The sequence below is a fragment of the Vicugna pacos genome, chromosome 13 (assembly GCF_048564905.1).
Source record: "Vicugna pacos chromosome 13, VicPac4, whole genome shotgun sequence".
NCBI classification, from domain to species: domain Eukaryota; kingdom Metazoa; phylum Chordata; class Mammalia; order Artiodactyla; family Camelidae; genus Vicugna; species Vicugna pacos.
In genome coordinates, this window is record NC_132999.1 from 25,962,958 (window position 1) to 26,539,673 (window position 576,716).

Sequence of the window (576,716 nt, forward strand, 5' to 3'; positions counted from 1 at the left end):
TTTAACAATAGCAATAATAATAATAGCTGCCAATTATAGAGCGGGGCTCGTTTATGAAGTCTTTTAACCTGCATTACCCTATTTAATCTTTATTTGAATTTGATGGGGTAGATATTAATACAATCATCAGATGACACGTAGGGAAAGCTTCAGAGGGAGACGTGCTTCTTACCAGGGGTGGGCTGACTGTGGAAGTCAAGGGGGGATGCTGAGGTGGGAGAAAGGGCATCTGCTGGCAGAGCATCCAGAGGAAAATGTCATCTTGGTTTTAAAGAAGAGAACTCTGGCCTGCTCCCAGGCACTTAGATAAAAAAGCCCTCTGGAGAGAGTGGGGCAGAAGCAGGACGGCCCCGGGACACCGGCCAGGTCTCGTGATCAGCATCTGTATTTTTTTTTAAAGGAGGTGCTGAAGATTGACGAGGTACCAGGACCTTGTTCATGTTAAACTAAGCGTGCGCTGTACCACTGAGCTATTTCCCTCCCCGTGATCATCATCTTGATGGACAGATATTTTGTTTTACAGATTGAAGATATCCTAATGGCAGTATGTCTATTTGCCAATGTTTCCGGGCTCTGCAGACGTTGTATTATAATTTACTTGCTTATTGTCTCCTAGTCTTTCTCAAGCATCGTGTCCTGGAAGGCAGAGATAGTGTCTGTCTACTGCACTCATGTACCCCAGGTACTCAGTACAGGGCCTGGCACAAGCAAGCAATGATATATCATTGTTGCATGAATTAACGAACTAATGAAAAGGGACGTGAGCAGGGCCAAGGGCAGAACCTTCTTAGGCAGGTGAGAAGCTTTAGTAAATTGGTGGTTTATGATGGTGGCATCATGAGATTTGGGGTGCAGCCACCTTGAGATAGAGGCAGACACACAGCAAGGACCGGGGGAGGCACATTCAGCCAGCTCTGTGGGCAGCAGCACAAAAGATGAGTGAGACAAAAGACGCACAAAAATAGCTGCTGTCAGGTAGGGGCTGAAGGTACTTGTTAGGGGAGTTGTGACACCCCCTGGGGACCACCAGAAGTCTTCAGGGAAACTGTGCAGAGGGAGGGAGCAGAAAGCGGTTGTCACTGGTGGGATAACCTGAGAAGCACATTTACAGGGGGAGGAAGAAACCGAGGCTGAAGAGGGTTTGAAAGCCCGCCCAGTGCGCAGCAGAGGGAAGATACGAATAAAGAAGAACTTAGAGGGAAAAATGTCTTCCAGCGTTCTGCCTTCACCGCATTTCTCATTTATGGATTGAGTTGCAATCTGTCATGACCACCTATACCCTAACAGCAGCACACTGAACCAGTGCACTGTACATCTTTGGGAGTCCCTGTTTACGGAATGTTGTCACAAAACCAGATTTTTCTATAGGATGTCGTCTTCTTGGAGTTGTCTTTCAGGAATGTTAATTCCAAGGTTGAGAGATGCGGGATTCAGAACTCGGGTGGATCTGCCGCGATACCTGGCAGGGGAGGTAGGGGCGCATCACAGCCTCTTGGGTAGAACCGGAAACACAGGCGAGGAGGCCGAGGGGCATCGTGCTCAGAAGTGTGCGCTCTGGTGCCACACCGCTGTGTTTGTGTCCTGGCCCGGCTCCATGACTTACCGGTTTTGTGGCTTTGCACAAGTTCTGCACCCATCTGTGCCCCTGTTTCCGCATCTGCAAGATGGGGCTGGTGATGGCAGCGTCCTCCTGGGGGTTGGAAGATGGGAACTAACCAAGCTCAGGCACGTGCCTGGACCAGTCAGCCCACCACAGTGTCCCAGACATCCTTGCTTCTGGGGAGTCTCAACACATCAACAAGAACTACGGTTTGTATGTTTGGTTTTCTAAAGTTGTTTAAAACTGCTTTAAACTGGCTTAGTACATTGCAGTACTAAACCTACTCTTAACAGAAGGGAACAAGAAAGACATAAAATAGCTTAGCTCCTAGGGGATGTCTTAATAAAGGACAGGGAAGGCTTTTATATCCCAATCTCTGGGTTATTAAGGGAAAATGTAACAGCATAATAACTAATATTTGCAGAGGGCATTACCAGTTACAAAGAACTTTCACATACCTAATCCAGCTTAATCCTCTCAATGCCTGCAAGAGGAAGGATTTATTATCTGCCTTTGACAGGTGATGAGACGGAGCCTCGGAGAGACTGAGCGAGTTGCCCAAGACCACACAGCTCGAAAGTGGTAGAAAGGCCTCAGTCCAGGGCAGCTGCTCGCCTGCTTCCCACCGCAGCAGAATCAGGACCAATTCCATCCCCTGCCAGGTGCCTGCCTGCTTGCATAGAAGAGACAGAAAGGGCCCGGGGCAGGCATCCCTGCAGTGGAGAAGCAGAGCCGTTTAGAAGGCTTTGGGGTGGACAGACACATGTCAGACCCCATGCCACCACTTCCTAGCTGAGCAGCCTTGATCATGTCCCTTCTCCTCTCTGAGCTTCAGTGTCCTCATCAGAATATAGGGCCAGTAATCCCGATGGCACAAATACGAGGATTAAATGACAGGACACGTGCAAAGGGACTGCTCTCACCCCAAAGTGCCTGGCACATGGCAGTACTCAACTGCCTCTCCATTCCTGGGTGTTGAACCACCCAACCCTGCCTGGCATCTGCCCCTTTGTACCCTGACTAGCATCTGTCTCTTGTTGAGCATGGAGACTGCAGTTTACAGATTTTCTGTAAACTGCATTCTCCAGGAGGAAATAGGACTTGTGTTTGCAGTGGGGAATGCTTGGAGGATTGTCAAAGGAAGTCAAGTGGCTGGTCTGACATTCACCTCTGTGCAGGAGGCCGCCCGGGAGCCCGGGCAGTGCCATTATCGGAGGCTGCGGCCACCCGTTATCTCGCGTCTACACCTTGCAACCCCAGGTGCTCCTTCATCCATCACTGACCACTGTCTGGTACCCACTCCTCCTTCCCCCACCACCTCCTGCCAGAGAGGCCTCCTTGTTGATAAGCAAGTTCTGTCCATATCCTAAAAACTATCTGATTCTGGCCCCTTTTATCCCAAATGCCATTCATCCATCAACTGCTTGCTCCACCTGCTTGGTTAGGAAAATGGGACTAGGGGAGGGAGACAAAGAATAGATAAAACTTCTTAGCTGCTATCACTGAAGAAATAGAATGGATAAATAGATCCATCAGACGTGTATCATGCCACTGGACGGCAAAGCCCATTTGTTAGAAACAGGTTAGGACGAGAGGATTTATCTCACATTTTAAGCTGTTAATATAGAAGGGAAACATATTTCCCTTTATCTCTCCCAGGGGCGGGGGGAACCCCTGGGCTACAAATGCAGAATTTTTAACTCGAGTTGATGGGCTTTGCTTCACTAAGGTGGAAAAGGTGGGCTCTCTTTCAAATTTACTCAGCCTCGAAGAGTGGTGCGGGCTGTCCTCTGATGTCCCGGGAAGGCGGCAGGACCTGGAGTTCTGTGAGAACATCTTCCACGGGGTTTCCTCCCCCCTGCCACTGCACACGACATGCAAAGGCCTCGGCCTCTAGCATCTAGCACGGAGGGACCAGAGAAGGAACAGCATCCAGACTTTTACTGGGGAGCTCCCAGGGGCCCAGGCACAACACTAGGTCCTGGGGCTCCAAAAGTAAGTCAGAGTCCCCATCTGCCCAGCAAGGTGTCACTGGTTGGAGTGAAAGGTATGGCAAGTGCTGGAACCCAGAGCCAGACGGGGGAGTAGCACCTGATGAAGTGTGGGGTAACGGAAGGGGTTGGGTTGGCTTTCTGGGTGAAGGGACACCTCGTCTGTACCCTGCAGAGTGCTGGTAAAAGCTAGGAGGAGATGAGGTGCTTCTAGGGTAGTAGGTACAAAGGCCTGGAGGGGACAAAAAGCCTGACCTATTTGAGGAATTAAATTGGAAATAGTTCATTTATTCAATCAATATGTATTGAACCCCCTCCTCAGGTCAAATATTAATGAAGGGAGACAGACCAAGACAAAGAAAGAAAGAAAGAAAGAGAAAAATCTATCATCTCAGATAGTGATGTGTATATGAGAAAAATAAATGAGGGTGAGGTCTTTGGAGGGGGGTTATTTGAGCAAAGATGGGAATGAAACAAGGGAGTGAGTCTTGGAGGAGCTCGTTTAGAGGATGAGCATTTCAGGTGGAGGAGAAAGCAGGTGCAAAGGGCCTGAGGCATGAGTGAACTTGGCAGGTGTGAGGAACAGTAAAAAGGCTTTCATGGCTGGCACAGCATGACTGAGAGGAGAGTGAATGGAAGGAAGTGTGGTAACGTTACAGAGAGAGGTGATGGCTAGGTACACAGGCCTTTGTGGTCCTGTTAGGGATTACAGACTTTTGGCTCATATTGGCTCATAAGATCTGCAAAGGGAGATGAAGATTGAGTGGTACCTGGTCATCAGACCAGACGGAACTTTGCGAATCCTGGTGGAAAGGCTTGAGCTGTGTAACAGTGTCTGTGGGGCGTGGAGCCACCAGGAGCTCTGGAGGAGAGCAGGGACATGGCTGGAAAGTGGCCGTCTGTGGAAATCGTCCCAAGACCTGCACTGCTGCCCTTAGGAAAGGCCCAGTGACCAAAACAACAGTCCAAACCCAGCTCTCCCCAGCCTGAGGGGGACCAGGGACCACATCCTCAGGAGCTGAGCAGCCCCCGCCCTGTACCTATCTTGTGGTTTCCCACCTCTGCACGTCCTGTTTTGTCCCCAATGTCCCGCCCCTTCTTCACTTGGCTTTTCTAATTCCTGCCGGTTTCCCAGACTCTGTTGACCATTGTCTCCTATCCAGCTGTCTTCCTGCTCCCCAGGCTGGGCTTCCTGCTGGTTCACAGGCCTTCTCCACCAGACGGGCATTCTGCCAGCGCCAGGACTGAGTCTGACCCATTTCTGGCCCCCCCAGGAGCCAGTCCAGGGCTCCCCAGAGTGCTCACCCATTTCCCAAGCAGCCCCAATTTTCTTTCCGGACAACAAGCGTCCTTCTGCTAATCCGTATCGCCGCCCCTGCCTCCCCCAGCACCTGGAAGCATCCATCCGCCATCTCTCATTTCTGCACCATGGTTTTTGAAGCCGACCCTTTCTCTCTGTCCATTTTCTTCACCCTCAAGGCATCGAGCTCAGAAGAGATTCACTGAGTGCTGAACTCTTTAGATCTTCCTCTCTCTCAAAGCAGAAGAAAAGAAAAAAGCTGCTCCTTACTGCTTTTCATTCTGTCATTAATTTACTTTTCAAAAGACACCTTGTCAAGCTGAAGATTATATCTTTAAGCCGTGTTTTTACATCCACTACCTATAAAGCCGTAGATTATAGATCTCCTGAAAGGACTTGGGGGAGAATCCATTTGACGAGTTTTCTGCCTCTGGCGTGGTGAGCGCCAGGCATTCCTGAAGGGAGGCGCGCTGATGGGGGAAGGGTGGCTGCCCCGCAAACTGCTGCAGCCCGCTGCGTTTTAGTTTCTCCAGCTGCTGGGAGTGCAGCATCCTCAGAGGAGCGGGAGGGACACCAGACTTGGTTCTGTGGCTCAAACGACAGGAAGATGGCCTTGCTGAGCTGCTGGTCTGGGTTCACAGGTGATCCGGGCAATTGCTTCATCCCAGTGTTCTCATCTCACATCTAGATGACGATAACTTACTTCCTAACGAGCTTCCTGGCCTCTGGTTTCTTCCCCCCCCCCACCCCCCTCCCACCCTGGCTGGCAGCACAGAGCAGAGGTTGGGGAGCATGTGTGTGATGTACTGCATTCAGACCCCGGCCAGCCTGCCAGGTCTGGGACCCACGAGGCTCAGTTTCCTTAGCTGTAAAATGGGACCCGTGAAACAAATCTTAGAAGGTCCTTGTTAAGACTAGATAGGTTCACATATAAACCTTACTGTGGTGCCCTTTTGTCTTGTTGCACACCCCGTGAACATGTAATGACGCCTGCGTTCTCAAGGGTTCTCACCCTTGGCTGCATTGGAATCGCCTGGAGAGCTTTTAAAACTACTGATCTCCACGGAGCTATTTGAAGCATGAAATCTGAAAGTATGCAAAAGCACCTGGCATGAGGCCTGGTACATCCATCTCAAAAACATTTCAAAATGTACCATACTACCATTAGGAGAAGCTGAGTACAGAGCACACAGGCACTCCTTGTACATTTTTTTTGCAACTTCCTGTGAATCTGTAATTATTTCAAAATAGGAAGTTTTTAAAATGGAAGGAAAAAAATCCTTCCTGCTCTCAGACTCTCATCTCCAGAAATTTGGATTTAATTGGTTTGGGGCACATCTGGAAGTTCAGAGTTTTTAAAACTCCCCAGGTGATTCTCACCAGCAACCAAGGCTGAGAACAACCGCTTTTAGATCAAGCTTGGCCTGGCCAGTCTGGCCTTTTGTCACTTTCTAGCTTGTAACTACCACTCCCCGGTGAATAATAAATGGGAATTAGTTATTAACATAGATTAAAAGGTAAATTAATGGTAGGATGAGAAGCAATATGGGAGTCTTTTATTCCCCACTTCTTTCAGATCTGAAGAGTTCAGAAATGAACTTCTAAACTATAAGCTTTAATAATAGTAACAAGAACAACAAGGGTGATGCTAGTAATTGTGCATGTGGCAGGCATTGTGTGAAGTATCTTATGTAACTTATTTTAGTCCCCATTCCCAACACATACACACCTACACACCCCTCTAATATTCCTTCTCAAGTTCAGACTTTGTGACATGCTGAACTTACGTCTTAAAGGTCCCCTCCCTCTTTGCCTAATTCAAAACCCCCCCAAGGTCTGGGTCACCCCCCATGCTGTATATAAAATACACACAAGGAAAGGTAAGTCTCTCTCCCACCTGGCCGCCTTCGGCATTTATTTTGGGTGCCACATATTCTGGCATTAACTCAGCAATTAATGTCCTGTGTCCCTAAAAGCCCTTCTAAGTCTTTCATGTATGTAAGTATATATACATAGTGTATGTATATATATATATACGTGTATATATATGTCTTATTATCACCCTAAAAAGATTGAGGGTTCTGGAAGGATAGGGGGCACTAATATATATTGTCAGTACCGACTGGGAATGTAGAGTTGCCTTCCAGGAGCTCACAATCTATAGGGGAAACTTTTGGGTCAACAGAAAAGTCAGCTTGACACACATTCTGTCTTTGAGGCCTGACTGGAGCGGAGATACGGAGGCAGGCTGGCGTGACTGGCTCTCCCACTGGTGGGTCAGGGCAGGTGCGCTGATCATCACTGGGCGGCCCCTCCAGATTCCCCCCCTCCGCGCTGGGAGGCTGACTAAGAGGGACCACATTTTTGAACTGATTCTTGAGTTGGGCCCTTCGCCTCTTCCTCAGATGCTTGTGAAGTCCGTTCAGTTCAAGGCGCAGCCCTGGCCTCTGGGGGTGCGGTGCTGGACCAGACAAAGGGGAGCCCCACCCTCAAGATCGCCATCTGTGGGGAGACAGGTCATAGTCACAGGAGGTGTGGGACCCAGTACGTAATTACTAATTGTGAAAAATGCAGTGAGGGTAAAGAATAGCGGGCTGTGAGAAAATAATTGGGAGGGAGGGGATGTTTGTGGTAAGGACTTAAGTAAACAAGAGGAATTGAAGGAATACCAGAAAATGCTGGGTCCCAGTGAAGGACAATTGAAGGACCACAAATCAGTCTTTCATTCTTTCTCCTTATTTCAGTATGTCTGCTTATTTTACCAACTAATAATGGTTCTACAGATGAACAGATGTATTTCTCAAAGAGCTGAGATCATTTTCATCATCCTTTGTTTTATTGGCCATTGATTGTTTCAAGAGCATCTGCCTGTGTTTCTAACATCCTCTAAGTCCCTCAAAGATATGGATTGATTTCTCCTTTTTTTTTTTTCTTTCTTTCCTTAAAAAAAAATTGGAGGGGATGATCCAGAGTGCTGTGAGCAGATAACACTCTAGTTCACACCTAACACTGAGCTGTGACTGGCTGAGTTTTGTGAGTAATAGAACAGTGGTGGAAGATGGCCCGGCCTGGTCTTCGGCCAGGGGCTGGCAGGACAAAGACAAAGTCCGTGCTGATTGACGTCTTCTCTCGGCCGAGAGAAGTCTGTATCCAGTGGTCACTGTGGGTAGTGATCTCCGCTGCATGGGCCCCAGCCTGTGCCCAGAGGCCCTCAGCACGCCCTGGTCTGCACGTTCCTGCCTGGACAGGAGGCGCCTCCGTTCCGGGGTGTAGGGTTGTTGCACTCCCTCCTCCTTTCCCGGGTCCCAGCGCTACAAGCAGACCAGGCACTCCAGCAGCTCCAGCGACCGTCCGACTTGGCTCCTGCACAGAGAGTTTACCAGAGCGGGAGGAGGTTAGCAGCCGATGGGAAGGTTCGGAGGGAGACCCTGTCCCGTTGCCCTGCTGTGATCTGCGGTCTCTCCTTGGGGAAATGCCTTGGTGTAGCCAGTCGGGACCTCTGTGCTCGCCGCCTCACATTTAATTTGAAACTCCAGATGGAGTGAGGAGAGGACACTGGGAGCCCATCTCAGGAAACTGGAACCCATGGTTCCATGAAGATGGGTAGCAGAGAGAGGCAGGGAGGCGCGCTCCTCCGGAGGGCTGACTCTGAGCCAGTGAGGGTGCCAAGAGCAGGCAGCAGACCCCGGCTGGAGCTCCACAGACAACGGCCAGCCAGGCGCCCCGGGACAAGGATGGCTGGGCTTTGGAGTGAGGGTTTGCAAATCCAACCCCCTCAGACTCCAATGACGAGGCCACAGTGGGTGACAGATCCCCTGCCCAGAGCATCAGAACACATGCTCTGACCGCGGCCTGTCTCTGGGTGTCCGGCTCACAGGCTCCCTCCACCCTGGCTGCTGCCTCCTAGTAGTCCTGTGCGTTTGAGTCAGCCCGTCTCTCAGCCTGAGTCTTCACCTCTGTCAGTGCAAAGGATGGGCTAATCCAGTACGGCTTTTCTATCATTATTTTATTACAGTTTTTTTTTTCTTGAATGAAATCTTATATGGGCCCCAACATGGATGAAAGTGGGGCTGTTCTGTTTGAAGCTGGGGCACCTGTCAGGTTTGCCCTGCTCCCCTAGGGCTGCCCCTATAAGACCACAAGTTTCCTCAGATCCCAGTGTGAGTATCACTGGATTAGATTATCTTCAAGTCCCTTCCGGCTCTGTAATTACACTCCCAGTGGGGCAGCCACAGCAGGGCTCTCTGTCTATTTCGCCCACCTCTGTGGCTCGGTCCCCACAGGCAAAAGTTTGCAGGGAAAATCCCTCAGGACCTACGTCAATGGGTCTCTGTGGTGGCTGATACCCCAACCTTAAATTTCCTTGCCAGGTCGGTCTCTGTCCTGCTGAAGGTTCAGTTTGATAGTCCCAAGGCCACCTGATGGCCAAACCCTGCTTGGAACAAGGGTAATACAACACCCATGAGGTGCTTGCCACCGACTGAATGTAATCTTGCGGGAGACACGGGGCTGTGAACCCCCTTCTGCACCCTGCCATCCCCTCCACCCAAGATCATTGGCATCACGCCCCCCTTTCTCCAATGCCTAGTATATGTACGTATGACTCAGCATGGCTGCCAACGAGCCCAGCACTGGGTCATTGAGTAGACATATGTAGATAGTCCACATTCCCTGTTCGCTTTGCCATTTCTCTTAGACAGGGATCTAAGCAAGTCACTGGCTCTGAGGATCCTTGAAGTGCTGTAATTATAGTTAGCCAGGCAGAGCTCACGTCTGTCCCTTTAGCCAGGCCAGTCCCTGATCACGTCATGTCCCTGATAACCATGACCTGGGACATACCTTCCCTCTCCACTCCCCGAAAGTCAGTGCCATCATCTCCAGGTCACTATCCACGTTCCCCCAATTTCCTGACTCTTAGGATGCAAATCAGAATAATGTAACAACGGAGAGCTTGGGTCTTAGCATCAGCCGTGTGGGTCCAGGTCATGGCCCTGACACTCCCCTGCTAGATGACCCAGTACGTTGTCCCACCCTCCTCCTGCCCCAGTGAAGTGGGGTAATAACAATATTTATCTCGTAACATTCTTGGGGGAATAAAGGAGCTCATGGATGTACAGTGGTGCAGTAGCGCCCGGCACAGGATGAGGGGGCGTTACTCTTTCTGTTCATTGACCTTTGGTCCCTCTGGGAAAGTTGCCCGGCCAAAGAAGCAAATGGGGCTGAAACCCAGTCCAGACTCTGTTGAAAGTCAAGAAATCCCTGGGCCCTGCAGTGGTTTTCTTTGTTTCTCCCAATTTACCCAGCTGGCCAGCAGTCCCTCTTTTCAATTCACATGAGGACACTGTACCAGGCCTGGCCCTGGTCATTGGTCGGCTTGGTGTTTATTTTCTGCATCCTCCTTCATAAGGTCCCTGGAATTCATTCACCATCTTGGCTCATCCCTCCTGAGTCCCTCCTCTAGGGGACCAGGCAGCTTGTGGGGACCCACTGTACTCCCTTCAGCCAGCCGAGGAGGAATTTAGACGTGGCGCCAACCCGGGGTAGATCTTCTACCAGGGGAAGCTCTCTCCTCTTTTACTTACTAGAATCGAGCTTGCCGCAGGAGTTAGCTAGTTTAGTCCCCACCACCACCTGTGATGCAGGTGCTGCTGTCATCCCCACTTTACAGGGGATGCCCACCCACGTGACAACGGGCAGCTCTGGGACGCAAGGGCCTATTGGACACCAGAGCTGTGCTATCGTGTGTGCCATTGAGAACGACTCCACCAATGAGAAAATCATAGCCTACCATCACCTCATCTTAAAACCAGGCTCCCATCCCACCTACCCTGTGTCTCAGCAGTTTGTTTTCTGTAGTCTTGTGGATACAGCCATCTAGCTTGTTTTGCTTTTACATTCTCTTCCTTGCAGTTGAGATCAATTTATATACGTTGATTTAATAGCCTATATTTTTTGTCATCAGTCCATGTACCAAGTATGCACGGAAAACTGGGAACTTAGGATCAGAACATGCAGAGAGATTCTTGGAGCTCAGAGGAAACTTAGATGAGGAAGGTGAGCCCCAGAAAGAGGTGATTAACCAGACACTCAGTAAGTTAACAAAATACCTGGGATTCACATCCACGCCTAGGCCTTTCCATCTTTAAGGGATATGTATTTCTAAACCTTCTTGGAGAACCTTCTTTTCTAATGTCAGTTGGTTCCTGCTATAGCTGCATATGTTAAATATTTAAACATTAAACATTTCGTAAACTTGTGTTCAGTCATGACTCCTTGGGACAACTGACTTGCCCCTTGTAGTGGGTTGAGTTGTGCCCCAAACAGATATATGTTCAAATCCAAACTCTGTTAACATGTGAATGTGACTTGTTTGGAAATAGGATCCTTACAGATGAAATCAGGTTAAGATGATGTCCTTTGGATTAGGGAAGGTCCTAATCCACCAACTAGAATTCTCATAAGAAGAGAAGACAGAGACATAGCATGGAGAACCCCCCATGTGAAAGCAGAAACAGAGACTGGATTGGTGTGTCTACCAGCCAAGGAATAGCAGAGGTTGCTGACAGACACTGGAAGCTGAGAGAGAGGCACAGAGCAGGTTCTCCCACAGAGCCTTCAGAGGAAATCAGCCTGGCTGCTGTGCCTGAATTTGGGATGTCTAATTCCCAGAAGTGTGAGACAGTACATTTCTATCGCTTTAGGCTGCCCAGCTTTGGGTAATTTATTAGGGCGGCCCTGGGACTCTAACACATTCCTCCAGAAATGAATCCTGTTGTCCGTCTACACTTTGGTAAAAAACTCATCTGACAGAGGGTCCCGATGGCAGGGAGAAAGCAAAAGAGCCGTTATATGTGGAGGGTCAGCCATAAAGCTCAGAATGTCAGTTCCTAGAGTTACAAGGCAAGAGGGCACGGGACGGAGAGGCTGGGAAGCCCGGAGGCCCCTCTGGGCTGGGATAGGCTTGAAGCTGAGCGAGGCTGCGCAGGGCTTACCCTGTAACTCCAGTTGTTCGCAGGCGAGGCCCTGGTGAGCCTCGGGGCACTGACACCTGCAGCCGGTACCTTCGAGGACGGGCTCCCCATTGTTGAAGCAGGGCCCGCAGCGGCAGGCGTTGAATTCCATCAGGTACTGGTCCAGGGCCTGCTGCAGGTTCTGGCGCTTGGCCTCCAGGGACCGCAGGTTCGTGTGCCGCAGAATCTCGTGGATGGGCTGCATCTGTGGGCACACAAAGACCAGAGGGCCCTCCCTGGGCTTTGTGCAGCTTCACAGAGCCCAAGAACTGACCGTCAAGCTTCTGGAAGGCCTGCTATATGCCAGGCACAGAGTCCAATGCTCAACTTTTCTCCTGCCTCATTGGCTCTTCACAGCCACTCTGTGAAGCAGGTGCTGAAGTCCGTGGATGAAGACGTGGAGGCTCAGTGTGTCTGTGTGACCAGCTCAGGACACACAATTGACCACTCTGAACTTTGGAGTGGACCTACCTGACTTTGAGACCTGTGGTCCCTGGGTCTCAGGGAAAGATGAGAGCTTAGAACACTCCAGAATTTTTAGGAAGTGGGAAGAATATGAAGTATTCGTCTGTATGCGAGTCTCTATTTTTTTTCTTACTGTCAGCCTTCAATGGAATTAATAAAGCCCTTGGCAGACATGTGCGTTACCATTGCTGGGCACTTCCCTAATGGTGTGAGCGTGGTGTTCGCCTGCCTGTGCGTGGCTGGGGAGGCGGTGGAGTCCTTTACCTCTGCGGCAACCCATTCTAGGCAGGACTATGGTCCAGGGTTTCTCAGCCTCGGCACCACGGCATTTCCAGCTGGCCTGTGCCCTGTAAACTGTTTAGCAATATCTCTGGCGTCTGCCCACTACATGCCACCAGCACCTTCTAGTCATGAACACCCAAACTGTTGCCTGACATTGCCAGATGTTGCCTGGGGAGCAAAGTTCACCCTCGGTTGGGAAGTAGCAGATGTAACAGAGAGCACTGAATCTCAAGCTAGAAAATCTGGCTTCCATGGGTGGAGTTAGAGATTAGCATACTAAGTGAAGTAAGTAAGAGACAGAGAGACAAACATCATACGATGTCACTTATATGTAGAATCTAAAAATATGACACAAATGAACTTATTTACAAAACAGGAACAGACTCACAGACATAGAAAACAAACTTATGGTTACCAGGGGAGAAAGGGAGAGGAGGGATAAACTGAAATTGCAGGATTTGCAGATACTAAATATTATATCTAAAACAGATAAACAGCAAGTTTATACTGTATGGCACAGGGAACTATATTCAATATCTTATAATAATTTATAATGAAAAAGAATATGGAAAAGACTATACATGTATATATATAACTGAATCACCGTGCTGTACCCCAGAAACTAACACAGCATGGTAAACCAACTATACTTCAGTTCAAGAAAGAAAGAAAACCTGGCTTCAGATGCCAGCTCTGCTACCTCTAGCTACGTGATCTCTGTCACGTTACCCACGGAACCTCCCTTCCTCACCTGTAAAGTGGGAACGCGCCTCCTACGCTCCAGGTGTGTGTGTTGAGGATTAAAGCTGAGAGGCAGGGGAGGCCTCTCACACAGGAAAAGCAAAATAAATGCTGCCCACCTTCCAGCCCTTCTCGAAGTCTGAGCCCCATTATCCATAAAATGGGAATAATAACCCACTTTTTAGCATTCATATGAGGATCTAAAGAAGTAGTGACTGTGAGATACCATTGCAAAGAGGAAGAAGGATACAGAATTTTTATTAGATGTGATGATAAAAACCTGTATTTTTGAAATTGCACGTGTATGTGGTTATCTTCAGCATGCTCATAAAGCTATATATTTTAACATGTAATCATAAAACAAAACCTCTTTTCCAGATCTCTCATTTAACAGGAGTGTAACCTGAGGCCCTGAGAGGGGAGGGATCGGCCCAGGTCACAGAGCCAGCCAGAGGTGGGACTGAACCCCGCTGGAGCAATCTCCCTTCTCGAGAATCAGAGGTCAGTAAGGGCGCTGGCCCTGCTGTGAGGGGGTTCCTGGAAATGTGTACAGAAAGAGCCATGGCAAACAGACCGTGACCTGTGGTCAGGGGCTGTGGCTGAGGTCACCAGGCTGCTCATGTCAGGACTGGCTGGGCCCCCGGCCAAGGGGAGAAGACCATTACTGGAAGTCCAGGGAATTTGGCCCCATTGTTAGGAAGTCACCGTGGAATGGGCCGCCCTGGTTAATGATGATTGAGTCCCAGGGAAGGCCAGGACCATCGGGCAGCTTCCCTTTGGCCTTCCAGAGGGGCTCAGCACTCAGACTCCCATCTCTCATGTCTCCTCCCCAAACCCTCAGGAAGAGGAAAGGGTGTGCTCCTTGGGAAGGGCTGGTGGGACTTAAAGGGGGAAGAGCGATGGAGAAAAACATTCTTAGAATGTTAGAGATTGAGAAGATACTGGCAACCGTCTGGTTCCCAGTTTATAAATGAGAGAACAGATTTGGAGAAGGCAAGCAGTGTGATATATCAACACACTGTAACATAACATGTAACACACAATATATAACATAACAGCATCAAAACACGAGAGAGAACATAACATAGCGTGACTCTTATGTCCCCTCAGTCCCAGTACCTGACATAAGTCAGCACTGCTGATTTCTAGAAGTATCCAAGTGAATAAGACACAGTTTTCACTCTGAGCACCAGGTTCCAAATAACCCACTCACTGGCCTCCTCTTCGTGTCCATAGTCTGTCTCTGTCTTCTGTCTGTCTCTCTTTTATCCTTTGTATCTCTGGATTTCCTTTTCAAAGCACACTCCAGCTCCGTCACTCCCCTGCTCTGTGACCTGCCAGCAGCTTCATGCACCAGATCCAGACTCCTCCTGGGGCATCTCCAGACTTGGCTGCAGTCAGGCTGTGCAGTTTACTGGCTCTGAGACTTCGCCAGCTTTCTTAACCTCCACGAACCTGTTTCCTCCACTACACTCAGTACTCACTTCTCTCTCCCTAACCTTGTGATGAAATATTTTATTATCTTCATGTTCCAGAGCAGGGGAACTGGGGCTCAGAAAATAAAGTAACCCCCCAAGGTCACACATCAAAAAGTGGCCATGAGCCAAACTATGTCATTCTCGCCCCAAAGCCAGGCTCTCCATCCCAAAGGACAGTATTTGCCCTTTTCCAAATCATGAATGTCAGTCTTCCCCTTGGAAGTTTTGCTCAAGGCAAACACAGAGTCCACCTCTTGCCCATGAAAGTTTATATATTACTCCTGATATCAATTTTACAGTTTTTGCCCAGATCACTAATAGCTTAGTGATAGCAATTTTCAGGCCCTATGTGAATTACAGGTGCGTGAAAATGGTCCCTTACTTATTGGAGAAGAAATGAAATCAGGGTTAATCCATCTGACCTCTTTCTTCGGTGAGAACAGTGTTATAACAGACTTCTAGGTTTAACAGTTGGTACTTATTTTAACAGAAGGAATGTAGCCACACCTGGAATTTGAAAGATATGTAGAAAATGAGCACAGGCCTGGGGAAAATGGGCAACAAAACAGTAATATTTAAAAGCCCAGAATCCAACTCTTTTCCTAAGGGGCTACCCTTGTATGTGAAGAGAATAGCGTGACACCTGGTAGAATGATGCACTGCCTTTGCAGCTCGAATGCAGTTTCACTTCCTCTGTGGGGTCAGAGATTTAAGGCAGGCTTTCTCACGTTTGGCACCATTGACCCCTGGGATCAGGTACTTCTTTGCTGCGAGGCCGGGCCTGTGCACCGTGGGATGTTGAGCAGCATCCCTGCCTCTGCCCACTAGATGCCAGTAGCACCTTGCCAACAGTGCCTGCAGACACTGCCAGATCTCCCCTGGAGAAGAACATGGCCCCCAGGGGTTAAGAAGCATGGCTTCCAGGAAGACGCTCAGAGAAAGGGACGTGAGAACTGGACAGGAGGGCCAAAGGTCTAAGCTCCAGGTACTGCCCCACCTGAGCTCTGGCCTGAAACAATTCACCTGAGTACTTGGAGCCTCAGTTTCCTAAGCTTTTCAGTGGGGAGAATTGTGTCTGGGCCAGAGGTTCAGTGTGATGAGATCACTTAGAGCGGGGTGGCCAGTTATGGCTTGGGATCATACTCGGCTCACAGCTGGTTTTTGTATGTCCTTTGGGCTAAGAATGATTCTTACATTTTTTTGAAGGTTGCAAAAAAAAAATGTAGAGGACAAACTTGTATGACAGGGACGGTGCATGGCCCCCAAAGTCTAAAATATTTACTATCTGCTCCTCTCCGGAAAAAGCTTGTCAACCTCCAACTTAACGGATGTGATTTTTAAAGTCTTTGATGTATAAATGTGAGTTCTTATTTTTTAGAAGGTGGCCTAAGGCTGAAGAAATTCTGGGACAGTGAGTGGAAAACTAGGCACTGATCAGATATTAAACTTGTGATCCCAGTCCTCCTGGGGCCTGGGTCTAGAGTCACGCACCCCGGTAGTCAGGCGTGGGGAAGGCCACCAGTTCAGCGTGCCATTACATTTAATCTTGTTCTTTGACGGGCTCATAATAAGAAATATGAAATGATCTGGTCTGCTTCACTTTCATTCCTCGTGGACGTAGAGTTTCTTCAACTGCGAAAAGACTTACCTCAAAGTCAATAACAACAGGATTGTACTTCAGTGACCTCCCCCAGGAACGGTATGTGATGAGGCTCTGGTTTTGGGTCAAGCCAGTACCCCAGCCGGAACTGCCGCCTCGCACCCTAGAGATGATGTCTTCCACCAGCCTGGTCTCCTCGTCACCGTCTGCCGTCGAGAGAGTGACCGTGTTAGCTCGTTTCCCCCAAAGCCAAGGTCTGGTTGGCACACTCCACTCAGGAGATTTGGAACCCAGTTTGTGTGCTGGCCTTAGAGCTGTCTCCCATTCTTCTGCCTGGCTCCGTTAACCAGCAGGGTGAGGCAGAAAAGAAGGCCCAGAACTTAGAAACAGATCCATCCTCCGGATTAACACAGACACTGGGAAGACAGCCCAGCCCAGTGTGGAGGAGGGAGAAGATGGGAGAATGGATGATGATTCATCCATTTATTTGTTCATCTGTACATCATATGTTTACTCAGTGCCTGCTGTATGCCACATAGTGGCAATCAAATTTTGTAGGTGCTCTGACAGATTTCTCTACGCAACTCAGTAGCAGTGCAGAGAAAGACCTGGTCAGAGCTACAGTAAGGGTGGGGAAGCAGACAGAAAGAAAGGTGAGTTGTCTAGAGGAGCGGATCAATCTTGGCAGGTAAATGGAGAGAAGAGGGAAGGGCACTGGGGAGAAGATTTGCCTTAGGGCCCTGACACCTCAGTAGCCTGAAGCCGTGGGAGTAACTTGAACCTTATCAACTCATCCACTATACTGTCAACTATTTCATCATCCCTGCATCCTCTGTGTCTCCCACCTGGGAAGGAAAATACTCAATACATGTTGAATGAATGAATGAATACATGAACACTCATAGTGACCTGTTCAGGAAATGCCACAAAATATTCTTGTACCATCCTTCTCTAATCATTACTCTTCGATCATGGACTTGGGAATCACCTCCCCTCTCAGCAAACTCATTTCCTCCCTCTTGTCTGTACCTGATGGGCCTTCATGTCAGCAGTCAACGTTCCAGGCTCTGCACCTCCTTTCATCCCAGTTCCTACTTGGATCTTTGTCTAGTGCTTATAACCTAGGAGGATGCACCATACGAAATCCAGTGTTTCTAAGGTGACCTCAGCCCATGGGGAGTTCAAACCAGGGCCGCTGCAGGTCATTGGTTTGGTTTGCTCAGCAGGTATGCAGTGTGACTGATAACTGAGATGGAATCAGTTGAGGGGGAGTACGTGCTGTGATTGTGTGTCCAAGGGAAATTCGGGCTTCTCTTTTTGGGAGACCTGTTACCAAATACTTGCCAATTTTGCCACCTCCATGTTTTGTACAGTGGTCTCCTGATAAACGTCCTCCAATTTGTGTTATCTGTTTGTATTCATGGTCGAGGCCAACGGAGAGTCCAAAGCATGCAGTGATATCTTCGCTAGTAACATCTGCAGCAGGGAGCAGAGAAACACAGAACGCTGAGACACTGAAAGACAGTTAATATGGTCCAGCCAGCTCATGGTAGGAGCTCACAGCTCATTAGCTCAAAGTAGTAATAAAAGCTACCTTCAATGGTGCAGCCTAAGAGATCTGGGTTAAAAATCCCAATTCTTTAAACCCAATTTCAGTGTTGTCTTCTGGATGGTTCCAAACCAAATATTCCTGAACTGAGAAGGAATAAGTATGGCACACACTAGTTGGTCAAAAGTGCTTGTTCCCTCTCCTTTGCACATTCTCCACTGAGCCTCCCTGAGACAGTGATCCTATCTCATCCACCTCCACATACCCCTGTGCCTGACAGGGCCTGGCCCATGTTTGACACTATTCTTCACTTGGCAGTTTGCACGTTGTCCCCTTCTCTCTCTCTCTTCACCATCTTTCCAAAGGCTACTCAAGCTCCAATTCAAATATTTACTCCAGGAAGCACTTCTGGAGCAGAACATGTCCCTCTGTCTTCAGAGCTACCAATGTGCTTTGTTTGGACCTGAAAGATCATCTTTGTCCCAATTCTATTTCGCAGGTCCTCTTTGCACCCCAGAGAGGCCAGTGTGCTCTAAGAAGATGGAGAGATCCATGGAGAGGCTGCTTGACTTCTGACCCCGTAAGAACTGTGAGTCCCACATTAGCTGTTTCTGTATTTGCTGACATATGAGGAGCCGCTGAGGAATCTGCCTTTTGCAGATGAGGAACATAATTCTCAAAGCAGTAACATCATTTTGCCCTGATCCCACAGCCTGTAGGTGAAGAGAGCTGGGTTTCCAACCCTTGGTCAGTTGGCAAGATAAGTCTAGAACAGTGGACCAGAGCAAAATATTGACCATTGCTACAGCATTTGACTTCCTCTGTAGCTAAAGTCTTCTGAAGATTGTGAATTGGAGTTTGCATTTGCTAAAGATCATTAAGTTTAACTGCAACTATACAATAATTATTACTAGTCAGTGTATTATTCTGGCAACCACAGAAGAAAAACAATTTAAGTAGTCATTCAGTTGAGCTAAGGATTAGATTCAGTATTTTCAAGGGTGTACCAAGCAGCAAGTTTACTTGCCTGCATCCCCATTAAACTGCAGACTCTTTGAGGTCAAGGACTTGCATCTTATTCACCACCCTCTTGTCAGCATAGTGGCACGATGCTTACCATAGGGGAGGAGTTCAGTAACGATTTTCAGAATAAATGATCAGTGAATGAAAAAAAAAAGAGTGAATACATGAATGCCAAGAGTCTTTGGGTAAGGGCTCCTGATGGAAAGAACCGTAGAAGTCAGGAATCCTGAATACAAATCCCAGTCACTCTGATGAATGGATAAGGAAATTATTATCTATATACCTATATATAGATACAATATGTGTATATATATGTATATACTGTATATATACCATATATATAATTATTTAGCCTTAAAACATAAAGAGATTCTGCCACTGGTGACAACATGAGTGAAACTAGAGGACATTAAGTGAAACAAGCCATATACAAAAAGAAAAAAAAGCTGCATGATTTTGTATATGAGCTCTAAAATAGTCTAACGTATAGAAGCAGAGAGTAAGACAGTGGCTCCCAGGGCAGGGAGGTGGGGGATACGGGGAGATGCTGCCGAGAGGGCACAAAGTTGCAGTTCGGTAGGATGGGTAAATGTAGAGATCTAACATACAGCCTGGTGACTATAGTTCATAATATTGTATTGAATCCTGGAAATTTGCAGGTGAGAAGGTATAGCTCAGTGGTAGAGCTCGTGCTTAGCATGCACGAGGTCCTGGGTTCAGTCCCCAGTACCTCCATTAAGTAAGTAAGTAAGTAAGTAAGTAAGTAAGTAAATAAATCTAATTCCCCACCCAAAATTAAGTTGCAGTTGAATACCAGAAATTTGCAGAGAGTAGATTTCAGGTGCTCTCATTACACACACAGAGCTAACTGTGTGAGGAGATAAGCTCATTACCTTGACCATAATTATCATTTCACTTTGTGTGTGTATATGTATGTATCAAAGCATCATGTTGTATACTTTAAATATATGCACATTTTATTATTTTTTTAGAAGTAAAACAAAACAAATCCCAGTCTCTGACACTGTGTATGAGCTTTGAAAAGGCCTATGATCTCACGGGGCCTCAGTTTCCCATCTGTGGGGAGAAGGGGCCGGACTTGCTGCTCCCCATGGCCCCTCTTGGCCCGCAGCCTCTGCGACTCTTTGCACAGCAGTCCCTGGATAGCTCTGAGCTGAGAGGGCCTGGGGGAAGTGATGCTTTAAGCACCGGCACTCAGTACCAAGCACAGGGCTGCTTCTGCCATTTCTGTTTAAGTACTTTTCATTTTTAATGCATTACTAATTGAGGAAGATTTAGCATATTTAATTGTTTTGATTAAAAAATGCTTCAACAGTGATAAACAGAAGTGGATGAAAGGAATTCATGGGCAGACGCCAGAGTGATTACTTAGGTGAGTGGTGGAGTGCTGCAGAATTAGAGTGACAGGATGAGCTGATTAATGGGTCTGGAGGATACCTGTGAAGTGATTGTGCTGGTGAAGGGTCTGCCGGCAGCCTGCCACGCGCGACTGGGAGGACAGGTCTCCAGCTTGATTTGAGCAGCACGATTGGACTGCAAAGAATTGCCTCCCGAGGACTCTGGAGTAGGGTACTGGCCAGTAAGGGGAGGTCTGTGACTTAAGAACCACACAACACGAGGGCAAAAGGTGCCCTTAGACACCTACCCCACACTTCTCATGTTTAGTTAAGATGCCCTCAGTTCATCAAGGCTAATTATCTTGCCTAAAAGGCCACACAGCTAAAAAGAACAGTGGGATATATAGATGTATATGTATAACTGAAACATAATGCTATACACCAGAAATTGACACAACATTGTAAACGGACCATACTTCAATAACAAAAAAAATAAATTTTTTTAAAAAGGAGTTAAAAAAAAACAGTGGAACTGAGATTCAGACTCAAGACTGCCTTAGAAGAATTAGTGGTCCTTTCACTCATTCCGGTTACGGCATCAGACTAAATTCTGCTGAGAAATTTAGTAAGCACCTACTACCCCACCGTCCCCAGCACACTGTGTGTTGAACAAGGTGGACACTGTGGGAATAAAACTAGTATGAATATAATACGAATCTGAGTAAGTAAGGTCCTAGCCTTGAGAAGCTAGCAGGTGTGGGCAATATATTCAATGACGACTCATTTAGATCCCGAGAGTTCCTCGTTTCAATATACCAGGGCTAGAGGAGGAGTCTCTCCCCAGAAGCAATCGGGGCTTCCAGATCAGAGCCATCTGCAGAGCAGCCGTGAGAAACCAAGACCAGTAAGCTGGGGTGGGGGCGGAGGAGGTCAAACATGGCGCCGGAGACACAGAACCAGAGAGACAGACACAAAGAGAGGCGGAGGGGGTAAGGGGAGTGCTGGTAGTCTTAAGCGAGTAGGTTGGGGGACCCAGGTCAAAGTTCAAAATAACTTGCATGTGTGTGAGGTAAGAAGTAAATGTACGCATGCGCTAATAGCATGAGTCAGCATTGTGAACAATACGCATGCGCGGGCGTAATGAAAAGAGAAGTGCGGACACCTGAGTGCGCGTGCCACCCGCTTGTACTGCAGTGAAGCGCTGTTTTGCTCCACGTCGGTTCCTCAGCACATTATGTTGGCTCCTCGCGCATTTTTCCAGTTGGGAAGCTCGCCTCCTCGGATCCCTCTTCAGCCTCGCTAGGCCGACAGGGAGGAACGGATAAAAGGTCTGGAGCAATTGTGCAGCACTTGTGGGGGCCGGAGGGGAGGGGCGTGGGGGACAGACGAGAGGACCAGGCGGTGCTCTGCCCGGGCTTCACCCCGTCCCGTCAGGCTGACCCCTTAGATGTCAGCTTTGGATCAGATCAAACTGGCTTTTGTTTTAGGCTTTTGAACCTAGAAAACTGGAGTTGATGTTTGCCTAACCTGGCTACGTATTGAGATCATCTGGAGTGCTTATGAAAAATACAAGTTCCTGGGCCCCACCTCTGTCAGTTCTGAGTCTGTATTTCTGAGTCACCAGCCATCTCTATTTTAAACAAGTATTCCAGATGAAGCCTGCACAGTGCACTGGGGATTAGATGCTGAGTGCCATGGTCCTCCAGAGAACCGCTGATAGCCTGTCAGGGAGCACTGGCCTCCTCTCTGTCTCAGTCAATGCCCTGGAGGTGGCCTGAGCAGCCAGGCTCACTGTATCTACCCAGAGGAAGAAACCAGGGAGAGAGTGAGGATCCAAGCAGCCCTCCCAAGGCTGATGGGTACACAGACCAAGCCCAGCAAAATGAGGCTCACTTGGGACAGTTGTAACATCCTGTCCTGGGACAAAACGCCAAGTGCATGAGCACAGTGAGGAATGGACACAGCTTAGCAGGAGAACAAGAGAAAAGGCCCGAGAGTCTTAGATAACTTCCAGCTCGATAGGGCGATGAAGCCAGGTGAAAATTATACTCAGCAAAGTAAAAGGGGATAACCTCGCTCTCTCTATGCAGGTTAGAGAAACCCGGAGCCTGGGGCCAAGTTCTGGGAGCCACACTTTTCAAATGAAATAAGAAAATGGGACATTCACTGGACATTATTGAGCCTTTGAAAAGAAGGAAGTCCTGCCATATGCAACAACATGGATGAACCTGGAGGACCTGATGCTAAGTGACATAAACCGGTCCCAGAAGGACAAGTACTGCGTGATTCCACTTAACATGAGGTATGTAAAGTAATCAGAGCCGTAAAGGCCGAGCACAGAATGGGTGTTGCTGAGGATTGGGGGAGGGGAGGAGGGCTTGCTGGTGACGGGCATAAAGCCTCAGCTACGCAGGATGCCTTAGTTCCGGAGGTCTGCTGCCCAGCATGGCCCTGAGAATGAAGAATTCTGCAGTGTGGTCATAAGCATCTGTTAAAAGACTAGATCAAATGTTAAGTGTTCTCACCTCAATAAAAGTAAAACTAAAAAAGGACGGGAAAAAACAGGGAATGATTGGAGAAGAATAAGCACGAGGGTCAAGAAATTCAAAGCCGTTTTCTTTGGGGAATGTTGTGGGGGTGGGGATGTTTGCCTGAGAAAGAGAGGTCAGAACTAGCTTCAGCTTCCCAGAGGGTTGCCTTGAGAAAGAGTGATTAGGCTTGTTTGTGCGATCACAAGAACTAGGACCAAAGGGGCAGATGCTACAGGGAGACAGGCTTAGCCTCATAAAGTAAATTGCTGCCGTGATCCGAGGCCAAGGGGATATGGGTGGTTTCAGGAGGCAGTGAGCTCCCCAAATCTGGAGAGCACCAAGCAGAAGCTGGCTGTTTGCCTGTGAGTAGAAGGGCTTGAAGAATGGACGAGTGGTCTTTTAAGATCTCCTCGAAAGCCAAGATTCTGAAACTTTAAGAACACACCAGAACACCTGAGGAACATTTGGGATAACTTGAGTACATGTGTACGTTATGATGTCTTACTGTGTGCCAGGCATCTGGGGAATAAAGAGGACTCGGGAGAGTGTTTGCTGCCGGTGAGCTTATAGTCAGGTGTGGAGGTGTGGGCGGATTAACAGCCAATTCTGGTACTGTAGGATGAGAACTTTGAAAGCAGGCAGCAAGGCCAGGGCAGCCTTCCTTAAGGACTCAGTGGAAGGGAACTGGAGCCAAGTATGAAAGGATGAGTAAGGATCAGCCAGACAAAGCGAGGAGGACGTTGAGAGCAGAGGGAGATCGTGTGAGTCCTTGTGTCCCTAGCAGCGAGAGTCTGCTCAGAAAGGCCAACCTGATCTGAACTTAAGAGTGGAAAAGGAGATGCAGGTTAGTCAAGGAAGGACTGGGAGACCCTTGGGTTCCCTCCCACTCTGGTCTGGTCCCAAGAGGAGCTGCTGTTGTGCCTGTCTGGCAGGGTGGGAGCCCAGGGGACATGTCTCTGACCACCAAGTCTACTGCTTGTTTTCCACCTGGTCTTGACCATTGTGCAGCTGTGAGAGCTGTCCTCACATCTGCACCGAGATGCTGCATCAGTGGAGCTCTGAGGCAGAACCAGGCAGCTTTACTTCCATGATGCCGGAATCTGCAATTCTCTGTCGCTCCTCAGATTAAAAGCATCAGGTGGAGAACAGCAGGTGTAATGCATTATTTATCTCTCGGCAACAAACAAATGCCATTCAGGTTGCTGTGATCTCCGTGCTCTGTTGCTTTCCTACGTTGGTTGCCCCCAGAGACAGCCTCGGAAGGGAAAGGAAGAATCATATGGTCTGTTTCATGCCATTAACACTGGGAAAGATGATGGTTTAGTCTGTGGCCATATGAGCTGAGAGCTGTTGGCTAATTTACTTCCCTGCTCTGTGCTTCTGTTAATCCATGAAAATGCCTGCTTCTCCCCCAGTCACCTGAGAATCATAGTACAAGTACCTCTGTGCCTTTGCATGTGCTATTCCCTCTGAAAGTCCCCTACCTCCTTCACTGCATTTCTCCCAGTCAACTCTAGAAAGCATTCTCTCACTCCCAGGGGCCCCGTATCTGTGTCCCTCGTGGTGTCCCTCTGCATCCCTCCAGCTGAGCAGTTAGCACACTGTGGTAATTGTCAATTTCTTGGGCTGCTGTTTCAATTATCCTGCAAACTTATAAAGTCATCTCTTGGGTTTACAAGGCTTGGGATGGAGCCTGGCATGTGACAAGCCCCTAGAAGTACTCAGGGACAGGCTGATTCCAGCCTATCTAGACAACACCTCTAAAACGTGTTGGGAGTCACAGATCTTTTGGTTGACAATACCAGTCACATCTGTGTAATATCTCATGCCTGATTGACTTGCTGTTTTATGAAGCTCGCTCTTCTACGTTATCTCATTCACAGCAATCTTAGGGGGCCAGGAGGATTTGCTCATTTCACAGGCTCACTGGGGTTGGAAAAGGGAGTAACTGGCATGGTTAACAGTGGGAACTCTGGTGTCAGGGTTCTACCCTTCACTAGTAGTGTGGTTTGGGGTAAGTTACTGAACTGCTTAATACCTCATTTTCCCCATTTGAAAATGGGGATGGGGAAGGCTATAGCTCAATGGTAGAGTGCATGCATGCACGAGGTCCTGGGTTCAATCCCCAGTACCTCCACTTAAATAAACAAACCAACCTAATTACCCCTCCTGAAAAACAAACAAATAAACAAAACTCAGAAAATGGGGATGGAAATACTTTCTATACATGAATCTCTAAATACAGTGTCTGGTACACTTAACTGTTAGCAAATCTTGTTAGTTGTCGATTGTTAGGCAACTTGCCCAAAGTTCCATGACTAACAAGCCCGAGAATCCAGGTGTGATGCAACGTGTGCTGTGTGCAAACTCGGTGCACGCACCATCTCATCAAACCAGTGTTACGCTGCAGGTCGTCACGTGGCATGAGTAGGCGTGGCCTGACCAAGCCCCTCATTCCATGACTGCCTCATTCTACAAAGCAGCCCAGAAAGAAGAACCTATGCTCCCAGTGAGCCATGTTGAGACAGCAGGCTCAGGTCTCTGCCTGCTGGATAAGGGCTGTCTTCAGGGACTCAGCCCCGCTAGATGATTCTGGTCCTGACAAGAGGCAGTGTAGCTGAGGGCCAGGCTCTGAGTTGGAGACAGCCAGAGCTGGCATTTGACCATGCCCACTTACTGGCTGAGCCTCTCAGTGCCACGGTCTTCCCATCTGTAAGGTGGGGATTTTAACACTGTCTACCTCATAGGGTTGTGTAGAGGGTTAAATGAGTTAATAATCCATGCCACGTACAGTGCTTCCCATGGTGCCTGGCTCGGAATTAGCGGTAATGGTCAAGTATTACTACTATTACTGCTGCTGGAAATGCTGCCACATACATAGATCAGGTGCCTGATACTGAACTGGAAAATCAGAGAATGGGGGAAGCTGAGGGGCTTGAGAACACCACTTTTCTTCACTAACTTCTCAACAGTATAAGCTGTACTAAGACTCAGAGGGAGTGAGTGAGGAAGATTGAGGGGACATCCACCCTCTGTGCTAGGCAAAGAATTTCCATGTGTTAAAATCCATATCGCATTTAATAGTCACATATGACTCCACAGCATGCACAGTTATTCCCATTTTAGAGATGAGCAAATCAAGGCCAAGATGGTTTTAAGTCATTTGCCCCAAATGATGGAATGAGGAAATAGTAGATCTGGGACTGAACTGAGGTCTATGTCCAAAGCCCATTTTCTCCTTGCCACATTGTGTCAGTTGTGGGAGAGGGTGTCAGAGGTGGCCCTGGGAGTAATTTTGACATCATCACACCTTGTTCTCCTTTCAGGCTGAGGCTGTTTTCAGTGATAGAGGTGGAAAGACAGAATTCAGGACAGAATCAGGAGGATGGTGCTGAGAGCCTATGATCCATGTGTATGCAAATGAGTTAAGGGGGGTAGGGACAGAGCCAAGACACCAGGAGTCTGTCAGTCAATCAATACCATCCATCACCGTGAAGCCTGGTTGTCATGGTAACTGGGGATAAAGCCTGGCACATGTTAGAATCTGGTGCCTGTCTGTTCAGGATGCTTGGTTGGTTAGCGGACACGGCAAAAGACCTTTTGGACCAGACGACTTAGCCGTGGATCTCAGACCCTTCACAGTCAGGTTCCTGCCTACCACACCCTCCCCACTGTTCAGTCCAGCTCGGATTCTTTAGGAGTCCACCCCCGACTCTGCAGCGTGTGAGAAAAGCTCTGGGGAACGCCAGGTGTCCAAGGGTTTCGATTCTGAACCACCTGAACTGGAAAGACTCTGAGCCTCTACTGTGAGCCAGCCTCAGCCTAGGGCAAAGCTCCAGAGATGCATCATGCACAAGATGCACTGTGCAAACAGGCGTTGCAGTAGTGTCATACAGAGGGCCATGTCCTGGGTGCACCGAAGTACCTAAGACAGGCTCCCAGCCCCGAACTATGCAGGCAGAAGGACCGCCTGGAAAATCCTACCTAAGCAGAGGCTAAGGGTGAGTAAGCAGTAGCCAGGGGAAGGAGGGGGGGGAGGGGAGCAGAGTTCCAGGTAGAAGGGACAGCACCAAGGAGAAAGTGAGTATGATTAAGTCAAGGGACCAGTGAGTAGCTCATATAATGTCGCCCAATGGTGAGCAGTGGGCTGGAGGGCTGAGCGGGGCCCGTGCACGCTCCCTTGATGCCAGCCATCCTGTCTGTTTTAGGGCCCCTCCTGTCTCAGTGTCCACCTTTGCATAGCTCCAGCAGCTTGCCATTCTGCAGCTTGTCATCCTCTCTGTGGCCCCTAGGAGGTCAACACTGACTCCACTTCAGGTTACTAGACATCACTACTCTTCCTGCCATAACCCAGCCACAGAATTGTTCTGATTTACGCACCCTGGACTCAGAGGCAAGCCCTCCACCAAGAGTCTGGCCTTTGGGAGAATCTGGACACTTACCTCCCACTACTCACCCTTACCCACTTGTGGCTTCAGCCACACCCATGCAGCTCCCTCCTCTTAGAAAGTTCCGGCCCCATTGTCCACCAGGCAAGCTCCTACTCCTAACCAACCTCAGAAGATCAAGTTTGAATGTCTCAAGAGCCTAGGAAATGGGAGGGGCAGAAAGGTTGGGTTGCTCCCTCCTTTGTGCGTCTGCTGTATTTATTTCTGTTCAAGTATTTATCACACTCTATTACACATAGCCCCCAACTGACTACACATTTCTCCAGGGCACAGATCTGTGTTTCACTCCTGAGTCCCCAGAAATCATGGGTTCTCTGTGAGTATTTACTAGATGAGTGGATGGATGGATGGATGGATGGAGATCAGAATATGAGAAGGAATTTTCCTTGGAAATTGAGTGTTTCCTGCCTCCTACTTTGGATAAGAAGGGAAAATGCTCCACTCGGAACCTTTCTTAAAGGGAGTTATAAGCCATCAACAGCAGTAATACATAAATGTTATGGAACATATGAAAAAAAAATTGAGGGATGGAAATTATACGTCCATCTCATCCCAGTTACTCTCCATAGACACCTTAATCATCAGGGCTGCCTTTGTCTCATTCTAGTAAAGGAATAGAAAATACATAACCCAGGGGCCCTCATTTCCACCTCAGACCCTTTAGGAACCACTCCTGACTCTGCAGGCACAGCATTGGTGGGCTTGGATTCCAAATTAGCCCGGTTGGAAGGACACTGAGGCTCTACCGTGGGTCCGCCTCTGCCTCTAACAGACATGACTAATTGATCACAGTACTTTCTGGCTGAGTCCATATCTGGTGTCACAGTTCTCAACTCAGTGGTGTTGATAGAATTTGCTATTAAAACCCCCTGCCATTGCTGGCTTGTATACTTTTTCTGGCCTTCCGGTCTTTAAGGTCCACCTCTTTGCGGGCTGTGGGTGCCAGCACACTGTGGTTGTTCCCAGCTCTGTGAATGCACCTAAGCTTCAGAACAGACCATCACAAGCTGGTCAGTTTAACCTTTAACAGTTCTCTGTTACAATGTCCAATCGGGGTCAGCCTGACCCAATACTGCCCTAGGAGTGGAGACTCCCTTAGAGATTTTTTTTAAACCTGCTTTAACCACTTTCAAAGCTATCATAAGCAGTTAAATATTTTTGAAAAGGAAGATAAATACCCAAGGGTATCACAAGAAGCAATGAACTGGGAATTAGAAATCCTCATTTCACCCCGCTCTGCGTCTAGCAAGTGGTGTCCCCTTGGATGGGTCATTTTCTCCTTCAGTGCCTGATTTTCCTCATTTGTAAAGTAAGTACAGCTGTAAAACACAGCTCAAAGCATTGCCCGGAGTGTAAATGGGGGGAGACGCATGTATCACCTCCGCATGCGCCCTGCCGCACAGTTGGAACTTGGCGAATGCTTGTTCGTTTCCATTTGGATAAGCTGCTTCATCACAGGAGACTTCACACACCCACTTGGCAGTTATTACTTACTTCTGCCTCTAGCTTTCCCCCTTGTCTACCTTGCTGTGCAGTTAATGCCGTGTCTCAATTTGATAAGGCCAAGGGTGTCCAGATATCTGGTCAAACGTTGTTCTGGGTGTTTCTTTGAGGGTGTCTTTGGATGTGATCAGTGTTAAAATTGGTAGACTGAGCAAAGCAGATTGTCCTCCCTGGTAGTGGGTGGGCCTTGTTCAATCAGTAGAAGTGCAGAATAGACAAAAAGGCTGACCCTCCCCTGAGTGAGGGAGGAGTCTTCCTGCCTGACCATCTTGAGGGGAAATTCGACTTTTTTCTTGACTTTGGACTCAAACATCAGTTCTTTTTGGGTCTCAGGCCTGCTAGCTCTCAGACTGGGACTACACCATCAGCTGCCCTGGTTCTCAGGCCTTTGAACTCAGACGGGAACTGAACTGTCAACTGCCCTTGGCCCACCGCTTGCCAACTGCAGATCTTGGGACCTGTCAGGCTCCATAATTCTGTAAGCCAATTTCTTATAAGAAGTATCTTTACATAGATGTAAACATGCCAGCCTGGAGAACCCCAACTAATACACTTCCTAATGCCTTCATTATGACTATTGATGATTTTTCCTTTATTTTAAGTGGTTAGATACTTGTCTGCAGTCAGTGGAGCCCACTGGGTTAAGACAGTGTTTCTGACACATTTTTACAACCACGAAACCTAAGCAGTACGTTTTATACCTGGTCCAGCCCACCCACATACTTAAGCAACACTTAACCATACTTTGTATGATGCTCTGATGCTTTCCATCCTGGGGTATTCTATTTCATGTTGTTAAATGCTGGTCATGACCCACTAAAGTTCTTTTATAATCTGTTAATGGGTTGTGGCCTGCAGTTCAAAAAAGCCTAGGAAAAATCCTAGGAAAGCTCTCTCTCAGATATTTACAGCATGTTGGTTAACATCACAGTTTCGCAAATTGACCACGGGCTCCACCCATAATGACCACGTGACCTTGACCTTGCACAAGTTCAGTTAACATCACTGAACTTCAGTTCTTCATTTGTAAATTGGGGATTATAATAGCCTCTTGCCAGGTCTTTCTTGAGGATTAAATGAGATAGTGCATTTAAAGTGCCTGACTCAGTGTCTGCCACATAGTGAAATGCTCAGTAAATTTTGGCTGTCTTATCAGCACTGCTAGAGTGTAAGCCTCTGGAATATAGTATCAGAATGAATGACAGAAGTATGGGGAAATGGAGGTGGAGGGTGCTAAATACTTGGACAAGACACAACTACACAGCTGAATCATGTTGAGCCATTTACTTGGGCTCTTTGGACTTCAACTTTTTCTCTATAAAATTGGGAAAAATAACACAAATTCTCCTAAGCTATTATGAAGACCCTCTTGAATACCAGAAGTGAATGATTATATTTTGCCAACATTAGGAGTTGTTATATGCAAATATATTTTATCAGAACCAAATATTTCAGCTAACTCTAAGTACAGTGAGTAGAAAAATAAGTTATTCATTTTAGGTGGTAACCAATTTGGTTGTCCATGTAATAAGTCATCCCTGACTATAAACAGATGATTACAACAGGGAAATCGCATTACCTTCTACATAAGATAAGAGACCCATCGTATCTAGACAGGGCTTACCATGTTATGTGTGCTTAGTTAGTATCTGTTGAATGAAAAGCTAAAAGGAATGAATAAATAGAGGGAAGGAAGATAGAGGAAGAGAATACAGAGCTATAATTGACATTATACTGACAAGTCCCTGTGGCTTTTTCTACACAGTGTGTTAGGTGGTAGACCAGTTGGTCCAAGGACCCTAGCTGGAGGGTGATGATCAATGACGGGCTGAATGTATTGCCCTCTCACTGGAAGGGCCTTTTCCAGGGTCATTGTGGCCTGACATCCATCAGGGAGAGGAATGATGGAATGCAGGCACTGACTTGGGCAGAGTTGTTAACACTTTGAAAGATAGTGATGAGAATTCAAAGTGACCTTGATAAATGGGAGAAGCAGCCCCTCCCAAACTGGTGAAGCTCTCAGGACAGAAATGAATGACCTTGACTTAAAAAATGGGCAAGCGGGGGAGGAGGCATGATTGCTGCGGCTCCAGGTCTGCAGCAGAAACGTTGGCCACTGAAGGCTGGACGCAGTGATGATGATTTCCAGTCCATTTGAGCAGTGTTTCGGAGCTGGCCGATGGCAGAGCCCTGTGAGACAGGTTGTCTTCTTGTCCTTACTTTACAGAGGAGAGGATATTTCTATTATAGTGCTAATAACTGGAAATCTGAGAATAATAAACACGTGGTAGGAATAACGCCAACAGGATGCAGCAATAATAGGTAGCACTTTTAAATTCTTACTGTATGCCCGGTGCTGGGCACCTGATCCCAGGGACTGTTTCATTTCATATTCATAACAGTCTTATGAAGTGTCTACCGCCATTGTCTCATTTAGAAGAACAGGAAACTGAGGAATGAAGAGGTTCATTTGCTTAAGGGTCACATGGTTGATAAGCGGTGGAGATAAGATTTGAATCCAAGCAGTGTAAGTTAGAACCTTTTTAGCAATTGCTTATTGGAGTCCGAGCATGACACTAAATATTTTCTGTGGATAAGTTCGCTTCCTCCTCACAGTTACTCTGTGAGTTAAATGCCATTAATCTCACCGGCTTAACAGGTGAGGAAATTGAGAATTAAAATGATTAAATAATCTGCCAGTAATCACACAGCTAGTAAATGACAGAACCCATATTTTCAAATACTAAGCTATACTCAATATCCTGCATTAAGGGAAAAACATATCGATTTAAACACTTATCATGCAAGATGTACTTGGAATTATCCTCCAACAAACAAAGCCATGTTATCATTCCTATTTGGGTCTTGGGAAAAACTAAGGTTCAGAGAAATGAAATACCCTGATCCAGGTCATGCCACTACTAAATGGTAGCACCAGCATCCCCACCAGATGTGTCTGACTCCAGTGTTTGGATTCCTTGCTACCATGTCACCAGCATGTGGCTTCGGTCCACAGACGTTGATCAAATGATTCTGCTACTTTACTGAGCCCACCTGAAACTAGTCCATAATAGTGACTACTGTTTAGAGTGTGTTTTATTCATTACAGCACTTTTTAGAAGTGTTGCCTTGGTTTATTCTCATGCCAGCCTTTTGAAGTTGTTTATTATTCATACGTTAGTTGTGGGAAAACAGACTCAGAGATGCGAAGTATGGCTTTTAAATGGCAGGACCTACATGAAAAGCAATGATCTCTTTGTGAAAAAGAACTGTTTTCACGACCACACCGCCTGCTGGCTCTTATGGGGCTGCAAAATGCTACTGGCTTCCTTCACAAACGGAGCATCAGTAGAAGTCAATTTCTGTGAGGTCTTTGTAGCACCCTTTCAGTATGGCCAAAGCTGTAGAATCATGAACCTTCAGAGCCTTGAGGACTATTAGTTTACTTTCTATTGCATGCATGGTTTCCATTACAGCATCCTGATAGAGGTATCCTGTCAGACCTACTTAAGATTCTTTAACTGGAAAACTCAATTTCATGTTGCATTTTGAGAAACACAGAAGCTGAGTCAAATGTGTCAGGACCTGCCTACCTGAGCCAAAAAAGGGGGTCTAGTTCACTGTCTAGTAGAAGAGACAAATAGATGTCATTACAGTTCATAGAGAGTATGAATTTACAACTTATATATATATATTTTGGATTCTTCTCTTGGCTCCAGACTCCCTGCCATATTTCCAAATGCCTGGAGGCATCTCTCCCAGGAAGCTGGCCCTCCTGAGCAAACTCACTGTGTTCTTCTCACCCTGATGTGTATGTGTGTGTACAGTAGGGATATGATTTAGAAGAAACAGTATTTTCAGCTCACAGTTCACACCTGGACCATCAGCAAATGGTCTACATTCTACTTTCAAAATAAATCCCGAATCTCTCATAGTCGTTCATCTCCATTCCTTACTCCTCACCTGGGCATCAGCAAGAGGCTTCCAGGTGCCCTCCCCGCGTCCACGCTCCCCGCCTCCCTGCTGATGGCCCTGCAGGGCTTCCCCTTTCACAGCAGGCATGGTCCATGCTTCTCACCTCGGCCAGCAAGACCCTCTGAGGCTTCTCCCAGCCTCAGCTCCCACTGTCCTCCCCTTCGCCACTGGCTTCAGCCGCACAGTCCTCCTTCAGTCCTCACACACACACCAGGCCGTCCACTCTGCCCAGGACACCTCCCCTCGCAGCTCTGGAGTCTCCTTCTTATCTCTTAGACCTTGTCTCAGTTTGGATTTCACCTCCTCAAGAGACTTCCCCAATAATCCTAAACCATATGGACATCTCCCCTCTCCTCCCACCATTATTCTGCTTCTACAGCCCATTCATTTTCTCTATGGCTCTTACCACAGTCTGCAATTATCTATTTCTCCCTTCATTCACTCACTCAACAAAAGTTATTAAGGCCCTACTATGTGCCAGGTACTGGTTTAGGAAATGAACTAAGCACACAAAGTCGCTGCGCTCAGGGAACATGTATGTTAGAAAGAGGAGACTGACAATAAGCAAATGAGCATATGAATATGGTAATTATTGAATATCCAGTGATGTTCTGAGAATTCAAACGGTGCTGTAACAGGGAGGGACTTCCAACATGTTCAGAAAAGGCCTTTCTGAAAAGGTAAGTTGAGATCTGACTGATTAGAATACAGCTCTGCAGACATTAGAGGGAAGGGAGCCCAGACAGAGAACAGCTTGTACCAAGACTGCTGGCTACATAAGCTTGGTGTGTTCGAGTGTTAACAGAACAACAGTGATGACAACAGTAAGGAAAGAACAGGAAGAAAAAAAAAAGAAAGGAAGGGAAAAGCAAAGAAAGGGAAAAAGAGAAGTCTCCAGCGGTGGCCAGATGAGAGATAATGGTGGTCTGCGTTAGTCAGATGATAACAGAGGTGAGGGGGACAGATGTCACATACGCTTTAGAAGTAAAGATGACAGATCTCGCTCCTGCAGGGCAGGACATAAAGGAGAAGCAAGCATGACCTCTGGGTTTGGGGCTGCTGCTTTAGTGTCCTCCACTAGATTGTCTGCTAACTTACTAATTTTGTTCACCTGGCACGTAATAGAAACTCAGTAAACCTGACTGACGAAGGCACGTCTGAACAAACAAAACTATGGAAGAATGGGCAGAGGGATGTCAAGGTGGGTTTCCCAGAGGTGGGGGTGCCTGTACAAAGTTCAGAAGGATGAGTTAAAATCTGTCAGGCTGGCAAGACGGGGAAGAGCTTTGGAGGCTGACAGCACAGCACGTGCAAAAGGAGGCGGGAAACACTCATGAACAGAACAGTGTCACTGAAGTGCTTGACCGGCCCTAGGTAAATTATCAGCTCTGTGATGGGGCCAGGCTCCAAAGAAGCCAAAGGGTGCATGCACTATTCTCTCTGTCATATCTTTATACAACGACAAACAATAGGAGCTCCAAACAAGGGATGAAGGCGAAAAAAATTCTAAATCCAGAAATTCAAACCCAAAACCATACTGATTTCCTGTAGAAGGTAGAAAGCTATCAGCAGCCCTTGAGGAAAGTCTAGGATCCCATTGAAGTCTAACGTCACCTCCCCAACATCCGAGACGTCCCTTGATTTTTGATGCATGGTTTCATGCTGTCTTTGAGGAGAAGCATTTTATCTAAAGGACGCATTAGAGGCAAACAGGCTTGTGCGTCCTCTGGGACATACCCAGGGAGGATCTGAGGCAAACCCAAGGACAAAAGATTTCCCCCAGAGCAAACCAGCCAGTGTGTTCACTTAAATCATAACATTCCACATTCAGCTACTGGAGGACTGAATCTGTGCCGCACACAGTGTTTCCTAGAAACCAGCACTGAATAGAATACAAATATTATTAAAGTCATATAGATCAAAGATACACAGATGGTGACAAAGGGGAGAGAGGGAGAGACTTAGAAAGAAAGGAAGTGAGAGAGAAAGCGAGGTTGAGAAAGAGACAAAGAGAAAATCAGGCAGACATCAAACATGGAGAAGAGGGTGTGAGTGACTTTATTTGTCAAAGGGAAAGAAGGTAGATGTTTTTGTTCTTTGTAGGTTAATATGTAAATGACATTCTGATTTATTAGCGGTCTCCAGCAGATGAGGTGATGATTAGCACATTTCCATATTTATAGAAAAGCAACACTAACTTTCCAGATTTATAGAAAACCAGCTCTTCACAAAGAGCAAATTGTGCTATTATCAACATATGGTTTTCTATAAACAGAGCTGAGGTAATTATCCCTGGGACGATTCGTTGGTGGGCTGCTTTTGAATATTAACCACACTGGAAGCCCATTTCTGCCTCACAGATTTTGAAGAGGAGGGGCTCGAGATACCCCAGGCAATTAATTAGTAATCCAGCACCAAAGATGGAGCTCGAGGGCAAGGCCCTACCACGACCACGTGGTGGAAAGACCGTGGGTCCAGGGCTCTGATGCCAACTTCCTACAACCCTGAGCCAAGTAATTAACTTTCCAGAGGAGCCTCAGTGTTTCTGGGGCTAAAACTGGGATGACACCAACCTCCAAATGTTAAGAAAATTAAATGAAAAAATACACCACAGCACCTGGAGCTCAGGGAGCCCTCGGCAAATGTCAGCTCTTCCTCCACCTCACGTTTTTGAGTGATTCTAAAAAGAACCACTTGAATTAGGTTTTTTAAATTTTTTTTTAAAAAACTGGTCCTTCCTGAACTGTTCACTTTGTATCACGACTCTGTACATGAGTACATGTCTTTAACCGGAAAAAGTTTCTTGATCAATGACTTATCTTCACTGCCTATGCTCCTCCATGGCATTTTCTGATCTGTGTTGTTGTTGTTCAGAATATTTGTGATCCATACATTGATTTCCAGACCTACTGTTGGGTTTCCACCTGCGGTTCATAAAGTATTGTGCTGCAGGAGGGTAGGGACTGTATTTAGACTTGCTTGCCTTTGTACGCCTAACACAAACACATAATAGACACTCAGTAGATATTTGAATTATAAAAGGATGACTACACGGATAGAAAGATAAATTAATGAATGACCCTGGCCAGGAATCTAAATTAGTGCCCCCTTTCAAACTCCATGTCTTGTATCGCTCACTCAGTCTGTACTAAACCCTGTGTTGGGTGCTAAAAAGATAGAAGTGTCTGACAGGATGCTTACTTTGAAGGATCTCGCTACCCAGATGAGGAGAGAAATATTAACATTTGGAAAATTGTTTTTGAAAGACTAAACAGTATGGCATTTCTGTGAATGTGCTGAAGGAAGGAAGTAGCCAGCCTGGGCTTCTGCAGTCAGGGAAACTTCATGTAAGTGGGAAGTTGAACTTTCCTGTGAAATGTGGATGCATCTCTCACCCTTCTACTCATTTGTTGACTGAGTCAGTAGTTCTCAAACTGTATTGAGCATCAGAGTCACCTGGAGGTTGCTTCCACTATAGATAAAGTTGTGGTATTTATGTATAATGGAATACTACTCAGCCATAAAAAAGAATGAAATAATGCCATTTGCAGCAACATGGATGGACCTAGAGCTTATCATACTAAATGAAGTAAGTCAGACAGAAAGACCAATATTAAATGATACTGCTTATATGTGGAATGTTAAAAAAATGATACAAATGAACTTACTTAACAGAAAACAAAGAGACAGACATATAAAACAAACTTACAGTTACCAAAGGGGAAAAGGGAGGAGGGATAAATTAAGAGTCTGGGATTAGCAGATACAAACTACTAGTATATATAAAATAGATAAACCACAAGGTCCTACTATATAGCACAGGGAACTGCATTCAGTATCTTGTAATAGCCTATGATGAAAAAGAATATATATGTGTATAACTGAATCACTATGCTGTCCACCAAAAACTAGCACAACATTATAGATCAACTATACTTCAATAACAAATAACAAAAAAATTTTTTAAAGAATGACCTGAAAAAAAAAATCACCTGGATGGCTTGTCAAAACACAGACTGCTGGGCCCTCCCCCACAGTTTCTGATTCAGTAGGTTTGGGATGGGAGCCTGAGAATTTGCATTTCTAACAGGTTCCCGGGTGATGTGATGCTGCCAGGGGAGTCCACACTTTGAGAACCACTGTTCTATCAGTTTTGAGTGAGACCGTGGAGGTTATTGATAGCACGCTAAGGAGTTTTGACTTTATTCCTAGCCATTCAGGATACAGACGGGGGTGATGTCATCAGATTGGTGATGTAGAAAGGTCCTTCTGGTGGCAGTTGTTGAGAATGGATTGGAAGGGATGAGTCTTCCCCTCGAGACCATTTAGGAGCTGATGTAGTAATAAGTGAAAGATGCAAATGCAGCCGGCCATTTAGGGCGAATGTAGAAGAAGGGATGGATGAGAGCTATTCAGGAGAGAGAACTGAATCTACAGGGGTCAAGAGGAAGGAGGGATTGGGGTGACTGCAGGTTTCTGGCATCACTGACTGATTAGATGGTGGTTCCATTAACCAAGAATCTACATTTAAAATGTCTTAACTTTTTAAATAGCAAAACCCTAGCAATCCTTTATTATTAAATAACTGTGGTACAGTAGTAAATACATAGTTTTGGAGAGCCCAGCAAATCTGAGTTCAAATTCTGTGGTGCTCACAAGCAAGTTATCTCACCCTTTTGGACCTCAATTCCCTATAAAAACTACTACTAATGCTATCTTACAGAGTTGTCATGGAGACTAAATGAGATCCGGCATGGCTTATAGTTGAGACAGAAGGGAACGGGGCAGGGCACAACCACTGAAGGAATGACATAGAAGTTGAGGACAGGACAAACTGGCTAGAATCAAGATGGCGGAAGGTTTGACTTCCACTTGACCTTGAGCCTCATGGCGCACCCACGGGTGCCAGACAGTTCCTAGGCTGACCATTAAAGGTCAAAAAGTAGGCAGTGTCCCTGTTCCTGGAAATCCCTGCCCCTTCCCTAAAGTTGATGGAATAATCCTCCCACACATTAGCATATCAAATTACCAAGCCCATAAAAACTAACAACCCTGCACCTTGTGTTCATGCTCTCTCTTGCTTTCTGAGATGGCCCATACTCTGTGGAGTGTGTATCTCTAAATAAACTTGCTTTCACTTTCCTATGCCTTGCTCTTGAATTTTTTCCTGAATGAGGCAGGAACCCATTCTCTGGCAACATAGCCAGTGCCTAGAAAGCCGCAGACCATGTCTGGTGTATGCACTGACCACTGTGTACATCAAGCTTCTGTCCTACTTACCCTCTGTTTTCATTTCCTCTTTGTTGAGCACCAGGATGTATTCATAAACGCCGCCCATTGATCCAGACGTTATGTAATGGGTGCCATAGTCATTGATGAACTTGGCATACATGCCGTAATTGTATTGCTCTGGAAGCTCCATTAATGACTGCAGCATAACTTCATCCAGCATGATATTATCCCTCCTCATCTTAAAATGGGCCGTCTGTACCTTTGTGAAAATTCTGATGAAGCCGTATTTCTGCAATGACAATCACCATCGAATGAGGGGAAAGAACAAAGAATATAAATTTTTAGCATGAGAGATAATGCAAGAGGTTGGCATTTAGTAGCTGTGGGAAATGTATATATTTACATCTGACTGTATGAACACAAATACGTGTAACAAAGTAATGACTACATTTTGCAAGCGTGTGTTGCACACCAGTGCATGCCTGGCTCCTTCTCCCATGCCTTCTGTCCCACTACCCCGGTCCAGGTCAGGTTCTCATCAGCTCTCGCTGGATTGGTTACTACAATGTATTTCGCTGTGTTCCTCACGTCCATCCTTCCCCCAGGCCATTCTTCCCTCCACTGCTCCAATTAAAGCGCTGCATTATGCAGCTTCCTCCACAAGTATTAAATATCCGTTAAAAGTCAGGCTTAGGCATATTTTTGATGACACAGCAAAATGCCAATATTGAATTTCTTGACTAAATACCTAGCAGTGTCTGTAGTCACATGCATTATGCTAGGTACAGAGGACATGATCTTGAATGAGTTAGGTCCCCGGCCTCATGGAGCTAACATTCTAATGATCTTGCCCTGTTAAGGGGTAAAGAAAAGCAGGATCCTGATATCATAAAACAGAGACAGGACCAGGGTGAGTCTGGATTAGTTTAAGAAGGAGAGGATCGTGTATGCATATTATTTGCAGGGGATGTGCACCTTGATCCCAAGTGATAGTGAAGGTTGGAAGAGGCCACCTGCTTTTAGAAAAGCCCACCTGAATCTGTAATAGCCAGATCTCAGAAAAGTCCTTGCCCTTCAGATCAATAGCTTATCTGTGGAGAAGCTCCAGGATGTAATTTATATTTGTTAAGGAAATTAACTTTTATAATTGTATCTTCATCATCCAAACTAATTTTTAAGCTCTAAATCCCCAGTTCTGGCATCAGTGTATTGAGGCTTTTGGTACATTTCTGATCAGTTCAATAAATAGAAAACAAATTGTGGTTACCAAAGGGGAAAGTGGAGGGAGGAGGGATAAATTACGGGTATGGGATTAGCAGATAGAAACTACTGTATATAAAAGAGATAAACAACAAGGTCCTACTGTATATAGTACAGGGAGCTACATTCAATATCTTGTAATAACCTATAATGAAAAAGAGTATGTATATATTTATATGTATAAACTGATCACTATGCTGTATACCAGAAACTAACACATTGTGAATCAACTAAACTTCAATTTAAAAATTTTTTTTAGTTCAGCTGGCTCCAGATTACCTCTCCATTCTCGTACTTCCCTACTTTGCTTTCCCACCTTGTGCTTCAGCCAACTGAAGTACTTTCAATCCCGAATTTGTGTGAGGCAGTCTCTTATCTCTGAGCCTTTGCACGTGCTGTGTCCCAGGCCTGAACAGCCTTCTGCTAACTTCTGCCTCCCTTCATCTGGACAACTTGTACTAGTCTTTACATCTCAGTTGAGGGAGATCTCCTAAATTCCTCAAGGAAGCATTGCCTGACTTCTCCGGATAATAGGCAGTTAGTGGCAAATGTTTGATGAATAAATGAGAGATGAATTGAGCAGGCCAGCCCTCCCATCTATTTGCAAAAGCAAAGCCTGCTGGAGAGTTCTTCTAAGTCTAGTTTCGAGGGCTTGGCTGTTTCCCTTTAAGATATTACCATTCTAAGTATTTCCCTGTATGCTCCAGGTAACCATGAAAAAGGATGGGGAAAGTGATGAGTTCTAGTCTTACTGTGCGATTTTATTCCCTTTGTGATGATTCTTTGTGCGAAAGCGTAATAAGAAAAACAAACATGATTACCACTGATCAGACATTTCCAATTACACAAGCAAATGGAGGTTCAATTACTACTGTACTTTTTAATGCAGTTAAGGTAATACATGTTCTGTGTAGACTATGGAATACTGTGCGGCAGAGGCATTGTGTTTTAATACCTTCTGATTATACTTGTTTAATTTATCTAGGAGCGAAGCGGCTCGTGACCCAGATGGACCCACATTCACTGTATATGGGCTGACTGTGGGGCTTACGCCAATGGTCACTCCAGCCGACACAGACTTGTCATTCTTCACTTTAGAAAGAAGGTCATTTGCATTGTCATACAACTCTGAGGACATTTTAGTATCTGCCACGGCCTGAAAGAAAACACATAGATGTTAGCTGTGTGTACACAGAGCTCTATTCCAATTCATGCTAATATAAATCTTTTCCATATAAAATACCTAAAGTTTCAGGTTAGTATAAATCTTTTAAAAGGCTATTCCAAATTGATACTCACTCATTAAAATGAATAAAATACAGCAGTGTTTAGTTAGTGTTTAGCAGTAGTGCTAAAATGTTTATTTAAACACACGTGCATGTGTGCCAGTGACTCTGATAAAATGCTCTGCTGTTCTAGGGGGGACAGTATAGCTCAGCAGACGGAGCACACGCTTGGCGTGCATGAGGTTCAGTTCCCAGCACCTCCGTTAAGGGGGCAGAAAGCAATACATTGTTCTGTGTGGGTTTCTTTCCAGTAGAGACAGCTCCTTGGCTCTGCAGTGGAGAGACACAGAAAGCCACGTCTAGCCATGGACCTGGGAGGTAAAGGGTGAGGGCAGGCAGGTGATGATAGTTCTAGGGAGAGGTACCACCCGCAAATGTTGCAGATTTCTTTCCAGACACACACAGTAGGGTTGCGTTTCTCTGTCAGCTTGACCTGGCACATGGTCTTATACTTTGTATGAGTTTGAGCCAAGGAAACAAGGGTTAGGAGTCTAGGAATGGTTCACTCTACAATCACAAGGGCACATGTGGAGATGGATCCTCCATTAGTTTGGGTCCTGAGTGTAATGATGAGAGATGCCCTTCTACCTCAGGATGGGCATGGAAGGGCACTGTCAAGTAGGGCATTGCTGCTTTAAAACACTGAGATTTCAGAATCCTTCACTGCCACAGCATAACCTAGTCTGTCCTCGAGGCTAGGAAAATGTCATTGTGTCGTCCAGCTCAGTTTACCGTAGACCTGATGGCCGAAGTGGAAGTGGGGTGCGGAGAGCCAACTTCCTTTTTTTTTTTTTTCAGTATAACTATAGTTGATTTACAATATTGTGTTAGTTTCAGGTGTATAGTTTCAGATTCTTTTCCATTACAGGGTATTACAAGATATTGAATGTAGTTCCCTGTGCTATGCAGTAGGTCCTTGTTATTTATCTATTTTATATACAGTAGTGTGTATCTGCTAACTCCAAACTCCTAATTTATCCCTCCAACCCCTTTTCCCCCTTTGGTAACCATAAGCTTATTTTCTGTGTCTGTGAGTCTGTTTCTGTTTTATAAGTAAGTTCATTTTTATCATTTTTTTAGATTTCACATATAAGTGGTATCACTTGATAGTTGTCTTTCTCTGTCTGTCTTACTTCACTTAGTATGATAATCTCTAGGTCTGTCCATATTGCTGCAAATGGCATTATTTTATTCTTTTTCATGGCAGAGTAATATTCCATCTCATATATATTAGACACACACACACCATCTTTATCCAGTCATCTGTCAATGGACACCTAGATTGCTTCCATGTCTTGGCTGTTATAAATAGTGAGAGTCAGCTTCTTAAAAACATGCTTCATAAGCCTGATTTTATCCTCTGTCAATATTTTTCTCTTGAGAAACTTGAGGGAGGAGGAGTGTGACTAGATAATTGTTCAGAGTCCTGGAATCCTGTCCTCTCTCTATATAGATAGAATGTGTATGATACAGAGATATAATTTACATAACCTGTCCTCCCTTCTAAATGATGTATAGTCAGGCTTAGTTCAGGTAGACCTAGATGTGAATCTTGTCTCTGCCGCCTACTGGACCTGACACTTTGTCCCACTAAGTCTCTGGGGTCTTTTAATATCTAAAAGGGGTCAATGATAATATCCATCTTATTGTCCTGTTATGAGGATTCAGTGGGAGAATTTGTGTGGAAGTAGATCACATGGTAAGCATCCAGTGAAGGTTGCTGTGTGGCTGGCTCCCCTAGAGGGTGAGGGGTAAAGAAATGAATGGTCAGCAATAGGCTCTGGAGCTGACCAAAGTTCCATGGTGGCCAGGAGACCACGGAATTTTAGAGGTAGGGAGAGTCTTAGGGATCATCAGCAGTTTTCAAGTACTTTTAACAGCAGAACCCTTTCTTCAAACAAAACCATGTACAGAAGGCCAAGAGATGAAAGTCATCAGTGAGGACCTGCTCTCGGTGAAGCAGGGTCGCAGTTCTCGGAACCCCCAGCTACCTTCTGCTCTGCCCCTACTTTATATCTTAGGAGACTGAGTCCAGGTGGGGGTCAGTGAGCTGCTCAAGGTCCGATACACTTCTATTCTGAAAGAGTCACAGCCTAGCAATAGACGTGGCCCAGAAAATAGGGCCCTGAATCCATTTTATTGATTTTGGACCAGATGGCCCACCAAGATCTAGTGGGCGGGTCCCCTTCACAGGATGCAGCTCGCCGGTCCCACCCTTGGCTTGTCAGCACCGAGCAAGTGTGGGGGCAGGTGCAGCGGGACCTGCAGCCACCCGCAAGCCCTGCAGGAAATCAGATCTCCCAAAGTAAGGCCTCTGTCTCCCCCGACAGGCTTCCCCTCACTCCCCACCACCAGGGGCCTGGGAGCACCCCTGTTGAGACTTACTTCAAAGTGGTACTTCAGGAAGTTGTAGGGTTTCCGGAAGTACTTCTCGTCGTCTCCATAGTAGAGACGTTCACAGGCAGAGTCATAGCGAAGCTCCCTCCACTCCCCGTTGTAAACGGTCTCACACAGGCCCCCATAATAACTGGCATCATACACACTCTGAGCCTCTTCCTGGGTCAGGATGTTGTATCTAAATTGAAAAGGCAGTCAGCTTCTGGGAGAGAGCATCGGAAAAGCAAAGAGAGCATGAAATACCCTCTAGCAGATGATGTTGCTGGTGGTCTGAGCAGTGGTTTCTCAAACTGTTTTGTAGAGCCACAGGGTTCCTCGAACTACCTTAAGGGCCACTTTGAGTAACAGTGGGAGACTGGACTGGGCCTGGGCCCCCAGGTTCCCTTGAACCAGATCAGCCAGACAGCTCCAGCTCCGCTCAGCATCTAGAACAGAGCTCCCATGTAGGAGGCACCCCTCAGTATTTGTTGAATAAATCAAAGAAGAATATGCACATTATCAAGAGTCTAAGCACAGGAGCCAGACAGTCTGACCCATTTTCTATCTCTGCCACATCTAGCTGTGTTACGTTGAGCAGATCACTTAACCTCTCTGTGCCTCAAGTTTAGTTGTTTGTGAAAAGCAGCTAATACTGCTGCCCTCACAGAGGTAAACATAAATTAAAACATGTAAAGGAATCATAACAGTACTTAGCATATATAAAGTACTAAAAAATGTTGCTATTGTTTTTGTTGTTATTTTTTCAGAAAAGGGCTGAAAAATAGGCTTGAAATATTGGGTGTAAATTCATAGTCCCAGCTGAGGATCTAATCCTCAGAAAGGCTGTCATCTTCCAGGCAGTATGGATTTCCAGCTCTATCATTTACTAGCTGTGTGACTTTGGACACATTCTAGAAGCTTTCTGAAGCTCAGTTTCCTCATTTGAACAACGGGACATAGTAAAACTACCTCTCATGGTTTTTATGAAGTCCAAATGGCAGTAATTAAAGTGAAACAGAAGTGAAGTTGACAGTAGATACTAGGCACTCAGTAATACTTTCCCCTGGTCCAGTACCCTTCCCGGAATACTCCCCCATACTTCCGTCTCTGAGGCATTTCACATCTATCTGCCCAAGTTCTCTGTTTTAGGTCATGGACAGTGTAACCATATTCAGGTAAAAATAACATTAAACAGGTGAAAGAAAGCTTTAATTTCCTAAAAAGGGAAAGTTAACTGAATAAGAACACTGAGAGTCAGCTAAGAGTTCTAAGACCTAACAATCGCAGCCCCTTACGCTGTAGATAGTACAGTTACTGCTTGTCTTTGCCTCTCAGACTCCTACTCAGCCTTTAAGACCCAGCTCAAGTGTCGCCTCCTCCGTATTGCCTTCTTTGATTATCCTGTGAAGATGATTGTCCCTCCTCTGTGTTCCCGTGACATTCAGTGATTGCCTCTGGCATAGAATTTGTTGTGTTTATGTCCTCCATGAAAAGGCACAAAGGTAGGTGAGCAGGGGAAAAACTGAAGAAAACCTACTTCGCAGGAATAAATGGGTAAGTATAGAGCACCTAGCGTATGGTAGAAACTCAGCGTAAGTTAACTTTCCTCTTCTCTTCTTTCTCCATCTCTTCCTTCGTACTAGTGGAAGAGATGTAATAACAGGTATGATGAATTGAATATACACTCTACCAGACGTTTAGCATACGTTAGCTTTCAACCTCATGACAATTTTGCAAATGCAAAAATTGACGCTCAGAAAAAGTAAGTAACTTGCCTATAGTCACAGCTGGATTATTTGCCTAGATTTTTTTTTTTTTGACACTACAATCTGGGTTCTTTTTCTTTACCCTGAAGTTTCTATCTTTCACCCTGTGGAACATGTTTCTGCCTGTAGCTTATACACACAGGCTCTCTAATGCATGAAAGAACTCAAAAGAATGATAGCCCTAAGATTGTACTGTAACCTCTAAGCATAAGTAAAGCTTACGTATATTTGGAAAATCTGATTGCAGACGCCTCAGTGAAAATGAAAAGACAGAGTCAGAGAAATTCCACTTTTTAGAAATGTACTGTGCAGAAATATTCACACGTGTGTGCAAAAATATGTGTTTAAGAATGGTCATTGCAGCTTTGCTTATAAGAGGAAAAATGGGAAACAATCTATCTTTTAATAGGAGATATTTATATAAAATATCATATAGTTATACCATATATAGGGTAAGAATTGCAATTTTTTTTTAAATTAAGGGCCAGATAGTAAACACTGTAGACCTTGCAGGCTCTATCAGTTTCTGTTGTAACTGCTCAACTCTTCCGTTGTCAGGCAACAGCTGTGTTTCAATAAAACTTTATTTAAAAACAGACAGCAGGCTGAATTTGGCCTTCAGGACATAGTTTGCTGATCCCTGTTATGAAACACCATGTTGCTATGAAAAGACAATAGAAGATACGGGGCGGGGGGAAGTCTTCAAAATGTATTATAGGTGAAAAGAGCAAGTTATAGACAGTATGTAGAGTACAGTCACATTTATGTAAAATATACTTATGTCTGTAATGCATAATACACGTGAGAGGCATACTCTCCATACAGCGTATGTCGTCAGTGCATTTTCCCACAAACTGAAGGTACCTGTGCCCAGCTGCCAACGAGGGTCAGCTCTGGGGAGGGAAGACAGGGTGAGTGGCTGGGGCAGGTGGAGGATGGTGAAGGAAGACTTTCAGTTTTTACCTCCAACGTGTGTTACCTCTGTAACAATAAATAAAAATTAAAAACTGGGAAATGCCTAAATTAGGGGAAAAAAAATATCAGGAAGGGCCTCTGAGATCTGGAGATGAATAGAAAACCCGCCATAATGGCAGCTGCTGGGGATGGAGGAGGGGCCGTTCTGCTGGTTTCATTGTTCTCTCTGGGCAAAGCACGTGACTCAGCAAGTACATTTGAGATGCTCCTGACTGGCTCATTCAAGAGCCGGGTCCTGGTCTGTGATCTCTTTGTCTATAAGGGGGGAGTTGTTTCCCACGTCAGCACCTCAGTAGTTCATGCTTGCACTCTGTTCGTTCCACAGCCACTTTCAAAATTAGCAAGAATCCCCGTTTGTTGCTGTTAGAGGCTGTTACGTCCTCCCAATGTTCGTATGTTGAAGTTCTGACTCCCCAAACTTCAGAATTTGACTATCTTGGTGATAGGATTCTGAAAGAAGTAACTAAGTTAAAAGGAAGTTATTAAGGAGGGCCCTCATGCAGTGTGACTGGTGTCCTTCAAGAAGAAGAAGTTAGGACAGAGGGAAGGCCATTTGAAGGTGGGGAGAGAAGGCAGCCGTCTACAAGCCAAGGAGCGAGGTCTCCGAAAAAACAACCTTCATCTCCTGACTTGAGCCTCCTGAGAAAACGTGTTTCTACTGCCAAGCCACCTAGGTTGTGGCGCTTTGTCATGGCAGTCCAAGAGAATTGATACTATTGGTCTAAAAGAAAACAGGAATTGGATCGTCCTTTCATATGTGTGTGTCTACATGCACTTAGGGGATTCTGTCCTGTCTGGTAGATGCTCTGTGATCTCAACGTAATTAAACCTTAAAGAAGGACAGCAGCGTTTCTTAGAGCCCACACTTGGCCCTGCATGGGTTGCCATACGGCTGGGTCGCTGTGTGATGATTTCTACCTCTCCGTTTCCTCCTCTGTAAAGATCCAGCTGTTCGTATTGACTTGCTTCACTTCACCCAGTACTCAGTGAGAGGCTATTCAAGGAAAACTCTGACCTAAGGGCTGGGGAAATAAAAAAGACAAACCAGAGCAGCCTCTGCCGTCAGAGTTTAGGTTCAAGTCAGAGGACAGGCCCAAGGCCAAGACAAAGTGTTGGTCAAGGAACTACCAATGCCATGTGTCACTATGAGCTCGGCCTTGTACTGGATGCTGGAGGAGCAGAGGTGATAAGGACCCCTCAGCCTGGGGAACAGATGTCTCTGCCCTGTTGGGTAAGTGCTGGGAGAGCAGGACGCACAGGGACACTGGAGGCAGTGGGAGGGGACTAAGCCAGCCTAGTCAGCGTCAAGAGGAGGGGAGGGGATGTCAAAAAGACAAGCTAGAGGAGTTGATCCCTAGGTGTCTTAGCTGTGCTGTCACAGCAAAATACCACAGCCTGGGTGACTCGAAGAATAGACGTTTATGTTCTCACAGGTCTGGAGGCTGGAAGTCTTAAGAGCAAAATGCCATGGGGGTTGATTTCTGATGAGGCCTATCTCCCTGGGTTGCAGGCAGCCACCTTTTTGCCGTGTCCTCACATCGCCCCTTCTCAGCACACCTGGTGACAGGTGAGAGAGAGCTCTCTGGTGTTGCCTCCTCCTCTTAAAAGGACACCACTCCTATTGGATTAAGGCCCCACCCTCATGACCTCGTTTGACCTTAATTAGCTCTCTGAAGGTCTTGTCTCCAAATACAGTCACACTGAGGGTTAGGGCTTCCACGTATGAATTTTAGACAGATAGAATTCAGTGCATAACACTAGGTTAAAAAGTTAACCAGTTAGGAATATAGGGAAGGACATTCCAGAAAGAAGGAGCTAACTTCATTTAAAGTCTCAGAAGAAAGGAGTGTGATGTGTGCAAGAGACTGAATATGAATGTCAGATACACAATGAAGTAAAGTTAGAGTCAGGGCTGATTGAATCTCGCCAGAGACACTGTGCAGAGACGTGGAGGGGAGAACATGAGCTGCATCACATAGACAGGACTGGGCAAACCACTTGCTTTGGACTGAATGTTGGTGCCCCCCCCCATGATTCACATGTTGAAATCCTAACCCCCATGTGGTGGTGTCTGGAGGGAGAACTGTGGGAGGTACTTAGGTTATGAGGGTGGACCCCTCATGAATGGGATTAGTGCCCTTGTAAAGGAGCCCCCACAGGGCTCCCTGGCTCCTTACACTATGTGAGGACACAACGAGAAGTCTGCCACCTGAGAGAACGCCCTCACCTGGCCAGGCTGGCACCTGATCTCAAACTCTAGCCTCACAACTGTGAGAAATCAATTTCTGTTATTTATAAGCCACCTGGTGTGTGGTATTCTGCTGGAGCAGCGCGAACAGGCTGAAATGCTTAGAGGGACCATGAGTGCTGCCTTGCAGGATGCTCTTCAGGGGAATTCTCCACAAAGACCCCCTTTCCCTGAAACTAATTCTCACGACTGAAGAGAAATCATTCCCTGACCCCAGACAGCCCACAGGCAATGACTCACCCCAAGGTTGCCCTCTCCGATCCTGGAATCGGCTCATACTGGCTGCAGTCATTTTCTGAGACCCTGACGTCTTCACAGTCATCCTCGTCAGAGCCGTCAAGGCAGTCCCTGTCTCCGTTACACACGAGGTGGCGTTTCAGGCAGCGACCTGGGAGAGGAGAGACTGCGGATGCTTCCGGGGCCTTTGGGGCTCCTCCTGCTCTTTCTGACCTGCCCCCGTAGTCACCACGCTCAGGCTCTGCCCTGGGGTTCCCCCTCTCTAATTCAAACTCCACATCGCAGCCCCAGATATCTTTCTAAAATGCCAGTCTGGCCATGTCATCCCCTGCCCTGCAACATCCAGTGCCTCCCCAGGTCTCCTCTTCTAAATGCCACTGTCCAACCCCCCCAGGTCACCTACCTGGCCCATCCCTGCCTCTCTTCCCAAAGCACTTACTCTAGGCTGATTGCGCATCCCTAAGTCCCTGTGCTTTTGCACGTTCTGTCTCTTAGCAAACTTTTTCATTTTCTAAGTCTCAGCTCAGGTACCATTTTGAATCCCACTCTGATTCCCCAAAGCAGATTTGGGCACCCCATGCCAGAGAGTATGTACACTGGACCTGGTTCAGGCATCCACTATACTGGCTATCACGTGGTATTTTCATGGATCCCTTGTAGGTCTGTCTCCCAGAGAGACGAGGGTACTCTGAAATCAGGCACATGACTTTTGCATCTCTACATCACCAGCAGGTAGCCCACTGCCTGGCCGTAATATGTGCCCAATCAATATTTATTCAATGAATGGATGAGCGAGTGAATTGTATACCTTTTCTAAATCAAGAAATGTTCCTACCAACTTGCATCAAAATCGTTTGGGTTGCTGGCTTGGCTTAAAATTCAGATTCATGGGCCCCATCGGAAACCTCCAGAATCACAGTCCCTAGAGGAGGGGCTCAGGAGTCTGCATCTTAACAAGGCCGTGGATGACTGTTCTGCACATGGAGTTTGACAGGCACAGCTGTTATGCTGCTGAAATGCTACTCACCTGACTCCTTACACTGGAAATCCTGTCCACACTGTGCTTGCCTCAGACAAGCTGTGGGACTGTGACAGCTGGCTTGGTCCCAGATATTCCCACTGCAGATGGCTCCCCCAAACTTGCTTGGCTGCAAGAGGCTCCGGTATCTGTACTAAATCAGATTTTGAACCAGACACGTTCATTGTCTGTCAATCATCCAAGATTTGTGCAGGCAGGTGTCAACTCAACATAAGGAATCACTCACTGTCTGATGATTGAGAGCTGCCTGGAAAGCTGTCTTTTGAGGATATGAGTTTTCGTAAAAGGTGGTGTTTCAGCTGGAGGTGATACCATCACCAGCGACTATTGAATAGGACTCTCAGACATCATATGAAAGGTTTGGACAAGGCATTTCTAGGGTCTTCTACTTGCTAGGAAGGACCTCTGTCCCCACTTTTTAAACTGATTAGTAGCTGTTCAACCTTCAAGACATGGCTTACCTCCTCTGGAAATTCTTCCCTAACCAGGTAGCAGTCTCAGTTCCCTGTCTACCTTCTCTCCTGGCAATTGTCATATAAGGTTGTGGTTGGTTGTCCTCTTACTTGTTTACCTTGCTCACTAGTTTAGGAACAATTTGCCTGTGGGGTTAGGACTGGCAAAGGGAGGATTCTGCCTTACTTGGCTTCGTATACGTGGCGCTTGATCTGTGGTCAGTTACATGGGAGTCACTTTTAGAAAATGTATGTTGCTTTTCCTTTGCAGAATGTCTCCTCGTCATGGCATCCCCTTTCCTTGTGACATATCCCAGACGATTCAGGTCGGGGTGATGTCAGCCCCTCAGTCACAGGGATGTGTGCGTATGAACCAGGCAGGGCACCCAGAGTACCGTATCTGCCAAGTTGCGATGATTGGTCCATGACTCAACTTTAGGGCCATCATAGTCCTCTCTGGGACTCTCCTTTCAGAGCTAATGGAAAGCATAGTTTCTTTTTAACTGAAGTTACTGGGAGTTGTGGGTATCAAGTGGTCACCTTGCCTACTATGTAGAAGGAGCCCATCCAAAAGACAGTGAGACAAACAGAGCTCTGGAGTCATCATCTGAGACCCCGCGGTGTCCAGTCTGAGTGCAGATGAATGAACACTTGTTGAAGGAAGGACAGAAAGAATAAAACTGCATATCGATTCTTGGGCTCAATGTTTTTATGACACTGTTTTCTGCATGGTATATACCGTGTCAGGTATTAGTGTAAGGAGGAAGCTGAACACTAATATACTCCAAGAAATTGAGGTTCTATTCTTGTTTTCAAAAAGGTTAGAGTCTAGTTCAAAAATACATATAACAATACAAAACATGCTGTCTGGAGAGCTTCACACACTGTCAATACGCACCATATTTTCTGCTGCCTCCTACGTTGGCTCAGCCCACGGCCCTTTCCTTTAAGAAGGCAGTGATTGGAGAAGCAATGACATTGAGTCTCTGATCTGAGTCTGTTTCTTGCTTGCTGTGTAAAGTATCAGTGCCTGGTACTAGAGCCTCAGTTTCCACATCTGTAAAATGAGGTGGTTGACCTAGTTGACTTCACTCTAGTGCTAATGATCCCTTCACTTGCGTCGTATAGTTGAAAGAACAGGGGCGAATCTGGGTTCAAATCCAGAATTCACTTCCTAACCAATCATGAGTCACTGGTCTTTTCCGAGTGTCTGTTGTCTGATATGTAAAATGAGTGTGATGACAGCTACTAAATGAGAGACGGTACGAGAACACACCTTGCCCTGTTCCTGGCACGTCACTGGTGCTCAGTAGACAGAAGGGGTTTCTGCATCATTATCATTATCAAGGCATCCTTTTCCAGGTGCTTCCAGTGGGTGTGTGTGGAGCAGGGCAGCTGCCCTCTCTTTCCTCTTGCCCACTCCCGCCTACTTGACTGCTCATTAGCAAAGAGGCAGAGGTAGCAAAGAGAAGTGAGGATCAAGCTTGTCCATTTGCCTTCCCTGCCTTTCAGTTAACTGACAGCCATAAGAGGTCTGTAAACTCTGAACTCAGTGAGAAGAGGTTACAGTTAATGATCAGTTTGGGACTATGGAGATATTTTAATTTTCTCTCCACACTCTTGCCCCTCATTGCTGTAAATGAAGGAGCATTTGTCAGGCCATCATAGAGCCAATTCTCTTTCTCACCGTTAAAAAAGTTCATCAGAATTGTAAGACCTGCAGGTGCCAGTGTAATGGTAATGGGATGGTAGCTGCTATTTATGGAGTACTTGGCTTTTGGCTAAATACTTTCCAGAGTCTGTTTCATGGAATCCTCACAGGTCTGGGAGGTTATGTACGATTGAAGACGCCATTTTTAAGCTGGGTTAGGATTCCAGTTCTGCCACCTGCTGTGTATGTGTCACTGGGAAAATTACTTAACATCTGTGACCCTCAGTGTTCGCCTCCGTAAGATGAGCGCTATCTGAGTGTTCTGAAGATTAGTGATAATACACGCGGAGAAATCGGCACTCCACGTGGTTCCCGTATGTACTTGGTAAAAATAGTTATCAGTGTCGTCATTCTTGTGGCCAGCTGTTGGCTTCTCTAGAAGGATTACGATGAGTGGGAATTGGATCAGGTGACCGCTAACATCACCTGCTACTCTCCATGAAGTTCAGGGAAGGGGGAGTAGCGTGAAGTGGTCAGGCTCACTGGCGTTTTGGAATCAGACTGACCAAGGTTAAAATCCGGCTTCTTCATGGGCAACCTAAGCAAAGGGGATGATGGTGTCTGTCACTTACCGTTGGCTGTGAAAGTCAAACAAGAAGATGATTTGTTTAAAGCCTTAGCATGGTCCTTGCTGTACAGAAATTACCTAATAAACGGTGAACATCAGTGCCATTACCATCCTTCCTGTGGTTTCTGTGCTTGGAATGATGGTGCAGACCTGAGGTTCATTCCCACTGGCTCCCTACTTTCAAGGTTGTTACCCAATAATGAAGACATCGTGTTGCAGAAAGGCTGGGGCGGATATTCCCCTAGGGACTGCTCCGTGCCACTGCTCGTGGTGGTGTCATTAAGACATAATTTTCTTCTCTAGCCAGTAGATAATGTTTCTTCCCAGAAATGCACATCTTTGGGTGATTCGGAGAGGAAGAAACAAGTTAATAAAAAGAAACTCAGATGGTCTTCCAATTAAATAATTAACAGAATTTGGGGGAGAGTAATAGTTCGGTGGTAGAGTGCCTGCTTAGCATGCACAAGGTCCTGCTTCAATCCCCAGTACCACCATTAAAAAATGAAATAAATCTTTTAAAAAGTAAAAATAACAGAATTTAATTATTTTAGGGATTACTTTAAAGACACATGTCTTTGAGTCACTAGGGAAGTAATTCAGTTCTAATTTAAGTCATTCACCTGTGCCATCTGATATCTAAACTGCAACATAAGAGAAAAACGTAGCTTTAGGATGTAGTTTAAATGTCGAATAGGTTGAATAGTGGTCAAAGAAATCAGATCCTAATCCTTGAAAGCTGTAAATGTTACCTTATTTGGAAAAAGGGTTTTTGTGGCCGTCATTAAATTCTGAGAAACTACTCTGGGTTCTCCAGGTGGGTCCTAGATGCCATCAGAGTGTTCATAGGACAGCAGAGGGAGATTTCACACAGACACAGAAAGACACACGGAAGGTGGCGGGGGGGGGTGATGCAGATGCAGAAGCAGTGATTGAAGCAAGGCAGCCACAAATGAAGGACTGTCGACAGCCACCAGCAGCTGGAAGAAGCAGAGAACAGATTCTCCCCTAGAGCTTCCAGACAGGTCTTGGCCTTGATGTCCAGACTTCCAGCCTTCAGAGCTGTGTGTAAGCCACCCAGCTTTTGGTTCTTTTCTTCAGCAGACCCAGAAAGCTAACCCAGGATGTCAAAGCAGAATGAGAATTGGGGGGCTAGATATTTTTAAATTGGGACGTCTCAGGTTCTTTGACATCCTTCAGCGATGGGAGAGGCGAAACTGTGAGTTTCAGCCTTTGAAGTTGAATAAACGTAGTCCCAGCTGTGTTTCCACCACTCTGTGGTTTTGAACAGGTCATCAGACATTCACAGCGCACTTTCCCATCTAACTGAGGAGGGGTCTGGAGACAGAGGGACCATCAGCAGACTCTGCAAGGGCGCAGGTGGGAGAAGAGCAGGGCTTGATTCAAGGCAGTGAGAGCGGGGTTGGGAGGAGGGCACGGACAGCTAACGTTTACTGAGCACTGACTCTGTGCCAGATGCCACGAAAAGCACTGCATGTGCGTCACCCATGTCGTGCTCTCAGTAACTCTGATTAAGTGCTGTTTCTCCTCCCATTTATTGATGAGGAATCAGAAACATAGAAGATAAAAGGTATGTCCAAAGTAACGCAGCAAGTAAGGTGTGAAGCCAGAATCTAAACTGCAGCATCAAAGCTTAAACACAGACCTGACAGCAATAGGCTGGTAGACACGGTTCAGGCAGTGGTGTGCCCCGTGGGGGAGGGGGAGCCTGGCTGCATCCCACCCTGGGCGCACCCAGTGAAGGCATGTGTTGTCTCCGGAGATTTTAAAATAATAATAAAACAGAATAGAAGTTAGTGTTCTTTTTATTTTCACCATGAGCAGTGATTTCTGAACAGAATTTTAACACTCCTCCCTGATGGAGCAGAGTGCTCCCAACATCCCCCGTATGCCATCGAGTTTACCCATCATTTTGGACCAATTAATACCACTTAGATAGACAAGACAGGCACACATCTAATCATAGGATGGGTCAGCCTTTTCAATCCGTGGAAGTGAGATTCTGAGGAACATAGATCATGGACTTCTTGGCATTTTGTTCCTAAGCTGTGAGTGCTTCCAGATGGCCCTCCTTAGAGGATAATAGACTGGCCAGGACCCAGAGAGGCCACTGGGGATCAGTGTTTGGGGGGCCACTTTTCTACATCCAAGCCCCAACATACACATCTTTTGCAGCCTCATAAGGCATTTGATGTCTTACAAACAAAACCAGAAGAGGCAGAAATGAGTTCCACCATCCATGTGTGCGTGGCTTCTAAATACCTATTTCTAGATCTCCTTTCTCCCCAGACCTCTAGATTTATGGACCTGACTGCTTACCTCCATGTGAATGCCTGGCACGCAATTCAAATGTGAAATGCTCCCAGATCGGTCATAAATGTCTCACCTTGGCGTCCTGGCAGGGAAAGCAGTCTGTCCACTCTGACCAGTTACTCAGCTGGCAGGAAACTGCTGCGGGGGTGGAACCCTGAACAGCCCGACTTGCTCTCCTAAAGAGAAGAGAGGAGGGAGGATGTAGCTCAGTGGTAGAGTGCATGCTTAGCATTAATGAGGTCCTGAGTTCAAGCCTCAGTACCTCCATTAAAAAAAAAAAAAAAAGACCTCTGCTTCAACTTTTATCGTGATCATTTAAGTTTTTGTAATTATAAATTCAAAAAGGTCTTTTGACATGAAGATACCTTAACAATATGAAGCCAGATGTTGAATTTTTTCCCCCAACTTGATTGAGACATAATTGGCAAAAAAATGTATGACATATTTAAGATGTACAATGTGATGGTTTGAAATACATACACATTGTGACAGGATTACCATAGACTTGGGCATCTGGGTACCTGTAGCCGCAGACCATGAGGCAACATCACGATACGTATTCCCTAAACCTTCAAGCTATCTGGAGGTGGGAGTGGAGATGGAGCAGGGAGGGGAGAGGAGCGACCATATTGGTGCTTCCAATACTTGAGTGGTTCTGTCTTCCTCCTTAAGAATTGCATGTGCTGTTTTTGAAACAAAAGATACATGGCCTGTTGTTCTTTTCTTTCCTCCCAGAATTTTATTGTGATAAAACACACACGACATAAGATTTGCACTTTACCCTAACCATTGTCCTGAATCCTCCTGGACCCCACTGTTCCCTGGAGCACACCAGCCTGTAAAATCTAATCCTGAAAAAATCCAGCTATCTTCCTCTTCACTCCTAGGTATCTTTCAGGTTCATCCTGAACATCATTTCCCTAGGGAAGCATTCCTCAGTACCCAGGCTGATGAGATCCCTCCCTTCATAGGATTTGGTCAATGTCTGCACATCTTCTTCTCAACACTTAATTATCACACTTGCGCTATTTGTGTAATTTCTGCCTCCTCCACCAGACTGTAAGCTCTATGAAGGCAGGTGCTTATACTGTTCGTAGGTTTGCTACTGAACTCCCAGCACTTACCATGGTGCCAGATCCGAGGAAGGTGCTCAGTAAATATTTAGGAAAGAAAAAAAAAGAAGAAAGGGAGGACGGGATGGAAAAAAAGAGGGAGGGAGAGGGGGGAAGGAATGAAGGGGGGAGGAAGGGGATGGAAAGGATGAAAACGATTTTTGGGAAAGACATTGCTTAGAAATTTATTTGAACCTAATTTCCAGTTAGAATCTAATTAAATAATCCTGGTGTCTGGACATTCAAATGGCTCAAGGTTTGGTCCATACATCATTTTTCTGATAGACTGTCCTAAAATAAGTTTGAAGCATAGGAACATGGGAAAAAACAAGGGTTCTAATCATCAAAAGGTGAGAGAGAAGGTACCGGGTGAAGGTTTGGGAGCAGAAAATGACTCCAGCATTAGTTCTGCATCTCATTATGGAACTGTCAAGATAATGTCATTGTAAGCCTACAGAGACTGCATTATGATGTCAAAATGGAAGGAAACAGTATTAATGGATGGAAGCAAAAGCTTAGACAGCGCAGCACTGTGTTGCTGTAGTTTTAAAAGCTTTGTGACATGATGTCTAGACAGAGGCACACACAGTAATGCTGTCGCTGAAGCAAGACTACAGAAGGTACACGAGGACCATTCATTAAGTCATTATAGGGCTCCAGGCTCTTAGTCAGTATCAGTATGACCAGCGTGTTCTCTTATCATTCCGATGAATTTTTTAATGTAGTTTATTTTTTGCTGATTATAAAAGTCATGCATGCTCTTAGAACATAGAAAAGGTTATACAATAAAAAAAATCCCCTAATTCTGCCACCATTAATATTTTGTTACACTTCCTTTCATTCCTCATTTTCGTAACACAGTTGAGGTCACACTGACTTGCGTTTTTATATCCTTATTTTTCCAGTTAATGTCACAGCAGAAATGTAAACTATCCATGATGACTGCCCACGTTCCACTTCCCTGACATTAAACAATCAGAGTACTGAGCACCCAGTTTTCCTGTGTTCTAAGTTACTTACTGAAGATGCAGCCCGTAGAATGGGCTGGCTGGGTTGAAGGATACAAATGATTTTAAAGACGATGACCTATATGGCCAAATGGCTTTCCAAAAGAACTGTATCTGTTTTTCAGTTACTTAAGGAACCTTTAATAAATCTGTGGCCTCGTAAATCTTGGTAAATAGTTTTAAAGCATCTCTTAGCTACAGAAAATTGGTTCAAGCAAAAAGACACTTAATGTAGAGCAGTAGGATCCAGGATTCTTTGATTCTGGTCTTTAGTTTGCATCTCCCTTGCTGGGCCACTATGAGCAAGTGTCTTGAACTATCCAGATTTTAATTTTTTCATCTGTAGCATCACGACAAGGGAATATTGTGCTGTGTGCAGGGTTCTCAAAGTGTGTTCTGTGGAGTAGTAATTCCTGAGATATGCACCAGCAGCAGAGGAGGAAAAGATGGAAAGTTCCCTGGTCAAATACACTTGGATAAATTAGATACAACATACTGCTCTTGGAGATTTAAAATGCCCAGCAACACATTAAAGGCTCTGAGAAGTTCTGCATTTTGATTTCCTTAACCCGGCATTTACCAAATTTTTTGACCACATGTCATTTCTTTTTTCACATAATATGTATAAGATGATGTAAAACAGTTGGAGAAACACTGATGTAACAGAGCGGAGTTTAGAGTCCACCAAGCATTCATTTAAGTCCAGCTTCTGCTACTTAACCATTTTCTTACAGCTAAAAAACAGGGATGGTAATAACTTGTGAGACTGTTTTGAATATGGAGTGAAAGCCCCAAGCTTCACCTGACATGTTAGTTTCTTCTCTCTGATCTTCTCAACCCCAGACATGCTCATCAGACCTCTCCATCTTCGTCAAAAATGTGTTGAATGCCTACCCTGTAGAGGTCTGTAGACTAGTGAAGGTTTCCCATCTGCCTTTTTAGGTAGGGTGATATATTGGGCAAAGGGCCTCAAACCTGGAGTTGAACATGCAATCTCTGGGTCCAGTGCTTGACCCCAAAATGTAGCCACCTCAGCAGCTTAGATCCCCAGATAATTAATTAGCTGCCCATCCTGGGCTAGAAGGTCAGAAGGCTCAACCCTGATTACTTCAAGAGAGTCACCCTAATAAATTGACTCAGCTTATATTCAAGGCTGATTTTCACTAATTATACAACCGTGAGCCACTCCCATTCATTTACCTGGAAATTACATCATGAAACTGAGGTATTTCACATTTGACTTTGAAAGTGCTGAGTCTCCAGCGACCTCCATGTTCCTCCATGTCGCCAGATCCAGTGGCAAGTTTTCTGGCTTGGTCTTTACTGCCCTCTGTTAACCGTTGTTGCCTTCTGGGGATCTTTCCTCTCTTGCTTGGCCTCCTTCAGCCCCACACTTCCTTGCTCCCTTCCTACTTCTGTGGCCAGTTCTCTTTGTTTGTGAAAACTAGAATTCCTCAGGGTGCAATTGCCTTTCTGCTCTTCTCACTCGCCGGAGGGTGAGGTCCATTTCCTGGGCTTCACGTACCATCTGTGCTCAGGCCTTGTAGATTTAGATCTTTAACCTGGACCACTGCTCGGAAATCCTGTTTTGTGTTTATCCAACTGCCCCATTTATATCTCCATCAGGTGCCTCTCAGACATGGCAGATTTACTGGCTCCAAATTTAAACTCTTTGTTTTCACCTTTTTTTTTTTTTGAGTTGAAGTATTGTTGATTTACAGTGTTGTGTTACTTTCTGATGTACAGCAACCTAAATGTCTTATCGACAGATGATTGGATAAAGCAGTTGTGATATGTATACAATGGAATACTACTCAGCCACAAAAAATAAAATAATGCCATTTGCAGCAACATGTGTGGACCTAGAGATTATCATACTAAGTGAAGTAAGTCAGGCAGAAAGATGAATACCATATGATATCACTTATATGTAGAATCTAAAAAATGACATAAATGAACCTATTTACAAAGCAGAAACAGACTCAGACATAGGAAACAAACTTACTGTTCCCAAAGGGGGAAGGGGGGTACAACAGATGAATTAGGGGTTTGGGATTTGCAGGTACAAGCTACTATATTTTTTCTCCTTTTAACCAGCTCCTCTCTTAGTTGTACCCACATCAGTAAGTAGAGCCACCAAAGCACACAGTTGCTCAAGCCAGATACCCGACAGTGATCCTGAATTCCTTCCCTCCCCTTGCCCCCATATCCAGTCCTGTGGGATGCTTTCACGACAGATCTCAAATGTCTTCCCTCCTGCCTGTCTCTACTGCCTCCGTCCTCATTTAAGGGACCATTACCTCTCACCCAGATAATTGCCATGACCACCCATGGTCCAAGTCCTTAACTTCGCTTTCGTCCAATCCCCTCTCTGCACAGACACCAGGATGATTTTTTAAAATTAGAAATCAGACAATACTCCCCCTTTATAAGACCCTCTGGTGATTTCTGTTTGTTTTATACTACACACAGATTAAAGTCCAAATTCTTCCGTGGTGCCTGAGGTCCTCTGTGATCTGGCCTGTGCCCACCTTTCTGACATCCTCTCAGGCCATGATCTCCTGCTCTCATGCTGCTCCCATCCTGCAGATCCACGAACACGATGAGCCATTTCCCACGGGAGGGTCTTAGCACATGCTGACCAATCCAGTCTCCTTGTTCTTCACGTGGTTTCATATCTCAGCTTAAACCCACCCCTACAGAGAACCTCCCCCCGCAACTTGCCTGTCTTTAGATTGCTCTGATATCCTCTGTCAAAGGAACCTATTTATTTCCTTCATAGGATTGTCACAATTTTTATTGAAATTTTGATTTACATGTGTATTGGCTTATTCTGTCACTTCACTGTATATGCCATGAGGGTGGGGACATTATCTGTTTTGTTCACCACCTAGCATACCTGGAATAGCTATTGAATGAATGAACAAAAGGAACAGATGAAAAAAACTACTATGTGAAATAGATAAACAACAAGGACATATTCTATAGCACAAGGAACTATATTCAATATCTTGTAATAGCCTATGATGGAAAAGAATCTGAAAACAAACATGAATGTATATGTAAAAAAAAAAAAGTATCTGCTGTATTCCAGGAGCACATACAATCCCACTAGAGCTTCCAGCTCTGGGCGTGTGATGGGCTCCCCTGCAGTATGTGCACAGTGCTCTTGCCTCCACACCTCGTTCATCTGGCCTTGCCTTCCCAGTTCAGTTAAGTCTCTTTTCCTCCGGATGGTTTTCCTGGCCCTACCTGCCCTATGCTAACGTAATTCCACATATGGAGGGCCTCTCACCCTCTGCTTCCACCCCTAGACTGCAAGTTCTGCAAAGTCGGGATCACCGTGGTCCCCTAGTGCTGAGCACAGTACCTTGCATGCAGTGGGTACTCAGTAAAAACTTTTACATGAATGTATTATCTCATTTAATTTTGCATTACATAATTTAAATTTCACTAGACCTCTGTAGGGTAGGAATTCTTATACCTATTTTAGAGATAAGTAAAACAGATTCATAGGAAGGGAAAATAATGTGCTTAAGGTTTTATAAATAGTAAGTTGTAAAGCAAGCATTCAAACCAAGACTGGTTTTGTTTTGTTTTGTTTTTAATTTTTTTTAGGGGGAGGGAGGAGATGATTAGGTTTCTTTGTTTATTTTTAGAGGAGGTACTGGGGGTTGAACCCTGGACCTCATGCATGCTAAGCATGTGCTCTACCACTGAGCTGTATCCTCCCCACAAACCAACTGTTTTAACTCCAAAATCTATGCATTTTTTAAAGCATCCAAGGTATACTCTGGAGGATTTCAGATAAAAGGGAAGGAGTAATGAAAGTCGTTTTAGAAAAGCTTATGTGCCAGATTCTGTGCTCGGTGCTTTATATTAACTCTCTTAACTCCTGACAAACACTCTAGGAAGTGTGTGTTATCTCTAGTCAGCAGATGAGAAAATTAAGCCTTGGAGAATTTAGGTAACTTACCCAAGTTCCACAGCCACTAAGTGGTGAAGCCAAGTGAAACTTTTGAAGCTGAAAAATGGTAATAATCAAAATGAAAGATTCATTGGATGGGCTGAAAAATATTAAATACTGCAGAAGAAAAGATTAGTAAACTTGAAGATACAGTGATAGAAATGAAAAAGAAAAAATACTGCCAAAAACAATTTAAAAAAAGAACAGAGCCTCAGTGACCTATGGGATAATATCAAATGAGTCTTATATATCTGCACTTGGACTATGAGGAGAGGATAGAGTGTGGGACAGAAAACATATTTGAATTAATAATGGAAAAAGTTTTTTCCCCAAATTTGATGAGAGCTGTAAGCCCACAGAACCACACCAAAGGCACATCATAATCAAACTTCTGGAAATCAATGATAAAATATTAAAGGCCATCAATTCGTTTTGAAATACAACACACAAGGAGTAGCAAAGCAGATGTCTCCTCAGAGGTCATGCAAGTCGAAGACAATGGAATGACATCTTCAAAGTGATGAGGGAAGAAAAGTGGAAAGTCTTCACTTAGAATTTTATATTCATCAAAGATATCCTTCAAAATAAAGTTCTTTAACCTAACAAAGGTGGTTAACTCCCTCACCAAAACTCATTCTGCACTACAAGAAAGGTCAAAAGAAGTTACGCAAGCAGAATAAAAATGGTATCAGAAGTGGTATGATATTACTTGAAAGGAGGCTGTGAGATGTTAATGATGAGTGACGTAAATCTTAGAGTAACAACCAAAATGAGTAAACAGAGTAGAATTGCTAATAAATCATTTGGAATTTTAAAAAATATGAAATCCAAAAGATGAACAAAAGGGGAAAAATAAGAACAAAGAACAGATGGGACAAGTAGAGTGATGGTAGACCCAAACTCCTGCAGGCCAGTGACCACACCTGATACAAGTGGTGTGAATACTGTGATTAAAAGATAAGAGATTGTTAGACTGGATAATAAAGTAAGACTCATCTGTATGCTGTCTACAGGGGGCATAGTTTAAAATATAAAGAGTCAGATAAGTTAAAATTTAAAAGTTGGGGGAAAAAACTCACCATGAAAGCCTTTCATAATGATAAAGGGGCAGGTCATCAACGAATCTGTATGCAGATAAATAGCTTAAAACAGAGCTTTAAAATACATGAAGCAAAAACTGATAGAACTGAAAAGAGAAACAGACAAATTGACAAATAGAGTTGGTGATTGCAACATCCCTCCCTCAACAACTGATAGAACAAGGAGATGAAACCTTGTGCAACATTAACGACCAGCTGGACTTCATGACTTAGAACTACACCCAACCACAGAGTACACACTGTGAAGTGCATGTGAAATATTCATCAAGATAGATCATATTCACTGCCATAAAACAAATCTCAATAAATTAAAAGGGTGGGGAAAATCTTTGACTTTTAATAGCAGCACACACGCTAAAATGTCTTATTTGTATATGTGAGTGGAAAGTATTGCCAGCCATATCGGTAAACAAAGGACACTGTGGCCATCAAGTCATCAGCTGCTACTGTCACCTCCCCTGACAGTGAGTGGAGGGAACTCAGGATGCAGACAAGCAGGCAGCCACCCCCAGTGGTGCCCCTGAGGGAACTCGGGATGTGGAAGAAGAGGATACTGGCCCTAGATAGCTAGGTGCACATCAAAGGAGTGATGTCAGTGAGACCAAACCCTTGCACCTTCCCATACACAGAAAAGCTCTAAATTCCTTAACTTGACATACCTGGTTTCCTTTAATTAACAGTAATAGTTTGATGTTCCAGCTACCTAATCTTTGTTGCAAAAGCTCACATATCCTGGCTTATACCTTGCCACTTTGGAACAGCTTCTTAGAGTGATCTGAGATGCTGTGTCCCAGGCTTGAGCCCTAATAAAATCCACTGAATAAAACATAACCCTCAACTTTTAGGTTGTGCATTTTATTTCAGTCGACATATTACATACATAATAGAGATTCACTGATTTTTTGAGGGTGAATATTATAACTAATTTTCATCAACAATGTTTTAAAATATTTTTCTAAACCCCATTTTTTTCTATTAAGACCTTACAATAATGGTGTGATATGATATACATAAATATAATGGAAAACGTGAGCTTATAAAAATAAATGTATACCATTAATAATGTAAGTGTATTTCATCTGTTTTCAGTGTTAGAGTTTAATAGATTTTATTCTGTAAAAAGGAGTACCATTGTTCAATTTTTTAGAAGTTTGAAATCTCAGACTGGTCCAAAAGATCCACACTAACTGGCACATTACAAATTTATTCTAATTTTTGCCAACCAGCAGAGAGAAGAGGAATTCTAAAAAATAATAACAACAGCCATACACCACCACTGGCCACAGCTGTCATTAAATACTTCCTAGTACCAGGCATTGTTCTAAATACTTCATATGCATTTAATTCTTCTTCTTATTTGCCTCCCATTTTACAGCTCAGAAAACTTAAGTAACTTACCTAAGATCACACACAAATAGTAAATGCCAGTGCCAAAATTCGGACCCAGTAGAGTTACTTCACCATGTAGTTGTGCGTTTGCAAAGCCAGGGTCAGACACACTGGCATTAGACACAACCGCCTCGTGATCTGCCCCTTCAGCACTTTGAAACGTATCTAATTGGTTCCCTTTTGCCTCGACTTCAAATTTGCCTCTTCACTGGTCTGTCTTATTTGATAAGTTCATCCAACATCAAGACTCTTTGTTCCTTTTCAAAAAGGACCTCAGTGACAAGCTTTTGTAATTAAGAGTATCTCGGCAGAGATTTCCTTTGCCTCTATCTTCTAATTATTAGAGATGAATTTTCTGATTTTTCAAAATTGTACTTGCTTTAAATACAAGCTGCAAATTAGCTGCTTATAAAAATGCCTTTCCCCCTTCTGAACTGGTACTTAAAGAAAATCTCTCTGGCTCTAGCATTTAAAAGCAGTAATGATTCAAAACGGAACCATTCAACAAGAATTTGGGTAAAATAACTCTACTTAAAATCTTCAATGTTTGGGGGCAGGGACTCTTCAGTACTATCCCAAAGGCAAAATAAGGGGCTGTTTAAGCACCACAAAGTACTTGATGTTAAGAATTTTTTTCTTTTTTGTAAAGTCAGTTTGGGCTATTCAGGGAAATTGAATGAGTGAGACACGATGTACGTATGAAAACATCACTTCCACTCGTTACTCCGTAGCAAAAGATCATCTCCTTTCTAGAATGAAATGACCCAGCATCTCTACAGTCTCCTGCCTTTCCAACAAGGTGATTTCTTAAAATATACATTATCTAATTTTATCCTCCCTAAAACACCGTGAGATGGGTGTTCTTAACAATTCACAAATGGATTAAGTAGAATTGTCCAGTATCATTCAAGAAAACTGTTATCTATGAAATTGAGTATACTCCGGGATCTTATTACACGTTCATGAACTCTTACAGAAGAAGCGTTATTATTCTCGTTTTGCAGACCAGCACACTGAAGCTCAAAGAGATTAGGTGACTTGCTCCAGGTGACCCAGGTCCTAAGTAGTAGAGCTGTGATTTGCACACAGGCCCATCTGACTCCAAGGGAATGCGCTTCCACTGGCCTGACCTCCTTCACTGGATTACTAATAACACGAAAAGAGATCACATTTGATCCTGAAATAACCTGCTGCAAACACAAGCATGTCTCAGTTCCCCACCACGCAATCCCTAAGCGCAAATTCTGCAGAGACTTTTGGTCAGCTCACCGGTTCACCTTCTCCTGTATGGTTACTCCAGGCTGACAAGTCACCAGAGACAAGACGAAGAAAGCAACAGCAAACATCTCATCCAGATGCCGCCACCCTGTGTTACCTGGAAGGAATAAAACTGCTCAGGGAAGTGGAGTGAAAGACTGGGACCTGTAAGAGCTATCTGAAGCTAACAGAACGCACTTGAGTCTCCTTCTCTGGTTAATTACTTACTAGAGTATTGATTAGCCAAACACCCTAAAACCCCAGACACCAAAGGCCACTGCCCTTCAGACCTTTTGGGAAACAATACCCATGTGATTGAGGAAAGAAGGATATTTAACCAATTTCACTTAAGCAAAAGGATCTTACCTTCAGGATGAGGGAAAAGCAAAACCATGATATACTTCCGTAATTCATGATCTCTCTTGAGTTAAGTCTTGGAACTTCTGAGGTCAGATCGACTTGTTTTGCAGGATCGAAACAAGGCTATACGGGCATATCAGCGCAGCCGCAACAGCCAGCAAAATATAGGAAATGCTAACACTTAACGTGGGGAAGTTCTACAATGTGTTGCCAAACATCTGGAGCCTGAGAGATGTGGGTAATTGAAAGGACTTTTCCATTTCTTGTCCAGATGTTGGGTATCATTACCGTCTAGCACATTTGTGTCCTCAGGAAACCAGATGCCTTAAATGGACACCTCCAGGAGCGTTCTCTAGCACTGTGATGACAGGCACATGTGGACTGGTGGTGCCATCCCGACACATTCTCATGCTCTTCCAGGCAAAGTATCATAGATGCATTAAATAGAGATAGATGGTAATTAAACATGTGGCAGGCATCTCCTGTGTCTTATTTTACTGAACCCCCACAGCAAGTCTACGAGATGGAAATGATTCATTTCATTTTGCAGCTGAAGAAATTAAGATTCAGAGAAGTTAATTGACTTCCCCAAGAATATAATGTTGTCTTTTTATGTTTACTTTTTTCTTTTTTTTTAATTGAAATATAGTCAGTTTACAATGTTGTATTAATTTCTGGTGTACAGCATAATGTTTTAGTCAGACATGTACATACATATATTCCTTTTCATATTCTTTTTCATTATAGGTTCCTACAGGATACTGAATATAGTTCCCTGTGACGGGGAACAGTAGAAACTTGCTGTTCATCTATTTTACGCATAGTAGTCAGTCTCTGCCTTGATGTCTTTGGCAATAGGCAGATTCTCTCATTAGCAGGATCGGCTGGTAGTATCATTATTAATCTCAAATAGCTTATGAAAAATAGTAATGAATAACTTTATGTATCAGAAAAAGGTACCTAATTTACATGTGGAGATTTTAGTAAGGCACCCAGTTGTTACTGGCTCCATTTCTTCCGAGATTTAGGTAGTTTGACAGAAGTGAACACCAATTTCAGGTCCTAGAAAGCCCTTCCAGCCCCTGATCTCTATGTCTCTCTTCCTTCTGCCTCTCCTTGTTTTGACTCCCGGGGCCTCTCAGCTGCAGGTTTACCCTCCTTCCGATCCATTTGGAAAACTGTTCTTCCTAAAACTGTTCTTCCTTTTTCCACAAGGAATCCAGTCATGACTGGCACCTGGTCATGCTTTTACTGAAGATGTGCGTTGATGGGGGGTTCCATCTGGACACCACTGAAGAAACCCAGGGTGGCACATTCAGAACCCACTTCTTTCAACCAGCTCCCTAGCCATCTCCCACCTTGTCCCATCCCAAGTCCAAGTTCCTGACACAGGTCCACTGATCCCCCGGGGAGGGCGGCTTGGGTTTTCCTTCACTTCTCCAGCTTTTCTCATGTGGAGCAGACCTCCCTCTACAACAAGGGTCTCAACTTGGGGTGGTTTTTCCCCTCGGGGGACATTGGACAATGTCCAGAGGTATTTATGTTTGTCACAACTTTGGGGTTTGTGCTGGTGGCGTCTAACAGGTGGTAAACATCCTACAGTGCACAGGGCATCCCCCTACCTACCACCAACAGAGAATTATCAAACCCAAAATGTCAGTAGTGCCAAGGCTGGGAAACACCACAAAAAGTCTGGGCTGCCCCCGTGACCCCTCGAATTCTGGTGCATTATTTGTCGTCGTCTTTTTACATATAGGCAACATTGCCTTCCTCCTTAGACCAGCTCCTTCTTGAGATTTCCTTGGTGCCCTTGCTCCTCACCCAAGGCTTCAGTGGCATTCAGGGCTCCACCCTTCATCTCACCGTCCTCACCCCCCAACACGGTCACAAATTTGATCCTTTTTCTTCTGATTATTTTCCCTCCAAGCTTCTCTCTTCATTCTCACCCTTTCATCCATTTCAGGCTCTCGGCTCTTTCTGAAACTCTCCTAGAAGACTCCGATGGAGTCTCTGTTTCTCCTCACTCCAGACCTCCCTGTCCATTTCTGCTAGATTCATCTTCGGGAAAGCTGGCTTGGAAAACATCACTTTCCTCCTGCTCAGAAGCCTTCCTCGGCTCGTCCATTTTCTCTAAGACTGGAAGTCCAGATTCCCCCAGAAATGGGTCCCAACCCATCTTTGCAGCCTTATCAGCCTCTAATGATCCTCCACCTGATCGTCTAGGTTCCCCTCACCTTCCTCACTGCTGTGATCTCTCCCAGGCTGAACCCAAACCCTTCTGCCAAGAGCCTTCTCAGATAGCGGGTCCACCATGGAGCCTCGGCCAATGCCCCAGCCTTGTTGTCTTTGAATCTTATAAACATATTACCAGCACTTTCCGTTTCTGCCTTGTATCATGTTCTTCTGACAGAGTCAGGTACTTCCCGAGAATGAAGCTGTCTTGAGGGTCAGTTCTGTGTCTGATTTTTCTGCATTACCACCCATATCACTTAACACTGAGTCTTTACTAAGAAATATTGGTTGATGGAGTGAATGGGCAAAGGACTAAAACTAGTTTGCTACTTCATCATACTTTCTGGTGTGCTTTCGCATTTTATCCTCAAAATCATCTTGTGAGATAAATATCAGTATTCTGAAGAGAGTCCCAAAGGTCAGTGAGTGAAGAGCAAAACGGAAGGAAGTATAAAGAGTAGCAGGCCTTGTGTTTGCCACTTTTCATGGTTTTAAAAAAAAATCTTTTTTAATGTGTTTAATCTTCACCATGATCTTGCAAGGCTAACAATAATAGTGTGGTTTTGAAGATGAGGCTGTTGCGTTTCAGAGAAGTTGAGTGATTTACCTGCAGGTGCACTACTGGTGAGTCTCAGGCTCACTTACGCTCTGTCCAACTGTAAAACCTAAGGTCATTCTTGATCTGGTCACACAGCTCCTAAGCGCCATGTGGGGACTAAGGCCGGGGTCTTCTAGCTCCCAGCCCAGTTCTCTGTTGATGATGCCTCAGTTCAGAGAATGAGTATCATTTCCAACGGACACAGAAAGCAAAATAAAGTGAATGGAGAAATAATGACTGGATAGACTCAGGAGAGAAGCTAAGCCAGGTGGGATCATTTCCTGCCTCTGTGACTGAGTGTGTGAGTGTGAGTGGCTGTGTGTGTGTGTGTGTTGCCCTGGGGGACTGGGAACTCATCTGCGTTTAGCCAAAATGTTCTAGGATGAATGGAAAATGCCCCCAAATCGTTAGCTGTGCATATGCGGATTTCACCTTAATCGTAGCATTCTGTTATCAAAGGTAGGTACAAAATACCATGCAGAATAGACAGTGAGAGGGCAGTTCATTTTGGAAATGCGTTGCTTGTCTCGCGGAAGCACTTTCCACGTCTGAATCAGCCTGTGAGTTGGGGCCAGGGTGACAGCCAGGCCTGTGCTCTCAGAGGAGCTCTGGAAGCTGGAGGCCACACTCCCCTGAGCTGGGCCTGCAGGGCGCTCGACGCAGACAGACCAAAGTTCTGCACGTCTCATGCAAATGGAGGCCACTTGTGAGACGGGAAAGAGCACAGCTGCAGGTCAGAAAACATCCCAAATCAGCCGTTGTGTCCTGGCCTCAGTTTCTTCGCCCGTAACATGGATAAAGTAGTAGCTGTCAGGGGAGGGTTGAAAAACAGGAGAGGTAATGAGGGACTCTGTCCTCAGTGGAAGGACTTAAACAGTCCTTCCCCTTCTCTCTGCTCCTCCTTCCTGGTACTGGTTTGTCTCTTTCATAAGCATGGGAGCTTTCATTTAAGTACCAGTGAAGGGGGAAAGGGGAAGATAGGCAGGGCCTGGCAAAGAGAATGGTGGGGCAAGATGGAACGCGGTGGGTTCACATCCAGGGGCCCCGGGCTGGTTCTGAGGCCTTCCGGGGGAGGCTGCTACCAGCAGAAGCTGATAGAATGATTTCAGCCATAGGACCCAGGTGGCAAAGTGGTAGAGGGCCCACTTCCCCATTTCTGCCCAGATTCCAGAGCCATTCCAGCACCTCAAGGGTTGAAAACTTAGGGAACATCTCAAAGTAGTAACTTCAGCTTAGACCTGGCCAGTCTCGTGATGGCCAAAAGCAAAGAAAGAAGAAAAGCAAATGCAGCTTCTCCAAGCAGCTTACTGGGTGGCAGGCCATGCAGATGGCAGAGCAGACAGTTTGGTGAACTTGCTTGTGGTGTCTCTCCAGGGGGGGGGTGTGTGTTAGGGCTGGGTGATGACCTTCTGCTCCCTCACGGAGGAAACCTGCGAAATACTGTTGACTTAAATAAAAATGCACAGCCTAAAAGTTAAGAGTTGTTTTATCCGGTGGAATTTCTGAGGACTCGAACCCGGAAGGCAGCCTCTGAGATCGCTCTCAGAGACTGTTCCAAAGTGGCAGCGGAAGAGCCAGGCTGTATAGGAAGTTTTGCAACAAAAACCAGGTAGTCAGAACGTTAAAAGGTTACTGTTAACCAAAGAAATCCAGGTATCTCAAGTTAAGGAATTTAGCACTTTTCTATGCATAGGAAGGCGCCAAAGTCCAGGCTCACTGAAATTGCTCCTTTGATGTGCACCTAGCCATCTAGGGTCAGTATCCTGTTCTTTCCCATCCTGAATTCCCCCTGCTCACTGTTAGGGGTGGCGGTAGCAGCTGATGACTTGATGGCCACAGCATCCTTTGTTTACTGTTACGGCTGGCAGCATTTTCAATCACAATATTCAACACAACACCAGGCACACAGTCTGCAGACAGTGAGGAACAGCCCACGTCTACGCCCTGCCGTCCCCGCCCGCCCTTCCTTCCCAGCCCCTTGTGAAGTGGCATGTATTTGATACTTGCTTTTCCTCCTGACTGCTTCATTCTTCCCCCTTCCGGCTGTGGTCAGAAATATCAGTGGTGGGGTTTTGGCTGCAAATGAAGTGGGGCTCGTTTGAGAAGCTGGTCTCAATAAGAGGCTTTACCTGGGGTGGGCTCGTGCGTGCCTGCTGCTCCACTTCTTGGTGAAGCTCTGCATTTGCATTTAAGGGGTGGGAGGGGACTGAGTCAGTGTCTGGCTCATTGGCTAGAAATTAAAGACCTTTCCACCAAGAAGGCATGGAGCATTGTAAGCAGCTCTAGCCAAATCTGGGTGGTCCTTTGGAAAATTCCTCTTGGACTTTGGCTGCAACAAAAACCAGAGTCCATTTTACACCTAAGCGAAGTCTTCAGGCGTCATCAGTTGACCAGTTGTCTCCTTCTCTGTGATGCTTTAGCTCCTGGTGTGATGGGTGGCACCCCTCTCCCCTGGCTACATCCCCTCTCTGAAAGACCACCAACTTGTGTGATTCTGTACTCTTGGAAGGGCAGGCCGTGCTGGCCCAAAGTCTCTGTGCACCACATGTGTGAGAGTCAGCTAGTGGAACTAGCTTTCCCCAGGTAGGCCAACTTCATACGCCCCACCAGCAAGCAGTGAGGGCCCCTAGTGTGCGCGTGGACATTAAAACCAGTGCTCAAGCCCAGTAGAGGTAGGTCGGCTTCTGTATGATCACCGTGTGCAGGCGATTCCAGACAGTGTCCGTGGTGAAATCTCCTTTCCCACAACAGTCTGTCCTCTGGTCCCTGCCAGCACTACGCTGGGGAAGCCCGTTCCTTTCTCGCCCCCTGCCCAATACACTGGGAACTTCTTGAGGGCAGGGGCCATGTTGACATCACCTTGTATCCCCAGTGCTGGCGCACAGTAGGTGCTCTGCTGTGTTTTATGCAGTACAGCAGGAAGAGTGCAGCTTTCAAGCCCAACTTCCCTAGATGGACATCCCAGCACCGCATGAACCAACTGTGCAGCTTTGGACAAGCTGTTTCTCCACGGTGCCTTCACTGCCCCTCCTGTATAATGAATTTGATGGCATACACATACACACCTACACGTGCAGTTTCTCCTGCACACATACACCTACACCCACAGTACCTCCTACACACACACCTACACCCACAGTACCTCCTGCACACACACACATCTATACACAGTGCCTCCTACACACACACACACTACCTCCTACACACACACCTACACACGCAGTGCCTCCTACACACACAGTGCCTCCTACACACACACCTACACACAGTTCCTCCTGCACAGACACCTATACACACAGTGCCTCCTACACACACACCTACACACACAGTGCCTCCTACACACACACACCTACACACACAGTGCCTCCTACACCACAGTGCCTCCTACACACACACACCTACACACATAGTACCTCCTACACACACCCCTACATGCATAGCACCTCCTACACACACACACACACACACACACGCAGTTCCTCCTACACACACACCCCTACACACACAGTACCTCATAGATATCTGTTGCAATGACCTACATTAACAGGCATTTCCAGGCAAAATTATGATGAGTCCTGTTTTTCTTTGCAGTCCTCTCATTTCCTGTCTGTCTGTCACGAAGCTCTGTGCTCCGGAAACACCCTCCCATGGCCCCTCAGGTAGGGGCTCGCACTCAGCCATGCTCACGTGCCATCTGAGGAGGCAGTAATGGAGTGGGGGGGGTCACTGAGCAGCTGCTGCCGTCGCCCCACGTGTGTGCCATTTCTCTGGATAGTAGGCATCTTTACATTATCAGGCCGTAGGTATTTACTGCTTAAGCAAGGCTTCCTAAAGATAGGAGAGCCTGTAAGCCTCAAACCAGGAGTGACCCAGGGATGGATCAGTCAGACCATAAGCTCTGGGGGGCTGTCCCAGTGTGTGTTGTTCTGCATTGTACCACAAAGTGGCTGCGTGTCGTAAGCGATCAGTCATTATATTCATTCTCTCAAGGGTGGGGGCCAGGTACTCAGGGGCCTGGGGGCACTGAATACTCAGGGGGAAGAGAACACGGCCCCTGCCGTCACAGTGCCGGGTCCCAGGCTGAGTAGGGACCTGCAGGGGCCAAGCTGGGAGCATCACTACGGCCGCTTGGATGTGATTTGGGCTTTCTTTTGGAGGCAGTGGGGGTGGAAGGGGAGAAGTTTCTTTAGAAGGAGGGGAAGAAAGGGCCTTCCGGAGGGAGGAAGGGGCGTGAGCAAAACCGTGATGAGGCAAAGGGACAGACAGTCTGGGATCCACAGCTACCTGACGGGACCGGCAGAGGGTTTTGATGTTTTTGTTTTTGTTTTTTGCCAAGACTAATATTTAGATTTCGCCCCCCAAGAGGCTACTGAATAAAACAAAGTGGCAGAGCCTCCTGTCACACGGGTCCTTTGCACTCTGGGGACACAGAAGGACGGACCGGAGAGGGCTGAGACTGAGGCAGAGAAACCAGCTGAGACACTGACCCCCAGGGCTGACACTGCACGCGCCTGACACACAAGAGGAAATGCTTGGGAGCGAGAGGGGACAGTAGGAACTCGGCTGCTCAGGGGTCAGGCCTCGGGGTGCCCACGCAGACCTCTGCAGGGTGGCCTTGCATTACCTTGGAACAGCCACCTCAACGCCCACATGTGAGGGCTGGCTCCCATCCACTGCCTCCTCTGGGCTGAAATGTTAGGCTTCTGTGATGCTAATCTGAGATCGTCCCCATAGAACTACAGGACTAGGAAACAAATACATATCTGTTTCTAAACCCTTCAAGTCTCCCTTAGTGTGTTTATTCAGGACCTGTCTTCCCATGAGACACTCAGGGCTGTCAGTCTGTAATTAGACCTTCTCCGCGCTCATCAAGCCAGGCCATGCGGCTCGGCAGCTGGAGCCGGCTTAGCCTACTGTAAGCAAATGTGGTCAGTCCCCTTCCCCGCCAGCCTCGGTTCCGCTTGAGCGGGTTTCGGCAGCTCCTGGGTGAATGTTAATGCCTCCTACGTACACAGTTGCGAGAAAATAATCACATCACCTCCCTTCCCTGAGAATGCCCTGGGGTTTGCTTCTCAAGCATCTCTGTGACAGAGCATGTTTAGGGGGCGGGGGGGATGGATTACAGAGACAGTGCAGAGGAACTCGAGAGCGCCTAAGGCAGGAGATGGGGCGCCTGGGTTTCAAGACGGGCTCAGCCCCTGATTTGCTGTGTAACCTTGCAAAAGTTACTGCAGCTCTCTGAGCCTCAGGTATCTGACTAGAAAATGAGGCTGAGAACACCTGCCTCACAGGCCTGCTGGGAAGGGTGATTGAGGTCATGTGCGTGAGAGCCTTTGGTAAAGCTTCGTGGGAGGGGCCTGCATCAAGGGTCATAGGCTCAGCTTTCCTCAGGGACTCAGGGCAAATCTAGAGCACAGGGGGGAATTAGCTTCAAAATTTGCATCAGCATCAGAGCCCTAGGAAACGGGGGTGGGGGGGGTGGATAGACCCGATGCCCGTGAACTGCCCTCTGAATTGAAAGTGCCCTGAAATTGGAGGCGTATTTTCCCTCCACGAGAAGAAGAACGCTAACGTTTATTGGATACTTGTGCTCTCCTTACAGTCTTTCCAGTAGCTTTGGATGAGAATTCTTAGACCCAGTCCACAGACGAGGGAACGGAGACCAGAGGGGGAGATGGGAGGGAGAGAGCATTTGAGGCCAGGTCAGTCTGACTTTACAGTCTAGCTCTGCTCCCCCACCTTTGGAATTATGAGCAGATGAAAGTCAGATTTAGTTGAGGGACAGAGACATCACAGTTTATGGGGAAAAAAAGGATATATTTGGTAGAGCACTACTCGTCTTTTTCGAGGGCATCAAGGAGGATGAATCCATGTCATAAACTGTGAGCGCCATGAGGGCGGGGGCTGCGTTCACTGTGATGTCTCTAGCACCCAGAGCACTGCCCTGGACAGAGCAGGCATTCAATAAATATTTGTCTAATGAAAGAAAGGATCCTGTGAGGCTCATAGTCATCCCCTTAGCTTTTCTGGCTGATCACAAATAGTAAGGAAAAGACAGTCCTTCACACACATTGTCCAAGGAATTTACACACCTTTGTTGTACCGATTGTTTAACTTCCCATTGCTGTATAACAAACCACCCCAAAGCTCAGTGGCTGGAAACAACGTTGATTTCTTACTTCTTAGGATTCTGCAAAGGTCACTCACGGGGCTGCATTTAACTGAGAGCATAGCTGGGGCTGGCAGGTGCATACTGGCCTCTCTGCCTTCAGGATTTTTCTCTATGAGTCCTCCCATCAGACGGTAGTCCAGCCTAGACTTCTTTCCAGCAGAGCAGCTGACTTCCAAGAGAGATTGCTTCTGCTGCTTCCATACTTGCTAATGTCCCACTGGCAAAGCAGGTCATGTGGCCCAGCCCAGGATCTTTGTGGGAGGCACCACCCCAAGGGGTGACTATCAGGACGTGTGGTTCGTTGAAGCCCGTTGGTCCCATCAGTCATAAAGAACAGCACATAATAATGAATTTATACGTGTAAAGCATCAGAAATTTGCCTGGCACTTAGTTTACACTACTTCAGTATTAGTGATAGCTAATTATTATTAATAGCTAATGATTGCATGTTACTGTAAGTAAGTTAATCACTGCAATTGCCTTTGTTTTACTGACTATGAAATAACACCCCCATGCCAGGGACACGCTGACGTATCCTTTGAAGTCTGAGCATATTAACCCCTGTATTACTGAACCCACACACCTGTGTTTGAGTAGCTGCATCGGCAACAAAACAGGAAGTTGAATCCTTCTTCCACCTCGTCCCCTACGCATTTCTGTTTACATGGAATCCCTAAACCTGGGCATGATTTTTCCCTACTCCTTAAAGTGATGTGGGAACCTGTAGGCCGATAACTCATCTCTGTAAGAATCCATTCACTTGACAAGCATTTTTCTAAGGCCATCATGGTGTCTCTTTCCCTTTTTCAGAGGTTCATTTGGAGATGGACGGGGGATCCAGCTCTGGTAGGTGAGATGTGAAGAGAAATACGTGAAGGAACTTCTAAGGATGACTGTCCACTCTGATGAAGAGAAAAGGTATGCAAGGCGAATCCTTGTTTCCCGTGCTGCTTTTGTACATAGTTGTATGAGGACATGATAACTGGAGGTGTCTTGTATGCCTCTTATCGCCAGGGGAAGACTATGCTCCAGGTAGTCCTCTAGTCTGAGGAAAAAGACATGTGAAACAGAACAACTCAGCAAGCCTGCAGACCTTCAGCTTGAAGTAGAGTTTCTCAGTCAGGTCTAGACTCAATATGTCTGCCACAGCGTGAAGCAGAGCAGCTTGGCTGACCATAGATCTGTAAGGAAAAATGTGGCTTAAACCACTGAGTTCGGGGATCGTTGTTACACAGCATTAGATGACAGTAGCTAACCAATACAGCACCTTATTCCTCATTCTGCTGGCAGCTGAGCTGCAGAACCTGAGGTCTCAGCCCAGTACCACTCAGAAATGGAGGGGAATATAGTAAGAAAGTTCTTGAGAAAGGTGCCCTAGGAGCTTAGGAATTTAGGAAAACATAGGGACTGCTGCCTGCTTCTCTGTAGGTTTCTGAAGGCCAGAGACTTGCTGACATAGACCCACAAGCAAGGTTAAGTAGGGACCAAGGAGTAGGATGGTTTGGACAAGGAAGTTAAAATACTGGACTACATCTATCCTAATTGCAGAGAGCAACCAAAAATCTATGGATTTACAAATACAATAAGAGAAAGCGGATTTAAACAGAGCTTAGCTGAAGGCTCTGACTGGTTAAGAAGTGAAACCAATCTGGTTTCCCCTCATTTTCATTGTTCAGTAAATCTACTCCGCTTAGTACTTCTCTCCGCCTAAAAAATACAGGGTCACCTTCAACAAGGAAGTGTCCCTGTGTGCTCTTTCACCCAGGCCATGGATGAAATTGTGAGCACTGCTCTCAATGTGGTTCCCTTCTGTTTATCTTTATTTATGATTTCCTCGCTTGGTGCCAATATGTTGCTTATACACGTGGCTTTTGCAGGAGAAGTCTTTCAAATGATCTTTGAGCGTACACGTAGTTTAAACCTTGTCTCCAAGCTCACAGAAACTTTCAAAGGATATTAGGAATTTTGTCAAGTGTGATCAACACCATTATTGCTAAAATTAAAATTATTAATGGCGGGGGTGGGAAAGTACAGCTCAGTGGTAGAGTGTGCGTTAACATGCACAAGGTCGTGGGTTAAATTCCCAGTACCTAGATTAGATAATAATAATAATAATAAAAATAAAGCTAATACCCCTCCCCCCAAATTATCATTGGCAGTAGCGGCAGTGACCGCCATGTCCCGAGCATCTTCTCCATGCCTAACTCCTTGGAGATGTTTTCATGCAGTTTATTCAATTCTCCTACCAGTTGATTAGGTGGATATTATCCCATGTTCTTCTGGTAATAATAAAGCAACATCTGTCTGGCACCACCTCCCCACCAGGCATTGAGGTGAGCTCTTGACATGCATCGCCTCACTGCCTCCTCATACAGCCCTGAGGGTCGGAATGATTATTTCCGCATCCGTCAGATGAGGAAGCTAAAAATCCCGAGGGCAAAGGGACTTGCCCATAGCGCACAGTCACGAGAGGCAGTGCCGGGATAGGACCCTGGTCTCCCTGCTTCCAAACCCATTCCCACCCAGCTCCATGTTTATCTCTCAGAAACAGAGACTGTGTTACCCACCCTGCGACTCTCACCTTTTGGCCCCAATCTAGACTGGTCTGCTCATCCTGTCCAGAAATCGTCCCTGGCACCGGAAAACAGAATTGTAAGATTGGAGTGTAATCCCATGTAGATGGAATCTGGTGACTTCAAGGCAAAGGCAAGCACAAAAGGAAAGGAAAAGCCTAATGACTTTTGTAGCTTCTGCCTCAGAGATCAGACTGTCACCAGCCTCGGGGCAGAGGGGACTGCACCCTGCTGATACAGGAAGTTTGATTTTTGTTTGTTTTTGTATTTTTATTGAAACAGAGTTGATTTACAATGTTGTGTTAGTTTCTCGTGCACAACGTAGTGATTCAGTTGTACATATATATATTCTTTTTTGGATTCTTTTCCATCATAGGTTATTAGAAGCTATTGCATGTAGCTCTCTGTGCTATAGAGTAGGACCTTATTGTTTATCTACTTTACATATAGTAGTTTGTATCTGCTAATCCCAGACTCCTAATTTATCCCTCCCCACCACTGGAGCTTTGACTCAGGAGCAGCCAATGGCATAAACAGAAGAAACAAACACATACACCTACAGAACATTACAGCTCCCAGATCCCTTTCATACATCGTGAGACTTGCATGCACTCTGTGAAATAAATATCTTCGTGCCTGATTCGTTTGCACATCTCAGGTTTCAAATTCAACTCTCCTTTATTGAAGACCTAGTATATGCCAGGAACATTTCTGGGCTGTTTCCAGGACAATGCCTCATTTAAATCTCACATAGTCTCTTTGAAGTAGAGATGATTATTCCTATTTTGAAGAAAAGAGAATGAAGGTTTTGAGCAATGGAGTGACATATTCAGTACCGCCCATCCAACCAGTGCTAGAGTCTGGATTTGAACCCAGATTACCTATTGTCAACCCGCGCTGCATCCAAAGCCCTGGGCTGCTATGAGAAACCGCCCCACTAGGCTGTAACATAGCAGCCCAGCCTCCGCTCTGCCGGTTTGAGATGGTCCGTGTCACTGTTGCATGTGGAAGTAGATGTCTTGTCTCTTTAGTTGATGGGACTAAAGATCAAGAAGGAGCTGTATCTGAGGACCTGAATCCAGGGAGCCTCACTGACACCTGAACCTGATTAGATGACACAAGCCTGAACCTCAAGCCTAAACCTAACGCCATAACGAGAGGAGACTTTGGGGGGATGTTGGGGGATTCTGAGTATAGTTAGTACATGTAATAAATGGACATAATTGTGGCCAGAGGACGGGCTGTGGCAGGGCTGTTTGAAAATGTCCTGAAACTCCCTGACACTCTTCCCGTTAAGAGGGGGTTCTACGTCCCCTCCCCTTGACTCCAGACTCTGGGATGGCTTGGCCAACAGAATATGACAGAGTGGCAAGGTTTCAGGTCCAGGACTTAATAAATTGACAGCTTTTGCTTCCTGTCTCTCGGGACACCTACTCTTCAAACCTAGGAAACCCAAGCCACACTGCGGAGAGACCCAGGCGGGGAGGCACCGACCAGCAACGTCGCTGGCCACATGGATGTGCCGTCCTGGAAGACGGTCCCAGCTGAGCCACCCTAGTCAAATTGCTGCTGGAACAGGGATAAGCTGTCTCTGCAGAGCCCCAAACAAACTGCAGATTCAAGAGCAAACAAAGGATTCTTGTAGCTTCTTACTGCACGGCCCTTAGGGGTGGTTAGTTACAAACAATGGGTAACTGGAAGAGAGGTGAGCCTGACGACTGCGGACCCTCCTCTGCACGACTTGGCCATGACACTGATGAGCGTTCTGAATTCTCACCAACGTCTGCCTAAACTGAGGCTCGGAACGGAGAGATGACTTGCTTGGGATCCAGACCTAGTAAGTGGCTCAGCATGGATTTGGATTCCATCTGGACAGGGTCTCCAGTCCCTTCCAACCCACTAAATCGTGAGGCAGTGAAACAGAGACAACCGCTCTCCAGCTCCCTGACTGCCACTGGTAACCTTTTTCTAGCAAGATCCTGCACGGACTGTGAATGCAGAACGCATATACCAGTTAACTGTTTTTAGATTGCATGATGCTCATTTGGGTTTGAATCCCAAGCACAACTCCAGGGAACGCCCCCCTGGGGCTGGAAGGTCGGTTGAGCAACTTTCTGGCTGTGTGACCTTAGGCTCTTCCCTTAACTTCCCTGAGCCTCAGTTTCCTCGTCCATAAGATAAGGACAAAACCCTCAACCTCACAGCATTGTTATCAGGATCGAATGAAGAGATAGTAGGACTTTACATAGTAGGCACCCCCAAAAACATTCAGTCCGAGTGTCCTTGACCCTGAGGGCTTAGAGTCAGGAGGCGTTTTCCCCCCTCATCCCTCCCGACCCCGAAGACAGGCTCCCTCGGGTCACAGTGACACAGGTGCATCCACCTCTGAGCTAACTTAACCTCAGACTGAGCCCTTTTTGCCTGCAGCCCCTCCGGACGAGAAGGAAGCACAAGCCACAGCCAGTGAGCTTTGCTCACAAATTCCTCCTTCACGACTGACTGAGCCCCGATACCGGAAAGAAACATTCCGCTGAGTTGAATCATGTAAATCCCCACTCATCTCCAAATTGGGTGCTGGAGTGCCTCGGGGCGGTGATTTTACAACCTCGCTGACTTCAGCCAAGGTGGACAGCAATTGCTCTTGCTAGATAACTCAGCCTGCACTCCCCTCCCCTGCACTCCCCTCCCCACCCCGCAGCAGCAAGACTGAGGGGCTCGCTGCCTTCCCACTAGAGAACTGGCCCCTGGGCTGCAGGGGAACAGTCTCTCCCTGGAGAGAGGCTGTAAGCCGCCTGCCTCCTGCAGCCCTCCCCAGACCCAGATGGCACGGGTGGAATTCAGTGACTCAGGCTCACATTCTCACTTGAACAAAGGATCTCTGATACTGGTGGGGATGGCTGTCCTGAGAGATGGTGTCTAGAATATGAGGTCAAGGTTGCCTGCACATTCTCTCACAACCTCCTGGATTTCAGAGGCAGGAGGATGCTCTGATGGATCAGCCACTATCGCGACTCCATGCAAGAGAACACTTTCGAGCTGGCTGTGCCTCTGGGGAGGGCTGTTATCTTTTTTGTACCACTCACTGCCTTTTTAAAAAATGTATTTCCAAATCTCGGACTCACCAGGCAATTATTCAACCCACAGCCAACTGGGCTGCACAAAGTACAGAGCTTGTCCTAACTCAAGGTGCTACGTCAGCCTCATCAGAGAAGGCACAACTCCCCATGTTAGTGGAAAAGATTATTTCCTTCCCAAATCTTAGGGGGCCCAAGTCCAGTCTGATATGTGGGAGCAAATACTAGAAAACAGGTCAGCAGCTCCAACAATATTCATAATCATAAAAATTGCTATCCGCTTCTGAGAGCTTGGTCTCTGAGGACTTAATAACCACTCTATCATGGATTTCTTGCTTCCGCTCCAAAAGGTGGATCTGGTCATCTGCATTTTATATATGCAGAAGCAGGTTTGATAATCAAGTCATTTGCTCAAGGTCACACAGTTCATATGTGGCAGCGTGAGGATTTCCGTCCTGCCATTGCTGACATTGCTAAACCCTCTGGGGAGGGTTCTCCTCTGATGGCTGTCCACACTGAAGAGGAACTCACCCGCCAGGCTGGCTAAGTGACAGTCTTGCCTTCCCCGGGCTCCGCTGGCGGCTTTCAGGATCCCCATCCATAGCTCGCCTTCTCGTGTCCTGAGTCAGCCTGGAACTGGCCGGAGCACAGCTGTGTCCTCCCCAGCAGGCAGGATCTGGGATCCACCTTGCAGCCTCTGGCTCACCCTCTGGTAGGCTGGGGACCAAAAACCTCGCCAAACTCCTGTGCCTACTGTTTTGGCCCAGGCTGTATTTCCTCTGCTGCTGGAGTCTGCTCTCAGGGCTGGAGCAGATTAGCAGAAGAATTTGTTCCCAAGGATGGAGCCATAGTAAGAGACTCCCAGGGTCCTCAAGGGATCAGAATCAACAGATGTTTACACATCATACGTGATCTCTTTATTTTATTTTATTATTTTGTATTGAAGTGTAGTCAATTTACAATGCCGTTTCAGGTGTACAGTAAAGCAATTCAGTTATATTTATTTTTTCAGGTTCTTTTCCATTACAACTCATTACAAGAAATTGAATATAGTTCCCTGCACTAGATAATAGATCCTTCTTGTTTATCTATTTTATATATAATAGTGTGTTAATCTGTTTGTTCCAAACTCCTCATCTCTTGATGAAGAGCAAAAATGACTTGCAGCCTTGTCCTTGTCCACCGCCCGCCCTTCCAAGCTGCCACGCTCAGCGTGAGACTCCCTGGGAGCCTATGGTTGCACTAAGGGTAGACACCGCGCCAAAGGCCGGCTGTGATGTGGCCAAATGTGGAAAGCTCCGCCCAAGGAGGGGCGAGCCAGCCCATCAGATTTCCACCCTGGGGAAGCTGAATTGAAAGATGAGGCAAACCCAGTTATTAACAGCAGACACTAAGGCTGGTTGGATGCCCAGAGAGAGGCTAGAAGATAGAGCAGAGCCCCTGAATCAGCTGATGCGACGTGGCAACAAAAATCATGACGACACAGCCGCTGGAGGAACCGGGAAGACCAAAGGCAAGTGAGGAGGCCGACCACTGGCAGGAAACGAGGCAGAGAGGAGGCAGTCCTTGGACACAGCTCCGCTGTGCTGCTGGCGGAACTCTGGGAGGGATGGAGAGCCAGCGAGCCCTCCTGCGGGGGCTCTGCAGGGGCCCTGGACCTGGCGTCATGTGGGGAGCTTGGTCGCACTCTGGTTCCTCCTCTCAGATTCCCGGGATATCCTCTTCTCCCCTGTTGCCAAGGCCGTCCTTATGGTCACCCCACCCCCACCCCCCGCAACCTCCTTCCATTTTTGGTGGTGTCTGCACAAGTCTCTTTTTATTATATAGCTAAGAAAATGCTGCTAAAACCCCTCTCTCCACACACTTGGGCCTGTGCAGGGTAATTGGCTTATTTGTATTTTATAGACTCAGAACTTAATAGATGCAGCTCTTTGTGGGTGTTTGGAAAGCAAGGGGCTGCACATGTGGCCCGCCAGTGACCAAGGGGAGAAGTTAAGACGTGAGCAGTTTTCTTAGGTTCGTCTTTGGTTCCATGTGTGCCCTTGGATCCATGTGTTTGAATGCCACTTTTAACTTTGGTGATTTCATGTCTTATATACCCTAATAAGCTCCTTGTTAAAACAAGACAATACATATAGAAATACATCTTTGCAAAGGGGTGATGTATCGGTCAGCGCCCTGGTGGAAATCGGACTTCAGCTCAGGTAACTCAAAAGGAGGGATCTGAGTGGCAGGTCCTCTCAGGGAGGTGGGGATAGGGTTGAGGGAACCGAAAAGGGGCAACGAGGCCCCCAGAGATTACAAGAGCGGGAAGCCACGCTCACCCAGATGGCTAGAGGGCAGGTGATGGCTAGAGCCCGGTGGGAACAGAGCCATGAGGAGGGCGGTGGTGGGTGTAGGGATGGAAGGATGCAGGTGTCACAGGAGATGCCACTCCGAGCAGGGAGAGGCTCAGGGACAGACCCCCAGCCTCCCCCTCGCTCACCTCAGGGCATCCTTCCTGGTGCCTCACTGCCTGAATCAAACAGCGAGAAAGTCGAGGCAGCACAGCCTGTGTGGGTCAGCCTCTAGGGCAGAGAGAATGGCTGAGATGGGTGGAGGAGGGTGGCTGGCAGTTGGGGGGAGGGGCTGCAAAGCAGCAGCAGTGATGAACACACAGTCACAAGCACGGATCAGACCAGGAGGAGTGGCCGTGAGCAGGGCTGAGTGGTCAGGACCAGTTCTGGGGGTGGGGGGTGACTGTGGGCTCTCCACGTGGCTGGATGGCAGTCCCTGTGGCATAGAGGACCTTCCTGCTGGGATCATCATTTTTCTCTCTGTTCCGGAGCGTTGGCCTGACCCTTGGAGTCCTGGTGATTGCAGGATGCCTGTGACCCACCCTCTTTCCACGCCCTCCACCGCGAACGTCCAGGTTCCCCGGATGCTAGCTGAGGCTCTCAGCTTGATCAGCTCTGTTTCCTGCTTTTCCCACCATCAGGGAAGGAGTGTCTAAGCAAGCGTTGCAGCTGGAGAACACGGGGTTTCTGTGTTCTCGCTTCCACCCTCTGTTTCTTGGGTCCCTGTCCTTGAGAAAGCACTTCTCAGCTCAGCTAAGCGCCCAGGTTCTCTGGGGAACACGCACCTACAAACAGGCTGTTTCCCAGCTGAGGCTTCAAGGAGAGAACTGCAGCCAGGTCGGCCACCGCCACCCACTCCCCACTCCTGCATCGCCTTCAAAGGGGATCCTCACCCTCCAGGCTCCCGGGTGGGCTCAGGGTTGGTGGAAGAGCAGAACCGGCTTCGGCTCAAGCTTGCTTGTTGCCGTCTCGAGGGCAAGAGGAAGACTGGTCCCGGAAGACAGCTGACGTTCCCTGACCGCTCACAGTGTGATGAGGACTCACATATACCTCTTCATCCATCTTTATGTTCGTGCTGCGAGAGGGGTTTCGCAGAAATGGAAGATCAGAGAGGTTAAGTCATTTGCCCAAAGTCTCATTTTTACTGCCCCACAGAGGCGAGATTGAGGCCCTGTCTCTTTGGAGCCAAGGACCATGCTTGTCTCATCGCTCTGTGCTGCTGCTGTAACAAGACCACGGCTCAGGGGACTGGCTGGGGTGGGGGTGGGGGGCAGAAGGGCCTTTCTTAACACAACAACCTGGTTTATGGATACAGGGTCTTCTGAGCTCCATTATGTTTTATATGTCTATAGAGCTGGAAATAATCAAACTGTGCTTCCTAAAATAATTCTGTAATGCTCATTATTCAGTTGTTTGGACAAGACTGTTCTGACCTACCTGCCTTGTGCTGGGAAAGAATACGGAGTCACATTCACTGTTGTGGTGCACGGACGCACACACACACGCACACACTCCCTCCAAGACCATCAAATTCCACTGCCTTTAGGGCAGATGTTTCATACCCACCAGGGCCAGAATTCACACCCTCTGATTTGAGTTTTAAAGTCAGAGATTTACACAGGATTACCATTTTTTCCTTTTCTTTCTCTTTTATTTATTTATTTATTTTTGGATTGTGTGGTTGCTTCCGATTTCCATTGTCTGAATCACAGCCATGGAAATAATTGAATCTTTTTCTAACATAGAATATATTACTCTTGAAATAGTAGGAAATGTTGATAATTGCCTTTTATTGGACTCACAAATAATTTATAAGTTGGTCCGGTTTGGAAGAAAAAAAAAAATCATAGTCTTATTTCTTTGGCTTCTTCCTTAAGGCCAGAAACAGCCTCTAAAAATAGCTGCCTGTGCAGGGATGTGCCTCGTGCTCCCCCTGGTGGCCATTGTGTGGGATTGTGGGCCCAGTAAATGGACCCAGAACTGCCGACACGGTATTTAAATAATTCTTTCTCCCCTAAGTACACAGAGAAATTTGATTTATTCTTCACAGTCAGGTCTGCATTACAGAGCCCTTCTCCTGTAAAGTCCATCTGCTTCGAGGATAAGTAAATGATCAGTCCCTCATACACATTATCATGCAGTGAACACTTCTTGCAGGCAGTAACTGCTTCTGTGGTTCGACCAAATGTCAGGGAAGCTGGGAGTTTCTTCATTCCTTAAGAAGCTACTGAGCTAAAAATACAAACTGACCTTTACGTAGCTACTTACTGAGGGGACTAATGAAACATGAATGTGTATGGGAGTGGGAGGCGGGGGGTATCAGAGGAGAAAAGGGGAGAAGCAGGAGAAATAGAAGGCCGAGGGAATGCAATGCTCAGTTTAGAATCCTGGCTCCACTGGGGAGCTGTGGTAGGCGGCATCCTGAGATGGCCGTCCACAAGGGTGAAGAGAGACTTGCTCCCTCTTCCCCTGGGTGCACAAGAAGACTCTGTTTCCCAGCCTCCCTTGCCGCTGGGAGCCAGTGACTGAGTTCTGGCCAATGGGATGTGGGCTCAAGGGATTCAGCCCTTCCCTGCCTTACCCCAAAGCATCCCTGGTGATTTTTCACACTATCTCTGCATCCACACGGATGGGAACAGAATAATTCAGGATGTCAGGGTCACCCGAGAGAAGTGAGCCAAATCCATGAGTCGTCACTTAAAGGACAGTCACACAGGAGAACCTCCTGATGGCCCTCAGACTGGGATGTGAGCAAGCAATAAACATACATATGCTAAGGTACTGAAATTTAAGGGATGTTTGTTACAGCAGCCTGTGCTAATTATCCTACTAAAGCAAGTCAGGTCACCTGTTTTGGCCACAGTTTCCTCAACTAAAAATAGGGACAATGTACGGAGATTCAATGAAACAATGTATGTGAAAACATTTGGCACAGACTCTGGGCTCAATAAATGCTGGTTAAAAAGCAATTGTCTTTCACATAAGCAACATTTTCATTCTGGAAAAGAATTTGTATTATCACACAGGTTTCTATTGCAGGAAAAAGAAGACTCACCTCCAACGGCCAAGCCAAATGGGGATTTTATCGGCTCCCAGACCAAGAAACTTCATGTGCAGATTAAGCCTTGGGACTGGTTTAATCTGTCCAGCAGCTCCAGGACCTGTGTTCTTTCTTCTGCCTGGTAAGCTTAATTCTAAACCGAATTCTCTTGATGGCCAAAGATGGGTGTCAGTAGCCCCTACTATGTGTTCTAGTCTACTTTGAGAGCAAAAGAAAATCTCATCCCGATATTCTAAGAAACAGTCCTCCGACTGCTCTGACTGGACTGGCATAGATCAAATGCTCACCACGGAACCATTCGCTTTGTGACCCATACCTGGACCAAGAGGTGGGTTTAGCTTTAAGTCACATAGGCTTGTGGGGGAAGAATAAGAGCACACGTTTTGTGAAAGAACATTTTTAAGCAGGAGAAAGGGGGGGGATAATGAATGCTAGATAAGCGTGTGCTACAATTGGTATGTTTATTTTCCTCAAAGCAAAAAAAAACAAGTTGTAGGAGTAGCTAGTAAATGTTATTTTGTGATCTCTCAGAGACCTCGCCCAGCCTTTCAGAAATCTGTAAGTTAACCGGACATTGTGGTTTTCAACTTCCAGACCGCTGACAATGAGTTCCCTGAAATATCCTCAGATATTGACTTCCTGTCTCTCTTGACAGTGCAGTGTTAAAAAAAAAAATGTCTCTTAAGAATAATTTAGTTTCTTGCTCGTCTGCCTCTTTTTCCTCTCTTTATTTCTTTGTACTTTCCTTTGATTTTGTGCAAGGGTTTTAGAAAGCGTAAGATGCTGTACAAATGGGAGGGACGGTCCTTTTCATCTGTTCTTCGTGTCTACACGAAATCATACGATGCTTAATCATAAAATAATGAGGCTTATTTTTAAACAGACCCCTTAGATACCTGAATGAGCACTGCTCTTCTGAGCAGCCACCTAGAAAAGTGATCTCCACCCTCCACTGCTGTAGCCATAGCTCAGATTTATTAATTACACCTCAGTTTTAACCAAAAATCATGCTGGCTTGATTGGCTGTGCTCTTCCTCTGATTAGAATCCCAGTCCCCGTGAGGTTTTCAAAACAGTGAATCTATCCTCCAAAGCAATGTTTTCTCAAATTATGTGTCTCAGGATATTATATATCTCATGCTAATGGCCATGTCTCTCTCGCAGTGATTCCAGTCTCCTCTGGGTTATTCCAGCTCCTGAGCCCTGATAACGCCACCCGCTCTTTGTCACTTCAGCTTCATGGCTTCCAGCCATCGGGTATCTGAGGGTTTCCTCAACAGTCCCCATTTTGGTCCTAGTTCTTCCATCCCTGGTGTAGCCAAATCTCTGTGTTAAATCCCCTCTGTTTCAAATGTTTCCAGTGATTTCATTTTCCTGACTGGACCCTGACTGGTCCATCAGCTCATCTCTCCCATCCAGTGTTGAGAAAGCTGTGTTTCTGAGTCCAGATTTGTTCTGCTTGTGGCACAACAGGCCAGTAAATTGGGAGACAAGGTGTTGGGGCAAGGAATAATGACTTGATTCATAAAGCCAGCAGACGGAGAAGATGGGGCAAAAATGTCCTAGAGAAGGATCCTTCCCCAAGTCAGAATTCAGGATCCTTTTATGCTAGAAAGGGGAGGGAGTGTGGCTGGTTGTTACAAACTTCTTGTTGTCGGAAACCTTTGTTCTTGAGCTGTCCGTATAGGTCAGGTCGTGAAGTTCCTGTTAGCCTCCAACAAGATGAAACTTATTCTCTGTTTTGTGACTTTTTATCTCCATACGAATGGACAAGTGTTACACCCTTAAAGGTCAGAGCCTTGAAAGTGGGCTATTCTGTATATTTCAGGCTGTAGGCAACATTCTTTTACAAAAGGTGCAGAGCCAGCATGACTAAGCCCGGGAAACAGAGCTCAGGGTTAGAGCTAAAGGAGCAGATCTAATAAGGACTCAGATTTGTTCTTCCCTGGTACAGCTGGTTAAACGAATGACGTCAGTGAATGGATGAATAGACAACCATGTTTACCCGTCGTGCGTAATTTTTGTATTTCTACTTTCTAAGATACTTTTAGGGCTCTTTCTATCAACCTTCATTTCCTTTTGTTGCCCAAAATATTTTCTCAAGCTCTGTTCACTTCCCCTAGCTGGATTCCCCAACCCCCTCACGTAAGTTTATCTACACTCGAGTCCTGCATGGCGTCTACATCACTGACAGATGGTGAGGACATCGGGTGTGGAGTGAGAGCATCAGGATGAGAACAGCTGCAGAATCCAACACACCGAGGCTGTTGGCCGGGACCCATAGGACAATGGTGGGCGATTCATAATCTCCGCACTCTTCAGGTCCGATCTGTGACTTAGGCCAGAGCCAAGCCAATGTACAGTGATTCCGGGAGCCCAGTGCAATTTGCAGATAAAAGGAAGCTGCACATTTGTGGCCAGAGTGGAAGATCTGAGTATTAGACTGGCTGTTAAAATGCTCTCCTGGGCGTGAGACCAGCACGTGGCTGGCTGGGCTCCTCAGTGCTGTCCACAGCATCGCTTTATTTCCATGGTCTGGAGGCCAAGTGAATACAAACGGCATTTGGAAGGGATCTGGGAGCGGCAGGAGGTTAATGCTTCTGCTCCATGTAGACCAGGTGCTGCCCACCTTCCTGCCCCTTCCTGCCTCTGGCGTCTCTCAAATCACTTTGACCCCTTATGGCTTGGCTGTTAATGAGGCTGATTGGAAGAAGCTTAGCACTAAAGTGAGAAAAGGAAAATAATACAATTCCATGAAATCTCACCTGAAGGGTAACCCATTTATTGAGGAAACACGTATCATGGGCCCAGCACTGAGTTGCATCCAGAGGATAAGGGTGAGTGGAAACAGTCCCTGCCCTCGAAGACCCTGCCGTCTACTTGGACACAGACCCTGAGACAGAGGGACAAAGGCAGGTTGACAGCTGAGCTGGGGCCCCAGTGCTCTGTGGGGCCACGCACAGCCTTCAGGAACATGCGCTCTGGGGGAGGAGATGGGCTAATCCTAGGCACGCGCTTCCCAGCCTGGCGACCTTGATCTGGGCGACCACCTTCTCTGAGTCTCAGCTTTCTCGTTGTTTTTACGGTGAGATGAGTGCCTCTCTCACTATTGTTGTGAGAATGAGTTTACACATGGACAGTCCTTTACACCCTGTCTGATGCAATGTAAGCTCCAGGACACTGGTGGCACCATGATGGTCACCCTGGGAGGTGGCACCAAGGAGGCTCCCCAGCCTGTTCCGTGGGGCCCCAGACTGTAAGGAGGAAGGAACCAGGGCCGGAAAGGGGGACCGTGGGGAATGCCACGTGGTGGCTCCAGTTGATGGCCTGCTTGATGGACACCTAGGAAGGCCTTCCTGAAGCTCCTCAGAAACCCCGGGGGGGTGGGGGGTTTTCAGAGGACCCAGAGATGTTACCCATGCGTATGCACAGGACCAGTTTTGCAGTCACAGTCGGGTGATGAGGTAAATGATGAGGGAAGCGTGGAAACAAAGGACTGAGTAAATCACCCTACAGCTGTCAGGAAAGGCTAGATGCGCCAGCTCGGGAAGGTTATGGGGGTGGGGCTGCATGAGTGGATGGCAGGCTCACCCAGGATGGCGTTCCAGGTAGAGGGAATGGGGGTGGCAAATAACCAGAGGCAAGAAGTAGCACTGTGGACCCAGGGATGAAGAAATCTGGTATGGCCGTGTGTAGGGACCAGAGCGCTGTTAGCTGAGACTGCAGAAGTTGCATGGAGCCAGTTCTGAAGAGCCTTGTGTGCCCTGGGAGAGTGACTGGCATCTCCAGTCTGAGGTGGTTTTGATGGTGGAGTACATGGTCAGATTCCTGATGGGGAAGACTATGTGGGTGACATTTGGTGGGAGGTGGGAGGTTGGAAGCAGGGGCACCTAATCCTCCATCCTCCCATAGAGGGGATGGGGAGAAGCAAGCTGGTTGAAGGGATGTTTTTGAGTCGTCCAGTCATTTTCTGTAAGCCTCTTGACGGCAAGGACTGGACATCTTCTGCACCAGAAAACACGAAGTGCCTGACAGAGGAATGGGCCCTGAGTAAATATCTGTGGATGATGTTGAATGAGGTTCAGTCAGTTGCACTTAAAGGCGAGGACTGATGGGAGTCAGGGATGCCAAGGTTTCTGCCTGGACAAGTGCCTGAGCTGGATGCCACCTGAATAAGTTGAAGGGATCAAGTCATTGGCTCAGTTACAGCTTTGCTGAGTGCGAGGTGTCTGTGGAACACCCAGCTGAGCAGCCCGGCAGGGAGGTGGACACGTGGATCACTGTGAGTCCTGGACACAGAGAACAGTGCCCAGCTCAGCACACTGAGCAGCTGCTCCGTGAATTTATCATCTGTAGGGTGAACGAGTGAGTGAGTGGGTCTGGAATTCAGGGCTGACCAAGGCTCCTTGACCACCTCTACCACGGGGGACTCCTTGTTTTATTCCCTGGTATTTTCCTTCGTGCTGTTATGGGCATGTGTTGTGACAGCGCAATTCCCTGTTTGTTTGCTGCCTGACTCCCTCGTTTGACTGCAGGTTCCGTGGCAGTGAGGACAGTGTGTGCTTTGTTCTCCACTGCATGTCTTAGCCTAACCTAGCTCAGAGTGGAGATTAGGTCAGTATTTGCTGAATGAAGGGCTGGGGATATGGATGTGGGCACAGACAGGATGTAGGTGGAAGCCAGGAGGAAGGATGGTTCTCGATGAGCTGGGAGACCAAGTCAAGCATGGAGCTCCAGGTGCAACGTCACTTATTTTGTAACACTCTTCTCCAGCCTTTCCAGTTCCCTCCTCTTTCTCCACATGCCACTCCCCCCATATCTAATCCTGATCAAATCCTTTCGAGTCCTCTCTGAGCTGCTGTCCCGTCATTTATTAGGTACCCTGGCTGTGAGCGTCAAAGGAGGTAATTCAGTTCAACAAATGTTTATATAGGTGATTACATGGCACTGTGATAAATGCCTTTGAATAAACACACTGTCCTCCATGCTTAGTTCCAGCTAGCTGGGACCGAGCAGCCTCCTCTGCCCTGGGAGACGGTAGGGAACAAGACCTCTTTGGCACAGGCCACCCCTCCTTCCAGGAAGCCCTTCCTCTCCACGACAAAGGTCTGTCATCTCGTGACCTGAGCAGGGGTCACATGGCCTGTCCCTTCCGGCACCCTTATTCAGACTTGACTGAAAGCTGCCACAGGGCTGTGGTGCAGGGCCTGGCTGCCCCCACCTCCCTGCAGGCTGTCGCGCTAGCGCTTGGCAACGTGGAGCCCGAGCTGCTGGCCACGCTGATAACGCAGCTTGTGAGCGGGGAGGAGAGCGTTAGAGCAGGAAAGAATGCCCCGTCACAGGGCTGCTTTCAGGATGACAAAGGCTCAGGAGCAGCAGCTCCTGAGAGCCGAGACCAAGCTTTTTGAAACTTTGCCCCCTAAAGGGCTGACCTGGGAGACTTGCTTGTTGGAGGTGGGACTTCTCACAAGCTGCTCTCAGCCTCTGGACTGCCCTCCTCCTTGGCCGCTCTAGGACTGAGATCAAGCCTTGTTTCCCCTGGGAAGCCTCTGTCCACTCTGGGCAGAGACAGACACCTTCTCTAGGGAGAGGGAGGAGCCAAGAGCTCCAGGCTTCCCCGTGTCTGTTAGATATCGACGACTGCATGTGCGATCCTTTATAGTCTTTCTGCCGTTTCATACTCGGGACTATCTGTGAGGTTCAGTTCGTTCACCCCATTTTACAGATCAGGAAGCTGAGGGTCAAAGGCACAAGTCACTTGGCCGAAGGAAAGCTAGTAAGTGATTGAGCCAGGACTGGTCAAAGATCAAGTACACAGTGTATTTGCTTTCTCCATCCTTCTGATTGATCTGTTCACAGGTGAGCACCTGTAGGGCCAGAAACCCCTCCAGTCACTCCCTGCTGGTCCCAGCTCTACACAGAGCAGGCCTAGAGGCCCTCCATCACCAGGCCCAGGTCTGCTCAGACCCTGAGCATGTCCTTACCAAGTAGGAGGAGGGTGAGGGGTCTCCACAGCAGCAGGGGAGAGCTGGTGTTAACATTGTTCTTTGGGATGAATTTTCTGTCTCCAGGCTGCAATTGTGCCTCAGCTGTCACCTAGTCCTTGCTGTGTGCACTTTGTTCCACTGACTAAACGTTTGCCTCTAGTCTTGATTTTTACTCATTTTTTTCCTCTGTGAGGCCATAAACCCTAGTCTGCTCACCTGATGCCCTGATACCTTTTTCGAACACTGTAGCTTCTTTCTCTAGGTGTTGAAACCCATCCTCTAGCTGCTGTTAATAATCCTCTCCCTAGCAGATACCGTCCCTCCCCTAAAGTCACAGTGATGCCACCCCTGGGGGCTTCAGCCTGGCTGCCACCTATTGCCTTGTGATGAATAGCACTTGACTTTACCCCAATCGTACAGATGAGTTTGAAGCCAATTCTGCCTCTTACAGGCTGTGTGGCCTAGGGAAAAACTCTGAATCTCTTTGCATCTCAGTTTTTCCATCCATAAAATGGGGGTAATGGCATCTACCTGGTAAGATTATTGAGAATATTGAATGGTGTATATATTTATTGTATGTAAGATAAGTCGATACATGTAACAAAGTGACCATTGGGCTGGATACACAACAAGCACTCAGTAAGTAAAGGGTGCCTGTTGTCATTCCCAGCAGCCCAGATCCTGCCATTTAAGCACAGAATTCTGGTCTTCAGTTGAATCGTCAAGAAGTTGGCTAAACCCACCTAAGGATTAGTTTTCTTATTTCCTGACCCAACTCTTCCTATTTCCTCTGCTTTTCCTTCCAGCTCGCTGCCTGCTTTACTATAGCTCACTAATACATTGTGTTAGTCAGAATAAGGTAGATTATGCTGCAGTAACAAATAGCCCCACCCCCATTTTAATAGCTTTATACAGCAAAGATTTCTTTATATCATACTCTGATGACTATTTGGGTAGATCTCCTTACTGGCTTTCTTAGAAGAAGGGACTCTGGGATCCAGGCTCCTCCTGTTTTATGATTCCACTATCTTAAGCCCATGGCTTCTGAGCTTGCTGTGAAAGGAGAAGAGAGAAAGTGGACGATTGAGCAGGCCTAGAAATAACATTCACTACTTCTTCCCACATCATCCCACTGATAAGGACCTAGTCACACACCCAAATCTAATTGCAAGAGAGGCTGGGAAGTATAGTCTTCTCACTGCCCAAGAAAAGGAGAAGGGATTGGGATTTGGTGAATACAAAGCCTTTTTTTCTGCCCAGCTTACCTCCCTTAATAAAATTACCTCCATAGCCCCGAACCAGTGGGAAGAGATAGCTGGATCTCAGAACCCTGAGTCTTCTGGTCCCTCTCCTCCAGGCTCATCAGTGCTGAATCTCTCATCAGTCAGTCCTGCAGCCATGCTGACCCCAGCATGTCTCCCTTTATGTAACGTTCCATCCCACACATGGACCAAACGTGCTTCCTCTTTCACTGCACCAGAGCCGAGACTAAATATCTAACGGTGTTAGATTTTACCAGAGACCAGGGGATGATACATGAGAAAGAAAAGGAGAGTAAGCCACAGTTGCTAATTTGCTTTTTGGAAACGAAGTTTATGCACCTTCAACTGACTCTTCCGTAGGACCACCTGCCTGCCTCTCTCCTGTCCTGCGGCCGCAGGTCAGAGGCCATCTGACCCCTACTATCCAGGAATGCCACGCATGCATTGTAAGTCCGCAAAACTTAAGCGTGGCATTTGAAGGGAAGTGATTAGATAGAGAAGGGGATGTGTGCGTGAGTGGAGGAGAGAAGCGGTGTATGCCTCCCTAACTCCTTGTGAGGGAAGCAGATCTAACTCTTAAACCTCGATAGAGCTTTCAAGTACATATAAAATCATTTCTCAGGTTACGATTCCTGAGTCACACACCAAGTCACACACCAGTTGACCTGTAGATTTTGTGGAGAGACCTACCATTGCCCTGTCCTAGTACTCTGAGCCTCCAAGCATTACAACTGTGTGATACTGTTATGCCTGGAAGTCCAGACCCCAGGAAACATGGCCAAAGAGAGGGGGTTTCCCACTTGAGTTGTCCATCGGAGGACTCGCTTTTCTGGATGATGGGATACGAGAGTGGCTGATACTGGGAACAAACAGCTCCCTACTTCCAGGCCAGCCCCATCTCCTTCCTGCAGAGGAGTGGTACTCCTTTGATCTCAACAAGCTAAGCAGATCAGAAAACATCTCAATAATTCGTCTGAGTCACGCACACATAATGCAGCTGGTGTTAGTGGAGCAAGATGGCCTCCTTCCAAGAAGCTAAAGGATTTCTGTGTCTCCAGCTCCGAGCACAACACTTGACATAAACTAGGTGGCTCGGAGTCTTCATAAAAGGCTGTTAAAAGGAAAGCAACGTGCTTTGGTCGTGTTTGTTTAGTATCCCTTGAAAAAGCTCTTACTCGATTATGATACACAAGTAAGCTGATTACAACAGATAAGTACAAAATTCAGATGTGAAGTTCCTCCTGGGCCAAAGAGAAACCAGCTGGCTTATACCGTGTTCACAGACTGGCAGAGAGCAAACAGACCCTTCCTTGAACCCGCAAACCTCCTAAGATAACTTGAGGTATTTTATCCTTAAAAGATTTAGATTTGGATAATGGTGTCCCTTGTAGACATCATCTCATATTTCTGCACTGTTGATCCATCCCTTTCTGCCCTCCCACCATCCCTGTCTTCTACATGGCTTTTGTCTTCCTTTTTAACCATCCTGTTTCACTTGGCTCTGCATCGCCCCCTCCCTCAAGTCGTTCTGGGGGCAGCATGGAGGGGAGGAGGGAGCAGTAGATGGAAGGGGTCTAAACAGAGTCAGACTTGGACTCTGCATGGCCAGGGTGTTTCCCTCGACCCTCCTCGAACCTCATGCTCTTCACTTGTCAGCCAGGGGTAACGTCTCTTACCTCGCCATGTTGTCATGAGGAATAGAAGAAAATATATGCAAGCTGTGTCACTTGTAACACAGTAGACTCTCAATAAATTTAAGTTCCCTTCCTCTTTCCTACTCTCCCTTCGGAAAGTAGTCAGGACATAAATTATACATAAATAAATCACAGATTGCCCTGGAAATCCTCAAATGATTCATGTAACCCGTAATAATTTTAATATTAATAATAGGCAGCTCTCGCAGCACCATCCTGATTCTGACAATCAATCTGCGTGTCCCAGCTTCGTCCTCAGACAACCAGCAGTGTCAAAGTTTACCCCAGAAAGAGGTGAATGCACAGGATTTCCCATTTTTGAACATTTCTTAAACTCTACCTTTTTTACATCACAGTATTCTGTAAACCATTACTTATGGTGCAAAGTGTAAGCAATATGTTTGCCAAAAAATTAATGAATGGAAACACTAAAATCCTACAGGCAGTACCTGAGGCTGAAAGTAAGGTTTGGAAGCATGAGGAATGTGCTGGAAATACTGATGTCTGCTGCTCAGTGTGCCTGGGAAGGGACAGGACCGCGCTGGAGAGCATGGCGCATCATTCTCAGGACCAGAGGGGCAAACTGAAGGCACGGGCTTGAAAGACAGAAATGTCTAGTCAATACTGAGCCTAACTTCCGCCCACGTGTCTGCTAAGCTTTCTCACAGAATGAGAGACGGGCTCAAAGAACTCTTCAAGCTCTCCGATTCTGTGAATTTATTTATTATTCTGTATTTCTCTGAGATTAAGTCCTCAGACTTCTCTGAGTGTGGGCTCAGGAGCCAGGCTTCCTGGGTTGCAATGTCTGCTCTTCCACTTGCTAACCCTATGACTCCGAATCGGTGACTTTAACTGGTATGTGCCTCAGCTTCCTCACCTGGAAAACGGGAATCATAATCAGAACTAAGTAAGGTGATGTTTGTAAGGCCCGGGGCCCCATTTCTGGTGGGCAGGAGATGTTCGGTCAGTCATTTCCTGGTCCATGATTAAGTGGAGATCACTGAAGCTAGCAGCAGGCCACCAAAGCACCCTGTAGATCTAGGAAGATCTCCGAGTTCTTTATTCAGTTGAATTCTTTATTCCAAAGGTGTAATGAGATCTGACTAAACTTAGGTCAAACCCCTAATTTCACATTACCACCCCCACAACGTGTGCTCTTGGGACTCACCTCTTCTGCTCCACCCACCCACATAAGCATGTGTGAGTTCTTCTGATACCAGGCTGGATGCAAGGACCTGCTTACTCACGGGGTAAGGGCTCGCGAGCAAAATGGGGTCATTATAGGGAAATAAAACAATGCTACTTCATTAGTACATCCAAGTCTAGCACATGCATTTTGACAGTGATAAAGCCATCATTAGCTGAGAAGGAGACGGTAAAGGAAGGGAGGAACCGACGTTTTTGGTGCTTATTTAGTACTAAGCTCTGTGAAGATTTTCACGTGGCACAGTAATCTTCAAGCCAACACTGCAGACCCTCTTACCTAGATGTACAGGTGAGGAACGTATGTCTCAGAGGGTTTCAGTGACACTCCCACGGCCAACATCTAGTAGGGAAACTGAGTTTAGCATCTAAAGGATCGTGAGGAAATAATGGGATCCTACAGGGGTCAAAGAGTCACAGTTCTTAAGCCCACTTGCAGAATACTCCTAACAGCTACCAGTAAGTAGTGTTACAACGTCCTATAACCTGCTATTGTGGCTTGTCCTGAGCCAAACCAAAAAGCGCAGAGTTCTCAATCCTGCTGGGTGCTGAGAGGTGAGAACCCTTCTGACCGTCTCCATCCCTCTCTGCCTTCATAGGTTGGTCTAGAGCCACCAGGGGGAGCCCTTGCATTAAGCGCAAAGGGAATTTGACAGCCCAGTGATCAGCTGGGGCTGGGAGGAGGGCTCCAAGTTCTCCCCCGAGCTTCTGCAGGTGATTCTTCACCGTACTGTGTACAGATGGACACAGGACATCCTTGCCCTTGACCTGAGTGAAGGCCAGGCTCAGAGGGAAAGTCACAGAGAAACCTGGGCCTGTGCCCCATTCAGCTGGGCAGGGTGGGCCCCCCATCTGACTGTGGGCAGAGCCCACGTGACACTGTAGGTCAAACTGTGAGTCATAAAATCAGTGGAGTGAGTGTGCTGACCATTGATTTTTTTAAAATGAAATCGCACATCATGGCTCAGAAGCGAACAGAAAGTATCAGCATGATCGCACACAGTACAAATGAGGATTGTTTTGAGAAATGTTTGTAATGTAACGTTTTCTAAATGTAAAAGCTAAACCTATGAGTCATTGCTTATTAAAACACCTTGACCTAAAAAGCTTATTAAAATCCAAATTCCCATACCCTCGATCAGCAGAGCTGACTCCTGTTGGCCTTGGGGCCTTGAAGCCTGTATTTTTAATATAAGCCCCCGCAGCGGTGATGATCCGCCAGGGATGTGAGCCAGCTGACAGAGGACATGGGGAGGCAAGGGGGCTTTCCTTACCTGCCCTCCCCCTCCTCTCCCCTGGACTGGGCAGGAGAGGCTTTTCATTTCATGAGCTTGGCCCTAGTGAAGCTGGAAACCTCGCAGAGACTGAACTTCAAGGGCTGCCTGCTGTGCGGGCCTCCAACCCCCAGGACAGCTGGGAGCTCTTAAGAACTGGGAATTCGGGATTGGGTTTCCAGCACCAGCTCTGCCAGAAAAACAAAAAGTGCAAACACACACACACATCCCTCAGAAGAACAAAATCCCTTTAGAGTCAGCCCGACCTGTGTTTAAACCTTGATCCTTGTACTTACTACCTATGTGACCGCGGGGCAGGTTACAGGATCTCTCTCAGCCTCAGTTCCCTTCCCTTTTTTAAAACTGAAGTATGGTTGATTTACAATGTTGTGTTAATTTCCGGTATACAGCATAATGAGATATATATATGTGTATCTTTTTCATTGTAGGTTATTACAAGATAGTGAATATGTTCCCTGTGCTGTACGTGGAACCTTGTTGTTTATCTCTTTTATAATAGTTTGTATCTGCAAATCCCAAACTCCTAATTTATCCCTCCCCCCATCCCCCTTTGGTAACCATGAGTCTATTTTCTACATCTGTGAGTCCGTTTCTGTTTTGTAAATAGGTTCCAGTACTTCCGATGGCTGTGGCAGTGTTGGTGTATAATCAGGTGTCCAATGTTCAGATGGTGCCAGACCGAAAACAGGTGCCCCATTATAGCAGCTCCCTCTGACCTCCCTGAAACCCCGCTGTGAGCCTGGGCATGTTCTGTCCCCTTTGGGCCTTGGTTTCCCTTTCGTTTTGTGAGGGTATGTTGCCATCCGTGGGGGTGGGGTTGGGTCAAGGAAGATAAGGAAGATGACACTGTCCAGCCTGAGTTTATTCACCAACAGGAGCCCCGCCGCCCCCGTTTCTCAGCTACTCCCCCGTGCCCTGGGCACAAAGTGAACTGCCTGCACAGTGACTGTCAGACCAGCCTGGGGGTGGACAGTGGGAGGGCTGCGTGCTGAGAAGGGCCCAGAGTCTGCCGATCTTTGGACAGAGGGGTCCCTCTTGCCCCCCTGCAGGTGCTGGTCCCGAGAACCTGGCGGATGGAGGTGGGTGCACGCCCCGCCCCCACCGGGGGCAGGAAAGCTCCGGCCCCAGCAGGGGGAGGAGCTGCCGCCCAGGTGGGGCAGGTGGAGATCCTGGGCTCAGGTGTGTCCCTTGCAGAGGGAGGTGATTGTTTCCTGACCGGCGCAGGCGGGGCCAGACGGACCCTTGGCCCCAGGATCCAGCTCTGGGAAGCTGGTTTTGTCTCCCAGACTCTGCCTCGGAGGAAAGCCATGGAAGGGGTAAGGCGAGGGGGTCTGACTGCTGGGTCTTCTGTGGGTGCTTTCTCGCCGGGTCGAGCTTGGGGAAGGGCTACCTGGGCACCCTGCCTCCTGGAGAGGAATAAAGGATGACTTAGTGCTGCCCAGCTCACACTGGCCTGGCTCCAGGCAGGTGGGGTTCAAGGGGGGGGGTGCGTACTTATCCTGTGCCACCTGGCAGGGTGAGGGGACAGAGGCTGTCAGGAATGGTGGCCTGAGGGTCCCCAGCTCGAACCCTGCCACCTGGATCTCTTACCTACCCCACCCCCAGCCTGGATGTAAGTGAATTTTTGGCCACTCGGTTTGCTTGCCTGTGTAGTCTGTGTCCACCTGAAATTAGTGAGCTTTTTGGTCAGAAAGCAGGGCTGTGGAGGCTCTTTTATGGCTTTCCTGCCGGCTCTGCTCCTAGTTAGCTGTGTAGCCTGGGGCCAGTAAGTTCATTGTCCTAAGTCCCCAGGTTCCTCACAGGTAAAACAGGATTAGTAGTAGAATAACTAGTTTGCAAGATTATTGAAGGTGCTTGTAAAAATAGAGAGGACTTACGAGGAAGTGCCCAGCACAAAGCGGGTGGAATTCCCTTCCCCTTGGATGGCAACGTGCTGTTGGCCTGGTTGGCGAATTTCTCCGCCTGACTGAGTGTCTTCTCCTTTTTCCTCCTTCCTTCTGTAAATCTCCACCGTCTCCCTTCCCTTCTTCAATGTCAGTTTCTTTATGGGGAGGGGGAGGGGGACAGGGGTGTGTTTTGCATCCATATCTTCTTTACTGTATACCTTTGGAGTCAAGTCGTTTTCTCCTGTGAATCCCGTGGCTTCCTTCTGGAGGCTGTTGTTCAATTGGGACAGGGGACCCATTTTAACAGTCACCCATCAGCAAAGCTCCCCTTTGTCCCAGGGCGTGGGACATGTGTCTCTCTGCAGCTGATCACTCCAGTCTAACTAGCTGAATTTTGGAAGTGGGTGAGCAGAGGCGTATTGTTACTGCTTCCATCTCCCCTCCTCTGAATTCTCTCCCTGACTGCCCTGTGGTTTAGCAACTTTTGAGAAGTTCCTCTTGATGGAAAACTGTCAGGCTCAATCGATCTAGTGTGGTTGTGAGAAAAAGAAACTGACTTGTATGTTGCCCTCTCTGATGTGCCAGGATATTCACTGGCATCCATTATTTCAGTTTAGCCACATGAGAACACAGGTTGATGCCATCCACCCCAGTTTTCATAGAGAGGAAACAGGGTCTGTCAGTTGCTTAATATCATGCAGCTGGTAAGAAGCGGGGCTGGAGCGTGGGTTTCGGCTTGTCAGTAACAAATACTGAGTGCCAATTATAAGCCAGGCATCATTAGCAAGAATGATGACAGGGAAAGAAGTGGAATGTTAGGCCATTTAGAGAAAAACGTATCAAAGGGCATGTTAGCTAATCACATTTTCACAGGATAAGATAAGCAATTGTGGGATAAGCGGGTGTGGTTGTGCAACTTTTTCTGCTCAGAGAAAGGGAAAAAAGCTCCAAAGAGAAATCTGGGTTCTCATTTTGGAAGGAGGATTTTGGTTTTTTTTTTTTAGGCCAACAAAATACCCATCTAATCTGTATATACTGAGCACCTGCATTGTGTTGTCGGGGTCTGTTCACGAGCTACAGATGCAGCAATGACCCAGTCAGAGACGCCTGCCTTTACTAAACTTGTGTTCTAGTGGAGAGGACACACACACACACATATGTATGTTAGGTCAAACAGCTGTGAGTGCAGTGGAGAGCCGCAGAGCAAGGAAGAGCTTAAGGACAGGGAGGCAGCAGGAGAGGCTGCTATTTTAAATGGGATAGTTTCAAGAAAGGCAGCAATGTTATGTGACATTTGAGCAGAAATTTGAAGGAGGTGAGGACGTTGGCCATGTGGCTATCTTAGGGAAGAACATTCTGCAGGGAGATAACCGCCAGTGCAAAGGCCCTGGGACAGAAGCTTGTCTGGTGTGTTCTACGGGCAGTAAAATGGCCAGAAGAGCTGGCGCAGTGGAAGCAAAGGAGAGAGTGGTCAGAGGTAGCAGTCAGGTCATCGAGGGTGCTGGAGGGTCTTGTAGGAATTTCAGGTTTTCCTCTGAGCGAGATGGAGAGCACCTGAGTGAGTAATGGGAGTGGCACGAGGGAATGATCCAACTTACTTGTTAAAAGGACCACGTGGCTATTGTTGAGCAACTAGATGATAAGGAGAGCAGGAGTGGAAGCTGGCTGACCCACTAGGAGGCTAGTGCCGTGATCTAAGAGTGTGGTGGCTTAGACCAGAGTCTTAGCAGTAAAGGTGGCTACTTTATATGGATATATATTAAAGATAGATTCAACAGGATTAACTGATGGATTGGGAAAGGAAAATGTGAAAGAAAATGACTCCAAGGTGTGAAGCTTGAGCACCTGGAAGAATGGCGTTGACATTTAATGAGATGATTTAAGGTGGAACAGGTTTGCAAGGAGATCGGGGTCAGTTTTAGACATAGTAAGTTATAGGTCAAGGAGCTGAGTAGGCATTTGGAGATTTGGGTTTAGAATTCAAGGGAGAGGCCCAGGCAGGAAGGATGATTGAGATCATGTATCTTCGTTGTCCAGCGTAATGCTAGGTGCGTGGTCATACTTAGTATGCGATACAATGGCAGTTTTCAAACTTGGCTACGCATTCCGACATTCCTCCCATCAGGAAGTGAAGCCTATGTTCCCTTCACTTGAATCTGGGCAGAATTATGAGCACTTTGGCCAGTAGAGCATGACAACTGTGACATCATTTGTCTTCAGAGGCTATGTCATAAGAGGCCATGCAGCTTCAACCTCAATTGTGTTTAACACTCCGTCTTGTAGCTCCCAGCCCCCATGTAAGAGGGCTGGGGAGACACCTTGCAAAGCTGCTCTGCCCGATGGTTCCTGCTAAGCCTTCCAGTACTCCTGCAAGACAAGAACCAGGGCTCTCTAGACCAGCCCGTCTACCAGGGAGATACCCCTGGGTTCCCTTCATCAACACCCTGTGGAACAACAGAAGAATCACCCAGCTGAGACTTGCCCAGGTTGCTGTCTCACAAAATTGTGAGATGTGGCAAAATGGTTATTCTCTTAGGCCACTCAGTTCTGAGGTGGTTTGCTTTACATCAGTAGATGCAGGAAGAATTAAGTGTCCTTCATTCACTTTAGTTACGAAAAATGTATCATTCTCCCCGGTAGACAGAAAGCACCAGGGAATTCTATAAAAATATATTTTGTTACATAGTGTCTAAACTTGCATATTTCATTATATAATGTCCAGAGAGGGTGATGGGTTTTTCTCTTTCTGAGAGTGAATTTCCCCTAGTGCTTTCCCTCAGCCAGGCAGGCTCACAGTTGGCGAGAGAGAATCACCGCGTGTTTGAGCTGGGCGGGGGAGTCAGTGGGGTAGCTTAGAAAATGGGAATTGAACTCTTGATGAATGAGCACTGGAGTTGCAGGGGAAAGACCCGTGTCCAGGTGTACTTCTACCTCTTACTAGTCAAGCAGTCTGAGCCAGGCATTGAACAGTAGAAGCTAAGAGCTGGGAGATTTCTCCAAGACCAGCCGGTCTAGCGACTCCCATTTAGAAGATGGGGAAACTCAGGGCCCATGGGGGACGGTGGCCACGCAAGTTGTAACTACTTACCCACATGCCTGGTGTATAGGAGGTGCTCTTAAATGTTCTTGTTGATTTTGAGAGGAAACTCTGACCGCTGGGCCCCCCTCTTTGATTATTCAGTAGAAACTCACCAAACATTTTCTCTGAGTCAGGCCTCAGCTTAGAATTTTTGAGAGGGAGCTGGTTCTAGATGCCCGCCAGCTATTCATTATTGCAGGGGAGAATGCCAAGAAAACAGTCAATTGCAGCACTAAATAAAAAGTCGGATAATGAAGAAAGGCTCAGATTTCAACAGGAGCACTGAGCATGAGGGCCTAACCCAAAGCGGGAACATCCTGGGTGAGTGGGAGGCAGTGTCTGAGCTGCAGGTCAGAGGAGGAGTGGGCAGCATGTCACCAAGGAAAGAGGGAAGGAGAGGTGGGGAGGAAGGCAGCAGGGGGCCGCATGAACAAAGGAGCAGAGGTGAGCAAAGGGTGGGGTGAGAATCCAGAGGACCCAAGAGAGAAAACAAAAAGGAGCAGCTAGAATCAATCCCACGAAGTCAACAGGGGCCAGATACCAAAGACTGACGTTCTTTACCCTGGAGGCCAAGGGCGCAGCCGAGGGGCTTCACCTCCCAGATGGGGAGACTGACCGAAACGTCCCCCGCAGCCTTGTTGTGCTCTGACCTTCTGGGGCAGCAGGACTTGCCCAAGGCCACGTGGGGCTGACTTTTGGCAGAGCTGAGGTTGAGGCTGGAACCCGGGTTCTGACATGCCTGGGAAAGCACTGAGCAAGCCCGCAAGAGCAATTTCAGGGGTTCTTCCTGAATAACCTGATTTTTCATGAATAGATCCTGAGAGGGTAACATCTGGAAAAGAGGATGGGCCAGCTGAGAAGGCTCTGGCCTTAGAGCTGGTCTATTGTTAACGAGCTTGTTTTGGGATGGAGGGGAGGGGAGTGCTCTGGGGATTCAGATCGGATCGTTGGGGTGAGGCTTCTTGTGAGTTCCAGGAGAGTCTCTGAGAAGGGGAGGAGGGAGGATCACAGAGTTATTCACGATTCCTAAAGACTGGCCAGCCCACTGCTGTCTGTGCAGAGAAACTTTGCAGGGGCCTCTCAGGCTGTGTTGCTTTGTCCTTAACAGGGACACATGAAGTGACCTGCCCGGTGCCTGCTGTTCACGCAGCCAGCCTTAGCCAGCAGCACGGAGCCCAGGGTTTACCCATCGTTGTAACTTTGACTTTGAGTCGAACTTCCCCTTTCCCAGACTGTGCAGCTACGTTTCTCTGCTGGAGAGATGGTTCTAACAGGCGAATCTGATCATGTCACTGCCCTGCCAGGTCCCTTCAGCTGTCCCCCCTGCCCCCTTGCCTGTGTGGTTGAGCCCAAACCCTTCACCTGGCTGATAAGGGCAGGGTGTTCCCACTCCAGTCTTCTGGCTCTGGGTCCCTTGTGTGCCAGCCTGTCCTTGCCCCACACACGCGCCTCTCTCCAGAATCCTGATTTTTCCTTCATTAATACTCAGCTTAGGTATCACCTCCCTGAGACACGTCCCCTTAACACCCGGGCCTCAATTGAGGTTTCCTCACCTTGCCAGACCCCAGCCCTTTGAACAGCCCCGGGTCTGAACCGTGTTATCCCAGAGAGTGAGAACTGGGTTTCGCTCACAGAGGCAGCACAGTCTGGTGCTTAAAAGCACTGACTCTGAGGCAGCCAGGCTGGTTTGTATTTCTGGCTCCCTCACTTACTAGCTGTTCAGCTTCAAGCAAGTTACCTCATCTCTCTGTGCCAAGTTACCTCATTTATAAAGGGGATAATTATGTTACTGAGTGCAGACTCGTTCTGCTCCCCGCACGACAGGCCAGTAAGTTGGGAGACAAGGTACTGGGGCAAGGAATAATGACTTGATTCGGAAAGCCAGCGGACTGAGAAGATGTGGGACGAATGTCCTAAAGAACCATCTTCCTTCCCCAAGTCAGAATTCAGGCTCCTTTTTAAAGAGGGGAGGAGATGTGGTTGGCTGTTGCAAACTTCTTGGCGTCAGAATCTTTTGTTCTAGCAGCTGTCCACGTAGGTCAGGTCAGGATGTTCCTGTAAACCTCCAACAAGACAAATGTTATTTTCTGTTCTGCAACTTTTTATCTCCATGTGAATGGAGAAGTATTATACCCTTAAAGGTCAGAGCCTTGAGAATGGGCTTATCCTGTATATTTCAGGCTGTAGGCAACATTCTTTTACAAAAGGTGCAGAGCCAGCATGACTAAGCCCGGGAAACAGAGCTCAGGGTTAGAGCTAAAGGAGCAGATCTAATAAGGAGTCAGATTTGTTCTTCCCTGGTACAATAATAACCGCTCAGTCAGCTGAGTTTTACATAAAGAGCTTAAGACAGCTCAGTGAGTTCAAAAAGCATTGTAATTCTACAAACTAAAATAACAATGTGCTACAGTAATAATACATGGATCATCATGGGTTAAACCATGTCTCCTCCCTACAAATCCAAATGTTGAAGTCCTAACCCCTTCTGCCTCAGAAGGTGACCTTATTTGGAGATTGGGTCTTTACAGAGATAAAGTTAAAGTTAAGCAAAGTCATTAGAGCAGGTCTAATTCAGTATGACTGGTGTCCTGATAAAATGGAGGAGGATCTGGGCATACACACAGGAAGAGACAATGTGAAGATAAAAGGAGAAGTTAGGCATTTGAGATTTGCAGATACAAACTACTATATGTAAAATAGATAAACAACAAGGTCCTACTTATAGCACAGGGAACTATATTCAATAGCTTGTAATAACCTATAATGAAAAAGAATATGGAAAAGAATATAAATCTGTATAACTGAGTCACTATGCTGTACACCAGAAACTAACACAACATTGTAAATCAACTATACTTCAATTTTTTAAAAAAGTAAAAGGGAAAAAAAAAAAGCAGAGCACTTTGTGCACATGAAGGCAGCCATCTGTGAGCCAAGGAGAAAGGCCTGGAACAGATCCTTCCCTCACAGCCCTCAGAAGGAACCAGCCTTGCTGACTCCTTGATTTTGGACTTCCAGCCTCCAGAACCACGAGGCAACAGATTTCTGTTGTTCGCATCTGGTGTACCTTATTATGGTGAGCTTAGCAAACTCCTATGTGGACCTTTCCAGGCAATTAATTAAGAGGATGTATGTGGATCCGGGTACAGTGCCCTTTCTCCAACATGGGAGGGATTTGGGGCCATGTTGTTGTTTTGGTTTATAAAGAAAGAAAAAGAAAGAAAGAGAGAAAGAGAGAGAGAAAGAGAGAGAGAAAGAGAGAGAGAGAGAGAGAAAGAGAGAGAGAAAGAAAGAGAGAAAGAAAGAAAGAAAGAAAGAAAGAAAGAAAGAAAGAAAGAAAGAAAGAAAGAAAGAAAGAAAGAAAAGACAGCTGTGCTTAGCTCTTCAGAGAAGAAACCTGAGAAGTACTTATTAGCAGCTGGCTTGGGAAATGGAGGGATGTGATCTCAGGACCGTGGTCACTGACTCTTAGTGTGGTTTTTCTCATCTGTAAGAATCTAAAATAACAAACCCTTGGGGTGAATTTTCAAAATTAGTACTAACATTTTGTTAGGACATACTAAATGCAGACAAGTTATGAATAACATGCTTCAGAAATAATAAGCAGTTTTGGATCATAGGGCTGGCAAAAGTTGAAGTGTTAGTTCTTACTCTTCATGATTGCTATTACTGTTTTCATCGTCCCCATGTGACAGAGAAGGCTGAGTCAGGATTTCAAACTCAGATGTATTTGACTCAGGGTGCCCCTTCTCATTCGGTTCCTTTTTTGCGTGGAGGGGTGTGATGGACAGAGGTGCTAAGAAATTTTTAAACCAGAATACGTGAATTCGAGGCTCGGTCTGCCATCCACTTGAATAATGTGGCCTTGAATAAGCCACTGATCTTCTCTGAGATTCAGTGTTCTTATCTCTGGGTGCCTAATAGTACATATTTGATACTTTGTCTATGAGGATTACACCGGATCATGTATTTGAAAGTACTATTGTAAAAAAAAAAAAAAAAGTCCGTAAAAAATATTCAGAGAACTTGATACCGTGAAAATTCCCCAATCCAAAATTTGAACAGAGAAGACGATAGAATTCAAATCACTTTCTGAGCCCTGCGCTCTCCACTTCCTGTGACCCAGCCAAAAGCGCATCTCCAAGATCATCAGTGTGTAATCTTAGGTTAAAAAACAAACAAAAACATAGTTGGGAAAGGGTTTTTTTGTTTGTTTGTTTTAACAATTGAAGTCAGTACACAAAAGCAAAGCAGCATTATCATTTGGAAGGATTAGGTAGAGGCGCCATCTTCCACACCCAAAAGTCTCCTGGGTTTTGTTTTGCACTCAGAGCTGTTTCCGAGTATGTGCGCAGGAGCTTACCCCAGCTCTGCCCGGGGAGGGGCGCTGAATTGGGGGTCTGAGGACCGCAGTCTGAATGGAGTCTCTGCCACTCATGCCTGTGTGCACTTAGGCAAGTGTTCCACCTTGGGGACCCTCAGTCCCCTCACTTACAAGCAAGGATTAAATGAAGGAGATGACATATTGAAAAAAGCAGCTAGCATAAACTACGTCTCTGCACTCTTAGAGTAACCTGTTAGTCACTTTTGAGCTGGGTGGTGGAGACCTTAGGAAGAATTTGGGATATTTCCACCTCACTCTGGTGTACATGTCACGGACAAGGGACCCTAATGCCTGGCTCTGTAATTCTCAGAAACAAATGCGTTGCCTGTAGATGAGCTCTGTAGTTACAGGTAGCTCTGTGCTCTTGTTTCCCCTTAGCACCCACCCCTGGGCCTTGCTTAGTGACTATTTTGTTGAGCTATGTTCCAAGAAGGAAGACAGATAATACTGGTGGAGGACCCACTCTGTAGCAGTCCCTGCACCTAGGTGCGTTATTTCATCAAAGCCTCACAAATCATCTGAGAGAAATATCCCCATTTTACAGATGAGGCAATGGAAGTTCTTTGGGGTTACGTGGTTTTGCTCTTGTCGTTATTAACAGCAGCAGCCGCTGACACTGAGCACTTACGTACATCAGACATGATTCTAAGTGCTCTATGTGTAATAACTCATGGCAGCTCTAGGGTAGGCACTGCTATTAGGCAGATAGGCACTCCCACTGAGAGACTCAGAGAGGTTGAACAATTTGCTGAATGTCACACAGCCAGTTGGTGGTGCAGTTGGGATTCCAACCCAGAAGGTGAAGGTTTAAAGAACACATTCTGTAAGAGTTCTCTCCCAGAAGCTCTAGAAGAGCAGCATGAGGCTGTCCAAAGCACAGGGCCGGCTGAAAAAGGAGAAGCGTCCTCGCGCGTCAACGCCAGGGAACCCACGGAAACGAGCAGCCCAGTCTCTGCTTGGAAAAGTACAAGCAGCTTTGACCATATACAGCCCCCCCGGGGAAACAGCATAGTCAGAACATTCTCACTGCTCCTCCGACCTCTCTTTCAGAAAAGATAGCTCTTCACAGCCCGCGTTCACAATGGAAAACAGTGATAAATCTCCCAGCAAAAAAAACAGAGCCTGGCAACACCCTTCATCTGAAAAGTTATTTCCGAATATATCTGCAACTGTTCTGAGTGCTTTCTGCTTAAAATATCAGCGGGTGAAGGCATTCATCTTCGCCTTGTGGGGTAGTAATCTCCCATATCTTTACTTATGCTGAAGAGAGATTTATATTGACTTTTAGCTTCACAAGACTGGTTTAGGAGAGAATAATCAACTTTTAGACGCACCGTTGGGAGCATTTGCTGTTCTCCTCCAAGCCAGGAGTGCAGCGCAGACTTGGGGGCTGTGAGGGGTTGCTTTTCCATGCCACCTGCCCTGGGGGAGAGAGGGCCAAAGTGGTGTATTTAGTACAGCCTGGGAGCCTGGAGAGGGTTCCAGAGGTTCAAATTTAAGCTCCAGCCCTTGGGACCTTCACGCTATGGACCTCAGTGTTTTTTTTTTTTTAATCTGAAACGTTGGAATCATAATATCTGGATATACCTTGTTAAAATGGTTCAAAGATTTACATGAAATGTCAGTCTCAGCTTCAGTTCTTCCACCCAAAATATTAAGAAAAGCATTGTCTGAGAACCAGTCTTGGCCTTGGCAGGATGTCTGTGTGACTCTGGGCGAGTGTTCAGAATCTTCATCTATAAAGTAATGGGTTGAATCAGTCTTCATTGACCACTTCGAGTGCTGACCTGCAGAGAATTTAAATGTAACATCAAGAGAGAATTTCTGGTTGGTGGGGAGGTTAAGAGGATTAGTGATGGTTACTTCATTTATTGGCAAACCCACTGGTTTACTGAAAGTGGAATCTGAAACAACTCGTAACTTAATGTCTCCACGTTTCTTTATGCTTCTCTGGCTAATGGACTCAGAATGGGGTATCGCAGTCCAAACTGAGCATCTGTTAGCTTCAAGTCAGACGTTTGGTTCAAATTCCGGCTCCATGACTTTCATGCCATGTGTTGACATGGTGACATCACTAGATGGTCGGTCCTTCAGTGAGTTTAAAAGCAGAATCCCCTCCAACTCATGTCAGACATGTAGTGTGTGTGTGAAAGAGAGAGACTGACCTTTCGGTAAAGCCACTGAGATTGAAGAGTTGCTTGGCTACAGCAAAACCTAGCCTATCCTGAGCACTGTATACTCCCCAGTTTTATTTCAGAGCATGTATGTTTATTTCCTATGGCTGCGGTAGCAGATTACCACCAACTTTATCACAAATTCATTTTCTTAACAGCTCTGGAGGTCATAGGTGTAAAATGGGTCTGCAAGACTGCATTCCTTCTGGAGGCTCTAGGGAAGAGTGGCTTTCCTGGCCTTTTTCAGCTTAGAAGCCACCCACATTCATTGGTTCACAGCCCCTTCCTCCAGCTGAAAACCCAGCACATAGCATCTTCTCTCTGACCTCTGCTTTCATCTTCTACGACTCTGACTTTCCTCCCTTCCTCTTACAAGGGTCCTTATAATTATATTACACCTGGATAACCCAGGATCATTTCCCCATCTCAAGATCGTTAACTGAATCACATTTCTAAATCGTCTTTTACCAAGTAAGGTAGCATATTCACTAGTTCTGAAGATTAGGGCAAGAGTATCTTTGGGAGGGGGCATAATTCAGCCAATCACAGTCCTAATCTCTCCTGACCATTACTTGTCCCAAGTTGGTTTTATTTTTCAGAGCATGTGTCAGAAAGAAGTGTGTGTGTGTACACATGTATACACATGTATATATTTAGTTTTTACCACTCTAGGTTGTAACTTCCATTAGGAGGAGGCAGTGCCTGCTCCTTATTCACTGTTCTCTCTCCCGATGGCTTCCATGTTTAAATAGCAGTAATGATGACAATAGGTAACAATAGAGCACTGTGTTTATCTCTTCCTAAGAGATATACAATTTAATCTGCGTAACAATCTAGCAAGGATGGGTAACATTGCTGTTCTTATTTCCAGGTAGAGAGATGGAACCTCAGTGAATTTAAATAACCAGCCCCCAAAGCCTGACAACTGCTAAGTTGATCCAAGAGTTGAACCAAAGACTGTCTGAGCCCAGAGATCTTTCATTTAACAAGCAAAGTGCAGGCAACCCACGAAAAAAAAAAACCCTAAACCTTCCTCAGATTGCTCAGCATTTAACAAGGAAGGTGTATAAAAATAATAAAATTTTAATACAGTGTAACAATTACGATGTAATGGGAATGATGGCATCATGTTCAAGTAACTGAAGGAGCAGAGAGGAAGAATGGTTTAACTCGACCTGGATGAGGCAGAGAAGGCTTTCCCCAGGGAGCTAATTTCCGATTTGAGTTTTAGAAGATGAAAAGTGTTCACCAGGCAATGGAAGAGGGAAAAGGATTCCAGGCGTAGGGAACAGCATATATGAAGGAACTGAGGCAGGAAATGACATGGTGTGTTTGGGGACAAAGGGACAGTGCCAGAAGAGAAACAGGAGAACTTGTGTGCTTCTGCAGAGGACTACATCCTCCACACAGCACTGGACAAGCACTAGAGTGAAGAGTGGGGCAGGGGTGATGGAAAGGATACAGCAGATACTGAATTAACTAAATCCTTCTCTTCCTCAACTTGTTTAGGAGCCAGTGGGTATGTGGTTAGGGAATTGAAACTTAGTTTCAAAGTTTGAGATTGAGCTTCATAAAATCATTAAGCTTTTAGCCATTACCTCTCTTTTTTTCCTAACCTACCCCCATGAAGTTTATTCATTGATTCATTAATTTGGTAGTATTTTTTTGAGTTACCACCATGTGGTAGGTGCTGGACCCTCAAATCCCAACCTAATTGCTTCTTCTCTTTGGTAAGCCAGTTTCAAAGATTAACTGCTCTTTCTGTCTGGAAAATCCTTTTGTGTCAGGTATATGGAATTTATACATATTTAAAGATAATGTCTTGAATCTGTGTGGCATTCTGTTTATTTTTTATTTTATTCAAAATGTCCTCCTAATTCATTTTATTTGATATTTATAGAAACTTTGTGAGGTAGATGGGACAAATTCAATTATTTACATTTTAAGTATCAAAAAAAAAAAGAATGAGATTTTTTATATCTTCAATTGGTCAACAAGTGTTTTAGCTAACTTCCTCAAGCCATAAGTTCTATGAGAAAAAATCTCTATATGGTTGAATAAGAGTATGGTTAACAAATTCCATGTATGCATGTTCATTTAGTCAACATAGATTTATTAACTGATCAGTATCAAGTTAGACTGAGAGATTGCTCATCCTTACCGTAACAAGCTTTCAAAAACAAGGTATCCCATTCCATAGATGAACAAATTGGGACTCTGAGAAACTAAGTGACTTCTCAAAGGTATTCAACCTTGGGCTGATTCCAGTGTTATTTCTGTATTCAGTTTGGCCTCAATGAGGGAAAAGCTTGCACGTTCTTCATGAGAACCCAAGGTGATATACCTTAAAAATCAGCTAAATCGCTTCTCTCCTCGTTCTCATAGTTCTCTCAAAGTTAAGCGATCGCCATCGATTATTTTTTCTGGTAGCGTCACCTGTTATTAAAGCCTGATTGTTTCCTCTTACCAATTAACACAAAGAAAAATCTCAGTTAATGTTCCCCTGTGCCCTACATTTTCCTCATTCTGTCTTCAGTTATTCTTCCTGTTTACTGCAGGCTAGTGTCTCTGAGCTACGTGGCAGAGTCTGGCCCGGCACCCATAAGATCAGTACAAGGCCATCTCCATCTCGTTGCCTTTGTCATTTTTTTTCCTTGCTAGGGTCCCCTCTGGTATTTCCAGGTTTAGCTGATGGTAAACTGGAGAAGCCTTCAGGAGGGAGTGCAAAACGGACATGTGGATGGAGCCTGAGTAAAGCCAAACTGAATGTTTAAAGGGTGGGTCCTGTGTTGCCGTCCATTGTTCTAAACTAGTTTTTTTGGCTAGTCTGGGGCTCAGGTGGGGAATGGAGAGGGGAGAGGACGGGGGAGGACAGCTTCATACGGTGCTTTCACAAAATGAGTAGAACCAAAGGGTAGACCGGAGTGAAGGCTCCAAGAAAATCCACGGATACTTCCGGTCAACGAATGCAGAAGAAGAAGGAGGTCAGAATGGAAAGAGTTCTACGATTGGAAACTAAAACGCCACTTACCAGAATGGATACCATTTTTCTATCTGATACCACCAGGCCAACTCATTCTGTACATACTTCCTGAGCACGTACTCTTTGCCACAGATAATCATTTCATTGTTGTCAAAATCACCGTGATAGTCAAGATTATCAACATCCTTCTCCTCTTCCTCCTCCTCCTCCTCCTCCTCTTCATCATCGTCTTTGTCCACACGACAGCTCTTCTTATCAAAATGTCATTACTGGAGGCCTCCTCTGTGCCAGGCTCCGGGCCAGTGCTGATGTCCACGGCAGTTCTGTGATACGAATAGTTGCATCTCCAGTTTACTCATCGGGAAAGGGGGCAAAGAATGGAAATAGCTTTGTGAAGGTGACAAAGCCAGAATTCCTGGAGATAGGGTTTTAACCTAAGACTTTCAACCCCAAAGCCCACGTGCGTAACCCTGTTGCTGCACTTAAGGTAGCGCTTTGTCTAGGAAGGGAGGGGGAAAGGTAGAAGACAGTAACGGTGTGACAAACGCTGTGATCGAGAGAAGTGCAGGGTCTCTGGGAGCAGAGAGGAGTCAGGACGTCTCACTGCGTGCTTGATGGAAGACTTCCTCAGGGAGTTGCAACTGAGCTGAGTCAAGCAATACTCGTTTCTCAGACAATGAAAAGGGAGGAGGGCATTCGCGGCAGAGGTGAAAATATGTGCAAAAGCACGGAGGCATTCATTACTTCAACAAATACTTACTGTCCTCTGCTCCAGGAGCTATGTTAGGAAACCCAAGGGTGAATAAGAAAGAGAGGAGTGTACCCTGTGCAGTGGATGCACTAGAGGAGATAAGACTGGAAGCTTCAAGAACAGTAAGAATTTAGAGGGGGGAAATAAGAGGAAAACAAATTGTTAATAATACCCTGTATTTAGTTTTACCGTGACTTTTCCCACGCCCAGAACACCACCTAGTACATCATGGGCACTTGACTAGTTGATGAATGACTCATTGAATGATCTCTGTTGACCTTTGGAACAATCCATTCACTTATCATGAGTCCCATGAGGGCCAAGAACATTTGTTCACCACGATCACGACTTGTATCTGCAGTGGAGCCCCTGAGTTGCGCATCTCCGGGGAACACTGTCCACATGGTGGTCTGTGTGATCACAATGTGGCTAGTGCCCCCGGAGATGTGCAGTTTGGAAGCTTCACATTTGATATAAGGGATTAATTGTTGTTGACTGAATAAGCTAAGGAAAGAAGAAGGCAGGGAGGAAGGCTAGACAGAGATGACTGTTACTTCAGCCTCTTATTCATGCAGGAGGCATCAGTTAGCTCTCGGCTGTCAGTCAGCATGTCTGTTTCCCAGGTGGGGAAGAGATGTAAAGAGCCCACCTCAAAACACACAGCTAGTGAGCAGAAGAGTCAAAATAGGCCTCTCCTAGTCCATGCTTTCCTACCACAGCACAGAGTTTCTCTGTCAATCCATCTGTTTATGGTTTCCTCCAAGGGGCCAAAGGTTGCCTCTTTCCTGCGGAACAGCTGGGTGGCAGAATGTGTTGCTGACCCCACACAGCTGGTGCCCTCCCGCGCAGTGAAGGAAATCGGGAGCTGGTGCCTGGAGCCTGTGTCGGGGATTGGCGTGTAACTCGTTGCTGCTGTAAACCTCTCTCCCAAGAGGCTCTGACTTGCTAGTTCTTCAAGTAAAGAAGATCCCGAGGCTTAGCGAAGGGATTAGCAGGATACACATTTAGGAAGCACAAAGATTGCTGAGCATCAGCTTTGGACGAAGAAATTTTGTTCCAGATCAAGGGCCTTGCAAATGCCCTTCTTGACTGTTTCCAAGCCAAAATTGAGGCTGCAGTAATGTGTTTGAAAGAGCTAGGTGTTGAGGTCAGAAGATCTAGGTCTACCATTTATGAGCTCTTTGATCTTAGTTAAGAAGCCTGTACCCTCTGATTTTAGTTTCTTTGTCTGTAAAATGGAGTTGCTTTTCCATAGCAGCATTGTGGAAGAGAACACAGAAGGATGTATGAAAAGGGTCTGACCCAGTGTGGTCGAGTGAGAAGAACTTGAAATTCGGAAACAGATCTGATTTTTAAATCCAGAGTTACCTCTTGATAATGATACAAACTTCAACAGCGTTAATCATAGTAACAATAATAATAGCTAACATTAATAAGAAATAAACACTGTACCAAGCACTATGCTTAACATTTAACAAGTATTATCTAAATTAATAGGCAACAGTAGAGTAAACACTATGATTATTGCTATTTTGTTGATGAGAACAGAGGTGATGAAGGTAGTTTGACATCACCTTGATGGGAGTGAAAGGACAGGATCCAAACAGATTATCTGACTCCAAAGTCCCCAGCATGACTTTTTTATTGAAGTATAGTTGATTTATAATATTACATTAGTTTCAGGTGTATAGCATAGTGATTCAAGTTTCGTTTTGTTTGGGTTTTTTGCAAATTATATTCCATTATAGGTTATTACAAGATGTTGGTTTATAGTAAATCCTTGTTGCTTACCTATTTTATATGTAGTAGTTTGAATCTGTTAATCCCAAACTCCTAATTTATCTCTCACCTCTCTCTCCCCCTTTTGTTAACCAAAAATTTGTTTTCTATGTCTATGAGTTTGTTTCTGTTTTGTATATACATTTGTTTTACTTTTTAGATTCCACATATAAGTGATATCATATAGTATTTATCTTTCTCTGTCTCATTTATTTCACTACTTATAATATTCTCTAGGTCCAACTGTGTTGCTGCAAATAGTAATATTTCATTCTTTTTATGGCTGAGTAGTATTCCATTGCATATACACCACATCTTAAGCCTGTTAATGGGCATTTGGGTTGTTTCTATGTCTTGGCTATTGTAAATAGTGCTGCTATGAACATTGTGTGTACATGTATACACACATGCACATACTTTTCATATTTTTTTTTGCTTTGCTAGTTAATATTCTTTTTGTAATTGAAGTACAGTCAGTTACAATGTGTCAATTTCTGGTGTACAGCACAGTGTCCCAGTCAATGCATATACATACATACATTCCATATATTCTTTTTCATATTCTTTTTTATTAAAGGTTACTACAAAATATCACTCATAGTTCTCTGTGCTATACAGAAGAAACTTTTTAAAAATCTATTTTTACATATAGTGGCTAACATTAATAAATCTCAAACTCCCAAGTTTATCCCTTCTCACACTTTCCTCAGTAACCATAAGATTGTTTGCAATGTCTGTGAGTCTGTTTCTGTTTTGTAGATGAGTTCATAGTGTCCTTCTTTTTTTAGATTTCACATATGAGTGATATCTTATGGTATTTTTCTTTCTCTTTCTGGCTTACTTCACTTAAAATGACAATTTCTGGGTCCATCCATGTTGCTGCAAATGGCATTATTTTATTCTTTTTATGACTGAGTAGTATTCCATTGTATAAATATACCACATCTTTATGTAGTCATCTGCCAATGGACATTTAGGTTGCTTCCATGTCTTGGCTATTATATATATGAACATTGGGGTGCATGTATCTTTTTGAATTAGAGTTCCCTCCAGATATATACCCAGAAATGAGATTGCTGGGTCATATATTTAAGTCTGTTTTTAGTCTTTTGAGGAATCTCCATACTATTTTCCACAGTGGCTGCACCAAACTGCATTCCCACCAGCAGTGCAGGAGGATTACCTTTACTCCACACCCTCTCCAGCATTTATTGTTTGTGGACTTTTGAATGATGGCCATTCTGACTGGTGTGAGGTGACAGCTCGTTATAGTTTTGATTTGCATTTCTCTGATAATTAGTGATATTGAGCATTTTTTCATGTGCCTGTTGGCCATTTGTAGGTCTTCATTGGAGAACTGCTTGTTTAGGTCTCCTGCCCATTTTTGGATTGGGTTTGTTTTGTTGTTATTAAGTTGTATGATCTGTTTGTGTATTCTGGAAATTAAGCCTTTGTCAGTCTCATCATTTGCAAATATTTTCTCCCATTCCATAGGTTGTCATTTTGTTTTGCTAATAGTTTCCTTTGCTGTGCAAAAGCTTATAAGTTTAATTAGGTCCCATTTGTTTATTTTTGCTCTTATTTCTATTGCCTGGGTAGACTGCCCTTGGAGAACACTGCTAAGATTTATGTCAGAAATGTTTTGCCTGTGTTTTCTTCTAGGAGATTTATCATGTCTTGTCTTAATATTTAAGTCTTTAAGCCATTTAGAGTATTTTTGTGTATGGAGTGAGGGAGTGTTCTAACTTCATTGATTTACATGCTGCTGTCCAGTTTTCCCCACACCACTTACTGAAGAGACTGTCTTTTCTCTGTTGTATATTCCTGCCTCGTTTGTTGAAGATTAATTGACCATAGGTCTGTGGGTTTATTTCTGGGCTCTCTATTCTGTTCAGTTGATTCATATATCTGTTTTTATGTCAATACCATGCTGTTTTGATTACTGTAGCCCTGTAGTATTGTCTGAAGTCTGGGAGGGTCGTTCCTCCAGCTTCGTTCTTTTCTTTCAGTATTGCTTTGGCAATTCTGAGTATTTCGTGATTCCATATAAATTTTAGGATTATTTGTTCTAATTCTGTGAAAAATGTCCTGGGTAATTTGACAGTGATTACATTAAATCTGTAGATTGCCTTGGGCAGCGTGGCCATTTTAATGATGATTTTTCCAATCCGAGAGCATGGGATATCTTTCCATTTCTTTAAGTCATCTTTAACTTCCTTAATCAATGTTTTGTAGTTCTCCATGTATAAGTCTTTCACTTCCTTGGTCGGATTTATTCCTGAGTATTTCATTGTTTTGGATGCGATTTTAAAAGGGGTTGTTTCTTTGCTTTCTTTTTGTGCTAATTCATTGTTAGTGTAAAGAAATGCAACTGAGTTTTGTATGTTAATCATGTATCTTAATACCTTGCTGAATTCTTTTATTAGCTCTAGTAGTTTTTGTGTAGAGCTTTTAGGGTTTTCTATATTTAGTATCATGTCATATGCATATAGTGACAGTTTTACTTCTTCTCTTCCAATTTGGATCCCTTTTATTGCTTTTTTTTGCCTCATTGCTGTGCCTAGGACTTCCAAGACAGTGTTGAACAGAAGTGAGAGTTCATATTCTTTCTTATTACAGGTTATTACAAGCTGTTGTTCCCTGCAGCAATCACTGTGGTTTTTGATTTGCAGTTCTCTAATAATTAGTGATCACAACATGATTTTTGATCTCTAAGTTAAACTGCTCTCTTTCCAAACCTAAGTTTTCTTATCTATCAAATGGGATAATAACACCTGCCCAGCCTGATTGGTAAGAGAACCTGAGAATTTATCTGGAAAGCAGGGTCCTGCTGCAGGGGTCCAGCTTAGCATGTGGTATGGCGGGGGAGCTGTGGTGGTAGTGGTGGTGGAGAAGATGGTAATAACCATGGTGACCGTTGGCACTGCAGATCTTAAAGGTGATCTCCATGGCTGTTACTGGAGAAAGAAGATACTGAATAGACAGAAAACCAGGTAGGACCTGTTTTCCCTTTACTAAAAAACAAAAACAGAACAAAAAAAGATCTGGCACCTGTAAAATCTGTCCCCTTTGCATTTAGAATGATGTCTTTGATTTCTTTTACTGGTTCTTCATGCAGCTGAGACTCTAATAATATGAAAAGCAAAGCTAAGGAATGAAAATGACCACATTGGCTAAGAAGTTTACATCACATACTGTAAGGTGAAGGCAATAAAGTGGCTCAAAGAAGTTATTCAGCCCTTCTCCTTTCGATGTTCAGTAAATTGCACTTTAAATAAAACTGTCACAAAGCCACAGGACAGTGAGTGACTGTTCAGTCTGGGGGATGAGAGGGCAGTACGGAGGGCAGGAAGTGCTTTCAAATAAGAATGTTCTGTGGTCAAGTTTTTCCCTACTTACTGGCAGCCAGTTTCTGGTGAACTCTCCCTGTTCTTGCCCCAAGTTTCAGTGCCAAACAAGCTCAGGGAAAGTAATGAGGAGGCCAGTCATGGGGTAATTTGAGGACTGGCCAGTTGGCAGATGTCATAAATTCTGACTTCAGGCCCTTATCCCCAGACTGCTAGCTAAGTCATGCTTGGGCCCTTATGCTGGGAGCTGCATTATGAATAGACATCTGAGGATCATGGCCCAATTTCTTCTCTAAGACCCTCACTCCAACCACAAAATGCAGTTAACAAGCAACATTTTGGCATCTTAAAGCGATCTCAAGCCCATGGTGGTTTTTCAGTTGTTTTTGTTTTTTTGGTTTTTTTCTGATTTCCTAAAAGGCATCCTAAACCTCATTTGTTTGAAATAAATAGCTATCTCCATTTTTTTCATCTTGAGGGTTTCTATACGGTTGTGCCCTGAGTAAGGAAACGTAGGTTGCAAAATACTGATTTCTTATTCACCATTTCCCTGTATAGTCTGTGAAGGTATTTTGAACCATAAAAATGCAAACGTTGTGTTGATTGGTTTGATTCTGTTTTTGGTTTTTTTATTTTTTATATTTATGTATTTATTATTTTTTAACTTTTTTTATTGAGTTATAGTCATTTTACAATGTTGTGTCAAATTTCAGTGTAGAGCACAATTTTTCAGTTATACATGAACATACATATATTCATTGTCACATTTTTTTTTCACTGTGAGCTACCACAAGATCTTGTATATATTTCCCTGTGCTACACAGTATAATCTTGTTTATCTATTCTGCATATGCCTGTCAGTATCTACAAATTTTGAACTCCCAGTCTGTCCCTTCCCACTCCCCACCCCCTTGGCAACCACAAGTTTGTATTCTATGTCTGTGAGTCTGTTTCTGTTTTGTATTTATGTTCTTTTTTTTATTTTTATATTCCACATATGAGCGGTCTCATATGTTATTTTTCTTTCTATTTCTGACTTACTTTGAATGACATTCTCCAGGGACATCCATGTTGCTGCAAATGGCGTTATGTTGTCTTTTTATGGCTGAATAGTATTCCATTGTATAAATATACCACCTCTTCTTTACCCAGTCATCTGTTGATGGACATTTAGTCTGTTTCCATGTCTTGGCTATTGTAAATAGTGCTGCTATGAACATTGGGGTGCAGGTGTCTTTTTGAAGGAGGGTTCCTTCTGGATATATGCCCAGGAGTGTTTTTGGTTTTTTTAAATTGAAGTTTAGTTGATTTACAATGTTGTGTTATCTTCTGGTGTATGGCATAGTGATTTATATATATACATACACATACACACACACACACACTTATATACTCCTTTTCATATTCTTTTTCATTATAGGCTACTACAAGGTACTGAATATAGTTTCCTGTGCTGTACAGGAGGATCTTGTTATTTGTCTATTTTATATATAGTAGTGTGTATCTGCAAATCCCTAAGATCAGTTTTTTAATGGCTTGCAGGGGGCAACCTCAGCCCCATTTCTTACCCCTCCCCATCTCTCATTTCAGCCACACTCTCCCCACTTTGGAAACCCACACACACTAGGCTCTCTCAAGCCTCTTATAAATGTCTCCTCTACCTAGAATGCCCCGCACCTTTCCTTCAGCCAAGCTCCTGTTTGTTCTTCACATCTGGCTTTCTCCAGGAAGGACTTTGTGCTCTCCAGACCCGGCTAGACTTCCCCTCTGCCCACCCTGGTTCTACCCAGCACAGCAGCAACCATAGGTGCTGTCATCATCTCCATAAGACTGTGAGCCCCACGAGGGCAAGGTCTGTGTCTGTCCTACTCATGTGTGTTACCCATAGTAGGCATGCAACAAATGATTGCAGAGTGAAGTTGGGGAACGATAAATGAAAGCCTGTCATAGAAAAAAGGCAGGCTAAAGCATAGAGTTCATTTTCAAATATCACAGGCTTTAACATCAGGGCTGGGTTCCGTCCTTGGCTCCAGCATGTGACCTGAGCAAGCTGCAGAAAACTCTGATCTTTGGTTTTGTCCTCATCTTTGGAGGCACAGCTCAGAAGCACATTGTAAGGACTGCAGTAACTGAGAGGAAATGAAATACACATTTCATTGTGCACAGTGCCTGGATAACATAGTACATAATGATCGGTGCATAATAACAGAGTAAGGACCCAATGCACCTTTCATATTCTGTTATCTGGAATTAGTCCTGCTTTCTCCTCCGTGTCCTCCACCTGTGAATACATCCACATGCTTTCTGATCAGTTCAGTTCGAGAGATCATATATTGCCTGTCTACGCTTGGTGTGCCTAGGCATAGTGACAGAAGTATGAGTGAAAAAGATTACGGTCTGGTCCGTGACCCTGAGGACCTCACAGGGTGAAGGGGATGTGAGTAAAGCAGATACACATATAGATGATTTTCGTTAAACTGAATGGAAAGATAGAGGTAAGCGAACGGTGCTGTAAAACATGGAACAGGTACTCTTCGCCCAACCTAAGAGCTGGAAGATGCTTCTAGGAGACATTGATTAATTCGGCTAACTCTCAAAAGATGAATATATTTTAGCCAGGCAAATAAGTATGGAAAAGGCATTCTAGGCAGAGGGACAGCATGACCAAATGCACAGGGGCAAGTTCAGTTTTACTGGAGGGGTAAGTGAGAGGCAGGCAGTGGGAAATGAAGCTGTAGATGCAGGCAGGAAAAGGGGGCTTCTGTGTGTGGCTCAGAAAGGTATGATTTATCATCAGGGTAAAAGGGAACCATTAAAGGATTTTAACAGGCAGCGACATGATCAGAACTGCATTTTAAATGCATCATTGGCATGAACTTCATTTGCAAGACTCTAAGAAAGCCTTTTAAAAGAGCACCTCCTCTACATCATTACCATGGAAATCCATTTATTCATTTATTCAGTATTCGCTTGGCAGGTACTTATTGAGTACTCAATAGGAGTGAAGCTTCATGCTTGAGCCTATGGGCTCTACAGAGGTACATATGTTTTCTGCCTGCTGCCAAGGAGTTCACAGACTACTGGGGAAGATGAGGTATCTTTCTGAGTAATTGTAGTGGGACGTGGAAAGTGGTCAGAGGCATGAGAGCAAGAGAGCTTTGCAGATGCAATTCTGCAGACATGTTTCCCAGTTTGTTCCTTGGACCAGGTTCTGAATACACAGTAAGCTCTCAAGATTATTCATAATACAGGATTCTCCAGAAATTCTGCTTCAGCAGGGCAGGTTCAGGAGTCCCTGGGACATTCCAGTGCACAGCCAGATTTGAGAACCATTGCCAGAAGAGGTCTGAGGACGGAGAGGTTAAATTTTAAAGGGGCCAGTGATGAAGGACTTCCTGGACTAGGGAGCATTTGAGCTGTGCCTAGACAGATGAGTGGAATTTGGACAGCAGACGTCTGGCAAGGCCATTCCAGGTGTCAGGTGCAGCATAGGGGGTGGGATGCAGGGAAAGAAAGCACACCTTAGAAGAACCCCAGGAGTTCTGCACCACTGCAAGAGAGAGAGGTGTAATGGTGCTTTGGGACCCGATCAAGGAGGCAAAGGAATTGATACTTTTAATTGCCAGATACTTACAAAACATAGCTAATTTTTTTTCAAAACTGGAGTGACATAAGCAGAACTGTGTTTTAGAGCCACCAGGTCACTGAAGAAATGTTTGAATGAGGACAGGTCAGTAGTTGGAAAACCGTTGCCAAAATCTAAGTTGAAGCAGATAACCCGCTGGATAAGGAATAATTGTAGTAACAGCTACCATTTATTATGTGTAGAGTTAGGATAATTACTTTTTTATTCTTCTTGAAAGAGCCCTAGGAAATGGATAGGAACAAGCCCATGACTTCTTACCCATAATTCCAAAATTCAGTAAGCTCTTAAAACCATGAATTTTTCCTAACCACTTTGGTATCAAAAGCCTACGTGAACCAACATGAAACAGTTTATAGTCTGTATTGTTGCTGCATTAGATGGAGAATAATACGTCTCACTATAGAAATTGTACCACGTTTGATCACGGAATGCTGCCTCGGACCACGTGTGTGGAATCTGTAGTAAATTACCTTTCTAAAATTGAAAATTTCCTGAATTGCAAAGTATATCTGGCCCAAGGGCTTTGTATGGGGATTGTAGACATAAATTTGTGGTGTTTAATAAATGCTGAAACCAAGTCTCTGAGAAGCGAATTATTTTCCAAAGAAAGAGGATGAAATGACGCCTGGTCACCCATGAAGGAGCAGATCTGGATGGAAGGGACTTGGTGGAGGTAGCGCTCACGTGCAGGATTTCCTGGTGGACAGTAGGGAGACCGATTATTTGTGTTGGTGCCAAAGTAGTATTGGGATTCTTGGATGAGGGTTCTAATGCTCTGTAATTAATGATGGTTGGGCAGAAAGGCCCTCATGAAGAGAAGGGTGTAGGCAGATACAGAAAAGAACATGGGAAAGTGATTGGATTAAATCCATCAAAAGGCACTTTGCACCAAAAGAGCTTCTCTCTCTTACTGTCCATCAAAGGCAACTGAGCTTTCGTATTACTTCTTTGAGTGAACGCTTTGAAGACCCTAAATGAAAAGGGCTTCAGGGAAGAACGCTGACTTTCTTCCTCCCACCTCGCTCGCTCTGTCTGCTCACCTGAAAACGCAGTGAACCTGCGTGCCTCCTGCCTCTGCCTGTGCTCTTCCTTTAGCCTAAAATGTCCTCGTCGCCCCTGCCTCTCTCCAGTGAAAACCCACTTCTCCTTCAGTCTTACCTCCTTTGGGAAGGATTCCCTGAATGGGCCATGCCAAACTAATTTTTTACTTCACTGTATTTTCTTTGATCTCATATGTAGACTTTGTTAGGTAATTTTTTACCTAGCGCCTTCACTAAACAGGGACCAAATGTTTTAAATTACTCGGTTGAGCTAGCCTAGCCATCAGCTGGAGATACAGTGATGGAACGACATTGTCTTTGCACAGGAAAGAGATCGAGTTGAGTGGAAAAGACCAGTCAACAGTTATGATGAGGTGGAGTGTGTTAAGCACCGAGACAGCAGTCGGCAGAGGGAGGCACTTGGCCCAGAACTGGGAGGAGGCAGGAGGTTTGGGACAGCAGTGCCTTGAATGAGTCGTGAGTGAGTAGGGGTCACCTACTGTGTCGCTTTCCTGCTTGCCACCTCTAGAGGTCTTCTGATATCTACAGAATTAAGTCCTAATTCCTTAACTCAGCCCCCAAGTCTCTGCATGCTCCCACTCTTACCAGACAAGTCCAGCTTTTGTACAGTGCAAGGTAGGAGCTACCTGGGTCTGCTCCAGGTACAGAAAAAGAATAGGAAGAGAGTTTAACTAGGGGTAGAATTCTAGGCGCATTTTATACTTTCATCTCAGCACAAGTAATGTGAAGTGGGAGGGAGGCAAGGAAGTTGATATATTCCAGAGACTGATCATGGTGCTCGTCCACGGGATTTAATCTGGGTATCTGTGGAAATAAAGACCGCAGAGGAGAGCAGACAGGGAAGAAATACTGAGGTCCGAAGATTAATTTGATGGGGCCAAAGAATTCCTGGAGTTGAGGTACCAGGATAGGCAAGTGGATGAAATAGGAGTTGGTGATGCGGGAGTGGAACACTTGAAACTGATGTGTTAGAGATGGTCCAGTTATTGGTAAAGACGAAGTCCAAGATGTATGCCTGGAAATCACTGGCTGAGGTCAGATGGAAGACGAGGTGGTAAGAAATGAGGCCAGGGTGTGGGGAGGATTATCTACGTGGATTCTAAATTTGCTTATTGTCATGGGCGTAGTAGGGGAGAGAGAGGAAGGGGCCAGGTGCTACCATCTTCAACAAAGAAGAGGCATGACAAGGAACTTGTAGATGATTTCCATAGGGAGCAGTGGGTTTAGTTTGGTATCCTGTGAGTAGGAGTTGGTATTTCTGAGAAAGAATAAATGCCCTGGGAGCAGCAGTGAAGAGCTTAAGAGAACACGTCACCCGCCTCGCGGACCAGGAGTGGAGGAAAGTGGCAGAGAAAAAGCCACCATTGGGACAGCATCACGGGAAGCTGTGTCTTCAGGGGAGACAGCGGTTTGATTTAGAGCGAAGAGGTGGAGGCCATGCTCATCAATGATACTGAGAACCTGAGGAATTTTCCTGACTGCTGGCTGTGGTTTCCAGGTTGCCCAGTGGAAGGGTTGGGGGAGTGGTGAGCGAAGAGTGAGAAATGGGATTCAGCTGGGGATGCTACAAAGGTCTGTGGGACATAAGCCCGTGTGTTGATGGGCTAGGTTGGCTTTCTGATGATGACTAAGAAGAACAGGATATAAGGCCTGATGGCCTGTTGTTTTAGGGGAAACTGAGCCATAGGCTTACTATTGCCCACTGTAGCTTTAATGGTGATGTAGGGGGAGCTGTGGTGCGGGAGGTAGGGTGGTCTTATTAAGGACCTTGTGGGACTCTCTGGGCCGCTTTTAAAAGCAGCAGTAGGCAGTGTCATGGCTGGGGGGAGAGGGGTTTTATGGGTGGCATGGGGAGCTCTAGACACCTCCTGTTTAGCATGTAGCACATGTGGTTACAGCTAGAGGAGGGGCAGTCTTACCGAGAGCACCGGCCAGGGAGCTGACACCTACTGGGCTTTGTACAGACTTAATTGAAACCTTACAGCTGTCCCATGTGGCAGGCGTTATTAGACCCATTTTACAAATGCAGAGAGAAAGAGTAGCTTACTCAAGATCATGCATCTAGCAGAGCTGGGCTTCTTGCCCCTATTAACCTGAAGGATGGAAAGTACTGACTTGACTTGATGGGTAATGAAGAGGGGTGTGTGTAATTATTGGTTCTTGCACCTTTGTGATGGAAGCTTTTAACCTTTCTATCCTGTGTCTGTTCAGAGGGCAGGTGGGAGGATTTCAAACAGCACTTCTGTGCCCTGTTGTTCTTACCCCTTCTTGGGGGCTTTGGAATTAATCATCGGTACCAAAAACGGAGACCGTTTTCCCCACTGTTACAGCTCGTGGAGTATCGAGGGTTGAATCAAAGCCCTTTTGTTCCTGAAGGAGGACTCAGGTGCTGGTTTTAATCTGCTTTGATTTCTTTACACCGTAGGTAGGATCTGACAGCTGTTTTCCTGGACCTGTCATTTCTTGGCTTCCACTGCCTTCACTGCGCTTTTGGGTTTTCAGGTTGCACTTTCCTTAAGGATCTTCAGTGGGTGATAAACCATTGGGTTCATGTTGCCTTTGCTTTCCCTCCTGGAAGGCACTTTTCAGTGATTTGCAGAAATTCAGGAATGAGTTCACTTTTCTTTTTAAATCGGCATCAAAACAGTGTCTTCTCCTCTTGGAACTTACGTGTATTTTTATGACTTTCACTTCCTGAATTACTGCTGATTCGTTGAGCACCCGTAGTCCTGGTTCGCTGCAGCTCGCAGTGTGCTGACGTGAATGTCGTTGTAGATATTAGCCCAGGGAGCTGTGACACAGGAGCGGGGTACAGAGCAGCCTGCCACCGCAGAGTAAGCTCTGGAGAGGGTGGAGCAGCCATTTGCTCCGTTAAGTCAGGACGTGTGACTTGACACAGAATTTATTCCCATTTGCAGATCTAGTTTGAAAGGGTGTAACACTAAATTACATTTTCTTATCTGGTTCTGCATTTTCTTATCACCTTTTAAATTATGTTAAATCAGGCCTGCCTTGAAAATGCAAGAGACATGGTCACAGTGTAACGTAGTTAAGTGTTTAAACAGTGCCTGGCCTATAGTATGTCATGCGAGGCATGCGTATACATCAAAGAGGCATCTGATGCTGATTTTGGTTATTATTATTATCATTATTGTTCTTAGATTCCTGTAAAATAAATATTGAATGAGAGACTTCTGTTTGATGGAGTCTTTTCCCCCTCGTTTGTCTAGAGATGTTCTGGTAGATATGATAACACCACGCTTAGAGCACAGGGGTTCGGATGGGTAACCTTCTCCCACTGTTCTCTCTGTTCTTCTGGAATAGCCATGTCTTAGTTTTTCTTGGCTGGTTGCTACCTCCTTGGTTAATTTCCATATCAAAGAGATAACTCCCCTTCTGTTTAGAGGACACCACTGCCTTTTATCTTAGGTTGTCCCTGCAATATCTAGAATTGTTTTGGCCTTTGCTTCCCAGATGAGATAACTGAGCCTTGCTCCTGCATAGCAGAAGTGCCAAGGTTATCTTCCATGGCTGTTTGCAGGGCTGTCTTCTGACATTAGAGCACACAGATAATTTGTTTCTCTGTGCATTCTAAGGTGTCCTTGGGGAAAAAAAAATTTTAATTCTGCACAGTCACAGTTCACAAATTTGTGAACCTGCTAAGTTTTCCAAGTATTCAGTCACTGATTCATTCATTCAACAAGCATTTTGTGCACCCCAGGGCTAGTGCTGGCAGTACTAAAATATACTATCCTTGTCTTGAAAGGATGCTGAAAGACTTGAAAAATCAGGGATTCATTCCTTCACCTCATTTCTACCCCCTGTGGACCAAATATGCTTTCTGGCACTGGTGCTACAGCAGTGAACACACACTGACAAAGTACCTGTCCTCAGGGAGTTGACATTCTGACGGGAGGGAGGTAGACAGTCTGTTGGGCGTTGACTGGTAAATGTAATTTAATGTAAACTAGGATGTATTGGTGACGTAAACCAGGAAGTAAGCTAGCACGTACTGGTCGGTGTTTTTTGTTGTAGACAACCCAATCTGCCAGTTTGAGCAGAAAGGATTTATAAGAGGCTGTGCTAGGAATCTCCAGAAGGGCTGGGGATGAGCTTGTAGGCTACAGCTAAGGGAACCATCCAACATGGGATTGTTCCAGTGGGAGCATGTCGGTGCTGCTGCCCTGTGCGTGGCATACTGCCCAGTGCACAGCATGGGAACATCTACCACAGCTGCTCCATGGAGGATCCGCTCTCCCCCACGTGGCTATGTCCTCATGCACTCATTTCCCACACCCCATGGAACCCACTGCTTGGCACAACTCTGGCTGCGAGAATGCGTGGGAAATACAGTTCTGAGCTTTTCAGGATCTGTGTTAGTGGAAGGCTCACTAGGAAGAAAACTTGATTTAAAACCTTCGGTGGATGCTGAATCCCCTTCTCATTACTCCCCTCCCCTTCCTTTGCCCTGTCAGCTTCCTGAAAGAAAAGTTAGTCTTTTTTTTTTTTTTTTAACTCCCTCACCTCCCATCCACTCTGGAACCTCCTGCAACCTTGCTTCTGCCATGACATTCTTTTGCAGTGTCCGTGGAATGGTTTCCATGTTGACAGATTCCACCAGATGCTTTTCCATCCGTATCTTACAGAGCTTCTCTGCTGCGCTCTCCGCTGTGGGCAACCGTTCCTCGTGAATACTGCCCACCCCTTCTCTTTCTCTCCTAACCCCACACCTCTCTGCTTCTTCTTAGACTCCTTTCTTGGCCTCTGCTATTGTCGCCTGGCTCTGATCTCACCACACATTCTCCTTCATCATCCCATCTAGGCTTATGGCTTCAATAGCCACCTCTGATAATAACAGCGAGAGTTAACTCTAATCTTAGTAAGTTAATGAGCTCTTATTACACCTTCTGAGCGGTTTAGGCACATTTGTTAATTTAATCCTTGTAACAGCTACGTTAGCTTCTTCTAATTAACAGATTACCATGAATTTAGTAGCTTAAAACAGCACGAAGTTACTATCTTTCAGTTCTGGAGGTGATGCCTAAAGTCAAGGGCCTTGCTAATGGCATTCATCCTGGAGGCTCTAGGGAAGAATCTGTTTCCTTAACTTTTCCAGCTCCTGAGGGCTCCCTGCATTCCTTAGCTTGTGGACCCTTCCACCATCTTCAAGGCCAGACTGTTACATCCTCAGCCCCTGCCTCTGTAATGGCTACTTCCATTGGCATGTCTTCTTTTCTGACTCTTATAAGGACCCTGGTGATAACAGTGGACCAGTCCCATCTGGATAATCCAGGATAACCTTTCCATCTGAAGATCCTTCACTTAATTGCACCTGCAAAGTCCTTCCTCCCATGCAAGGTAACACAGTCACGGGTTTCAGGGGCTGGGACGTGGACTCCTTTGGGGTGCTGTTATCTGACCTCTGGCAGCCACCTCAGGAGGCAGAATGCAATTGTTATCTCAGATAAGGCAATAAGCACAGAGGAGCTAAGTGATTTGCTCTGAATCGTAAGGGTAATAAATAGCAGAGCTGGAATTTAAACTTAGTTTGACTTCAGGGTCGATAATCTTAAGCTCTCTGCTAACCAATAAACTGGTAACACCAAATCAAAGTTTCTAACCTCCAAAGGATTCACATATATATACCTGTTAGATGGCTTCCCTAAAAATGCAACCCATGACATCCCAAACTGGGCTCATCATCTTTCTCCAAGACCTTTATTTCCAGTCCTCTGTCTTAGTTTCTGGTACCAACATCCATCCTCTCATCCAGTTTAGAAACTTGGGCATCATCCTAGAGTCCCACCTCCCCCCTTTCCTTCAGATCCAGCCCATCTCCAAGTCCAGTCCATACCGTTCTCTGCATATTCCTCTTACCTGTCCCCTGCTTCCACTCCTATCAGTGTTGCCCAAGTCCAGCCTCTCGTCATTTTGACTAGACCGTGGTAGTAGCCTCCTCATTGGTTCTGGTGTTTCATCAGCATGAACTGTAGATCTAATCATGTCATCACAGGTCTGTGTAAAACTCATCAGTAACTCTCCATCCACTCTGAAAATTAAGCCCAGCTGCTTTGAGGAGACTTGACCTCTACTCCTTCTCCAGCCTTGTGTATTGAACATTGGGGTTCCAGTTGTAGGGAATTCCTATTCTTCCTGTATATGCCCTGTTATTTCACATGCCATGCCTTCTTTGTGCATATCTTTCTCTCGTCTGAACTGCCTTTCCCACTGTCCTTTGACTGTTTTATCCTAGCAGTCATCTCTCAGAAGCCTTCTTTGTACCCCTCACCCCTGCTGGTATCCTGACCGCTTTGTGTTCTCATAGCACACTTTGTACCATGTATCTAACAACTTTCTGTATAATCTAGAACATTTTTGGCACTTGTGTCTGCCTCTGTCATTCCACAAGCTGTAAAAGGTCAGGGACTGTGTTTTTCAGCTTTTTTTAGTTGAAGTATAACGACATACTAGTTTTAGGTATACAACATAATGATTTGATAACTATTTGCATTGCAAAATGACCATGACAAGTCTGGAAACACTCACCACCATACATAGTTACAAATTGTTTTCCTTGTGAAGGGAACTTTTAAGATTTATTCTCCTAGCAACTTTCAAATATGCAATATAGTATTAACTATAGTCACCATGTTCTACATTACATTCCCATGACCTATTTATTTTATAATTGAATATTCGTGCCTTTTGACCTACTTCACCCAGTTCTCCCACCTGCCACCAACCCCTGCCTCTGGCAACCACTGATCTGTTCTCTGTATCTAATGAGAGTGCTGAGTTTTTTATTTTGTTTTTTTAGATTCGAGATCATAGAGTATTTTTCTTTTTCCATCTTATTTCACTTAGCATAATGCCCTCAAAGTTCATCCATGTTGTCACAAATGGCAGGAATTCCTTTTTATGGCTGAATAATATTCCTCTGTGTTTGTGTGTGTTTCTATGTGTATCACATTTTCTTTATCCATTCATCCATCAATGGACATTTAGGTTGTTTCCATATATTGGCTATTATAAATAATGCTGCATGAACATGAGGGTACACCTGTCTTTTTGAGGTACTGTTTTACTTTTCTTTAGAAAAATACCCAGAAGTGAAATTGCTGGATCATATGGTAGTTCTATTTTTTAATGTTTTTGAGGAATTTCCATATTGTTTTCCACAGTGGCTGCACCAATTTACATTCCCACCAATAGTGCACAAGGGTTCCCTTTTCTCCATACCCTCGCCAACACTTGTTATTTCTTGTCTTTTTGGTAATAGCCATTCTAAAAGGTTTGAGATGATATATCATTGTGGTTTTGATTTGCATCTCCCTGATTATTAAAAATGTTGAGCATCTTTTCATGTTTCTGTTGGTCATCTGTGTGTCTTCTTTGAAAAAATGTCTGTTCAGATCTTCTGTCCCTTTTTAAATTGGATTATTTGTTTTATTGCTGTTGGGTTGTATGAGTTCTTTATGTCTTTTGGATATTAACCCCCTGTCATATACATGATTTGCAGATATTTTCTCCCATTCAGTACATTGTCTTTTCATTTTGTTGTTGGTTTCCTTTGCTGCACCAAAGCTTTTTAGTTTGATGTAGTTCCACTTACTTATTTTTACTTTTATTACCTTTGCTTTTGTAATCAGATCCAAAAAAATCATCACCAAGACTGATGTCAAGGAGCCTACTACCTATGTTTTCTTCTAGGAGTTTTATGGTTTCATGTTCAAGTCTTTAATCCATTTTGAGTTAATTTTTGTGTATGGTGTAAGATAGTGGTCCAATTTCCTTCTTTGGCATGTGGCTGTTTAGTTTTCCCAACACCATTTTTTGAAGAAACTGTTCTTTCCCCATTGTATGTTCTCAGCTTCTTTGTAAATTAAATTCTCTCTATAAATTAATTGACTATGTATGTGTGGGTTTATTTCTGGGCTCTCTGTTCTATTTTGTTGAGCTATGTGTATGTTCTTATACCAGTATGATACTGTTACGATTATTATAGTTTCGTAATATAGTTTAAAATCAGGACGTATGATACTCCAGCTTTGTTTTTTCTCAAGATTGATTTGGCCATTTGGGGTCTTTCATGGTTCCATACAATTTTTAGGTTTGTGTGTGTCTGTTCTGTTTCTGTGAAAAATGCCATTGGCATTTGAATTTTGATTTTACTCATCTGTGTAATCCTATTGTCAAGCACATAGTAGGAAAGTAATGAATATCTTGAGATGACACAAGTTGAATTTTGAACAAGCAGAAATTTGATGTGGAGGAAATAGCACATTCAAAAGCATAGAGACATGAAGGAGCACTGTAAGTTTGGGAAAACGTGAGTAATTCAGTGAGGCCAGAAGGAAGAAAGTGTGTCAGGGAGGGGCCCAATATGATGTCAGAAAATTAGCAGAGCTGAGATTTGGAAGGACCTTATGGACTGAGCAAGAGTTTGAGCTGTATTGGAAAGCTCTGAGGAAGCCAAATTGAAGGATTTTAAATTGGGATGTACTTGATCAGATTTGTGTTTTTAGTCAGATTTGTCTAACAGCTGGGTAAATGGTGGATTAGAGAAGCCCAGAGTGGAGGCAGAGAGACCATGAAGAGGTCATTTTAAGCAATAAGGAAGGAGGAGTTAAAGACGGTGACATTGACATGAAGAAGGGGCAGGCTCATGGGCTTTTAAGACTTAAGATGAGCAGAATATGATGACTGACTAATCCTGGGCCCAGAAAAATGGAGCATGGTTTTAGCTGGAATGTCCCATTGGCCACCTCTCTACCTATCCTCACTCACCTTGCTTTATACCCTCAACCCTGACCTGCCACCAGTGAGTGATGAAGGATAAAGAACAGAATGCGTCACATCTATTTCCCAAGAAAAATAAAATCCACATGTTAGGGCTAAAAGGGGCCTTGGAGATCACCCAGCCCAACTCCCTGATTTGATAAGTGAACTCAGAAAGAAAGGGGTGACTTTCCTACAATACCTCTGAAAATCAGCAACAGGCACCTCGTTACTCTTTTCTGAATCATCCATGTAAGTCTCTACATGGCACCTGTCTAATATTTTCATGTGTATTTAGCTTATTTTCTGCCTCTCCCTGACATCAGAATGTAATATTTAAGAGCAGAACCCGTGATGGTCTAAAACAGTCTTTTGCCCATAGAGTAAACACTTGCTGAGTATTTGTTGAGAGAGGAATGAGCCAGGTATAATCAGGTTTGTTTCCTCCTGAACCAGTTTTCTTCACACAGAACCTTGGTTTGGAGCTTATCAATCCGTAATTCTATTTCCCGCTGGAGTGTTTCCTCATCATTCCTGCAGAGGCTAAAATGAACCACAATAACATTGTAGTTCCTGTGGCTTGAGAAAGTAAAGAACCAAAAATAATCACTGTTGTATTCCTTTAAAAATATTAACTACTGATTACCTAACACCTATTAGAATTGTTATTATTAAAAAAATTAACAAGTATTGCAAGGATGTGGAAAAATCAGAACTCATGTGCCAATTAGAAATATAAAATGGTGTGGCTACTGTGAAAACCAGTATGGTAGGATACTCAGAAAATTAAAAATAGAACTCCCATATGATCTAGCAATTACACTCCTGAGCATATATCCAAAATAAATGAAAGCAGGATCTCAAAGAGATCTTTGTAAACCCATGTTCATAGCAGCATTATTCACTATAACTAAAAGATGGAAGCAGTCCTAAATGTCCAGCAATGGATGAATGGATAAACAAAATTGCTATATACATACAATGGAATATTATTCAGCCTTTAAAAGGAAGAAAATGTTGCAATATGCTGTAACGTGGATGAGCCTTAAGAACCATATGCTCAGTGAAATAAGTTAGTCACAAAAGAGACAAGTATGTATGATTCCACTTACATGAAGTGCCTGGAGTAGTCAAGTTCATGGATACAGAAAGTAGAATGGTGGTTGCCAGGGGCTGGGAGGAGAGGGAATGAGAAGCTGCTGTTTAATGACTATTAAACAGTGTTCCAGTTTCGCAAGATGAAAAGAGTTCCAAGCATTCACCACAATGTGAATGTACTTAACGCTTCTGTGCTGTACACTTAAAGGTGGTTGAGGTGGTAAATTTTAAGTTATGTGTCTTTTACCAGAACTGAAAAACACCATTGAGGTATGTACATCTGCTGTCTCATATGATCCTTTAAACAACCCTGAACCATTAGTAGAATAGTCCCATTTTATAGTGAGGGACATAAAGCTCAGAGAAGTGATGTGAATCGTCCAAGGCACAGAACTGGAAAATGGCAAAGTTGAGCTTCATACTCAGATCCCCTGGTTCCATGCCCAGGACTGGCTTCTACCACATCAGGGGAGGAGATGTTTAGTGGAATCAACTTGACTGTGGGTTGAAATAGAAGATACTAACCCTTGGCAATTTGTGAAGGAAGCAATATGTGTGTGTATGGTGTGTGTGTGTGAGTGAGTGAATGAATGGGAGAGGAGAAGAAAGAGCAAAGAGCGTGCAGGCAAGCTCCCAGACACCTGTTTCATACATCCTGTTCAATTTTCCCCCCTTCCTGAATCTTCAGAGGGCAGGTGTGAGTCAACTGTAAACACAGTGAGAAAGGTCCCCCAACATTCATTGCCCCGCTGGGAAAATCAGAAGTCAGTAGTATGGCGATTGTAGACGTGAAATGAAGAGCTTCACGATGATCAGGAGAAGACGGTGGCTCTTACTTTTGGAAGTGGTTCTGGGATATGTTCTCCCACACTCTACCCCCACCCCCTCCTACCTCTTGTGAAGACAGAAAATTACAAAGCACACTTAGGAAAGTAAATCAGATCTAGCGAGAGGAAGAGGGGACTGGGATCAGCACTGAGCAGGAGCCAGGTAGAATCCTGGGCATGTCCCTTCCTCTGCCCCAAGGGCTGGGCTGCTATTACTACCACCATTTTCATACACTGAATGTTGGATGAATTTAGCAAGTAGAACACAATCTCCCAAGGGGAGTCAAAAATACAAAGGATCATCTAGTCTCTTGTTTTTTATTGAGTTATAGTCATCATCTAGTCTCTTGTAAATAGGTTTCATTTACTCTGTGTCAGGCACTGTGATGGACACTTTAAAGATGGTAACCCTGATCCTTCTACCATTTGCAAGTTATTTTTAGGATGAGACTGCGCTGATAATACCAAGTTCCCCCAAGTATTTGCCTGGATGGTAAAGAGCTGAGTGAGAATTTAAACACAGACCAGTCTAGTTCTAAAGATGGCTCTTCTCCCCACTCCCCATGGTGTTAAGTTCAACAGCCAAGTTATAAAGAGCTATGGAAGCCACAAGTTCGCGCTGCCTGTCAGCCCCAGGGGAAATCTTGATGGAGAAGATGGGCATTAAAGTTGCAAGAAAGCCATTGACGATACATATGAGGAAGCAAGATGAAGCACAAAGACATAAGCAAAGTCAGGTGGGCAGAGAGTATAAAGTTTATAGGAAAATTGTAAATTATCCTGTTTGCTCTAAGTATGGTGGCATCGGGCTATGGCTGGAGATCATAATACCACCATCTGTTAGGTCGTATTTCCACTGTTCTTGCCAGTGTTCTTGAATGCCACACTAAGAGGTTCAGAACTTACTTTTATAGGCAGCAGAGAGCCATCAAAAATTTGCATCAAGGGATTTATCTGTAATTGTTAGTACTACCTCGTTTATAAGTGTTCTTTATATGTTGTGGAGAAATTAAACATACCTGAAGTGTTTCGAAGAGGAAACAATTGTTTTCACTCCATCTCATGGACAATAGCATTACTGGCTGATGTTATTTGGTGGGTGAGGGATGGCATTACATCGGCACTTGGAGCGCCTTAGCGTGCGCAGGGAAGTCAGCTAGTCACGCTGCTTGTCTCCTACAATAATGAGACATTTTTCTTTTATACTTTAGGAAGGGTTAAGAAATTTCAAGGAACTTCGAGCCAAATTTCAGAATCTTGATGCGCCATCTCTTCCAGGACTGATTCAATTCCCAGCAGGTGTTTCTCAACAGGGTGACATTGGAAGCAAACAGTCCACTAAGACTTTGGCCAGTGGGAAGCCCATCTTGTCCAGCCACAATCAGCCCCCACCAAATTGTGCCGGTGGTGATCCTCAGCCTCTTAAACCCCAGAAAGTGAAGCTGGCTCAGAGGAGTGAGATTCAGAAATGTTCTAATTCCCAAGAACCTCCGGGAATGTCTCCTGGTTCAGCTGTGAATTCACAGAAGGGTCCTCTGCTGTTAGATATGAATCAGTCAGATGCTGAGATAACCAGTAAGAAGAAAGCAATGCTGAACAATAGCTTCAGAGACAAGCTCTGGAACTGGGAGGTTTTATCTCAGCAAGGGGAGATGTCATCAGCCTTTGTCCTTGCCGATGGTGGAAGTAGGGCCTTCCATCTGGAAGAGCAGAACAGCATGGGGCTGACTCCAGAGGAGCCCAGGAAAATGCTGGAAATACAAGGATCCCAGACGCTTCCTTCCCAGAAGCTCTTGATGGCCCAAGGAAAATTGTGCACCGCCTCTAAGGATCCCACTCTTCCTTCTCCACGTGGCAGGAAGGGCCAAGAAAACCCCAGTCCTGAGAGGAGCCCAGCAGGGAGCACCTGCCACCGTCTCTGTGACAGTGAGCTCAGCGGCCAGGCCCCAGGTGAGAAATCAAATCCCCATTGCCTAGAGGGAGGGGTCACTGTGTGTTTCTAATTTAGAGCCTCTCTCTTGAATTGGTGTCCTGGGCGATGTTTGCTCCAAACTCCAGCACAGGTATTCTAGGCCCATCTGCCAAATCATAATTTCAGGCTTGGGTAAAGTGATTAAACTCCTGGAATTATCTGGAGAGACAGTTTGAACAAACTTGGATTTGAATCCTAGCTCTGCTTCTTACAGGATGCATGAACTTGGGCAGTCTGCTGAACTTCACAGAGCCGAGTCTGCTCTCCTATAAACCGACCCATCACCCATCTTCCTTGTCTTGGTAAATAGACAGCCATCCTCCCGGTCACTCAGGCCAATAATCTATGAATCATGCTTTATTCCTCTCTCCCCCTCATTCTTCGTCACTAATCCATCAGCAAGCTCTTGGTTCTACCAGCAGAGTATGTTTTGAATCCAAATCTGAATATGTCTTGAATCTGAATATGTTCTAAATCTACATGTTTCCACCTCTGCCTTCTGCCCCTGTCTACACCACTGTGGACCATCACTTGCCTGGACCACAGCAAGGTCCACCTGGTCTCCCTGGTTTCACAGTCTTGCCCTCTTATATTGTATTCTCCTCACAGGCACAGTGATGCTCTAAAGCATAAGTCAGATACATCGCTCCCCTCCTTAAATTCAACTACAGCCATCTTACAGAGGCTCATTTGATTCCATCCTTGCCTACCTCTCTTACCCTCTCCCCTCTCACCACATTTGGCCTTCTTGCTATTCCTTAGATATACCAAACTCGTTCCAGCCCAGGGCCTTTGCACTTGCTGATCCTTCGGTCTAGAACACTCTGCCCCTGAGTCTTTGATGTCTCACTCCCTCACTTCACCAGGGTCTCTGCTTAGGGTCACCTGCTGTGAGTGGACCTTGTGGATCACTCTCTAAAGTAGCCACTCCACCCTCGTCACTCTTTATCTTCTTACATTGCTTTGTATTCTTCATATCATTTATCCCTGACTGGTATATTGTTATGTATTTGTCTACCTTGGTAAAATATAAGTTAGATAAGAATAAAAGCTGTCTTCTTTACTGCTGTATCCTGAGAACCTAGAAGAATAAGGTCAGTTTCAGTGGGTCTTCAAAAAAAAAAATTTATTGAACAACTGAATGGGTGGATGGATGGATGGATGGATGGAGGGGTGGATCTGCTTACAGTCCTACATGGTTTCCCTTTGCACTTTGAATAGCACCTAAACTACTTACTGCCGATTTCATGGCCCTACTTCTTCTGGCCTCTGCTTATGTCTCTGGCTTACCTCCTCCTGCCTCTCTTCCCCGGGCTCACTAGCCTGTGGACAACACATTGGATTTCTTGTTCATCCCTGAACCAACTTTTTATGACTCAGGACCTTTACAATTGCTGTTCCCTTTTCCTAGAAAACTATCTTTGATCTGTGTATAGGCACATTTTCCCAGATAAGCCTTCTCTAGCCAGAGGTCTCTACCTGAAGACCACTACCTCACCACCAAGAGTTCACCTCTTTTCATATCATCCTGTTTCATTTCCGTTATAGAACTAATAGACCTTTGTGATTTTTTTTAAATCTGTTTCTTTGTTTGCATGTTTATGGTCAGTCTCTTCCTATTAGAATGAAAATTCCTGAGGGCAGAACTATTTCTGTTCTTGCTCTTAACTCTAGCCCCAGCCCCAGAACAACGCCTGGGATGTAGTAGACAGTTATTGATGAAGGGATGGGAAGAAAGAGGAGATGAATGGGAGGAAGGAGAGATGGGAGGAAAGGGCTGGATTACCTCCTGATAAAGCCCTTGGGAGGATTAACTGAGATAAGGCACGCACGTCAGTTGCTTAGCACAGTGCCTGGTGAAAATTAGGAGCCTAGTTAGTAAATGATCATTCACTTTCACGAAGTCTTCTCCTTAATTTGATTAAGACTCTGACATTGTGACTTATCATTCAAGCTTAGGAAGAAAGGAGCGTCAGCCCTGACTGATGTACCCCCTGCTGGCAGGGCAAGAAGGAAGCCCTGCTCCTGGCTTCCGGAGGACAGCAAGGCGTTGAGGAGGTTGCACAGAGGTGTTTGTGAAGCGCTAGCCAGTTTGTTTAGTTTTACCATGTAGCCAATCGCTGTATTGTATAAACCAAAAACCAAGGCATGTGGATAACATAAGATTTTGTGCTGTTTTCAGTGTAAGAGGCAGATCCAATTTTCATATATAGTTATGGAATTTCTGTTGTGGATTGGCTTATCAGGGCAGAAGGAGAAGATACATGAAATTGGGACTGTCCTGGAAAACCCACAGGTGCCCAGGTACCACAGAGTCAGCGGTGAAGCCTGTTCTAGGCTGTGAGCCCTGGAAATCAGAGACACTTCCTACCCCTCTTCGTAGCCCGCCTGTTATTAGCCTGCCATGAGAGCTTGAAGAGCCCTTTCAGGGACTGGGCATCAACTGTTCCCTCTGATGCAGGCCCTGGGCTTGGTGCTCGGAGGGGGTCACCAGGGCTTAGTCTCTGCCCGCGAGGAGCCTACATTCAGTGTAACCTTCATATCGGCCCCTCTAATATGCCCCAACACTGCTGGTGAGATGTTAGCAATGTGCTAGGGGATACAGAACGAGTAGTTGATTCTGAGCTTGTTTTTTGGTAGAAATCAAGAAAAGCCTCCTAGAGAAGGCGGCTTTGGAGCAGGGCCTTAAACGAGCGAGTCAGAGTTTGCCAACACAGAAGTGAGGGGACAGCGTTCCAGAGCCAGGAATGGCATGCATAAAATCCTGGATAGATGAGAGCTTTTTAGGGCTTCTGAAATCAAATCTGGAGGACTGAGAAGCCGGTGTGTGAGAGGAAGATGAGGGGGCTTAAGGTCGGGGAAGGAGAAGGTAGAGCGTAGTAAGAAAAGAGTCTGGAAATGGAGACTGAAGCTGTGTGGTGTTTAAATGGCAGAGGGCGGAGTGAATGGACGTCCCGCTGAGGAAGTCAGGCTTCAGCGTCTGGGCAGCAATATGGGAACAAGATCAGGTTTATATTTTGATCAGGATGCTCTGGCTACTGGGTGGAGATTAGATCGGAGGCGAGTATAAGACTGAGGCAGGCCATGAAATGGAAATAATAATAACCTACATTTTGGACTGTTTGTGCTCAGAGAAACAGCCGGATGTCAGGCGTCCACAACTTCCCAGTACCAAGCCACTGCCTTCTGTCAAGTCCCTGGGTCCTCCTCCACCAAAGCCGCCAAAGCCCCTGGTTGTGAACCTCCAGGCCTTCCAGAGGCAGGCAGCTGCTCTTCCCACGACCCACAGGGAAGGTAAGGAAAGGTGCGGGGCCTTGGGGGCTCAGCCCGCCAACAGGAGTCGGGTCTCCGGTGCCAGCATCCCCCCGTCCCCTCCCTCCCCGCATCAGCTCCCAGGGGACAATGCCCAGCTGCTTTTCTGTGGGGCTGGATATCCATCACTGCTTATTCTTATGTAGGGGCTGTGGCAGCTTGCCGGTGAAATGACAAATCTGTGGGAATTGGCCCCTTATCGCTCCTGGGCCAGCCTGCTTCTCCTGAGAGCGTTGCATTTGATCGCTGGGAACCTGTCCAAGAGGAAGAAAACGGAAAGTAGCTGAGAAGGGAGGCAGCCGCTCTTTGTTTTCCTACAAAGCCTGTGTTGTCAACACAACCAGTGCAGTAGGAGAGGTCAGGGGAGCGCAGAGCGGAAAGTCAGCATGAACTTGACCTGCGATCAGGATGGAGGTCCCTCAGGCCTCTGTTATCTGCCTTTAGGAGTGAATTGAAGGGCCCCTACCCTGCCCCTGCTTGCCCTTTCCAGGAACTGTAGCATCCTCGGAAGCCATTTTTCTGTGCTATTTTGTGTTTTTCTCTGCAACGTAGAGGGACACCTTCTCACCCCACCCCAATCTCTGCCTGCTCCTGTTGACACTGTAAACACCTTTGTTCTGATGAAACCTGAGCCCAACACACACTTGGGGGCGCTGTGCAGTCCTGTGCCAGCTGTTCATTTTGCGGTGGCCACGAGGGCCCATGGATGGATTCTTAGTTCACTGATGGTTCATTTGACCGCTTTGGGCAACATCAGGGTGAAATTTCCTTAAGTCACTGGTTCTCAAACTTGAGCACGCATCAGAGGATTTGGTCAAACACAGCTTGCAGGGTCCAACCCCAGAGTTTCTGACTCAGTTGGTCTGGGTGTGGGGCCTGACAATTTGCCATATTAACAACTTCCTGGGGAGATGCTGATGCGGCTGGTCCGGGGACCACACTTGGCTGGTCTGAGAGCCACTGCTATAAGTCAGCTTAAGTCTAATCGTAAAAGAAAATTCTAGAGAGAGAGACATAGAGTTCTTATCGGTATACGTTGGGAATATGGCCACCTCCACATCAGAGAAGGCTAACTATGAGTTTTATAAATCTTAAGTAATTCAGGCCTCAAACCGTCTCTTTGAAAGAGAAGAAGATTGTCAGAGAACAAAGGACTGAGTCTTTGGGAATAAAATGGGCTTTGTAAACCCTAGCTCCCCCACTCACTAGCTGTTTAAGCTTGGGCATGGGACTCACTGAGCCTCATTGTCCTTATCTGTAAAATGGGGATGATAATAACACTCGTCTCATTGGATGCTGAGGAGGAGAAATGAGATGAGGCTTGGGAAGACTTTGAAGGGTGCTGAGCACACTGGTGAGCGCTCAGTAAAGGCAATGTTATCATTACTCCAAGCCTGCATTGAGCAGCCCCACTCTCTTTGCTGGGCTCTGGGATAAACGCAAGAGATTAAGAGGTGAACCCCACGGGAGTGCCAGGGCTCAAGGAGGCCTAGTCCCAGAGACTGCACTCATAAATAAGCACTACAACGTGCGGTGTGTGCTCCGTGCAGGACCGACGGTCCCTCATGCTGGGTGCTGTGGGAAGGGGCGGCTGGGGGCACAGGTGAGCTGCCCCCCCCATTTTGTCTCAGGGGTCAGGACATAGCACAAACAATCCACTTCAACAGACTACCACTAACACCCCTTTTTCACTCTGCCTTTTGCTCCTGCAGCAGCTGTAAAAGAAGATGATGTGCCTCCGGAGAGGTAAGTACACGTTTCTTAATTGTGCAGAAGGGTAGCCCATCAACCAGGCTGCTTAGCTAGCCCAGAAGCGACTAGGAAGCACATGCCAGATGCCTGTATTTCTCAGAAGGGTTGCAGGAAGAGCAGATTTATAAGCAACAAAATGCAACTCTTGATTAAAAGAGAGATTAAATAAACTGCATTTAAAAACCATGCTGACATTCCGTTGCAAAGACGGTCCTCAGAGGTCCTCTTATTTACTGTACAGTTGGGTTCAGGAAATTGAAACATCAGCTTCTGGAGTAATAAATCGGATTAGAGGCTACAGAACGTCGTGGGCAGCCGGTGTGATGTTAGGAACTGGTAATGGGACAAAGAACCTTCTGTCTTTAGTGCAGTCATTCTAAGAATTTTGCCACAGACGTGGCAGTTCATTAATTCACTCAACTAAATACTGTCTGCTGAGCCCTGTGGTGGGTCATGCACCACGTGGCTACTTTATATAGATCTCAATTCTCAAGAAGGCTGCAAAGTTGCTGCTCATTTTACAACTAAAGATGCTTGGGCTTAGAAAATCTCCCACTTGCAGAGTCACGATTCCAACCCAGGTGTGCCCAAATATTTTCTTAAAATCGAGGTATAATTGACACATAACATTGTGTAAGCTTTGAGGTGCACAGTGTGTTGGCTCGATACATTTCTGTGTCTCAGTATCATGACTGTGTAGTGTTAGCGAACACCATTATTGCCCGGCATAGTTATCATTTCTTTTTTTGTGTTGAGAACAGTTCAAATCGAGTCTCTTAGCAACTTTGGGTTTATGAGTATTTGTTTTCCTGTGATCACTATGTTGTGTATTGAACCTCCAGAACTTATCCACTAGTTGCAGGTTTGTGCTCTTAAACATAACATCTCCAGTTCCCCTACTCCCCAGCCCCTGGGAACCACCATTCTACTTTCCGCTTTTACAAGTTCTGTTTGTTTAGTTGTTTTTAAGGTTCCGCATATAAGTGACATCATATAGTATTTGTCTTGTTCTGTCTGACTTATGCTTCATCCGTGTTGTTGTAGATGGCAAGGTGGCCTTCTTTTTCAAGATTGAGTGATATTCCATACATATCATATTTATAATATATTATATTTATATATCTATTATGTTTATATAAATATCACACTTACAAACATCAATATAATATGTGTGATGTATTATATATAAATATAAATACATATGTGTATATAGACCACATCTTCATCCATTCATCTGTTGATGGACACGTGGGTTGTTTCCATATGTTAGCTGTTATGAATAATGCTGTAGTGAATCTGGGTATGCAGATAGCTCTTTGGTAGCCTGTTTTCATTTCCTTCAGCTATATACCCAGGAATAGGGTTGCTGGATCATATGGTAGTATAATTTTTAATTTTTCGAGGAACTACCATACGGTTTTCCATAATGGCCCTACTAACAGGTATGCCCAAACTCTTTTGACTATGTCACCTCACCTCCTTCACCAAGGTGTTCCTGTTCTCAAGAAAGTCAGTCTTAGAAGGAGAACCAACCATAAAAATAAATAATCATGTTATGTATTCATTCATTACGTGTTTATAATAGTAGAACGTGTTACATTCAGTAATAGAGAAAGGTACAAGTTTCAGAGGTTGCAAAAATGTGCAGTGATCACTTTTCCATGGGGGGATCAGGGAAGTCTTTATAGAAAATTCATCAGTTATCTGTTGCTGCAGTAACACTGCATAATACATACAAGTGAGTGGGGTTCAGCTGATCTGGGCTGGGCTCAGCTGGTGTTTGCTCATATGTTGCGGACTATCTAGGCCGTTTGGCTGATACTGAGTCAGAGTGGAAGGTTACTGAAACTTTATAGGGATCCAGGAAGGGGTGAGGAATGGGGCATTAATCCAATCAACCTAGCACTGATGACAAAACATTTGCAATGGGGATGGATATTGAGGGTAAACATCTGTCGGGAAACATGCGAAGGGACCCTCTAGGCAGGGGCAGGAGGTGTGAGGTTACAGGTCTTATTCCGGGAACTAGAACTAGTGGAGTTCATGTATAGAAAGTATAATAAGAAATGGAAAGGAATGGGTTTGTAGAAAGAGACAGAAACCAAATCCTGGAGGATCTTGTACACCGAGGACAGGAGGACACCACCTTGTTCAGCAGGAAACTGACTGTGTGGTGCTGGGCAGGATTCACTGGCTCCAGGAACTCCCAGTTCAGGTGTCTATCTGAAACAATTCAGTGACGGCACAAGGGAGGTCGGTGGGGCTGCCTTCTAGGTGCACAGACGTCAAAGAGAGAAAAAACTCAGACAGCTCAGGCACTGACTGGCACTATTGACCCAATGAACGTGGGCCCCAGTGTGACGGTTTGAGGGGACAGTGTGATTCCACTGTGTCAGTCTTGGTTACCCTGGGCCTCGAGTACTATGAGCATCTCAGTATGATTATGAGCATGCTGTGATTGTAGTGTCCAGCTAGATGTGCCTTTTCCCTACAGCTTGGCTCTAAACTCGGCTGACTCCGTCTCTGGCTCTTTAATCATCTATTTCAACGTGGGGGCGGCAAACTTGCTGGGATGGACAAGTGTTGGGAAACCATAGTCAGTCTCTAATGTGACACATTCCTAAGGGATTACAAGGGCAGGTGGTCTATACTGTCCTTTCACACTGACTTTAGAACCTAACCCCCTCTGAAATGAGACTCACTGTACCTTAATTATGAAGTGGACCATAGTGCTGTCTGAGTGAGACACAAACAAGATGAAGAGGGACCAGAATAAGTAGGGGTGGCTTCATGGAAGAAGAAAGAACTTGGGATGTATCCTGTATGATAGGTCAGGATTAGATAGGTTTACTTATTTGTTCCCTTTTGTTAGACTGTAAGGTAGGTGAGGGCAGAGTGTTATTTCCAGAAATAACCACATTCTTGACTTACAGTTGGTAGATGGATGGATGGATGAACTGAAAGACAGACCAATGGATGTTCAGTATATAGGTAGAACAAGATTGAAAGCAAGATGGTAGTGATAAAGGAGAGGATATAAGCAAACAAGAAGTGTTCTGATGTAGAAAAGTAAGAGATGAGGTTGGATCCTCAAGTACATTAAGTGCCATGCTAAGGATTTTGAATACTGTCTTGTCAGTGATAGGAAATGAGTTTGAACAAGTAAGTGCCATGATGCTCAACAGCCTTAGACACAACTTCCATGGAAACTGATGCTCGTTTGGGAAGAACGTCTTCCATGTTCATAATACTCATCTTCAATACAGACACTAGATTAGAAATAGAATATGTAGGACCTCATTACTGGAAGGGCACCAGGCACGTAGTCTAATGGAGCCTAGCCGTGAAGCATGTTAACAAAAATCTGGGCTTTTCATCTAAGCCTTACCACTTACCACCTATATAGCCTTGGACGAATGCCTTAGCCTCTGCAGAACTCAGTTTCTACTTTTGATGGGGAGAGGTGCTCACGGCCTGGAGAATCCAGGGGTTGTCTTTGTTGGGGCAGATTTTATTCATTCAGGACATATTTATTGATAATCTACTGTATGCCAAGCCCTCTTATTATATACACTGAGAATACAGCAGCGTATAAAGTAGAGAAAAATACCTTACATACACCCACACACACATTTGTCTATTTGAAAGTCCTTCAAGTTGGGCTGGGGAAAAAAAATGACTTCCTTACTCTGAACTCCCAACCATCTGTCCAAGGTCTGCTCATTGGTACAATGGACATTGTCTTTACCCCTGCTTTACATAACCATCCTTAAACCGTCTAAGGACTACTTTCTTCTCTAATCTAAAACACTCATTGTTTTCAGCCATCATTCATAAAACAGAAGTCTTTGTGGTTTAGCTGTATTTCTGTGGATGTATTTTTTTAATCATCTCTTTAGGAACTCAGTGCATTTAAAATAGCTACTTTTATTTCTGAGCTTCTCCATACTGTGTGTTGAATACACGCGGCATTGTGTAATGGAGCAAGGTCAGGTCTGTGATCAGATTAGCGTAAGGACAGACCCCTCCTCTATTTTACACAAGTCAGTGAACAGCTCGGAGCTCTGATGTGCACATCTGCAAAGTGAACAGTGTTTACTTCATTGATGGTCATGAAGATGAAATGAGATAAATGGTATAAAGCATGGAGTGCACAAAAGATGCTCAGTGAGTCTTAGGTTCTTCAACCCTTGGCCTCTCTGTTTCTTCTTATCTCTGGAATATTAATATCTCATTAATTCCCAACAGTGAAATGACTCTTTGGAGATTATTCTGTGTCATCACTCTTTCCTGCAAACCAAGCAAGCTGGTTGGTGTCCCTCTTGAATTAGCAGCTCCTATTTGGGTGAGCAAAGCAGGTTAGTCCCAGAGCAGCAGTCGGCGCTGGGGCTCTGTCAGTGCTTAGCAGAATTGGCTGATATTTTATTCATCAGCTATAAATATGGGTTTCCTCCTGTTAAGAAGAGTCGGAGGGTAGTCCTGAGTCAGGGCATCTCTGACTCAGACACTAAAGAAGGGAGAGCCTGTTTATTTCAGGAATAAAAAACATTCAGACAGTACAATATTTCCCACATGAGGGTCTGTTCGGGAGTCTACCATATTCACTCCTAAACTTTTTATTTTGTATTTTCACCTTGATAATAGTCTTTAAAAGATAATAGAAGCCTATTAGGAATTTTCTGGATGGTCCCCTTCAACCTAATACTTTGGAACGTGCTTCTGTATTTGTGTTTTGGATATTTCTACCCCAGGCAGCGTGGGAAGCACAAGTGCCTTCCAGGGCTGGGCAGGCTGTGTGACTGTATCCAGGACCCGTGTTAGACGACGGCGGGAAAGAACAGATCCTGGGAGATTAATGCCTTCCCGGAGGCATCCAAGTAAATAATGATAATAATAAAGAAACGACACTGTGGCCAAACAGAATGCAGCTGTCGTCCTTTGACTAGTGTGGTAGGTGCTGTAAAAAGAAAGATCTTTTAAATTTTCTACACAAGTTTTAAAAATTACATTCTATTTACAGTTATTATTTTTTATTATAGTTGATTTCCAATGTTAGTTTCAGGTGTACAGCAAAGTGATTCAGTTACGTATATACATACATACATACATACATTTTCTTCTCAGATTCTTTCCCATTATGTGTTATTACAAGACATTGAACATGGGTCCCTGTGCGATACAGTAGGTCCTTGTTGTTTATCTATTTTATATATAGTAATATGTGTCTGTTAATCCCAAACTCCTAATTTATCCCTCCCCACCCCCTCAAGAAAGAGTGTTTTAAAAACCCAGTTCCTTACTCAGTTTTAGAGCCGGAACATTCAGGCGGCTTCAGCACAAGCCCCTTCTCTAATTTTGCATTCGCCCTTTTTAATTGGACTTCAGGAGCACGCCAAGGCCACTGTTTGGCCTGCCTTTCACAGGGTAGAGTTGATGGAATGGTGGATTTATTTAGGATTTTTTTCTTCTTTCATGTTTTTAAGTATTCCTCCTTTTTAAAAAGAAATATCACCTGGGGAGTGGATATAGCTCAGCAGCATGTGTGAAGTCCTGGGTTCAAGCCCCCTACTTCCATTAAAACAATTTTTTTAATCACCTGAAGATCCTGTTTATGAAGCACTTTTCAGAGTCAAAGCCTTGTGCCCTATACTTCTGTCTACACTTCCATTTTCTAACTCCCAACTGCAGCCACCCCATGATGTAAGTGGTTAGTGGACTCTGCCCATAGAGTCAGGGTAAGGAGCGGAGGAAGATACAGCCGGATCAGCAGTACCAGGGTCTGACTGGTCAGCCCTGCTCCAGGGCACAGCCGGTCCGCCACCACTCCCGGGTCCGCCACCACCCCTGGGCTGCCTTGCTGAGGATTTGTGAGAGACCCGTACCCATGACAAGAGAGGGCAAGTTTTAATAGACTGGTGGCCTGCTCTGCAGAGGGACCCGGCACGTTCTTCATGCAGATGTTCTTGAAAGTCATTTTCTCTTTGCAGGAACAGCTGTGTGAGGGAGGCTGGCTGGGGGGTTGGCTAAGGTGGGAAATCATTTGGAGCCAAGCCCTGCCTTTTCTCCGTAGTGGTGTTCAGTTGATGAGGGAAAGGTCATGATGGAGGGAGAAATCATCACAGGCTGCAAACTTGGAGCTTGTTCTTGGATGCGGATTTGTTCTGAAAAGTTGAGTGGAAGCTAACCTTTGAGTGCTGGGTGTTGCTCGGCCCTTATATCTGTTAGATTTGTTTGAGCCCCAGAACCATTTTTAAAAGGGCAAAATTAATATTCCCATTTTGCAGAGGAGAAACCAAGAACTCAGAGATGTTTCATGACTTGCCCTAAAATACAGGAGAACACAGAGCTTTTCCAGGATGTCAACTCAGGACCGTGTGTTTATGAAGTTTCAGCTACACTGTCCTGTCTTGGAATTTTTTCTACACGAGGGGCTTTTGGAGACCCTCTGTTAGACTGTAAACTCCGAGAAGGAAAAGGGTCATCTGTCCTTGTCACCTTTGTTTCCCCAGGAAGTAGCCATGCAAGTAATAATGATACACTGACTACGTAGGTGATGGAGCAGTGGAGTGACAGATAAACAGATTAATGGCGAGAAGGATGGACAGATAGAATGATACTACCTTCTGTGAACTTTTATATAAATAAAGAAAACATTCCAAGACTCTGCCATCTGTGTATTTTGAATTGATTTGCACATGCAATATCATAGCCTTCGAATATTAAAGCTAAATAATTAGGACAGTCTGAGCCTTCATTTTCCCTTCTATATCATGTCAGGGCTCCTGCCTCGTGAAGATGCAGATTCCCCTGAAATCCTCTCCTTCCTCTGCTCTTTGTCAGTTGAGTGTCGAGCAAGTGACACCTTCTGCCAACAAGCTTATCCTTATTATTTTAGCCCTCAAGGCAATCTCCTCTCGTCCGCCTCTTCTGGGGACCCATTACACTTTGAATTAAATAGTTACTGGATCAAAATGAATCATTGAGCACTTTACCCCCATTTTACATTTAGAATAAAATTCAAAAAATCCCAACTCTTTCGCAGGGCCAGGAAGGCCCTCTATGTTCGGGCCGTTCTCTGCCGCCCTCCTCACCCCCTCTCCCCCTCGGTCACTTTCGTCAGCCCACTGGCCTCTGGGCTTCTCTGCAAACACAACAAGCGTGTCCTTAGCAGGCAGGAATACTGGCTCTTTCCTGTGTAGAGTGGTCTTCTCCCCGATCTTTACCTGATGACTCCTTTCCATCATGCGGGATTCACCCATTTGTTCTATTGTTTGTTCATTCATTCAGTGAATGTTATTGAGCCCCAGGTATATGCCTGGCACAGAGGGGAGCACAATGAAAATATGAGTGATGGGACATCATCCACCTGCCCACCTAGTAGAAGTTCTCAGTATTTCTGTGAGAGTCAGAGGATCCAGGTGACTGGGACCCTGTAACGTGCCAGGCACTGTATTAGTCACTGGGGACCAGCAGTGAGTGACACAGCTTAAAAGAGATAAACTAGTAAAAAAAGGAATGAAATAGTCTAAAGATTATGACAGCTACGAAGGATGGTATAAAGAAGGGGGGAGGGTGATGGTGGACAGGAACAGGCAGGGAAGAGGGCTACTGAGAAAACATAGCAGAAGGACTCTTTTGAAGGTGATATCTGTTGAACGGGGGGCAAAAAAAAAAAAGGAAAACCTTAAAGTTGAGAATTATGTTTGATTTGGCGGACTTGCTGAGGCCCAGGAGACAGCCTTTCAGATAGCTCTGGGGGACTGCTCTGAAGAGGTAAGGGAGGAGCCAGGGTATACAGGAGTTTTTGGAAAAACAAACCAGGTAGTTGAACATTCAAAGATTTCTGCTGAAACGAAAGAAAAACCAAACATCTCAAGTTAATGCATTTAGCACTTTTCTATGTGTGGGAAGATGCAAGAGTCTAGGCTCACTGAAATCATCCCTTGATGTGCACCTTAACTGTTACGGGCCAGTATCCAGTCTTTCTCTATCCTACTCTATCCCCTCAGCGGGTCACTGCAGTGGCTGGTGGCTTGACAGGCTGCAACATCCTTTGTTTATTGACATGGCCAGCGACTTTCTTGGTCCATACATATAAGGTGAGGCCTGATGGTTGAGAGGCAGCTAGCCACATGGAAGCATTCCAGGCAGCGGGAACAGCATTTGCAGAGTCCTCGGGGTAGGAGGGAGCAGGGCAGAAGGAGACCACTGTGGTTGAGAGTGTACTGACTGAGGGAGAGGGTGACAGCACAGGAGTTTGGAGAGGTTGCTAGGAGTGAGATGATGGAGGTGACACATTTGATGGTTTCATTGTTGTTTTTAATTAAGAATCATAGGAAGTCTCTGAGCTGAACTGCTTTGCTGTACACCTGAAACTAACATTACACAAGGACTACACTTCATTAAAAAATAAGAATGATTTAAAAAAAATTGTAGGAAGTCTCTGGAGGGTCTTAAGCAGGATTGTGACAGGGTCTAAGTTATCTTTTTAAAAGATCATCCTGGCCGCTGTAGAGAATGGATTATAGAAGGACCAGAGAAAAGGATACTTAATTAGTGTTATAAAGAGTAAGTGGTAGTTTGTGAAAAGGAGGTAAGGATATTACCAGCAGAGGAACCACACATACAAAAGCACAGAGGCAGGAAGCATCCTGGTGTGTTCAGGAACCACAGGTGATTTGATGTGATTAGAACGTGTAGTGGCCGGGTGTGTACGGGGCGGTGTAGCATGCAATAGTAGCTCCACAAATGTTGGCTGAGTGCACTTAGATGGTTCTTAGCTTGAGACTCAATTATATACAGTCTGTTTTTGTTATTTTCCAGATTCTTGGGTATATTTCACCCCCCTGTCTAAATTACAAGTTCTTTGAAAGCAGAGAGAGAATCAAATACTTCTTTCTTACAGCTACATCATTGAAGTATGTTTAAATTGAATGACAGCAATCCTGGAAAATTAGAAGATCCAGGGAGTGTGTTCTAAGGGGATAAGAGCATAGACTTTGAGGTCACAAAGCCTTGGGTTGATATTTTGAGCTCCACACGAGCTGTGTGATCTTAGAAGAGTTATTTCATATCTCTGGGCCTCCCATTTTCTCACCCAGGAAATGGTGAAATCAATCAATCCTACCTTTTCGGGTTGCTGTGAGGATTGAGACGAAGATCTGAAATTGCACAGAGCGCCCAGCAACGTTGTAAACACTTGGTACCCGGCAGCGCTTCGTCGGTTTGGCATTTGTTCGCAGTAGCGGGGTTTGTCTGCAGCAAGGTCTCGTGGAGGCAGGTCCCGTAAAGCCGGTCGTGAGCTCAGAGGGGGACCCCCGTCTCCCACTCCGTAAAACAAACGCTGGTGGATGTGCGTCCATCTCAAAGCCGACACCCTGAAATTTGAAAGTCAGATATTTTAAAAGTTGATCCAAATCACGAGAGTGAGGGCTTGGGCTTATTTTTTATCTGTGCTGTGAAAGTTGCCCCTGGATTATTGAGAATCGGCTTCGGCACGGTTGCCTCAGTGGAAGGCAGAGTGCTTGTAAAGAGTCATTCCCAAGTTCACAGTGATGCCATCCATCCTGCCTTCGCCTCAAAATACAGGTCAGGCAGTGCTGTTCTGTTCTTACAGGTGACAGTGCCAGGCACAGAGAAGTAGAGCAACTTCCCTGTCACATTTTCCCATATAAATGACTAATGCAGAGAAGAACTGATCCGGAAAACCACTGGATCAGCCCAACAACATTTTGAAAAATATCACCCAGAACCCACTTGTAAGCCCCTTGACCTTCTCCATCCCCCTGGGCTTCATTCTTTTCATTTCTCAGTTTCTTCTTGGTTCTAGAGTGGCCTGTAGTTCAGAGGAGAGAGCAATGGACTAGAAATTAAAAGCCCTGGGTTCCAGACCCACCCCTGCTACTTAACCATGGTGCTCTCTTGGGCAAGTTACTGAGTATCTCTAAGCCTCAGTTTCCTCATCTGTAAAATGCCTCAGCGTGCTCCTGAGAGGACCCAAGGAGAGAACGCATGTAATAGCACGAAGAGAGTTTGGTCAAAGAGTGAGTGAGAGCCTGGGAGTTAATGAATGAGGAATCGCCGAGCTTCTGTGCTTCCACATCTTCAGCACACAGATTGTCTCTCCTTACAGCTCTGCCTCACAGTTTGCTCAGTCCTCTGGGGTCCTCTCTGTTATGATGCCAGTGACCTCCCCCTTTGATGACTTCCATGGTAGTGGGAGCTGCCATATGTATACATGAACGTGCTATATGTTCTTACAGTGATCCCAGTTCTGGGAGTAATACTACTGACTCTGAAGTTACATTGTAAAACCATTGATCTCATTCATGAGGAGGACATGTAAGCAGTAACAACAGCTAATAATTACTATGCGCTTAACTAAGTGGCAGGCACTGTTCCAGTTATATGCATCCATTTATTGGATTCTCATTTGACCCTCCAAAGACACTCTCCTTCCATGCTGTGTTTGACCTCAGCCAGCACTTCCCTCTTGTGAGACAGTGTAAAGCGAGGTGTTTGGGACTCCAGATTCTGGACTCACATATCTGGCTTTTGATCTCTGCTCTGTCACTTGCTACTCTGTGACTGTGGATTGTGCCTCGGTTTTTCTAATCCGAACAGGAAAGATTTTACTTACTGGGCACTCTTCAACAGAGCCTTGTACCCTGTACCTATGTCCACACTTACATTTTCAAACTCCCAGCTATAACCACCCCATTTACTTGGTCATTGTATTAGGGTTCTTCAGAGAAACAGAGCCAGTCAGATATATATTTTATCTATTTATATATTACATATTAGACTGTATGTATTACGTATAAAAGATTTACTTAATTATGCATTAAGTATGAGGAACTGGCTCACATAATGATGGAGGCTAAAAGTCCCATGCCATCCATAAGCTAGAGACCCAGGGAAGCCAGTGGTGTAATTCCAAGTCCAAAAGCTTAAGAACCAGGGGAGCCAATGGTATACATCCCAGTCCAAGGGCAGGAGAAGAGAAGATACCATGTCCCAGCTCGATCAGTGAGGCAGAAAAAAATGAGTGAATTCCTCCTTCCTTCTCCTTTTCTTCTATTCAGAACCTCAGTAGTTTGCATGATGCCTAGGAGGGCAGTCTGCTCTACTGAGCCCACAAGTCAAACGCTAACTTCACCCGGAAGCACCCTCACAGACACATCCAGGTAGAATATTTATCGCGACACTCTGTGGCCAGTCAAGTGGACACATAAAATTAACCATCACAGCCATCGTTCTTTTGTGGCCCTTCACATAGAGACAATTGGGTTATCAGATCATGATTTAGAAACAAAGAAGTACCTAGTGCCCAGGGCTGAATGGCGTGGGGGGTGTTGTATTTGTCGCTTGTTGTTGCTGTTGTTGTGGAAGTCGTAGTAGAATTAGTACGGTTATGAGATGTGCGGTAGGGGGATCAGGCATACATATGCATATGTACTTAGGTTTATATGTAAGCGTATATACAATACATAAAATATAGGTAGCATATACAAAGATACACATGCACAGATGTGTGTGTGTGTTTGTAAAAATAGTAGAAGTAGGAGAACTGGGGTAGAAGTGATAAATGTTGCAGTACCAGTGGTAGGCGTGTCGAGGAGGGGCAGTGGAAATGGTAGTAAGTGTAGCAGTGGAAGTCGTGAGCTCTTTGTGTCAAGCACCGCCCTAAACACAGCATGATTGACATTATCGTATCCTCATGCAAGAGAGAATTAAAGGCAGAAGAGACTTGGGTCCAGTTACCCACCCAGGGTCATAGCCAAGTAAAGCTGAGATTCAGCCCCACACCTGTCTTTCCAAAGCCCATGTCTCCTTATAACCATTCTGTTCAACTGCTTCGTTGATTATGTTTCACCATTACCTACGGTGTGGAAGACAGAAGTTGGAATATGAGGAAAAAAGTCTTTAAAATTTCTTGTGTATTTTTGTGAACATGGCACAAGTGCATTTTGAGATCCATTTTGGATAGAATGGATGTCTTTTTTTTCAAGTCGAATTACTAATTATTTGATTCAAGAGTTAATTCTTTAATTCCAGAATTTCTTCGGGCCAAAGCCTGTGGGGAGAGTAGTCTTACAAGAAGTATTTACTGGACATGGGAACTTTCCCAGTTTGGGACTTCTGGAAAATTGAGAAATCAGACGGTCTCACCCTTCCTTGTCACAGGGAGCCTGGAGAATGTCACAGGGAGCAGCCGTTGGCTCAGCTACTACGGTTCCCCCTATTTCCAGAACGGGCAGCCCATTGAAATGAGTGGAAGAAGCTGGATTTTCAACTTAGGTCCACAGCCCTAATAAAACAAGTGCAGCAGTGGGGCTAACAGGTCTCCCTGTTCAAGCCTCAGTCTTTCTACTTAATGCAACCTCTTGAGATTCTCCAGAACTGTCTTGCAGTGAAATTTTTCGACCCACCCTCCTGTAATGTGGCACAGGAATTGATGAGAAAAGAAACATACCCATCAGGCATTTCCCACGTGTTAAGTCAGGGATTCCCCCATTAAACCGCCAGGGACACTATGAAGAAATAGAGGCGCTGAGAACCTACCACACAGCCAGCGGGATGCGGGTGTGACGACTCCGAGGATGGTGCCCAACCCGTGGGGAAGCTCACTGTTGGAGTGAACAGATGGCTCAGTGAGCTGCATGAGCCCCTTGCCCAGAATGTACAGTCTGACACTGAGATTGATGAATTGTTTTCTCCGAAGGAGGGCCGTGGCCCAGGGGGTAGACACGGCAACTGGGAACAACGACATGGGGAGGTCACCAGTCCATGTTTCAGCCAGAGAGACCTGACTTGCTCAAAAATTTATTTAGAAGACAGGTTTCCAAGGGTCCAAACACAATTAGAAAATGCGTATCTGCTTTTGGAAATCATCTTTAACATTCTCACTGCGTCCGTGGAGCTGTTGTTTCTTCCGGAACATCGATAATGTTGAAGGTATCATTAAGAAACATTCCTTTCTTTATTAGGCAATATTTAAGTTATGAGAGGTTTTCTATAAGAAAGTCAGAAAAGCTAGAAACCTGATGCTATGCCAGTAATAAAAGGAACTTTCCAAAATGCAAACCTCAGAACTTATTTTTTTTTAAAAAAGCTTTTATTTTTATAATAATATGACTAGCACACTTGGACTGCCTGCATGCAGAGGGCAAATATTTCATTCAGTATCTACCTTTAAAGTAGATTTTATTATTACTATTTCATAGAGTAGGAAATGGGGGTTTGAGGTATTTATTCAATACTTTAAAACTAGAAAAATGGAAGAGATAGGATTCAAATTCAGATCTGCCTGACCTCAAGCTCTAAGTCCGTCTGGAGACAGACTTTGGACAGATATTTTAATAAATATGGAAACAAAGAAATTGAAGCATACTTATATTTAAATTATACAGTTTTTTCTTCCTGGCAACCCAAGTCCATTATATTGACCCACGCTGTATTAAATCAAGGTAGATCTCAGATATCTGCCTTTAATGGACCAGGAAAAAGATATAAGACATTCTCAGGTAGCAAAGAGGAAAGTTTAAATTTAAATATACCTACAATATCTCTTTTCCCTTTTAACGTTAATCTGGGACTGCCTCCCTTTAAAGACAATCGATCTGAAAGATGCCTTTTTTTTTTTAACATTCTGTTGAAATTCTTTCTAATTATCTGAAACCAGATATTTATTCATTTCTGACAAAAGTAGTCCAAGAAATTGATTAGACGTCCTCTTTCAATATTTCCACAAATTGTTTCTTATTAATAAAGTTAATTTACCATAGACCCGATGAGACTGCTAGGCCACTGGAGCATAAGATACATGGCATAGACTATAATTTAAGAAAGTTTCTCTTGATTACTTCCTGAAGGGGGTGGGGCACAAAGTGGTGAGGGGAGAGATTACTGATGCATTAGAGTTCATAATTTTTCCTTGTCAGCAAAATGAACTACTCATACATCTTTTAAAATATTACAGAGATGATGGGGAAGAAAAACCCCTAAAATATCCAGAGTGGTCAAACATAGATGGGAAAACAGTTGGGTGTAAGGGGCTTATGATTGAATGAATAAATTGGGGTGGGGAAGTAAAGCGAGAACGCCCACCTGTTCATTGTCTAGGACATCTAGAGGAACATGGGAAAATCAGGAAGAATGCCAAAATAGAAAGAGAGCCCCTGTGTGAAGGTGGGAGGCGGACAGGGCATTTTTTCTCTTCTCCTGTCCACAGTCGGTATGGAGAAGAGACTTCTCGTTCGCTAGGCAGATGAGTGACGTCCCCTTCATCTCACTCCCTAGTCCCGTTTCTCTTCTTTCCCGGAGGCCACTCCAAGGATAGTTCTTGTTCTTCTGCTACAAGCTCACGTCTCTGTTAAAGATCACAGTATTTTACATTTTGGCATAAACAGTATCTTACTTGATCCTCCTGAAACTTGAGTTTTTTCAAAAATCTTTTCTATTCTATCAGTGCTGATGCATGAAGTTACTTTATTTGTTATAACTGCGTATTGTATGTATTTCATCATATGAATGTATCACGACTTGTGTATTTTCTTGCTAAGGGACATTTAAGTTGTCCTGTACTTTCACCCTTTCAAATGATGCTCCAGTGATCATCCTCATATATTTCCAGGTGAATGTAAGCGTGTTTCTCTAGATTATTTACTTAAAGTAGAATTGTTGAATAATAGTAATTAAGGAACTTCAGTTTTACTAGATATTGAAAAATTACCTCCCAAATGGTTGTGTCAATTCATACTCTCAAGCCATTATAAAGAGCTTCTGTTTCCCCATGTTCTTGCCAAATGCAATATTATTTTCAAGTTTTGGAATTCTTGCTAAACTCGTGGTTGCGAGCCAAATTCTCATTGTCTTGACTCCATTTCCCTGTTGACTAGGAGGTTATAAACTATTCAGTTCTTCTTTTCTGTCATGGCTATCTTATCCTTTTGTCCAGTTTTCTATGGATTTATTTGTCTTTTTCCTATTGCAGGAGTTCCCAATAGAATTTAGATATTAACTAAAGTTTATTCTCCATTAAATGTGATATTTGTTGGAGATTAATTTAGTTAAGAGAGTTTATCCATGTGAAATTTTTTGCTTCTATTAAAGTGATTTGGGTTTTTTTCTTTCTTATTGTTTCAAAGTGACTAATTGCAATGCTAGATTTTCTGGTGGTAAGTCATCCTTTAAGTCTTGGAATAAATTTTAGTTGTTCTCGAGTTAATTTTAATGGTGAGTTTGGGCGAAAAATTTTTAAGTGACATGGGGCTTTCTTTTTATTTTATTGTTTGATCATTTTGAGGTTTTCATATCAAAATTATACTATCCTCTTAAAATGAGTAGGGTGGCTCTTCTCTTTTTCTGTTTTCTGAAACTTTGCTAAAACTTGCTCCTAAGACGATGTGGTGGAGGGAAAGGAGAGAGGTGGGTGGAGTGTGGAGGTGGGTGTGTGTACTGCTGATTCCAGCCCTTTAATGGTTTATTGGCCCATAAGGCTTTCTAGTTCTTCAGTCACTATGGTCATTTTCTATTTCCTTATTAATTTGCCAGGTTTCTCTAAATTTTCAAATTTATTGGCAGAGAGCTGAGCGTAACATTTTCTTAGATTTCTGAAAACCTTAAACTATCTTTCGTTTTGTCCCCTTTTGTATCTATAATTCGTGTGTGTGTGTGTATGTTTATGCGCACACGTGTGGGTACCTTCTCTGGTTCTTGATCAGCCATGCCGAAGTGTGGTTTAATATTAATATACCTGCCTAAGCTTTCTTGTGGTTAGTGTTGTTTTGCACTGCTTTCTCCATTCATTTATAGGGAGCTTTGGTTTGTCTGGTGGGTTTTAGCAGCATTAGCTAGATTTTTAAAACATCCAGTCAGATATTCTCTATTTTTATCGGAGTAGATTAATCTCTGTGCATTGATTGGGATTTTTGATCTATTTGGACTTTTCATCATTATATTTTATGTTTTAAATTTACTAAGGAAGTTCCTTATGTGCATTTTTTCCTTGTCTGCCTTCTCGTTTAATATTTAAGCTTTCTCATTGAACATTCCCCTTCTACCAGTTGAGAAGTTAAATATTCTGTTTCTGTTCCTTCTAGTGGTTACAGGTAAATTTTGACGTCCACAGTTAAGTCTCCTGTTAATCGAAATCCCTATCCTGCTCCTAGATGGTGCCTGAGAGTAACTCCCACAGCCTGCTTTCACCATCTTCCCTGTTGTTATTTAACGTTTAATTCTATTGTCTTCGTTCACTTCTACAAACCAGTCATTTTTACAGTTAATATTTATATTTACCAACAGCTCTGTTGATTTCTTTGCTCACTTTTGTTTCTTGCGTGATGCTTCATTACTGGCTCAGTTTCTTTCGATGTATTTCAGCAAGGACCTGTGAGCAGGCAGTGCATGTACTGGTACTCCGAAAACATCTTCGTTTCTCTCTCACCCTTGATGGGTTGCCGGGAGAGGATTGCACTGGGCGAGTGTCTTTGCTCAGTGCCGTAAGACACTCGCAGTCCCCACCATCTGCTGTTACTAAGGAGAAGTCCGTTGCCGGTCTGACTGCTGTTCCTTTGTAGATGATCTGCCTTTTCTCTCACACAACTTCTACATTGTTCTCTTCGACGTATTCTGATTTATTACAAACGGTATACCTAAGATTTCTTATAATTGAGCTGCTTTAATAGAAGGATTTATGTCTGTTTTCAGTATTAAAGTCTTAACTTTCATCATTTGAAGATTGACTCATTTTCATCATCCTCTTTCTTTTTTTCTTTTAAAATCCCTAGTTTATGTATGTTGGACTTTCTCATTCTATTTCCCCTAATGTTAACTCTCTTTTAATATTTTCCACCTCTTAATCTCTCTGGGCTGTTTGCCGGGTGACTTCCTCAAGTGTAACTGACTGACCAGTTCTCTCCTCTGCTGTGTCTACTCTACTTTTCAGTCTCCACATTTTTAATTTCAAGAACTACCTGTATTGAAATTTTGCCATTTGCAACAGCATGGATGGACTGGGAGGGTATTATGGTAAGTGAAATAAGTCAGACAGAGAAAGACAAATACTGTCTATGATATCACTTACATGTGGAATCTAAAGAATAAAACTAACGAGTGAATGTAACAAAGAAACAGACGCACAGATAGAACAGATGAGTGGTTAACAGTGGGGAGAGGGAAGGGTGACGAACAAGATGGCGGTAGCAGATTAATAGGTACAAACTACTGTGTATAAAATATGCTGCGAGGATGTATAGTGTAGCACAGGGAATACAGCCAATATTTTATAATAACTGTAAATGGAATATAACCTTTAAAAATTGTGAATCACTGTATTGTACACGTGAAACTTATATAAGATTGTACATCAACTCTACCTCAATAAAAGTTAGTTTTTATAAAAGAACTATATTTATGAATTCTGCAATTCCTATCTCCTGTCCCTGAATCTACATTTTTTCACACTCTCTTGTCTTTCCTAATGGCTTTTGTTCCTCACTTTATTTCTTGGAACACTGAAAACATACTTATTTCAGTGTCACTTTCGTGCCATTCTAATGTTGAATTCTCCTGTTCAGTAGCTCTTCTGACTGCCTACGGTGGTTCTTTTCCTTGTGTGATACACAGTTTTTCATTATATGCTTGTTTTGAGTGGGAATGCTTTCCTTTGGAAACCGTAGATGCCGTGGGTCCTGGGAGCATCTTTACAGAGTGATTTCAGGTTTCCTTTTCAAGGCAGGGGGTGGGGAGTTGGACTTTAAGGAGCAGTTTGGCATTGTGTCTCAGAGGTACACAGTAGCATCTAGAAACCCCGCTGGGTGCTGGGTTTTAGATGTCTGCCTTCTCGCGGGTGACTCTTTCAGCTCCAGCAGCCCTGGCCAGATGGCAAGCTTCCCTGCTTGCTCGCAGGGAGAGTGCACTGTTTTTCAGAATCAGTTTTGCAGATGGGGTGGCATTTTGGGACCATGAACCTTATGCTGATAGCTCAGCTCCAGCTTCCCATTCAGTTGAGGTCTGTGGCTCAGACTGGACTTCCGACTCAGACATTGAATCCACCCAGTCACTGGGGTCTGTCTGTATTTGATCCCGGTTTCCCATGCGTGCAGTCCTCACAGACCTCCTTGACTGTGAGTTTCTCGGTCTGGCCCTGGGGGTTGTTACCTTGTTGATTTCCAGGTGAGGGATGTGTCCTTGGTGTCACTCTCTGCGTAGTTATGTTTCATCCGGAATCCCTCTGTATGTAAAGTAGGGGCGCTGTGCCTTCCATATCTGCGGATGTCACCATTTTGGCCAGACCTACCACTTCTCTAATGAGGGGGAAAAATACAAAAAGTTTGAAAAAACATGTTTTTAAAATGTTTCACTTTAAGTAACCTTTTCCCCTCCATACTTCTCAGTGCTGAACTGGAAGAACCACATAATTACGAGGCCACCATTTCATATCTGAGACACCCTGGCAACTCCATTAACCTGTGCACCGCCGAAGAAATTGCTGATTGTAAGTCTGCTAAGCCAATTAATGCTGTAACCCTGTGTGGAATGAAAATGTGTCAAAAATGGTATTTTCCCCCTAGCTAACTCTGTAAGTGTAAAAATTCACAGCCATGCTGCTTACTATCTCATTTTTTTTCCCCCTTGTCTGGTCCCTTAAAAACAGAAATAAATCCGGCCGGGCATCGGCGCTCTCTCTCAGCTCCTAGTGCTGCCTTCTCTCTTCCCTCTTCTGTTCTCACCTTCCCCAGTCTCCTCAGATGCTTTGCCTTTTGTAGACATGTGGGAGGGAGAATCAAGATAGGGAGATTAATTTTCCTTCCTTCCCCTCTGTGGAAACTTCATTTCTCTTGTGGTGACTGTCTCGAAGTCCCCTGCTAACTCTGTGTGTGGAGAGAGAGAGAACAGATGGGTAGAATGAGGTCCTTGTGTTTAGCCTGAATGGGGGCAGAGGACTCGTTTAATGGAGCTGACCACTGGATCAGAGCTAAGTCTGCCTGCCTCTGGTATTGCCGACAGAGCTTGGACCTTTCTGTGGAAAGAGAGACCCTCTCGGGCAAGAAAACGAAGAAGCAGGGACTCAAAGCATTTCTCTAGGGTCCTATATCTTTGTTCTGCCTGTAGAATCAGCCAGTTCTCTACAAAAAAGCATAAATGTTAGTGCTAGAATAGATACTAGAATTTATTAAACCTTATACAGTGGGCCGCAATTTTGCGTTAGGTCCTCTGTGTACATCTCTGATGATATCGCTGTTGTGTGAACTCACTCACACACAGGAAACTGAAGATAAGAGAGATGGTCGCACAGATATATGTGGTAGGGCTTTGTGTGAATCAGGCTCAGACTGCCTCTAAGACCTGTGCTTTTTCCACAATATTATGCTGCTTCTTATTCAAGAATGTTTGCAATAGCCAAGACATAGAGACAAACTAAATGTCCATTGATAGATAATTAGATAAAGAAGCTGGAGTATATGCAATGGAATACTACTCAGTCATTAAAAAGCCAAATGAAATAATGCCATTGGCAGCAACATGAATGGGCCTAGAGATTATCATATTAAGTGAAGTAAGTTAGACAGAGAAAGACAATATCATACAGTATCACTTATATGTGGAATCCAAAAAAATTATACAAATGCATTTATTTACAAGACAAAGAAACTCACAGACATTGAACACAAACTTGTGGTTACTAGAGGGGGTGGGGAGGGACACATTAGGTGTTTGGGATTAGCAGATAGAAACTACTATATAGAAAACAGATAAACAACAAGGTCCTACTGTCTAGCACAGGGAACTATATTTAGTGTCTTGTAATAACCTTTCATGAATAAGAATATGAAAAAGAACATGTGTGTGTATATATATATATATATGTATAACTGAATCACTATGCTGTACACCAGAAACTAACAGTAAATTAACTATACTGTAACTAAAAAAAAGAAAAAAATTTAGAACGCTTCTCTTGATCAAAAAGATGCACCCTCCATCCTGAGGAAAGGTCAGGCTATGTGAGAGGCATCCCTTAGGGGAGGCTCGGCCCTGAGCTCTCACAGCAGGAAGACACACCATTGGCTTTGCTGCAAAGTGTTCCAAGATGAAACACTGAAAACTCAACAAATAAAAGCAATTAGAACTTGGGAAGGGAGAATGTTTCATTTCCCTGGAAGGAGAGTTAGAGAGAGATCATCTGGTTCAACCTGGTTATTTACGGACAAGAAGCCCAAGGCTCTGAGAGGGGAAGTTAGTCGCCTGGGAGCACATAGTTTGGAAGTTCATGGGGTACGAGTTAGGACCCATTGAAACTTCCCTCCCCTTCCCCCAGGAAATAAGGGGTTGAAGAACTCCTGGAAAGACTCTTGTAGACTAGGCAAAGTCTAGATTCTCCCATCTGGCCTGTAAAACCCTGGCCATAAGAAGGGGAACTCCTGGCCCTATCACCCCCAGAAGGCAGTGTGTGTGGCCTGAAGAGCCTTACAGGCACGGCTTCTCGAATTCTAACATTCACATGAATCACCTGGGTAAACAGATTGGGGGAGGGGGAGAGAAGATGATTCGTTTTTTTTTAATTTGAAAAATAAATCCATACTTGAAAAAGAATGAGGCAGATTGCATCATAAGCAGTTATTTTGTAAATGTTTTTAAAGCAAGTAATAGGGTAGAATGTTTTGATTCAAAAATAGGTGAAAATAAGTGTACATTTACCAGAGTGGAAGTACGTGTTATTAATCATCCACACGGAATTTTAAGTCCATGTGTCAGCAATCACAGGCAGTTAGTTCCTAGAGGAAAACTATGATTTCATTTACTTAATGAATGGATTGGATGTATAGAATAATAATGGCCTGCATATGTGTGTTGTTGTTTGGTCAGTTTTGTCAACTAAAGCTTTAGGGCTCCAGCAGCAAGAAGGAGAAGAGGAGCAGGGGAAGTTCTGTTTATCACGCATGCATATGCACTGACGGCAGGAGGAAGACTCTTACAGGTCACTTTTAAGGAAAGAAAAATCAAGTTAGCGATGTCATCAAAAAGCATGTCACTTTCCATACAATGTCTGGTCCCCAGGTAGGCACACATTTCTTATAGCATCTCCTTTACACCCCTCCATTACCTCTAGAAGGCAGGTACCACGTGGCTCCGTTTCATAGGTTAGCAATTTGAGGTTCAAAGAAGTGAAGTAATTGGTCTGCATTTCCACAGGTAGGGAGTGGCCAGTCTGGGCTCCGAACCCAAAGTCTTGCTACTACGTGTATTGGTTAAGGATTAAATTTGGCATCATGTCATCACATAAAATCCACAGAACTTTGAGAAAATGAGAAGGTATTCGAGCCTTAGTTGGTGGTCAGTGTCCTCTTTTCAGGCTGTACTAAGGAAACAACATTCCTGGAGCCAAACTCTTTCAGGCGTGCTGTGGGGTTCATTTTCTTCCGGTGGGACTTGTACTTTATAGTCCTACCTTGGAAGCAAGTTTTGATGGCAAAACTTACTATTGGGAGAACGTCCACTTTGCTAAAAAAAAAAAAAAAAAGGTATCAAGTTAGAATGCATTGTTAACTGTGTGTTGCTGGCCTTTTTTGCCTTTCCTTTTCCTTTCCAGTTTGCCTTCTGATTGCTTAAATTGCCCTGCTTTCCCTTAATCATGGAGTAGGGATCTATTTACCAGAAAGGAAACTGAAAATTGTTTCAGATGTTTTCATTGTGCATTCTATCCTGGAAATCCGCACAGAACTGTATCATCATCAGTGACCTGAGAATTCCCCAGACTACACGGGCAAGCCTCCCATAGATGGAAGTTCTGAAGGTTGAGAGAACTGAACTCTGCCATCTTCCATAATTGCTTTGATTCCGGGAACTGTAAGAAATGGGTCCTATAAGAAACTGCCTTGAGATAATTTTTTTTCATGTCTGTTTTAGCAACGTATGAAGTTAGAATTGAAGAACTCCAAAAGGTATGGTTTCCTCTCTTCTTATCAGCTTTATAACTAGAACCATTGTGCAGAGTTGACTCTGAAGTAGCTTCTTTTATGAGGGAGGAAAAGGTCTTTGTTTTCGGTTTTCCCCAGATTTCTGAGGCAGACCCCAGCTGCTAAGATTCTGAAAGCTGAGCTGTGTAATAGCAGAGACAGCAAATGTGTTCCAGGATGGGAGCAGATGGTCCTAACCCAATCCTGGCGCCTTATGTAGGGCGGCCAGCACCAACTGGCCTTTAACAACTGTCCCTTCAGAGCAGAGAGTTCTTGGCACAAGCCAGTTGCGTATTCCTGTGCTCTCACAAGAAGGCCCAGATCCCTGAAGGCATGTTTTCTGGGCTTCCGGTGGGCACGGTGCTGGAAACTTGATAAACTTGATTAGGGCCCCAGCAGAATCGTGGGCTTCAGTCCCAGCTCCTGGCTATGTGACCTTGAACTTCCATCTCCTCACTTGTAAAGCAGTGATAATATGAGCATCCACACCGGAAGTCGCTGTGAGCCGGAAAAGAGGTGAATTCAGGTAGACGGTTTATTAGCAAGGGCCAGAGTTGGTTCCAGGCACTTCCCCTCTCTGAGCTTCAGCTGTGTCTTCTGTAAAATGGTACATTCTCCCCGAGGGCAGGGAGCACGTGCCTTGTGGTTACCTTGTCTGCACTAGCAGATGCTCAGTACATAAGGGGACCAATGTTTGTTTCACCGAATTGCTGAGGGCACTAAGTCAGACAAAGTAGGTGAGCACCTGGCGCAGCACCCGGCACATAGTAGGCACTTACCTGGAGTTTTAACTGGGTCATTTAAGGTTCTCCTCTTTCCTCACTGCATACATTTAGTCTAGGTCCCTCATCTTTCTGCTTCATTTTTCTAATGCTTACTGGAAAGGATTGCTCATTTGTGATATGCTTGATAGATAGAAAACTAGGAATGATTATTAATCCCATTAACAAGAGCAGAAACAATCTATTAAGATGCTTCACTTACCTGGCAGTATCAGCAAATAATAAATTTTTCTGCACAAGTGAACTTTCCAAATGAACAAGGTTTATCTTACTTAAAACAGAAAAGCATGAAAGTATTCTTTTTTTTGTTTTGTTTGTTTTTAACATTTTTATTGATTTATAATCATTTTATAATGTTGTGTCAAATTCCAGCGTAGAGCACAATTTTTCAGTTATACATGAACATACGTATATTCATTGTCACATTTTTTTCTCTGTGAGCTACCATAAGATCTTGAAAGTATTCTTTTTAAATCTTTTACTCTTCAAACACATATTACGTTATCTCAGTGTTTTTAAGCTCCATGGGTGGAATCTGATCTCACCCTTTCTTGATGACCTGAGTATGCTGGACCAGAAGGGGCCGAATGGGCACAGTTGATGCTTCTCTTATGAGATGCTCTTGGGCCCGGGCAGGTGGTCAGAGCTAGTTACCTTCCCACCGAACCACCTCAGTCTGTTGGCCATAGTTTTCTTATTTCTGTCAATTACTATTTCCTTCCACTGGCAATTTCTTTGTGTTGAGTGGTGAGTCTTTCCTGTGGTCGCACAGGCACCAGGTCCCCGTTGGGTGGCAGCACTTAATCCTCACAGTCCCCTTGTGAGCTGGTACCGCTGCTCTCATTTTACAGATGGAGAACTCAAGGCTCAGAGAGGTGAGATATGTAAGTGATGTAAGTAGCAGGCTAGATTCTGGACAATGAATGTCATCAAATATATGACGACTGCCTAACTGAGGGGCTATGTTGTGGTCACTGGGACGTAATTTTAACGGAGCCAAGGCTAGATCAGGTGAGCTGATTTTTGATCAGGGTTGGTGTGACCAGGAAGGGAGAATTCCCAGCATGGCTTGCGCACGTGCCTGGACCAGTTTTGCCCACTGGAACATTGCTCAAATACCACACATTCCTGTTGGCTCACAGGAGTTCAAAGTTCTTTATTCGATAGTCACATTCCTGGAAAGGCATGCAGAGAGCAACTTATTTTTCTAAGTCAAACTGTGCATTTCCTCTGGGGTGCACTGTGACTTCACAAATGCTTGTTGTCTTTTGGGATGGGTCTTCAGCTCTCCTGGCAGAGCTTCATGGAACGGTCTGTTGTCAGCGGCTACCTTTGCTCTGTACGGAGACCCCACTGGCCTCACCTTTGGGTCAGGTCTCTAATGATCTGCACCCAAACAACAGAGGCCTGGTTTGGGTTTGATTTGGGTTTGATTTGGGTTGATTGATGAAAATGACTGTTTTCCTCTTGGCTTTCAGCCTTGGAAGAGTTTTCTCCATCAAGAACTTAGGTGAGTTTTATCTTCAAAAGGAAGCGCACGAATCAGCCACTGAGCCTCTGATGACTGAGCTGGTTTTCCTTGATGGGCCAGCTGCTTCCAGGGCCTGACCCGGCCCAGCACCCCCGGCGCCTTGCAGGGTGCCGGGTGCGGTGAACGTGCTCACGGGTCCTCCCGATCCTTCCCGTCTCAGCTTGCTCTAGCCCACGGTGCACTCACGCAGCAGAGGCGTGCCGCGTCCCCCGCGTGCCAGCCGCTTGCTGGCCACTGGGGCTGCAGCAGTGATGGAGACCAGGCCGCTCCCCTCGGGAGTTCCCCAGTGGGAGAGACCCAGTCCAACAGGCGTATAACAACCACGTGAAGCCCAGAGAACTTACAGGTTCCATTTACTTCATTAATTTCACCCCCAACTTAATGGCAGACTTCTTGTAGCCATCAAATGTCCCCTCCTATAAGAAGCCTTCCTAATTCCCCTCCTTCAGAGCACAGTGACCAGTCCCCTCGCTGTGGCGCTGCTGTAAGGTACGCAGGTGTTTGTGCTGACGTCAGGTATGTCGGGCACGTCCGTTCCTCCCGACTTTGCCGCCCCACTTTCTGTCTGTGAGCGCCTTGTGGGCAAGATCTGTGTTTTCTTTTTTCTTCTTCTTTTTTATTGAAGTGTAGTCGGTTTACCACGTTAGTTTCAGATGCACAGCAAAGCGATTCAGTTACACATGTACATAATGTACCTATATATTTTTTCAGTTTCTTTTCCATTACAGTTCATTTCAAGAAATTGAATGTAGTTCCCTGTGCTGTGCAGGAGGTGCTTGTGGTTTCTCTGTTTTATGTATAGTAATGTGTGTCTCTTAATCTCAGACTCCTAACTATCCCTCCCCTCCCCTTACCCTGCTGGTAACCAGTTTGTTTGCTGTAGGACCCATTCCTTTTCCTTGTTCTTGGTTCAGAGCCAGGCCTGGGGACATAGCAGTGCTCCTACCCGACTCTTCAGAGTCTCTCTCCTGGAGTTACTTTTAATGCATTAAAATAAACATGGCCAGCGAGCTCTGGAGAAGCAAGTATCAACACCTCCTGGGTGAGGCTAGAAACACAAGAGCTGCATCATGGGGGCAAACCCTGCTTCCTCTCTCTCCTTGAGGTCCTGTCTTACCCTAAATTCATGACCCTCTAATGACCCTCCAGCACACAGCACAGGGCTGAGCCCACAGCAGGCACATGGCAAATGAGTACCTATCTCCTGCAACATTTATTGAGCTTTTTCTCTGTTCAGACACTGCTAGGTTCTAAGGGACCAAAATGAATAGAATACATTGCCTATGCTTAGTCCAAAATGAGGGTGGAGGCCGGAGTGGCTGGAAGTGAGTGGGTTACTTGGAGGTGAAAATGACCGCACAAGTAGGGAATTACAATATAATATGATCACCACTAAGGAAGTTGTGAAAACAGAGGTGAGGTGCCAGGCAATTGTCTTTCAAGAGGGACAGCTGAGCTGCATTGTGAAAACAAGTTGGAATTGGGCCAGTAAAAATGGCAGAGTGTATGTCCCAGGCACAGGGACAAGTGTGAGCAGAGACATAGTATTCAGCACTGAGGCCAGTTCAGGGATGCACAAACAGCTGGATGATGCTTGAGCACACAGTGCAGTGCGGGAGCTGCAGGAACCAAGCTCGGGTCACATGCAGAGCTGGGCCCAGGAAAGCCGGAGCTCCCCGCTTAATCGTTTAGAGCCACCCTGTCCAACAGAAACAGAAAGCAAACCACGTAGGTCGTGTAAGATCTTTCTAGGAGCCATATTTTAAAAAGAAAAAGTGAAATTAATTTCAATGATGTATTTTATTTATTCTACTATGTCCCAAACATTATCATTTCAACATGTAATCAACCTAGAAGTCCTTACTGAAATATTTTGCGTCCTTTTTTCCATACCAAGTCTTCAAGATCCAGCTGTGTTTTACACTTGAGCGCACAGATGAGACCTTATCCTCTAGGTCAGCGGAAGCCACAGAAGAGTTTTACAGCAGAGATAATGTACCCATGTCCCCTATAGCGTTCCTAGGAGCCACGATATTAGGTTTAATTTGACAGTTATTTGTGGAGACCCAGCCATGCAGAAATTACTGGACAAAGCCTGGGGGCGGGTAGGAAGACGATTACAAAGGGTTACCTGCCTTGCACATCAGCAAGGTCGGTAAGTGCCTTAGGAGAAACACCAGCAGTGGGAACATATGACTTAGACAATTCTGAGCAAATGCTGCGATGTAGCAGTGGACCCCAGCAGTGCCTGAGGGCTATAAACACTGCTAGGCTTTCAGCATTCTTACCACATTTCACTTTCATGGCCACCACGGAGACTGGCATACGGCTGTTTCATTTATACATGGGAAATTTTGATTTTTTAGAAAGGTTAATCTCAGGGTTTTAGAAAGAGGTGGAGTGGGGACGAGAACCCAGCCCTCCCTACACAGCCCCTGTTCTATGTTCTAGAACTCGTATAGGGCCTTGATGGTGGACATGAGAGCACGAAAACTGAATGGATGAATGAAACTCCTTAAAGCTCTTCCTGTTGTCTTTCAGACAGTGCTCTCTCCTTGTGTTTCTCGCTCCTTCATGCCCACCTCTCCTGGTTTTCCTCCTTTCTCTGCCTGCCATGTAAGCGTGGTTGTAGAACTCTCCAGCTCACTGTCAGGCCAGAAACAGAGGCTCCTCTGTGGGTGCTGGTGCGGCCTGGTGCTCTTTGTCCTCAGTCCTCAGCTTCTGCATTGCCCTCTCCACCTTGACTCCTTCCTCACCTCCTCCATTGCACCCACTGTTGATAGACAGGTGCAGGGCAGTCGTTCCTTTCCGTAGGGAATACTGGCTGAGGACCACTTTGCTACAATGGATTACACAGCATTAGTGCTGGGGATACACACGCGAATAACAGAGTCCTGATGTTTCATTAGTTGACAAGGGAAAGTGAAATAGATCCATAGACAGTCTATTATAATGTAAGATAGAGGGACAGAGTATTGGGAAGCAGCTAAGAGGGTGAGAATCGGGCAGAGATTCTCAGAAGTAAGATGATTTAGACAGAGCAGAAAGGATGCTGTGTTTCTCAGCAGTGTAAGATGTGGAAGGCATGACTGACAAAGGAAATAGCTAACACAAGGGAAGAGTTGCTCAAAATAGGATGGTAGGTTTGGGGAATTATGAGAGTCTAGACTAGAGTTAAAGTGAAGGGAGGGACGGAACAGAGGGAGACGGGGTTGGAAAGAAAAGTAGGGGCCAGATCACCGTGGGATTGGTATTTGATCCTACAGGCAAAGGGAAGTTAAGAGATTTAACAGGAATTCACTCTGGCATTGATGGAGCAGGAAGAAACTTGAGGAAATTATCTGTGATTGACTTAATCCTGGTCCCACATCTTTTAAGAAGGAGAAGGAGGAAGAGGAGGGGGACTTGAGTCCGTTTAAGTTAGTTTTCCCCATTCATTTCATTTAGAACTGAGGGGTGCACTATCATCTAAATACTCTAATCTTCAGGTTTTCCCTGGTGTCTTTTCACATTTCAGCCCCAAACAAGAAGATGAAGATAAAAAAATGAAGGAAAAAGAGCCTTGTGAATTAGAACCTGGAAAAACAGAAAAGGATCTACATCCCAACCATCTTTTCAAGGTATCCGTGTTCTAGGGTTCCCGATCAAAGAGTTGCAGTTCAGCCACGTAATGAGCTCAGTTCATGGAGTGACTTTTCAGAGGCTAAGACATGCAGCTCTCCAGAGAGACGGTCAGAAGATGCAGTGGGTGTTGGGTGGTTTATCAAAGAAATGAACGTGACAATAATGCTGAACTCTGGCCTTAGGTTTTCCTCTTGTTAGCCTTGAAGCGAGCCTTATAAGCAGGACTGAGACTTGTGTGGATTCAGCAAGGCACCTGGGGGCAAAATACAATGAGATACTCTGCCCTTGCACCCCCCTAGAGGGCAGGCTTCCTTACGTTCTGTGCTCTCAGGCCCTGCTTGGAAGAGAGGCTTAGTGTCTGAACTCAGGCATCTCATCTGTAAAATGAGAAATCATCCCTACCCCATGACCATCCCCACTCCTATCCTGATTTTTATTTGTGATAATAAAATTGAATAACATGAAGACGCCTTATAAGCCATAAGCTACCATAAAAATGAAATGTATTGTTGTTAATTAACTGATTAGTTAATATCATTTATTAATAGTAAACACTGTATATGTGTATATGCATATCCAGTTGACACTGTCTCCTTCGAAACAGTTAGTGTGGCCAAAGGCTTAAACAGTAGGTACCACTGGGGCTACTGCCAGGGCTCAGAACATTGGAGATATCTGTTTGGGATGTGCCTGTCTTATCATTATCAGATTGTTCCAGTTCCACCTGTAGGGCTTGGGGAAATCAAGCAGTTTGGTGGTGATGTGGGCCAGAACTGGGGTGGAGGCCCTGAGGCCAGGCTGGACCAGACTGGGTGTTGACAGAGTATCACAAAGCAGCATAATTCAAAGAAGAAAGTCACTAACAATGAAAGATGACTCCAGAGCCAGGGGAGCAGCATGGAGTGACAAGGCCATAATGAGTGATGAGGTCGGAGATCAGGAAGGGGTTGATCAGGCACAAGTGAGAAAGGCAGTAAAGGAATGTGATTAAGGATACTGAGAATGAAAGAGCCAGAGCAGGTACGTGCCCATTTCCAGCACTGACCAAGAGCCAGGTGTGGGGTCAGGTTCCTTCCCACCAAAAGGATGTAGTCCTACTTTCATGGAGTAGATTTGAGTTTTGGAAATTGTTCAGAGTTATTTGGAATGTGTTAGGTAGGGTCGTCTAGCTGGGCAGTGCTCTTTGGGGTCAGATATGAATGATAAGTCAGTAGAGATACATTCCCTCGCTCTTCAGACTGACTCTGGGAAGCATTCCCGAGGTCGGCCCTCAGAGGATCCGTGGACTGCTTCATTAGAGGCTGTGCTGAAGGAAGGTGGTCACATTATTTGTGTGAAGTACTGACTTCATTACTTTCTTGCCATCTTTTCCCCCATTTAAATATTTCATTCTTGGTTGTGTGACTTAAAAGAACGCCCCTCCTCTTCTCCTCTTCATCTGCCCATATCCCACCAAGAACACAGGGAATTCCCGGCCTTATATCTGTTCATTACTGTACCTTTCAAGCACTTTCACAGGTGTTGTCATGGTCAACCTTCTTGTCCACTTGTAGTCGAAACGGTAGTAACCCTTCTCCCGCTGTCATCTCACAATGATAAAACCCTTCAATGGCCAGAAATGTTCCAATTCTCCGCTGTCTCCAGTATCTCTTCCTGCCAGCCTCTCTAGATTTCTATTTCAGATCTATTTCTGAAATGCAAACCTGATCAGCTTTCTGCTCTGCCGAGCTCCCTGTGACCATGAGATAAAACCTACATCTCTTGCCTTGTGTGCAAGACACTTCACAGCTCAGCTCCATCTTCTCTCACCTTTCCAGCCTCACCTCCCGTCTTCCTTCCCATCCCTTGAACTCTCCCCTCATCGGGAACCTCCATACCACCCTCACGAGGATGCTGTCACTTCTGTGCCTTTGCTTGTGTTGATTTATCCGCCAGATATTCCTTTTCCCCTCAACCAATCTCTTCCTTACATTTTAAAATACAGTTTAATAAAACCTTCTTTTGGAGTCCCCCCCCCCCCCGACACTGTCCCCTAGACTCAAGAACTGACCTCCCCTCCTGTTTCCACCTCAGTGGGCAATACCGCTGTGAATGGCGCTCGCCACACTATACCTTAATGAGCTGTGGGCATGTATTGCTCTGTGACCAGCGTGTGAGCCACCGTGCCCACTGCATCTCTCTGTCTCCAGAGCTTAGCATGTTGTCGCCTTCAGTAAGTGTTTGACAGATGCCGGAAGAAGGAGGTGTGGAAAGAAGCGAGGAAGAACAGAACAAAGGAGGGTAGGAAGATGAAATGCTGGGCAGAAGGAACATAGCATCCCTTAGCGGCCAAGAGCTTGGGGCTCTGGGGTCTAGGCCTGCCTTGGTAGGTGATGCACTGTGAGCCCCAACACCAGGTATTTAACATTTAGTTAAAACTTCTAAACTCTGTCATGAGGAATAATGGTATTTTTCTAATGGGGTATCATGAAACTTAAGTGAGATAAAATATATAAAGTCAGTGCTCCGTCATATCCTGACGGCCTGCTGTGGGCCTGCCTCTGGACCAGGCCTTCATCGGCTGTTCAGAGGCGAACCAAGGACGTGGTATGCGTCCTTGTGAAACTTAGAGAAGTACGACTGTGTAAATACAATAACAACTCATTGCTACCTGTGCAGAGCAAATAAATAGAGAACAGCGTGAATAAGCAAAAAAACCAACAGGGAAGTCAAAGCCTGCAAGACCGTCCCTGTTGCCTGTGTTTAGGGGGACGCCTGTGAAGGGACGCCTGGAAGAACCCAGATGACGAAAGTCCACAGAGGTGAGAGGAGCGCGCTGGCCGGGAAGCAGGACGCAGGGACCGACGCCGACATCCTCCAGACAGAGGCCTGCCCCGAGGAGCCCGCGCTGGCCAGGCGCTCCCCCGGCCACTGTGAGTTGTGTCTCTTCCTGGTTCTCCTCACCATGACCAAGTCATTCTGAGGCTGTGCATGACCAAGATTTTAATTTGTTTTATAAATATTTATTGAACGTCTATTATATACCAAGTGACTTGGCCGAGGGAGGCAGCTGGGCAGGAGTGGAAATCCAGAGCACTGGATCTAGAAGTGGAAGGACCCGAGTTCAGATCTAGGCTCTCACACGTGTTAGCTACGTCGTAATGTAAGTTCACGGTCCTCAATTTCTTCGTTTATAAAAAGGGATCATGAGATGGACCTCACTGGGGTTTGGTGAGGACCAAACCTGACTGTCACATGAGAGGTATCAGCAAATCTTTATTCATTTCTTTTCATGTCTACTGACTTCTGTTGTGTTTTTGTAGACCCAAGTCATCGACACCCTGATGTCAAAGTATTCTATCGTTAGCTGACTTGATTCAAGTTCCATTTTATCGTCACATGAGTTAAGAGTCTTGATTACAAGTAACAATAATCAAATCATACTGTATAAAGCAAAAGAGAAAAAGGAGGTTCACCTGGCAGAAAGTCTGGGCGTGGCTGGATCCAAGGACGTAAACAGTATCACGAGGACTCAGTATTACGTCTTCTGTGTTTGGCTTTGCTCCCTTCTGGCTTGGCCCCATTTTCAAGCCAGCTCTACCCTGTGGAGGCAGGATGGTGCAAGATGGCATCTGGCCATGACAGGCTTCCACAGGATCCTTTTAGGAACCCCAGAGGAAAGCTAGAAATTACTACCATCTCAACAGTTTTTTTTTAAAGGCCCAGATCTGAGTCTTGTTAGCTTGATTATGTCACATGCCAACCCTGAACCAGTCATCATGAACGGGGGCTGTGATGGTCTGACTGACCTAGCCTATGTCATAATTCACTTCTGGAGCTGGAGGTAGAGTTAATGTTACCAAAGCTATACAATTTCAGATTGAAGGGTTTCCCAAGGGAAATAAAGCGCTCAAGAGAGAATAAAAAAAGGACTCTGGATCGACAAAACAAATGTCCTCTCCAGCCCAATAAGCCATGCAAACCACTGACGTTTCATAACGTTACAGAGTTATGAGAGGAACATATTTGTAGGGATCATGAGATGGACCCGAGGCCCTATAAAATCTGCCTCCAGGCTAGCTGGCTGGCTGCCTCCCTGCCATTCATCCCCTTCCCTGCGTGCTCTGTGCTCTGAGTTAACTGGCTGTGTCATGTGCGTAAGTGCCCTGTAATTCTCATCGATCTCTTTCCTCTGTCTGGAAGGCCTTTACGTCTGTTCTCTGCCGGCTGATGTCCAAGTCATCCTTCAAGATCTGCCTCAAAATTCACTTCTCCTGCGGCTTTCCTTACCTCCGTGCATCCCCCTCTTTCCCTCTCTCCAGGGGAAAATACCGTAATTTCGTATTCCTCTCTGTTTCCAGGACAGCAACTGAATGACCACTTTTCCATATTAGGTTTTGGAGTCGAGCATTTCTGGGACCCATGACTACTATATATTAATCCTACTCCCTTGGGAAATTTAACTCCCTTTTATGTGCGCATGGCGATAACTAGTTACTTCCTGGGGTTCTTTGTCAGTGCATGTAAAGTATCTAGTTCATTGCTAAATAGCCATTAATTCTCTCTATTTCCTTTTCTAAAAGAAATTACGGCATGCCTTACATTATAATTCAGGGTGTACAGGTTTGTCTTCCATGGTAGACAGTGAGCAACCTTGAGATCCGAGACCATTTGATACTTTTCTCTGTCTCTCTGCAACCCGCCACAGTGGATAGAGCCAACAAAACTTTGTTAAAGGAAGGAATGAAAGAGTAAGTCAAACTTCCAAGAGAGAGTGTGGTAGATCTGACAATCTGAATGGTTCTCCTGACTAAAACAAGTAAAGTGAAGAAGAATTTGCGGGAGAAAATTTATAAAAGTATCACAGAACTGATTTAAAAGGAAGCACCCTCATACCTGCAGTAATGGGAGCCCTGGGGAATGAGCGAGCGCCAAAGCTACTCTTGCCCCGAGGGTCTTCACTGAGCTCTGAATCCCTTCAGCTCCTGTTCTGGCTGCGTGGTATGCGGAGGACAGGAGCTACATCCCAGGGCCTTGCCAAAGTGGGTTTACGGTAGATGGGCCTGTATAAAGTTGGGGCCTCACAGAATGATGCCTGCACAGAAGGAACAGGACTGTGCCTGTTGTTAACAATACTATATTGTGTCTAAATTTATTTAAGAAGAGTAGATCTCAAGTGTTCTTAACACAATATATTGTTTTTAAATAAGAAAATGGAAAAAAATTTTTTCAAAGACATTCCGAGGAAATGAATGACCTGTGGGAAAGTGCAGAGGTAGCCTTGAATCAAAAACCCTGCCTGGAGGTGGGAAGTGGACGGACTTACGTGGAATGTAGAAAACACCGCCTGGGCGGAAACCAAGCTGGAATGAATACAAGAGTTAAAGGAGAGGCCAAATTCCAGCAATTAAGTCCTGTCCGTGAAAAATCACTACAGATTTGGTGATTATACTGTGTCAAAAACAGTCTGAAGAAGATTCTTCGGAGGAATCTGTAGATACTGCCAAAGCACAGAGGGAACTGCTAAACCCATTTCACAGTTCTTTTCACTACTTGTGATGAAAGCACAAAGTGCTTTTGTGTGTGTGTGTGTGTCGGAGAAACTTACTGATAACTGCATAAGAAAAAGCAAGGCTGTTATGTGCCTCTGGGAGCTGACATTCCATTGAGATGGTTTGGGGCCTATATGCTAACTGACTTCATGTCAGATGATTAAAATCTTGCTGCTTGGTGCTTTTAATTAATAGACAAAAGTCAATGTGCTTATTGTTTATTTCTCAGATATTATTTCTGATTAATAGTTCATGTCTGAAAATGGCTCTGAATCACCCATACTGTAAATATTTACCTATGCCAACTGATAAAAAGGTGGCAGGTTTATGGTTATGACAAGTTTACAGCTCTGTGAAATATACCAGCTCCTGCATTTAAAAGGCTAGCTACTTGTGCAAACAACCCCTGTACACTTTTCAGCCTGGCACACTATCTGGCTGATTCCATCACTGGCAGACAATAAATGTTGATGTGTGTTCAATCAACTTGTCTAAGAAATCTTACTTTAAGGAAAAAAATGCCACAAAACTGGAAAAGTCATCTACATCTAGGGAAAGAAGCCCCAAGGTTGCACCTTGGAGGACTTCAGCATTTGAGGTCAGGGATTGGAGGAAGAACCATTAAAGAAGAGGGAGGAGTCACTAGTTTACTAGGTAACTGACACCTGTCATAAAAATGTATGAATCCTTGCCACCATCAGGAGACAGTAGGTGTCACTGTCATCATCTCAACTCGAGAGGATCATGACTGAGGCTCAGCAAGGTAAAGGGTCGCCCAAGGACCGTACATACCAAGATTATAAGGCAGTGTTCGTATATTTCACCTGCCTTTTCCTGACGTGTGTGAGTGCATTTGTGAGAGCAGCTGATGGGATGTTTTTCAGGGCGTTCTCTGTTTTCCCTACAGGTGGGTATGTGAAGGCCTTGGAAATGACTAAAGAAGCCCCAGGTCAAGGAGCCTGTACACCAAATTCCCTTTCAGAGACATATGATGACGTTGAGTGCCTCGGGAGAGAAGGGTAAGTACATGCCAGTCTGTTAGCAAGATGAACATGATGAGACTTTAAAAGTACCTCACAACCGGTCAGTGATCTTTGTATCTTGTCTCTCCATAGGCTGAAGTCGGACTACTCTAACTCATTGGCTTCAGATAATGGTGAGTATAAGAAGACATTTTTTGAAATTGTCAGTAGGAATTGCTAAGAATTTCTGTGGCTGATTAGCAGTCTTTTATGTATTTTTAATAATGCCAGTTGGGTAGAGTGATGATAAGCTAACAGAAGTGGTTCAAGGTATGTGTGAAGCAGTGCATTTAGAATCATGAAGGTGAAGATGCTGGTAGCAGGTCTCTTATGGCAGAAAGCAAGACTGCTGTGGAACTGCCACTGTCCTGATCTCTTCACAATTGCCAGTATGATGACAGAAATGTGTTTTACTTAGAACACTTGCATGGATTCCCAGTACTTTTATTTTCCTTGAAGTTTGTTTTATGATATTAGTTTCGGGTGTACAACATAGTTATTTGATGTTTTTATAGATTATACTCCATTAGAAGTTATTATATATGTATATGTATATATGTATGTATAACTGATCACTTTGCTGTACACCTGAAAACTAACACTGTAAATCAACTACATTTCAATAAAAAAATTTAAGTAGTTGGTATAACATTACTGGTTGTAGTCCTGTGCTGTACATTACATCCTTGTATCTTACTTATTTTATACCTAGTAGTTTGTCCCCTTAATCCTCTCCCCCTACTCCTCTTACCCTCTTTCCACTGGTGACCACTATTTCTCTCTATCTGTGAATCTATTTTGTTAGACTTTTATTTTTTCAGATTCCACATAGAAGTGAAAACATACAGTATTTGTCTTTCTCTGTCTGACTTATTTCACTAAGCAAAATACCCTCCAGGTTCATCCATGTTGTTGCAGATGGCAGGATTTCATTCTTTTTTATGGCTGAATAGTATTCCTTTGTGTGTGTATCACATCTTCTTTATCCAGTCAGCTGTTGACGGACACTTAGGTTGCTTCCATACTTTGGCCATTGTAAATTATGCTGCTTTGAACATTAAGGTTCATTTATCTTTTCAAATTAGTGTTTTTATTTTCTTCAGATATACACCCAGGAGTGGAATTCCTTGATCATATGGCAGTTCTATTTTTAGTTTTTTGAGGAACCTCCATACTGTTTCCCATGGTGGCTGTACCATTTTACATTTCCACCAACAGTGTACAAGGGTTCCCTTTCTTCCACATCCCCACCGACATTTATTATCATCTTTTTGATGGCAGCCATTCTGACAGATGTGAGGTGATAGCTCATTGTGCTTCTGATTTGCACTTCCCTGATGATCAGTTATGCTGAGCATCTTTTCTTGTGCCTGTTGGCCATCTGGATGTCTTTTTGGGGAAAGAGTCTATTGAGGTCTTCTGCCCATTTTTTAATCACATTGCTTTTTTTTTTATATTAAGTTGTGTGAGTTTTTTATGTATTTTGGATATTAATCCTTTATCAGACATATAACTTGCAAATATCTCCTCCCATTCAGTTGATTTTCTTTTTTGTTAATGGTTTCCTTTACTGTGCAAAAGCTTTTAAGTTTGATTAGGTCCCATTTGTTTGTTTTTGCTTTGTTCCCTTGCCTGAGGACACAGATCCAAAAAAAGTATTGCTAAGATTTATGTCAAAGAGTGTACTGTCTATGTTTTCCTCTAGGAGTTTTCCGAGCACCACTTACTAAAGAGACTGTCTTTTGTCCATTGTATATTCTTGCCTCCTTTGTTGTAGATTAATTGATCATAGGTGTGTGATTTCTAGGTTCTCTGTTCTGTTCCATTGATCAAGTTCTGAACTTGAAAGTCCCCCCGCTGCCAGGGTAGATTCACAGTGCATCTGGGTGTGTCAAGCTTATGTGTTGGAGCAGGTGAAAGCGAAGCTATGAGGGGAAGGTTGTTCAAGATGTGTCTGGCTGTCTCCATTATTTCCCCAGCGTTAGCACGATGTCTGCCGTTCGGTAGACTGACTGTGGTATGTTACATACGCAAAGGAGGAGGGCAGAAGGAGGGAATCTGCTCATAAACCAACTTTCTTTGACTAAATCAGAACAGACTTGGAAACAGAGTGGAAGCAAATATTGATTTTTGTTTGTGCTTTTATAGAGGTTAATTATTTTTACGGCATGCTTGCAAAAACGTGTGCACATATTTCAATAAAAACTACTCAACAAAAGATCAGAGTGCCTAGCGCCTGGTAGGTATCCAATAATTTCGTGTTAAATACGAATCTGAATTATTGCCTTTATAATGAATGGAAAATTTTTTTCATTTCAGAAGACAATAGTGAAGAAATGTATGAAGACGTCTGCAAAACAAAGAGCAGCTACCCTAAGATAGAGTGAGTTTCTCTTTCCTGGCTTCATAGCTAAGGGTATTTCCTGTTAGTCTATAAAAACCAAAATTTAAGAAATGAACTCACCCACACAGCCCCATCTTTAGGGAGGGTTTGCACAGAGTGGAGATAAGCTATTGCAATACAACATTGCGCTCAACGGGGTAGTTCTGATTGTGCTCGATCGTATGTTACAAATTTTAATCTCAGTGCTTTCTCTTTAGAGAAAATGTCCATCTGCCAGAGTAGAGGACTTTGATGCTGTGTCAGGGAGTAAGTGCGAAAGGAGAAGTAACTAGCAGTAAACTGCTTTACTTCCGCAGCTGCTTTTCCAGGAAGAAATCGGTGGTTGTGACTTACTTGTATCTTCGCAAGTTAATAAGGCTATCTCTGGGCTGTGGGCTGGATTTTTTATGTAATAATTCAATGTCATCAAGGATAATATTTGTTCAAATGGGCATTACTAATCAAGTTTAGCTCTTAGAGGCACACTGTGGGAAGGAAAACAGCAGCGGTCAAAAGGAAGAAGTTTGAGGGCTGGAGGGAGAAGGCGTTTGTGCTGGGTGGGATGATGCGGGTGTATCATTCCCTCTCCGCACCTCCCTAGAAACAAACAAGAGCATATTTGGAACATGTTTAACCATCAGCCAGGCAGGGTACCACCATTGTTGTATTATCATTCCATAAATTAAAACTCAGGGACATGAATTTCAGGAGCCAGGAATTTCTATAATCTGTTTACAGTATTGTTTGTAAACCATGATTCTCTGAGTCATCTTCTCTGAAAGGAAGACTTTGCACCATACATTCTGTAAAATAAGAGACCATTTGGAGGAGATGGCGGTTTGTATAGAAATGTAACAGTCCCCTTAATGGCGGGTGTGTGCTCCGTGGTATGAGCATCTAAACAGAGCAGCACGTAGAGGTCAACGGGGCGTTTTCGGGCTCCTCCTTGGGGCGGGGGGGGGTGGTTAGAAGTGAGACTGGGGCCTCTGGTCCTTTTCACTGCAGCGGCCTTCTGTCCCGCGTACTCTCTCAAACACCATGTTTTTTCTATCCTCTGATTCCTCTTAGTTTAGATGGAAAAGCAGCACTTAAAAGACTGCAGAGATTCTTCAAGAAAGAAAAGGACAGATTTAAAATGAAGAAAAACAAGTTAAAAGAAAATACAAGGTAAAAGTCCCCTTTGATTCCCCTGCAGGAGGGGATGAGCAGCGCCACCTTGCTACTAGCGTTGTTATTAGTTACGTCCTTTTAGGCTTTCTCAGCCCTGCAGGTGCCGGTGGTTTTATCTGTCTGCACCTCCATATTCTGATTTTCCCCTCTTGAGAGAGGCAGTGTGTGCAGAGGGGAGATGAACTTCTCAGCTGAACGGTCTGTGTGTCTCACAGTCTTAGACCTGGAAGGGACCCTCCCAGTCACCCGGGTAACCAGCAACGGGCATTGGAAGGTCACAGACTCACTGGTAGGAGGAAGAGACAAGAGGCCTGGGTTCTGGGTTGTAGTTTTAGCTCTTGTTTATTCAGTTTGCACCCATGGGCAAATGGCTTCCATTCTGCATGCAGGGGGCCTGAGTTTCCTCATGTGTACAATGGAAGGGAGGTGAAGTGGCCTCTGGAGGCACTTCTCTCTCTCATCTCTAGAGATTTAGAAAGAGACATAGACATACATCTTTATGAGGACAGGGGATGGTAAAATAATTTCCCCCAGGTCGTTACATACATTGACGTGGAATTATGTTATTCTACCTTGAAGTTCTTCTCAATTATACAGCCTCAAAGTTACATGAGTTCAAGTCAAATTGTCTGCTGGGTCTAGGTCTACTGTGAGATTGACCAGAATGTGGGGTTTACAAACTGTAGCCTGACCCCGGAAGAGGAGGGGGTCTAGCTCCAGTGAGCAGTGAGACCTAAAGGCAGACCCTGACTTAGCAGGTTAGATGCTGCTTTTTTTCCTTAATTTTATTTTTTATTGATGTGTAGGTGACTTACAATGTTAGCTTCAGGTGAAGGAGCATCTTCTTAGTTTATCAGTTTTTTGGTTTGTTTTTGTTTTTGTTTGATGGGGGAGGTAATGCGATTTATTTACTGTTGTTTAAACGGAGGGACTAGGGGTTAAACCCAGGACCTCACACAGGCTAAGCAGGCGTTCTGCCTCTGAGCTATACCCTCCCCACGGATGCTCCTGACAAAAATGATCAGCGTGATACCTGTAGTCCCTTAAAAATCTGATCCAGGTGAGAATGCTGACACTTTTAAAATGCAAATCTGATTTCCTTTTTCTTAGAACTATTCAGTGACTGCTTATGACTTTTAGAACAAACATCCAGTCCTTTTTCATTGCAAGTAAATACTTCTGTGGAGTCTCCTTCCTACTTGTCCACCTCCATCTCTCTCTCAGATTTACTCTCACCCCCACCCCATAGCACATACCCTGTGTGAATGCTTGTGCCGTGGTGGTTCATGCCTCCTTGCATTTAACCATGACATTCCATTGGTCTGGAAGGCACCCACCCTTCTCCAACTCCCTTCAGTTATCAAAGTTCTAGTCTTCCCTTAAAATTTGGCCAAAAATTACCCTTTCTGGGCTGCATTCCATGAACCTTTCTACCCAAACCTGTATTAGCTGTTTCTCTTCTGTTCTTCCGTAACAGCCTGTGCACATCTTGTAACATCTGTAAGCACTACTGAAAAACCCTTTTCCTTAGGGAATCTCAGTGTAAGAAGAGAAATCCACGTTACCTAGTCTGAGCACTACACAAGCTACGCTGCAGATGTCCTGCACAGCCAGGGCTCTGCGCCCGCGTGCCTCTATAAAGGGACATTCGCCAGCTGCAGGGGGGAAAAGCTCCCATTTTTGGCAAGGTCTAAAAAGATTTTTGCCCTTCAACTTTGCCATAATCTGTCTCTCTGCCTTAAGTTTTTAATTAATACCTTGGAGATACACCAAGATAACACAGAACTTTTTCTTTACTTACTTTTTGTTTACCTGGTTGAGCCTTTTGATTGAGGGCTCCTCTCCTGACCATCACCTCCTAGTTTGTTGCCTTAGCTTCAGAAGGAGGTTGCAATCATGAAAATGTGACCTTTAAAAATATGGGTTCTCCGTGCTGCCCCATTTCATGCATGCACACACTGCCTATTAAGATAGTCATTATTAAATGGCCTAATTTTTAGGCATAAATAAACCAAGAATTAAATGCCACTGGTCTCAGCCAAGCTGTGAGTTTTACATGGGAATTAAATGTGAACCCTCTTCTCACTTCCTCTGCTCCAGATGCACCGATCTCCTTGCTCTTTTTAGGCCAAGCACACCTCAGCTTGAGGGTCTCCTTATCTGCTCTTCCCTCCCTCAGAAACATTCTGACCAGACACCCAGGTAGCTGACTCTCACTGCCTTCAAGTCTCTGCTTAAAAATCACCTTATCAGTGAAGCCTGCTTCTGAAAAATGACAAACCAACCCTCAGCTCCAGTCCTCCTGCCCCGACCCTGCGCTATTTCTCTTAATTTCACTTAGCTCCATACGTTTCCTCACATGACAGATCATAAATGTCCTTGTCAGTTTTCCGTCTGCCTCCCTCTACTAGAATCCGTGAAGGCAGGGATGCTGACTGTTTTGTCTACTGCTCTGTCTCCAACATGAAGAACAGTGTCTGTAAGGGGAAAAAAACTGCCTGGGATACAGCAGGTGCTCAGTAAATACCTGTTGAACGGATAGATGACCTAAAGGAAGGAAATCTCATTGTAGAGTTCTCGTGGCCTCGGTTTCTGCGGTTAAATAGGGGCAGCCAGTACGCTGGCCCAGTTAACGTGGAGGAAGGGGACTGGTGTTGAGAAAGGCTTCCTAAGCGGGGACCCCGAGCGGAGAGCCCTTGGGCCGGGGCCGCACCAGGGCCTCCTATGCGGGCTCGCTCGTCTTCACAGCCACCACCCGTGAGTTAGAAACTTGCTTCTCCATTTCACAGAGGCAAAACTAAGACGGAGAAGTTAGGTGCCTTGCCCCCGGGGTAAACGGCTGAGGGGCGGAGCTGAGATTCAGGTTCAGCTCTCGGACTCCGGGCACTGTGTCATTTTCTCCTACTCCGTCCTGCTCATCTCAGTCCTGACAACATCCAGCCTGGCCTCACAGACACTGACGGTAGGGACCACTGAGCGTCAGCTCTGGCCCGGGCTCTCACCGAGGAGCGCCCCTCCAGCACCAAGGCAACTCCACAGGACAGGCGCTGCTGGTCTTCATTTCAGAAGTGGACAAGCTAAGGCTTCCCTGACGGCTCGTGCTGTTCCTCTGGTCGTTCCCTTTTCATGTTCACACCGCACAGTGTGATTTACTTTCATCTCCCTCACTTAAACCCCAGGCTCCTTCAGGACAGAATCTGTGTCTGATCATTTTGTGTGCCCAGCACACGGGCCTGGCCCATGGGGAGTGTCCCCAGAGCACCTGTAGGACTGAACTGACATTCATTGCTTAAAATACGTGGATTTTTCCCTACCATATCGTATGTCCTTCCATGTGATCTCCTTAACTGTGAGATTTGAGGAAAGCCACATGTTCTACCCGAGCCAGGTGTCCTCGCCTACTTAGCAAATTTACCTCCTTCCATTTCCACCCGGCCCGGAACTCTCCCCTCAAGTCACCTCTTTGGTTAAACACATACATAGTCAGGGTCCAGTGTCCGCAGCAGGGCGTTCCCTCTCGCCGTACTTACCCGACATGGGATGTATCTGATTGGCAACTTGGAAGATCAGAGGAGGGCAGGGCTCTGGGTTAGGCTGAGACTGTCTGTTAGGAAAGGAGGTGCAGGAGGTCCCCAGGGATAAATCAGCTCATTTACAAAAAGGAGAGGGGGTGATCGGAACAAAGCTGCAGGGAAGGTTTGCTTCATCTCTTCTCCCCACAGTATTTATATCAAGAAACCTAGTCATCGCTATGTTATTTGAGATGTATCAGCTAATATTTCTGAACGTGGCTCTTCCCTTAACCCTTTTATGTCTTTTGTCAATTAACAGTGCGTTTTCCATTTCGCTGCCTGATGTAGGTAAGTGACGTTCGCTTATTGCTGGCACAAAACTTTAGCATCAGCATGTTGAGCCTGAGAAAGAGAAATCATAATTCTTCCTGAATTCTGCATTTTAATGACAAAATTGATAACACTGAAATCAAAGAAGACATTTTAGCCAATAGTATCACTTACTTTGAGGAAGAAGAGTAACATTTCTCAAGTGCCTGCTGTGTACCAGGACTCCTAACATCCCAGAGAAGTAGATGCATCACCTTTTTCAGGAAGGCTCTAGGACCACATGCATACTTCAGGGATCTGAGATTTGTACTCATGTCTCTGAACACGAAGCTTGTGCATTTCACATAACCTCCTGAAGGACCTGACAGCCACATCACCCTAATGCAGACATAGCAAATTGAACACGATCACTTCACAGCACACATACTAACTGAACTAAGGACGGGTCACTGGAGTATTTTTTGCTTTGCTATACAAACAATAATGCACAAATCAGCACAGTGCCTGACACAGGGCGCTCTCCGCACATGTCAGTAAGCTGCATCTGGCACTGACAGAAGGCCAGGTGTTTTGTTGTTTGTCAGTTTTTGTTTATGGGCTCTGGCGATGGTGGCTACTTTGATTTTACTCTGATTTGGCAATTCAAATGTATTTTATGTTCCACAAATGTGAGTTTGCTGAACTAAGTAACAAATGATTATATAAACCTGGTAAGATCACAGGTCTCCCAAAATATCCTTGGTCTATGTTAAAAAAAAAAAACCAACTTAAAATAGGCATTTACTGTACCCTCATCCAAGTTTATGAATAATTGAATATGAATTGTGAATAATTATGCCAGAAGGTTTCAGACTTGTTCAAGTGGTAAGTCACTAGGGTATTATGGAATTCTACATGGAGCATCAAGGAATGTGAACGTCCTAATCTGAAAATGCCTAGTTATGATTATGGGCTAAGTCTGGTCCAACTTTATGCACAGTTACTATACAGAAGCCGTTGTCAGTGATTGGGAATGAAAATCATGGCAGAAAAATCAATACGAATGCTCTGTTGTTTTCCCCTTGGGAATGAAGCCCTCTCACTGTCCTAGCAGTGCTAACAGCTCTGTCCAGTTTCAGGAGGATGGGAACCTAGTGTGAAACGATCCTTTCAGCAACTCAGATTTTTTGGAAATCTGCATGAAATCAAATGGCTGTAAATATTTATGTGTTTGAGATACTAAGACATCTCACTGGTTTTTAATTGCTCAGTTGAATTTCTCCCCAAATGGATATTCTTTTTGGTCTTTGACCCTGTCAGCTTATCTGTGTTCCATGACCAGGTTTTGATAGAACAGACTTGGGAACGCACCTGGATACTTAAGTGATTGTGTATAATCTGGAAAGCCAGGGACTGCACAAACCATACCTAATAATGGACTATTTTGATCCTATCTCGACCCTAGAATTTTGGTCTCAGGAAGTTATTGTCTATGATGATGTGGACGTAAATGAAAAAAAGTCAAAGTAAGTCAATTTACTTCACTGGTCATCCTTGCTGGTACTTAACACTGCTGATGCTTTGTTAAATACGGTCAGAGGGCCATCTCAGGTCCCTGGAGACTAGGTGAAAAGTCAAGTTGTGATATATCCCCCCCACCCCGAGGAAAGGAAAACAGTGAATAACGTCCAAGACGGAACAGTGGTAAGTGATTCATAACTCACTGGAGCTTTCTCACTTTTAAATCTATAGACGTGAAGTTCATTGTGACACAGCAAACACTTATTTAATAACCTCTTACAGAGAGTCGCAAGCACTAGCTGACAGAATGTCTGTTCTAAAGCCTAAATTACTACAATCTATCAAAAGCAGCAAAGCGTCTGAAACTTGATGGCCTCTCTCTGGCTACTTACTGTCTGTCCTCTCCCTCTCAACTAAATGGCTGGAAATACAGGTCTCCTCTGCTCATCTTAGATACCTCTTTCCAAGCTCACTCCAACGGGGCTCCTGTCCCTGTCATGACAGTGGACTTATTTTTGGTAAGGTCACTATGAACTTCTTTGTTAAATCCAGTGGATACCTTTAAGTCCTTATTATACTTGGCTTCTTTGTAATATCTCAGATTATTGGTTGTGCCATCCTTAAAAAGAAAAAAAATACTAACTTTTCCCCAGGTTTGTATGTTATCATTTCTTATTCCTCATCTTTGGCTGCTGCTCCCCCTGTGTGGTTGGTTTTGGTTTTGTGCATGTGTGTATGCTAATTCTGCCATTCAGCTCTTTAAAAATTATGTGTCTCTCAGATTTCCTATATCAGTTCTCTTCCCTTCTTCCTTTATATGTTCTTGAATGGTTTAATCCACACCTGGGGCTGTAATTACAACCATTATGGTAATGATATCAAAAGTTACAATTTTGAGGTCAGATTTCTTTCTTCCTTAATAAACTTTCTAGATAACTCTATGTGAAACTCAGAATTCCATAACAATTCATAATCTCGCCATCCAAATATGATCCCTTTCTTCTAATGTCTATGCTGGTGATTGTTTCGATAAACACAGAGTTGCTCACACCAAACCCCTAGACATTAGGGCTCCTCCTCCTCTCTTGCCCTGCACCCTCTTCCCTTCCCGTAACTCACAGTGTTCCTGCTCCTCCATCCCCACTGCACGGCCACAAAGTCAAAGTCAGTCAGTTTACCTCGTTGGCCATCCCTGCTGATACTTAACAGGGATACAGCAGGGAAGCAGGTCATCCCTGCTGATACTTAGAACAGCCACAGGGCAGGCACTAACTTTCTCGGCTGGATTGCTGCAGCGACTTCCTCAATGGCTGTCTCACCTCCACTTAGTTTATTTTCCGCACTTTTTAAAGTGCAAATGTGATCATGTTATAGAACCCACCATCCACCAGCTTAAAAATGGTTAATGGTTGTCACCGCTCCCAGAATGAAATCCACACTGTTTGAGAAGCCATCAGATTCATTATTGCTCCAGCCTCTGGCAAATCTCAACCCCACCTGTACTTCCCACTCACCCACCATTCCTCTGTTCCATCCATACTGTACTAGCTGGGTGCTTCTTGAACTCAGAAAGCTGTCCAGCATTTCTAAACCTTCACATTTGTTCTGACTTAATCAATTCATCCAACAAACATTTATTGAGCATGTACTATATGCCAGGCACTGTGCTAGGTGTTGGGGATAACAGTGAACAAGAGATACTCCTATTCCTATATGATTGGAGATAATGTAAATTAATTTTAAAATCTATACTTAAGAATGGGAATTCGACTGCTTCGGATATTTTGAAAAAAGGGAGCATATGGTGTCTGTGCTGGTAGGAGACTGACAGTCATATTAGAGTAGACATCTGGGGAAGGCCTTTCCAAGGAGGTGAGAATTTAGGAGCAGAAGAATTGTTCTGCCTGTAACACACTTTGCCATGCTTTTTGCTTGGTTAAGTATTTTATCCTTCATTATATAAAACTGAATTCAGATTTTGCTTTCCCTGGGAAGCCGTATCTGTCTGGGTTTAGGTACCACTCTTTTGTTAGAGCCTTTTTTCACGGTTGTGTTGGTCTTAGTTCTTGCCTGTCCAGCTCTAGATGGGAGCTCCCTGAGGAGGACTGTGGCTTCCCGATCAGTACCTTGTGTCCTCACACCAAAAGTTTGTTAAATCAGTTAACAAAGAAGGACCTGCTTCCAAAAAAAAATGTGTAAAATAATCCAGAAGCTCAGCATTGGCAGACATTTCCATTATTTAGGGGATCAGAAAAGTCTCTGTGCCAAGGTGAAGAGGCAAGGATAGGAAACACTTTAACAGGTGGAGACGGGATTGAGACGGGGAGGAGCAGGGAAGGTCTGCTGGGGGCAGGGGGAGGGACAGCTGTGTAAATGGGAAACGTGTGCTTGGGAAGTTGCAGTGGGGCACAGGATCAGGAAGGTGGGTGTCACAGGCAGGAAATGCGATTTGGTAGGAGATGGAGGAGAGCCCAGGAATACGAAACTAGAGTTAATAACTTTTTTCTTAAAAATAAATGATACGATATTTATAAAAAGGAAAAGAAAACAAGAAACATACGTTAAGTTGTAAAGCACGATAAATTCCTCTGAAGCCGTAACTCAGCTTCAGACGCAGAACACATCCGATGTCTTGGTTCCTCTACTTGCACTCATCCCTTAATCTGTCTCATTGCCTTCCCCCAAGGTAACTGCTCTCCTAAATTTCGTGTCTTTCATTCCTGTTCAGGATAAAAATAGTGTTAGCAAACCCAAGTGATTAAAATATATTGTTTTATTTGGGATTTTAACATTATAAAAATGGTATCATGCTATATATGTAGAATTCTGCAAGTATTTTTTACTGAAATGAAATCCTTTTTTAAAACCACTGTTCATTAAATTCATTTTTCCTGTTCTGTAAGATTCCTTTTTACATATGCCACAATTTATCCATTCGCTTGTGGGTGTTGAGCTAGTTCCAATTTTTTTGCACTTATGGACAGTACTGCTACAAATTTTCTTATTCATGTATATACTTAGAAGGGGAAATAAATGCAAATTATATAGGGAATGCAGGTTCATAAGAAGATGCCAACTTGTTTTCCAAAGTGGTGGTACCAATTTGCACTCTTCCCAGCAGTATATAAAAGGAATATTGATCCATATTCTCACCAACAGGACAGAAAGAATTCTTTTTTCCAATTGAGTGGACAAAGATACTATCTCATTGTGGTATTAATTTGCACTAACTTCATCACTAACAACATGAACCTCTTTTAATGCTTGTTCACCCCTCATGTCTGTCTCTCAATGGAAGGCCCGCCCATTCATATCCTTTGCCTGTTTTTCTACTGGGCTACCTTTTTCTTCTATTTTTTCTTTTTCATTTATAGATAATGAGTTTTTAAAAAATGCATTCTAGATACTATTCCTTTATCAGTTACAAGTGTTACAAATATCTTCTCCTATTCTGTAGCTTACTTCAGCTTCCCTTCTAGTCTTCTGATGAATAGAAATTCTTAATTTTAATGTATTTGAATTGACCAGTTTGCCCTTTATGACTTGCTTTCTATATCTTTTAAAGAAACTTATCCCAAGGTCATATGATATTCTCCCATATTTTCTTCTAAAACTGGTAACTTTTTGCCTTTTACTTGTAAACCTTAGATCTATCTGGAACTGATTTTTATATTTTTATTGAAGTAGAAATCCAATTAAATTTTCTCCCGTATGGCTAAATGTCCTAGCAATATTAATTAAAAAGCACCTGTTTTCCCCATATCTACAGTGCCATCTTTGTCATGCTAAGTTTCTATCTGAAGATCTGTTTCCATGCTCTGTATTCTTTCTATTCCAGTGTCACTGGCTTCTTAATTGCACTGTGCTCTGGAAAAGTAGCTGATCTGACAGTAGTACACTGAGAAGGTGGCTGATACCAGTACCTTGATACGTTCTGTGACATGACTCATGCCTACGCTGTGGTCAACTTGTGTAAATGTTCCATGGGTACTTTAGAAAAATATGACTTCTCTAACTGATATAAGGATCAATTTATGTCCTTTAAACCAAATGCGTTCTCTTAGTAAAATCTTCTGTAGATTTATGAATTTCTAGATGCTTGTCAGTCAGTATGTAAAAGAAATGGGTTGACATCTCACACAAAGGCGGCAGATTGGTCAGTTTCTTCCAAAAGTTCTATCAGTTTTTGCTTTATATATTCTAAGTCTCTCTTATTCACTGCATACAAAGTTTTAAATACTTTCTAGTGAACTGAATTTATTTGTTATGTTGTAGCCATTCCCATCCCCCTTAATACTATTGGTAACAAAAATAGTAACTTCTGTAGCTCTTACTGTGGGTCAGTCACTGTTTTATAGATTTAGTACCTATTAACTCATTCAGCCCTCACAATTGTGAGGCAGATGCTATTATGCAGATTTTACAGAAGAGAGGCTGAGACACAGAAGTTATCTGCCTAAGTTCACACAGCCTGTAGGTGGTAGAACCAGGACTCAGACCCCAGCAGCTGGACTCCCAATCCATTCTCTTTACTGCAGCACTAAGCTAATTTCCTAGTGATGCTTTGTCTTCAAGTCTGATTTGCCCAATCTTATACACCTACTTGGCCTTTCTTTTAGTTAATATTTCCCGTTATACATTTTTTGGTCCTTTAATTTTGTTTTCCATATTCTTGTTCACTGGCTCATATAAATAGCATGAGCTGAATTTGACTTTTAAAGAAATCTAATATGACAGTCTGTCTTAACTCCTGCCTTGCCTTTGACCTGAAGTTCAGCCTTCTGTACTGTGGTGCTGCCAGCACTTCTCTCAGGACGGGCTTGTCTTCCGTGCTTGCACACTGCTTATTGCTCCCTGGCTGGTTTCAGTTTATCTGGGGCAGCTATTAAGGTATTATGTGCAGGATTTAATCTAAGTGTAAAGTGTAGCAATTTGTTAAAACAAAACAAAATAAAACAAAAAAACCCTTTTATCCAGGATCTAGTAGTTTAGTACTGGGAGGGCCCTTTCAGAAAATTCATTGCCTTATTGCCAAATGAGGACATCAGGAACTATGGGCAAGAAGACAATGTACTCAGAGCCACACGTCAGGAAGAATAATTAGACCCTTCTTCAGAATGCTCTGGAGGGAAGGTCAGACGTAGAACACTTGTTAGAGTATCGTTAAAATCGCCCAGGTGAAAGATGATCAAAATGTGTTCTAGGGTGGTGAAATAAATGAAGACGGTATTTTATGATTAAATGGTATTTTTCAAGGCACTTGGCCCTATCAAAATCCGACCAATTTCTTTTTCATGTGATAGAGTAAATCTTCTGTTATTAAAGGTATTTGTAGCAGGTGGAACGCTGATGGAAAGTAGCAGAATTTGGAATGAGAAGTGAGATGGAAGATGATCTCTGAGCTCTTATAAGCTTGGACAGTTTGCATGTCGTGTCTTGGTAGGTATTAGACTGAGATGCGTAAGCAGCCCTGGATCAGGTTGTTGCTAGATAATCCAGCTGTCTGCTTTTCATTCCATTTCCTTTTGTTCATTAGAACATCCCCTAGAGTCAGCAAGGGAAGGAAGAAGAGGGGGATCTTGAAAAGGACGCTCAAACAGCTTCTGCAACTTGGTACAGTGGGACCTATGGCGTGTCCTCTTACTTCTCTGAATCTTAGTTTCTTAACCTGTGATATGGCAAAAAAAAACTACCCTCATCCTGCTGAGTGCGTTAAGATCTCTACCTAGATCCCTAGAAAAGCCAAAGTAAGTTGACAGAGAGGCAGAGTTGACCATAATGTTCACGTGGCTAGCACGAGTATAAATTGGTATGACCTTTCTGCAAGAGTAACACGGCATTATGTATCCAAAATGCCTGCACAGTATTGATCTCAATTCAGCTTTTTTAAGTTCTCAGAAAACGTTCAGCAGGAAACTTGGATGTCTTTGAGAGGTCAGGAGGTCAGGGTATGCTTATTTTGTCTCTTTTCTAGTTCCACTCCCAATTTTTAAAATAGTCAGGGTATATTTCTTTATAATCAGTAAGAAAACAAAATTTTAAGCAGGCGTTTTCTTTGCCTGTCCCCTGCCCTCACAGCTGTAGCTCCTCTCCACCCAGGGCCACACACACGTTCTCAGTGAGCGCTTGCTGCATGCCTTGTGTTGTGCTGAGCTTGGGGTAGCTACTTCTGGAATGTCTGTCTGGATCCCACCCTTTGGAAACTTAAAAGTGGAGAGAAAAATGCATGAACATCAGTTAGAAAAGAAGTAACTGCTGAGTTCCTTGCTACAGACACCAAAGACAATAGATACTGAGAAAAGAGGGTGGTCGGAGATCCCTAGACAAGCCTGGAAGGCGTCTTAAAAGCCTTTCCTATGCCGCATCTTCGTTATTGTCACAGAGTTGACTTACGATATTGTTAGTTTCAGGTGCGCAGCATGAGGATGGTTATTTTTTCTGATCCTATTCCATTGTTGGTTATTGTAAGTGTCGAGTATAATTTCTTGTGCTGTATGGTGAATCCCACTGCTTACCTGTTTCATGTGCAGTAGTTTGTGTGTGTTAACCCCATATGTCTAAGCTGCATCTTTGTAATGCTGGTTGAATGCTGAGTCCTTGATACTCTGTTGGACACCTGTGACCATCATCCGAAGGGAATGGTGACACAGTGTCACTGAAAAACTTTCAGATTCTTGACATAATATCCTTATGATTATAATTTACCCAGTGAAGAGTTATTGAAGTGTTCTGATGTGCACGCACCATCGACACACAGATGGCTGTCACAGCAGCGTCCTGTCTTGCTCACATCAGTGATAAACATATTGGTAACTTTGTCATAGCAGCAAAGAAATGTTTTGGAGCAGCAGGCAGGATAAAAAACCATAGATTTAAGAGTCAAACACACTTGGCTTCAAAGCCACTGGGTTCAAAGCCACTATTTCTGTGACCATGGTAAGTTCCCTAGGTCATCTGTTCACCCTTTGTAAAACTATGAAAGGCTACTTTAAAGGACTGTTACAGTGCTTACTGTAAAAACCACGTTAGTTAACGTGTAAAATGCCTAGCCTAGGACTTGATGCATAGGTGCTCAAAAACGGGCGTCCCTTCTCTAATAGCCTCTCTGCTCTCTGAATTCTTTTCTGCTAATGCTAAACACTAATTGGATGAGTCTTGTCTCACAGTGAAGATCCATTTTATCCTTCGCATTTTAGAGTTGAAGAAATTGAGGCTCAGAAACAAGAGGAAGTGTGATCATAAGCAGGTTGATCTCTTGCTTCTGGCTTCAAATTTGGATCACAATGGATCAAGCATCAGCCAACTATGGCCCATGGGCCAAACCTGGCCAGCTACTTGTTTTTGTAAATGCAGCGACAGTAGCAGAGCTGAGTAGTTACCATGGAGATGAAATGATGTGCCAAGTCTGAAATATTTACTATCTGGCCTTGCCACAGATCATCAAAATATACTTCTAGATGACCTTTTAATTTTTTGGTAAAAACATCATTGCCCAGAAAGTACTAATGGTTCCATAAATGTTTTAGTTCAAACTTAATATACTTGCTTAAAATATTTTTCTTCTCAGCAATGAAGATAAACTAAAACTTCGGAAGCCCAAGTTTCTGATATCAAAGGAAAAAAAAGGGAGAAGAGGCGCTGAAGAATCAGAAAGGTAAGCACACAGGTACACTTACATTACAGCTTCTCTGCTGCAGTTTCTCTCTCTTGCTAGCTGTGTGATCTTGGGCAGGTTATCAGATTCGATTTTAAGGTTCCTCATCTACACAATGAGAATATTAACACCTACATTATAGTACAACTAAGATGATTAAAAGAGAAACAGAATATGAAAATGTAAAGTGTCACAGATACATCTTTATCCTCCCCGCTGTTGGTGGCTAGGGAGCAAGAAAATTCTAGCCAGCTTTCTCAAACGATGAAAAATTTCCAGTCTTCTTCTAGGTTACAAGAACTTTTCCCCTCCAAGGTAGAACTTAAACAGTACACTAATTAGAACTTAAAGGAGAGAAACTAGGTATCAGATAGTAAGACTGATTTCCCTAAAATACAGTCTAATTCTGGTTATCACTACATTAGTGTTAGAAATAAAAAAATGTTTTATGGACTCACGATCTAACCTTTATTCATGTGATTCAAAATCCCAGTTGGCCTTTGGGGAAGGTGGTGCTTTTCACTGTCTCTGATGGTCACTTAGTGCCCTGTGCTCCAGTCTTCTCCTCAGCTGCTGGGACATGGGGCAGGAGCTGAGGTACTTGAACAAATGTCTTGGGGGAAATCCTTGTCTAAAAGCCACGAGCGGGAAACACGGTATGGTCGGTCTGCTCTGGGAAGCCTGTCTAGAAAAGGCCAACAGGGGCCCCCCAAAAGATTTACTCACCTGAGTACTTTTAAAACGTGGTAAGTGTGAAAATGCAGTATCGAGTCTACCATTATTCCCGTGGTCTGACGTATCAGTTTCTGTGTGTTCTGTGTTCCCTGTTAAATGGTTTCTAGCATAACTTATTCTACCAATAAGTAAGAAAAACTTTCTATATTAGTTCAACTCTTTTATTATTCCTTTACTAATCCAAGATGGTAGGTGTTCAGGGGAGGGCATCCCAGGTACAAAGGCACGGAAATGACAGCTGCCCTGCTGAGATGCTCCTTGTAGACGGCTGCACGTGAAAGGACAGCTGCAAAGGTCAATCGGGGGCAGGTTGTAACCTGCCCTGTGTACCATGCAGGAGAATTTGACTTTCTCTTGTAGGCAGTAAGGACAGACTGAAAGGTTTTAAGCCAGACAGTGACCTGATCAGGTAAATTATAGAAAGACGGCTCTGGAGGCAGGTATGCAGATGGACTTGAGGACGGAGAAGCACCAGGAAGAAGGTATTCCAGGCAAGAAGTGAAATGTGGCCACCTAGGGCAGAAGGAAGCAGACGTAGGAGACTCTTCTGAATCAGACAGACAGGACTTGCGTGACTTTTTTCCTCCTGTTACTATATTAACCTGCAGAAAAGCAGCAGCCACCCCCTGTGTGAAGAGCAGGACGGAGGAAAAGAAAGGAAGAGTCGAATCAGCCTCTGCTGTGGGGTTATCGACTTTTAGGTGCCGAAAGCTTCACACACACTTTGTGGCATTTTGCTTACTTTTCTTTGTTCTATCCTTCTCTAAAAGCATTCAGCAGACAGGACAGCTCTTTGAGGCACATAGATTTGAGTCCCCAATTAGGTCTGAAAGTTTGGAAAACCACAAAATGCACGCCATTTACTCTTACACTTTGAGGGTGACTGGGAAGACTTACAAGTTTCTTGAAGTTTCTTTTGGGACAAGTTAATTATGCTTCTAAGTCTGAGTCAGAGAATTTTCTTGTTTAACATAAACACCAATGTTAAACCAATTTGACTTTATCCTGTTATTTAAAAAGCTTTTTTTTAATTGTAGGGAAAAGCAATCAGTATTACTTACCCTGTTCAGTTGCTTTAACAATCTGCTCTAGTGTACCATATGTATGTACATATACATAGGATTGTATATAAAACTGTACACAGATACACACAAAATTAAACCTGAAATGGAATGAGTTTATAGGTTTGGAAGCTTAAACTTTTATTATAGTACACTTAACCCTACCTGCATTATTTCTTACCAGCTCATCTAAGAATTTCTTCAAGTTCAAGCAAAACTTCGAAAAGAATAGATTGGAAAGAGAAGAAAAACTTTTTAGAGAAAGATTTAAGGTATGTTCTCCTCTGAAGGTCAAAATTAATAATAATAAGGATTTCTAGTTTTAAAGATTCTCCAAGGGTGTTGCCTCTCTGGGGCAGACATGATCTTTGACTGACTAGCTGACACGTTAATTTTCCCTGATACATTTCTGTATTATCATGGCTTTGTACACGCTATTCCCTCTGCCTGGAAAAACCGCTAAGTTGTTCTTTAAGGCTCCAGTCAGACGTCACCCACTCTTCCCTAACTCCTCCAGGCAAAGGCACTCCCTCAGCACCTTTTATATGTCTGGTATACAGTATCCCTCATAACACTGAGCAGTCATGTTGCTGTGTCTATCTGAGTGCATGTATTTGGAACTAAAATCTTGATTTAAAAAGCGCCTTCAAAAGAGACTCTAGTTCAAGTTTGCCCTCCAGCTCCCAGCATAACAGTGGACACACTGAATGACTGAACTTCTGTCATTAATTCCAAGGTTTGATTTCATATACTGTCACAGTGCGAGTTTATTAAGCAGCATACATACCAGACGTTGGATTGAGAGAATGTGTGCTCATCACATCTGTCCATGTCATTACTCTGCCTAAAATCTTTCAAAAGGATAAAGGTTAGGCTTCTTAACACTAGATACCAAGTTCTTCATGTCACGACCGTTGCTTGTCTTCCTAGTTGTATTTCTTGCCACTCTTCACCTTGCGTGCTGTGCTGTGCTGTGATACAAATTGTTCATAGTTGTGTTTCTTGAAGGACTGTCCACCTCTTCTCGTCCTGCTGCTTCCGGGCGTTTGCCTGGTGGCCCCTTGCTGCTGCTCTCCGTCTGACTAGCTCCTGTCCGTGCACAGAGCAGAGTAAGAGTCCCTAACGCTTTGTAAAAACACTTGTTTTTCAGCCAAATAACATCACAAATATCTTTGGACTGAACTAAAATAGGAATGTACACAAATCCCTCATCATTAGAAAGTCCTGCTTGGACCAAAGCTGATTACAGTTACTATATTTAGAAATTATGACATGAAATTATTTACTGCAAACCGTGATGCTACTTGATTTGTTGAAGTCTTGTTGAGAGGACCCTACCTTCTTTCTTCCTCACTGTGTGTGTGACTGTCTTCTGTGGGGCAGGAATTCCCAGTCTCATATGTATGTGGTGCCATTCTTCCTAATCACCTCGATATATCATTAGAAAAACTGTATCGGTTCAATAATTTCACTCAGCTGAAATCACAAAATTTGGGATGCCTCATTTGTGCCAGGCATTGAGGGTCCAAGGAGTTATGAGACAACATGTTGAGTATAAACTGTTATAGGAATTGCAGTTAAAACAGCAAATTATACATGGCAGTTACGAAAGGCTTCATGAAATGTGCAAGGTACGTAGCATGTTCAGAATTATCTATCTTCAGTAAAAGGGACAGAAATGAGGGAATGATGGTATGCAAAAGAAAGACCTCGAAGGTCAAGCTAAGAAATGTGGATCTTATCCTGGATGAGGTGACCACCTAAATCACATTTGCATTTTAAGAAACCACTGTGTATTCACAGTGAACACTTTGTTAGGCAAGAGAAAAATTTATCTTGTGGATTAGATCCCATTTGGTGTAGGGGTAACCTTATAATTTATCATCCAAATTCAACACACTTCCGAGAGTGGAAAGAGGCACCCTTAATCATAATAAGTATTTATAAATAGAGACTGTCCTAAGTGAGGAAGACATCTGGCCACCCTGATTTGGCAAAGTAGAACCTATAAATGGAAGCTCCCTATTCTGGAACTACCATTTTCCAGTCACTGGACTGCAGTACACTAGAAGATGGTATACCTGTTGATGTACAGGTCTGTTAATCACATGGGAAAAAAAACCCCAAGATTCCTCGGTTTTTTTCATGAATGTCTGTCCTTAACCACAAAAGGAGAGTGAGCCTTGCCACCAGTACAGTGTGTGCTCTGGCTAGATGTAGGGACGAATGGACGAGCCCACCAGAGAGGAAGGGTGGAAAGAGGGCCGTCTAGAAATACTGTGTTTAAGAGCATTATAAACTCTAAAGCACCACACAATGTCCTTTTCATTCAACTTGTCCCTCACTGGGTTTGGTGGTGACTTTATTACCAACGTAACTGCCTTCTCACCCACCAGAATTCATTCTAGTACAATTCGATAATAGAACACTTTGAAAATGATTGTGATAATAATGTACTATTATTTCCTTAAATAACTTACCTTTCACTAAGTATCTTGCTCTTATTTTCTGTTCCCTTAGATGTTAATATTTGAGGTTACAGTATTATGCCCTCCATTAATAATGAAAAAGAATACAAATATTCTGATTAGTAATTTTCTCCTTTCAGTATGAGAAAGAGATTACTGTCATCAACACAGCAGTGGCATGTTCCAATAATTCAAGAAATGGAATATTCGACTTGCCAGTAACCCCAGGAGAAGAACTGGAAGTCATTGACACCACGGAAGAAAATCTCGTGATTTGTCGCAATTCTAAAGGCAAATGTAAGTTATTGGGTTAGTAACTATAAGATTTCAATCACTGTTTTAAAAAAAAAAAACAAAGCATTATAACTTTTAGTAACAGTAATTTTTGTCTCCACAGATGGGTATGTGCTAATTGAACATCTAGATTTCAAGTAAGTAGTTTGATTTTACATGTCAGTCATAAATTCTAGATGCTTAATGTATTATTGTGTCTGTGAGTCTCAGATATATTTAAATTCAGGAAAAAGTTTTAACTAGCCAGTGCCCTCCTCTGTGAGGATTACTTGAAACAGACTTCTCTACAGAGCATATTACAAACATTTCAAAGGAGCATAAGAACACTAAAAATCTCCTACTCACTACTCCACGGACCTGTGTTTCAAAATGTGCCTCTTTTTCAGGCATCAAGGCTGCTCACCTTAGGAAGATCCGGATTGAATGGTATAGGCTGCTCGAGTGAGAACACACGCCTCAGTCCTGCCTCACATCAGTTTATGTGAGATGGTAGAAACCCGTGGAAACTTTCTTTGGACCTTAGAAGAGAAAAACAAACCCTCCACATTCAGGTGTTGGTTTGACTCCTACACGGTTATCTTTCAGTGTCTAACTGCTGGCTCAAGAGAATGTGAAACCGTCTGTGTTGGCATTGGAGCGCTTGTTTAATGAGCCATGGCCAAAGTTAGAAATCACGCCTTACGGCTCCCAGTCAGTTGTGCAGATGGTGACTGCTTCTAATATTAGTACACATGTGTTTATAATTTCTATAAGATGCTTTGCATTTAAATTGGGTATAATTTAATTCTGAAAAGTAAATAGTATACCCAATGTCTTAAATACTCCAATTTAAGGTATCATCTTTTATCACAAAAGTAAAATCAAATGTGCTCAAAATTGGTTTCTTTAGCAGTGTTCCCAAGTTCACCCAACATCATTTTAAGTGCCTAAACAGATTTAACAAAATGTAAATAATGCATATGCTGTATCAGCTTAAAACAACCATTTAACTTATTTTAGACAACAGGATATTACAAACACCTAGTCAAATAAAAAAATTCATTTAGTTTTACTTATATCAAAGTAAAGGAAAATAAACAAGCTGAGCTATATTTTTCAAAAATACTCTATTTTTTAAGCTTCTAGGTTCTTTTATCTTCTTTTTCCAAATGGCACTTGCCAGTAAAGGCCAAGCTTGTTCTATAAGGATCAAAGGCCATCACGGAGGTTAGAATAATAGGTAACGAGATTATTACAAATAACAATTATGACAAACAGCGGATGAATGAAATGGTTTAACTGATAAGGTAACACTGAAGCTTGGTCTTTAAACACATGTGTATTTACTAGACAGGACACAGAAATGGAAAATCCACGTTCTGCCTGGGGACTAGGAAAGAATTCAAGGTAAAAGGAGTAATAGAGTAGGAACCATTCTAATTCTTAAGCATGCCAGATGTTTAGAGAGAGAAAGGGAAAAAAATCACAGCAATATGGTTGATAAATGAGAAGAGACTTATTCTAGGCAAAAGAGCACTAGACCTTAAGACAGTACAGAAGCCCTATTAGAGGGGAAGGTGAGAGGAACAGAAATTTCTCTTCTGGATGATGAGATTAAGGCTGGTCCCCAGGACTGGGAATACATTTCTGCTGGGACTTCCCAGAATTAAATGTACTGCTCAGGCAGAGGCAGAATAGTCAGGCACCTGAGCCCTCTCCCACACTCCAGGGCAAGACCTGCCACAGTGGGCACTGTAGAAGATGAGGACAAGCGGGGCCCATAGGCAGGTGGTAAGTGAGGGAGTGCAGTGTTGAGTAGAGACATTCATGCAGTCATCCTAAACAAAAACCATGTATCACTCTTGCCACCTCACCAAAACATGAAGTACTTTCAATCGTGCAGTGGGACTCAGCTTTACCTGACTTAGGTCTGTCCCACGCACATCTATCGCATCACATGGCCTCTTATCGTCATTCCATGACTCAGCTCGGAGTCAGGGTTGTTGTCAGGCTGTAAGGTAATAATATGAATAAAAATGTCCTAAATCCTTAAATACTGCATAAGTGTTATTATTTTAACCCTCCCAGACTTCACACAATATTACAGAGCTACAGCAATCAAAACAGCATGGTACTGGTACAAAAACAGACATATGGATCAATGGACCAGAATAGAGAGCCCAAAAATAAACTCAAAATGGCTTTAAGACTTAAACATAAGACAAGACACTAAATCTCCTAGAAGAAAACACAAGCAAAACAGCTGACCTAAATCTTAGCCATGTTCTCCTAGGGCAGTCTACCCAGCAATAGAAGTAAAAGCAAAAATAAACAAATGGGACCTAATTAAACTTATAAGCTTTTTGTACAGCACAGAAAACCGTAAGCAAAACAAAAAGCCTACAAAATGGGAGAAAATATTTGCAAGTGATGAGACTGACAAGGGTTTAATTTCCAGAATATATAAACAGCTCATACAACTTAATAACAAAAAAAAAGCCCAATCCAAAATTGGGCAGAAGACCTAAACAAACAATTCTCTGGTGGAGACATACAAATGGCCAACAGGCACATGAAAAATGCTCAATATTGCTAATTATCAGAAAGGCGAATCAAAACTACGATGAGGTATCACCTCACACCAGTCAGAACGGCCGTCATTAGAGAGTCAACAAATGATAAATGCTGGAGAGGGTCTGGAGGAAAGGGAGCCCTCCTACAATGCTGGTGGGAATGAAGTTTGGTGCAGCCACTATGGGATACAGTATAGATTCCTCAAAAAAACTAAAACAGACTTACCATATGATCCAGCACTCCCACTCCTGGGCATATATATCCAGAGGGAACCTTAGTTCAAAAAGATACATGCACTCCAATGTTCATAGCAGTAGCACTGTTTACAATAGCCAAGACATGGAAGCAACCTAAATGTCCATCGACAGATGATGCCTGAATAAAGAAGTTGGGGTATATTTATACAATGGAATACTATTTGGCCATAGAAAAGAATAAAATAATGCCATTTGCAGCAACATGGATGGACCTGGAGACTGTCATTCTAAGTGAAGTAAGCCAGAAAGAAAAATACCATATGATAACACTTACATGGAATCTAAAAAAAAGTAGACAAATGAACTTATATACAAAACAGACAGACTCAAAGACATAGAAAACAACTTATGGTTACCAGAGGGGAAGGAGGTGGGAAAGGATAAACTAGGAGTTAGAGATTTGCAGATACTAATAGATATATACAGAATAGATAAACAACAAGCTCATGCTGTGCAGAGCAAGGAACTATATTCAATATCTTGTAGTAACTTACGGTGAAAAAGAATATGGAAGTGAATATATGTATGTTCATATATGACTGAAGCATTATGCTGTACACCAGAAATTGACACAACATTGTAAACTGACTATACTTCAATTAAAAAAGAAATATATATACACACATACATACATACAGGAAAAAAGTGTTACTTTAGTTCCCAGACCTTCTTCTTAAGTTAGATGTTGAAAACAAAAATAGGTTTTTGAAATTCAAATCTTAAGACTGGAAAGAATGACTAGGATGTAACAATTTTACATAGATATATTTAATAGGTTTTTGAAACTGATCATTTTTCTATATATTTAAAGTATAAATCACTTGGTCTAATATAAACTAGCACCTAATTACTACTCATTAATATGGAATATATTTTTAAGAAAAATTATTCCATCCAAATCAACGTCATTTCTATTTTGCTGTCATCCACATTTCTTCCATTGTTTAAATCACACTGAATTGCAATGAAACCAAATTTCACACACTTGAATGATCTGCAAGGTTAATGTAAACATTGTAACTAAAATTTCAGTGATGTCCCAAGCAGATGTCATTTCTCTCCTAGAAACCCTAATCTAGCATAAAGTTTCAATAGAAAGACTTGAGTTTCTGTTTTACTTTTTAACTCTGCATAAAACAGTACCAGTAAAGATGACAACATTCTGTCAGATGAAAGATAGCACACAAAGAAAGGTACCTGGCCCTAACAGGGGCTGACAATGACCCCTCCTTCAAGCCAGCCACCAGCAACCTGTTAACACGCACCAGCAAAGCCATCCCTTCCTCCTTCTGAGTACCTCTGTGACACACTTGGTCTTCCAAGTCGGCACAGCATCCTCTTGACCAGGGCCTCTCCTGCACATGTTCAGAACTTTTAAAACAGATTCTAGGGGGAAGAATAGGAAAAGAAAAAAAATCAATATATAATGACAAATGCCTATGAAGTGGTTGTTTCTCGGTAACAGGGTTAGGATGATTTTTTCAGCTTCTTCAAACTTCCTGTACTTCTCAGATTTCCTACAATAAGCATCAATTCACCCATGCAATTTAGGAAATAAAGGAAAAACATTTTCACTAATAAAAGCAAGTCTGTTCTCTTCAAAGTTTGTATAAAACTAATTGAAATCTTACATATCTTGACCCTGATGTGTTTTTAAAGACAGATGGCATACAATTTTTCAAAAAGCTCCTTCTAGATAAACATGGGAGGTGACCACCAGAAGCACGCAGGATCACATGTACGTTGCTTGTTCTCTATTCTCAGCAGCCTTTAATGTAAAATGCTGTTGTAAGCCTGAGGTCGACTAGGCCTTTCCCTTCCTATCCTACAGTAAGCAGAATTTTGGCCTCCAGGATCTTCATATGCTGGAGTTTTAATACCTGTAAATATGTGACTTGGCCAAAGGGACTTTACAGAAGAAACTAAGTTTGCTAACCAGCTGACCTTAAAATGGAGATTATCCAAGTGAGCCCTATTAAATATGGGCCCTTACAATCAGAAGAGGAAGGCAGAAGTGTCAGTCAGCCAGAGAGATCTAGGGAACAAGACGCAGGAGACATGTGAAGCGGGAGCCCCCTCTTACTGGCTTCAAAGGCCAGGGAATGATGGTGGTCCCTGGAAGCTGTAAATGATCCCTAGCCGAGAGCCAGAAAGGACACAGGACCTCAGTCCCACAGCAGCACAGAACTAAATTCCCCATCAACCTGAATGAGCCTCAAAAACAGATTCTGCCCCAGAGCCCAGCCCTATCAATGCCTTGGTTTTCAGCCTGTGTAAGTTAGGGCAGAAAAACCAGCTAAGCCCACTGCTGACTTTTGTGTTGTTTAAGTCACTAGGTTTGTCATAACTTTGTATGGCAGCAACAGAACACTAATACAACAGCTACAGTCTGAAACTGCAGGGTACAACAAGGGGGGCAAAAGTGCACGACGGCGTGGCCTCTCCAAGGAACCACAGGCAGCCTTTCACTACAGCAGCTTTCCCTCAAACTATTAACTGACATGCGGAATATTAGCTTAATGACTGAACAGAAACAAAACAGCTTTCAAAGTAACCAGAGATTTTAATTTGATTTTGTGATAAAAAAAAAAAGCTTAGAAGCAATCGGACAAGCTGCTTTTCTCTTCTGTGTTTGTTACCTATGAGTTTGTAGAGTGCAAATATTAACTAGGGAGAACCTACAACTGAAACACTATGTAATTCAAGAAGACATCTTTACCACATAGTTACTGGAAGACAAGCCTTCTCACTGATCATTTAACACTCACAGAAAATATGTAACAAACAAAACTGAAATTTGAATCTGTGGTTATTAAAACACAAAAGCACTAGGAGTCTGCTCTTTTTTTTTTAACTTCCTGAAACAAGTTATAAAAATGATTCCAATTTCAACAGTTAAATTATTTTAATAGCTGTCACCAAATGCTTCAGTAGGTAAATATATCAGCCTATGGAATTCTTTTTTCAAAGATGGGCTAGGAAAGAATGAATGCAAAATGTTCTTGAAAATTCTTGAACAATTAATACCCGATCTTACATTTTCTTGAGTGTCATGGACATAACCTAATGGCTATCAACTTTCAGTTTTGTTTGTTGCAATCAAAAGTCACTGTATATTTAAGCACACATGATACAGAACACAAGCATCCTTGCTAAAATACTACTGTGCTCAGAGCTCACAGTTCTAGGACAATTTTACATCAGACGCTCAAAACACTGTACAACCAATAGATTTCTGTGAACAGTCTTAAGAGAAAGATGTATTTTGGTACATTAAGGCAGCTTCAACCAACATCTTAAAATTTCTGAGTATTTGTTGCAACAAAAGACAAATTTGATATTTGAATATTAGATATTTTCAAGAAATTTTAAAAGTCACTTAGAATAATACCATAATTTGTGAAACTGTGGTCTTAAACATTTTTACCACTACATTCTTACCACGTAAGACTTACCTAAAATCAAGATACTCATCCTATCAGTATCAAAGATATCTATAAAAAAAAAAAAGGAAGGGATTTACATTAAATATGATGAGAAATCCTATATTTAAACAAGGGCCTTCGAACAGTTTCTCACACACAACTGTGAGGTAGGTTATTATCCACATTTTGTAGCTTAAAAAACTAAATGAGGTTAATATGACTTGCTGCTACCACAGCAGCCAAACTGAGAATCAGATTCCAAATCAGATTTTGTTCTTTGCTCTCCATTATTTATTTTCTTTACAAACTTTTTAAAGGGTTGAAATAAAAAGACTGCTATTCACTGCATTCATTTTAAAAACAGGCAGCCAAACTTTCACCAAGGTGACTTACTCAAAAAGTAAAGCAACATAAAAGAAATAAAAAACACATCTGGTGAACAACTTCTGACAATGATGGGGAGGTCTGGCCAAAGGAACCCGAAGACAAAGAGGCAAAAGCAAACAATGTGGCGCACAGATTTAAGGGAAAATGAGAGGAATTAGGAAAAAAATACAGTTCAAACAAGTTTTTGACTAATTATTATTCCTATAATTTGAGAAGTCACAATTAATTAAGCTGTTTTTGTTTTTTTTAGTGAATGAGTTTCTCTTTTCCACTTCAGGAAAACATTATGCCTAGAAAATGGCCTTTCTTTGTAACAAAACTTAAAAAGGACTTTTAACTGTGAAAAATACATGCCTAAATTAGCAGCAAAAAATTAACCATGCAATTCTCCTTGGCCAGAATTTTCCTATTCCTTCCCTGAAATTTTAAATCAACACAAACCAGCAAACCTCAAATTAAAAAAAAACAAACCACACTGTATGAACCCTGTCAAAATCCTATGTATGTTCAAAAAGGTTGTCATGCTAGGACATTCTGCAAATACTTAACTTTTTTCCTGGAAAGTGCACTCTACTCTGGGATTTCCTTAATTGCACTTTTTAAAATGTGACTTAAATCTACCTACCCTGCTTGTCCAAATAATCATGAGCTACTTCCATAGCATCTGAACTGCTTTCGATGGAAACAGCAGTTACCAGAAGTCACACACACCGTCATGGCCGCAAACGGGCACTGCTGTGCAAGGCTGGCAGTAAACATTAACATTTGTTCACTAGATTAATACAGGCCCACAGTCTGGTGACTTCTGGACTCAGCCTGATCCTTATCAGGTGATGGCTGGAAAAGTTTAATTAAAACTCAATGTAGTCTAGACTGTGGGTCCTGTTCTTTAATGTTATTACCGTTCAGCGGCATCAAATGCATCATAATTATACACAGGAAAGGCTAGTCAGGATGCCAGCAACCTGTTGAAATAATATATAATTTTTAAAGCTCAAACATAAATTACATTTCCAATATTTTTAAGATCTGGAAGAATCCATGTCAAGCCAATAATAATTAGGTAGTCTGCAAATAGAAATATACTCTGTGAAAATAGTGTCTTACCTAATATATGCATATAAAGTGAAAAATTATCAATCTGTATATTAAATTTAGATAAGCCTAATTCAGATTAACAGTCAAAAACTATGATGAGATAGGGTTTGGGGCTAGTGCTAAAAACTACTGTGCTCTAAGAGTTGTGTAAATAAAATTAAGGGAAGAATCGTGTCCTAAGAAGTTTCTTCAGTATTTTTTAAGCACCCTCAGTAACTTAGAAGTTCTTCACATGAATCAATATGCTACTCATAAATACTTAGTGATAATTACATCTACTTAGTACAATCAACTGGTTCAAATAATTGAAACTAAAATATAATCAGTTAAGACTACTTTACGTCACTCTGAGACCTGAAAGCGATACATCTGTTTGTTTTTAGTACTCAACTGCTCAGCGATTTCAGTGACTCAAACTGTCCCCCCCAGAGGAAGGGAGCGCACAAAGCGCAGTGGTCATCACTGAACACCTGAGCAGCATGAAAGCTTTGTGGAGAGCTTTCTGGTCCTGCTTTCTCGTCTGGAAAATGGTGACTCACAAGGTTACTGTAACGTGTTAAATAGGCTAATGGGTATGGAGGGTCTCTGGATCTAAAAATCACTATTAAAATGTATGGAACACTTCCATCACTCCAAATGAGTCTCTTTTGCTTTGCGGCAAGTACACGTGATGTCTTAACATGTTTGGTTTCTGGAAGATTTTTGCCATTTGTATTCCAGGGGGCAGCTGTATTTAGAAAAATATTCAAGTATATACCTTCAAAATGGCTCACCAAACACAGACCACTCACACTAGTATAAAAAGTGAACACTAACACAAATCATATGAAAAGGCAGAAGACAGACTTTAAAGCTCAAAGGTAACTCAGAGGTCTTTTAATCTACCCCTCCCACTTTAGAGGTTACAAAAACGAGGCCCAACACAGGATGTGATTAACAGATTGCACATATCCCTCATCCAGAATATTATCGAGTCTCTGAGAACTATTATTAAAATAAATTGCACTCCCTATTTAAAAAGTCACAGAGTGACAGAATGACCAGGTAAAGAAATGCCAGAAAGAAAAGGTGGAGGTCTTTAAAAATAAATAAAAACACATAAAACTGTGAACATGTCTAGCATTTAGATACTAAGATTTCACAGTCATTAACAGGATTTAAATTATTAACCAGTGAACAGACAAAGATGCAGTGTCTATGGTAGGCATATTTCAAGATCTTATATTTTATAAATGAAAGGTACATTGCTTATATTAACTCAGTATACTGTATATTTACAAAAAATGCAAATAGTCAAAAAACCTGTTACAGCTGTCTGTGATTATTTTCTCAGTTATGCCTCACCTAATATAAAAGTCAATCTGTATTCCCTGAGTACAAACTGGCTAGGGAATAAGAGAAAGCGAGCCCAGGAGCACGTGACTGTCAAGGGACGCCTACTTGCCGAGAGGAGAACTGCCTGTACTACATATACCCAATTCCCTAGCAGAATACTGTTACTTCTGAACAACTTAGGCCCCTGCATTCTCTTCAGAGTTGGCTAGTATCGAGGAATGCAAACTCTAGAGGTTACAAAAGTGTCTCAAAAGTTTGTTGACCAAAACAAAAACCCAGATTTGTAATAGTCTGCCTCCCTCCCTCCTAATATAGTTAATCTGGGATGTTGTTTGTTCCTACATTAAAGAATAATAAGAATTAGATCTAAATATGGTGTCCTATATAAAAGTTTTTAGAAACTGTTCACTGACTACACTTTTTAAAGAATCAATGACATTGACTCATTACCCATAGAACCGGAAGCATTAATCACTAGTCTCTTAGGCCATTTTACAAGTAATCTTGTTTAAAGGTTTTCAGTTATCCATCCAACACAAAAAGGAATAAATTTTGCTCCCCCAAAATACTATAACCTGGTTAAGAAAATCAAGGTGCCAAGAAACAAACTGCAGACATACAAATTCCACTCGTCCAGCATCCGCTCAAGATGACTGTCTACAAGTTAAAATGAAATTATTCTGATTTTGAACCAGATTCTAACAACTGATAATAGAAAAGGAAATCTTAATTTTATTCTTAACTACTCTATAACTTTGGCAACCTGGTACAATAATTTTCTTAAAATAGTATTAGCCAAATGTGCTTTGTCCCAGAGGATAGTGAGTTTAAAACCATAGTTAAATTAATCTGGACAAAGCAGGATTAAACAAAGTCAGATGACTTTCTTTTTTTCACAGAAGGACTGGTCAAAGTCTCTACCACTCAAATCCTTTGTTGTCCTCAAGCAGGAGTTCACATGTATCATTTTCCAAGCCTGCTCACTGAAATCCCTTTTCTGCAAAGCATCTCACAGAATACAGTTTGGGAAATGCAATTCCAGAACCATTATGGAATCCATTTCCATGATATAGCTAAGACTTACCTACAGCCTAAGAATAGAAGCTCTCCTCCAGAAACTTAACAGGAAGAAACTGTTCCTGCCCCAGGTCTGTCCACCACATACCACAACCACAACTGATCAGTTTCAAGACTGAAACGTGGGACTTCAGCAACTGACTCTTTCCCTCTCCCTGCCTATTAGCAACCAAGAGCCTCCTGTGAAAATGTCCTAGCCCCCATTATGCTGGACTGAGCCTCCTGTAATCTTCTCTCTACAAACCAATGTGCCACACCATCTACATTCAGTGAATAGCTGTGCTTTACAAACTTAAGCATACAGGAGCCAAAACTGTGACCCTTAGTTCTCCGTCAATTCAGTAGGTAACTATCAAAATGTAGATATTTATAAATGCTGGCAAGAGTGAGAAAATAGCAAATAATTTTTTTAACTCTTAAAAAACATGATAATCATCCACATAAAGCAATTTTGGTTGAATAAGTTTCTAGTATCTGATTCACTAGGCTACAGAAGCTAAAATGCCACCAGATTCCTTCCTGCTGTTTCTCTGACTTCAGAGCTGTTAGGAGTTTTGTCACTGGTAATAAAGATTCAGATTAATTCCTCATTTTGAAGGTTACCCCATTCCTAGGAAAATATTATAAGGTGGCCCTGTTTTTCCCAAAAGAGGTATTCCGACGTTTGTTGAGGCCAACATTGTGCCATATCTATCTTGCACATACATGAGACTAACGCAGCAGGACTGCCTATCTCTATAAAAATAATCACACAAGTACCCTATGCGGCCACTAGATGGCAATCTTTCAAAAGGTTAAACTTGGAACATTTCAACAGCAACCCCACCTTCCTTCCCAAATTGGCAAACGAGGACTCCCTGTATTTTGATATTAAGAAGTCAGACTTAAAAGTCATGTAACATCATTTTTTAAAAGTTCTACAAAACAATATGATGTGATACACTGCAAACTCCTGACTCAAAATTCTTTAAATAAAGACAGACATACTTGTCTTCCATAAACCTAGGAGAAACTTGGTTTAACATTCTCATTTGCTTCTTGGTAGAAAACACATTATTTTTGGCAAAGAGAAACCTGTCAAGGCAATGTCACTTTTGTTTTCAAGAGCTTAACCTTTTCTAGGGTAAGTCCGTGAACTACATTGTTAATTACAACATATTAAACAAAACAAATAAATACAAATTAGATAAATTAGATAATTTAAAAATTAAATATTTTTACTAAAACAAAATACAATCAATGGGCTATATCTACCCTGCTGTATACAGGGCTTTAAAGCCTTTTTTAAAAAAACCTGCATAAAGCAAAACAAACAAAAAAGTTTGGTTTTCCTTTAAAAGCACTGGTGTGTGAATACATATATGCATATATGTAAACAACACATATATTCAAGACAGAATTTTTTTTTTTATGTTTAAGGCTTTCTTGCCTTAACAGGTTCAACAGTGAAGGTCACAGCCTACCAAGCTTTGGAAGTACACAAAAGCCCTTAGGGCCAGAATAATGTTTTCAAATTGGATGGCTAACAACCAAGATATAGAGCAAAGAAAGAGAACCAGAAAAGATTTCAAAGCTAAGTCAATTAGTCACTAAGGATCAAACAATAAACAAAGACAAAGGTGACTAGGGAAGGTGAGGGAGGGGTGTGACAGCAAAAACAAACTCTGGATGAAAAATTAGCATTGTGGGATACAACCGGACAGATTGGGACACACAGACAGACAGACAGACAGACAGAGGACACACACACACACACACACACTCCCCCTGCCCCTCACCACAACACACAATAAGAGATCAAAGATAAAGAGTTTCTTTTAAGGGACTGTCGACATTTTGCTTTGTTTCATTTAACTGTCTATTTTATCATGCTTGATGAAGTACAAAAATAAATAGAGCTAAAAAGAATTTGAAAAAGGTAGATTCTGAAGGTAGCTGTAAAATGATTTAAGTTTATGAAAAAGACAAACGTTGCTGCAATGTCAGATGTTCCAGCACTGAGTAAAACCTTGAAGGCTCTTAAATATGTTATTCAGGGAAATCTCAAAATAAAAATCTCTAGTTGGCCACAGCTGTTTTTAAGGAACCTGGAAATCATGGTTACCTGTTTCAAGACCACAGCCCTTCTGCTGAACATGGGGCAATCTTTGCAAAAACTGCTAGAAGAACTTGGGTTTCTGAAATTTAGGGGGCTGGCTCTTAAGCTTTCAACATTTAAATACTACCTTACTAATGGCTGTGTTATTTTTTAATCTTATGCATAAACACGGCCTAAAGCCTGCTGAAATTTAGGAAGCAAACTGGATTTACCTACATGAAACAGGAAAGCAAGAAGGTGTTGCCAAACCGCCCTCTGAATGAGATGGTGCATTAATCATCTGTAGCAAATCCACAATTTTAGATTAACAATAATTTTCATTGATATTCACCTATTAAAGAGACTGCCTGTGTGAATTTATCATAGGCAAAATAGAATTACAGGTCTACAGTAAATAAAATGTCACACTTTTTTGTTTTCAGTAGTTTCAACTGAATGTCCCCTGGAGATAGTCACGTCTCTGAACCAGTACTGCAGGGTATGTGATATCCGTAAGTAAAACAATAATTTAAAGAATACATGTGATTTTCACAGTGCAGTAACAGAAAGACAGAAACTAGGAAAACGTCGTCAGCGGGCTAAAGTAGTGATCAGACTGGCACACATTTCAAAAAAATCCATGGTGTGACTGCCCAGGCGGGGTGGAACTGAAGACAGTGTGCTTGCCGTCAAGGAGCCCGTGAGAGAGCCAGAGAGGGAATGGCTCTCTGCGGTTACAGAATCCAAACTTGACCTCGGTCTGTGTAAGCCAGCTGCAGAGCAGGACCGCTGAGGTGTTGAGGAACCAGACCTCTGTTCCACCACCTCATCTGAAAGGGACCAAAGAAGAGCAATTTATACGAAAGGTGTATTTGCTTGAACCCTTCCTATGAAGATATTATATTCAGAATATTAAGTGGTAAACACCTGAGCAAGGACAACTTGACAACAAACGTCAGGTTTCAGTGCTTCAGGAGCAGGGGTGGCAGTAGCCCCTTCCCTCCCCCAATCAGAACACTAATCACTAAGCGATCACAGCACTTCCATACGATCAAAACGTGACCCCTAAATCTGTCTCAACGTGGTAGTCAACAGTAACCTTGAAACCCAACTAATACCCCTTACATCTGAAGAAAACACATCTTCGGAGGGTTATTTTCTTGCGGCAGATGAACAAAAATTCATTAAGATAAAAATAAGATACCATTGCACAGTAGTTCTGATCCTTCACTGAACACTGCAATTGCCTAGGGGAAGGGGCCAAGGGAAATCCTGTTAAAACGCACATTCCCAGTTTCCCAGGACCCATCTCCAGAGATTCTAATTTGCTAGGTCTGGGAGACTTATAAATCTTAATAAAACTGGGTAATTTTGATGAAGATGGTCTGGGGACCACATAAACACAGCTATTGCTGATGGCAGTTCAAGAATAAAGTTTAAATGCTGTTTAAAACAACTTCCCTAACTCTGAACTCAGTTTTTCTCTGGTTCCATCTAGCAGTGGTTTATTCTGCTTGTATCTCACTTGGGCCTCTGAATGGAATAAGCACATTTGCTCAGCCAGGTTTGACTCTTGGCACACGCTAAGTCTTTGGACACGACCACCTCCCCTGACTCCTTTGCCTCCTGGATGGCCATGGGCACTGGAATCCAACCCAAGTCCCAGGAGAAGTCAATCTGATCACCATGGCCACCCAAGATGAAAGAAGCTGATGAACAGGGAAGATGGATATTACAACGCTTACAGATAAAATATGAATGGAGAAATGTGACAAAGAATCTAACAACACAGCTAATTTTAGGTAAAAACTGCTTTCCTGTTGTTCCTTAATTTGCTTCACAGACAACACTTCAAATTACTTTTTTATACCAAGGAAGCACTTCTCTCAGAGAAGTACTGGATTAGAGATTTTCCACATGTCTTCAATCCTTTTTGTTTCACTTACATTTTTAGTTAAACCTAGATTACTTAAAAACCAGTACAGAAGACCTACCCACCATGTCTCTGAGATGGTTTCAACATCTTGTCAACTAGTGCCAAGTTCTATCCTCTCAGAGCTCATGCCTGAGTGGTCTCCTTACCATCAATGCTTTTAAAGTCCAAAAGATAGCTTCTGTTGTCCACCAGGTACAGCTGTAAGCTCATTTTCACATAATTGCCAGTCACTGGATTTCTTCTTCTTACACGTAGATGGTATGCATTTACTACCTAAAATGAAAAACCTTCTTTAAGGAAAAATATTAAAAATGATAAATTATAAAATATCTCCCTTGTTCTTATTGTAAAGAATAATATCAAACAAATAACTGACGGAGGTGGGGTAGAGAAGGAATTCCTGAATGATCTTTTTTTTTTACATTACATAGTAGGTTAGTATTTATTCAAATCCTACTAACACTACTATGTACAACAATTAAAATTTAAAGAGAATTCAGAGATTATATAGAGTCTAGCCTTCATCTTAGATAAGCCTCAACTCTAAACTATCAATAATAATTTTGGTTGTCCAGTCTCAACTTGAATACCTTTACCTGTAAATAAAAAGTGGAGGGAATAAAGGAGAACAAACATGTTAACGGTTTGCATCAGGCACTGTAACAGGTATCATAATAATCTTGTGAGGAATATTTTTTTTCCCTTTGGAAGATAATAAAACTGCAACTCAGATAAAGAAGATTCTGTGTTTTCAAAATATCTTATTAAATTAGTTCCAAAAATTTTTCAGTATTGAATTTATTAACTTCTTTTTTAACTAACTAAATAAAACTGCTTCAGAAAAGGGAGATCTATTTTTTAAATGGTTTTAAGGAAATATTATTTTGTTTATTCATTCCATGTACAAATAATGAAACGAAAACATGTCAAATGAATATTTACATGGCACGTTTCAAAGTTTCCTTCTTCCTTTAAAAACACATATGTAGTCCTCAAGAAAGGAACAAGAGTAAAAGATACCTGAAAATGAAAAACTGCTTTTTCCCCCACTATATACCCAAATAGAACTGAAATGAAGCTGACCACTAATAAAAAAAAAAAGTAAAATGTGGGCTGAGAGTAGAAGAATATAGCGTTACTTAGGACCAAAAACACTAGCCAAATAAGAGATTTTCTCAACTTACAGAAAAGTATTTGTTGACTGAATAAATATGTCCTGACGGTCTAATTTGTATTAACCCCTTGCTGCTACAGCTACTGGCAAAAAGGAAAAAAAAAGAAATCTCTCTTAAAAAGAGAGAGTGAGAAAAGTAAAAACATACTATGTTTGAAGACACATGACTTTTTACTGTTATGATATATGCTGAAACAGTTAGAGTATATTCTCAAGTGATTTCAACTTGATTCAAACCTTGTTTCCTGGCCAAGAATGCTATTCTGTAATTCAAAAATACGAAGTCCCAAACATCAACAGTTCTTCATCCTTACAGAAATTTGTTTATTTTGTTTTGAATGCACATGGTATTTGGAAAGAATGAGGTTTATCAGCCAGAAGCATCGACACCATTAAATTCATATCTAAATCTAAAACAACTTTTTAAATTGACCTTAGTACTCAACTCAGCAGCACAGAACAGCCTACTATTCAAAACAGGCTTCTACAAGGGGGAGGGTATAGCTCAGTGGCAGAGCACATGCTTAGCACGCACAAGGTCCTGGGTTCAATCCCCAGTCCCTCCATTAAACAAAGAAGCAAACAAACCTACCTGATGGCCTCCCCTCCACCAAAAAAAAATCAAAAACACAAAAAATTGGCTTTTACAAACGATCTTCATATACTACAATTTCCTACCTTCCATTCAAAATCCAGCTGCTTCATAGCTCGATAAACTTCAGCCATAATGTCATATGGTTTGCTTTGACTTCGGATTCCCAGATGCCACTTGGCTTTCTTCACAGCTAATGGTTTGGGCTTAGTTGTATTCAGCGCATCCAGTGGGCATCTTGCTTTAGGGCTGTCTGCTATAAGAGGTGGCATCCTTTCTGGATGAGGTTTCAGGCCTGGGGGAATATGCATGGCACTATCATCCATAAAAGAACCAGTTGGGGGACTAGAGGCGAGGTAGAACTCACTGGCTTGGTTCATTATTCTCCGATTGTCAATGATAAGATGATAGGCCACTGCAAGCTGGTCTTGAGGGTCACCACTATATAAACTGTTCATTACTTCTGATTCTGTACACTCAAATTTTTCACACACTTCTTTCACAGCCTCATCATCAATGACGTTAGCATCATAGGAGGGGTCTTCAGGAAATAAGTAATTGGGCAAATCTTGTTTAAACCATTCATGCTCTCTAGGAAAAATACCACAATACACTATTGTAAGAACATGCTTTGGCAAGTCCCAAATAATTCAGACACGGGCTAACACAATATAACAGAATCAGAAAGACCTCGTCTCCAGCCACTTACTAGCTATGTGACCCTGGGTAAGTTAGTTAGCCCCTGCTCTTGCATAACTATGGTTATTTAGACTTGGGTATTTGGCTGACATTTTCTCAAAAATAAACAAAATGAGCCTGTCATTTCAAAGAAAACAACTGGCAGTATTTATTGTCAATGATAAAATTCAAGCGTTCAAGCAAAATGTTAGAATTCTGTATAATTTGTCTCCATGAGTTCGACAGCTCCCCACTACTTAGAAAACTCTTCTAACTTTATAGTGAAGATGATAACGAATATTATTTGATATTATGTAATGAAATATGTCACCATTTGAAAAATCAGTCTACCTCAATAACCCAGTATTTTCCAAATAACCAATGCATGATGTTACTAGAATCACACATGAATAAAAGATTCACCCAAAATGCAAAACAGACCAGTGAATTTTAATGTAATAAAGTACAAAAGTTCATTGATAAGTGTTCTGATTTGAAACTGCAACTAACATTTAAGCTCTGGTTTAACATCAAAGAATAACATCTGCCACCATCTGAAAGGCTATGAAAATGTTCTTCCCATTTCCAACCACTCATCTGAGATCAGATATTCTTCCTACATTTCAACTAATACAACATAATGGAATAGATAAATGAAGTAGAGATGAGAACCTAGCAGTTGTCTTTGATTAAGGCAAACACTTACATTGAAAAATGTAAAATAATGGCACTCTTGTCACTATACTTTCTTGTTTTGGAAAATAAAGTTATTTTTCATAAGAGACTATATTATTCAGTTAACGTGTAGTAGGTCTGCTATTAAGTGAATTAAATATTGAGAAATATAACCTCCATTAACACACACACACACACCTCTTTGGAATTGAGGAATTTTAAGACTGTAAAGGGGTACTCAAACCAAAATGTTTGAGAACCAGGTCCCCTAAATTCTATTTTCTCACACTTCTGGGCCTTTGCACATGATGTTACTATTGCCACCCTAGAATATTCCATCCCCTTTCATTTAACTAACATGTACTATTCCTTCAAGACTGTGTTAAGCATTGCCACATGGTAAACTGGGCACTCCTAAGCTAAACTCAGATCAGTATACATTCTACCTGAACGCCTACTATTGACTGATTAATTCATCATAAATATTTACTAAGGACAAACAATGGCAAAAAGGCACACTCTCCTCACAGAGACTATATTCTAGCTGAACACAAATTAAACAAATACTCTCAAAAATAAATATATAGTTACAAATATACAAATATAAAAATTCTGTGATAAAGGCTATGAGTGAAAAACACAGGGTAAAATAAAAGTATATAATTCAGAATAGGAGGAAGGTGATTAGGAAAAACACTCTCAGTAATATTTAAGCAGATACCTGAATGCTTAGAAGTCAGCTAAGCAGAGTTGGGAAACAGGTAATCCCAGCAAAAGAAATAATATATGTAAAGACTTTGAGACAAGAAAAAGTTTTGCTGTGTTCAAGAAAACTGAACTGAGGCCACAATCATGAAAGTATACTGAATTATGAGTTAGAGTGGCAAATGATATCAGATATTTCTGAGTTGTAGGCTGTTAAAAAAAAAACAGGTTGGGAATTTGAATCTGTGAGTGATGAAAATAACTGAAAGGTTTTAAAGAGACAGGTGACATGATCTAATTTGCGTTCTGTAAATATTTTGCTTGGGATAAAGAAACTGAATCAAAAAGATAAAAATAATAAAGATGATGATGATGCTAGCTCAAGAGTCCAAGCAAGAAACGGTGTGCCAGTCCTCGAGGATACATATAGAGATGAAACTTCTATGGCTCCTAGTAGATGATTCTACTATAACATTCATACTTTCTTAGGGTTGTTACAGATATTTTTCTTAATCTTCCCCACTAAACTGGGAGCTCTTTGAAAACAATAAGGGACCATGCCTTATTCAGCTGCATTCCAGTACTCAGTACAGAGTAAATGCTCAATAAATGCAGAATAAATGATGAATAGCCAGTGAAGTCAAAAATTAATTCATTAATTTGTTTAACTGCTATATCATAATAATAAGTGCCTAAATAAATCTTTAGCAATAAAAATGACTCATAAATATTAATTTTTTCAAAAGAAATAATAGAAGAAAATAGAGAAAGAAAATAAATAAATAATAAATAAAATAAATACATATCTAACATTTTGAAATATCAATGACAAACAGGGAAGATGAGCACTTTTGAATGAACTCCAAAAATTCACTCTTCATAAAAGCAAAAATTGTTTTGCTATTAGCAAAACTTACTGGCAAAAACTGTCAAAAATCAACTTTTTCAGAACTCTGGAAATTAACCAAAGGCTTGTAACAATCTGAGAAGTGTTTGTTTAAAAATAATGGCTGAATCTCAGTAAGAACAGCAAGATTTTACGTTACCTTATATCCATCTCCCTTTCCACATTTTTACAGTAACTTTGAAGACCAACAGCCTCACAATCATGGAAGTTCAGAAAACCAGCACCTAGCAACCACTGGGGGGTGGGGAACGGGGAGCAGAGCAGGTTCAGAGTTCTCCAAAAGCCCTATCCCACAGAACTGTCATTATTTGACATAGCTGGTAGCTCTCTGGAAACCTCTACTCTCAAGCGGTGCCTTCATCTGACCTGACTCAAAGCTGCCTCACTGCAAACAGCCTTTCACTCAGCATTGTCAAAAGCAATCAATGGAAACTCTCTAACATCCCAGCTGCCTAAGGCAGCAATAAGAGTTGGAGCAAACAAGAAACTGGTCAAAAAAAACTTAGAAGGAAAATTTAGGGAATAAGAGTTCCGCAAGAGTCTTTAAAATACTCTGATACAATCTTAGGAGTCACAAATGTAGGGCTACGTGCACGCCCAAGAAAGGCCCTTATTTTTCATCACTGGCTAACTTTGAGGCTCTGTGCTAGCAGGAAGTGAAGACTAATGTAGGGGTACGAACTTCTCATGAGAGCCCTGAAGACACAGCCCAACATGCACAGAGTCCCTCAGCAAAGGCTGGGAGACTTATTAAATCAAGGCATTTAAGGAAAACTCTTGTCTAATAATTACCTGACCATTAAGCTAAGCAAGCAGAGACTTCAGTGGCCACCCATGACAAAGAATATAGACTTCATGGAATTACTTCAGTAAAATCACTAAACAAGCAAACAAAAGCAACAACAATTACAAACCATAGGCATTTACCTAAGAGAAATAAAAACATATGACCATATAAAAACTTACACATGAATGTTCATGGCAACATTATTCATAAAAGCCAAAAAGTGGAAACAACTCAAATATCCATTGAGTGATGAGTGGATAAATAAAATGCAGTATATCTAAACGATGGAATATTTTTCAACCAAAAAAGTAATAAAGTACTAATACATGCTACACCATGAGAGAACTCAAAGAACATCATGCTACATGAAAGAAGCCAGACTCAAAAGGCTACATGCTGTATGATTCCACTTAAATGAAATGTCCAGAATAGGCAAACTCAAAAACACAGAGAGTAGATCAGTGGTGGCCAGGTGCTGCAAGGACAGGGAGATGGCTATAGAGTTTCCTTTGGGGATGACGACAACAACATTCTGGAACGACAACAACATTCTGGAATTAGACAGTGGTGACAATTGTACAACTAAAAACCACTGAATCATACAATTTAAATTTAAAATTTATGGTATGTGAATTATATCAGTAAAATCAGTGTTTAAAAAACAACAAAGAGAAATAATCTAAATTTTCACTTCTAATTAATTTAGAAAAAGAACCACAATTCTTTATAATAATAACAACACTGCCAATTAAACAGTCATACTTCTAGCTTTTGATTTTCAAGAGTCAATTCCTGAATTAACTCTACCAAGGTAAGCAGTAACTGGGATGTTTCTGAAGGTTCACCTGAGACAAAATCATTTCATTTCATACGGGTTACTACACAACCACCAGAAATTATGTCTTTCTGTCACTACTACCTAGCACGTAATTTTGATACATGACTTAAGACTAAATGAGTTATAATGACTATTAATCAAATTTTAGAAATGTCACAATGTGTGCAAACTCCAAGTGCAGCTAAAAGGTCCTTACATATTCACTTTAAAGTAAAATTAATAGCTAATATTGTGTGATGGACATTGTCCTGAAAGATTTAATTATATTAGTATGAACATATACAGTTTCTAATATTCAACTGTTTTTAAACCTACAGGAATAATATATTCTTATGGTTCAACCTAAGGCTATCCTCCAAACAAGTCCACTCCATATGATGTAACTAAAGCACAAAAAGGACAGCAATATGCCAACAGCCAGTGAACAGAAGAATCGGAATTTGTAATTAGACAGTTGAACTTTAGACCCTTCTTTTGTAACCACAATAACATTAATAGTAATACTAAGCTTACGGCACTTAAAGATGTGATTTTCATGAAGACATCTGTCTTGCCTACCAATATATTCCCAGCAACTAGTATAGGATCTTGCACAGAGTAGATGTTAAATAAACAATTGTCAAGAAATAAGAGCAAAAATGATTAAAAGAATGAATAAATACTGCAATATATTTTCTAATCTCCAACAGTTTACCATCTTAAAAGAAAAATAAAATCTGTACAGAAATACAGGCACACCTTGGAGATATTGTGGGTTTGGTTTCAGATCACTACAATAAAGTGAATATTGCAATAAAGCAAGTCACCAATTTTTTGATTTCTGAGTGCATATACTGTTTATAGTATCCTGTATTCTATTAAGTGTACAATAGCATTATGTCTAAAAAACAATGCACATACCTTAATTAAAAACATTGCTAAAAAATGCTAACCATCATCTGACAACACTGGGTTGCCACATACCTTCAATTTATAAAGAAATGCAATCTTCGACAAGGGAGGCAAGAATATACAATGGAGAAAAGACAGTCTCTTCAGCAAGTGATGTTGGGAAAACTGGACAGCAGCAAGTAAATCAATGAAGTTAGAACACTCCCTCATATCATACAAAAAACTAGACTCAAAATGGCTTAAAGACTTAAATATAAAACAAGACATTATTTAAACAAACAAACAAACAAGTGAATGAAGGGCTACAAATGGCAAAATACCCTTTTTTATGGGTGAGCTGTATTCCATTACACACACACACACACACACACACACACATACATACATACATATACATAATGCATCTCCATTATCTATTCAACTATTGATGTGCACTTAGGATGCTTCCATATCTTGGCAATTATAAATAATGTTGCTGTTAATAGCAGGGTGGTATCTTTTTGAGTTAATTCTTATTTTGTGCTTGGCTTTATTCCTTTGATAACTATGTAAGGTTAAAAAGCTTAAGCTCTAAACGTTCTTAGAAACAATAAACAGTACATATATGTAAATTTAAAAATATATGCGCAGTAAAAAAAAAATTTATCAAGCCATGAAAGACATAGAGGAAACTTCAAAGACATGTTACTAAATGAAAGAAGCCAGTCTGAAAAGGCTACAAACTACGATTCCAACCAAATGATATTCTGGAAAAGGCACAGCTACAGAAACAATAAAAAGATCATGGTTTCCAGGGGTCTGGGAAGAGGGAGGGAGGGAGGGATGAATAGATGGTGCACAAGGGATTTTTAGGGCAATGAAATTATTCTTTATGTAGTGGTGGCTACAAGTCATTATGCATTTGTCAAAACCCAAAGAATGTACAACATCAAGAGTAAACCCTAATGTAAACTATAGACTGGTTGATAATAATGTGCCCATGTTGGTTCATTGATTGTAACAAATATGCCACACTGACAAGGGATGTTGAAGGTAGGGGAGTATATAGTGTGGGTGGGAAGGGCTATGTGTGAATTCTGTATTTTCTGCTCAATTCTGTTGTGAACCTGAAACTGCTCTAAAAGAATAAAGTCTATTAAAATTTTTTTTAATTTTTAAAGATTTAAATATAAAACAAGACAGTATAAAGCTCCTAGAAGAAAACATAGGCAAAACATTCTCTGACATAAATCTTAGCAGTGTTCTCCTAGGGAAGTCTACCCAGGTAATAGAAATAAAAGCAAAAATAAATAAATGGGACCTAATTAAACTTATAAGCTTTTGCACAGCAAAGGAAACCACAAGGAAAACAAAAAGACAACCTACAGAATGGGAGAAAATATTTGCAAATGATGAGACTGACAAAGGTTTAGTTTTCAGAATATATAAAAAGCTCATACTACTTAATAACAAAAAGCCAAACAATCCAATCCAAAAATGGGCAGAAGATCTAAACAAACAATTCTCCAGTGGAGACATACAAATGGCCAATAGGCACATGAAAAGCTGCTCAATATCACTAATTAACAGAGAAAGGCAAATCAAAACTACAATGAGGTATCACTTCACACCAGGCAGAATGGCCATCATTCAAAAGTCCACAAATGATAAATGCTGGAGAGGGTGTGGAGAAAAGGGAACCCTCCTACAGTGTTAGTGGGAATGTAGTTTGGTGCAAGCATTATGGAAAACAGTATGGATTCCTCAAAAGACTAAAATTAGACTTACCATATGATCCAGCAATCCCACATCTGGGTATATATCCAGAGGGAACTCTAATTTGAAAAGATACACACACCCCAATGTTCATAGTAGCACTATATACAATAGTCAAGACATGGAAGCAACCTAAATGTCCATCAACAGATGACTAGATAAAGAAATTGTGGTATATTTATACAATGGAATATTACTCAGCCATAAAAAAGAATAAAATAATGTCATTTGCAGCAACATGGAGGGACCTGGAGATTGTCCTTCTAAGTGAAGTAAGCCAGAAAGAGAAAGAAAAATAGCAAATGATTATCACTCATATGTGGAATCTAAAAACAAAGGATATTAATGACTGTCCTGATAATGGTATAGTTCAGTCTGTGTTTTGAACCCATCCTTGTCGACTTCATGATGAACTCCTGGAAACTGAATGACTAAGACAAAAGGGTTTTTCAAGTTGGGGGATTGATGAGCAACTGCCAAATGCCTGTCTTGTGGCCTGTTTCCTCCATACACTCACCATTGTTTGGTGCAGTGTGATTCTAGACCCTTCACCCTCATGGATTCAGACATCTATTTAATAAACAGACTCTACTTTGTCAGCACCCCATATAGAACTTCTTTGACATGGAGTCCATTTCTCATAAGAAAGAAAAAAAATCTACAAAACAGAAATAGACTCGCAGATGTAGTGAACAATCTATGGTTACCGGGGAAAGCAGGTAGGAAGGGATAAATTTGGGAGTTTGAAATTTGCAAATGTTAACCATCATATATAAAAAAAGATAAAAATAACAAATTTCTTCTGTATAGCACAAGGAACTATATTCAATACCTTGTAATAACCTTTAATGAAAAAAGAATATGAAAATAAATATTATATATATATATATATCTGCATGACTAGGACATTATGTTATATACCAGAAACTGACACATTGTAACTGACTATACTTCAATTAAAAAAAAAATGCAGTATCTACACAGCGTAATAAAGCAAAGTGCAGTAAAACTAGGTATGCCTGTAACTGTAAGACAGAACGTGGTAGCATAACAGAAATATAACACATCCTGGTACATAAGAGAAAGGACAGATGTCACAGAACTGGTATGGCAATTTGGAGTAATGGAAGCAGTACAGGTTTGAATACAGGCAATTTCTGAGCCCTACTTCTGCCCTTTATTAGCTGGGCACTTCCAACAAATACAGATTTACTTAAGATTTAATTCATATCAAATGCACAATGCCTAGCACATATTAATACTTGGTCCCTAGCTTAAAAGAACTTAAAATTTAACAGGGGCAAATATATACCTAAATCAAAACATAACCTTTGTAAGCTTCAGTTTCATTGTTTGTAAAATGAAAATAATAGCGACCTATTAAGAATCAATGCAATAAAATATGTCATGTCTAGCAAAATGCCTGTTGCATAATAATGGTTCAATAATTAGTAACTCTCTCTGCTGAACCATATTTTGTTGAATAAAGAATTCCCAAACTTGAAAAAACAGGATATAAATAAATTTTAAAATGAGGAAAACTATTATAGATTCAAGTTAATTGAAGTACAGAGAGGAATGCCACCATTTTACACTATCTACATATGTGCAAATTAACTCATCCTAGGAGATTTTTATTTACATTTTTCTTCCAAAGTCTGTAAATATACAAACAACTGTTTTAAAATAACAGAATCAGTACTTTCCCTATTCTAAATGTACCTGCTGCTACAAACAGGTGCAAGTATATATTAGCAAATATAACTTTTTAAGCAAAAGCCAAGTAAGTGAACTATTTATTCTAAAGAACCAGGAACACAAAAGAGTTTTTTCCTGCTAAATTCACTTGCACAACTAAATCTGGTGCTAATTCACAATTTTATATTTTTATGTATGAGGTCTGGAATATTAAGAGTTTGGGGGAAGAAAACAGTACACTAATGCAAAAGGAATCGATCCTTGTTTGCAAAAGAGTTCTGCAGCAGTCACACAAACACGTCATTTCAACATCCCAACAGTCACATCTGGCTTATGAAGAAAAGGCAAAGTATTCTGGGAAAATGTCAAAGGAATGTGTTTGCAAATAAATACCTGATGAAATGTTAGATAAGAACAAAAAACCCTCTAAGAAACATGACTGATAAGTAAAAAGCAGAAGGCAATGAATCACCCTGACTCGTGTGCTATATAAAGGTCATATTCACAGTAACGCCAGCAACTGCACTTTCCAAAGTTTCTCACATAACAAGAAATTCTTCACAGCAAACCCACAAGCAGCTAATTTTGGATTCAAGGTCTTAGCAAAATTTTTTATGCTTTATTTCATCGACCATATGTACGATGCATAAATCTCACCCTGTTTTGCCACTTGAAGCTTATTCAATACTTTCTGGGTGCATGCTGTATTCCTAGGCCAGAATTCTAGCACAAAATAGACAAAGATGATGAGATACTCTCTCTACCCTTATGTAGCTGCAATTGAAGAGAGGAGAGAGACACACTGAAAACAGCCAGATACAAAATGACAACGAAAGAAGAAAAGCATGAACAACTGCGGAAACCACAGAAGTGGAAGCAACTAACACTGACCAGGAGTCAGAAGTGATTTCCCAAGGAAGGTAATACGTGAGCACAATTTTAAAGGATGAATAGAAATCTACCAAATCCAAAAAGGCAGAAAAGGCATCAGTGGTAAAGGGAATAATAAAACAAAGACATGAAGGCATAAAATGTATGTTATGTTCGAGGAACAAGGAAAAGTCCATTGTGGCTGAAGCGCCTGTATGAGTGAGGGGTGTGGCGGTGAGCGCAGGAAATGAGGCTTCAGAAGTAAGCAGAGCCTTACGACCAAGGGCCCTATATGCTTGCTACCTAAGCTGAAAAGTTTGGGAAACAATCTGAAATATTTACAGGATGAGTGACAGCATGAGGTTTATGTAGTGAGGAAAGTAAAATTCATATAAAATACAGTGTTACAGTGCCTAACATAAAGCAGGCATTCAGTTAGTGGTAGTATTATTAATACTGGAATATGCGCTTAATAGCAACAAAAAAGAATACTCACCTTATGTCTTTGATAGTTGCTCGTTTCAGAGGGTCAACTTGCAGCATATGCATCAGGAGAGTGGCAACGGAACGGTTGAGATATTCTGGGATATAAAAAACACCCCCTCGGATCTTCTTAAATAACGTAGGTACGTGCTCATCATCAAATGGGAGGGTGCCACAGAGAAGCGCATACAGAATAACCCCACAGCTCCAGATATCAACTTCAGGGCCTGCGTACAATCTAAGGGGAATGACGACAACACAAACCTGAAATGCAGGTGTCACTTTTTCTCATATATATCTACTCTGCTTTTGTATGTACCTGTGTCCACAGTACAGACTCCATCTATATTGCTTTCCAAAGTCTTTAATGAAGTCCATGGCCACTCCCCAAAACTCAAGGGCTGTTTCCCAGAAAGAATTGGTCTGATCAATTACTCAAATTTTCCAAGAGAAAATAGTATTTTTATTTATTTGACACAAACTAATTTAACTGAATTCTCTAATTGACTTTATAAAAAATAGAAAACTTTTCTATGGTTGATTTTTGATAGAAACATCAAAGTAGATGACCATAAGCTTGAAAAAAAGCAATACTATATAGCGTATAGGCTAAATCTTTTTACAATAAAGCTACCACAAGAAAAGAAAATGCATATACAATAGAATGTTTATGCCTGACAAACCTACTTTAGAGAGTATGTGAAATAGTAACGTACCTGCCTAGTCCTACGCCAATCTCTTCGACAACATTTATGCTGTATCACATTATCCTGGGTACACACTACTTTCATTCTAATCACTTGGTAGCTTGTGGAACTAAGACTACTTTTATCCAGAAAATCTATGCCTAGGATGTTATTCCTTTTTTCTCTCACTTCTCTATAGTATTAAAATTCCTCTGATAGCACATTACCAAGCTCAAACCTAAGTCTGAGGTAACAAAGTAAATTTCAACAATTCCAATGACAAAATTACAAATCCAGTTCAATAAAAATTGCTGTCCATCATTAACATCCTTTGCAGTATAGTGCAAACTCCTTTAACTGCATTAATACCTTTTCTATATTTTCCCTCACAGAATTCTGTTAACTTTTAAAATCAGACATTGGTCACTGTAAAAGACTTGAGTTTACCACTGCAATCTGTATAAACATGTAACAAATGTGCCATGAATACATTTACATGGATAAACATTAAGTTAGTTGAATAATTGTCTCCTCGTGTACGGTTTAATTTCATGAAATGACAATATTGTCCCCAAAAACCTCATTCTTCAAAAGATAAAATATAAAAATAATAATCTATACTTTATAAAAGAATATATAAAGTATCATTAAAGGAATTTGTCTAATAAGTAAATGATGACACTAACTTAAATAGAGCCAATGCTTTCTCTCTTCGCTGCAATTTCTAAAATGAAAAAAAATCAAGATTTGTTTCAATTTTTAATGGAAAAACGCAAATACATTCACAACAGAATCTAAATTAAATGTTTTAAAAATTGTTTAATATAATTATTCTCTCAAACAATAGAAAAATAAAGGGACAATGTTTCTATTATGTCTTCTCTTTCAAAGACAATATATTACAGCTAAATATTATCAGAACGAACAAAACATTACAAAATGCTTACTCTTCAATGATGCATTATTACCTGCCCGAGATGACTTCAGGTGCTGCATAATTTGGAGATCCACAGCTAGTTCGCAGAAATTCCCCATCTGACATCATATTAGATAATCCTGAAAACAGGAGTAAATGCTTACCTGGTGCTAGGTATGTTCAAATATATACAGATAAAGCATAAGGAAAGACGTCAAGTCTGTAATGCCTCACATTTAATTATTTTAAAAAGCAGTGGAAAGAATTTGTTACACTAGAAAGAGACCATTTCACAGTGCTTATACCAAGACAAAAAAGCTAAAGCACATCACACATACGATTGAAATTAAATTCCTTTTCTAAGTAAGAATGTTGATTCACTTGACAAATATGAGGTTATTCTAAATTATATAAACTTTTCCAAACATAAAAGCATCAAAATATAATTTACCCACCTCTGCAGGTAAAAGAAAATAGAGACTACTATTACGTTTTTACACTCTGCTTTCAAAGGCCTTTTTAAAAAATCTCTAAGTGGGTAGTGATCAGATAGGCTCCAATTTATAAAGATCATGTTCCAAAAATTTTTAATTTGGAAAGCTTTAGTTCAGCATAGAAAAACATGCTATTGAACCAAAAATCTAGTTGAACTCTAGTACTAAATGAGTTTTATGATTTAGAAGAGGAAGAGAAATAGGAAAACTAATTTCCTGGCTTTTAGTTTAAAGACAAGGCACAGACAAAAACTTTAAACAAGCAACGCTAAACTCTGGCACTATTTCATCTCTTCATAAATCTCCCACTTCCTAATCCCTTTCCCAACAACCTACTATGGCACCCTGTCCAGGTATGTTTATCCCAGAAAGCGTCTGGTGCATAAAAATTACATTTTACCCTTTTCTCTTACCCCTGACAAAAACTCCTCTTCTTTTTGAAGTTGTTATATGTCACTGGGCAATCCATTAATATTCCCCTCAATCAATTCAGAAGGACCACAACACTCCAAAACTGCAAGCTAATTTTCATGTACCTCTATTTAAGCGCATTTATCAGGAAAAGTGTCCATATTTTCATTAGATTTTCAAAGGAGTTTGTGGCCCCCACAAAAAACAGTTAAGCTTTGTTTCTTCAGGAGGCAATGCAGACTGAATGGATATGCCTTGACACAAGCCCTCTGTCTTCTTAGAAGCACCCGCATTTTTAAAAAGTGGCTTAAATGAACAGAGCAAGCTGGTATGAAGACACTGCAACTAACCCCTTTTCACAGGATAGGATTTACATTGTTGAAATGGACAGTTCTGAGTTCTTTAACACTTGTGACTGACATACTTGAAAAGGCAGCTAGGACACTTCTAAACAGCCCTGGAGTTACACACCGAAATCAGCTATCTTGGCATTCATCTGTGCATCCAACAGCACATTCTCTGGTTTCAGGTCTCGGTGAACGACCATATGCCTGTGACAGTAATCCACGGCAGACAGAATCTGCTGAAAGAGCCGCCTGGCTTCCATCTCTTCAACCTATGAAGTATGAAAGAAACTGCACTAAGAATATTTGAGACAGCTACATAGCACACGTTTTAGTTTCATAATCAGCCTAAATATAACTTGAGTAAGCTAATTAGAATGGTGTTAGAATTCTCAACAAACCAAATAAAAAAGCCAGAAACTCACACTCCAGCTCAACATGTCAATCAACAGCTTTTTCTTTGCCGCTAGACAGTTAATAGTTCATTTTCAATTGTTATTCCTAAATATGCACCGTATTTCAGGGAATCAACAAGTAAAACATAATGTAAAACAGAACTTAATGTGAAAGTGTTAAGAAAAGGAAGTAATGAAGCTTCAACATGATGAACATGATCAGTTGTAGAACTGATTTTTCATTTGAAAAGCACAGGCTTTTCATGTTGGCAATCAAGTGGAAAATATTTCCTAAAATCAGTATTCCACAAGATGCACTTTTTAAGAAGGAAAGTATGTCTAATACTCTGTATGTTTAGTTAGACATTTTTAAAGAAGCAAACCCAACTTCGAAGACATCTTTGTGGTTTGCTATTTCCCACTACTTTCTTCTTTTTTAGTTTAAGGGCTTATTGTACTAGATAGTGTATTACTCACCCGTCCGTGTTTACAGATGTAGTCAAATAATTCACCACCAGACACATATTCCATTACCATAAAAAAATCTGTTGGAGTGCTGATTACCTGGTATCTTTTTTGTAAATAAAAAAATTAATAAAAAATGTTACTTTAAACCAAAATCAACCTAGTATACCCATTCTTGCTATAATTTGACATCTCAGTGTTTCATGATATTTTAAGGTGGCAACAAATTATATAATCTTATCAAAATAATCACAGAGCTATAAACACGGAGCTTCATAAAACTCAATTAGTTTATGGGGCTTATAGACTTTCCTTCAGATCCTCTTTCTAGTTTACAAAATCTATGAAATCATTCTTCAACAACTAAATCAACCATTAATTTTTCCATTTAAGCAAAAATCTGTCTATGACCTATGGAGATGAGGTATCATACACTTAAACATAAGTGAAAAATATTCTTGGAAAGGTAAAATGGTATCACAAGGATACATCAGCAAAACCACAAAGTAGAGAAATGATCCTTTCTTCAAAAAATAAAATGCAAGGAATAAAGGGACCATATAGGTTAAAAGTATCAAGAGACATGCTGACCAATTATTTTGTATAGGCTTGTTCTAATTCCACTTAAAACAAAAACCAACTTTAAAAACAATTTATGAAACAATCAAGACAGACTGAATACTGACTGGATGGTTAACAATATTTGAATTGCTTAGCTGTGATACTGAACTCTGCCTGTGTTATTAAAATAGAGCTTTTATCCTCCAGAGTGGATACTGAGGAGCTTACAGATTAAAAACGTACTACTGTGATTTGTTTCAAAATACTTTTGGGTGGGACGAGGAGGAAGAAGCAGATAAACAACACACAGGTAACTGCGGAAGCTGAATGACAGACACGTGACGCACTATCACTTTACTTCTGTGTTCATTATGAAATTTCTGGAGTAAAAAAATTAAATAGATGCATATATGTATACATGTGTTTTGTGTTTACGTGAGTGAAAGTACATATATAGTTTCTAGGCACTCAAAGCTGAGCACATAAAACAATAAAGAACCAGCTCTATTTGACAAAACAAAAATTTTCCTGCAAAACTACAGCTTCCACATACACATACAATTTTATCAGAATTTTTAAAACTTTAAAAACAAGTTAAATATAACATTAATGTTTTAACTGAAGGTTGCATTTACCACATTTAAATGAACAACTGTTCTACTTTGTTTGCTCTGTTTATAAAGGATCATTTATAATCTGGTTGATCATGAGCAGTATCTAATTTACACTGAGTAGCTAGTTAGAGCCACTAAGTATAGCTGTGTAGTTTTGCAATGGCTTAAAGGCACCCAGTGGAAGACATAGGCAGGAGCTGAGAAGTGGCCCAGATGCCACCCTTTAGGCAGTACACCTTGACACAGGATGTGTCAGAAGCAGGGAAACCTTTTGGTAATTAGCCCACCCAGATGTGACACCTTTTATTATGAATGCTCAAAAAAGCAGGCATGTGCTAACTGGTGGTTCTGGTTACTATTCCTCATTAAAGAGGAGGGTAAAGTGGCCAGGGAGTTGGTGATATAATTCTATACTATAAATTTTAAGAGAGGACACATCATGTATAAATTAAACACTCGCAAAAGGTAAAATATTAAAGTTACAGTATTGAAAATGATTATAGATTTGCAAAAGAAGTAATTATAACTGCAATCATTAGTCTTTGGGATAAAAAATGACAAGGTATCCCACTTTATATAGAACAACTAATACCTGAGGGATAAGGCTGAATCTACTACAAATGAGCTGTGAAAAGAGAAATTTACCTGAGAACCCTAAAAAAAAAAAAAGGGTCCATAAAAGCAATTCTAACAAGCACCAAATTCTGGTCAAATAAATGAACAGTGCAGAGCAGGAGCACCCACTGTGTCACCTCAACTGTGGGCTGATCTGGCTTAGTAACAGAATTCTCAGTCACTTTTCTGCTCTGTGTATCTTTTGGGTGTAAGAGAAAAGAAGTGAAGAAATTCTAATAGATGTAGCTGCTGACTCCTCCAAGTATATCACATGTCTTCAATAAATACTATTGGATCTAGAGACTTGATCGGATTTCAGTCTGATTTTTATTTTCTTTTTAAAGACTTGGTGGTGTGTGCTTCCAGCCAAAAGTATATGATGTCTGTCTCTTTTTTGAGATACTAGCAGCCATTACTGATCACAACCTAGATGTTATTAACTCACAATGAAATTTTAAATGCTGGCCAATTTCCATAGTCTAGTAATGAACTATGCTCCAAAGGAAATCCTCACTGAGAATCTCCTCCCTCAAAAACCTCATTGTCTCTGAAGCACAGACCATCAGATTACACTAGCCAAAACCTTTCCTTGTTATTGTCATCAACAGATCTCCTTGTCAGCTCCCTCTCATTCTGACCTAATGTCTTTTCCCCCACTGCCAATGTTGTTACCATTCTGTCTGCACAAGATATCCATACAGATGATCTGTCCAACACATGCCCTCTGATCGCCTGACCTCCTCAGCTCTAATTCTCTTTTCCTCCACCACACACAGCCACTCACTCCATGTTCATGTACTACCTAAGACTAACTCCTCCAATTATGTACTGGAGTCCTTTGCTCTACCTACTAAAGGACTTGGTTTCTACAATTAGCTCTTCTTTCTCCTCTATCAGTTTCTCCCTCTTGACTGAATCATTCCCTTTGGCATATAAACATTCTACAATATATCCTATCTTAAAAAAACAAACCCTGTTAAGAACCCACATTTCTCTCTAGTTACCACTATTTCTCTCCTCTTAGTAAAATCCCTGAATTGTCTGTTGTCACTATCTCCTCTTCACCTCATTTTCTCTCTAAAGGCCCTTATAACAGGTTTTTGCCCTCATTGTTTCAATAAATTGGTTCTTTCCAAAGACACCAGAACTTCCACCTTGCCAAATCTAATGCTCAGTCTCATTTTACTCAATATTTAGCAGTGTAAGACCAGTTAATAATCTTTCTTTCTTCAAATACATTTTCCACGTGGCTTCAAGACACCAAATTCTCTTGGTTTTCCCCCAATCATTTTAACTGTTCATTTTCATTCTCCTTTGCTGGTTTCTCCTCATCTCCCAGACATCCTAACACCACAGTGCCCTGGAGATCAATCCCTGGAATTCTTTCATCTATACTCACATCCTTGGTGATCTCATCTGCTCTTAGAGCTTTAAGTATCTTAAATACCACCTATATGCTGATGACTCACAAACTGATCTCAGTTTACACCGCTCCCCTTAACTTCAGACTCATATATTAAACAAACTACTTGCATCTCCACTTGGATGCCTAGTAAGCATTTCAATTTCAAAAAAACCAAAATCAAATTCTTGATACCCTAACTGCCCACTTCAAACCTGTTCCTCCTACAGTCTTTTCCATTTCAATTAATGCTAACTACATTTTTATTTCCCCAAGCCAGATAACCTTGGAGTCATCCTTTATTTCTCTCCTCTCACAACCTGTGTTTAATCTGTCAGCAAATGCTGTCCCCTACCTTGAAAAGATACATAAAATATGCTTACTTCTCAACACTGTCCATGCCGTGCTCTATTCCAAGTCACCATCTCTTTACCCAGATGACTGCAATTGACTCCTAGCTGATTTTTCTGCTTTAACATACATTAGGCCATATGATACCTCTGGTTACCAATGGCTTCCCTCTTACAGTTAAAAACCAAAGCTCTGACAGTGGTCTAGTATCCCCTGCACAATATGGCTCCCTTTCATGTCTCTGACCACATCTCTTACTCTAATTCCCCTAGATTACTCTGCTCCCTTGATCTATGACCTGTAGCAATTTCCACCTAGAGCCTTTGTATGTGCTGTTACTGCCATCTGTTACTTTTGTCCTCCAGATATCTGCCTGCATATTCCCTCACCTCTTCACTAAGATGCAACATATTTCACTAACACAGGATTTACTGTCTATCTCTTCACTGCCACCCACTACATACACACACAAAATACACACGCACACACACACAAATAGAAGCTCCATAATAGCAGAGATTTTGTTGTTATCTTTTTGTTTGCTGATGTATTCTCAGTGCCTAAATGATACCATATACTTTTGGCTGGAAGCACACACCACCAAGCCTTTAATTGATTAATGGATCAACAAGCTAATCTTCTGGCCTTACTTTCCTCCATCTCCCTGTACCTACTCTATGCATCTGACAAACCAGACTATTTGTTCCCACCAATCCATGTTCCTTACACTTGCGTTCTTTTGCTCTGCTGTCCTCCTAGAACCATCAGGATCTTGTTCAAATGTCACCTCCTTACACATGCAGTAAGTAATCAATGAACACCTACTATGTACTAGGTGCTGGGAGATAAAGATGATATTGGACATCTCCATTTAAATATCTAATGGGATTCTCAACTTAATACGGCCAAAACAGATCACTAATGTTCACACATACCCCAGCATGGTTCTCCTCCATGCTTCCTATCTCAGAAAATGGTGTCATTATCAACACCTAGTTGCTTAAGCCAAAACTCCAAATCCAAGTTGCTCAGGCAAACAAAACGAGGGGAAAGGGTTCTCATTCCCTTTCTTTTCCTGAATAATTCACTAGTTTTACCTCAAAAATATACAGTAAATTGACAGGTTTATCTTCAGTTAGACTAGTGTTATCAAATAGAACTTTCTGCAATGACAGAAAGGTTTTTGTATCTTCTTTGTCCAATATGTAGCCACTAGTGATGCGTGACTATTAAGCACTTGAAATGTGGCTAATATGATCAGAGAACTAAATTTTTTATTTATTTAATTTAAATTTATGCCACATATGGCTAATGTCTACTGTAATAGCACAAATCTAGACTAGCCCTTTGGTTAAAGCCATCACTAATCTCTCAGCTGAGCCATAGCAACAGCCTCCTAACTGGTCTCCCCACTGCCACTTCTGCCTCCATACGCATTCCACACTATGTCATTTTAATTCTTATGACAATCTTTTAAAACCTGTATATACATATTCTGGATCATCTAGAATATACGTCCTAGATAATGACCCTATCATCAAGTACTGCCATGCAATTTCAGGGGCCTCGTTTCTTGTTTATGTTTATGATCAAGTGAACTTCAAGTGACAATCAAATGACACTGAAGCTTATGGTTAGAATAAAGTTTTCATCGTAGTGATGTGAGTACTGAGTCATCACAGGTCACCCAATGGCACGTCAAACCCCTCAAAAAGCCTTCTCTGAACAGTGGCATATTCATACTCTTAGTAAGACACACTCAGTGGGCCCCCTCATTTAACATATCAATTTGCAATGATTCACTAGCGACAAATGTATCTAGTTACAGTAAAGACTAAATGCATGTTCCAAATTCCAGCAATAACTGGATCACCCGTTCATTTCAGAATGTCAAGAATGCTATGGTATTAGTTTCCTCCTGCTGCCATACTTAGAACTCAGTGCTTAAAACAACACAAACGCATTATGTACTATCTTACAGTTTTATGGGGAAGAAGTCTCATACATGCCTCACTGGGCTAAACTCAAGGCGTAGCAGTACTTTACTGCGTTCTGAAGGCTCTAAGAGAAACCCATTTCTTTGTATTTTCCAACTTTAAAGACTGCCTGCTTTCCTTGGCTCATGCCCTCTTCCTCTGCCTTCAAAGCCAGGCACAGCCATTTGAGTCCTCCTCACATCCTATCACTCTGACCTTGCTTCCATCCTCAAATCTCTTTCTCTGGCTTATGACTCCCTCTTCCACTTTAGGGGACCACTGTATTACATTAGGCCACGGAGATAATCCAGGGAAATGTCTCTATTTTGTCAGCTGATGAGTAACCTTAAACCCATCTATAACCTTAATTCTCCTTTGCCATGAAATATAACGTACTCAACGGGGGAACAGGACACCTTGGGGGGCTGCTACTCTGCCTACCACGGCTACTATGCAGCCTTGCTATGAGGTAAACGAGGTACCTCTACAGGTTTATCAAGTTGTTCCCTATTAACACTAACATCCAAAGATTGCTCACTAACAAAGCTCAGGCTAAATGTAATGTCTGCTTATAATGAACTAGCAAACAAACACTCAACCAGTTTTCTTCTCAGTTATCTCAGTACTGATGCAGAGATTAACAGCACAGCATTTGGAATCAGAAATGAACTCGACTACCAGCTCTGCAATTTACTAGCTATTTGACCCTGGATTAGTTGCTCAGACTCTTTAGATACGCAATTTTCTTATCTATAAAATAAGGACAATAATATCTATCTTATAGGCTTATCAAGAGGATGAAGTGAAAATATATGTAAAATGCTCAATACAGTTCCTAGTCATTCTCAGGTACTCAGTAAGACTGACATTTACTTTATTAAACTCTATTCAAGCTTTACAATAAAGACAATTTTCAGTGTTTACCATATGGAATTTTCTCAATAAATATTAAATACAGCTTCAAATAACATAAAGGAACATTGCTGCATACATAATGTCTAAATTTTCTATGGGGTCCAGTTGATTTTAAATTGTTTATTTTCAATTTAATTAATTAGCTTATTTATTAATCTCTTAATTTACTTATCTTCAAAGTTTGTAACTTACCAAAAAAATTCATTTGCCTTCTTAAGTGCTTTACTATCAGTAATTAATGATTACAGTTTTGCAAGTAATGTTTTCTGGCAGATAATCCTTAAGTTAATTTCTAAGTTCTCCAAAAAGAAAATATTCTGATATGTTGAAGTGACTAGAAAAAAATTACAAAATAAATCTAGAAATATCAAAGTCCTAAATGACCTTCAATGTGAGTACTAAAGAGTCAACTTACAATTAGAGTTTTAATCCTAAACCAGAAGTATGCAAAAAAAGAATGGATGGAGGTTAAAAGAATTAACACTTGCAAAATATAAACACAAAAAACTAAGTTCAGCTAAATATAATTATTTATAAATTCGTAAGATTTTAAGAGTTTCTCCTTTATATTATCAAGTGCAAAAACACTTACAGTTTGATAATATGAGGATGACGAAACAGTTTCAGATTTTGAATTTCTCGTTTTATTTTTCCAACAACATCCAAGCTGCGAATCTTCTGTCTGTTTAAAATTTTAACTGCCACTTTATGGCCCGTCAGTTGATGTTCTCCAACTAAAGAAAAAGGAAAAAACTTGCTGTCATAGCAACGCAATAATTTATTCATATTTCCTTCCTCTGTAACCCCAAATTTCTTTACTCATATGTATCACTTTGATATCTTATTGCATAGAACTGAAGGTATCTCTTTATGTCTGTCTCTTCTACTGGGGCACACACTCCTTGAGGATAGAAACTGTATCTTAGTCTCCTCTGTATCCTCAGAACCTAGCACAGAGATATTCATTAAATATTTCTAGAAAGGACTACTGAATTCCATATTCCTATCTAAAAATATAATCAAATTTGAAATATCTTTTAGACAGAATAGAATATACTGTTTTGTTAACCTCTTTCTTTCTCCTCTTCTGGTTAATCCAGTCATTGTATTATTGAAGAATAAATAAATGCTATAATAAGTTAAAACTAACAACTAGTTTTAATAGTATTTCATCAGAAAATCTACAGGTAGTCTTTTTTTGCCTTTTCTATAAGGCTTTCCTGTTTCCCCCACTGGATAAAATCTCTACTTCTTTCAACCCTCATAATATATTTATAAAGCTCATGTATCATTTATCATTTTTAGGCTATTATAATTTTTTTTGACAAATAGTATTAAAACTCCTAGGAAGTACACAGCACAGTATTTTGTACATACTAGATGCACCAAACTTCCTGACTTCATTATATTACTAAGCTATAGTAATCAAAACAGTAAGGCATCAGCATACAAAGAGACAGAGATCAATGGAATAGAACAGGCAGCCTAGAAATAAATTCTTGCATGTAAGGTCAATTAATTTATGTAAAGGAATCAAGAATATACAACGGGGAAAGGATAGTCTCTTTAACAACTGGTGTTGGGAAAACTTGATAGCCACATACAAGAAAATGAAAATAGACTCCTATCTTACACATTACACAAAAATTAACTCAAAACAGATTAAAGGCTTAAATTTAAAACCAGAAACCATCAAACTTCTAGAATAAAATAAGAAGTAAGCTCCTTGACACTGGTCTTGGCACTGATTTTTTTGGACTTGATAACAAAAGCAAAAGCAACAAAAGTACAAATAAACAAATGGGACTAAATCAAACTAAAAAGCTTCTGCACAGCAGAAGAAACCATCAACAAAATGTGAAGGCAACCTACTGGAAGAAAGCATTTACGAACTGTATATCTGAAAGAGGTTAATATCCAAAATATTTAAATTACTTAACAACAGCAAAACACAAACAATCTGATTTTTAAAATGGACAGTGGAACTGAATACATATTTTGCCAAAGGTATACAAACAGCCAAGTAGATGAGAAGAAACTTAACATCACTAATAATCAGGGAAACACCAATCAAAACCACAATGAGAGGTCACCTCACACCTGTCAGAATGGCTGTCATCAAAAACTGAAGAGATAACAAGTGTTGGCAAGGATGGGGAGAAAAGGAAACCTTTGTGTGCTGTTAATGATACTATAAATCGGTGCAGCCACTACGTAAAATAGTACAGAGGCTCCTCAAAAAATAAAAAATAGAACTAACATATGATACAGCAATCCCACTTCTGGAGAGATATTTAAAGGAAATGAAAGTAGGATATTAAAGAAATATCTGCCCTCCCCTGTTCACTGCAGCATTATTCACAACAGTCAAGATATGGCAACTACCAAATGTCCATCAACACATGAATGAATGAAGAAGACGTGGTGTGTATGTTCACATACACTGGAATACATTATTCAGTTACAAAAAAAAGAAGTTCTATTTTCAACATGGATGGACCTTGAGGGCATTATGCTAAGCAAAATAAGCCAGATAAAGAAATACTACATGAGATCCACTTACATACGTGGAATATTAAAGAAAAGAAGTCAAACTCATAGAAACAGAGAGTAGAAAAGTGGTTGCTAGGAGCTGAGGTTGTGGAAAACAGGGAGGGGTGGGTAACAGGGTACAAACTTTCAGCTATAAGATGAATAATATCTGAGAATCTAATGTAAAACATGGTGACTACAGTTGATAAGACCATGCTGTGTAATTTAAATTTGTAAAAGAGTAGAACTTAAATAGTCTCACATACATATGTGTATATATGTCTACATAAATATGTGAGGTGCTTATGTGTTAATTAACTAGATGGAAAGAATCCTTTAACAATGTATACATATATCAAATCATCATGATGTACACTTTGAATATCTTAATTTTGTCAATTATACCCCCATAAAGCTGAAAAAATAATATAAATTTTTAAGAAGCAAGCTTTGTCTATGATATCTGAAGAAATAACTGACTCATGTATCTTCATACTTAAAGAAATTTTCCCTTGTGAAACAATGGAAAAGAAATGACATCATCTCTTCAGTTAAGCACACTGACAGACTAATTGGTTATCAGAGGTCAAAATATTCAAATGCATTAAGAATATCTCTTCTTTTTGCTGAAATATACTAGCATCTATGAAATAATGACTTAAGTAAATTAGTACTTAGTTATAATTAATTAAATCCAAATAGTTGTTTCATAATCACATTCTTCCCGAAAGCCAAATGAATATTCCAAAAAATCTTGTAATATAAACAGATTTAAGGCCAAGAATTTCTTTTAAGTGTATGAGCCATAAACTTTCCTAGGGAAGTAACTGGGGGAAAAAACGCATGGATTCATCAAAGTTTAACTCCCATTTATTCATTCAATCTAAAAACATTTACTGAGTACTTTTACATGCCAGGACTGGGTTGATCAAAGACACATGTAAAGAGAGATTTACTAGGTCTCCAAGTTTTAGTCGGGGGAAGAAAACATCAGCAATAAAGGAGCTAAGATAGATTCTGTATGGTAGTAAATCTGTCTGAAAACTGTTAAGAATACTTTATTTGTCACGGGAGAACACAGATGAGAAAAAAAAATTTTAAAACCAAGGATGGACAAATTTGCCATAATTTATCATGTATATAAGTAAATATCCAGATCAATACCTATTTTGACAGGAGCAATAAAGAATATTCATCCACGGAACAAGTATTTAATGAATACCAATATGGTGAGCACAGTACTAGGCACCTGGGATGTAAGTGGTGAACAAATTAGTTCTGTCACACTGCTAGGTGTCCCCTAATATCTATTCCACCCTTCCTTCTCAGACATAAGTCCCCCAATATCTATTCCACCCTTCCTTCTCAGACATATGACTCCCAAATTACACCTGAGCACACATCTATCCAGAGTAGAGACTTGCATCCTAGCATGTCTTGTAATAGACACAGGCATGTGACTACATTCTGGCCACAGCATGCAAGCAGAAATGTCCCTAGCAGCAGCTTCTTCATCCTTCCCTCCACATGAAGCCTGGAACTTGCTGCTCAGACTGTTACAAGAGAGTAAACTGCTATCTTGTTTAAGTCACTCTTATTTTGAAATTTTGTGTAATTCACAGCTGAATCTCAGTGATATCCTATTCAGAATACTTTAAAATGCAAAAGGTTTAAACTTGTTTCAAATTTCCAATTTTGCTGAACTACCATTCATGAACTAAAGGAAATAAACTATTTTACCGCCCATACAATTTCTTGGATTAAAGGATTCTTATCACTCACTAGTGGTCCATTTTGTTTTTCCTAAACACTAGCCAAATTACACAAAATACTCTCTAAAGCTATGGAAAAATCTGTATTTACCCAATCTATCCTTTTAGAATTTTACATCTGATAAAGTGAGGAACTGTCATACAAAAGAAGGAATGAAACTGATTTTGTAAATTCTTTGAACAGAATCACCTGCTGTATGAAGCCCCTTCTCACCTCCTTTTTCACCACTCCAGCCTATACTGAAAAATTCCTTTCTAATGTTACTACTGTACCCTGAGTATACTTTTTCCACCAGATGTGAAACATTAACATTGATTGATTTTCAGTTCATGTCTAAATACTAAAATGGAGGGGCTTGGAGGTCAGGTCCTCTGCAGTCTTTGTCTATTGCCAGAGTTGGCAATAAATGGTAAGTCAGGAAAATGGAGCACAGAGAGGTTAAGAATTTGCCCAGAGTCACTCAGCTCTTCAGTAGGAGGGCCAGGATTTAAAATTCAGCAGCATGCAGCATTCAATCTTCAAACAGAGGAAGCTCAGCCATTTGTCAGGATTACCATGAGATGAATTCCTACAACAGGCAACAAGTTGGACTAGATCAAGCCTAATTCCCCTTTCAATTCTAAGATTTTTCTAATTATATCCCTGAGGATCATTCCACACTGAAGGGTATAAGTCTCTTCTGCTACTCTAGCCTCCTGATTTTAGTTGCCATTTTCTGAATGCTTTCCAGCTCTGACACATTTCTCTTGAAACACAAGATGCAGGACTTCATATGACTGTTTTTGCAAAAAGACTGTAATTTTTCAAATGTCCAGTATCATTCCTACTGAAGCCTAGCATCATTTACTACAAGTACAGACCCTATAATTTTATGAAAATAACTTGGAACACTTCTCTTCATATACATTATTTCATAGTAATTCATATAAAATATTTCTTCATTCAAGTTTAATACCATATAATTTAGAACATTATTACATCTAATAAACCAAAGAAACAAATCTAATTAAGATTTATTAAAATCTAATTTAATAAAAATCCTTTATTAAAAGCTAATTTAATAATTCTTTATTAAAATCTAATAAAGGAACAATTAAAAAATAAACTATTATATATTTTAGGCCTGAATTATAACCCACTTATGTTCCAGGCTCAAACAAAGCAAAGAACTGTCAAAATCTCATTCTGCTGTAAAAGCAACAGACATATTGTATAATAATCTGAATTATTATATTATTATTATTAAGTAGGGAATGGGCATGGATAAGTTTTGGGCACCAAAACTGTAATTTACTTAAAAGCTAAGCATTACAGGAGAAATTAAATATCTTCCAGGAAAATAAATTTGGAAAAGAGGAGTTCTAGATGGTCAATAAACAGATGAAAAGGTGCAAAAATTGTCAGTTCATCAGGGACATGTAAACTAAAACCACAGTGCAAGACAACAGCACAACACGCCTGCCAGAACAGCAACGTACCACTGGCAACCAGACTGGAAATAACACCTGGACTAGAAAGAATACAACAAAATCCTTTTCTCAAAGATCTATCATATATTCCAAATACAACTTGATTTTTTCAACCCACAGTTATACTTCAGAAAAAAAGAGATTCTTCTCAAATTCAAGTTCTCACAAACCTTTCATATTAAGAAGGCACTTTTTAAATTATTTTGAAAAATGACTCTGTACAAAAGACACATTTGCCTAAACATAACCAATCATTAGCTAAGAAAAAGCATTTGATGGAATCAGTTTTGTTAAAAAAAGGTGTTTATCAAGGATATGGTAATATGATAATTACCCCTGAAGAATGACTTCATACTCCCAAACGTGGAGTATCATCCTAAAAGAGCCTTTTAAAGATCACTTAAAAAGCAGAATACTGTGTGGTCACAAAATTGTGAAGCTCACAAGTATAACGCTTCAAGACAAGCGAAAAAAAATCCAAAGCTCTAACGTTATATTAGTGGGTACCTGGCAGAGTAGTACACAGACATTCAAAATAATTTTAATGAAAATGAATACAGTACTCTAGAACGCTATGGTAGATGATTAGAAAAGTAGTACTGATAAAAATCTAAAATATGAGGTAGGAAAAAAATCCATTTCTAAAATATATGTATACATGATTTTAAATATGTATATTTATCTAAAACTTAAGTAACGTAAGTAGCAAAAGACACGTACAAGAATATTTAAAGCAGCATTATTCACAATAACCCAAAAGTAAAAACTACCCAAACGCTTATCAACAACAGAGTAAATAATGGTACAGTCTTACTGTAATACTATACAGCAATGAGAATGAATAAAATACAAAACCACACACAATGACATGGATAAACCTCACAAACATAATCTCAAGTGAACTAAATGAGACAAATATGATCTCATTTCTATAAAGTTCAAAAATAGATGAAACGAATCCATGGATAGTGGTTATCCTTGGTGGGGGAGAAGGATGGAAACAGTAACCAAAATGGGACACAGGGCGGGGTATGTGACATTGGTCATTTTGTGCCTCTAAGTAGCAGTTATATGGCTACGTTTAGTCTGTGAAAATTCACTGAGGATTTATGAAACAAATCACCTAGAACGTATGCACCACTTTACATAAGTAGTACAACTCAACAAAACAGTTAAGAAAGAATGTCCGGATGACACTATACCCATTCCTAGGCTACAGGAAGCCAAGGGACACCATGTGTGTCAGCAAGCAGGGCCCTGTCTGGCATCAGCCACCCTCACTCTTGTATCAAGAGCCTTCATTCTGGGAGTCAGGAGAGTCAGCTGATGCACATATGTTCTGACCCCTACCATCACCAGGCCCCTGTCAAAATAACACAAGCCTCCTTTCTTCTTCGCCCATGGTGAAACAAAACATTGCTTTCCTCTGAATTTCCTTTCCCTGAAAGTCCTCTAAAGGATAGTTCTGAACAAGAAGCAAGAGACTTTATTCCTTTCGATGTATCACTGATTAAACAAGTATTTAAGCACCTTATATACAAATCTTATTTTTCCCCCAGAACTCTAAAAGTAAACATTATTGCCCCCAGTTTACAGACAAAGACACTAGAACTAGAGGACAACGAGTAGCAAGATGGTTTATTTGCCTCCAATGCCCAAGTTCAAAACTCACACTACTTTCCCTCCCAATAACCAGGCTCTCCGGATTACAATATATTAAGAGTATTGACTTGCATGCTTATCCTTTTAAGTCTAGCATTTCAGCTGAGAAATTAGGGCACAGTGAAGGGGTGGAGTCTAGAGGAGGCTCAGGAAGGAGGGACAATGGTGAGAAAAATCAAGGAAGGAGAGTTGCTGTGTTCAGTTGCCGTGTGAGGTAGCCTGGGATAGGGCTGTGGCTTTTGCTATGGATCAGACATACGAAAATCATTCCTAATGTCAATAAAATAAAGTTGGTGCCTAATGTCAATCAAGTGAAACATGGGCTGAAATAGTCCCATAATACAATATATAACATGCACTGGATTTCTACTGAGAGAACAAACTCACAGTCCTTGAACACCTTTTTCTCTTAGTTGTTTTTACTCTCTGTTGATCTGAGCATTCATTTGTTCGCTCAACAAATATTTTCTGAGTGTTTAATGTGTACTAGGCATTGCTCCAAATGCTGAAAATGGAGGTATAAATGGAACTTGCATTCTGGTGGAGAATATAAACAATAAACAAACATATGATATAATGGTGATATGCCAAAAAAAGTAAAATACAAATGACAGGGTGGAGGTGGGAAAATGAGCTATTTTAAATAGATCAAGAAGGGCCTGAGGATGTGATTTTTCAGCTAAGACTTACTCTAAGACTAATTTCTTTGAGAACTTATTACATGATATGCTGTATTCTGCTTTATTTTTAAAACTTGTGTTTATACTGGCTTTAGATTGTAACTTTAAAGTTCTTTAAAACTTAAGTCAGTCAAGATTCCATAGGAGAATCAACTTACTTTTTACAGAATCACTTCAGATGAATCATTTACATGAGTCAGGAAAAAATCAGTTTTCTAGTATAGAAGAGATTATTTAAAACAGCTGGAGAAAGTATTAGCATTCAGGTCAGAGATAAAAGATTTGAAAAAATGTTCACAGATGTTCTCACTCCAGATGAATCGCAGAATCTTCCAGAAACACTACTAAAGCTTCCTATATCACCCCCTCTCTTGTTTCTCCAATTCTGCCCCTTACGTGTTTACTCTCCTTCTGTGTTTCTCTTATTCTACCTGCTTTGTCACCCTCTGGGTCATTCTTTCTTTTCCTGCCTTCAAACATCTCCCCTTCTATGTCTACCAACTGTCCCTAATTAGGTAATTTTTATTGCTGAATATATTTACTGAATATCATTTTATGTTCCATAGAATTTCTCTTTAAAGGAGAACTGTGGGATGATTTATGGTTCTCTCCAAAACAAAATGAAAAACACAAACTGTTTTTCACCTCTAGTGCCTTTAGGTGTTCATTTTAGTGGTTACCCGAGAGACTATATAACATTCATCTTGGACTGACTAGAATGTAATACAAATTAATATTTTTACCATTTCCTAGACAATGCACAGACTGTAGAACACTTTAACTCTAATTTTTCCTCTCCCATTTTTTTCTGTTGTTGTATTTTGGTCCTACACACACTGTGAATCTTGTAAGATGTTATTACTCTGCACGGTCAATATCTACATAGTCACCCATGTATTACCCTTTCCGATGGTCTTCATCTCTTTGCACTCTTGCTTCCATCTGGGAAAGCATTTTTTTTCTGCCTGAAGAATTCCTTTTGGTGTTTCCTTTACTGTGGGTCTTCCTTCACATCTCGGAAGACACCATTCCACTGTTTCCTTGCTTTTGTTGAGAAAGTCAGCTTACTTTAGTTTCTTGGAAGACAATATGCCTCTTTTATCCTCTGGCTACTTTAAGATTTTCTGTTAACATTTCCCCCCATTTCTGCATAGATAAATGCAGTCCACTCCAGTACAGGAGAATCTCAAGCAAAAAGAACCAACTTTGAGCAGTTTTCCAATGATGTACCTAAAAATGCTTTCTTCTATTTATTCTGCTTAGGGTTCATAGATCTTCTGAATCTGTGGTTTAATGTTTATCAGTTTTGGAAAATTTCTCCAATTATCTTTTTAAATATTGCTTCTGCCCACTCACTCTCCTTTCCCATTCTAGAACTGTGAAAGTGCCCACTCTGCATGATAATCAGCAGCCTTGGGTTCAAAATGACAAAATCAAGCACATTCTTACCAGGAGTTCTTAAAACATCCAGTCGCTGGTCCCCGGACCCTTCATCAATCACAGAGGGCAGACTAGGCTCTAGATGGATACAATCTACTCAAGCATTTCTCAGTCTCAAATAGTAACCACATCAAGTAACAGCCCATTCATGCAGCTTCTAAGCCCCACACAAGGGGTGCACTGAGTTAGAAGGGACACCATAAAGGAAAGCTGAAGGTCTGTTTCCCTACAAGTTTTATGCAGGCGAAGCAATGAAGCAGTAATGTCATTCCTTAGAGTATAACATGTGCTTTCACAGTCCTCTCAGTCCAGATGTAATTCACCAATCACAGGTAATTTTCACAATAAAATACCATTGTTTGGTAACAGAACTGAAACGTCACATTTATCTTGATACATGTCTAAGAGAAACTATATAAAAAGAAGGTAAACCTGAGGTCATCTTTCTAACAGGAAAAGAACTTAAGTGTGTGAATTAACTTTTTCTCTACAGGTTCCAATAACATATTTTTCACTGTGTTCCCATATGTCTCTTCCTTCCATCATATTGTCTTCTATACACTCTGGTCCTTCTATATTTTCTTCTGACCTATCTTCTACTTCACGAATCCTCTCTTCAACAGAATCTAATCTATTAAACCATGTATCCAGAGTCCTAACTCAATTATTGTACTTTACAGTTACAGAATTTCCTTTGGTTATTTTTACCTATTCCTGTTCTCTGCTGAAATTTCCCACTTTGAACATATTAATCACAATTATTTTTAACTGAAGAAATCTGATATGCAATTTTCTCTAAGTTTAAGATGTATATAACATGTTACTTTGATGTATTTCTATACTGTAATATGATTTTCAACATAGCAATATTTACATTATATAATTATAATACAATATTACCATCTATAGTCATTATAATGTGAATTAGATCTCTATGGCTTACTTACTATGCATTACAAGTCTGTAACTTTAAATACCATCACTCTTAAAAATACATACATACATACATACATACCACCACTCTTATCCCCTTCCCCAATTCTCTGGTAACAACCATTTTACTTTTTTATATATATATATATATATATATATATATATATATATACACACACAGGTTTAACATTTTTAGATTCCACATTTAAGTGATATGATACAGTACTTGTCTTTCTCTGACTTACCTTGCCTAGCATAACGTGCTCAAGATCTATCCATGTTGTCACAAATAGAGGGATATCCTCCTCTCTTGTGGCTGAATAATATTCCATTGTGTACATGTACCACATCTTTTTAAGTCATTTATCTGTTGATGAGCATATGGGTTGTTTCCATATTTTTGCTACTGTAAGGCCACAATAAAAATGGCACTGCATATACCTCATCAAAATCTGGTTTTATTTTCCTTTTTCTTTTATACCTAGAAGAGGAATTGCTGGATTATATAGTAGATCTATTTGTAATGTTCTGAGGAAACTCCATATTGTTTTCCATAGTGGACAGACCAATTTACATTCCCACCAACAATGTATAAGGGTTCCATTTTCACATCTTTACCAGCACCTGTTGTTTCTTGTCTTCTTGATGACAGCCATTACAACAGGTGTGAAGTGATATCTCATTATGGTTTTTATTTGCATTTCCCTGACAATTAGTAATGTTGAGCATTTTTTCATGTGTCTCATGTTTTGAAGTCCTCTTTGGAAAAATGTCTAGTTCTTCTCCCACTTTTTAACCGAACTGTTTTCTTACTAAGGTGACTGAGTTCTTTATATATTTTGGATATTAATCCATTATCTGATACATGGTTTACAAAAATTTTCTCCCATTCTATAGATTGTCTTCATTTTGTTAATTGTTTCTTTTGCTATGCAGAAGCTATTGAGTTTGATGTAGTCCTATTTGTTTATTTTTGTTTTTGTTGCTGGTGCTTTGGGCATATTATCCAAAAATCACTGCCAAGACCAGTCATGATGAGCTTCTTCCCTACGTTTCCTTCTAGGAGTTTCACAGTATCAGGACTTATGTTTAAGTCTTTGATCCACTTTGAGTTAATTTTTGTGAGAAAGGGTTCCAATTTCATTGTTCTGCTTGGGTTTCTCTAGTTTCCCCACTACCATTTGTTGAAGAAACTATCCTTTCCCCATTGAGTGTCCTGGCTCCCTTGTTGAAGTTGACCCTATATGCTGGAATTTAATTATGAGCTCTGTATTTCTGTTCCATTGGTCAATGTGTTAATTTTTTATGCCAGTAATATACTGTTTTCATTACTATGGCTCTGTATGTAGTACAGTCTGAAATTCTTAAGTGTGATAGTCCCATCTTTATTTTTTTCCTCAGGATTTCTTTGGCTGTTCAGTCTTTAGTGGGTCCACATAAATATCAAGATTTCTACTATTTCTGTGAAGAATGCCTTTGGCATTTGATGGAGGATGCATTGAATTTATAGATGGCTTTGGGTAGTATGGCCATTTCAACAATATAAATTCTTCCAATCCATAAACAGAAGATGTACTTCCATTCGTTTGTGTCTTTGATTTCTTTCAGCAAAGTCTCATAGTTTTCACAGTATAGATCTTTCATTGCCTGGAATAAGCTTATTCCTAAGCATTTGATTGTTTTTCATGCTACTGTGAATGAGATAGTTTTTTTTTTAATTTCTTTATTTCAGATGCTTCATCATTAGTGAAAAGGAATGTAATTGATTTATGTTCATTTTGTATCCTGCCACTTTACTGAAATTGCTGATTCCAACAGTTTTTTGACTGACTCTAGGATTTCTTTACATGTAAGATCATATTATCAGCAAATGGTAACAAATTCACTTCTTCCTTTCCGATTTGAATGCCTTTTATTTCTTTGTCTTGTCCAATTGCCCTAGCTAGGATTCCAGTACTGATTCACTCTTGGTAGGCTGTGTGTTTCTAGAAATGCATCAATTTCTTCTAGGCTATGTAATATGTTGGCATATGATTGTAATAGTCTCTCATGAGTCCATATTTCTGTAGTCAGTTGTAATGTCTCCTCTCTCATTTCAATTTTACTTATTTGGGTCTTCTTTTTCTTTTCTTAGTCTAGCTAAAGGTTTGTCAGTTTTGTTTATCTTTTCAAAAAGTCAGTTCTTAGTTTCACTGATTCTTCCTAATGTTTTTCTCCTATTTCACTGATTTCCATTCTGATTTTTATTATTTTCTTCTTTCTGCTAACTTTGGGCTTAATTTGCTCTTCTTTTTCCAATTCATTGAGGTGTAAACTTGGCTTGTTTATTTGAGATATTTCTAATTTCTTAATATATGTGTTTATTGCTATAAACTTTCATCTCATAACTGCTTTTGTTGATTTCCACAACATCTGATATATTGTATTTCCATTTTCATTTATCTAAAGGTAATTTTTTCTTTTCCTTTTGATTTCTTCTTTGACCCAATGGTTGCTTATAAGTGTGTTGTTGTCACATATTTTTATATCTTCTCACTGTCCTCTTATTGTTGGTTTCTAGTTTCACACTATTGTGATCAGAGTAGATGGTATGATTTCAATCTTAAATTTGCTAAGATTTTATGGCTTATCATATGATCTATCCTGAAGAATGTTCCATGTGCACTTGAGGAGAATGTGTATTCTGCTGCTGCTGGATAGAATGTCCTGTATATGTCCATTGTTTTAAAGTTGATTCAATTCCAATGTTTCGTTGTTGAATTTGGATGATCTAAAAACTGCTGATGGTGGAACACAGACGTCCCCTATAATTATTGCATTATCGTTTACTTCTCCCTTAAGCTCTGGTGCTTGCATGTTGGGAGTATATATATTTACCATTGTATCTTCTTGATATACTGACCTTTTTACCATTATACAATGACCATCTTTGTCTCTTGTTAAACTTTTTGACTTGAAATCTATTTTGTCTGATATAAGTATGGCTATACTCAACTTTCTTTGGTTTCCATTTATTTGTAATATCATCATCCATCCTTTCACTTTGAGCCTTTGTGTGTCTTTAGAGCTAAAGAGTCTTCTGTAGGTCACACACATTTGGATCTTGTTTGTTTGTTTTTTTTAAATCCAGCCACTCTGTGCCTTTTTTATTGGTGAGTTCAATCTATTTACATTTAGGGTGATTACTGATATATAAGAATTTACTACTGCCTTTTTAAACCAGTTATTGGTGACTTTTCATGGTAATTTGCTCAGTCTCCCATTTCATGTTTCATTCTCCATTCTAGATTTTGGCTTTGTGATTACCATGAAATTTACAAAGGACATTTCATAGATTTAATAGACCCTGTTCCTGCTGATAGCAACTTATCTTCACTTGCCTATATAGGTTCCATTATTTCAGTCTTCCCTCCATTCTTCTACTCTTCCCTCCATTCTTTTACTCTTCCCCTTTTACATTTTTTACATCACAAATCATCTTTTTATGCTGTGATTTCATTACATGGTAGCTATAATTCTTTTCAATCTCTTTTCCTTTAACCTCCATGCTACAATTAAGAGTTTAATATACTACTCTAAAAAAGTTAGTTTTCTATCATCTTAGCCATAGTTTTGTGTACTTTCATCTCTTCATCTCAGTTTGAAGAGCTCTTTTCAACATTTCTTGTAAGGCAGGTCTAGTGGTAGGGAACTCCCTTAGCTTTTGATTGTCTGGGAAAGCTTTTATTTCTCCTTGATACAAGAAGGATAATTTTGCCAAATTGAGTATTCTTGGTTGGCAGCTTTTATTTTTCAGTATTTTGCATATGTCATTCCACTCTCTCCTGGCCTATCAAGCTTCTCATAAGAAATCTGTTTATAGCCTAATGAGGGTAACTTTGTAGGTTACTGTCTATTTTTCCTTGGCTGCCTTTAGAGTTCTTTATCATTGACTTTTAACAGTTTTAATATAACGTATCTTGGAGAATGTCTTTTTTTGTGTTGAAATAATTAGAGGTTCTATTAAGCTTTGTGGACTTGTACATCCAGTTCCTTCCCCAGGTTTGGAAAATTCTCAACTATTACTTCTTTAATACACTTTCTGCTCTCCTTCCCCTCTCTTCTCCTCCTTTTGGCTCATTAGATAAAGTCAGAGTTATTGTAGGGTTTCTTTACTTTTAGTTTTGTCTCCTCTGTCACTTGAATCATTTCTATATTCCTGTCCTCAAGCTCACTAATTCTTTCTTCTATCTGATCTGCTCTATTTCCACTGCAATCTAATACTTCATGTCACTTACTGAGTTCTACAGCTCCAACATTTGTTTGGTTCCTTTTCAGAATTTCAATCTTTTTGATAAAGTACTCCTTCTGTTTGTTAATTTCATTCCCAAGATCATTGTATTGCCTAAGTTTTTTTGTAGCTCACTGAATTTCCTCATAATAGCTATTTTCAACTCTTTATCAGTTAGATGGCAATGTCTTTGGGTTTGGTTGTGGGAAATTGTCCTTTCCTTTTCGTGATACCATATTACAATTATTTTTTTCTATGGTACCTGATGAAAACAGGCTTTGCTGCCATATTAGAAGCAGTAAATACCTTTATTTAGACAAGGCTTTGTTTACTTTGCTTCTAACACCTCAGTAGAATGGTAATTAGAAGACTTCCTTTTGTGTTCCAGAAGATGGCGCCACAGCACCGGTTTTTCATTGTTCTTACCAGCGTCAACTCATTACTAAGGTTGGGAGTTGAGAGTGTGCATTAAAAGAAAAAGGCTGGCAGAGAGAAAAAACAAGGGGAGAGTGGCTGGCGGCAGAATTGGGGAGGTGTATATTTAGCACTTAGGGTTTGGGTGCCCACTGCCTAGTAGGGGGATCCCCAAGTTCGGGGTGAGAGGTCCCAGCAGTCCATGGGCAGTCCTCTTGCCAGAATCCTAGGACCGACAGCAGAAGATGCTTTCCTTCAGTTCTTTTCATCTATTTCCCTTTCCTTTCCCTCCCCCGAGTCACTGAGGTCTCTCCTCAGTGACAGCAACAAGTCCCTCCAGCTGCAGCACGCACAGAGGGCAGAATCCCACTCACCACTTCCACCTTTACCTCCTCTGCCAAAAAGGACTGCGCTGGCCCACTGCCAGACCTGCTGCCACCACCTCTATTCTGCCACCACTCTGTCACACCACAGCCTCTTCTGCAATCCAATCCACCCACTTTAGGGTACACAGATGGATGGATCTCGAGTGCCCTGGTATGCTATGCAGAAGTGCTTTTTTTTTTTTTTTGGTTATGCATGTCCGCATGTCCAATTACCTATAAATTGAAGAGGAGAGAAAAAAGGAACAACCCACATCACCATAATGCTAACATCATTCCAATCACTATTATTTTAAAGTCTATGTCTGATAGCTTTAATATCTGAATCACCTAAGAGTTTTTGTCTATTGTCTTGGCCTTAGCCCCTGGAATGTTGAACACTGTGTGTGAAAAACTGTAAAGGGTCCACCTGATTTTATTTGCTCCGAAGAATACAGATAGGACATAGATCATCCTAGTAAGTCCTGGATTAAGCTGATGCTAAGGATTTCAGTCTTCAGAGGGCTGCAACCAGCTGGTTACCTGGACTCTCCTCCTCGATAAGTTGTGAACTGTTGTCTCCCCAGGATTCAAACTCTGCTTAGGTTTTTTTGTTTGTTTGTTTGTTTTTTGCCATTTGGCCGCTGATCTCTGTGTGGCTTCTTACATTTACCTTTTTACAAATTAGCAAATGACTCAAAGAGAAAAGCCAAACAAAAAGCCAAACTCACTCCAATGCATTTTTCTTCTCACAGGGATACTGACTAAGTCCCGGCTGCCTTCAGATTTTTAATATTCTCCAGATTTTCTAATTGTTCTTAACTAGAAGATGGATTTGATATAAGTAAGAAGTCATAGCCAGGTGTGCAAGTCAATCATACTAGGAAAAAATGTATACATGATAATAGAGTATTAAAGTTAAAAAGAACTTTTACAGATTATCTACGCCAACTTACCATGCAAATTAGAAATTTTATGGCAACAATCCTGATAACCATCCAGTATCCAAGTAAGTATGTCAATAACTGAAACATGACTGATTTGTGGTACAAGCTGTACCACTCCTAGACAGTCTCCTGGTAGATCCGCATTATTCTGAATTATAATTTGCCTCCTTAAAACATTCACTGAATAGTCACAGTTCTGTCCTTCAATGCACCAGTGAATACGGTGACTTCTTTTTCCAGATGACAGTACTTTAGCTATTTAAAAACAGCTATCACATTTAAAATACTTTTTTCTCAGAGTATGAAAAATACCCTTTACCATATCTCATATGGAATACTTTTTTAACTCCTCTAGTTTCAATGATCATTCTCTGAATGAAATATAATTGGGCTAAGTTTTCTCTCCCAAATTGTGGAACCAAGAACTGAACCCAATAGTCAGTATTAAGCTTATTTAATCCAAAGTACAGAACTACACTACCTCTAAAACTACCAACTAACATGGCATCTATATGTCTATTTTCCATCCAATAACATTTTCTACTTTTAAGCACTCATAATATATACTTCCAAGACTCTTGGTCAGCTAAAACTCCAACATCGTAGGAACTGCTGTTAACTGTTCTACACTTTCATGCATCTGTTTTCTGTTTTAACCTAAGTTCTAGATTTGATACTTGTCCCTATTAAATTTTAACCTAGCAATCCCAACAGTTGATACAAATTTAAATTCTGATTCTGTGATTTTTCTATTAATTACCTTGTCTAGCTTTGTACTACCCCAAATAGATAATCTTGCTATACTTATTAAATAAAGTAAATGACCAAGATTTCCCTTTAACACCTAAATTCTTTGGGAACAGTTGTTCACCAGCAATAAGCTGTCCAGAGCACATTTCTTTATCTTATCCAAAAAGCTGCCATAAAACACAAAGTCAAATTTCTTGCTAAAATCAAGTTTATACCATACAGGATAACTGTTACAGTATCTAGCTGTGAACTGCAGAGCACTAAGGGAGTCTTGTATAAATCTGAGTGAATGGTAGAGAGTCATCATTTCATATTCCACTTAGAATTCAAATGTGGGACAAGAATCATTTAAGTAAATTCTGTGATGAATATCTTCCACTTTGTTTTAAATCAGTAAATCATCTGTTGTAGTATCATTGCCATATTTTTAACACTGGTAAAAACAGTTTGCTTAAAATCCAATATGGTTAAACACAGTAGATGCTTAATACATGTTGGTTCTATTATTTCATTTACTAAGTTTCATTAAGTAAGAACTGAAGTCTATTATGGAATACATACAGTACCCAGTTATGCTCCAACACATTCAAAAAAGAAAATGAAATTAACTAATACTCATGGTATTTCTTAAGTAAGAATTTTTTTAATTTATAGTATATTTAAAATTTTTAATTCCATTATTTTCAATTATGATAGCTAGATAACTACCTTGTAACTATTTTATAATTTAGAAATTGAGAGATATTAAATGCGAACATACTGCTGAGTTTTTAATAGTACATAAAATATGCAAAATAACATGAAGAAAAAAGATTCGAAAAAAAGTATTTTAATAAATGGATACATCAGCATTCAGGATGAGACATTATAGCAAGATTTCATGATTATCTTTAATCATATAAAAGGCTGTTTGGGGCAAATTAAAAAGGAATTATTAACATTTTTTTAAAAAGCACCACCAAAAGAAATACAGCAAAATTTATGGAGGCAAGTATTGTTAAGCATAAGACACCACTTAAGCAAGAATACTGTTCCCTTGAAGGGGTGAAGGTTTCTATTATTAGCAGAGATAAGAGCTGCCTCAAATTCTTTCCTTAATAACACCATACTAAAAATAAAATGGTTCACCACATTTCAAAATAAACACACTCTTTTGCATATGCATTTCAATGGTTTAAATAATAGATGAAAATCTATTCAACCTGATTCAAAGTGTTTTCTCTTATATTTACATCTAATTAATACGCTAGGGAGACTGGCTCTCACATTCATAACACAGTCAATATTTTAGGGATCTTCAGTCACCCACTTTCTCATTATCTCTTAAAAGATTTGAGATTAGATCTTATGCTAGATCCAATTAAACTATCTGCCTGTCTTCAAAAATTAACCACTTTCTCTATAAAATATTTTCCCTATCATCAAGGAAACAACTGGAATGCCAAAAGAATAAATGGGGCAGTATTATCCTTACAAAGTAGTATGAAATGCTTTAAAGAAAGCTAACATGGACAACAAGATAAGTGAGTATTTTGGTATGTTTTTACAAAAAAAGCAAAGCAAAACAAAACCCTCAATAAAGCAATGCTGTGTCAGCATGAGAAAGGGAGAAAGTCCACAGAATTGAGGTAATTTCCTCATTATATGATCAACTACAAAAATCCTTTTAAATTTACACAGATATGCTAGGAGAAAATTTGTAGAAAGGCATTTTAGCTCACAGTCTGCATTTTCTGTAGTTAAAAAAATGAACTTCATTTATTATTTTGGTTCTACTTACAGTAGAACCTTTTACAACGACCTACACATAAAAACTGCCAGCTTCTGATCACATCCTCCTCCCTTTCCCAGCTTTGCCTCCTTCTTCCAAGAGTTCTATGATCACTACCATGGGGTCTAGAACATACAGCCGCTATGTGTGTGCATATATGCACTGCATGTTTACTCATGGTGTACAGGAGAGCGTGGTAAGTGAGCAGCGCCTGGAGAATTCGAGTTTAATGAACACAGTCAAATGAAATAAGACAGACCAGGGAAAAATATAACAGGAGATAGTAACCCCTTCCTCTTCATTATCAAATAAATGTTAGTCTCAGAACAAGATCACAGATTATTCTGAGTTCAGCTAACTACAGGTTTAAGCACATAATAGAACCTGAGTACATAAAAGTACGTAAGAGTTAAGTGCTTTTAAGTATCTTTTCACCTACATTTTCTCATGTACTACTCACAACAGGGTAAACAAACATATGCTCTTATTCCCTTTTTCAGAGATCAAGTGACTTTGGCTTAAGATGGTTTATAACAAAAAATTTCCCTTCCACAGGAAGCCTTCCAAATTCAGTGTTCTCTATACTATATACCATGCTGCCTCTGTGGACTTACCCTGAATCTATTCATCATTTATAACACTGTCTCCTATGGAAAATATCTTTTGAGAGTCGATCAATTGATTACACAAAATGAACCAAACCCACTCAGCGTTAAGGACAAAATTACCTATGTTGGAATCATATAAACAACATATAAATCAGAAAAAAAAAACCTTAAATGGCACACAATTTACTTAACTGTTTGAGAGATATGACTGAACTGATTTTGATCCAAACACCAATGTTCTATTACTTCAGAAAAATAAACAATACTTCCAAGTAATGAAGCAGTGTAACACTTGTTTACAATCTGCGTATTTTCAAAAATAAAATCAGTTTAACTTGCAACTTATATGAACATTCAGTTATTTGCATTTCATTCTTACTTTACTTATTTTCCAAATCTGTGGGGAAAAAACAAATCACATGACCTAACCAAAAAAGATACTGCATTTTTATATAAACATTAAGTATCATATAGCACAAATAAATTTAATCATTAGGAACTCTCCTCAACGCAGGTAACCAAAAAAATAGGGGCAGGTTATTACAGCTCTGTCTCAGTGTTGCGATCAGAAATGAAGGTATTTTCTGAACATAGCAAACACTTATTAACACATCACAAACAACGACCATCAGTCATTGCCACAACAGTACCATATTTGTACAGTAAGCCATCTTTTTTAAAACCAGTTTATGTACTTCAACTTATTTAATCCTCAAGAAAAGTCCAGAAAGTAGGTAGGCCAAGTGCTGCTACTGCCATTTTACAAAGGAGGAAACAAGCTCAGAGAAGATTAATGGTTTTCCCAAATTCATATAACTAGTAGTGGAATGGAATTAAAACCCCCAGCTTAATGGCCTTCCTAAGCCAATGCCCTTCCTTCCTAGGACATCAAATGCATTTCATAAATTCTCTTTAGTCTGGTTACTAAAGGTTACTGGTGATTTTTAGTCAAGATTACTTTCATAATAGGGGGGGAAAAAAACCCTGAAGTACCTGGTGTTTTTAAGAAATCTAGGTTAAAACTGTCAGAATTCAGTACATTTATCAATGTAAAAAGTGCAATGGCTTGAGGCACAAGAGTAAAAATTGAGAATATGAAAATATAAATTTTAACCATTCACATGCAGTTTCAAAAAACTTATTCTATCTAAATGTGGATTAAAGTAAACACATTTAAACCTTATTTTCTTAATCCATAATAAAAGTCTTTGGACATGTAAAATTATATCCTTGTAGGTTTGAAACTCACAAGATAACATTCTATGCATTTTTAGTTTCCATTCCACATAGCACAGACTTGCATCAGAGAACCCTGAATTTGCCAATTCTCCCTCTTACCAGCACTATGACCTTGGGCAAGTTACTTCAAGTAACTGATTCTCAATTTCTTCATTTGTAAAATGAAGATAATATCAAATCCAGGATTACTTTGGGGAAAAATAAAATCAAGTGTATATACAGAACAGAGTAAAAACTGAATCAAGCTGTAGCTTTTATCACTATAGTGTTACAAATGACTTTCCCTTTTCTTTTGCCCTATGTTACATCTTCATTTTAGCTGTGGCTTTCAGTAACTTAAAGTTCCATTAAGCCAGAAGGAACAGTTTTTTAAAATTTTTTAAAAAATTAAATCTTTAAAAAAAAAAAACAGTTGCAAAAGACCTGACAAATTTCATGGTCTAGTGTCTTCTTTTAGAAGAAAACAAAGCCCAAAGAGGTTAAATGTCTTGTTTAGGGCCTTGATTCTACATAAGAATCAAAAACAATGTCAGTGTGAGCCCCCAAAATAACACAGGTGTATTTGGTCCACCAATTAACCAGGCATTCAGTCTTTCTGAATTTAATTATCATTTAGGACTTGGTATTTACATTTCAAAAAAGCTAACACTGCTTGTCTTAAAAACAAAAAAAAATCTTCCATTTGTTCATCTTTTCTTTTATCTCAAGAAATAAATGGGGAATTAATAAAATATTTACTTGATTTCTTGAAAGCCAATACTGTCAGCCACGCACATAACTATTTGAAAAACAGAAAAAGTAATTCCATGAGACCCCGCTGAGAAAGAGGCTAATGTTACTGCAAAGTATCCTACAGTATACAATTCCAGTGAAGAGTAGTTATTTCATAAATCTATCAGTCCTCACCTTGAAAATATAGGCCTTTTTTAAAAATAAATAATTACTATTATTTTATAAATGTATTTTTTTCTTCAACTAGTCTTTTTATAACACAACATCAGATCTATTCTTCTAGAATTTCTATCACCTTTATTATTTAGATAAGAACTGAGCAAGTCTAATTACAAGAGCTCTTAAATAGCAGTTCTTCCCTATCCTGGAAAGAGTTAAGAACCAGAACAATCAACATAGAGAAAAAATTTAAATAGATAAAAAGGATTACTTTCAAACTCTGTGAGCCCACATAATCTTTTTTCATAAGCACTCTCCTAGTAGTAAACAATGGAGAAAAGTCAATTTAAAGTATTTTAAACAATATTTTAATTATTTATCAACAAGTAGAATTGCCACATATATGTTAAAAATAGCTTGAAACTAGCGCTATTAAACGAAAACTAGCTATTTCCATCTTCTTCTTGTACCTAACTTTGGTCCGTAAATTGATACACCAATGATTGAAGTTAAATTTTCAAAATGTATGATTAATATAACAGTTAAGAGAGAAGGCATATCAAATGTTCATCACTCCTCCATTGCCATGTTTTTATAGCCTCATAAAACCAAATTATCTACTACTAAGTTTTTTATTAGAAATTTATTTTACAAAGTCTAAATCTATACAATTAAAAATGCATCTATTTTCAACAAAAGGTGCTAGGGCAATTAGATACTCATATTCAAAAAGTTGACCTTTGAGTATACACCATGCTCAAATATTAACTCAAAACAGGTCATAGATGTCAACATAAGAGCTAAAACAAAGTATTTATAAGAAAACATGTAAGCAAATCCTTGAAACCCAAAGCAAAAAATTTCTTAAATATAACACCAAAAGCATGGTCCACAAAAGAGAAAAAGTCAGTAAACGGGACCTCATAAAAATTCAAAATATTTATACTTTCACAGACACCGTTAAAAAATGAAAAGTCAAACCGACCTGGAGAAAATATTTGCAAAACATATCCAATAAGAGACTTGTATCCAGAATTAATTTAAAAAATTCTTCTAACTTAACTTACAAGGTAGAAAACAACCCAATCAAAAAAATGAGCAAAAGATATGGGAACAGATATTTCACCCAAGAAGATATACAAATGACTAATAAGTACATGAAAGGACTTTCAGCATCATTAGTCATCAGGAAAGTGCAAACTGAAACCACAATGATACACCATTTCACACTCACTGGAATAGCTATAGTAAGACAAACAACAACAAATGTCAGTGAATATTTGGAGAAATGGGAGTCCTCACACATTGCTGGTGGGATTGTAAAATGGTACAACCACTTGGGAAACTGCTTGCCATTTCTCCAAAAGATAAACATAAAGCTATGATATGATGCAACAACTCTACTCTAAGGTATCTTAGGACATATATGAAAACATATGTCCACACAAAGATTTGCTTGAGAACATTTATGGTGGCATTATTTGTAATAGTCCAAAATGGAAAACAATGTCCACCAACAGGTGATCACATAGACAGAATGTGGCATATCCATGCAATGGAATATTATTCAGCAAGAAAACGGAACAAACTACTGACACATGCTATGTCATGCACGAACCTCAAAAGCATTGTTGAAGAAGTCAAGGCGTGAGAGACTTCATATTGAATGATGCTATTTATAAGAACTGCCCAGAGAAAGCAGATTTATACAGACAGAAAACAGATTAGCAGTTTTCTAGGGCTGAGGGATAACTGTAAGTGGGCATGAGAAATCTTATGGTGATGAAAATGTTCTAAAACTTATCTATGATGACGGTTGCACCGTTCGGTAAAGTTACTAAAAATCACTGATTGTATATTTGGAATGGGTGAATTTTATGATATATAAAATATGCCTGAACAAAGCTGTTCTTAAAAATGTATGTGCTTTTGTTTCTTGTCCCTTGAAGAATTACAACTGGCCCTTGAACAACATGGGAATTAGAGGCATTGAACCCTGGCCAGTCAAAAATCTGTGTATAGCTTTGTAGTCACCCCTCTGTATCCATGGTTCCACACTCTGGGATTCAACCTCAGACTATGTAGTACCACAACATGTTATTTATTGGAAAGTATCTGCTGTAGATGAATGCTGGAGAGGGTGTGGAGGAAATGGAATTCTCCTACACCACTGATGGGAATGTAGTTTGGTACAGCCATTATGGAAAACAGTACGGAGATTCCTTAAAAAAACTGAAAATAACCTTACCCTAAACTCTGGTAATCCCCCTCCAGGGCATACATCTGGAGGAAACTCTATTTCAAAGATACATGCACCCTAATGTTCACAGCAGCACTATTTACAATAGCCAAGACATGGAGCAACCAAAATATCCATCAACAAATGAATGGATAAAGAAGTTGTGATATATGTATATATACATATATATACACATAGTATGTGTGTGTGTGTATATATATATATATATAGTAGTATAGTATATGGTATATATATAGTATAGGATATATAGAGAGAAAGTATAGGATACACACACACCGTGGAATACTACTCAGCCACAAAAAAGAATAAAATAATGCCATTTGCAGTGACAAGGATGGACCTGGAGATCGTCAGACTAAGTGAAGTAAGTCAGAAAGAGAAATAGCGTATGATATCACCTGTATGTGATATCTGAAAAAAAGGACACAAATGAACTTATTTACAAAACAGAGACAGATTCACAGACACAGAAAACAAATTTAAGGTTACCAGGCGGGAAAGAGGGTGGGAAGGGATAAATTGGGAGTTTTGGATTTGCAGATACTAACATAGAATAGATAACTAATATAGAACAACAAGGTCCTACAGTATAGCATACGGAATTACATTCAATACCTTAGGATAGCCTATAATGAAAATATATATATATATATATATATATATATAACTAACTCACTATGCTGTACACCAGAAATTAACACATTGTAAATAGACTATGTCAATCAAAACATATTTTAAAAAAACCAAACTGCCATACAAGTGGACTACACAGTTGAAACCTATGTTGTTGAAGGATCAACTGTTAATTAGTAACTTTAGATAGTAGCAATTCCTATAATTTTTATTAAGCAACTGTACTAATTCTAACATTGGATGGGAAACCACAGTCTAACTTTAGAGAGGAGCTAATACCATGTTAGGAACACACCCCCTTCCTGCCCACTGGGCAGTAGTCTTCCAGGAAAAGCATTTCTTATAAATCAAAGTACCTTTTTTTGGTTTACATTCTAAGAAGCCAGTGCCTAGAATCAGCTCAAGAGTATACACAAAAGAGATTTAAGTTGTCCTTTGACAGCGGGCCAACAGATCTGATGGGTGTTTTAGTCAACATTCAGATTACAGAAGAATTTAAAAAGACAAACAAAAATTTTAACCGAATTTGAAAGGGCGTAGGGTACATTACGTAACTTTGAGAGTCTGTACATGTCCAGATGGCAAAGGCACTGTTGGTTTCAGCATATAACGTCAAAACATAATAGTAATGTTACAGGCATTAATCTAATTCCTGAATCTTCCTATATTCATTCTAAATATATTCTCCCAACTACCCACTCTGAGGTCTTTCAAAACTAAGCCAGGACTTCACAGCCCTCACAGAACTTCGAAGAATTTTACAAACGTTTTAGGTCTTTATACAAATATCACCCCAGTCTGTGAGGCCTTGCCTGACAATTTTATTGAAAATTGCTAACCTCAGAGAACTCCCTATCCTCCCTTCTCTGATTCATTTTTCTTAATAGTCCTGAACATACTATATATTTTATATATAAAGTGATTATTGTTTGTCTTCTCCTAATAGAATATAAGCCCCACAAAAGGAGAAGCTTTAATCTGATTTTGTTCCTAGCGTGTCCCCATTACGCAGAACAGTGCCTGGTACACTGCAGGCACTCCATAATTTGCTCATTTCTAAGCAAATGAAAGGGTATCACACTCATGGAAGTAAGAGCTGATTCTTGCCACAGAAATGAACAATGAGTTTCTTCTATTTAACAGTCTTAAGATTAAAACATGCGTTTTTAAAGGAAGTAAGAGGCCTCAGAATAAAATCTCCAAACTGCATATCCAACACTTCCACAGCAAAAAGAAAAAAAAAGAAAAAAAGAAAATGTTTTACTTATAACATTGGATCCGCAATAATCAAAAGGAAAGTATGTTTAATAAGCTGGTTCTAGTTCTGGAAAGAGGACAAATTAATTAAACCCCATGTGACTGTTACTAACAAGAAAAACAGGAAAGTTCAACACGTAAGTAGTAAGAGTTTACGTTGAAAAAAAAAATTTCAAAAGCAGCCTGTTTTTCTACACCCAAAATGGGATCACATCACCAAGAACATAGACCTCAGAAGAGCATGCCTTAGCAGTTCGGGCCACAGCCCTAAATCCTCCAAGATCCAACACCAAGGACCCTTTTTTCTCTCCCCCATCCCAGAAGACTTCCTGGAACCATTTTACACACCGATCAACCTTCAGACCTCCCCCGCCACCAGTTCTAATTAACCCCTGACCCAATCCAGCTGCATTCCAACGTTTCACGCCGCCGGCAGCAAGACCCACCCACCTCACGCCCCGAGAGCATCCCCTAAACTGTCAGCCCCACCAACCCACAGTCAGGGGGCAAGAAAGAATCAACCGCGACGGCAGGGACCTCCCAGCCTGGCCAAAACTGGAGGACATTTTAGACCTTCATCCTGGTTCTGCCAATTTCGGTGTGACCTTGAGCACGTTCTTAAACCCCCTGGGAGGAGGGAAGGGTCCTGCTTTTCTCACGTTTAGGGTGAGGATAACACCTACACCTGGCCTAAGGGTTAAACGATACCACTTGGTATAAGGATTAAATGAGAACACCTGTAAAGCACCTAACGGGGCACCTGGCACGGGACGGAAACTCGACCCTCAGGAACGTGTGTCATTCCCCAACCCTATTCATACAGCCCCCCAGCTGGTGGGCACCGTGCCCATCAGTCCAGCCTCCCGGTTTCACAGAAGAGGGCACTGAGATCGACACCGCGGAGAAGCGCCGGGCTCCCGACCGCGGGGCCCGCGGCGGGCGCCAGCCCTGGAACCCGGGACGCCCGCGCCCCGCCCGCAGCCCCGCGCCAGGCTCCGGCCGCTGCCGAGGGACGGGGCGGTGCCCCCTGCCCTCCCGGGGTCCTCAGGCTCCGCGCGGCCCGGGCGGGGCCGCTCCACCTGCCGCCAGGCCCCGCCGCCCGCTCGCCGCCCGCCCGGGGCTCCGGGGCTCGGCCTCCCGCGAGACGGACGGCCTCGGCGCGTACTTAACTCTTCACTTTGCCGAAGGTGCCGACGCCCAGCGTGTCCCCCAACACGTAGTGTCCGATCTTCACCCGCCCGTCGTGCTTCTGCTTCTCAGCCATGTTCGGAGAGCGTAACCTCGCTCCTCCGCAGCCGCCGCCGCCGCCGCCGCCGCCGCCGCCGCCGCCGCGGGCTCCTCAGTGCGGCCGCCGCCGCAGCCGCCGCCTACCCACAGTGCAGCGGGCCGGCGCGGGGCGGGGGCCCCGGACGCCGGGGCCTGGCGGTGGGGGCGGCGAGCAGGTGGGCGGGGCGGGCGCGGGGGCGTCTGCGCGCGGAGCCCCCGCGGGCGAGCGGCCGGGGTGGGGCCAGGGTCCGGGCGCTGGGGGCGGGGCGGAGGGAGGGGCGGCGGGGAGGGAGGGCCTGAGCGGCGAGCAGGGAGGGTCGGGAACCCACAGGTGTGCGCGGGAGGGGACGGGGGAGGGGGCGGAGGGCGAGAGCCGGGCTGGGGGCGGGCGAGGAGGAGAACCCGAGGGAATGGCTGTGGTGGGGTGAGGTCTGGGCCGAGTCTTAGCGACTGGAAAGAGATGGAAGCCCACTTTGGAGAGGGCTTCAGGCGTGGGGAGAGGGACGTGAAAACCCCGGTGTGGGTCTAAGGGGAGTCGGGGCAGGGGGCGATGGGGAAGGGCCTTGAGCGAAGGTCAGTCGGAGGAGAGCCACAAGGAAGTTCGAGTCACGGGCTGAGTGTTTCATACAGGTCACGGCACACGTAGAGAACCCAATTCTGTGCTGTCCTCAGTGGTCCTCGTCTATGTACTGTCTAATTCTCAATTATTTTGTCCTATAATTGGAGGAGACTTTCCGCTCTAGAGCTCTCAATTCTAACTCATTTGCCCCAGGTAAATCGGTCCCAGTCTTTGCTCGATTGTATTTTAGCACGTAGTTATATAAATATAGCGTAGAAATAGTTTGTGACAGAGCTGCACAAGAGGGTAACAGTGAACAAAATGAAGAGGGAAAGTAAATGTAGTTGAGCATGGAAAGTAAGATACATGAGGGACAAAGAATTGTGAAGAGCAAAAGCAATATAAGAGCACAAATTAAAGGTAAAAATTGAAGTGGGGGAAAAACCAGTAAGAGGAAACTAGTGGCGTCTGACTCCCAGGCAGAGCATTAAAGACTGCCAAAATACAGTAAAATAAAGTGATTCTCTCTTCCTCCTTTATCCTTTCCTTCTTTTCTTCCCTCTTTCCTTCTTTCCTTCCTTCAAGGTCCTATTCTTCAGTGTTGCCCTTCTTTCAAAACTTAAAAATTATTTGCTGGTTGGGAATAAATGTTTAAGAATTAGTTGAACATTTTAAACTTTGTGCATGACAACACGTTTCTCCAACAGGAAGTCTCATCGCACTATTTCTATGTAAAGAGAGAAATGTTGATCAGAAAAGAATAAGGTGTAACAAAAGTTTTCTGAGACGTGATGAGTATACAAATGGCAAACATGCATCCATGCTTGCTTAGACACCAAGACAATCTGATGAGAGAGGATCACAGCTTATAAATTATAGACATCACAGCTGTTGAACAGAGGCTATTTTTGTTCATTCTTGGGATCATCTTTCTTGCTGACAAGAAGTATCATTTAAGAATCACTCTACCTAGCCAGCTATTCGGAGAAAATAGCCAGTTATTTTTGATGCTAAACCATCATTTGGTTAGGGGTCACTCCTCCTTCAGTATTCATTGAAGAAAGTAAGAAAAAAAAAAACTATTCTGGCTTTTGAGATATGAGATGTGTCTCTTGTTCTAACATTCCATTAAAAGATGTTAGCGTGTTAGATTGCTATCTTTTTTTTCTGAAGCTATATGAAGACAGTCTATAAATACAGATTTTAAAGCATTCTGCACTGTCTTAACTAGTGGTTGATAATTGCAACTCAAATTACTATATACCTCATAACTATGATTTTTACCTAGCAACTACAAACTACCTTTTATCTTTATTATTATGCCAAACAAGTGAGTGATACCCTGTTGTTTAAAAAGTTCGTTTAGATGCAATTACCTCACTTAATTGTCATAAAAGAAACTATTTATTACCCCCATTTTATAGACGATAAAACTTGGTTTTTCTCTTTCTGATTTGCCCAAGGCTCGTCAGCTAAGTGGCGGAATCAGAACTCACACTTAGTTCCGACTTGTCCTTTTATCTTTCTACTATACAACAGCTACCTGTATAAAAAAGAACATGTGATGCTCCAAAATGTTTAAATATTGCTCCCCAACAATAATACTCCGAGTCTCATGTTTTTATTATTTTTAGGGCATACTTGAACTTATATTTTTACCTATTTTCCCAGCTTTTATTTAGAGGAAAGATTGAATGCTGAGTGGAGTGAGGATTGGAAAGGACAGCTCGTAGGGGCAGCACTCAGCCTTCTATTGGCCTGAATATTTTAGATATGGTTCTATATTTGCCTCACCCTACCCAGCAATACAACCTGAGAAAGGGAATCTCCTTAAGAGCCATGCCACGTGGGGATCTCACCCCACCCTAAGAAGTTCTAATAAATACAATATTCCCCATTGGATTATTTTCCGGTGATGTTTTAGTGTCCCTCTGTTGTGTAGTGAGTACCAGACTCAGGTAGATTAATGTTCCAGGTAGCCATTCAGCACTTAACCCTGGTCCAACTGTTACTGATTTACCCTCCTACTTCTGCAACTTTGGAGTTGTTTGACTTCAAATATTCTTAATCAGGGGCCTGAGTAAGAGAATAATAATGGAGCACCACTAAACTGATAAGCTTAACTATATTCCATCGGTATTATCAATAACCAGTGCCTTCACATTTTTGCTTCTCCGTGAGCTGTACCTACTCTGACACCCAACCACGCTCCCTGCCCTGCACTCTTCTTCCCCCTGCCCCCCTCCACTTTTTCCACGGCACTTACCTTCTAACATACTATTTAATTTACTTGTTTGTTCTATTTTTGTGTTGTCTGTCTGTCTCTCAACTAGAATGTAAGCTTCAGGAGAGATTTTTTTCCCCTCTATTTTTGTTCACTGATGGATGTATTCTTAGCACTGATGTAGCCTAGCAAATTACAGTCACTCTAGTGAATTTAACTGGCCTGGCAGCTGAAGTTTACACAATATGGGGGGAACCTCTTTAATGAAAAAATACAAAATTGGGGATGAAAATGAATATTCGAAATGAAAAACCACATCTACAAATTTTTAGAAGCTGACCAAATAACATCCCTAAATCCAGAAAAATAACATTTTTATAAATTAGCTATCCCACATACCTCTATGATACTAGTTTTCTACATTTTTTTGGCTGAATATTCTTTGATTGCCTCGTCATAGTATATCGTTCTATTCACTCTATAAAAATATAATTCTGTCCTTCCTCTAACATGATTGATCAAGTTTTTGTTCAAAAACTTCAGGATTCTCATAGCGCTTTCTTCCATATAGTTAATACAGAATCTATCAGTTCTGTTATTATATATGGTTATTTCATGTATCTTTCACATACTTTCATATACAAATTAATGTTTCATATACATGGGAAAACAACATACCCCATCTGCTGTTCCTAGGGCCTGACAGTACTTGGTACATCATTCCAGAAGTATTTGTTGAATTGAAGTAAAATGATTACTGAACTGTAGCACCAAGGAACAGGAAAACAGGGAAGAGCATTTTAAAAAATAAGTCAAAATTAATAGTTTCATTTCATGCACACACAGATTAAATCCAAAGAATTCTCCATCTCAGTGCAGCACTCATTAGTGAGGTTGGAGATCGGCAGAACCCAGAATGTATAGGACTGTAGAGATACATGATAAGGTTTTCCTGTGATGGTTCTGCAATTTAAAATAAAAAGAAAGTTGGACTCTCAATAAAGTGTGTCGATGGTTTCTTATCTGAAGCATAAGTTCAATAATAACTTCTTTGTTATTTTTCTTATGAAAAATTTCAAACATACACCAAACTAGAATAAATAACCTCCACCCTTAATGATTAACAACATTGTTAATATTTACCAATCTATCTTTGCACTGTTTAATTTGTTTATTTCCTGGGGTGTCTTATAGCAAACAACCAGATAGATTCTTTCACTGGTAAATATTTCAGTATATAGCCTAAATAGATAAGGACTTCTTTTTAGCATAACCATATGACCATTATCATGTCTAACAAAATTAACAAAACTTCCTTACTATTAAAAAAAATCCACTCTGTGTTCCCTTGATTGTCTTAAGAATGTAATTTTACATTTAGTTTCTTCTCATCAAGATTTTAAAAAGTCCACAGTTAGCATTTTGTTGACACAGATCTTACATCTTTTAATCTGTGGTATTTTTCCTCCCTCTTTTTTAAAATGTCATTTATTCTTTGGAAAAGTGGGTCATTTTGCCTGTTGAATATCCTAAGCCCTGTTGAATTTAGCTCGATAATTATTCTTGATCATAAAAGGTAGTATGGTGTTGTAAGCAAAGCACAGTATTTAGAAATAAAAATCCTGATAAATAAAAATAATGTCCCAGCTTAGCCACTTAGCAGTGTGTCCTTAAACAGATCACTTACATCTCATTGGTAAAACTAGTAAAGTGTTGAACTAGATTATTTTTAAAGTTTGTTTCAGTTTTGGGAAATTCAACTCCCAAATCCCACTTCCCGGTTTAGAATGAAACTGTCAAAGGAAAAACGAGATTACTATGCACTACTGTAGGCAGTAGTCCAAGATATCTCAACAAACTGCTTGATCTTGGTACATCATTTTCCCTGCACACATCTTACCTCTTGACATTTACAATTATTGGTTTTTAAGGTTGAAAGAATAAAACTACCTGGCCCAACACCCTTCAAAAAGGTAAGTAGATACAATACACGTGATAACACTTAAAACCCTTTCAAGGAAGTGTAAACCTTTGAGATGTTATCTTTAGCAGTTCCCCTAGGAACAAATATTAAACTTAATGTAATCCCTTTCCATTTTGTGGCTGAATACATTTCTAAATTGCTTCAGTATGAGTCAACATTTTTTCAGTGTAGTTGAGAAAAAAATAAACCATTTTGGATCAGATTTCCTCTGTGAGCAGATGCATTAATTGAAATAACAAAGGTTGCTTGTTTTGCTGTATAAACATTATGGATCTAACAGCATTTTTAGAAACTTGGTTTCATGTGTGTGTTGACAGCTTTTAGATCAGTTAAATCAATTATTTCCCTGCTGGCATGGATTCAGTGCCTGCCTATCTATCCTGTGCTTTTAAACTGGTGAGGTTTGAATAGAGATACCAGTGTCACCTTGAATTGATTATCACTTTTGTTATGGCTGTGCTTTGGAATTCAAACAACCCTTGACAAAACTATACAGTATAGCCAGTTTGAAGTCTTTTATAAAATACTTTTAATGATCTCCAGTGGTTATTAATGCTCTGGCTTTTTGGCTCAATCCTGTAAACATAAACTACAAAGCTTTAATTAGTGCAAACTTAAGATCAATTAGCTAATTTAAAATTTTCCAGATACTCTGTAAATAATAAAATAACTCTCCCTCCAAGAATAAAGACCTTAAAAGAATAACCAGTGATTTTCATTTCTTTTTAAATTAGAATGTGGGTTTGCACTAGGTACCCTTTAAGGGCTCTTAACTCTGAGGTTCTGATACTATGAAATTAACTGTGTTAATTTTTTAAGATATTCATTAATAAACTTTTCATCCTCTGTTTTTAAAATATTGAAATGTTTTTAAAATGGTATAAAACTAGCTATTTCACCAATTAAAGGTTCCCAGATTCTTTGAGTATATTGTTCCTTGTTCTAAATGCTTTCAGTCATTGAAAAAAGATGCGTTGAATGCCTGCTGAGTGATAGGCACTATTCTAGGCACTGGGGATATAGTAATGAACAAGACAGACCTGGTGCCTGATTTGTTTACCATTCACAGTGTTAACATTTGTTAAATAAAACACTACTCATGACAGTTTTAAAGAAGGTAAGGCATGCTTTATTCAGGACTGTTGCTGTAAGTATAGGGGCTACTGTAGTGGGGTTTTGCAGTAGGGGAGAGAGACGGGCTCAATTCCAAATACAACAAAGAAGAGTGGGGATTTATAGCCAAGGAGCAGGCAGGACTATCAGTGGGTGGAAAATTACTAAGAGGACAGGATAAATCTTTGCTAAACCAACCTGATAGGGTCCTTCCTGGAAGCAGGCCAAGGTGATGGTGAGGATGAGGAATTTTGTTGGATATCAAGGATGATTATTCTGGCTAAACTGACTTAGCAGGATTCTTGCTAAGCCTGGGCTTATGAGGACATGCCCATGGATGGAGCCTCGTTGTCTCAGAGGAGCCTGATAAGAGTTAGGTCAAGGAGAGAGCCTTTGTTACATTCTAGTCTGTGAGTCAGACAATAAACAAATAAATATACAATACAATATATTGTTAGTGACAAGCACTGTGAAGAAAAGCAGAGTAAGTGGACCCAAGGGCGAAAGTGGGGAAGTGGGGAGGATCAAATAGGTGTTTTATATACATTATCAGGGACGTCCTTGCTGAAAATGTAACATTTAAGCAGAGACCTGGGAATTCTCTAAAGGAAGGAGCCATTGAAATATCTGAGATAAGAGCACTCCAGACAGAAAGAACAGCAAGTACAAAGGCCCTGAGACAGCACAAAGAGCATACTGGAGGAAGATCAAGAAAGTCAATGTGTCAGAGTGATCAGTACAAGAGTCTGAATGGAGGGGTTTGCAATTAGAATGTCCAAAGCCAGGTCATGTTGGGTAGACTATATTTAAAAAAGCTTTGGATTTTTTTTTGAAGTGTAATCACAAATTTTGGAAGATTTGTGAATATGAGAGTGATGTGATACAAATTATAAACTTAAAAGATCTCTCTAGATGGCTGTGTGGGAAAGAGTCTGAGGGGATGAGAGTGGAAGAAAAGAAACGAGTTAACAGGCTACTGTAGGAGACCAGATAAGTGCTGATAGTCATTTACACGAGGGTGGTAGTGGTGAAGATGGTGCGACGCATTCAAGTTTGGCATATATTTTGATGTGAGCACCAAGAGGAATCAGACTTAGGTTTTGGGCCCAATTAGATGAAGAAGCGAGCCACAGATTGACATGCAAAAGACCTCATGAGAGATAAGTTGGGAAGAAGGGGAGGATGAGGGACAAAATTCTGTTCTGATCATGATGAGTGTGAGGTGTTTAATAGGAATTCAAAAGGGTATGTCAAACAGGTAGTTGACCACAGGAGTGTGAACTTCAGGGAAGAGGTCCAAACTGAAAATGTAGGTTTCAAAATCATCAGCACATATACGGTAGGACTGGAGACCCCTTAGAAAGTAACTATAAACAGCGAAAGGAATAGTCTCAGACTGAGCTGTCCCAGGTTTAGAGATATGTAAAAGGAAGCAAAGTTAGCAAAAGACACTGAAAAGGAATATACACTAAAGTAGGAGGAAATGTAAGGAGCTTTTATCAACTATTTCAAGACATTTATCAATCATGTCTAATGCTACCAAGAGACCAAGTGAGATGAGAATGAAAGTTGGCTATTGGATTTGATGACCTTGACAAATGACTTTGCAGGGGAATGACGGAGATAAAAGAACAGAGTGAGTTCATGAGAAAATTGAGGTGAGGAACTAAAGAAGGTGATTCTATATAATTCTTTTAACTTCTGCTATGAAAAAGAGCAGAGAACTTCTTGAGTTTTGCTATGAAGGGAGCAGTAGCAAATGGGGGCTGGAGACAAGGGTGAATTATTAGGATGAAGAAAAATACAACATACTTGTATGTTGAGAGGAATGATCCTATAGAAAAGGACAAAATGATGGTGTATGATAGAATGAATAACTATAGAACACTTAGCAGTGGATCCCAATTTGACAGTCCTTTAGGAACTCCAATACCTGCTTTCAAGGAACTTCTACTCCAATGGAAAACATATAGATTTAAATTAATACATTTCAAAATGGAACAATAAGTGATATGACAAAGTTGTGGATAGGACCAGCTGAAGACTGTAGAGCAGTAAGTGAAAAGGCTCTTACGTTTACAAAGGAAAAAAAAAATAAGGACCCAAACCATTGGCACTTCCAGTGTTACGGAAATGACAGGCCAGCCAAGAAACAAGCACCACTCGGAGGGTTGGAGTACTCAGATTTATTACGCCGGCGGGCTCAGAGGGGCTTCTGCTCCAAAGCTCTGAGCACCTCCAAGACGTGCGCATGAGGTTTTATAGGGTTAATTACAAGCTTGGGATATTTGGCCAATAGGCATGGAACAGCTTTAGCAACATCATTATCACAAAAGTAGAGGCAGGGAGGCAGCAAACCAACATTTCAAGGTCAGATATGTCTCTTTGAAAATCCAGCTGGCTAGCAAAAAACATGAACAGGGAATCAGCAAACCAACAATAATTAACTCAGATTTACAAGTTAGCCCAGCAGAACTCAGATCAGTAATCCGACACTTGTTACACTTAGATTTGTGAGTTAGCTTGTTAGCCCAGCTGGGCTTTTCCTTCACACCAGTAAAGAAGGAGAGGGATAGATGAATTGGAGAGCTATTTAAGAGAAAGGATGAATAGGATTTAGGAGAGAAATGGAGCAATTCTGGTTGATGGTATGGTGATGGATGAATCTTCCAAAAATCATTCTTACATTATCACTTCCTTCTTTTAAAGATTGGGGGGAAGGTATAGCTCAGTGGTAGAGTGTGTACTTGGCATGCATGAGGTCCTGGGTTCAATCCCCATTAAGCAAACAAACAAACCTAATTACCCCCCCAAAAAAAACAAACCAAAAATTACTTCAAAAAATTCAAAGATCTTACATTGCCTACAGATTAATGTTTAAAATTCTATACTGGAATTCACAGACCCCTAAACTCTGCTACTTTGTCCTTCATCTTGCTGAGTTACTTCTTAGAACTCAAGGACTTAGTGGAATCCAGTTTGAAAGGTAATGGTCCTCAGGGTCAAATTCAAAGTCTTTAAGTCTGCACTGAACGCCCTCTATCTGGTTTGTGCCAACCTCATCTTTCTTATCCAAAGGTTTAGACGTATCAAATCTCTTTCCATTCTGTGGACACCTCAGGCTGCAGTGAGTCACTGTACCTGTTCTCCCATGGCTCTCATTGTCTGGAACATCTTTAGTCCTTGGTACTCTCAGTCACACTCTGCCTGACAGTTTCAAAATTCACCTCCTCTATGCAGCCTTTCCTCAATCTCCAGCTGCATTTGACCTCCCTGTATTTATTAATGTTCTGTAAAGTATACTTTATTAGGTCCCTCATTGTACTCACCTGTTTAGATGTCTGAGCTACTGTTTGACTATTAGCTCCTTGAGAGCAAGCACCATGAACATAGTAGGCACTTAATACATGGTAATTGAATGAATGAGTAACAAATGAGTAAACTCTCAGCTGGGGCATAAGTTTATCTTAATTTACGTATCCCATCCTAGGTAGCACTAAAGGTTTCCTTTTGTTTATTTCTATAAGGCACTGTATCACTTTTGTCCTAGAATACTGTATTTTTCCCATGGCATTGTTTTTTTCTTCCCTCTTTGGGAAGGAAAATATTTCTCCCTGCCTGAAATATTCAAGGGCATGGGTTTTATTGTGTTTATCTTTGTATCCCAAGCACCTAGGTTCTCATTAAATGTTATAAGAATGTACTGTTTAATAATTAAAGAGCTATCTTACCTTTTAAAGTCTTATATCATGTAATCATGCCCATCTTTTTCCACCTCCACAAAGAATTCCCTAATTACTCTCGGCTAGAATCAGTCTTTTGCTCTGGCATTCTGTTAAACCGTAACTGTAACTCTTTCGGGCAATTATCACTTTCTAGGATGTTCTTGATACAGAGTAACTGCAAAAGCCTAAGAACAAGAAAACTTTGATTCTTCATTGTGTTCCCATCCAGTTGTGATTCTCAACTCTTCTGTGTGCTGCTCCACTTGGGGAGCACACATCCCTAAGAGTTCCCAGAGCACTTGGCATAATTCTACCCTTTCCAACCAGAGAGAGCTATGAAGCAGCACTCTCGAATCTGATATTTCTTTTGTTAAAATAAGCAGTTACCTACTGTATATCATCAGCAACTATTTATGACAGTCTTTTGCTCCGCTGAGCCTTATACATTGAAGGTATTTTTTTTTTCGTGGAAGAGATAATTAGGTTTATTTATTTATATATATTTTTAAATGGAGGTGCTGGGGCTTGAACATAGGACCTTATGCACACTTAGCATGCGCACTACCATTGAGCTATACTCTCCCCTCAATGTAAATATCCTTTAAATATTTGATGAATGAATAAAGGCAAGAAGGAGAATTATTTTCACTAGCAAGTTCAGAGACAAGGGATTCAGACTTTGCCTTTTGTACAAAATTAGTCCACTCATTAAATCTATTACTATTTAGAGCCAGAAATAATAACTTATCTGGACTAGAGGAAGACAATAATGTCCTTCGTAAACTAAATTCTAAAGAAAATAGTAGTTTTACTATAGAAATGATGCTTCTTTCCCCAGGTCATGCTTGTCTTGGAAGCAATAGAAATGTTGCAGGAACTGAGTTTTCCCTGAGGTTAGGTTCTGACTTCCAGTCTTTGCAGAACCCAAGTGACCCACACTCATTTCCATTTCCCATGTCCATACTTCATACTTCTTGTCCATCTGGCGCCCCCTGCTGTCATCCTGATCCGCAAAACTAAAGAGGAAAAATGTTTTATTGTCTCCTCTCAGTGACAACCCTAACCATTGAAAAGGTGATTTTGTTCTTTTAGTTCAAAACCCCTTACAACAAGTTTCTCAGGTAAAGGGCCGAGCCACATAGAAAGGACATCATTCACACACAGTCATGGCAGTTATCCCTGCAAACTGTAATTGGGCAGCCCAAGTCTGTTGTACCTGCTTTTTCCACTTGGGTCCCTTCCCAGGAAACATCTTCCACTCCTCCGAAGGTTAGAGGCAGCTTTTATTTCCCCCACTTTGTCTTTTCCTCTTTGTGTCATCATCCTAGTGCCCCAGAAATCTTCTCCTATTACTGGGATAAAGGGAGACAGGAGAACAAGGCATGTTGGGAGGAGGATCCGATGCAAATTCGACACCTGGGCACTCTTCAGAATTCGGAAAGTGAGAATGTGGTTGGCATCTCCACAATGATCCTGCTCTTTCACTCTTTCATTATTTGATCTACCTGATGGCTCAGATAGATTATGTAATACTTTGTGTAGAATTTCAGGTATACTTGGCTGAAATGCTAAAATTATAATATATAATGAAAAACTTATCATAGCATCTCTCATGAGTTTTTCCAGGACAAAAAAAAAAAAAAAGAATTCAAAGCTATCTTTAACTATATCCATAGAAATAGGGCTTTAAATTTTTTCTCATGAGGATTAAAAAGAAAACACCTTAAGTGTCTTCCTCTTTTTTAAAATGTACATTTCAAGCCTTTTATAATCTACTTCAGTTATTGTTTAGAGAACAATGAATTTTAAAAATTGGAGGCATTTAAAAAAACTGATTCTAATTTACTTTTCTAAAACTTAACAGCTACTTTTCACATCGCTGTTTTTCAGTTAACTGTTATTTGACTTATTATAAGGTTGAATCATTAGAGGAATGTCGGGGGTAAGTTAAATGCTAATTTTTCAGAATACAATCCAAGCCTCAAGGATTTTTTTAATGTCTGCCATGCTAGATACAAAAGAAGTAGCTCATGAATAATGCCCTGAAGGCTGTTACCTTCTCGAGGAGAACACTTGTACTCATGAAACAATTTAAAGACAAGTTACTTATGTTTTAACTCATGGGTAAAAACAGCAGCTCATTATAGGAAAGAAGGAACTTGATTTTTGTTACCTACTTTCATTGCATGTAACATAAATACCCTTAGAAACATAGCCTTGTAAAAAAGACTGTGATTATACACTTTTTCTGCCCTTTTCTTTGCTCCTTTGTGCTAAAATCTAATGGTGTCTTTACGATACCTACAGGGCAAAAGCTAAATGGCATTGAGGTTGCTTGGTGAAAACAAGCTAGAAGGCAAGCAAGAATTTTTTTTTTTGAGACAGAATAAATCAAATCTGTCTTTAATAAATCTTAGGTTTCTAAGTTCCAACATTGATTATGTTCCTTGAATCCAAAATTCAGCTTCAACTCTGAATTATTGCTGGAAAGTCTTTCTGCATTGGTTGTAAAGACACTCACCAGTCCTTCCTTACTTTGCTTCTCAATTTGTCAGTTAGTTCTACATTTTTGATAATTACCCCTCTTTTCCATTCCTGTGCCCTCCAGAGTCTGAAGTTCCCAAAGCATCTTGCTTATCCTCACAGGTCCAAAATCCATTCTGTAAAATTTGGGCATACCCTAGCAAACACCGGACTTTCACACGAAAAAGAAGTTGCCATAGTATCAAAGAAACCAGGAACATGCCAATCTGGCAAGTTTCTTGTCACACTGAGTAACTACACCCCCTCCCCCTGTCACTCACTAGAATTCATCAACTTTGAAAAGGGATGGCTTTTTTTCTCTTCTTCATGTGAGAGGATGCCATAAATGCTTATTCTCGAGCTCAGTTTAAAGAGTCAAGTCTAATGGATAGAACCTAAATGTCCATTGACAGATGACTGGATAAAGAAGTTGTGGGATATATATATATATATATATTACTCAGCCATAAAATGGAATAAAATAATGCCATTTGCAGCAACATGGATGGACCTAGAGATCATCATTTTAAGTGAAGTAAGCCATAAAGAGAAAGAAAAATACCATATGATATCACCTATATGTGGCATCTAAAAAAAAAAGGCACAAATGAATTTATTTACAAAACAAAAACAGACTCACAGACATAGAAAACAACCTTATGGTTACCAGGGGGGAAAGGGGTAGGAAGGAATAAACTGGGAGATCAAGATTGACAGATCCTAACTGCTATATATAAAATAGATACACAACAAGTTTCTACTGGATATAGCCCAGGGAACTATATTCAATATTTTATAGTAACCTATAATAAAAAAATATGAAAGTGAATATGTATATGTATGACTGAAACTTTATGCTGTGCACCAGAAATTGACACAGCATTGTAAACTGTCTATATACTTCAATAAAATTAATCAATTTAACTTAATGTAATAAATAGAGTCAAGCCTACTGAGGAGTATCAGATGAGGAGATGTTTGAATTAGTAGTAGCAGGAATGAAAAGCTTTTATAAATTGGAGAAATGAATTCTTAGTTTGGTTAAAAGTACATTCTACACCTTGTTTCCTGTTCAATAAATGGAGCATTTTCATGGAAATAAGCCAAAGATTTTATGAATAGCTCCTTACTTTTTCCCATCTGTTAGGAACATTTTTCAAATATAAATTAAAAAATAAATCTCTACAAGAATTTGTATGTTCTCACTCCTTTGCTATTGGGAGCTCTAGATCATCATTTTATGAAATGTGTCTTAGGTGAGCTTGTATTTGATAGCATCCTGAGGATAGAGTTAATCATCAGATAAAAACAACCATTTTACTGTATTGCAAATATTTCTCAGCATTCAGCAAAGAATTTTGGGGTTTCAAATGTTAACTGTTTTTAATCACTTTACTGCCATGGTATGTCCAGATTCCAAAATTAAAATCTTCTGAATATTCACTATAGGTCTGATATTTCATGGAGCAGGCTGACTTTGCTGTGTGGTTTTGGACAATTCATTTTGTCTCTAAACAATTATCACATTTTAATCTATAAGGGGAAAAAAAACCAAGGTCACTTGAATTGAGAAATCGTATCTGTTTGAGTCCCCGAAAGTTTTGTCATGAGCAATTAAGTTTTTTGTAGTAAGATGATACGCATTTATAAAAATCATGAGCAAATTCTGTTTCCTTTTGTGTAGCTACATTGAAGAAATATTTTTTACTCTTGTCACATACTTAATCCATCTGAAACCAGACATAGAATTGGAAAGTCGTGGTTTGGGGAAGCAGGGGGAGCTGTAGAGATGATATCGCTGCATTATTTCTGGATGACTTGCAAAGATGCAATTTTTTATGAACTTCATTTTAAAATACTTCAGTGTGACGTTTAAATCATGAAAAATACACAACTGAGCCAAGTGAGTTTCACAATAACTTTATAGAAATTGAAAGATTTATTATTTGTGTTGAGTGGTCATAAAAACCAGTTTGTATTCTACTATTTCTGTTTTCACTTTTTTGAGTTATCATCAGCTTTCTCATTCTTCTGTATTGTTGTCTGCTGTTTACTGTGAAGACACTGCATTATACAACCTATCTGAAATCTTTTTAACTGTACTAGTACGGTAATAGTCGTCCTGACAGGCTCATAACTACATAATGCAAAACTCTGAAGGTTTTCCCAGTAAGCAAATCACAAAAGAAATAAATGTGGAAAAAACGTGGTTCAAGAACTGATTTTCATCAGTAGAATAGTAAAGGAATAGCAAATACCCTAAAGATATTTCCCAAATGTATAAAAACTATTTGCTCAGATCTCTCTCCCTCTCTCTCTCACACACACAGACACACACTCTCACACACACACAGGTGCACACGTATGCATGTGCACAGCTTATCTGATGTGCAGGAAAATACTTGAGGTATATCAAACCAAGCTTATTTTATTTAAAATAACTTCCCTTAGGGAAGGAAAAGTGAAAAAAGTCCCAGGCAGAAAAAGAAAATGGGGACTAGAAAAGCAAATATGTTAGTTCTCCCATGTTATAAAACATAAATAATTTCACACTGAAAAAGAAAGAAACAATAAGAACAATGTTTTCTGGCTTATGTGGGCATGGATTCATTAAGTCACTCAATAAACAGTTACTGAGTACTTACTCTGTGCTGGGGATTTTACTAGACCTTAGGTACACAAGGATAAACAATAATTCTTCTGTCTTCCAAATGACCATCAGAAAGCACCATAAGTAACATGACAGAGGTCAAGCACATGCTAAGGGAGCCTCCAAGAGGAATGAACGTGTTTATACTTCCGTAGATTTAATTAATGTATCAAAAATTATTTTTTCTTTGAACTTCCATTCTGACTCCCAAACAATCATGTCCTTGGTAAGTAGCTGTCCAAAGAAATACTAAAATTTTACTTACCTTTGCAACAATGTTTTAGTATTTAACTCCTTTTGTAATTCAGGGGTATGACTTAGCTTTATAATCTGTAGTCTTGACAGACTGTGTTATTTTGCAACTAATATTAACACTCCAATCCCCCTCCCCCTCAACAAGAGGAACATACTTCCCCAACACATTGACAAGGGGTTTGGTCATATGACTTGCTTTGGCCAATGGAATCTGAGCAGGTGTGACAGACACCCCACCTTTGCAGAGCTGTTAAATTTGCTTGCATGGTTTAGCTTGTCCTCTTGAGCTTCTGACCTTTGCCAGAAGAGATTTCCTCAGATATTCCTGGACTGAAAAAACACACAGAGCCCATCAAAGCTGTATTCAACTCACAGGCCTATGAGTATGAAGTGAATCTTTGTTAGTATAAGCCACTGAAATTTGAGGCTGTTTGTTACTGCAGCAAATACCATTAATACGAGTCAACCTTACAAGCACACTTGTGTGAAAAACTGTCAGCAATATGAACAAAAGATAGGCTATCTGAGGTAACTTTCAAAACAAAAAGATGCTATGTTATACACAGATGGTGGAATATGCTCTGTTTGTATCACCCTTAATACAATGTCTACTTTTTAGTACCAAAGTCTATGTATGAGATGCAAATACTAGCAGCCAGGCAAGAACCTACAGATAGGTCTATGTATCTGTATTTTTGTGTAAATAATTCATAACTATGTATCTGTGTTGATTCTCCTTAGATTATAAAATTCAAAAGGACCGTGATTCATTTTTATAGTAAAATCATTTGCCATTCATCTAATTCAATGCAGAAAATTACATGAGGTAAGGGAGTTTCACCCTAATAAAACAGAATTTTAGGCTTATTAAGTGCTTCAGACAATTTTCGCTATTCACCAGTGACCACAGGGAACAAAATAAGGAAGCCATGTTTATGACTACAATGGTCACATAACGACACACTGACACACCCGTGTGGTAGTAAACACAATCATCATTATGCAAACATTAGCGATTCCCTCATTTGTAGTGTTCTAACACTTAGAAAGGCTTCTTGTCCGATGCTGCGCATTAACAGTAACTCACCACGTTTAAAAATCATCTACGACTAACCCTCACCTCATTTCTATTTTTCTGCTATTCTCCCTCCAAAGTATTTGCATATCATCGTTATTTGGCTATCTCAAAGTAACCTCCCGATTCCAAAATTAAGTATAACGTTGATGATTTGCATGTAGAAGTGGAGAGAATGTAACCAAATAAAACCTAATGATATTATGCCTTTTTCAGTATGAGTATTTTTATGTGCTCTAAAATCATGAAAGAAAGCACATTTTTATAAATTGAGAAATGTTTTATAAGCACCAGTGGGAAATAAACGTCTTTCCCAGAGACATACATTGGCTCGTTCCTGAGTTATCTGGTGTTTGTCATCAAAATGAAAGTTATTTTTACAGCTGATGTTTGCAGTAGTTTTTCATTGTACCCTGCAGATGTATTAAGGTGTTTTTATCATGTTGACATTTATTCTAAACAAATCCATTCTATGTTAAACTTATGGTGTTTCTCCCATGCTTATATTAAGAGGAATTGGGGCACTAGTTTGAGTCAAAAAAGTATCTGTAATTGTCCCTCTAGGAGTCCTTGTCCCTGTAGACTCTTGCCAGCTTGAGGCTGATTTTTCTTGTTGTTGGGGTGGGGGGAGGTGAATACAATTATCTAAAATATAAACAAATGTGTCTTTCCAAAGTTCCTTGAATCAGAAAGAAAAAATATGTTTGGGATATACTACAGGATTTATTTGAGTCCTTTTGCCTATTCTAAGTGAACCCACAGCCAAAGAAATGATGGTTATGGTTGTACAGCTGGAGACTGATTACTTCTTCATTTTATAAAAATAAAACTGCAGGTGATTGTGTACCAGTTGGTCTGAATTTGTACATGTAGCAAGTAGGTAATGAATCACTTCCTCTGCTTTTTCTAGGTACTGAATGGAAGTGTTTATCACGAATATGTGATATACTAGATGTAGGAGACTGGAAATTAAGGCTGAAAATAACCTTTTAAGTCATCATTTTGTCCATTCATTCCTGGATTTGTTCCTTGATCCTTTTCTTCATTTATTTATTCACTCATTTAACGGTAAGTATTTATTGAGCTCTTCCTGTGAAGTAGGCACTGCAGGACATTCTGGGGCTCCAGTGGTAAGTAAATAAACACAGGAGGAGCTCAAAAGACAATTCCAGAGCCTTCTCAAATTCACTCATCCATTTATTCACATTTATTTCCAACACATCATATGATGGAAAGAGTCAAACAAACATGGACTTAATTTGCACTTAACAGCTGGGTGATCTTGGGCAAGTTGTTAAATTCTCAGAGCCTCACCTCTCCTATCTGCTATCTACCTCAAAGAATGATAGAGTGGATTAAAAACATAACAGAAAACTGCTTGATGTTTCATTCTCCTCCACCCCCACACCAAATCTCACCTGTTCCACACACCTTAGGTCCTAGGGAAATATAACGGATGGATGCTCGTCCCATGTGCTTGGCTGTAGCTAAGACTATAGAGAGGTATAAAATGTGGTCCCTGTCTTTTGGGAAATTAAATTTAGACTAATAATGAGTAACATTTAATATATACCAAGCATTTTTCTAAGCACTGTACATGGATGAACTCACTTTCCTTCACAATAATCTCCGAGATAGAAATTACATGCGTCTTCTTTTCCGGAGGAAGAAACTGAGGCAGAGAAAGAAGGGGTAATTTGGCCAAAGTCACACAGCTAGTGAGTAGCAAAGTGGAATTCAAACTCAGGCTGTCCATCTCTGAAATCTCTGTCCTTAATTACTATTCCACACTGCCTCTCAAGGGGAGGCTACTAACACAAGAAAATAGATGACAACCATCTCGTAAGTTATTTAACAGTAAGTGAATGAGGGGAAAGAAGGGGCATATAGTCCAGAACTGTAAAAACTGATAACATCTTAATAGAGATGTGACTAATGCTAAAGAGGTAATAATTGAGCATTTCGAAAAGGTTTTATTTTATCTCTTGAGAAAATGATTCTTCTATATATCTAACACAAATCCATTACGCTGGAGCATAACCCACTGTATTTAATGGAGATGGAAAACAGATTGCTAGAAAAATAACTAAAATGTTTATTGTTAATTTATAAAAGTAATATATGCTAATCATAGAAAAACTAGTAAGAAGTAGCATAGTATAAAGAAAAGCACTTTAAAAATCTCTCTTAGATTCGCCAACCAAAAAGACAAACACTTGAATATTTAAGAATATTTCCTTCGATTCTGCTTCTATGCACATTTTACTAAATGTATTTTTACATAAAAACAAGCAGTGTACTTGCATGCAATTTTCAGTCCTTCTATTTTCACCTAATTTTTTTATCCTGAGCAGTGAATGTTATTTTTTCACTGATGCCCCAAGAGTCCCTGATCTCCTTCCCTTCTTTACTAACATGGTACCATGCAACACTATTTACACACCGCAGTTTACTTTACTTCTTTCTTTTGTTTATCCATTTCCTATTCCTCCCCTCCCCTGCCTCATACACACATAAGAAAGTAATCTCCCTGGGGGCAAGAATGTGTTTATTCTATTCTCTATGGTATCATCAGTGCTTAGAATAGTGCCTGGCACATAATAGGTGCTCTATTTGTTGAATGAACAGTGAGTGTCAAAGAGGAAGATGTCATAGCACCATCACAGAAGATAATTCCTTCATTTACAAGTTGGCTAGATAATGTGACTATGAAAACAAATATTCATGCACAGTACATAGTCAGTCATTCTTACCTCTTATATCACGTGCCCGTTTCTAGTTATTCAAGCTCACATATGTAGGTAATTGGAGGACAGTTCCTCATGAATAATGAATTAGATGGTGCAGCTTGTGTGTGGTTTTGTTCTCATAAGGAGTTCTCAAAACTCTCTTTTTTTCAGGGTTTTCTCTTATAGTATCTTCCTTGGCCTATTTTCTTGTGCCTCACACATCCCCTATAATCTTGTGTTCTTTACTGTTTTCTAGTTTGTTTTCGTAGGTAATCTACAATATGCCAGGCATATATCCTTTCTCTTTGAACTCGATTTCACTTTGATGTTTTGTTGATTTGTTCGGCTAGCTAAGTCTTGTAATACATACCTATGTCTTCAATTAAATTAATCCTATATTATCCATATGCTAGGTGGTCAGGCATGAACCCATATGAACTCCCATCTTCCTATCTAAAACCTGGTTTAGATACCTGCACCCCAATGTTCATAGCAGCACTATTTACAATAGCCAAGACATGGAAACAGCCTAAATGTCCATCAACAGATGACTGGATAAAGAAGATGTGGTATATTTATACAATGGAATACTATTCAGCCATGAAAACCGACAACATAACGCCATTTGCAGCAACATGGATGTTCCTAGAGAATGTCATTCTAAGTGCAGTAAGCCAGAAAGAGAAAGAAAAATACCATATGAGGTCACTCACATGTGGGATCTAAAAAAAAAAAAAAGAACTTAAATACAAAACAGAAACAGACTCATAGACACAGAATACAAACTTGTGATTGTCAAGGGGGAGAAGGGTGGGAAGGGACAGACTGGGAGTTCAGAATTTGTAGATACTGACAGGCAAATGTAGAATAGATAAACAAGATTATACTGTATAGCACAGGGAAATATATACAAGATCTTGTGGTAGCTCACAGCGAAAAAAAAATGTGACAATGAATATATGTATGTTCATGTATAACTAAAAAATTGTGCTCTACACTGGAATTTGACACAACATTGTAAAATAACTATAACTCAATAAAAATGTTAAAAAAAAGATTTACCCCTAAGAATTATATAAAATTGGAAAAAAAATACTCCTGGAAAATACTTACTGGAAAATATATCAATAAAAATAAAAATTAAAGTTAAAAAAAACACCTGGTCATTGGCTATGTTTGTATTCAATAGTTCTTTTTCCCATTTTTATCAGTAATATTTTTTCCTTTTTTATATGGACATAACAAGATATATATAACATTGACATTTTAAACTCAATTCAATACTATAAAAATTATTAAAATGAGATCATGTATATGAAAATGCTGGGTAAGCTTTCAAGCAACTCAGTTGAATCACCATGAACTCATATTATCTCAGGCTACGCAGTATGTCACATAAACACCCCATTCTCTGTGTGAAAACCTTCACGTGCTAGGAGGCCATCATCAAATCCTCATCCTAATTTTTTAGGCTGAATAGCCAAGTTTGTTTAAAACTTCCTCCTACCAGCTCCTTCTCAAACTTTCAGTGATCTTTGTGTTTTGTGACTTTTCTCTGATCTCTCAACTGTCCTATTTTTGTTACCCTGATGATCATACAATAAAAGCTCACTTTATGAAATACAGCCATGTGGAAATTTTTTTTTAATAAATTGTGTCATTTGACAAGTGCACTAAGAGTGCTGAAGTGACTTCAGACCCTCTGTAGAGGAAAGGGGCAAGTTAGGACTTGTGTTCACTGAGCACCTGCTCCACTGCTTTTCTGTAATGTGACCTTGTACTTAGCTTCTCTAAGCCTCGGTTTCCTCATCTGTAAAGTGGGGACTCACTATCAATTCCCCCTGCAGTGGTTCTCATTGTCTGGGGTGATGGGGCACATTTGAAGGTATAGAGGAGTGTTTTCAGTCCTCACAATGACCGGGAGTAGTTATTGCTATCGAGTGAGGGAGTTGGGGGGCAGGAACCCAAATATTCCCAAATGCCTGGGGTGGTCCCCATCACTAGAAATTGTCCTGCCACAAACTGTTGGTAGTGCCACCATTGAAAAATAGATAAAGCCACACTCCTTACAAATTTCCCTCTGATAAACTAGTGAACACTAGATGGCAGGACAGGATGCTTTATGGTTAAGGGGGAAACAGTATTCAAAATCCCTAAGACTCTCCTACTCTATTAAAATAATAATTTAAAGTTGTTTCCTGCCTAAGCCTGCCCAATGCAATTCTGAAGTCCTCCTGCTATGCTGAAAGCATCTTAAAAATCTCTGATCAGCTCACCATCCAGATTAGACTTTATTATGAATTTAGAAACATACTAGTTGATTGACATTTTTGTGTGTTTCTGTAGCCGAGCATGAACCTATGGGGACTTCCTGGAACAGAGCCCTCACCCCATGTCCTCTGCCCGCCTCTTGTTTGTAGCAAAACTTTAGTCTCCCAGGCTACCCCGAGTTCCAGAGAGTACATTTAATCAGAGAAGTGAGGAAATGCAGAAAAAAGGAAAACAGTCAAGCAAGACAAAATAATAATAGTTTAGTCCATTAAACAAAGTCAAGCACCCTTAGTTCTCCTCAAGGGCTATAGGTAATTTTCTGAGCCATAGCCTTTGAGCTGTTTTACTGATACTGAAACCCTCACCAAGTGGAAGAAGTTAACTGTGTGTTGCCCACAAGCTCTTGGACCGCAGACCGGTTGGAATCAGAAGGTTGCTGATGTTGACTCCCAATTACCTCACCACCAACTAACGAGAAGAATGTCCGCGAGCTGATCACACGCTCCGCAACCCCCTCCCTCACCTTCCCTCACCTTGTCCTTAAAAACCTTTCCCTGGGAGCCTTCAGGGAGTTCAGGTCTTTTAACTACTAGCTGCCTGGACTCCTTGCTGGGCGCCCTGCAATAAATGCTACACTTTCCTTCACCACAACCCAGTGTCAGTAGACTGGCTTTACTGCACACAGGCAAGCAGACCCAAGTTTAGTTCAGTAACATTTCTAAAGTAGTACGTGACTTGAGTCAAGTCAAGTCAGCCATATTCCTAATGGTAAGTTGTTTCAGGTACTTCTTTGGACGTATCTGTGTCTTATTCCAGCTGCGGTGGGGCCAGCCTGCTCTGCATGGGCTCTCACAAAGTTCACCCAGGCCAAAGTTGAAAGCACTTTACCTCCTGGCCCTGATTTGCACTTTTCTCTTCTGCTCCCAGGGTTTCCTTTAGGTTACAGCCCGTTCTGGACCTTACTAGGGGCCCACAGCCAGACACAGGCAACTCGGAAGCACGGCGCGGGGGACAGTGAACCTGGGATCTCCTAGATTATAGTCAAAGGTAAGATCTTCCTCTCTTCTACCCCATTCTCTCCTAAGCGGGTGGTCCTGGGATATGCCATGTCCTAATTCTTGAAAGCACAGTCTTTTGGATCCAGCAGTCAATCATATTTTGCAACAGCCAACATATATCATCCTCACTTTGGCTTTCCTGCCTTCCTTCTTCACTCTCCCTGCCCTTCACTCTTCTTCCCTGGGATTGTACTCCTTAATAAAATAAGAGCACGTAAGCCTTCTGCTTCATGCTCTGCTTTTGGGAGATCCAGGATAAGACATAAATAAAGTGGAAAATTGAAACCATCATCTGGTTAATTCAGAACAAACTCTTGCAGAGATCAATTTGGATTAATTTTGTAAGCCAGGAAGTTAAATACAGAAGAACAGTCATGTTGCCAATTGACAAGTAAAATGAGCTGTCAACACTATTCAACCACCATGCTATGCTTCTCTCATAAGCTCACATTTGTACTCTCTGAGGTAACTATTTCATAGAATCTCCACCTTCAAACTTCCTATCCTCACTGCCATCACCTTCAACTGATGACCTGTCTGCAAATTTAATTGGGAAAATAGAAACCATCAGACGGGCACTCTTTCACAGTCTTATCACCAGGCCAACATACCCATCTGTGCCTGCTCACATCTCATCCTTCTCTCGTATTTCATCTGATGAAGCATCCTTTCTCCTGCTGGTGGCCAGTTCCTCCCTATAGATCTGATTCCTTCTGGCCTTCTCTGGGGCTTTGTTTCTTTTTATTTCTCCCTTCTTCCTACAATGATCATCTCTTTCACTCTGTGGCATTGTCCCATCTGCATTCAAAATGCTCTCCCAACTTCAAAAGACCTTCCTTTGCTGAACATTGTCCTCCAGCTATTTCCATAACTGGGCAGGACCCTACTGTCATCATTGGTGACCACCTGATATCTGTAGTGGTGTTTGTAACTGCTTAACTGTATAATGGCTTAAAGGGTTTCTTTCTCATGCTCTTGCTGACTAGGGTTGGGCTGGAGAAGAGGGAGGCTTGGGTGGTCTGCCTGACCCCCTCATGGTGCTGTGTGCAGTGATCATACTCAGTGCCCTGCTCCTGACCCCAATGCCCTCTTCTTGACTCCAACACTGCAGAAACAGTAGTTGGGTGTTTTGTGCATCTTGTTATTCATAATTCACCACAACTGTGCATGTCAGCAGTTGTTTTGGGCCCCTTGTGGCTTCCTTGTATCCTGTTGTTCGAGCTGCAGGCCTCAGCCTACAGGAGGAGGTCCCAGGCCTCAGCCTGCTTAAAAGGCTGAAAGCATTTATCAACCTGACTTTAAACTGTGCAAGTTTTTCTCTAGAGCTCTTTGCCAAGGAGCCCCTTACTAGGCATTCTGTGTTCTAGGTACAACAATATTAACAGAGTCCCAAAGTGGAGGTGAACTTCATACCAGCAGAGGGAAGGGGACCACTGCATTTCCATCTGCAAAAACAAGAACAACTTTGCAACAATTTGTTACCCTGTATACGATCTCTATGGAAACTAGCTCTGCCCCTGGTACACTTGAACTCTTACTATAAACCCCCTACCTTCTCTCCCCAGCAGGCTTATAGTCTTAGAGGAATTAGCCCACTGTGATCTCCTTTGCCTGGCAAAGAAATAAAGCTGACTTTTCTACTTCATCAAAATTTCTGTCCTCATTAAGTGAGGTATTGAGGCCGTGTTTTGGCAACATTTCTATACTTTCGTGCTTCCCTACCCTACAGGGAAAGCTGTCTCCATGTTCTCACCTTCGGTCCACTTCTTAGCTCACTTTAATTGGGCTTCCACCTCCATCAATTCCCTGAAACTGCCTTGTAGAAGTGACTAATGACTTCTCTGTTGCTCAATCTAATGATCATTTTTTACGGCTTCATTTTAACTCAGCCTCAGGCAGCAATCAACACAACCAAGCATTCTCTCCTTTAAACACTCTCTTTCCCTGGCCTCTTTTTAACCCCACTCACATGCTGCTATTTTTCCATGACATTTGCATGCTCCTCCTCCTCTTTCTGGCTGTTACTGCTGTTCATCCTTGAGACTTGGTCTAGGCCTCATTCCTCCTCATTACATACTTAGGCATCCTTATATTCACCCCTGATTTCAAATTATGTCATTTGCAGATGACTCACAAGTATATATCATCAACCAAGACCTTTCCTCTGACCTTTATTTCCATTTCGTGCTTACTATCTTATCTTAGAATCACAAACACACTGTAGTCTCAGCATGTCCAAAATCCCCACCTTCACTATTTCTACCCCACCTTCCACTCTGCCCAAGCTGGTTGTATTTCGGTGTTTCCTGTTTCCGTGGTTGGTATCACTGTCTGGCAAGTCATATAAGCAGAAACACGATTCAGAGCAAAGCACCCCCTTTAACCAGTCCATCACTAAGCATGTCTATTTGTAGAGGTTTTAAAATCGTTTAATTAACTTAATTTCCATTAAATCTATTTAAAAATATTTCCTGAACCATTCTACTTTGCCACCACCACAGCCACCAGAGTGTGTCAGTATCTCTTGCCTGGATTACTCCAAGTTTTGTTCACCCAGCAGCCAGAATGATGTTTTGAATTTCCAAACTTTTTATTTTTTAATTTTAGTATAGTTGATTTTCAATGTTGTGCTAGTTTCTGGTGTACAGCATAGTGGCTCAGTTATATTTACCCATATATTCTTTTTCATATCCTTTTTTCATTATAAGTTATTATAAGCTATTGAATATAGTTCCCTGTGCTATACAGTAGGACCTTGTTGTTCATCTATTTTACATATAGTGGTGTGTATCTTCTGATTCAAAACTCCTAATTTGTTCGTCCCCCCACCCTTTCCCCTTTGGTAACCGTAAGTTTGTTTCCTATGTCTAGGAGTCTATTTCTATTTTGTAAATAAGTTCATTTGCATCATTATTTTAGATTCCACATATAAGTGATATCATATGATATTTGTCTTTCTCTGTCTGACCTACTTCACTTAGTATGACAATCTCTAGGTCCATCCATGTTGCTACAAACAGCTTGAATTTCCAAATCTGATTGAGTTACCTGGTTGCTTAAAATCTTTAAATGGTTTCTATGTATTTAGAATAAAACAAGGAATCCATAATCCAGCCTTTATATTCCACATGTTCTGGCCTCTACCTACCTCTCCAGATTTACTTTCTTTCACTCTTTGTGCTTCTGACTCATTGGCTTTCTCTCAGTTCCTCCTAATCTTACACCCTCCACTTCAGTACCTTGGGGTAGGCTTTTCCCCCTCCCTAGAATGCCCTTTCTTGCCCTTTCTCTTGTTGGTGCCTGTTCAGTCTCCAGGTACAAGTCTAGGAATCATTTTTTTTTAATGCAAGCATTCTCTGAGTTTCCAACCAAGTCAAATTCCTATTGTACAGTCCATCCTAGGAACCAAGACACCAAGAATATGATGTCAAAGAGAGCATGTCCGAAGGGTTCACAAGGGTTTGAATTAAAGTAGTGGCTTTAGAGATTAAAAGTCAGTACCTAATTTGAAATATCCCTGGAAAGCAAAATTATTTTGATTTTATAGCTACTTTAATGGTGGTAGGGAATAAAAAGAAGGTTGGAAGAAATTTCCAAAGGTCTGACCACATAGAGAGAGGTTCTTTGTTGGAAGATGGCAAATTAAAGAGCAGAAATAGATTTAATGGCAAATTAAAGAATCGATGCCAGTTAATAGCTAGCAAATTTACATACTAATTTGCACTTTGACTCAGCAGTTATACTTCTAAGACTCTACCCTAAAGATAAATGGATGACAAAACACTGAAAACAACCCAATGTCATTAATAGGGGATTAGATGAACAAGTCGTAGCACATACATATAACAGAGTACCAAGCAAATGTTAAAAAAAAAAAGGAGTAAAAATTTCTATATATACTATGGAGTCATCTTCAGGATATAGTATTAAGTGTAAAAAGCAAGGAAGAGAAAGTGGATAGTATGTTACCACTTACCTAAGAAAGGAAGGAGAGGATCCATCTATATATATTTGCTTATATTTAAAAACACAACAAATTTCTATGGTATCACACAGGAAACTATATTCAATATCTTGCAGTAACTACAATGAAAAAAATATGAAAAGGAATATATGTACATATATGTATGACCAAAACATTATGCTGTACACCAGAAATTGACACAAAATTGTACACTGGGTATACTTCAAATTAAAAAAAGATCCCTGAAGTAAAAAAATAAATAAAAATTAAAAAAAAATTGCTTGTATTTGACATTTGCAAATGTTAAGCACTTATATAAAAATAAATAAAAAACAAATTTCTTCTGCATAGCACAGGGAATTATGTTCAATATCTTGTAATGAAAAAGAATATGAAAATGAATATATGTGTATATGCATATACATGACTGGGACATTGTGATGTACACCAGAAATTGATACACTGTAACTGACTGTACTTCAAAAAAAATGTATTTGCTTATATTAAAAAACAAAGTTATAAACCATAGACATTTTAAATAGTTACCAATAAAGTAGGGGCATAAGACTGCAATGCAGAGCTGTTGAAGTCTTAGTCAACCCAATGAGGAGCTCAAAGGCAGAGATTCAGAGTTCTGGTTGGGTAAAAATTGCCAAGCTGTAGTATACTGCCTGCGCAGGTTGTCATAACAGAACGCCACAGACTGGGTGACTGAAACAACAGACGTTCGTTTTCTCACCATTCTGGAAGTTGGGAAGCCCAAGGTCAAAGTCACACAGGGTTTAGTCCCCAGTGAGAGCTCTCTTCCTGACTTTCAGAGAGCAGCCTTCTCTCTACATCCTTACAAGTCCTTTCCTCTGTTTTCACTAGGAGAAAAAGAGATCTCTCTCTCTCTTCTAATAAGGCCACTAATCACATCCTCAAGGCCCCATTCTCACGACCTAGTCTAACCCTAATGAACCTCAAAGTTCCCATCTCCAAATGCCAACTGTCTTAGTCTGTTCTGCCTGCTATATAACAAAATACCACAGACTGGGGAGTTTATAAATAATGGGAATTTATTTCTTACAGGCCTGGAGGATGGAAGACTGGATGTCAGGGTACCGGCATGGTTGTGTGAGGGCTCGCTTCTGGGTCACAGATTTCATGCTGTGTCCTCACACGGCAGAAGGGACTAGGCAACTCCAAGAATACTAATCCCAGCCATCAGGGCTCCACTCTCATGACTGAAGAACCCCTCCTTTTTGACCTAAGCACTTCCCAGAGGCCCCACCTACTGATACCATCACCCTTGGCGTTAGTGTTTCAAAATGCCAGTGCGTCTATACATGTGTACATATAGGCAGGTCTTCCCCTTGTGCCTTGGTTCCCTACTCTGTAAAATGGAAATTTTGAGAGTATCTATCATACTAATTTATTGTGTGAATTAAGTGGGGTATAATATATTTATGCATTTAGCAGCCTAATGCCTGGAATGCCTGGAATATGGTTAGCACATCTTTTTTTTTCCCAACAGGATCACCGTTGCTCTTGCGCAGGACAATTTATTGCACAACACTCCTGAGTCCCACCCACTACTTACATACAGCAAACCCCAGTCATAGTGACTATTAAAGAAACGTCATCCCATGTTTCCCAGTACCTCTGGTTAAAAACCACATTTATAAGATTTTTGGAATAGGAGGCATAAAAATAGGTAGATAAATGTAAAAACTCTTCCTTCTATTTCTTTGGTGAAACAGAACCCTTTATACGCAAAACAAAACAGAAACTAAAGCAATGTCATGTATTGAAAAATGCATGGGACTGGGAATAAGAAGGCCTGGGATCTTTTTTTAAATTCAATTTATTTAAACTAAAAGTGAAACAAAATGAGACAAAACAAGTAAACCAAAAAATGCAGCTCACTCAAAATCTGAGCTCTTGGTTTTTCTCTATTTTAAGCAAGTGCCTTAGTCTCTCTATGATAATTTCCTTCTTATAAAATAAGGTCCGAACTACAACTAAGAGTTCTTCTGGCTCTAAGGTTTAATGATTTTTACGCAGGAAAGGAATAATTCTGCTGAGATACCTTCTTTCTGTGGCAAAGGTGCACACTCAGACCAGTTCTGCAACTTGTCAATTATGAAGGGGAGGAGTGTAGAGTCTATCATTCTTTCTCCTATTTAGATATAATCAAATCATCCGGATTTCAGATGACAAAGCCTCGCAAGAGTTTAAACAGCCTCCCAAGTTTTTTTCAGATGAAGTTATTTTTTGTTTGTTTGTTTACATGAACTCACAGTCTTGTGTTTTCCTCTTTAGCTCTCTTTCTGTTTGGATGAATCTGTTTTCCTGGTTTAGAATGCTCAACTTCCTTTCTCATTTGTCTACACATTTTAGAAATCTGAGCATTTCAGTTTGTTATCAAATCCCTCATGATAAAATGTAGTTTCTAGGGAGTACTCCCATTGTGTCGCTGAAATATAAAACATTCACCATGAATTGAGCATCTTCTTTGGGACTTTATGTACATTTTTTATTTAATCTGCGCAGGAACACTGCAAAGCAGAGCTAGCTCTCCTCGTGTTACAGGTCAGGAAACTCAGGGACAGGAAGCTGAAGTAACTTGCCCGTGGTCACACAGGCTAGTAAGTAGTTCAGCCTGTCTGACTCTGCACCACCATAATACCGGGATTCACCAGATGAATCATGTAGGTAATTCAAGGAAGACACCCACTATCCTCACATTTCCAAGATGTTTCTGGATATATTTCTCTGTCCCCTTATTTGAAAATTAGAAAACATGCCTCTCTAGTCAAATCTCTATCAAATTTTAGTATTAAACCAAGAGTCAGCTAAACTATTCCATTGAAGAATTCTCATCGTTTTAACAGTAAAAATATGTAATAATAGTATATTTTCTCAGAAATTATTATTTTAAAAGATGATTTTTTTAATATAGGCATTAATCCACAAAGAATTTCCACGTCTACATCTTCTCAGTGCATTCCCACATCAACCCAGTGTATAAGGTCTGTAATTCTCACTCTCCCACACTGGGAACTGAGGCTTAAGAATAGATAGCAACTTGCCCAAAGCTACACAGCTACTTAGGGACCGACTGACTGGGATTCAAATTGCTGATTCTACTTGCTATGATATTTCCATTGTGCTACTTTTCCTTCAAAATCAGAAATACCTTGGAATCAGAGAATTCCAATGAACTCAGAGGTGTATATATAAAATCAAAGGGGGTAGAATGATATTACATAAAAGCTCAAAAAGAGCAGAAAAACTACCCACAGATGTCAGAAGGGTCTTCCCAGGAAATTTTATCTTATTGTACATTAAATGTTTTAAAATTTATTTTGTTATGGATGGTTTATTGACTCACTCATTAATTCAGTATACATTTGGGGGTGTGTGTGTAATTGACAAGCCACTGAACTAAACCCTATGAGAACTGTAAAAAGGAGTATGACACCATCACTGACCTCATGAAATGTATAGTCTCCGAGTGCATAAATAACTATAACAGCAGTTGGAATGTTATAAACACAACTAGAGCTGTGAATAGAATGTTACAAGACACTAGCAGAGGAAAAGGAGGGGCAACATAATTTTAATTTTTTTGTCTACATTAAATATATATTACTCTTGTATTAATAATAAAAAAGATTCTTTTTTTTTTGCTTTTTAGAGAAGAAAGATGCTTAAATTCATGGAAGAGAAACAAAGGTATGGAACTGGCCACAGAGAGTCGAATATACAGACCAACTTCCTTTTCTTTGCCCAGTGAATTAACAGGAGAAGGAAAAGTAGCCGCCTTCCCCAGTGAAGTTACAAGGAAATGATGTAAACTGGGGAAAACTAGATTCCAATGAAGATAAGCAAATGGAAAGATTTTTTTAGGCCTGGGGTGGGGTGGGTGGAATCTTGGCTATCACCTTGCGTAACCCTTCCCCTCATTTTCAAGTTGAAGAAATTGAGGCAGAGGTAAATAAAGATGCTCGTCCAATGCCACATAACCAGCTGGAACAGAGACAGAACTAACATGCATGTTTCCAGGCCCCACACTGCTTTCACTGATTGACTAGCAGGATGCGGAATGCTGTTGGAGGCACGAATAAGAGTTCAATTATCTCTATCGGATATCTACAGGTGTGCCTCATACATAATAGGCATTGACTAATTGTTCACTGAGTGAATAAAAACTTGAGTTAGTAATATGTTATTTGATGTTATAAGGACAAATAAAATGATATCTACAATAGACATCTGTCTACTTGACATGCTGAATAACTAGGGATATTTTAAATTTTACGTGTCAACATTGAACTCCTGACCTTCCCTCCCGAGACCTGCTTCTCTCTTGGTCCTTCTTCCCTCTACTGATGGCAACGCCATCCTTCTCGTAACTCAGGCTACACGCCTCCAAGTCATCTTTGACTTTTTCTCCTACCACATATCCATTTTGTCAACAAATCCTATTGATTCTGGGTATCTCCAGACTCTGACCTCCCTCTCCACCTTCTTTCCCACTACCGCCTTAAATCAATCCACAACTGTCTTTCTCCTGGATTACTGCAATCACCTCTAAACTAGAATCCCTGCCCACATCCGGTCCACTCTCAAAAGAGTCAGAATGGTTCTTTTAAAGCTTAAACCAGATCATCATTCCTCTGACCCCAGCTCTAAAATAGACTTATTTCACTTTGAATTAAGATCAAAGTCCCTTCAATGGCACACAAGTCTATAGCATCTTTATTCATAATAACCAAAAAGTGGAATCAACCCAAATGTCATCCCATGGATGTACAAACAACAACAAAAAATGTGGTGTATGCATACAATGGAATAATACTTGGTAAGAAAAAATATGAAGTACTAATAACATGCTACAACTTGGATGAACCTTAAAAACATTACCCAAGTGAAAGAAGCCAGTCAACAAAGACCATATAGTGTATGACTCCATTTATATGAAATATCCAGAATAAGCAAATCCACAGAGACAGAAAATAGTTTAGTGATTATCTAGGGCTGGAGGGATTGGAAGAAATAGAGGGTGACTGCTAATGGGTATAGGTTTCTTGTGGAGGTTATAAAAATATTCTAAAATTGTGGTGATGGTCACACAGCTCTGTGAATATACTAAAACCATTGGGTGTATTTTATGGTGTATGAATTGCATCTCTATAAAGCTGTATACACACACACTCTCCTAAGGGAAAGCCCACTACACTGCCCGATGGTTCCAGATACAAGATAAAGGCTACATCACATTTGCCCAAGAGAGGAAAATGGAAAAAAGGAAGGTCTAAGAGGGGAGGCACAGTCCAGGGTCAGGATGCAGAACGCAATCAGCAAATATGGAACTCAGCGTGGACACTGAGAAAAGTAGAGTTGGTTTGGGACACTGGCTGCTAAGAGATGAAACCCCACAGCTGTGTCTTTGATCTGATGAATATCAATAAAGCAGCCCTCAAATGAGGAATTTGATCTGACAATATTTAAAATTATCGTTAAGTCTTCCCGAAGTGTTTGTGTGTGCCATCCCAGCTGGTCATTCATTCATTCATTCACTCACTGACTCATTCAATTACTTACTAGTTCAATTATTTACTAAGTTGATTATTTACTGATTTGGCAAATATTTGCTAAGTGCCAAGCACCAAGGAAACGAAAGTTGAAAAAAAGAAAAGGTTCGTATACTAATGGAGTTTGAGATCTAGTGGAGGAAGACAGGAAAAGAAACAAACAAGTAAAATTCATAAATTCTATGGAAAAAAACAAAGCGAAGGCATCAGGAGGGAAGCAGACATGGTGCATAAGAAGGGCTGAAGGAGGGGAACATTCCAACAGAGGGAAGGAACATTCAGTGCAAAGACCTGGCACCGTCCTGCCTCCACCGTTCTGTGTCCCGTTTCCCCATCTTCTGACACTGAAAGAAAGAAAAGTTTCTGTTGGACTGAGGAAAAACAATACCCTCAGTAACTCAAGGGATTAGGTTTGTAGGACCGCTTTAACAAATCGCTGCCAACGGGGTGGCTTAACACAATGGAAGTGTGTTCTCTCACCGTTCTGGAGGCCAGGACTTCCCTCTTAGGGCTCTAGGAGAGAATTCACTCTTTGCCTCCTCCACCTTCTGGGGGGCTGCATCGCTGCCATCTCTGCCTCCATGTTCACGTGATCTTCTCTGTTGTGTGTCTGTGTCTTTTCTTCTCCTCTCTCTCATAAGAACACTTCTCATAGGATTCAAGTCCTACCTGGGTAATTCAGGATGCTCTCATCTCAAGAGCCTTAATTTAATTACATCTAAAAAGACCCTTTTCCCAAATAAGGTCATGTGCACAGGTTCTGGCCATTAGGACATAAACATATCCCTTGGGCTGTGACTGTCAAATCCACTACCCTCAAATGAAGGTGTTTTAGTTCTCCTTTGCCCTCATTATAAACTTCCTCGCATTTCCCATCTCCCCCCACCAAGTTGAAAGATTGTTTTTTTGAAGTGTTTTTTTTGGGGGTGGGGAGCATAAGCAGTGTCTATGAAGAACTAAGTGAGGTAGACGATCAAGAATTATCTGAGGTAGAGATGTTAATGTGGCCACAGCCAAGAATGTGGTCCAAGGGCCACATGGGACTGGTAACTGTTTTGCAGTTGGGATGACAAAGTGGGTTAAACTTCCAGAACAGTTATTAACTCTCTGTTGGCCAAACATCAAAGAGATAAAAATTTTTTGAGTAAAAGTAGATTAATTTAGAGAGATTCATACTCCATAGAGTGTAGACTGTGAGAAAGGCCATGAAGTGTGGGAGTTCGGTGCTTAGTTTAAAGTAAAAGTAGTTACACACTACATAGACAGAGTGTGGGCCGTCTTACTCAGAAGGGACAGCAGCCATGAGGCCCAAATAGATAAATCTAATCAGTGTTAACAATCTGGATAATGGAAGAAATTCTTCTATTTTTCCCTTTTTCTATCCATACCGTACATAGCTGTTTCTTTCCTTATTCATTCATACTTTTGTTCCCTTTTTATAGTTTTTATTTTTGTGATATATTACACATGCAATACAGTGTAAAGCCTTTACTTTCACACATTAATTTTCGCAGTATTAAATTGTACATATATACACACCCATGTAAACACCACTTGAATTAAATATCCAGAAGGCTTCCTCATGGCTGTGCTCAGTTAATAACCCCTCCCCAAAGATGATCACTATTCTAAGTTCTAGCACCATAAACTATTTACCAATTTTTAACTTTTATAAAGCAATATAGTATGCATTTTTGTGTCAATTTCTTTTTTTTTTCAACATTATGTCTGAGAGATTCACCTACACTTCTCTGTGTAGATGGTCATTCTTTTTCACTGCTGCATAGTATCCCACTGTATGATGTATCCCAATTTATTTAGTCATTCTATTTTTGATGGGCATTTGTGTTGCTTCTGTTTGTGAACTATCATGAAAAAACTACTATGAATTTTTTTGTACAAGTCTTTTGATGGACATAGGCCCCCATCTTTTTGGGCATATCCCTAGGAGTGGAATTGCTATGCCATAGTATAGACATATATTTAGTTTTAGTAGCTATTGCCAAAGAGTATTTCAAAGCAACTATACCAATTTTCACTCCAATTGGTCCACATCCTCATCAACACTTGATATTGTCAGGATTTTTAATTGTAGCCATTCTGATAGATATATAGTGGGTTTTTTTTTTTTACTTCAAAATAATAGTTGCAAGTTTACCAAATTGAATTTAGCTGTACACTGAAGTAGTCATATGACAGACACAGAAGGCTTATTTAAGGAACACATGGATAGTTCAATTTAAAAATGTTTGACTCCATTGAGATTTAAGGGGAAAGACATTATAATCAACACAACAAATGCTCCTGTCTCCACAAAATTGATAAAGCTCATAATTTGGGGAGAGAGGGCATTTAACAACCTAGGAATGGGGCAGAACTCTGATAGCCAGAGAAAAATGTATATCTATCAAAAGATTTTCAATAAAATACAAATATTTTCTACCAAATTAATTCAAGACAGAAAAATAAACCTATTCCATGAAAAGAATTTTTACAGATGAAAAAACAGAAATGGTCCACATAAAAGATAAAACAAATGTTCAACCTCCCTTGAAACCAAGGGAAATACAAATTAAGCCTCGTGTAAATGCTATTTCTCATCTATGAGCCCGACAAAAGTTTTAAAATCAGATAATATAAAATTTTGTTGAGGATATCGAACAACAGAAACACTCACTATAGTGGATTTAATTTGCATTTCCCTAACGACTAATGATGTTGAGCACCTTGTCCTAGGCTTATGGGCCATTCATGTGTCCTCTTTTGTGAAATGCCTACTCGAGATTTTCCCCTTCCCCACACAATTTTTAAAAATTGGGAGATTGTCTTATTTTTCAGACTGATTTGTAGTTCTTTATACATTCTGGATAGATATAAGACCTGCTTGTGGATATATGCATTTTCCTAATCTGTCCTAATTGCCTTTTCACTTTCTTACATGTATATTTTAGCTGTTAGCAAACTTTTTCTGTAAAGGGCCAGAGAGTAAATATTTTAGACTCTGCAGACCACGTGATCTCTGTTGCAACTACTCAACTCTGCCTTTGTGGCACAAAAGCAGCTGTAGCTAGCCATATGTGAAATGAATAACATGGCTGTTTTCCAATAAAACTTTATTTGTGGACACTGAAATTTTAAATTTCGTATACATTTTGCATATCATGAACTAGTCTTCTTCTTCTGAGTTTTCTCAACCATGTGATAATGTAATAACCATTTTGGGCTCACAGGCTGTACAAAGACATGTGGCGGGCTGAGTTTAGTCTATAGGCCATAGTTTGGCAACCTTGGATGTATTTTCTAAATATAAGTTCTTAATTTTAATGAGTTCCAATTTATATCTCTTCTTTTGCCATTATTGCTTTTTATTTCCATATAGGAAAGCTTTTCCTACCCTAAGGTTATGAATAGGTTCTCCTTTGTTTTATTCTTAAAGCTGTGTTTTATCACTCATGTTTATGCCAGTGATCCATCAGGATTAAGTTCTGTGCATGGAGTGCAGTAGAGGTTTTACACTTTGGTTTCTATGTACTCAGGTTGTGACGTACCTTCTCCAGCTTTACTGTGTAGCCCTGCCTTAGCTTCTCTGTGAAACTTTCCTTGATGGCTCCATGTCGAACTTAAGACTTTCTACTTGTCTTTTATTCAGCTACTTTTTGACAACTTATTATGTACCATGAGGATATCGAACAACAGAAACACTCACTATAGTGGATTTAATTTGCACAAAGGTTTGGCTTTTGTCTGAAGGGTACATCTTTTGAAGAAAACAGTTAAGTCTTTGCAGTACAATGTGATAAGTGCCATGAGATAATATGGCAGGTATTTGTTTATGTTTTTCTCCCACAAAAAAGGATTCATTTGAAGGGACCATAAGCTTTCATTTGAGTACCTTTAGCATCTGGCATGAATTCTAATTAGAATAGGTGCTCATGAAAATGTATATGTGATTAGAATGAAGAAATATCCATACACACACAGTGAATAAATGCACATGTATGTATACAGCAAATATGTATATGGAGTATGTATACATATAAATTCAGTAAATAACGCACTGAAATACATATGTATGTGTATATATACACACCCATACCCCTTCACACCTACCCATCTTCCCAGACACACACAGCTGAAGTACCACTTGAGGAAACCTCTAATCTTTCCCTTGTGGACCTTAGACGGAGGACAAAGTTATTCAGTATAGATTCATAATTAAATTCTCAGGGGCTGTTCTATCAGACTGTCTAGGTTCAAATCCAGGCTCCACTACTTAGTCACCTCGTACTTGTAGACCAGTTTCTTAACTTTCCCGTGCCCCAGGAATCTCCTCTGTAAAGTGGGAAAACCTCCCTCATAGAGCTGTTTAATGAGTTCATACGTCTAAAATAATTAGAGGTCTAAAGTCTCAGTGAAGACAGGGATTTTTTTTTTAACTGAAGTACAGGTCAGTTTCCGATGTTGTGTCAATTTCTGTGCACAGCATAATATTTCAGACATTCATGTACATACATATATTCCTCTTCATATTCTTTTTCATTATAGGTTACTACAAGATATTGAATATAGTCCTCTGTGCTACACAGTTAGAAACTTGTTGTTTATTTTATACATAATAGTATCTGCAAATCCCAAATTCCCAATTTATTCCTGCCCACCACCTTCCCCCTCGGTAACCATAAGTTTGTTTTCTATGTCTGTGAGTCTATTTCTGTTTTGTAAATAAGTTCATTTGTGGCCTTTTTTAGATTCCACATATAAGTGATACCATATGGTATTTTTCTTTCTCTCTCTGGCTTGCTTTATTTAGAATGACAATCTCCAGGTCCATCCATGTTGCTGCAAATAGCATTATTTTATTCTTTTTTATGGCTGAGTAGTATTCCATTGTATAAATATACCACAACTTCTTTATCCAGTCTTCTGTCAATGGACATTTAGGTTGTTTTCATGTCTTGGCTATTGTATATAGTGCTGCTATGAACATTGGGGTGCAGGTGTCATTTTGAAGTAGGGTTCCTTCTGGATATATGCCCAGGAGTGGGTTTCCTGGGTCGTATGGTAAGTCTATTCCTAGTCTTTTGAGGAATCTCCATACTGTTTTCCACAGTGGCTGCACCAAACTGCATTCCCACCAGCAGGGTAGGAGGGTTCCCTTTTCTCCACAGCCTCTCCAGCATTTGTCATTTGTGGACTTTTGAATGATGGCCATTCTGACTGGTGTGAGGTGATACCTCATTGTAGTTTTGATTTGCATTTCTCTGATAATTAGTGATACTGAGCATTGGGAATTTTTATCTAACTTGGCTCATTGCTGAATTCCTAGCTTGTAGAAGAGTGTTTGGTACCTATCAGGGGCTCAGTAAATATATGTTCATGAATGAGAAATACAGGATCATGAAAATACCAATAACTGTGGGCTGTTACTACTTCACACATGATTAAAAAATTCTGAATTCCTGTTGTAACAATTCCCTATCCCCCAACTATGACAGTGTTCCCTCTATGGGAGTCACAGCATTTTTCTATAATGACACAAGGTGGCAGCATCAGTCTCCTTTTGCGTTATCAGCCAAGCCCCAGTTTTACCCATTCTGGAGGCAAACTCTCTGCCACAATTTTGTTTGCAAGTTCCTCTGTCCATTCTAGATTTTTAAGAAAATTTAATGAACAGCATTAATTATTGGAATAACATAAGGTTAGCTCTTAACTGTGCTAATTTCCAACTAAGGAAAAGATTGCTGCCTGTAGAAAGGTAAAAATACTGACATGAATCGAGGCTGCTTTACAGGAACACCACTGTTTTGGGTTCTTCAAGCTCCTTTTTTGTAATAAATAACTGCTTGACAAACAATGAACCTAAATCTTCCTGTTCAGTGACACGAAGTGCAACAATGTTGTTCCTTTCCAAGTCTATGAGAAAATAGAAAACAAAATAAACCTTCTCCTTCGTCTTTTTAACAAAGCTGCAAGGTTAATTCTGCAGTCCCTCTAATTACTCTGTGAAACCACTGTTGAGAAGCAGAAATTTCTGAGCACTTCTGAGAGTGTAAAGAAAGGAATCTTGGCTTCGAAATTAAGAGATCTGGAATTCGAGTGCTTTAGGAATCTCCTTACCTCCAGCTTTAAGTAAATCTCTTATCTTTCAAAAATTCAGTACCTTCAGTTCTAAAACCAAGATAACCATCTCTGCCTTACCTACCTGAAATGAGATCAGTGAATGTAAATGTCTTTGTAAACTGTAAAGGGCTCTATTTTCCACTGCATGAGCTAATGTTAGAATCATTTCCATTCTACCTTCGGGGAAAGCCATTTCTAACCAGTTAAATGGGCTTGCCTCAGTTTTTCTCATCTATAAAATGGGCTAATGATAGCAACCCCACCTACTAGTGAGTGGTAAGAATAAAATAATAGCTGTGAAAGTGCCTTTAAAATGAAAGTACTCTCACATGTACAAGATTATTCTTGTAAGCAAATAGCTTTGCTTGAGTTTCACAAACAATCCTGAAGAAAACAGTGTATAACTAAACTGTCTAAAAGAAATAAACATGTTTAATTTACCACCTTCAGAAATCTCAAGAAATTGCACATTAAAAAAAAAGACAATTATAGAGATGCTGAAGGTGTTATTGCATTTAGGGGAAAATGAATAAAATTAAATGGTACATTCAGAGTTAGTACTGGATAAACACTTTTCAATATCCGTATTTAAACTAGGTATATTGTAAAAAATAAAGCATTCATTTAAAATGTGAACATTCAATTAACATTTGTCAACTACCAATTGTGTACCAAGTATTTTCAAATGTATTATTTCATTTTTATTGTTTTAGTCCCTGGAACCAGAGAAGAACATCAGTCCCATTTTAAAGTTGAGGAAACTAAGGTTCAGAGAGGTTGTTCAGTGTATTTCAGGTCAAACAGCAGATCCAAGATATTCAGACCTCAAACCTTTTGCTCCTTCGTGTCTTTTCTCAGGACCATTACTATGGAGGCCTCTATTCAGTCCTGTGGGAGCACTCCTGATATTGAATCCAACACTTACAGCAGCAAGCCAACAAATTTTATTTAGTAAAAACCAGAAGTGGAATGTAAGAGTTTTAAAAAGTCTGGACAAATGGGTACTTGTTAGCCAAAACTTAGCTCTCCTTAAGTGAATTTCAATGGCTTGAGAAATTTGGGCTCTGACCTTTTGACTACACAATTTTATGTAAAGGAACTCAGTTACCTTTCCCTTAAACATTTCCAGAGCCAATTCATGCCCTTTCAAAAAAAAAAAAAGATTAATTATTAAATGTTAGGGGTTAAAAAGAGAGAGAAATAAAATTATGAGGTAACAAGAGATCTTAAAAATGAAGGCCTTTTAAATCTCTGGGGAGGTATCAGTTATTTAAGAATGATGTGCTGTTGTTGCCACACATAATAAGTTAATCTTAAAAAGGCATTTATCCTTGCTGATGTTACAGTTTTTATACAGACTTGCTCAGTGGACTGGATGTCGTTTTCAGGTGTGCATTATGGTAAACAAAACTTACCAGGAATTTTAATTACTTAATTACTTTGAAAGGACACCATTCTAAACTATCAAGTCTGTTCCGTTGGATTTTACTTGCTAGTTGGACTGTTCAGTTTTAGGATTGGAAGTCAAGAGGCCTTCATATATGCATCTGAGGAGGCTGTTTTATTTTCTGTTATCTAAAGAATGGTATTGACACTCTATTTATGACTTGTTCAAGTCAGTTTTAATGAGTATCTGTGGTGTTCTGTTCCCTTGAAAAGTTATCCAAATGTTGTTTTGCACACAACTACATGCATCAATTAACACCATGATCTTTTCGTTATGAAAAAAAATTACCCACAGAGCCTTGTAAATGGAAACATAAAGCTCTTATTTAAACATCCATTTATTTGCCCTTTTATTCACTCCTGGAATAACAGATTTTGATCCTTCTTAATAAGTAGCTGAGTTTAATCCAAGGAACCTTAAAGCCGAAAATGTTCCTAGTATTCAATCCACTGCCAGCGAAAGTTTACAATCCATCGTACCCTGTAACTTTAAAGAGACCAACAGTGATTGCTGAGTTATAATACCATTTAACTCCAGTAAAAGTCTGGCCTTTAAAAATGTCTATTCTTAAATTAATAAAAGTCATTTCACAGAGAAGGAAAAGCAGACAGGAAATGTAAAGGGAGGTAACTATAAAATTCAAATAATAGAACAGAGTACTACACAGTGGAATATAAGTGGCAGTCTGAGTGGCACAGATGCCCTAGGACTTTGGGGCTCAAAGGAGGGAAAGATCAGAGTGGGCTGTGGTTTCAGGAGCTTATGCTTACTTTTCATTTGGGAAGATGTGGTTTGGTGACTTAGAACTTCAAGGATGATTATCATTACAAAGAGCGTTGAGTGGGCAAGGGAAGATACTAACATCCCAGAATTCCTTCCAGAATGTCAATAATGCTGAAATCGACCTTGTATTGTTTCTGCTATTTTAACATGTCAAGAGAAGGCATTTCTCTCTGTAAAGCTGTCTAAGGAATCTTTTCTCTTAGTTTCCCTGGCTTTGACTTGCTGCAATTTGCAAAGAGAATGCTGTGATTGGCAGCTAGATTACCCCAGCTTCAAAACTGTGTTGGGGATTCAGTTACTCTTGCTTCCAGAAGACGGCTTTCATTGCCAGCCCCCTTGCTGCAATGCAGTCTGGATTTCAGCTTCCTTCAGCAGACCCTGTGTGAGGTATTGGGGAGATGATTTGGAGCCCATTGTCTATAGAGTGGACTAGCCTTTATCAACTATAACACCAGATCGGACTGTGATAAGTGCTTCAAGAGTGTTCTAGAGTGTTGAAGGTGAATTCTGTCCGGGGGTCCAGAAAGGGCTTATAGAGAAGGTGACATTTCAGAGTACCCTAAAGCAAGAGAAGCATTTTGGTAGTTAGAGAAAGGATGGATGCACATTACAGGCAGAGGGAGGAGGACGATAGGGGTGGAGTGGGAAAGGGCAAGTGGCTGGTGGTGGCTGAATATAGGGTAACTGAACCCCCAAACGAGTCAATATAAAAAAGAACAGGATCAATATAATGTGTAAAAAAGCTACAAATATCTATTTCTGGATGTACAAAAAGAGACATCTGGAAAAAAGATCCATTTATTGCACAGTGTGCCCAGCTTTCTGCGAGGCACTGTGGAAGATTTAAGGAAAGGTCCTTGTCTTGGAAATGTTTATACTCTATCTGGAAGAAAAAGTAATTCACAGAAAAGTCATTTAAAGGCACATGACAGCCTCTAAGGCAAAGCACTAGACTGCCCCAAAACTCAAGCTAGAGATCTGCTACCCCAGAAGAGCACTCCTGCTGCCCTGGAAACCCCACCCCCCATAGTGGTACAGGTAGGCTGGGGGCTAGGTGAACTAGCAGGGGGTTGGAGAACTGGGGGCTCCATCACCTGGGAAACAGGAATAAAAGTAATGGTTAATACCTACACAGCATTTGCTATGTACCTGGCACTGTTCTAGGCGCTTATATGGATTAGCTAACTGAGTCTTTACAATTACTCTATATAGGAGAAACAGTTATTTTCTCCAGTTTACACAGGGGGAAGCCGAGACTCAGAGCCACAGCCAGGATCCAATCCACAGGGTCTAGCTCCAGAGTCATGCAGTCCTTTTCCTGTTAGTATCCTCAGAATCCAGCGCAGTCTCCGGTGTTGGATGTTAAGAACTCAAGAAAACCAAAGACACCTTTCTTTGAGTATTTTCGGAATAATACGATTCAAATCAAAACCAAGACTTGAAAGCGACAAATGTGTAAGGGAGGAGAAATGCTTTTTAGCTGCACAGCCTCAACAGTTTTGCCTGACCCAAGGTCAGCGAGAAAATGTTTCTTTTTATTCACATTTCCCCCCTCTTTTGTAACAATTTAGTGTTGCTGAACGCTAGGGGCTCCCGGATTCTCTGGTTTGAGAGTAACTTTTCCTTTTAGGATTTTTTTTTTTTGGAAGGGGGTGGGGGGAAATGTGGCCTTAATTATCCTACGTCTTCGGCTGCTTAAGGAAGGGGCTGTGCTTTCGGAATCCCTTCAGAGCCAAGTAAGGAGGTCCCTCTCTTTCCCTCTCTCTCTCTCTCTCTCTCTTTTTTAAAGGACCTCGTGAAATAAAAGTGCCGAAAACAAACCCAGGCGATCACAGCAGCAGCCGCGGCGGCAGCAGCGGCACAGCAGCAGGAGGAGGAGGAGAAAAGTTGGAGTCGGGGCAGCGCTCCGGGGTGGCTGGGCTGCGCGCAGCTCCCATTCATTAAGCAACCGGCTGCGGAGGAAGGTGGCCGAGCGCCCGCGCTGCCCACTCGCTGCTTTGCGCACAGGCACGCCAGCGCCGAGCGTACAGAGCAGCGCAGCGCAGCGCAGCTTTGCACAAGTTTCTGCTCGGGAGTTGGCTCTCTTCCCCTTGGACTTTCGAACGATTCGGGGTTGAGACAGGAAAAACAGAGGAGCACCAGGGGAGTAGAAAGCCCCGCCGCTTGCGTTGGAAGCGGGCAGCGGGGCCGCTGTCTCCCGCTGCGCCCCGAGCCAGACCCGCCACTCTCCCGAGCAGCCTCGGCCAGGAGGCGACCCGGGTGTCTGGGTGTGTGACTGCTGTCGCGGGGCCAGCGCCATGCAAAACTACAGGTACGACAAGGCGATCGTCGCGGATAGCAAGAACGGCGGCAGCCCGGCGCTCAACAACAACCCGAGGAAGGGCGGCAGCAAGCGGGTGCTGCTCGTCTGCCTGGACCTCTTCTGCCTCTTCATGGGTGAGCCCAGTCCCGCTGGCCCTCGGCCCTCGCCGCCCCGCGCGCGTCCCAGCCCGGCCCCGGGGGCTGCGCGCGGGGCTCGGTGCTCGCTCCTGGCGCAGGGCCGCGTCTCCCCGCCGCGCCGGCCGCTCTGGGAGCCTCCGCGCCGCTCCCGGTCCCCGGGCCCTTGCCTTCCCCGATCCCGCCGCCTCCCCGGCCTGTAAAGGAGGGTCCGGCGCGGTAGCGGCTTTCGCGGGCCGCTTGGACGCCGCATCCTCAAAGCCGCCTCCGTTTGGAAGCCTAGGCAGAATCCCACGGAAGGTGTGGGCCCGCCCTGTTAGGATACGGGAAGTCGGCTGAACTGGGACCCAGAGCTGGTGGCCCTCCCTCCCAGTAAATGGATCTCCTGGAGCGCCGGGCTCCCGCCGGGAGCCGCGCTGCCTAAACCCCGGCCGAATGTAAACATCCAAGTCTTCCGCCGGGGCTGCCTCGGCTCGGGACTTGCAAGCTGGCCTCGTCACTTGCTGCTCCCCTGAACGCCCCCCAGGGGTTGGGAGGGTGCTCTCTAGGGCCTGGATGCCGATCCAGCAGTCACTTTTTAGGTGCCTACTGTGTGCCAGGTGATAGTTTGGACTAGCCCTCTTCCTGACTCGGTGCAGGACGGGCGAGGAGCCCCATTTCACCCAGCGGGAAACTGCGGCTCTGGGAAGGCTCGCCACGGTCAGGCTTCGGGACCACAATTAATTGTACTTCCAGAAAGTCGAGGCTGTAGTCCACTTCAGTTTTCCAAACTGATTGGAAGCCACAGCTGGCAAAGCGGGAGTAAAGGGGTTGGAGAGGGGAAGAGAGTAAGAAGGATTTATGGACTCGCCCCCGGGGCGAGGGTGGGGGGTGGTGGCTATTGACAGGAATCTACAGGAGATCCGAGGTTGAAGTCAGCGTAGTTTTTCTTTTTCTTTCTTTCTTTCTTTTATTTTTAAAGCGAATCTTGGTGTAATGGAAAGCGTGCAGGACTTGTCATCAGGACACTGCCACTCAGCCACTTGCCGGGTGTGCCACCTATCTGCCTCTTTGGCCTCAGTTTCCTCATCAGTGGAGTGAGAGGGTTGAAGTAGATGCTCTCGGGGCCCCTTCCTGCATTAAGAACTCGGATTCGGTCCAGGAGCTGTTCTGCCAACTCTGCTAACTGAAGAAACATCTGTGTTCCCAATTCAGTTCCCTTAAAATAGAACTCCTGCACGGAGGCTCAAGTCCCCTTTGAAATGGATTTGTCCACGCAGAGTGTGCAAACCAGAGACTTCTTGGGCTGGAGCTGAACATCCCTGTGTTCATGACTCTGTAGCAGGGTCCTTCCCAGAGGTCCATCTGTCCTTGACTTGACCGGCCTTAGTATATTTTGAGAGTCAGAGAAAAAGGGGACTTTCAGAGTTTACAAATAAGAATGGCCCCTTTATAGATACGCTGACAGAGACAGAGCTGAAGGTAAAATTGTGCTCTGTGGGAGGGAAGACAGGTGACTAGTTCAGGTGGCAAACCCTGTTCCCACCTCTTCATATGAATTCTACATTAAGATGTTATGTAAAGGAATTGTCACTGGGGGGCCTACCTTCCTGAAGGCAACTGGCTTGTGATGCACAGTGGGAAGATTAGTGCTTAAAGTCTCCTTGCCAAGCTATTGAGTTTTTAAAAGACCCTCCCTGGTCCTGGGGGAGTACAAGGAACACATAAACACACTGAAGCTGTTTGCTGTAAACTTGCCTGGGGCTTCCCAGTGTTTACTGGTGAGTTTTGTTGGTGGTAGGGTGAACTCTTTCTAAACTGTAGGTTTGAGGTGCCCTCCTACCTCCTACTTTGTGATTAGGAAAGCCCGGCTAGAACTTGCTTGACAGCCTTCCGACAGTTTTATTGTTCTCTCCTCTCTCAATGGTTCGGATTTCAGAAGGCAGTCCCAAGAGATGGTGTATCTTATCAAAGAAAAAAGCGTGAAGGAATTTGCTAAAAGACACACATACCAGCATTAGTTAAACCAGGGACAAGAAACCCCAAATACTGTTGTGCATTGAAGGTGTAAGTAAGGTGTATGTTTGCATGTGTCAGTTCATCTGAGACTCTTCCTGTGCCCCCACCAGAGCGAATATTGTACACCTAGCTGTTATATTTACTCACTGTTGGTCTGTTCGAGCACATGGTTTTGTTTACCTGAAAGAAGTTAGTAAGATGACAGTAACCTTGTATTTTACTGAAAGAAGCACATAGCTATCCGTTTTGAGGATATGTCCCTTGCCATTAACATCATGTCCACAAAGTCTTTTTCAAAGGGTCTCCCCATGCATGGGCTCTATTACAGTATCACTAATGTAATGCCTTGCTCTACCGCCTTTAATAGGAGACACTGTAAGGTAAACATTTACTTGCGAAATTTATGCAGGAGAACTCTACTCAGCTTCCAAAAGAAAATTATTAACACACCATGTGATTTTAATATTCCACACACCACAGTCCTAAAAAAATTGATTCTATTTGGTTCACTCTTTGCCTAAGACTGTCAGCATGGTTTAATTTTTATACAGTTTATTGATCGCACGGTCTGGATTATTAGGCCCTAATATATGAAAAAGGGAGACAGTTTTCTGTTTATTCTCTCTCAGGAATATACAGCAAGCTCCATCTCCTTGTATCTGGACAAAATAAAAGCTGATGTGCAAAATAGGTGTTATGTAAGTGAAAATATGCAAGCAGCTTAACTCGTTTCACATACCTTTTTGGAATGTTAAATTCTCGGTGAGAAAAACAGAAGTCCACTCTCTTTTGAAGGCCAAAAGAATCTGGTGTCAGCGAATCGCCGATGGGAGTTTACCCCCTGAGTGAATAGCTATCTTTGCTAATTATTGCTTTTATAAATATAGTTATGAATCTTCTCATGGTTGTTTTTCTGAAATCGATTTGTTTTCCTTTCAGTTGCATAATGTGTATGGCCTTCTGGTTTTTTGTGCAATGCTTCTTCTGTCCCAGGTTACAAGAGCACAGCAGAGAATTTTCCCAGGCAAGGAAGGAGGAGCATCTGCTGTTTTCATAAGCTCTGTTAGCCTCTTTTAAAAATAAATCAGTTTATGTACTTTTCACTGCAACCCTTATGAAGAGATAATCTCCATTTTATAGATGAGAAAACTGAGACTCACACTGAAGTCAATTTGAGTTGATCCCTAATCCTCAGCGAGCATGGCTGGAGTCCATCCCACTTTTCTGCCCTCATCTGAAGAATTCTGAATCTCAGATTTTCATTAGAAAATCCTGAAGCTTGGTTTGCAGAAAGCCTTGTCCCTCCACGTTTTCCGGTTAGTCATTTGCACCAAGACAGATGGACGAAAGTGGTTCAACCCTCCTGGTCAATGATATGGTCTCGTCCCCTCAAGGGATCATTTTGGTCTGGGGCCAGTTCGAGCACTAAGGAATTCCCAGATTGTGAGGGCACCTTTTTACCCCCTGAGACATTGGCTCTAATGAAAGGACAAGGGGCAGTGCATGGCTGTAGGACAAATGCAGAGCTTCGATAAATCCATATGGAGCTTCTCTGCCCCATCCCCTGTCTCCTCCCTGTCCCCCTCCAGATATGCCCTGAGTGCCTCCTCCCAACCCACACACTTTGATGCTTGAGCAGTGTTAGACAGGTCCAGCTTTCTGTCCTGTGGACTTTGTTCAAGGCCCTTCATCCTCTGAGTTCAGTTAACCCATCCACCAAATGGTGATCAGAACGGCCACCTCATTATGTTGCTGTGAGGATCAGAGGAAATACTAGAAGTGAAAGTTATTGGTCATCTCTCAAGACTTGGGCAAATGCAAGGGATTATAACCCAGATGGAGATTTTGTGGTTGTCTGCAGACGTTGTGTCTCAGAACCGTAGGCAGATGAGACCGTGAAATGAAAACTCGATGGTGATATTATAGTGAAGACCATACAGCGTCCTCTTCCAATAGGAGAAGGTCACATTTGCCCAATGAGTTGAAAACATGATTTCCATTCATTTTTTTTAAATTAAAAATATTTATTTATTTATTGATGTATAGTCAGTTACAGTGTGTGAATTTCTGGTGTACAGCATAATGTTGATCTAAACTTTAGCTGGGAAGGAAACTCTAAAATTTAGCAGAATTCTTGAGCCATCTAATCTTCACAGTATAATCTTTCTGAACCCTCTTGAGGGAAGTTTCTTTTGTTCAGGAAAACTGTTGGCTTTTGATATGGGCAGGTAGGTTAGCTGAGCCAATGGTGGTGGTGGGAGACAGTTGAGGGAGCAGGTGCTTGGGCAGGTTTGGTGTGAAAGGCCTGACTTCTGAGCCATCCCCACCAGGAAATATGTCAATGAAGCAGAGAGAAGGAAGCTCAAATGGGACAAAATAGGACAATCTGGATGATCAGCCACAATGCTATGTGATTTAGTGGTTCTAGAACGTTTTGGGGACACTTCTTGATTTGCAGTTAAATGGCTGAGGTAAAATTCTAGGACTGTTCCATCTATGAGATATGTAAACTCATCATGTGTTATTACAGGTTCCAGGCTGGCCAGCGCCACCATCTAGATCTGTGGTTGTGGACAAATTGGTTTTTAATGGGTCTCAGTTTTTTCCATCTGTGAAATGACTGGTTGGGCAGGATTGTATCTAATGTCTAAGCCTGCCATGTGACATTCTGGGATCGATTTCTAGCAGAGAGGAATGACACTGGCATTTGTTAAACATCTCCTTGGTACATGCACTCTGCTTAGCTCTTGACTGTATTCGCACTGTGAGTCATTACAGGGACAAGGGACCCAGAAAGACAGGCGCTCCAGTCTGGTACCGCCACTGCTTTGCTGTGTGCCTTTCGGAACATCCCTTTGACTTTGGTTTCTTGATTATCATCACAAAGGGAAGAGACTACAACATCTCTCAGAGCCCTTCTGGTACTAATGATTTTATGAGTCTGTGCTGGTAGATACTGTGACACAGACACCCAGTCATTGCTTCTCTTAGACTGTGCATTATCCATTGAGTTGTTAGGTTTTTTAAATCAAAGAATTGTTGCTGAAAATTAGCTTAAATTGGGGTTCATTCTGGAGAGAAAATAGCACACAGTCTTTTCCTAAAGTGAATCCAATATGCTGAGAAACTGGCTAGATGTTTCTTGGCCAGGTGTGTCTTCTCCCCGCTTCCTAAAATTTATAGGAATTACAAGCAAACAAATCAGCAAGCACAGCAGGTGACTTTTCCCTACTTTTTGTTACTTGGTTATTATAGTCACTGAGCTTGTGTTTTTAATAATCAAGTAGGTTTTGAAAACTTAATCTACCATGTGAATCAGAGGCTGTAGAAACAGATTTTCATTCATGGGGTGAACCTCCCAGCCAAGAAGCATCCTGCATGGGGTGAAATGAGAAGGAAACCTCCTTTTCGTAGGTGAGCCCTGCTGACTCTTCCAGGATGATTGAAAACCTCTATTTCCTCATTGTCTGGATTGGCTATTTTTTTTTTTTCTTAGCACTTTTGTCCCTTCCTCTTACACTTAAGAGATAGACCATCGGGGTATAGCTGCCTCTGTGGGAGACTGCTAAAGCCAGAGCTGGGGTCCTTTCCACGGTCACCCCTTGGGATTTCCTGTCAATTTCAGATTCTTTCTTCCCCTCTTCCTGTGCAGTTGTTTGCACTGGCAAACCCAGTTGTGCACAGTGTGATGCTAATGAGACCAGAGCTGAGGGCACCTTCCCTGTGTGGGCAGTTATTATATTTGTGGAGATGCCCTGCCCTTATTTGAGGAGGGATCATGTGTTTGGGGGATGTCTGCTATGTCAGTACTTCACAAACTCAGCTAATAATGAGACCCACCTGGTGTGACACACAGATTCTCAGGCTCCTTCCTGGAAGATTCAAATTCAGGAGACTTTGGGCCAGTGCCCAGGACTCTGTATTTTATAAAGCTTCTGATGGGTCTTAACAGTCCAATTTAAGAACCACTGTGTTGCTTAACAGCTAATGTCTTAAGAGCAATTGAGGAAGGACAGTCGGTTCCCATAGAGGGACTGGATGTTCTGGCACTTTTCGCCTCGTTAGGTTGTCTGTGCTTTCTGTTCTGCTTGTGGCTAGCACACCTGTCTTTTTCAGTAAAGATATTCAAGGTTGTTAGGATTCTTTCAAGGGGAAAAATTACCTCTGGGTGCCGGCCTGAAGGTCTCTTTGTCATTTTCAGTACAAGGACTTTGTGGTGTCTCCTACTTGCTGACAAGCTGATTTTTATTTATTTCTGGGTTCTAAACTGAGTTCTCTGTAGTGGAAGTTGTTAGCCAAGTGACCACTTCGGATAAATGAGGTGTTAACTCTGTAAGTGTTTTCTTTTGAGATATTGAGGTTTGTGTATAAATAAAAAGAGACATGAATAAATTAGATTTCTAAAGAGAGCCTTTAAAAGATCAAAGTTAGCTTGGCAAAGTATTATAGAAAGACCATGAGCTTTGGATTCACCCAGATCTGGGTTTGAATTCTGACATAAAGTCATCCACATGTGTGACTTGGACAAAAAATATTTAACTTTTTAGATTTCAGTTTCCTTATCTGTAAAATAAGAAAGCAAACCTCATGACACCCTTGTACCATGACGCACAGCTGAGAACGCAAATCTGAAAGCACTTTGAAAAGTGAAAAAGCACCCTGTCATTATCAGGTTTTTTTAGGGGGGAGGAGGTAATTAGGTTTTTATTTATTTATTTTTGATGGAGGCACTGGGGATTGAACCAAGGACCTTGTGCATGTTAGGCACATGCTCTACCACTGATCTGTGCCCCCCTCCGCCCACTATCAGGTATTATGTTGCTATTATCACTGATAGGAACAGTAGAATTTTCCTTTCCTTCCCAGTGTTCTTACTTCTCCATGGTTCTATGAAGTCGTCTTTCATTTTCTGGCAGCCAAGTTGCCTGAAATGTATTAGGGGAAACAATTGTGAAGAGAATCCTAAGAAAAAAAAGCAGGGAACACAAATGTTTTCCATCAGCCAAAGAAAAGCAGTGTCTACTATATACAAAATAGATAAACAAGTTTCTACTGTACGGCACAGGGAACTATATTCAATGCCTTGCTGTAACCTATAATGAAAAGGAAAATGAAAACAAATATATGTATGTGTCTGTATGACTGAAGTCTTATGCTGTACACCAGAAATTGACATGACTTTGTAAACTGGTTATACTTCAATTACAAAAAAAAAAAAAAGAAAGAAAGAAAGAAAGGAAAAGCAGTGGCAGGTTTGGGAGAAGTCACAGTGCAGGGACTTCAGTATCCTTTGGTGGTCACATCCTTCCCTCTGGAAGGGACAGGGCCGTATCATCTTGAGAGAAAGACACATACACCTTAGGAAGGCTGGCAGGGAATCTGGACAAATGGTCTGTTTTAGGATCAGCTCTTCTATGCATTTTGTGACGGCCAAGGGAAAAATCTAAAAAGAACGGTAGTGATTGAAAATGATCACAATGCTTGCTATCCAGGGCATTCTCCGTATTTCTTGACGAAAGGAGGAACTGTGCTAGTTATCAGATCTGTTATTCAGGCCAGCCACGTGGTATAGATGTTAGGTTCCTTCTGTGGAGGAGGAAAGTGCAGTTCAGAGAAGTTAAGTAACTTGCCCCAGGGTGCCCAGCTGGTAGGTGGTCTCTAAATCTTCCAGAGTTCTTGTCAGCTTACCTTGTGCCCACTTTTCAATGCACTTAATGCAGTGAAGACCCCCTGTTTTCCATTCCATTTCATTTATTTTGATTTTATTCAGTCAAACATGTACAATATGTTCTCCAGGGCTCAATCTGGGACATAATATGAGGCTTAACTCAAGGATCCTGTTGGGCAGTGGAGGAGACAGAGTTATTTGTAAATGCAGAACAGCTTAGCATGTGCTGAATGGGCCTCCCTGTGGCCATAATAAAGAAAATTCCATCGGAGCAATTCTGCAGCGCCTAGATTCATGGAATCTTTAGAATTTGCAAGTACCTTGGGGATTTCATTATCAACAATACCAAGGTCATTTTTCATCACCGTCAGAAAAGTCGGCCTCTTTAAACAGGGATGGGTGGGAGGTCTGAGGGGAAGCACAGGCTTTAGAGACAGACAGGTGGAAGCTGCTTATGGTTATTAGCTGCCTGCACTCAGGGAAGTTATGACAGTCTCAGGCCTCAGTCTTCCCATTTGTAAAATGGAATAACACGCACCATGAACTTGTGAGGCAATGCCTGGTCTAGTGCGGGGTGCTGTGCCCTCGCTATCTGCTGTCACTGTCACCGTGTCCCTAGTCCGTACCCTTGATTCACAGAGGAGACACCTGAGGCTTGGACTGGTTAGTGCCTGTCCAGCGATAGTCAAAGAGCAGGGCCTAGAACCAAGATCTTGCCTTTGCACCATTTTTGCTTTTCTGGTGTGTACTTGTCGGTTTGAAATTTGATACCATTTCTGAGGTAGTTCTCCAGAGAGTTCTAGTCTATTTTTTTCTCCTCCCTGTGTTAATTAAAAGAGGAACAAGACAAACAGGTTTGCCTTTTAATCCAAATCAGGGGATGATAGTTGAATGAGGCCAGAGATACGTGGGGTAAATCTGAAGGACTAGGCAGTTTTTTTTGGCTGTATCACTTTTCTTTAAACTGGTGCTTGTTCCAGAAAGTGCTTATTACCAAAGATCACTGCTGACTGATTTGACCTTCAGCAGGCACCATCTTTTTCAAGCAATGTGTCCCCAGAGAGAAGAGAGAGGGCTCACATTGTTGAAGTTTTTGCTTTTGACTTAGAAGGAAACTGAGTCTCCGATAAAATAATTTTCTCAAGGTCATGCATTAGTTGGCGGTCTCAACATTCAAAGGAAGGCTTGATCAGTTTCTTAAACATCCTTGTGAAACTATGCTTCCGTTAGGTCCGGGTAAAATTACAAATTACGGTCTGTATGAAAATTTCCAAATTTAAAACAAACCAAACCGAACAACACACATGAGATCCAGTTGGCGACTTTTGAAAGGAACTTGCTGATTTCTGGGTGCTTTGAAAGCATACATTGCAGTCAGAGTATTGGTGGTAAGTCTGTTTTTGAGGTTTGTCACAAATTAACAAGATTATATGCCTCGAGAGTTTTGCAGAGAAATGCAAATCAGTGCGAGCGCCTTGTCGTAATAAGCAGGATGCTTTGGTTCCTGTTTGTATATCCCTAAAGCATGTAATAGACAAGATTATATTGACACGAAGGAAGCTGTTCTCATTGGTGGTTTCTTTATATTTGGTCCCCATGTTAGTTTGCGGCATCAATCAGTATAATTTCTAGAGTCTATTTAATGAAGTCTATGTTTGTACCTGTCTTTTAAGTCTTCTCTTCTGCAGATGGTTCTTGAGCATCTATTAAGTGCACTCCCCCACCATCCCCCCACCACCGACTTCTTCTGGGGTGGGGTTCCTTGCCCTTTAAGAATTCCCAGGCTGGTGAATGGGTAACAGACTTTTGCATAATTTTATACACTAAGTACTGCTGACTTGGGAGTGTTAAGGGAAGGGCTGTAGCTGCAAAGAAGAGCAATGAAGTCTTGCAAGGGAAATAATAGCCCATGTGCCATGAAGTGGGAAAGGGTATTGCAGCAGAGGGAGCAATGGATGCTAAGACGTGAAACCACAAACAGATTTAGGAAGGGTGAGTGGCTGGAAGCTGGAGTGTAAGTGTGTATTAGCATTGAGTTGGTGGGGAAAGAGTATGTTGGGGATGAGGCTAGAGAGACAGTTCGACAGTTCAGAGCCTGATTATAAGTGGGGCCGAAAGTGACAAGTCGCTAAGGAACTTGAACTTTATTTTGGAGGACCAGCAAATGAAGTTTTATTTGTAAAGTTTTTATTTTTCTTTTTATTATGGAAAATTTCATGCAGAAACCAAACACAGTATATATACCTAGGAGTGGAATTGCTGGGTCACGTGATAACGCCATGTGAAACTTTTTAAGGAACCACCAAACTGTTTTTCCATAGCAGCTGTACCATTTTAGAAATATCAGAAGGCTAGTTAAAATGTCTAAGGGAAAAAAAAGTATAAAAGTTTAACAGACAACATTTGGAATGAACGCATTCATGAACAGTTTTTAAGAGGAGATTAATCTAATTTGATTTGTGTTTGAGATCCCTGGGTTTGCAGGGAGGGAAATTGGAGGCCAAGGAGAAGACCCACTGGGAGGCAGATAATGCTGAGCTGAAGGCACTGGGAACAGAGGAGGAGGACCAGTGAGAAGGCAGTTCCAGGGGGTCCTGATCTCCTGGTTGGGAGCCTTTGTGCTGCGGTGATGCTGCTCCCTCCACAAATACTTGAAATGCAGTGTTTGTAGAAGACTTAAGAGGTCTGTATTATAGAATTAGTAAAGATTCTTCATGTTCATAGCCTTATTAGAAAGATGAGGCTACAATATATATGCACATATGTAATAATGTATGCATATATGTATACATAAAGAGATATGCATATATATTTTTATATGTGTATATGCATACAATTTTTGCTCTGGGATTTCTCAAATGCCCCTTAGAATAAATGGGCCATTGGAAATCCTCTTGGTTTAGAGAAATGATTTTCCTTGGGTTATAATGGTATTTTTAAAACAGTTTTGTTGATGTATAATTTACGTACCATAACATTTATTCATTTAAAGTGTGCAGTTCACTGGCTGTTAATATATTCACAGAGTTGGGCAACCGTCACCACAATCCATTTTAGAACATTTTTATCACTACAAAAAACCAAAAAACTGATACCCATTAGCTGTCACTCCACATTTCCCCTCCTCCCCTATCCCATGGCAACCACTATCAACTTTCTGTTTCTTTGCCTTTCACTCAGCATAATATTTCTCACGTTCATCCATATTGTATCATGTATGTTCAGCATTTTGAGTACATCTAATTTTTAAAAAATGATTGGAAGTCAGTTACAATGTGTCAATTTCTGGTGTACAGCATAACGTCTTAGTCATGCCTATATATACATATATTAGTCTACTTTTTAAAAATATACTTTTATTGAAGTATAGTCAGTTTACAACATTGTGTCAATTTCTGGCATGCAGCACAATACTTCAGTCATACAGGAACATACATATATTCATTTTCATATTCTTTTCACCATAAGTTACCACAAGATATTGTATATAGTTCCCTGTGCTGTACAGTATAAACTTGTTTTTTATCTGTTCTTCATCTACTTTTATTGCCAAGTAATATTCCATTTTATATGGACATACCACATTTGGCTTATACATCTATCACTTGGAGAATCTCTGGGTTATTTCTGCTATTTGGCTATTATGAATAGTGCTGCTGTGAACATTCATGTACAGATTTTTATTTGGATGTACATCTTGAATTCTCTGAGTATATAAACCTCAGAGAGGAAATGCAGGATCATATCATATGGTAACTCTATGTTTAACTTTTTGAGGAACTGTCCAACTACTTTCCATAGTGGCTGCCCCATTTTAGAAGTATCTTAAGATTCATTCAAATATGTGTGGAAAAAATACAAAAGTTTGACTGAAGACCTTTGGAATTAACATATTCATGAAACCACTATAGTGTTGCTTTGTTCCTCAGAGAATTTTTCACAAAGAAACAAAGTTTTCAATCAGTGTAGCAGTGTCACTGGGTTTAAGATGAGTGAGCAGAGAACAATAAGGCTGGCTGAGGAATAGGTGCTGGGTGGTCAGCTGGACCCACTCACCCGCCCAGTAATGTGCTGCCACAAACCAGGGTGTGACAAGCAGATTCCTGCTTCAGCAAGATGAAAAACAGCCTTTGATCTTCTGAGTATCTTGAAAACAAAAGTACAAATATCAGAATCTAAATATTCCTCAGATCTGCTTAATAATACTTTTAAGACCACAAACTAGAACTATAGTGCCTAATAGGGGTGACTTTTTTCACCCCCTCCGCCCCTGAGATATGGTTGTCTACATAATTTCATCCCAGAAATTACAACTATTGTGCTTTTTTTGTTTTGTTTTGTTAAGGGGGAGGTAATTAGGTTTAATTATTTTTAATGGAGGTACTGGGGATTGAACCCAGGACCTCGTGCATGCTAGGCACGCATTCTGCCTTTGGGCTATGCCCTCCCTCTACTGTGCATTTTTAAGATTCGTATGCTGGGTGCCAGGAGATAACTCACACTGAAGGTTAAGCTGTAAGTGCATGAAAAATTAAACCACATATAACACAAGAGGGTGAGGAAAAGGCAACCAGCCTTTATTATTAGGAGTTTTAGGTGCCATCTCACTTCATCTTTCCAATAACAGAATAAGGTAGATGTCAATAACCAGTTTTGCAGCTCAGTGAGGGTAAATGATTTGCCCAAGTTTACAAGGCTAATGTGTGGTAGGCTTGGGGTTTGGACTGAAGCCTGACTAAATAATGACCATTGCTAACATTTATTAAGTGCCAGCTGTGTACCTCTCACTGGGCGAAGCAGTGTGCGTGCATTCTCTTATTTAACCCTCCCAAAGAGCCTGTGGATTCTTTATTACTATTATCTCCATTTACAGAACTGAGGTTCAGAGACATTAAAAATAACTTCACCGAAAGTTATGCAGCAAGTGAGTTTGAGAGTTGGCGTCAGATCTGAGAGGTCTGTCTCACAAGGCCCTTCTTAACCACTAGGCTGTCCTGCTTTTGTTCTGAAGCCCAGGTCTTCCCCACTACTCCCTGCCTGCTTTCACATCAGCAACACGTGATGAACTGTTCAAACTGGGTTAGACCCGTGATTCTCACCCCTTGTCCTCTGGACCCATCAAGGTGCATCAGGGCAATCACGGGGCCTCGCATGCTCTTTTCAGTACTTCAAAAATATCTAACATGTTCTGTACATTTTTCAATGATTAACTTGCCTAGAGGAACTCAGACCATCCTCCTCGGCCTGGACTGGTCGAAGCCCTAGCGCTCCATGCCTGTGATTTGACCGTGGAGTGACACCCGGCGGTCCCCTCTGGTCTGGCTGGTTGCTTCCACTCCTCAGGAGATGCGATTGGTACTTCCCAGGCTTTGATTAACAAAAGTGGTGAAATATTTTTTTAAAACTTTATTTATTATTGACGTGTAGTTGATTTACAATGTTAGTCTCAGGTGTACAGCAAAGTGGCTCAGGTATACATATACATACCTATATTTTTTTTTCAGATTCTTTTCCATTATAGCTTATTACAGGAAATTGAGTATAGTTCCCTGTGCTATGCAGTAGGTCCTTGTTGTTTACCTATTTTTTTTTTGTTGTGTCAATCTCTGGTGTACAGCATAATGTCCCAGTTGTACCTATACATACATACATTCGTTTTCATATCCTTTTTCATTAAAGGTTATTACACAATATTGAATATGAAGAAATTTGTTTTTTTAATCTATTTTTATATATAGTGGTTAATTTTTGTATTGTATGTATAGTAGTTTGCATCTGTTAATCCCAAACTCCTAATGTATTCCTCCCCTCTTCCTGTCCCCTTTGGTAACCATAGTTTGTTTTCTCTGTCTGTCAAAAGTGGAGAAACCATTGAAATACAGTTTACCTGGTAAATAAGGACATCTTCCAGACCTCACAGAGGGTTAGGAGGGAACCGTGAGGGATCTTGGTGGGGAAAAGTTGGACATCGTCGAGTGGATAAGCTGTTCTGTGAATTCAGATGAGAGGAAGACCATTGACCCTGGGAAGGCTTCTTAAAGGGAGTGGGGACTTGAACTAGGCCTGTGTCACTCACTTCAGGGCAGCAGTAGTGGGTCTTTCTGCTAGTGGCCCTTTTTGCACCATGGGCTCCATCTGCTGTCCTTGTGGCTTGTGTAACCTTTGGGTCACACTGAGGGACTGTGAGCTGCTCTGGTGAGTGGCTGTGAACGCGGCACCTTCATTAAATGCAGTAAATAGAACTTCCATCAGTAGCCTCTTCCCCACAAATGACCCACATTGTCGTAAAGTTAGCAACCACTGACAGGAAGTGGCAGAAATCCACACAGTGGGTTTCATTAGACAGTGGCCCAAAGTAGCTGTTTGGGTCAATTTGGCTTCCGTGGTAGGTTTCTAGGGAGCAAGGTCCTAATATATTATTTCTCATCTTTGCATTTGTCTTGCTGTCATCTTGGCCTTAATGGATAAATTTGGTTGAATGCATAGTATCTTCTTTTGAGGCAGCTGCACATTGTGCCATCGAAGGGAAGAACTTCTGGCAGGCTGAGACTGAAAAATAATTCCAAAAGTGTCACCAACTTGCAGTAGTCCTTTACCCTTAGTTTCCTTTTCTACAGTTTCAGTTACCTTCGGTCCAAAAGTATGAAACAGAAAATCCCAGAAATAAACAATTCATTAGTTTCAATTTGCATGCATTCTGAGTAGCATGATCAAATCTCTTGCCAGGATCTCCAGTCGTCAGCATCGTCTGCCGCTGACCTCCAACCATCCTGGCTCCATGATCCAGGATCGCCTGAATCAGGCGATCCTCCTTCTGATGTATGGTCAGAAGGTCAATAGTAGCCTCACGCTAGGTCACAATGCCGACTCATTGCTTCACTTTATCCCGTCACATAGGCATTTTATCATCTTACACCATCACAAGAAGAAGGGTGAGTACAGTATAATCAGGCATTTTAAGAGAGAGACCACAATCACATAACTTTTATTACGGTGTATTATCATAACTTTAATTATTCATATTGTTAATCTCTAACTGTGCCTAAATTATAAATCAAACTTTATCGTAGCCATGAATGTACAGGAAAATTCATAGTCTGTTTAGGGTTCGGGTCTATTTGCACTTTCAGACATCCAGCGGAAGTCTTGGAATGTATCCCCGTAAGTAAGGGGGGACCACTAGACTTGAATCTTTTGTTGAACAGGCTTCTCATTTAAATCTGTTTGGAGTGGCTCCAGTGCCACGGTGGGAGGGCTGATGGGCTCTGCTCACCCTAGTGAGCCATTGCTTTGGAAGGTCTGTACACTAGTTACTGTGTGAATGCAGGATTCTCAGGGGCTGGCTGGGAAATTAAAGCATACTCCTTGGGTCAAAACATTCAAAATACAGGGCTTTCAATCCCCGGGGGAAAACAAGCCCTCTTGATTTTAGGTTTAATTTTCCAAAGGCCACTGATGGCGTTGAAGAACCTTTAATTATCATTTTGCTTTAAATTGGTTGTTTGCGGTTGTGGTGACCTCAGCCGTGAAAGCCTAACATTTATTATTAATGAATAACCTATTTCGCTGAATAGTTCTACCAGGTGATAAGATATGCATCTGAGAATGGGAATGGAAATATTCCCTCTTGCCTCAATGAATTTTTCTCATTCTAGCTCTTCAACGCCCCAGCCTTGAAAAGTTAGTAAAACAAAACACCCAAACCACCACACCCAGAATGTCATTCTCCCGATGTCAACAGGAAAGACGCTGGGAGAGGAACATTTTTGAACCCTTACACTATAGTCAAGCACATTCGTGTATCTCATCAAATCGTAGAACCGTGAAGGGGAGATGCCGCCGTAACTGATTTTACAGATGTGTCATTTGTCCTTCGGAAAGGTTGAAGAGCTTACTGGGAATCCTGCATCTGGAAAATGATGAAGAGCCTGGGATGAGAACCAGGGAACACCTATGCGTGCTCTTCCCTCCCACAGTGCAGATCTGCCTTGGAATTTGCACTGACTGTTATTTTCAAAAATGAGCCTATGAAGCAAGCCAGCAAGCCAGAAAGCTTTAAAGTGAAATGATCAGACCTTGTAAAGTGTTCGAGTGGGATTTGGGGTTTAAAGCCTTTTGCCCACTTTAGTATTGACTGCTTCTTAATTCTGAGAAGACAGATATTAGACTCAAAACCTCTGGGCTGAAAGAGGGAAGGGCATGAACTTGGCTGACCATGTTCCTGGCGGGCAGTAATGCAAGGGGCTTATTGACTCTCTTGGATGCCACGACAGCCTCTAAGGAGGAGGTTGGAGTTCATTTCAGTTTTCTCAGAACCTGGGGGGCACCGCCTGTCTCAATCCTTTTCGGTGGGTGGTGACACACTGTATTAATAATTCAACTAGTTAATCACGAGCAGAGATCATTTATTGAGATTCCAGGGGAAGTGCTTTGCTAAAATCTGCTTGGAGCTGGTCACTTGGACCGTATGTCCACTTTGATTGAAAATATGTCAAAGAGCATCCCAGCTTCAGTTCTGTAGAGCCTTAGGCAGGAGACTACTTCGCAGATTTCCTGCAGAAATAGGATGACTTTTCTGCAGGGAGATAGCAGCTTCAGATTGTATTGTTAATTCTCCTCAGTTCTCTAAAGGAGTTAAAAAGGCAGAGAAACGCAGCATTCCGAGTGCAGCAGCCTCCACTTTGGTTAGAGGCTCTGTGTGTTTCCCAGGCTATTGTAGGGCTCCTATTCAGCTGGGATTTCAATGGTGATGTGATTTGCATGAAAGCAAGTGTATAAAGCAGGTCTTTTTTCCCCCCTTTCCTCAAAGAAGTTTTGGGACGTTTCTTTTTCGGACTGAGTTGGCAAGAGGCTTTGACAAACACAGACCCATGGAAAAGTTCAACAGGACTGAGAGCAAGCCCGTTTTGTCCAGATCCTTCACTCTTAGAATGCAGAGTAACAGAGCACCTGGCCAGAGGCACCTCAGATCATTGGAGTCATAGCAAGGGCTGTTCCCCCACTGTGGACCAGTGATGAATGGAGAAAGTGTATCATTGCCTAGTTTCCATTCTCTGTTGTCAGAAAAAATATAGATGAGAGCATTCCTGGGACTCAGCTGCCTGTCTTATCTTTCCAGCAGTATTTATTGAGATAAATACAAAGAGATAACGTACTAGAGGTGGATCCTGCCCTCAAGGGGCAGGTGAGGAGATGAGAAGATAGACACACAGTAGTTCTTGGAGAAAACATGGCCAGTTGCCTTGAGCTGATAATTAAGTGAAATTTTATTTATTTACTTATTGCCATATAGTTGATTTACAATGTTCTGTTGGTTTCCAGCATACAGCATAGTGATCCAGTTATACGAATAGATATTCTTTCTCATTTTGGTTTATTATAAGATACTGACTGTAGTTCCCTGAGTTACACAGTAGGATCTGTTGTGTATCTATTTTATAGAGAGTCGTTTGGATCTGTTAATCCCAAACTCCTAATTTATCCCTCCTCCCACTTCTCCTTTGGTGCCCATTAAGTTTGTAAATGAAAATTTCAAAATAGAAAGACAAGAGGCAGCTCCGTGCTGATCCTGGGCTGTGTTCCCAACTTGGCTGTATTAGCTGGGTGATTTCTGGGACATCACGGCCACTTGAGGAATGATAAACCGGAGGCAATGATTCATTCCCTGCCGACCTCATCGAGCACTTGAGACCAAGGGTATGGTATCATATATATATGTATATATATGAAAATGCTTTGAATCTGCAAAGTTATATTCGTACAAGGAATAGATGGATATATTTTGCCCTCTAAATCTGCTCTCTCTTCTCCAGTCTCCCTATTTCTATCCCATTTTAGATACATGCTATCATATACCTATCTTTGAAGACATTCCTTTATAGGTTTTTATTTCTAGGGAAACAGTGAATCCCAGATGTCATTTAGGCATTAACAATACAGAAATCGCTTCTCAAAACTGTAGTTCTGATCACATAGGCCCTTCTCTTCAGGATTCTTAGGACCCCTCGTTGACTACAGAATGAAACTGCTTAGTGTATTGGAGACCCTTCAGAATCTGGCCCCAACCAACCCTTCCTGCTTCCCTTTCCCTTGCATCCCCATCCCTTCCACTCCCCCATGATGCCCTTGTCCCAGATATCTCCATTCTGGGGCTGTTCCAGGAACTTTCCCACTGTGTCATTCTTCCTCTTTGCTTGATACGCATTGCTCACCTCTTGATGCTCAGGTGCCAGCCCCTCTGTGACGCCTTTTCTGGTTTCCTATGGGCAGGATTAGTCCTTCTTTGGGGCATCATGGCATTTTGTTTTGACCTTCCTGATGTCAAAATGTTGGGTTTGCTTTATAGCTTTGGGCAGTTCCATCTTAATAGATTACTTCTTCCTTGGACATAACAGGTGCTTAAAATATTTTATAATCAAGACACTAAAGAAAATGCCAATAGAAAGTCATTTTAGTGAATATAGACAAGAAGCAAAAAGAAAAATACAATTTTTGTTGCCTACACTACAGCAGCCCTAAGGCAGCCACTGACACAGTATCTCTTCTATAAATAGCTAAATTATTACTAAGTATCATTACAAAAGTAAACACTTGGTGCTTAGTACATACTTCCTGCAAGTCAATGTGATGAAATGGAAAAAGCTTTCACTTGGGAAAGTTTGTAACAGCCCATAATAAAGTATTAACTAACCTGAGAGATTGAGAGTATGTAACTAACCAAGGGCAGCTAGGTATTTTAAGTTCAAGTTTGCATTCACATGGTGTTTTGAACTTGGTCAACAGACTGAATTTGTACTAACAGTGATAGCTTCCATTAAAAGAAAAAAAAAAGTTGAACTTACCCTAAAAGCTAGGGCTGTATTTTAGGATGAGTGATTTTTCTCATCCTAGTCTTGCCTTATGGAGGGGCTCTGAGTAAGGACAGGAAGTGCCTCCTGTCCGGGGAAGGTAACCAAGCAGGGAGTTAAGAAATCTGGGTTTATGTCCGCTAACTTTCTTAACTAACTTACTGGGTCGCCTTAGCCAAGAAACTTTCCCTCTCTGTGACTGTGACTCTGTTGCCTCATCTGAGCAATGGGACCATTCAGTCTTCCAGCATGAAGAATTCTCGAGTTCTTTTGCCCAGTTGGGAGCTTCCTCCAAAATCTCTATCTCTGTTCCTTAAAATATTATGCGGTTTACCCTAAAGGAGGGAGGGGAGGAGTTTCTCCTCTCGGCTCTTTTCTGTTTGATCATATTGCCGTGCCTGTTCTTACTTCTGTTACTTCAAGAGTATTTCCTTCATTGCTTTTACCCATTGGAAAAACATTGAAAAACAATCCCCCAGTATTTGAGGACACTGCACATTTGTATGTTTGCCTTTTCAGGTATTTATCTGGGCTAACCTTGCTTCCCATGATTCTGAGAGGGCTGAGACTGAAGTATCAAAATATCTGATTCATAGGAGGAAGGAACGAACAGTTAAGAGCAGCTAATGTGTTTTACTCAAACCCTGCGTATGAGTGTATGATTAGTCCAATTTTATATGATCAAATTGAGGCATAGAGCGGTTAGGTGCTAGGAATTAACCCTAGATCTCTGTACACACCTTATTTCAAAACCCAGGCTTCAAGACCACTTGATCAGTCTTCCCACTTTCTTCCCAATCCAGGGCCGCCCCTCTAAACCATCTTTGCTTGGTTAGTGTCAAGCCTCTGCCTATTAATTCCAGTGATTGTGAAGTTTATTCCTGGGAAGCAGTTCTAACTGTTTAAAAGGTTCTGTTACATAAAATCTACCTTCCAATAATGTTAACCTAGCCTCCGCCATGCTTGGTACCATGCTGGTAAGTAATTATTAACATTAATAATGATATTAATCAGTTTTGTAATTAAAAGCCCTTGAATAAATAGTGGTGATCCATCGCTTCAACAAATATTCATTGAGCACCTTTTATGTCTAATGATGAATTGGGTGTAGTCTCTGCCTGTGAGTCTTCTGCAGTGTACACTGGGTGGATGCGGTTCTAAAAATACAGCATGGACACTGTACAGAGGTAGCAGATGGAGCTGGGAGGCCTGGGGCAGTGCCCTCACAGTTGTCTGGATGGGCAGCTCAGAAGGATGCTCTTAGGTACCATTGTTGAAGAAGGCATTGCCCTGAAGAACTCACTTGAGCAGGGTGGTTCCTCTGCCTCAGCTCTGACTATCGAGACAGAGACCATCCTTCACAATAATCTTACAAAGCAGGAGGTGGAGGGTCCCAAGCATCGAGAGTTTTCCCCTACCCGCTCCCACTGTACATATGGGAAAACTAGGCTCAGGGAAGTGAACTGTCTTAGAAAATGAGTAAATCCAGAGGAAATTAAACCCTTACTGTGCAGGTTCAGGTTTAAATCCAATATATACCATACTTTAAAGCATCTCTTTACGCTGTGGTTTTGGTTCTTCTGCAAATCAGATAATGGCCCCATGGGTCAGTAATTGACAAAGCCTTTTAAACCTTAACGTAACATCTCAAAGCACAATAATATACTCTTATAATAAAAAAAATTCCAAAAATATGATTATGTTAGGAGGGGGTAGCCCTCTCACCATCCCTCCAAATTCCACTCCCCAGAGGCATCTACTTTTAACCGTTTGTAGCTCCTGCCAGCCTTATTTTGAATGCACAGGTATTCTCATTGGCATCCACCTTCATCCATCCGGGTCTCCTTGTTTCCTAGACACGCCCCAGATGTCTGCCTTCTGCCTTGGGTCATGTCTTTGCTCTTCAAAGCACCCTTTCCTTATTCTCTGCCAATGGGAAAGAGTATCCTTTCTTAAGGCTGGTTTCTGCTCAGCCCACACGCTAACTACTCTAACCATAGGGTACTTTCACCTCCTCATTCCGAGTCCTTCCAGCCTGGCACTAGGTAGCGACCTTCAATCCCTTATGTTCTGTTGGTCTAACTTTCCTTCCCTTGATAATGGGGCAGTTGAATTAGATGATCTTTAAGTTCTGCTGAAGTCATCAACTATCAAAGACACTTAGGATGGAGCTTCATGGTTGGAAGTCTTGACTGCGTTGATTTGCTGAATCCTGTTACAGGGGTGCAACATAAAAGGAGAGATCAACAGATTCACTGTAAGGAGTTCCCACAGTTTATAAACTCCAGAGTCATAAAGTTTTAAACTTTGGCACAGTGGGAAGAGGATATGTCTTGGGGGACAGTTCTGGACTCAAATCTTGGCTCCACCATTTGCCAACTTACACCCTGAGGCAAGGGTTTGTAACCTCTCTGAACATCAGTTTCCTCATCCATAAAATGGGACAACAGTTCCCGTCTCACAGATTGTCCCACGATTGGGAGATGATTGGTGGCAGACGGTAGGCTCTTCCACATTAATCTCTACCCTAGCCCATAAAAAACTTTTGGTTTGGAAACTCATCTGTCATATAAAGAATTGGCCAGCAGCACAACAAGTACGCATGTGAGAGAGTGCTGTCTGGATTTACAGCACGTGTGGTATACAAAGCATGGATTAGCTGCAGTTTATCTGGGAAAAGTAACTTTGGAGTCCTTCCAAGGACTCGTTGAGCGGCTGCGCACATGTAGCCAGCTCTCTTCCCATCTGCGTTTGCCGTAGGAAGGTGTTTTCCAATTTGGAGAGAGCGTGTTGGAAATTTGTCTTTAATGCATTCCAGTGTTCTGAGGCAAAGCCCGCCGGAGAGACTGAGCAGAGCATATTAACCAATATCATTTAAAGTTGATTAAAACTATCATCTTAATTAAATACAAGAGAACAAGAAGTTCTCAGTCTTCTGGTAGCAATTAAAGACTAAAGAGTCAATTTGAAGTTGTTTTTGCAACTCTTAAAATAATACTCTCTCTCCCCCCTCCCATGAAAAGAGTTTCTTAGCTAGAGACATGCCCTCACATTGGGGTTTTTGAAAGCTGTGAGGACCACAAACCTGCTGGCAAAGCCTTCTGCTGCCAAGGCATCGGAGTTCTCAAAAGCAAGAGGGTTCAAGCTCAGGATATGCTGATTTGGAAAGAGAGCCCAAACAAAGGGCCTTTTGAGGCAGGAAACTGGGCTTTGGCTTCAGCACAGAGCAATGTGGGATTGGAAAAGCGCCCTGGGACTTACTGAGGAGAAGAGGGACTTGGAGATGGATGGAGGAAGTATAAAGTTTCTCCATACAGTGAGAGTTTCTTTCAAAACCCTCGAAAGTTGGTTTCAGAAGCTGTTATCTTTGCTTTGTCCGCTACATCAGCATGCCCATAAAAAATGTGGACTGAATGTCATTGTATGTCTTTGAGCAGAAAAGGGAAATGATCCTTGACTTAACAGGTAGACGTTCCCATTCTAGCAAGATGCCTGACCTGAAGGCCAGCGGTTTTCTTTCAAGACCTGAAGCAACCACACTCACGAATTCCTTCACTCGCTCACTCAGTTGCAGTATTTGCTGATCACCTGCTACATGCCAGGCTATGTAGCCACAAAGTTAAATGGCACAATACCTACTCAAGGAACTCAACATCCAATTGACCAAAACTTGAAGTACTTCCCGCTGTGTTCACATACATGTGACACCTCCTTCTCCCCATCACCCAAACAAGTTTTTGCCTTTGACCTTCCCCGAAGTGAAACTCCTAATGCTCATCTTCATAGACATGCTGCAGAGTGGCACATTGATCAGCAGAAGGAGTCCAGCAGGGACAGTTCAGTTAGAGAAGGGCCATCTGCAGGGCAAAAATTTTGATGGTATGATTTTTAACGAAGAGAAAATCATTGACATTCTGGCCAGTTCTGTTCCTCGTTTTTATACATCAAAACCACCTATTAAGCAAAAAGTCCATGACTAGGAAAGACATACTTCCCGTCAACTGGTTGGTGAGATGGTGGGAGGGGGCAGAAATAGAACCATAGGAACAACAGAAGGAAAAGTATGGGCTTGGCAGAACCATTGGTAACAGCAGTTACACTGAGGGGACCGGGTCACCTGAGCTCCTCTCTACAGAAGAGCAGTGGCTTTGGGTTATACATTTGGAAAACTGATTTTTCTAGAACAGAAAGGGCTCAGATGCGAGGCAAAAAGGGACAATGTTTCATGTATTAGGGATCTTGAATGTTTGCTCTGTGCCCCAAATGTGCATCGATGCTGTAGCCCAAGCTTGAGTGTCTTCCAAGAGTCAAGAATGCAGGCTTACGCAGTCTCTGCCTTGGAGCATTCTTTATGTGCCAGTTAACTATTAACTGTTCCTGCACAGTGGTTTTACAGATATATGCTTGAGTGACAAATGCAAACATATTTGAATTCAGAGGTGCCCAAGCCTTGAATCTGCATCTCGGTTACCCTAATATTAGTCAGATGCTGTCATGTGATGGCTTTCCGCCATCTTGATTCCCATGGCAAGTGGTGGTTTTCATGATTGGATTTAATCAGAGAAGTTACAATGGCTGACTGGTTTACTGAGCAACATTTTAGAAAGTTTCTGATGTGTTTATAGATACCAGGGTCACACATGTAGGTTTTCTCTTCCTCTTTGGATTCTAATATTTGTATGATAGGTTAAAATCTGGGGAAAATGCTGCATTCCCATGTGTATTTGGAGAGTTATAGAGAATAAGGAAGGGCTTATGTGAAGTCCCAACAGTGAAATCTGAGACGAGGACCTTCTTTTTTTATTCTTTACCCAAGACATTTTTGACACTAGCATACTTTTTAAGACTTTATTTTCTCCAAGTAAATTGTTTTTCATTGATATTTTAAACTACCTAACCCAAAATTTAGTGAAAAGAGGGAACATCACCCATAATCCACCACCTAACACGCAAATATGCCATTGGGCATATTTCCTTTCAGTCATTTTTATTTGATTTTCTTTCACTTATTTCAGTGTGTATATGTAGGATTTTCTATGTTGCCAATAGTCACCATAATCCAAGTTGTTTCACCTTTGCTTTACCAAATGACCCTTTGCAGTCATTCAGAGGTAGCATCACCCTTTCTTCACGCATAGGCTTCTCTCTCACTCCCTTCCTCTTCCCTTTAGTCTGCTCCCCCCGATCAGAACTCTCTAGGGTAGGTACTCCTGCTTGCTGTGCACTTGGATGGCTATGACAGCACCGCAAACTGGACGGCTTAAAATGCAGAAATTTACTGTCTCACAGCTATGGAGGTGGACGTCTGGAATCAAGGTGGTGCAGGGTGCTTCCTCCTAGCCATCCAAGTGCACAGAGAGCTCCTTGGCTCGTGGAGGGCCATCTTCACATTCACATGGGCTTTCCCCTCGTGCACCCTGTCTCTGTCTAAGTCTCCCTTTTTCATCAGGTCAGCAGCCATATTGCATTAGGACCCACCCCAATGTCCTCATGGTAAGTTGATTACCTCTGTAAAGACCCCATCTGCAAATAAGGTCCCACGTGGGGCTCCTGGGAATTAGAACTCCAACATAGGAATCTGAGGGCACCATTCAGTCCATAACACTGTCCATTTATATATGAGGAAATTGAGGCCCAAGCCAAGCAGCTGGAGATTTGAATGTAGGCCTAAGTGACTCTGAAATGGTACCTTACCATCACATCCTGTTTTCTCCCCATGAACTGTAAATACCACGAACAAAGGGGAAAAAAAAGTTCTTCCCTGATTTGAGCTTAATTAGTTTGAGACACCGATAATTATTAACTGCTAAATTTAACTGAGTTTTACCAGTTGAAACCTGTATAAATCATGTTATTTAAAAACAAAGTTAAGCACAACACACTATACTTAGTTAAAACTTCTTACTGCTCTAAAGCGTTTGCTCACCCTGTCGCACAGACTGTTCCATTCTTATCTGAAAGTGCCAGGAAATACAGGGACCTGTAGGCTTTATGGCGTTCCAGTCATTCCCTGGCAATTGAACCACACTTTATCGCAAGACCAATCGGTATTGGATATTGGTCACCAATTTTTATTTTGTTTCTCTGTCTTTTGTAGATTCTTTTTAGTTTTTCATTTTCTTTCTCCTGTATTAGTGACTGTGGCAAACTACACACACACACACACACACACCATATACATACACACCACCAGGCCCCGGGGAAGGCTAGAACCATTATCACAATGACCAGCTATTGTAGCCAGCCCACCCCTGGTGCAGCAGCATGGTGTGTACCTGTGTCCCTTTGTCACTGAGTACACTGGGGCAAATCACTCCTCTTCTTGATTTCCTCACATGAATTAAAAAAACAAAATGATTTCACCTGTGATCAATGCATATCCCCAGTTGCTCTTACGTCAACGCTTTGTTCACTGTAGGTGCGTAATGTTTATTGGACAAAAGTGAATGAAGAGAAAGTAAACACATAGCCTCCATAGTGTGGCGTGAATCAAGGAAGATCCAAGGGACATTCCATTCAAACCAGCACGCGGTGCTGAGAAAGCACCGCCATTTTCCTTTCGCTGGAAATAATCAAACATTGGACAGACATCAGCGTTTTACAGAAATCTGCACATAGTGATGCTCTCGAGGGAAGGAGGAACTCCCACGTGGGGCAGAGGGCTCCCTAGTCATCCTTCTTCATCCTCATGCATTTCATGGGGACGACTGTGAGTGGTAACAAGTGCTCGTGACTTGAGCGCACCCTGCGTGTGGTACTGTACCCCTAAACCTCCCAGTAACCCTGCAAGGTTGGCCCCACTGGCCCCACTTTGCAGAGGGCCTGGAGAGGCTCGCAGCTTGCTCAGTGTCACGGGAGAAAAAGAGGCAGAGCTGAGCTTCAGAAGCAAATCTAGCTGACTGCAAAGCTTGTGCTTTTTTCTAATAATCCGTGTTGTCCAACACCCACTCCCACCTTATAAAAAAACCGAAGGCTACCACAGGGACTTTCATACAACATATTCAGTAACTGTATATGACATACATAGTGGATTTCTTTTTTTTTTCAAATAATTAAAAAAAATCTTTAATTTTATTTCCTCCCCCCCATTCCCTTAACAGAAGCACTGGTGATTGAATCCAGGACCTCGTGCATGCCAAGCATGTGCTCTACCACTGAGCTGTACTCTCGTAAAGAAATGGATTTCTTTATGGGCCAAGATAATGTTTGTCTCTCACTTTCTTAGAGAAGGCACACCATCCCATATTCATGATACCAGTAACACTGACTGAGCGTTTCTGTGCGCCAGGCATTATATGAAGCATCTTTGCATATGGCACTTTTTTCATGTCACATCCTTGTGGGAGGGTAACTGACTTGTTTAAGGTGGAGACAGGACCCAGGTGTGTCTGACTCCAAACTCCACACACATGGAGCTCCACCATGCTACTTGCTGCCATGTGTTTCAGGTGCCAACAGATGGGTTACCTGTCCCCTTTAGCCGCCTATTTTGTCTACACCTAGGTCTGCTCTTATGTGTTAAGTAAGATAACCTGAGAATTTGAATAGTTGAGCAATGAGTTTTGTAGAGAGGTTTGAAGCAAAGAGGGAACATCCTCAGCCACTCCTGGAGAGCAGTAGTGTCTATTGAGTTGTACTGTCCAGGACCTAGCTTGGCATCAAGGCTGTGAGAGGTTTTAATACATCTTATTTAAGGTTGATGGGGATGTGTCTAGAAAATGCAGAAGGTTTTTCCTTTGGAAGGTGCTTGGTCAGTGAGCAGGGAGCTTTAGATGTAAAGTCCCCGCGCTCTGGTCCCTCTTCCCCATGGCTGCCAGGGTGATCTTTCTCAAATGCAGACTGGCCGAACTGGTGTACTCCAGGTGTATTCCTTTATTTGAGTCTCTGCTGTGTATTAGCACTGTGTCGGGGATAAATAAAAGACACCGTCCCTGCTAGCTAGGAAATCAGTCTTACTTGAAAGCCCTATGTTCAAAACATAATTCTGAAGCTGGTTAGAGATCATTTAGGCTAACTTTCCTTAGAGAGGGCTCTGTAGAACTTCGGTTCTTCCAGGTTGTACACCTCCCTGTTGAAACTCAAAAGCGAACTTTGATGAAGGCTCCAGGGAAAGCAGTTTATGCCAGATATGCTTTGGGACATGACTGAATAGTGCAGCCTCCCCTCTTTAGCAGATAAGGAATCCCGGTGAGGAAAAGGGACTTTCTGAAGTGGTGAAGAATCAGCCTTGGGCTCCAAGACCCAGCCCTAGGCTGCTTCTGCTGCACAGAGGCCTCTGGATTTTACTCCCCGCTCTCTTTCTATCTTCAGACCAGGCAGTCGTAAGGCACGGGTTTTCTTCTGAATCTTGAAACCATATGTTTCTCAGACTTCTTTTCTCTCATTCTAAGATAGGCCTCTGATATTTGTTGTCTGAAATCATTCTGTTTCTTTTTCGGAGCCACCCTGGCAAAGCTCTTGGAAAGCTCACTTCACCATGTGGCAGAAGAGAAAGTGAGGGGAGAATTGCAGGTGTGGATTCTCCCAGGATCCCTGTGTAGGAAAGACGGGTTTTTCTATTGGGATGTCACTGGCCCCCTAGGCAGGGAGCTCTGTGAGGGCTGGGATCCGTTTTCCTAATCTCAGCATTTCCCATCCCCAGCACGTGACAGGCGCGCAGTAAGCATTTGATATTTGATATGGTCTAACATCTCACTTATTTAGTGCATGCGTGTAAAAACTGCATTTTAAAAGCCCTTGAATTCAAACATGAAATTGTTTTGACTTTTCAGCGTCGTGATTCCCAGCTCACCTTGGGACAGAACCATCTCAAGGTCTTATTATGAATGAAGATTCTCAAGCCCTTGCCTGGAAATTCTGATTGAGTTATTGGGTCGATCTGGGCACTGTCTGGAATGTGTTTTATAATAAGTGCCCCTGATGATTTTGATGCTTGGCCAAATCTGAGAGTCACTGTCCAGGGGACAACCTTGTTCAGATCCCCCATTTCACCCTTAAAGACAGACATGAAAATAAGCACTAGCCTTCGGGCCTAGAACCTTAAAACAAACGCACCCACAAAGAGCTGTGTGCAGAGGAACACAGAAAGAGTATCTGCAGAGCAGTTGGCCGGTGTACCCTGGGTCAGCCTGAGAGGAGCGATGGACAGAAATGATTTGCAAGCCTAATTAGACCTGCTCCCTGGTTCTCAAACATGCAGCTCTAAGCCTCCTGCTAATTGGCAGTCCCTTAATAGATGAGGACTTGGCATCAGGTTTGCATGTTATTATAAACCACACACAGAAAAACCCAGTGGCTGAGGAACTCCTGCCAAACCCAGGCCTGGGTTTTTGTGAGGCTTTTGAAGCGCACTGGTCTTTCAGTATTTTGTATAGCCAGTGTACGAAAAGGCATCGGACCGTTCCTTTGGATGGGATATGTGAAGGGCGAGTCTGTTGAATAATGAATTCCCCGAGACCCATTCTGTCATCTTGATGGACAGGCAGGAGCCCACATACACAGCCCTGCTCTTGGCGGTCCTTGGAGCGCGATAGGAAAGATGCTTTCTCACGGATCCTGTCGTATTCTCAGGAATCTGCCCCCCTCCCCTTCGTGCGCTTGTGGGGGGGGTGGGAGAGGGGGAGGAAGGAACGTTAGGGTGCGTCTGCTGGGGCCCCGGCAGCTGTGTGCTGCGCCGTCTCAGGGAACACTCACAGCAGCCCTTCCAAACGCCATGACGTGTTTTGCCCGACGAGAATGTGGAGGTCCTGAGAACTCACCGGTTCAGGGTTGCACTGCCACACCTGGCAGAGAGGGGAGGGAATCGTTCCTGGCTCTCCTCATTCCGAACTTCCACCAAACCAAATCGGAGCTGGAAGACCCATTTTTATTTTCTCGGTGCTCAGTTGATTAATACTAGCAGTGGAAGAATTTTGTGTGACTCCATCAATCGCGGGCCTACCTGTTGGCATCCCTGGATAATGTCCGCACTATGAGTGCTCCCTTCCCCCTCAGATTATATAATAGGGTCCCTGCCCTGCGGTGAGGCTGCCACTACAGAGAGCCACATTGTGTGGAGGGACAGAGAGGGGCTGCAGAGGGTGGCTTTGCGGGAGCTCCAAGGCCCATTACTGGCTGCCAAAGGTGCAGTCAGGTATTCCTGGGGAACTCTGAGCAGCTCCAGGGGCCTTGCTTTCTGCTCTTGTCTGCTCAATTAGGGTCCTTCCAGTTTTTTCCTCCAAGTCCACTTCCACAAAGGGAGAGCTGTCATGGAGGCTGAGATTTCCATGAAAACCTTCCATTTTTCAGGCAAACATACCAGGCAGCTCTCATAGCAGTACCATGGTGAAGGGGAATAATGTTATTTGGCATTTCGCCCTTTAAAAAAAGTGTATGTGTGTGTGGGGTGGGATGGGAGTGGGGGGGTGACAGGAGGGTTCTGGGGGAGGATGGGCAGGGAGAACAGTGGGGGCTTTGTCATTTACTGCAATTGAGAGGTCAGGTGAGCAGGGTCATGGGGAGAGAAGGCCTGAACCGCCCCCCTCCACCTTGGGCTTCAATACCCTCTACTCCCCCCCTTCCCGATTCATACTGCTTGAGAGGTTGTAAAGGAGACGTTGAGCGGTTTTTATGTTTTTATTTGGAAGAAGGACTCTAGACATTCTGTCCCTTTGAGAGAAGCTGGCTCCTCGCTGCTTTGCAAGGATTAAGGGCCTGGCTTCCAGAACCATTGAAGAAACATCCCAGGAGCCACCCTTTTCTCTCAACAGCTGAAAAAGGCATCACGGAGCCGTGGCTTCCTGGAGAGTTTTGGCAAAAGAGCTTCCCTCTGGAACAATAGGGTTCCTATAGCAAGCCACCTAGGAGTTCTTCACCGCCGCAGGCTCTCCCACGTGCTTCTGAATGCCTCCCTTTTGTTTCCCCATCCTGGTGGGGAAGGGGCGGGGCTGCTGGGGCCCCAGAGGGTGGGTGGGCCCAGAGCACAACGACTTCTATCTAAGGAGGGCCCCCTTCTGAGGTCCAATCAAAGGCACCCAAACGCTGGAAGTGCGATGACTGCCCCGGGCGTGCGGGCCTGCGAAGCCAGCCGGACCTGGTGGTGTTCCTGCTCAGCGGCTCTGTGACCTGACTTCTCATCCTCAGTTCCAGTCTGTGCAGAATCAAGCTGGTACTGCTTACCTGGAAAGGATTATTGGGAGGAATAAATAAGATGCAGCTTGAAAATGGCCAGAAGAGTATCCAGTTGGCAGCAGTAACTGATGCCAGTTCCCACCTGTCTCCAGCCCACGCTGCAGGGTTGCTGATTCCTCCTTTGACCCAGCCAAGAGCTGCTAGTCATGAATTCAGTTTGTATCCGAACGTCTGTAGACTTGGGGGATGTTCTCTGGAGCTGTTCTTTATGAATGAGCATCTTTGAACTCCAGAGGGCTCTGCTTGGCCAGATCACCTTCACAAACTTTAAGTTGCTCCCCAGTTACCCCAGCTGGGATAGTGGGCAGGTGGTGAGGCCCACCTGCTCTGTAAGGATGCTGTGGGGACGAAGCCTTCAGTTTGTTTATAAAGTGCCCTGTACTCCTGGGATAAAGGTGAACAGCCCTAAACTTGGGAAGATTCCCCTAAGACACATAGTAGGACCACCTCTTTCATTTTGCACATGAAGAAATAGAGTCCAAGAGAGCAGAGGTGCGATGATGGAGTTTGTTAGCAACAGAATTAATGCTGATGAATACACGTTTTTCTTATCAGTTCTCGTTGGTTAGTATTTGTTTTTAAGGTCATTGTGGCAAGAGAGGCTTTAAGTAAACTCCCAGACTCACGTGTGTTATCTTCTTGTTAAGATCAGGCATTTCTTCACGGAATCAAAAACTAGTGTGGAAGTCATTTCCCCTCCAGGATACTGGCTGAGCTGACGCAGCTCAGACTCCTTGAGACTCTTCCTTGCTCAGGAGGTGAAAGGTTGGCTGACTTGCTGGAAGAGACACAAAGTACACTGACCCCGATATTCCTAACTGGCTTCAACTTTCTACAATTTCCAGCGATCTTAGTGATGATTGAGTTAGAAACCTTTTTCCCCCCAAGGCAGAAATTTCTTCTGGATCGAGTAACATTTTTAACACTCAGTTTTTCCTTTTTCTCGTCTTTTCAGCATCTGAGTTTTAGGAATTAGATAGGCTCCCTCAGAGATCTTCTCTCATTTTTCCTCAGGGGTAAAGGATGGGGAGGGGAGGAGACTGGAACACAGAAGCAGTGTTTTTGGAGGAGGACAGGGAGACTTTCTAGGTCTGGTGGGGTTTTGTTTTGTTTTGTTTTTGTTTTTTTCAGTTCTATTACACAATTGTTACAATTTGACTGCACATATACAACATATTGCATGTAAATACATATATACATATATATGGTATTGCCTTAAATACATCATTGGCATTCAAATGACAAGAAGGAATCTTTGAAATGCATTTGTGGGGCTAGTCAATAAACCGGTCTTGCCTGCCTATTGGCTGCCAAGTCACATGCTAAAGGGCGTCCTCTGTGCTCCCCCAACGTTTTAGACATGCCTCCGTGGAAGTTCTGTCACGTGGCTTCACGGGTGGTTGTCCCTGGAGTATGCATTTTTAAAAGCTGGGGGCCACTTCTTACTGTAGCTTAATTTCTGTAGCTCATAATTCTCTCAGTGAGGAGTTTCCTCCTTTCAAAGCAGCCTCTTTCTCCCTCACTTTCTTGCCACCCAGGACAATTTGGAGCACTCGGTGGGGCACGCACCAAGCCTCAGATGTCTGGGGGAGAAGTTTGACTTGCACTTTAATTAGGTGTTCTGCAATGCCATTCATTCCCTGGACACGTCTGAAACGAAAATATAGCCTATAAGGACAGCACAGAGAGAGGAAATAAACTACAAATTAAAAAGTGATTAGTGAGTGTTTAGGCAGAAGGTCAAAGGGATTATTTTGGACTTCAAACTTTTCACCGTTCAGGGCTTGCATTCAGTTACAAAATTACATCCCTGAATTATTTGTGCAGGTGGCAGCTGTCAGATTTGAAGAAGGTTTCTGTGTTTTACAAAAGCACATTGACAGGGCTGGGAGCGGGGAGTGCGTTCTCCTGGAGCGAGGGCTGTCTCCTCCGCCGCGCGCACTGGAACCGCCCCAGTCTTGTGCAGCTCGAGGGACAGGCCTTGTCTGAGCTGACACAGCCCTGTCCAGGTTAGTCCCACCGCCTTCTTGAGGAAACCAGTCAAGCCGGTTGACAGGCATCATACAAACAGTAGATTCTCGGGACTGGGAGTGCGGGGAACTACCCTTGGTTAAATACCCAGCGTCTGGTATTTCGTCCTCACAGCTCTTCAGAGGGGCCATCGGCATCTTCTTTTTACAACCGGGACCCAGAAAAGTTAAGCAATTTGCTGAAGATTGCTTAGATTAGAAGTGGCAAAACTGGTTTTCAAACCCAGTTCTCAGTTGCTTTGTTGAAATCTGTGCTCTTCCTCTTCCTGGGAGCTTTCTCCAGGGCAGAGATTCCCAGGAGGATCACACAGCACGTGGATTAGTTCGGGGTGTGCTGCAATGGATCCCTCAGCCCTGGGGCCAGCGGGGCAGGGTGGGCGAGGCAGCTGAATCACTGACCAGCGACCTCCTCAGTTTACCTGGTGGTGCCCTACGAAGTATTTTCTGATAGTTTTACTGCGCAAAAAGTCTGGGGAACTGTGACGATTAAGTGTCATAAAGATCATCCTACCAAGTTCTAGGGCAAAGGTGACAAACTGGCATCCCAAGACCAAATCTGGCCTGCAGAGATGTTGAGACTTGATGCTGGTTAAGTTCTCCATAAACTATTCCTGGCGCAATCTCCTGCTCCTTCAGAGCATACCTGGTGCTGTGTTGCTTTGGGGGACTGTGTTAGAAAAAACAGGATTTGGGATATGAGAGAGATTAGATTAAACTCAGAAATGAGGATGTGATGGGGAGGGTATAGCTCGAGTGGTAGAGTGCATGCCTAACAATGCACGAAGTCCTGGGTTCAATCCTGGTACCTCTGCTAAAAATAAATAAAATAACCGCCCCCCTAAAAAAAAGAAATAGGGGAGAGTATGTGTGTGTGTGTGGGGGGGCGGAATCTACAGGTCATAGAGTATATGTGGACAGAGCCAGATTTTCTGATTTTCGTTTATTTCCTATACATTTATGCAAACACATTTGTTTTTATTTTAATCATTATTGCCTTAAAAAAAATCAAGCTCTCTGATCACTTAGTATCACGGAGAGATGTATCTGTTGGGTCCATGTTCTTTCATCTACAGCGTGATCGTGTAATTTATTAACACGGACACATTGTTTAACTGGCCAGTAAGGCCAGCCTCCTTCTGGCCCCACCGCCAGCCCCGTGGAGTAAACTTGCTAAGGGCTTTGTAGTGCAACAAGCCTGGGCTTCCAACCCTCATTCCTTTTACTGTGAGACCTTTGGCAAGTCACTTAACTCTGGAACTGCAGTTTCCTCACATCTAAAATGCAGATAGCTCAGTGGTAGAGTGCGTGCCTAGCATGCATGCCCAGGACCTCTGTTAAAATAAATAAAATTTAAATGAATAAATATATAAACCTAAACCCCCGCCCCCGCCTGCCAAATTCAGCTGTTAGTAACCGCCTTGCAGTGGTGACTTGACACAATTTTTGGATTTGAAAACAGAGAGAGGAGGCATGGTCTTGGGTTAAGATTAAGACAGATCTATAAACACATGCACATACCCATATGTATATATACACATACCTAATGTGGCCATTCCCTCTCAGGGAGGACGTTTTGTTGAGTCAAGTGTTAGTGATTTCTGTGATGGATTCATCCAAGGACTTCCATATTCTCTAGAGCAGGGATGGAAAATCCAGATGTTCCCACGGGCCAGTTAACATAAATGACTGAGGTAGACCAGATATAGGAAGACTGACAGTGTAAGCTCAGTTGGGATGGAAGTGATACGGAGCCTTGGCGTCAGGGCGTCAGGACGGAGGGGTGGTGCCCTGGGGAATGTGTGGCCAGTTACCACTGCCTGTATTGCCACGGGGCAGTGGAGGTGGCTCAGCAAGCAGAAATCTGAATGTTACCTGAGACCTCCTGTTACTCAATGTTAACTACGAATTTTAAAAAGTCTTAGACACTGGATGGGCCAAATGGAACATCTCTGCAGGCCAGATTTGGCCACGGGCTGCCAGCTTGTCACCTTTGCCCTAGAACTTGGTGGGACCATGGAGCTTAGTGGGTCAGCATGGAGGGCCCCGACGGCCTGGGGTGGGGGGCCTACCAGCCTGGTTCGGTTCTCACAAGGCCCCCAGTAGTGCTTATGCTCTGCATTTCTGGCGCCGCATCTGGCTCCGGTCTTGCCTTCTGACTCCCTCAGACTTTGGCCCTGGCCCTCCCAGGTGTTCTGATGTCCTGCCAGTCCCCTTGTTGTTTATTTTCCCGCCACGGGAACCTGGTGTTTTGTGTACACCTGGGCGGCATGGCTTGGATGGGAGCACACTGCCGATGCGAAAGTATGTTTAACTGTTGGCAAAATAAAAAGTAACTTTTTTTTTTTTTAAATTTCACCCTTATTACAGACTTACCTCCCCATTCAGCCTCCTATGATCCTTGAGAATGCCTGGCAGGGTTCCTGCTGTGATATTTCTTCTCTGTGTCAGGGTGCCACGTCTTGCTAACCACTATCAAAGCCCCTTTCTGTTTACACAATCTCAAGAAGCCCTTGGAATTAGAGGATTTTATGAGCATGCTTTTCCTGGGGGATCCGATTGCATTTGGGAAGGGGCTGGTGGGCCTGTGGCTACTGGCGTGAACTTTTGACAGAACTCGGATCACATCTTATCCCTGCTTAAAAGCTTCCCATGGCTTCCTGTCGTATACAGGAGCAAGAACTAACATTTATGGAGCCAAGTGATTACTGAATATTTTATAAACTGTCTCGGTCGGTCCTCCCACTCCACTCTGTACGCTGGGAACTGCTGTAGGAGGTAGTCCTGTTGCATGGAGACAGAAAGGAAGTTCAGAGGGGTGAGGTGACTTGTCCATGGCCTGACAGTAAAGCATGACAGGTGACAGAAGTGACATCCTGCCTGCCTGACTTCGAAGTTCATGGATAAATTGGCAAGAAGTAACTCAGCCAGAGTGGGCTGCATGACTGAGTGACTCCTTTATAGAAAAGATGTTTAAGTCTTGAAGGATGAATTGAAGTTTGCCAGTGGGTACTTGAATCCAAGATGTTAAAAACATTACTTCCCGGAGTGGTCAGGAAGACTGGAGGTGGTATTTATGGAGCCAGCTGTAGAACCCTCTGCACATATGTGATGCTTGCTGTGTCCTAGCTCCGGGCAGCGTGTTGCAAGTGAACACATCTGGGCTGGAAGGGAGACTGAGGCAGGAGAGTGGGTGGATCAGTACGAATCCATCTCAGCATCTAGGGAGGAGCGTGGTTTTTCGTCTTCGTTCAAGGTCAACATACGCTTTCCAGAGCTTTGTAGCTTTGCAAATAATCCACATAGACAGAGTTCATGTGTACTTAGTAAGAAAGGCTAACTAGCCCCACCACTGAATGAACTTTAGAGTCAGAGTATTCAATTCCATACTCGGTTGCACCTCTCATCAGCAGAGTGGTCACCGAGGCAAGTGAAAATCTCTCTGCCCCTCAGTGCTTTAGCTGTATACTAATAATTAATTTAGAGGATTGTCTTGAGTTAAACCAGTTGATATATGCAAACCCCCTGGCACATGAGGGGTGTCCAGTGAATGTAGATTTACTCCCTTCCTTATTTCAAAGAGGGGTCAAAAGGGAGGAAGGAGGTCTTGCGAAGTGACCCCCTTTTACCTGGGGCAGAGGAATCGCAAGTCCTTCCGGCTCTGGTAGTTGTGTCATCCTAGGAATGAAATATCTCATTTGTGAAATCCATAATGGCAGCAAGAGAAGTCCGGGATTCTCTCCATGGAAGATGTGAATCCTGAACTCTTGGCCAGTTTATTTTTTAGATCCTGGTGGTTGTGGCAGCCCTTTAAAAATCCAACTGCAAAAGCTCAAATAGCCCGAGCTAGAGGTTTTAAGGCGGCTGATATTAATTATTTTAAAAAATAAAATGTTTTTACTTTAAGCCCTTTCAAATCAGAAAGATCACCCAAAGTCCATTTTCACACCCATGACTAGACTGAAGACAGGTGTCTCTTCGTCATAGAACCTGACTTTCCGAAGGTGAGGAACTCAAAGCCAGTGCTTGTGGCTGTGTCCCCAGCAGCTCTTGCAGTGCCCGGTACTCAGGAACTGTCCATACCTGCTTGTGGAGTCCAACTAAAGACCCGGGACTCGGGCGCAGGAGATCCAGGTGCCAAGACTAGACCTGTCGTTTGTTTCTTTATTTCTACCATGTAGTTGCTTTGGGTTCCGACAGTCTTCTTTTTTTGTGTGTGAAGAAAGGGCCTGAACTTTTCAGTTCTGGAGAACTGAGCACTTGTCAGAGAGAACCTCTAGACCCGGCATATTGCACGTTCACGCCAGCCAACAGCAAGTGTTTTTCATGGCAGCCTCTTTCAAAGGTGGGAAACGCCTTCATAGTAAACTTCGTTTTGTCTCATCTGGATTGTGTCCAGTCTAAAAATCTGGACAAATATCGTAAACCAGAGAAAGTTTGCACACTTCTAAGACCAGTAGCAATTAATTACTTTAAATAGAAACCCTGTCACTTACAAGCAACATAAATATTTGTATTTTGAACCTCTAAGTAGTAGCTGGGTTGACCATTCTAGCCTTAAGTGATTAAAAAAAAAACCCAGTTGGTCATATTTGAACAGGGAATACATTTATAAAGAAAGGGAGGGTCAGGTCGTAGAGTAAGAAAACGTGTGCCAAAGGAAAGACAGACCTGAGTTCAAATCCTGGTGACCAGTTGACTCATTTGGGAATCTTGGATAAGTGACAAAACTTCTGGCTTCAGTTTTCTGTGGCTACAAATGAAAATAATAGCTGTAACTTTTCCTAGCTGTTGTGGAGATGAGAATACATTAATTCCTAATTAGACTCTAAACTCCTTGAAATCCGAAGCCTGGTGTCATCCATCTGTGTTTCTAACATCTGGTCCACATTGGTGCAGCTTGCTTGCTTTGACTTCAGATGAGCCGCTTAACCTTCTAAGCCTTAATTTTTTGTTGGCAAAGTGCTTAAAACCGTGAATTCGGCAGAACTCTGTACCGTAGGTGAGATGTCTAAACTCCTGTCGCAGACTCACGGTTTGAGCCACTACGGTAAGCTTGATACTTACACAGAGATGCCGTGTCCAGTATTATTCTGCACGTAGGTATGCGGGCTTTCTGCAGATGTTAGATTAATTGTTACTCCCACAGATCCTGGGCGGGGCTTATTTTAAGGTAACCACAGCTCAGGTGAAGTGGGAGGTTGGACAGCTCTGGAAAAGGCCCTGCAAGGACATGGTTTAGAGGAGTGATGAGGTGCCTCTCCCCGATGCCCTGATTTGGGTCACACGATGGTGCAAAGATTTCTCATTCCCCTGCCCCCCTTTTCCTACTCTCACAAGGGCTTTCTAAAAAACCCTTGGAGAGCGGGAGGCTGTGTTTAATTTTGGGCAGACATGAAGCTGTCGCTACAGGGAGCAGGGCTCCGGGGCCGGGTCACTTCGGTAACACTTCCCACATGACTTTATCAATGGGTGGGCCACGAAACTTATCCCATGTTTTTTTACACCCCACCCCCAAACCGCCCAACCTGCCCAAGTGTTAGTTTTTCAAAGCCCGAGAACTTTCAAAGGCCTGAACCCAACACAGGGGCCTTTCTTCATTGCTTTGATTTTCTGCCCATTAAGCGTTTGTCAATGAGTTTGGATTTCGCCTCCTCCGTGGCCTCCACATCCCAAGAGGTCCCTGGAGGTTTAGGAAGTTAATTGATCCTTGATTAAAAGATGGAGAAATGCTTCAGTCTGGGTCTAGAATCAGCAGATGGTGTGTGTGTGTATGTGTGTGTGTGTATGTATACTTGTATACGTGTATACACACACACACACACATTTTGGTTCTGCTTTGCAAAAAGCTTGTAATGTACCTTTCATCATAGATAAATCTTAAATTCCAGGATATTAGCTTCCGAGTCTTAATTACAGTAGAGCTGAAGCACGTGTGTGGTACATAGCGGCGAGTACTCAGTGAACAGTAGCCAGCGCTGATGCCCTGACACTTCCAAACAAAGCGTTTTTCTCTTCAAAGACCGTGAGGTTTGCCGAGCTTCAGTTAATGTCTTAATACTCTGAGGTGCTGCCTTCTCTCTGTTTTAAGTGGCTCACTTACTTTAGAAAGCACCCAGGAGTCAGATCATTTGAGCCCCGTCCAGCTCCACAGCTTCCTGGCAGAGTGACTCTGGTAAGTCACTTTAATCCCTTTGAACCTTCGGGTGACTTAACGTGTTAGTTTATATGACTGCTTCTCCTGTTGGCCTTTGGGCCACTGGAAGGTTGGGACTTCAGCTCCAACTTGGTGGCCCCCTCCATGCCGAGAAGAGCACAGGCAGCAGGTCGGTCAGGCTGCCGTGGTTTATGTGGGGACCCCCGGTCCCTTGTGTATCTCTTCCACCTCTGTAGTCAAATTTAAAACTGTCTTCTCAGGGGGGAGGGTAGAGCTCAGTGGTAGAGCGCCTGCCTAGCATGCCTGAGGTCCTGGGTTCAATCCCCGGTACCTCCATTGAATAAATAACCTAATTACTTACCCTCTTCAAAAAAGATGAAAATAGATAAATAATTGGACAAAACAATTAAAAATTAATTTTAAAAAAGGCTTAAAAATATGAGAAAAAACTGTATTCTCATCATGGCAACGGGCCGTCAGTTCTGTTGATGGCCTATCACAGTCTCTCAACTACACTGAGTTTTCACAAGAGTGTTTAGCCCCTGGAACCCAGAGACTTCCTGCTTAATCTTCTCATCCATGCCATCTTTAGTGTCCCTATGAGAGAAGTCTATTGTGCCCTTGCTGTCCTCTGTCCAGTCATCAGGTCCTCACACTAAAAATCTTAGTGCGCTTGTTTTCATGACCTTCTTACAACAAACACCATAGGCCTCTCGAGGGCAGGTCCTTTGATGTACCCACCCTGATTCCCAACGGCCAGCACTGGGCATTTTGTTGAGGTGATCAAGAACTGTAGTGGGTGGTAATAAAGATGGTGCCAACGCTGGACATGCAGACCCTGCCTTGGAAAAAGACAGCCTCTTCTCTGTGTCCTGGAGAGGCAGGGTCTGCTGTTCTTGTCTCTTGAGGACCAGCTGCCCCATTAGGGGACATGTTTATGCTTTTCCCATCAATTGAAGGAAATCTGAGGTTACACTTTGGCTGGAGCCAAGTCAAGACTTGACTGGCACCTTCCCCAATCAGACCACAAGTTTGTAGGGAAGACAGAAAAGGCCATTGGCTTTTCTAAATGCCATCTCCATGCCTTTCAAGAAAATAAACAGAATGTATCCAGATCCAACTGCTCGTCTTTTTTTGGTCATCATTCACATAATAGGAACCGGAAACCCTCTTGCAATCTTGGACAAGGAAGGAAGGAAAAGGGTTTGGATTGCTCCCAGATTAAGAGTGCAGAGGAACTCAACACATTTTTCTTTCCAAATCTTCTCTGGAGGACTTTCCCTCACTTCTTCCTTTTATGACATTTGTTGAGTGTCCACAGTGCGTGGTGAACTCTGTTCTGACATTACCCTGTGTGATTGCCCGCTTTCTTCCTGCGAAAACGACTAATTTTATCCCATTGTCAGTGTCCTCCCCTATTAGATTGTAAGCTTCCTGAAGGCAGAGCTGGTGTCATTTTTGTGTTCCTTGCTAAGTATACATATTTAAGACTCAGTAGATATTTGTTGAATAAATGAATGAACAAGTTAATTTATGGCATCATCCCAGCCATCCCAAAGCAAGGTTTCACTCTCCCCATCGACAAGGGGATTTGGAGATGGGAAGTCACTGGCTCGAAGAGGAGGGAGCAGAGTTGAGATCATTCCCCACGTTCTGCCTGACTCCACAGCTCTTTTATATGTGTTTTATTGTCCTTAGGAACATATGTTTTACAGGCCTATCATGTGAACACTATTAAAAATAGAAGCCAGGGGCCTCGGAGCAGAGCACGAATTTAAGGAACGAGGGTTTGTTCCCTTCCTGAGTTTATTAGCAACGCCTGGGCTCCTAGGCACCGCGGAGGCTGTGGCCAGGCTCAGATGCAAAGCTCACGGTGTTTATCACAATGTGTGGAACTTTAAAAGCGGACTATTAATATCATACTACTGGCTCCTCAGCTACTTCTCCTAGCCAGCTTGGCCACATTTCAAAATGTTTAGGCAGTGGGATGAAGATGGTTCCAGCCCATGTGATAGCCTTCTCTCCCAGCCCCCAGCCCACGAATATCAGCCATTTCTCAGCCAGGACATTTATCCACTGTCTCCCCTTCCTCCTTTTCTCCATCGCAGAGTTTCAAGAGCTCATGGTTATTGCCTTCCAGGGCCCCTCTGTGTTTACTTTAAGAAGGTCAGGCACAATGCTGTGGTGTGTGGCTGGGCTTTCTTTTCAAAGCACCAGTATGAATTTGATAAAGTAAATTGTTGTTCTAGCAGGAAGCAGTTAGGGGTCACAAAATAAATAGCCGTAGAATTCAAATAAATCCAAAGAATAAAACCAAATAAATCCATGTGTGTATGCACAATGATACATAAATACACTTTTTGAGAAAGTGAGCATTTTTAATGCTGCCCGGTCTGGACCAAAGTAATTTAAAAATTGTGGAGTTCACGGTACATTTTTTTTTTTTAAGAGGCAGTCTGGGCCTTCAAGCCACATGACGTGAAGTTAATTCTTTTTGAAAAACTTGAACATGGAATTTTATCTTTTAAACAGCTGCTTATCTGCCCCCCCGCCATGAAATTCACATATGGATGAAACCAATTTGGACAGTTAAATTCGGGATTTAGGCGTATGGAGGTGAACTGAGAGACTCTGAATAAGCTAAATATTCTTTCTAAGACTGTTCTCCCCACTAGAAGATGAGCGATCGCAGTGCTTAAGTGATGATTTAAAATGGCCCACCCAGGGTTGTGCTGATCGGAAGATTCAGCACAAAAATGAATATAAAATAACTTGCACGTTGTGGTCACACATCAATGGTGCCTGTTATCACTAATGAGATGCTTCTCATGGTCAGCCTTACTCCTGACATCCAGCGACTCACCTTGTACTTCTTCACCTTTCACTCACCTTTGTGAGCTGACACGGGGGCTTGGCATTGCCCTTGGCTGTAAGGGAGGAAGCCTTTCCAGCCTAAGAGAAGAGCGTGCACACAGTGGAGGCTCTGGGTGCTGTGTTGTTGGAGGGCGTGTCAAGGTGGGCAGCGGGTCATGGGTCTGGAGCAGGGGGCTCAGGTCATGGGGACCTCCAGGGGTCACACTTAGGGACTGCGTCTTGTCCTGTGCAATGGAGAATATTGAAGAGGCCAGAACAAGGCGATGAGATGCTTGTGGTCAGGAAGTAGACAGGTGGATATGTGTAAGAGGCAGGCAAGGCCAGGAGACCAACTTGGAGGCTGATGCTGGGTCCAGGCAAGAGATATTGTGGGCCTTCACTTTTGGCTTCAGGGTCATGAGGGCCTTTTCCTGGCAGGTGTTGGGATCTATTTTCCATGACCTTTAAGAGAATGGCATCTGAGCTGGCTGCTGATAAACTAGCAGCAGCTGCGAGGGTGCTTGGCGCCCCCGATGCCCTTGGGCTCTGCTCCAGGGCTGCAGACAGCAAGCGGGGCCCAGCTCAGCTCTGCTCAGTCTTGTCAATGACCCTGAACAGTGAGAGCAAAGCACCAAAAGCAGCATTCACTGAGCAGCTACTACGCACCAGCGCTGAGCTAGGGGTTGCGTGGGTTTTTTCCTCCTGTAGTCTTCACCACAACTCCTTTGTGGGGAATTGAGACCCAGGAAGATGGAGAGAGAACCAGACGTCACGTTGCTAAGAAGTAGTGGATCTGGGGTTCAAATTCATGTTGTCTGGCTCCAAGGTCTTCAGGACTCCATGCCCTAGAGTCATGGGATGAGCTTCTCAAAGGGGAAATGGTTAAGACTTAAGAGAAAAATGTCACTTAGAGGCATCAGCATCATGAGACATCATTAGATGTGCGGCTGTGTTCCTAATCATTACAAATTGGACTTTGATTTTCAGCGGGATGTTGTTGAGCAGTGGAAAAGCTCCCAACCTGGCTCTTCCACTGCCGCCCTCTGTGCTCTTGGACCAGACGAGAGGATCACGATACACTCTTCTTAGTGTGCAAAGCAGGGGAGAGGGGGGTGCCTGTAGAGAAGGCTCTCTGTAGTCTGCAGATCACTACCAATGCAAGGAAGTGACATTGCCGTCACCGGCGTGTTGCTGTGGGGGATGGTCTCTGCTGTAGGTCATTCTTCATCGGCTTCCTTGCGCTGATGTTTTCCCTCGCTCTTGTCTTTTCCTGGTCCATGCCGTGGTTCCGTCTCCACCAGCGGGCTTGCCCTTCATCATCATCGAGACAAGCACCATCAAGCCTTACCACCGGGGCTTCTACTGCAATGACGAGAGCATCAAGTATCCGCTGAAAACCGGCGAGACGATTAACGATGCTGTGCTCTGCGCCGTGGGGATTGTCATCGCCATCCTCGCGGTGAGTGCCTGCCCACCCCGTCTGGCTCCCGTGTCACCTCATAGACTATCTGAGCTAGCAGAGGTTTGCCAGATCAAGGAGAATTCCATCTGATTAACACCATTATTAACTGCGTTTCATGCAGTTAATGCTATTACAAAAAGTATTTAAAAATACTACATGTATATCAATCAACTATACTTCAATAAAAAATAAAAAAATACTAAATACTACCTAAGTATTCCAAAAATATGCTAAGCAGTCTTCTAAAGTTACTTTGCTTAGACTGTCCTCACCACAATCCAATAAAATCCACATATTGTTCTTATCATTCTTCTACAAATTAGGAAACTGAGGTCTGCAGAGTAAAAATAATTTTCCCAAGGTCACTTGGTTAATAAGTGGTAGAGCTAGGATTTGACCTCGTTGTCCCTTACCCCAGAGTCCTAGCTCCAAGCTACCGTGCTGTGATGCTGGGCCCCAGAGGATGGGGGACGTGGCTTCCCAGCTAGCTCAGGCGTTTTCTGTGTTCTTTCCATGCGATGCTGTTCCGTGTTGATAATGCCACCAGCATTCTCTAGCATATTTTAATTTCCTCATCCAGTGGCTGTGGTGTCAGAGTGAAAATAAAATGAGACTTGCAATCCAGAAACGTTGGTTCTAGACCTGGCCCTCCACTGACAAGCTGTACATCTTTAAAACCAGGGAGGACCGTCTTGCTGCAATGCTTTGCAGTGAGGAGTGAAAGCGATCATGAATGTTGAAATGCTTGGCAAACTCTTAATCGCTGAGCAGGTTACTCAAGTCTAAAGTCTAGACTTACCTCCGGATCTTCCCTTAGATGAAGAAGCCCTCATTGAGGATGCAAAAATGTGCCACAGACTTGACAAGGTCCAGAATTGATTTGAGCAAGGGTAGCCTCGTGGGAATAAGGGTGTGGGCTACTTCGGTCACCACCCTGTTTTGGATGTATCCATTTAGGGCAGAGGAGAAGGAGAGTCATTGAGGGTAATCTAGCCTTGTAACGTGTAGTTCATACACTTTCACAGCCATCCATCCCACAACCTCCAGTATTTTCCAAGTTTTTTCTTTCTCCTTGAACCCCAGCTGTGCGGGCAGAGGGCTAGGCATCGTGTCCACCAAGATAAAAAATTCTCTCTTCCAGATCCTTGAGTCATTTTTGTTTTAGCCATAGCCTAGAAGGTTATCTCTGGCTTGTATTGGCACCCCAAGAAGGAAAGTTACATATACAGTAAGTGCTACAAATGGAAAATCAGAAGCTCAGAGGGGTTAAAGGATATGCTCAAAGTCTACAGCAAGTAAAACTTGGGGTTTGTGCCGAAGCCCTCTTTCCATCTTGCAGACTTGATTTTGGATTGGAGGCTGGCTGTCCTATCCAAATGAACGGCTCAGCGGGATAGGCAGTTAGCTGCTCTTGCCTTCTCTGCATCACATGTAAGCTGCCGATGGTACACGAAGTACATTTCATGAAGTTTTTCTTCTGACTTCCCCACTCTAGGGGTTGGTGGTAAACTTTGAGACCCCTCTTTGTTTTTTAATAACATCGTAAACCAGGCACACAATCAACAGTTGGAAATTGGGGAGAGGGGGCAGGGAGGCTAGTAGAATTCTTTCCAACCTTTAAAAGAAAAACAGTCCTTTGGGCAACTGTAGGAGTTTCTTAAAGGCGAACTAAGGATCTTTGTGTTCAGAAGCTGAGAAATATAAAATGTTTTTTTCACTATTTGCTCCGAATTAATAGTGTGGGGTTGAGTTCTCCAGGAAGAATGGCTTTGCCTGGGGCAAAAAAAAAAAACCTTTGTAGTGGATGGGAAATATTTCACGTGGAATCTTGTGCTACAGTTTGAACAGGTGTTTTTGACACTTGGAGGCTCAGTTAGTTGAATGCTTTTAGAAGCCAACTCTAACCCAGGCACAGATGAGATAGGAATAGCACGGGGACAGGGATGTCCTGCCATCATCGCTGTCTTTACTTGTGATCATTGCTGGCTTGCCTGGTGGGCAGCTCCCAGACACGCTCAGTGGAGAGAGACACTCCGTGGAAGCCTGGCCCCTCTGCTATGTGAATTAGGTGAAGCACTGGCTTCTCCAGGCCTCATTTTCTTTGTCTGTAAAGTGAGAGTGGTGTTTGAAGTCACTCCTGGGGATTGCTGTGGAATCAAAAGCCATCCGTTTTCAGGGCACACACTTCGCTGCAGCGGGCTGGCTGGCTGCAGGCGGGCTGCCCACGGAGCTCCTCGGACGTCTGTGCTTCTCGTCTGTCCTTCCTCCCTCAAGCCAAACTCCTCGCCAGCCGCTCTTTTCCTGCTGTTTGCCAAGACCAGCCCCTTCTTCCTCATGAGATGCTAGCGCTCCTAAGAAAAATCTGCTTTGAAGAGCTTCGTGGTGGGTGGCCTCTCTCCTCGGGTCACGTTGATGTTTTAATGAAAATGCTCCCTGACCACCTAGGTGTCCTTGAAACGGTCACGTGCTGTGGCCTCAGGGATAGGACGAGCAACGGTCCCGAACAGCGTCGGCAAGATGGGTTTGGATAGGGCTTCCCTGTGCTTCTGGGAAAGGCCAGCCAAGCAAATTTTGCAGGCATTGGTGCCCCTCGTCGGGTGCTGCTGTCGTGCTGTGAAACCTGTGGGCTGTTCGAGCCTTTCTCCCTCGCAGAAACGCCCCCCGCGTCCCTCTCCCGGCTCCCAGATACAAGGTTTTCTTGTGTCTCTGTTTGGCAGGGGTTGGAGGGGGTTGAAGACATAAGCTCTGGCTCGTATCTGAGCGCCCCCGCTGTGGAATGAGTAGCGAGGAACCTCACCGCGCCGCTGCAGGCTCGCCTGTGACGTGGAGCTAGTCCATCTTCCTGTGAGATAATCGGGAGCTCATGCATGTGAAGTAACCTGGGACCTGACCCATGAAGTACACTTAGTCTATGTCCACTGTTTGTATCATAAATGGGTAAACTGAGTCAAGAAGTGGCTTAGCCAAGATTTATATCTGGTGACAGTAGGACCAGGAAAGGACTTCGGACTCATCACATCTCCGGATCTGCCCTTATAGCTCATTCATTAGAACCCAGGTCTCTTGACTCTCCCTCCAATGCATTTTTTTTTGCAAGAAAATGTTTACCTTCTGATCCAGCTTCCCCTGCATTTTGGTGAGAAGCCTGTGTGAGATGTGGGCTCCTAATGAGGCTGGCTTGCCCACTTAACTGCCATTAAGTACCAGAGTACTCGTGAAAAACGGGAAAGGCAGGACCTCAGAGGAAAAGTAAATAATTCGCCTTAGTGCATATACACAATTCTGGAAAGTCTCTACAACTTGAATTCAACAACGACCACACATCCCCAACTCTCCCATCACGACTGGCCAGTGCCCCACTGACTCCATCCAGAATCTGCTTCTGATCAGAGGGCGTGAATGACATTCAGGGAGGGCGGAGGGGACCCAGAGCTGGAAATCTAATCATGCTGCTACTTGCTGCCCTGGCCTCCTCCTGCCCAATGTCAGACTTGTTTAAAACAACAAGAGAAGCCTTGAGTGGTCTGGATGCCCTGTTCCAGTCTGAACAGTCCCCACAACAAAGGAAGGGCCTGCCGGTGGCGTTTAGCGTGTGGTTTAGAAATGCAAAGCGTCAGAAGTTATAGAGAAAGCAGCCACCTTTCTATGGCAGGAGATGTGGAAAAATCTCGTCATTTTGACCTCTTTTTCAGATGTATCTCGGATTCTGGAATTATAGCATAATAGGAATTTCTTCCAAATCCACAAGGCAATGGTTTCTATCCCTGCCTTGTAAGGGTTTAATGACTCTAGCAGCAGTGAGATTAGGAGCAGAAACAGTAAATATCATCTCCTATCTAGCCTTCTCTCAGTTTGCCTTGCAGTGCGCTGAGGAGTATTATGGGCAAAGATTTCAATATGGAAAAAATGCTCAGTATTCTTTTTAAATAAACATGGGCTCAGTGCTTGCCTTGATCAGACTCCGAAAGGGGTTTAATACAGATTCTTAATATCTAGGAGTTGAAGCATGGGTGAGTCATGGGTGAATCCCCTTCTTCCTCTGGCCAGAAAAATGCTACTTTCCCCGCTGGCCCGTTGATTCTGACCTCCGTAGTGATGCTCCTACCTAGAGAAAAGCCTCAGATGTTGGCAACATCTGACTGAGGTTCATGTACTAATTCCGAACTTAACCTTTCTGTGACTTGTCCTTCACCTGCAGGCAAGCTGTTGACCTCTGTGGAAAAGAGCTATGCCTGCCTTTATTGTAAATTGGTGACAACAGTTCACTGACTCCATAGTCTTGTTCTAAGGGTCAGATCAAATGACATGTGTGTCATTGTTGAGAATCATCCTTTTCATTTCTATCATGTGGTACAGTTTAGAGAGTGGCCTTTATGTGCACATTCTCTTAGTTGCACCTGGGAGTGACCCTGCGGGGTGGACTGGTACAGCTAAGATGACTGGAGATCAAGAAATGAAGTGGCTTTCCCATAGGAAAAGGGCCAGACCAGGAGTCCTCTGATTCTAAGGCAAAGTTTTTGTTTTGTTTTGTCTTTTAATAGTGACACCACTGCTGCCTTCTGAAGCTTGCGTCCCTTCCACAATTATTTATCAAACACCTAGAGTGGGGCAGGTGCTGGGATCCCATGTTGAACATCAGCCCAACAAGCTGCATGTTGTCTCTTGTCACTCAGTTGCCAGAAGCTGCCCCACCTCAAGCAGGGAGATAGCACCTTCAATACACATCGCCTTGTAATGTGATTTGTGTCCACATCTTATCTCCCCAGCTAGACAATAGGTTCCCACAAGGCAGAGATCAGGTCTTTCCCTCTTGCACGTGGTAGGCACTAAATAAACACCAAGTGTATATCTCCTCCAGGAAGCATTCCTTGACTGCTTCTTCCCCTACCTTCCAAGGGACCCAGGGATCCCTGGGCCCATGTCCTTCTTTGCAGTTACTGTACTGAACTGGCTTGTCTGTTTCCTTGTCTATTTCCTGGTTATCCCCTTGGCTGCATCAGGGTAGGGACCGGTCTGATCTGATTTTATATTGCTAGTGCAAGGCATGGACTTGGGTGCTCAGTATATGTTTGTGAAAATCACAGAGGAAGTCATGCATGTTGGACAGAACCTCAGAAGCATTAGGCCAAAAGATGTCAGAAGACCTAGGGAGCAGGGACAAGTGTCTTATGTGTTTCCCTAAAATCTTAGCTGTGGTCCATGATGCCCATGGGGACATGCTCAGTACCACACGCACATTTCTTGCTGGAGAGACAAGAAGAAGAGCTTATACCTCCAAGACTTGTTTATTCAAGATCAGGCTTCAGTTTGCCCACATCTGGACTTCATTAGTTCCTCCCCACCCCCCATCTCCCTTTATCTGAGAGAGCACTGCCAAGAAAACAAGGTTCCCCAAGATTGCCTCCTCATTAAAGGTTCGTCGGGTTTTCAACTCTGAAAAACAGTGAAGCGGAGCTGGCCCAGGGTGCCTTGGCGGGAGACCCTGTCCCCCAGTTTACAATCCACTACGTCTGTGCAATTACCAAGACCACCAACAGAGAGTGGCTGCGTTAATCCTTCAACTGTGTCATCCCTGATCGGATGGCTGCAGAGTTCTTCTGAGAACCTCTCATCCCTGGGGGTGGGGAGAGGGGCGCTGTTTGTGATTTAACAAACACAGACATTGAGATTAGGGTTTAGGTCGTTCCCTTCACCCTCCAGCCCCCCCCGCCCCCCCCCCCCCGGCATTCTCAGCAATTTTTCCTTGGTTACTGTCAGTCTTAGGGCTTAAAGACTATTTACAAAATGTATCAAATAGGAAGGTGATGATTCTCCACCTTAAGTAATAATGCTTGGGAGGCTGGGAAATGTGTTGGTGTGAGTCAGTGTGTTAGGGGATGGGGAGGAGAATCGGATAGCCCTGATGAGCTCTCCAGTGGGCCAGCAACTAATATGCTTTATCTTAAATCCTCCTCAACAGCTACAGGGGTAGGTGTTATTTACCCCATTTTACAAAGGAGGGAGGGTCCTGAGGCTCACCAGGGGATGTGGCTAGTGTGCGGTTACTTTGCTTAGTGAATGGGGTGCAGGGATTAAAACCTAGGTCTGTCTGGCTTCAAAGCCCAGTGCAGGAACTGGCATTGAAGACCCCCTCTGCCCTAGGTGCTCTGCGGGGGGCTCTTTATTTCGTGAGCTAGAAAAGCTCTAGTTCCTGGACGTGGAGAGCTCAGTATGTGGAGGAAGACAGAACACCTAGACCACCAGGTAGGTGCTCACCTGAGATGGACAGTGTGGGACAGTGTGGATTGTAGGAAGTGGTCTGTACAGAAGGTGGTGACCTCTCGGTGACACCTTCCTTAGAACAAGCAGGCATTGCGGTGGGCACCTTGGCCGGGAAGCTGATGTACGAGACACAGATCCTGTCCCGGGAGCTTAAGGTCTAAAGGGGAAGGAGACTGACTGCACTGTTAGACCCTCAAGGAGACTAAGCCGTTGGCCAGAGAATATGAAGAGAGTTGGGGCAGGGCAGGGTTGGTAGGTTGCAGAGAGGTGGAAGCTTCAAGGACAAAACCAGCCAAATGGTGTAGATGAGGTAGAAATAAAGTGCCATGGGAGCTGAGGGGAAGGTCACTGAAGGCTGTTTTCATTGGTGAAGGCTCATCGCCGTCTTCATCATCCTTATCCATGGAACACTTGTCCCACTGAATTATCCCAACAACCCTTGGGCTCGTGGCACTGTCGCCACACCACCTCCCTTTGTACACACAAGGAGACTGAGTTACAGAGCTCAGTTGTCCAAGACTCTTGAGTCGAAGAGCCCAAGCTCAAACCCAGTGCACTAGTTGGCACCTGAGCTCTACTTTGAAGCGCGGGGGGTGGGATTTTCACCAGAGATCCTGACAGTCCAGGCAGAAGAGATTGCTTCACTGATGGTAGAAGCAAAAGGCTGTTTTCAGGAGACGTAGAGCAGACCTGTTTGGCTGGAGAAATAGAGTGTCAGGGAGTAGACAGAGATAAGGGAGGAGGCCACTACTGCAAGATTGTGAGACTCCTTGAGTGCAGAGGAGTTTTCACTCCAGTTAATTGGCTGGAGATTGATGAACGTGTTTTAAGCTCACTTGGGCAACTTTCCAACCAAGGTAAGGACGAGGCCCGAACCACAGTGGTGGGGATGCAAGGGGAAGAGAGAGAAAAGGATGGACGTGAGACACTTGGAAACATGGGATGAACAGAATTTGATGACATCGAGAAGTAAAGGGGAGGGAGGGGTCTTAGGTTCCCTGTTTGTACAGTTATATGTTTGGTGGCACCCAGAGCCGAAATGGAGGGAAGAGAAGTGAGGTTTGGGGCAGGAGTTGGAAGGAGTGTGATTGTAGACTTGGTCAGGCTGATATGCTAATAACATCGGTTTGTTAACTAGTTGGACAGTATTGGGCAGATGATTGGAACAAGGCTGATGGTGTAAGAGCTAAGCTGAAACTAGAGGGAAAAAGAGAGAGAGAGGGGGAGAGAGAGAGAGAGAGATGCCCTGCTGGAGATCACCTTTGCAGAGGTAATAATTGAAACTATCAGAGCCACTGAGATCACAGTGGAGAGGCAAGGATGCAGCCTGAGGAAGACCCCATATTTATCTGGTAGAACCTGGAAGTGCAGCCCATGGAAGGAGAAGAAAGATGTTTGAGATATAGGAGGCAAAGCACAGTGATGATATAAGGATGTTAGGAAATTCAAGGTCAAAGGAGCAATAGGTGGGCAGCAGGCAATGCTACAGAAAGAGCAGTCAGGAGACTCTTGCATGGATGGCGGAGCTGGTCGCCTAGAACAGACATGGCCTTGAGTCCCTGACTTTGGAAAGTCATGATGCTTCAAGCTGCCTTCTTCATAAAGCTTGCAGGCTAGGGCAGCCACTGCTGATTTCAACCATAAATAGCTCCTGTGAGCTTTCTCTGGCTTCTTTGCTGTCTATATTCTAGATACTGGAGTTTCAACTTACCCAGAAACTTCACTGGTGGCCTTGGACAGATCTAGGTTCCCACTGCCTTTTCCGGTCTAGGACTTGCCAAGAGGCTAAAGACAACCAAGTGGGGGAAGAATAGGAGATTTAATTTCTCATCAGTTACTTCTAGTCACTAAAGATACTGTATCCCGTTGTAGTAGATGGAGCACTGGGCTTCAGAGAACACAGGGCAACACTTCTGTCTCCGTTCTTAGAAGCAGGACCACCCAGGCACGCCACATTTTGCCTTTCCCTTGGGATTGAGAAAGAAATGGAGAGAAATGATTCTCCCTTCATTATTCTCCATTATCCAATGTTTGTTGAATGGACAGATCTCTTCTGGGCTGAGAGAAGCTCACTGATCTGCAGAGCTGAGATGTGATGGGGGAGCTTGGTGCTCTGTGGCTGGCGGAGACCTGGATGCGCAGGTGCTGGACAGGATTACCTGACCTTACCGGATGCTCTGTGCACGTCTCTCTCCCTGGAGACGTCCGTCTGCTAACTGCTAGGACTTCTAAGAGAAAGCCAGCTTGATGCCATCGGACAGAGCCCAGGAGGCCCAGGCTGCAGCGATGGCCCTGCTACTGTCCTTTACCTTGTCCTCCAAGGCTGATTCAGTGGCTTCTCTGGCCTTCAACATACTCACTTATAAAGTGTAGATAATAATTTAATAATTCGTGGGGTGTCATGAGAAGCAGATAACACAGTGCAGAGGAAAACGTTTTGTAAGCTCTAACATGCTATGCAAATGTCATCATTCCAGGAAATGAAAATATAGAGAAGTCTGTCCTTTGAACTTGGCAGAGGAATACAATGAGTTCTGTCTCTGAAAGAGGGATGGTTGGAAAGCTATGTGCAAAAGTCTTACTTTTCTCGGGCTAATCTATAGAGTGGGCAGTTATAAATAACACAAACGATGCAGTCGGGTTGTCCTTGCTGCCTTGGGTTTAAACTTACCTTCCACTTTGTTCTCCTAAAAAAAGACACCCTCAATAAAATGGTCGAAACCCACATATTCAATACCCGGCGTTTCTGGTTCTACCGTGGAGGGGTGGTACTTCCAAGCCCTCCAGCACAGAATGTTCCTTTCCAAGGAGCTCTTGGAACTATCTTGGAAAAGATGTCTTATACAAGTACAGGCATCTTGGAGATACTGTGAGTTCAGTTCCAGATCATTGCAATACGGCGAGTCACATGCAATTTTCGTTTCCCAGTGCATATGAAAGTTCTGTTTACACTAAACTGTAGTCTGTTACATGTGCAATCACATTATGCCTAAAAAACAATGTACAAACCTGAATTAAAAAATACTTTATTGCTAAAAAAATACAAACCATCATCTGAGGCTTCAGTGAATCATAATCTTTTTGCAGTGATAACAATAAGGAACATGGATCACAATAACAAATATAATAACAATGAAAAAAATTTGAAACATTGCAAGTGTTACCAAAATACAGTACACAGAGACATAAAGTGAGCAAATGCTGTTGGAAAAATGGTACCAACAGACTTGCTCAACGCAGGGTGGCCGTAAACCTTTAATTGTTAAAAAAAAACAAAAACAAACCCAGTATCTGCAAAGCACAATCAAATGAAGTATGACTGTATTTGTTCATTTTTTGTTTCCCTTTTTCCAAGGGAAGGGAAAAAACAAGGCCTGGAGGGCTCTTCTAGGTGCCGTGTCACTCCTTGAGTCCCCTGGCAAATCCTGCCAAGTAGATGTTATTGATCTTATTTCACAGACAAGGAGACCTAAGCCCAGAGAGGTGAAGCCACTCGTCTAAGGTGAGAGATGGATTCAGACCGAGATTTTTCTGGCTCCAGAATCAGTGCCTCTTTCACCCCTGTGTGCCCTCTCCTTCCCAAAATGTCTATTCCGATGTTTCCCCAAATTCCCTCTCCAGAACCATTCAATATCTGTGACTTCTGGGCAGTTTGAACTCTTTTCTATCAGAGAAGACAGGAAGAGGTGCTGTCTTAGACTTGGAGACCACCTCCCTCCAAACTGTGGCCATTCTCAGACGAGGACTGATCGATCTGCTGATCCCTTTCTGTCCCCTCATAGCTTAATTGCAATGCTTTCCTGCTTTATTAGTTTCCAGATTCCGTGCCAAATGCTTTAAAAGGCAAGTAGGGGAGAATTCTCCTCGGCTCGCCTGGCAACCTGCCAGCACCCCCAGAATCTGTTGCTTGCTGCTTCAGAAAGGGATCGCCATTGAAGGCATTTTTCTCAGCCGTGAAATTTACATATCACAACCTTGCTGACTGAAGCAGAAATGAGGACTCCAGGGGCCGGAGGCTGGGAGTGGGGACAGAGGCTGCGCAGGGGGAGAGGGAGGGGGAGGGAAGCGCTTATTTTATTACCCAGGAATAAAAACATTGTGAGTAATGAATAAAGTCCGAAAGCAGTAAATCTGGAACTCCAGAGTTCGGCGTGTAACGTGTTGGAGAACAATTTAAGCCCTCGCCTCTTCTGCAGAGGTGAGGTATTCCGGCTTCTTTTCGCAGCCCGAATTTCATTAAATGGTCTTTTAAGGGTTAGGATTACAAGAAGCCAAGTCCGGCTGGTTCATAATGATGATTTATGGCTGTGTTGTCGACTCCCCGACCCTTCCGTACAAGGGGATGGGGAAAATACATAATTTGTTGCTCATTAACTCCAAGATCTGTCAGGGTTGCCCCAGAAGCCATGTGATCCTGGAGTCATGTGTCTGCTAAATGGCTTCAGCCTGGTCCTGTCCTTGAAAATACACAGTTGCTCTTCTACCTTGGAAATTGTTTTTAGGAAACAACAGAAATAGTAAAATGATCTCAAGGTCGTCTGCTGTGGGTCTTTGAACTTGAGAGTCAGGAGATAGACTCTGTCAGCTTACTCCTCAAAGCCTTCAGATACGTCACTATTTCTCAGTGCCTTAATATTCCCACCCGTAGACTGGGTATACTGTCTTCACAGAGTTGCAGGTTAAATGAAACTGTAAACAGCAAAAGAAATATAGCAGATTGCTGCTGTTATTAGCTTTGCTGTTGGGAACTTGAGGGGCCATCAAATGTTTATCTTTATTTTTCCATGAGAAGAGGAAGCACTTTAATGAGCAGCTGGCTATTTGCAAGACTGTGTTGCACTGAAAACTGAAGTTTTAGAATGAAGGGATGTTAAGCTGAAACCTTTGAGTTGCAATCAAACCCTTTCTTGCTAAGATGACTGAAGCAGAGTTTACTCCCCTTAGATTAATCAGTAAATTCGTGCAAGAGATTGTGATTTGCAGTGGAAATCCATGGGGTCTTTTTCAGCATCAGACAGGAAACTACGCTCAAGCCAAGCCAGTTTAGAAACAGTTTCTTATTCTGTGGCAGTGGATGGTTCAATGAACTCAGGAGTGATCCAAGGGCAGGGACTGCTTGGGGCCTTGGTTCTGCTCCTTGCCTGTGGTGTCATCTCCCAGGAAGTGCCTCTCCTCTGCTACTGCTTATTACCTTTGCTTGGTCGGGAGGCTCCTGGTGGAGCTTGCACAAGAAAGCTGGGAAAAAATGTCCCTGTAGTTATGAAGCAGTAAATCACGGAGTCTAGCGCCCTCATTTTGCAAAGGGAGAAACTGACTTATCCCGAATCACTCACTAATGGGGACTCGAACCCTGGCCCCTTGACTCCTCGTCTCATGTTCTTCCCTGTGTCCAAAGTCACGTGAGCATGATTTATAAATCAAGAAGAATAAGAGAGAACACGATGGTGGTAATAAACATCTGGAACGTGTTAGCCTGTAAGGTTACATAGGGTAAAAGTATAAACAGGTTCAAAAGGGGAATTCGACCACGAATGGTAGGAAAGAATGCTGGGTGGAGAGTTAGCACACCTGGGTCTAATCTTTAGATGTGAGTTAATTTGAACCTCAGTTTCTTCCATATATAATGGACCCTTTCATTTCTGACTGGCGAGGCTTCTCAGATTTTAATCTCTGCAGCATGTTGTCAAAGGATTCTTGGTCATGTTTAGAGGACATTTCCACTTCTGCAATGAAACCACTGTGAGGACCACCATCCAGCTCCCTTTCATTCATTTGTTCGTTCCACTAACAGTCGTGGTATCCTGGGGATCGGCTGAGCCAGGATGCCAGACCAGACTGGCCTTTGACCATCTCTAGGAAACTCAATATGATCTAGGAAACAAGAGGGTAGCACTTAGAAATATCAAGCATTTATACACACAGAATCATTGTGTAAATGTTAGTGATGCTAGTGGCTGTTCTCACTCCTGCACCTGCTCGCCCCTGGGCCCAGCTGGCATTTCCCTCCTACGTGGCCCTCCTCCCCCCCAGACTTGGGAACCCCGGACTTGGCTCAGAACCCTCACCTCGACGCCTTCCCCAGCTGTAAAAGAATAAGGGGAGACTTTGAGGACTGCCCGGATGTGTCAATCTATTGCTTCCCTTGTGGTTGTGAACATGCTCTCTGTTCCCTGAAAGGGCAAGTGTGGCTCATCAGCCTTCTCTGGGAGGAAGTGTGGACGGGACTTTGTGGTGAAGGATGAGTTGAACATCGCTGTCCCTGGACTGTGGTTGCAACCAGGAAGTGGCCGGGGCTGTGCTGTGGCGTTAAGGCAAGGGCGGCGGGCTGTCTGATCGTGCATCGTCCACCAACGCAGAGCTGGTCCTCCGCTGCATAGGCATCGTAGGCGTTTGCCTTGCAGAGAGCCCGCTGCCCACCATCCCCCACGCAGCATCGTTTCTGATGCAAAACCAGGCAGTTTCGGTGAAAGTGCTGCCCCTCTGAGCCCTGATCTATCTCCCGTGGTTGTGAGGGTTTCATGAAATAAAGTATATAAAAACACTCACAATGCAGTAGGTAATCAAAATTGGTGGCTCTTCCCACCCCCGCTTTTCTAGCAGTGATAAATCTCCCCTAAGCATTAAGGAGTATACATGGTGGGATGGAGGAAGGGTATGAAAACCCAGACTCACTCACTGTCCTTCAGGACGGAGAAGACAATGCGGGTGGACTTGGGAATTCACAGACACTGAAGGGCGTTGTATAAAAGCTCCTCGGTTTGTAGCCCCGTGTTCTTTTCATCCTGCCATACTGCTAGAAAATAAACTGAAAGAGTCACTTTCTACGACCCAAAGCATTTCGCAGCCACGCTAACCACATCTCCGTCAGTACCTCTGCCGTGGTGTATTAATGCAGAGGGACATCAGGTAGGTGGCGGAGCCTGGATTCAAACCCGGGACTGGGTCTGGGGGGCGTTCACTCCTTCCCACAGAAACTTCCTCCATGGCTGCATGAGGTGCAGTCTGAGACCGTGTGTAGAGTTAGATCATTGTCGATGATTCTTTACCCCGAATCCCAGAATCCTGAGATTTGCTCAGACCCTCTGACATCCTGACCACCCTTAACCATGTCCTCAAATCTTCATTTACTTTTGTTTTCTATAGCCAAGTCATTACTTGTCTCTTTCTGTTGAAAAAAAAAGTATGTGTATAATGTGTGTGTGTGCCTGCATGTGTGTATAATGTATTTTTATATATTATATATTTTATGCTATATACTTACATACAAATATATTTGATTGCATATTTTCCGTATTACAAAGGTACTGTATGGCCACGTAGGACTTGTTTAAAAAAAGATAAAGTCTCTTTACTCTCCCTTTGATCTTTTCTCCCATGCATATTTGTGTGTTTATTTCTTAGATAGAAAATTGGAGTTTTCTAGATTATAACCTGCAGTCATGTATTGGACATCATCTTATGTCATTAAACATCCTTTACAGCCTCACTTTTGATGATGGGTTGTAATACTGCCTAATTCCTCTGTGGGTTTCCTTTCAGATCATCACAGGGGAATTCTACCGCATCTATTACCTGAAGGAGAAGTCCCGGTCAACAGTCCAGAATCCCTATGTGGCAGCCCTCTATAAGCAAGTGGGCTGCTTCCTCTTCGGCTGTGCCATCAGCCAGTCCTTCACAGATATTGCCAAAGTCTCCATCGGGCGCCTGCGTCCTCACTTCTTGAGCGTCTGCAACCCTGATTTCAGCCAGATCAACTGCTCCGAGGGCTACATTCAGAACTACAGATGCAGAGGCGATGACAGCAAAGTCCAGGAAGCCAGGTGAGAGCCCCACCTCCCGGGGGACTGTGTTCACCCTTGGCTGCAGGCAGTGCGGTGAGCACCTACTCAGTCAGGTGCCGGGCTCAGTGCTGAGCCCTGGTGTCGGTGGGTGAGTAAGGTAAAGTCCCCATTCTTAAGGCACTCGCAGTAAAATGATTGAGACAGATAGTAAATAGACAATTATGATCACGCATCATTAAGTCCATCCACTCATTCATTCTGTCTTTTGTTTATTCATGCATCCATGGGTGCCTGCTGGGTTCCAGGCAATGTGTCCAAAGCACTACCAAGGATGCAAAAATGAACAGGGTGGTGCTGCTCTCGGGGTCACAGTCTAGGGAGGGCAGACAGACAGACAAATGTGTATTGGGGATGGCAATATGGCCCTTACATGGCCCTCTCTTGCTCTTGCAGGAAATCCTTCTTCTCTGGCCACGCATCCTTCTCCATGTACACTATGCTGTATTTGGTGGTAAGTACTTTGGCTCCGACTCCAATGGAGCTCAGCAGCCAGCCCCAGCTTAAATCTCTTCTGTACTCAGAGCCCTCAGAATGGTTAGGGGCTGCCTTCACTGAGAAATCCTTGAAAGGGAGGTTAGCTAGAAGAATTAGCTTCTATTCTGAGCTCTGCCACTGCCTTAGCAGAAGTTATTTTACTTTCCAGGCTTTCCCCATTTTTCAAATAAAAATAATATTTACCATGGCTGCTTGATAAGGATTGAGTACCCATTTTGAAATTACTGCGTGGTAAAGACACTTGTGTAACATCTTATGGTACCAAGCACTGTTTTCTGAAAATCCATTAACTCAGTTGATCCTTCCCGGAATCTTATGTTATAAGTAGTATCATCTCTATTGTGGGAAAGGATTACTGAGGAAGGCTCAGAATTCAAGTGAACTGCCAAAATTTACATAGACACCAGAACGATTGCTCAAATCCATGCCTTTTGATCAAATTCCTCGCAGTGTTCTCCAGGCCAGTCCTCCTCCATCCTCTACTAATGGAAAAGCTTTAAAAATCACTCTCTGACTACTGAGAGTGGTTTTGAGTTTTCCAGAATCCTTCTGCATCCATGAGCACATGTGACCTCCACATGACACAGTGAAATAGGAACTCCTTAGCCCCGTTGCTTGGATCCAGAGACCAAGGCCCAGAGAGGATGAGCCGTGTGCTGGAGGGCCTGCAGCTAGTGGTGGAGCCATGATCTGAGCTCCTGCGTTGCCCTTGCCATGGTCGCGGTCCTCCGCTGACCTCCTGGAGACGCTGGGACCGTGCAGGTGTAGCTCCCTGCTCCGCTCCAGCTGCCGCCCAGACAGCGGCTGGTCTGTTTCTCTTTGTCAGTTACATGTGGTCCCCCTGCCTTTCCTCTCCCCTTGAATGAGGTCCGTGTGCCAAGGCACTTCCTGCTTTTGGCTGCTTTGATGGAGTTCAGAGCGAGAAGGCACTGAGAGGTCAGACGTTGCTCAGAGGAGCATAAGCTGTTTGGAAAAAGAACGTTTTGATTTCGACTTAATTTAAAAAACATAATTAGGAGTTGGAAAAAACAGCAGAGAGGTTTTTTTTGTTTTGTTTTGTTTTTTCCCTCAATCCTTTCCAAGTCTGGAGGCCACTGGGCTTCCCGCCTAGGAGGCAGAGCTAAAAGGTGGGCCCCCACCTATAAAAACACTAAACATGGATTTTATTTATTCATGGATAGTACTTCCACCGTTCTTTTTTTTTTTTTTTTGGTTGTTGTTTTTGTTTTTGCTTTGCTCTTAGAAAGGACAGTGTAGCAATGCTATTTCATTTCCTGTTCCATTGCTACATTTTACCTAGGGCTGGAAGCAATTTTACAAAATGAAAATTCAGTGTTTTGTAAAGGTGCTTAGGGAAGTGGGTCTGTGTTTTTTTTTTTTTTTTTTTTTTAATGTGCCTTCATTTTCTTCCAAGAGAAAAATACTGGGTAACTTTGAAACCAGCACCGTCAGTTGTATGTGCTCCACAGCTGTTCCGAAAGTGAAAGTGCCGACAGGTTTCTGGTGCCTTCTGTGGGCCAGGCACTGGGTTGAGCTCATGCCATAACTTTCGATTCTGTCAATAACCCAAAGAGATGTATTTTGATTACATTGTTTCCGTTTCAAACAAACAGACCTGAATCTAAGAGACACAAAAAGCATTTGGTAGCTGGTCTTTATGACTCCAGCATCGTTGTATGTTTTTTTTTTTTAATTTTTTTTTTTTAATGGAGGTACTGGGGATTGAACCCACGACCTCGTGCTTGCTAAGCACTCACTCTACCACTGAGCTATACCTTCCCCACTGTATGTTTTCTCACTGTGCTGCGTGACAGGAAACAAAACCCAGCCAACCTCTGCAGGATAAACTTAAAGAATATAGGCTCCAACCTGAATTTAGTTTTGCTTGAAGACGACCTGCCTTCCTTCAGATTTGCTTTAGTGAGTGAGGTGCTCTGCACCCCCACTGCCCGTCACCTTCTACCAGCTATGGTTATAATAGGAGCTCCCTGTGGGGGTGATGGGTGACCAGTTGATTGGGATCAGATGTTTATTTGCATCTTTGAGGGAGAAAAAAAATCATTATATTCCAGGAAGGAAGGAAGGGAGGGAGGGAGGGAGAAAGAAAGGGAGAGAAGAAAGGAAGAGAGGGAGAAAGAAAGCAGCCCCCTTAATCCTTCATCTTCGAAGTCTATTTTTCACACACACTCCCCCACGCCCACACCACACACTCTCTGGAGCTCTTGCAAACATATATGCATTCAACATTCACAACTCACAGACACCCACGTGTACAACGTGCAAACACAAGGCTTTCTTTTTAGCTCTAAGACTGTCTTGTCCTAAAACAACCTCTGAAGGTAAAGACTAAGAAGTAAAGAGGGCAGTGCTCTTCCCTGGGGCTCCTTTTTATGTGATGTTACACAGACGTCGCAACCCTTTGAAAGTCCAATTTGCAGAGCTTTCTAAAGGAAGTTGGAAGAACACCATTGCCGCCTGTCCGGGGAAGTGGGAAATCCTGCAGTCCGTCAGAGAAGCCCCTGGACCCCTCCCATAGAAGGAGTGCTTTTATGCTGGGCTGCAGGAGAGCCTGAGTTGGACACAGGTGACTCCGGCCTCCCCCAGTGCCCCCTGGGCTTTGCTTAGGGCAGCCTGTGATCTGCAGCTTCTCTGGAGCCAGGGGGAGAATCACATTTGAACCTGCTGTGTGCGGTGTTGACAGCGCTTGCCTTTAGAGCCGGACAGAGCTGGGTGCTTCTGGCTGTGCCTGTTACTAGCTGTGGAACCATGAGTTGGTTCGAGTCTCGGTGTACTCATCCAGGGGAGACAATCGTGTCTGTTCTGCAGAGTTGCTACCGCCTCTCTAGACCCTACTTTCCCCATCTGCCAAATGTGAGAGTGGAATTAGATGGTGCCTACTTATTTCTTGATCTCTATGGTTCTGTTTGAAAGAAGTTCGGACTACCCTTGATGCTAAAAGGGAACATGGGAAGCCGTCAGAGACAAATTTACGTCCAGGTTACCATGGAGTTCAGAGAGCAGCAGACCTGAAGCACCAGCCATCCCCTCCCCAGGCCTTTGAGCACCAGCCTCCCGTGGCTTTCGGTGGTGGTGGTGGGCACTCCATATTAGGTTTTGATTTGTAAAATGGAGAGCATAGAAAAACCATGCCCCAAACACCAAATTATCTCTGGGCACGGAAGCTTAAGGGTGAGGTTAAGGCTTGTTAGAGATTAATGCGAATTCTAATTAGAGAAATCCCACAGCATATGTAAGCATCCATGGTGCTTCCTGCCCCCGAGTCCTGGTCTGAAACCCCGGAGGACCACGTCGGGATTGGCCCTTCCCCTCCATGCTCAGGGAAGGAGGATGACTTGGTTGTCTGGAAACAATGCCAACACCGGGGCAGGCATCGATTCCCATGGCATGCCTGGAGTTACCTCTGCCCGGCTGGGCACGTGATGGTGAATCAGCCCTGGGCCCTGCCCTCAAGGAACTCACCTATGCTTTCAACATTCATCAATCAACATATATTTAGTGAGTGACTGTTAGGCACCAAGCCCCTTGGCAAGGGCAGGGATGGAGCGATTGGCAAGGCATGCTCATAGTTCTATGGCAGTTCAGTCTAGAGGAGCAGGCAGACAATGACGGTAGTCTGGTGCATGGTGCAGGGGCAACGGGGGATGTATAGGTTACTACTGAAGTTCAGACTTGTGGTAACCAAGCTAAGCTGGAGTGGAGGAGGAAGCTCGGGAAGGCTTCCTGCGGGCTAGTCAGGTGGAAGCGGGAGGGCTGGAAGAACTACCTGTGTGCAGGCGGGAAGGAGGATGGTGATGTGGAATCTGCAGGTGTTCATTTCAGCATGGCTTTGAGGACTGTAGGAAGCATGGAGTGGAGGGTGCACGGGGAGCTGAGAAGACCCCTGGGACCATCAGCCCCCGCCCAGCTCCTCCATTTGGAGCTCAAATCAGGCAGCAGCCAGACTGCCCAGCTCCCCTCCTGGGAGTCTGCACCTCGCACCTCTCCTTCCTCAGGTCGCTTTGTCGGAGAAGCCATGCCTGGCCGCCCCCTGCCATTGATACTCCTGAACTCCCTTTACAGCCGTATTTTCCTCCCAGTTTCTCACTATCTGACCTACTCTTGGTTTATCTCCACCAGATAAATTGTAAGTTTCATGGAGGAGAGGTCTTTGTCTCTTGATTCACTGCTGTATCTCACTTCCCCAAACAGTGTCTGACACTTTGTTAAGATTGCTGTTGGATGGATGGATGGATGGATGAATGGATGAATGGATGAATCCCAGGTCTTCTGACACTCCCAGACCCTGCTCCTTTCCATTCCAGTCAGAATTTTGTTCATTTCCTCATCACTGACTTGATAGATCGCAAAGATGTGTGATGTAGGGAAGGCCTTTGCTGCCTCTTTGCTGAACTGTTTACCTCTGGACTCTTTCCTGTGTTGCCGTGAGAACTGTTGATGTGTTGGAGGGTTTGTTGGGTACCAAGGAAACAGGGAAGTGGCTGTGCTCTGACAGCCATGTTCTCCGGCGTGTGGTTGTTAGTCATTGAGTTCAACATGTTTAGAATCCCGGAGCAGTGGGGTCTGGTATGCCCACGAGACGTGCCCACAGGTTCTGGGAGTGTCTGGTGAAACCCCTTCCAGGAGCAAGATTGTTATTTCCAAGAAGCCACTGTACCAGATGTTTTTCCTCTTCTTCCTCTCTGCCTCACCATCCATCTATCCACCATCCATCCATCCAGCAGTTTCTGAGTACCTGCTCTGTGCCTGACCTTGTGTGAGCACCAGTGGACACCAAGAGAGCTCACATTTTGTGTGGAAAGCCTGAAAGTAAATAGTTGCGAAGCAGTTGGCTCAGTTCTCTGATTGGGGTGGACAGAGGGGTTGGAGCACAGAGGAAAGAGCTGTAAACTGGGCTCTAAGATTCGCTGAGTCCGTTCACAGGGTCTCCTTAGCTTAAGATCAGGTCAGAGACTTACTAACTCTTACAAAACTAGACACCTGTGTTTAAGACATGGGTGTTGTAAAAGTGTGACAGGTGAATAAGAGGAGCCTGAAGTTCCAGATGTCCCATTCAGATTGTCTGTGAGTCCATGACAGCTGTGAAGTCCCCTCAAATTGCTTCTTTTCTGCAGAGACAGAAGTCCAATCCCAAAGACCAATATTTGGCATGCAAAGCACGAATTCCCTAAGGAAGCCAGGTTCTTCTATGGTTAGAGCAAGGACTTAAAAGAGGCAGACTTACTCAGTGTAGATCATGGCCTTTCATTACCTTCAGCAGGTGACTTTGATCTCTTCATCTGTGAAATGGGCACAATGGTGTCCTCCTACCGGGATGGTTGTGACAATTGCAGGTCACGTAATTTGCAGCACCTAGCTCAGTGTCTAAGTGCTCAGCAACCCAGTAGTTTCCTTTTCTCTCTCTGATAGTGACAGAAAACAAGATCTGATTCCCTCCTCAAGGAGGAGAAAAGTCAACTAAAAATTCCCCTTTGTCCTGAAAGCAGTTGAATAACTTCCCGAGAGACAGTCCAGTTCTGCATCACTTCGAGTCACCGGCACGTGAACTTTTGCCAAGTGTGAGCCATGGAGGAGGCGGGAGAAGGGAGAAAGTTTCTCCCTGTGGGTGTCAGCAATCTGGACGGACTTCCCCAGGAAGAGAGCAGGCAGGGACAGAAGAAGGACAAAAGCCTCCTTCTCACTCTTAGCAGAGAGCTCCCAAGAGCAATGGAAATGAAGCAGAGGACAGTACAGACCTGTTTCACCAGTATGCAAATCGTGTAATGAAACTCAAATGACTAAGCAAGAACCAGTGAGGCTCACCCCACGTCTGACTTGCTGGTTCAGCCCCAAGGAACCCACTTGAATCCTGCCAGACCTTGCTAAGGAGGTTTTGTTGGAATTCCACAGAACCCCGATTTTGAAGTTCGTACCGGGAAGAGAGCTCCATTTCTTCGGGGTCCTGTGTGCCAGGGACTTTCACACACATCCGGGGTGGGGGTGGCGGCTGTGGGCAGGTTTGTACCTTTCTGTTGTAATCTCTGTATCTACCATCAGCAGCTTTATTTTAGCAATTGGAAGAAAAAGCTTAGTAGAAAAAAGGGGCTAAAAGATTATATTCTTTTTTTGTGAAAGGATGTATTTTATCCATGTCTGTGTGTTTCACAGTTTTGAATGGAATAGATGCTCACAGGTTTTTTTAAGTGAACAAATTGCCTTATGTGATGTATGAGAAAGCAGAAATTCGGACAAGTGGAACGCCTTGTCCAGAGTCAGACAGCTGGCGTGCAGCAGAGACAAGATTCGAATCCGGTTGCTTTATTTGCAAGTCTGACCCTTTCAGGGCATCGAACTGATGCTCAGGAAGTGGACTCTTCCAGCCCAGAGGCCTCCACACCGACGGGGAAGTGAGACAGGACCTCAGGGCTGCTGACCCCCGTGACAGGTCATGGGCGATTTAGGCTTTCTGGTTTTGTCCAGCTCTGCTTATTCCCTTTCTTAAACACCCTTTTCAGGATGCCTAGGACTTTGCCGAAGTCTCTGCAGGAGTTTTGATTCTGGGAAAGGCTCCTTGCTGTTTGGTCCAGGACAGGGCATCATGTGTTTGTGGTCAGGAGGTTGGACTTCCTTTCCTGAATAGTGGTAACCTGCCCCTGGGGAGTGGGGCTACTGGGAGCCTCCTGACCCACACAGCATCCCCCGGTCAGGTTCCCAAGGCAGCAGGGCGCTCCGGAATGGACTCACTGATCCTGGTGAGGCCCAAGCCTCTGGCCTGGAGAGAGTAGCTCCTGTGAGCTGGGCTAGAACTGGCAAAATCCAGTCCACTCCCCACTTGGGGTAGGGTGGAGGGTGTTATCAGATCCTTTGCTCAACCTCCAAGCCTTTGGCCCTCAGCTGACTTTTCAAATCAGAAGTAGCCTCTGGGTGGAAGATCATTGTGCAATCTCTTTTTTTTAGTGATTCACTTGTCTTGGTGAAATCAACCACAGTCACTGAGTAAATTTCGTTTATCAAAGCAAAAGGGTGACGTCAGGTGTCTTATTTGATCCTGGTGACCCTGGGAGGGGGCTTTCGTCCGGCCTGTTTCACAAGGAAGGCGACTGAGGCGTAGAGAAGTCAGTATGTGGTGGAGCCAGGACTGGCATCAGGCTCTCAGAGCCACAAAATTCACTTTGCTCCTTCTGAGCTGCCCTCCGGAGCCCCCGCTGCAGACCCCAGGATCCATCCTGGGATCTTGAGATGTTTCCCAGTCAATGTGTCAGTTACTGATGACTGTGGAGGAACGAGCTTCCCTCTGTCTGCCCGCTGTAGTCAGACTGCTTCCCAAAGGGATCTCTCCCCCTGGGGCCCCCTACTCCTTTCTCGTTCATGAGTACTCCCTTCCTGAAGCTATTCTGATAACAAGTCTCTTCCTCTCTCCTCAAGTTCCTCTCGCGTGTATATATTTTTTTCTCTGTATTAAGCTCCAGCCTTAAGTGTCTGAGTCAGTAGAAGGGGAGATGTGTGCCTCGTCCGGTTGGGAAACCCACCCTTCCTCTGCCCCACCCTGATCGCCAAGGCCTGTGACCTCAAGTCTGCGTGGAGGGGGCGGGGAGAGGTGGAGGATTTTGAACAATCATTTTCTGAGGACCTGCAGATTAAACTGAGGGAAATGAAGAAATCTCAAAGCTGCTAGGTACAAATTAAGAAAAGTAGTCAGTTTTTATTTTAAAGGAAGTACTGGTCATTGAACCCAGGACCTTGTGCATGCTAAAAGCATGTGCTCTACCACACAGACACTAACTACTATATATAAAATAGATAAACAACAAGTTTCTACTATATAGCACAGGGAACTATATTCAATATCTTGCAGTAACCTATAATGAAAAAGAATATGAAAAGAAATATATGTATGTACATGGATGACTGAAGCATTATGCTGGACACCAGAAATTGACACAACACTGTAAACTGACTGTACTTCAATTAAAAACTAATGAAAAAAAAAGAAAAGTAGTCAAAGAATGAACTCATCTGTTTTCAAGCAGTCCATGGGGCCAGGTACGTGATCTGAGTTATCGCCAATCTGTGCTTCAGCCTGTGAGATGAGGTTGTTGTGCTCATTTTATATGTGAGAAAATGGAGACTCAGTGAGATTTTTCCCATGAAAACCTGTGGTCTTCCTCTTACCCACCCCACCCTTGTCCACTGCCGGGACTGGCTGGAGGACGTCCAGACCACAGTGGTCACACTGCATAGGGACCATTCCTTGTTCCCTGAACTTGCCATTGTCCTAAAGACCATGTTGAATTGGAGATACCAACATCCTCCCCATTCTCACTTTCAAAAGGAAGGGATTTTTTTCCCCCTCAAGTTCCTCTTTTTTTTTTTTTTTTAAATTGAAGTATTGTCAGTTTATAATGTTGTGTCAGTTTCTGGTGTACAGTGTAGTGATTCAGCCATACATATACATACCTATATTCCTGTTCATACTCTTTTTCATTAAAGGTTACTACAAGATATTGAATATAGTTCCCTGTGCTATACAGAAGAAACTTGTTTATCTATTTTATATATAGGATAATTTAAAAAAGTTTTTTCTCCAAACCTTTGTAGAGTGTTCATAGGAATCTGATTAAATTTACATATTAAGTCATGAGATTATAACGGGAGGGTTCTTATACATGAGTCTTCTTGAATAAAAATTCTAACTAAAAATGAAGGGAAAAAAACGGAGGGAGGGTATAGCACATACAGTTCTTGGTAGGCTGATGGCTATTTATATGATCATCTTTGCTATTATGATGATTTTATCTCTTCCTTTAGATTTGTAACCAGTTATTTTTTAATAGATGGAAAGCCATTGGTTTGGCAGCCATCATCATGAATGCAGTCTCTTCATTATTTTTTCACTCGTTATTCTCAGATTTCCCAACAATACATTCATATAATTTCATAACGATTGTAAAGTTGCCGACTGCCTTCCAGGCCTGGCTTTTGCGAAGCTGTCTTCCAAGGAGTGGAGGGCTCAGTGCTAGACACTCTACACGGGCAAGGGCGACTCTGGAATCTTCCACTCTTCTGTCTCCTCGGGCCCGGCCACTGGCTTGCTCTTTCCTGGCCACCCAGAGGAAGGTGTCCATTTGTCTCAGGAAGGGCAGAGTCACTCCCTCGCCACTGTCGCGGGTCTATCTTTAGGCCATCCGCCCCCTCCCCTCCGCTCTCTTCCCTTTCTCTGGTCTCTCCCGGGGCCTTGCTTTGATTTGTAGTCGGAAGTTCCCTGCGTCCCGCTGCCTCTTCCTCCTCGTTTCCCAAGTTCCCACAGGAACCCTGAGAAGTAGGTTGTGCCCAGAGGTTAGAGCGGAAACTGCAGCAAGATAACTCCAAGGGACAATGCCCAGTTGACGTCATTTCAACTTCTGTGCCTCGGCCGGAGGTGTTTTTTTGTTTTTTCTTCCATTTTTCTTCAGGTTGCTCTTCAACCCCACCCCATCCAGTGTCTGTCCACCTCTCTTTGAAAGCTCACTGTCTGGTTGCTGTATGTGTTTCCTCATATTCTGATGCAAAATCTGCAGTTCCAAGTGCTGACTTAGAAACTTGTCCTTTGACAGAGTTGCTTTCTTTTGAAGCACAAGCATCCCCTTGTGACTGTCATGACACCCTCCCCTGATCACCATGCGGGTATTCCCATGACAGTCCTGAGTGGTGGGGACTGGACAGCCATCATCTCCAGAAAAACACACAAATGCATTGAATGAGTTGTCATCGGTTGTAAAAAAGAAAGGTTTACGAACTCTGATTACTATTCTCTAAAAGGTTTGAATCAAAAAGATGATAAAAGGTGATCCTCTTCCTAGAGAAGCTCCATTTTTCTTATTTTTAAAAAAGGGGCTTGAGGTCAAGTCCAATTGTATGCTCTTTCTATAGCTTGGCACCCAAGGTCCAGATGAGAACACCTGTGTGTCCACCTGGTGTTAGAATGCAGGTGAACGGCCAGTCACTCGGTGTCTGTTCTCTGTCTCTCCTTGCTCCAGCTGTACCTGCAGGCCCGCTTCACCTGGCGAGGTGCCCGCCTGCTCCGGCCCCTCCTGCAGTTCACCCTGATCATGATGGCCTTTTACACGGGACTGTCCCGAGTGTCCGACCACAAGCACCATCCCAGTGACGTCCTGGCGGGATTTGCTCAAGGCGCCCTGGTGGCCTGCTGCATAGTAAGTAGCCTCTTATCCTCGGGACGCAAGCAGGGCTCTGGATGGCTCGCTTGTTAAATGTTTCCAGCTCGGGGACCAAAGCTGAGGGAGCTCACAATCCCCTTCTCTGTTGGTGTCTGAAGAGCCACCCTGCCTCAGGACCCCTTCTGTGAAATGAGAATAATTCCTACTTCTTTCCAGCCTGGGAGTTTTAATCCAACAGAGTCTGGGAATCCTCTCCTCCATCAGCTTCGAAGGTGTGTGCTCGGAGTTGCAAGAGATCTGAGATACCGTCCAACTTACTCACTCTACTGATGTGGACATTTAGGGTTCAGGAGGGGAAGGAACTTGCCCCAGGTCACATGTCAAGAGTTTAAGTGTCTGACTCATCCGTGCTCATGTGCTGCTTTGGTGATCGCCTATTATTCAGAACTTCCCAGCTTCTTGGAAAATTTCTACCCTTCCCATTGTGACCTTGGTTAGGCCCTAAACTAGGTGTTGGCTAGGGAAGAGCGAGTTTGGTGAAGGCTCAGCCCTCTCCTAGCCTGAGGGCCTTGTCCATCAAGTCATAGAACTTCCTAGAGAATGACCTTGGATGGACCACATTCTGATTGCCTCAGATGACGAGGTTCCCCCCTCACATCCTTCCCCGCTGACTCCCAGTGAGGGTGGGAGGAGGCGTTCCACCTCTGAGCCTCCACCTCCTCGGGAATCTCTGCTTTTCTTGCCTGCTCAAAGTTTTTAAGAGTCAAAAAGAGAGACTTTCTTTTTCTTTTAAACCTGTGCAACATTAGATTTCATGCTCAAAGTTTTGAGGGTCTTATTCAGCAAACAGGACTGAGCACCCGCTCTGACGTGCCTTCCTGGGCTCTGCTCAGCGGTGCTCACTCCGGTCCAGCAGGAATCCCAGAACGCAGGACTGGGCTGGATGTCGGAGCCACGCCTGTTGGTTTCACCCTTGCTCATTCACGGTAGGAATCGGGAAATAGAGCCCTCGACCAGCGCCCCTTGTCCTTGCCTGGTTTCTCAGCGCGGCTGCAGCCTCGTGTCTCCCTGCAATAACCTCCCTGCTCCTCTGCATTTATCGCCCCGTGTGGAAGTTGTCGCTGTGTCTCCCTTTAGACTGTTCCTCACGGACAAGGACCTGAGTTAACATGTATGTTTTTCTCCCTGTCTCGCCAAGGCCTCTCAGGGATTCTAGCTCAGAGTGAGTAAATGCGTGCTTAATCTACAAAAACCTAGAATCTGTGAGTTGATCTACCCTTTCTTGGGAACATTCTCTTGAAGGCAGAGATATGGATAAGGGACAGCTCTCGGGGTGAGGGTACCGCTCAGCGGTAGAGTGCGTGTTTAGCACGAGGTCCTGGGTTCAATCCCCAGTGCCGCCATTAAACAAACAAACAAACAAACAAACCTAATTACTCCCTCCCTCAAAAAAAAAAAAAAAGAAAAAGAAAAAAAGAAAAGGGACAGCCCTCGCTCCCAAAGGGCCTGACTCTGCCTGCCAACCTTGTCCTGGGAGCCCTGGCCGAAGGGACTGGCTGTTTTGAAGGCTTTATTCATTTCTTTCTTCCTTTCTTCCTTTCTTCCTTCCTTTCTTTCTTCCTTTCTTTCTTTCTCTCTTTCTCTCTTTCTCCCTTCCTTCCTTCCTTCCTTTCTTTCTTTCTTCCTTTCTTCCTTTCCTTCTTTCCTTTCCTTTCCTTCTTTCCTTTCCTTTCTTTCTTTCCTTTCCTTTCTTTCTTTCTTCCTTCCTTCCTTCCTTTCTTTCTTTCTTTCTTTCTTTCTTTCTTTCTTTCTTTCTTTCTTTCTTTCTTTCCCTTTCTTTCTTTCTTTCCCTTTCTTTCTTTCTCTCTTTCTTTCTTTCTCTCTTTCTCTCTCTCTCTCTCTTTCTTTCTTTCTTCCTTCCTTCCTTCCTTCCTTTCTTTCTTTCTTTCTTTCTTTCTCTCTCTTTCTCTCTTTCTCTCTTTCTCCCTTCCTTCCTTCCTTCCTTTCTTTCTTTCTTTCTTCCTTCCTTTCTTCCTTTCCTTCTTTCCTTTCCTTTCCTTCTTTCCTTTCCTTTCTTTCTTTCCTTTCCTTTCTTCCTTCCTTCCTTCCTTCCTTCCTTCCTTCCTTTCTTTCTTTCTTCTTTCTTTCTTTCTTTCTTTCTTTCTTTCTTCCTTCCTTCCTTCCTTCCTTCCTTCCTTCCTTCCTTCCTTCCTTCCTTCCTTCTTTCCTTCCTTTCTTTCTTTCCTTTCTTTTCTTTCTCAGAGCCAGAAGGGAAAGAGATTGGGGAACAAACCATTAATGAGAGCAGCTGTCCCTGACCAGCTTGTTCTCCGAGGCCTGGCCCTTAAATGTGAAGTGACAGCGGGGGTGGGTGTTTGCAGGGCAGGGTAACCCTTTGCTGACTGTGGCCTCTGAGCTTCGCTCTAGGCAGGAGGTCGGTCCCCGGGGGCCTGCGGTGGTGTTTCCTTCTCGGCGCCACCGCCCTAATTAGAGTCTCCTGCACCTCCAATTAAAAAAATTGAAAGGTGGTGGGGAAGGGGGTGTCCCTCATAGCCTGCCTGTCTTTTATAGAGCACTGGCTCCGCACAGTGAGACAGAGCGTCCGGGAGGACCAGGGTTTATTTTCGAGAAGGGAAATGAGGGTCTGACTTTTATCCTGTTTAGCTCTTGCTCCTACTGTTTGTAAAGTGCCTACTCCTGGCTGGCTCTGTTCGAGATCCTCTACTCATTGGCTCCTTTTAGGCCCACGAAGCCCTCGTACTATAGCCATTTTACAGATCGGGCAACTGAGGCTGAGAGAGATGACTTAAGTCATCAAAGGTCGGAGTGAGTCGACAGCTGCTGCCAGGATGCTCGCTCACTCCGGATTGCTCGCTGACTCCGAAGCATTGCCCTCTGCCCTTGGCAAGGTGGTGTGGTCACGGAGCTACAGCAGCCAGAATTACGCGGGGCGTAAGCAGTGTAGACAGCTACTTAAAGGGCGTAATTCCAGGGTATCAGGGACCTTCCCAACCCTCTGGGCTGATCCAGTCATGGCTTTAAGTTTGAAAGCCTGTTTTACCATGTAAAGATGTTTTGGAAAGGGGCAATAAAGGCCTTTCCCTGTCTTTTGCCCACTTGGCTCTAGACACATGAGGGTAGGGAACTCCATCTTATTTCTCATTTTTCTCCAAATGCCTGACTCCCAGCCTGGTCCACAGTTACTCCTGGTCCTGACTGGCTCGGAATCCCGGCACTGAGTGAGGCGTTTCTGAGAAGCCAGGGCAGGAAACTGGAGTCAATCTAAGGGCTTGAGGATGCTCAGCCCGGGGAAAGCAGGCGCTGAGTCACTGCCCATCATGAGACCGGTCACCCTGGTTGTGAGCGTGAGGAAGGCAGAAGCAAAGCTCAGAGCCAGAAGTGGTTCTGGTGACCCACGAGGCCATCTGAGGATGCTGTGTGCCTGGGGAAGGTGACGGTGGGGCGGATGAAAGGTGTCTGCCCCCCGGGTTTTGTAGCGTCCTCGGTGCTTTCCTAGAGTTGTGCTGTGTAGCTCTTGCAGCCCAGGCGGGAGCCTGCAGTCTCTGCCGTGTCTCGTAGCAGAACTTTCTCCCAAGCATCAAGGCTGTCCCGGTGAATCCCGGGCAAAGTCAAGTTCTCTTCTCCTCACCGTGAATGTGGCTGTTTTGAATGGATCTTAACCCGGGGCATCACCTAAAGTTGGTTAGGAGGACCAGGACGAGGCAGTAAGGTACAAGGCCATGGCACAGGGGGCCAAGGACCCCAGAATCCATTTCCCAGTCTGCCTGATACCCCCCTAAGCCAAGCTCTGATGGACTCCCCATCAACAGGGAAATCATATTTGCTCACGAGGATTGAGAACTCAGTGTGCCAGCTACTATGTTAAGCACTTTAGATAGATCATTTACCCCCGAAAATCCTGCATAGACTCTTTCCCCATTCTTGTCCTCAGGACTGAGAGGGATGCAGTAACAGGAGAGGGTAGAGGGCACAGGGTTGACCCCTGGTGGTCCAGCTCAGAGCCAGCTCTGCAACACCCAAGGCTCTGTAAGGCCTCGTCTCCTGCTCCTCTCACCCCCTCCCCTCCAGGTGCACCAGACTTCTCAAGATTTCCCAGCATCCTGAGCTCCTATCTTGGACAGCTGTCCCCTTTTGATGGAGCAGTCCCAGTGTCACCCCATCTCTGATGCAGCTTAGTTTCTCATGTTGCTGCTGCAATGAGTTATCACAAATGTAGTGGCTTAAAACAACACGGAGTTATTTTCCTACAGTTCTTGAGTTCTGAATTCCAAAATGGGTCTCATGAGGCTAACACTGAGGTGTTGGCAGGGCTGCATGCCTTCTGCTGGCTCGAGGGAGGCTCTGTTTCCTTGACTTTTCCAGCTCCTGGAGGCTGCCTGCATCCTGTGGTTCGTGGCCCCTTCCTCCATCTTTGAAACCAGCGGCATAGCATCTTCATCTCTCTCTTTCGCTCTCTCTGGCCTCCGTGTCCATTGTCACGTCTCCTTCTGTGATCCTGACTCTCCTGCCCTCCTCTTATGGGGATCCTTGTGATGACACTGGGCCCACCTGGATAATCCAGGGTAATCGCCCCCATCTCTAGAGCTTTAACTTAATCACACCTGCAAAGTCCATTTTGCCGTGTGGGGTCACTGTATTCGCAGGTCCTGGGAATTAGGACTTGGGCACCTTGGTGGGGGGGGCATTGTTTAGTCTCCTACACCTTCCTTTCTGTCTTTTCTGAAGACAGAGTGTCTAGCTTTCTCCTAGTGCTCCCAGGGCCCTTTGCATGTTTTTCCCTGCCATACGATTCAGCCTGATTCTCTCTTAATTCCCTGTTCAAATGTCTGTCTCCCCAGCTTGACTGTGGGTGCCTTAGTGGCAGAATCCGTGGCCTAACCTTCTGCCTGTTGGTTCTAAGTGTCTGGCGCAGTGACTGACACATAGCTGGTGCTTGCTAAGCACTGGGTAAAGGGTGAGTGATGAATGAACTTGTGCCCTGAGGCGTGACCCCTGCCCCTGAGCCTAGTTTCCCCATCTGTGAATTGACCTTGACGGCCGTGGAGCTCTGTGACCTTCTCCCCAGATTCTGTGCACAGCCACCTTCGTAGTAACTGAGCTGGACCTGCCTTCTCAGATGGAGCTGTCTCCCCGCAGGGCCCATGAAGGTGGCCTCTATTTGGGGATCATGACATGTCTTTACGTCTCCGCGGGGTACAGTGCATCACTCTAGAATGTCACGGCGGCCACTGTGGAGCCTTGGGCAGCGGGCTGCGGTAGCCAAGCACTTTTACCCGGGCCGGTTGGGGGTAAGTCCCGTCACAGCAAGCAGACGTGTCTAGACAGAAATCACATGCCAGACGGGAGCGGGTTCAGCTCCCTCCCCCTTGCTGGCTGAACCCTTTCCAGAGAACAGAAAAAAAAACCCCACGTGACATCATGGACTCAGCATAGTGATGAGGACATGCAAGGTCAGATAGACCTGCACCCTGATGTACACCTTCATGCTTGTGGGTGGAGGTGCACAGGACAGAGGCAGAGAGACCCAGAGGCACATGGACAGACCCAATCGTACCCAGTCACAGACATCCATCCTCTGCCACCAGCGCTCAGAACTGCCAACATACACAGACAGACAGGCCAATGCAAACACAGGCACTTGCTGACCCTCTCAGTCCCTGTCCCATGTACCCCCCACACCAACACACACACACGTACAGTCACCCCTCCCTAGATGTGAACTCTACAGCTGGGCTCACCCTACCCACCCCTGGAGTATCCCAGGGGCTTGGATGAAGCGGCAGACATCGGTTCATTTCCTGTCTGGTGACAACTTGCCTATCTGGCCACCTCCTCCCTGACCCTCCAACAGATGGCAAATTACGGGGCCCTGGGAGGGGTCAGGGCAGGGCCAAGCCGCCATCACTGTGGGTGCAGCAGAGGAAGCAGCTGCTGGTGAAATTCATAAACACCCGGCGGAGTCTTTCCTGGTTTTCCTCTGGCCGGGGGTGTGGCTCCGCCAGCAGCCGCCCTTTTGTGTGTTGCTGTCTTCCTCCAGGATGTAGGGAAGGGCGAGGGTGTCCTTTGTCTCTGCCCCAGTGAGGTGACCTTGGGAAAAGGAGACCAGCGAGAATGTGAATGGAAGAAGGGTTCAGTGATGACAGCCCCCCAGAGAGGAAACTGGGGTGCAGAGAGAGGGTGGAACACATCCAAGGGACACACAGCGGCAGAGTAGGAACCAGCCGGCTCTCTTGATTCTATCTCAAAGGACTAGAAGAGTCAGCTCCAAACATGTGTGGTCTGTGCCGTGAATTTGTGAAGTCTCCTTCTGTAATTGGAGATTCCCATCTAGTCCCATTGGATTTATTCCACCACCGCCTGGACACAGGGGAAGGGGTGAAACGACCTCTCGAATCTCTTCTGGCCCCGCCAAAGCCTCTCTCTCTGCCCAGAAGCCCTGGGGCTGACCTTGCCATCCTGGCCGCTGACACTCAGGTGGGCAGGGGTACCAGGAACGTGGACGTGGGAGGGAGAAGGAAGCAAAGGCAGGGCTCCACTTTAGCCCCACAGTAGATGATGACAATTTGCAGAGTTCTTCAAAAACCGCCTTTCTCCTTCCCCTGCTGAGATGAATGGGGTGGATGGCAGGGCAGAGACTCAGAAAGGGGAGGTGCGCTCCTGCCGCTTAGGCGTACTGGGCATGTCACTGCTTTTCAGCCCCCTTCTCCCCTTCTACGACGTGGGGCTCATAGGGTCTGATCTTTCGATTGAGGACTCAGTGAATGAAAGATGCATCATGCTTGGCACGTGTGATGATGGTAACTGAGGAAGGATGTGAAGAGCCCTTCATAGGTAGGAAGCGTTTTCACCTGCATTCCTCTGTGGAAGCCTTATAGAAACTATGGGAAGGTAGATTTGTTAAGAACATTAGCACACAAATGCCGGGCAGACCCATCATCTGAAATCATAAATCTCTCCATTTTGCATAAATGCAAGCCTAGACAAGGGTGTGACTTAGCCTTGGTCACACAGTAGTAGCAATTTGGGGACTAGATCCTGCTGCCTGACTCCTAGTGTGACACTTTCCATCTCATCAGTTTCCCTCTCAGATACACCAGGAAATTACTCAGTGCAGATGCTGGCCAGTTCCCAGTGCCAGAAAGTCACCGAAAGGCCTTTGTTGAGGTCAAAAAGCAATGACTGCAATCAGGTCTGACTCCCTTTTAGACAAAAGATGGAGCTGCCAAAGATGGCTTTTCCTTCTAAGGCATAAGGGTGAGTCAGGTCCCAAGGGAACAAAAATTATTCCTTAATGGATGAGATTGTTAATGATGGTAGAACAGGATGCCCAAAGGACATCCCCAGGCCCAGGCACGGGGTGTGTGCAACAGGGGCGGCTCGTGGCTCTGTCCTCACAGGGAGGCTGAGCTAGGTTTGCTGCAGGCCACGCTTGCTGAGCTCTGAGTAGCTTGTTGTCTACAGAGGAACCGTGACACAGCATGCAGAGCATTATGACTGCGCTAAAGCGTAGCCCTAGTGCTAAGACGAAGGCCCTTAGAAGCTCAGCATGGGTCCCGAAGGGAGCAGTTAAGAGCATCTCGAGGAAGGGCTCCTGGAGCCCAGGGTGCAGATGCAGGAGCTGCCCTCAGACATTACAGGGTGTCTAAGACACAGCCATTGCAATGGCAGGCCTCAGGTTTGCGCCCATCTGTTCATCTCCATGGACTCTCCCCTGAATGCCCTCCTCGCTTTAGTCTGCATAAGAGACACCACGAGCGTTTGTTCAATGCAGATTCCAGGCCACCCTTCCAGGAGGTTCGGGTGGGCCCAGGAGTCTGCTTTTTCAAGAAGCACCCTGCTGATTCTAAAATAGATGGTCTGAGGATTACACTTGGAGAAATACTGGAATAGACAACTCTGTTTTCTTCTGATTCTGAGATTCTCAAATCTTTCCACTCTTATATTTATCTGGCATCTAAGGTCAACGGGGGCTTATCAAAATCTTCATGTGATTCCTGTCTCTAAGGAGTCCTCTTACACACTCCCAGGGGTTGAAACATTCAGGGACTCCAGAAACATTTAAAGGACAACTTTGTTGCTATAGTCTGCCCTTAACAGAATGACCCTCAGGATTGGCTGACTCAGCGATTCTCAGCGATGGGGGTGGAAACCTGGCTGCCAGCCAGACTTCTCTCTGGCCAGCTTGGTTATGGGTGAGCTAGGCAGTACCCCGCAGGGCTGGGCTGTGTGTGCTCTGGGCACTGGCATCTCTGGAGCCGGGGACAAGACGTCAGAAGCATCCTCCTTTTTGATTGTGCAGATTCATTCCCCAAAATAGCCCCAGAATTGGTAGGACTTTGAGAGCAGATCCTGTCTGCCTGTGGAAAACTCCTGTCTCATGTGGTCTTCACGGCTGGCCTGAATCTTACAGGCTTTCACCTATTTGTTCGTAGTCTCAGTCATTTCTGTTTTCCCCTCTCTTCTCTTCCTTTTTTCTAGTTCCTTCTCTTGTTTCTTTTCTTCCCACCCAAGGGGTAGGGAAAGAGAAATGACTTGATGTAGGAAAGGCTCTGAACACTCAAGCCAGTGATAATGGCTCTGTTTTTTAACAAGCCACACTTAATAATACACATAGTTAATAAATGTAACTTTTGTTACATCATATCATCCTTAGAGTAAACCTCTGAGGTAGGTGTTGCATCCCTCGTTTAGGTATTCTGCTGAAAATGGCAAGACCTGGATTGGAAGACAAGGCTGTCCTACTTCCCAGAGCAAAGCTTGTCACCAGGGTTGCAGGTGTAGGATGGGGAGGGGGACTCGGTGATCCAGTGGCCCGATAATAGCAAGTCGCCGTTTTCAGGGAGACTCCTGTGCACGTCTTACCTCCTCGTGCCCACAAACGGGATTCCCTCAGCCTCATTTGTTTGTCATTCTGCTCTTGATGGAAGGGCTACGTGGTCCCGAGTGCTTGGATAAATCAGGTCACAGACTAGCCTTCTCTTCTGACTCAGGAGACAGTCAGAACCACCTCCCCAAGCCGCTATCAGAAAGAGCCAGAATGTTAGCAGGCAGAGGAGAGCAGAGCTGGCATCCTTTTCCCTAGTAAACTTTAAGTTTCCCAAACTTTAAGAGTTTTGATGGGAACAAGTGCAAGATCTCTAGAGTTGAAGACACAACTGGGAAGAAAAGCCTTACCCCCTCCAGCCCACTTACCCTCTCGCACACGTACAGAAACCACGGCTCTGGCCTCAGTGTTTCCAAAACGCATCTCCTCTTCTTTGTCTTCACCGCACAGTGGTCGTACAGGACTTGTCCTCTCCTAGGTTCTGCAGGAGCATCCTGACCGGTACCCCCGCCTTCGGGCTCTCTGCTGCCTTTCTGACTCCTGTTGCTTAGGTACATCTCGATCTTAATGCAGGTCTTCCCACCACGCTGCGTCCCTGCTTCAGCCTTGACAACGGGCTGCGGGTTCCTTAACGTGTCACAGGAGGCTTCTCACCATCCGGCCTGTCCTCCCCAGCCTCCCTGACTGCTCTGCCCCGGTTACACGGAGCTTCCTACAGCTCCTCAGCACGCCGGACGCCCTCGCGCCCTTCGCCTGGAGCAGCAGTCCTGGCATTCACCACCTGACTCACCCCTGCTTGTTCTCCAAAGCTAAGCTCCAGTACACCTCCCTGGAGGAAAGCCTTCTAAGGCCTTCGCCCCTCCCCTTCAGCCTGAGTTGACGCCACACTCTGGGCTTCAGCACCCCGACTTCCCTCCATCATAATCCTCGGAACACTGGATTGCACTTGTGTGTCTACCCAGATCTCTCCCTCATTGCCCCGTGAGCTCTTGGAGGGCAAAGAACTCTGTCTTATGTATATTCATCATGATAATCCCAGGGCTTGGCACAGAGCAGGTGTTCAGTAAGTGTTTACTGATTGCCTTTTTCAAAAAAGCAATGGATAAACAACAAGGTCCTACTGTAGAGCACAGGGAACTATATTCAATATCTTATAAGAGCCTAGGATGAAAAAGCATATGAAAAGGAATATATATATATATATATATAACTGAATCACGATGCTGTACCCGAGAAACTAACACAACATTGTAAACCAACTATACGTCAATTCAAAAATTCAAAAATTCAAAAAAATCAAAAAATTAAAAATAAATTTAAAAAGAAGCAATTGATGGAATGCAGAGAATAGGAGAGAGAGAACTGAAAGCACGTGCTCAGGGTTGCATAACTTGGAGCTCATTGTGGCGCCTGGAGCATAGATCTCGTGTGTGTGCCGAGAGACTGACACCTGATGTCTTCTCAGATGGCTGAGAAGGTCTGTGCGGTGGGGCTGTGGGCTGGCAGCAGGTTTGTCCCGCAGACCTGGGACAGCTACCTAATTTGTAGGGACCCTTCCCAGCCTGGGCTTCTGGGTTTTCTTTCCGGTCAGACATCACCTTCTACAGGAAACAGAACTGCTCCAAGCCAAGAAGTTTTCCCGTTTCCTAGTCCTCGTGGCGCTCTGCTGTTCAAGCGTGGGGAAGACAGAGCCCTGTTTGAGTCTTGCCGGGATCGCATTTCAGGATCCCCAAAAAAGTGTTTGCATAACCTCAAGCTACGCGGAAAGAGGAATACAGCTTAAGGGGAAGTTGGTTCCTGCTGGACCAGATGCCACGTCTCATCTTGCTGTTGGGCTGTGTGCCTGGGGCGTGTGAGGATGTGTTTCCCCTTAAGTCCGTGGGAGTTCTCTGTGCTGAGAAGACCCAGGGCCGGGATGCATGCTTCCAGTAGAGAGAGGTGTGGAAATTCACCAGCAAACATTTTATAAGCCCCTGGTTGTGCAAGGCTCAGCACGAAGTGCTGTGGGCAATGTAGAACGTTTGGGGCTGGGCTCCTTTAAGAAGCCTCCTGTTTGGGAAGAAAGGCAGATAGATAAGCAAAGTTTTGGAGACACAGGAGGGCCTGGCTCACTGAGTCCAGTCACCACCTTGGGGCCCAGAGCGTAACAGAAAGGAACACCTTTTACTGAACTAAGTGCCAGACACAGGTTTAGTTCTTTTCAAGTACGTTCTTGCCTTGAACCTTCACGTCATGCCTATCTCACACTTAGGAGACGGAAGCCCTACTGTGTAGTGGATGTGAGCTCGGGAAATGAAATTGGGAAAGAAGCCAGTCGAGGGAGGTGGTGTCAGGATCTTGGAGGGAGGGATGTCTGTTTGGGGGTGTCCACTGCTGTGTTTGCCCCCAGCAGATGGGATGTGGGCTGGGAGAAGGATCTCTGAGAAATGAAATCAGTAAGGGCCCTTCTTTGGTGGAGCTAGTGGCTAGGCTGAAGGCAGGAAGTGGGGTTGAGAACCAGCACTGGAAGGGTTGACAGAAGCTCCTTCCTCAGAGACAAAGGGAAGGAAGATGAGGAAGGTTAATTTCCAGGTAGAGGTGAGGACGCTGGCTCTGCACCTGTCAGAGAAGAGTTGAAAAGTTTAACGATCTCCGCATTTAACTTTAATCATGTTCCTTAGGATTTCCTTAAACTGGGGGCACCTGAAAACCCTTTCCCGTGGGGCCCTCCCGGCGGGGTTGGGTACAGGCCTTTTCTCTCCCGGTTCGTAAGCTTGCTCTGGCTACGAGACAAGCCTTTCTGGGCCCCAGTTCTCGCTCTTCACATCTCCTTAGAAAAGAAAGGGACCAAAACGCTTAATTTATTCCTTTGCAAGATGGTACGTTCAGTAGCACGCAGACTGTACAAGTACTAAAACGTTACATTTCTTGGCTAATATATCACGTTCTTGTTCATTGTAAAGAAACCTATACTTTTTAAAAAATCTTTTTAACCAAAAAAAAAAAATAAGGAAATTCTTGAGTAGGTAATATATGCCATGGATGCAAAATTCAAAAGGTACAGAGGGTTTTATGAGCAGCAAGCCTCTGTTTCACTTTTGTCTTCTCGTCACCCCGCTCTCCTGGGGTAACAGCATCACCAGTTTCTCGCTGTGGTTTTGGTTGCACTTGGCTGATTGCTGTATCACTGCAGAGGGACCGTTGTGGAAATTGGTTCAGCAATGGATCCAAGAACTTTCTGTGGCCAGGCCCAGGCTGCCAGAGCCTTGGTGCTGGTGCAGTCTTATTAAGAATTTCATCTTCTTGCCTATAAAGTGTCCAGAATGAAGTCACAGGGCTGTCATTATTAGGGATCACATTAGCATCTGCAGGACAAAGACACTTCCATCCAAAAAGCTGTTAGCCATAGGAACTTTGAAGTGTGTTAGTCCCCATTTCAGAACCCAGCCATAAGTTTCCTATTAAATGATGTGACTGACAGTTGCCTCTTACTTAATACAACTCCTGTTGCTCAATGGCTCAAGTGGATGTCTGTGTGTTTACTTTGCCACCAAATACAAAGCGTGAGTTTTTTTTTCTTCTGGTAACACATCAAGTTCTCGAGTCTTTTATCAGAGGCTAATTGAGACAGGAACCACGCCTGAGCCATCCTTACACCTTTGCGCGTTCCGTAATGTTTCTTAACAGGTCTAAGAACGGCCCGGCGAGGTCACGTGCTCGGGAGGAGGAAGGAGGTTGGGAAGCAGCGATCGGAGGGTTTCTGTTGACCTTTCTTCCGGGTTAGTTGCTGACCCCCTCCGCCGAGAGCCCCTGGCTCCTTGACCCCCGTCACATGGTCGACATCACTGGGCTTTCGGGAAAACGTGGTCACAGCTGCTTCCTCACTCCCGCTCCTGCTGATAGGAATTCACATTGGCTGATCTCGTCTGGTTACACCCTAGATTCCTTTGTGAGGAAAGGGAAAGTGTCGTGGACGAATGATGGTGACTAATCATGACTGGCTTCCTTTGTTTGAGAACTTATCTTTCACTGCTATTCATTTGCCTTGAGAAATAAGGAAGTGGGGCCTGCAGATAATGGAGCACTGGACTGAGAGCCCCTGGAAGTGAGGTCTGCCCTTACCACGGCTGTGCAAGCCAGAGCATGTCACTGCCCTTCTCTGGGCCTCTGTTTCCCTCTCTGTACAATGAGAATTGGACTCTGTTGGGGGAGGGTATAGCTCAGTGGTGGAGCACATGCTTAGCATGCACGAGGTCCTGGTTTCAATCCCCAGTACTTCCATTAAAATATATATATATATTTTTTATATATATACCTAATTATCTTCCCCCACCAAAAAAATAAAGAGAGAATTGGACTCTGTGGTCTCCACGGTCCTTTCCTATTCACAGAGCTACAGTTTGGGGGCCCCTTTTCCTAAAACCCGTGCTCCTATGCTCTGCCCTTTGCCTCTGCCTGTCCCCAAGGCCCAGACGCCAGTTAGTGATCTGATATCTGGCCTTGTGCTTCCAGGTGTTTTTCGTGTCCGACCTCTTCAAGACCAAGGCCACCCTGTCCCTGCCTCCCTCCGCCGTCAGGAAGGAGCTCCTGTCGCCTGTGGACATCATCGACAGGAACAATCACCACAACATGGTGTAGGCGCGCCCGCCGCCCCGGCCGATCTGTAACGTGACTGCTGACAGCAAGTTTTTGCTGCTGCTCTCCAATCTCATCAGACAGTAGAATGTAGGGAAAAACTTTTTGCCCGACTGATTTTTTTTTAAAGGAGAAAAAAAAAAAAAAGTCTTCCTTTGTGGCCTTCCAAAATAGGTAGCGTTCACCTGTATGGAAAACAACAGCCAGCCAGCTAACACCAAGTGCCGGAAGCCTGGATGTGCCGTTGGTTCAAGTGTTCATGTTCTAGTGAACACGGGCTAGTTCTGCAACAAACACTAAAATGATGCGCCTAGTCTGCCGGTCACCCCTGTGACCCGAGGAGCTCAGATTCACTTTGTAGCCCACGATGCCAGAAATAGCACTGAATCAAGAAAATAGCCATTAGGGGTTCCCCTCTTATGTCCCTCTGTCCACACCACTCGATTCTCTGCTGTGACTTTGGTTCAGGAACTTTTTTTTTTTTTTTTAACTATAAGAGCAGGTTTGCTCAGTTGAGTGATCACATCCTGAATCCAAATTCGCAGTCGTGAGGCCTCGTCCCTCCCTCCCTTCCTCAGCCTGTAGGCCGCAACCACAGTCCCTCACTTTAGTGATCAGGAGACTCTGTGGACGAATGAATTTCACAAATAGCACAATTTCAGAAGAGCCTGGGGGGCACAGGCCCTCCTGTGTCTTCTTTTGACTCGCCGTCCTGTGACGCTGAAACGTAGATTCCAGGGTGCTGATGCTGTGTGCACCAATCACCCGGGCGCCGCACACTCTCAGTGACGGTGCTTTGGTTACTGCTTTCTCCCTCGAAACCCTTGCTGTGTGCCCACCGGGATTGCCTGGGAGGGTCCGGAGATGAGCAAAGATGTGGTCCGCCATCGGCTGATGGAAAGCAGCCTTCTATGCAAGAGATGAAGGAGAGTGAAGGGGGCAGAATGAAAAAGGAAGCAACCTTTTGGCTGCTCCAAGTCCGAATGAGCCAGGGTAGCAGCCGGTCTCACGCCTGAGGGGGCCCCCCTTCCAGATAACGATGCTGTCGGGGGCCTCTGTGGGAGCCGCTCTTGCTAAGCCGTGTAAAGCGCTGTGGTCTTGGGGTTGATCTCCAGGACAGTTCTTGGCAGGTTCTGCTGGGCAGAACATGTGGGTTAAATCTCTGTGCAGGTTCCTCATTCTCTGTGCCTAAGTGTCCTTCCAAGCAGGGTCCCACTCCCGGCAGCAGACAGGGACTGCCTCTCCTGAACCTTTGAGGGACGGAGGAAGGAAGAAATGCTTTCAGATCTTGGAGGCAAACCTTTCAAAGGGCTAAATGTAACCACATGGGTCAACCACATGCACATCCTTACTACAGAAGCCGTCCTTTCATTTCAACTTATAGCAAGCTATGATTTTTATATATAAATATTATATAAATAATGTATAAAACATTCAAAGTTAACTATGTAAGATATTATTTCTGAAACAATTTTAGCTCTATCCACTATGATTATAAACTGTGTTTCGACCTGTGTTATTTACATTAGCTGCTTAAAGGAGCATCGAGTTCATTTTGTTTTAATATCAACTAAAATATCGTAGTTCTGTGGTAGACGTTGTTTTTACAATGGAAGAAATAACTGCAACTAGAGAAAACTGTATAAAAACATTAAAGTGTCAGTATTTTTGTAAGGTTCCATTTTTGTAAAGAGAATAATATTCAAAGACTTTTGTAGAATACAAAGTGAAAACTTGTATCTGCGAAACTATACTTGTATTAAATGTGCTTTTTAAATAAAAGCTCATAACAACTAAGGCAAGAGTTGGAAGCTTGGAGTGTTTGAGGGGGGTTGTCTCGGGTGGGTGGGAGGAGGGGGCGTCGCCCCTCAGGGCACCACCGTGGGAATGTCTCTGCAGGGGAATTAGGTGGCTGAGGTGTAGATACTGACGTCGAAGCTCTTTCATCTCTGCAAGCCTGTTTGCAGAGCGAGGCTCTGGCCCTGCTCTCATCTCCGGCTGTTCTAAAGAGCTTTTGTGCTGTAAAAGGGGTTTTCCTCAGGGAGGAGGGGGGTGTGGGTCCCCTAAGGGCAGATAAGGGGCAGGCTCTAGATAAGGTGTGCTTGGGGAGTTCACTGAGGAAGTCCCGTCCACATCCAAGGAAGGAGGGTGCACTGCTAAGAATGGCATTTGGCTTCTGCCTTTCCTCCCTGCGTCTCCCCAACCTGGACACTCACATTTTGTGAGCACCTGCGTTATCAGGCACTTTGCCCTATTTGTCACTTTCGTTCCTTACGACAGTTCTTATTTTGAGAAACAAGGAATACGAAGGAATGCAAAGATGAAACGACCCATCTAAGAGCCTGGAGGAGCAAACTGCAGGCCAGAACTTGGATTCAGTTCCTGTTGCCACTATAACCACTTACCACCCACTTGAAGCTTAACACAGCACAAAGTTATCCTCTCATGTTTCCGGGAGGCTCTAGGGCTCTTGTTTCCGGGCCTTTTCCAGCTTCCAGAGGCCAGCAGCTTTCTTTGGTGTGTGGCCCTCTTCCTCCCTCTTCAAAGCCAGGGCGTTGGGCTGAGGGTTGGATGGATTTTCATCAAAACATGTATAAGAATGCCCATGGCAATGCTACCCCAAACTGGAAACAACACAAATCCCCACTAACGATTGAATGGATAATTAAATAATGGAATGAAATATTTACATGAGGAATACCATTTAGCAATGAAAATGGACAAACCCCTGCAATGCACAGCAATATGAGTGCATTTCACAGAAAGACTACTGAGTGAATGGAACCAGGCAATGGAATATGCATACTGTGTGAGCTCATTTTTAGGAAGTTCAAAACAGGCAAAACTCATTACAAAAGAATCAAACAACAAAATGAAAAGACAATCTACTGAATGCAAAAAGGTATTTGCAAACCTTACATATGACAAGAAGTTAATATCCAAAAAAAAAAAAAGAAGAAGAATCCATACAACTCAATAGCAAAAACAAACAATCCAATTAAATAATGGACAGTGGACTTGAATAGACATTCTTCCAAAGAAAATAAACAAATGGCCAATAGGTATGTGAAAAGATACCCAGTATTACTAATCATTAGGGAAATGCAAGTCAAAACCACAAAGAGATATCACTTCATAGTGATGGAAGGGCTACCATTAAAAAGACAAGTTATAACAATTGTTGATAAAGATGTGGAGAAAAGAGAACCATTGTGCACTGATGGTGGGATGGTAAACTGGGACAGCCACTGTGGAAAACAGTTTGGAGTATTTCCCCCCAAAACCAAAAAAAGAACTGTCATACGACCCAGGAATTCCACTTTGGGGAAGATGTACGAAGGAAATGAAAGCACTGTGTTGAAGAAATCTCTGCACCTCAGTGTTCACAACAGCACAATTTACAGTAGCCAAGACATAGAAGCAACCTGTGTCCCTCAACAGATGAATGGATAAAGATGATGTGGAATATATATACAGTAGAATATTATTCTGCCATAAAAAGGAATTCTGTCATTTTCAATAACTTGGATGGAGCTTCAGGGCATGATGCTAAGTGAAATAAGTCAGACAGAAAAATACAAATACTGTATGATCTCACTTATATGTGTAATGTAAAAAAAAAAAAAGAAGAAGAAAAACCAAACTCATAGGAAAAAAGATCGGATTTGTGGTTACCAGGGGCGGAGGTGGGGAGTTGAACTGGATGAAGGCAGTCAAAAGGTACAGACTTTTGTTTTAAGATAAATAAGTACTAGGAGGTGTAATGTACAATGTAATGACTGCAGTGAACACTGCTGTATGGCATATATGAAATTTGCTACGAAAATTAATCCTAGGAGTTATCATCACAAGGAAAAAATATTTTTCCTTATCTTCTTTTGTATTATAAGAGATGATGAGTATTAACTACATTTACTGTGGTAGTCATTTCACAATATACGTAAGTCAAATCATTATGCTGTACACCTTGAACTGAGACGCTGCTGTGTGTCAACTATATCTCAATAAAACAAAGAGAAAAGAAAGGGGAAAAAACCCAAACAAGCAAGTAAAAACAATACACGTCAAGGAGTTCAGTAAGAACAGAAAATTCCAGAGCAATGATTCTTACCTTCGTCAGAAAAACACACTTGAACCAAAATAAACATTTGTACGACTTGATTCCTAGCATTGAAGTAGCCTGATAGGAAACCCAGGAAATTATTTGACTGTCATGATACCCAAACTTCTTTTTCTTTACTCATCTCCAGTCACAGATTCTAGAAGAGCGGGTCACTGGCTTCCCAGCCTCCGTGCAGCCGATCATGTTTTATGTATCTGAGAAAACAGGAAAGCCCTTGAGTTGTCTCAGTAGCCTGGTTATTGCTGCTTCCTTCCTTCCAAAGTGTGCTGTGAGGGGATGCTGTGAGGGGCTGTGCCAGCCCCTTGCCAGCTATAAAGAAGAGCCCAGAACCACACAGAGCGGTTGACCCAGTGTCCTGGGTGGATCAGCTCTGGAAGCTGGAAGCACCTGCATCTAGACTTCTCATGTGTAATAACTAAATGCCTCTGTTATGTCAATAAATTCAATTCTACATTAAAAAAAATCAGACAAGACTCATGTATAGTGATGGAAGTCAGATTTGTGATTACCTTTGTGGGACATATTGATTGGGAGAGGACTTAATGTGGGTGGTGGTCATGGGAAAAGTTTATTAAGCAGTATATTTTGATTCATGCATTTGTTTATTGTGTCATACCTCAACCGAAATAGGAAAAACAGGGATGTTTGTAGGAAAAAAAACTAAATAGGTAACTTTTATCCTAAGTTTTGTGTATGTCCTTTCCTAACAGGTTATCGTATTGACTCAACATACATATGCATCCCTGAGCTATATATAGAACTGTATTATGAGCTTTAAATATATATATATGTAAATAGTATCATAGTAGTGTGTTTTTTTATAATCTGCTCTAATCACTCAACATTGTGTTTTTGTAATTTATACATGATGGCACACAGATGTATGATGCTCATTGGACACTCTGTAGCCTCACTCTATGAGTGGACTATACTTGTTAATCCATTATAAAGTTGATGGACATTTAGGTTGTTTCCAGTTTTTCGCTATTACAAACAATGCAGAAATGGACTCCTTTATGTATTTCTCATTTTAGTCCCAATATACAAAGAAATAGAATAGCTAGATGATAGAGTATACACATCTCTACTTTAACAGATACTATTGCTAAAATGCTCTCAAAGGTAGTTGTATCAAATTTGTACTATTATTAGCAGTATGTGAGATTTCCAATCAATTTCCATCCTCAACAATTGGTATTGGTAGACTTTTAAATTTTAATAATCTGCTAAGTATGAATAGGTAAAATCCCTCTGAATTTTAATTTTCACTTTGCCAACTAAATAGGTTGGACTTGTGGGGTTTATAATTTTTTATTGTGAGCTTATCTATAGCAGGGCTTGTGTTTTCTGTGGGAGTCCCACACACCATTGTCTCTAAAAAGCAAATTTGGGGTTTGCTGCTGACAGGAAGGAATCCCAGAGGGCTCATAGGCTCTAGGCTGTGCAAATCTTATTGTTATTCTCTTTTTAAACTTTCTAAAGGAGGATTTAAAAAATAGTTCAGCCTTATTAGATGTATATACAGAACTGTACAATTTGGCCTCAACATACCTCTCCAACCAACTGAAGTCATTACCTTGGTTTTACACTCTTCTTTTATTTCTGTTATGTGGAATGTTTTTTGATCTGGTCCATGTATTAATGGGGGAAGGGAACTGTTATACTTTATTCAGTGGAAGGAGCTGTTATATTTTAGTCAGTATTTCTATGTGCTTTTTCTTGATGGAAGGTCGTCTCCATTAATGAAGTCTGCCATGTTGCTGGATTTGGAATTTCAGCATGGGATTTCTTTCGGGATCTGGGATTCCCCTATCCCTATGCCCCTATTTCTTTGGATACACCCATGTTTCCCCTTGTCTCCTAAAATCCGGCTATGCTGAACTGTTTGCAGTTCTCCCAAACGCATACACTTTGCTTTTGCATACGTAGCTACTTCTTCCTATCATTGTCAAGGATCAGATCTGTCTCCACCTTATCTGGGAAATCTCTGTGCCCAAAGGTTGGGTTGGATGGCTTTGCTGGCCTTCCACTGTCTTCTTGTTCTGCAGTTGACTAGCGGTCTTTCTCACCTATTGACTGTGAACTCCTTGCAGGCAATGACACTGCCTTATCCCTCATTTTCCCCTTAGGATGGAGCACAGTGGCCAGCACAGAATAAGTACATGATAAATATTTTTTGATTGAATAGATGACTAGAGAGTCTTTTCTTTAGTATATATACATGAAAGTGTGTGTGAATTATATATACAAGTATGTATATGTATTTGCAAGGACATGATTGTTTTGCTCTGGACATGAATGCAGTTGTGTGTGTGTGCCCAAATATATGCATGTATGTGCATGTTTGCTCTGCTTCTTCTGAGTGAGTGACACGAACTGTTAGGTGGCATTTGTGGGGATGCTGTGATGTTTGCGGTAACAGTGGAGAGGGGAAATAAAGGATAATTGCCACTTTGGTGACCAAACTGTGGACTATGTGGTCCAAGCAGCTCTCAGAAACTCTTCCTATGGAAGATGCCCGTTTTGGTGGGTGAAATCTATTGTACGTAAGTAAACACTGCCCTGCTCTTGGTTTTAGGGTGTTGGGAGGAGGGGGAGGAATGAGTTTTGACATCAGCAGGACAGCAGTGGACAATGGTTCCTGTGAACCTGATCTCTTAATTCCAACTGAAGCTATGTGCCAAGTTTTCACTTTTCATTTTCTTTTTAATCCTTTGAGGCCAGTTCCTGCCTCACACAGGGGCCTCTTTCTATCCCATTAAGCCTCTGCCTTCTATTTCTGTGTTTCCTTTCCTCTCATTACTCTGGCATGTGTGGGCAAACAGAAACTTTCTACTGGCGCTCCCGCTCAACATCTTTCTTTTCTGCTTGATTCACTGGATGCTGTCTGGGGGTCCATCGTTACTGGCAGAGGAGTTCCGTGTCCATGATGTCACCTCTGCTCAGTTGGAGGACCCCAGCATGAATCAAGACATCAGAGGAAATGAGTGGTGATCCCCCCAAGGAGACAAGCTCATAAAGTCATCATCAGTGACAGCAAAGGAAATTAAGGAAAACTGAGGTCAGAGTTATGAGTACAACCAGTGTTTGTTTATTCATTCTTCATTCATTCAGTGAATATTCACTGAGCGCCTACACTGTGAATTAGACATGTTTCTTGCCCTCAACAAATTTACTGTCTAATGAGGGAGACTGATGTATCAACAAACAGAAAGACAGAGGTAAGCCCAGGATACTATGAACCCCCCCCCCAAAAAAAAGGAATCTAAATGACAGAAAGATCAGAGAGGAAGCAAATCATACACACACTGGTAAGGAATGTGGGCTCAGAGTCAGATAGACTTGAGTTTAAATCTCCACTCTGCTACTGAACCACATAAGCCCCTCACTAATTGAGCTTCTGTATTTTCAGGTGGATGCTGGAGATAACATACTTCTGCAAAATGGTTGTGATAATTAAATCAAATGAGTTTTTAACATAGAGCCCAACTCACTGCAGTCATTTAAATGCAAGCTACTTTCCATCTTGCATAGATGATGGTTAATGCTAAATTTTGAAGCAACAAGTAGGAGTTGGCTAGATGAAGAAAAGAGAGTGTAGTTTTCTGGGCAGGGAACACAAATATGTCCAAAGGGCTGACACATTTTATGAGCTGATATATAGCTTGATGTGACTGAAGGAAAGGGATCATGTGTGGAAGCAGTAGAGATGAAGTCAGAGCAGTAAGTTGAGGCCAAGTCATGCAGTTTTGTATACCTACCTAAGAAGTCTGAATTAGTGTCTGAGATCCATCTGTAGACATTTTCAAAAGAGAATAACCTGATTAGCTTTGCTCTTTTTTAAAAGTTCCTCTGAGGCAACTTGACAGAAGTGCTAAGAGCCTTATGCATGGTTATATAATTTGATCTAGTAAATTCCTAGAAATAAATTTTGATTTTATTTCTAGGAATTTATCAAAAGAAAATAATCAGAAATAAAGACAAAAATTTATGTACAAAAATGTGGACTGAAAGTTGTTTTATAATAGTGAAATTGGAAACAATCTAAATGTTAAATAATTAAAAGTTATTAAATTGATACTTCCAACTGAGGTAATATTTTAAAGCATTCAAATGTATTTGATAATATTTAAAGGTATAGGAAGACATTTGTAATAAAGTGCCAAGCCAAAAAGAAGAGTTCAAAGCTAAAATACAATGATTCTGACTTTGATTTAAAATAAATAAATAAACAAATGAATGAATGAATAAATAACTATGTGCACAGCAAAACTATTGGGAGCAACTGTACCAAAACCAAAAAATGACTATAGTTATCTCTGCATAGTGGAACTGTTGGTGATTTCTCTTCTCTTTTTCAAGTTTTTCTGTACTTTCCACATCTTTAGAATGAATATGTAGCTTTTACAATTTAAAAATATATTTTAAAAGTATCACTCTTATGGGTATTGCACAGAATAGAGGTTTCTATGGAGAGACAGAAATAAATGAGGCAATTAGTTGACTATTACAATAATCCAGGAGAGAAGTGATAAGATTTTTAGCCAAGGCAAATCCAGAAGGGATATAGAAACAGGGGTGGATTCTAGAAATGATAGAAAGTTAGAATTGAGAAGGGTTCATTGTCTGTTAGGTACGGGTGAAAACAGAGGGAAGAAATCAAACATGGTGGCCAGCTTTCTGATATGGACAGTCAGGTGGACTGTGTACTAATCTCCAAGAGAGAAAACAGAGAAAGGGCATTTTGTAGGAGAGAATAGTAGAGATAAGAAACTCTATTTTGGATATGTGGAACTTCAGGCATTTGTGAGATGTTGAGATGGACATATCCAGTAACTAGTTGGATAAATAGGCCTGCAGTCCATTTAGTTATTCATTCATTCAAAACATGTTTACTGAGGACCTGCTCTGTGCCAGACAACGCTTTGGTTTTGGAAAGCAATGTCCAAAACAAAATAGAGCTTGCATTCCAGCTAGGGGCTAGAATCCCTAGCTCAGAATAGACATCTGGGCAGGAGACAGACTTTTAGGAGTCAACAACTTAGACACGGTGGAGGTGGAGAAAGACAAGAGGAGTGGATGAGACAGATGGCCCAGGAGGGGAGTGCGGAATGAGAAGTGTGGGCTTATTTTGGATCACGTTCAGTCAGGCTATTTCTTTTCTATGGCTTAGAGGATTGAACTACTTTGATAAATATCTGCAAACTCCTCTTATATGATTACTTTCTGACCATACTCAGCTCCCAGTCTAGCCACCACTTCTGTGTGAGGTGGACAGATCACTGCATCTGCATTAGACGTGGTGGTCTTACCTCCAAACTCGGAATGCTAGTTCACCGCTTCCACCTGCATCAATGCAACTTTCCTTGCAGACTCTGTTCCTTCTGCCTAGAATGCCTTTCCCTATGACCTGCCCCTGCCGGGCTCCTTCTTATCCTTCAGATCTCTGCTCTACTGACACTTCTGCAGAGGGGACTTCCCGACCCTCCAGAATAAGACAGTGTAAAGCCAGGCCTTTGATACCCTCACACCTTGTTCTAATCGCTGTCTGCTATTTCTTTGACTGTTCTTCACTTACTGCTGATTCTCCACACCCTAACCTTGATCCTTAAGTGTGGATCAAGCTTGTCTTGTTCTTGGTGATAATCCTGTCTTCTAGGACAGAGCCTGGCACATGGTAGGCAAGAAGTGATTTTTGAATTATTTGAATAATTTTGAAGAAGTAGTTTCCCAGCTTTATGAGTAAATATTTAAAAACAATTATTGAACATCTCTATGTGCCAAGTAGCTTGTTAAAGTGCTGGGGATACAGAATGAAATCTTGTTTGCTTCTTATTTGCAAACAGGCTTACAATCTCATGAGAGATGCAGACATTTATGCAGCTATTACAAAGGAGGGAATGAAGGTCAGGCAGAGGTTATGTTGGTGTGAGGCAGGCTCTGGAGGTGTGTGGTATGTGTGGAGGATGGAACTAGGTCGTCTCTGGGCTCCAGATTGGGATACTGGGATTTCCATGCCACCTTGATTCTCTGACCCAGAGGCCTGATTGATGGATGAAAAGACAGGACAGGAGAATGGGTCCACTTTACACCAGATTATGCACTTTATATCTGTTTGGTTCACGCTGTACATCATACACAAATGTATGTACACAAACATAGTAGGCGCTCAATAAACATTTTATTAATAAGCAAAAATCTAATCTCAGTGTGAAATAAAATTCACAGTTGGCATATACCTAAAATGGAATATGATTCAGCCTTAGCAAGGAAGGAAACTTGACGTATGCTACAACGTGGATGAACATTGAGGACATTTTGCTAAATGAAATAAGCCAGTCACAAAAAGACAAATACTGAATAATTTCACTTATATGAAGTATCAAGAATAGTCAAAGAGACACAACACTGTAAAATGATTATGAATCAATAAAAATGTAAAAAAAAAAAAAAAAAAGAATAGTCAAAGTAATACAAATAGGAAATAGGGGAGTGGTTGCCAGGGGCTAGGGGAGGGGAAAATGGATAGCTGTTAAATGCATACAGAGTTTCAATTTGACAAGATTAAAAAGTTCTGGCAATTGGCTGCATAACAATGTGAATATATTTAACACTACTGAGCTGTACACTTAAAAATGGTTAAGATGGTAATTTTTATATGTATCATACTACATTTAAGAGGTAGTAATAGTAATAATAATAATAATAATAATAATAAATTCAGAGTGTGTGACTAGTGATTCAGCCAAAAAGTCTGTGTCCCCAGTGAGAGTGTTGCCAAAAGATTGACCCCCATCCCTGATAAGCCAAATTGAAACTCAGAGACAGGGTCTTAGAGCATGGAAGAAAAGAGGCAGCTTTCTTGCTTTGCCAGGCAAAGGGGCTCACAGCAGGCTGGTGCCTTCAAACAGTGAACCGATCTTGGGGCTGGGGCAGGGTGATTACATAGCTACAGCTTGAACAATAAAACACACATAACAATCAACAGAACCATTTTCTTGTCATAAGACTTAGAGTGGGGTCACGGTGTCTCCAGGTGGCCACTTCTACAGAGTCTAGAGCGTGTTGCTCTTTCAGTCTCTTTATCTCGAAAGTGCCCAAGGTGTGGTCTTCTTGATAATCCAGGTTACCTTGTAAAATTACAGTTCTGTGACTTTCTTCCTGGAAAATGACTCAGAAACTAAGCATGACTATTACTTTTGATTACTGGAATAAAGCAGAAATAGTAAAATTAATAGCTGTATTTTAACAATGGGCCTGGAGCTGTGAGTAGCAACAGGTCAGTCAGATTTGTTGACCATTTTAAGGGCAAGCATAAGAATAAGCAATCTGCTAGCCTAAGTGCGGCCATTTTATTAATTCTCCTTCAAGACTTTCTCCTGCTTTCAGAATTGGTGGACCTGCATGAAAAGGACAAGGGGAAACAGGCTCAGAGAGGTTTTATAATTTATCCCAGTCACACTGTCAGCGGTGCTGGTCTTATGATTAGAACCCAAGTCTCTGACTCCAGTGCAGCTCTTTTTCCATTCCATGGTGGTCAGGGTAAGGGTCAGCGTCTGCAGCCACCCGCTGCAGCCCCCCTCACATCCTCATCCTGCCTGGGGCGCCGCGTTCCTGCTGCAAGAGACAGAGGACACAATATCTTGATGTCTCTGCTTGAATGTCTGACAGGCACCTTACAATCAGCATGTCCTCTCCTGAGCTCCTGACTGAGTAGTTGTCAGATAATACAGTCTTCAAAATAATGTTTGAAGATAGTTCACCATGTGGTTTTTGGAATACAACTTAGAAGGAATTCAAAGAATAAAGCCACATTCATATAACAAAACACCTTCCTTATGTACTGATTTTTTTGGTTGTTATTTATTTATTTTTATTGAAGTATAGTCAGTTACAGTGTGTCAATTTCTGGTGTACAGCACAATGACACTAAGTTGTCTCAGTGTTGATATTTGTAAATATGAAAAATAGGACTAGAATCCATGCTTAAGTCTGTCATTCTAGCAATAAATATTCTATCCCAGGGGAAACATAAACAAATTAAAGAAAATTCTCATATCTCATGATGAGATGAATTTCCTGTAATATTTTACTTTATATGCTTAGGAATTATTTTTAAAAATCCATATTTCTTATTTTGATCAATTGTGTTTTACTGATGATTATGATAACTCAATGCAGATGGAATTTTTAAATGCTTAGAACCATATGGCTAGAGGAAACAAAACATTTTACATTTCGATCTACATACGTTTTTGTTAGAGATATACGATGTGGTGATTAGTAAAAGATTTTCAATCTTATAATCTGTGTTAGGTTAAGATTCTGGAGGGGAGGTAAATGGAGTAAATAGAATAAAAATATAAATTCAAAGAATAAAAGAAATGAAAATTTCTGACTGTTAAGAAGAGCTCTTTCTTACTTTTTAAAGTAAATGTAAGCATAGAACGCTATGATATTCAAATTCAACTAGATCATGTAAAACAGCGACTAAGTACTGATACAGGAAAACGTGGTGGGGGGGTGGGGGGGGTGGCAAGAGGATGGCTGTGTCCCAGGACTTGGTTGAATCCCTGGGACGCACCTTGACAAGTGAGGGTCCTTGGCTTTGTGCAGGAAAGTGTTCAAGAGCGAGCCATAGTTGAGTAAAAGTAGATTTATTTAAAGAGATGTTCCCTAGGTTGGGGTGGGAGGGGCGGTGGTTAAAGTAAAGGTAGAAACACACTCCACAGACAGAGTACGGGCTGTCTAGGCGGGCGAGAGAGAGAGTGACCCAGAGGTGAGGAGAGGCATTTCTAGTTTTTATATACTAACAAGTGAGAGGATTATTCCAACTGCTTTGGGGAAGGGGTGGGGACTCCCAGGAACTGGGCCATCGCCCTCTCTTTGACCTTTCATGGTTAGCCTCAGAAGTGTCATGGTGCTTATGGGTGTGTCATCCACCATGCTAGTACATTACAGTGTGTATAATGAAGCTCAAGGTCTGCTGGAGGTCGAATCTCCCGCCATCCTGGGCCTGTTGGAAACTGAGTTTTCCGCCATCGTGGTACTAAATGCTGTGTCATTCCTTTAATGGCTGTGACCTGCTCCTTCCCTCCTGTCTCAGTAACTTTAAAAGAATGTTCAGTATTTACAAATTGCCATAAATTACCTTCTTTGTGACTAAACTTACAATATGCAACTTTAGATGTCAGTTTAAAAATGTATGTTAGAGTACATAATTTTTCAAAATTCTCTTGGTGCAGGTGAAACAAACCAGTCTGAAAACCGCTGGTGCAGACCGAACTTGAATCGTGCTGTACAGGAAGCTGAGAAATGGGTTGGTAGCTGGAGGAAGACATCAAAAGGGATGTTTGGTTTGGGTTTGCTCTTGGTTCTAAAGATGGGAGAAATTACAGGATGTTTGTGTGCCAAAGAGAATGATTTAGACAAGAAGGGCAGGAGGGAGGTTTGCTTGGGGGCAGTGAAGGACTTGGGCACGGAATGCCAGTCGAGGTGAGGCCCGTGAAAGGGCAAGGCCTAGCGACCTTACAGACTCCAGGACGGAGGGCAGGGAGAATCCGCGAAGGGTAAGCGCTGATACTCGTGTGGGGAGAGGGGGCGGGGGGTGGCTGGAGGAAGGTCTGCTCCGACTGAGTCTATTTCCTGAATGAAAACAGAGCAAGATTAGAAGCTCTGAGTAAGGGGTGGGGGAGGTGGTGGGGCCGACAAGCGGGAAGATGTAAAGTGGTCCTTTGGAGGAGTGGGATGGATCCGCTTGGGAAGTGTAGTAGAGCTTGCGTTGGTTTCAGGAATCTGTTGAGAGGAGTCAGCCAGGCCATGTGCTTCTCTGCCATGTGCCGCCGGGTGGGCGCAGGTGAGGGCTTACGGATGGGAGAGCGGCGTTTAACCAGCCTGGGGTTCCACAGATGCGCACACTGATGGGCCCGAGTGCAAGGGAGTTGAGGCTGTTATTAAAACGATGGAGCCTGGACTTAAAGCTGTGGAAGGAGGGAAGGGACGAATAGGGATGGATGATGCAATCAATGAGTTATTAAGTCCCTGTGAGGGGACCAAATGCCGAGTTTGGAGTATTGACTTTCTCTTTAAATTGCAGCCGTCATATATATGTATATTTTTTTTCCTAGTGCACCTTCTGACTCCCGGATTCTCCTCCTCTTCCTTCCTCAACACCTCTGCCGTCGTTTTTACGGATGGAATATCTTCTAACTTCTCGGAGGAAGTCAGTTGCGGTTTCTCTCCGTGGTGCTTCTGCTGCGGGCGTGTCCGGCTGCGTGCCTCTCCTCGGAATCCGCTTTTCTGTTTATTTTGGTCCCGAGCTTTCCTCCGGCACCCGCGGATCCCGGCGGTCCCTTCAGGTTCAGGGGGAGAAGGAAGCGCTGGTTGGCTGCCCAGCGAGCCGGGGCGGGGCCTGTCGCTGGGGGCGGGGCCTGTCGCCGGGGGCGGGGGGCGGCTGCGAGCTGAGCTCGCGGGGGTCCTTCCCGGGCAGCGCGGCGCCTGCGGACCATCGGTCCCGGGCCTGGGAGGTGGGTGCCCTGGCCGGGGCTGCGCGGGCCGACTGGGACCTGATCCCTTGTTTTCTGCCCAGCGGACGTGTTAGAATGCAAGGCAGATGCTTTGGTAGCTGGGCATTTATCTGGGAGAGTGTTTGCAGTGAGATCACAGCAAAAGGTTTTGTTTGCCTTTTTTTTTCTTCTTCTAAGAGACCTCCTGGGGAGAGAAGGCCTGGCAGGCACCGGCCCAGTGGGAGCAGCCCAGGGCCTCCATCCTGTCTTCGTTTTGGAAGTCACGGAGTCCGAAGGGAGGTTGAACTTTAACTCTGTGGCGGCGGTTTATCGGTGAGGAAGGCCTGGCGGCTGGAGGATTTGGATTTCCAAGCAGCTCCATGCACACAGTGCCGTCCCCCAACACTTCATTTCATGCTACTTTTGGGCCACACCCTGGAAATGTTTCCGGAGAGAAGGGCAACTCTAATTCCAGCTCTTGGCTGTTCCTGTATTGAGTCCTCACAACCTGTGATGTCGACATTGGTCTCCCATTTTTCAGATAAGGCAGTTGAGTCTTAGAGAATTGAAGTGACTTATTGACATCATCTCTTAGGCGGGACAGAATTCAGTTTGGCCCAGATCTGCCTTTAAACCCCAGGCACTATTATTCCACGGCAGCCACGCCCTCCAGGGATATTGGCTTTGCTGGGTGGGGAGAGGACCAGAGAACTGATCAGTAAAGCTGGAAGTGCTGAATCCAGGTGACCACTAAAGGCGAGGGAAAGCACCAGGCTTATTTTTGTTTGTCTGCTTGTTTCTTTGCTCTTCAGGGAAGTGTCCCCAGAGGAGGTTCATTTCACCTGGCCTTACAGGATGAGCCGGGAATTCCATAGGCATAGACATTTTAGGCCCAGGGAGCAGACAGTTCAAAGGGACAGAGGTTCTGGTACCCGCAGAGTGTTATGAGGGAAGGCCCTCAGGGGGCCACCACCCCTTCATTTGACTAGGGAAGAAATGGAGGCCCAGAGAGGATACTTCATTATTTAAGATGACCAAACAAGAGTGATTAAACTGGGGCCCTGTAATCTGTGGTCTGTCTTTATTAGTAACTTAGTAGTCAGACATAATGTCAGAGTAGTTCACACTTGTTTGGCACCTCGTAAACAAGTACTTTCCATACATTCCTTTCTTTGAGTTCTTGTGACAACTCCATGAGGTAGATAGTATTTTCCAAGGAGAAAATTGAGACTAGGAGAAGTGACTTACTGAGGTTCAGGCTGCAAGTTGGAGCCAGAGCCCCAGCTCTTTCCTCTCTGCTCTAGTAGTGCATAAGCAAAGAAGGATGTGACCCAAAACACATACCCATTCTTATCTTCCTTATTCAGATGAGGAGACTGAGGCTTAGAGAAGTTCAGTGACTTGCCCAAGGTCACACAGCAATCAAGTGGTGGAGTGGGCATTGAAGACCATGCCTGGGTTCTCTCTCCTCCTGGCACAGCCCCCACCTTGGATAGAGATGCAATCAAAGCCCCTCGTCTCTTGATTGTCTTAAATCTTCCAGACAGTTCTGCCTTGGGCGTGTTGTCTTCTGCAGGCAAAGTGGCTCTGGTCCAGCGGTATTGTCCAGTCTCACTCTTCCAATGAGGAATTACCTATCGGAACAGGACAGGGACCTGGGTCTCGCGGCTGCCAGTGTGGTGATTTTCTGTGTTCCTTCTCACTCTCTTCTGCGCAGCTTGTCATCAGGGGGTCTGGATCACATTATCCCCAAAGACAAAAGTGTGAGATTCTTTTAGCTCTGGGGCCCTTTAGAGAAGCCACTTGGTCAGACCCCTTGGATTTAGTTTTGCACGATAAGCATCAAGGGGCAAAGCCCGGTCAGGACAGCCGGCCTTGGAGGCAGGGGGCCTGCTTGAACTTAGTGAGCACTTCTTAAATCTGGGTGAAGAGTGATGAATAGACAGAATTATGAATTGGGGGTGGAAAAATGAGTCTCCCCAAATATTTCTGTTCATCAGCAACCCTCACTGACTGAGTGAAAAAGATGCATGAGCGTGTTCAAAATTAATTAGGTTCATCTGGCTTGTCTTCGCAGCTAAATAAGGTGTCTGCCGGCTTCTAGGAGGGATGTTTGGAGGGGGGGTTTCCACTGTGGAAGGAAGCTCTGGACCAGATCCCAGGAGGTCTTGGGGCTCGAGCCACTCTGCCAATGACTGGCTGTGTGGTTCTGGACAAGGCAGTTCACCTCTCTAAGTTCATCATTTTTCATTCACTGATTCTGCCATTCAATCAACATTTCTTGAAGCGCCTCTGTGGGTGGGGCACTGTCCTAATTGTTGAGACACTTCTAACAAGACAGCCCCTGCACTGGGAGACCTCAGGGCCTTTCGGGGGAAAATAAAGGCCAGAGATGGTGAGTGGATTCTCAGCTCCTCTGGGCTATGGGCAGAGGCTCCCTGGAGGAACTGATTTCAACAGGACCCTAGCCCATACAGCAGCTGTGTGAAAATCTGAAAAAGGCACCCCTTTTTCTGGACAAATGCAGCCCCATTCCAGGATGCACAGCTTGGCAAATAGAGCCCAAGCAGATTTTTGTGCGCCTAGTTACCTTCTGGGCTGACTGCCTTGCCTGGTGAACAACTTGTTTATCTGAACACAGCAGCCCTGAATGTCAAGATTGAGATATGAATGTCCTGTAGAAGAAAAAGGTGGCAGAGTCCAATCCAGGCTGAGGAAGGAGCATGTATCACACCTGCAGGCTTGAGAAAGGGCTGCCTCTCTACCTGGGGCTATGCCTGTGGTTCAGTGTGATGGGAAGGGAGCGTGAGTGATGGAGTGGAGGAATTGGGGAGAGATGAGGTTGGGAATATTGGCAGAGGACGTTCCTCCACTTCTGAAGTAAATATTTAGTGGGCATCATTCCAAGTGTACTGTTGTCAACACTGGGGAAAGAGCTGTGAACACAATCAACCCACTCCCCTGCCCTGGAGGAATTCACACTCTAGTGAGTCTTGATGGTCTGCCAGTGTCCATGACATCATCATAAGGCCATGTTGATTTTTTTTTTTTGCTATTTTTAGGGGAGGGAGGGGTAATTAGGTTTACTTATTTATTTACTTTTTACCAGAGGTACTGGGGATTGAACCCAGGACCTCGTGCATGCTAAGCGTGCAGTCTACCACTGTACAATACCCTCCGCTCAAGGCCATGTTGATTCCCGTCCCAGTTCCCCTCTAGCACTGTATGAGCCCCCAAATGAGATGATGTGTGTGTCTTCCCTTTGAGAACTGGGAGGTTTTGGATCATTTCAATGAATGTAATCTTTTTTAACCTGAATGACCAACACTGGTGCACAGGGAATTCAGGGCCTGTTCCTGACCCCAGGCACCTGCCCGATCCTGCCTCCTGGGAAGAAGAGAACTAAGGTTATGATCATGATGCTGCAGGAACTGTGCTGCTTCCCTTTGCTCTGCACTTGGGCCCCTCCCAGCCAGGAAGGTCCACGTGACTTCCTGCCACACGGCCTGTGACTTCCTGGGGCCACTCTACGAAGTCACTGGTTCATCCTCAGACTGTGACCACCTGCTGGGGTCGAAGGTTCTTTCTCTTCTGGCTCTTTCAGGTGAAAGGGACTGATTCCCAGGCCTGGGAACTTGTCCTCCACGTCCCCTGCGGCTGTGGGCAAGTCACTTCCCCTTTCTGGGTGCTAGTTTCTTCCTCTATGTGCCAGGAGGTTGGGCTTACTCAGACTTGAACAACAGAGTCATCTGCACCCTTCTGTGGAACCTCAGTGTGTAAAGCAGCTCGCAGCAGTGGTGCTGTGGTTGCGACAAGGGCTGGGGCTTGGAGATCGGCTGATTTCAGCTCCACCTTGTCCTGCCCCATCCTCTGGACTTCCACCACTGCCAGATCGTGCACTGGGGTCAGAGTGGGATTTGGTTTGAAAATGACTGGATTAGATCATCTTTCCTCTAATCGGGCTCTTCTGGCCCCTGGGCTTAGGGTAGGGGTGAGAGCAACTGAAAAGTTGGGTGATAATTTTTACAGTTTTGTGTATACACTGAAATGGTTATCCAACCCTTTCCCCATCTGATATAAACATAATCTGGATTATCTAGATGGGCCTCCCCCAACGTCCATTTCCATGTATAGACATGAGATTTCAGTGGCCCCCTTCAAATTTCTATTTGTGACTGTGGCAGCACCATGAACATGTCTAAAATGTTTCCCATTTCCATGCAGTCTGTTTCCCAAATTGGGCAATCTGTGGCTTTTTTTTTTCTTTGAAAGGGATGTATTTGTTAGAAGCCAGTAGCATAAACAAGATATGAATTTATTTCTCTCCCATATATAAAGTCCAGGTAGGCGGTCCAGGGATAGAACGATGGCTTCTTGAGCAGCAGGACCAAGCTCTTCCCATCATGTTGCTCTGCGGTCCTTATCATGTGCCTTCCATCTTGTGATCTAAGATGGCAGCCCTAGTTCCTGCCATCGTGTGTTCATTCCATTCCAACAGGAAGGTGGGAAGGAGGAAAGGGGAGAGCCTTCTTTTTAAGGGTAGAAGTTGCACATCATACTTTTTTTCACATCTTACTACCAATAATTTCATCTTACGGCCACCCCGACCTGCTGGGCATTCTCGTGACCAGCTAAAAATTCTATCATTACGCAAAAGAAGAGAACACAGAAATGAGCCAAATGGAAAACTCTGCCAAGGGTCTAGCCATTTCTCAAGCTCGAGACATGTGGGAATTTCTACAGTTTTCTTCTAGGTGTGAAATTTTGTGACGTGAGTAGAATCTGACAACTTCAACCTGGAAGGGAGCTCAAGACGTCAGCTAATGCAGTCTCTTTCAACAAATGACGAAGATGTTATGGACCCATTTTACAGATAAGGCAACTGGGTGCCAGAGAGGTTGGGTGACCTGCCCAGGGTTAACTTAGTCAGTAGCAAAGGGAGAAGTTAACCTTGTGGAGACAATCCCAGGAGTGGTGGGACTTTCTCTGTGCTTTATAGTCTTACCCCCATGACCTCCTGGTTCTTGAGACCATCCCTTACTACTTATGCTATCACCTGAGGGATAGAATAGACTCTGACCCGGGGTTGGGTGTCCTGCAGGAATCTGAGCTTTGCAGTCAGACAGACCTGGCTTTCACTCCCCGTCCTACTGTGCTGCCTTGGGCGAAGCATTTTCTCTTGACTCCAGTTTCCTCTAGTTTAAAAAGAAGATAATATCCACCTCTCAGGTTTCTTTTTCCTCTCACCCTTCTTTCTTCCCTCCCTTCCCCAACCCCCCCTTTCCTTTTCTTTCATTCTTTCTTTTTTTTTTTTCCATTATAGAGTGAATAAATGAAGGGACCTGATTTAGGACTTAGAAGTGTAAACTAAAGGTAGCTTCCTTTCTTTCTTCTTTTTTTCCCTCTTTACCTTTCATTTGCCTTCCGTTGTTTCAGTCTCAGGTAATCTTAGATTTTTTTCCCCATCCGGTTCAATAATTACAGGACACAAAGGACTGAAAAAAAAAAAGTAGCAGTTCATATGCTGCAGATTCTCTTAAGAAAATGTGGTGCCCAGAAATAGTTGCCCTGACTGGTGAACTTCTACTTCCCTTTAACTTTTTTTTTGTTTGGCTTGTTTTTTCAATCAGACAAGGAGAACTTTGGTACCTCTTGGGTTTCCCCCTCTGACACTTTGTCGCTGGACCCTGACGCGGCTGTTTCTCCCCTTCCTCTGCATGACTTCGGAACACTAGACAATGTTTATGTAATGTCTTGCATCCTGTGGAGTTTTCTCCCCCTTGTCTCCGGCTGCAGTTTTCTATAAGCTCCTTGAGGGCAGAGGATGGACATCCCTGTATCCCTGTGGCTTGGCCCAGCACCTGGCCCAGGGGAGGCGCTGGGCTGTCTGTGCTGAATACATATAAACGTCTGTGACAACAGAGAGGCCAGTCAGGGGACCTGGGTTTGGAGAAACCACCTCTTCCCGCTTTCAGGTTTTGCAGAAGTGCGAACTGAAGCCTGCTTGGAGATGAACTTCCTTTGAGTGAGGACCCTGTGTTATACTTGTTTGCATTCATCATCATATCTAGGAAGACCAGAGGAAGGAAGGAAGGAGGGGTGGAGGGAAGGAAAAAGAAGGCAGGGAAATGGGGAGTAGGGGAAATGGTGGGAGATTCGCATTTATTCAGCACGGAAACTACCTGCTTTTAAGAAAATGCTATCTCACTTAATCTTGACAGCACACATGTGAGACAAATACTGCTGCCCCATCCTGCAAGGATGAGACTGAGCCCAGAAAGGTGCAGTCCTTTGTCCAGGTTCCCACAGTGCGTATGAAGCAGAATGAGAAACGGAAACATGGTTTGTGAAGCTGGGGTCATGCTCTTATCTTTTTTTTTTTTTGCCTCAAAACTATTCTATATGTATGTTTTCAATTTAATAGTTTTTTAAATTGAAGTATAGCTAATTTGCAATGTTGCGTTAGTTTCTGGTGTACACCATAGTGACTCATACATATATATTCTTTTTCATCCTTTTTTCATTTAGGCTATTACAAGGTACAGAGTATAGTTCCCTGTGCTGTAAAGTGAGACCTTGTTGTTTATCCATTTTATACATAGTAGTTTGTATCTGCTAATCCCAAGCTCCTAATTTATCCCTCCCCTACCCTTTCCCCCTTTGGTAACCATGGTTTGTTTTCTATGTCTGTGAGTCTCTTTCTGTTTTATAAGTAAGGTCATTTGTGTCCTTTTCTTAGATTGCACACACAAGTGGTATCATTTGATATTTGTCTTTCTCTGCCTGACCTACTTCGCGTAGTATGATAATCTCTACGGCTATCCATGTTGCTACAAATGCATGATGCTTTTATTCTTGAACCTCAAGTCAGAGTCACTGACATGGTCAAGTGTGAGAGCTAAACGGACTGTGTAGGAAGCTAAGTCCATCTCAAGGATTCCTTTTAACAACAATAACACAAGGCTGTGTGACCCGGGCAAAGTCAGTGGCTGTCTCCGAGCCTCAGTTTCCCCATCTGTAATAAGGGTGCCCATCTGTGAGTGTGAGGGTCTCTCCTGCCTCTTGAGGGCTGGGATTCACTCTCTCTCCCTGAATTCCTCAACCATCAGTGTGAGCCATTTAACAATGATAGATTCTTCCAGGAGGAGCGATGTCCCTTTAGCTAGGTCAAGCCAGGCGAACTTATTTGGGGTTTTTGATGGGATTTCTCTTAATTGATTGGGGTGAGGAGTTCAGAGCTAAATTGGAGGACGGGCTTTTTCAGCTCCAAGCTAGAAGAGACTGGAGCCTGACATGATTTGAGGTTGTCTGACGACGGCTGTGCCTGCCCCCTCTTCAAAGGCGGACTGGAGAGCATTGCGTGCCCGGCAACACTCTGCTCCCCGGACGGTGCGCAGAGGGCTGTGGGACAATGAATAGTACGCTGTCTTGGTCGTGGAAGAAACGATGTCAAATTTCTGGGGCTTTCCTATTTTGACTCTCCCCACTGCCTGGATGGTTTTCAGTGTTCTTTTGTTTTGTTTTGTTTCTTTAAATTTGTTTTGTCTGTCTCTGTTTCTTTTCCTCCCCCCTTCTCCTTTTTTCCTTCTAGACGTTCTATTATCCTGGGTTGAAAAGCGTTCAGGACGGTAAGAGATTTTGAATTACAGTGCTCTCTAGAGTCTAGCTGTCAGTGATTTTCACGTTTTCTGATCATTGGTACTTCCCGTCTCTTCCTTATTCATTTAACTAAGATTCATTCACAGCAGCGATAGTTACAATCGGGAGAAGGTATTTTCCAACAGACGCCGAGCACCGTTCTTTCAGGTACTCCAAGGCACTACATCTTTCAGCCAACAAATATTTACTGAACGTCCAGCCATTTGCAGGCACCGTCATGGAAGAGGGTCAGCCGTGCCCGGGGCAGGGTCTCTTTTCTTCACGGAGCTTACAGTTTTAGTTGGAAACATCAGACAGTGAGCAAGTCAATGAATAGTTAACATATTTTCAGGTTATTTAATGACACCTTCAAAACTCCCTCACGGCAGGTACTGTAAGTCCGTTGTACATGTGCAGAAGTACTGAGGTGCGGGTAGTGAAGTCACCTGCCCAAAGGGAGACGAGCAGCTGGAAGGCCCTCCAGCCTGTGGTCTTCATACGACCCAACGAAGCTTTTTGTTGTCAGCCCGAAGGCAGTAAACTGTGAAGCAGGAAAGCTGGAAGCTCAGCAAGGACCTTTATAAATTCACTTCAGACCTAGTTTTTCATCCTTTCCTTAGTGAGGGCCCAATACATGCTATAAACCTTGGCCTTCACAAAACCTGGACCCGTCCTCACTGACATAAGGATTCAGAGACAATTCTAAATTTCCTCAAGAACTCGGAAGCCAGCGGAAGAGACAGATGTGAACATAAACTGTCATCACAGAGAGAAGTGCTGTAATGGAGGTGTTATGGACTAAACTGCGTCCCCCTCCGCCTAGGTTTGTATGTTGAAGCCCTAACCCTCGATGTGACTTTATTGAGAGGTAGGGCTTTTAGGGAGGCAGTTAAAATTAAATGGGGCCATAAGGGTGGGGCCCTAATCCCATAGGACTGGTGTCTTTATAAGAAGAGACTCCAGGGAGTTCTCCCTCCATGCACACACAGCGAAGGCCCTGTGAGCACACCGAGGAAGGCGGCTGTCTGCAAGCCAGGAAGAGAAGCTGAGTCTGCCAGCACCCTGAGCATGGACTTCCAGTTCCCGGGACTGTGAGGAAACGTTTTTGTTGTTGACGCCACCCGGTCTGTGGTGTTTTGCTGTGGTCTCCTGAGCAGACTTGCATAGGAGGGACGTATAAGGCAGGTCAGTCTGAGGATGGGGGGAGCATTCCAGGCACAGGAAGCAGCCCAAGTAGAGGTGTGGAGACCTGAGGCAGCCCAACATATCTGTGGAACCAGAAAGAATCATCTTGCTCTCCGGCAGAGAACACAAGCAGAGGTGAACAGCGACAGGTGGGTGGGGGAAGAACACAGATGATGTGGGGTGCCAGGCCTAAGACTGGGTTTTGGCTGATAGGTGTGAGAGTGCCCCCTGGTTGGCCCTTGAGCAGGGCAGAGTCAAAACCGTCACGGTGGGAGGAGGAGGAAGATGGATGGGAGGGACGGAGACTAGTCAGACAACGAATGCAACGGCTCTGCGAAGGAAGAGCGTGTCTCTGGAGCAGGTCAGTGGGGGTGGAGCCAGGGACATGCTTTGGAACTGGAAGGAGAGAATGGGAGAAAGAAGGAGAAGGGACTAGAAGCCCACTTGGATTTCTCATTTGGGTGCCTGGCTGGATGGTGCTTGGAATATTTGGGCCACGTCTAAAGGGACTTGAAGATATACATAGATTTAATTTAGCTATGAGGAAAATGGTTTGGAATTCTTGTATTTTAGAGAGGTACTAGGTGGAGGTGTGCTGTGGTCCTAGATCTGCAGGTTTTGTCAACGGGGTGCTGTGCCGTTGGGAGCCAGCAGAGCGGGAACAGGGGGCCAGGAGGCGTGGGGGGAGACCTGCAGGCAACCTTTGTTAGCAACAGCATGCTTCTTAATAGTGTGCTCGCTTTGCCTTGCCTCCTGGTTCCTTTTTTTGTCTCTCTCTCTTTTTTTTTAATAAACCTGAAACTTGGGCCAAGGAGCTTACAGTGTTTTGGAAGGAGTCGAAGTCAAACTTAGTAACTGCTTGGCTTGGGGCAAAGAGCACTTCTGTCCTGGTTTGAGTCTCAGTCCTGATCCAACTTACCATGTGCCTTTAAGTGGATCATTTCCTGTCATTGGGCCTCAGCCTCACCTTCTCAAAAATTAACCACTTGGAGTAAATGATCTTTATTTTTTATTTTTAATTTTTTTTAACATTTTTATTGATTTATAATCATTTTACAATGTTGTGTCAAATTCCAGTGTTCAGCACAATTTTTCAGTCATTCATGGACATATACACACTCATTGTCACATTTTTTTCTCTGTGAGTTATCATAACATTTTGTGTATATTTCCCTGTGCTATACAGTGTAATCTTGTTTATCTATTCTACAATTTTGAAATCCCAGTCTATCCCTTCCTACCCTCCACCCCCCTGGTAACCACAAGTCTGTATTCTCTGTCTGTGAGTCTATTTCTGTCCTGTATTTATGCTTTATTTTTGTTTGTTTATTTTTGTTTTTTAGATTCCACATATGAGCGATCTCATATGGTATTTTTCTTTCTCTTTCTGGCTTACTTCACTTAGAATGACATTCTCTAGGAGCATCCATGTTGCTGCAAATGGCATTATGTTGTCGGGTTTTATGGCTGAGTAGTATTCCATTGTATAAATATACCACATCTTCTTTATCCAGTCACCTGTTGATGGACATTTAGGCTGTTTCCATGTTTTGGCTATTGTAAATAGTGCTGCTATGAACATTGGGGTGCAGGTGTCATCCTGAAGTAGATTTCCTTCTGGATACAAGCCCAGGAGTGGGATTCCTGGGTCATATGGTAAGTCTATTCCTAGTCTTTTGAGGAATCTCCACACTGTTTTCCACAGTGGCTGCACCAAACTGCATTCCCACCAGCAGTGTAGGAGGGTTCCTCTTTCTCCACAGCCTCTCCAGCATTTGTCATTTGTGGATTTTTGAATGACAGCCATTCTGACTGGTGTGAGGTGATACCTCATTGTAGTTTTGATTTGCATTTCTCTGATAGTAAGTGATATTGAGCATTTTTTCATGTGCTTTTTGATCATTTGTATGTCTTCCTTGGAGAATTGCTTGTTTAGGTCTTCTGCCCATTTTTGGATTGGGTTGTTTATTTTTTTCTTATTGAGTTGTATGAGCTGCTTATATATTCTGGAGATCAAGCCTTTGTCGGTTTCACTTGCAAAAATTTTCTCCCATTCCGTAGGTTTTCTTCTTCTTTTACTTCTGGTTTCCTTTGCTGTGCAGAAGCTTGTAAGTTTCATTAGGTCCCATTTGTTTATTCTTGCTTTTATTTCTTCTAGGAGAAAATTTTTGAAATGTATGTCAGATAATGTTTTGCCTATGTTTTCCTCTAGGAGGTTTATTGTATCTTGTCTTATGTTTAAGTCTTTAATCCATTTTGAGTTGATTTTTGTATATGGTATAAGGGAGTGTTCTAGCTTCATTGTTTTACATGCTGCTGTCCAGTTTCCCCAACACCATTTGCTGAAGAGACTGTCTTTATTCCATTGTATATTCTTGCCTCCTTTGTCGAAGATGAGTTGACCAAAAGTTTGTGGGTTCATTTCTGGGCTCTCTATTCTGTTCCATTGGTCTATATGTCTGTTTTGGTACCAATACCATGCTGTCTTGATGACTGTAGCTCTATAGTATTGTCTGAAGTCTGGGAGAGTTATTCCTCCAGCCTCTTTCTTTCTCTTCAGTAATGCTTTGGCAATTCTAGGTCTTTGATGGTTCCATATAAATTTTATTATGATTTGTTCTAGTTCTGTGAAATATGTCCTGGGTAATTGGATAGGGATTGCATTAAATCTGTAGATTGCCTTGGGCAGTGTGACCATTTTAACAATATTGATTCTTCCAATCCAAGAGCATGGAATATCTTTCCATTTTTTAAAGTCTTCTTTAATTTTCTTCATCAATGGTTCATAGTTTTTTGTGTATAATTCTTTCACCTCCTTGGTTAGATTTATTCCCAGATATTTTATTACTTTGGGTGCTATTTTAAAGGGGATTGTTTCTTTACTTTCTTTTTCTGTTGATTTATCATTAGTGTAAAGAAATGCAACTGATTTTTGAACATTAATTTTGTAACCTGCTACCTTGCTGAATTCTTCAATCAGCTCTAGTAGCTTTTGTGTGGACCTTTTAGGGTTTTCTATATATAGTAACATGTCATCAGCATACAGTGACGCTTTTACCTCTTCTTTTCCAATTTGGATCCCTGTAAATGATCTTTAAATTCCCTCCCGTGCTAATATTCTATGTATCAATGTTTAAACATTATGTAAAAAAAATATGTACAGAAATCAAGAGTTTGGGGAAGATGAAAGTCTTATTTCCAAAGACAATGCTCAATCAGCCCTGAAAGGACAAGCCTTAACTCCAGTGTCATTTCGTCTCAGCTGGCCTCAGGCTCATGGAGGGGTCTAGAGAGAGGAGATGATCTGGACGCCATCCTGTGCCATTTCTCTGTCCTACACTTGAAGAGAATGAGAAACAGGAAGAACCTCTCCCCAAGTCATACAACTGGCTAACAGCAGAGTCAGGCAATGAACCCAAGTCTCCTGACAAGGGCCTTGAGGGCCGTGTAACCACCAGGTTATGCCCTGTGTGACCCTGCAGATTCTGATGTGAGTGGTACCCCAGGAATTACGGAGGCAGAGGTCCTGCTCCTGACCCCCATTACAGCACTTTTCTCTTTCTATGTATCTAATTGTTTAAAATGCCTCCTCTACCCTCTTGGATACCCAGCACCCTCTCTTCTACCCTTTTATTTGCCTGGTGGAATTCTATTCATCCATTAAAACCCGTATAAATGTCACCTCCCCGGTCCCCTTTCTTCCCCTTGTACGTACCTCTGTGGCTGTGTATGCGTAACACATGGCATAGGAATGGGTATCTCAGCTCTCTGCAGTTAACCCAGTCAGGACGGGGAACCATGTCTTATTTATCTCTGTACTTCTAACATCTAGCCCAGGAGCTCATTTAATGTCCATGGAATGCATGAATACCACAGATAAATGATGGAATGAATGAAACGGAGGTCTGCTGGAGAGTGTAGAGTCAAACAGAAAAGGCTTAGGAAGCCACGTCCCACGACGTGTAAATGAGAATAGGGTTTTCCTCTCATCTGGTTATTTCTTGGACCTACAGGTCATCACCCTCATTAAGGACAGCTCCCCTAAGCTGGGAGCAGGAAATGCCTAGGTATCAGGCCCAACGGCCCGTATTGAAGACATAACCCTTTGGCCCATGACTCACCAATGGATTCCAGAAGGCTCAGTGTGGGTGGGCTTCCTCAATCCATCAATGGTTGGGCGTCCCAGCTTGTGATTGTATCCCCACCTGCCACCCAAGCATACAGGTCTCTCAGATGCAGCCTGTGTGGAGACCTCTGGCCGTCGGCCTTCCTCAACTTCTAGCCACCCACCAGGAGACGCAGGGAAGCATCCATTAAAGCCGGCTTTTATGACCACTGACACCCCCTTAAGCCTGGTCATTATGATTATTTAACATTTATGGGACACCCTTGGTGCAGTGGGACCAAGGGAAAGCCAGTTTGGCAGCCTCGACACGAACGGATGTTTCTATATAACCTCACAAAGGTGATCCCTCCCACTCAGATGAGTCCATTTGCAACCACATTCGAGAGCTCACACTGGCCAGAGCAAAACTCGGTGCATCCTGTGTAATATGAGCCTGGGCTAATATTAACCCGGGGGAACGTCAGTTAACCAGAACCCAACAAAGGAGAACCCTCAATTCAGCAGCTCTTGTTTTTTGCCCTTCTGCTGATTTCTGCCCTGAGTGATGTTGATGTGTAAAGTCTTTCATTCAGTTTTTCTCAGTCAGTGAAATATATGGGCTGCTGACTTTATGCCAGACTCTGTGTCTGCTCTTGGCATTAGAGAGATAAGTAGACAACCCGTGCCCCCAGACGACTCACTCTGGGTGAAACGTCCTAGGGTATTTGGGGAGCCCTAAGCCATGCCGACGGCCCAGAATCCACAGTGTGAGGGGAGGAGGTGGGAAGTCTAGGCCAGGGCTAGATTGTACAGGGGCTTTCCCATCGCTGAAGGAGCAACTGCTGCATCTGGAAACAGTGGTCACTCTTGTGGGAATGCTCTCCTCCCTTGGTCTGGGTGACATGGCACTGTGATGGAGTGGCTTCTGCCTCTCTGGCCACGCCCCCTGTTATTTGCATGGGGTGATCTTTCTCTGCCTGTGCTTACAAGCCAGTGTTCCTTAGGGTTCCCTCTCCTGTTTTTCTCATTCTCAACCCTCCTCTGAGCAATTTCCCACTGCAATGATTCCCCAAATGATGTGTCTCTTCCTGATGAGTTCTTTCCTGAATTTTGGATGGGTACCGAGATCTCACTGCCTAGTGGACATCTCTGCCCAACTGGGGCAGCCATCTGCTCTCTAAACCTTCATTCATGCTGTATTTCCAGCCTTATGAAAAGCACCAATAGCCAGCCCCTCGTTGTCTCCTCAAAGCTGGAACTATCCTAGATTCCTTTCTTTCCCTCGTGAATTACATCAAGTCCATCAACCATCCGTTCATTCATCAGACATCGATGGAGGTTTTCCTTTGATCAGGGCTTTGACTAGCAGCTGGTGATGTGGAGATGAGTAAAACTGAGCCCTGGCCCCCGAGGAGCTCACGGTGGAGCGAGAAGAAAGGGACATAAGCAGGTGGCTGTCACTCTGGGTGGCACAGGGTAGCATGGGTGGGCTGCAGGAGCACGGAGAAGACACCTACCCCTGCTGGGTGGCTGGTCTGGGGTGAGGGACATCTGGCAAACCTTCCTCAAGGAGATGACACCTGTGCTGTGCCCCCAAGAATGAGAAGCAATTAGACAGGGCAATAGGGGGTGGAAGATAATGGTGAGGGAAGTGAGAAATTCCAAGAATATGAGGAAATGAATGGAGATGATAAATGTCCCAATGTGGTAATGAGAAGCAGTTGAGAGCCCCTGGGGAGAAGAACGGGAGGTGGAGGTTGGAGAAGATGTGGAGATGAGGCTGGGTAATACAGGGCCTCGTGCGCCCTGATAAAGAGTTTGGACCTATCTCCAGGGCCCCAATATTTGGAGCAGGGGGCTGAGCTGATCAGGTTAATTGTGTGGGAAGATCACACCAACAGGTGGGGAGGGTTGTCAGGGGAGGGAGAGGCTGCTTCAATCAGAAGGCCACGCGAGAGGTGATGGGCAGGAACTGGCGCGGATGGTCAGGATGGAAAGGAAGTGCTACGGAGGAGGCATTTCTCAAATAGGGCCAGCTGCCTTTGCTCGCCGTTAGAAACGGGACTGATGCGGGGACGGAATGAAGGTACTGAGTTTTTTTCTAGCTGAATATTGGTGACACTGAGAAGGAGGGGAAGCAGGCTTCCGGGGGTGAGTCAGAGCCTTCCATTTTAGACCAGTTTTGGGATATGATACCCCCAAATGCTTTGGAGCTTGGAAGATCTTCTTCATATGGGGAACCGGGGCTGACTGCAGCTCCTGGGTCTGCCCTTGAGCTCTCAGGGTTGAATCCATAACCTCGAATGGGGCACAGAGGCCGCAGACAGAACAGAGGGCTGCCAGGCAGCGTGGACGGCGGGAGTGACATTACAGCGACCCTCAGCCGGCTCAGAGGAGGACTTGGCCACCTCTGCTGCCCCGCAGGCTGCCGTCTGCGGTGGGCCTTCTCTCTCCACCACTTCCCTCTGGCAGTGCTGGGCCACTGGAGAAAAGCAACAGCCTCCCCGAAAGGGAGGAACTTCTCTAGCTCTGCCCATCCCTGCCGCCAGTCCCCCTCCACCTCCATGTGTTTCTCATTAAAGGCCTGGTGGAGGGGCTGCTGTGGTGGGCCGATTTATCATCACCCTGTCCCCTCCAACTTAATCCTCCAGAAAAGCTTATGGTCTTAAAGGGAAAGGGGCTTTGAAGAAAGATCATGCAGCTCTCAGGGAAAAATGGGTTCTAGGACTATGTCTAGAAAATGGTTTCCTTTTCTTTCTTTATCTTGCTTTTTGTTCATTTTGTTTCCAAAGGCAGGTGTTTCCTGTTGTCTTTGCACAGAGCAGCATCTGGCTGGTATTTTCTTAGAGCAGGTGACATGGGGCCAGTCTGAGGGCAGGATGGTGAGCATGGGGTCGTTGACCCTGAGTCCCTCCTTCCTTCCCTGTGAAACGTGGGGCCAGATGAAGTCCAAGTCTTCTTATGCCCAAGCATCTAAGAGATGGTTCTGAAGGTCAGTTTCGTGGGGAGGCAGCACCATGAATGGAAAAAGCAGGGAGGTGGGAGTCCTTGCTCTACTTGGCAGCCGTGAGACACCGGGCCGTCGACCTCCCCAAGTCAAGACTTTCCTGTCTGTCAAATGACGACAGTTATCCTGTTTGCATACTTTCCATGCTGTTGTGAGGACCAAATAGAAATGTCAGAGTTTAACTTGTAAAACGCTATGCACTTCAGGGAACTTGGGCACAACTGGTGACTTTGCCCAGCCAGCACCTTCTCCAGTTCGGGCCTAGAATTGTGGCCAAGAACACGGTCAGTGTTGATAGTGTGAACAAGCAGGGCCCCTCCTTAGTGGAGATCCAGATTGCCTCATCTGTACCGTGAGTACAATAATAACCATCTCACAAAGCTGTAGTGAGGAATAGAAGATGTAATTCCATTCACCTCTTCTTCTATCCACCCATCTGTCTATCCATCCATCCACCCAACCATCCATCCAACAAACTTATACTGCACTAGTGTTGTTCACCAGTTTATATGCTGACCACTGGGGACACAGAAATGAATAGGACAGGGTCCGGTTCTCTATGAAAACACAATGTAGGCACAGAGACACAAAACTAAACAAAAAAATTTATAAAACAAAGTAGGCATTCAGGGACACACCTGTGCTCCAGGTATTTGGGAGCCCAGAGAAGGGCAGCATTTAGCTTAGCCTGGGGGTCAGCAAAGTCTCCTTGGAGGAGATGGCAGCTGAGCTTGAAGCATGAGTCAGCCAGGTGCAAGGGTTGGGAGAGGCCCCAGGTGAGGTGGACCAGCGCCCAGACAAAGGGGCCAACGTGGGATGCTCTTTCTCTGTCACTTCGCACGGCTTGCTCACTCACTTCTTTCAAGGCTCTGCTCCAGATGTGCACTCATCACAAGCTTCTCTCTCTGCCTAGGTTACTCTCTGTCCCTCTAGCCTGCTTCAGTTTCCTTTACACCACTTACCATATTTCTGTGCCCTTAGCGTCTCTATCAGCTGAATGTGGGCAGGATGCTCCTCTGTCTCATCCATTGCCAGGGCCCCATCACCTCGGCTCTGGCACCATATTCATTTGCCAGGTGTGCTGTGACAAGGTGCTATAGGCTGGACAGCTAAAGCAAGAGAGATTTATCTTCTCAGGTTTCTGGAGGCTAGAAATCTGAGATCAAGGGGCCAGCAGGGTTGGTTCCAGCTGAGGTTCTCCTGAGGAAGAATCAGTTCCACATCTTTCACCTCACTCATGGTGGTTTGCTGGCCATCTTTGGTGTTTCTTGTCTTGTAAACACAACACCTTGCTCTCTGCCTTCATCTTCACGTGGCATTACCTCTGCATGTGGGGGTGTGTGTGTGTGTCCAAATTTCCCCTTTTTACAAGGACACAATTCACCCTATTCCTGTGTGACCTCATCTAATTACATCTCTACAATAACCCTATTTGCAAATCAGGTCACATTCTGAGGTACTGGGGGTTAGGACTTTAAGAGATGAATTTTAAGGGTGGGGCACAATTCTACCCACAGAAGACATAGTTGAAAGTCAGAATCTATGTGTTGAATGAGGGAAGGAATGGATAAAGTCACAGAGACAGGAAAAAGCATGGTGCCCTGGGGAGCTCTGGGTTGCTTGGGATTCTTGCAGCTCCAAGGGCAAGGCAAGGATTGGTGACAGCTGTCACTTGGGAGATATGTGACCACCTCTTTGGCACATGGGAAGCACCCAGTCAGAGGCAGCTGCTATGATTTCATTTCCTACTGGGGGTTAGATGGAGGCATGACCCTCTCTGTGGCGATGCCTCCCTGCTCCTAGAAGACCCAGTTCACTGCACAGCAACGCCGAGTGTCAGCAGTTTGGGCCCACACCGTCCTGCTTCCCAAGAGCCACAAGCACACCAGCTTACTCAGCAGGTCCTGGGGGCCCATGTCTTATATGAAGCCCTCTCACCTGGTCATCTTTTCTTGACTTCCCAACAGTAGGCTGCCTTCTGCCTCATATAAACAGCCTGTCATTCAGGAGCTGGGATCAGGAATGGGTTACGGGGGTTCTGAGACATTTCCTTTAGGGTTGTAACCACGGGAGACACAATTTATGATTAATCCACCCTTGTGATACAGCACGGGCAAGGTAACAGGACGTAAATAGCCAAGGAAACCGAGATTAATGTGGAAATGTCCCTGAGACATCAGGATAGGAAGTTGGGAGGGAGCCAACGGGGCTCCTTGGAGAATAAGCTAGAAGTCAGAGATAACCTCAAAGCGGAGTGGAAAGGGCTCCAGAGTGACTGCCTGTCATAAATTCAGCCTCTGCCACCTACGAGCTCGGGGATCCGGGGTAAGTCATCCTCCGGTGAATCTCAGTTTCCCCAGCGCAAAGGTGGGGATTCTACGACACACGTCACTGTGAAAACACGAAAGAATGCACGAGAATTTAACACAGAACCTGGCATTTAACAAAAGCTCAGTGCACGACAGCAATGAGAGTACCCCACACAAGGTTAGTGCTTGCAGTGGACAAGGCGTTATTCCAAGTGATTAACAAACATTACCGATGGGCAGGTGCTTTGCAATGTTAGTTTCAGGCGTACAGCAAAGTGATTCTGTTGTATGTATACACACGTATATATATATTTTCTTTTCAGAGTCTAAGTGATTTAACCCCATGAGGTGCATACGATCATAAAACTCATTTTGCAATTGGGAAAATTGAGGTTCAGAGGGTTTAAGTAAATGCTCAAGGTCATACAGATACTAAGTGGCAGAGCCGAGTTCAACTCAGGCAGTTGGTCCTAGAGCGCGTGCTTTTAATGATGAGTCCATGTAATTGTTGGCATAATTATAATTGATGTTATTCCTTGGCTATAAGGTGAGAATTTGGGGGCATTTTCAATCAAGAAAACGAAGTGAGACAAATAACAAAAGTTATTAAACGATTCCCAGGTGCCAGGCAATAAAATACTTGTATTATCTCAATTAACCCTCAGATGCAGCCTGAAAAAGAGGTTATCACCTGCATTTTAGAAATAAGGAAATCATGATTCAGAATTATCGCACAACTAAGGTTCAAATCCAAGTTCGTCTGGGTCCAAAGCCCAGGCTCCCTCCACCACACCCTTTGCCTCCGGGAAATTCACTGAAAATAATTTGTAGAGACGGCATGACATTCAGAGCCCTATCCCGAAGGGGTGACTAAAACATGGGAGGCTCTTCCTGGCTTGCGTCAGAGCTGAGTTAGGTAAGGAAGACCATTAACAAGTTCACAAGACACGGGGTCCAAAATGAGTCACAAATCAGACTCCCAAAGGAAGTTGAGAGGGCAATAGGAAAAATACTGCTGGGTTTTGATGGTCCATGAAGGTGGAGAGGAAACACCAGCGAGTAAGGAAGATGGATAGGAGAGCTTATATTTAAAACTGGCTAGAGGTGAGGAAGGAAGCGATCGACCTAATTTTAGAAAGCCTCAGACTCTGAGGCTCCTAAGGTACAAGACGGGGACCTCAGGTGAGGGTTATTTGCCATTTATCATCCACTGGCCTCCGGAAGAAGGGTTGGGGCTGATCTGATGGCGTCCTTCAGTGGTGTAGGAAAAGGCTGAGCTTTGGAGTCAGGTTGATCCGGCCTTGAGCTACCTTTGATCAAGTACTCATTTCATCTCAGTGAGGCTTGGCTTCTTTGTCTGTGAAATGGGACGATAGTATCTGCCCAACAGAGCCTTTGTTGAAGATTAAATGAAGCATTGTGCTGTGTGCCAGAAATTGACACAATGTTGTAAACTGACTATATTTCAACTATATATATATATATGTATGTGTATATGTGTGTGTGTGTGTGTGTGTGTGTGTGTGTGTGTGTGTGTGTGTGTGTGTGTGTGTGTGTATGATTAAATGAGAAGAGGTTCAGAGAGCCTCATAACTTGCCTGGCCCGTGGCAGGCACTGAATTCATGTTCACTGGATGAATCTCATGGGGGGATGAAATGTTTGTAGAAGGAAGTCATTGAATCAAATTCAGAGCATCATCAGTAGATTCTAATTTCTTTAGATGAGAAAAGAGGTTTTCATGCCTTCTGCGTCTGGCCTTTCCCTGATTCAACACCTACTACACTCTGAAGGCTCCCGGAACACTTGACAACTGCACGAGTATAAATGCTGTACTCCATCCCTGGCATAAAGCACTGTTGCTCACTACACAGTGCGTGCAGAAGTCGATAGGACTTTAACACCATTCTCTCTTGTTTCTTCTAAATTGAGATATACTTATGTTCTTTCCCCCGATTTAAAGAATAAGTCAGTTGAAAATAATTTTATTAATTCAGGGTGATGTGGCGCTGCGACGGAAAGAATTCTGACTTGACTTCTCAGACACAACTATGTTTTGTTACGTGCGTGTGCTTATGGACTTTATTCTGTGCTCGTACAAACCTACGTGTTGTGTTCTACGGACACACGCAGACGCACCTTAGTGCCGAATCTTGAGCTGTAGCCGAGCCCACGGCTCCCTGGATAGGGACAATGTTTCCTAGTCCCTGTTCCAGCAAGGGGTGGGCACGGGGCGAAGTTCTAGCCAATAGCACAAAGGAGTCAGGTTGTGCAGCACCAAGAAAGTTGCGTAAGAGAGGCCGATTCAGTGGGAGGTGTGTCTTTTCAGCCTTTTTGCTGCCTCCTTCTGACCCACAAAACAGATGTGAAGGTAGAGTTTCAGCAGTCGTCTTAGGCTACGAGGGGACTCGGAGGATGGAAGCCGCACCTTGAGGACCAGAAGAGAGGATCCAGTTCATTCATTGATAACTTAAAGGAATAGCCATCCCACTTTCCGTGCTCCTTCTCCAGGCCTCCTTTAGCTTTGGAGAGTAATTCCCTGTGACTTTAAGCCACCGTGATGAGGTCTTCTGTTACTGGTACCTGGACACAATTTCTAAATGATACACGGTTCTCCCCAACCCCTTCCATGTAACTTTATATTATATATATATTTTCCCTGTCAATGCATAAAAAAATCTACTACATTCTTTTCAGGATTACATAAGTATTAGAGATTTACCATAATTTACTTGATTCCTTATTAATAAAACTCCTAAGTTCTTTTCAATTTTTGAAAATGATAAACAATGTGGAAAAGAAATCTTTGTGCACATTTTAATATTTTCTTAGGATAAGAGGAGGAATTTTAGGGCTAAAAGATACATGCGTTTTACACGGGTAATTTAATTAATGGAACTGATAAATAGATTTGTGCACTGGAATTGATCTGGATCGACAAACTATCTCTAGAAAATTGTTTCGAGCTGTATTTCTGTAGGCAGAATAAGAAAAAAAAATTTTGTGAGACTTTTCGTACGTGCAAGGCACAAAGAATAGCATAAAAATATCTGTATACATGCTCTTCTGTTTAGGAAGTAGAGCATTTCCACAAAGGCCCGAAGTGCCCTGTGTATGTCATTCCAGAGGGACCATCCAACCTTTCTCACCCTGCAGGCTAGTGTCTCTCTTGATTTTTCAACAGCCCTTGAGGCCAGTGGGTGAATCTGCAGGATTCTTTCACTTGCAAGCGATGGACACTCTCCCCCACCAGGAAAGAATGCTTTGGTCCATGCAATTTAAAGGTCCTGGGGTACAGCCTGTTGGAGGGGCGGATCAAACGATGTCATCAGGACCCATCGCTCCTCCTCTCTTAGGTCTCCTTCCCTCCATGCTGGCTTTACCCCCAGTCTCCACAGAGCGGCAGGATGGCGGCCAGCACCTCCGCATTTGCTGAGGGCTATGATGTGCTGGGCCCTCATCTCATCCATCTGCGAGGTGGGTGCGATGTCCGTGTTGTCAATGAGGAAAACGGAGGCTTTGAGAAGATGAATGACTGACCTGAGCTCACACAATGTGTGTGTTGGGACTGGGGACCAGCCCTAGGGTTCTCTGGCTCCAGTGTCCAGCAGAGACACGGCCAGGCCACGCTGTCTCTCTGGCGATGGGCGTGCGTTCACTGCACAAGGCTGTTGTAAAGGGTAACGTGAAAACACTGCATAAACTGGAGCACTTCACAAACATTAGTGCACTGAACTCATTGTTATGTCCTAAATTTACCTTCCTCAAGGTCCCTCGAGAAGGAGAGGGGACAGCGTGGTCATTGGCCTGGTAACCCTGAGTAAACAGATTATGTAAGGCCCGAGGGAGACAAGTTATTCCCTGAACTGTTTTTTCTTTATTTCTACAAATCTGTTTTGAAAAGCTATCTACAACCTTTCAGGATTTTGTTTTGAGATTCCTATAAAACACTTACAGTAAGGGTTTTCTCTGTGCATGCTGGGAGGACCCTGCGAGGTGTGCTGGGAAGGAGGAGGATGCAGAACAGAACAGTGGGGTATCCAGCCAGCCTCTGGCCACTGCTGGCTCTGCTGTAACTGGAGCTGGTCCGTCTCTGTGACGACCTCAGTTTCCCCATTGGCTCAATGCAGGATTTGAGGCTGAAGGCATTTCCCATCCTCAAGTTTTTCACCTCTAGAATAATTATGGGGTGAGGATGATTAGGAGGTGCTGGCAGTCCCAGCTAACTAGGTGTCATCCCTGAGAGTTCAAGAAGAAATGAAAATTTCTCCCATTGGCTGCAGAGCACCCTCCTTGTGGGCTGAGGAGGGGCTGAAGAATGGGACCCTAGGGGTTTTCCTGCTTCTGGAAATATCTGGCTTTGGTTATTCCCCAGCCCCAACCTTCGTGACCCATGCAAAGAGTCGCTTGGAGTACCTGGCCGAGCTCCAGTTTGAATGTGAGGAATATAGGTCATTAGCAAGAGACTTTAATGTCCCGTAAACTGGTTTCCTGGAGGGGAGAGCTCAGCCCGCGTAACCACGCCGTTAGCGAGAAGCTCAGGCTGCTTCCAGCCAGGGGCACGTGGACCTTCTAGAGGAGGCTGGAGGAGAGGCAGTGCCGGGAGGCAAGATGGGTACTGGACGGCAGAGTCAGGGGCTCTGGTCCAGACTCTGTCCCGGGCTGGTGCAAATCACTCCCTCTACCTGGGCCTCATTTTCTTCATTTTCAAAATGAGGGGTGGTTTTAGATGTGCTCTGGGGCTGTCCAGCTTAGACAGCAACCGCATGAGGAGATGAGGTAGACAGGTCCTCGAGCTGCCTTGCCTGAGATCTGATGCAGCCTTGCTGCTCATTGTCTTTGTGTCCTCAGGTAATTTAGTTAAATGCTCTGTGCCTCAGTTTTCTCACCTGTAAAATGGGAATACTCAGAGCGCACACCACAGGGGGTTTCGGGACGATTCAAGGTAAAGCACTTCAGATAGTGCCTGGAGAGAATAAACAGCCTCCACAGAGAAACCCTTACTGTGGCCGTCACCCTGTCCACAGCAGGCAAGGCCCTCTGTTTAGGAGGGTGGGGGAGGCACACCATTTTCGGCTGGGACCTCAGGCCTGCGAGGCTCCAGCCATGCACGTGGCTTCCTGTGGCAGTGGGGAAATGACTTTCTGCCCAGCTCCGTCTGTTGGGGACTCTACAAGGGAGGGTGCCTCCCAGGAAGGAAACCCCGGGGTGGGGGATGGACGGTGTCAAAGAGTAAGACTTGGAGGTCTCCGGCCAGAAAGAGGGGAGGGCGGGAGAAAAGAGGGAAAGAGGAGGTGGTCGGGGTGGGGGCGGGCCGACTTGAGTTCAAGTCCTAGCTGTACCTCGTTTTTGCTGCAGGAGCCTTAAAACGAGTCTCTGGGTTCATATGAACTTCATGTGGTTCTTCTCTACGATGAAAGCAGATCCGGGCAACGTGGGAATGAAACAGCACAGTGAGAACACCTGGCACGGCGGCGGCGCCACCAGGGATGCCCAGCAAGAGGCTGGGGGGGTTCCGCTTGTGATGGCACCAGGGCTGGTGGAGAGGCGGGGTGTGTGAGGGTGCACGTGTCCGTGTGGGTGTCCCACCGTGGAGCTGGGGGAGGAGGGTCAGGAAACGTCTGTGCCTTCCTGAGGTTTGGGAAGGCCTTACCTAACAACCTGTTGAAGTCTCTTTATCCTAAACACCCCTGCTGTGGCTCTGCCCTCCCCTCTCCCACCAGACATCAGCCGCAGCCTCTTAACTGGCCTCCCTGCCTCCGGTCTCACACGTGTGCAGCTTGTTTTCCTTCACCTTGTGATCAGAGCCATCCTTCTAAAAGGGAGATCTAGCGTCACTGCCTGGCTCCTCGCCGTGCTCAGCATAAATAACAAAGCCTGGGATGAGGATGTCTTCTGATTGCCCCCCGCAGGGCCCCCATCCTCCCTTGTCTGCCCTGCTCTGGGCCTCAAGACCCTGACCCATGCTGAGAGTGCCGGCCGGCCCACCACGTTCATGCTTCCAGCTGGGGTCAGCCAGTGAAGCCCCAGGAGTTGGGAGGGGAGGAAGCGTGGCTCAGAGCACTGTCCTCTGTCTTCCTTCTGCCAGCCCCTGGGAGGGTCATGCCCCCTGCCACTGGCCACAGCTCCAGTCGTGGTCTTCCCTGGACCCTGTCCTCTCTGGCCCCTGCAGACTTCAGGGCGGTTCTGGCTACTAGCCCGGGAGCACTGCAGCATCCCTTAGCACTTTCCTGCCCCCTGACTGCACTCTGTGTAAAGCTTCTTACACTTTCCTTAAATCACTCAGGTGAGTGTGTCACCTCTTTCCTGCTGGAACCCACACCCTTCAAGGCCCTGTACAATGGGCCCTGGCTGGTCTCGTCCTGTGACCTACATGCCCACCTCTCCCCATCATCCACACCCACCAGCGTCTGTCTCACCCCAGTGTTTTCCCACACCTGGGGCTTCTGCCAGGATCACTTTGTTACTCTGTACCACTTCCTCCAAGAAGCCTTCCTTGATGCCCCCAGGCTCAGTTGGATCCTCTAGCCCCAGAGGTCCCTTTGTAATCCCCCATCACAGCATGTATCCTGACGGTGCCATTGTCTGCTTATTTGTCTTTCTTTCCCACCAGACTGTGAACCCCTGGAAGCCAGGAGCCAGATCTTGCCCGGGGAGAGTGAGATTGTACAGCAGAGCGGTTAAGGGCACAGACTCTGCAGCCATCCTGCCTGGGTTCATTTCCAGCTCTCCACTTCTCAGCTGAGCCTTAAGTATGCCCCTTACCCTTGGAACGGTTACCTCCAAGTGGGGATACAGAAATATCTCCCTTTAGAGTTGTTGTGAGGATTACATCAGTTAATATATGTAAAACTAAGTATTTTTATAATTTTATATATTAACTAAGTATATATAAAACTAAGTGTTAATATTAACTAATATTTGTAATACTTAGTTTTATATTTATTAAGTTGGTTCACATACAGAAATTAATATATGGGATTATTAACTAGTTTGGTTAATAATTGGTACCCAGAAAATGTTAAGTGTTAGGATCACTTGGTGACAAAAAGTGCATGCTCCCTGGAGAATGAATGGGACAGGTGTATCATTGCACAATTCGGTACTTTCCTGATTAGTTTTTACAACAGGTTTGGGAGGAAGAGAGGCTAGAAATTCTATCTCCACTTTACAGATAAGGACACTGAACTCGAAGGGACTTGCCCAGGGATCCTCAACTGACACAGATCTGAGGGGCAGTGCAGCCTGGAAGCTGAGGCCCCCGGCTGGGCTGCTGCAGGGAGCGAGAAGTTCTGTGTGCTTCACACCATCTGTTCTGCTCTGGGAGAAGGGCAGCTGCCGAGTGTGTAGAATCCAGGGGCTGTAGAGGCCTCAAGTTTGGTCACTTTCCCTGAAAATCTCTGAGTCACCTTTGGGATTTTCCAGGCTATCACCTACCTCCTGGAGGGTTAAAAAAAAAAAAAAGCCCAACGTGTCACAAGTTCTGAAGCCAGCTGCAAGCACAAGTCCTGTTGGCCCAGGCATCCATCCCTCCAGGAATATGGGGTGGAAAAGGGGAAGCCTAGGCAGTGAGACTCACAGGGAAGTGGGCCTTCAGTGCTCCAGTGACTAGCGACGATAATTCACCTACGCTTCTGGAGAACCATCTACCCGGCGCATCTGGGAGGCCAACGGCTCTGTGACCATGCTCCGCCTGCTGCCTTTGGCTTGGCTGCGCCTGTGTCTTTTGTCCTTGTCAGTGGGTGTTCTCATTCAGCTCCCGAACCCCAGACCCCAGCTCAGGGCCTGACCCACCACGGGAGCCCCAGAAGTGGCTGTGGGTTGACTGACTGAACGAAGGAGTGGATCTGGTCTTCTTGGCCTTTGTGACTCCATTTTACGGATAAGGGAACTGAGGTTCAGAGGCGATAAACGCTTCGGCCAAGGTGACACGGTTAATAAAGGAAAAGACTGGGAAGTTGAGGCAGTTCCTCCAGGAGGTGTGATGGGCAGCAGCCTAAGCACCCAGGACCAGCGTACCAGGGTTCATATTCCCGGTCTGCCAGCTACCTGCTGCGTGATTTTGCTTAAGCTAATCAACCTCCTTGAGCCCCAGGGGGCTGTGTTGGTGAAAGGGGCACAGTAACAGTAACTATTTTATTGAGTTTTGCGGGGATTAACGACGTATGCAAAGGGACCTGCACGTTGGCGCAGAGAAAGAGCCCTGCAGGTGTCGATCACTGTCATTGTTCTTCTCTCCTTATTCTCCTTTTCATTGCTATTATTTCTTACTATTACGTAAAAAGATACTACACCATTAGTTACTTTGATCGTTGACTATATGCCTGGTATACAGCTGAACTGCCACAAATTTGTTTCTTTCCTTTCTAGGGGTGAGTCTGTGGTAGCCTCTACTATCACTGGCAGCCCCAGGACTGAACGTCTGCAGGGGGTTCACGAAGCTGGAGTCTGGCACATGTCAGGGGCCTGGACGAGGACGAAGAGAGCGGGGGTGATGACCTGGGAGTCCACTTGCTATAGGCAGGTAGGCAGAAAATACCACCCTCCTTCTAAGCAAGTGCAGAATCACTTCGCACCAGCCCCAGCTCCTAGACACTTTTCTGGCTCTGCTTGCATGAGCTCTTGCAGGGGCTTTCCAAGGTTTCTGGAAGCTTCTGGCTTCTCCCAAACACTCCCACACTCCAGCCCCACTCCCAGCCCCTCCCTAGTGACTGACACAAGCTCTTTCGGTGCCTTCTGAGAAATTTTCCCTCTGCCAAGACAGCTCAAGGACCAGCTACTTAAACAATATTTATTCATAATCCAACCAGGAGTCAGGTCATCTCTCCAGCACGTTGAGACTATTCCCAGGGGGCTCTGTTGTCTCATATTTATAAACCTGGGAGGCACTCACGGCGTATCCATAATGCAGAAGGGGAAGCTGAGGTTGAGAGAGGAAAGTGGGTTTGCCCCAAATCACTCGCTGGTTAGTGGCAGGGTTAGGGAGAGACCCGGACTTGGGGGCTCACTGTCACCGAGGGCAAGAGGGATGGGAAACCAGCCTGGACTATCGCCTGCTACTGCCCTTTATCACCTGTGTCCTTAGCCAACACTCTGATGCCCAGCACCTCTGTTTTTTTTACCTGTGAAATGGGCATTTTTTTCCATTTTTTAATTGAAGTATAGTTGATCTATAATGTTTCAGGTGTACAGCAAAGTGATTCGGTTATCTATCTATCTATCTATCTATCTATCTATCTATCTATCTATTATTTATCAGATTCGTTTCCATTTTAGGTTATTACAATATACTGAATATAGTTCCCTGTACTATACAGTAGGACCTTGTTGTTTATCTATTTTATATTCAGTAATGTGCATCTGTTAATCCTAAACCCCTAATTTATCCCTCCCTGCCCCCTTTCACCTTTGGTAACAATAAGTTTATTTTCTATGTCTGTGACGCTATTTCTGTTTTGTAAATAAGTTCATTTGTATCATTTTTTAAAAAATTTTCATATGTAAGTGATATCATATGATATCTGTCTTCCTCTGTCTGCCTGATGGGCATAATTATACCTTCCTTACAGGACTAGAGAAGATTCTGAAGAGGAAGGCCCCTAGCACAGTGCTTGAAGTACCCTGTCCCTCCAGTCCCCCCTTCCTTCCTGACATGAACAGGTGCTTTGGAATCAGACCATCTTGGGTTCAAATCCTGTGTGGACTTAGGGAAAGTATTAACTTTGGGGGTCTTGGGTTTGCTTATTTATAAAGTGGCAGCAAGAATGACCACATGGTGGGGTCTTTGAGGAATTCAAAGAGATGTCTGATGTAACATAGGAGGCCCTTCTAGACAACGCTTCTCTTTTTCCTTCCACTTTCCTCCTGGACTCCCTCCACAGCCCCACGGGTTCGGGTCCCCGTCCCCAGGCTGCAGCGGCAGGAGGGTGTGTGTGGATTTCTGCATCCTCCTCCTCAGGGCGTGGGATTCTGGGGACAGCAGTGCTCGCGCCCTCCCAGCCTTCAGGCCACTTCAGGACAAGGGCCCCTTGAGCGGGAAGCGTCAAACCCAAAGAAGGTCACTGCAGCAGCAGCAGCTTCCAAACGGGATATCAGAGCCCAGGACGTGTAAATAACCCTGAGGGGACAGCCCCTTGGCACCTCTTCCTGGTCAGGAGTAAACATGACGTTACTCAGGGAGACACTTAGGTTTCAAACCACTTCATATTTAATCAGCAATCGTGCTCCCTTCCAAAAGCCATTCCAGGAAAAACATCAGTTGAATTCTTGACATGAAACAAAGCCTTCTGAAAACTTGCACACACAGCCCAGGCCTCCAGGGACCAACCCACGGCCCCATTTTGGGCCAGAGGTGGCGCCAGCCTAGGACACGGCAGCCCAAGCAGTGCGCATCTGTCTAGGAAATCCGTCCTGAGCAGCGGAGGTGGAAAGTTCAGGAACACAGGGGCATACATGGGCTGTGGGGACCCACACACCTGCGTTCAAATCCCCTGCCTCCCTTCCACTGCCTGTGTGAGCTTCATCCAGACACGTAACCCCGGGGGCCTTGTGTTCTTAAATGTAAACCAGGAGGAGTTATGCCGACCTGAGAGGTTGTGTGGTGAGGTTTAAATCAAATACACCAATGGTTGCACCATATGAAACTGCCACCTTTGAAGGTCAAAAATGTTTGAATATTGGCAATTTCCTATGCTTCAAGCTACCATATAAAGTGCCTGGCCCATGTGAACAGTCCCTGAATTGGGTTTACACAGCGAGTCTTAAAATTTAGAAAGCATAAGAAGGGGGGCGAGAACATGAGGAGTGCAGAAGATTGTGTGGAGCCCAGGAATCTGCATTCAGCAGGCTGGCCATCCTCACTCCGGGTGATGTGGATGAGGTGATGCTTAGTGCTCAGCTGAACTAAGCTTTGAAGAAAGAACCTGGAGAGAAGAGAGAGGATAGGATAGAAAAAAATGTCAATTTCTTCTCTCAGCCTCTTGTCTTCTTCATTTTTTTTTTTTTTCTGGGTGTAGCAGGATTATCTTGGGTTTGTGTGTGTATGTGTGTAAAAGAGAGTGGGAGAGAGAGAGAGCTTGAGAATCCCTTCTTTTTTAATTTTAATTTTTTTTAGTTAAAAAGTTGTTATTGAAGTGTAGTTGGTTTATAATGTTCTGTTTCAGGTGTCAGCAAAGTGATTCAGTTATACATATACATATGTGTAGATTCTTTTTCAGATTCTTTTCCATTATAGGTTATTACAAGATATTGAATATGGTTCCCAGTGCTAAACAGTAGGTCCTTTTTTAAAAAATTCATTTTATATATAGTAGTTTGTACCTGCTAATCCCAAATTTCTAATTTATCCCTTACTCCCTTTCCCCTGTGGAGATCGTACCTTTTTTTCCCTATGTCTGAGTCCATTTCTGTTTTGTAAATAAGATCATTTGTATCATTTTCTTAGATTCCACAAATTAGTGGTATCATATGATATTTGTCTTTCTCTGTCTGACTTACTCACTTAGTATGATAATCTTTAGGTTTATCCATGTGGCTGCAAATGGCATTATTTCATTCTTTTTTTATGGCTGAGAATATCCCATTGTATATATGTATCACATCTTCTTTATCCAATCATCTGTTGATGGTTGCTTCCATGTCTTAGTTGTTGTAAGTAGTGCTGCTATGAACACTGTATTGCATGTATTTTTTCAAATTAGAGTTTTCTCCAGGAGTGAGTGTTGCAGAAAAAAATGTTTTACAGCTCAGTGTTAAAGCTCAGTGTTACAGCTCAGTTGTGACAGCAGCCTGGATCCAGGCGAGAGACCAGGCAACACTCGGAGAGCTGGAGAACTCAGGTTTATTACGCCAGCGGGCCCAGAGGAGTTAACACTGCAAGCTCTGGACCCCATCTGTAGGTTTACACAGGCTTTTATAGGCTGCCAGTTTAACACTTTGCAACATCATATGCAAATAAGGTATAACAAAAGTTGACTAATTAGGAACAAACTTTGTAGAAATGGACCAATCAGGAGTGAGAGAAATAACCAATCAGGAGTGAGCTCAGGGAACCAATAGAATTTTAGGAGTAAGTTCCACTTTACTAGGAGTAAGCTGTTTCAGAGGCAAAAAGTGAGATAGAGCCTCTGGGAATGGGATGGTGCTGGCAGGAGAGTAGTGGCCCTGCCGGGGGTCCTGCAGGTCTTTTTTCTGGGGCTTCCCACCTCATGGGATTACTGGATCATATGGTAAGTCTATTTTAGTGTTTAAAGGAAACTTCATACTGCTCTCCATAGTGGCTGCATCAATTTGCATTCCTGCCAACAATGTAGGAGAGTTCTCTTGAGAATCCCTTCTGATTACATTAAAATCCTAACTCTAATATTTGGGGCCTGTGTCCCCTTTTGAGTTAATCACTTATATCCTAAATCTTTGCACCATTTTGAGGTAAGTGGTTGGTCAATGTGAGTTGTACCCTCAGTAACGACTTCTAATGTTCTAAAATTTTGGACACCCTTTCAGCTATTTTCAAAATGTCCCTAAAAGTTGGAGCAAGAGGAGTTAGCTACTTGAGAAATGCTAGCATCTGACTTGGAAGCCTGTTGTGAGTTCTGATCCCACCTCCTCCCATGAGGGTGAGGAAGACGGCACCTCCCAAGGCCGTGCGTTGTGAGTCAGGGGCAGAGGTGGGGCTTGAGCTCAAGTCCTGGGGAGTTAAACGTTTGCTCTCCTGCGAATTCGTTACTGACTGTACCTTAGTCTCCTTATTGCTGTTGTGATATCACAAACCCAAGCCAGCAGATTCTGGGTTGCATCAGTATGAACCTATGTGACTTGTCCTAAATGTTCCTTCTGGTTCACTTGATGTCACACACACCATGCTGCCAGGTAAAGCTGTCCTGTTCATCCATCTGTTCATTCAGAACATGTAAGTCAGCCACACCGAGGATGCAGCGATGAGCACATTAGACACACGCCTTGTCCTCATAAATGCCACAGCCTCGGTGTCCCCACTGTGCATGTTTGTAAGAGCCGTTGGGCACATGCAGTGCAACTTTGAGGATGTGTAACAGGGAGGCCAGCTCCAGGCAAGGCTGGTGGGAGTTGCCTACTCCTTGCTCTCTGATGGGAACCTGGTGATGAGTCCAGGCTCTAAAAAAGTCTATGCAGATTTTTATGAATTCCATACTGGTTCCAGACTCCATGCTGGTCTCTACAGCTTTAGCTACAGATCTGGAAGGAAGGATGGGGAGGACAGGAAGAGTACCAATGCTTGAGTTGAAGTGACATTGGGAAGAGCCAGTGCCTCACAATGTTCGGGAAAGTCCTCCTACTTCCCGTGGGGAGACATTCCTTGGGTCCCCATTTTCCCCACATGAAGGGGAGCTCAGAGACTCTGCCTGTGTTGCCTGGTCTTGAGCTGTGTCCCCCCGACCTCTGCAAGACGGAGACAGGGGTCTGTCTCTGCCTCACAGGGGTCCCGAGAATTAACCAAAATGACATGAGCGGATGCCCAGCACCAGGTCTCATCTTGAAATGTGCAAGGAATCTTTACATATTTCTTCCAGGACATTTTCTCCACACAACTCAGGCACTGCGGGGCATGAGCTGAGCTTCAGCTGGGGGTGTGGGACTCCTAGCTTGGAGCCCCCACCCCCACTACGCCCTGAGCGCTCCTCAGGGTCAGTGGTGGAAGATTCTAGAAGACCTTCATTTTATCAACTGCCCTCAAGACCTTGAATTTGAACTTCATTTGGGAGCTACTAGGGATGCACTCAAGCTCTTTGAGCTGGGAGTCATGTGACAAGGCTGCTCTGGGGTGATGAATGACCAGGGTAAACGTGGTGCTTGAGGATGCGATGAGAGCTGGAGGGCAAGTCTATTTTATTATGGTTACTCCGCAAATTCAGTTGCAGAGGGATGCTCCACTCCTGACCAGGGCAGGGAGAAGCGGGGAAGGACAGAGGGAGAGCGGTCATCTCCTCAACCAAAGCACGTGGTGCCTGCCTGTGTACTTTGAGCCTGGCTCTGATTTGGCCTCCGTGGCCCATCTACTGCCCCCACAGCGTCTACCTCAGGGTCTGCTTGCTGCAGGGCTGGCTGGTGACTACACCGCTCCACCCTTTGAAGAAGGCGAGGGCTTCAGCCGCCAAAGTTAAATTCAAAACCAAAGTGGCCAACAAGCTGCCAGTCATCCAGCAGGAATAAGGTCACAGTTGCTCTTCAGGCTAGAAACTCTCTGGCTATTAGCTCTGATTCTCCCAGCAACCCTGAAAAATAGGGACTATTATTCGTACTTTATAGAAAAGGAAGTTGCAGCTCTGAGGTTCCTTTAGACAACATACCAAGGAAACGCAGTTTACTAAGTGGAAGAAGCAGACTGAGCATGAAACCTAGTGCTTTCCTCCCAGCCACTTTTTACAGGTGATCCATTTTCCCAGATAGGGAAACTGAGGCTCAAAAGAGCTAGGTGAACTGACCAAGATTGTATAGCTAAGGAAGAGCTAATTACAGAACGTTCACTGTGGCCCAGGCAGTGGACTGAGGGTCTAATATACACCATCTCATTTAATCTATCTAACAGCTTGCCTCAGGTTGCAAACAAATGCCAGAACAGGTATTTACGATCAGGTCTACCTGCTGTCAGAGCTTTCAATTGCGTTTTAAGGAGACTGAAGGGGTGGAAAGAAATTCCAAGACTTCAGTGGAGGAAAGATAATGTTGGTTAAGATGATACCTAATTAGAATTTATGGAACTGTACCAGGGAAGAACAAATCTGACTCCATAGTAGATCTGTTCTTTCAGCTCTGACCCTGTGCTGTGTGTCCCGGGCTTAGTCATGCTGGCTCTGCACCTTTTGTAAAAGAATGTTGCCTGGAGCCTGAAACATACAAGACAGCCCGTTCTCAAGGCTCTGATTTTTAAGAGTTTAACATTTTGCCATTCATATAGAGATTAAAAAGTTGCAGAGCAGAGAAGAACATTTGTCTTGTTGGAGGTTTACAGGAACATCATGACCTGACCTACATGGACAGCTGCTAGAACAAAGGATTCAGACACCAAGAAGTTTGCAATACCAACCACTCCCCCTCCCCTTTTTAGTATAAATGGAGCCTGAATGATGATTTGGGGAAAATGGGTCTCCAGGACATCAGTCTGCCATCTTCTCGGTCTGCTGGCTTTCCGAGCACACTCGTCATGCCTTGCCCCAACACCTCGTCTCCTGATTTATTGGCCTTTCGTGTGGCAAGCAGAACGAGTTTGGTCTCGGTAACAGGGTGAAGCTGCGACAAGCCACTTCTTCCTCTGAATGCGATTCCTGTCTGTTCCTAAGCGATGGTTGCAAGCCTGGGCACGGGGGTCAGGAATGTTTGGCTTCATGTAATGGGCATTTGAGTGAAGGGCGCCAGTCACTCACTGTGATCAATGAACAAATGAAACCCCAAAGATACCTGGGATGGCTGAGATCAGATATATGAGTGCAGGCTGCCTCTCTGGGATCTTTCTTTACCAAGGAAGTTGATGGAATCTGTGCCAGGCCTAGCTCACAGCATTCCAGCCCAAAGGGTCAGCTGTCCAAACCCTGTAAGCGTCCCACATCCAGAGGTGAGGGGGCTGGGGAAGGGCTCTTATGACCTCTGACCTAGTCCTGGAGATGAGGTGCTATCTGCTCTGTAAATACCACAGACATTCCTGGGAGATGAAAGACAGTTCCACAGGCAGCATCGTAAACCCCTCCAAGCTCCAGATACACACTGGTCATCCTCGCTAGCTCCCTCTTTAAACAACGTTGGAAAATACAGGTACTGCTGTGAAGAGTGGCGGGTGCTGGAAGGCAGCAGTTTTCTCAGAAGCACAGTTTATTTTCTCCATGAAACGCCGGGAGTGTCATTGCATTGTTGAGTTGGAATGATAATCATACAATTAATGAATTTTGGTGGAAATTTTTGGAGTTATATCGACTGCTTGCATGTCGACAGTCTCTTTTCTTTCTCCCAACAGCTCTGTGAGGAGTGCATTGTTCTTATCTCTGTTTTTACAAATGGGGTGACTGAGGCCCAGAGAAGGTAAGTTGTTTGTCCTCAGGCCTCAGCTGCTAAGTAATGGAGCAAAAAGTCTTGTGTCCAGGGCCCCTAACTCCAGCTCACATTTTTCTTACAATGTGACTTAGAGATTGCCTGGTTTAACCTCTGGCTGCCTCCACCACCCATGGGACAGGTGGATATCCCAACTTGGCTTGAACATCCAATGTGGCCCATTCCAGGATCGGACAGATATAATCTCGTGTTAAAAATAACAGTGTCCATTTATTGAGCCCCTACCATGCACCCAACTGTATACTAAATGCACATTACCTCTAATCTTCAGATCGACCTTACATGGTTTAAATCTGCGGGATCTTAATTTCACAGAACACAAGCAACTTGCCCAAGGTCACACAACCAGTAAATCATGGAGCAAGGATTCAAACCGAAGTCCATCTTAGGTCAAACTCATGGCTCCACACTTTCTTCTTATACTGAATGGTGATCATCTCTAACGCCTGTATAGATGTCTCAATTCTACCTTCTGTGGTTGCACAGGACAAGCTTGCTTGCTTTTTCACCCATTAGCCATCCTGACAGATGCTGGATGACATCTTTACTTTCTAAGTCTTGGCTCTTCCAGGTGTAGAATTCCCAGTTTCTCCAACTCTTCTTGATGGGATGTGGCTGTCAGGTGGTCCATGCTCCTGTCATTCACCTTGTCACATGAATCACAGGGTGATGGATCATCAGGCTTGAGGTGTAAAGAAGTGGGCTCTGTTTCAGTTCCGAATTTACTAGCTGTGTTTCATCACTTACCTCATCTCTTCTTCACAAATATGACCTAATTCTCAGGATTGTTTTAAGAATACAGAATATGTAACTCGGGATGTGTGATATTTCCTTAGAAAAAGGTAGATAAAGATCTTGGATGTCCAAGGTAGTGTTATTTATAACAGCCCAACAGCTAAAAGAAAACCCATTCATAATGAAACAGAGACTAGTACTAACCTAGAGTCACAACAAGAGAATGGGTAAGTAATAGTGGTATATTAGTTTCATGGAATGTCAGGCAGACATTTAAATTTCTCTTGAAAAAAATGCCTATGGTAAAACGCTAACTAAAACAAGCAAGATATGCCAATTACACATCAATAAAGCTGGAAAAAAACCCCAGGAAAAAAACCCCAAACAAGATATAAAACCTTATCTCTAGTAAGATCCCAAGTCCGCAGGAAGACTGGAGTAAAATACATCCCGACACTAAGAATAATTGTGTCAACAATTGTCTTAAGATGATGGCTTGTGGATTGCATGCGTGTGTGTGCGTGCGCACATGCACTTCTTCATGTTTTTCTGCTTTCCATGTTTTCTGCAATGAGCATGGGTCACTTTGTAAATCAGTACAAAATACGGGGCTCAGAATGGAGCACGAAAACAACCCCTAACTAGGGCCTCACTGGACCTAAGATCAGTTAGTGCCTTTTCAAAACCCATTTGTTTTGTTTTGCTCTTTTTTTCCTGCTGTGCCAAAGTGCCATTTCAGCGTCTCTCCTCTGCTCACTCATCTCTTTTGGCGTCACTATCTTGATACGACCGGACTCAAAGAGGAAGCCAATACAATAGACTAAAGCCAGCCTGTAGGAACCGCCCAGGCTCATGTTGCAAATAGGATGTGCTGAGATAGTCTTTTCAAAAAAAACAAAAACAAAAACAAACCCAAACTAACAACCTCTTTGGCATCTCATGGAACAAATAGCACAGTGGGAAGGTTACTTCCAAGGTGGTCTTCTGGACTTGGCACCTGCTCCTGGAGGGTCAGCTGTCCCGGACATGCTGGGCCAGACTGGGCAGGGCGGGTTGGCACATGAGTGAGTCTGGTCTAAGATACCATCGGGTGACCTGGGCACAACTGAGTCTTATCGGGACAGCTCCAAGTTATGTCTTCTGGGCCTGATAATGTTATAACTGATGGCCTCTAAGAAAAGTGCTGCCTCCCACTTGCTGGGGAGGGCAGCAGGGGAAAGGTAAGGAAGAGGATGTTTTTCTGGAGAGGCTTCAGTTGCCTGTTCAGAGCAGCAGCAGGATGCTGAGTCCTCTGTGAGCATTGGTGTGGCTGGTCCTGAGAACGGCAGAAGCGTCTCCTCTTTCCTCTCCTGCTGCTGGAGCAGCCAGCACTGGGGACTTCACTTTTCTCTCTTTATACCATGGAACTGCGTGAGAAGGAATGGACGCAGACATTAGAGGGCGAATCCTCTTTGTTGTTACCGCAGGGAAAGAGCCAAGGTCTTGCCAAGGTCTTTCCAAGGTCGTCCAGGCAGCAAGGCAGGATTAGAACCTCACGGTTCACTTTTGTCCATTAGAGCATGTGAGGGAGAACTGGGAATTTACCCCACAATTCCTCCTCATGATAGCCATGCTAATGATTTCTGCCATCTGGTCAGTGTCTGCTATGTGCTGGGCATCAGGCAGTCATTTAGAAACATTCTATCTGTTATGGGCCGAATTGGGTTCTCCCCCATATTTATATTTTGATGTTCTGTACCCCAGTACCTCGGACATGTGGCCGTATTTAGACATAGGGCCTTTCAAGAGATCATTCAATTAAATGGAGATCATGAGGGTGAACGTTAATCTCCCATGCCTGATGTCCTTATAAGAAGAGGAAATTAGCACACAGAGAAGACCATGTGAAGACGCAGGGAACAGGCCATCATCTGTAAGTCAGGAGGAGAGGCCTCGGAGGAGACCGACTCTACTGGCACCTTAATCTCAAGCATCCAGCTTTCAGAACTGTGGGAAATGAGTTTCTGTTGCTGAAGCCAGCCAGCCTGTGGCACTTTGTCATGGCAGCCCAAGATGACTAAAACTACACCATCCTAATCATGGCCCTGCCAGTAGGGAGCCTCAGTCCCAAGTGACAAATGAGGACATTCAACCTCAGAGTAGAAAAAGAATTTGTCCAAGGCCACAGTTAATAAGAAAACTTGATTAGAACCCAGTCTTATTGAAACCTAGAGCTTGAGCATCTCTCTTAGAAGACATGGGACCATTTCTGAGACAGTGTATTGCTAACTGTGCATGGTTGTTGAATGAACACACCATCATGAGGCCTCATGATTACTCTGGCTGTGGTAAGTGGCAGTCCCTTATAGGAAATTCCAGGTGGAGTCTGGTCCTCCAGAAGGCCACTTCCTGGGGATGCTTTGCTCTTCAGTCCCAGGGGCCCACCTTTGGGCTGGAGAAGGGTCTCCCCGATCTGTCTCCCCATTGCAGGGCCTTGTGAGACAGCAGACTTGGAGCCAGGGCCCTGGGACTCCATTTCTCTCCATCTGCCAGTCTGGCGGGTGACCTTGGGCAAAGGACACAGTCTCTCTGGGCATTTGAGTCTGACCTTCACCCATTCTGATTGCTTTGACAAATTCTGCTACCAGCTTCTTGGTGGCATTTTAGGGTGTAAGCACTGATATTTTCCTATAGGCAACCTAATCCCTTGGCCAATCACAGCCAGCTTTTATTAGACGTTCCACCTCCTGCTTTTTGCCTCCTGCTGCTGGCTCATACCTTAGATCTTGGCTCAGCTGTCACTTCCTCAGGGAAGCCTTCTCGGCCTGGACCAGCTTCCCTTGTTAGTAGCTAGGTTATCTCCGTAGTGGACACACAGTTTCCAGATGCATCCCTCCCAGAGCCGAAACCCCTGCCGGGCGTGTAGTGGACTCTCAACAGACACTGATGCACAAGTCCATATGCTCTTTTACTGCCCTGCCCTGGGCTTTCCCTTCATAGCATTGGTCATAACTTTAAATGATGTAGTTGATTGATGTCTGTCTCCCTGTCCCTGGCTTTAGACTGAAACTCCATGAGGGCAGGATCTTTGCTCTGCTGGCCATTCCGTTCTCAGCCCCCAGCCATGCCGCAAATGGAGGAGGCACTGTAAGAATATTAGTTGCATAAAATTCAATGAAGGAGATTGAGAGGTCAGAGGGGTTTTGATTCATTCAAAAGACATGGTCCCCAAGTGACTTTTCAGGCTGTAGGAGAGCTCCCTCTACACCATTCACTGCTCTAGTCATTCAGCAAACCTTTACCCATCCGTCTCCTCTTGTGCTAGGCAATGCATTTACCAAAGCATTAAGAATTTTTCTCTTCTAGGGATTGCAATGAATCTGTAGATTGCCTTGAGTAGTATGGCCATTTTAACAATATTGACTCTTCCAATCCAAGAACACGGTATTTCTTTCCATTTGTTTGTGTCATCTTCAGTTTCTTTCATCAGTGTCTTATAGTTTTCAGAGTAGAGGCTACTGGGTAGCACAGAAAACTGTAGTCAATTTCTTGTAATACCATATAATGGAAAAAATCTGGAAAGAAAATATTTGTGTATGTGCATGTATAACTGAATTGCTTTGCTGTATGACTGAAACTAACATTGCAAATCAACTACACTTCCATAGAAAATAAAATTAACAACAACAACAAAAGAGTGTCAGCCTCTGTGTGGTCCAGTCTGTTGGGGGGCAGGTGTTGACACTGGTCATAACCATTCAGTGTGACCAGTGCTGTCACTGGAGGCAGGAGCCAGGTTGGGGCAAGCACTCGGCAGGAGGTGACTGATCCAAGCCTCAAAGGGTCAAGGAGGGCAGAGAGGGGGCCGCTTAGGAGCTGAGGCTCTGAAGTCTGAGTAAGCACACGTAAGGGGGAAGGAGAGGAAGGGCAAGTGAGGCAGAGGGAAAACTTGAGCGAAGGCCTAGGGTGGAAAAGAAGGTGGCTGGCTGAGGGGAGAGCCAGCAGTGTGCATTCCTGGGGCTGTGCGGGGACGGGATGAGGCAGGGGGTGGGGGACTGGGAGGGGATGCAGGGCTGGGGCGCGGGCCTCCACGGACTTGCTCGCATGCTCTCCCCAGACCTTTGCAAAAGGAGGAGGAGAGCAGGTTGTCATTCTTACCAAGCGAGGGCTCAGCTTTTGTCCCCAGTCCGGGGCCCAGTGCTCTTTGATCCCAGCCAGGCCATTGTTTCCCCAGCACTGGCCTCTCTGCTTCACAGGGGGAAAATGTGGTCTTTGTTCTCCTGAGACTTTTTCTCCAAGTCCTGCCCTGGTGGGGACAAGCCGGGAGGGGCTCCGGGTGAGGACACAGTCCCCGCAGCTGAGGGACAAGGGCCGGCCCTGTCTCCTTTCCTCCGCCTTGCGTGGGTTGCTCTCAGCTCATGAAACCCTCTCGCTTGTACAAGTCACGCTGTGTTGGGGGTGGAGAGGGAATGCTGGGCACACAGTTCCAGCTTCTTTACTTGGAAAAATTGCCTTTGTGAACACGTTCAGCTGATCTTAATGTACATCCAGCGCTGCAAGTCATTTGGTGGAAACCTGGGTTTGAACCTTAGTTCAGCTATTTACAGGCTGTGTGAGGCATTTCCCTCAGAGTCTGCACCATCAGGAAAATGAAAATATATACTCTCCAGCATGGCCATGAGGGTTGTCTTTCGTTCACTGAATAGGTATCTGTTAAGCACCTGCTCCCCATCAGGCACTGTGGTCTGTGCGAAAGCAGCACTGGAGAACGAGGTAGACTTGACCACGCCGCTCTTGACGCTTACCAGAGAAGAAAGAAACTCAACTGATGCATTTCTGAGTCCTGCAAGAAGAAAGGCAGATTGCCAGGGGAGCGTGCACTGGGATTTCCCTGATTCTTGGGTGAGTGGGGAGGTCAAGACAGGGGCCCTCGGAAAGGTGACGCTATTTGACGTGCATACAAGGAGTCTGGGACACGGGAGGTGGTCACCAACGTTAGTTCCTGCCCCCTCTGCCTGGGATCAAATCCCTTAGCGACACCTGCTGCGTTTGAGTGGGTTTGAGAAACTCCCCCTCCCCTCGAGGGAACTCAGCTGAAAAGACGTGGACTCTGGGAACTGCTTCCAGGGGCCTGGAAATTGATGAAGACGCCTACAAGGTAACGAGCACGAGCATTTTCTGCGTGCCCCCCTGAGGAGAGCTGGGGCTGTGGGCTCGGAGCTGAACTCTCGAACCAGCTCGCCTGGCTGGAGGGGACGGGGGAGAAGCTGGCAGACTGCAGTGCTTTGTGAGTGGAAAACAAATGGGTCTGTAACTTGATCGAGGCGGAGAGGGGAGGCTGGCAGAGCTGTGAGGATGAAGAATAGCTTCTCAGAGGAGGGTCAGGGGGAGGAGTGAGGGGATGTGCAGAGCAGAGCTGACTCTTGGAGTGGCCTCAAATCCGGGAGGGGACGGAGAGGGTGGTGGTGTCACTTGGGGCATCCTTGGGCCTCAGGGCTCACCTGTCTGGGGCACTTTCTGGAGGCCAGGGACATTTACGGAGAGTAAGAGGTAGACCTTGCCGCAACCCTGCCTGGTGGGGAGTACTTCACCCCCATTTTGCACATGAGAATGCTGGGGCTCAGAGACGGGAGAACACGCCTGAGGCCCCATAGCGAGTAAGTGGTGAAGGCAGGGTTTGTAGCCAGTTCTGTAGGTGTTTCAGTCCTTACTTCTACTACATCACGCTGCCAATTGTTTTGGACAATGTTTCCTTCTGAATTTTCAACGTGTAATAATGATAGTAAGAATTCCTTTCATGTAACATATTTTACAAAGGACACACTTGCAAAGGCCACTTCCCAGGGTCATTACAGGGTCTCCCCTTTGAGGTGAAGTGTTATTATCCTCATACTTGAGATGAGGAAACAGAAGCTCAGCCAGGCGGGTGGGCCCTTTGGTGCCACTCAGCCAGGCAGTCAGGGAGCCGGCGTAGATGCCAAATCCCGCGCCCTTTCCACCACTGTCTGGAGACCCAGCTGGGTTCCTCAGGTATCTGCTGATATCCGGACCGTCTCCTGATCCTTCAAGCGAAAAGCCCAAACACAAACAGTTTGTTTTTCTCACAAGCTTCGCGCCTTCACTTTGTTTCTAACTGTTGATAAAGCCAGCAGCCCAAATCCCCTTTCCTGGGATCCCTCCTCCTGAGAAAGGGATGCTTGGCCGTGTATGTTTTTCACCAGGGTGCCCACAAAGAATGTTGCGTGTAATATGAAACATGTGCCATTGCTGTTTGCTAGAGTGCCCCACCCCGTGCCCTTCCTGGCATGGTGGGAGCCCCTTGTGCAGCTGAGGGGTGTGGGGCACGGAGCCCTACACATAGAGAGAGGTCCCCACGAGCTGGAGCTGCCCCTCCTGCAGGCAGAGCCGGTACTGAGCTCTGTCAACTCTCCTGTCTCACTTCCCCATTGGAGTCCTCGCCCCACCTTGTTTCCGTTCCTGGAGATGAGTGGTGGAGCCCAGATGCAAACTCAGATGTTCAAGCCGGAAGCGTACATGGCATGTGCCCAATAGTATCTGTGCAGTAAATTACAGAGTGAATGGGGGATGAACCATTGTGTCTTCCATCTCCACGCAGTCGGTGTGCTGTGATGTTGGAGGAAAGAATGAATGCTCTGATGTGTTTCTAGAGAACTCTGAAGCCAAAGGAGGAATATCACTCTCTCATCCTTTCCCTTCTTTGAAGACAGGATTGTTGGGAGCACTGGTTCTTGAACTTGAGTGTGTGTTAGAATCACCTGGAGGCCCGGGGAAGCCCAGCTTGCTAGCCCCACCCCTCTGGGTGAATTGGCATTTTAACAAGTTCCCAGCTGATTGATGGTGCTAGTTCAGGCAAGTGCAAGTCCAGATGGTCCTTGTTCAAGTGGGGTGAGGACGAAGGGGAAGAGAAGAAACAAAAACGAAAACAGAAGAGAGTGACCATCTCACGGTGCGGTTGTCCGAAGACATGTTGAGGGCCTGGGATCAGTGTAGACTAGAGGCATCAGGACAGGCTCCTTGGATGTGTGGTTGTGAAGGATGGGCAGGATTTGAAAAGTAAAAGAAGGGCAGAGGCAGGCAGAGGCAGCACTGAGTGAAGAGCGTGGAGATGAGGAGGCCAGCCTGCAAAGGTACGGAAACAAAATCCACCTTCCGCATCAGGGTTGCCTGGAGTTTATACTCTACACACCCCCTGCTAACAGCCCAGGCACACAGCGTAAACAGCCTGGCGGGGCAGAGGTCCCCTCTCCATCTCCAGGGAGGAAACCAGCACAGGGGGTTATGGGAATTGCAAGAGGGAGGTCCCAGGGCCACAAGATATGGCCGTTTATTCCCTTACGAGGGGTAGACCTTTCCCCTGCTTTGAAAGCTCTTTGCTGCTGCTTTACCAGGGGTGAACAAAGCAGTCTACTCCTTGGCAGGCATCGTGGTTTATCTCACCTGATTTTTTTCCTGTTCCGGTTTGCACTTAAAAATGTCATCAACTCAGAAACCATTCTTGCCCTACTTAAGCCATTGAACAGTGGCTGTCTCCTCTTTCTGGTTCCTTGAAACCCATGAGGTTCACTCCAAAGCCCTGGGGAAGAAGAGGGAAGGAAGAAATATGGACACCATGTGTCAGGACCACTCCAGGCGTGTTAATATACGAGATCTCACTTAGTCCATTAGCACTGAGGGCTGAGGGCATGTACAGACACTGACACTCACGCTGAGCGTGAAGCCCAGGTTCAAGATGAAGCCCCTAGCCTCAGCTCATGTTTTAGGTGGTGCAGCCAAGATCCAACCTCAGATCTGTTTGATTTCAAATAAGCTAAATAAACAATACTAGCTGGTTAAAAAAAAGCTCAGAGACTGCAGCCTTACCTGAGGGTTAGTGTGCCATGGGAAATTGTTTCTGAGACACCATATACTCTTTCACAGGCTCATACCTATGCATGTGCTGTTCTCCTGTAATTTCCAACCTCCTCTGTCCACAAGCTCCTCCGTTCATCTTAAAAAAAATTTTTTTTTAACTGAAGTAGAGTCAGTTTACAATGTTGTGTCAATTTCTGGTGTACAGCGGGTTTCAGTCATACATATACATACATATATTCCTTTTCATATTCGTTTTCATTATAGGTTACTGCAAGATATTGAATATAGTTCCCTGTGCTATACAGTAAAAACTTGTTTATCTATTTTATATATAGTAGTTAAAATCTGCAAATCTTGAACTCCCAATTTATCTCTCCCCACCCCCTCCCCCTCTGGTAACCACAAGTTTGTTTTCTATGTCTGTGAGTCTGTTTCTATCTTGTAAGTAAGTTCATTTGTGTCATTTTTTTTTTAAGATTCCAAATGTAAGTGATATCACATGGTATTTTTCTTTCTCTTTCTGGCTTATTTCACTTAGAATGATGATCTCCCGGTCCATCCGTGTTGCTGCAAATGGCATTATTTTATTCTTTCTTATGTCTGAGTAGTATTACATCATGTAAGTATACCACAGCTTCTTTATCCAGTCATCTGTCGATGGACATTTTGGTTGTTTCCATGTCTTGGCTATTGTAAATAGTGCTGCTATAAGCATTGGGGTGCATGTATCTTTTTGAATAAGAGTTTCCTCTGGATATATGCCCAGGGGTGGGATTGCTGGATCATATGGTAAGTCTATTTTTAGTTTTTTGAGGAATCTTCATACCGTTTTCCATAATGGCTGCTCCAAACTACATTCCCACCAACAATGTAGGAGGGTTCCCTTTTCTCCACAGCCTCTCCAGCATTTATCGTTTGTAAACTCTTTAATGATGGCCATGCTGACTGGTGTGAGATGATACCTCATTGTAGTTTTGATTTGCATTTCTCTGATAATTAGTGATATTGAACATTTTTTCGTGTGCCCATTGGCCATTTGTATGTCTTCATTGGAGAATTGCTTGTTTAGGTCTTCTGCCCATTTTTGGATTGGGTTGTTTGTTTTGTTGTTATTAAGTTGTATGAGCTGTTTGTATATGCTAGAGATTAAGCCCTTGTCAGTTGTATCATTTGCAAATATGTTTTTCCCATTCCGTAGGTTGCCTTTTCATCTTGTTTATAGTTTCCTTTGCTGTGCAAAAGCTTGTAAGTTTAATTAGGTCCCATTTGTTTATTTTTGCTTTTATTTCTATTGCCTGGGTAGCCTACCTTAGGAGAACATTGCTACAATTTATGTCAGGGAATATTTTGCCTATGTTTTCTTCTAGGAGGTTTATTATATCTTGTCTTATGTTTAAGCCTTTAAGCCATTTTGAGTTTATTTTTGTGTATGGTGTGAGGGACTGTTCCAACTTCATTGATTTATATGCTGCTGTCCAGCTTTCTCAGCACCACTTGCTAAAGAGATTGTCTTTTCTCTATTGTATATTCCTGCCTCCTTTGTCGAAGATTAATTGACTGTAGGTGTGTGGGTTTATTTCTGGGCTCTCTATCTGTTCCCTTGATCCACATGTTTGTTTTTATGCCAATACCACACTCTTTTGATTACTGTAGCTCTGTAGTATTATCTGAAGTCTAGGATGGTTATTCCTCCAGATTCATTCTTTTTCTTCAGTATTGCTTTGGCAATTCTGGGTCTTTTGTGGTTCCATATAAATTTTAGGGTTATTTGTTCTTGTTCTGTGAAAAATGTCCTGGGTAATTTGATAGGGATGGCATTAACTCTGTAGGTTGCTTTGGTAGTATGTCCATTTTAACAATATTAATTCTTCCAATCTAAGAGCAGGGGATATCTTTCCATTTCTTTAAATCATCTTTAATTCCCTCAATCAATGTTTAGTAGTTCTCCATATATTAGTCTTTCAGTGCCTTTGTCAGGTTTATTCTAAAGTATTTTATTATTTTTGATGCAATTTTAAAAAGGATGTTTTTCTTTCCTTTTCTGATATTTCATTGTTAGTATAAAGAAATGCAACTAATCTGTATAAGTTAACCTTGTATCCTGCTACCTTGCTGAATTCTTTTATCAGTTCTAGTAGTTTTTATGTGGAGTCTTTGGGTTTCCTATATATGGTATCATGTCATCTGCATATAGTGACAGTTTTACCTCTTCCCTTCCAATTTAGATCCCTTTTATTTCTTTTTTTTTTCTTTTGCCTGATTGCTGTGGCTAGGACCTCCAATACTACGTTAAATAGAAATGGTGAGAGTGTACATCCTTGTCTTTTTTTCCCATTTTAGTGGGAAGGCTTTCAGTATTTCACCATTGAGTGTTGGCTGTGGGTTCTTCATAAACAACTTTTACCACGTTGAGCTGTGTACCCTTTATATTCACTTTGGTGAGAGTTTTTATCATGAGTGGATGTTGAATTTTAACAAATGCTTTCTCTGCCTCTATTGAGATGATCATGGGATTTTTTTCCCTTTCTTTTATTAATGTGGTGAATCACACTGACTGATTTGCATATGTTGAACCATCCTAGTGACCTGGGGATGAATCCAACTTAATGTATCCAACTTGGTGTATGATCCTTTTTATATGCTGTTGGATTTGGTTTTGAGGATTTTTGCATCTGTATTTATCAAAGATATCGACCTGTAATTTTCTTTTCTGGTAGTGTCTTTGTCTGATTTTGCTATCAGGGTGGTAATGGCTTCATAAAATAACTTTGGGAGTATTACCTCCTCTTCAGCCTTTGGAAGAGTTTGAGAAGGGTAGGTTTAAGTTCTTTGGTAGAATTCTCAAGTGAAGCTACTCAGTTCTGGACTCTTGTTTGTAGAGTTTTAAAATTATAGGTTCTATTTCACTTCTAGTGACTGGTCTGTTCAAATTATCTATTTCTTCTGGATTCAGTTTTGGTGGGCTGTATGTTTCTAGAAACCTGTCCATTTCTTCTAGGTTGTCTGGTTTTGGCATGTGATTATTTGTAGTATTCTCCCTCTTCCTCTCTCTCTCTCTTTTTTGTATTTCTGTGGTATTGGTAGTTCTATCTCCTCTTTCATTTGTTATTTTGCTTATTTGAGTCCCTTCTCTTTCTTCTTGGTGAGCCTGGCCAGAGGTTTGTTGATTTTGTTTATCCTTTCAAAAAACCAGCTCTTGGTTTTATTGATTTTTTTTTCTATTTTTTTTTTGATCTCTATTTTATTTCCTCTCTGATCTTTATTATTTCCTTCCTTCTGTTGACTTAAGTTTGGTTTGTTCTTCTTTTTCTAATTCTTTCAGGTGGTAGTTTAGGTTGTTTATTTGAGTTTTTTCTGGTTTTTGAGGAATGCCTGTATTGCTGTGAACTTCCCTCTTAGGACTGTTTTTGCTGCATCCGATAGAGTTTGTATGGTTCTGTTTTCATTGTCATTTTTCTTGAGGTATTTTCAAGATTTCCTCTTTGATTTCATCACTGATCTGTTGGTTTTTTAGTAGTATATTTTTCACTCTCTGTGTAATTGTTTTTTTCTTATTCTTTTTGTTTTTTCCTATGGTTGATTTCTAGTTTCATGCCATTGTGGTCAGAAAAGATGCTTGAAATAATTTCTATCCTTTTAAATTTGTTGAGGTTTGTTTTGTGTCCTACTATGTGGTATATTCTGGAGAATGTTCCACATGCCCCAGAAGCAGGGTTTTTTTTTATGACTATCTGAATTCTCAATGTCTAGCACAGCACTTGGCATACAGAAGACATGTCATGAGATTCTTGTTGAATAAATGAGTCAACAAATGAAAGAATGAATCCTGCCCTCAGATTCCCTTCACCACAGTTGATCTAGTAGTCTCACCTCCATCTTAGACCAGAGGAGGTTCTGAGAGATGGAATGACATGCCCAACATCCCATAGGGAGCAGATGAAAGCCTAAAAAAACTAAACAAAACAATCACCACCCAAAGTTCCCTGTCCTCCAACTCTTTGCACTGATTAACTGCCCAGATCTTTTATTCAGAACTCATGTTGCTCTCTGATGATCGGCCCCAGAATTGTAGCTAAGATTGCTAGCTTCCTGCCCAATATCCATTATTTTCCTCTTACTAATTTAAGTGAATTGATGGCTGTAAGATGTTCAATTAAAAAGGACATTTCCTAGGTTCTTTAGCAGCAAAGTTTGGTCCTGTGACCACGTTCTGGCTAATGAGATATAAGAAGTTTTGGGATGGGATATGGGGAAAATCTCCTTAAAAATAAAAGGAGATATGGCAAATACAGTTTTTTTTAAGTTTTCTTTTTTCCTTTTAGAATGTGACATGATGATAATAATAGAATTGCAGAAGCAATATGAGATCATGAAACAACTTTGAGGGTGGACGTATGCTTAGGATGGAGGAGCAGAAAGACAGAAGGCACTTGGATTCTTTTAGGCCAGAGAGCTCTGAGTTGCTTGCTTCTAGACCTCTTACGTGAGAAAAAGATAGGCTTCTATTTTAAGTCACTCGTATCAGTTTCTGTTTATTTATGGGAAGGTGCAGGAAGGCAAATAAGGGTCATCAGTTCTGGGCCTGGTGGGCTAGGCTGTTTTCAGAAAAAGAGTCTAGAAAGCCTCCAGAGGTGCCACCTGAACGGGTGGCCTGCAGCTCAGAGGGCAGTTTATGGCTGTGGGGTCCTGGTTCTCTCACCAGCCCCACCTCCCACGCAGCTCCACCCAGTAGGGAGAGGGCAGAACTTGGAGGCTGGAAAGCGGGGTCTGGGTAACCTTGGGCTGATCTCAGCCTGGCACTTGGGGCTTGAATGGACTCCAGAAATCCAGAGCCTATGTCAGAACTGAGGGTCGTGTGCCTAGCAGCCATTTCCACGCTGGTTCTTGTTGCACTGATTTTGTTGCTCAACATGGTAATTCCTTTTCCTTTTTCCTGACTTATTTAGGTGAGAGGCATATGATCACCTTCCCGCCCCTCCCCTCATTATAAACTACAAGGGCATGTCTGGGAAACTTTCCCATATTCTTATTTTAAAAAAAAGTCCAAGACAAACACTGATCTTCTCTTGCCTTTGGGCATTATTGAGTGAGGGTCTGAAGTTTGGAGCTGCAGGAGTCATCTTGACACCATTAAAAAATCACATGGAAACTGGTTTGTGGTTGTAACAGCTTCGAGACACTATACTACCCAACCTGGGGTGCCCATATCTGGAGCTTTTGCTATAACCAATAATGTTATTGATTATCACTTTTTTCTTGCAGCCAAGAATAGGATATTTGCGTTTCCTAACTTAAATAGAGTCTGATCACTTTATTTGACAAATGTGGGGAATGAGGCTCAGAGAGGGAAAGCAACTTTCCCAAGGTCACACCATAGACACAACAGGGGCAACTTAGAATCCCGTGCTCCTCTCTTCCTCTCTGATGGAAACAATTTTTTTCCATGCACCATACATGGGGCCACCTCAAGAGTAAAGTGAGATTCCACACGTGTTTGGAATACATGGAGACCATTTCCATGATTTTTTCTTTCTTTCTAGATGGGGAGTAACAGACATGGGATCAAGTCCAATTCTACTACAATGAGTATAATCCCTCATGATGACAAAAAGATGAATTGTTTCTCCAATTTACAAAGCACTTGGTCCTTCACATAGCATGTCAACATTTGCCGAAGTTTTTCACATCCGTAATGTCATCAGATTCTCATAGCACTGTGGGGTGGGCCAGACAGGGATTAATATTCCCATCTTACAGATGAGGACCCTGAGGGTCAAGGAGGCTTCCTAATCCACCTGCGGGAAACTAGGTCTTGAAAATGAGATGTGAGTAATGTCGGTGCTCTTTGCTGTTGGCAGTGCCCTGGTTCCTTCTGTGGTCTAGGTTAAGACCCATAAGGACTCTCTGCCATGGAGGCCAAGTATTTATTCTCATTTTATAGATGAAGGAGTGGAGGCTTGGAGAGGTGGATGATGTGCTTAAAGTCATGGAGCCAGGTCATTTTGCCGACAAGCTATCATATGGCCATGATTCTGCAACCTTTTCTGTGATCATTCCTAATACAAACATCTGACTTGTGATGAGTAAGGCAGATGTGGCCACCCTGTGTAAGTGGCATGTCACCTGGGCAAAGAGAAGCTGAGTGACTTGGCTGAGATGACTGTGCCTGTAGCAGAGACAGGAATCTGGGTTTCCTGACTCCTTGCCCACTGCTCCTCTCTCCCTTCCCAGCTCCACATCCTTAATAAAAAGGTGGTATTGGCTTATGTTACCTCTCTAAGGAATTGTATTTCCATTTGTCTCTCCTGGGAATACATCCGTCTTATCCACTGCTGTACCCTATTGCCTGGAACAGTGTCTGGCTCGATCAATATGTGTTGAATCAGCAAATGAATCTGTGAATTCCAAGCACATATTTATTGATGGTCAACCACCTGGTGGGCCTTGGGAGGAGCTGAGAGGGACAAGCTCAGCAGTCACAAAGCCCATGTTGGAGTCCGCCTTTTAGTTCTCATTGTCCCCGCTGCTTTGTATTCTCATGGGCCCAGTGTGACATCCCCGGCGTGGTTCAGACCTGAGCCACTCTGGGAAGCCCAGTTTTAGCCCTAGTGGGGCTTAGAATAGGCACTGCTGTCAAGGTAGCCTAAAGGTCTATTCATTTACTTTATTTACTTATACGATCATTCATTCATTTCACCCATTCATTCACTCATGCAACCAACAGTCCTGGTCTTGAGTCCAGGAGATACTAAGACAGAGTTTCTGCCCATGAGTTGCTTAGTCTAGTAGGACCACAAGCAATGAGCAGATGTCAAAACTGAGATAATTGGCAGCTATGGGGATAAACATAGGGCGCTCTAGCACTATAGAGGAGGGGCAGCTTATCCAGTCTGGGGTCCGCGGAATGCGTCGCGGAACAGCTACAGCTGCTGAGCACTGAGAGCTCTCTACACGCCAAGTTCTGTGCTAAGCTCTTTTCATTCATTAACCCTGTGAACAATCCCGTGAAGAAGGTATTCTCACTCCCATTTTACAGAAGAGCAAACCGAGGCTCAGAGATGGGAGGTGACTTTCCCAAAGTCACACAGCTCATACGTGCTAGTGCTGTGGGGTTCGACTCAAATGCCTGGGCTCCTAACCACTCTTCCGTATGCCTGCTGTGTAGACCGCCTCCTTCTAGTGAGGTTACACTTGAGTCGGATTTGAAGGATGAGTATGAGTCAGCCAGGCAAATTTGCTGTGGCAAGGCTGGTGGTTATTGGAATCACAGAGCGTGAGGGTGTGGTTTAGAGGATGGGCAAAGGCATTTCAGACAAAAAGGAACAGCGCAGCCAAGATACAGAGCTTGAAAGCAGCAGGTTGTTTCTAAGTGGAGAAAATGATTGGGAAGTGGATCAACCCCCCCCCATCATTATGGAGAGTTTATACAGGCGATCTTCCTGCATATTGGAGCCAAGGATGGGTTACCTCATGGCCCCGACAATCCCACAGTAACTGTAACCTTTGGGTGACTGGTTGAGTCATTAAACATCATACAGGGAAGTCCTGCTGGAAAGAATTCTGTAGAGTTTTTCAGGGCGAGAAGCAAGAGTGTGGGCCTGCTCGGCGGCTGAGTGGCTGGAAGGGCTGGCTGTGCTGCTGTCGGGTGGGGGACCTATTTCTTTCTCTTCCTCCCCATTTTTCTTCTTGCTTTTTGCAAGTCCTCGCTGAACATCTGCTGTGTGTCTAGCTAGGTGCCGTGGTAGGTACCTGCATGAGTCAGATCTGGTTGCTGCCCTTAGAGCATCTAGCCCGGGAAGGAAGACGGGACATACGGACAGACACACTAGCTAATGATCCCACAGGGGCATCTATCACTGTATATCAGTGTTTTGAGTCTGATATACAGTCCTGGGAATCCGTGTGTGGTCAGATGTGGGAAAGCAAAGATAGATACCACAGAACCTCCTTTTCCGAGAAGCCACCGTTAAGAGGAGTGAAACTCCAAAGACTGCATGTTCAGCTGGAAGCAGGTGCAAGGCACCACGAAACTCGGAGGGAGGGGGGAGAGCGAGGGGAACCACAGATGTGAGGTGACATCTGAGCCAGGCCTTCGCCCTAGCCCGGGGCAGTCACATTCACGTTTCCTGAGCATGCTCTTGGAGGAAATGAATGTGTGATATTATCTCAGAATCCTTCCAGGCTCTGTGAAATCCATACCACAAGCTCTGTTTTTCTGTTGAGGGAACTGAGGCCCAGAGAGGTGAAGTAACTCACCCAAGGTCACACAGCTGGCAAGCAGCAGAGCCGGGGGGCATGCCTGGATCTTTCAACTCATGTTATTTTTCAAGACACCCTGCTGCTTCTACAAATACCACGAGAGAGAGAGTGACAAGTGCCTTGTGCCCATGCGCCGTCCACTTCCAGCTCCTGACTGGACCCAGGCCCAGAAAGTGTCCCATTGTGTCACATCTGTTCCAGGCCGTGGCTGATCTGTGGGCTCGGCCTTAATCCAGGAGGAGGATTTAGTAACACAGGTTGCCTGGCCTCTCAGTGGGAGAGCTGCTTAATCTTCCAACGCCCCCTGTTCCAGCTCCACCCTTCCGTCACGCCGATCGGCGTACGGCGCAGAGCCTTGCTTGGAGTCTCTGAAATGTCAGGGGCAGCGGTCACCCCAACGCTTTCGCTGAAGATGCAGGGAGGTTCAGGGTGAGAAGGCGGGGAGCTGCCTTGTCCCAGGCAGTGAGGCCGGCAAAAGTGGGTGGGGGCTCTCTGAAGCCCTTGCAAGAAAAGGGAAGACAAGGCTGAGTTAGCACACTGGGCTGAACGTTTTGCATACACCTGCAAGGGAGCACTTGCTACCCAAAGGACGGAAAGTTTTCGCAGAAATCTCTGAAGGCCGGTCTCAATGATGCAGTCCCCTCCTTGTCAGTTTTCCTGATAGGGAAGCAATCTCTTTCAAATGACGATGTTGGTGAAAGCATCCTGCTCAGCCCCACTGAGAGTCCCATTGCTCTCATTCTGCAGGTGAGAGGAAAGTGGCCCAGAGAGGCCAAGCAGGCTCACAGCATTCGTCATTGGTACGGCAGCGATGTTACTAGGTCTCGGACTCCAGGACAGCATCTGGGAAAAGGGAGACACTTCCAGGGAAGTGCAGGACCACTGAACCCTGAGGAGGAGGTTGGGGTTGGGGGTGCATGCTGGTACATGGTCCTGTTTGCTGAACGGATACAATTCAGAAGAGCCAGGAGGAGAGCAGAGAGGCTTGTCTGCCCTGCGCTGGGCTCTGAAAGCAGGCTTGTCTCCGACGGATGGATGCCTGCCGCTCCCTTCTTTCCAGAGGAGTTAGTCAGATCCTAGCTCTGGAGGGCAAAGGCCATTCCTCTGAGAGAATGACTTCTTTCTCTCTCGAAGCTGCTTCTTTCACAACTGGGGCTACCCCGGCCCCAGCCTTTGAATGCTATTGCACCGAGAAATCGATGGTTCTCATGGCCAGAGAGAGACGCTTCTACACAGTTTAATTTGGCATAATTCTGTTTCCTCAATACGTTTTACTATGTGCATTGTTGTTGCTGCAAAAATTGGACACAAAAAGTTTTTTATTACTGAAAAAAAAAAGGTAATTTTTTTTCAAGTTCTTTATCATCTCTTAAGGCAGCTTCTCCCCCACATTCACACACTTCGGTTACAGGCAGAGCCTGGGGTTGCATTTCCCTTTCTCTGGTTTATGCTTTGGAGGGAGAGGGAAGCCTAAATTATATGGTATGATTCTAGACGCTGTGAAGGCCAGGCGGAGCCCAGGTCAGCGAGGAAAGGAGGACGGGTGACGCTTGGACACGGAGATGCCCCCAGCCACCCTGAGCCAGGCTGTCTCTGGCCAAGGACCCTGGCACACAGGCTGTCCCCACCGGGCCTCCAGGAGCACTGGCTGCGGAGTTGGCTCATGTGGGACTCAGCTCCTGGCTCTGTTGCTTGCTGGCTGTGTGACATCAGACAAGGTGCTCCAGCTGCCCCTTCCTTTAGTCCAGTTTGCTTCCCAAACTGAAGTGGAAATATTCCTGGAAGGAGCGTCTCACTGTGCTGGGGGGAGGGGAGCAGCCACCCAGCCCAGAATTTCTTCATGAGGCACCAGTTTTATCAAAATGTTGGCCGTGTGTGTGTGTGTGTGTGTGTACAGCAACAATCATATAATAGTTAAATCAAAATAAATCCAGCTAGGTAGTAGGGGAGAGTCACATGCCCATGAATTTGAAGTCTGGACAGAGAACTTTGAAGATATTCAATGTTTGTCTTGACCAGCTTTTGTCTGCACATTGTCTCTTAGTTCTTACTCATTCAGTTTTTGGCCTGTTTAAAGAAAGACACTTCAGAGAAAAGTGTGACAGACGGCCATTTCTCCTACAGAAGAGACGTCACGCACTTGGCCTGACAGCAGTGGTGTCTCGAATACCTGAGAGAGTATATGTAACATCATTCGAAGTTTGGTGCTGAGTTCCCAGGTGCAATAGTCAAGGCAGGGCCCAAGAAAGAAAAAGCTGGTCACTTGGACTTTATTAAAATTAAAAACTTCTACTCTGTGAAAGACACTATTGAGATAGCCAGAAGATAGGTCACAGAATGGGAGAGAATATTTGCAAAACGTACATATAATACAAGACATATTCAAAATATACAGGAACACTTCAAACTCAACAGTAAGCAAGTGGGCAAAAGATCTAAATAGACTGCTCACCAGAGACGATCTCCAGAGGGCGAGTAATCACACGAAATGATGCCGTGCGGCGTTCGTCGTTGGGGAAAACGTGGATTCAAACAACATGAGGTATCACTGCCCACCCAGAAGAACGGCCCAGATTTGAAACGCTGACAACACCAAACGCTGGTGAGGGTGTGTCACAACAAAACCTCTCCTTGATTGCTGGTGGGAATGTAAAAAGTAGTGCGGCCACTTTAGAAGAGAGTTTGGCAGTTTGTTACAAAGCTAAATCTAGCCTCGCCGTACAATTCAGCTACCGCGTGGCTAGATATTTCTCCAGCTGATTTGAAAACTAATGTCCAAATAAAATCCTGCACACTAGGGTTTAGAGAAGCTTTATTCATAATTGCCAAAAGTCAGGAAGCTCTGACACCACCCCCGACTACCACATACCCAAGATGTCCCTTGGTAGAAGGATAAACCGTGGTACATATAAGCCATGGAATATTATTCCTCAGTCAAAACAAATAAAGAGCTACTGAACCATAGAAAGATGTGGATGGATCTTAAATGTTTATTGCTAAGTGAAGGAAAGCAGCCTGGAAAGGCTGCATACTCTATGGTTCCAATTCCATGCCATTCTAGAAAAGGGGGAACGATAGTGGAGGTAGTAGCCAGGGGCCTGGGGGAAGGGTTGAGGTAAAGCATAGGGGACTTTTTTAGTGGTGAAACAATTCTGTATGATGCCATAACTGTGGATACATGACATTATGCATTTATCAAAACACATTGAACTTGACAGCAGAGTGAACTTTCATGTATGCAAATTAAACAAAAAAAATCATTGAAGAGGTCAAGGGATCCCAGGATGGGCTGCAGAATGTGACAGAATAATCTAATTGTGTTACAAACGTGTGAGGCAACTTTAGTGAAGGGAGTGGAGGAAAAAGTTGCTATGCTAAATAACTTTGGAAGTGAGTGGAGTCTGTAAATCTAAAGGGAAAACACACCGTATACAAGCACTGTGTTCTGGTTAAAAGTCACTTCCCACGGGAATATGAGTTAGCAGTTCTGACACTGCTATACAAGTATACTGGAATCGAACAGTTAAATAAATGGATGGTGGGGGACAGGGTATAGCTCAGTGGTGGAGTGTGTGCTTAGCATGCACAAAGTTCTGGGTTCAATCCCCAATACCTCCATTACAACAAAAAATAAAAAATAAAAAATAAAAAATAAAAAAGGAAACAAATGGGTGCTGATGGGAGCCAGCTTTCTTACTATCGAAGCGAGAGCGTGTAGCTGAGCAGGAGGAGAAAGCTAGAATGATCAGTGAGTTAACGGATCAGAGTTGGAGACATCAGTGTGAACTATGTCTGGCTTAAGATAGGTGGACATATCCAGAAATATTTACAGATCTGTATAAATGCATGGATTACTGGTTAGTATAGACACATCTATTTCCTTGCTCTGTCCGCTGAGAGATCCAAGAAGCAATGACGCTCCAGTCACCATCAATACACCTAGTGTCCAGATCTTGGTTTCCAATACTGTTCTTTAATAAAAGGAGCCGTTTCTCCTCAGAGAAGTGGCTGAATCTCAGACTAGGGCAGGAAATTTAGCCTACAGCTCCTCATAGTACCAAAAAGTAAGGAAGTGCTCAAAGGTTAAACAAAACAAGGTAACACTATGATGGGGGTATGTCAAAGGGGTGCAGGAACCCACTGAAAGAGCTCCCAAAGCTGGAACAATTTGAGCAAGAAAACAAATAAGCTAATATTCAACCATAGCGCAAAATATAAAACAAATATCCACGAGCCTGTACTGATGTAAACCAATGACTGAATAAATCAATCAACAAGGGAAAATACACAAGTCTCCCCTATAGCAGAATTCTAAACAATTTATGTAGCTAATCAGCCATCAGGGAGGCGAGGCCCACTTCCCCACTCAGGTGTGCACTGTACGTAGTGGTTTCCTCCCAAAGAGTGCAGTAAGGAAAGGGAGAAAAAAAGAGTAATTTTGCAGTGGAGAAATCTGACAAACATCACCTCCGCCAGGTGATCAGGGTCCACACCAACAAGGCTAAGTCATGGTGGTGGTACGGGTCTTTGATATGATCTGATCAAAGAGGCACTTTACCTCTGTGGTCTCCCTTCCCAAACCCAGTCTGTCTAATCATATGGAAAACATCAGACAAAGCCTAACTGAGGGACCAGTATTCCTCAAAACTGCTAAGATCATTCAAAACAAGGAACGTCTGAGAAACTGTCACAGCCCAGAGGAAACTAGGAGACAGCACAATTGAGTATAATATGCTATCCTGGATAGGGTCCTGGATCAGAAAAAGGGCGTTAGATAAAAATTAAAGGTACCCGAATAACTACGGACTTCAGTTATACTACTGGCACATTAACTGTAACACATGTACCACATTCAGGTGCAGCATTGATAACTGTGCAATCTGAGGCTGAGATGTATGAGAGCCCTGTACTGTCTTTACAATTTTCCTGTAAATCTAAACTATTCAAAAATGCGAAGTTTATTTTTAAAAATTGCATGATACCATAAAAGCCATTTGGTCAATGGCTGTTATTAAAGGGTAATAAATGATAATGAGATTGAGACATTTTTATCCATTCCGTGGCCTACAAGGAGAGCACTCAGAGGAATGCCCCACTGAGGCCTGCTCTTACAGAAAGTGGAATTCCAAGGGCATGGGTCCTGGTGATGCCAAGATTTCAGAGAAGGGGTGCCATTATTCTGCGTGAGACAAGGAAAGTTTTTTTTTCCCTTCTGAAAAGGAGGAGGAAGCAGAATAAAACAAAAATGGACATTTATTGAGTGCAGAACTTTATGCTCAGTGCTTTATCTGTTCTAAGTGATTTATCTCATTGAATCTTTTTTTAACCTGATTTTTATTTATTTATTTTTTAATTGAAGTTTAGTCGATTTACAGTGTTGTGTTAATTTCTGGTATATAGCACAGTGATTCATTCATATATATTCCTTTTCGTATTCTTTTTCATTATAGGCTATTACAAGGTGTTGAATATAGTTTCCTGTGCTATGCAACAGGACCTTATTGTTTATTGATTTTATATATGGTAGTTAGTATCTGCAAATCCCCAATTCCCAATTTATCCCTCCCTACCCGCTTTCCCCTCTGGTAACCATAAATTTGTTTTCTATGCAGGGGAATCTGTCTCTGTTTTGTAAATAAGTTCATTTGTGTCCTTTTTTCTTTTTTTTTAGATTCCACATATAAGCGGTATATGGTATTTTTCTTTCTCTTTCTGGCTTACTTCACTTAACTTCAGTTCCATCCATGTTGCTGCAAATGGCATTATTTTATTCTTTTTATGGCTGAGTAGTATTCTATTGTATATGGATAACACAACTTCTTTATCTAGTCATCTGTCGACGGACATTTAGGCTGTCTCCCTGTCCTGGCTATTGTAAACGGTGCTGCTATGAATGTTGTGGTACATGTATCTTTCCAAATTAGAGTTTCTTACAGGTATATGCCCAGGAGTGGGATTGCTAGCTCACATGGTAACTCTATTTTTAGTTTTTAAAGGAATCTCCACACTGTTTTCCCTAAAGGCTGCACGTAACTACATTCCCACCAGCAGTGCAGGAGGGTTCCCTTTTCTCCACACCCTCTCCAGGATTTATCATTTGTGGACTTTTTAACGATGGCCATTCTGACCAGTGTAAAGTGGTACCTCACTGTAGTTTTGATTTGCATTTCTCTGATAATTAGTTATACTGAACATTTTCCCCATGTCCCCATTGGCCATTTTCATATCTCATTGAATCTTGATGAGGTAGGCGCTACTATTTTCCTAGACAGAGGGGGAAAAAGAGGGAAAACTGATACCCGGAGAACCTGACCTGCCCAGTAACGTACAGCTAACAGGGGACAGGGAATATGAAGCAGGATTTGAACCCAGGGAGCTTGGCCCCAAAGGCTGCTTGCTGGGAAATATGATGGTGCCCTGTGCCCACTCAAATCCTCTGCATTGTTTCTAAGTCCCTGGAATGTGTGGTGTGAGCATATTTTCCGTAGAAACAAGGAAAGGACTGAATTTTCTGTCTTCGATGACTTTGGACTGTCAAAGGCCAGCGAGAGTTTAGGGCAAGTTTATTTAGCTCTCCGAGCATCAGGACGAGGTGGGGCGGTGGGGGCACCGTCCTTTGCTGACAGTGGATAACACTTACTATTACCTCTGCTCATCCCTTCCTGCCCTTCTGCCTTCTCGCCCCTCGCTCCACTACCCTGGGGGCTCCTTCAAGCAGGGCCGCTTCCTCGGGGGAAACAGGATGTCTTCCAAAGGCTTGGGCCAGGTCTCTGGGGTCTCGGGGTGGGAAGAGGCTGCCTAATTGGTTGACACGGAGCTAGGCACCAGAGAGGAAGTGATGTTTCCGGGAGCTGAGGAAACCGCCATTTCCTCCTCCAGCAGGAAGCAGCCTTGGCCGTTCTCAGCGGCCCCCCCGCCCCCTCAATGGCCGGGCCGTGTGGAGCAGTGCAAACCACAGCCTGGCAGTGACTCAGATCTGCCTCCTGCAGTTTAACAATCTCCCAGTCAAAATAAACTGGCTCCTCAGGTCTCCAGGGCACGGTTAAGGTAATAATTGAGAGAGAGAGAGAAGTCAGAGGCCTGCTTGTAGCACAAAGGCGTGCAGAGGCTTTTAAAATACCAGGCGGCTATTGGCTGCTTGTACCTCATGAAAGCGGTTGCTCTGAAACGTTGCGAAGACAAGCAGACCCAGAGATTCAATTACGATTTCTCAAGCAGCCAGTGTCCACCTCCTGAGCACCTGGACTGATGGGGCTCGGGGAGATTGCTGAGCCTCTCAGTATGTACGTGGAGAAGTTTTCAACAGGAACGCGGCATGATTCGGTAGGAAGGAGGCTGGAAAATGAATCAGAGATAACTGGGTTCAGACTTGAACTTCACCACACACGCGCCTTCGAGACGGTCACAACCTGGCTGGCCTGTGCTTCCCTCAGGCCACACAACCCGCCCCGTTCACCTCACAAAGCTGCTCTGCAGTCAGCCTTGATGCCTTCTTTCCTTTATTTCCTCTTGTCTACTGGTTCCTGAGCCCTGGAGATCCCCTCCCTCTCTCCCTCGTTCCTCCACTCCTGCTGTAATAGTTTACTGAGCACTTACTTAATGTCTGGAAGTGAGCTCGCCCTTTGGAGACTCAACAGGGAAAGACAGTTTACATTCATTAGAGAGAGCGGCTAACAAACAGGGAAACACATGAGATAACGGTATGCTGTGCTCACGGCCACGGAGGACAGCAGGATAGGCTTTGACAGAAAGCGGTTTGGGGGGAGGGGTTACTCTACACGAGGGGGCGGGGCCTCTGAGGGGGGGAGGTGGGGCTACCGTTCGCTGATTTAATGTGTGTGTGTTCGGGATTCTTGATAGTCGACATGTGGTGGTGAGCCAGACAGTCAAGGTCTCTGCTGTCATGGAGCTGATATTTTGGAGGTGGGAACGGAGGAAAATAAACCAACAAAGAAAATCAGTTATTGATAAACACTCTGCAGAGAATGAAGTCAAAGCTGGGTCACAGAGTGCAGTAGCTGGGTGATCAGGCCGAGGAAACCACAGGGCAGAGGGCCTATGGCCAGAAGGGGCCTGCTGGTTAGGCAAAAAATGGAATGAAGTGTCCCTGGGACCCATACCTGGATGTTCCCCATGCCTCGCCGGTCATACTCATTGCTGCGCAGATCACAGCGGCTCTGAGTCTCCTCTCTGTTTACTTGTGAGAATTCCAGCCGGTTCCAGAGTGTCTCCTTCTCGGGGAGTGCTTAAATAGTCTGCAGCCTGGGCATGGCTCACCGCTGCCCCGGGAGCTGCCAAGCCCTGCCTGGAGGTGGTCTCCTGGGGGACGCTGATGAGGGAGCTGGGTGTCTAACAAAACTGATGTCTAGCTAAATGCAGCTGACTTGCAGAGATGTGGGTCCGGCCTGTGATGCAGCGGGACCCCCTGGGGACTCCCCGCCTCTGGGAAGCATACAATGTACTAGAGACAGATCTAGGTTTACTGGCTCAAAAAAAAAAAAAAAGAAAGAAAGAAATTAGAGTGTCTGCTGTGTGCTAGATTGGTGTGAGGGGCTGGTAATACCAGGGTGAATGAAAGTCCACCTTGCCTTCATCACTCACTGATCTTATAGGTGGGTAGGCCTTGAACACCGAGGTAGGGTGTGTTTGGACGCGATTCAAAGTACACCGGGAGGTGCCTGAATCACCCAGGAGACTTTCTGTGGCAGGTTACAGACCACCTAACCCACACTGGCATGGCAGGAGGGTTTATTGGTTCCCCATAAATGAAAGGCTGAGAGGTAGGTAGGCTTCAGATGTGGTCCCATCAGGGCTCCAGCTCCGTGTCTCTGTGATTCCCCCGCCTTGGTCCTCCTTCCATAGGTGTCCCTCCAGGTCACAAAGGCTCAGGGACTGTGCTTTTAAATTCATATCCTGGAAGGACAGAGTGAGAGAAAGGCCAAGAGCAGATTATTACTCCCCATCACCTCAAACAATATTCAATACTGAGCTTCTAACTAATGGCCTCTCCTCATACTCCACTCAGTCTCTGCAGCCCGATCTCTGTGGCCAAGAGAATGCCATGAGGATTACCAAATCCTGCAGCAGGGCCAATGGGACCCCCAGGATCGGCCAAACCCTGGGAAGACGGGCGGGCAGGACGGATGCTGGGAAATAACCATAATGCCTACCACCAGGGGCTGATTTCAAGTTGCAAGTTGGTATAACCTGATTTACATTTGGAAAAATCACTCTGCACTGGAGCAGGGAAAAGGAGGAAGCAGGGAGACCCACTTGGAGCTCTTCCAGTGGGAGCTGGTGGTGGCTGGGCCCAGGGCGGGAGGCAGGGGAGACAGAGCCAAAAGAACAGGTTTGCCTCCTGTCTCTGTCCCTTAGCAGTTGAGTGGCAGTGGTCCATATCTTCACTTCACTCCATCATTTTCCAAATTCATAACATGGTTGTATAAACTTTCAGCTTTTGGGATTTGAGAGATACATTAGAACAGCCTGCCACAGGGATGGTCCTCAGAAGAAGCATGATTAGTATTAATGTCCAAACTCCTTAGGCTGACATCCAAGTGCCTTCATGTTTCTGGACTCAAATCACTCCAGGTAGGGGAAGGCGTAGGGGAAGGCGCAGGGAAGTCTCCAGGGTTTGACCAACGCAAGTGCTCTTCCCATCACATGGTGGAACCTTCCAGAATGGGGAAAAGCTACCTGTGGCCACTCATGAAACTCCTGTTTTGTTCCCAGGGGATTTTATCTCCAGTCCTACCAGTGAGTGTCCACATCTTGACCAGCACAGAGGGTGGTTTGTCATGTTGTTAGCCTGCAGACATTGCCAGAAGAATGCGGGTTGGCTCAGTACACTTTAATGAGTAAGAAACAAACCAGCTTGCTCAAATTTCCAGGAATTTTTCTCCTGAACTGAGTTGCAATGTGGTTTTTGCCAATCCCCAAAGCCAGTGTCCTGAGCCTAGGAAAGCCCCCTGCTTTTCACTGTCACTCCAAAATGTTTTCACCAAAAATCAGTAGGTTGCATGTTTTCCTTGAGAATAACAATTCTGCAGAGTAAAATAGTGGCTCAGTCTGCAACGGGGGTTTGAATTCCTGGCGGGAAATGAGTCCGCACTCATCTGGAGTTGGGGGGGGCAGCACTATTTGTTTTTAGTTTGGTTTCAAGTGGGGGTGGTGGGAACCCACGAGTTTGAGGATTAGACTGACCTGGGCTTGAGTCTCATCCCTGCCACTCATTAGTTGTGAGATTGTTCATTCCGTTAAATCAGGCCAGATACTGCGGATAAAAACTACAAAACCCACTCCTAAGAAATGACTCTCTAACACGAGATACAGAGAAGTAGATTATAATCGAGTATAGGTGAGAAAAAAAATGGAAGCAGGGGGTTATAAGAGTGCAGGGAGGGGGCACTAAATCCAGTCTTGTTGTGGGGGAAGTCACGGAGGGCTTCCTGAAAGAAGCCTAGAGGCATAAAGCCTCATTAAGGAAGAGGGATTAGCCAGGAGAAGGGGAAGGGTAGGGGCAGCAGGGACGGTGCTACTGGCAGAAGAAAGTGCACCCAAAAGTCTGGAGGCAAAAGTGAGTTGGAGTATGATGGGGTGGTGGGGGCAGCCTGCGGAGAGATGAGCAGGGGCTGAGTAATGAGAGCCCGGAGAGCCATTTTTGTTTCAGCTCTATCTGAGGACAAGGGGGAGGTGTTGGAGGGTTTGAAGCAGGGCAAAGGCATGGGCACACGTGCATTTTACAGCACTTTTAGCTGCTGTGTGAAGGAGAGACTGAAGGAGAATGCGGCAGGAAGTGGGGACCAGGGCACTGAGGCTGAAATGATGGAGCCTGGATTAAGGCTGTGGGTTGGAGAGAGTGATACCAGGAATCGAGGGATATTTGGGATGTGCTTACTTGATCTCAGAGAATGAATGGAATATTATGCACCAGACAGTCTAATTGCTTCATTCTATTTCTTGTAATGTCCTTGTGAGGAGGTATGGTTCCACGCGGTTAAACAACTTGTCCGCAATAGTGAAGACAAGGTGGGGGTCTAGCTCAGCGGTAGAGCATTTGACTGCACAATAGTGAGTACAGAGGGCAGAATTCAAGCCCAGCTCTGTATACCCCCAAAGCCCTCATTTTTCGCCACTAGATCATGCTGCTTCTGAAGTCAAATATAATGACGTATTGCTTATCATGTTTATGGCATGGAAGTTATGCCAGTTCTAAAGGATTTAAGCAGAGTGATACACGTGCAGACTGAAGAAAGTTGATGACCAGTATCTTTGTGAGTATCCCGGTGACCATCCCCATCTACCTCCGTCTGTCATAGACCCTCTCCATCACCCTTGCCGGGAATTCAGCTGGGTCAACTGCCACCTTCACTAGGATGGCTTCCGGGGTGGACCTCCTTCTCCAGCAGAACTAACAGCCCTCGTTACTCTCTTACCCTTGCATGTTTGCAAGTCTGTTTTGCCCACTTGGTCCAGAGGCTCCTTGAGGACACAGACAGTGTTCTCATCACTGCATTATTCCCAGAGCCCAGATAAGGAGAGTAGACTCACTAAAGATCGGATGCATGGATGACTGCAAGGAGATCACGGTCGTGATAATAGAATCTGTTCTGGTGGAATGTGTGGGTGAAGTCTCTGTTGGTGTCCGTTATGCCCGATGTCCTTCTTTTTGCCGCATGTGGTTTCTTCTCTTGTCTTGTGAAATCATACTTTCTGTTTGTGTCCCCTCTGCCCCTTTGGAGCCGAGACTGCACTGCAGTCTTGAATTGTATTTAGTGCAGTTCTTCCTTTGCTGTTGTTCGCTTGGTCCTTTGGACAAATTACATGTTTCTCCTAGCCTGGCTTTAATCATCACAACCTTGAAGCCTCATCAAACTCTCTGCCCCATCTCAAACCAGTGCTTAAAGGCCACTCTTACCCTCAGAAGAAATGGTATAATTTTCATAAACATGGGTCACTGCCCCCTTGCATCAATGTAGATGCGAAACCACCACTTAACAAGATGTACCAGGAACACAGAATGTCTGGACCAAGTCTCCGGACAACAGTATTCTTTCCCCTTTTTGTAGTCCTGTGAAATTGCTCTCCCAAAATATTCCTAATGTTTTATTTACTTCAGCTTTGGGTTTATTTTGGGAGAAACTTTCCTGAATCTGAGTCTTCGGATGTGATTCTTATCCTGGTCACATCCTGGGGAGTTATTTTGTGACCTGTTTGAATGGGCTCTGGCTCTTCCAGGGAAGCCCTGGCGCTGAGGAAGAGGCCAGAGGATGTCACCTCCCGAGGGCAGGACAAAGATGACCAACCACCCCCCCGGGTGGAAGTGCTCCCCAAAGGAAGGCCTGTGTCCCGCACACTCCGGACGGCGGTGGGGGTGAGCCCAGCTCAGACTTTATCAATTATCTATTCCGGAGACGGCTGGCTGTGTCTCATAGTTTCCAGCATCTGAGTGATTTGTGAATATTAGGAATTCAGACACTGGATGATGAAAACCGCCAGTGCTGGGAATTTTCTCATTTCAGGAAATTTTGGTGGTGAGGCATGCTGGAACCTCACCAGCAGGCGGACCAAAGGGGAGGAAGTCCAGACAGGGGCTGGGACTAGAACTGTGGGAACTGACCAGAAGGCAGTGCAAGGATGTGGCTTTCTCATCAGACAGATCTGTACAGGAATCCTGCTTCCCTGAGCCTCAGTTTCTTCACGGGCAAAACGGGGATGGTGATACCTGCCTCCTGGGAGTGTTGTGAGAAGTAAATTCAGTCCCGTCATGCCTGACACATAGTCAGGCTCGGGACATGTGAGTTCCACTCTGTACAGAAGTGAGGTGGACGGAGGTGTGGTCCAGGCTAGGCGGGTCTGGGTTGAGGACAGGTGGTAGTCACTGGCCCATCTAAGCCAGTACGTGGTGTTCAGGGGTCTGGGTCTGACTCTTAGACGTGGGGGATGTGCTGGCCAAGGTCAAACAGGTTGTCAGAATCACCAGGTTCCAGGCAGGCCTTTAATTCAAACTGATCCCTGAGGAAGCTCCTGTGGCCCCACGTTCATCCCAGAGGGTATCGTAGAGGGCGGCAGTTCTCTGAGTGTGGTCTGGGGACCCAGCAGGAAGCTGAGACACTGTCAGGCATCCATGAGATCGAGATTATTTTTAGATTACTACGAAGATTTTACTTGCCCTTTTCATTGAGTCAGTGTTTGTACAGTGTAGAAGCCACAATGGGTAATAATGTGTAATCCTATTAACAGTGGGTAATTCACACACTTGATTTAGTGTGAATCAAGGCGATGGTACCAAACTGGAGTTGTAATCACTGACTCTTCACCACCACACAAGCACATGAAAAAAGGAAAAAAAATTAGCCAGTTTCACTTAAGGAATATCCTTGAAGAAACAGGAAAAATGGTCAAATTTCTTAAATTTCAACTCATAAGTACCCGTCTTTACAATGCTTTGTGTGATGAAATGGGACGCCGGCAGGAGACACTTCTGTTGCCTGCTAAAGCACAACAGAAGCTTCCAGGAAAAGCTCTGGCAGTTTTTGGGTTGGGGGCTGAACCAGCCATTTTTCTCACGAAGCACCGTTGTCTTTTTAAAGAATGACTGGTACACACATTGCGGTGATTCAGACTTTGGTAGTTGGTAGATTTTTTTTTTTTTCAAATGATGGACTCAGGGCTGTTACTTCAAGGAAAAGCAGAAGAAGTGATGGTATTTCCTGCCAGTGATAAAATTTGAGAGTTCAGATGAAGAAGGAGAATTCTGGAGAATTGGTGTTCTCCTCTGCGAGCTGTCAGATCCCACATTGCAGCAACACTTTAAGAAACTGCCACGTGTCAAGTCTGGGTGTAGTACCAGAGAAGGCTCTCCACAACCACCTGAACAGGCTGCCAAGAGAGTCCTTCCTCCCTTTTGCAACTCTGTGTCTATGCAAGGCCAGATTTCTTCATATATTTCAGCTATTAAGGTATTAAACAAGGCGGCTATCAGACTGAGGTGGTTCTAATGCCTTCACAGTTTATGCAAGCAAACCAAAGCCTAAGCCGTAGTGACCCCAAATTTAAGAAATTGAAACCCAGGGACAACCAATCACAAACTGCCAATAGGCTTTCCCAAGTGAGGCAACCACTTAAGCTGCAGCCAATCAGATCATTTCCTTGCTTCCCCGGCTGCTCTATAATCATCTTGCTCCTGTCCGGAGAGCGCTGCTCACTGCTACTGCTTTGGCACTGCCCAGTTAGAACTGATCTTTGCTTAAATAAGCTCTTAAAGATTTTAATATGCCTCAGGGTATCTTTGAACACAACCAAATAACACATCACAATAGACGATGCCAGAGGAGACATGAGAATCCACTTACATGCAAATAATTTGAACATTAAAGAGATTTGCAAATGTTGAAATGGTCATTCTTCTTGCTAATTTTTATGTTGAGTTTTTTCATTTAAAGTGTTATTTAGATGAACATGAAATGGGTTTATTACTATTATTTTGAAGAATTAATAAATGAATGTTTTGAAAAGCTCTCAACTTTAATTTCTAATATAGTAAATATCACTAGGTATGACCTACATAAATGAAATCTCTGTAGTATCTTCATTTTTAAGGGTTTAAATCTCGATTCTGACATTTACCCACTGTGCTATCCCAGGCAAGTTACTTAACTTCTCTGTGCCTCACTTTCTCCTCTCCCTCAAAATAGATATAATTTTAACCTATCCCATAAAGGTAGGTTGTGAGGATTAAAAGAGACATAATATAAAGTGATTAGAACATCCGGCATAGAACAAGCGCTAGATATAAAGATGATAATAATAGTCACTATAACACAGCATTGTAGTGTGATGGTTTGTGTTCCTGCCAGTTTTTCCCACCAGGCTGTGAGGCCCCCCCCCCAGACCAGGGTCTACCTTTCGTTTATTCCTAAATCCTAGCGCAAAGCTTTGTATCCCCTAGGTGGTCATGAAGTTTGGAGAGTGAATGAATGAGAAGTTGGGAGAAGGCAGAGCAAATCCCAGCTGGGATTCCTGACAGACAACCAAATTCATAAACCAGGAGGCTCAAGTCTAAAAAGGTAAGAGGCAGACATGAACAGGACCTGGATTGAGGTGCGAGCAGGTAGGGATGAGAGAGGAGGGTCGCAGGTGTTTGCAGTCGGTTCTGGTGGATAACTTTCATGAGCTGTGGTCTGGTGCTGGCCAGTGGGTGTAGCAGGCAATATAGAGACACAGGGTGGAGACTGGCCCCCCCTGCTGATGGGGCTGGGTAACACAGCCTGCCTGATTCCACCTGGATTGCAAGACAGACTTGCTAACAGTGGGGACTCTCTGGGTCTGCCCCTCCATGGGGTTGGGGAGATCAGAGCTAAAAGAATTAAGCCTGGAGCATGAAATCGACTCTCTCCCTAATTTTTCCAACCTACATCTTACATGACTAGGTGCATGTTTGACCATCTTGTCTTTGTGAATTGTTATTCTGAGGTATTTTTGGATATCCGGGAAGGAAGGGAAAATTGTCATTCGGTGTGTACTGTGCCAGGAGCTTTATTTATGCTTCCTAATTTATTCCTCACAATTGCCTCATGAGGAAGGTGCATTTTGGATATGAGGACACTGAGGCTCAGGGAATGGAAGCAATGTTCCGTGGTCACACTGCTTATCAGTGGGCTAAGCTGGGATTTGAACCACGTCTGTGTAAATACCATGTCCATACCCTTTAAAAACACAAGTTCTATTGCGTTTATTATTAATTAAGTGATGTGCATTTACTGCTTCAAAGTGAGAGAATACTAATAAGTGAAAAATAAAAGTTACCCATAAATTCTACCATTCAAATATAGAAGTTATCACATTGATGCATCTTTTCAGACTTTTCCCCCATGTATGCATTTGTAACTCGCTTTTCTGTTTAACAATACATTGTGAATGGCTTTTAGTCTATAAATGTGTTTTTCTATCATTTTAAAAGACCACATAGTATTTCATTATATGAACGTACCATTTATTTAACCAACCTTCTGGGGTTCAATATTAGCTTATATCTAGTTCTTTACTAGTATTAAAAGTATGCTGCAATAAACATCCTTGCAGCTTAATTTTTGTGTCTATCTTTAAGGATAAATTCCTAGAAATGGAATTGAGGATTTAAAGTGCATTTGGGTTTTAAAGATAACTCAATATACTATATTGCCAAATTGTCCCCCAGGAAAGCTATGAAAATTTGTATTCCCACCAGCAGTGGGTGAACATTCCTGCTCCCTCAAGAAGTGAGTATAAAAAGATCTTTGGCAAACACAAGATACCATATTCTTTCAATTCCACCTTTTTGCTTCTTGATCCAGTTTGAATAATGCTATATACTATAATATTTTAATTATGTTTGTGACCCAAGAAGATAATCTGTATTTCTGGTCTGAGCTGGGTGGGGTGGCAGCGACCAGGGAGTCAAGTGGGAGGGGAGGTATGGGGCTGAGTTTGGTTAGGCAGTGGGATGCGTTGGTTGAAGAGGAACTGGGTACCAGTAATTACTCTCACCCATGGGGTGGTGGCTGGTGGTTAGAACCTGGCCCAACTGCCCCAGGGAAGGGTGGATCCTGCCAAGGTGTGCTTGCCCCCCAGGGATTGTGGTGGGCAGTCCAGACAGAGAGCAGGTGCCAAGAAGCCCACCAGGGCAAGTGACGTCTGTGGGGAGAGGGGTGGGCTAGCACCTCAATAGGGGGCAGACAGTAGGGACTACAGACGTGTACTCCTGTGGGTGGCAGCTTCGGAGGAGCAGGAAGAAGTGGAATTTCAAGTATAGGAAAGAGCGTTCTTCTTGGCAGCCGCATGTCCTACCCAATGAGCCCAAAGGGCTTGGCTACCAAAGGGTCTCACAATTTGTCATCCACTGTTTTGGTGAATTCTCCGTAATCCTGAGGGCTCTTAGACTCAGACGTCTACTTTGTGAGGTCCTGGCGGTGTATCTGTGACTCAGCGGTAGATTCTGCTCGTGAGATTGAAGGAGGTCCCGGAAGCAAAACTGTTTATTGTGTCACTTGCTTAATCAAGGTTACAGGGATGGAATGCTCCCACTGGCAACAGCCAGCTCATGATTTCCCAGAAGGCAGACCTACTGGGAAAACTCAGCCCTATACGCAAGGTTGTGTGGTAAGCATGAAATAGGAACTAGGAGAAACGTTTAATGACATCTTGATAAGACTTCTCAATTATTTATCTCATAGTAGGGAAAGGTCCCGACAACGGAGCTTTAATGACCACAAATTGTTTGGCTCCAGCCACTCCATAAGTCATATCTCTTGGTTTGATTTTGTGACCTTCTCTTTTTTTCAGTTAATATGGTTGGCCAGCTCCCCTGCAGTGTGACTCAGCTTTCTTTGGAAGTTATGGGGGTTTTCAGCCTCTCCTGCCTGAGAGCCCTTCTGGGTTCTTCGGGTGACTTTGCATATCTCTGTTCTTTTAAAAATTTTTTTTTTATTGAAGTAGAGTTGATTTACAATGTTGTGTTACTTTCTGATGTACAGCATAGTAACTCAGCTATACATATATATATTATTTTCCTTTATGGTTTATTATAGGATATTGAATACAGTTCCCTGTGCTATATACAGTAGGTCCTTGTTCTTTATTTATTTTAGATATAGTAGTATGTATCTGCTAATCCCAAACTCCTAATTTATCCCTCCCCAACACCCTCTCCCTTTTGGTAACCATAAGCTTGTTTTCTTTGTCTATGAGTCTATTTCTGTTTTTTAAATAAGTTCATTTGTATCACTTTTTTAGATTCCACAAAAAATGATAACATCTAGTATTTGTCTTCCTCTGTCTGACCTACTTAATTTAGTATGATAATCTCTAGGTCCATCCATGTTGCTGCAAATGGCATCATTTCATTCTTTTTTACGGATGCGTAGTATTTCATTGTGTGTGTGTGTTTATATACTTCATCCAGTCATCTGTGCATCTATCAATGGACACCTAGGTTGCTTCCATGTTTTGGCTATTGTAAATGGTGCTGCTATGGACACTAGGGTGCATGTATCTTTTTGAATTAGAGTTTTCTCCAGATAAATGCACGGGAGTAGGATTGCTGGATCATATGATAACTCTATTCTTAGTTTTTAAAGGAATTCCATACTGTTTTCCACAGCGGCTGCACAATTTACACTCCCAGAGTGACCATCCATAAAAAGTCTATGAATACTAAATACTGGAGAGGGGGTGGAGAAAAAGGACCCCTCCTACACTGCTGTCCTGCCCCACTGAGCCTGTCTCTCTGTGCTCCTGTCCTGCCCCCGCTGAAGGCCTGGGGGTCGACACTAGGACTCCAGGCTCAAGGATGGAGCCCAACCAGAGCAAAGGCCCAGTACTGGAGGAACTTGGGGACTGGGCAGGAAATCTCAGCAGACGGCAGGTACAGGGACAGATGGGGACCCTGCCCCTCGGTCAGGGCCCAGAGCCAGGCCTGCCAGGAGTACCTTCTCTGAAATTGGGGTCACCATCCTAGTGGGCTCAGTAGGCTGGCTACTTGTTCCCACAAACCCTGACTGCTCACATCAGAGCTCCTCAGCACACCTTATTCAGTTACCTCGGTGAACCTGTAAGTAGGGTGGGAGAGGACAGGTGGTCCCGCTGCAGGAATGAGAGAGCTTTAAAGGCAGGGGCCTCGCAAACTGTGAGGACTGAAAATAGCCTTTAGCCAAGCAGTGTCTAAACTTGGCCTTCTATACTAAGTAGGGGCGAGGTCGGGAACTGCCTGCACGCTATAAACTATTTGTTTACTCACCCTCCACCTTGCTATAGAACACGTGGAGGCAGCTTACTTACCAAGACACACTCCGTTTAACAAGATAAAGTACATTTCAAGCCAAAGAGTTCAGCAAAGAAAAGTTTCAGGTGGGAAAGACGGAAGAAGCTATAGGCAGGTGAGGTGAATGCACACACCACAGACGGGCCCAAGTCCTTTATACATGTGACTTGGGAGCCACACGCTTGGGTCAGGCTGTCTAGTAGTCAGGGAAAAGGGGTGTGCAAACCCATTCTTTAAAGCCCAACCCACATGTCTCCCCTCCTCCAAGAAGTCTCTGCTGGATATATATGGGTATGACACTTTCTTTTTCTTTTTCTTCTTATTTTTTATTGAAGTGTAGTCCATTTACAATGTTAGTTTCAGGTGAAAGCAATTCAGTTATACCTATATATGTGTGTGTGTATCTATCTATCTATCTATCTATCTATCTATCTATCTATCTATCTATCTATCTGAATCTGTTAATTCCAAACTCCTAATCTATCTCTCTCTACCCACTTTCCCTCCAGGTAAGGTGGGAAGCCCCATGAAAAAGACAGCAGGACCCCAAGGCAGGGCCACTACCCTCCTGCCAGCACCATTCAGTGCCCTGGCTCTGTGGCATTATCTCGCTTTTTAAACTCTGAAGTGGCTTACTTCTAGGAAAGCGGAATTTATCCCTAAGAGTCTATTGGTTCCTTGAGCTAACTCCTGATTGGCCCATTTCCCTCACTCCTGATAGGTCCATTTCCCTAACTCCTGATAGGTCCATATCCCTAACTCCTGATTGGTCCATTTCCCTCACTCCTGATTGGTCCATTTCCCTCACTCCTGATTGGTCCATTTCTCTCACTCCTGGTTGGTCCATTTCTACAAAGCTTGTTCCAATTTAGTCACCTTTGTTATACTTTATTTGCATGTGATGTTACAAAATGTTGCAAAGCCTAGACTGGTAGCCTATAAAAGCCTGTGTAAACCTATAGATGGGGGTCCAGAGCTTGGAGTGTTAACTCGTCTGGGCCCGCTGGCATAATAAACCTGAGTTCTCCAGCGCTCCGAGTGTTGCTTGGTTTCTTGCCTGGATCCAGGTTGCTGTCACAACTGAGCTGTAACACTGAGCTATAACATACTTTGCTGCAACACTGGTAACCACAGTTTGTTTTCTATGTCTGGGGGTCTATTTCTGGTTTGTAAATAAGATCTGTATCTTTTTTTTAGATTCCACATGTAAGTGATGTCATATGATATTTGTCTTTGTCTGACTTTCTTCACTTAGTATGATAATTTCTAGGTCCATCCATGTGGCTGCAAATGGCATTATTTCATTCTTTTTTAATCACTGAGTAATATTCCATTGTATATGTATACTACATCTTTACCCATTCATCTAAGACACATTCTTTGACATGTCAAGATAACTTCTCTCAAAGACTTGAGTTGGCTTAAAGCAAAGACCACATATGTGTCTCATTGGACTTTGGAAGCATGAAACTTGGGAAATGTGATTTGGGAATCCAACAGAACTGGGTTCCATCCGGGTTCCAGACATTTGCTGTGTCACCTTGGCATGGTGTAGAACCTCTCTGAGCTTCAGGAGTTTGCTAGGAAGATTCAAGGGGAAGTATTTTGGGGGGAAGGTATAGCTCAAGTGGCAGAGCACATGCTTAGCATGCATGAGGTCCTAGGTTCAATCCCTAGTACCTCCTCTAAGAATAAATAAATTAATAAACCTAATTACCTCCCCACCAAAAAAGAAAAAAATAAGGGGGAAGTATTTTGGTCCTGGTTTTTATGGATGAAGAACACAGTCCTCACAAGGCATTACTTTTCCGGTTCTCTGCTTGCTGTCCATGTGGCAGAGTCATGTCTGCCTGATTTCATAAACTTTTGGCAAAAGAGGCTCAGAAAATTTCAATCACCTGTCAGAAATCCCTCAGCCAGTTTACAAAGACCTAAACCTGGACCTTGTAACTTCATGGTCCTTGCTCCTACCACTATACACACTGCCTCTCCCCAGCATCTTAACTTCAGCTACCTGCCAGAGAAGTTTCCTTTTACAAAGGGTCCCAAGTTAGCAGAAACGTCATCCGGTTGTCAAGTGCCTGCTTGCCCTTGAGATGGTTCTAACCTTTGCTTCATGCCTCCATTTCTGGGCTATTGTTTTAAAATGGAGGTCCTGGGGATTGAATACAGGATCCCATGCATGCTAAGCACATGCTCTACCGCTGCACTGTACCCTCCCCAGATTTCTGGGCAATTTTGAGCCTTGGAAATGATAGGAGGGTCTACAGTGGGAAGCCCTGCTCCCAGGGCTTAAAACTGCCAAGATCTCCTGAGAGAAGTCTCTCGAATTGAAGCCTGCTGAGTACACAAAAGGATCCTGGCTTTGCTGGACAGCAGAGGGTCCCCTCCGTCTTGGGAGAAAACTTAGAAGTAGAAATTCTTTCCATGAGGCATTCTGGAATGAAGTCAAGTGGGAACGGTTGCTAGACTGGACCCTAGGAGACCTCATTTCTATGGAACGTGCAAGAGGAAGTGGGCGTCAGACCGCTGGGCCCTGGGGAGTGAGACAGGGTGGGTGGGCTTGGTGCTGGGGTGGCCTCGGTGGGCAGTCCAGTTCCTGTGTCAGTGGACGTTCACTTGCTCTCAGGGTCTCTCGGGGCTGTCTGGGTGTGTGGGTTCAGACTAGAAAAACATCTCCTTGGCCAAAACTCCCAGTTGCTATTAGCTGTTTCCCACTTTTCCAACCAGGGCAGGCATAGCGTGCAAGGACCTAAACGTTGCAGAAGTGACGGCGGACGGAGGCCAGCTGCACGATCCCTTGGGCCTGTGGGTGCTTTGGCAAGTCCAGGGCCACTGAGGTTCAGCACTTAAAGCACAGCGAAGGCACTTAATTTTTTCCTTCACAGAAAGATGAGAAGTTAACATAAACAGGATTAGATCCCGATGAGGAGCTCTTTGTCCGTGATATTAATCAATCAACCAGTGGATACAACCACCGTTTCTGGAGTGTCCATTTCCCGTCGGGTGTGACTCTTGGTGACGAGGATCCAGCAGTGAAGACGCAGGCCCTGCCTCAGGGGAGTCTTGTGATGCAGACAGATTTCTGATCAGGGAAGCAGACAAGCCCGGTCCTGCAGGGCCTTGTATCCAGACCAAGGTCACGCTGTTCTCCGGTGGTGGTGCTGGGAAACTGCTGATGGCTTCCTGGCGGGCAAGGGGCAAGGTCTCTGGCCGCTTGCGAGGGTGACTTTGAGTGGGACAAGTGTGGAAGGAGTGAGACCCTCGGATTTCAGAAATAGTCAGGAATTTCAGAAAGTATGCAGATACAGGCAGCACAATCTGGGAAGTATGAAGTGACAGCTTTAACGAGAACCTATATTGATTTCTCACTGGACAGCTTACGAAACATGTTTAAAGCTCTTTGGAACCTCCTGGAACTCCCTTCCGGCAACACCAGAGTCTCCCCGTTAGTCTACTAGCATGGGGCTCCGATGCTCTATTCCCAGGAGGTTCATGGTGTCATCTTCCCAAGTGGGATGTGGGGTGGTTCTCCCCTCACGAAGGAGGGGAGCCTTGCTGCTCCTTCCAAATTTCCCTGAAATTTCCCCCTCCGCTCTCCTTACTTTTTCCTGTCCCTGAGTTTGGGTATAAGTCAAGGGGGTGAGGCTGAGGAGTGTGTGAGGCCTGCAAGGCACAGCCAAAATGGGAAGTATTTACCCCAGATGGCTTGGGCTGGGAGGAGAGAACCAGAATGTCGTTAGCTGGAAGGTGATCTCAATATCTGTAGCTGCGGGGAAGGTGTGGAGGGTCAAGTTCATCAGGCGAGGTGAAGATGTACATGAGAAACGAGCAGTGAGGTCAGAATGTGGGAGCATCAGGAGCAAGGCGGAGTGAGGCTGGAGGAGGACACAAGGAGACCCTGTCCAGGACTCAGTGGACAAAGAACGAATCGTTCTGGGTGCCTCCTTTTGTGGTTCAGGTACTGTGGCTCAGTAGACGCACTCAGAGCATGAAGCCAAATATCAATTTGAAAAGGAATCTAGGTCTAAGAGTGCTTTAGACAAAGACAGAAGCAAAACAAGTCGTCAGAGAAAAACAGGAGTCTAAAATGAACTTACTTGCAAAACAGAAACAGACTCGCAGACATAGAAAACAAACTTGTGGTTATTAGAGGGGAAAGGGGCGGGTGGAGGGCTAAACTGGGAGATCGGGATTTGCAGATACTAACTGCTGTATATAAAATAGATAAACAACAAGGTCCTACTGTGTAGCACAGGGAACTACATTCAATATCTTGTAGTAACCTAAAATGAAAAAGAATACATACATGTATAGCTGAATCACTGTGCTGTACGCCAGAAACTAACAAACACAACATTGTAAATCAACTCTACTTCAATTAAAAAAAAAAAAAAGAGGAGAAAAGGGACTGGGAGGGTTAACACCCACTTGTGGTAATGAGCCCGAGTGGCTGAGAGCACATGGCTTTTTTAGAAATTTAAACACCAAACCTGTGCTTAGATGATACAAATCTAGTAATGGAAAGAACTGTAAGTACAGGCCTAAGACTGGAAAGGAGACGCTGGAGGGGGTTTGGTGAATATACATAAGTTCAAACCAGCCAGCCTGAAGCTTCTAAAACCTGCGGGTTCTCTTGGTGGTGCAGGAGTTTCCAGCTTCCTGAGTGCATTCATGACTCTTCTATCTTCCCCCATCAGTGCGAGGGTGTTTCTGGATGGGAAGAGATCATCCTGGCTAGTTTTTAAGCCTGGATAAGGATGCTCGTGGGGCTGGCTCTCCTTGTCTCTTGTTATCACCGAGGCTCACGGAGACCGCCCTGCGTTCTCCGTAACTGCGCAGATTTACCTTGTTCTTTAAGGGACATCACCATCCAGGGGCCACCGCGAAGGTGGTGAGGTGTTCCCTGTGCAAGGATGCCCGGTAGAGGGGGCAAAATGCAGCCCATGCTCAGCTTGCTTGCTAAGCCATGTGCTCCGATGTGGAGGAAGGGGGGCCTTTTTCTAATTTACATAAAAACATCATATGTGTCAGTGGTGGCTTTGTCTTGACCTTGTGTATGATGTCTCAGCCCAGCACATTTGCAATTTTTAGCAACCTAGAGAATCAGAAGGTCACTGATGGTTATGGTCCCCAGTATCAGTTGAGGAGAAGGAAGGGCAGAAGAGTTTAGCTGGCTGCCTTGGGCTCGTCTCTCAGTTTGTTAGAGTCGGAAGTTGCACCAGCTGATGCTTGATCATAAATCCTATGCTCTTTCCACTGTGCCTCCTGCCATCACCTTTCTCTCTGCAGAGTCCCGTCATTGGAATTCCCAGCAAGCCAATCTGAGACTCAGAGGGGCTCCTGGGACAGGGACCCTGGCTCGCAGGCAGGCAGTCTGGTGGGAGGGAATGTGTCCTCAGACACGCAGTCCCAAGCCTGTGCTAGAGCCAGAGGCTGAAGGGAAGACCTCGCTGGGCATCTGACCTGATCTGCTTCCAATTTTGTCTCTACCCTTCTTTAGCAATGCTAGGCTTTTCCCTTGTAGGGTGAAGACAGGCAAGGGGTGTGGCAGGGTGGGGACTGGGTGGGTTTGCAAACCGTTAATGAATGCAATCTGTGCCTGTTTCCTGACCCAGCTTCACCAGCTGCACTGATCTGAAATCCCACATCCCATTGTTTTCCTTCTAAGAAAACAGAACTGGTTCTGTTTAGCCCGAGGAATTGTCTTTGTAGACGTGTTTAAGAGAATTTGCAAACCAGATCGATTTACTGTTTACTGTGGCTCCTCTAGTCCAGAGGAAAACTATTATTCTGAAAGCCATCAGCGATGTGTTCTGAAAGGTTCCCCAACATGGCATTGTTTGCATCCTGGTCATGACACTGGCTGAATATGATTTTCTCGCTTCTCATCTATCTGGAAGGTAGGAAATGCGTGCAGATTTCTTGCACCCCAATTGAGTTTACTGCCCAATTCCTTTCTGGGCAAACGACACTTCCCTGTCAATCTGCAGTCCACGGGTGCAGTGATGAAGCCCCGGGCGCTACTTTGTATGATGCCATCCACATCGTTGTCCTGCTCACATGAATGGATCAGGAATGTGTCCCCCACTCAAGCAAGTCTTGGGAATTCGGGTCTGGCACAGTGGGAGAGAGTCAATCTTTCTTTGGGCTGCTGGTTCTTTGTGGCTTACAGAACCCTGGATGATGCCGCCAGCCATGTGGTCCATCACTGGTCAGGAGAGCAGATCCAGAAGCTACTAGAAGTAGAAGGAAACTAAAGCAAATTTCAGAGAGAAACAGAGATAAAAGTGGGAGATTGAGTCCTGTCTGTGGTTCCAGACCTATTTGAGATCCAATTCTGTTCCTTTCTTTGGATATCAGGACATGTCCCTGTATCTGTGTGATAAAATGCTCCTTTTTGGTTCAAATTACCTCTTAACTACAATGAAGAGTCCTTTCTGATACTCTAGCCAAATGTTTCTCAAAGTGTAATCCCTGGACCAGCATCTGCATCCTCACTGGGAGATGTGTTAGAAATGCAGATTCTGAGGCTGCACCCCAGACTGACTGAAATGCGGAGGTGGAGCCCAGCAATCTGGGTTTTAACAATCCCTCCAGGTACTCTCAAGTTCAAGAACCACTGACTTAGCCATCTGTGTCGTGGGTGGAAAAAGCGTGGACTTAGATCCAAACTGGCCGGGATTTGAATCCTAAACCCATGAGCCAGTGATGTGAGTCTGGGCTGGTCACCTCACCTCTTGGATACCCAACTTTCTTAGCGGTAAAATGCGGGATAGTGATGTTTAGGTTATACAGCAGCTGAAAGAAAAGCACACACCGCCAGGCACTTGAAAAGCATCAGTTCTTGTCTCTGTGGACCCTGTTTCCAACGTAAGGAGAGAAGTAGCCTTGAGCCAGGTCATTCACCATGGAGACACCACCTGAGCTTTCAGAAAACAACCCATCTCCTTAACAGACCAGGTTACTATTCAGAGCTCACATCCCATCTGTGCACCCGGATCTCACGCTGGGTCCAGCTTCCCCTAGGCCATCACTGGGTGGTTGGGAATTAAACTCAGCCTATCTGAAACTCATTTTGGTTCTCTGGGTTTTACTGACCTGTTTTTCCATTGTGACGTGAAAACCATGCAGTCTGGACCATTCCAAAATAAAACAAGGAAATCAGCTAGATTATCTGTAAGGAAGGAAAACAAAGGCTTCTGTCTGTTAATGGATTCATTTACTTATTCATTCACTAACTCATTCATTTATTTATCCACTTACTCACTCAGTATTTCATTCACTGAATCATTCATTCCTTCGTCTACCTAACACTCAATGAGCTACTTCTAGACACCATGCTAGGTGCTAGGGGTTTATAGATAAGGCTTTTGTGTCTCCTCACTCTCCTGCCAATTGTTGACAGATAACAGTATGAGCAAAGACACCGAGGTAGGAAAGTCATGGCCTGTGGGGATTACAGTCAGAAGATACATCACGTGGAAGCAAAAAGCAGGGTGTTAGGAAGTACTGAGGCATGAAAGTTGATGCCGGTAAAAGAATGAAAAATCTGGGAGTCAGCACCTGCTATGGTTTCAGTGGCATTCTGTTGTGTAAGTAACAGAGCGACGTTTTGCAAGGACCTCCTAATTCTTGGGGCCACATCTGAACCGATCCCTCATGGATGACCCAACAGTAGGTAGATTTATCTGCCAAATACTCTTCATGCTGTTCACACTCTACAAGGGGTGGGCCGGTTAGCTCTCATTAAAAAAGAATCCTCTTGTCTGCTGCTACTTGACAGCTGAAGCAGTCCAACCCCAAGTGAACTCCTTCTGGTATCCAGAAAGTCTGGCTATTTTCTGGATGAATCTCCACCCAATTCTTGGCTTTCATATCACTGGAACTTCCAGCTATATGCAAGATGGGGCAAGAACATTGAACCTCTCCCCAGACAGCTCTTCAGGAAATACATCCAATTGGATGCTTCCTCAGATGTATCTTTTAGGGCTGTCTGGGACCAGTATTTCAGATGCAGAAGGGATGTGGAATGTCTGGGAGAGAAGACAGCTACTCAGTGACTGAGTGTTAAACCCCACGTCATATTTGACAAGTGGCTTTTCTGTTTGTGTTGGTTACAAAGTGGCTGAACGCGAGTCAAATTGTATTGTTCTTATTTCCAGTCTTTATATTAAAAGAACAGAAATAATGACTAGCAAGTTTATGAGGTTGATAACATCCTTGGCCTCATTTGACCCTTGCCGCCACCCCAGAGGAGGGTTGTTAGCCTTTTATCTCCACGTAACCGATGATGGGGTGCGGTTAATTTCTTTCCAGCGTCTGAGCTTGCACTTAATCCCACTTTCTTGACTGTAGATTTGATGCTCATTCTGCTCAACCAGGCTGTTCTCAGGGAAAACCGCTGTTGCCAGTACGTAGGATTATAAAGCACTTCCTGGGAGGACTCCGAAATATAGAAACAAGTTTATCCTCTGAGAGTTAAACTTTAAGAGAGGCATAGAGGATTAGTGAGGAGACAGGATGGCTCCCGGGACTGTGAGCGTCAGCTGATCTTAATCCGACCCTACATCTCAAATATATTTGAAGAAGGAAAAAGAGCAGAGTCACAGAGGGAAGTTTTGGCACTCTGTCCAGGCTGTGTGCTAGGAATCACATGAGGCTATCTTAATTGGGTGCTATTAGACAGTTTGTTCATCTGATTTCTCTTGTGCTGATACCTAGGTGACCCGGCAACCTTTAGAGTGTGACAGGACATCCCCAGCAGTGTGGTCCCCCGGGAGAGAAGGGACTGGTTGTGCCGAGGTGTGGACTCTGACTCCATGTGTTGGTACCTTCTTGCTCTCTCTGTACAATAACCCGAGAGCAACCCAGACCTTGATGTGCAGGAGAGAAGCATCAGCTCTTGGGGGCTGACAAAACCAGGTTTCAGAGCCAGTGGAACTGCAGGATAAATCCTAACCTTGGGTAAATTCAGTAAGGAAGTGAATGAAATATTTCCCTGGAAGGCCTCTTGGAAGACAGAACTGTCTGCTGCCTTCCCCTGGCAGTGTGCTCTCAGGCCTGGGTCAGGGCCCACACTGTGCTTGTAACCTTGGCCTTGTTCTCACTAGAGGCCAGTGGTGCCGACACATGCAGGCCTTACGTCAGTTCCTGCCCCAGATCATTGGCCGAACACCCCATCAATTCACAAGCCTCCTCTCGGAGCTTGGAGGAAGGCAGGATGAGGGCCACACCGTCCCTCCAACTCAAGTGCCTAATCTTACAGGAGAGACAGCGTTGTGCACAAAGAACGTTAATCATTGTAATGGTTTTCTGTGTTCCTTGAATTCATCAGCCAATACACAAAACATATATATGTATGTGCCTCTATTTATGTTTCACAACCAACCGGTGAGCAGATGCCAACCCACAATCTCAAGAAGCAAAGTGTCTGGCTGCATGTCACAGAGCTGGTACATGACCGAGCACAGACTTAACCCCCGAGACACAGGCTGCAGGAAAGGCTGTCCCTGGAGTTCCAAATGGATGGGAGTAGACAGCGTGGGGCGGTAACTGTCCTCCTGTTAATTTCTACTCACTTCCCCGGTTCCTCCTACTAAAACGAGGGCCCCCACGCATCTTGAAGAACGCCATTTTCTTCACCAGTCTGCAACGGATTTGGACAAGTGGATCCCAGTCTGGAGTTCTGCTCTAAGGCAAATTGATAAAGAGGGTCTAAGAGCCATTTCCAATATCAAAAATTATATTGGAAATGGTATCTTAATCTTGCATACTGCTGTACATGCTGTCTAAATTGTTTTGGCCGCAAGTTTTTCATCTCGGTCTGATTACACTGGGGATCTCATCATTCTCCATGAGCTCTGATTAACTGGTAAGGACCAATTCGTTGAACTTCAATAAACATACATTATTTTGAAAATTTTTTTGGGGGGTGGTAGTTGGGTCTACTTATTTATTTATTTATTTTAATGGAGGTGCCGGGGACTGAACCCAGGACCTCATGCATGCTAAGCAGGCGCTCTGCCACTTGAGCTATACCCTTCCCCCAATAAACACATCTTGACTTCTTACCTACTGCGTAGAGGGCACTGAACTGTGTTCTAGGGACATAGAGACAAGAAAGACATTCTTCCTACTTCAAGAAATGTTCTGTCTAGGGAGGAAAGCACATCTTAAAATGTTTTCTTCCAAATTACTATAGGAATATAGTCGCATTGTAATCAGTTTGAACCGTAGAGAAGTATTTATTTTTTTATGTGCTGGAGAGCCGTCGAAGGATTTTCTGCTAGGGCCTCCTGCACTAAGATTGGCGTCTGGAAAGCGCCTCCGGCTACAGCGTGGAGGTTGGCCCAGAGCTGGGCCTGGCGGGAGGTAGGAGTCTGGAAGACCAGCGATGAGGCCGTGGTGCGACTGCACCCAGGGATGGGGGGCCTGGCCTAGGGTGGAGGCTGCTGAGGTGGGTCTGAGAGATCACTGGGAGGAATAGCATGTGATGGGGGACTGAGGGACGGGGTAAATAGAGCCATTTTGACTTAAGAAATGGGCTTCGCTAGACAACCCTTTTCATGAGCCGGTCTCCTGGAAAGGGCCTGGAAGGCACAGCTAACCAAACAACCGTCCCTCCCGGGCCAGGGCTCCCCACCAGGTGAATGGTCTGCCATATTTCCGATTCCGGGAACTGGCTGGAATAACACTTATGCAATGGGAACACATGAGGCCCACCTCCCGGAGCCTGGCTGGTGGAGAACTTGGCAAGGCTGGGGTCCTCTGTGGAGTGGAAAGTCCTTCCGACCTGCCACAAGTGAACTTCCCCTGGACGGCTGACTCGGGAGGTCAGAGCGGGCTGTGCGGACAGCTGCGTGGATGGCTGTGGGGCCTGGAGCCTCTGTAAGGGGGAGCTGGGGGCATGCAGGGAGGGGTGGGTCCCTCTTTGTGGTCACTTCTGTGGTAGAGCAAGCAGAAGACACCGTCCGAGTAGCAAGCTCTGCTGTCGCCTCCCTATGCAGTGGGCAAAGTGGGGGCTTAGGAGCCAAAATTAGCCTGCTCTGTTACTTCAGCACCATGTGACCCTGGGGAAGTCACTTACCCTCTCTGGTCCTTAGTGTTCTTGTCTGTGTCATGGGGATAAACAGAGCAGTCATCGCTGAGGGTTGTTGCAAGAATAAGAAAAAATGGGTGAAATCTGCCAAAACCATGTCCAGCACCCTGCAGAAAGTAAATAGATACTAGCAACTGTATGAAGGGTCATAACTCTAAATACCGCTCCTAGGAGGTTGGGGTGGGCAGGTGCGGAGAGGCAAAAGGCCATCTGTCAAACAAAGGACAAATAAAGAATAAACTTATAATAATAAGGGCATTGTCTCTTTATGCATCTGGAGAATTAGGCTCCTGAATATGTTTGTAACCTGAATGTATGTAAAGCAAATCGTTCTCCAAGCCTTAAGGAGGTTTCCTGTATAAAGCTATCCCAGTGCCAGTCTGTGAAATTGATGCTGCCGCCAATTGTGGTCGAATGCACCTGTATCGCCTGGCGCTCTTACAGGAAAGAGACAATTCCTCTGTGTAACTTTGGCACCTCTGCGGTCCTCTTTCTTCTTTATTAAACCAAATTGTTGGTTGACTCTCATATTTCTGTGGTGTTCTTGGAGCAATCCAGAACTGCAGATTAAGGTGAGATTCAAGTCTCTGTTTCCTAGGTGAGGAAACTGAAGCTCAGAGGGATCACGTGGTTTCCCGAAATTCACTCAGCTGGAAAGGGGCGGATTTAGAATTCACACCCTTGTCTTCCAAGTCTCAGGCCAGTGTTTATTCTTCTCAGCTGTTAGCTCTTTCCAGGGATGTGACAAGCCCTCCCTCTCCTGCACACATGTAAAAGGCATGACACGGAAGACCTGACGGTGGGGAGCGGGCAGGTGTGGGGTTTCACCCATGGAGCATGGATGTTTTGTCACTGAGTGCAAGTATGTAGGGTAAATACTCAGACGAGGAGACTCCCTTCCCTTGCTCCCCACCCTGACTGGGTGTGTGGGAGGGAATTCTAGGTCACCACCACCACCACCATTAGAATATTAATAATATGTTCTTCACGGTACAGCTGGAAAGTCCTCCCACAGAACTCATCACTCTGTTCCTGGTCTCAAAGAGTTCCAGCAAGAATTAGCCAGAAAATGTCTCACAAGCGTCTCCCAGCCTGGACGCCTCTGTGTGAGGGGCCTACACTGTTGGAACATTCAGGAACATTCAGGGAACCTGACTCCTGCCTCTGCTCCATTCAGAAGCAAGACTCAGTTTTAAAAAGATTTTTTTTCCTTCCAGTTTTATTTATACACAATTGACACATAAGTACTGTATGAGTTTAAGTTGTACCGTGTACTGATTTGACTGACCTACATCATGAAATGATATCATGGTTTAGTGACTGTCCATCATCTCATATAGGTACAAAATGAGAGAAAAAGAAACAGTTTTCTCAGCAAGACTCACTTTTACCCATCAAAGTGATGCCCCATGTTAATGGGCATCACAGACGAGTGGCTTTCAAGCTTGTGACAAGTGACTGGGAAATTCACCCGTATTTTGACTACGAAGGACTAAAATGTAGTTTCCGCCCTGCCCCTCGGAAGCAGGAAGCTCTAGCTTTGAATTCTGGTGCTCCTGCCTCAGGGCAGTGGGGCTCCTTGATTGAGAGTGGACAAGGAGGGCTCTTGGAGAAGGTGGCCTCTGAGCTGAGACCCGAGTGAGAAGGAACCGCTGTGTAAACAGATGCCAGAGCACATTCCAGAAGGAGGGAACAGCGGGTGGCTAGAAGGTGCCAAAGCCTTGAGGTAGGAATGGTTTTGGAGAGTTCAAGGAATGGAAAGAAGATTAGCGTAGCTGGAAGCAGGCAGGCCCCCACCTAGTGAGGCCGAGTATATCTAAAGGGGTGGGAGAGGCCAATGTTGGCCTCAAGACTTCTCACTTGCTAAGTGGAGATCACCTCTCTCCACATTATGATGCTAGGCAGGCGAAAGAACTTTGCAAACCGAGATGCACTATTCTGTGTCATGTTCTCTTGGTCCTGTTTCTCCAAGGACTAGTGAGACGCCCAGATACAGGCTGACTGTGGGCTGCAGTACCTCCCTGATTTTCTTGTCTCCTGACAGGCAAGAAAGCAAGTAACAAGACCCAAAACTTCTGGATTGGCACGAGTGCCTTTCTTGTGGCCGTCTTATAATTAGTCTGTGGGGTTTGAGTGAGGATCGCAGGACTGAGGTCAGGAATGTCATCACTGCCATCTCCAGCCCCGTTACCCGAGAATTGAAAGAGACAGAGGAGCGGGCTGAGAGCAGCCAACTCGACACAAGACCCTTTTCTGAGCGCCCCACCCCCATGCTGTCTTCAGATGGGCCCTCCTCACTCTATCAGCGTTTTGTGATGCATGCCCTCTGGCCAATGGGAAGCTCACTTGGCTCTGTTCAGTTTTTCAAAAACACATAGGTTCCAGGGAAGGTGGAGGGGAAGACCTCAGCCTTAGCTCCCTGGTAAGGCTGACAAGGGACCGAACATTCTCTGAAGAAAGATACAGTGGAGTCAGGCCATCACCTCTGAGCTCTGGTTCACAGGCCAGTGCCCACGGTACACTTAATAATCAAAGGCACATTTCAGAAACCTGCTGAGTGTTTCCCCTGCAGTCCAAGCTCAGTCACGTCTCAAGTGCGACTCCAAGGAGAAACCCACTGGTTGCTTCCTCCTCACGGAAAGCTTCTGAGACATGCCGGTGGGGCCCATTCCATGCTCTTTTTCACACTACGTTTGGTTGACGCTGCTTTCACGTCCATTGCTTCTGCTTTGCTGCCTGGACTTGCCCTGACCTTTGACCCTGATAACCAGCTTTATTTGTTCTGCCACTGCTGGGGTTTCCCTTCAACCCTGAATTCTAGTCCCCTGTGGTTTGACTTGTGCCTGGAACCCACCAACCTTGGTATTCTCCCCCCTGGGCAATCCCTTGGGGCCCGTGGGGACCCCACAAGCTGGAACTAACATACAGAATTGCCCAGGGTCTGCCCGCCCTGCCCCCTGACCCAGTCAATTCATGCTCCAGGGTGTGGTACCTTCCTCTAGTTCCAAGGGAATGCATTCACCTAACATTACACTTCCTTTCCAGCATTTACAGGGTATCCAGTGCTGTGCTGGGTTACCATTATAAGGAAAGGGAAGTGGACTTTGGAATTCAAAAAATTCATGTTCAAAATAAAGCTGTGTCAACTAGTCAAGTGAACTTGGGTAAATTGCTTGGTTCTTTGAGCCTCAGTTGTCTCATCTGAGTAATGGAAACAATCACTCCCTCGCGTGGCGGCAGGTGGGTTGGAATATTCAGTGGGATTAAGTATTTAAAATACTTGGCATTCAGGAGCTGCTGAAGGAATGGCAGCTATGTACAAAGGCAGGCACGCTCACAGACACTTTGGCGTACTTTGAGAAGGAAAAAAGAAAGCATTGGCCTCAGGTCTTGAGAAATTACCTGATGTTTCTCACCCCCCACCTACCCCGCAGTTCCATCTTCTCCCTTCGCCCTACCTACCAGCGAGCTTGTGACTGGCTGTGCTGATCAAATGAGGCAAGTTAACAATGGGCTTGTTAATTTCTTTAAACAAACTTCCTAAATTAGGGTTCCAGCCTGCCGCCTTGTAAGAGTCACTACAAAAGAGCCCTGCGTGCCCCCGTGGGTGTGTGTGCCTGTCTGTGTGTGATAAACCTAAGCACAGCATGTGCGGGATGCTCTGCAGGGCCCTTTCACGTGTATTCTCCTATTTGCACTTATTTTTTAATTGTGGCAAAAGTGCAAAATGTGAAAATTGTACCATCTTAACCATGTCTAGGTGCACAGTTCATTAGGGTTCAATGTATTCACCTTACTGTGTCACCCATCGCCAGAGCTTTTTCACTTTGCAGAACTGAAACTCAAGAACACATTCAGCAGCTCCCCATTTTCCCCTCCTCCCAACCTCAGACCACACCATCCTACTTTCTGTCTTAGCCCTGTTTGACGGCTCCAGGTACCTCACATAAGTGGAATTGTGCAGTATTTGTCTTTTTGACTGCTTATGGATTCCCTCATTTAACCACTGCAACCATCCTGTGCGATACGCCTCATTATTATTTCTACTTGATGGGTGAGGAAATAAAATCTAAAAGATGTGAAGAAATTTGTTCAGTGGCACACAGACAGTACGTGATCCAGGCAGGATTCTTACTTAGGTCTCATGATTTCACATTGGACCCCACAGGCACATTTACATAAGAATGTACCAGAAAATAGTGCAGAAAAATAGAGCAGCATGCTTTTAGGCATACCTTTAAATCCCTCTATATATAGTCACGTATTTATAAATACGTGACTATATGTTATATTTATTTATTTTTAATTAATTTTTTTAGTTCTCTTTTTTCCTTTTTTTGTTTTGTGGGGGAGATAATTAGGTTTATTTGTTTATTTAATGGAGGTCCTGCTTGCTAAGCATGTGCTGTACCATTTGAGCTATACCCTTCCCCCTATATTTATTTATTTTGCTTGCAGTGTAGTTGATTTATAATGTTGTGTGAGTTTCAGGTGTACAGCAAAATGATCCAGTTATGCATATGCATATATAAATTCTTTTCCATTACAGGTTGTTAAAAGATATTGACTACAGTTCCCTGTGCTATACAGTAGGTCCTTGCTGTTTATCTATTTTATACATAGCAGTGTGTATATATTAATCCCAAACTCCTAATTTATCTCTCACCTCCACGATGTGGTGTTATCTTAAAGAGGAAGGGAATGTTTGGCTCCAAATCTGTCTTGTATGGTTCTTGTGAGACTTAGAAATAGGAATAAAAAATTGTCTCTGATGACTGCCATATTTTGAAGTTTCTTGTTTATTGAAACCTGTGTAGTTAATGGAAAGAGCTCAGGCTTGGGAGTCAGGAGAATGGGCTTCAGTGTTTACCAGCTGGAGAGCTCAGGTTGGTCAGTCTGCTTTCAGATAATACTTACCCAGCAGGGCGGCCCAGAGGAAGGCGTCTGTGAGGGTCCAGCTCTGGCTCTGCTCCCTCCCCACCTCCTTTCTGCCTCATCTCTGAGTCCTGGGTTCTAACAAAGGCTTGATTTTCTCCTCCTTCCTTCCCTCTCTCCCTCCCTCCCTCCTTCCTTCTCTCCCCTCTCTCCCTCCCTCCTTCCCTCTTAGAGGCTGGTACCCACGGAGGAATTCATGAAGAAACTAAACCCCACATCCAGGCTGACTGCAGAACTCCCACTGCTGTCAGGGAGATTTCTGGGCCTTTAATGAGAGGAGAATTTGATCCTAAGACTCCTTGTTAAGATAAAGACCTGGCTGGTTTATTAACTCTATCCAGCTGGGGTACAGACTCGCAGAGAAATAATTAAACACTCCCTGCCTAAGCATGGTCAGAGTCTCACAGAAAACCTGGCCTGGATCTTGCGAGAAAAGGGAGCAGGGTGATTGTGCACCCCTGGCAGGAAGCGTTTCTCCCTGAGAGCCTAAAGCTGGTCTCAGAACTCTCTTCCTTGCCCTTCCACATAGCTGGGCCTTATCTTAAAGCGCATCTTAGAGTGTCAGAGTTTATTTATTCATTCAACAAATATTTACTGACTATCCATGCCAGACATGATGCTGAATCTGGGGTGGGGATGGGGGTCTTTAGAAGACATCCAGCTCATGAATACCATTTTATATAGAAAAAAATTGAAGTCCAGAGAGAAGTAACTTACCTGGGGTAACAGATTCAGTCAGGACCTGGTGCCGTTCTCACTGACATCTTTCTCACACCAAGCAGCCCTGACCCCCTCACTGCCTCCTCCTCCGGCCTCCCTGGTCTCGCCTAGGAGTTTGACCCTCCTTGGAGGTGGCACCGCAGAGCTTCAGTTGCTACACTGTAAGCACTTTGCAGGTGGAACTGTGCCTCCCATCCCTTGACTGGGCCTCTAGCTTGCTTCTCAGCACTCGGTTTACTGCAGGTGAACTGTCTGTTAAGACAGATGGAATTCAGGGTTGTTGGGTGAGGGCATGGCTCAGTGGTAGAGGGCATGCTTGGCATGCATGAAGCCCCGGGTTCACTCCTCGGTGCCTCCATTAAAAAATATCATTGGAATTTAACGAATAAGGCAGGATAAGGGAAGACTTTATGCGAGAGGAAGGATTTAAACTGTTTTGGAAGGAAGAACAGAGTTCAGGAGAGAGATTAGGATTAGATAGGGGCACATGTCTGTGTGTGTGTGTGCGTGCTCACATTTGTGGGATGAGGCTGTGTGTAGGCATATAGGCCATTCCAGACGCAATGACCTAAGTGATTCCTGCATGAAACAAGGTGTGTGTCTGCAGAATGGTAACTTTGAAGGCCTGCCCTGGAGGGTGTACAAGTGAGGCCGGCAGGTGAGGAGGCAGGCAGCTGAGGAGGAAGGCAGGAGGCAGGCCCTGGGGTTGGGGGGTGTGTGTGTGTATGTGTGTGTGTGTGTTTGTGTGTGTGTTTGTTTGTGTGTGTGTGTGTGTGTGTGTGTGTGTGTGTGTGTGTCGGGGAGGTGGGGAGGGGCAGTGTGAATTTCAAGTCTCCATCCTATGACTTACCAGCTGTGTGTGACTTTGGGCAAGTCCCTGATCTCGGCTGGTTCCCTCTTCTGTGCCATGATCAGAACACTACCGGCTGCAGGGAGGCGGTGAGCACTGCGTGTCAGCGGGCGCGTCAACAGCACGTGCGTGGCCCAGGCCTGCTTTGTTAGGTGTGCGGGGTCAAACAGTGCCGTCTCTCAGCGGCGGAAAGGGCTGTGTGTGGGTGATGCCACGTCTAGAAGGAAGCTTAAGGTCGGTCATGAAGCGTAAAATGATAGACTGAAGAGTTAGAACGGCGTCCCTGAGCCGGGAGAGGGCGGGGCTCTGTGAGAAGTGATGTGTGATGTGGACAAGTCAGCTTGGTGTTTGCTTTGGTCTGTTTGTTTGTTTTTAGAAAATTGTGCTCAGAGTAGGTGACATAGGAATCGGGAGGCAGATCCTGTAGGGAATTGCTTAAAGGGCTTGAGTGAGAAGAGGAATTCCCTGGAATAATGTGGTAGCGGAGCAGTGGAGAGGCAAGGTAGGGACAAACTATAGAAGAACAGCAATAATAACTAACATGCACTGAATACTTGCTACGGACCAGGCACTGCTCCAAGCACATTAAAGAGTTAGCTTATTGAAGATGTCAAGTGTATTCACGTGTCCAGTGTCCACAATACCCGAGGTGAAAACTCTTCTTAACACTATTCGGAGGTAAGGAAACTGAGGTGTGGAGAAGGCGAGGTGCAAAGAAGGCATGTCTCCACCCCCATTTCATTTAGGATGGATTAAACAAAACTCTTAAAGAGGCATGCTGACATTCTAGAACGTTCAGAAGAGTTTCATTTTCTGCCCCTCTTTTGCATCCAGCGTGAGTGTGTCGGTATGTTTCCCCTGAGAATGTTTTGGCCTGTTTCCTCTGCGACTTACTTGGAACCTTAGCAGCGCTGTTGGTTTATGGATACCACAAGCTCGTTGCCCCTGTCTTCATGACGGTCGTTTTAAATGGTGGTTTCATATTTTATTGAGTGGATATACCAGGGCTATTTTTTTTTCTGTTACTATGAACATCTTGGGGCATAAATCTTTGACAGCACCTTTTATTATGTTTTAAAGATACATTTCCTGATGTTGAATTACTGAATGGAATATAGCGACGCATTTCATGAATCTTAATTCATACTGCCAATTTGCTTTTCCCACAGGGCTGAACATATTCACAATGTCCTCTAGAATGTAGGAGGCTATCAACTTCACCGCACCCTTGCCAGCACTGGGTATTATTATTATTACGATTGGTAAAGTTATTAGGAGAAATATGGTCTATCACTTTAATTTTTTAAATATGAAAACGCAATTGTATTGAGATATAATTCACATACCATACAATCCATCAGCTTACAATGGTCAATTCATGGTTTTTAGTTTATTCACAGAGTTGTGTCATCAATCTTAGAACACTTTCATCACCTCATGAAGAAACCCCGTCACCCCTACTCCCCGATCCCCACACCATCCCCTTCCTTTGCAGCCATGAATCTGCCTTCTGTCTCCATGGATTTGCCTGTTCTGGGCATTTCCTACAGGTAGAATCACACAACATGTGGTCTGCTGCGTCCCGCTTCTCTCGCTGAGCATCTTGTTGTCAAGGTCCATCCATGTTGCGGCCTGTCAGTCACGTTCATTATGATTTGCATCTCTTGCCCTGTGACTGAGGTTGACCATGTCCCCTCTTGTGAGACTGATACTCGCAGTTTCTTCTTAATTATTATTGTTATTTTTGTAAAGGCCATTTTTTCAAAGCAAAAATTTGCATGTTAGGATGAGTGAAGTATACAATAGGGTGAGGAGAGGGGTAAAGTTGGGGAACCAGGAGCTTTTGAGCCCGGCATAGGAGAGGCCGGACTCACTGATAGAATGCTTGGAACCAGTGTCCATGCTGTCTGGGACATGGAGAGGCTTGCTATCTTCTGGCTGATAAATTCTTTTCCCTCTTATTACATACCTAGAATATGTTCATTGCAGAAAAGAAAAATAAAGATAAGGATAAAAGAGATAAGAAATCACACATATATTCCCACTATTCAGAGATAAGTCCCTTAACATTTTATTATCTGTGCTTTCAGACTCTCCCTCCCTTAATATGCAGAACATTACACGACTTGTGTGTGTTACGCACACTCCCACATCTCTGTATGTTACTATCTGGAGGTTTTTTCCTCCCAACAATGCACTTCTGGCTCTTTCTACCATCCCTTCCTCTTTTGCTCTCATCATTTCAATGCTTTAATCTTACAGTTGTCTGCTCCTCCTGATTCAGAATTGCTTAAGAGGCCTGAGACCTGGGGTCACACCTTCAAGGTGCTTGGGGAATCTTGTATCTGTGAGTCTGAATGGAGTGACACGGTTGGCTTTGTGTGTGTGTGTGTGACCTGATTCTATGTGCGGCCATGTTCTTTCAATGGATGGAGGGCAACTTGGCAAGATATGGAAGTAGAAACACAGGGTAAATCTTCCGTGTGTGCTCATGTACGCAGTCCCTTCGGTGCATCCCTGGTAGATTTTCTCCGAAGGAGCATTGGCGAGATCCCTGCCTGGCTGACCTAATTGCCTCTCTGATGAAAGACTTGAAGTTTTAAGGCAGATTTCTTCATAAGGCCAGTTTCTGAAAGAGGACCCCACTCTGTCTTACAGTTCCTTCTTGTCTTCTTGGCCTTTTAGAACCCAGTCTATGGAGACAGCTGGGCTCTACTGAGGTCCTGGAGGCCAGCAGGTCCGAACTTCCCCGTCAGAGGCAGAACTTTGGGTGGAAAAGTCATCGTACTTGTGTTACATACCTAGTACATGACAAGCTCTTTTATACACGTGTAATCTAAATGTTCTAACCTCTCCATACCTCAGTTCCTGCAGCTGCAAAATTTGGAATCATAAAAATATCTACATTGCAGGTTTGCTGAAATGATATGAAGAAGGGAAAACCTTAATACAAGAACTGGAGGAAGTTAAAGTTCACTATTATTGTATAAAGGGGCCGAAATGGTGTTTTTACCCTGTCACTTCTCATGACCTGGGAGAAGGATCAATAGCTCCAGACAATATGCAGGACTACTGACACACCCCAACCCGTCCACCCCTCCATCATCCTGGTAGGTGAAGTATTACCTCCGTTTTATGCACTTACTCATCCAATAGATGTTTATAAGGCACCTTCTATGTGCCAAGCACTATGCTAGACACTGGGGGCACAGTGGTGACCAGAGTAAAGTCCTTGCTCTCAGACAGCTAACTATTGAATGGATATTTTAGGTGGCAGTAAGATTATGCAAGAGAATGAAGCAGGGTACGGAGGATAATGGTGCAGGAAAGGAGGAAGTTGCTGTTATACAGGAGGAAAAGGGAAGGCTTTTCTTTGATGGTGTGACATTTGAGCAGAACCCTGGAAAATGAGAGTGAGTCATGTGGACACCAGGGGAAGCACATTCCAGGCGGAGGGAACAGCACCTGAGAGAGCTCTGAGGCAGGAATGTGCTTGCTGGAGGATAGCAAGGGGGTGGGGTGGGATGAGGTGGGATGGCTTGAATGACAGGGAGTGTGGGGGGAGAACAGGTGGAGAAGAAGTACAGGCTGTGGGAGAGGAGGAAATATTTTGTAGAGCCCTGTAGGACACTGTAAGGATTTTAGCTTCTACTGAGTGAGGTGGGAGGTCGTGGAAGGATTTAAGAGATGACAGGTGATCCGATTTTATAAAGTATCACTATGGATGCTGAGGGGGAAAAGTCTAGAAGGGGCAAGGCTGGAAGCTGCGAAAGCAGCTCCTGCAATAATCCAAGCAAGGACAAATGGGAACTTGGATCTCGGTGGTAATGGGGTGGGTGGTGAGGAGAGGTGGGACTGCGGAAGGCAGAGCAGCCTGGCTTTGCCGCCGGAACAGAAGTGAGGTGTGAAAGTCCAACATGACGTGAAGATCTTATACCCAAGTAACCCGTAAAATGGAGTTGCCACTTACTAAAAATAAGGAAGACAGGGTGGAGCAGGAATCACAAGCTTGGTTTGGGGCATATTAAATTAAAAAAAAATTTTTTTTATTGAAGTGTAGTTGATTTACAGTGGTAGTTGCAGGTGTACAGCAAAGTGATTCAGTTATACATATACACTCATATATATTTTCTTTTCAGATTCTTTTCCATTATATGTTATTACAGGAAACTGAATATAGTTCCCTGTGCTATATATTGGGTCCTTGTTGTTTATCTATTTTATATATAGTAATGTGTGTCTGCTAATCCCCAGCCCCTAGTTTATCCCTTCCCACCCTTTCACTTTTGGTAACCATAAGTTTATTTTCTATGTCCATGAGTCTATTTTTGGTTTGTAAATAGAATTTGTATCATTTTTTTAAGATTCTGCATGTAAGTGATATATGATATTTATCTTTCTCTGACTTTTTTCACTCAATATGATAATCTATAGTTTCATCCATGTTGCTGCAAATGGAATTATTTCATTTTTTGAGGCTGAGTAATATTCCATTCTCTCTATATACCACATCTCATATTAAGTTTGAGATGTCCATGACATGGTCAAGCTGAGATGTTGGGTAAGTGGTTAAATATCTGAGTCTGGGGTTTTGATGAGAAGTCTGAGATAGATAAACATTTGAGAATCTTTGGCAGATACACAGTATTTAAGATCATCACGGACATGAGTATAGACAGACAAGAGAGGCAGCAGAGGACAGAGCCCTCCAGCATCTCAAAGTGGCATAGGTGGTGGGGGGGACCCACTGCACATGAGGAAATCAAACCTTGGGGAATCAAGCTATTGGTTTCACGGTGGTGGCAGAGATGGGAATCCAAGCTCATGGGTCTGACTCTGCAGTCTGTGTTATTAACCCCTTAGCAATACTCCCAAGGCTGGAGCAAAGAAGACTTTTCCTGGAGACATGGATCATAGGTCTTGCCTCTACCTGTGCTGGGATAGCCAGCTGGGCCCTCAGCTTTGAGCAAATGAGACACCCCGCTTTTGTTGGTAGAACTAAATGACACATCTATCAACTCCACCTGGTGTAGTACTCAAAGATCTCAAGGGAGCAAGAAAGGGCTGGTAATTAAGAAAGATTCCTTTCCTGAGCTGTAGTGGGTCACAGTGACTGTCAGGGTTAAAAGACTGATGGCTTAATAAAGACCACCTGAAAAGGCAATTGACCAGCAAGGGAAAAAAATCATTGCCACCCACCCACTACCATAGAGTCTCCGTTCAGAGACCTGCCTGCAAAGCGATAAGATGCGATCCCTTGTACTCATGAATTCAGAGTATCACAGAGGCCGTGACTGCATTCAAGACTCTGAACGAGCCCTGTATTCCATTCCACAATACTGCATTTCCAGAGTGGTTTGGAGAATTAGACGCCAGCATGTAGTAAATGCTCAGTAAATTATTCCCGGAAGTATGTGTGAAATCACAGAGAAAGGGCTCAGAGTTGAGAATTACGACCAACCTCGCTGCTATGCCTTTGCTAAAAAAACAGATTCATGGCTTCAGATAAAGTCACTCTTCTCTGCATCTTAGTTTGCCTGTCTGTCAAATAGGAGTTTGGATTAAATTATCCTTGGAGATCTTTTAGATCTAAGACTAGGATTTGTTGAAAGGTCTGAAAAGCCCCAGTAAAACTCCCTAAAATGCTGCCAAATGCCACGATGTGTCTTTCGCAGGACAGGCGTTCTAGAGGGTTTAAGGAAAGGAAGCAGCTGCATGCCTCCCGTGTGCAATTAACCCTTCTCGTCATGGAGCCACCCCCTTCCCAGGTATTTCTCCAATACCAATTTCTCAGGAGTTCAGCCCAGTGGGAGACTTGGCGGGGCAAGTTGCCGTAGGGCAGCCAAACAGCGGCAAGGTGAAAGATGTGTGAGTTCCCTTCGCCTATTTCAGTGCCTGCCGGCATCAGCGCACGTGTTAGCCAGGGATATGGCCCCTGGAGCGCTTCCCCAGGCCTTGAGCCAAATGATCCCCAACCCAGAATTCAGGCAGACGGAAGGCACGTTGCAAAGAGGAGAGGGACCCTTTTCAATCAACACATCCTGAAAGATCACTTGCTGTATATTCACTTTAAGTAGAGGAAGTTGCTGTTTGGGGGCTCCTAGTATAGAGTTTTCCTAAGGTGGACCTTCTCTGAGGCAGCTCTCTCCATCCTTGTTGCCATCACATTAGTTCTGGCCTCGCTTTTTTTTCCTCAACAGGACAATTTCTGAGCCTCTAGTGAGGATCTGTCTCCAGTCTCCTTCCAATCCATTTTTTGTTTTAAACTAAGGAACTACAGTCATCTACTTGGAAAAAACAAAATAAAAGGGAAAAGAAAATAGTCCAACCAAACTAGGTCATGCCGTCCTCCTATTCAAGAGACTCCCCGAAGGCTCGTCTGCACTCAGCATCAAGACAAACACCCACCATGGCCTGCAGGGCCCAGGCAGTGTGGCCGTCTACCCTTCCAATCCCTTCTTGTCAAACAGTGCCACTGACCTTTCACTCATCGACTCCATCCACTTTTAGTTTCTTGAATCGGGAGTTCCTTCCCGCCTTGGGAGTCTTGCCTCATCGTCTTTCTCAGCTTGGGGTCCTCTCCCCTTCCTTTCCTCCTCCTGGGATCAAGTTCATCTCTTCAGAGAGCCTTTCCTTGTCCATTTTACCCAAAGTTAAGCTCTCTTTTTCTGACTCAGCTACTTGCACAGGACAATGTGCGGAGATTTTTTCTTCATTTGTTCATTTGTGTTTCCACCACAACTCCTACTGAACTGTGAACTGGAAACTCCAGGGGAGCCACAGCCATTTTTGTGTTGCTCACGGCTGTCTGTACCTCCAGTGCCTGCCTCAGTGCCGAGCCGGGGCTCCATCAATGTTTGCTCAATGACCGATCTGCTTCTGCTCAACTGCCTGACACTACCCTCCACCCCAGCCCACTTCCCCGCCGTATCAGAGGACGTGCTGTCCCCCGAGGGCAGCGTCCTTCCTGCCCTCCGCTCCTGTGCCTTCGCTGTGCCTTCTGCCTGAAATACCCCTCTTCCCTAGCTGCCTCCTGAAAAACTAACTCAGCCTTCAAGACTCAGCTCAACTATCATCTCCTCTCTGGTGCTTGTCCCCATCCCTCGTGGAAAAATGGAAAGCATCTGTTCCATGGTTTGTGCACAACTGAATCACAGCCTGCACCACTCTGCGTTGTCTGGACGCATTTCTTTATCCATTTTCCCCACCAGACAGACCTCTTGACAGCAAGAATGAGCTCTTACTCATCTTACATTTTCACTTCAAAATATCTGTGACATAGTAAGGGTTCGATAAATGCTGGTAGAGGGAATGCAAATTTTAATAAATAAAGGGACTTCCTTGGTAAAATTTCCCTGCATGGAGTCTTCCTCTCTGAGAAGTCCCTATATACCTATCTACTGTTTGAATATTCCTTCTTGGAAATTTTCTTTGGGGTTCCTGATTCAGGGAGACCATCTCTCTGTTGTTTTTTGTCTTCCAGGATTAGGCAGTTGGTTTGCTCTTGCTTTAAAAGGAGAGATGGAGAGTAACAAGCAGCCAGTCCTCCCAAATACTTCACTGACTGCCTGACCCATGGGTAGGACTGGGTGTTAAGGGTTCATTCACTCACTTTCTATCTGTTGTTCTCTCTGTGCCAGGTGCTGTTTTGGGGCTGTGGTCACAGAGAAGCAAGAGGTCCTGTTCCCTATGTATTTTTCTTAGAAGAGAGAGCACAGACAGACAGATGGACAGTATAGTGTGATTAGTGCTCTGATGCAGTGTGTGTTTGCAGAGTCACATGGGAGCAGGGAGGGGAAGGGGATCTCATCCACTGGGGGAGTCCTCCAAGTGCAGGGGCTCTTTATGTTGACTTTCGATAGATGAATAGAATAGTTCGCCGGGTGAAGGACATTTGAAAGGCAGGAAAAGAAAACTGGGGAAGGTGGAGAGAACAGCGCTTATGAATGCATGAAGGAAGGGGAAGGAGGCCTGCCTTGAAATCATGAGGAATTCACTGAAGTCCGAGTTTTGCTGCTCAGTTTGGGGTGGGGACCAGCAGGACCTACATCACCTGGGAACTTGCTGGAACAGCAGAATTTTGAGCTCCACCCTGGCCCAGCTAAACCAGAATCTACATTTTCACAAGATCTCCGGGTGGCTCCTGCCCACATTAAAGTTTGAGAAAAAGTAGGTTAAGAGGTGTTTTTCAAACCGTAGCATGTATCAAAATCATTTGAAGGGTTTATTAAGAAAAACAATCACTGGGTCCCTCCTTAGCATTTCTGAATTAGTGGCTCTGGGTGGGGCTTGAGAATCTGTATTTCTCAAAAGGTCCTGGCTGATGCTACTGGTCCAAGGACCACACTTTGAGAACCACCAGGGTGGAGTAGAGCGGGAAGGGTACTTTCTGGGAAGTGAGCTTGGGCAGGTAGCAGGATTCATATTCCAAAGGGCCTTGATGGGACAGAGTGGACTTTCTCCTGGAGTACTGGGGACACCTGAAGAGTTTTTATGGAGAATGATGTGGCCAGACTTTGATGTTAGTAAGATTGCTCTGGCAGCCTGTGGCCTGTGAGCTGGTTAGGGACAAGATGACAGACTGTCATTATATTCCGGGTGAGACTGATGAATTCTGAACCAAGGCAGTGGAGATGGCTTCAAGATCACCTTGGGGGTCAAAATTTGGGGGAGTTGGCAAGTGACTGAGTGTAGGGGTGAGAATGGCCAACCTCCCTCCGCCCCCGGAACCTGTGTGCAGAGCACAGCCCCTGGCTCTTTCCTGCCTGTGGCTGTTGCCCCTTTCTGCCCAGAAAGCTGCCTTGTTTTATCCGCCTTCTCTTCACTAATCTGCCTCTGGCCTCATCTGACAGGTTTCAGCCTGCAGTGTTTGAAGAGAGGGGTGCAGTGCAGTAAACCATTCAGAACTAGGATTTATTAATGGGAGGCATGTAATTACTGCCAGACACAGCAATCTGAAGAGTTTATGGCCTAAGTGTTTGGTGTCATTCATTAAAACAAAGTGGGCTCTTGGCATGGATGCTGTCACCCTGTGACCAGACCCGTCTGTTTCTGTGACGGCCCCTCCCCCACCCCTGCACCGGCAAGTTGAGCCCGGCTGGAGAGGCAAAGGCAGATAAATCACCGGGGCAGGGGTCTGGCTCTGTGGACGATGGCCCTCCCCTGGACCCCTCGGAGGGGCTGGTCCTGGTTCCAGAGCAGGGCTCCTGGAGGGGATTGAGGCCTGTCTGCTTTTTGTCTCTGAGGCTTCTGACTCCACAGTAACATGTCAGCGGACCCTCCATGAAGGATGGTCCTGCACACTTCTGGCTCCTCCAATGCCTTCTTCTCAGCCATTTCACATCTCAGCAGACCCTCACTGAGCCCTGTGATGCAGGCCGTAGAGCTGAGCACTGCCTCCTGACAAACAAGGAGCGGAGGCCCAGAGGTTTGCTGAGTCTCCCGGAGTCCTGAGGCCGAGGGGTCGAGCTTGCACCGAGCCCCCACGGAGCCGTTCCCACCTCTCCGCCAGGCAGGCCAGGCTGATCCAGCGCTGGGATCAGAGCGCGGCTTTGTCTGGAGGACAGACTTGGCTGTCGGAGCGACTGGCTACTGCAAGACTGGGGTGCAAGCCCAGCATTTCTCTTGCCTAGTTTTGCATTTCCCGGGAAGGATGCTCCAAGCCTCAGTTTCCTTGAATCGAAGCTAAAGAGAGGGAAAGGGCTCAGCTCCTTTCCAGGGCACTGGGAGGAATAAGTGGCCTTGCCAGGGCTGGCGCTGGTCGGCTCTCTTTCTCCTGACTGGTCACCATCTCTGGGCCTCATAAAAAGCCCTGGACTTCTTGGGGCCGGGATACTGAGCTCAGATGAGATAATAGAAGGACTATGCTTTGGAAAATTCAAGACACCATTCAAGTGTGAGGTAATAATAGCAACAACGAATCTGTCACAACCCTGCCAAAACCCCAGCAGCTTCTGAGACAAAAAGCAGACCCAGATTCTAGAATCCTCATCATCATGATTGGTTTTGGACAGAGGGGCTTTTCTGCCCTTTCAAACATCTATCTCAGAAGGTTATTTTATTTCGAGGCCTGGAGAGGATGTGTATAAAGCACAGGATGGGGGCCAGAGCAGGCACCGGAGGGCTGGCAGGTCCCTGTGTGCTCATTAGCAGGTTGCAGTGATTGTGAGCTCTTCCGGGGACTGACATCTATGTATCTTTGTACTCCCACAGGCTCCGGCTTTGATAGGTACTCGGTGATTATTAAACTAAGTTGGATTCTGTCCTATTCCATGGGTTCTTTGAAGGCAGGACCTGTGTTTTACTCATTTCTCTCTTCCCAGGGCCAACCCTAGTGTCTGGCACAGAGGAGGTGCTTAGTCCTCTCAGGCTGGAGAGAAATTAAGCCCCGTGAAAAATAAGGCAGACATAGCTTGTGTCTGCACTGAGCCACGGGGGAACCTGGGGCTCCAGGTAGGAAAAGAGTCTGGGATTTGTAGCCTGAGTAGGTACCGGTCAGATGACAGGCTCACTTCAAAGGCTCGCGGTGGGGAGGAGAGGGGGATGTGGTTTCTCGAATGCCTTTTTGGCTGCGTGGGAGCCTCAGTTGGCGGCAGAGGTGGGTAGGGGAGGTTGGCAGCGCAGTGGAGGCCTCAGCCGGGCCTTGGGAGATGGAACAAATGAGCCAGAGGAAAGGAAGCAGCTCAGATGGAGATGAAACGCACTTAAAATCGCCTTCCCCTCTCTGCCGGGGGAACAGACGTGGCAGCATGTGTGTGCGCGCATGCGCGCGTGTGCTGGAAGGAAAGGAAAACAGGATTTGCAGCCAAAAAAATCTGCGAGCCGATCCTCTCAGTGCAAAGCCAGAGGCTGTGGGATCTCGAGCAGATTTTTTTTTTTTTTTTCTGAGTCTCCATTTCCTCATCTTAAAAAGACGGGATCAGTGATTCTTACCGTCCAGGGTGGTTGTGGCTATCGAAAGTGTTTTGTGAGCAATACAACCTGCCGTTTATTAAGCACCTGCTCTCTGCTAGGCACTGAGCCTAGTAGCTGGATGAATTTAATCTGTAATTCCCTTAACCATCCTGCAAGGTAGTTATTATCATCGCCAGTCTGCACTTCAGAGCAGAGGAGACTGAAGTTCAGAGGCGTGGGGCAGTTTGCTCAAGCGAGAGCGCCTGAAACTCAGCTGGCTTCTCTTTGTACGGATTACGCTATGGAAACGCACAAAATGATTCTGTTTCGTGAATCTTAGTCAAGCCTGAAACTCTCCCATGGCAGCAGTTTTCCTTTATTGTCAGCACTTTTTCTCCCCCCATCTCCCTTTTGTAAAAAGAAAGCTAAACCTTTGGCTAACCTGGCAGTCTGGGGAAGAAGGGTGAGCTCCACGCAGCGATTCCAACGTGATTTGATTCTCTTTGTCCAGGTGCCTTTTGGTTTCTGTGGGACAGAGATCAGGAAATTATTTCTAGGTGTTTATACGAGGGAAGAGGAAAAGCTGCTGAGAGTTAAGCTTTTGGACGACCCAACAATATCTGAAATATCAGAAACTCTCTTTCCAAAAGAAAATTATTGACTCTTTTACATTTTTTGGAGTCTTTCTTTGAAGCTTCAGCCAAATATGAGATAAATGTGGAAGATCAGGAAAGCCAATTAGCTTTTATTAAAACCTGCCCTGTGCCTGTGTCTGGATGGATTGTCTTCTGAATTCCTCAGTCACCTTGTGCGGCAAGTGTTGTTAGACCCATCTGTCACCTAAGGATGCTCAGAAAGGTAGACATTTGTCTGAGATCACACAAGGATGGGGTGTCCAAGCCAAGATTCAAACCTCAGCTTAAGCACAGGCTCTTTTTCTGCTACTCCTTGCTTCTGAGCCTGTAAGCCTACGTCGTATGATGGAAGCTGTTGCTTCCTCTAGACTCCTTGCAGGAACCTGTCCCTTTGTTCTGGGTAGCTTCAGGGAGGTCCTGAATAACTGCATACCTGCAGATTCACAAGAAAAGGGACTTCAGCTTTGAGACTATAGAGACTACCAAAAGTTCGCACCCACTAACGCGGTGATCCCAACTTTTGGAAGATGCTTTTTGTGAAATAGACACCAGCTGGATGTTTCTATTTTTGGATGTGAGTTCAGGCATCAGGAACAGGCTGTATCTTTTTTTTTTTTTTTTGGCGGGGCAGGGTGGGTTGAGCTTCAGAGAAGAGGAAGAAAGAAGCAGGGAAGTGGAGCTCCTTTTAGTTCATCCAATTCAAAGTGAGTATCGTGGATTTAAGTTACTCACTCACAAGTTCCATTACTGAGTGGTTTTACTTAGATCCAGGCCACTGTAGGTGGAAGATATCCGACCTGTCTTACCTTATTTAATTGTTAATGATCTTTTGAATTTCAGTCTGAGAAAAAATCAAAACAAGCTACCAAACACTTGGTTTGCATGCCATGCTTAGTGCTTTATTTCCTGGGAGCGGTGGAAAGCTCACCGACTTTGGAGTTCGTGAGAAGTGGGTTCAGCTTTCAGCCATGTCGTTCATCTGCACAACTTTGAGTAAGTCATCTAACATCTCTGACCTCAGTGTCTTCATTTGTAACATGAGTATACAAATGTCTGCTCTAGAAGGTTGTCATGGTTGTAAAGTGCTTGGTACTTAGCAGACACTCATTAAATGTTAGTTACTTTTTCCTCCCTGCATCACAGCGTGCAAATTCTTTATCTATATTCTCTTAGGTAGAGAGGCAGGCATGAGTGATGACCTGTAAGTTTTAGGACAACTTGGATCCACCCAGATTGCTGGCAGGGACCATCAGCCGTGGTTTCATTCTTAAGCCAATGCCCATTAGGTCATTATGGAACCTGCAGAAGTGATTACTCATGTTACTTTTCCAGTTCACTGCGGAGCAAGGGGAGAGCTTTTCACACTGCTGGTGTTTTGTTGGAGCACAACGATGCAAATCACAGATGGCTTCCTCGGCAGATGTGGCTCTGTCCAACTGCAGTGCGGGTTTACAAGGGGGTTTAATGAAAACCTGGCACCCTTCCAGGTTTGAATCAATCCTCCAGGGTTGTCAGCTCATGCACGTACGGGCCAGTCTGCAAATGCCCACCCTGTGGACAGTGTGGGGAGCGCTAGGGTGAAAAGTATTGACCTGGGAAACAAAGCCAAACCGCTCTGGCCAAGTTCACAGGCTTGGGGCCTGGGAGGTGGAACAGTGACGTGGAAGGGAAGTTGGTAGGAGGAGGGAGGCTTGCATCTGGAAGATGTCCAGATGGCGGCTGCCTAGCTGGAGGGGATCTGAGCTCAGGACAGAGCGATGGATTTCCCAGCTGCTTGGAGCTTGTACTCTTTTCTCCTTTGCCATGGGTTAGGCCAGATGGAGTGAGCAGGAGCCCCAAGTCTGGGATATGGAATCAAAAAATAGTTTCAATTTCATTGATGAGATCGATTGGAACTGGATTTGACTATCGTTGCTTCTGCTTGATATGCGATTACTTTTCAAATGGCCAGCTTACTCTTTCTCATCTATTTTCTTTTGGCTTCGATGTCATCTCCTTGGAGAAGCCTCCTCTGATCACCTCCCTGAAAGAGAACCTCTGAGCTCTTTGCCATAGTCTCTCCTCGCTGTGTGTTTGTCTCATAACATATCATAGGGCACATCTTTATTTGCCTGTTTGCTTTCTGTTTTGATCCTTTAGTAAAACGTGTCGCTCCTTGAAAGAGCTCTTAACAAATGTAGCCCATTGCCCAGTGGAGTCCCTGGCACATAGTACACAGTCCATAAATGTTGTTGGAAGAGTGAATACATTTCAGGACAAGAATAAGATAGATCCGTGTTTGCCACTTAGTACCACTATTAATTAGCTGTAAAACTGTCCAAATTAATTCATCTTTCTCAGTCTGGCATACTTTATCTGTAAAAGAAATAAAAATACAATGGATGGTAGCAGTTTATGTAGTGTCTAGCACACAAGAAATAGTCACTGAATTGAGGCTATGATTGCTCAGTCTTTGAAGAGTTACGTTCACCACCAACAAAAACGTACCAGGATTTCTCTTCAGCTAATATCTACTGAGATCTAGCATACACCACACTAGCGCTTTTACATGCATGCATTATGTTAGGTGATTCTTTCTTTTTATGTATTTATTTTATTTTTATTGAAGTATAGTCAGTTTACAATGTTGTGTCAATTTCTTGTGTGCAGCATAATGTTTCAGTCATATATATACATACCTATATTCATTTTCATATTCTTTTTCATTATAGGTTACTACAAGATATTGAATATAGTTTCCTGGGCTGTACAGTAGAAACTTGTTATTTATCTAGTTTATATACAGTAGTTAGTGTCTGCAAATCTCGAACTTATCTTAGATGGTTCTTGACAACAACCTTGGGCGAGATCTTTCCCCTTTTAGAACAAAAGAAACAGAAACTCAGAGAGATTCAGTGGCTTGAGCAGGTATACATAGCTACTGAGCGGCAGATGCAGCATTAACTCCATTTCTATTTTTAAAGCCATAATTTCCCCCCATAATTCCAGGCTGCTTCCTATTAACACTCACTCTGGATAAATAAACATAAGGAAGCCATGTTCTCTGTCCTCTGGGGGTTCTGGTGATAAGACGTATGTAAGAGTAAAGTGAACAGTAATAAAAGCTAATGGTTTTTTTTCATGCTGCTTTGAAGTTTACAAAGCTTGTCCCAGTATTTACAACACATTCAAGTTTAAAAAAATTATTATCCTGGATATATAAAATAATTCAAACAAGTTCATAAGAAGATGACAACTTAGTGGAAAAATTGACCGATTGTGAACAGGCCTTTCAAATAGCCAATAATCACATGAAAACATGTTTGGCATTACTGGTCAGGGGGCAATTCACATGAGAACAGTGAGATACATTTCCTATCCATTGGATTGGCAAAAATAGCAGAGAACACCAAGGCCTGATGAGGATAAGGAGACATGGGAACCAGCCTATCACGCTAATGGTACTAGAAATTGGTAAAAATCAGTTTGGGAAGCAGCTGGTAATACCTAAAGAGGGGACTGTGAGCATGCCCTTGGAACCAGGGCTTCCTGTACGAAGTAAAAACCTTAGAGAAACTCTTGCGTATGTGCAGAAGGAGATGCACAAAAATGATTTCAGCATTTTAGATAATCCTGAAATATTGGAAACAATCTAAGAGCACATTAATAGGAGAATGGATCAATAAACCAAGCATCTGTAAACGAAATATGAAACAGCAGCTGAAGGGGTACATCAGAGCTCCACTTTGTGACGGGGATGAATTGCAGACACCTACTGTTAAATAGATACGTGCCAGTTGCAGAAAGGCAGACAAGATGATATCGTTTATGCACATTTCAAAAACATGTAAATCAACCCTGCGTGTTTAAAGTGAGCTGTCTTTATGTGCCATAAAGATCTGGTCAGGAAGAATACATGCCACTGCATGATAATAATGACTTCTGGGGAGGAGGGTGGCGACTGAGCTCAGGGAAGTTTGCAAAGAGGACTTCTACTGAACCTTCTGCTGAATGTTTTAATTAACAAAAATCTGAAGCAAATATGGCAAAACGTTAACATTGTTAGATCCAGGCGGTGGGTTCAGTGTGTTTGTTCTGTTAGTCTTTGAACTGTTCTGTGTGTTCGGGCGATTTTATAAAGCAAGCCAACAGCTGAGTAACCCAGAGCCACTGCCCTAACCTTATCCCATGTGCTCCTCATTAAAGCTCTGGAGACAGCGATGGAAGAGAAGATGCCCTTTCTGCAGTGTCCAATCCTTCTTCTCCTGGCCCTGCCTGTGTGTGTGTGTGTGTGTGTGTGTGTGTGTGTGTATGGGGGTAAAGTAAACTGCTGGGCAGGTGGGGAAGAGATGAAATGATTTTCATTCGGAAGGTCCTGCTACTCTGGTGGGGCAGGGATGTGGGTCAGAGAAAAGGGGGAGAGGACCCGGAGAGCAAGAGGTGCTGAGGTTTTGAGAAACGCCTGAAGAAACTGAGGTTCAGAGATGGGGAGTAGTTTATCCAAGGTCACAAAGAGACAGAGCTGGAGTCTGCTTCTGGTTACCTACCCCCTCACATCCAGACCACAGACAAGTGTGTGCTAGGGACACGAGCAGGGACACTGGCGCCCACAGGTCTGGGTCAAATCCCAGCTCTGCTATTTAGAAGCAGTGAGGCTTTGGGCACCCCACCTGACCCTCTGAGCTGGGGTCACTATTAGCTTTCTTAGAGTGACATTGGGAGGAATACCTAAAGTGTATAAAAGGGCTAGTGGACTGGTACTATGTCTAACCCTTGGTATTCACTCTGTAAGCAACAGTTACTATCACCACCTGCATCATCATTTCAATTTTTTTCAACCATTCTTTAATAACTTCAATAACTATTACCCTCTCCCCACACCTTCCCCCTCCCCCAACCAATATCAGGGAAGTTTCCCCATAGCAAGTATCCTGTTTATCTATGTCCAAGGATTGGTTTCAGCATTCTAATGAAGTCAGCCAAAATGTCTCCTCCTTCTAGTATCAAGTACTCCAAATAATAGCTTCCTCCCTGCCCCAGTGCAACTTTTTACTTTTATTGTATTATCATGGTCTTATAGGTTTTTCTCTTTTATTGTTGTTGAGTGTGCTGTAAATCATTATCATCATTATTTATTTTGATTCCCCCATTGATTTGACCAGTGGGAATTCCTTTCAACCAATGTTTGTTCTTTTGATATGTCTCCAGTGATCTTTGAGTGCTTCCTCGTTCTCTGGCACAAAATGTTCCAAACTTTCCTTGTAGTTTCCTTGCCCCAGAGTCAGAATCAGCTGTTTCTCCAAGGAGCACTGGTTCTTTTTAGTAGAGAATGATATTTAGAAGCCAAGATTTGGACATCATGTGTGCTCTGTATTACTGGGAAATCATTGCTTTTGGGCCCTTTCAGTACAGAGCTAAAATAAATAAATGCATATGTGTGTGTATCTGTCTCTGTCTCTACCTCTATTGAAGTTTGTGATGGTTAATTTTATATGTCAGCTTGGCTGGGCACACATTATTCTGGATGTTTCTGCAAGGATGTTTTTGGATGAGGTTAACAATTAAGTAAGCTGACTTTGAACTTATTTAAGATTGCCTTCCATAAGGTGGGTGGGCCTCATCAAATCAGTTGAAGGCCTGACTAGAAAAAAGACTAATTTCCTCTGAACAAGAGGGAATTCTACAGCAGACAGCCTTTTGACTTGAACCACAACACTGACTCTTCTCTGGGTCTCTAGTCTGCTGGCCCACTCTATAGATTTTGGGCTTGCTAGTCTCCATAACTGTGTGAACCAATTCCTTAAACAAATCTGCTTTTCTCTAGATATACACATACCATTGGTTCTGTTTCTCTGGAGAACCCCAACTAAAATGAAGTCTGATTTCCCTAGTTCAAATCCAGTACCACTGGGTTCTTACTCAGCTTTTATTCGTATTTCTATCTCCCATCTTTTACAGTGAGAATCCTGGTTTCCACAAAAGTTTCCACACACACAAAAGTATTTACTCATTTGTTCTAACCCAAACACATAACTGTCCTGGAGTCTGAAAATGTCAGTGTCATGAAAGAAGGAAAGTTGGATTCTGGATTGGGAAAAAGAAAAAAACAGCTATAAAGACATTATTGGGAAACTCTGAATATAAGCATGTGTTAGATAATGTTAAACATTAAATTGGGGGGCATCTTAGTGATACCATAATTATAAGAGGTAAGAGATGCATGTTGAATTATCTAGAGACGTAGTGTTTTGATGTTGGCAAGTTATGTTAAACGTACAGAGAGAGATTGATCAGGAAAGTGTGTGTGTGTGTGAGAGAGAGAGAGAGCAAATGTGGTGAAATAGTAACAGTTGGTAAACCTGCATAGAAAAAAATAGGAGTTAACTGGATTATTAACTTTTCTGTTGAAATTTCTCTGAGACTTTTCAGAATAAAGGGACGGGTGGAACAGTAGCAGGTATTATCTATCATTTATTATGCGTCTAGCAGCAAGAGCATTGCATCTGAACTACTGCATGCTCGTAGCAAGTGTATTTATCAAGCACTGACTTTGGGCTGGGCTTGTCTTGAGTACTTTACATTCATCATTAATTATTTAATCCTCATCACAATCTTCTGAGGGAGCCAACATTACTTTACAGTTGAGGTATCTGAGGCTCAGAGAGGCACAGCATCTTGCTTCAAGTCTCCCAGCTAGCAGGGTGGGAAACTGAGGCTTAGAGAGAGGACTGAGCTGCCCAGACCATCAGCTAAATAGTGGCCATGGCCAGGGTTAGGACTGAGGTGTCTGATTCTTACTCTGGGGCTTGGTCTGTTATATCGGAAAGGTTCTTCCTCCTGTTTCCTTGCCCACTGGGACTCCATTTACATTTAAAGAAAGGACTCTGCGAGCTCTGCTAGACTCACTCAAAGAGAAAAGTTTGTTTCCCTATTCTGCTTTGAAAAAGATACGGCATCCAGCTTCCTGTCCTGTGGCTTTTACCCAGAGCGTTTGTATGCATTCTCAGCAATGCGTGATCGCCCTCATTATTGGGTCACAACTTTATCAGATTCAAGAGATGGGAAGACCCAAGCCAGCAGCGGAGGCTTTGGTGAAGGGCAGGCAGTCTCATTCATCACCGGAGGGACACTGATGCTTTGTCTGCTCCTGGCTATTTGCACACAAGTGGAGAGTTAGCCTGGTAAAGTGTTCTGTGAACTGAGGGTCATGACCCTTTAGTGGGTCTTGAAAATCAACTTAGATGGTGCCCCACCAGCATGTAAAAAGTGATTTTTAGAATCTGATTGGATACAGTAGAAAATATCGGTGTATGTGCATTGTAAAAGTAGGTGTTGTTTTCTGAATACACATACACAGACATGCACAGATAGACACAGACACATAAATGTATGTTTGTTTTGGGTGATGGTATAAATTTCATTTCTTATTATGAGTCACTGTTAAAACAATCTGAAGGCTGCTGCTTTAAGACAGGAGTCCCAATGCCTGCTTTTGTGAACCAAGTTTATCAAAATGCAGTCTATCCACTAGTGTGTGTACTGTCCTTGGCTGCCGTCAGACTACAGTGGCAAAGTTAAGTAGTGATGACACACTGAATGGCCCCTAAATCCTAAAATATTTACTGTTTGGTCCTTCACAGAAAAGTCTGCTGGCCCCTATGGTCTGGGATATTGAAGCAAAACCTTCTAATTCAAAGCCAAATAAAGCTCCCATTGTATACAATCTCCAGAATTTCTATCTCTAGCATTTCACCCCCAGTGACCATCGAAGTGGTAGTATTCACAGATAGAGTCATGAAAATGCATATAGAAGTACAGAAAAGTAGGCATGGCAAAAGCAATTATCACCTAACTCTATATTTCTAACATAATACCGGGAGCATTCAGAGGCAGGGCCCTGAGAGCACACGGCAAACAGAATGACCTTTCCAACCTAGGAAAGTATGTTGATGTTTAACCTCATTGCACTCCACCAGACGTTTCCTTGCACAAATTTTCAAGTGAACTATTTCAATCCTGCATTCATCTTGGGGGCCACATGTCTTATCCAAGTTAAATATTTCCAGAAAATAAATGTCTAGACGCCGTCTCATATAAATTAAGCACCCGGTTTTTAAAGATTTCTAGCAGACCTCCTTTCTGGTGTGTGGGTGAGTATAATTTGACTCCTGTGAGAAGTCCTGGGGCAGATCTGATGTGCCTAAGCCTGTGCCCCGGCAGGTGGCTAAGGAGCGCCGCTGAGTCATTAGTGGACAGGGCGGGGTGGGGGAGGGGAACAGGACGGGGTGGGCGGATGGGACTCGGAGGATGTTCCAGTAAGAGCAAAGAGCTCCCCTTCCCTGAGGGTCATCGTTTCCAAGGATCTTGGATGAAAAAGTCCTTGTAGATTGAAATCTACTTCAGGGAGGCTGGCCATCTTTGTTGATCCTCTCTTGGGAGAATAAAGAAGATTGAGTGACCCTACATGAAGATCAAATTCTGCTATATCTCTTTGACTTCCCATTTTGTTCATGTTTGAGGGTTTTCAAACCATGGCTTTGCTGGACTCAAGTGAGCTATTTATAATGCTTTTGATATTTCTAGTACTTTCTTTGATAGGCACTTCTGTGTCACTGTGATGGAAATTAGCTCCCCCCCCACCCACCCCCCCCCCCGTTTAGGAATGAAATCTTTAAGAAAGATCAGACACTTAAAAGAAAGATCAAAATGGTTTTCAAGTTGCTCATTACATTTATAATATGTATTTGTATTTTACATGTTACATAAATAAAATATTTATATGGTAGAATTTTATACTATATAAAATGTTATAAATATCAAAAATTTAAATAAAGTATAAATGTAATAAATATGTTATAATATATTTATATATAAAATACATAAATGTAAATATTTTATATATAAATGAATTACCTAATATATTTTATTATATATTCTTCTATATTTTTAGCTACACTTGAAAAGAATTCCATAGGAAGGAATTTATAATGGAATATATTGAATCACCTGGAATTCTGTGTAGGGCGATTCAAGAAGTAGTCATTATATTCTGCTTTTCTAGATTTTTGCAAAATCATGCACAGTCTTCTTTTAGGCATCATACTTTATTTTTTTTTTTAAGGAGAAAATTTAGGAAGAGATTCAGAGAGTGGAGAGACAAAAGAAAGGAAGCTTACATTTCATTAAGATATATGTAGAAGTTCTTTATTCTCCTTATCCCAAATCCCACAAATAAGAAACAAAAAGATTTCTGGGTATAGCACTGTCTTCCACTTACTCATTCAATGACTGTTTAATAGATGTGTACCCAGGCACTGGGCCAGGTTCCAGGGAACAGAAAGAGCAAGGTATAGGGTTTAATGGGACTTACTATGCAGAATGGGTGAGGTGGGGAGAAGACACAGAAATAAACAAGTAAACAAGATCATTTCAGACAGTGGGAAATACCAGATGATGTGCTGGAAAGAGTGGACATGGGCTTGGGTAACCTGGAAAGTTTTCTCCAAAAAGTGATGATGAAATTGAGTCCTGAATGGAGAGAAAGTCAACCTTAAAGATCTGAGAGAGAGAGTGTTAAAAACAGAGGAAAGAGCTGGTGCAAAATTCCTGAGGAGGGGGCTTGGGCAAAGCTTCATGCTGAGGTCACATCTTGGATGAATAATCTTAGATTACTGTATTTAAAAGTAGCGTTGAGGGACACCTGTGTCTTAAGAATCTTATAGGGAAGGGGTTCGGTGGTCAAATGACTTTGGAAATTGGATGGGGCTAATGATGGTGCCTTTTGGCTGAACTGGCTCCCCACCCCACCCTAGTAAACTCCATAGTGAAGTGGTTGGGTTTAACTGCTGACAGTTCTCTGAATTCTGAATCTGAGGGGCTACGGGAGATTGGATTTTCCAAAGATGGCCACAGCAACCTCTCCCATCCCATAGGCTCTTCTTACAATATAACCTTGACATTCATGATTTTAATTGTGGGAGTCTAGTTTCCTCCCCTTAAATCTGGATGGGCTTGTAACTAAACTAGCAGTGACTCTATGTGACTGCAGAGACCAGGTCATCCAAGGCAATACAGCTTCCATTTGATTCCATTGCACTGGTAGCTCTTAGAACCACCTGCCATGCTGTGAGGAAGCACAGGCGGCTGCATGGAGAGGCTTCCCATACATGTTCCAACTGACAGCTTCAGAGGTTGTCACCAACTGTCATCATCAATCCCAGATATGTGAGTAAAGGTGTCTTCAGATGACCCCTGCTCCCACTTGTAGAGTCACCCAGCCTAGAGTCTTCCAGCTCAGGCCCCAGACATGGAGGAGCAGAGAGCGGAAGTGACCACCATGCCCTTTCCAAATTCCTGACCCACAGAATCTGGAAGCACAATAAAAGGATTGCTGTTGTACACTCTCAAGTTTGGGGTGGGTTAATTCACAGAAGCAGACAACTGGGCAGATCCTTAGTGCCTTTATTTTCAGCTGTGGACACTGGTGGTCCCTTCAGGCAAGAAAGAGTACCACTCAGGATCTGGTGCTGTTGTGCTAAAAAGTCAACCTAGTGGAATCCCAGAGCACAAATCCTTTACCACCAAGACTGGCCAGCAGGCTAGACTATTCAGATAGGCCAAGCTGGGCCCCCAAAAGGCTCTGCTCCCCTCCTGTACATCCTTGCTGGCAGGAAGCCAGCCACCATCTGTGTCCCTGCACCCTCTATCCAGTGGCTTTCTGGCTACCCGCCAGAATGAGACCCCTCTTCCACACGACCTTGTGCAGAGCCAAAGATGGGCATCATCTTCTTATGTTCCAACCAAATTCAGTCACTTGCCATTCTTTAAGGGTGGCCTACAGAGTTCCACCTCAAAGGATTTGTTCACGAACGCCTCCCCTGCCTCAAAGTCCATATGTAAATACAGCCACCTCAGTTGGGAAGAATTCTATTATTTACCTCCTTCACAGTTTATAGCATGCGGTTTAATAACATGGCCTCTGGAAGTATTCTGCCTGATTCAAATCCTTGCTCAAGAACTTAGTAGATTATGAGCACATTACTTAAAATGTCTAAGATTTAGTTTCCTTATCTGTAAAATGTGGATGATGATAATAGTGCATATTTCATGGAGCTAGTACGAGACTCAAATGAGTTAATTTATGAGAACATTGAAAAAGCACCTGGCTCATAGTAAACACTGTAGTAAATATATATAGATGAAAAACAATATAATATAGATATAGGAAATATACAGACTGTGTATAGGCTAGGTATTGGTAAGTACCCATACCCATATATATGCATATGCATATATAGTAGATATATAATTATTTAAAATACATATATATGTTTCTTAAAGTCCTTGCTACCTCTAATATTGTATTACTTGCATCATAGCCATGTGGATATACATATTGCTTATCTACTTACCCTGCAAACTCATTGATATGAGTGAGCAACTCTTAGTCACGGTTGTTGCATCTTGGCATAAAGGTCTGTCTCCTCCAGGGGAGGGTATGTGCCTTGCTCACTTCTGCGATTTCAGAATCCAGCACAGCCTTGACCACTGTAAGAGCTCTATCAAGGTTGCTTGAATTAATGAATGGCTAAGTGGGCTAGTCCGTGCAGGATGAGTCAGTGGGATGTGCAGCCTAACAGTGTGATGTTGAAAGTCAGTGTTTTCATCCAAGAGCTCTCTGATCATCCATTGCCTCTAGTGGCAGAAGGTCTGAGACAAGTCCCCGTGATCTGACATAGTCTCTGAGAGGGAGCCAAGGTCAGAGACATCTGAGTCAGTCCTGAACCACGGAGGGAAGGCTAAAGCCATGAGAGCTTTTACTGTGCTGTGACATCATCTCCTGTCCATTTATAAGGGTGAAAGGGGTTTACCAGTGGTCCAGGGAATTCAGAAAGAAAAAGCACTTCAACCTTCTCCATACATTTAAAAATGTAAATGGCCCCAGGAAATGAGTTGGATACTGAGGTAATTTCCTAGATGGGCTTGCAAAATTCATTTGTCATCAATTTCAAGGCAAGTGCAAAGAAACTAGAAACACGAATGTGGATGGTTCTGGAAAGTGAGAGGGTGTGGGGAAGACATTATTCTTAACACCCATGGTCTGAGTAGGGACTTTGGAAACATGACTTCCTAAGCCTAGGACCAGATCAGGCTGCAAGGCTCGGGCACTTGAATGTGGAATATGGAGGGAGGAGTGGGGACTAAGAGGAGGGCAGCCCACCTGCAGTGCCACGAGGGAATGTGGAGTCTCATGCCTCTAAATATTTTTAATATATCCCCTCTGGCAGACATGCTACGGACATGGAGATCAGTATAATCACTGTCCTCAGGGAATTAATAATCTAACACGTACTAAGTGTGGTGAGAGAGGGAAGCAGAGGGGCTGTGGAAACAGAGAGGAACCCAGATCTAACTGGCCAACACGCATAGGTCTCGCCGGTGGTGGAGAGAACCCTTCACTGATGACTCCCAAGTGCCTGCCGGGGTTAGCTTTCTAAGCCGCTAATGTGACCATATTATTTCCTTCTTATACCACCTTTTTATAATGATAATTTCTATGGACTGAACGCTTGTGTTCTCCCAAATTCATATCTTGAAGTCCTAATCCTCAGTGTGATGGTATTTGGAGGTGGGACCTTTGGGAGGTAATTAGGTTGAGACAAGATCTTAAGAGTGGATCCCCCACGATGGGGTTAGTGCCCTTGTAAGAAGAGACTGGAGAGCTGTCTCTCTGTCTGTCTGTTTCTGTCTCTCTCTTTCATGTGAGGCTACAACAAGAAGGTGGCCATCTGGAAGCCAGGGAGAGGGCTCTCAGCAGGGCCTGACCATGCTGGTAACCTGATCCCAGACTTCTAGCCCCTCAACCTATGACATGTAAAGTGCTGTTGTTTAAGCCACCCAGTCTATGGTATTTATTGTAGCAGTCTGAACTAAGACAAAAATTAAAAATAATCATGGCTAACATTTGCTACTGCGTGTGAAGCTCTGTGCTATGTTGTTGCTGCTGTTGTTGTTTAAATTTGCACTGACATTGCATGCATAGCTCTCTTTGCTTAGACGCACTATCTCAGCTTTCTTGGCAAATCATTCAAGGTTCTCCGTGATCCTCCTCTGACCCTTGTTTTCCAGTTTCGTTTGCTGCTACTCCCCCACAGGAATCTTGAACCACAGGCAAGCCCGAATGATTGCAGTTTCTTCCAGAGATGCATCCATGCTTTGCATCTGCTGTTCCGCCTGCTCGGGTGGTGCCTTTCTGCACCTTGTCCGTGAGGTCTGTCCTTGCCCCACTTCAAGGCTTGGTTCTCCGGCTGCTTCTATGGGGAAGATTTCCCTTTCTCTCCAGGATGGAATTTCCCTGCCCTGGGCGTCTTTGTGTATGCTGCTCTAGTGGCCTGGAACGCTCTTCTTCTAGTGGCCATGAACTTCTCTTTCCAAACCTATCTCCCGGATAATTATATGACATGATAGAGGTCTTAGCTAACACTACCATGGTAATCATATTGCAATATATCAATGTATCAAGTTAACAGATTGTACACCTTAAACTTACACAATATTGCATGATGCTGACATTGCAATTAAAAAGAAATCTGTCTCCAGAATCACCCCAGGCATGAAGACTTTGCTGACTCACCTGAGATAATGAGCCTTACCCTTCTCGATGCTTCCACTTGGCAAGTTTCTGTTGTTCAGCCTGTGATACTGGACTGTGAGCTCCTTGAAGACAGGGGCTTTGGTTCTGTTTCCAGATCAACCCTTGGTAAATGTCTGGCAAATGAATGAGTGGATGCATGCGTCACATCATGTTGTATTTAATCTGCCTACATACCACAGTGCACCACTGTATATCATGAGCCCCTTGAAGGCAGAGATTTTTTCCTCTGATCTATTCTGTTTCGTCGTATTCCATTTTTTCCCTCTCCAGCACTGCTATTCACACTGAATAAGTAGGAGGCAATATTTGTTAGGTGAGTGAGTCAAGACTCAGAAAACTCATCTACCTGCCTTTGGGTTATTTTTTAACTTTATGTAAGGAAATAAAGGGACACAATTAAGACTCTATGGGGGCGTCAAAGGAGCACCTTACAGGAAGCCCTGAGCTCTGGGCTCTGGACCCAGAGTCTTTACCGTGACCTTGGCCAGTCACTTACTCAAGTTGAATTTATTTTCTGGGAATGATTTGTCAGCTAGACTAATAATATCTAACACACAAAGTGGTTTTGAAGACTGAACAAGACAGTATACATAAAATGCCTGGCACTTGAAGGTGCTCAACCAATGTTAATTTCCTTTTCCTCGGTTATTAGTGTCATAACATGGCTTCAATTTGGTTAGTTCCTTAAAAGCAACGTTCTGTAGGTCTTTGAGCATTGTAGGCAGTCTAGTGATGTCCCTTGTCAGCTAGGTGTCAAATGGTGCCCTTGAAACCTGACACTGGTCTTTGCCAGGAAGATATTAGCTTACTCCTAACTTACTCTATTTTGGGATTTGATGGCTTTGGAAAGAAGATAACAGCTGACTTTTATGCAGATAGTAGATGGCTGTGCTCTGAAGAAAAGTGCCAAAACCTCAACTAATGCCACTTGGAAAGAACTCAGCAAGCTCTGAAGTTGGGCATTCAAAGGCTATTATTTTCATGCCAACATAAGAGTTTATTCAGGAAGTTGAAAAAAAAAACCCATCTCATAGCAGTGACCTCCAAGGAAACTGGAAAAGTCTCTAACTTTGCTGCTTGCACATGTTTAACAGTCAGGAAGATGGAAAAAAGTGCATTTGTCAGGAGAGTCTCGGTTATGCTGTCATTACAAATAACTTCAAAATTTCAGTGACTTAAGACAGGTTTTTTTTTTTTTTAATGAATGCTACATGTTGATTACATGGAAGCAGATTTCTGTTGTTCTCATTCCAGAACCCAGGCTGGTGTGCTGTTGCCAGTCCTTGCCGCAGGGGCATAGGTCATGGTGAATCACACCCCGCTTCTTGTGACTTCTGTCTGGTGGTGACAGATGTTACCTCTGCACACATTTCATTGGCCGAGCAAGTCATAAGGCCTTAATAACTTCATGAAATGAGGAAGTGCCATCTTACTCTGATTCCTGAAAGAGAAGCACCAGAAGTATCAGGGAAGCACAGTAGAACAGAGTGAGTAGATTCAAGAGGTATTTGGAGAGTAGAATGAACAGGATTCAGATGTAGGATACAAGGGAAAGGAAGAAGTTTAGGGTGATGCCTTGATTTCTGGTTTGGATGACTGACTAAAGATGGTGCAATTTACTGAAGGAGACTCCTTTTGGAACATGTTGCATTGGCTCTGTCTGAAGGCAGCCAGCAGGAGACGTTAACTAGGAGTTGAATATGTGGATCTGGAGCTTAGGAGAAACATACTGGCTGGAGGTAAGTGTCTGGTGGTTATCAGCTCAGAAGTGATGGTTGACACTAAGGGAGAGCAGCTAGAGTAAAACCTAATGGAGATACGTATAGCAATATCAAGTGTTGGTAAGTATGTTGAACAATTTTTCAACAATATTTATGCAATGATGGTGGAAGTACGAACTGATACAACCATTCTGAAAACCAATTTTTAACCCAGCGAAAACGTGCAAACCCTCCCATCCAGCAATCCTGGTCCTGATTGTATATCCTAGACAATTTCAGAGATGATGTATAAAGAAGTTCACAGCAGCATTGTTGTACCAGCAAAAATGGGACACAAGGCAAACATCTGTTGACAATAGAAAGGCTAGCTAGCTCAATAAATTATGGAGCATTTGTACAATGGAATTATGAGGCAATAAAAAAATAATGAAACAGAACCTCAGAAACAACATAGATGACCCTCAAGAACATAATGTTAAGTAGAAAAAAGAAAGTTACAGAAGAAACATCTAGTATGGTTCTTTCTATACAAGGCTCAGATGCTTGCAAAACTAAACATCTGTGGAAAAACTTTCAGAATAAGTGAGGAAATGATAAACACAAAAAATCAGGAAATGATTGTCTCTGCAGGGAAAGGGTAGGGGTTCGGATCCCAAAAGTGTACACGGGGGGTTTCAAAGATGATTATAATCTTCTGTTTCTTCAAAAAGGTGGAAGGAACAGGGGTGTAAGTTGTCCTTGTTTCCTTTTCAACTTACATCTATTTCACAAATATTTCTTTTTGTTTCTACTCAATGCTTTTTAATACTGTATTTTAAAGTAATAATCTATAATGTGAAAACGAAAAACAAAATATAAAGGGGATGAGTTGTGGGGCGCAATACATCTCAAAGGGTAGTTAGAGAAAAAGGAGTCTTTAAGGGAGGCTAACTGCCAGAGGCAGCCAGGTGAGAATAATGTCAAAGAAACTAGGAGGAAGGTAATCATTATGGCTTTCACTTATGAAATGCCTTCTTGGTTAAGGTACTTGGTTAAGCACCTTCTGAATTTATTTCATTTACTCTTTCAACAATACTGTGAGGTTGATGTTATTATGTTCTTTTTACATACGAAGGAAGTGAGACTCAAGGAAGTCAAATCATTAGTCCAAGTTTTTATGGCTCATATATGTGGCAGAACTTAGATTAGAACAAGGTCTCCTTGACTAAAAGTCTGAACTCTTAACCACAATGTTTTGTTTTCTTTCCTCCATGGGAATGCAGATTTGACAAGGAGGAAGGAGTCAGCAATATCAAATGTTGCAGAAAAATCAAAGAAAATGGAGTAGAAGTGCATCCATTGAGTTTGAGAAGGAGGAAGTTACTGGCATCTATCCACAGTAACAGCAGTAGCCTTGGAACGGTGCTGGTGAAATTCAAATTGCATTGGATCAAAGCATGAAAGGGAAAGGAGAAAGTGAAAACACAGACTATAGAATATTCCTTAAAGGAGAAAAATAGCCTTAGGTAAAAGCTGTCTTAGTTTGGTGATAACTGGTAATGTGAGTAACTAGGAGAGCTGTAAGTGGGTTGCAGAATCAGGGATCTGATTTGAATTGGGAAAGAGAGCAGGAGGGCCAGCAAGTAAAAGACCAGGGCAGGAGAGCCCCACTTCCAACCAGGACGGAGTAAAAATGAATGAGCGTCACCTCCTTGTAAACAACAAACAGAAGGGTGAAATATACAAAAAGCTGTTCCCCAATATTGACAAAAGGCAGTGCAGGGCCGTGATCCCTGCAAAAAAGTAAATAAATAAGATGAGCCTACATCTCTAAGTGCAGGTTCAGGAAGGGAGAACCTGAATGAGATTGGAGACCTCACTGACTTGAGGACAAGAGCAAAGATGAGCAAGCTGGGGTGTTAGGAACTTTTAGGGTAGAGTCACAGAAAGAAGGGAGCTATGCAGAAAAGTATCTTCAAAAAGCTGCATAGGGGTCCCCTGGAATTTGTTGAATAAAAAGTCATATGTGTTTAGAGTAAAAAAAGGCCAGACCAGGAATGACAAGGAGTTATAGTTAGAACAATTCCCGTTACTCATAAAAAGCCAGGGAAAAATTGAAGTTTCAACTAGTCAAATCCAAAAGCCTTGGTGATCACCTGGGGCATTCAATGAAAACTCCAGAGGAATCATCCCTTATTGTGGGCTGAACAATTCCTCCAGTAAAGCCTATTCTGGAACTGCCTTAGAAGAGCCTAAGGGATCAAATGGATTCACAAATCATTTAATTACCTGCAAAATCAAGTGTTTTCAGAAACACATTATGACTGGAGAAGAAAACGATCTCAGATTTAAACATTATGTACTTATTATAAAGTGAAGATAAAAATCACATGATCATCCCAGTAGGTGCAGAAAAAGCATTTGACAAAATGCAACATCCTTTTGTGATAAAAACCCTCAACAGAATGGGTATAGAAGGAACGTGTCTCAACATAATGAAAGCCACATACAAGAAACCCACAGCTAACATTATCCTCAATGGAGAAAAACTGAAGGCTTTTCCTTTATGATTACGAGCAGGACAGGCATGTCCACTTCCACCATTGTCCTTCAATATAGTACTGGAAGTCCTGGCCACAGCAATCAGGCAAGACAAAGAAATAAAAGGCATCCAAATTGAAAAGGAGGACATAAAAATGTTGCTATTTGAAGATGTGTATAGAAAATCCCAAAGACTCAACCGAAGAACTGTTGGAACTAATGAATGATTTTAGTAAATTTGCAGAATACAAAATCAACTTACAGAAACCAATGGCATTTGTACACCCTAATGATCTAGCTTCTTGGAGCCTTCCTAATCCAACTTTCACCATTCTATATGGCCTCATCCCTCACCACTTCTCTCACCAGGTTTTAAGCTTGTGGCCTCCCATACCTGGCTCTCTTGTCAGCCCTATGCCTAATTTCTACTGTCCCTACTCTCTGGGATACCCTTTCTTCATATATTAACTAAATTAAGCCATACTTGACTTTCAAGACTGAAGTCACCTGAGAACTCCTCCTGGAAGTCTTTCTGACTCCCCATCCCTCCACTCCTTCACCCCAGAGCTGTGCTATGTAGGGCTTGTCTGAGTTCCCATATGCCCTACAAAGACCTCGATCATTGCATCTCTCTGACCATATGGAGCGACTTCCTTCCAATCTCATCTTCATTTTGAGAGCATAGATTATTCATCTCCTCTCTCTCTCTTTCACTCTCTCTCTCTTTTCTTTTACACCCAGAACATTGGTTTGCCAACCAATGGATATCACTAAATATTTGTTGAATGGGCAGACCTGAGAATCTCACAATTCGTAGCTTATGAAAAGAAACATCTCCCCAAAATCTTCCTCAATAGAATGAGACATTCCTCTACATCCTTACCCACCTCCAATGCTTAGTGCAGAGCCCTGAACAGAGAAGGGATTTAATTAATATTGACATCTTTGTTGAAATGTGCACATAAAAGAAGTTGCCTTTAACACTTCTTTTTATCTCCAGGTCAAAGACTTTAGTTCTAGCTTTGCTTCTGTTAACCTTGTGAACTTGGATATTCACTTTCTCCTCTCTTGGCTTAACTTTCTGCGTCTAAATAATGAGAGTGATAAAACCACATAGGATTTTTTTGAGATTTAAATGAGATGCCATCTAGATCAAGAACTGCTTGTTGAATTTGAAATTGTTAAGCAGGACTTATCTGAAGGGTGATAACCACAGTTACCTACAGGTATTCAAGTCTGGTTAACCTGGAGACACTGTTTCAGAAAGGTTTCATAGGGTATAGAACTGTTTTGAGGTTTGTGCTTGATAGATAATCTTGAAAAAACAGCATGGATTGTGACAAAGACAAGAGAGTCCATATCTTTTCTCCCTTCTTTCTTCCTTCAGTCACATCTGGCTTAGGTCATCAGGTAAAATTAATTTGTTAGTTTCACCCTGTTGACATCTGTCTCTGTCAATGCAAACCCCAGGCAGCTTGGGTACAAATCAGCACAAGTGTAGCCTTCTCCCTGGAGAAGCCCAGAGAATATGCCTGGGTCAGGGAGGGCATTTGGGATGAGGGGAAAACAATCTCACAGTGTTGTCTGGGAGTATTTTGGGTGCACTAAATGGCAAAACTTGAGCAAGGGTTACCTCTGGATTTTATAATAGGCGTCAAACTTCTCTTTTGCAAATAGTAACAAAACAGCAACAAAACAAAGACAACTGCTTTATTTCCTTTTCTGCTTAAAGTGGAAAAGGTTGATTAAGAACATATCAATGGTGATAGCTATTGTATTTTAAATGTGCACAGTCTTTCTCTGTGAAAGTAACTATTCATGGTTCATTTGAACCTCACTGCAACTTCTTGGGGTAGATAGGGCAGGCATTACTGCCCTGTTTTGTAACCAAGAAAAGAAATATTCAAGTCCACGAAGGTTAAGCGATCTGTCCAAGGTCACCAGCTGAGAAGTAGGAGTCTGGACTTGAACTCTAGTTTTCCAAATCCTCTTTGAATGCACGAGACTGTTTGTCTCTTCCATGCTTTTGCTCATACTGTCCCCTCTGCCTGAAACTACATACAGAGAAGGAAGAGCTTTCTAATAGTCACATTAACCAAAGAAGCAATGAGGTAATGAGCTCCTCCTTGCTGGAGAAGGGAAAGCAGGGTGTTGCAGACGAAATCCAAGTATTGAATGGAAGATTGGACTTAACAACCCAGAAGTCCTTTCCAAACCTTGAGTCAGTATCATTAACCTGAAAGCACTAAAACTAGCAACATAATCCATGGACATGGAAGCCAGGCTGGGTGAGCAGAAGTGTGGGATACAGACTCTGAACCAGAAGAGAGCCTTCAATTTACAGAGTCCCAGAGCCGCATACCCAGAGGGAGCCTTGGCTCAGCTCCCTGCACCAACTGTAGAACTGTCTTTGCCCCTCGAACACCTGCTAACGGGGGAAAGCCCCAGCAATTTGGAAAATAAGAGCCTCAAGGTCTGTTCTGACTCTGAGGATCTGGGAAAACGTGCATCTTGATGGGTCCTGGAGTGGACCAGGCTTGAGCAGGTCCTAGATTCCACCTCGACTAGACCTCCTCATGACACTTAGGACAGAAGACAACTGGCCTGAAGACTTAGCCTGGTCATTTAACAGGGCTCCAGCTAAAATGCATTGAGAGAAATAACTGACTTCAAGACTTAACCAGTGAAAAATATATACATATTATCAACAAGTGAATAATGGGCCACATCAACTCTGGTTACTGCTTCCTGAGGCCAAAGTGAAGTGGGTAGGGCATGGACAGACTGCACTAGTTGAAATTCTGGTTCTGTCACTGACTCGAGGTGACCTGGCAAGTTAATCACCTGTCTTTCCCTGTATCCTTATCTCTAACTTGGGGCAATATTCGTGCCCAAGTCTCAGAGGAATAAAATGACTGATGTACATGGCACATGGTAGGTGTTCAATAAAGTCCAATTTCTCTCCCCCTCCCCAGAAGGAACACAATGTCCAATTATTGAAAAGCAAAATGTTGTGTGACATCAGAAATACATAAAAATACTAAGGAAAAAATTTAGGAAATTGTCTACTGCTTTTCTTTCTTATATGAGTGAGGACCAAAGGCTAATGTTTATCATCCATCATTTAGTGCAATTTGAAACAAAAATGGGAATCTGTGGATCATTAATCTGGCTTAAGGGGTCACCCTGCTCAAGGCCAAACCAGTTGCTCTTCACAGCTTTGTCCGCCGTTGGGTTTTCCCCTGCCCTCTGGGAGCCCTTCCCCCACTCCCATCCCCTGCCAACATGACTGATGAATTCAATATCCCCCTCTCCCCAGCTGACAGCCCAGAGAGCTGACTCCAATCAACAGGCCCCCTGGTTGCCTGACTCGGGCCTCCCCAATCAGAGGCAGGGACTGCCGTGGACAGACAGACAGGTCTGGAGAGGCTGGTAAGTGAGAACTCCCTGAGGGCCCCTGCCAAGAACCCATTTGATGAAGCTGCCATTCACTCTGTCAGGCTGAGTGTGGGATTCATCAGGACCCAGCCAGGCTGCCCTCCGCCCCCATCAGTGTGCCCTAAAGGAGTGTTCTTGAAACCTGATTGCTCCGAGGGCACTGGTAAACTCACCAGTTTGTGATCCGTCAGTCCGTGACAGTCTGTTACTCCAGAAGCATTTACGCTCTGAACCAGGAAGTGGGAAAAGGCTTCTTGATGCCATCATGGGACAGAGATTCAGTGGTGTATTGGTGTATCCCACAAATATTTACTCAGCCTGCTGGTTAACCATGGAGATTCACTGAGGATGGGGTGGGGAGTGTTTCCTGGTGGGCCTCCCTACAAAGAAATCCCACTCCATGTAATGGAACCCAGAAATTTAGACCAAAGGACTATGAATATTACTATTGAACATACGAGTCGGGCATTTTACATATCTCCACAGTGTTCCCTGTATGTAATTTCACTCTCTTCATTTTATAGATGAGGAAACAGGCTCAGAAGGGCTCAGAGACTTATTTGAGTTCTATAGACAGAAAGAGTCAGAAATGGGATCCAAACCAGTCTGGCTCTAAATCCCATGATCTTCCCCATTTTTGTGACATTGCCTGGTCCCATACATTTTTTTTTTTCAGTTGTTGGTAGGATAAAAGGAAGACAAGCCTGTTTATGGAAGCATACTGAAAAAATATAAATCTCTCTGCTGTAAAAAAATAATATTCTATAGGGCATCTGAAATTGCTCTGGGTGTCTCTCAGTGGACAATGGAGCATTTGCGTCGACTGACCTCTCCCCCAAGTTCAACAGGCCTCTCAGGTTACAGTCATCAAGGCTGCTTTGGAGCTCTGGGATTCTCAGCTATTTCCTGGTGTGCTGCTCCTGGGCCCAGGCTCCTGAGTGCGGCCTGGACCTGGTGGCACTCTGCTGCCCACAGGGAGATGAGATCGGCTAGGACACTTCCCTGGGGTTTTAATCCAAATAACCACTGGAGTAGGCTATCTTCAATCTGGTGAATATGTTTATTTCTTGTATCTATTTGAAGGAAGCTTCCTTCCCCCAATCTCCCTCTTAAAACAGGAAGTAGAGGGCTTTTCTGTATTCCGAGAGATTTCTTTTGCATTTCTTAGCCATTCGCTGTAGAGGTTGGTTTGTTCAGTCCAGGAGACATGGAGGTGGAGTATTAAGAGACCATGTGAAGTAGCAGAAAATACACTGAGCTAGGGGTCAGTGTCCCCATGTGCTCCATGATTCACTCACTGGATACCTTTGGGCAAGTTGCTTAACTTCTCCATTTCTCCATCTGTATCTTGGGGATGATAACACTTTCCCATCTTACATAGTCATTGTGCGGGACAAATGTGATAAGAATTTCATTTATTCATTTTTTCCTTCATTCAGTAACTGCTAGACACTTGAGATACAGCGATGAATTAGAGGGTTGTGGCCAATGCCTAGGTCTAGTGGGAGAGAGAGATATAAATCAACGTTGATAGAGATAATTGCTGAATGATACCTTTGTATGAAGTGTTAGGGGAAAGGATTGTGAGGACCTGTGGCTGGAAGTGTCATTTAAGGTGTGTCCTGAGGGATGAATAATAGGTGGTCGAAGGAAGAGGGTGAGGAAGGGCATTTTGGTGAAGTAAAGCCCCACGTATCAAGTTGCCAAGGAGTCTGGCACAAATGAGGAGTGGACAGGAGGGAAGACCAATGGGTAGGGTGACCATATGCCCTGTTTGCTGGGGGCAGTCCCTTTTTGGTCTCAGAGTGCTCATTAATAGAGCCTTCGTGCCCACTGTTTGGATGAGGAATTATACAGTCATCTCACTAACGTGGCTGCCGGGCAGTGAACGAAGCGGTGCGCTAAGCTGGGTGGGTGCACAGAGACAGGCTCAGGTTCCGTAGGCCACATTAAGGAGTTTGGTCTTTACCCCAAGGGCAGGAGGTACCAACTGGAGGGTAAAAAATAGATAACACTAGTTAACATTTATTCAGAACGTCTGGGGGCCTGCATCGTGCTCTGAGCTTTAGAAGATGTAGGCAGGTTCTCTCGCCAACCCCACGTTGAACTTGAGGAAACTGAGCCTTACAGAGGTCAAGGAACTTGCCCAGGGCCACATCAGCGGCTTCGCGGCAGAGTGCTGATTTGAAGCCAGGCCTCGTTCCAAAGGCTGGGTCTGTAACCATTCTGGCACTGCCTCCCAAAGAGAAAGCCGTCAGTGATAAATGTATTCCGTTCCAGGGCTTCTGGTTTTCTGAACACCTCGTCGACTTCAGTACGTACGTGTTGCAGCAAATTGAGGCCTTGCAGCAACACCTCCTTACTTTGTGGAACGAGTGGCAGAACTGAGTGTTAGAATGACATCAAAATAGCAGCGATAATGTCCAGAATATTCAGAATTAAGGTCCTAGCTCTGCCAGGTGTGACCTGAGCAAAGCCATTTTACTTCTCAGAGCCAGTCTTCAGTTCTCCGACAGGACAAACCTGGTCCTTCACCAGGCGGTGCCCAGGGACACAGCAAATGTGAAAGCGCCTTGTAAGCTGGAACACACAACGGTGATAATGAAACAAAACACATGCGCGGTGAACTTCCTTCTTACCAAAGGACCGTGTTAAATGATTTATGTGACTTTTTTTCTCTTTTACCCCTCAAAATTAACCCCTACCCCGAGGTAGAGGCTGTTATGATTAGTGTTTAGCATGTGGGTAAACTGAGGCCCAGAGAATTAAGTAACCTGTCTGAAGTCATGCAGCCGGCACTCGGAGTCAGCCTAGTGGCCCTCACACCAGGGCTTTTGGCCATTATGTAAACCAGTAAACAGTGGTATTCACTCCAAAGAGGACAACATGCCATAAATGGCCCTGATCCATTTCTTTCTTCTTTATTTTTTTTACATTTTTTTATTGAGTAATAGTCATTTTACAATGTTGTGTCAAATTCTAGTGTAGAGCACAATTTTTCAGTTATACATGAACATATATATATTCATTGTCACATTTTTTTCCCACTGTGAGCTTCCACAAGATCTTGTATATATTTTCCTGTGCTATACAGTATAATCTTGTTTATCTATTCTGCATTTTAAAATCCCAGTCTGTCCCTTCTCACCCCCCCCGCCCCCTTAGCAACCACAAGTTTATATTCTATGTCTATGAGTCTGTTTCTGTTTTGTATTTCTGTTTTGTTTTTTTTTTTTTTTTAGATTCCACATATGAGTGATCTCATATGGTATTTTTCTTTCTCTTTCTGGCTTACTTCACTTGAATGACATTCTCCAGGAACATCCATGTTGCTGCAAATGGCGCTATGGTGTTGGTTTTTATGGCCGAATAGTATTCCATTGTGTAAATATACCACCTCTTCTTTATCCAGTCATCTGTTGATGGACATTTAGGCTGTTTCCATGTCTTGGCTATTGTAAATAGTGCTGCTATGAACATTGGGGTGCAGGTATCATTTTGAAGTAGGGTTCTTTCTGGATATATGCCCAGGAGTGGGATTCCTGGGTCATATGGTAAGTCTATTCCTAGTCTTTTGAGGAATCTCCATGCTGTTTTCCACAGTGGCTTTCCTTGCTTCCCTCTCCCACTCTTAATGATTTAGATGTCTTCTTTTACAATTTTGTGTTTATTCTTTTTGTAATTCATGGCAGTTATCTCCTTTCCAGTTATGAGTTTCTCATTTTTGTAGCATCCTGCTTCTTTTCTATTTAGAGTAGACCTGTGAATATTTCTTTTAGCCTGGGTTTAGTGTTGCTAAACTCTCTTAGTTTTTGCTTGTCTGTGAAGTTCTTTATCTCTCCTTCTATTCTAAAGGATAGCCTTGCTGGATAGAGTATCCTAGGCTGCATCTTTTTTTCATTCAGGACTTTGAATATATCTTGCCACTCCTTTCTGGCCTGTAGTGTTTGTGTAGAGAAATCAGCTGAGAGCCTTATGGGGGTTCCCTTGTAACTCACTCTTTGTTTTTCTCTTGCTGCCTTTAGGATCATTTCTTTATCCTTGACTCTGGCCATCTTGATTATGATATGTCTTGGTGTGGGACCCATTTCTTTTGAGGGCTTAGGACCCTCAAGATAGGATGAGGATATTCAAGAGGAGATGAGGTGGAAGATGGGAAGGCACTGGCTTGTGGGGCTCTGTCTGGGAAGAGACAGTGCACTCAGGTCGAGGCTCCCTCCTGAGGCCTTGAGGGGGTTTTGACATGGACAGACAGGCCTGGAGAGGCATCAGCGACAAGACCTGAATCTGTTAGAACACAAATGGTGGATTTTGTTTTGAAAATAGGTCTCTTTCTCACTCCCAGTGGCATGGTGAGTGAGAGCAGAACTGCATCCTGGGCAGGCCTCAGGTGGATTGTGTTAGGGCTGACACGTTCTTTCCATCATCAGTCAGTCAACAAACTTGCACAAGCCAAGACTCCACTAACATGGTAAGTGTGATATATGAGACTTTATCACCATCAACCACTGTTCCACATGCCATATGCACATTTCTCCAATTAATCTTCAAGTCAGGCACTAATATTTCTGTTTTGCAGATGAGAAAAATGAGTGCAGAGAGACGAAATCCCAAGCCAAGGCCCCAGAGCTGGCAAGTGGGGTTGAGTCCAGTTTGCTGGGACTTAAGAGTTTGTGCTCTCAGTGGCCGGGCAAGGGTGCCTCCACTGTCAGAACACCACGGAGAGCTGTCTCAACTCAGATTTATGGAACACCTGCCCTGTGCTGATCCTATGAGATGTTTTTCTGTAACTTTATTTAATTTTAGCTTTATTATGTAGCCTTGGGTGAGGTATTTAACCCAGACATTTCTCTAATAACTAATGACTTTGAACATCTTCTCATGTTCATCTGTAAAATGGGAATAATAATAGTGCATACCTCAGAGGGCTGATGAGAGGAAAAAATGAGAATAAATGAGACAAACAGGGCAAAGCACTTAATACTGCCAACTAAAGGTTGGCACTCGCCATCTGCCTCTACAAGGACTGGATCACGTTGGCACTTGCCATCGACCTCTGCTTGGATTAAGTCACAAGCCACTGCAGCCGCTGACCTCCAACCCTCCCTGAAAGGAGTTCAGGGTGGAGGTCAGGAATGAGGCCCTCTGTGCTCTGGGAAAACTGGCAGCACAGGCCTTCAGATAGTTAGATATTTTCAGGAGAAGATTTTATGAGCCCAAATTCTTGCCTCTCCTCCTATATAGAAAAGCACTAAAATCATGAATGGCGCTCCTCAAGGCTAGCGGCAAACCTCTGTTTAAATATATGCTTGACTGCATGTACTCTCTTCACTCAAATCATATATAATACTGAGCTTCTCCCTGCCTCTTCAGAGCAGTTCCTCAGAGCTATCCGAGATGCTGTCTCCCAGGCTATAGTCATCATTTTGCCTCAAAGAAAACTTAACCCACAGCTCTGACGTTGTGTGATTTCATTTCAGTCGACAATACACAGCCTGACGAACAGCAAGCACTCAAAAAAATGTTTGCTAAGTGAATCATCTCCACAACTGTTTTGTTCAGTAGGGACTTTATTTTATGATTCCTATTTTAGCCTGGGGCAGGCGTCCTGAGGGAGTCATCCCTTGCCTCTGGGACAGGATAGAAGGGCTGCTTTTGGCATCATAGCTACGTTTCTGCTCCTTGTCAGTCTCCTACTTCTTCCCATACGATAAACTGCACATATTTCAAGTGCACAATTTGATAAGTGTATGTGTATGCCTATGAAGCCATCAGACTAAGGGTGGGTAACACCTCCATCACTCCCAGGTATCTCTTTCTGCCCTTCAGAATTCTTTCTGCCCTTCTCTGCCACTCTCCAGGCAAGCCCGGACCTGCTCTTTGTTACTACAGAGTCGTTTGCATTTCTAGCATTTTATGTAAACAGAATCATGCAGTACTCTCTTAAAATTTCACTTCTTGTACTCAGCATGATTGTTTTGAGGCCTACCATGTTATTCCATGCAGGCAGAGTTATTCCTTTTTATTGCCAAGTACAAGTCCATTATAAATATATACCATAATTTATCCATTCACCTGTTGATGAGCATTTGATTTATTTCCAGTCTTTGGCTATTGGAAATAAAGCTGCCAAGAGCATTCATCTTGTTAAATTTCTAGAAGTAAATTGGTTGGGCCACATGATAGATACACGTTTACCTTTCTAAAAAGCTGGCAAACTCTTTTCCACTATGGTTGCAACATTTACGTTTCCACCAGTCATGAATGCGAGTTCCACTTGCTCCATATCTTCATCAACACTTGGTATGTCAGTCTTTTAGAACTTAACACATTCTAGTAGGTGAGTAATGTATCTTATTGTGGTTTTAATTTGCATTTCTCTAGTAACTAGTGATGTTGAACATCTTTTCATGTGCCTCTTTGCCATCCATATATCTTTCCTGGTAGAACATCTCTTCAAATCTTTTGTCTATTTTTAAAATTGGGTTGCTCATTTTTATATTGTTGACCTTTGAGAATTCTTTATACATTCTGGATGTAAGTCCTTTATCAAATATATGATTCGAAAATAATTTCTCCCAGTGTATGGTTTGTCTTTTCATTTTCTAAGTAGGGTCCTCCCAAAACTTACTGACATCTGCTCAATGGTTTCCCAGTCTTTTTCTTTCCTCTCTGTGTTTTATTGTGAATAGCCTTCAAGTTTACTACCTTTGGCAATGCTGACTCTGCCATTAATCCTATCCAATTGAGTTTTTACCTCAGATTTGGGTCTTTTTTTTTTTTTATCTTACACATCTCTACTTGCCATGCTCAATCTTTTCCTCTAGCTTCTTGAACATATGAAGTACCATTACAATAATGTTTTAAAGTCCTTGTCTACTAATTTTATCATCTGGGTTTGTGTAAATTGATTCATGCTTCTCCTCCTAACAAACTGGTTTTTCCTTTGCTTCGAGTAGTTTTCTTATGTGCCTGTGCTGAATAGTTACAGGGAATCATCAGCAAATCTAAGGGTTCCCTCTCTCTGTGAGTCTGTCTTCCCAGTACACTGCCATCTTGGTCTCCCCAGACTCTTAGTTTTGTCTCTGCAACTCAGGAAGTCCATTGGCCTCCACTTGTGTTCCCCATCCCCTGCTGTTATCTAGAAACTCACAGCAGTAAAGGAGCAATTGTAAGACTTACCTCACCTGTTCCTGGCTCTCAGGGATCGTGGTCCTTCATTGCCTAAACGTCCAATGTCTTGAGAACCATTGTTTTTGTTTGCTTGTTTGTTTGTTCTTAATTGTTTCAGATGGGAGGGTAAATCTGGTCCCTAATACTCCGTTTTGGCCAGAAGTAGAAATCTTCACAGTTTCTTTGGGCATTAAGAACCCTTATTGTCTATTGTCAAACCTCTGATTATTACAGCTTGGGAAACTGAGAAATTGTTCATGTCTTATCTATAGTAGGTATTTGGTGTTTAAGGGATACAATGTGCAGTGTTTGGTGTGGGGTTGAGGAGATGATTACTGTTGAGGCTGAAAGGGTAGGCAGAGCCAGATTATAAAGGAATGCTGAATGCCATTCAAGGGGAAGGGACTCTCTTGTGGTTGGGGAGGGAGGAATTGAACAATCAGTCTAAGTTTAGGAATGGCAGATTCAAGCTTGGTAGTCTAATTCACATTTACACATCTCTTTTTTATGTGGTTGAATTGTATTTGCCTCCAGTTCTGGAAGGGAATTGGTAGAGATGAGGAGTTGAGCTGCTGATCCTATCTCTGCGACTCTCAACAAATGAGTTCATCACTCCTGGACCTCAGTTTCCACAACTGTAAAATGAGAATCCTAACACCTATGTCCACATCCACTGGTTGTAATGAGGATTAGATGCGATAACATGCATTTGACAATAGACTGTAAGTGCCCAGAACAGTGCCTGGCATGTACTAAGCTCTCAATAAAGATGCATAATGATGAGTTAATAAAAGAGGCTCAATGAGTCTGTTCTAATTGTGGTAACAGAACAAGTAAGGGGCAGTACTAAGCCGCCAACTCAGCTCTGATAGTTTTCAATGCCCATGATCCTTGATAGCAGGATTTAATCCAAAGGAAGTAATGATGATTGGTTGAGACAATTACCAAAAGGGCCTCATGGTGGTGGTAGAGGAGTACCCCCCCAAGGGCACTCTGATCCAGCAGTTGTAGCCCAGCCTGACATGATTTTCTGAGCAGTGAATGTTGGAAGCAGTTGGGTTTCAGCCACACAGACGGTTACATTTCACCAACTAGAATAAAGAATCAGAGCTCGACTGTGGTGTGCAATGGTTTGTGGTCATGCGTTTTAATATAATGTTTCAGGCAAAATTAAACTGTAAGAGGTTCTTCCATGAAACAAAAGCTTTTATTTGTGTATGTTCTTCCATATTGCCAAACATTTGTATAGGCGGTTCTCACGGCCCAAGATGCAGTGTCTTATACAGTCAATGTATACAATATTGGATGTATTGTCTGATTTGCAGGATGTGTCTGACTGCAGGACATGTACTTTTCCTTCAATTCTCAGCTCAAATACTATTAAACCTTCCTGGACTTCCCCAAGCAGATGGTATATTCCTTCTCTTTTGATTCCTCTCCTTTTTTGCAAATACTGTCATTTTCATAACTGCCTTATTTCATTTTTATCTCTCTATTTGTCTGTGTCTCCCACTAGACTGGGAACTCTATGTCAGCAGATCTTTACCTACTTTGTTTATCATGGTATCCCTGGAACGTAGGACAATGCCTGGAATTGTTAGTGCTCAAACAATATGTTTGGAAAAATGAATGAATGAATGGACATTGGAAATATAAGGTGAAGCCATGTACATAAAGACCTTTGCACATAGTGGGAGCTCCTTTTTTCCATTTTCCTCCACTGTATTAGCTTAAGCTTTTAGGGGCATACATGATGTCTTGCTTATCTCTTGATGTTTATTCTTATTTACTGTCACAGAACATAGAAGAGGCTCAACAAATGCTAGTTGAATGAACAAACAAATGAGTCTCTTTTTAAATTAGTATAGTTAGTTTACAATGTTGTGTCAATTTCTGGTGTACAGCATAACGTTTCAGTCATATGCATACATGTTATTTTCATGTTCTTTTTCATTATAGGTTACTAAAAGTTATTGAAGATAGTTGCCTGTGCTATATGGTGGAAATTTGTTGTTAATCTATTTTATATCTAGTAGTTAGTGTCTGCAAATCAGAAGTAAGTCTTAAGCCCATTTGCTTTATCTGTTGCGTGAAATGGTTTGATTAGATATCCTAGTCATTCAACCAATATTTCCTGAACCTCTACCATGTGTCAGGCACTTAGGCTGCATCAGTCATGGTCAATGTTCTTAAGAAGCCTACAGACCAGTAGAATGGAGACAGGGATACAATGCAAGGTAGAAAGTGAGAGGTCATGTCTTGGAATGAAGCTGAGGCTGATGGGGAGTGGATGATACTTAAGCCAGGATGTGTCCTGTAGGATGGCGAAGGTTCTCAAGGGATGGTGAGGCTGCAGTTAAGAGAAAAAGATTTGAATATCACTTCCACCATATCATTCAGCCAAGAGTAACCACCTTCTCAGTCTAAATGCACTTGCTCTCCATATGTACCCCTTTTAGAACACTAATTCCTTTCCTGGAGGCTGCAATGGTTAATTTTACATGTCAACTTGATTGGGCCAGAGGGTGCCCTGACATGTGGTCATGCATTATTTTGGGCATGTCTGTGGCAGGTTTCTGGGATGAAGTTCATATTTTTGAATTGGTAAACTGACCAAAGCAGATTGCCCTCCCTACTGTGGGTAGATCTTCTTCAATCGATTGAACAGGAAGTCTGAGTTAGAGGGAACTCCTCCTGTCTGACTGCTGAGCTGAGGCATCAGTCTTTGGCTGCCTTCAGACACAAACTGAAAAATCAGTTCTTCTTGGGTCTAGGGCCTGGTAGCTTTTGGACTGGACCTGTGCCATCAGCTCTCCTGGTTCTCAGGTCTTCAGACTTGGGCTGGAACTACACCATGGGCTCTTTTGGGTCTCTAGCTTGCCAACTGCAGATCTGGGGACTTCTTAGCCTCTGAAACTGTCTGAGCCAATTCTTTATAATCAATCTTTCTATCTATCTGTCTGTCTATCTGTCTCCTACTGGTTCTGTTTTCCTGGAGAACCTTGACTAATACAGAGGGTTAGAAGGAAACTACACTGTCCTGAGCCCGCAGATCATAGGAACTGGTCTAGGTGCTTTATATCCATTACCTCATTCATTTCACATAACACCCTTCTGAGGGCAGATGTAATTTGCAGTTTGCAGATGAGAGCACTGATGCTCAGAGAGGTAAAGCAACAGTACCAAGATCACACAACTAGCAAATGGCAAAACTGGATTAAACTCACTTTTTTCAGCTCCATAGCCCATGCTCCTACTCCTCCATTCAACCACACCCTTCTCTGCATGTTTCGTCTCTCTGTTAAATAGTAAGTTCTTTGTGAGCAGAAACCAGGTCTAATTATTTTTCTGCTACTAGCTTACCTTTAATTCTTATGCCTGGTATGATATCTGGTACATGGTGGCGGCGGTGGTGGTGGGGCGGCCTCTGGTCGCTTGGGTCATGGGACTTCTCTGCAGGAAAGGACTTTGGAAACCACTTAGCCTCACCCATCCCTCCTTTTAACCTTGTTTCTAGTCTAAATCCCTTCTTCTACATGCTGTTAATTATTATATGGCCATATATTCCCCATGGGAATTTCAGGGGGTCCTGTAGTTTTCGCCCAAAAGCTCAGGAGCAGAGCTTGTGGGGAAAGTTTCCTCAAGCCCCTTTCGGCACTCGGACTCGGCTGTACCACCTGGGCCTGGAGCCAGGTCTGCAGCTGGGCCGGAGCAGGGAGGGGCAAGTGGGAGCTCAAGAGGCCCCTGCCAGGCTCGCTGGGCCCCTGCTGGTTGAACTCCGGTTATAAATAGAAGGAATACTAAGCAGAATGTCTTTTTAATATGCACATGGAATTCATTTATTTAATGAAGAATTTTCCTGGAAGAAAGCTGAGCTGTCAGAGCTGAGCTATTTTTGAGTAGGATGTGAAAAAAAAAAAACCAAAAAACCTCTAGAGAATTATTTTCTATTTGGATTTATGCTTTTAGAATAGGTCACAATAAAAAACAACACTATAGGGTCAGAAATGGGATCAGTGTTTGCCAGGGGCTAGAGGTGGGGGGCTGGGGATTGCCTGGGAAGGGGCATGATCGGACTTTTGGGGGTGATGACTCCATTCTGTATCTCATTGTGGTGACAGTTACATGGCTGTATGTTTGTCAACACTCATAGGACTGTTCAACTAAAATGAATGAATTTTACTGTGTGTGAATGATACCTCAACAGCCTTGACTTACAAACATGTCACAGTGTTCCTTTTGAGGGAGAAAGGGAAGCAGAGGGATGAACATTCTCTAACATCTACTTTGGGTGGGGTCCTCTGTAGTTTCTTTAGATTATTTACCTAACTTAATACTTGCAAAACCACAAGGAGTTAGAGATTCTTGTCCACATTTCACAGTTGAAACACCCAAGGTTGGAAGAGACTAAGTTAGTTGCCCGAGATCACAGGAGCTCTTCACATGAGAGGAGGTGTCCGAATTACATAGTAAGCGCCCTCCGTCTACCTGGATACTCAGGAAGATAAAGCCTGGAGTCTTTGGGAATAGGCAGAACTGAGCTTTTGCTCCGATGCCAAATGCATCAGATAGCTCCATGCTTTCTCTCCAAACTGTTCCTCCATTCTGTATTCTTTGGCTGTTTCTGGCTGCATCTGGGAAAAGGTCTTAATAAGGTGCTAATGGTCTTTAACAGCTTTATTTAGTACCCTTGGACCTCCCTTTTTATCAAGTGTGCTTGACTTTGGGCAGACTTTGAGATCTGAAAGGGGGTGAGGTGTACATTCTGTAGGGTCTGCCATCATTCCTGGACCCCATTCCCGTGGCTGATGTCATGAATCCATCACGATACTCTGTGAACCCTGACTTACTCTCGCAGTCCTTCACAACACGGTCCTCTGCGCAGTAATTACTAACCCTGTCAGCTGGCACTCAAGATCAGAAGCCCATTTGCCATTCTGCATGAGTTGCTAGGCCTAATTTAGGTGCATTTACACACTGAGGGTGCAATTTTATCCTTTCCTCTCCTTGAACCTGGAATCCTGAGAAAATCTGAGGTCTGAATCTAGAGGCAAAATTAGAAGGAAAATGGATTACAAAATGAGAGTTGGATTTTGGTATCCGCTCTGTGCCACTTCCCTGCATCTCCCCTCCAATATTCATTTTCTTCATCTGTGGAGTGGAGATAATAATACTAGTAGCTCTCCAAAGGTGTTATGGCGATGCTTAAATCAGACAACATAGCACGTAGGAAGCAAACTCACTACATCCGAGGCTCCGTGCTAAGGACTTTGACATGCGTTATCTTGTTCAACCCTTACAATGACAATTTGCTTTAAAAGAAAGTTTTAAACCTACATTTAAAGATAATATTTAATTTGTTCAAGTCACATAGTAAAGGGTGAGGCTGCAAATTAAAGTCGGATCTGGCTCCAAAGCTCATACTGTTAATCACAGGCTACACTGCCTCTTGTTCATGCATGGGGCAGACAGTATTTGGGATGATGCGTCCTTTATTGCAGGGCTGAGTGGGTTGGCAAGGAACTGGCTCATATGTTAGACTGGTGCAGGCAGTGAAGAGATGAAGAAGTCATCTGTGGTGGGGAAATCTGGAAGTGGTGACAAGTACCAGTACTGTTTGAAGGATTCTGCCATTCTATATGGTACCTTTGTACAAATTAGAAAAAAGTGCTCCCTCTGGGCAGACGAATCACAATAGTCACTTCCTTTGGGAAGATGCAGCTCAATGGACTGCAAAGCTTAGGGTATTTGGATGGAAGAAAAATGGAGCCCTTTCCTCTGGACAGAGGAATTAGTATAAATTGGAATCTCAGCCAACATTCAGTCTCTTGACTGGTGTCTTTGTGCAGTACACAACCTGTGCAATGATGCAAAGTGGTCTGTATCTTAACAGGTGAGAAAGCCACAGTCTTGAGGGATTTGGAAAGAAGTGAAAGGTGAATATCTAGATAAATGTTTTTGGCAGACAGATAATACCATTGGCCTGAGTGAGAATTAGAACCCAGTTCTGAATGATTCTAAAGCCAGAGTGACTGATCGTAAGAATCATTTGGGGGTAGGACTGGGGACGGGATTAGGGGTGGATTCTTGGTAAAAAGGCAGATTACTAAGCCCTTCCTCTGATTAATCCAACTCAGTAAGTCTAGAGTGGATAAGACTTATGATTGGAAACGTTTAGGAAAGACTGCTTTATGCCCTGCTCGTCACACGGTATTGCAGTTGCCTCTCTTAGCATCCATGGTAACCATCTGGCCTACTGGACTGTCTCTTGAGGGCAAGGCCATGTCTGATCCAAGTCTACGTCCATACCACATGGAACAAGGTCCGGCACATAAAATGAAAAAAGAAAAAAGAGTCAATCAACAGAGAAACACTCCATGAACTGAATGACTTCATAGTCCATCAAATAATTCTGGCTTATTCATCATGCCATTACTCTCTCGGCCAAAGTAACTGTACCCCTTCTCTGTTTCCTTCCTTCTTCCTTTTCCCCTTATCACCATCTGTTCCTCAACCTACACCCCCAGGACAGGACCTGCCATCCTGGGAGGTCCCTTCAGACTTACCTAGAGCCTGGCGTGTTTCCTGACGGCCACGCCTACTTTTGAATTGGGGCTCTGCTTCCAACTCATTGTCTGTGGTTGTGCGTCTTTAGTCCTTGTTTCCCCCTTTACAATAAGGAATGGTTTTATAATATAACTTCTGAGGTCTCTTCCAACTCTGACGTGCTAGAATTCTCTGATTGGAATCTACAGTTGCTGGTCAGTTCTGTAAGGTGAGATGGTCTTATTTGAGGCCTTCATATTGGCATCATATGTCCTGCTGGTCGGAGCCCGGGTGATGAGCAGCCGTAGTCAGGGACTTTCCTGAGGTCTGCTTTGCTGGTGGGAGGTTTCTTTAATGGGCATGCTCCAGCAGGCTCTGGCCACCTCCACGGGCAACTCGATAAATCCTGGCTGCCTGATGGATGTGTTGGATGGGAGGCCAGTTGGAGGGGGAATACGTGAGGAGCCCAGGAAAACATAGCAGTTCAAAGGCAGAGGGCTGTGCTGAGCAGGGTTCCAAATGCACTCACCCTCCCAGGCTTTGAATGCGAGCCCCATCGGAAAAACACGAGTGTCTGATTCCAAGGGAATGGCTGCTAGTAAAAATAATAATAAAAAGGGGCTTTGAAGGCTTCTTGGAAATCAGCTTCTATAAAATAGTGTTTGAGAAATTGAATGCAAGTCAAGCAGAAACATGGACTGAAATACTCCCTTTGCATACTCATTCTAAAATATTTTATTTTTAAATATGAAAATAATGTGTGCATATGGTTAAAGAATCCAAACAGCACAGAAAATTACAAAACACAAAGCAAAAATCTCCCGTCTTCCATCTCTTCTCATCTCCCGTCCCATGAGGTAACAATTTCTTTCTTTTTTTTTGTTGCGATTCCTATGTGAGTTTATAAAATTTTTTTAAGTGATTCTGGTAAAATATACATAACGTAAAGTTTGGCATTTTAACCATTTTAAACTGAATAGTTCAGTGGCATTAAGCACATGCATCACTACCTTCTATCTTTTTTTATTATTGAAGTATAGTTGATTTACAGTATTATATTAGTTTCAAGTGTACAACATAGTGATCCAATATTTTTATAGATTATACTCCATTTAAAGTTATTTAAAAAATAACGGCTATATCCTATTTCCCTGTGGTGTACAATATATCTCTGTTGCTTATTTGTTTTATACATAGTAGTTTGTGTCTTTTAGTCCCGTACCCCTGTTTTGCTCCACACTGGTAACCACTAGTTTGTTCTCCACATCTGTGTGTCTGTTTCTATTTTATTATATCTATTCATTTGTTTTAATTTTTAGATTACACATTTAAGTGATAGACTATTTGTCTTTCTCTGACTTATTTCACTAAGCTTTAGTACTCTCTAGGTCCATCCATGTTGTTGCAAATGACAGAATTTCATTCTTATTAAGGCTGAGTAGTATTCCATTATATATACACACCACATCTTCTTTATCCACTCATCGATTGATGGGCACTTAGGTTGCTTCTGTTATCTTGGCTGTTGTAAATAATGCTGCTATGAACATTGAGGTGCATGTATCTTTTTGAATTAGTGTTTTTGTTTTCTTTGGATATATTCCCAGCAGTGGAATTTCTGGATCATATGGTAGTTCTATTTTTAGTTTTTTGAGGAACCTCCATACTGTTTTCCATAGTGGCTGTGCCAATTTCCATTCCTATCAACAGTGTACAAGGGTTCCCTTTTCTCCACATCCTTGCCGACATTTATTATTTGTAGATTTTTTGTTGATAGCCATTCTGACAGGTGTGAGGTGATATCTCATTATGGCTTTGATTTGCATTTCCCTGATGCATAACACTGCTGAGCATTTTTTTTTTCATGTCCCTGTTGGCCATCTGTATAGCTTCTTTGGAAAAATGTCTGTTCAGGTCTGCTGCCTATTTTTTAATTGAGTTCTTTGGTTTGTTTGTTTCTTTTGATACTGAGTTGTATGAACTATTTATATATTTCAGATATTAACCTCTTGCCATCTTCTATCTTTACAACTTTCTTCATCTTTTCAAAATAAAACTCCGTACTCATTGAGTAGTAAATACCCTATCCCCTTCCCCCCAGTCCTTGGCAAACACCCTTCTACTTTCTGTGTTTATAAGCTTGACTACTCTAGGTTCCTCATATAAGTGGAATCATACAATATTTGCCCTTTTGTGACTGGCTTATTTCCCTTAATGTAAATAATTTCTTTTTGACTACTTTTAATTTTAGGTAGGTTAGTACCATAACTCTAATTTATATGCTTATATGATGTTATTTAATCTCTCAAATTTAAACAGTATTTATTGGTTCCTCACAATGAAAAATTTAACGTTATTGCTCCACTTCCAAAATCCCTTCATGCTATCCCATCTCTCATGTTATGGTTTTTATTTCTCTAAGGTATTACTAGTTCTTCAAGTAGGTGATTCTCTTTACTAAACTCTAGACTCATACTCAACTGCTTACTTGATATCTCCACTTGAATGTCTAACAAACACCACGGATTTAAGACATCCCAAACTAAATTCGTGGCCCTTGGCCCCACCATCCTCTGCCCTCTCCAACCACCCCCTCCCCAGACATGGTCTTCCTTACTTGAAAGGGCCAACTTCATCTTTGTAGCTGTTTGGACCCCAAATCTTGTAATCATACCCCATTCTTTTTCATACCCCTCATGCCTCACATCCACAGTGACAGAAAATCCTGTTCACTTTACCTCAAAATACATCCAGACTCTGACCACTTCTCATTACCCTCCCTTGTCCAAACCATTGTCATCTCCCATTTGAATTATTGAAATACTCTAATTTGTCTCTCTGCTTCCCCTCTTGTGCTTCTAGAGTCTGATTACAAAATAGTAGCCAAGATATTTTTAAAAAATAAATATCAGCTCATCATACTCTTTTGCTCAATACCAGCCAATGGTTTTCTTTCTTGTTCAGAATAAAAGCCAAAGTCCTTATAATGACCAGGAGGCTCCTCATCAGTGCTTTTCAAACCTTAATGTACATATTGTCCAGCTGGGGTCTTGATAAGGTGCAGATTGTGATGCTAGGTGATTTGATGCGGTTCATGGGCCACACTTTTATTACAAGACTTCCTGACCTCCCCCACCTGCATCCTCATCCTCCCTTGCCTCTCGGGCTGTCGTCTTATTCCCCCTCCAACCCCCCTTCTTGTTCCGGCTTCATGGGCTCTTTGCTGAACGCTCCCACTTCAGCCTTTGCACTTACTGTTCTCTCTGCCTAGAGCATCTTCTCCCAGATATTTATAAGGCTCATTCTCTCCCTCTCCTGCAGGTTGTATCCCAAATACCAGTTTCTTCTGAAGCCTTCTCTCATCTCCTTATTTAAAATGGCAACCCTTCTCTCTATGGTTCTCTGTAACCCCATTCCTGCTTAATTATTCTTTATAGCAAGGATGTACAAACTATGTCCTGTGGGTCATGGTTCAAATCTGGCCCTCTGCTTGTTTTAGAAATAAAGTTTTATTGGAACAAAGCCACCTGCATTTGTTTATGTGTTGTTCACGGCTGCTTTCTTGCTATAATGGTAAAGACCTTAGGATCTGCAAACACCTGAAGTACTTACAGAAAAAGTTTGTTGACCTCTGCTTTGCAGCCTTGATCTCCATTTGACTTACTAGATAGGTCATTAATTTATTTGCTTAAGGTCTGTCTTGTGTCACTAGAATGTAACATCTGTGATGAAAAGGGCTTTATCTATGTTGTTGATTATTACATTCCTAATACCTACAAAGGTGCCTACAATAGTCATTCAAAGGGTATCTGTGAAATGCACAATTGATTATCTTTAAGTTAAAATATATCATACTTAAACTTTTGTTTTGTCAGCCATTTAGACAGTATCTGCTGACTTCCCACCCCATAAAATGAGGACATTCTTTGACCTAACTCCTGATGGCCAGCATTATTTTTATACTAGATTTTTGTACCATAATAATGACTAAATCTTATTTGCTTTGTCCATGGGTTGATTCTAAAAATGCTCAACTGAAAAAAAAGGCATTTCAAATACATATTGGTAATTTACAAATATGGATAATTTACAAATGGGTAAACTGTTACTGAATGCAAGTTTGTGTGCCTAATGCACCATGAGGCCAAACAAACCAAAACATCAGAGTTTGGAGCAGAGAAAGGTTCAATGCTGGGCCGAGTAAGGAGGACGGGGTGGCTCCTGCCCAAAAAAACCCCTGAACTCCCTGAAGAGTTTTGACAAAACATATTTAAAGGCTAGGTGAGGGAAGGGGGTCACATGACTTCCATATACAACTTTTGATTTTTCACAAAATCTCAATTAATCTCTTTTAAAAAAATTTAAAAAACATACAAGTGTTTTCATCACATATTTAAGATCATTGAGTTTCTTAGTCTCATAATTTTGCAATGGAAGTCACTTTCTCCTTTAAGATATTATTTTATGAAACCTTCTAGCTTTCTTTTCTAATTTTGATAGAATGCTTGCTGGATTTCTGCACAGCTGTAAATCTGATCGTTCCATTTTACCTCTGAATCATTCCATTGTTTCTTGCATCACATAGATTTCTTTTTCTTAGCTTCCTTTTTCATTTTGCTGGAGTATATCCTCAAGTAATTTTCAGGAGGGAAAAGTAAGAGGCAACTGTAGTTTCCTGTTGCTGCAGTCGCATATCACTACAAACTTTAGTGGCTTAAAACAACTCAAATGTGTTACTTCAACAGTCCTATAAGTTTAGATGTGCCACTTAGGTATCACTAGGGTAAAACTGAAATATCAGCAGGGCTGGAATCCTTTCTGTAGCACTCAGGGAAATCTGTTTCTTTGCCTTTTCCAGCTTCTAGTGGTCGCTTGCATCCTTTTGTCTTATGACATCATTCCTGTCTTCAAAGCCAGCAATGTGACATTTCCCTGACCATTCTTCTGTGTTCACATCTTCCACTGACCACAGAGGAAAATGTTTCCCACTTTTAATGACCCATGTCACGGTCCTTAATTTGATCACATTTCCAAGCCTCTTTTCCCATGTAAGGTAAACATATTCATAGGTTTCTGGAATTAGGATGTGGACACCTTTCGGGGGAGGTCATTATTTTGCCAATCATATAAACTTCTGGTATCCCCTCAAACTCTGAAATTTATTCACATTGCTTGTAGGTTCAAAAATACGTTTCCTCATAACTTTGGAGACCCTCTCCTATGTCATCTGGGGTCAACAATTGTTGACACAAGGTCTGAGGGCAGTCTGATCCTTTGTTTTTTTGAGACACAATTTACTGCCACGACCCTGGCATCTTTTAAGGTTCTCTCCTTGAAATTTCACCAGATCATGACTGGGAGTGGGTTTTTGTTTTGTGTGTTTGTTTGCTATGTTTATATCCACCAGGTTTCACATTGATCCTTTCAACCTGAAAACTTCAATCTCTATTTAAGGACAATTTTTTTTTTCTGTTTTCCCTTCAATATCTGCTCCCTTCCTCTCCCCATGGCCTTCACTAATGTCTGCATCGATTCTTTCCACGTCTGAACTCCCTCCTGCAAGAACACTGGGCCTTCGGGATCTATTCTCCATTCAGTTCAACTTTTAATTCTCTCATATTTTCCTTCTCCCCATTTTTGCTACATGTTCCATGCGAGCTCCTTGACTTCATCTTCCAGATTACTAATTTGGTCTTTAACCATGACCAATCCACAGCATTTTAAAAATGTTGACAAAATTGTTCACATTTCCGAGAACCCTTGGCAGCCTGTCTCTCCTAGTAACAATAACTTCTCAAATTTCTTTAAGGTTCCTGATTAAATTTATTTTGAAAAATCCTCCTTTATTGCTGGCTTATTCTATTCTTATTCTTGCTTATTTCTATTCCCTTCAGAGCCTGCTATTTGCGTATTTTAATCTTGAACTTTCTCATCAGTTTTCCTCCAATGTTGACTGAATTGTGTTACTTTTGTGAATCTCTTGTCTGACAGCATAGGTAGCTGGCATGATTTCCCTCAGTAATCCAGCAGGTCTGTTTACCCCAAAGGGCTTTTTCTGTCCACCTGGGAGGACAGATGGAGAGCTCTTGAAGAATGGCAGGCTTGCCTTTATCATGTACCATAGGGAGCAGACCAGTTTGCTTGAACCTCTACAATTTCCACAGTGAAAATGAGACCCCTGCAGTACATTTTTCCCTCCTGGGTTGAAGCATCTTCCATCCTTTTCTTCAGGTCAAGGTGGAAATGTGGGTTTCCCTTGAACTCTTCTCTGCATCCATCCCAAGCCTCCACCTAGACTATGGGCCCTCCCCAGGCTAGTCTTGATTCCCTCAGGATGGCCATCCCATGGCCCTCTCTGGCTCCCCAGACCCGCTCCATCAGGTCCCATCGGGTCCCACACTCACTGCAGTCTTCTCCTTGGGTTTTGTACTGACCTTTTATTTTCTAGTTCATGCCTCAGTGATCCTATTTGCCTTACCTTTCAGAAACTTGTGTGTAGATAGCAGCCTCTCTTTTAAAAATCGGAACCATCAAAAAGAAGTATTCTGTCTTGTTATCTGTTCAACGGGGTCTCAGCTGGGAGGGACACCTAGTCTGCCATCTTGAACCAGAAACCTGAAATTCTAAAAGTCTAAACACAATTAAAATTTAAAGGAGATAATTTCTATCATCTCCTTTTAGAAGCATTTTTCTCCCCTGTCTCCCCACCCAGATTGGTCAGGGCCTCTCCTTGGGACTCTAATAAGAGTATCTTGTGCTCCCCTCTCTCATGTCACATTGTGTTATTATTTGCCTCTCTACGTATTGGCTATGCCGTCAGGCTGGAGGGTCTTTGAGCGCAGGATGCATGCTCATCTCTAGACTTCCAGCGCTACACACACAGTAGATGTTCAGTGACTATTTCCAAACTCTCAGTGCACACACACCTACACTATGAATGTGGGAATCCAAGGTGACACAAGAGAGGTTTTTAGCTTTTGAGGAATTCAAGGCATAGGGGAGAAAACACATGCACACTGATAATTCTAAGACAGTATAAACAGAATGGATACAATGTGGATGGGACCACAGGCAGGAGAGCAAATAACTGTGCTTGAGGGTGAGCAGAGAGGTCAGAAAAGGCCTTAAAAAGGAGATTATATTGACATCATTTTGAAAGGCACACGGGGGCTCTTCAGGTGGTACTAAAGATTTCCAGAAACAAAAGAGAAGTTCAAGGTGACTTATGGCCAGGGTACAAAGTATAAAAAGGGCAGTGGCAGAGGAAGAATCTGGAAAGATAGGCAGGGACCAGAACCTGCTGAGGGTTGGTGGCCAAAGGAAGCATTTTGTGCTGAACCACTGGGGGCTTTTAAGCAAGGAGAAGGATGAGCATATAGACATATTATGAAGACTGAGGCTGGGTGGCTGGGAGAGTACTGAAGATCTGGAACATGATGGCAATAGCCTAGGTGAGACGGGACAAGGGCTTGACTGGGGCAGTAAAAGCTAGGATAAAGTTAAAGAGGTTTGGGAAATGGCAAGAGGATAGAACCAGTGGGATCTGATGACTGTTGGATGTGAGGGGCTGATGAGAAGGGAAGAGGCAAGCTCTCTGAGAGCCCTTCCAGTGCAGGGGTTCTAGGATCCAATGATTGTAGGAAAAGACATGAGCCCTGCTGGTTTTGGGTCACTCTCAAGTGAAAGGCCAAAAGGCTATGACAGGAGTAATTTATGAGAATCAACTGGGCTGTTTAAATCCTTTCTGAAACTGCAGATTCCAGCCGAAATGAGGAAAAGGCGTGTCTTCAGTTCTGTTTCTGAGAGCCAGGCTACCCATTTCCTTCCCAGGAAACCAACTGGGAGTGGGATGTTCTGGTAAGATACATGAGATCAGCTTCTTGTCAAGTTTGGATTAATTTTTAAAAATTGGGTTAGCATCCAGCTGAAATGGATGTCAACTGCTTGGAATGCATCTTTGGATCTGAGTGATTTTGATATGAACCAAATGTGATGGCCTAGTAAAGTTTTTATTTATGGAGGACCATCCTGATGCCTCAACCACGTCCTAAGTTTAACTCTTAGGGACCCTTCAAAGGAAGGAATACATTTCACTTGTTTTACCTTCATGCGTTTTTACTTTTTAATTTTTTTAGAATCAGTGTCCTTACTTGTTGTTAATCATGACAAAGCAACTCAGAAACATTCAGGAAAAGGGAGGGATTGGTCTTAACCGCATACAGAGAGCCTTCTCTGTGTTAGGCAGGCCCATTAATGTTACTGCATGGACCTTAACAACCACACTGAACATAAGGGTTGTTATCCCCATTTGGCAGATGTGGAAGTCAGGCCTTCAAGGGTCTCTGGGTTAGTAAATGCGAGAAGGGATTCCAACACAGACCCATCTGATGGATCGAGTACCTACCGTGGCCTGACGTCGCACTCAACATTACTCCATTTAATCCACCCAGCCCTGTTAAAGTATCGAGACCGAGAGGCTTAATAAAAGGAGCCTTTGCAAGATGAAAGAACTCTTCGAAGGTCATCAGAGAGACCTGAGATTTATTTGCAGGCCAAAAATACAAATTAGATGCTTAAGGGTGTTAAGAAGTATATGGGCAACATGCTCTGTCCTTGCTAGGAAAACTTCCCATGATGCTGTTTGGATAAAGAGAGAGAAACCTCTTTAGAAAGCTCTGTTTGCTTGACGGCCGTTCCCAAAAGTTTGTAGAGATGGGGAAGGGGGAGGAGAGTAGCTGATTCCTGGCCCTGGGTTGGAATGCTCCAGATGCCACACCTAATTCTAGTACTCCAACTAACCCTTTGGGGGTGGCGCAATGATTCCTGTTTCCTAGACAAAGAAACTGAAGTTCAGAAAGGTTAAGTATAGGTTAAATAACTTGCCCAAGGTTCCTACCCATGTCCGGCTGACCCCAAACCGCAGGTGTTCGGGTCAGTGCTAGCCCAGTTCAAGGGCAGATATTTAGAGAAACACATAGGAAGGAAGAGTGTGATCGGAATGTGAGCTCTGCCGTTGGTATATCACTTGGCCCCCGAAGTTTCCCTGGGTAGGTGGTGGGTGTATAAATAAATGCCCTTTGATGAAATCTGCAGATGATTCTAAATCGGGCCCTCAGTAAACACAGAGCACCACAGAAAAGCGACAGAAATGATCCCAAATGAGGGAGGTTAGAAGTGCAGGCAGGAAATAACAAGATGAGACTGATCACCGCACGGGAAATTGTGAATTAAAACATCTGGGCAGGCCGACGCGAGTAACACAAGCACCTTTCAGTAGCTCGGAACTCTGCAATTGGAAGGGCTCAAATGGTCACCATATCCAGTTCCTTCATCTCCAGATGAGGAAGCTCAGACTCAGACAGGAGAAGGAAATTATCCAAGGCCACAGTCAAATTAATGGCAGGGCTGGGATAAGCTCCAGGTCTCCTGTCTTGTAACTGATGCCGCCTTCCATGACGGTCCATGGGTTTTGGAGTCAAAGGTACTTAAATCTAACTCCCATTCATATGCTGTGTGTCTTCAGGCACATTACTTAACCTGCTTGAAACTCAGTTTTCTTATCTGGAAAAGTGGTAAAGTAACAGATATTCCTTAGGGTTATTTTGGAAAATATGTGAAATAGGGATTGGTACTTGACATCTAGGGGTTCAGAAAGATTAATTCCCTCTTTTATTTACAGCAGAGAAATACCTTAAGGGCAGTAGCTACAGTGCAGGGTATGGTGTATCCATTACACCAAGCATGAATGGATGCTGAAGGCTCTTTCAGGAAGACTGGCAATGGATACAGTGGGAATAGGTAATGCGATACAACTGCAGCCCATGGTATCTTCAGATAAATCAATCACAGATCAATCACAGAGGGCCTTCTACATGCAAGATAGACTTACTTTATGCCCCCTTGGTGTCTCAGACAGCAAGGGATGCAGAGAGAGAGATCATCATTTGTGGAGGCCATCAGGGAAGACGGCCTGGAGGAGGTGGGACTAGCACTGAAAAGAATTATTTTCAGAGGAAAGGTTCCACAAAAGAGCTAATTTGCAAATTGTATACCAGCTTAAGTGAAAAGTGGGGCATACTTAACGTGTGTGTAATAGGATGTTCAGGGGAAGTTGGCCATGGTGCCAAGGCACCTTTGAAGCTGCTTTCACTGTGCATAGAATTTACAAAGGAGAGAGCCCCAAATCAAGTCTGTGGCTCTTGGATTCTACACCCAAAATGAAGACATAAAATATTGGAGATAAATTAAAAAATTGGAGATTAAAAGAGGATTTCAGAGGAATATGTCTTTGATGTACATGAGGTGTGCTTTTCTTACCAAGTCCAAACTCGTTCTGCTCACTGCACAACAGGCCAATAAATTGGGAGACGAGATGTTGGGGCAAGGAATAATGACTTTACTTAGAAAGCTATCAGACTGAGAAGATGGCAGACTAGTGTCCTGGAGAACCATCTTAACCAAGTCAGAATTCAGGCTCCTCTTATACTAAAAAGGGGAGGGAATGTGGTGGGTTGTCGCAAACTTCTTGGTGTCGGAATCCTTTGTTCTTGCAGCTGTCCACACAGGTCAGGTCACCATGTTCCTGTAAACCTCCAACAAGACAAATGTTATTCTCTGTTCTCTGCAAGTTTTTATCTTTATTTGAATGGAAAATTGTTACACCCTTAAAGGTCAGAACTTGAGAACAGGCTACACTGTATATTTCAGGCTCTAGGCAACATTTTTTACAAATGGTGCAGAACCAGCATAACTAAGCACGGGGTTAGAGCTAAAGGAAAAGATCTAATATGAAGTCGGGTTTGCTCTTCCCTAGCACACTTTGAATCCTACACTGCCAGGGAAGAGGTGGGGTCAGGGCACATCCCCTTTCCTTCAAATAAGAGGGCTTCCCTGGGGCCACTTGGAGAGGTTGATGAAGGTCCTCTAAGTGAGGATGACTCATTGGGCCGGTTCTGCCTCCTGCCTGGGACAGCTGGCAGCAGAGACAGCCTGGCTAGCTGCCGATGGCTGGAAAGGACAGGTGGAGACACTGGATTATCCTGCCTCCCGGAGTCTGGCAGTTCCAAAGATTTGTGTATTTCCTGAAGAACAGATACAGACCATGTGGGAGAGAGAGCAGGCCTGGAGCCACTGAAATTCTACCCAAGCTACCTATAGGGGAGGGATCACTAAATAGAGAGCCCATGTGAGCCAGCCCGTGCTGGGAAAAAGGGACTGGGCATGGGGAGGGGACAGCTTGCTTAGGGGAGACCCAGCACTCACTCGCTGGTAGTGTTATTAAATGTATTCAGTGAAGACCTTTGCAAAGGCACAAATCCTGTCCCTTCTTCCAGCTTTAATCATCTTTCTTTCTTATTTATTTGCTTATTTTTATGGAAGTATAGTTGATATATAATACTACGTAAGTTACAAGTGTACGGTATAGTGATTAAAAAATTTTAAATGTTATACTCCATTATAGTTATTAAAAAATATTGACTATATGCCCCTCATTGTACAATGTATCCTTATAACTTATTTTTTACATAGTAGTTTGTACCTCTTAATCTCCTACCCACTCCTTCCCTCTCCCCACTGGTAACCACGTGTTTGTTCTCTGTATCTGTGACTCTGTTTCGTTTTTTACATTCACTAGTTTGTTGTACTTTTTAGATTCCACATGTAAGTGATATCATACCAGTATTTGTCTTTCTCTGTCTAACTTATTTCACTTAGCATGATGCCCTCCAAGTCCATCCATGTTGTTGCAAATGACAAAATTTCATTCTTTTTTATGGCTAAGAAGTATTCCATTGCATAGATATACCACAACTTCTTTATCCAGTCATCTGTTGATGGACACTTAGGTTGTTTCCATATCTTGGCTATTGTAAATATTGCTGCTATGAACATTGGGGTGCATGTATCTTTTTGAATTAGAGTTCCCTCTGGATATATGCCGAGGATTGCTGGATCATAGTGTAAGTCTATTTTTAGTTTTCTTGAGGAATCTCCATACCAATTTCCATAGTGGCTATACCAAACTACATTCCCACCAGCAGTGTAGGAGGGTTCCTTTTTCTCCATACCCTCTCCAGTATTTATCATTTGTGGACTTTTGAATGGTGGCCATTCTGACCGGTGTGAGATGATACTTCATTTTAGTTTTGATTTGCATTTCAAAGATGGCATTTTAGTTCTTCTACTTCTATGCTTTGATCTAGGAGACATGCTGCTTGGACTAATCATAAAACAGGGAGGGGAGTCATTTACAAAGATTTTACACACAGTACCCTTTGTTTATGCCATCCCATTTCATCTTCATGACAGCTTTTTGAGGAAGATATAATTACCCCGTTTTATAGATTTGGAAACTGAAGCTCAGGTAAATTAAGTAACTCAGTGACTTGCTCAACAGCTACACAACTATCCAGTAGCAGAGTTACGATCCACATCGAAGTCGGTTGTCACCAATCCCAGGCACTTATAGAGATGGCTGGGGAAGGGGAGAGGAAGGAAAAAGGAGGCTTCAGATGAGTTTGGAGTGGGTTAAAATAGGGGTTAAAAACATCAAAAGAAGAACTGAAGCTTTGCAACCCCCCACTTCCAGCCCTATTTCAAATGATTTTCTTATTTTGACAGTCAGAAGTAGGTATCCCTGTGTACTTCTGTACCCAGGGAAACGCCAGTGTTAACTCTGCTGGGAACTACAAGAGAGAAGGGCTGTTGTTTCCAGAGAAATCTGAGAGGACGGGAGGCCGTCAGACCGGAGAGATGTGTGTCTTTGGGTCTTTTATGTGTGAACATGGTGATTGTTCTGGTTGGGTTATACTTCTATCTCTTTTCCCAAACACTGGGGAGGTAGCACCACACGGAGGGAAGAACACAGGACTAGAACTTCAGTGAGAACCCCGGGGATGAGTACCTTGCTCTAAGTTGCTTTGGGTCCTCCCCCGGTCCTCCCCCTGCACCTCCTTTTCCCCAGCTGAGTAAGAGAAGGCTGGGGCAGCTGACGTTGAAGGCCCTTCCTGTTCTGTATTCTGTGGTCTGAATTTACTGTTTTTTATTCTAACTTCTCGTACCCTAGGGAGGGCGATTCAGGCCTAGTGTTGGGAGAGGAGAGGCATTGCAGACTAATATTTCTAAAGTATAAATATAATCTCATCACCTCCACACCTGGCCCTTTACTCTGGCCCTTTTGCAGGTTTCCCAGCTAAGGAGCCCACTCATTCCAGGCACTGTTCTAAATACATCAGGGGCTTATGTCACTTAACGAGGTGGAGTGTGTGTGTGTGTGTGTGTGTGTGTGTGTGTTTGTGTGTGTGTATGTGTGTGTGTGTAGGGAGGAGTTACGTAAAAAGTAGAGCCCCTGTCTATGATCCAAGATCCCACGTCCACCCAGAACTCACTATGAGATCTGGAGCAGGTCATCAACCACTCGAGGCTTCCGTTTCACCCTCCGTGAAGAGAGCAGTAATAGCACCTTCTGGGTTGGGCTGTTACGAGGGGTGAGCCCATTTCTGTAAAGCACTTAGAAGAGTCTTTGACCCATGGAGGACACCCGTGACCTCAGCTATTGCTATGAATTCTCACCAGCTCTAAGTCTCATTTTACACATGGGAAAATGGACCCTCAGAAAGTTGAAGCAACTTGCTCACGGTTCTATGATATACTAGGAAGAGGGGTGAGAGTTTTAGGATGTTTTGACTGTATTTCAACCTGGGACCTGGAAATGCCTGGGATGTGCTCTGCCGCTCACTGCCCCTTCCTAACTGTGTCAGTTTCTGCCCTGAACCTGAGACAGGTGGGCAAGGAAGGAGGCAGAGCACCCGTGGGCAGACCCTGAAGGTACAGCTCCCAACCCAAGTACAGCACACTCCACAACTAGCCTAGGACCTGACGTCAGACTAATGGTTCTTCCCGGGAGCTGGCAAACTACGGGGCAGAGGTGGGGAAGTACGGGAAGAGGGGGCACCTTTCTTCAACAGTAGTTATAATTTAATTGCATCTTAGTTAAAGGCCATTCACAAACTGTCACCCTCCTCACCTTTCAACCTCATCTCCATGCTGTTTGTATTTCAGCCTCATCTGGATACTCTGTATCCTGGGTCCTCTAACCACCTGCCTGCTTCCGGAGGCAGGGTGGCTTGACATCCTACTCCTCCACCTGGCACCCCTCTTAATCCTTCCTGTTGTGACAAACACCTGCTTAAAAATTTCCCTCTTACTGTTAATTTGGATTAAGACTGACCAAAGCATCACAATGTGTTGATGTCATCTGAAACTGCATAATCTTTCCCAGATTAAGCACACTGAACTTAGTTGAAGCAGTCACCACAAGATAAAATTGGTGACCACTCAAACTGAATATGCTAATCTTTGTTATAGAGCCAAAAAAGAAAAGAAAAGAAAAAAAAACTCTGATGAAATAATGGAAGTGTCTTGTCAAAATCAGAACTGCATTATTTGATGTGAGAAATTGGAGATAGTGATAATAACCACAAAATAAAATTCACACTGACAGAAGCTACAATAAATGAAATAAGGTAATAAAATGGGTATTTTAAATATAATAAAATAAAATAAGACAATAATATCAAATCTCCCTGTGCTTGAAGTGAAGGTTTCATTCTGAAGGACATAGAAGTGACAATGGGGACATTAAACCCAATGTTCCTTTAGTGCAACAATGATCTGAGTGTCAGCATGATGTGATGTACATCCTTGGGGTAGGTAGGGTCAGACCATCTGGTGAGTCAAAAGTCAGCATCGGAAGGGTCAACCTGAATCCCCCTTCACCCAGCACAGCGGTGTGTCTGAAATGTCTGATGGCACATTTCTCTAGAAGTGAAGACAGCCCTGGCCGGATGCACCGTTGGACGTCCTAAGGAGATGGTCAGGCGGATCTTGATGAACTTACCCTCTGCTAGATGGGATGACCTCTATTTTCTGACATGGTCAAGGTCTTTTTCAGTGCTGTGAGCAGCAAGTGAGTGGAGTGCAGACACAAAGTGAACACAGGCTCTTCTATGTGCTCTAGCTCCCAGAGTGTGTTGGCCAAGCCATTCTTCCTAGGCACCTTTGCTTTAGGGGTCCAAGTAAGTAGCTTCAACAACTGAAGCTAAAAGAAGACCTAAATCTCCTCTATACACAGCTGGCCCATCAAACTTCCTTCTAGAGAACACCTCTTTTGAACGCCCTTTTTTGACTGCAGGCATTCGCCGATCGTTGAACATAGGACCCTGGGTATTTAGATATAATTCATGCCTCCAGAGAAGGTAAATCACACACACACAGTACAAGGTGCTAAGTTTAATAATAGACTCTACCTAATATGCAGAGTCTATGGCAATCAACTTGGCCAGGTGAGTGTCAGAAGCGGGCAATACTAAAGCAAAATTGTCAGTCTGAGGGATGCATGCATGCAGTTGGATGACTAGCAGGGATGACTTGGTGAGGGGGGTACTTCAGGTGGCTGGGGGGTTTGCAGATGGAGAGCAGGAGGCCCGTGCATGAGTGCTCTCCCAAGTTGGGTGCCCAGGGGCTCCCTTAGGGCTCATGGGTGTTTTGAGATGTTGCAGAGCTCTCTGAACAGCCTCTCAGGGTAGCTGAGTGATTTGGGGGTTGAATTTGAGGCGTACAGGTCACATTCACTCTGTAACTGTCACCCAGCTTGACACCTGACGGTAAAGGGTCCAGGCTCAGGAAGTCATGGCCTTAACTTAGACCTCAGGCTGGCAGTCTTCAGTCTGATGTGCAAACATCCTTGGAGGTCCCTACAGGCATTTCAAGAAATGTTCAGGTGTAGATAGTTTTATGGGACTCAATGCCTAGCACCTCAACTTTCATGTGCCTTCCTGCCCAGCACTGATCTTCCTCATAGCTTTCCCACTGGCAGAGTTTCTCCCCTTCTCCTACTTCCCCTTTTGTAATCTCCACCCCCCCCTAAATACCTATTGCTTTATGGTTTCAGGAAACAAAATCAATTTAAAAAATGTACACACACACACACACCTGACAGAAGTACTGGATGGTCAGTGGAAGACTTGGTTGTAGCATAAAAATCTAATACATGGGGATAAAATTCTGTGGGAGAAGTGAAATCGAAACAAATAGGAGTTTAAGGAGTTTCTCAAAAAGAAAAAAAAAGCCATGTAAAATTTCCAACTGTTAGCGAAGAACATGTTTATACATTTTTCAAATGGATTGTGGTGGGTTTTAAGTAACTATGGTATTTAGATTAAATTGGGTGCATGCAAAGGCGCAATGTAACAGTTTTATTTTAAAATGTCAATATTTACAACATGTTGTTTAAAGTTTTGATGACAAATTTCAGATGTCAAGTTAAAATATGTGAGCTTTGACAGAGGGTACAGAGCTTTTACAAAATATGGGAAGGGTACAGGAGGAGAAAATTTGCAGACCACTGCTCTATCGTGCCTGCCCATCAAAGTACCTGGCCTGGGTGCTGGATTCTACGTTCTGGGCCAGCACCTCCTTAAAAAGTTCACAATCCAGCAAGAGGGTCAGGCTAGCCGAGCTGGCGGTTAGAGCCTTGCGGCTGTGGGATGCTTACAGTGACAGCAGTGCGTGTGGGCTATTGACAGCAGAACAGGAGGAGGATTGCTGGTCTGGTACTGGGGTCGGAGATGGCTTCCTAGAGACCCTGACATCTAAGTGAAGAACGGAAGGCTAAGAAGGAGCTGGCTAGGCACAGAAGGAGAAATTCTCCTGTGGGTGTGTCGCAAGGAAAGGGGATGCGTGAGGATGGTCGTGCCCCAGGTCTAGGGTATGTCCTTGGCTTTCCACAGGAAGGAATTCAAGAGTGAGCCATAGTAAAGCAAATGTAGATTTATTTAGGGAGATACTCCACAGACAGAGTGCAGGCCATCTCAGAGGGCAAGAGAGGCCCCAGAATGAGGTCAGTCTCTGAAGGGAGAGCCGCCCCAGGGGATGGGGTCATTTGGAAAGTGAGAGCGACCCTGGGGTGTGGGATGTTTCATTTTTATGGCCTGGGTAATTTCATAGGCTAACAAGTGGAAGGATTATTCCAACTATTTTGGGGAAGGGGTGGGGATTTCCGGGAATTGGACTTCGGCCCAGTTTTTGGCTTTTTATGGTCAGCCTAGGAACTGTCGTGGCACTTGCAGATGTGCCACTTAGCATGCTAATGTATTACAATGAGCACATAATGAGGCTCAAGTCTACTAGAAGTCGAATCTTCCACCATCTTGGGCCTAGTTGGTTCTAACCAGTTTTTGTCATAGCCTCAATTGTGGTGTCATTCTTTTAATAGTTGTGCTCTGCCCCATTCCCTCCTACCTCAGGTGCAGGGAAAGTCCTGAGCAAAGGGCTGCAGGCAGAGATTTTGGGGAGGGTTGGGATGAGGGTATGGTGATTGGGAGAGGTAGGAAGGAGCCATGCTAAGTTTCTTCTCATAAGAAGGAGCCATTGCAGGGCTTACCCTGGCCTGCTTTGTGGTTAGAACTCTCCAGCTTTAGTGAGGGGTGGATAAAGAGGTGTCGGTCTGGAGATCAGGGAGATTAGTGGTTCTTCTCCACAAGCCTCTCCAGTGCACAGAGGTTTTACATAGCTTTGTAAATTCAGGGCCCAGGATGGTGTCTGTCATCAAGTAAGAGTTTGATGAAATGTTTGTTGAATAAATATTCAATGACTCTGCAAACAAATTTCCCCCAATTTTATATTAAGCATGGCAAAACTGCTGAACATGGTTTCTCCTAGGTGTCCACTTTGACTGTCCCTTCAGTGCTGTCAGCGGCTGCAGGCCTGTAAACATGGCAGCAGGTAAAAGTGAGCAAGCTGCCTGCTAGTTAGCTCAGAAATTGCCCTAAGCGTCGCATGCCTGCTGGCACTTTGAACCACCAGTGCCGCCTGGTCTCTGTCTTATTTGTTCTCATGACTTCTCTGGTGAGCTCTGGATTGACGTCCACTTTTCACCATGTGATTTACCTGCCTCCATTCTGGTACTCTCAGAGGGTGGCTTTCTCTCCTCCCGAGGCCATCCCACTTACCCAGAGAGGGTGATCGGACAGTCAGCACACAGTTTGTAACGTGAACATTACAGACTGATAAAACGCCAGCCAAAATGGTGACAACAAAAATCCTCTTTCAGCTCACTTAGCATGGTGGTTCTGTTATTAGGTACAATATGATTTCTTTGAAGCTTTGTGCAATTCTGAGAGTTAGGACCCCCTGAGCGACTCCACTTCGGGGAATTTTATCTCGGACTTCCTTCACAAGGCTGGACCTCAGGGCTTGTAATTATCCTGCAGGACAGTGGGAAAGCAGTTGAGGAGGAGAAATCAATGAAAAGGATTCTTATCAAAAGCTCCTTCTCTAATTTGGGGAAACAGAAATTTCTGCATGTTTTCTCAATAAGCACTCCATCAGAAGCCTTCTTATCCTGACAGGCTTTGCTCTTTCATAAACACAGCAAGAATAACCTCTGGACGCTGCCCTGCCATAGTCAAGTATGAAAATGTGAATTCCACGGGTCACTGTTTTTGCAGCCGCCAGATGTGGATGAAAGGAGAAGGGTGTTTTATTGTGTTTGCTCAAGAAACAGAGAAAGGTCTGTCCTGAGATGGGCCTGCTTTCCTCCCACACAAGTGGCCACCATGTGGCCAGAGGACAGCTAGCTAATTTGCAAGATTAAGCTTTTCCAAATATTTGGAATTGGTCTATTCTGTCTTCAGCTAATAAAATGGATTTCTGCTCCAAAATGGATTTAGGAAGCAGACACAAGAGCTCCTAAGGGCTTGTTGGCAAGTTACCTGTTAACAGGGTCTGCCTGTCAAATGGATGTGCAATGGGTAGATCTGATATGGACCGTCTCCTACTTACCCTTCCAGGGATGCCCACCTTCATGCAGAGGTTCTACTGGGCTGACGGAAGCCAGTGCTGGCTGATGCTAAGAGATGCCCAGGACATAAGTTTCTGGAAATATCTTTATTTGATCCAATGACTCATGCATTCACTTAATATTGAGAGTCCACCGTATGCCAGAGACTCTGTTAGTTACCAGGAAAATAGATGAAGTAAAGCACAATCCTGCCTTAAAGGAGGTGGTAGTTTATCTGGGGAGACAAGGTTATAAACGTCTAGAATATTAAGTACTATAAAATATAAACTGTTAAACGAGTTTTTGGGGAAGGAGGCCCAGAGTGTGCTGGGGGAGGCAAGGAGTTTCACAGCGTAAGTAGCCCTTGAGTTGAGTGTTAAAGAATGAGGAGGAGGTTTGCAGCGGGGGATGTGTGTTCAAGGCAAGAGGACAGACTCTTTGGAAAGAATGCTGTGTTTGGGGAGTGACAAGTGTTCACGTGGCTGGACGGAAAGTAGGAGGAAACGGGGAGTGACCCTGAGGGAGTGAGAAAGGCGAGAGCCCTGTCACCAGGGACATTAGTCATGCTACTACAATTATGGTTGGCTCTGCAGGCAGTGGGGTCAGGGCACAGGGTGGGGGGCACTGCGGAATGCTGAGTCAGAGAGCACCATGGCCATGCCACAGTGTAGAGGATACTTTGGAGCTGAGTTAGACAATACATACTCAGTCCAGGGAGTGAAGCATACCTGCTGACAGTGAACTGTAATAAAGGGTAATGACTTGAATACAGTGAGATGGGGCTCTCCCCTTTGCCTCTCAGATCTGCTTGCCGTCCTTCTCCGCCATGCCCTGTGCCCCAAGGGGCTGACCTCTATGAACCCTGTCAGTGGCTTCCCAGCCCTCTGGGTCTAGCTGGGTTCTACTAATAGAAACCCGGGCAGGAGGTGGGAAGGGGAGAATAACCGGAAGTCAAGCAAGGTGTTTATTCTCTGTATCCCTCTTTTTGGGGGTTACTTTGAGCTGATTTGTTCCTTTGTTACCGAGTCCAAACTACTCACCGCATGACAGGCCAAATAAATCAGTGACAAGGTGTTGGGGCGGGGAATAATGACTTTATTTGGAAATCCAGGAGACCAAGAAGATGAGGGTCTAATGTCCTAGAGAACCATCTTCCCCAAGGCAGCCAGCCTCCTTTTATACTAAAAAGGGGAGGGGCATTGTTGGTTGTTTTGAACGTCTTGGTGTCTGAACCCCTTGATCACGCAGCTGTCCACATAGGTCAGGTCATGATGTTCCTGCAAACTTCCAACAAGACAAATGTTATTCTTTGTTCTCTGCAACTTTTTATCTCTATATGAATAAAAAAACGACTATACTCTTAAAGGTCAGGCCCTGGAGAATGGGCTAGCTTGTATATTTCAGGCTACAGGCAGCATTCTTTTACAAAAGGTGCAGAACCAGCGTGATTAAGCACAGAAAACAGAATTCAGCATTAGATCTAAAGGAACAGGTCTAAAATGGAGTCATATTTATTCTTCTCTATAACACCTTGATGGAAGTCACAGCTCCTCGCCACACAATCCTTTCCTGCCAAATTCCTGTAACTTCTCCTCGTCCTCAACCCTTCAGGTATTGGGATGTTAAAGGCCTTGCAGGCCCTTGGGTACTGTGATTCCTTGTGGTTCTCCACATCTTGCCCACGCTTTTAAAAATAATTCCTTTATTAATCCCTCCTTGAATTACCCCAAAATGAGTGGGTCATCTGTTTTGTGGTGGGACTCTGCCTACTACTGTCCTGGGTAACACCGCAGTAGACTGGACAGGGAAAAGGGAGCCAAGAAGGCTTCAGGAAAGAGGTGGCATTTGATACCTATCTTGAAAGAGGAGCTTGGGTCTCCCAGGCACAAAAAGGGTGAAAGGCATCTGCGCTGAAAGCATAGAATAAACAAACAAATGGCAGAATGAGAGTAGAGTGTACAAAGGGAGCTGTGGTTGCCTGGAGGGGAGGGTGCCTGGAAAGTAAGGTGAGATGCAGCAGATGAGGAGGCCAAGATACAGTGGGTCAGAGTGGATGAGCCTTGAATGCCAGCTTAGAAGGTTGTGCTTTGATCCTACAGCAAAAGGACAAAAATGGTGGCAGCACTGGGAATTGAGTTAGATGAACAGTCATAGAAGGATCTGGGAATGTTCAGCTTGGAGAAAAGACGTGGGAGTGTGATCACTGTCTTCAGATATGTGAAGGATCTGGATAAGAATATGCCACTATGAATCATGAGTAGGTATTTTTTTGGCCCAGTAATTCTATGTCTAGGAATTTAGCTGAAGGAAATAATCCAAAATGCAGACAAAGCCTTCTGGACAAAAACATTCATGGCTGCGTTATTTATAATGATCAAGAATTGGAAACAACCTAAATGCTCAGTAAAAAGAGGGCTGTTAAATAAATTATGGCAGCTCTTTATAAGAGAAAAGCATGTGATTGTTAACACAAAGTGTATGCAAAATTTAAAGGCATGGGAACATGCTTTTAATAGCATGTTAAGCTGAAAAGTAGGGTATAAGATATTTATACAGAATGATCTCCTGGGACATAAAAAGATATGAACAAAATAAAGATGCAAAAATCTTAATCAGAATTATCACAGTTGATGAGTTTGTGGGTAACAGATATTCTCTGGTTGTTCCACGGATCATTTCTAAATAGGAGTTGGGACTTGGCACATAGCCTCTCAAGTGAAAAACGCTGAATGTGACCCTCACTATTTAAACATAGATGTTATGCTGATTGTTTGCCACCACCACCTCCTCCACCACCACCTCCACCACCACCACTACCACCTCCTCCACCACCACCTCCACCACCACCTCCACCACCTCCATCACCTCCACCACCATTACTACCACCTCCTTCACTACCACCATCACCACCACCACCTCCACCTCCACCACTACCACCACCTCCACCATCACTACCACACCACCACCACTATCTCTAACTAATTTTTTGAGCATGTACCATGTACTAGGCATGTACCACTTTTTTCTCTCTACATCATGTCTCTTCATCCCCTCAACTCTGTAAGGTAGGTTTTATTTTAACTCACATTTATCAGAGGAGGAAGCCAGCTTAGAGATAAGATCAGGAGACTTGTCTTAGGTCACTCGGCAAGTAAATTTGAGAGTTGAGACTTGAACTCAGGCTATTTGACTCCCAATTTTTATGTTATCCTACGAATCTATTCCTTCTGCATAGTCCTCTCACTATCACTGTCACACATCATTGGTTAGAGGCCTATTTTTTACAATAGAACTACAGTGCTCACACTGATACATCTTCTTGGTAATGCCTTGTAGATGCTGAGTGTATTTAAAGTAGCTGACCCAAGTGGGATAAAAGCCTACAAGGAGAGGAAGGAGATGGAATAAACACAGCAAGAACCTGGTTAATAAAAGCAGGTAGCTAGTATGTCCTGAGATCTTTTCTTGTACCAAGCAATGTTCTAACTGTTTTACACGTATTAACTAACTCATTTGATTCTTATAAACATCGTATGTGTTTAGCACTATTATAATTTTCATTCTACATATGAGGACAATGAGTTTAAATAACTTGCCAAGGCCACACAGCTATACAAGACACACCCCATAAGACAAGACATGTAGCCTCCTTACTACCATGTGATATTACCTCTATGTGTATAATGAAGTAAAAAGGAAATGTTTTAATCTTAATGGTCAGTATCAGAATTCCTCTCAGTGAGATAACAGTCTTTCTTATAAAAACACCTTGATAAACTATTTGGGAATAAAGGAACTTAAGCAAAACAAGAATAATCAATCTCGTCTGCCTGAGAAAGTGAAAAGAATTTGCTTTTTGCTCTAGAAAAAGAGAAGGGAGGGGGAGGTGCAGAGATCTGGTTCATGTTGGAAAATGCTGCATTAAATAAAAAAAATTTCTAAATTGCAGCTAAACTATAGGATTTTCTGTAGCCTTTTGGTATTAATAGGGATTAAGACTTCTCTAGATAGGGGGAGAGGAAGACAGATAACATTTCCCGAACACCCGGACCCCATGCCATTGGGACAACCCTGGTGTGGAGGAAGGAGTATAGGACAGGGTTCTCATAGGTTTGCCACTAATGTGTTTTATGACCTTGGGCAAATTCCAAACATCCAATCATTGGTAAAATAAACAAGGATATGTTTGAGAGGGGGGTTGAAGGGTACACAGGATTTTGATAGGAGCAAAGACTTTCTAGGTGGGGGCAATTGAATGGGCAAAGTACAAGACTCTTTCCTACGCAGGGATAGGAAACCAAATAATTCTGGCCCCCACTTTGTAACAAGTCTACCATGTGAGGAGGAAAGGGGACAGATGGGTTTACTTCTGAGAAATAGACTTTCACCAAGTTCTTTTTATTTCTGTTTCAAAGCCCAGAAACCCACCTGCCTTTTCCTAAGTGTTCCTGCCCACATAGGTAGACCACATCATAAAAATTCATATTTGAAATAAGAAACCTCACTACTTTAGTCACTTCGACAGCCAGACTTTGGGCTTATGGAGAAATTACAGATGAATGTCTTTAAAATCCAGTGAAGGACTTTTATGATCCGTTACTTGAATGGCAGGTCTAGAATTTTCATACCTGGCTTATTTGGACTAATTATATAATATATCCAGGGAAACTTATTGGAAAAGAATTTGTTTTATTAAGAAAAGCTAGCATGAATCAGAACCTTATTTAGATGGCTAATTGTGAAATGAGTTACTTATTAAAAAAAAATATCCGGAATTTGCAGCAAATCTACGTTTCACCTAAGCCCGGTTTCGTCTTGTTTGTGTCTGGCACAGCACTGGCGCCGCAGACGTGGCGTGTGCAGGCATCGTGCTATCAAGGCTCTCACAGTTTGCGAGGAGACAGACTAGAACACAGCTAAAGATAGTAACCCAGTGCCCCCAAAGCTATGTTAGTGTCCATAACAAAAACCCTACAGATCCCAAAAGAAAGAATGCCTTGCGTGGCGAGATTTCAGAAGACTTCACAGAGATATTGGAGCTGCCTTGCAAAGCTGAATGGGATGCTGTCCTTAAAAGGAAGGACATAAAACATTACCGACTCGGATAAGCCTTCCCTGACCTCCATAACAAAATCAGTTTCTTCTATTGTGACTCTCATAAGCAATATTCTGCCCCCAGCGTAGCATGTGCAACTTCTGACGTTTCCATTCTGTGTACCACTTTGTAGCTACGGTCTATCCAGTTAATCTGTTCACATTAGACAACATGCCTATGAAAGCAGGGACCACGTCTTTCCTTTTTTTTCTTTTTTTTCCACTGCTCAGAGCCCAGGCCGGAGAAGGAGCTGGGTCAATGTTTGTTGAATGAATGAACAGCATGAACAAAGTCAAAGCAACAGGAGATGAGGGCATTTTAGGAGAATGCAGAGAGGTTCATTCAACATGGCTGGAGGAGGTGGCAGGGTGGGGCAGGAGACTGGAAAAAAAATCTCATGAGCTCTTAGCTACCAGTTTGGAACTAAAGTAACCAAGTGAAAGCGAAAGTTAGCCAACCACCATTTTTAAATAATCAGTTTGACTCTTTCCCCTGGGACGGACTCCCCCATCCCTCCCCACCCTTCATTAATCTATTGTTTTGTATGTCCTGTGGTTAAAAGTCATTGTTTACTCTGAATCCAGGTGGGCAGGCCTCTGAACTTTTTTTTTTTTTAACTCCTTTTGGTTCAAAGACATCTCATTCAGTCTACTCTTTCAAAATGAAGGGAAGCATTGGGATAACTAAATCTTTTTCAACCTTCAAAGTGAAGTTCGCGTCCTGCCTCATGGGATCCTTGAACCTCAGAGCTCTAGAAGGCCCATTAGCAGAAGAAATTGAGGCTTAGGTCGAGGAAGTGATTCATCAGGGGCCACACAGCCAGGAAGGAGCCAAGCTGGGACTGGAACCCAGATGTGTCCGACTGGGCTCCATCTCATCATCCCCTACTTTTCTGAATCCACTTGCCATTCACTCAGCAAACTTCTGCACTTTCAGGCTTCCTGTCCCAGAAGAGTTTCCTGTTTCACCTCCGAAGCCATCAGCAGCCTGGAGGCCCCCGCCAAACATCTGGCACTTGACAAGGATGCTCTCTGCTTCCCCCTCTCTGCAGGGTGCTGAAGGGGGTGGGTCATGAATTATGCCTCGATTCCATCCAGCCACGCAGAGTGTAAATAAACAGGAGCGGGGAAAGCACATGTGTGGTTGGATGGGGGATGTTATGTCCCTCTCTCTGAGCACCTCTATCTGCAGGAGAGCCTTGGCATCTCCTCCCTGTGGGTGCCTCAGATGTTGCCTCTCTCCTTGGTGGGGGTTCCTTGAGCCTATGCCGCACTCCGTGCCCTCAATTTCTACCCCTCATAAACCCTCTCTCAACTCTCCTATGATACGGAACTGCTTCTGCGTCCCGTAACATGCCATGTTCTGTCACGTGCCGTGTTTTCCTTTCTGCTCTGCCCCTTGTTGGAAATTTTCTCCTTTGATTTGTGGTCCTTTAAGAAAGCTCAGTTTAAGAGAAACTTCCTCTGTGAAGTATCCTTGATTCCTCCAAACTTAAGGGCTCCTTTGTGTGTTCTCACTCTGCCCTTTCAACCACATTATACTTCCATTTTAGCATTTATCTTATTGGATTATGCTTGTCCATCTCCCTCACCAAGGATAGAATAGCTAACACGAATAACTACAATTTAGGAAGCACTGACAGTGTGCTCGCAAATGTGTTAAGAATTTCACTCATGTTGCCACAATTAATCTTTGCAATAACCTTGTGATTTCAGTACCCCAATGCGCGTTCCACACAAAGCGAAGACTGATGGAAGGATTTGGGTACTGGCACAGGGGACCCCAAGAAGGAGGAGTGAGGGAGCAGGAAGAGGAAGGCAGGGAAGGAGGAAAAGGCAAAATAAGGTTGTGTTTTGAGGTCACGGCTGTCAGCAATGGAGGTTCAATTCTGCCTCCTAGAAAAGTGGGAGGCTGGGGCGTTTGCCCACCAGCCACATGTCGTGCTGATTACGAGCTGTCCTGGAATCTGGAGGCTATTAATGTTCCTGCACTTCTGGGCTGAGCTCACTTACAGAGGTCAAGTAGATGAAGGCAACCCTGGAGAAAGCTTTGGGGCGGAAGGCTGAGGGCTGGGAGGTGCTTCCTTGTGGTGGGAAGCTGACAGCACAAGATGATTTTGAGCTTGCGTGGAAATACCCATCACCACTGCAACTGAAATTAGGGGTAATGGAGGTATCCGAGACATCTGCTATAGTGGATAGTCGCATTTTACAGGTGACGGAACCAAGACCTCTGACTGTGAAGCTTGGGCTCTTCACTAGAATGCTAGACTCTGAGTGCCCTGTGGGCATGGATGGTGCCTCTTTATTCTCCGCAGGTGCAATGCCTAGCAAAGACCTGGCACCTACTGGGGCCTTAGCACATGATAGCTGGGTAAATACACGCATTGCCAGAGCGGTAATTTTGGAATTTGTAGAGTTGATTCTTACTTCAAGCATTCATCCATCTTACGATAAGCACCTCAGGGGGCTTATAGCCAATCAGGAAAGGCAGATAGTAAACAAGGATTTTTTAAAAAATCTATTGAGTGTCTTAAAAGCAGAACTATGTGTTATGGGAGCATAAAGAGGGGGCTCCCCTAGTTTATGGGTCAGGAGGGCTTTGGGGAGGAAATAAAGTTTAAGCTAATACTCTAGGAATAAACAAGTTATGGGGGAGGTGGGTGGGAGCAGGAAAAGCATGTTGAGAAAGTCCCGGAGACACGCAGGGACTAAGGAAGGACAGCGTAGTTGTGGCGTGGTGGCAGGGGAGCGGGCTCGCCGCAACGGCCAAGGCTGGAGAAGCTGACAGGGTAGGACTGAGGGGGACTGCTTTATAAGCCAAGGTACAAAAGGTCATTCTGGTCACGATAAGAAAAAGTGGTTGGAGGAAACCAAGACTGGAATTGGGAAGACCTGTTATGGGCTGTTGCTGATTTCCAGCGGAAAGATTATAGTAGCTTAGGGTCATGAAAATGGTGGGCTTGGAGAAGTGGATGGATTCTGGAGAGACATATATATATAGTCATCCCTCAGTGTCTGTGGGGGATTGGTTCCAGGGTCCCCATGGGTACCAAAATCCACAGATGCTCAAGTCCCTTGTAAATAATGGCATAGTACAATGAATACAGTCGGTCCTCTGCATTCTTGGGTTTTACATCTGTGGATACAGAGGGCCAGCTGTACAAAGCTGAATGGCTAGGACTTGGTGATGGTCTGGAGGGAGGTGAAGAGAGGGTGACATCACAGGTGAGTCCCAGGATTCTGGCCTGAGCAGCCAGTTAGGTGGTAGGTGGCAGTAGTTCTCCCTGAGACGGGCAGCACAGGAGGGCAAGGGGGAGGAGTGGTAGGTGAGGGGATCTACCTTAATCATGCTTGTCTACTGAAATAAAACCCACAACGTCAAAGTTGGGAGTTATGTTGTATTCGGTGGACTTTCAGAAGACTCAAGCCTGGGAGGCAGCCTCTCAGACCGCTCTAAGAGACCGTTCCGCCCAGGCCACGGAGAAGCCAGGATATACGGCAGCTTTCACAACAAAGACCAGGTAGTCAGAACATCAAAATATTACTGTTAATTAAAGAAAACCAGGTATCTCAAGTTAAGAAATTTAGTACTTTTCTATGTGTGGGCAGGTGCAAAGGCCTGAGCTCACTGAAATTACTCCTTTGATGTGCACCTAGCTATCTAGGGCCAGTGTCCTGTCCTTTCCCATCCTGAGTCCCCTCAGGGTGCCCCACTGTGGGTGGCAGCAGAGGCTGGGCTGCCTGCTTGTTCTTATCCTGAGTTCCCTTCGCTCACAGTCTGGAGTGGCGATAGCTGCTGATGACTTGATGGCCGCAGCATCCTTTTTTACTGATGTGGCTGGCAATACTTTTCATTCCCTTGCTGAACTTGAGAAGCCTATTAAATATTCCGGGAGGTCAATGGCCAGTACACAGGCTTGAAGATCAAGGGTCAGGACAGGAATGAGGGAAGCATGACCCCTAGGGAGCAAAATTTAAGGAGTGACTCGCTCTCAGGGTCGTACAAGTGCCGGGTCAGTGCTGGAGAATGAGTATTTCCTTAAGTTTTCCTTTTTTTTTTTCACGCTGGGCTTCTGACCTGCCTCTGTCTAGTCATGGCCCTGTCTGAGTCACAGCAGAGAGGTTTGGGCTGGAGTTGACAAGTTTGGGTGACATCAGCATATAGGTGATGGAGTGGACATTTCCCATTGTTTCTTGCTTCCCCGCATTGATTTCCACTTCCTAACAGCACTTAACTTCATTTTGGGGGACTTGTTTCCTCCATTGTGTGTCTTGGTGGGACGCTGTGGGAAATAGTTGCTTGCCTCCCAAAATAGAAACCCAAGAGGACCCTGAAGGAGCACACTCTGAGTCTTAGAGCCTGGTTCTGAAGTCCATTATACTCGGTGTAAACCCTAAGATAATGGCTCTAAGAAGACAGTTAAGCAAGATGTTCAAAGGAGAACATGAGGAAGGGTAGGCCATTTAAGTTTGGTAGCTTATCTTTCTATATTTCAGCATCCCTACTGCCATTTTTTTTATATTAACAGAAAAAAATATCACTCTCCTCTGTAGTGTGTTGTGTGAAGATCTGAGGTCCATACTGGCTGCAGCAATTTTTATTGGCATCTGGGAAGCCCCTAGAACTGTTTTATGGCTGGGGTTAGGGTGGGATGGGGGAGTAGGGGCCAATTATGGCAGGGCGGCGTGTAGAGTCTGAGAATAAGACAGACACCACTTGAAGTAGAGCCTAGACAATGAAAGAAACCTGGTCCTTGGTGACATGGTTGGAAACCGCTGAATTGACCTCATCTGAAATTGTCAGTAAGTTCAAGGCTGTGATGTGCTGCTATAACATAGACTCCCCAGTGAAGGGACTGAAGTGAGACAGAAGTTTATTTCTCTCTCACATAACCATCCAGAGGTAAGTGGTCCAGGGCTGCTGGAGTAGCTCTGCCATTCCCAACGTGTGGCTTTGATCTCTAGGTCCAAAGTGATTGTTTCAGTTGACCCATTTCTCAACCCAGGGGAAGAGCAGAAGAAGATATGGAGAACCATCAGCTTCTCTTTAAAGTGAGTGATGTGAGAACTGTATCACCCCCTTCATTTACATCCCCCTGCTCCGCCGTATCTGGATGCAAGGGAAGCTGGGAAATGTAGCCTCTGGAAGAGATGGTCACCACCTCTGGGTGGCAGGAGACAGGGAGTTCTATTATTAAGGGAAAGATGGGAGAATAGATGTAGGGAGGATAGATGCCTTTTGCCAAAGCAGGAAATTCTTTATTTCCCTCCTTCCGGCCGATTGGAGTTGGGGTTTCTGTTCTTCACAATGAAAATTCACCTTGTATGAGACGGAGTCTGTCTCTGAGCCTTGTTCTTCCTGTCATACTGCTTCTCTGTGGCCTTTAGGGGACATCCCAGTGCTGTGCTTGTTTGAATGCAATTGACTTTAATCTGTTAAGGGAGGGAGAGGAAGGGAAGTAATATGAGAGTCCACTCTGTGTCATCTACTGTCCTTGGTCCTTCACATGCTTTATCCCCTCTAATCCTCCCATTTCCTTATCTCCAGTTTGCAGGTGAGGAGCCTGGGGCCGAGGGAGGTTTACACACAGTATAAACACAGGCAGGTAATAGGGCTGGAATACAGCCTCTGTCTAGGATTTCAAAGCCCCTGTTCTCTCCATCCCCACCGTATCCTGTGCTATCAAGGTGCCTGATGGAGAATTAGTGGGGACTTGTGGCGTCTGGAAAGATTGGCAGTGGATGTGAGTGCAAGGAGTAAGAGGGCTGGTGCATGTGTGTGCATGCGGGTGCTCATCCATGGAGATGGGAAGGCAGTCAGGAGGGAGACGAGTGTTGAACGAATTGGTGTGGGATCAGCCCAAACAGCCCTCGCTTTCTCAGGACCCCCTCCTTGTCAGCCACCCTCCTGATTCCTCTTTGACGAGGCTCTTGCCTGGTGGCTGGGGGTTCGTTTGAATGGGGTGTCCTGCAGACCATGGGCCGTCCTTGCTCTGACAGGCTTGGGGAGGCTGCTTGAGAAGGTGCTTGTATCACCCAGGAGCCTGACTGTGAAGGCTGGTGGGAGGCTGCTCCGTCAGCAGAGGGAGGGGGACTGGAAGTGCAGGGCCGCCAGCAGGGGTCGGAAAAGGGCGGGGAGGCAGTTTGCTAGCAAGCTGGATTTCCGGGAAGGAAAACCCACCCTCCACCCCGCAGGCTGAGTTAAGGCTGCTTCAGGATGTCTCATTCCTGAGAAGGCTTTCTCAGAAGAATTCTATTGTCTGCCCTTCCAGAGGAAGCTTGTTCCTTAGAAGGCACAATGAGGACACGGTGGCCAAGGACACGGGGGGAAGCAGGGAGTCCTTGAGTTCTCTAAGAACCTGCTATAGGCTGCTTTTGGCAAGTGTTCAAGTGGCTGGACACTTGACCTTGGTGGAGCAGCCTGGGTCCTGGGAACGGTGGCGAAGTGGAAGAGTCAACCTTCTCGTGACTCTACCCAGCCCAGTCCCTCTGCAGCCTGTGGTCACCTTGACACCGTAACAGGGAGTGTGGGGTCTCACTTCTGCCACACCCCAGTGTGCCCTCTTCTTGGCCAGACAGAACTGCTCACTTGCTGCTCCTAGAGAAACATCCCAGGCTTCCTTTCCCACCTATATCTGCTCATCCTTCAGGGCCTGATCAAATGTCACCTCTCAGAAGAAGCCCTCCTGGATTGCCCCAGACAGTCATCTATGCCTACTTTCTGCAAGCATGTGTTATTTTCACCCGCATATCCTCACACCTAGCATCTTGTCTTGCATTTTGTCAGCACCCAATAAATATTTGTTGGTAAATGAATAGCCCCGACTTATATTAATGTTGTTACTATTGATAAAGGTTACGCATGAAATAAGTGATTGTACCTGTATATATTCAGGGAGGAAATTCAAAAGATCTTTTTGTTGAAACTTGCATTTTAATATTTTCTATCCAGGCTGTGTGGTTACTGCACCTACTTATCCAAACCTGTGTGAATGAGTGACAAGTGACTTCCTAGATGAGTGACAGGTCCCTTGTTTTGGACTGTGTCCTGTGTAGTAAGTCACCTCTCCTTCTGACCCCCATTTATAAAATAAGGTTACGGGGACATCTGATGCTGAGGCCCCCGTGAGCTGAATGATGCTATGGTTCTGGGTCTGAGACACTTAAAATGTGACCTCCCAGGAACACTTAGATTTTGAAGGAGTCACTTAAATAGAGGCAAGAAGCCTCAGTGGTGGGACTTCACCGGAGGATGGAACAGCAGACTTCCAAAGGCAAGTATTAACAGAACCTTCTAGAGAGTGACAAGGGAAGGACCCTTATGCAGCTCCCCGTGTATTGTCATTTAACTTGCCATGAATACACCTACCCCTCATTAAAACTTCATCAAAGACGAGACGTGGAGAAAATGTAAATGCGTATTGCCAAGGGAAAGACGCCAGTGTGAAAAGGCTATATACTGTGGGATGCCAACCTTATGACATTCTACAAAAGGTAAAATTAAGGAGATAGTAAAAAAACAAAAACCCAAACCAGTAGTTGCCAGGGGATATGGAATTGTATGGAGCTGGGGGGTGGAGAAGGAACAAACAGAGCGCAGAGGACGTTTTGGGCAGTGAAACCATTCGGTACAGTTCTGCAATGGCTGATACCTGGCATTATGCACTTGTCAAAACCCTTATTTATCTTTGTCTGACTTATTCACTTTGCCATACTTATGCCTGAAACTAACATTATAACTCAACTACACTTTAATTAAAAAAGAAAAAGAAAAAAACCCATAGAATGTACAACACAAAGAGTGAACCCTCATGTAAACTCTGGATTTTAGTTAATAATAATGTGTCAATATTGGCTCATCAGCTGTAGCAAATCTACCACCCTAATGCAAGATGCCATCAGTAGGGGAAATTGTGTGTGGAAGGGAGGGGTTTTGGGAACTCTCTGTACTTTCTGCCTAATTTTTCTCTAAACCTTAAACTGCTTAAAAATGAAAGTCTATTCATTAAAAAAATACTTAACCACACATCTCCTTAATCATAGCTAACATTTATATAGCACCTACCACATACTGGTATTGCTGTAAGTACTTTTTTGCATATATTGACTCTTAAATTTTCACATCATGCTTGTGAGCTAAGTACTATTATTACTCTCATTTTGCGGATGAAGAAACTGAGGCACAGCGAGTCAGGGAAGCTTGCCTGGGGCTGCACGGCTAGTAGCTGGCAGTCTGGCTGCAGAGTTCACACCATGCTGCACGGCGCGCTTCAGTCCCCATACCCGTCGTGTGCAGATATGTGCTACATCTGCTCAGGTGGCCCTCTCCCAGGGCCTTGCAGACCTGCCGCAGGCCGGGGTCGGTGACTCTTCTAGGCTCTCATACTCTCTGTCCTTGACTCTGCAGACACACCACGTTTAGCGTACATTTGATATCTTAAGGGATTGCTGAGGAAGGGCTTGGCATGTGTTCTGTTGAATCCCAGAGAAACTGTGGACCTCCGCTCAACTGCCAACTCCTGATTATCGAGGAAAAGGCAGCTAGCTGAGCGAGCTTGCCCTCCCGGCCCCCACTGCTTCCTTCTCTGATATCCCAGGGCCGCCTCTTTGATCACCTGCTCCATCCCGGCTTGGTCTCCATGTCAAGGCTACCACTGAAGTTTATTAACTGTGTCTACTTTTTTCTGATTGTTGAACATAAAAATCATGCTGGCCGCACCGCTGCCCTTCAACTCTGTTCTTGTTCTCCACGTTTCCTCAAAGTTTTATCTGCAGAAATTCTCATTTCTGGGACGGAGTTTAATCCAAGCCAGGAGATGAGAACTCATTTAGGAAGACAGAGCATTCACTTCCAGTGTCCTGACCTCTTGAACGTCATTTCCTGGCCAGCCAAGACAAAGAAAAGGAGTGGGGAGACTGAGCTCGCCGCGTCCTAAACACTATACCACAGGTCCCACTCAGTGGACGCCCTGAGTCTCCTCACTTCACGTTGGTTCTTCTGATCATAGTCACCAGACCCTGGAGATGTGAGGGGAGGTGATCTGAATTCCCTTCCACTGGGAAGCTGGGCCTCGCCTGGGACTCTGGGGGCTGGGCTCTCAGTGAGGACCGAAGGTTGCAAAGCCTGAAGCTGAAGAAGGTCTGGAGATGTTGTGCAGCTGATTAGAAAGCTGGGGTGAGTGGCTGAGGAATCCCTCCCCGTACACGCTGGCTCTGTGTCAGCCACACCTCGCCTCTTTCTCTCCCTCCTCCCCACCGGCCAGGTCCAGTGCCCTCCCTTGGTGCCCCTTGTTTCCTGCTCCTTTCCCTGGGCTTACCCTTAGCCTCTGTCCAGGCTCAGCTGAAACATCAATTTTTTGTCAATTCCTTCCTCCCCTTGCAGAAGCCCTGCTGTGTGTGCTCAGAGGATCCTGAACTTCCCCTCACATAACACCTAATTGTAATGAATAAAGTCATGGTTTGACTTTCTAGTTAGTTGATAAACCACGGAAGGGGAGAGAATGTCTCTGTCTTGTTGGCCATTTGGTCCCTTCCTATGGTGTCTGGAAGAGGGGAGCACACATTAAGTATTTATTAAATAAAGGAATGAACTCTCAAGTACCAGGGTAAAGAGATGGGCCTCAGAGCCAAGGTCACCGGCCAGAAACCACCAAAAGGAAGGCAGCAGAAATAGCCTATGTGTTCGTTACATTCTGTGCCCCATTAATGTGTGTTTAATAAATGAAAGAACATTGATTTCACTGTGCTTGGAGGTTGGACCCCCTCCACTCCCCAAATTAAGTAAGCCTTGAATGGAGCAAAGCAACTTTTCCTCCAAGAATCAGAAGGACTTGTGCTAATATATTCTGGGGGAGCTTTGGACCACAGATTAAAAAAAAATGAGAGGTCCCCCCCGCCCGCCCCAACCACTTCCTTGAGGATGCACTGAATCACAGTGAATGGTCAATTGAGCTGCCAGCAGGCCCATTAGAAAGTGGGTTGTCAGAGACTCATATTACGTAGGATTAACATTAGGCATCTCTGTCTCAGCCCAGTGAAAGGCCTCAAGTGTCCTTGGAATTTCAGCGACCTTTCCCCATCAATGACGACATTGTTCTCCAGCCCGATGGCTTAATTCATGGGAAATGCAACCCACTCCTCATCATCGCTGCCCACCGCATCTGGGATCGGGGCTGAGGGCCTGGGAGCGCTGAGCTCCAGGCGCTGCGATGTTACACTTTCCTTGCCCCAAACCTCCTGGGCCGCAGGGGCTCCTGAGAGTTTGTTTTCAGTATCTCTTTACAATCTTTGCCATAGTGTTCGCTGAGAATTAGGAGGGAACAGCACGGGTTCTAGGAGCCTAACAGGTCTTAAACATGTCAGCCGCAGTGTTCTTCTGATGCAGCAGGCAACACTGCCGATGAGAAACCACCTAGTACTCAGGCAATGGTGTGGGGTCCAGAGCGCAGACATGAGACAGCAGGGGACGGGGGAGGGCACAGCCACTAAAAGAATGACTCAGCCACTGAGGATAGGACATAAACCGGTTAGAACCAACGAGGCCCAGGGTGGTGGAAGATTCGACTTCCAGTAGACCCGAGCCTCATTATACGCTCACTGTCATACATTATTATGCTGAGTGACACACCCACAGGTGCCATGACAGTTCCACGGCTGGTTATAAAAGGCCAAAAAGTGAGCAGTGGCCTAATTCCTGGGAATCCCTGCCCTTTCCCCAAATAATTGGAATAATCCTCCCACTTATTAGCATATGAAATTACCGAGCCCATAAAAACTGACCACCTCCCCACACCTTGTGGCTGTTCTCAGTTTCCTAGTTGACCCCATGCTCTGGGGCCACCTCTCACCTGCTGCCTCTTTCTCTCACCTTCTGAGGTGGCCTGCACTCTGTGCAGGGTGTGTATCTCCCGGAATAAAGTCACTTTCACTCTACTATGGCTCGCTCTTGAATTCTTCCCTGCGTGAAGCCAAGGATCCCTATTGGATGGGGTGCATCCGGGGACTCGCCTGGGACCTGGGACCTGGCCATCCTCTCCTGCCCCATTTCCCTGCAACAGGCCGCTTCTATTTAGGGGAGGCACAATGGAATGGCCGTTTGCATACGTGGGTCTGAATCCTCTCTACACCTACTTTGCTGCCTCCATTTTCCTGACTAGGGGTCTGTGGCTCAGAGCACGCAGCAACTGAATGGGCCGCTGGAATTCAAACATTGGGTGGGTGGTGGGGGGTAGTTATCTACTAAACACCTACTTATGACACAGTATATTAGGGATTTTAGATTCTTTTCCTCCTCTATTTCTCGTAGTAGCCCTGTGATACAGAAACTAGCAAAGGCAGAGTTGGTTAATTCTTTTTGGGTGCAATTCAGCATCATTAGGGAAACCTCCCCAGCACCTCGGCAGCCAAAGCAGAGAAGGTGAGTGACCTGCAGAGCAGAATGAAGGGACTGTGTCCCCGACCACGACCCTACAGGGCCTTCCCGGGACAGACCCCTCCCCCATATCCTCTGCTTTAGCTCCTCTCTGAAGCACCTGGATAGTAGTCCCTGATGCACATTTCCTGAGTTTTTCAGATGCTAAAACCACCACCAAGGAAGAAATTACTTGATGATCATGAGCATGCAGCCCCCAGACCTTCTGTTGCCTAGGGGTTGATCACCATCAACCAGTCAGAGAACTGTGCACAAGCTGATCACACACCCGCAACCTCCTCCTTCACCTGGCCTTTAGAAAGGCTTTACTGAAACCCTTTAGAGAGTTCAGGGGATTTTTGAGCAAGAACCATTTGTTCTCCTTGCTCAGCCCTACAATAAACTTTTCTCTGCTCCAAATGTCCGGCACAAGTTCTTCACAAGTTCCTGGAGGGTTCATGAGGCATTAGAGCAGAAGTGAGGCAGGTGAGCTGCTGGGAGGTGGGGGTTGTTGTGGGGGACAGTGGACTTTAAGAGTCTCAGAAGAACCATCTGGAGTGATGTCAAGGCCCAGTGTGGGGCCATTACTGGGCAGTTGTGGAAGCACATGGCAATGGCTAGTGGCGTTGAAGGGCAAGAGGCCAAGGAGAAACAGACCCTGGGGTAACTCCTTCCCCTCATCTCCTGGGTCTTTCCCACTATTCTGTGTGGGGATTGGATGAATGCAAGTCTCCAATCACTTTGAAGGCTTGAGTATCAGCCTTCACCAAAGCTCTATTTCCAAGGGCGAGAGAGTACCATAAACATCTCTATGTTAAGGTCCACTTTGCCCGTGTGACATGTCCCCTGCAGTGTGGAAGCAGAGATCTCAGATACAGGCTGGGCTGCCTCCCCTGCGTCTTTCTCTACATTGGGTCAATAGAAGATGAAGACAGTTCTGATCACTGAATACATTTTTTTTTTTCATCCGGGCACTGCCTTTACTCAGGCAGCCCTGGTTTCCTGCAGCAGAGGTCTGGGCTGTAATAGAGCTGGTCTTATTTTATTTTTTATTAAGTTCATGAACTTTGGAGGAAGGAACTTGGAAAAAAAAGGTCTCATTACCTCAGGAACGAAGGCTCACGCTTCTTTCCATGCCAGACGTTGGTGTGGCCTTGCTTGTTATAGACACAAATAATCCAGGTGGAAAACTGCAGCGGAGTGGCCAGGAGAAAACAGGATGGCTTCTTGGGGTGAAGCAGGTGGGGTGGGGGAGGAGAGGTCAGCGAAAGGTCAACCTAAAGTGGGGAGATTCTGAGTGAAGTCACGCAGACTTCAATTATGGCTAGACGTTTGTATAGCTTGACTTTGTGAGAACAGAATCTGCCATAGACCCTTCCAGAAGCCAGATTAATGGGAAGAACATGGGTCTGGATTCGGACGGATTTGGCTTCAAATTCCAATTTGGCTGCTTGCGATGAGCTGCATGACCTACAAGTTTCCCAAAGCTCCTGGGTTTCGGTTTCCAAATGTGCACGATGTAGACAAATATCCACCTGGCAGGACTGTTGCGGGGACTGGACGAGACCCTGCAGGAAGAGTGTCAGGCACTGGGATTAGAAAGAGAAATGTGGTACAAGGTTGCCAATGTCCCGTTAGTTTCTTTCTGCAAAAGAACGTTATTGTTTCCATTTGGTCCAAGGCTGGGGTGAGGGCTCCAGGGTGGTTAAAAAGCTGCTTTGTGGCAGCAGAGAGAGGCTTCAGGTAGAAGCCTGGACACCACAGGGGCTTTTCAAAGGCCTTTGCGTTCCAGAGGCTCCTAGCCATGCTTGAGGGCGAGCCTTTCCAAGAGATACTCGCCCCGCCCCGCCCGGGCACCAGGCAGCCTGCGGAGGTGAGTCAGGTGGTTGCCATCTTCCTGTTGCGTTTCACCTGCTCACGCAGGACGTGGCTCTCCCGGAAGGCACAGGGCTGGGGGTCAGCACGGGCAGAACCCAGGGCGGGCAGATCCAAAGGGGCCTGGTTCAGGTTCTTCTCCATGAGCAGAGGCTTCCAGCATGTGATGGGTTTTACCCCACACCTCTCGGGAAGGCTTCTGCATGTCCTGGAAGAGGATGTGGCCGCGGCACTGGTTTTGCATTTTCAAGAGATGCTGGGTACCCTGACACTTCTCGGCCAGTTCTTGGAAAAAATGGCCCACGCTCTTCAGAGTCACGTCCTCGCAGTGGAAACAGAAGCCCAGAGAGAGGTAGGTGTAGGAGACCCCCGATGTATGTTGACCAGACAGGTCACGGCAGCCTGCACCTCCGCGGAGTAACGCTGACGGATCTGGGAGCTCATGGTTGATTGGCAATAAGGAGCTAAGCTCAAAAAATAGTGTTTGCTGGTCCCGGAGGCTGAGAGTAGCAGAGTGGCTGGTTCTGAAAGTTGCAACTGGAAATAAGGGAGGAAGGGGTGTCCCTGGGTCTGTTTCATCCAAACACTGTTGAAGCAAGAGACAGATCTGCGGGACCACTGAGTACATTGCTCACGATCACATTCTATAAGGAAATATATTCTCGAGTTATCCAGGGCAGTGGCTCACATGATTTAATTACTAACTGACCAGGAAGACTGCCGTGCTGGAGTTTACTCCTCTGCAAAGAGCTGTTGGAGGAGTGCTGAACGTCAGGGCCCGCGCTAGGACAGTGTTCGCCCAGCTTCCCTGTTGATGGGAATCTCCTGGTGGCACTAGCTAAGTATTACAACTTTCTGGCTTCATCGCAGACCCATTGAACAAGAAGCTCCAGGGGGTCCAGGAAGCTATGTTTTTAACAAGAGCCCCAGAAAATTCTTGTCATCAGAGGACTTGGGGAAACACCATCAAGCTTAGCTCTACCATTGATTTATTAGTGATAACGAGCTAGTTTTGTTTTTTTTAATCTTTAAGGGTAAGATAAAAATTGACTACAAAGATAATTTCTAAGATCCGGAGTTATTTAAAAACTGCCCTTTAATTGACTGATGTTTGGAGGGGGAAGAGCATATCATTTTGCTCGTAGGGGAAAGATGCTCTTTCATTCCTCCCTGCCTTTGCTGTTCTCTCTGCTTGAAATTCTCTCTCCTCCTTGTCTACTTGGCAAATCCCACTGCTCCTTCAAAAGTCAGTTCACTATAGTCACTTCCTCTGAAAATCTCCCATGACTGTCTCAGCTGAATCAGGTGCTTCTTCCTCTCTGTGCCCTTTGTGCCTTTCTGTTACCTCTTTTATAAGGTGAATCCCATCATATTGTGGGTTTGTTTTTGTGTTTCTCCCCACACTAATTTTTGCATATAAGGGTGAATAGGGTGGGTTCTGGAATCAAGGTGCCTAGATTTAAATCTCTCTCTGAAGGGATCAGAGCAGACAAAACAGTAGAGATCACCTTGAATTGGGTGTTGAGGATGAGCAAGAGTTGTCCAGATGGAGAAAGGAGATTTCCAGTGAACAGCAGGTGCAAAAGCATGGAGGTCACAGAAAAACACATTTTCCTCCTTGTGAACCATTTAAAATCAGAAACTCATTTTGGCAATAATATCTTTTAAGGTTTTGAACATTTTCCATTAGGTTAAATTTGATGTCTTTTCATTAGAACTTATTTATAAAGGCCAGAAAAGGGACTATTGTAATTTTGAAAATAATGTTTTAAATTGTTAAACCAGGAGTCTGGACTCATCCTCGGATACCTCATGGGCTTGGTGATTTTGCAAAGCATGACGTGACGCTGCATGTGAAAGGCTTTGCTTTCAGGTGTGCCTGGTTCAAAGCAAGCCTCTTCCACTTATCACTGGGTGCCTTTGAGCAAGTTACTTAGCTTCTCTGAGCTTCTCATGTGTCAGATCGAAGATTGACACCCTTTTCCTTCCTTTTGACTCTCAAAGTTGAAAGGGGCCATTAAAAAATAGACAACAGTAAAAAGATTTTAAAGTCATCTTGGCAGACCAGGGCCCTGGGCTAATACTAGCTACTGAAATTTTTAAAAGATAAATATCAAGTCCAGAATTTAAGTTTCCCTGTATAATGGAAATACTGGCTTAAGGAAAATTAGTTTGGTAGCAGCTCATGTCAGAAACAATAGGAAAGATTGTTCGAAATCAGATTCAATCAGCTCCAACACCGGAGTGGGGTGCTAAAAATGTGCTTTTGACTTTGGCATTGACACTAGGTTGGCAAACATTTTTTAGCTATGTAACGCCAAGCGTCGTCAGGGAAGGGGGCTCGGGACCCCTCATGCACAGCTGGTGGACGTGCAGACAGAGGTAGTCATTCTGTGGCACAATCTGGCACGACTTGAACAAGTTAAGTTTGTATATGCCCATGACCCATCAGTCATGCTCTTGGTTTGTGGCAAATTCTGTAGACTGGTTCCCTCAGCTTCCTTCTGCCTCACTTAAAATGAGCCTTCCTGACTCTGGGGGTTAGAAAGGGAAAAATGGATACTTTCCAGATGCCCTTATTGTCCAGGTTCCATGAATGACCTAACGTCCTCTAGGCAACGGATGGATGTGATATTCGGAAGGTGGAAGTTGTTATCATGAGACAGAGGTCTTATTTCTGCTGTCTGTTATTTGGGGTGTGTGGTCACGAAGACTTGTAGATCTTGGCAGTTTATTTTTCAGAAGATGTAGCAGAGGTCCTGATACCCAGTCATAATGTGGTGAATATTGAGAAGCTGGGCCACGGGCATCCTGGCTTCAGGGAGGCGGTGTTGGTTTCCCCCGGCCCCATTGCTCCCTGGTGGGCCAGTCCTGCTGTGTAGTTCCAGGGGTCATTCTTGGAAGTTCAGCCTAAATCCTGCTTTTCTTCCAACCGTTTAAAAATAAGAATTCTCTCCATTAGATCCCCTTTTGGCTAAACTAGTTCCAGGAGCATCTGGCAAGGGAAACTGATCCAGGAGAATTTCTCATAAAGAGGATGTGAATGAGGATGTTCATCAGAATGTGACAGGTAGCAGCTGGGGGGGAGGAGGTCTCCTGTTTACCATTGTTGAGGGGATGGATTTAGAAAATGAGCTGGATGTAGACTCAGGAATCCTATGCAGCACTTACAGTCAAGGAAATAGATGTCCAAATGCTGATATGGACAGATCTTAACAATAGACTTCAGTTAAAAAAAAAAAAGAAAATGAAGTTTATAGCATTACACCATTTATGCAAATTGAAACAGACATGCGTAAAAACAGCTACGTGACTGGCAGTGACGTAAACCCTCGTCTAATCTTTCCCACATTCGAATGAGAGCCTACTGGGGAGAGAGAAATAAAAGTCAGAATGCAGACAACAAGGAATAGAGAAACACAGGGGCCATGCACATGCTGACCGGTGAACGTAGGAGAAGGATCTTTGCACCTGAAATGGGGAAGATAAAGGAAGAGTTGATGTCACATATCACAAGAGAAAACCTTCCACGTCTGTGCTGCAGCATAAATATTTCTGTGCTATACACTGAGAAGAACACTGACAAAAGGATAATGCCAATAAGGAGGGAGGAAAGGATGCTGACGGGACCATGCATGTGGTCCAGGGTATCCATCCTGCATCTAACAAAAAGCAATGTTTGAAGATCACGGGGATATTTTAGGCTGAAGGAGAACAGAGAGGGAGACAGGATGACCAACCATCTTGGTTCATCTGGATCTTTCCCGAATTTAGCACTGAAAGTCCTGTATCCCAGGAAATGCCTGAGTCCTGGGCAAACCAGGATGGTTGGTGACGCTAGGGAGACATCATTGCTATCTCCAACTGTCTGAAGCATGTTCCTAGAGACAGATAGGAAGTAAACTGTCTGTGTGCTCCTTCAAGGGGCAGACTTAAGACCACTGGGAAGAACAGAGTTAGAAGAAGGAAATTTCTGGCTCAATTCGTGGAGGACCTTCTAACAACCGGCTGTGAACCAGTGAGCAGTTACTTCTTTTGACCACTACCATTTAGTGAGTTCCTGCGAGGTACATAACCATCTCATTAAATCATCACTGTACTGCACTGAACTTTTGAGGAAACAAAATAACATCCCAAGGTCAGAAAATTAGGGGTTTGAACATAGGACTGTCTGACTCCAAAAAGCCGAGGCTCTCAGCTAATACCTTTTAATTTAATCTTAAATGTTCTTTCTACTCCAAGATGGTAAAAAATTAAGTGCTAGATTGTGTGTCACAGGCTAACAGGGTTTAGAAGCTGAGAAGTGAGGAATTTCTATGAAAGCTGATCCAGTCAGGGACTTAATTGTAACTTGATTTTGCAGACACTTGATTGTCCTAAGAAGTCTGGCAGTGGACACCACCCTGAGAACTCTCAATGACACTCGATAAGGAAAGAGCTCTGAAGACGTTTACGATGTGCTAACTCTAGCAGCCCAGCACAGGACCTCCTATTGTTGAGACTTTAAAAGCAGGTGCAGTTTCTGTTTCTAGATGCAGGATGGATAACCAGGGTCATTACAACTGGGCTTAATCATAATAATAAGAGCCACCAGTTTTTTGTGCATATACTATGTGCTAAGCATGGCGTAAAGTGCTTTACATATATCCACAGTCTTTCACTGCAACATGGTAGTCAGTCAATAAATAATCTGATGAGCAAACAATCTCATTTAGTTTTCTCCCGCACAGCCATACCTGGAAACCCTGCACAACTCTTCATGGCAGGACCTATTATTTTGCCCATTAGGTAAGGACAGTGAGACTCAAGAAATCGTATTTCAAGGGTTATTTTCTTCTTTCTACTACTGTAGGAAAGATAGTCAGTTGGAGAGTATGTGGGTATATCTGCCTTTTAACAGACCTAGCAAACAAGGTGACACGTTATTCTGTTGTATGATTGGTAAAGCCCAGTTTTTGCATATTTTAACACTACTGGTCATTACATTTCTTCTTTTAGGTTTCAACTTGTTGCCAGTGGAGGTATTTTAAAGTTTTGCTCTTAGTTTTTCCCTAGATTTTATTCATTTGCTTTTGGATAGAGATGTCATGGGCACTTCTAGTCTCATGAGGAAACTAACTACCCACCACTAACAATATATTGGCACAGGCTGGGCAATTGTGTGGAAATAGTATTACTGCAACCAATGAGCAGGCAGATTCAAACAGATCCCTGTGGGGCTGATGGGAGTGAATGAGACGTTTTATAAGCTGGACTCTGAGGAAGCCCATATTGATTTAAGTCTTATGATAAGCACGTGCCTTGTGTATTCACGCTAGTTAGTGCCCTGTGCTCCTTATCCCTCTCACAAAGCCGGCTGGCAAGCTCGGATTTGTATTTATCCACGGCCGCTCTGTCCGCAATCAAGAAGCTTTGCTTTTGACTCCTGCAGAAGTTTCCATTTAAATAAAATTGAAATTGAAATCAAAGCTGCCCTTGAAGCTGCTCTGCTCCCTTGGCGTTTACTCCTCAGCCCTTCTCGTCACTTAACCTCAGGACTCAGAGCCTCTGAAGCCCATGAGTGTGACTGCATACGTGCAAGAAACTGCATCCATTTGTTTATTGACGTTGCGTATTCCTGCGCTCCCCTAGAAAGCTGTCCCACACGACTATTTAATAGAGGCCAGATAAATACGTGCGTCTCAAGGCGTGGGCTCCAAACCGTGTGCCTGAGAATCACTGGAAAACTTACTAAAAATGAAGGCTTCCCAGACCCCACACAGACTTTCTGCATCGGAACTTCTAGTGTTAATGTCCAGGATCAGCCTCTTAAACAATCTCTGGTTGACTCCTGTGAGTATCCACTAATTATGTGGGTCTTCTCTGAGCACTGGCTGTGTACCAGTGCTGCGGGTTCAGTGCTGAGCAAGGCACAGCTCCTCTCCCAAGCCACAGTCTGGTGGGTGACAGACGAACATCCTCATTTCACTCCAACTGATCGAACCAGTTTTTTCAAACACTACGCTGATCCCTCCCTTTTTATGCCATTTTTCTTATTGAAGAAACCAGTTGAGGGGTGACGTACATGCAGCTTGAGTGGTGACCAGGTGTGATACCTGGGCATGGTGGTGGGTGATGGAACAGGGAATTTTTTGGCTATTAGTTTAAAAAAAAGAATGGAAATATTTTTAACCAAATGTATATAAAGTCTGATTCTAGATTTTTTTCCCATGGTATTTAAAAATATTCTTATTACAAAACTTTTTCCTACATAAAAGTGGTGAGACTATAATAATAATGCTACAATAATAGTGTAGCATAATACTTAAAGCAGTGTAATGAGCTCCGTATAACCAGTGTGTTCTAGGTACCAGGACTTCGCCTCTCTCGCTTCATCCCCTCCCCTGTACCAACTCCACCCGGTTGTTTGCTTTTTCAAATCCCAGATCTCATGTCATTTCACTTATGAACAGTGCAGGGTACCTATTATAGGAGTATGGGCATTTTCTGAGCTAACCATGGGGCTATCATTGTACCTAAAGAAATTCATTATAATGCCTTTGGATCGTATTCAAATTTCTGCAATTATCTCAAGAATGTTATGTTACTTTTGTTTACATTAAGATCTAAATAAAATCCGTACATTCTGCGTTCAGTTGTGTTTCCTAAGTCTCTTGTGATCTAGAGCAGCCCTTCTTCCCTGGCCCCTTTCCCTGATCCCTCCCTTTTTCTGCCGTTTTTTCTCACTGAAGAAACCAGGTCTTATAAAAAAATCCCACATTCTGAATTTGTTTGCTCCCTTGTGGTGTCATTGAACTGGTTTCTCTACCCTTTCTATTTACGGTAGGCTAGAAGCCAGTTCTAAAGTCTTGATGGGATTCAAGTCCAAGTTTTCTTCAAGGGCATTTCATTGTTGGTGCTGTGTACCTCATGCTGCATCACATTAGAAGGCCTAGAAACTCTGATAGTACAGTTTCAACGATGCTAATTTAAATCAAGGGTTTTGGATGGCGACCGTCTGATACCTCCATTCCAAATTTTCCTTGAAACTTTCATCTAATGGTTTCAACCACAGACAATCTCTGCTTGAATCAATTATTTTGTTAGGGGTTGAAGACGGGCCCTTCTAATTCTGTCATCCTTTCACATTTTTTGGCTGGGATCCTTCTGTAAGGACCCTTTATGCTCACACACCATGAATATCTGATTACCCCCAGACATTTTTCATTGAGGAGAGGCAGGATCAATGGTTCTGTCCCTTTGATGGCTGATGTTCAGTTAGGAGTTGGTGCCCAGTTACCACTAATGGTGAACACTGTGAGCGTTGAGGTTGTTTTTCTACTGGGTACCATTCTGAGCACATGGGTTTTATACACAGCATATTCCAAGACATTGGCCATGATTCCTTTCATCACATCCTCGGGACTCTGTGATAGTTTCCCTACATTCTGGTACAAGAAGTCCCTGGACAATTTTTGCTCCAGATCTTAATCGTTATCCACGTCTCAGAGGAGTCCCTGTGTCTTCTGGAGGGGAGTGGTCTTTATAAGACACACTTTGCTAGGGATGCTCACTGCCATGAGACTGTGGTTGCTTCTGGGCCCTTTTAGTGGGGAGAGCTGGAAAATATCTATTTTAAAAAATCATGAATCCAAGCTAATCACTGACAGTCTGAATATAGTAATATAAAGTTCGACTTCATTGAATTTAATACTTGTCTCTTTTTCTCATACACTAAAAATCTTGGTTCCTGATAAACTTAGCATAAATACTTATTTGCTGTATCTGTAATAGATTCCTCTGTGGCTGGAAAAGATGTTTGCTGTGATTTCAGTCTCCTCAAATTTACTGACTTCCTTTCTCTTTCCACTCTTGCTCGCGTTCCAGTGTGATTTCTTGAGTGGGAGGCAAAGTGGTGCAGTTTCAGCAGTCATCATCTGGCTAATGTTTGTTGGGTGCTTACTCTGGGGTGGGAAAATTTTAAATGGCTTATGGTCAAATGATTAACTCATTTAACACTTAGGCCAACTCTACGAGATGGGGACTATTATTATTCCTAGGTTACAGCTGGGGAAACCAAGGAACCAAGAAGCTTAATAACTTGCTCCAGATCACACATACAATAAGTGTGTAATTAAGTCTGGATGATGTGGTTGGACTGCAGAGCTCCGCATCTCAGCCATGAAGCAGCCCGGCCTCTGTGAAGCCGTCCGCTCTAGGTCACGGTGAACAAAGAGCTTGGGAGATCTAATCCCCACGGCCCCCCAGCCCACACCCAGCTCTTCTTTCTCCTTCTGTTTCCCCTTCAGTGACTCAGTTTCTCTTTCACAGCTACTTCTAGCCCATCCTGTGCTCTCTGCTCCACTAGTGAGGATGGTAGGCATTTAGTAAATACTTTCAGATCTGTTTCTGGTCATTCATCCAGTAATTCTGAAACACAATCTGATTCATATGTAGAGTAAACAGGAAAGAAAGTCTATTTTGGTTGTGATTTTTAGGAAACCAGAGTATTCCTGTTTGAATGTAAGCTTTGTGTTTTTTTTTTTTTGAGAACAAGTATGTGTTCCAGCACAAAAATATTCTTGTGCCCTGCAAATCCCCTTCGGCCTCATTAAACCTTAGAATTAAGGCTGGGAGGCACAGTGGAGAGTGCTTAGAACACTTGGGCTCTCATCGGTTTGATCTGCACACAAAAGAAGCTGGGTGGAGCCCATTAGAGGCACTGCCCCCAAAGAGCGCCTGTGGATGGAGGATTCTGGGCCCAAGTTGTACAGGGGGGCGTGTGTACTCAGCACGGCTTCATGTGACATCGCTTAAGTGATAGAGAGTAGCCAAAATCTTAGCCAAGAAAGAAGAGTGGAGCATTAAACTGTCTTTATGTATATGTATATATATTTTAATTGAAGTATAGTCAGTTTACAGTGTTGTGTCAATTTCCGGTGTATAGCACAATGCTTCAGCCATACATGAACGCACATATATTCGTTTTCATATTCTTTTTCACCATAAGTTACTACAAGATATTGAATATAGTTCCCTGTGCTATACAGTATGAACTTGTTGTTTATCTGTTTTATATACATTAAGCAAGTGATGGGCACAGGGGACCATTCTGGATTAAGAAGGAAACATACTGAAGTCTCATTTATGCGGTGCTCAGTGTGGATTTTCAAGGTGGCTCTTGGCAGTTTGAAGCCCTGCTACACAAAATGCAGTCCACAGGTCCCCCCGCCTCTGTCTCAGCTCAGACCAACTGGAGAAGAATCTCCTTTCAACAAGACTGCCAGGCAGATTGAGGAATACAGAGCTGGAGGAGCTCAGGTCTAAGGGACTTGGACAGTGGCAGCTATGTGACTTAGGGAAGTCCAGTTCCCTCGCTGGGCCTCCAATTCCTCATTTCTAAAATGGACAGGTCCCATTGAAGCTTTCAAAATGTCTTAAAAATTCAAATCTGACTCCTGCTCTGTGCCACTGATGCCACCTCCTCCCCTGCCCAGGGGTAGAGCACAACATGAAGGGGCTGGGGTGTTCTGGGGCCACCATGGTGACAGCTCACTGAGCTCTCTGGGGTCAGAAGGCCCAGGCCTTCCCGGTCTACATGGCCTCCAGGCCAAGCTGGACCACGCGGATGTACCTTTGCCCTGGGATAGATGAAGTGCTTCCTGATCAGCTATTGAGGGGCCAAATGATATGACTCAGAGGTGTGGGGAGTTAGATCCCCATGGGGTAAACCTTGATCAATGGGAAAAGGAGACCAGGAGAAGCAAGGCGGATCCATTTCTCTCCTCCCTCCCTTCTGCGGCATGCTGAGTTGCGGGTCTGCTCGGAACTGCTCTGAAAAGTCACAGAAGCTGAATAAATGAATGTGCATTTGCAGGCTGAACAGCTCTTTGGTGGTATCAGAGCAACCTACACGTTGCATGAGTTTACAAGTTTCCTCTATTCACTCCAGCTTTTCTTCTTCACCT

General features: G+C 43.8%; 4 protein-coding genes, 4 long non-coding RNA genes and 1 pseudogene across 14 annotated transcripts; 5 read left to right on the plus strand and 4 right to left on the minus strand.

Moving 5' to 3' along the window:
- Positions 1–7,705: 7,705 nt before the first annotated feature.
- Positions 7,706–71,632, minus strand: C8A (complement C8 alpha chain). Its single transcript, XM_015236198.3, has 12 exons — positions 71,622–71,632; positions 64,180–64,332; positions 54,409–54,511; positions 49,262–49,406; positions 48,238–48,385; positions 43,018–43,207; positions 40,302–40,502; positions 38,135–38,375; positions 17,812–17,943; positions 16,516–16,673; positions 11,884–12,106; positions 7,706–8,254 (listed from the first exon to the last, which is right to left on the minus strand). Exons 2-12 carry the CDS (start codon positions 64,254–64,256, stop codon positions 8,103–8,105), a joined length of 1,770 nt encoding a protein of 589 aa, XP_015091684.1. The 5' UTR covers positions 64,257–64,332; positions 71,622–71,632; the 3' UTR covers positions 7,706–8,102.
- Positions 42,511–74,448, plus strand: LOC116283099 (uncharacterized). Its single transcript, XR_012079078.1, has 3 exons — positions 42,511–42,667; positions 44,344–44,510; positions 74,340–74,448. It is a non-coding gene; the product is annotated as an uncharacterized lncRNA (long non-coding RNA).
- A 22,590-nt stretch (positions 74,449–97,038) lies between these two features.
- On the plus strand, positions 97,039–196,434 carry FYB2 (FYN binding protein 2). Of its 4 annotated transcripts, none has more exons than XM_072974365.1 (20): positions 97,042–97,329; positions 133,018–133,756; positions 136,911–137,072; positions 138,803–138,836; positions 157,241–157,341; positions 160,755–160,789; positions 163,065–163,096; positions 166,635–166,737; positions 169,488–169,653; positions 173,180–173,291; positions 173,388–173,428; positions 175,617–175,677; positions 176,746–176,844; positions 180,679–180,707; positions 182,134–182,194; positions 189,757–189,843; positions 191,824–191,911; positions 194,248–194,404; positions 194,505–194,538; positions 194,788–196,434. In XM_072974365.1, exons 1-20 carry the CDS (start codon positions 97,087–97,089, stop codon positions 194,807–194,809), a joined length of 2,406 nt encoding a protein of 801 aa, XP_072830466.1. In that variant the 5' UTR covers positions 97,042–97,086; the 3' UTR covers positions 194,810–196,434. The 4 variants fall into 4 exon arrangements, 3 of the variants coding, with proteins under 3 accessions (XP_072830466.1, XP_072830465.1, XP_072830467.1); XM_072974364.1 differs by having other exon boundaries at positions 97,043–97,329; positions 175,614–175,677; XM_072974366.1 differs by lacking the exons at positions 180,679–180,707; positions 182,134–182,194 and having other exon boundaries at positions 97,044–97,329; positions 175,614–175,677.
- Positions 192,389–258,034, minus strand: PRKAA2 (protein kinase AMP-activated catalytic subunit alpha 2). Of its 4 annotated transcripts, XM_072974369.1 has the most exons (14): positions 257,806–258,034; positions 231,337–231,478; positions 224,323–224,416; positions 223,578–223,722; positions 222,254–222,341; positions 220,613–220,837; positions 210,399–210,903; positions 208,693–208,819; positions 198,409–207,440; positions 197,180–197,329; positions 196,300–196,391; positions 194,805–194,919; positions 192,978–193,115; positions 192,389–192,728 (listed from the first exon to the last, which is right to left on the minus strand). In XM_072974369.1, exons 1-9 carry the CDS (start codon positions 257,897–257,899, stop codon positions 207,202–207,204), a joined length of 1,659 nt encoding a protein of 552 aa, XP_072830470.1. In that variant the 5' UTR covers positions 257,900–258,034; the 3' UTR covers positions 192,389–192,728; positions 192,978–193,115; positions 194,805–194,919; positions 196,300–196,391; positions 197,180–197,329; positions 198,409–207,201. The 4 variants fall into 4 exon arrangements, with proteins under 4 accessions (XP_072830470.1, XP_072830468.1, XP_072830469.1 ...); XM_072974367.1 differs by lacking the exon at positions 192,978–193,115 and having other exon boundaries at positions 198,509–207,440; XM_072974368.1 differs by lacking the exon at positions 192,978–193,115 and having other exon boundaries at positions 198,477–207,440.
- Positions 258,035–299,626: 41,592 nt separating this feature from the next.
- PLPP3 (phospholipid phosphatase 3) lies at positions 299,627–382,587 on the plus strand. Its single transcript, XM_006200532.4, has 6 exons — positions 299,627–300,399; positions 342,420–342,577; positions 356,381–356,661; positions 357,076–357,133; positions 367,191–367,367; positions 380,668–382,587. The coding sequence occupies exons 1-6, from the start codon at positions 300,261–300,263 to the stop codon at positions 380,791–380,793; spliced, it is 939 nt and encodes a 312-aa protein (XP_006200594.1). The 5' UTR covers positions 299,627–300,260; the 3' UTR covers positions 380,794–382,587.
- A 36,385-nt stretch (positions 382,588–418,972) lies between these two features.
- Positions 418,973–421,431, plus strand: LOC140700905 (uncharacterized). The gene is made up of 3 exons (XR_012079657.1): positions 418,973–419,670; positions 420,274–420,412; positions 420,835–421,431. It is a non-coding gene; the product is annotated as an uncharacterized lncRNA (long non-coding RNA).
- Positions 421,432–453,128: 31,697 nt separating this feature from the next.
- On the minus strand, positions 453,129–454,322 carry LOC140700906 (uncharacterized). Its single transcript, XR_012079658.1, has 2 exons — positions 454,179–454,322; positions 453,129–453,917 (listed from the first exon to the last, which is right to left on the minus strand). It is a non-coding gene; the product is annotated as an uncharacterized lncRNA (long non-coding RNA).
- Positions 454,323–483,523: 29,201 nt separating this feature from the next.
- LOC140700907 (uncharacterized) lies at positions 483,524–554,604 on the plus strand. The gene is made up of 3 exons (XR_012079659.1): positions 483,524–483,665; positions 515,709–515,821; positions 554,419–554,604. It is a non-coding gene; the product is annotated as an uncharacterized lncRNA (long non-coding RNA).
- A 12,088-nt stretch (positions 554,605–566,692) lies between these two features.
- Positions 566,693–567,213, minus strand: LOC140701009 (ferritin light chain pseudogene; annotated as a pseudogene).
- Between the last annotated feature and the right edge of the window lie 9,503 nt (positions 567,214–576,716).

Bases quoted from the DNA above. Each gene is read 5' to 3' on its own strand.
- C8A (XM_015236198.3), bottom strand. From the start codon at position 64,256: ATGTTTGCTGTTGCTTTCTTCGTCTTGTCTCTGGTGACTTGTCAGCCT. The intron at 17,944-38,134 runs GTAAGTAGGACA...TCCCTGCTGCAG, and splicing joins AGAGGAAATGAAAACAGAGG to ATGTTACTAGCGAAGATATC. The intron at 8,255-11,883 runs GTAAGCCCTGCG...CTCTCTGTGCAG, and splicing joins CGAACAACTGGAGTTACAGG to GAGCCAAGTCGGACGGTCGC.
- FYB2 (XM_072974364.1), top strand. From the start codon at position 97,087: ATGGAGGTGGGTGCACGCCCCGCCCCCACCGGGGGCAGGAAAGCTCCG. The intron at 133,757-136,910 runs GTGAGAAATCAA...GTTTGTGCTCAG, and splicing joins GCTCAGCGGCCAGGCCCCAG to AGAAACAGCCGGATGTCAGG. The intron at 173,429-175,613 runs GTGAGTATAAGA...TTTTCATTTCAG, and splicing joins CTCATTGGCTTCAGATAATG to AAGACAATAGTGAAGAAATG.
- PRKAA2 (XM_072974367.1), bottom strand. From the start codon at position 257,899: ATGGCTGAGAAGCAGAAGCACGACGGGCGGGTGAAGATCGGACACTAC. The intron at 223,723-224,322 runs GTGAGTAATACA...CATACTTCATAG, and splicing joins ACATCTGTAAACACGGACGG to GTTGAAGAGATGGAAGCCAG. The intron at 207,441-208,692 runs GTAAGGAGACCA...GGTCCCTTTCAG, and splicing joins GGACTTTAAAAGCATTGATG to ATGAGGTGGTGGAACAGAGG.
- PLPP3 (XM_006200532.4), top strand. From the start codon at position 300,261: ATGCAAAACTACAGGTACGACAAGGCGATCGTCGCGGATAGCAAGAAC. The intron at 342,578-356,380 runs GTGAGTGCCTGC...GTTTCCTTTCAG, and splicing joins TTGTCATCGCCATCCTCGCG to ATCATCACAGGGGAATTCTA. The intron at 367,368-380,667 runs GTAAGTAGCCTC...TTGTGCTTCCAG, and splicing joins CCCTGGTGGCCTGCTGCATA to GTGTTTTTCGTGTCCGACCT.